At 39.6% G+C, this 576716-nt stretch overlaps 1 protein-coding gene across 3 annotated transcripts; it reads right to left on the reverse strand.

The window, feature by feature from the left end:
- Positions 1-68453: 68453 nt before the first annotated feature.
- On the reverse strand, positions 68454-482814 carry larp (La related protein). Of its 3 annotated transcripts, none has more exons than XM_067143616.2 (19): positions 481585-482814; positions 330441-330517; positions 301861-301911; positions 298962-299169; positions 296780-296890; positions 289841-290055; positions 223123-223247; positions 214025-214211; positions 210993-211437; positions 193836-194050; positions 180132-180280; positions 154603-154870; positions 138390-138578; positions 133638-133864; positions 133063-133223; positions 118340-118484; positions 118125-118234; positions 83658-83791; positions 68454-77500 (listed from the first exon to the last, which is right to left on the reverse strand). In XM_067143616.2, exons 1-19 carry the CDS (start codon positions 482204-482206, stop codon positions 76829-76831), a joined length of 4311 nt encoding a protein of 1436 aa, XP_066999717.2. In that variant the 5' UTR covers positions 482207-482814; the 3' UTR covers positions 68454-76828. The 3 variants fall into 3 exon arrangements, with proteins under 3 accessions (XP_066999717.2, XP_066999719.2, XP_066999718.2); XM_067143618.2 differs by having other exon boundaries at positions 482740-482794; XM_067143617.2 differs by lacking the exon at positions 481585-482814 and adding an exon at positions 330611-330703.
- Positions 482815-576716: the final 93902 nt, after the last annotated feature.

Genomic DNA, 576716 nt, shown 5'->3' on the forward strand with positions numbered 1-576716 from the left:
CAATTTCATCACCTCTCATCCGCCATCTTTAATCCACAGAACACCGTGCTGCCCTCTTTATGGCTACTACCTTAAGCACGTAGTAGCGGGTAATTTGAAAAGTTCTGCTAGCTATCATCCACCATCTTTAATCAAGAGAGCACCGTGCTGCCATCTTTAGCTAGATACCTTTGAAATGTGGTGGCGGCAAATTGAAAAATTCCACGTGCTCTTGTTTGGAAACAAACTCACATGCTTTTTTGACAGCTACCATCCGCCATCTTTAATCAACAGAGCATAGTGCTGCCCTCTTTAGTTTGAAATGTGGTGGTGGCAAATTCCACGTGCTCTTGTTTGGTAAACATAGCCACGTGCAGCTGTCATCCGCCATCTTTAATCCAGAGAGGATAATTTAAAAAGAGAAATTCTATAGCAGCCCTCTCTCGACGCTAATTGCACAAGATGGTGGCTATACATGACTCCTTAAAGGTGCTTATGCAAGATGGCCGCTGTACATAGACTCCCTTGGGATGCTTGCGTAAGATGGCGGTTATACATGGCTCCTTATGAGACACCCTAGAGATGCTTGCGCAAGATGGCGGTTGCTCTTATGAGGCGGCTTAAGGGTCCTTGCACAAGATGACTAGAGACGCCCTAAGGATGCTTGCGCAAAATGGCGGACGCAAGATGGCGTCTATACACGACTCCTTATGAGACGCCTTAAGGGTGCTTGCGCAAGATAGCTGCTGCTCTTAGCTTAGAGGCTAACGTGTCGTGCTAGTTCGATTCATTAAATTTGGGGCTTAAATGCAAAATGTTAAATATCTCGAAAACGGTGCATCGTAGAGCAAAACGGACAAAATTTTTCTGACCAATACCTCGGTTCGCAGTATGAGGAACAAGAAAATCATAGTCTAATGATGGGATCAACGGTTCGGTTCCTACCTAGGCCCTTTGGCATTTGCTCTGTTTTAGCTTGTATTGAAGCGAGTCTTCGTAACATGATCAGGTCTAGCTATGGTAGAGAGTATAACGTACCGTGCAGGTTCGATTCATTAAATTTGGAGGCTTAAATGCAAAATGTTAAATATCTCGAAAACGATGCATCGTAGAGCAAAACGGACAAAATTATTCCGCCTAATACGTAGGTTCGTAGTATCAGGAACAAGAAAAAACATAGTCTAATGATGAGATCAACGGTTCGATTCCTACTTAAGCCCTTTGGCATTCGCAGCTATCTATTTCTACAAGATGGTGGCTGCTCTTATGAGAAACAAGATGCCTTGAGACGTCCTAGGGATGCTTACGCAAGATGGCAGACACAAAATGGTGACTATACATAGCTCCTTATGAGACGGCCTAGGGGTGCTCGCACAAGATGGCGGCTACTCTTATGAAGAAAGCTAGCTTAGAGGCTACTGCGCAAGATAACAGCTGCTGTTATGCATGTGGTGGAGGGCAATTTGAAATTCTATGTGCTTAATCAACAGAGCACCCTGCTGCCCTCTTTAGCTGAAATGTGGTGGTGGATAATTTGAAAAATTCTTTTGACAGCTATCATCTTTAAACAATGGCGACTATACATAGGCTGTTAAGGCCTTATCATTCTCCTCCTCCTCCTCCTCCTCCTCCTCCTCCTCCCCCCCCCTCCTCCTCCTTCTCTACCTCCTCCTCCGCCTCTTATGTCAAGGCATAGCTTTATATCGAACAAGTTTAAACCTGCATCGCGAAGGCAAGCGTGTGCAGCGATAACATTATTGTGCATGTTTAGACTTTCGAAACATAAGAAGAGTAGAATCAAACGCTGTACTCGATACGACATGTGATCAGAACATTGATTGATGCGTTCAGAAAACAAAATAAGTGATCAAGACTAGAATCGAACGATGTACTCAATACATCATGTGTTTAGAATATGTCAGGGGATACGCTTGTTCTAAGAAGATCAGATTGAAACATAACAAGACTAGAATAGAACACTGTAATCGATGTTGTTAACTTCAACATGTGATCAGAACATTGATTGATGTGTTCAGAACACAAAATAAGTGATCATGACTAGAATCGAACACTGTACTCGATACAACATGTGATCAGAACATTGATCGATGTGTTCAGAACACAAAATAAGTGATCAAGACTAGAATCGAACACTGTACTCAATACAACATGTGTTTAGAACATGTTAGGGGGTACCCTTGTTCTAAGAAGATCAGAATGAAACATAACAAGACTAGAATCGAACACTGTAATCGATGTTGTTAACCTCAACATATGATCAGAACATTGTTTGATGTGTTCAGAGCAAAAGTACAATTTTGATGATTTGCTTAGTGTAAAATCAAAAACTATGGAAACACACTGTGCACATATCGCATAGCTAACTCGCTCAGTAAGCAATATTGCAAAACTACAACTTCAATGATTTGCCTAGTGTAAAAATAAAAAAAACACACTGTACCCATACTGCGCAGCTAACTCGCTCGGTAAACGATATAGCCAAAATATAACTTCAAATTATTTACCTTCCATCATTCGTCTTGTGTGTAAAAATCAGTCGAACAAGTTATCGCATAAACATGGCTGAAAAAAATCGTGATAGGGTATGGAACCCAGGGGTTACATCTTATCAGAAGGGCAAAAAGGATGAAAGGACTCTTCCTCCTCCTTACCGCACATTCCTTGAAGAGCTAATTGGCTGAAGGGCTAATGGGCAAAAGGGCTAAAGGGCTAAAGGGCTAAAGGGCTAATGGGCTAAAGGGCTAAAGGAGCAACAACCTCGTCGATCGCTATCAACAAGTACGCTTGTACTTTGTTAAGTGTAGAAAATTAATCTTTATTTGTAAATTGTTTCATGTTCAGAACAAGGAATGGAAAATCCCCGAGGTGCGATGAGTTACGTTTTTCGAACTAGTGTTTGGAACACTGAACTTTTCAAGATGATAGCAGAGAGTTTAGCAATGTTCTGTTGTTGGATTTTAAATTCCGCGCTACAACATGCATAAGGTGGCAGCCCTTGAGGTTTACTGCCGTAAAGATGACAAGAGTGAGGTTAGCAATGTTCCGTTGTTGGATTTTTAAAATTCCCCGCTATAACATGCATAAGGTGGCAGCCTTGAGGTTTACCGCCGTAAAGATGGCAGCAGTGAGGTTAGCGACGCTCTATTGTCCTTCAAAGTGAGGTTAGGGTTCGTCAAGAAGACAGCTGTCAAAAAAGCACGTGGCTATGTTTACCAAACAAGAGCACGTGGCTATGACGTCACGGTCACGTAATCAATCCTTAGCTCGACGTCGTTAAGAGTAGCATTAGGATTAGCTATGCTTAAAAGTCTTGGGAACAGAGCAGCAGTTTGAATTGTCATGTTTCAAAGCGTGTACACATCACCTATCGATTTTACATGGATCGACCATCGTACTAAACTTCATCCGCTAGATAGTGCTGCTATCTTAGCATAACCTATACCCATAAAATTAAAGTACAATGAATAGCCATGTTTCAAAGCGTGTACACATCACCTATCGATTTTACATGCATCGACCATCGAACTAAACTTCATCCGCTAGATAGTGCTGCTATCTTAGCATAACCTATACCCATAAAATTAAAGTACAATGCATAGACATGTTTCAATGCGTGTACACATTACCTATCGTTTTTGCATGCATCACTCTCGTACTAAACTTCTTCCGCTAGATTGTGCTGCTATCTTAGCATAACCTATACGCGTGACCTTAAAGTACAATGAATAGCTATGTTTCAAAGCGTGTACACATTACCTATCGACTTTGCATGCAACAAATATTGTACTAAACTTCTTCCGCTAGGTTGCGCTGCTATCTTAGCATAACTTATACACATGAACTTAAAGTACAAAGAATAGCCATGTTTCAAAGCGTGTACACATTACTTATTGATTTTGCATTCATCGAATCTCGTACTAAATTTATTCCGCTAGTTTGTGCTGCTATCTTAGCGTAACCTATACCAATGAACTTAAAGTACAATGATTAGTCATGTTTCAAAGCGTGTACGCATCAACTATCGATTTCGCATGTATCGACTCTCGTACTAATCTTCTGCAGGTAGATTGTGCTGCTATCTTAGCATAACTAAGACGCATGAACTTAAAGTACAAAGAATAGCTATTTCTCAAAGCATGTACACATTACTTATCGATTTTGCAAGCATCGACTCTCGTACTAAACTTCTTCCGCTAGATTGCGCTGCTATCTTAGCATAACCTATACACATGACCTTAAGGTACAAAGAATAGCCATGTTTCAAAGCGTGTACACATTACCTATCGACTTTGCATGCAACAAATATCGTACTAAACTTCTTCCGCTAGATTGTGCTGGCATCTTAGCATAACTTATACGCATGAACTTAAAAGTACAAAGAATAGCCATGTTTCAAAGCATGTACACATTACCTATGGATTTTGCATTCATCGAATCTCATACTAAATTTCTTCCGCTAGATTGTGCTGCTATCTTAGCATATCCTATACGCATGAACTTAAAGTAAAAAGAATAGCCATGTTTCAAAGTGTGTACACATTACCTATCGATTTGCATGCAACAAATATTGTACTAAACTTCTTCCGCTAGGTTGTGCTGCTATCTTAGCATAACTAAGATGCATGAACTGAAAGTACAAAGAATAGCCATGTTTCAAAGTGTGTACACATCACCTATCGATTTTGCATGCATCGACTCTCGTACTAAACTTCTTCCGCTAGATTGTGCTGGTATCTTAGCCTAACCTATACGCATGAACTTAAAGTACGAAGAATAACCATGTTTTAAAGCGTGTACTCATTACTTATCGATTTTGCATGCATCAAATATCGTACTAAACTTCGTGCGCTAGATTGTGCTGCTATCTTAGCATAACCTGTACGCATGAACTTAAAGTACAAAGAATAGCCTTGTTTCAAAGCATTTACACATTACCTAATGATTTTGCACGAAACGACTATCATACTAAACTTTTCCCACTAGATTGTGCTAAAATCATGTAAGTGTGCTGCTATCTTAGCATAACCTATCGATTTTACATGCATCGACTATCGTACTAGACTTCTTCCGCTAGAGCATGTAGCAATCGCTTTTGTGTATCCCTAACCCATGTGCACGAACTTAAAGCATAAAGATGAGCTATGTTCTAAAGCGTGTACACATCACCTATCGATAATGTATGTATCGAATATCGTACTAAACTTCTCCTGCTAGAGCGTACGAGTATCGCTTGTGCGTGCACGAACTTAAAGCATAAAGAATAGCAATGTATAAAAATCTTGTGAACAAAGCAGCAGCATTACGTATAGTCAAGATTAAATGCGTGCACACATCATGAATCCATGACGCACACAGTACTAAACTTATTCCATTAGAATGTACAAAGTTCGCATGTGTTTGTGCTGCTATCTTAGCATAGCCTATGTGAATGAACTTAAAGCATAAAGAATAGTGATGTATAAAAATCTTCTGTACATAGCAGAGTGTTAACTACGTAGGTGTAGACATTGAACTTTGCATGCTGAGGCAGCATACTACGTGACCGTGACGTCACAGCCACGTGCTCTTGTTTGGTAAACATAGCCACGTGCTTTTTTGACAGCTGTCTTCTTGACGAACCCTAACCTCACTTTGAAGGACAATAGAGCGTCGCTAACCTCACTGCTGCCATCTTTACGGCGGTAAACCTCAAGGCTGCCACCTTATGCATGTTATAGCGGGGAATTTTAAAAATCCAACAACGGAACATTGCTAACCTCACTCTTGTCATCTTTACGGCAGTAAACCTCAAGGGCTGCCACCTTATGCATGTTGTAGCGCGGAATTTAAAATCCAACAACAGAACATTGCTAAACTCTCTGCTATCATCTTGAAAAGTTCAGTGTTCCAAACACTAGTTCGAAAAACGTAACTCATCGCACCTCGGGGATTTTCCATTCCTTGTTCTGAACATGAAACAATTTACAAATAAAGATTAATTTTCTACACTTAACAAAGTACAAGCGTTCTTGTTGATAGCGATCGACGAGGTTGTTGCTCCTTTAGCCCTTTAGCCCATTAGCCCTTTAGCTTTTTAGCCCTTTAGCCCTTTTGCCCATTAGCCCTTCAGCCAATTAGCTCTTCAAGGAATGTGCGGTAAGGAGGAGGAAGAGTCCTTTCATCCTTTTTGCCCTTCTGATAAGATGTAACCCCTGGGTTCCATACCCTATCACGATTTTTTTCAGCCATGTTTATGCGATAACTTGTTCGACTGATTTTTACACACAAGACGAATGATGGAAGGTAAATAATTTGAAGTTATATTTTGGCTATATCGTTTACCGAGCGAGTTAGCTGCGCAGTATGGGTACAGTGTGTTTTTTTTATTTTTACACTAGGCAAATCATTGAAGTTGTAGTTTTGCAATATTGCTTACTGAGCGAGTTAGCTATGCGATATGTGCACAGTGTGTTTCCATAGTTTTTGATTTTACACTAAGCAAATCATCAAAATTGTACTTTTGCTCTGAACACATCAAACAATGTTCTGATCATATGTTGAGGTTAACAACATCGATTACAGTGTTCGATTCTAGTCTTGTTATGTTTCATTCTGATCTTCTTAGAACAAGGGTACCCCCTAACATGTTCTAAACACATGTTGTATTGAGTACAGTGTTCGATTCTAGTCTTGATCACTTATTTTGTGTTCTGAACACATCGATCAATGTTCTGATCACATGTTGTATCGAGTACAGTGTTCGATTCTAGTCATGATCACTTATTTTGTGTTCTGAACACATCAATCAATGTTCTGATCACATGTTGAAGTTAACAACATCGATTACAGTGTTCTATTCTAGTCTTGTTATGTTTCAATCTGATCTTCTTAGAACAAGCGTATCCCCTGACATATTCTAAACACATGATGTATTGAGTACATCGTTCGATTCTAGTCTTGATCACTTATTTTGTTTTCTGAACGCATCAATCAATGTTCTGATCACATGTCGTATCGAGTACAGCGTTTGATTCTACTCTTCTTATGTTTCGAAAGTCTAAACATGCACAATAATGTTATCGCTGCACACGCTTGCCTTCGCGATGCAGGTTTAAACTTGTTCGATATAAAGCTATGCCTTGACATAAGAGGCGGAGGAGGAGGTAGAGAAGGAGGAGGAGGGGGGGAGGAGGAGGAGGAGGAGGAGGAGGAGGAGGAGGAGGAGAATGATAAGGCCTTAACAGCCTATGTATAGTCGCCATTGTTTAAAGATGATAGCTGTCAAAAGAATTTTTCAAATTATCCACCACCACATTTCAGCTAAAGAGGGCAGCAGGGTGCTCTGTTGATTAAGCACATAGAATTTCAAATTGCCCTCCACCACATGCATAACAGCAGCTGTTATCTTGCGCAGTAGCCTCTAAGCTAGCTTTCTTCATAAGAGTAGCCGCCATCTTGTGCGAGCACCCCTAGGCCGTCTCATAAGGAGCTATGTATAGTCACCATTTTGTGTCTGCCATCTTGCGTAAGCATCCCTAGGACGTCTCAAGGCATCTTGTTTCTCATAAGAGCAGCCACCATCTTGTAGAAATAGATAGCTGCGAATGCCAAAGGGCTTAAGTAGGAATCGAACCGTTGATCTCATCATTAGACTATGTTTTTTCTTGTTCCTGATACTACGAACCTACGTATTAGGCGGAATAATTTTGTCCGTTTTGCTCTACGATGCATCGTTTTCGAGATATTTAACATTTTGCATTTAAGCCTCCAAATTTAATGAATCGAACCTGCACGGTACGTTATACTCTCTACCATAGCTAGACCTGATCATGTTACGAAGACTCGCTTCAATACAAGCTAAAACAGAGCAAATGCCAAAGGGCCTAAGTAGGAACCGAACCGTTGATCCCATCATTAGACTATGATTTTCTTGTTCCTCATACTGCGAACCGAGGTATTGGTCAGAAAAATTTTGTCCGTTTTGCTCTACGATGCACCGTTTTCGAGATATTTAACATTTTGCATTTAAGCCCCAAATTTAATGAATCGAACTAGCACGACACGTTAGCCTCTAAGCTAAGAGCAGCAGCTATCTTGCGCAAGCACCCTTAAGGCGTCTCATAAGGAGTCGTGTATAGACGCCATCTTGCGTCCGCCATTTTGCGCAAGCATCCTTAGGGCGTCTCTAGTCATCTTGTGCAAGGACCCTTAAGCCGCCTCATAAGAGCAACCGCCATCTTGCGCAAGCATCTCTAGGGTGTCTCATAAGGAGCCATGTATAACCGCCATCTTACGCAAGCATCCCAAGGGAGTCTATGTACAGCGGCCATCTTGCATAAGCACCTTTAAGGAGTCATGTATAGCCACCATCTTGTGCAATTAGCGTCGAGAGAGGGCTGCTATAGAATTTCTCTTTTTAAATTATCCTCTCTGGATTAAAGATGGCGGATGACAGCTGCACGTGGCTATGTTTACCAAACAAGAGCACGTGGAATTTGCCACCACCACATTTCAAACTAAAGAGGGCAGCACTATGCTCTGTTGATTAAAGATGGCGGATGGTAGCTGTCAAAAAAGCATGTGAGTTTGTTTCCAAACAAGAGCACGTGGAATTTTTCAATTTGCCGCCACCACATTTCAAAGGTATCTAGCTAAAGATGGCAGCACGGTGCTCTCTTGATTAAAGATGGTGGATGATAGCTAGCAGAACTTTTCAAATTACCCGCTACTACGTGCTTAAGGTAGTAGCCATAAAGAGGGCAGCACGGTGTTCTGTGGATTAAAGATGGCGGATGAGAGGTGATGAAATTGCCCGCATGATGGCAGCACGGTGCTCTGTTGATTAAAGATGGCGGATGACAGCTGTCAAAAAAGCACATGGCTTTGTTTCCAAACAAGAGCACGTGGAATTTGCCGCCACTACATTTCAAACTAAAGAGGGCAGCACTGTGCTCTATAGATTAAAGATGGCAGATGACAGCTGTCAAAAAAGCACGTGAGTTTGTTTCCAAACAAGAGCACGTGGAATTTTTCAATTTGCCGCCACCACATAGAGGGCAGCACGGTGCTCTCTTGATTAAAGATGGCTGCTGTCACGTGGAATTGTCTGCCACCACATTTCAAACTAAAGAAGGCAGCACTGTGCTCTATAGATTAAAGATGGCAGATGACAGCTGTCAAAAAAGCACGTGAGTTTGTTTCCAAACAAGAGCACGTGGAATTTTTCAATTTGCCGCCACCACACAGAGGGCAGCACAGTGCTCAAAGATGGCTGCTGTCACGTGGAATTGTCTGCCACCACAGGTATCTAGCTAAAGAGGGCGGCACTGAGGTTTGCGATGCAAGATGGCTGCTGTCAAAAAGCATTTTTCAAATTATCCGCCACCACATTTCAAAGGTAAGTAGCTAAAGAGGGCAGCACTGTGCTCTATAGATTAAAGATGGCGGATGATAGCTGTCAAAAAACACGTGGCTTTGTTTACCTCGCGCTAGTTAGGTTAAGTTGGTAGCACTAAGGTTTAGACCCGTCAAGATGGCAGCACTGCCGATGACAGGTGACGAAAGAGGGCAGCACCGTGCTCAAAGATGGCGGATGACAGCTGTCAAAAAGGGCATAGGTTTGTAAAGCAATTAGAATTTGCCGCCACCACATAGAGGGCAGCACTGAGGTTTGCGATGCAAGATGGCGGATGACAGCTGTCAAAGGTAAGTAGCTAAAGAGGGCAGCACGGTGCTCAAAGATGGCGGATGACAGCTGCACGTGGCTTTGTTTACCTCATGCTAGTTAGGTTAAGTTGGTAGCACTAAGGTTTAGACCCGTCAAGATGGCAGCACTGCCGATGACAGGTGACGAATTTTACATCTACTGCGATATAGAGGGCAGCACAGTGCTCAAAGATGGCGGATGACAGCTGTCAAAACAGCACGTGGCTGTCAAAAAAACACGTGGCTTTGTTTACCTCGCGCTAGTTAGGTTAAGTTGGCACTACTGAGGTTTAGGCCCGTCAAGATGGTAGTACTGAGGTTAGCGATGCGTTGTTGTCTGTCAAAAAGCACGTGGCTTTGTTTACAAATCTGTCAAAAAGCACGTGGCTGTCAAAAAACACGTGGCTTTGTTTACCTCATGCTAGTTAGGTTAAGTTGGCACTACTGAGGTTTAGGCCCGTCAAGATGGCAGTACTGAGGTTAGCGATGCGTTGTTGTCTGTCAAAAAGCACGTGGCTGTCAAAAAACACGTGGCTTTGTTTACCTCACGCTAGTTAGGTTAAGTTGGCACTAGTGAGGTTTAGGCCCGTCAAGATGGCAGCAGTGAGGTTAGCGATGCGTTGTTGTCGATGACAGCTGTCAAAAAGCACGTGGCTTTGTTTACAAATTCAAATCTCGCGCCAAAATTCAAATTTCCCGCCAAAATTCAAATTTTCCGCGGGCGGCGGCGGAGGCGGCGGAGGAGGAGGAGGCGGGCGGCGGCGGTGGCCGCAGAACTGTCCCATTATACTACTAATATTCCATTCGACTGAACACAATTTATAGGCTAATCTAACAAAAACGTTTGGGCATATACGCTGGAATAAAACATTATTAAGCGCAGGATGTCATTTCATCAAATAGAAAGGGCATTTTAAATATTCCGTAAATCACGCGAAATAAAAATAAAATCAATTTGAAAATATACATGGTCTTAGGATAGGTAGATGCTGTATGCAGGAAAATCAAGCTTTGGAAAAGGAAAAGTAGGTGCACGAGTATTAAGAGCTCAGATGGAAAGCCACTTCTAGAGAAAGAAGACAAAGCAGAAATATGGCAGGAACATATCCAACAGTTATATCAAGGTAAAGACGTAGATGAGTTTGTTCTGGAACAAGAATAGCCTGTTGATGCTGTTGAAATTGAGACCCAATTTTGAGGCCAGAGTTTGACAAAGCTGTGAGAGACATACAGAGGAACAATGCACCTGGAATTGATGACATTCCCTATGAATTACTGACTGCCTTAGGAGAAAACAGCATGACAAGGTTATTCCATCTAGTGTGTAAGACGTATGAGACAGGAGAAGTGCCATCCGATTTTCGGCAGAATGTTATTATACCTATTTCCAAGAAAGCCGCTGCTGACAAGTGTCAAAACTACCGTATCATTAATTTAGTATGTCATGCCTGCAAAATTTTAACACTTATTATTTACAGAAGAATGGAAAGGCAAGTTGAAGCTGAGAGGAGGGAAGATCAATTTAGCTTCAGAAGAAATGTAGGAAGACGTGAAGCAATCTTGACTTTTACGTCTGATCTTAGAGGATCGAATTAAGAAGTAGAAGCCCACCTACATGGCATGCGTAGATCTAGAAAAGGCATTCGATATTGTTGATTTGACCAAGCTATTTGAGATTCTGAAGGTGATTGGGATCAGATACCGAGAACGAAAAATTATCTACAATCTGTATAGAATCAGTCTGCAGTGATAAGAATCGGGGGCTTTGAAAAAGAAGTAGCAATCCAGAAAGGAGCGAAACAAAGCTGTAGTCTGCCCCCTCCACCTCCTTTTCAGTGTTTACATAGAACAGGCAGTAAAGGAGATCAAAGAGGAATTTGAAAAGGGAATCACAATCCAAGGAGAGGAAATCAAAATAAATCAAAACCTCGAGATTTGCCGATGATAGTCATTTTATCTAAGACTGCAGAAGATCTCGAGAAGTTGCTGAATGGTATGGATGAAGTCTTGGGTAAGGAGTACAAGATGAAAATGAATAAGTCCAAAACAAAAGTAATAGAGTGCAGTCGAGCGAAGGCAGGTGATGCAGGTAATATTAGATTAGGAAATGAAGTCTTAAAGAAAGAGATGAATATTTTTACTTGGGTAGTAAAATAACAAACGATGGCAGAAGTAAGGACGACATAAAATGCAGACTAGCACAAGCAAGAAATAGCTTTCTTAAGAAAAGAAATTTGCTCACTTCAAACATTGATATAGGAATTAGAAAGATGTTTCTGAAGACTTTCATCTGGAGCGTGACATTGCGTGGAAATGAAACATGGACGATAACAAGCTCAGAAAGAAAGATAATACAAGTTTTTGAAATGTGGTGTTACAGAAGAATGCTGAAGGTGAGATGGATAGATCGAATCATGAATGAAGAGATTCTGAATCGACTTGGTTAGAGGAGATCGATTTGGCTAAATTTGACGAGACGAAGAGATATGAATGAAAGGACACATCTTAGGACATTCAAGACTTGTTCAGTTGGTTTTTGAAAGAAGTATATGCGGTAAGAACGGTAGGGTTAGACCAAGGTATGAATATGACAAGCAGATTAGAGCAGATGTAGGATGCAATAGTTACGTAGAAGTGAAAAGGTTAGAATAGGATAGGCTGGCATGGAGAGCTGCATCAAACCAGTCTTCGGACTGATGACTCAAAAAACATACAAGTACCAGGCTGTATCGCCGTTGCGTCTAAAATATTGCTATGTGACAATTTTGTCGAAGAAGTACTGACACGCGGCTGATATATCATTAAGAACGATAATTCTCTGATAGAAATTCGCACAATATTGAACTTTAGATAAGTACAACTTTTCATTCGGCGATTTTCCTGAAGAGCAATTCGGTAAATAGATCGAAGTCTATTGAACATATTTTTATATAGTACGACTTAAATCCGAATTGAGGGCAGTGTTCACTTCTGAAACCTTCAATTATAAGACTGGGGCTCAAATTCGGAAGTTCCTATTAACCACTGGTCTCCACAGTGCAGAGTCCTCCAGAGCGGCCCAGCCCATGAACTGCTTCGGCAATAGACTACAATGGGCTTTGAAAGGTTCGAACATACGAAGCCCGTGACGTCATCGCACGGGCCGGTCTGGGCAGCACTCTGTCATTCGTACGCGGTGAGCCAAGAACAGTGCTGTGGTAGTTCTGTGGGCTGACTGCTTCAATGTGTAAAGTGTACTGCGTGTCGGCGGAGTGCGTTGCATTACGGTCGAGTGGAGGTGATCAAGTTTGCTGTGGTTTTCAGTTTGACTTCTCCGTCTATCCTGTAATCGGAAACCGCACAATACAAGACTTCTGAACCGGATCCTAAACTCAAAAGTCGTATTTGGTTGGTATTCAAGCCTGCAGTTGACGGTGATGGGAAAGGCATTAATTTTGTGTGTTGTACGATCTGGAGTTATCCGCGGCTTCTCGCGTGGATTTCGTAATTTGATAAAAGTAATCATTCCTCGGTACTATACTAAGACATTATCTGAAAATCATTAAGTATAAAACCTCAATGAAAAATTGAGTTTCATTTTTAAGAAACTCTTTGTAAACCACGTTTGTGGTATTGCGTTTTGGAGCTAAGATGACCATGTGACATAGAACTATACACGTGAGAACGTCTTCTATCAAGTAAAATTTTTTTTTATATTTTTAAAGGAGATTCCAAATACATATTTCCACATCTGTAACATCTTTAGGTGTTGAAATATAAGTATCCGCATAAAAATAATTCAACTCCTTATCAGCCCTTCTTCCATCCCCACCTAAGTGGATTTTCCGAAAACAAAAACAAAAATATGTAACACGTAAAGTTTTTGACATACACTGCAGATATTCCGGTACTCATTTTAAAAATTCACCTGATTTTTCAATTCTTTTCAGTCCCTTAAGTGATTTTCTGAAAACAAAAAATATGTGTTTATTGATAAAGGAGCTACCAAATACCAATTATCACGATCGTATTATCTTCCGTTTTTGAGATATTTGTATCCCCATGAAAATAATTCAACACCTATTTCAACCCCCACCCCCGAAGTTGATCTTACCCCCAAAAATGAGTGTTATTTTTATTTTTAAAGGTGATTTCAAATACCCCTTTTCACGTCTGCAACATCTTCAATTCAACTAATATTTCAGTCCTTTCATCCCCCCTTAAATGGATTTTCCGAAACCAAAAGAATACGTATTTCTTTCTTTTTAAAGGAGTCTCTAAATGCCAATTTTTACGTCTGTAACAACTTCAGTTTTTGAGATATCAGTATCCTAATATAAATAATTCAACCCCCTCTACAGTCCCTTTTAACCCCCACCCTCCAACGTTAAGTGGATTTTCCAAAAACAAAATAATACCTGTATTCTATTTTTAAAATTAAAAAATATCAATTTTCACATCTGTAACATGTTAAGTTTTTGAGATATATTGTAGATATGCTCAGGGATTATGTGCACAAATTTTGGTTGGCAGCTATGCCCAAACGTACACGCATAATCTCGCTGCTGTAGAATCCTGGAGCTGACATTGCCATGGTTACAACAGTTCATTTCTGTATCCGATTCCGAGCGCAGGGGTAGTGTGGTGCCAATATCTCCATAACGGTTGGTTTTAGGGCCTTAAAACATGGTTTTAGGGCCCGTGGGGCTTACCCAGTTTTGTACTTTGCGTCAAGGGGCTTAAAATGAGCTTTGTCTCGTCCTTGCAGGACAAATTCGATATTTCGCCTACATTAACCTATTATTTTTATATCTCCCCCGTCGCGCCCCCACCTCGAATTGTTTTGAAAATAAAGTACAGCCCATGTCCCTCAGGGATAATGTACACTGACTTAGCAAATGTCATGGGATAGTCACCTAATAGCGTGTGGGGCCTCCTCTGGCCCAGCAAACTGCAGTGAGACGCCTTGGAAGTGAGTCGACAAGTCCCTGGTAGTCCTCTGGACGCAGCTGACACCAAATCGTTTGCAGAGCGGCCGCCAATGCTGGTCTGTTCGTGGGTGCAGGATCCATGGCACGGAGCCTGCGTTCCAGGACATCCCAGATATGCTCGATAGGGTTCATATCGGGGCTCCTGGGTGGCCATGGCAGTCGTTGGACCTCCGCTGCATGTTGCTGGAACCATTCCCGGGCAACGTTGGAGCGATGTGGCGGCGCGTTATCATCTTGAAACACCGCAGAACAATCTGGGCACTGGATGGCCAAAAATGGGTGAAGATGGTCTCCGAGCAGCTCAACATACCGCGTACCATTCAAAGTCTCTTTCAGAAGAACTAGAGGGCCCATTCCATGCCAGGAAAATGCACCCCAGACCATAACAGAGACACCAGCGCCCTGGACCACACCTTCGAGGCAGGCGGGAACCATCGCTTCATGTGGTCTGCGCCACACACGGTGCCTGCCATCGGCATGGTGCAGTTGAAGTCGTGATTCGTCCGACCATATCACGTTACGCCATTGTTCCAGTGTCCGTCCCTTGTGACTGGCGACAAATGCGCGTCGTTGTGCCCGATGACGTTGGGTTAACAGTGCCACCCGTGTGCGGCGCCGGTTCCCATACCCCGTAGAACCCATGTTCCTACGGATTGTCCACTGGGAGACGTGTCTAGCACGGCCTGTGTTGGATTGAGCCGTGATGCCGTGATTTGTTGCACGGTTGCCCGTCTGTCACTATTGACAATCCGTCTCAGATGTCGCTGGTCACGGTCATCGAGGGTGGCTGGACGGCCGTTCGTTCGTTTGTTGTGGACGGTGACACCCGCATTCAACCATTCACGATACACCCTGGATACGGTTGATCGTGTGAAGCCGAATTCCCGCACCACTTCCGAAATCGCACTTCCCAACCGTTGGACACCGACCACCATACTCCGTTCGAACGGTGTCAGCTCACGACGACGTTCCATGTTACACCTGACACATGCACAGCCACTGCTCACAAGGTCTCCTATACAACTGCCGCTGGCACACGGGGCGTGGGGTGCGCAGACAACACACCTGCGCATCAGTGTTCCGCTATCCCATGACATTTGCTCAGTCAGTGTATATTTACATTAGTAAAATGATTTTTAGAATCGATCCAGTAGTTTCTGATATTACCCTCCAGATATACACAAACTACGAAAATTCGCACTCTCTCTTTATTATATTAGTATAGATTAAAGGATTCGGATTGATTTTGTCTTTTTATGATTAGACAAAAACTTATGATGAACGAGGTAAATGAAATGAAGTATGGCTTTTAGTGCCGGGAGTGTCCGAGGACATGTTCGACTCGCCAAGTGCAGGTCTTTTTTGATTTGACCCCCGTAGGCGACCTGCGCGTCGTGATGAGGATGAAATGATGATGAAGATGACACATACACTCAGCCCCGTGCCAGTGAATTTTATCAATCATGGTTAAAATTCACGACACTGCAGGGAATCGAACCCGGGATCCCTGTGACTAAAGACCGGCACGCTAACCATTCAGCCATGGAGCCAGACATGAACGAGGTGTGCTTGAATGGCGAGCATTCTAATGTTTACGTGTCATCAGACTCCACGACTATGCCACAACCTGCCAAAGTAATGAAGTTCTCTTCGTGGACTGATATATTCATGATGCTCCTATTCCAACAGATGAGCTGGAAAGATATTTAAAGCAAAATTGTTGAATGGAAGAAGATAGATATATCGACCTATTGGAGAACAAATGGACAAAACTATCCTAAATTTCACCAGATCGCTAAGAAAGTATTATGTATGCAAACATCAAGCTCAGCTTTAGAGAGAAATTTCAGTTCAACGGGCTTCATTCTCAACGCACGACGGTCTCTTCTACAAGACAATGTTGATGCTATTCTTTTCATTCACAGCAATTCCATTCCACCACCATTAGCAACGACCAATACTCTACGCAAACAAAGTAAAAGCCATGTTCAGGTTTGTTTTTGTTGTTGGCATATAGCAGGTCATTTCAGTTTGTATTGTATTTTGAGGTAAACGCGAATGAAGTCCTATGAATATGCTTCGTGTTATTTAGATTCATTTTCAGTTACCTTGATGTCAATTGCAGACGAATATTAGTTTACAATAAAGTTTCTGTTTGTTTCCTATTATTATTATTATTATTATTATTATTATTATTATTATTATTATTATTATTATTACCGTGGTTTGGTGGATCAGCAGAGGTGAAAGAAGGTGCGGGCTGGAATGGGTCTAACTACAAGTCCGAAAGATGAATTTAAAAATTTAAATAAAGGTTATATTTTCAACAGACAACAAAAATTTAACAATTTTCACTAGGTGAAATAACAAAGAAAATCAGGTACAATGCAACTTTACAAAAGAAAGCACAAGTTAAGGGGTCTTTACAAATTCTGGGCTACGAGCCCAAATTCGTCAATCCTTGAGCTCTCAGCTCACAACCACAAAATACCAAAGGGCAGAACGCCCCTAATTACATGGAGCACTAGCTCCCAGCAATCAAAATGTCACGCCTCCCCGAGGCAACTTTCAAAATACCAGAAAGAGCTGACCCGCTCTCAATCTTTCAAGCCTATTAAGAGGCCATGAACGGACCTTACTACAAACAGCCCTCAAGGCACACTTATAAATAAACAGGGGTAACTTGTACCCATTCTACCGGGCCTTAGTGGACCAATACTAGGTTAATAAAAACGGCCCAAAACGCAAAAGGAATGGAGGCGTGAATTAGCACTCCAACATGAAGCTTATTAAAACCTAAGTGGCGCTAGGCCGATAAGCAGGGGCTATTCCCATACTATGGAGGTGACACGTACACAGAATAAATTTAACTCATTAAGAAGGATTAGAAGAACGGTTACAAAAACGTAGTCACCTCAAATTCAAGATGAAGGGGAGCTCGAGAGGGTAAAGCACTCTCTATCCCCGATTTACATTTAAAGTAATAAGAAAATGTTTACATAAGCCGGCACTAAGTTACATTTTAAACAGGTAGGATACTTGAAAAGGTTTCGAACCTTCCCCGGGGGTTAAACTGCTGACCAAGAAAGAAATAAAGATGTTAAGAGGCCATTACCTTGTTGAAGAACGGCTGCCTGAAGAAAAGAGGCGCTTCCCGCCCCCTGCTACATATCCACACACTGAGCTAGATGTTATTGAAGTCGCGCGGAGACAAGAAAATCAGCAGTTTTTATACCCTCGCGGAAAATTCGAGACCTTTCATGAATGATTAAGACCCGCCCACAAACGTTTATTGGCTAACAGCAAAAGTTACACACAAATCGATGAAGAAACACCTTATTGGTGGGAAATTAATTACAGAAATTTAGGATTGGTTAAATTCAAAACAGGCGGAAAGAAAGCTTAATATTGCCAACCCCCAAATGAAAGAACAAAATTTAGCAAAGACAAAACTTATGAATACAAAATTTCTCCAAGAAAGTTCATTCCTTCGCACCAGAGTGCATTATCATAGTTTTTAGTAGAGACATCTGTTAGAGAATGTCCACACTTCTTGATCAACAAAAGCAAATCAAAAACACCCAGTGACATCTTCTGATAAACAGTAGAGTTGATTCAGTTGTTACAGTTCAGGGTTTCTCCTGAAGAGAGATACTTTAAGGCGGAAAATTCAAATTTGCAGCGTAGAGGTGTACCAACCGGTACAATTATTATTATTATTATTATTATTATTATTATTATTATTATTATTATTATTAATACAGTGCAGGAGAAATCTCTACCGTTTAATTTCAAAATGCGATTAGCCTACTTTGAAATATGTTATTAGCGTACCGGAAATTCGTAGAGTGAGTGATCCGAACAGCAGTGTGACGTGAAGATTTCGTTGTTCACGGCGCACATGCCATTGTGGAGAAGTACTCAAGGTTATTCTACTTAGCCCGCCCAGTGCGGTGGACTACGGTGGGCTGGATTACCGGAGCCCGTGGGGTTGAAGTGCTGCGCGGTGGGCCTGGCTGCAGGACTCTGCCACAGTGGTCTTTCTGAGCTTTATAAATTGTACATATTGTTTACAACTATTCCTACTACATCATCATCTGCATAACGCTCTTTCTCGGTACTAAAGCGAATAAAATCCTTCGTTTCAATTCCCATACCCCGTAGAACCCATGTTCCTACGGATTGTCCACTGGGAGACGTGTCTAGCACGGCCTGTGTTGGATTGAGCCGTGATGCCGTGATTTGTTGCACGGTTGCCCGTCTGTCACTATTGACAATCCGTCTCAGATGTCGCTGGTCACGGTCATCGAGGGTGGCTGGACGGCCGTTCGTTCGTTTGTTGTGGACGGTGACACCCGCATTCAACCATTCACGATACACCCTGGATACGGTTGATCGTGTGAAGCCGAATTCCCGCACCACTTCCGAAATCGCACTTCCCAACCGTTGGACACCGACCACCATACTCCGTTCGAACGGTGTCAGCTCACGACGACGTTCCATGTTACACCTGACACATGCACAGCCACTGCTCACAAGGTCTCCTATACAACTGCCGCTGGCACACGGGGCGTGGGGTGCGCAGACAACACACCTGCGCATCAGTGTTCCGCTATCCCATGACATTTGCTCAGTCAGTGTATATTTACATTAGTAAAATGATTTTTAGAATCGATCCAGTAGTTTCTGATATTACCCTCCAGATATACACAAACTACGAAAATTCGCACTCTCTCTTTATTATATTAGTATAGATTAAAGGATTCGGATTGATTTTGTCTTTTTATGATTAGACAAAAACTTATGATGAACGAGGTAAATGAAATGAAGTATGGCTTTTAGTGCCGGGAGTGTCCGAGGACATGTTCGACTCGCCAAGTGCAGGTCTTTTTTGATTTGACCCCCGTAGGCGACCTGCGCGTCGTGATGAGGATGAAATGATGATGAAGATGACACATACACTCAGCCCCGTGCCAGTGAATTTTATCAATCATGGTTAAAATTCACGACACTGCAGGGAATCGAACCCGGGATCCCTGTGACTAAAGACCGGCACGCTAACCATTCAGCCATGGAGCCAGACATGAACGAGGTGTGCTTGAATGGCGAGCATTCTAATGTTTACGTGTCATCAGACTCCACGACTATGCCACAACCTGCCAAAGTAATGAAGTTCTCTTCGTGGACTGATATATTCATGATGCTCCTATTCCAACAGATGAGCTGGAAAGATATTTAAAGCAAAATTGTTGAATGGAAGAAGATAGATATATCGACCTATTGGAGAACAAATGGACAAAACTATCCTAAATTTCACCAGATCGCTAAGAAAGTATTATGTATGCAAACATCAAGCTCAGCTTTAGAGAGAAATTTCAGTTCAACGGGCTTCATTCTCAACGCACGACGGTCTCTTCTACAAGACAATGTTGATGCTATTCTTTTCATTCACAGCAATTCCATTCCACCACCATTAGCAACGACCAATACTCTACGCAAACAAAGTAAAAGCCATGTTCAGGTTTGTTTTTGTTGTTGGCATATAGCAGGTCATTTCAGTTTGTATTGTATTTTGAGGTAAACGCGAATGAAGTCCTATGAATATGCTTCGTGTTATTTAGATTCATTTTCAGTTACCTTGATGTCAATTGCAGACGAATATTAGTTTACAATAAAGTTTCTGTTTGTTTCCTATTATTATTATTATTATTATTATTATTATTATTATTATTATTATTATTATTATTACCGTGGTTTGGTGGATCAGCAGAGGTGAAAGAAGGTGCGGGCTGGAATGGGTCTAACTACAAGTCCGAAAGATGAATTTAAAAATTTAAATAAAGGTTATATTTTCAACAGACAACAAAAATTTAACAATTTTCACTAGGTGAAATAACAAAGAAAATCAGGTACAATGCAACTTTACAAAAGAAAGCACAAGTTAAGGGGTCTTTACAAATTCTGGGCTACGAGCCCAAATTCGTCAATCCTTGAGCTCTCAGCTCACAACCACAAAATACCAAAGGGCAGAACGCCCCTAATTACATGGAGCACTAGCTCCCAGCAATCAAAATGTCACGCCTCCCCGAGGCAACTTTCAAAATACCAGAAAGAGCTGACCCGCTCTCAATCTTTCAAGCCTATTAAGAGGCCATGAACGGACCTTACTACAAACAGCCCTCAAGGCACACTTATAAATAAACAGGGGTAACTTGTACCCATTCTACCGGGCCTTAGTGGACCAATACTAGGTTAATAAAAACGGCCCAAAACGCAAAAGGAATGGAGGCGTGAATTAGCACTCCAACATGAAGCTTATTAAAACCTAAGTGGCGCTAGGCCGATAAGCAGGGGCTATTCCCATACTATGGAGGTGACACGTACACAGAATAAATTTAACTCATTAAGAAGGATTAGAAGAACGGTTACAAAAACGTAGTCACCTCAAATTCAAGATGAAGGGGAGCTCGAGAGGGTAAAGCACTCTCTATCCCCGATTTACATTTAAAGTAATAAGAAAATGTTTACATAAGCCGGCACTAAGTTACATTTTAAACAGGTAGGATACTTGAAAAGGTTTCGAACCTTCCCCGGGGGTTAAACTGCTGACCAAGAAAGAAATAAAGATGTTAAGAGGCCATTACCTTGTTGAAGAACGGCTGCCTGAAGAAAAGAGGCGCTTCCCGCCCCCTGCTACATATCCACACACTGAGCTAGATGTTATTGAAGTCGCGCGGAGACAAGAAAATCAGCAGTTTTTATACCCTCGCGGAAAATTCGAGACCTTTCATGAATGATTAAGACCCGCCCACAAACGTTTATTGGCTAACAGCAAAAGTTACACACAAATCGATGAAGAAACACCTTATTGGTGGGAAATTAATTACAGAAATTTAGGATTGGTTAAATTCAAAACAGGCGGAAAGAAAGCTTAATATTGCCAACCCCCAAATGAAAGAACAAAATTTAGCAAAGACAAAACTTATGAATACAAAATTTCTCCAAGAAAGTTCATTCCTTCGCACCAGAGTGCATTATCATAGTTTTTAGTAGAGACATCTGTTAGAGAATGTCCACACTTCTTGATCAACAAAAGCAAATCAAAAACACCCAGTGACATCTTCTGATAAACAGTAGAGTTGATTCAGTTGTTACAGTTCAGGGTTTCTCCTGAAGAGAGATACTTTAAGGCGGAAAATTCAAATTTGCAGCGTAGAGGTGTACCAACCGGTACAATTATTATTATTATTATTATTATTATTATTATTATTATTATTATTATTATTATTATTATTATTAATACAGTGCAGGAGAAATCTCTACCGTTTAATTTCAAAATGCGATTAGCCTACTTTGAAATATGTTATTAGCGTACCGGAAATTCGTAGAGTGAGTGATCCGAACAGCAGTGTGACGTGAAGATTTCGTTGTTCACGGCGCACATGCCATTGTGGAGAAGTACTCAAGGTTATTCTACTTAGCCCGCCCAGTGCGGTGGACTACGGTGGGCTGGATTACCGGAGCCCGTGGGGTTGAAGTGCTGCGCGGTGGGCCTGGCTGCAGGACTCTGCCACAGTGGTCTTTCTGAGCTTTATAAATTGTACATATTGTTTACAACTATTCCTACTACATCATCATCTGCATAACGCTCTTTCTCGGTACTAAAGCGAATAAAATCCTTCGTTTCAATTCCCAAAGTCAGAGTCGTCCCATTTGCATTAGGAACGATGACTATAGAGAATGATCTTGTTGCGACGAAAACACGTGAGACTTTTACAGTGGCGTCACCAAGGAATTCTGCAAAAAAGAATCGTTGGGTCGAGTTCACCTACATGTAACTAGGGTGAGTTACTTAACACACAGTTCAAAAAAATTAGGGGAACGTCTTTTTGAACGTATACCATGCTCCACAAAACAATACCTCACACCCAGGTATATTAACAACTAAACCTTTATTCTTTACCGTTGAAGTATACAAAAGAACATCGATGGATTCGCGTCCATTTTCAGAACACAAACGGAAATGTCCAAATCGGGGTGAAAACAAAACAGTCCTCCAGGGTGGATTTTTATCACAGTTGGAGAGCTTTAGTATGGTGTATGTCCTCTACGAGCATTTATCACAGCTTGGCACCTACGTGGCATGCTTCGTATTAGTCGACGGAGAACACGTTGCGGTATCAGGTCCCATTCTTCATTGAGAGCCTATTCGAGGTCTTGGAGAGTCTGTGGTGGAACAGGACGCCCACGAACACTTCTGTCAAGCCTATCCCGCACATGCTCGATGGGATTAAGGTCGGGGCTCACTGCTGGCCATTCCATTTCTTTAATGTTCAGTTCTCGCAAGACAGCTCTGGTGATGCGCGCTACATGAGCCTTGGCATTGTCGTGAATGAGTACAAATTCAGGGCCAACACCGGATGAAGCAACTAGCACATGCTGTAGCAGTATTTGCTCGATTTACCCCGCAGTGGTAAGATTACCACGGACGACGACAAGATCCGTACGGCCATCAATACTGATGCCACCCCACACATCACAGAACCTGGTCCGAATCGGTCGCCTTCCTGGACAACATTTGGCATGTATTGCTCAACACGGCGTCTCCTTACACGTTGACGTCCATCACGCTGTGTCAGGGGAAATCTGGATTCGTCGGTGTTCAACAGAGGTCTCCACGGTTGCCAGTTGACGTGTGTACGGGCAAACACAAGGCGAGCTGCGCGATGTTGCTGCGCTAAACGGGGTACACGAGCAGGACGTCTGGGTCATAAGGACACTTCTTTTAACCTGTTCCTTACTGTCTTGTCAGACACCGTGACTCCAGTGACCCTCCTGAGGTCTTGTTGCAGTTCTCTGGCAGTTGCTGAATGACGCCGCGACGCACAGATGGTCAGATATTGGTCATCCTGTGGGGATGTCATGCGTCCACGAACTTGTCCAACTGTCCTTGTGAACTGGCCTGTCTCATCGTAGCGATCTCACAAACGGTGAATAACTGACGGAGAGACATTGAGATCCAGAGCAACACGACGAAAAGTCCATCCTTCCTGGATCAGAGTAACGGCCTTTGCGACTTGAACCCCGCTAAGATGTCTCATGGGATGTACTGGTTCATGTACAACGTACTCAAATGACCGCAGTAGTCTGTGTACCTCACAACGACGAGCGAACGCACCGCTATTCACTTTGTTTTGAGGGGTCACCTGACAGTTTAATGCATGACTGCGTCTAAACATAGAGTATAATCGAACAGACTTTCAACGTATTAGGTCGTGTTACGTACATGTAGTACGTGTTGAAGAGATGTTAAGTACAGAACAAAAATGGCCAACTGGACACCAGTGGGATCCGAACCCACAACCTCCTTTTGTTCTGTACTTAACATCTCTTCAACACGTACTACATGTACGTAACACGACCTAATACGTTGAAAGTCGTTTCGATTACAATGCGGTCGTGAAAATTCAATATTCATTGACATGCCCCACAACGGGCGACTTAAACGCACTCTACAGTGTGCTAGCAGCAGTGCCAGACCTGTAGCTCAGATCCTTTCAGACAGAACAAAGATGGCCTAGGCCACCATAGCTCAATTGGTAGAGCAACCGACGCGAATAGATATGGATCTGCTTACTCGATGGTGACTTTGTCCGGCTCCATGGCTGAATGGTTAGCGTGCTGGCCTTTGACCCAAGGGGCCCCGAGTTCGATTGCCGATCGGGTACGGGATTTTAACCTTCTTTGATGAATTCCGTTTGTTCGGGGGTTGGGTGCGCGTAAGTGCGCGCTTCCCGTCTTCAGCATTCGACGCGCAGGTCGCCTACAACGCGAAAGACCTGCAGCAGGTCTCTCCAGAGGCCACACAATTTTTTAAATGTGATTTTATCCCGAAGCAGCCAATGTTATAATCCTGTCGAAATAGCTCCATCGCCAGAGGAAAAACCTGCCAATTCTGCTCAGAACTCCACATAACAACAGAGGATAAGACACATTCCTGTGGTAGTCATTGTTAAGAAAAATGCATGGAGGGATAATAATAATAATAATAATAATAATAATAATAATAATAATAATTGTACCGGGCGGTACACCTCCACGCCGCTAGTTCAAATATTGCGCCAATTGAAACTCCTCTACAGGAGAAAGCCTGAACTTTAAAAAACTGTATTAACTCAACAGTTTCTGTGTGAATTTTGATGTGTTTTTGTTTGTCATTGATCAAGAAGTGTGGACGTTCTCTACCAGATGTCTCTACAAAAAACACTCTGGTGCAAAGGAATGAACCTTCTTGAAGACATTTTGTATTCAAAAGTTGTTGTCTTTACTAAATTTTTGTTCTTTTATTTTTGGGTTGGCAATATTAATCCTTCCTTCCGCCAGGTTTGAACTTAGCCAATCCCGAATTTCTTTAATTAATTCTCAGCCAATCATGTATGTCTTCTTCGATATGGATATGTAGCTCTAAGCTATCCAATAAAGTTGAGGGGGTGTGTCTACTCATTCTTGAAAGGTCTCAAATTTTCCACGAGGGTATAAAAACTGCTGATTTTCTTGTCTCCGGGCCACTAGTATAACATCTAACTCAGTGTGTGGATATGTAGCAGGGGGCGGGAAGCGCCCCGTACTTCAGGCACTAGTTCTTCATCGAGGTAATGGCCTCGTAACATCTTTATCTCTTGCTAGCTCAGCAGTTTAACTCTCGGGGAAGGTTCGAAACCTTTAATATGTAACCTACCACTTTAAAATGTAAGTTCTTTTTCAGTTTATGTAAAAACTACAAATCTCTTTTACTGTAAAGCGGGGATAGAGAGTGCTTTACCCTCTCGATCTCCCCTTCATCTTGAAATTGAGGTGACTACGTTTTCATAACCGTTTCTACGCTTCCTTAATGTGTTAAGTTTCCTCATACGAGTCACCTCCATAGATTGGGATTAGCCCCTGTATTATCAGCCTAGTGCCTCTTAGGTTTTAATAACTTTTGTGTAGGAGTGCATGTATTCGCCTCCATTCAATTTTGTATTTTGGGCAATTTAATTAACCCGATGTTTTGTTTTCTGTTGTGAAGGCCCTGTAGATTGGGTATTAAATGCCCCTGCTTCTTTGTGTGCCTTGAAGGCAGTTAGTAGTAAGGGTTGTTGTGGCCTTTGATAGGCTTGTAAAAATCGAGAGCAGGTCAGCTCTTTCTGGTATTTTGGAAGGTGCCTCTAGGAGGCCTGACATATTAAGTGGGAGCAAGAGCTCAATGTAATGAAGGGGTTTTCTGCCCTTTGTTAAATTGTGGGTGTGAGCTGAGAGCCCAGACTTTGGGGCTTGTAGCCCAGAATTTGTAAAGTTGCTGTGTACCTGATTTAACTGTTGTTATTTGTTGTACGCTCAAAATTCTATGTTACCATTGTTAAGTTTTGAAAATATAACCTTGTTGAAATTTTAATTCATCTTTCGAACTTTTGTAGTTGAGACCTATTCCAGCCCGCACCTCCTTTCACCTCTAACTACCACGGATATCTCCGTAACAACAACAACAACAACAATAATAATAATAATAATAATAATAATAATAATAATAATAATAATAATAACATTTTAAGAACTCAGATTTGAGATGTTATTAATCACCTTGGCACAAAATCAGTTGCTGCAGTTTTGGAAGAACCCTTATCCGATGATGCAGAGGAAGAAGGTGCTGATGATGATCCACTGATGAATCTGTCCATATCTAATAACCATGAGTCATGACAAACATAAATGTCCAGAAACTGATCAACACAATATTACCACTGCTGGTACAGTTCAAAACAAGAGAAAACTGTCATCAGGTTTTGTTGTAGCTGGAAAGCAACCACCCTCATACCAGTGTGCTCGGTTTCATGGTGACATGACTTGTTTTTTCTACATACCAAAGAAAGGGAAAACAGTTATGGTATTTGCCTTTACATCCCACTAACTACTTGTAAGGCTTTCGGACCGAGCTCGATAGCTGCAGTCGCTTAAGTGCGGCCAGTATCCAGTATTCGGGAGATAGTAGGTTCGAACCCCACTGTCGGCAGCCCTGAAAATGGTTTTCCGTGGTTTCCCATTTTCACACCAGGCAAATGCTGGGGCTGTACCTTAATTAAGGCCACGGCCGGTTCCTTCCCACTCCCTGCCCTTCCCTGTCCCAATCGTCGCCATAAGACCTCTCTGTGTCGGCGCGACGTAAAGCAACTAGCAAAAAAAAAAAAAAAAAAAAAAAAAAAAAAGGCTTTCGGAGACGCCGATACGCCAGAATTCTATCCCACAGGAGTAGAGATGGTCGATAAATCACAGCCTGCTACTTTGTCGCCGATATATCAGCTATGCTATCACGGAAGCATCTGCGACAAAACATCGTTAATGTTGTGTACTTGTGATACATTTTATCATAGTGTATTTGTGAGCACAATAGAAAGGATAGGCTACCTAAGAATACCACACGTAGCTCATGCGTCATACGTAGCGCGAATCGACCAGGGCAGTCCACAGCTGGCAAATGAAGCACGTTTGAATATATACAGTGGCTCAGAAAAGTAATTGGTCTGCCCATAGAGCCGTGGTATGAACAGAACAGTATAGTACAAATAATGGAACATATAATGGAATCACACGTATGTAGATACTAGCTGATGTACCCGTGCTTCGCTACGGGATTCTCAGAAAGGCTGACTTTGTGGTTTTCCTAACCTGAAATCAACATAGGTCATTACAAAAACGTAAGTATGAATGTAGCGATTAAAACCAATGCTATCATATAAAATACTCGATCAAATGGAAAACCGCACGTTTTATCACTTTTAACGAACAGTGCTGCGGTTAGATTGCGGTGCCAATCTAACAGTCCAAAGTTCCAGAGCTGGGGTGACCAGGCCGCAGATTGCCATGAACACTCATCTGCCATTATTCCGCTAAATATGCACACTCTTCATTCCAATCAGTGCCTCAGAGTAGGGATTGAATAGCCCGAATGCTATGATGATCCAGTGTGTTATGTACCAGTTGAATCAGAAAATTTATAAACCAGGGGAATGGCATGCTAAAGAAGAAAGTTATCTAACTCCCTAGCTACTTCCCATCAATATTCAGACAGGCTGTTACACTCTGTACGACTGGGCGAGTTGACCGTGTGGTTAGCGGTGCACAGCTGTGAGCTTGTATCCGAGAGATAGTGGACTCGAACCCCATTGTCGGCAGCGCTGAAGATGGTATTCCGTAGTTTCCCACTTTCACACCAGTCAAATGCTGGGCCTGTACCTTAATTAAGGCCTAAGGCACTCCTAGCCCTTTCTTATCCCATCGTCGCCATAAAACCTATCTATGTCGGTGCAACGTAAATCAAATAAAAAATACTCTGTACGCAGCATTAATCCTATCTACCGGAGATGAGGGGCAACAGAAGACACAAAGCACATCACGACAAACAATGGTCAATGTAATGTTATTGTTGATGAACGTTATGAGCTTTCTATATTGTAGGCCGTCACATTTAGTTATCTTTCGACTCTGTGATTTGTAAAATATTTTATACCATAAACTGTAGTTTCTTATTCTCCGACTTTACATACCAATTTTCATTAAATACTGTTTACCCATTTTCTCGTTACTCGGCGCTGATATGGACTTAGTAACAAAAATCCAAATCCATAAATATCCTTGTGATCATAGCCAGTACGGTAACAATGTATAAGACATGAATAATAGGAAATTTAATACTATATAACCTTAGTTATGTAGCATTAATCTATTACACCTCTATTAAGAAATATTTGAGAATTACATTTAAGGCCTTCCCCTAAAGTACCATTTCACTCAGCGTGAATAAAATAATTTACAGCCTAGACTATAGCGACTTATTTCCTGACTTTGCATACCGATTTTCATCAAGATAGGACTACTAATAACAACAATATTTGAGAATTAAATTTAGGCCTTCCCCTAACTACCATTTTTCTCAGCGTGAATACAATTATTGATAGCCTAGATTGTAGCAACTTATTCCCCAACTTTGCATACCCATTTTCTTTAAAATACGACCACCAATAACATAAATAGTTGAGAATTCAATTTTCGACCTTCCCCTAAACTACCATTTCACTCAGTGTGAGTAAAATGATTTATAGCCTAGATTGTAGAGGCTCATCCCCCCACTTCACATACCGATTTTCATTAGACCACTAATAACATAAATAGTAAAGAATTCAATTTTAGGCCTTCCCCTAAACTACCATTTCGCTCAGCGTGAGCAAAATTATTTATAGCCTAGATTGTAGAGGCTCATCCCCCGACTTCACATACCGATTTTCATTAAATTCTCTTCAACCGTTTTCTCGTGATGCGTGTACATACATACATACAGACAGACAGACAGACAGACAGACAGAAATTACGGAAAAGTAAAAAGTGCATTTTCTTGTTACTATGGACATGACCGATACAGAAATACCATTATTTTCAAATTCTGAGCAATGTACAGACAAAACTCTTATTTTATATATATAGATGTAGGACAGTCAAGTACACCAGTAGGTTGAATATGGAGCCAAGGAGGTTCACGCTGTTTGCAAACGGACCAGTAAAACAATGGCGTGCGTCATTACACGCCAAAAAAGTATTGATCTAGTAAACAATATCAACGTGACAGCGTGCTGTCTGCTGCAACTCGGGCTCATTATGTCCGTGCTGAGACGTTGGAAAGTAATAGTCAGCATTGTTTCCGCGTTCAGCTAGCAATGGGAAGGAAAATGAAAGAAACAACCCTGGAAGAAAGGAGGATTGCAGTGCGACTATTTCAAAAAGGCAAATATTTCAAGGACATAAGTGAAATTATTGGAAGAGCTGTTACAACTGTTACAAATATTGTGTACAGGTACAAAAGAGCAAAGACAATAGAAAATATACCAAGAAGTGGCCACCCCTAGAAGTTATCAGTACAAGACAAACGGCAAATTGTGGGTGAAGTGGCCCAAAATCCTCAACTAAGTGCGCTGAAGATAGCAAATGCGTTACAAGAAGATGTAGAAGTGCAAGCGTCGCCTGAAACCATCCGAAATGTGCTACGCGAAAAAGGATATGCGGAAAGAACAGTCCGTAGAAAGCCGTACAGCAGTAAGGCTAACAGGAAGAAGAGATTTGCGTACGCTAAAGAGCACAGAAACTATAGCTATGAGGATTGGAAGACAGTCGTTTTTACCGATGAGAGTAAATTTACCCTCTTCAGGTCAGACAGACGAGTGACTGTGTGGAGGAAAACGAATTCTGAACTTGAAGAAACGAATCTGACAGCTACGGTGAAACATGAAGGTGGTTCCCCGAGGGTGTGGGGTTGCATGAGTGCGAATGGTGAAGGTGAATTAGCCTTTATTGAAGGGACTATGGATCACAAAGCATACATGAACATCCTCAAGGCACATCTTCCATCAAGTGTACCGGTACAAAAAAATGGGACTCTCAGCAAAGTATACGTTTACGCAAGATAACGATCCCATACACACAGTTCACAGCCCTGAATACGAAGCTATGGCTGTTATATTGTACCGTACCCAGGGGTAAATACCCTCTAGGACGATGCCTCCATTCCTGTATGAACATCCGACTAACTCAGGGTTGGGCAGAGTGTGGGTTGGTTGTCGATTGGGTCAGGATAAAAGTCGAAGTTCTACACTAAAATAGCAATCAATGACAGGAAATGGAGGTATAACACGAATGAGAAACAATCATAGGGGGTAAGATGGATTTATTAATAAATATCCCCGATCATATCACATGAAAATAATCAAGAAAAAAATAATTTGTAAAAAAATGAACTCAAAGTATTGAAATAAGTCGAAATTAGAAACGTTAATTGAATGGTTATACCAAATTTGACATTAAAAAAAACAAGCTCAACAAAGAACATTTATATAAATCAAGACTGAGTTTCTTCTTATAGTCCAATGTTTATATTGTATGGCAACAAGTGTACGCAAACACTGACATGTGGTATTTCCGTATGGAGTTTCACACTATCGCATCCCAACGATACGGTTTCAAAATTAAGTTACTCCCGAGAGTCGCCGAAATTATTTCCGTAAAATAAAAGTTACATTATAAAGAAAAGTTACGACGGAAAGAAAAATAATTAAGACGCAATGGACGCTATGTAAGTTATGCAAAATACTAGGGGCAAATCCTACACTGTATTTACAACAATTCAAATAATCAAACTAAACATATATATACATCGGATATCGAGTAAAATCTTAAATGCTACACTGATTCTAATGTGAATCCCGGTTCACTGCAAAAGATCTAGACAGAACTAGATAAACCAACAATACTTCAGCACTCGGGCTGTTCCCTTTAAAAACAACGTTGCAAGGTATACAATCACAAATAATAATGTAAAATATCATCCTGTAAGGGAAAAACATATAAATAACCCTTGATATCATGAAGAAAGCAATGGGCAACATTGCCTCCTTCTGCTGCGTTTGAGCGCTCAACAGCGCGGTCATCCGTCATGTACTTCTGGGTAGATTACGAGCTGAAAAGAAATGTTGAACTCCACTATGCTAAAGATTGGATTTTGTCTCCCGAGGCCGCCACAAGGAAATACTGTCTCCTTCACACTTACAGATAAACACAGGCCAGAAATCAGCTTGCCATGAGATAACGCCTTTCATCGGCTACACGGAAACTCACGTATATTCATTCCTTCTTAGCATGCCTGGGCCATTTAACAACGTCAGACTCAATAGTCTGGAATTAACACTGTCCATTCTGATCACAATATACACTCAGAAGACACTAGGCAGGCACACACATCTGCACAACACTCTTTATCTTGTCAGGCATGCAATCAGCCTGCACCAATACATTATAATTCAGCATGCAATTTTTATCTCATTATTTCTCATGAATCCCACTGGCCTTTCCACATAACGAGACGCAGTTCGTGTCCTTGGCAGACCATCAGGCAAACAGAATCCAACTTAACTACAAAGATCTTATTTTAACAACGACGTTCTGCAGCTCCTTCAATCAGCTTCTGTAAAATCACGCATCATGCAGAATAGCTATACCTGTCTCTCTGAATAACCGAAATAAAATGAGCTAATACGTGTTTAACGTTGTATAAAAATGAACCTGTCCATCTAGCCCTTCTAGCATATATTTTAGGAAAACTCGGAATATCCTACGCTAAGTAACATACACAAATAAACAACAACTGATCCTATCAATCCCTCATTCTCCCAAACATCTACTCATAAAGCAAAATGAAAATAAAATAAACATGCATTATTCTCGTATCCGAAACTATGATAGTAACAAAATTAAACAAACACATGCCGTCCGGCTTACTTTACATGAAAATTAAAAATTATAACTACACTGCCCTAGTACCTTAACATAACTTACATATCATGCCATAAATAACACATGCGCCTTACTGTATTTTACATGACGACTCTCGAGATACCAGGATAGCAGCTTACATCCCCACTGATTTAGGGATCTACACCATGTTAACCACAGCATTAACATGTGTGAATGCACTTCCTTCCTCTGCAGGCATATCCATCATCTTGCTGGAAAATAATTCACTGGAACACAGAAGACTATAGTTGATAATATCTTCGCTGCTTAATGCTGCGAGCCGAAATACCCTTTCTCTTTACAAGATCAGCTAAACACACTGATTCACATATATATTACACACTTCACTTAAAGGGTAAAAATACAGTTTGAAAAGCAGCACACGGTTCGTTACGGAAGTTCCACGCGAAAACGCGCCCGTCGCGAAATAGTGAAACAATAGCACGTTTCCACTACACTTGTTACTCAGCGGTCACTAAACACCGTCTTTATCAATTGAAAGTAAACTCTGTCAAAATTATACTCTTCCATTTACTCAAGTACAGAAAAATATTGCAACTGCACAATTTAAAGTATCATTGAGAACCAGTTACTATTACTGGAATAACACCACGTTAATCACGATCACCAATCAAAGTTTGTGCTTCCGCACTATCCAAGCGTTTAACACAGAGTGACGCTCTCCAGAGCTTGGGTTACTGAGGAGGCTTCGGTGACGCCATTAAAACTGGGGTTCCCGGGTGTCTGAACCAACCACCAATCAGAGACTTCGTCATATATGATGAAACAATACTTATTGTGATATATTTACAAAACACAGCTCAAACACTAGCAAATCTCTTCCACCAATTTTTATATTACACTTCCAAATGTATCTGACTTCAGAAACTGTGGAAAACCGATTACCTACAGAAACTGACTTTATCGGCCTCCAGGTTTGCCAAATCCTTAAGTTCCCATTGGCTGAAATATCTTGCTTGGTCAGCATCTAATACACGTGTCGATCCTTGCCAGCGCTTGGGTACGCTATCCTTTCTCACGGTCATACGGAAATATGAAGCAATATCCAGCGACTAACTGTCTTGCTCAACATCCGGTATCAACTACACTGACTGACAGAGCAAATGCAACATCAAGAAGGAGTGGTTCGAAAGGGATGAAAGTTGGGGAAAAAACAGAGACGGCACGGACGAATAATTGATGTTTATTTCAAACCGATATGCAGGTTACACAATGCGCACGGCATCGACTCAGTAGGATGTAGGACCACCGCGAGCGGCGATGCACGCAGAAACACGTCGAGGTACAGAGTCAATAAGCGTGCGGATGGTGTACTGAGGGATGGTTCTCCATTCTCTGTCAACCATTTGCCACAGTTGGTCGTCCGTACGAGGCTGGGGCAGAGTTTGCAAACGGCGTCCAATGAGATCCCACACGTGTTCGATTGGTGAGAGATCCAGAGAGTACGCTGGCCACGGAAGCATCTGTACACCTCGTAGAGCCTGTTGGGAGATGCGAGCAGTGTGTGGGCGGGCATTATCCTGCTGAAAGAGAGCATTGGGCAGCCCCTGAAGGTACGGGAGTGCCACCGGCCGCAGCACATGCTGCACGTAGCGGTGGGCATTTAACGTGCCTTGAATACGCACTAGAGGTGACGTGGAATCATACGCAATAGCGCCCCAAACCATGATGCCGCGTTGTCTAGCGGTAGGGCGCTCCACAGTTACTGCCGGATTTGACCTTTCTCCACGCCGACGCCACACTCGTCTGCGGTGACTATCACTGACAGAACAGAAGCGTGACTCATCGGAGAACACGACGTTCCGCCATTCCCTCATCCAAGTCGCTCTAGCCCGGCACCACGCCAGGCGTGCACGTCTATGCTGTGGAGTCAATGGTAGTCTTCTGAGCGGACGCCGGGAGTGCAGGCCTCCTTCAACCAATCGACGGGAAATTGTTCTGGTCGATATTGGAACAGCCAGGGTGTCTTGCACATGCTGAAGAATGGCGGTTGACGTGGCGTGCGGGGCTGCCACCGCTTGGCGGCGGATGCGCCGATCCTCGCGTGCTGACGTCACTCGGGCTGCGCCTGGACCCCTCGCACGTGCCACATGTCCCTGCGCCAACCATCTTCGCCACAGGCGCTGCACCGTGGACACATCCCTATGGGTATCGGCTGCGATTTGACGAAGCGACCAAACTGCCCTTCTCAGCCCGATCACCATACCCCTCGTAAAGTCGTCTGTCTGCTGGAAATGCCTCCGTTGACGGCGGCCTGGCATTCTTAGCTATACACGTGTCCTGTGGCACACGACAACACGTTCTACAATGACTGTCGGCTGAGAAATCACGGTACGAAGTGGGCCATTCGCCAACGCCGTGTCCCATTTATCGTTCGCTACGTGCGCAGCACAGCGGCGCATTTCACATCATGAGCATACCTCAGTGACGTCAGTCTACCCTGCAATTGGCATAAAGTTCTGACCACTCCTTCTTGGTGTTGCATTTGCTCTGTCAGTCAGTGTATCTTGGGATACGATGCTTTAACATGTTAGACTGTAACTTTTATGAATAAATTTTACATATTGGGTCAAATAATATTCTAATTATTATTATGGGCCGGCAGGATACGGTTCAATATAATACACCCCGTTGGATGGAAACTCTACCACAATCTCCCGACATCAACCCCATCGAGAATTTGTGGCACTATTTGGAGCAAAACGTGAAAAAGCGTGCAGTATCAAACAAAGCTGACCTGAAAGAAGCCGTACTCACCCAATGGAATAACATACCAAAGGAAACTGCGGAAACCTTGGTACGATCGATGCCAAATAGGTTAGATGAGATTATAAAGAGGAAAGGTAGGACTATCAAATACTGGAACGTTCACGAAGGATTAAGAAACTGCTTTATGTTAATTCAGACCAATACTTTTTTGGTGGCAAGTGAAAATGATTGTTTTAAGTTATGGTTTCTTAAGTTACATGGACATGGAAAAGTTTGTTTTTACAATGACATGTTACACAAGATGATAAATAATCAAGGATTCTAGTATATGTCAATTTTTATCATAATTCCATTCGATTCCTCGTCCTCACATGTAGCATATCTCGACAGACCAATACTTTTTTGAGCCACTGTATTTTCGAGAAGTACTTTTCCAATATTCAAAATAATCACGGTGCAGAATTTGTAATGTTTGTAGATTCAAGGCTATGTGTACGAAATAGTGTGGTACCGTGTAGAAAATATTAACGCCATGAAACAGTACTGTAAGTCCTATTATTACCCCCTTGGTACCATTACTGAAAACGAAAACAAAATGTCAGTATCTTGAACCGTTCAAGAGTTATTTGCGGTGGACACCTTAGCTGAATAACCCTGTATACGGGGGGGGGGGGGGATGGAATCTTTGTATCAAGTGCATACATTTATTTATTGCTAGTGAAGAATGTTTGAAAATAGTTTGCCCCAGTTTTCAGTTACATGTTCTTCAATCTTCATTGCCCTTAAGTACTGTGATGTAGGCATATAACTGTATATAACTAAGGTTAAGATTGTTACTGTAACGAGCCTCCAGGTTCAGTACCAGCCCCTCTTGTATGTTGTACCTGTATATTATATTGTGTGATGGACACTCTTGAAAAATTTAAGTCATTTTATATTTACACCTACTTTAAATAATTGGTAACCCGGAGACAAGACACATTCTATTTGTTAATTTATTGCAATCACCGGGCGAGTTGGCCGTGCGGTTAGGGGCGCGCAGCTGTGAGCTCGCATACGGGAGATAGTGGGTTCGAACCCCACTGTCGGCAGCCGTGAAGGTGGTTTTCCATGGTTTCCCATTTTCACACCAGGAAAATGTTGGGGCTGTACCTTAATTAAGGTCACGGCTGCTTCCTTCCAATTGCTAGGCCTTTATTGTCCCATCGTCGCCATAAGACCTATCTGTATCGGTGCGACGTAAAGCAAACAGCAAAAAAAAAAAGTGAATATTATTTTTGAAAAATATTGCAGCCGAATGGTCAATTGGTACATTTACAATTAATATATTTAAAACCGAGAAATCTATACAACAGTTGATGATATTAAGAGAGCCGGCCCCGCGATGTTGGGGTAGCATGCCTGCCTCTTACTCGGAGGCCCCGGATTCGATTAAGGGATTTTTACCTGATCCTGAGGGTTGGTTCGAGGTCTACTCAGCATACGGGATTACAATTGAGGCGCTATCTGACGGTGATATAGCGGCCCCGGTGCCGAAAGCCAAAGAATAACGGCCGAGAGGACTAGTCCTGCTCATTACACAACTCCTCATAATCTGCAGGCCTTCGGGCTGAGCAGTGGTCGCTTGGTAGGCCAAGGCCTTACGGGACTGTTGCGCCATGGGGAAGAAGAACGATGATATTAAGATACTACAATCAGGTCTCTTTGTTGTAATATTATTGTTTTGCTTCTTTTATTGCATACCTGTATGTGATAGCGCTCATATCTTTTACCGTATAGCATGGACTTGCAGTTTTCTTTTACTTCGTGATAGTGCGCCGTCGCAGTGTTTGCGGTGCAACCCATGTTATTATTTTCTCACTTCCAATGTCCCGAATCTTCCGAAAAATACAACCCAACATTGTCATCATATCAACTAGAAGTATTTCCATATTGGCCGCCCGCGACCAAAGAGTGACCGTGACGATAAATCATTATGTTCGTGCTTCCTGTGACTGGATCACAGATATTCTGAAATATCATTTAAGTTCATCTCTACATAATTATTTTACAGTGACTCACATCATTATTCGGACACGTTAGTAATTATAGCCTTTGCTACATACTGTCCCTATATTTGGGAGAAAATATTGTACACGCAAACCACTTTCTGATAGAACTCGGCTTGACAGATTCACCACAGCGTTGAAATGTGTACTTTTAGTTAACAGGAGAGAACCTGTGATCCTGGAACCTCAGAACGGAGTTAACGTGCTGCAACAAAATTATTCGGATACAAGTCAGTTGCCATGCAGAGGTCGTGTACAGAAGAGCCATGGACAGTATGAACGTAAACATTCAGTGAGTTAGAGTACTGTGTACAACTTAAGACAAAATGGGCCGCAGAGGAAGAGAGAGCACAATCGAACAGCGGCAGCTAGTAATTTTTCCACCACGCCAAAGGTAAAAGATGTCGTCAAATTGCTGAAATGTTACAAATGAAGAAATGTACAGTCTCTGATATTATCACAAGATTCCGGGAGGAAGATAGGACTGAACATCTACCGCATACGAGACGTCCAAGAACTTTCTCTGTGAGAGAAGAGAGTTATATCACCAGAAAGACACACTGGAAAGAAAGTGCATCCCTAAACAATATGGAGAGTGCACAGAAGAGGTAACTTTCACGGTCGTATTGCAAGAAGGAAGCCCTTCATAAATCAAATAAATCGAAGAAAGAGAATGCTGTTTGCCAAAGAGCATGTTAGAGAGGACAATGAGTGGTGGAATGACGTTATATTTTCCGATGAGAGTAGATTTAACATATTTCAGTCTGATGAGAGGATAACAGTTTGGCGGCGTTCTAATACTGACCTTTAACAGAAAAATCTGAAAGCAACTGTGAAGGATGGCGGTGGGCATGTCATAGGGTTGGGCAGACCGGAACATTCAGTTGTTCCGCAACATTAGGAGCTTGAAGCGGAGTGTTTCGGTACAGAGTGCCGGGACACGGGACTGTAAATGCGTCGTAGACAGAACTTCGAGAGGCAACATGACATGCTCCACGCCAGCTGGAATGTGCCTGTAGCAAACGTGCTGTGTCAAGGCCGCACTAGATAGATTAGTTGGCCTTGGCTGTGTCTGGCTGTCGATACCGGCTGTGTGCTGCCCTGTGCTGGAGTGTAAACATTTTGTCATCCAGTCATATCTTTAATTCCAAAGCGATGACCTATATTTTTCTTTGGCTTAAATGTTCCTTAAAGTCCAAATTAATTTTTAACGTCAATCCCCGTGAAAGTGTTGAGGGAAATTTTCGAGATATTAAAGAAAGTAAATTGAAGTTGAGAGGGAAGGAATTCGAAGTGCAGAGAGCATAACAGCACGAAAGTACAACAATGTTTTTATCCAGTTATATTTTTAATTCCAAAGCGATGACCTATATTTTTCTTGGGCTTAAAAAAATCCTTAAAGTTCAAATTAATTTTTAACGTCAGTCCCCGAGAAAGTGTTGAGGGAAATTTTCGAGATATTAAAGAAGGTAAATGGAAGTTGAGAGGAAAGGAATTCGAAGTGCAGAGAGCATAACAGCACGAAAGTCCAATATTTTCATCCAGTTATATTTTTAATTCGAAAGCGATGACCTATATTTTTCTTGGGCTACTGTAGTTACTGTTACTGTAGTCACGTCCAAGTTCGTGAACCATGGGCAACGGCTGAGTGGCCTAGTAAATGGTCCTGTGAGTCGGGATACCAGTTGCTATGGAATGGGAGTGGGCATCTCGGACATATTCTGAGTCGTGGCCCTCCTTGTGCTCAGGCGGCTAGGACTATACAATTCACCGGTGGTCCATAACCCGTTAGAGGAGAGATCCTCACTTGGACTATGTGCAAGTAGGGCAGCATCCTGCTTCATGAATTCACCGAGCTCAGAACACTTTAAGCAAGCCTCGGACCTATGCGAGTAATGGAGTCCCACTCCCATTTGACAGGCGGGGGACTCCTTGGAAGCAACTTGGCGAACGAAATGGAATTCGATGGGGAGCTATCAATATTAATGGGGCTTATGGAAGAAAGAAGGTAGAACTGACTGAGTCATCAAAGAGGATGCATCTGGATGTGCTAGGAGTAAGTGATATTCGGGTAAGGGGAGATAATGAGGAAGAGATAGGAGATTATAAAGTGTACTTGACGGGTGTTAGAAAGGGAAGGGCAGAGTCTGGGGTAGGGCTCTTTATCAGGAATACCACTGCACGCAACATAGTTTCTGTTAGGCACGTAAATGAGCGAATGATGTGGGTAGATTTGTCAGTGGGAGGAATTAGGACAAGAATTGTGTCCGTGTATTCACCATGTGAGGGTGCAGATGAGGATGAAGTTGAAAAGTTTTATGAAGCATTGAGTGACATCGTGGTCAGGGTCAACAGCAAGGTTAGAATAGTGCTAATGGGCGATTTCAATGCGAGAGTTGGGAATAGAACTGAAGGATACGAAACGGTGATTGGTAAATGTGGGGAAGATATGGAAGCTAATGGGAATGGGAAGCGTTTGCTGGACTTCCTTGCTAGTATGGGTTTAGCTGTTACGAATACATCCTTCAAACATAAGGCTATTCACCGCTACACATGGTAGGCTAGGGGTACCAGATCCATAATAGACTATATCTTAACAGACTTTGAATTCAGGAAATCTGTTAGGAATGTACGAGTTTTTCGCGGATTTTTCGATGATACAGACCACTATCTGATCTGTAGTGAACTAAGTATCTCTAGGCCTAGGGTAGAGAAAGTGAAATCTGTCTGCAAACGAATAAGGGTAGAAAATCTCCAGGACGAGGAAATTAGACAGAAGTACATGGATATGATTAGTGAGAAGTTTCGAACAGTAGACAGTAAGCAGGTTCAGGATATAGAAAGAGAATGGGTGGCATACAGGGATGTTGTAGTAGAAATATCAAGGGAATGCCTAGGAACAACTGTGTGTAAAGATGGGAAAAGGCGAACATCTTGGTGGAATGATGAAGTGAGAGCAGCCTGTAAACGTAAAAAGGCTTATCAGAAATGGCTCCAAACAAGGGCCGAGGCAGACAGGGATTGGTACGTAGATGAAAGAAACAGAGCGAAACAAATAGTTGTTGAATCCAAAAAGAAGTCATGGGAAGATTTTGGTAATAACCTGGAAAGGCTAGGTCAAGCAGCAGGGAAACCTTTCTGGACAGTAGTAAAGAATCTTAGGAAGATAGGAAGAAAGGAAATGAACAGTGTTTTGAGTAATTCAGGTGAACTCATAATAGATCCCAGGGAATCACCGGAGAGGTGGAGGGAATATTTTGAATATCTTCTCAATGTAAAAGGAAATTATCATGGTGGTGTTGCAAACAGCCAAGCTCATGGGGGGCAGGAAAATGATGTTGGTGAAATTATGCTTGAGGAAGTGGAAAGGATAGTAAATAAACTCCATTGTCATAAGGCAGCAGGAATAGATGAAATTAGACCTGAAATGGTGAAGTATAGTGGGAAGGCAGGCATGAAATGGCTTCATAGAGTAGTAAAATTAGCATGGAGTGTTGGTAAGGTACCTTCAGATTGGACAAAAGCAGTAATTGCACCTATCTATAAGCAAGGGAACAGGAAGGATTGCAACAACTATCGAGGTATCTCATTGATTAGTATACCAGGCAAAGTATTCACTGGCATCCTGGAAGGGAGGGTGCGATCAGTCGTTGAGAGGAAGTTGGATGAAAACCAGTGTGGTTTCAGACCACAGAGAGGCTGTCAGGATCAGATATTCAGTATGCGCCAGGTAATTGAAAAATGCTACGAGAGGAATAGACAGTTGTGTTTATGTTTCGTAGATCTAGAGAAAGCATATGACAGGGTACCGAGGGAAAAGATGTTCGCCATACTGGGGGACTATGGAATTAAAGGTAGATTATTAAAATCAATCAAAGGCATTTATGTTGACAATTGGGCTTCAGTGAGAATTGATGGCAGAATGAGTTCTTGGTTCAGGGTACTTACAGGAGTTAGACAAGGCTGTAATATTTCACCTTTGCTGTTCGTAGTTTACATGGATCATCTGCTGAAGGGTATAAAATGGCAGGGAGGGCTTCAGTTAGGTGGAAATGTAGTAAGCAGTTTGGACTATGCTGACGACTTGGTCTTAATGGCAGACTGTGCCGAAAGCCTGCAGTCTAATATCTTGCATCTTGAAAATAGGTGCAATGAGTATGGTATGAAAATTAGCCTCTCGAAGACTAAATTGATGTCAGTAGGTAAGAAATTCAACAGAATTGAATGTCAGATTGGTGATACAAAGCTAGAACAGGTCGATAATTTCAAGTATTTAGGTTGTGTGTTCTCCCAGGATGGTAATATAGTAAGTGAGATTGAATCAAGGTGTCGTAAAGCTAATGTAGTGAGCTCGCAGTTACGATCAACAGTATTCTGTAAGAAGGAAGTCAGCCCCCAGACGAAACTATCTTTACATCGGTCTGTTTTCAGACCAACTTTGCTTTACGGGAGCGAAAGCTTGGTGGACTCAGGTTATCTTATTCTTAAGTTAGAAGTAACAGACATGAAAGTAGCAAGAATTATTGCTGGTACAATCAGGTGGGAACAATGGCAGGAGGGTACTCGGAATGAGGACATAAAGGCTAATTTAGGAATGAACTCGATGGATGAAGCTGTACGCATAAACCGGATTTGGTGGTGGGGTCATGTGAGGCGAATGGAGGAGGATAGGTTACCTAGGAGAATAATGGACTCTGCTATGGAGGGTAAGAGAAGTAGAGGGAGACCAAGACGACGATGGTTAGACTCGGTTTCTAACGATTTAAGGATAAGAGGTATAGAACTAAATGAGGCCACAACACTAGTTGCAAATTGAGGATTGTGGCGACGTTTAGTAAATTCTCAGAGGCTTGCAAACTGAACGCTGAAAGGCATAACAGTCTATAATGATAATGTATGTATGTATGTATGTATGTATGTATGTTAAAAGTTTCCTTAACCCCTCAGTTCCGACCTCTATACGTTGTATAGACCCACACATGGTTTCGCATTTACGGTTATAGCGCGAAGAGTTTTTGAGTTATGGATTTGCAAATTGTTTTGTTTCCAAGGAGAAATGTTGGGGTTTATCAGTGTTGTAAAATAAGAATGAAGATCTTTAAAATGTAGTTGTTTTTGCAAGGGTAAAATATTTTCAAGTAAGTCTGAGCACTAGTAATCCCTGCTTTTTAAAAGCCTCTTTGCTTCATTCTTTCCTACGTAATAAAATAAAGAAATGATGATCTGAGAAGTTTGTCTTTTCGCGTGATGTTCTTTGCTCTATTTGTACATTGAGAGTGCGAAATATTTATTATATTGTCTTTATTTCTCGGCTTGTAATATTTTCGTAACTCTCCACGAGCGCTCTGTGTAGGCGTCAGTTAGTGCTGCTTTCTGTCATACGATACGAGAACCAGTTGTTCATGGTATATATCTCGCTTGAAAGACGATGTCTCGAGCTTTTATCTGAAATATGTACCGAGTTGGTTTGTTTCGTCATAAATGTTATTCCCCTGATTTAGTTTCGTCCTGCTGCTTTCGGTCTCGCTGCAGCTTCATCAGTCCGTGTGACGCGCCGCGCTAAGCCGTGGTTTGACCGACAGTAATGTGCTTGAAATATTGTATAATTTAGTTGAAAGTTTAGTCGGTAGTAGTGACAGTATTAGCAGCAGTGATGACGAAATAAATGATGCAGCTGTGGTGGATGCAGTGGTAAATGATGAGAGTGACTATGAGGAGGAACCAGTACTTGGAAATTTCGTATAGGAGACTACTGATAATTATACAGGTCAGTTTTCAACAGTGAATTCGGATTCCTAAATTATCTAATAATATTAAGAGAAGTCACAGGGACAAACACTGAGCAGTTAGGCCTATCTTATGGGGTTCAGCTGAAGGGAGGTTTGTTTATAAAATAAGCTCGCTCGGCCGGGGATTGAAATATTCAAGGCCGGCGCGCATCAGATAATACAGTTCCAAGGTTGCAGGAAAGACATTTTATCATGAAATTATCACCCAAGGGTGAGAAATACAAACCTCAGGGACGTTGTATCGTGTGTTCAAAACACGGCAAAAAGACGACGTCGGTGTACTGCTGCCAGGAGTGTGGCGTGGGTCTCTGTCTCGAAGAGTGCTTCGAACTCTATCATATGAAACGAAATTACTAAGGTAATGTGAAATAATTGTCATGACCTGCATGTACATAGTTCTATCATAAAGAATTCAAAATTTCGTGAATATCGGGCTACTCTTATACTTGTAGTAACGCTTTAAGTGAATCAATGCATTTCAGTCGCGCGTAGTTGAAATCTCATCCGGCCGCGGGGTAGGAAGCTCTTAAAATGGCTGCGACGCTGAGGGGTTAAAGTCCAAATTAATTTTAACGTCAATCCCCGAGAAAGTGTTGAGGGAAATTTTCGAGATATTAAAGAAGAATAGATGTTGAGAGGGAAGGAATTCGAAGTGCAAAGAGCATAACAGCACGAAAGTAATTAAACCGTACGAAATACGGTAAACTTTGCATAATGTCGCATCGGAGTCCTGTTCAGGACTTTTTTACTGGAAGAAAACCGGACAGAGTGAAATGCAATTTATGTTCTATTTTGTCCGCAAAGGGACCTTCAACTGGCACAATGACAAGACATTTCAAACTTAAACATCCCACAGTTTTTATTTTCGTGTTCTGCTTGTATATTGCGTACGTGAATAGAGCACTGACGAATGTTTCTTCAACTGTGCGAGTATACTTTTAATTGGTGAAAATAACATTGTGACAGTTGTAAACATCTGTACTGCCAGTGTAATCGTGACAGGTGTGTTTCAGAATGAATGAAGACATTTTTATCCTAAAAAGAAAATTTAGACATGATTTTTTGGGTGAGTATTTCATTCAAAGTTCCGACTGCTTTCTCACCTGCCGTGAAGTTTTATCCTGGCCCTAATTACTCACACAGGCTAATACATTCAACTGGTGAAAATATTCTTGAATTGGTTACTTTTAAATACTTGCACTGCCATTGTAACCGTGTTATGTGTATTTCATATTGACCGGAAAAATCTTAACCTAAAAGCAGCCTTAAACGTGATTATTGGGCGCGAATTTCAGTGTTCCGACTGTTCGTTAACGTTCCGTGCAGCTTTAAGTTGGACATGGCCATAACTACACACAGGAACACAGCACGTTCCGTACAGGCACATTACCGCTGGAGCGGAGCATGTAATGTTGCCTCTCCAAGTTCTCTCTACCGCGCAGTTACAGTCCCGTGCCCCGTGCGCCCACTGCACAGTTCAGCTAGTAGGCGAAGGGCAGTGCATAGTGGCGCTTCTGATGGGGCAGTGAGTCAGTGTATCCGTCTCGCTTGAGAATGTTTCGGAACAATTGACACTCGGTGTTCTGGAACATCAGAACAACTGTGCACCGGCACAGCGTGCCGAAACAGGGACATAGTGCCCAACCCTAGCATGTAATAGTGTGGAGGTGCATGTCGACGAATGGAGCTGGTGAACTGGTTTTTATTGATGGCAAAATTGACCACTTTCAATACCTTAGAATACAGAGGGACAATATGAAAAAGAGTGACGAAAAGATGGGGATTGCTGAACATTTTAAGTTTTATCAAGATAACGACCCGAAATGACCTGGAATGTAAGGACGTGGTTATTGCTTAGTTGCCCAAAGGTGCTTCATTCTCCCCCTTAATCACCAGACTTGAATGTGATTGAGAACCTTTGGGACAAATTTGATAAAGTAAGAAAAACAACAATCACGTCTAGAGAACAGCTGAAAAACCAACTTCAAGAAGAGTGGCAGAAGATATCTCCCGATTACACCCGGAACTTAGTGGAGAGCATGCTAAATCGACTCAGGGAAGTAATTAAAATGAAAGGAAAGACAACCAGGCGCTGAACCTTTAGGATCATAAGTAAAAAGGAAAGTGTCCGAATACTTTTTAGCAATATTGGTTTTATTTTGTTTTTTTAATTATTATATTTTCATTGACAGTGTTCATTAGAAGAACGATGGACGTTCAGTTTTTATATTTCTTACAGAAACTTGTATTCAGTTTATATCAGTGATTTATTATTACTGAGATCACTAATACAAAGGAAAATGTAATAAATCACGTGTGTCCGAATAATTTTGCGAGTCACTGTATGTGCCAGTAAATCTCCCAACACTAGGCTGACATTTGAACACCTTCAAATACCACCGGACTGAGCCAGGATCGAACTTGCCAAGTTGGGCTCAGGAGGCCAGCGCTCTACCATCCGAGCGAATCAGTCTGGCAAGGTGAGAGACAGTTGTTCTATTGTCATCCATAGTGATAAAACTGACAAGAGTACTGGAGTACTTGCGGGGGCTCAGGTGATCACAGGTTATAGTTCAACGAAGGGTGATGTAGACTGTGTTGATGACTTGACATTCTACAGCTTGCCTTGAAGCACCAGATTCAATGACCCAGACTCTCCAAAAGCAAAGAGCGGAATAAATTTTCTAAGAAAACAAGTTTGATCTAACAAATCAAAAGAAAGAAATAGCTGTGTCTACGTATCCTCCACAGAACATACGAGATGCTGCATAAAGGATATACGAGGTGAAGGAAGCACACGGAAATATTGAAAATTTAACAAGGACGATGTGCATACTGCAAAAACAGCACGACCCACAACTCATGCTGCTAGTGCAGAAAGTTTGACGCACGCGTTTCTGGGTAATGACCGGAAAGATGAAATACTAATGTGCTGTTGGATTTAACTGACAGGATCAATGATAAATTTTCGAACATTTTGAATGGCTATTTTTGTTTTGTGCTTAAATATATTGTGTAAAAATTCAGGTTACCTAAAATTTGTCATAAAACAGTACGATGTGATTAAATGCACTTGTCTATATAAAATAAGAGATGTGTCTGTGCATTGCTCAGAATTTAAAAAGGAGAGAATTTAATGAAAATCGGTATGCAAAGTCACTACAATCTAGGCCCCACACAATTTTGCTCACGCTGACTGAAATGGTAGTTTAGGGGAAGGTCTAAACTTTAATGCTCAAATATTTATGTTATTAATGGTCGTATCTTAACGAAAATCCGTACGCGAAGTCGGAGAATAAGTCGCTACAATCTATAAATTGTATTCATGCTGAGAAAAAAAAGTTTAGGGGAAGGCCAAAAATGGAACTCCCAAATATTTATGTTACTAGTGGTCCTATCTTAATGAAAATCGGTATTCAAAGTCGGGGAATAAGTCGCTGTAATCTGGGCTATAAATACTTGTATTCACGCTGAGTAAAATGGTAGTTTAGAGGAAGGCCTAAAATTTAATTCCCAAATAATTATATTAATGGTCGTATCGATAAATGCTACATAACTAAAGTTATATAGTATTAAATTTCCGATCATTTATGTCTTATACATTGTTACTGTACCGGCTATGATCAGTGTTATTCATGAATTTGGATATTTGTCCATATCAGCGCCGTCACAAGAAAATGGGTAAACAGAATTATGAAAATGGGCATGTTAAGCAGGAGAATAAGGAACTATAGTCTACGCTATAAATAATTTTATAAGACGCCCTAATATCACAGTCGAAAGAAAACTAAATGTGAAGGTCTACAATATAGAAAGCTCGTAAAATTTAACATTAACATTAAATTGATCATTCTTTGTTGTGATGTGCTTTTTGTCTTCTGTAGCCACTCATCTCCGATAGATAGGATTACTGCTGCGTACCGAGTTTTTTTAAAATTTGCCTTACGTCGCACCGATACAGATAGGTCTTATGGCGACGACGTGATAGGAAAGGGCTAGGAGTGTGAAGGAAGCGGCCTTGGCCTTAAGGTACTTTCCCATTTTCACAACAGGCAAATGCTGGGGCTGTACCTTAACTAAGGCCACGGCCGCTTCCTTCCCAATCGTAGGCCTTTCCTATCCCTTCGTCGCCATAAGACCTATCTGTGTCGGTGCGACGTTAAGCCAATTGCAAAAAAGAAAAAACAACGGAATACCATCACCAGGGCTGCCGACAGTGGGGTTCGAATCCACTATCTCCGGGATACAAACTCGCAGCTGCGTACCCCTAACCACACGGCCAACTCGCCCGGTCGTACCGAGTGTAACAGTCTGCTTGAATATTGCCGGGAAGTTAACTTTCTTTAGCATGCCATTCCTCTGATACTACTGGCACATAACACTAGTTCATCATAGCATTCGAGCTATTTAATTCCCACTCTGAGGCAATGACTGGAATTAGCAGTGCGCATATTTAACGGAATAATGGCAGATGAGTGTTCACGGCTGTCTGCGGCCTGGTCATTCCAGTTCTGGAACTTTGGACTGTTAGATCGGCACCGTAGTACTATTTGTTAAGAGTGAGAAAATGCGCAGTTTATCATTTGATTATATGATAACATTGCTTTTAATCGCTACTTTCCTACTGACGTTTCTGTAATGACCTATGTTGACTTCAGTTAGGAAACCCAGAAAGTCTTTCTGAGAATCCCGTAGCGAAGCACGGCTACATCAGCTAGTTTTGTGATATAATTATTATTATAATGTTGTAATCAAAACAGGAAAGGTTTGACAAGAATAATCATATGACAAAGTATTAAAACATAATTCAGAATGGGTCAGAGAATCAACTCTTGCACTCTGTGTAATATATCGGAACCAATAGTGTCCAAGGCTTCTCAATCTTTATTTTTTCTCAAGTTTCACCCCAGTATAGCAGGTAGCTCATCAGCTGGAATGACAAAACCTCCGCAAGATGCTGGCTAGATAACTCGAGACACCGCTTTCTAGTACAACACAGTTATGTTCCTTTTTAATTAAACTGGTGAATGTTGGGACATATCTGACATACAAGAGTAAATGGTCAAGTTCTTATTCTAGTTGTTGATATAATGACGCTTAAGATGAAGTGGAAGTAGCCTTATAAGATACCCGTTTAACGGGGAACCAGAAACAAGCAACCAGGTTACAAAGTGAAACAGCATCTTAGTTTTTTTGCAATTACTTTTATTTTAAGGTTTTTTTATTGTTTTATATTCACAAAATCTGTTAAAACTGACTTTCATAAACATACACATTATGCAAATTACATTTGGCAAGTTATACAAGTAGTGATTACATACACATAAAAATGCACAATTTACTCTTAATAACATTTGATATATAGGATTCATATACAGTACATTTATACCGAGTATAGATTTCTACATTTGAAAGAATCAAAATATATCAAACTGATGAACAAGGATACTAGTGACTTCTATCTGGCTATTTTTAACACACTTGCAACACAGCTGATAGCTATCAACAGATCTAACATGATGCAATGTGGGCCGTGCATGTAAGTCATTAATACATCTGTTCATCAGTTCTTTTATACTTAACTACTACTAATATTTACAACAGAAAAACTGCATATGGAGGCAAAAAAAAAAAAAAAAAAAAAAAAAAAAAAAAAAAAAAAAAAAAAAAAAAAGGATGACAAGAGGAATGCCACACTGCATATATCTCAAGTATATATATATATATATATTTCCCTGTTACAAAGCTCTAAAGAAACCCTGTATTTACAAAAGTATGATTATGAATTACCCCAATAGTTAATGTAATTCTATTTTTTAGCAAGCAAATCGCCTTCAACACATCAACAATTAACAGAAATGAATTAATTCGTCAAAAGCAGAATTCATGTACATAAGACAAGTATTTCAAATGGTACACAAGAATAACTGCAGATAGTGTTATATATTTATTGTCTGAAAACTTTCAAATTATGTTTCTTGAAGAGCAAATCAATCCTAGAGTCAACTGATTGAGTCTCTTCAATGGAAATTGTATATTACAAATGAAGATTGACTTTAGAACAATGCTGTCACTATTTTACAAGTTAGACTAAATACTTTGAAAATACAGGTAAGCAACAAAAATACAATGAGGGAGTGAGGGGTAAGACAGTAAAAGTAGCACTACTGCATATTAATAATGTATTTAATACAAGCTAATAGCCCTACACAATTCACAGTCCTCCCTCTCTCAACATCCTCCTTTTATAATCATGTATAAATTGATTCTGCCTGTGTAAAATTTTAGATGTGAGCCTATACATCCCTAGTAAAAAAAGGTTGTAGATATTTTAGGTTTTGTCACAAAATAGCATCAAAATTTCAAAATGCTAACAGAATCAGTAAAAGGTATTTAACATACCTCACCAGGAATACAAAAATATTGCAATCATTATCAAGACCTGCTAGAATTAGATGTTAAATTAACTAGAAAGAACCGTACTCACTCAGAATGCATGGACTAAACAACCAGAAACAATTCCCTTCATATTCAGTATACACTGAATCTCTTCCTGCCATCATATATCACATCATTCATTTCATCTTTTCAATTCCTCTGATCAGGTTGACGTCAGGAAGGGCAACCGGTAGTAAAAACTTGCTACGAAGATTCATTTCACTTCACACCAGACCCTGTCGAGAAGCGGGACACGGTGGAGAGACCTTGACTACAACTTGACAATCACATATCATACCTTCAGACGCATTAATAAGAAAGATCCTATCCACTATTCGCATAGCGTGCTAAGTTTATCCGGGGCCAAAAACAGAGCATCACTCAAGTTTGCTAAAAATAAGTATCAATGGCTCTAAGCTTGCATTCGGGACAGATGTTGTTTGAACCTCATCAGTGAGATTGTACCTTAATTAACACACTTCGTTCCCACCCCATTGTTGAAAACCTGCACATGTTAGAGCAATGTTAACCACTAAGAAAAATGTTTGTAGTAAAACAGCATGGTCCGTTTTCCATCTCGTTTTAAATGTGAAGTAAAGGAGGTGAATGTGTTTGAAACCTTATATATATATATATATATATATAAAACCAATTATAATTCATAATCTTAGTTTCTACTTACAAACTTTTAAGATAATGGCTGACAGAATGCCTGTTATAAACCACTTAAGATTTTGAACATGTCACTACAACATCTCAGCGCCGCCTAGCCAAGAAAATAAAAGGCGTGCTTGGTTCTCCCAGAAGGATGTTTTGATTCCCAGTCAGCAAGTCAAAATATTGAAAAAAGAGATTAATACTTCTGGAGAGGCATGTGGCCCCTCTGTTTCATTCTTCTGAAGGCTGAAATACTGCCCGCACTACTAGCAGTCTCGCCAACATCATAAGGCTGACTATATCACACAAATGCAGTGTTTTCCGTTCATTACTGTAGTATTTTTTCTGAAATATAGCCACAGCAAGCCAAAGGTTTTTAACTAGGAGCATGATGAAATACTTTACAAGAACATTCTTGCAGTTATTAAAACAAATTGTTATAACAGCTTTAGCCACACTTCAAAATCTTTCAAAAAATACATTTAAAGTTCAGAGGGAGATTCAATCTTATGGTCAATTTAATACAGAGAGACTGCCTAGTAGACGTAGTAAAGGAGTGCTCAGTTTACCTCGATAGAGGTGGATTTGATTGCTCGTTACGAAGTTGAAGCATTAAGAAATGAGATTTCCACTTCATGGCAACAAGGTTCACTCGGCCTACACCAAAAGTTGAGTACCAAAGACCTGGCACAGAACTCACCACTCTACCCACATAGTGCCGAGGTTATCAGTAGTGGAAGCCTTTACCTTCCACTCCTCTTAACGGTCTTCATGGCTTGTATTGCACTACAGTAGATCATTAATGAAGCTGCATGATGTGATATAATATTGCTAGATTGTCATACCCGACAGGTAGGGTCACATTAGTTGTAAAGCTGCAGTAAATCTTTGTACAAAAGGACATCGTTTGCAAAATTAAGACTTGCAGTGCGAGAGAATCCTGAGTCCTGTCACACTGTTACTGTTTTGGGCATTAGGATGAAGGACTCAAGCTCATTATTCTTAATGCCACCATACGGCTGAGTGTCATCTGAAAATTTGCGTTAAAGAAGTGTCACAAAATAATTAAAGTCTATCAGGCTCCACCTTTTCAATACTAATACAATGTTGTTGGATGATATTTACAACATTATTTATTACAGTATATGTTTCGGTGCTCTATTATGTCACCATCATCAATATTTTGTTTAATATTTAGATCACCAAGTTTTTTTTCACATTTTCTAAATCAGCTGATGATGGTGACATAATAGAGCACCGAAACATGTACTGTAATAAATAATGTTGTAAATATCATCCAACAACATTGTATTAGTATTGAAAAGGTGGAACCTGATAGACTTTAATTAATTGTGATCTCAGTTCAATACGGACAAATAAGATGAAGTTCCTTACGTTTAATGTCACAAAATATGCGATGGAAGTATAACCCTAGTAACCGTACAGACTGTGACCAAAGGTATGGATGGATGGCCAGACAATGTTACCTAGCAACCGTGCAGGCTATGTCTTATAACTGGTGGCTATCTGAAATTAGCACCTGTTGATAGATGGCCATGACCAAGAAACAATTATCATTTTTATTTCTGCAAAGGGAAAAGTGGTTTCTTTCCTTTCATTACATCTTTGTGAAAAATGTCTGTTCTAAGTGGTAATTTACAATAAATAGTAATGCAAGAAATTCATTATTTAAAATGATAATTGATGAAATCTTGTGGCTCTTGCTACAGAAAGTCATGTTGCAGTGAGGGGTTTGGATTCCTTATGAAACTGGAGGTCCTCTTTTATAGTCAAATTTATTGTATAGTTGTCAAATGGAATGTTATGATGTTGCACCATTAGAGCTACAGCTAAAATAATTCTTCTTGTTAGTTGTTTTATGTCGCACCGACACAGATAGGTCTACATACAATCAGCTTCATGGTCTGTATCGCACTTCAATAGATTCACAATTAAGTATTTATTTATTTTCCACCTAGTCAATAGAATGATTGTTTAAGGCAATTTAATGGTTAAAAGTGGTACATGTTTTGTATATTATCAACATCTTCAGCCACATAACACTGTTTAGATGAAAAATATATAAATTGACAAAGTAATGCTTTAGAGGAAGTGTCAATCTTATGTTAATTTTAAGAACACTTCCTCTAAAGCATTACTTTGTCAATTTATATATTTTTCATCTAAACAATGTTATGTGGCTGAAGATGTTGATAATATACGAAACATGTACCACTTTTAACCATTAAATTGCCTTAAGCAATCATTGTATCAACTAGATGGAAAATAAATAAATACTTAATTGTGAACAGGTAGGTCTTACGACGACGATGGGACAGGAAAGGGCTAGGAGTGGGACGGAAGCGGCCGTGGCCTTAATTAAGGTACAGACCCAACATTTGCCTGGTGTGAAAATGGGAAACCACGGAAAAACATTTTCAGGGCTGCCGACAGTGGGGTTCGAACCTACTATCTCCCGAATACTTCATTACTTCTGAATGTTACACAATGAACGCTCAGAGAAGAGAGCCATTTCATTAAGTGTCAAATTCCTGCAGATTTTAAACTAAAATCAAATGTTACAGTACATTTTTTTTTTTTAACATACTTAAGAAACCTGAACAAAGATATGGTTTACATGACTTCCACAGTTTCATTAACATGTCTAAAATGGCAATACTATTGAACAAATGCTCATACATAAAATAGGCACCTCTCAAATATATTAATTTGAAGTAAAAAACAATGCATCGTCCAGGAGGGTGACAGGCTTCGGCAGCATCCTTGCTGCTAGATGGGGGCTTCATTTATTCCATTCCTGGCCTGGTCGAATGACTGGAAACAAGCTTAGGATTTTCATACATACTCTACAAAGATGCAATTCCAAAAACCTATATAGCACTGTGCTCAAACCAGAAAACTGTTGTATTCAATTTAGGTTCTTCTATGTTCGGCCACTTAAAACAACAATTAATATCATCAAATTAAAAATGTGAATCTAACTGAACAATTAAATAACAATAGCACCACAACCAGTGATTACTATGCTAAACCTGAGCTAGTATGAAACCATTCTCCCAATTTAATTTCTTCCCTAGGATCTAAAATTTATTACAGAAACAATTTCAGTAATAATACAAGCAGTTATAAAATTCAACACGCAGAATTCACTTTTATGTGATACACTTCATATCCATGACCCTATCATGTGCGAAAAGCAGCAGTAAAAGTATATTAATCCAAAGTACCGTACTATATTACAATGAACTAATTCCATTAAATGATTTTTCTCACCAATTGTTCAAACCAACAGCTGTACTTTAGAATCCCTTTCCTCAGCAGATTACTTTCCTATTGTGGAAGTACGAACTAATTCACGAACACAAAAACATTTATATAAATTCACTCTTATAAGTATATGAGTATATTTTGAAATCCAGGCAATTTTCAATTAAAACAACTTTTATACCTTGCTTACTTGACTTCAAAAGGTATTTTAGGCATTACAAGGAGGCATTCTTTGCCGTGATTCATCGTTCCCTGCCCCAGTTAACTGATGTACGAGTATCACACTGATGAAATCTCTTTGTTGCGCCTTGCATCAATATGAATGAGCATTCTATTAACTTTAAAGTGAAATCTATTCCCAGATGAACTGCACAGATTCACCTATTGCTTCAGTTACTTGACGATTTCTAGGTTGCATAAGGTACATAAACAGACAAAAAAACATGAGGCAGCACATCTTACTCTGTAACCGAAATAAGAAATTATAAATTTAATAATTAGATGCAAATTATACACGATTATACCAGGCATTAAGAACCTAACACCATGCGTTCTCTGCTGGGCCCAGCCTCTGCCGCCTGGTGGACAATGCGAACAGCCTCACTGAGGCAACACGTAAGGGGAGCCGGCGACAACAGCTACACAAACGAAAACTTTTGTAACTTTATTCCTGCCAGTTTTCAGACAATGTGCTGAAAATTGTCACCAACCTTTTCCAGGCATAAGTTGCAGCAGCACAGAAGGTTCTGGAAAACATGCTGCAGTTCATCTTTAGTTATACTCTGTCTTACATTTATGATATCTTCCTCAAAAGCCTGACAAGTGTGCAGGCTGTTCCTATACACTACACTTTCTCTTTGAAGTTACCCCCAAGATAAAAGTCACAAACTAGTAAGTTGGAGGGACAAGGGGGCCAAAGTCGATGGGTAATTTTTAAGATCGCCAATCTCACCAACAGCTTGCAGTGAATATGCCAAAATGTGAGCAGTTGCACTGTCCTGTTGGAAGCATACATACAGTCCTTCTTCCGTGAGCATTTGACCGAATGGTCGCAAAATGTTAATTCACATAGCACTCTAAATTCACTGTCTTGAAAAAAATATATGACTGATTAATCATGCACCATACCCTGAATTTTCAGTCGGGCAATGTAATTTCGTGAACTGCATCAGGACTTTCACTACCCCATTACCAACGAATCTGGCTGTTCACATAACCACTCCGATGAAACGACGCTGCATCACTTATAAAAACAAGAGTGGGATCCACAATTCTGTCTTTGTACGCATTGTAAAATCCACCAGCAAAGTGTAAGAGCGTCCATCTGGGCTAGTAGTATGATTTAATTTATGAACCACAGATTTTTTTGTATGGGTGAAACTTGTTCATTTCAAGGCCTTAACAGACAGAACCTATTGAAGTGCCACATTCTTGGAGAGCCACCGGATCATTTTTTTCGGAGCCAGTTCCATCCTCATTTGGTATCAAGGCGCTGTTCCTCAGCGAGGGCTCATTTAGGACACCGCTTCTTTCTACTGGGAACAAAGGCTGTTTCTATCCACTTATTACAGTACACTTCAATCACCAAGGAGCCTGCAGCTAACAATGGTAGAAATATATGTTAATATTTTTCATACGACTCTTCTTTAAAAGATATGTCTCAACGAGAAATATCCGCTGCTCTGGCGTATCACATCACTGCTATCAAACATCTGACATGTTCAGATAACCCCACTCAACTGCAAATAACAGATGATGTGATACAGCTTGGCTCCTTAAGACTGCCCGCTTTCTAGCTAAATGCCAGGTGGCAGAAGCCAGGTCTAGCAGAGCATGCACGCCCATTAACCCTTACCCCTCCAATTAAAGTTCTCTGTGTTGTCTTTACTACTCGTATTTTAAATGTGAATTTTTATCTTATATGACCTGTATTCATCTGTCACGATTTTGGAGATAGCATTTAATGTATTTAGGCTATGCACATTTACAGCAAGCTATACTGGAGCAAATAAAAGCAATATAAGCAATTTAAGAGAAATTATTTTGTATTATTATCGTTATCGCATAGCGACTGGTTTTGTTAATAATTTCATAGAACAAATTATCGGTAAAAAGCAATTGATAAACTATATTCAGTCTCTGGTTTCATACCTCGCGGTAGTTTGTAGTCTGAAACCGCTTTAAACGGCGATTTCTTGAAATCGGGATATGTTGATTTAGAATTGTGCCAGCCGTCAGCATCAGTCACATGTTGGGTTGCGGTACATACATTGCCAGTTCACTTTTCGGCATAGTCAAATGCTATTGGATATATTTATTAGAGTATAAGGAAGGAATTGAGGTGCGAAAATACTGTGGTTTTGTGTGTTACCTGACATATACAACATTGAACAGTAGCCTATATAATGACTAGAAGAGCACATGGCGACCATGTTTGTTTACTTTCGTGTGCGTGAGTGAACAGCTGATGGCTATACAGCCATCTAAATAATACATTTTTGACTGACTGTCAAATAGTATCTGGAATCTACAAAGTTTCACGCTGAACCAAAAGATGACAGTACAGTATAGCATCGTGTATTTTGTCGGCTAGGAGACAGCAGACGAGCAGTGGGCGATACAATGTCATGTCGGGTCTTGCCTGACATGCAACCGGAACGGGAATATCTATCGTAATGTCGGGCCTCACCCGACAGACGAGGGGTAAGGGTTAAAGAACACATTCAAGAACAGATTTACTTAACGTTCAAATCCTTCAAAGGATAAAAATTTACACTCTTTAATATTTTTAAAAAATACCTTCAAAACATTAACTTTTTTAACGTCTAATATGTTTCTCCAGAGGAACTACCTGGTCAAAAGTAATGCCCAGACAGCCTTATCAACAGCATACATGTAATTTGCCATGGTCAGTAGTAGTAGTAGTAGTAGTAGTAGTAGTAGCAGCAGCAGCAATAATTATATACATTCTGTAAATAGTTATATAATATTAATAAATCAATAACATCAGATCGCAATTCCTGGGTAGTTTGTACTTGGGATAAGTGTAAGTTCCCTTAAAATGGTGCGAGTTAAATAGTATCATAATATTATAAATAAAAATTTCCATTAACAGGTTTGTATTGTTCCATCATTATAATAAAATGCATTCTGTGAAAACAGTTTGAATTATTTTATAGAAATCTTTCTCACTGGAAAATCTACTATAGATGCATTTGCACACTGCTATCCCTAAATTGAATAAACCTTGTTTCAATGCTAACCGGATAGACTGTCAGAGTTATTTCGAACACTTACATCCCGTTTTGTTACACATGAAATCAGGTCATGTGATCCCACGACACAATCAACAGAAATGAATACAGAACATTTTTCAGAGAAGTGTTCAAAATGCTCAAGCCCATGATCTAAACACACTATACAGTTCTCATAAAACATTTCAACAGTTTGGCTATGCTGTCAGATTCTATGTTAGCAGATTTAAATTTCTTCTTCTTCTTTTTATGTACGTGCTACATCATAATTAAAATGGACCATATTTCTTCTAACTGGTCCTGCCTGTGCTCTTTTGTGGGTAAAGAGAACATTTAAGTGCCCAGTTACATGAGGAAGGGGCCGATGACCTTCAATGTTGGGCCTCTTAAAACAACAAGCATCATCACACTCGTGGAAGACAGCACAAATGAAATGAGGCAGTGATGCCGAGATTTTGTCAAAATTGAGTTATTGGTACCCTTGTGTAGGGCTTGCATTCATCTTTCAGTGTGCAAAACATCAAAGAATTCCGCAGGCACCTTAAAATGTTTTGTGATCCATCGGGCCTCCTTTAGCCTCATTCTCTTGTGCATAGCTTTGACTAGTTTTCGAGTTGTTTCAGACTTGATTTTAGTCCATTCTTCTAGCAATGCCAACTTGAATTGTTCCTTGTTCCTGATGTCTTGTGCCATCAATCTTCTTTTTAATTCCCCCACAAATGTTCTATGGGTTTCATATCGGGCGATTGTGGGGGGTGAATGAAATTGTCTTCTGGTGTTGTAAACTAACCACAGCTTCACATTCAGCGCTGTGTGCTTAGGGTCATTATCCTGCTGAAGGATATGACTCTCTCAAATTGAGTTTTTCGGCACTTGCGTGAAGATTCTGTTTCAAAATGCCCAAATAATGCCGCCAGCGATGATACCAGTTAGCTATCATGTTCTGTAGTAGCTGGTATGTTGAAATTTTTGTGAGATTATTGTGCTATGAAATAGATACCACTTGGGGAATTTGAGAAACTATTAATGAGGAATAATGGTTGCTAATCATGGAGGACATTATCCCCGCTCAATTTCTGATCTTGCCAATTTAGGTATTTCAAAGGATTTGGTGCTGAAGTTGCAAATTGTTTGATCATTAATGCATATTTGACATGGTGTTAACTTGAATAATGATTTTGACTCCTCTTAGGTAGTTGATTTAACCCATAGCTTGTTCCTCAATAAAGTAAGGATCAAGGTTAAGGTCTGATTCAACTGCACATCCAAATAATAACCGCACAAGACAGAGAAGTAGTTTAATATTCTGAATTATCAACAGAGGACAAAATAACATTTCATCACTCCTATGGAAGAAAATTATTTTATGTCACTGTAATTATACTACCTTTTTAAAAGAGATCTCAAACACTGACCAAGAAACAGTTGTCCAACAGGGAAAGTATAAATGTTATTATGATAATATTAAAACTATTGAGGGAAGAAATAATTATATTGCAACCAATACTTTCTACGCCCTCTACGATACTATGAGACAAAAATGTATACAATCGTGCATCTTTACTAATTTTGTACTGTATATTGTTATAAAAACATTTCTGTCTAATCCAGCACACAGGAAGGCACATGGTAAATTGGAAAAAAAAAAAAAAAAATTCAAAACAATCCATTCATAATGGAAGGCACCTTCATTCTTACAGCTAAATATATGGATTATATAAGATTACAAGTAGTAGTAGCAGCAGCTACTACAAGATAAGATTACAAACTATCAACTATGTACACAAAGTTGCAGTTATTGCTTCATTTATGGGCCTAGTGGTTCGATCATAGATCCCATGCATTTATTGAGTATAAATGTTGTACTGACCCACTTTGTGATGTCTATTCTGGAATATAAAACTAAATTTGACTTGAAAACATTGCTCGTCACTCCACAAAGCACCCTCGGTAGTACTGTAGTTACCAGACTCCCTTTCCAATTGATTCATGAAATTATGACGTGGTGGTGGTGGTAGTGATTGTTTTAAGAGAAAGTACAACAGTGAAACTGTGGATCAATCACATAAAGCAGAACCTGGGAGGAAGAGGAGTGGAATAGCACCAAGTTGAGAAGGAAGAAATGTACCTGGATAGACAAAGGTGGAAAGCACTCTTGCACTGCACCCAGGCAACAGGAGATGGTTAAAGGATGATGATGATGACAACTAGGCAACCAACAGTTGCTATGAAAAGTATATACTTCGCAGTGAAAATCATGGATATGGTTAGGTGAATAGAGAAGCCAGCAATAGCTAACATCAAGAAGTCCATGGGTCTTGAGAGGACAGCAGTATATCATAGTTAAGAAACAGCATGCAAAGAAGGAAGAATGTACGAACAGCATGAAAAGAAGGACGAATGTGCGTAATACCTGTAACTCTCTACATTTGGATCACAACAAATATCTGAGGGTATGAAAAGTAGCACACGTATAGAAGTAATACTTACAATCACTGCAGAAGAACGCAACGATCTAAAATATCCTTCTAACATTTTGAAAAATAAAAAAATAAAAAATACCGAGTGCTTATCATTCCTTTAAATGTCAATGGCAGCTTGTGGAGTGCCAGAATATTTTCCTTAAAAAGAGTTCTAATGGCAAAATATTGGTTCAGGTCACTTGAAATAGGCTGGCTACTGCCATGGTTCAACCTCACAAGGCAAAAGCTTAACATATTGCATTACAATGATTGCTGAACCGAATGAGGTTCAAATATATCTTGCTTCCAAACATATCAAAACAAGTTGTACCTAAAAAGTTTCACATAGCTAATGTTCACAATAATGACCTATGTACTATTTTGGAGTATTCTGGAGAGTAAATCAAAGTCAGAAATACTGGAACGTAGTATGACACATTTTACACTAAAGGGGGGGGGAATCATTCCCAGATTTCCCAGTGTTATGTTTCCGAGGAATAGAAATTCTTTGTCATTTCTAGAATATTTTCTGAGGTAAATAGGTCCTATTAATTTCCAACTAAGATAATTATAATTAGAAATGAAGGAAAATTCCCATAATGGTCAGCAAGGTGCGAGAATTTATGAATGTCAGATTGTCAGTCAGCCAAAGTGAAAATCGTAGTTCTCTTGTTTGTACAAATAAGCAGGGAAATAAATCCTAGAAACATCCTGTGCGACTGACAAGTTGCAAGCCTCTAGAACAGGGCCTCTCAAACGCCCAAAATCTCAAGTGTGCAAACAGCGGTGCAGACTTCCTGTGCACAGTGCATCGGTCCCGCTCGGCTCGGACCAACACTTCGTCTCTGGGCTACGGTTCAACTCAGCTCGGATTTGGAGCACTACGGAGCAAATGAGGAAGAGGGAGTAAGGTGGAGCGCGCGAGACAGCGCTACTGTTCCAAATCGAAGAATGGGGGTTTGCACTCTGGTCAACCGAGCAAAGTCATCTTTTGCACCGTGCACAGTGCATTCATCCTGAGCAGCCCTGCTCTAGAGATATTACATAGCAGTACTGGTTTTCCTTTGCAGAGAACAGTTCAACACAACTAACATGCTCCCATTAGTGTGTGAATCTTGTGCCTATGCTCAGCGAGAATTATAAAAGGTATTACATTTCATTTGTACAAATATAATGCAGCAATAATAGATTTACAATGCTTTTCTTTGTTAAAATTTTGCTTTTTGAAGTAATGTGTAGGTTTTTTGCAAGAATGTAATTACAAGAATTCAGCACAAATGAGACTTGGATCAACCAAGTGCACAGTTGTCTCCTGCACAAGCCAAGGCTAGGTGTTGAAAATAATTCCCATGGTTCACAACAATTTTTTTGTCTGCACTTCGCACTATACAAACATGGTTAAGACTGCTCTTACGATCTACAATTTTTAAAAATGACAAAATACGTTGCCTATTAACTTATTCTTTTACTACCTCCTCCTCTATAGATTTTTGCAGTCTCTCCTGTAAATTAATGTGTGTTGTTTTAATGTTAAATATCTCTCTATTTACGAAGTGCTCATTATTGTGCACAGAATTTTGCATTTTGGATTAAGAAATCACTTGTCAATTCTTATACTGTCAGCATGTATCCTAATGTAGAATTGTACCGGCCATGGAAGCTAAATTTTTCAAATAAAAAAATACAGAGTGCTTACCATCCCTTTAACTGTCAATGGCAGCAAATTTCCCAAATACATAACCATGGCAAATAAGGAACTGTACAATCTCAGCTTTCTTCATAGTAGCAAATCCGATTTTCAATCCCGGGATTAATTTCTATCCATATCCATCTGTACACAAGAACTGCGCTTTGTGGTTTCCAGGGGGTATTTGTGATCTTATTTTGGGTGCTAAGTTTGTGTTAGTGTTATTTAGTGAGTCCACGTTCATTTAGTAGTGTTTTAGGGTCATATTTATTATTAATATTGTGCCCTAAATATCTGCCATCTTGTTAACTGTAACAATCGTTCCACAGATATCACTAATTAGAGGGCAACTCAGATTTATTTTTAAAACTTTGCCCTAACTGCCACCCATTTTGTTTTCATTTGCCATCACTACCATGGAGACCACAAAGAAGATGTGCACTCCACTCCCTTTTCACGCAGTTGGCTAAGTCACAGAGCCTGCCCATGTTGTCAACCAGTTAAGAACGGCAACATCTGGTTTGACGTGTAGACAACCTCCAAGATGTCAGGACGGCAGAAAGTCTAAACAAACGGTAACCAAACTAGATCTCGTATCTCTCCTGGTTTTTATGACCTACAAACTTATCCCAATGGCTCCTTTAAGAGCCAATGCACACAGAACTCAAAATGCATTGGACCTTGTGCCCGTGTCCTACAACTGAACATTGAAGGCATATCCAAAGATAAATGTGAATACGTGAGTAAATTATCTAAAGAACATAAAATGGATCTCATCGCCCTACAACAAACACATCTAAAAGATGATCAAGTAGACTCTAGAGCAAGAATACCAGGCTAATAAAAAAAATTGTAGACATGCTTGGTTCAGAGATTTATGGTTCTATCACATACATTCCCCAGGACATATCCGATTACAGTGTTAGTTCTTGCTATCGGCAAAGTAATATTGAAATCATCTCTGTCAACAACGTAATTTATAACTCACCTAGGAAGTAATGGCAGGAAGAGGCTTAGGAATTCTTCTCAGATAATCTCGCCAAAGAACAAACACCACCAGAGTTCAAAATAGCAAAAAATATCACAATCCTTAAGCCTGGTAAACCAGCAGATGACCCAGCAAGCTACCGTCCAATTTCACTCCTCAGCGCTTGCTATAAAATTCTGGAACGCCTAATTTACAACAGAATATACTGCACATTAGACAGCAGAATACCACTAGAACAGGCTGAATTCAAGGAAAAACAAAACTGTTGTGAGCAAGTCCTAGCTTTAATATCCTTTATAGAAGCAGGTTTCCAAAGAGGACTGAAAACATCAGTGGCTTTCATAGACTTAACTGGTGTGTACGATACAGTGTGAATTGATGGATTAATGCTGAAGATAAAACAAGCACTACCGTGTATAGTTCATTCCATGTTAAAAAAAACAGCATTGCTCTTATGACAACAGGGTTGCCATATAGAACGGCTCGCTCAACACCATCATGGGAAAATGGCGGTACAGGCATTTGTGAAATTCACTATTTAAGTTCAAGGTAAAAAGACGAAGAAAATAAGCTGCAAATTATTTTTATGAACTAACATTTTTGGTTTTTACAGAATCGGAGGTAAAGAATGGCACACAAAAATCCTCAGCATTGAAGTGCAAGGCAGATTGGGGAGAAAATAGAAAATTCATATTTTTATGGGCTCGAGGGGTGAGGGATACATTTAATTGCATTTAATAAATTTCCCCAGGAAACGCGGGGTACTACTGTGCTGTCGTATAGCTCTCAAAAACAATTGTAAAAATTAAATGCGGTCGTGAAAAAGTGGTAAAATTAAAATGCACTTAAGAAAGAACACCAAAATAACAAAACCAATCAAAAATAAAACACACGGCAATATTTTTATCAGTACAAGTTATGCCATGACGTATCAATGGACACCACAACACCAAAATCTTCAGCAACAACTTCTGTAGAGTACAAAAATAATAGAACACACACAAATACTATACAATATACAACCAACTCTCACTCAGCACAAGACAGGTACGCACTGATTTAAAGCCTAAAAACACACACGCAACAATAAAATACATTAAACGTAAGGAACTTCATCTTATTTGTTCGTATTGAACTGAGATCACAATTAATTAAAGTCTATCAGGTTCCACCTTTTCAATACTAATACAATGTTGTTGGATGATATTTACAACATTATTTATTACAGTACATGTTTCGGTGCTCTATTATGTCACCATCATCAGCTGATTTAGAAAATGTGAAAAAACTTGGCGATCTAAATATTAAACAAAATATTGTCGTACTTAACTCATACATATACATATTTACATACAACAGAATATTTAGGATTTAACCAATAAATATTCTGTTGTATGTAAATATGTATGAGTTAAGTATGACAATATTTTGTTTAATATTTAGATCGCCAAGTTTTTTTCACATTTTCTAAATCAGCTGATGATGGTGACATAATAGAGCACCGAAACATGTACTGTAATAAATAATGTTGTAAATATCATCCAACAACATTGTATTAGTATTGAAAAGGTGGAACCTGATAAGACTTTAATTAATTGTGACAATAAAATACTGTAGATAACTTCACTACAGAAGTGAGCTGCCGGCGGTTCACAGAGTGAGGGACTACACGATGACCAGAGCAACACAGAAGGTAAATGAAGGAGCAACACAGAAGGTAAATGAAGGAAGGCAACGAAGCGATGGCTGTTCCTGCCATTGTGCTTCCTCCCTACAAATATATTTATGAAAAAGAGAATGTTATGTATTTATTTTAATTACTCAGGGCAAAAAGGTCTCATCCTTTTTATTTGTCTTTCAGAATACATTACAAAGTACAGTATAATATCCCTTAACCACAAGGAATTATGGGTGTCTCAGAGGGGGTGTGTTCACTCCTTGTAGGTCTGTAAGAGCAATACTATTTTCTTAACGTGGAATGAGCTATAGAAGACTCACTGCCCTGTTATCTACCATGTTAAGAAATCGTTATTTCAGAGTGTATGCAGGTGACAAGATGAGTAAGTCGTACACCATCAAGAATGGCCTACCTCAAGATCTGTCTTAGCACCCTTTTTCTTCAACCTATATACAAGTGATGTACCAGAAACAATGCCCCATAAGTTCTGCTATGCTGATGACTCTGCCACAGCAACTCAAACTAACCATCTTGAAGGAAGAAATCCTGACACAGGATCTGCAAAAACTAGAAAACTATTTCAAACAATGGAGCCTTTGCCCAAACCAGCCAAAAAAAGAGGTTACAGCTTTTCACCTTAACATAATCTCCAAACAAGAGCTAAACATTACATTCTGCAGAAAAAAGTGTGAGAAACAATCCTAACCCCAAATACCGGGGAGTTACTCTGGACTGCTCTCTGAATTACAGAAAACACATCGAGAATACTGCAGGAAAACTTAAATCCAGGAATAACATCATTGCAAACTGACCAGCACAACATGAGGTGCTGATGCAGATAACCTTCGTATGGCAAGCTTTGCACCAATCTACTCGGTTGTCGAATACTGTGCACCGACATGGTATAGAAGTTCTCATGTCCACAGAGTGGATACTCAACTCAATGAGACTAACGATCATAATGGGCACATTAAGATCAACCTCCATTCCATGGTTGCACGTACTGGCAAGTATACCTTCTCCACAACTGATAAGACAACAAGCTGCTACCCAAACTTGGAGAACTTAAAACTGCCTGGCTTCAAACACCTTCCGATTCACTCAGTACTGAGTAATCCACCAACCATGCGTCTGAAATCCAGGAAGCCTATCTGGAATGATAACATAATTAAGCAGCCAGTCTGGAAGGAAGGGTGGAGAGATTTCTTATCACGTCTTCAAATCCAATTAGATGATCCCAGCATGTTCCAGGAACTGATCTACCAAGAGCTACGAGGTGGCAACTAAACCGCGTACATACTGGTCATGGTAGGTGCAAAGCAACGTTGAAGCAATTGGGGATGGCTAGATTCACTTGCTTGCAACTGCGGAGCTCAAGAACAGACGATGAACCACATCATTCGGGAGTGTCCACAGCGTAGCTTCACAAGTATTTGGGAAGAGTTCATGGAAGCATCAGCTCCAGCGCTTTCTTAGTTGAAGAGTCTTGATGTTAATTTTAAATTTATTATGTACATATTTGTTTGTAAATCATGTAGATCATTTGTTCCATATGAAATATATATATAGAATTAGTGACAAGTACTACTTCTGAAATGAATGCCATTGTTTCATGTTAAATTTTACAGACAATAATTCCAAATCTTCTGCAAATAATGTTCAGTCTGCTGACACTCAAATGTGTTGCAATAGAAGGTAAGATGTTAACCCCTCCTCAACACAGTTTCATATTCAGGAGTGTATTTGTATTCAGTCCAGATACATTGTATACTACCAGTCAAGTTCACAACAATCGCACAATACTACGTACACTTATACAGCCGAACATCATTCCTCAAAATAGTCGCCAGGTGATCTCGACATTGTTATAGTTATTGGACACGCTGCTGAAAGATTATGTATGGCTGCTCTTGTTACAGTAATGACCTCAGCAGAATGAAATCTACCCCCACATAGCTTTGCTTACGAGTGGGAAAGGGAAGGGAAGAAATTGCATGATGTGAGATCAGGCGGGTATGAGCTCAATTCTCATGGAGTCAAAAGACCTGTCGTCGCATTTTTCTTTTCCATCACAGCAATACAGGTAATTTTGATTTCAATGCCTGAAATGTTTCAGAAGTGGATTTGTCTCATTTTGGCAGAACATGTTGCTAGTTGCTTTACGTCGCACCAACACAGATAGGTTTTATGGCGACAATGTGACAGGAAAGGTTTAGGAGTGGGAAGGAAGCGGCATTAATTAAGGTATGGTGTGAAAATGGGAAACCACGGAAAACCATCTTAAGGGCTGCCGACAAGTGGGGTTCGAACCTACTGTCTCCCGAATACTGCATACTGGCCGCACTTAAGCGACTGCAGCTATCGAGCTCGGTGAACATGATGTTGGTCCATTGTTCAAACTGCAACATTCTTGTGATTCTGCCACTCGCATTCAGCTACCTTCACAACAGAGATCGTAGTTTTGCTTCACTGTATGCATGCAACTGCCTATTGATGGGATGAGCGAAGAAATGTCACAGCACCTATCCACTGTCATGCATCCACAGCAACACTATGTAGAAAATCCACAAGCTTACTATGCTGCATTATGTCTACACATTTAAGATTTAGTTAAATGACATAATTTATCATTTTGGTACAGGTATTGTTAGTTATCAGTATGTGTGCAAAAGACGGGAAAAAAATAATTAACTTCAAAATTCTTTAATACGCTCTAGATACTCTGCTCTGCTTTTGTCCATAGAATCATGCCAATGTCAAAATACTGCATTTGTCGGAAAATATTTTGGTCATGAAAACTGAGATGCGATTTATATGCATGACCTTACATATGTTCCTCATTCGGAAATACAACAACATTCTTGCTAGTGTCAACAAGCAAGAAGCGGGAGAAGGGCAAGGTTACTCCATTGCATAAAAATGCAATGTCTGGACTCAGCATCATTGTGACTGTTAATCTAGTGAGCAGCACTTCGTTTGTACAGAGACTGCCAGAAGATTTTGTTGAATATACAGTTAACTTCCAGTGGTACATCATCCGACTTTGGAAGCTTCATTCACATCCACTGCACCAGATCAGCAATGCTGATGAAACACCAGTCTTTATATATTTATATGCTAACAGTAGACCAGAAAGGGGAGAAAAATGTTGCATTACAACAAACCAGTAATAACAGTAATGTTAACCGTTACAACTGATGGAAGAAAGCCACAATCCTATGTTATTCTGAACCATAAAACTTAACCCAAAGAGAACTTTCCTAATGGCATAGTGATTCGGTGTCAGGAATAAGGTTGGATGACAACCAAGCCAATGACTGTTGATTGGAATCAGACCTAATGAATTGTTCAGTAAGAGGGCCATGCTGGTTTGGGATGGCTTTAAAGGTCATTGGACATGAAGTGAAGAATAAACCTGCTTCACAGAAGACAGACCTAGTCATCAAATGTGGAGGTATGGACTTTGAAATTACACGGGCTTGATGTCATCGTGATCAAGCCGTTCAAGGACAACCTCCAGAAACACTATACAGATTGGCTTCTGAAAGGAGATAATGCCCTTACACCATCCAGCAAGATAAAGAAGACTTCTGTGCGAGTGGTTTCTTGCTTAGTGGTGAAAAATAACATCAGAATCTATAATCAGTGGGTTCAAAAACTTCTGTGCGTCAAATGCCCTACTCGGCACCAAGAATGACTTACTCTGGGAAGACAGTGAAGATAGCGACGATAATAGTGATTAATGCAATAAAGCATTTGTTATTGGTATGTACAGTAAAAATACTGCTATAACCGTTACTTCTAGAATGCTTTGCTCAATATTGTAGTCTATAATCATATACTGTAATTATTAATGAATGTGTTGAATGGTAGTTCACAGCAGAGTTGTACAAATTCTGTAAAATAAAATTGTTAGTTTGCCTTTCTAAAATCTTCTATTTGTCCTTACTGTCTTTTTGATATTTTGAGGGTGTGGCCTATTTTCAGATCAGTGTGGTAGATTTCAAGGAAAAGGTTTGAATACCATAATGTTCATTCCAGCAAGTATTCTACTCTTTATAATGAGTAAGGATCAGCAGGGAAGAGTGGGACTAAAGCAACAGTAAATATAAAATCATCAAATTTACATTTTACAGTCAAGTTAAAAATCTGAGGGAAAACCTACATTATTATGTCCATTATCGCAATTCAATGTAGATTTCCCTCCATAGTAAAAAAATGTCAGAAGTAATGAGATTAGTCACTATCATGGTAGATATTGCATTGGGAAGAAAATTTTCATTTCAGGCTGCACTACATACAACACAGGACAGAAATCTTTCAAGTATAGTCTTTGTATTTCAATAGGAGGGGGGGAAAATATATTTGCACAATATTGCAGAGACTAGGCATCATCTAAATATCAACCTACGGTTAATAAGAGGAATACGAGTAAGAATAGCGCACGTCTATTAATCAAAGAACAATACCAGAAACCCTTATCGGGATCTAGTGAAATGCACAATTTTATCCTATGAGGTTCCTAATTCCCATTAATTTATTTTAATATCTGCATCATTTTAAATACACAAAAATAAACCAGTTAACAGTATGATTTAATAGAAAGGAGACTGTCATACTTATGTCATTTCGAGTGAAGGACTAAGTAAAATGGGAAATAGTGTGTACCACCCTGATGAAATGTTTATTTTCTTCTTCCCCACATAGTGAACTCCAAAATTTTCCTCCAGTCAATCATTCATTCATTTCTGAAAATAAATCTGCAAGCAACGGTAGAGGCCAAGATTACAGCTGACACTGCCAAAGACTGAACATACTGCATACCTGCAACTTTCAAAAAGAGAAATCCAGAAGATCCTAAAGCAGAAAATTTTTAACAACACACATATGTCGTAAGTCTTGAGACATAGTGAAAAAGGACGGCAAGGGGGGATTTTACAAACAATATTAATACAAGGCAAATACATGTTGAACTGGTATTTTGTAAACACTCTAACCGTGAAATTACCAATAGTACGTCCCATTGAATCACCCATAATTATTAATTATTATATGTGATAAAACCATACAAAAATAACCTAATAATATAAAACATTTATACCTTTTGCCTGATGACTCTGACCTAGTAGACTCGCAACTGAACCACCCTTATAAATTTCTTATATTTCTGTTCACTGCAGAATTCTCGCTGTGATGAAACAGCTCACATGATCCTTTTGAGAATAAGATTTATTATGAAACATTCTAGAGATAACTTGAGCGTGCCTGCAATACACTATACCGTAAATAAAAAAAAAAATAAAAAAAAACCCCACACACACCCCCTGCACGCACGCGATAGTGAAATGAAACAAAAAACCTATGTCAAGTTAGTGAAAATTACGATAGCGGTGCAGATAACTCTCATTAAAGCTGCTAACAACCCAATTTATGATTTAACAAAACTATATATAGCCTCAAATATATATATTAATTTGTGCCAAGAACACCACCATTTTTTTAGGCTGAAAAAATAAAAATAAAAAATCACTTATTCAAGTCTCATTTAGAAGTGTTGCATACAGCAAAACATGAAGATTGGAATATAAAATGCTAGTTTGTTTTGATGTGATTAATTTTAAAATAGAAAGATAATAATAATAATAATAATAATAATCATCATCATCATCTATGCCTTGGCTACCATGTGCAGGCATTTTGACTTTACTCTTTGTCTGCCTGCATGTCACGTTCTTCATTCAATACTGACAGCCAGACGACCAAAGAAACAGGATCTCAACTGGGTTGTTGAATCACCACCAAAAATATCAATATCATACAATATGGAATGCCACAAACTTTATCAGGCCCTCTAAAAATCCTGCTACCTCAGAGGTTTGAACCCAAAATCCCAGACAACCGCCCAACGAGCTAGCTGGAAGGTACACACAAGGTGAAAACAGGAACTGATTGTGCTCAAAACTAGTGAGCAAGTTGCAAACTGCAATGCAAAAATTTTTGATACTGATGCCATTGTGCAACAAAAAAACAGCAAACTATTTAATAAGATGCATTCCTTACAACAATCTACACAAAATAGTATTCCTCTAAAGAAGGAACAATTCAAATACTGTCTGCAGAAGTACATATCCATCCATACCTTAAATTCTCAACACAGTAATAATGTAAAATAACACTATAATTTTAGTGAAATGAATAACAACATCTGTACAAACTCTGGCTGGACATATACTGTATTATCAACATAATGTGCAGTGCAATAAATGCAATCTCTAGAAAATTAAACAAATTGGAGGTAACAAAGTATAAAGAAGAACCACTCACTAAACCCACACACCCATTGTTAGTTAAACCCATATTAAGATACAATTACAATAATTACAACAAAGACAAAAACATAATCACAAAGAACAGTATTTTTCACACAAACATAAAAATGCATAATGTGTACCAAGCAACAGATAAAACTTTCACAAACATTAAATTTGTCGCAGGACAAAACTAATTCACACCCACTGACCTGACAACCCCTTCAATTAATATTTGTACAAGAACAAAAATCTTTATTAAAAGATTGGAAACTATATTTCTTGTGCTTGGGTTACAAATACATGCTCAAGTATTTACAAGACTGAGCAAGTCTCATGAGTAAAGTTAATTCACTTAAAAAGTAAACGCTATGGAAAGGTTTCTCTCAAACTGTTAAGAGCCAAGACAGTAGAGGTACACAGATCAGGAGTCTTCAGCCAATTTCCAATCAGTGCTACCATGATACTGTTTCAGAATAAGAGAACTGTTCATTTTTATTTACTCTAGGATGAAAGACAGGATTTTTACAATTTTATGAAGTTTTAAGAACAGACTGCTTTATACTGAATGTGAATCACAACAGTGATACAAAATCTCCAAGTATTAAAGAAGACTTAAAACAGTTGCCTAGGTGAGAAGTTGCAAAGCCAATCTATCCCAGAAAATAAAGCATCTTTAGCACATTAACTGCCACAATCCATTGTTATCCAATTGCCAGTAAATCTACCAACACAAGGCCGACGTATTTGAGCACCTTCAAATACCACCGGACTGAGCCAGGATCAAACCTGCCAAGTTGCGGTCATAAGGTCAGGGCCTAACCAGTCTGAGCCACTCAGCCTGGCCAGATATTTTAACATAATATGTAAATTCTTACAAGGACCAACAAGTAAGCCCTTAATTCCCATTAAAGTATTTCCCGTATTAGAACTTAACACAGTGCAGCAAGGAATCTGCGCCCACAAGCAAGCAAACCCAATTTCTCCCATACTTGTAGGTGGAACAATGATAACAGTCATATAAAAACATAGGTAATACCTCACTTTTCTCCTAGAGTAAAATGCTTAAGTGTTGTGATCTTACATGAGTTCTTATGCGAACACTACCACTTCAAAAACAGTAAACATATCCAGTACAACCTCTACTGTGTTGGATCGGATTCTTTCATTAACGACAACCAATTTCTTCAAAATACCATAGGAAAAAGCTGGTTGTCGGATGTGCATCGTGTTTCATGTAATTAATGAAAGAGCTTAAATAGATACATCATAAGAATATACAAATGAAACCAACGTTTCTATCTCAATTCGAATAATAAACTCTTCAATCTGCCTTCTATAATCTACTTATAAGCCTAGTATATTGGCAAGCAAATATTTTACAATAACTTACCCAATTTAACTGTGTGGATCATAAAATATCACTTAAAAAACTGCCATCACAATGTTTATGCAGAAAACTTGATTAATCACAGTCAGACACAAATAATCAATAATGCAGTTCTCTCTAACCTTATGGCTTCTGTGCTGAATAGTGTGAAACTAGTATTGGCTATTTTTCTTACTACATGTACTATTACAGCCATCATCATTCTACACAAATTCTTTACAATTCATAGCCACAAGTATTGAGCTGCCTTCTTTTAAAAGAATCCCATCAATTCTTCAAATTCAAAATAAAACTAATGTCATATAAAACAAGTCAAAAGGTTTTTCACTTCATCCCTATGTCCATCTTCCATCCAGTTTTAGTTACGAATAATGGCTTCAAACAGAAGATAAGGTTTTAAAAAATCAACATGGGGCATGGCATTTACAGATAAGGGAGAAAATTAGAAGTTCCTATATATACAAGTAATGGTATATTCCATTTTATTTTTGAGGCCTTTAGCTACTAAAGAATGCACCAACAACAGCCCATAGTGAACAATTGTATAATAATTATAATAACTGTACAAACCGTCCTGTTAAAAGACAATATTAATTACTAGACATGTCTTCCTCGCATAAGAGGGAAAATATAGAAAGAAAAAAATAAAGATCAGCGATTTCTGATTTTTCTCAAAGGATTATTAATTCATCACAAAATAAACAAAGTCCCACTTGCATACACATTATCATCCATCCCAACAACAGTACACACATGGCACCAGTGATAATGTTCAGGACGTAGAAATGTATCTCTACCCTTTTCCAACAATGAAACCAAAGAAATTAGCTCGGTGCATTATGGCATGGCCAGGTACAACTGCTAGTTCTGTACTTAGGAGAAAGGTGGGTTTCAATAGCCCCCTGGCCATCCTCGAAATGATTTTCCGCAGCATCTTATCTAAATTCCAGGCAAATGCCGGGATAATACCTTTCTTAAGGCCAAGACCGCTTCCTTCCCATTCCTAGCCAGTAAAATTATACCTACACCCTCACACAGCGGAATATGTAGTTCACCCCAATGGGTGTACCAGAAAAGCAACCACAGGGCTGATGAACTAAACATGTTCTTGGACACACCCTGCACTAAAAGCCATCCACTAAAAATATTTTAAAAATTCAACAATGAACACACAACTTGTGTTAATCTACAGAAAGGAATTCCTCACTTTACAAACCGTGCTGGTCATTTATGAGGGCTACCATAATGTGCTGTAAATAGCCTGAAGTCAAAACTATTATCTCCTTTGCCAATCCAAGTTTCAAGATGGAGTTTAATAAGCCAGGAACAAATAGACATGAGTCATGCAAACTAACGTCTCCTTTAATAAGCACCCAAGACAAGAAATTATTTCTACTCCCACACATCCACTTATTCTGACAGCCTTGTCTTCTTCATTAACAACATTAGAAATAAAATCTTATAATTTTATATCATCATCAAATTTGTATGAAAATTACTGAACTGAAGTTCAGAAGTCTAAATGTGTCAACTGGGATGACTTGTTTAAAAATCTGATGATTATTATTTTAAGGAACTAAACCTTCACATCCTTGCCCACTATACAGTACTTCAATTAAATTCTACTTGTAATTACTATTATTATTATATCATTTTATTAAGAAAATAATTATTATCGAGATTCCAGTCAAGAGGATGAAGTCTCGACAATGCTAAGGAATGTGCTAACTGGTGAGCGCTTCAAACACTTCTGAAGAACCAACAAATAAATGATTAAAAATACTAACTGAGATTAAATGAATGAGAAACCAGATATTTTTAAAACAAATGCAGTGCAAGTAAATAGAGTGCATTTGTTTAGATGGATGATGTCATAATCTTCATGAAAAATATAAGTTCCCTACAGTTAGACTTTTTCACACAACAGAAACCCAAAAGATATCATGACCAGAATATATTACAGTGAAACTCGGTTAAGAAGTTCCCGCATAAGAAGTGTGATATTCTTGGTCCCTTGATCGGTTGCATTAAGATATATGCATATTTATCCTGCTTAAAGTGTTCTGTTGTAAATATATTTCCCAGTTAAACAGTTCAAATTTTAGAGCCCCTTGAGATAGAAAACGTCCGCTCAAAGCAGCTCATGGTTAGAACAAAATTGTTCACGGTAAAAACTGTACATTCCAAGCCATGCCAATTATCGTACTGACATGCCGTACTGTATATGGACTCCAACATATTATGATTTGAAATAAGGTCAACAATAATTGCGAAATAAAGTACCGTATAGGCCTAATCTACCACAAAATTGAATACTCTAACCTGTTTGGTTTACATTCCCTTGATTATTTCCTTCCAGACATTCTCTTTTACGTTGTTGTTGCAATAAGGCTTATGGGTCTTGTCGTAGAGGAAATTACGTTTTGGAACTAAACTGATAAGATTGTCCATGTCCATTATTAGTTAGGTGATTAAACTATTACGAAACAAAGAAACATCCTGACTCTATGCAGGAAACAGCCGAGCAAAGAGAATGCAGCCGACTTGCCAGCTGATACATATTATGCCGCCAAACAGCCGGCCGAAAGATCCCGATCATCTACGAAGTTGAACGAATGTTGATAACCAGCTGGGTGTTGGTGAGAGGGGGCCTGATACACGCAATCAGAGGCATTGCGATACCACGTGTTGGCATAAAATTGAAAGTTATTTTTACCTTTATACGAGCTAAACATTGTATTATCGCGTCACTCGTCATTATTACATCGCATTATTAGAACGTAGCACAAGGATGAGGAGACATGAAATAAAATTCTCGCAGGGAAAGAAACTGTTTACGTTTAGATGTGCTAGTGTTGCCACTGCGCCTGCATCACTCACACGTAATACCCTAATACTTTCCCATGCACTCATTTCTGCAACTTCTAACCTGCTTTTCTTTTCTTCATTACCTTTAGCATGAAGAGGATTAAAGCAGGGAAATAAACTCAATATTGGCTTGTCCATGCGGTACTTGTGAAACAGCCAGAAACTACACCCATGGCCGTGACAACTAGCAGGAATGCAGGGGCGATATAGGCCTATGAATAGGTTCTAAAAATCTCTAAGAATAAGTTGTCCATGTCCCGTCTGCTGCCGTTAACTTGAAGATGTCGACGGGGGTGTGAAAAACTGAGGCGGTTTATGGAAGGTTGTCCGTCAGTGTGCCTCAGAACACATGGAAGGCAATGTGGGAGGTTTTTTTAAAACTTTTTTTTTTTTTTTGCGAGTTGCTTTACATCGCACCGACACACATAGGTCTTATGGCGATGATGGGACAGGAAAATGCTAGGAATGGGAAGGAAGCGGCCGTGGCCTTAAGGTACAGCCTTGTGTGAAAATGGAAAACCATCTTCAGGGCTGCCGACAGTGGGGTTCGAAACCACAATCTCCCGAATACTGGCCTCACTTAAGCGACTGCAGCTATCCAGCTCGGTGGTTTATAGTTCAAGAAAGCAGTAAAAACCTAAAAACAGTCAACCCTGGACAATTTCTTTTCCAAGTAGGAGCCTAGATTTTTGTGTTTGGAATTTTATTTTAAGTCTAATGCAGTATGGAATTTACATAATGCACGGTTACCATCTACCGTTTTAGTGTTCTTAGTATTTCTTTTATCTCTTGTGCAAGATTTTATGTAATGTGTTCCTTTCTCTTATCAAGAATTTTTATAATACAGTATGTTCAATTACAGAATTTTACTTTATCTCTAAAAATACATGTCATGATAATCTAATCCTGTATTTGTATTGTGACTTTCTTTTAGCAGCTCTTATATATCAGCCTATTTTGGTATTGTTCACAAACAAGGAAATCTGTTGGCTGTGTGTTTCACATGTATGTCAAAGTACAGAATAAGTTTTCGGGCATTACCCCTTTTAAGAAGTTTCCTGCTTAAGGATTTTTGGTCCCTTGAAAAACTTCTTAACAGAGTTTCACTGTAATTATTAAATTTAAATTACTCCATGACTTGCAAAGCCCTCAAAGAGCTTTAGGCATCTGAAGACTGCTGTTCAACCGAATAGCCAGCAAATGTGTGATCAGTATGACAACTCTCAGTCATGCTGCCTTGTCATTCATGGATAGCTTAAATACTCATACCAAATAGTTCCTCACCTGGCCCATAGGGCTGAGCAAACTCCACCTCAAAGGACAGAACTGCTGTATCACAGTTCACCTAAACTAAATAAGTCAACAAACATTATATATTGAAAATTCAAAAATATTCTTTACACGTGTAGTGGTAATAAAAAACAAAAATTCAAAATAATTCACTGATGCAGTGTGTGTTTGTTCAATACGGTTGGTATGTATCACCATAAATAATTATACAGTGTTATACAAACCTTATTTAGGTAAACAGTTATTTAATTTTAGATTTATCCATATCACACAAAAAATTATAAGATTATTCTGAACGCATGGAAGACATTCATCGCTATCACTCAGTCAAATGTTGACAAGGTTTGATTTTCCTATCGTTTGCTACTGGGGAAATAACTTACAAAGGTACAGTTCAGTTAACGTACATTACAAAAACATATCTAATTCACTAAACAAACTTAGTCTTGTAAGCCAACTTGCAGTTGTCAGAAAACAGCACCAGATGCAAATGTTATAAGAACAGATTCTGACTGTACTGTATATGCTCTAGTCTTCCACAAGTTTTTGTAGGTATATATCAAGTCAAGTACATAGAAACAATTCTACAAGTTTACAAACATACTTTCCAACTCTGATTTGAACATATTATTCCGAACAGTCTATAATTGCTCTGATTTTGTATAACAATTGGGTTATACTATGGCACCAAAACATTCCTACAATTTGGGTATTGGGAAAACAAAATGTAGAAAACACTTTTTTTTTTCTTTCTTTTTCTGAGGGAACTCCCATGAATGTAAATGCTTTCAGTGTGAATCTCTAATACAAAACCATCCAACCCTCACAGACCATTGCATAAGAAATGAGGAGGAAACAATCTAAGAAATCCTACAGAACATCTTATGATCTACTATGGTTCTTGATTTAGAACAAGGCAATGACTACAAGCCTAGTTTCGAACAGACCACTACAATATATAGTTACAGAAAAATACCTCAATGACTTTTCTTTCACAAATTCAATATTCAATCATTTAGTGACCATTAATAAAATGTGGACATAAATATCTGCTTCTGTATAAAGTATAAACTAATTTGGTAAAGGGAAACTCATCCTGTACCATCTCTTGATAAAACTGTACATAAAAGGTGATAATGGAGGTTCAGTTATGATAGTTTCAAAATTAAACTTCCCTTTAACATTCACTTCCAAAAACATGTAATATCTGGGCTGCTAGAAAAGATATGCAGACACAAAGACCTAGCAGTCAAAAGTCTGTCCTGAAGTATGATTCACTCTCTTAAATCAGTTTTCTTAACACACCTGAAAGTAACACAAAATAACTGCAAAAGCTAAGAGTATAAGTATGCAACTTAAATGGGAGGGGGGGGGGGGGGAAGGAGCAGCAATATTAGAAGCATTCATTTCCTGTGTGTGCTACCATATCCTTTCCTGGAAACCAACTACCCTCTTGAAAGTAAAGAAGGCATACTAGAACCTGTTTACAGCAACAAAAACTATTGCAAGAAAAACTTGACAGAAAAAATCATGTTTTCATAGATATCAGGAAAGTTTCTTATCTCACAGTGAAACACGAAACAAGTAAAACTAATGGGAAAACTCTATACTGTACACTATAGGAGTGTGACCACACATTAGTCCAGATACAAAAATTTAAGGAAATTATTTGTTTCAATACGGGATAAATTATGAGACAAAAATGCAAATAAAATTGTACTTCACAGAGCTGTATCATACTAGCTTTAAATCACAGCTCATTCCTAATTTTGACTTCATACCTAGTAGTACAACAGGAAGCAAGAGTTCTATATTTATCATAATTTTATTCTCTCCACTGCTCATTGACTGTGAGAATTGGATGTATTATCACCAAACTTAATACGACATTCATATAGAACTAACGTTTAAAAAAGAGTAAATTCCATTTTATGACTTTGTGGGAGATGGACTATGCTCAGAGTCAAGTGGCTTTTTCAATTCTTTACCTACAGCAGACAATTCTGGTTTTCTTTTTGCCTCTCCTAACAAGGATGAAGCAGCTTTAGGAACATCTGAAGACTGAACAACTGCGCTATTTCCATGGAATGGAGATTCCCTCTTCTTCTGACATGATTTAGAAGCCTGTATCGCACTGCCACGCCCCTTACATTCACTTTTCACAGAACTTACTAATGAGTCCTTTTTTGAAAAGCCACCAGATTTTGAATCACTCAAATCAAAATTCACCCTATTCTTGCTTCCAGAATGCTGACTACCCTCACCTTTGGAAGATCCTGCAGAATCTGTTCGCTTCAGATTTGAACAAACAGATGCCTGAGTATGAGGTGGAATTCGTCCAGAACCATATATTTCAGTACTTGGTTTCACTCTGAACCAGTTGGGATCAGGAGGACTAGGTCCCATAGAATCTGCACGCCTTCTACTAGGACCAGAACTTCCAGACAGCCGTCTTACACGTTTCTGCAATTGCTGAGCTGAGGAACGATCAGTGTTGTAGCGCTGCTTCATATCAGTGCTGTAGCTCTCGGACACACTGCGGTTGCGACGCTTGATTGCTTGCTGACGGTAACCTTCCCTCAGTTCATTTAAATCTCCAGGCTATAAGTAAAGAAGTTAATCACAATCCATAATTTTTGTGGTATTACATACATACTTAAATAAATACAAACATACATTGCATACTATAGCCGTCTGACGAGAAGTCGCATGGATGCGGGATAAGCATAGCTGCTGCGCATGCTCCTTACTCAAGTCTCAAGGCCTGACAATAAACGTAGATTCCATCCACGATGACATGTGAACTGAGGTGGTATCGTGGAGCAAAGTGGTAGTGCAATTGTGCTTTAGTTACGCATTTACTACAATTGTTAAGTACTGCACAATGAACAGCTGAATAAGAAATATGCAAGAGCTCACAATGTCTGTCATGACTAATGTTTGTAGCTAAGAGTGTAGTATCTGTTACTCGTTCTATACCTACAAGCTGCCACGACATGTCGTCAGACGCAGCTAGTATCTTCATTATAGAATGTTATGCCTCTCAGTGTTTACTCTGCAAGCTTCAGTGAATTCTGTGAATTAACTGTACACCTCCTCAAACCTCTATTTCCAACCAACTCTGGGGTCTTGTTTTAGTTCCACTCCTCTATCATTAAATATATCAAGTCTAACCATAGCCACCTAGTTCTGCCTCTACTCCTCTTACACCCGGCGGATGAGTACATTATTCTCCTGGGTAACTATCTTCTTCCATTCGCCTCACATCACCTCACTACCAATGCCCATTTATACGTATACTCAGACTCCTGACCTAGCCTTTATCTCCTTATTCCTAGTACCCTCCTTCCATTGTTCTCAGCTCTTTGTACCAGCAATTGTTCTCGATATTTTAATGTCTTGTTACTTCTAAGTTATGAGAAAGGTATCTCAAGTCCACCCAGCCTTCACCCCCAGACAGTGAAATGAAAAAATGAAAAACCTACAACCTGTTTTCCAGTCAATGACTGGGGCAGGCATGGAATGAATGAAGCCCCGATCTTGCAGCGAGGATAAGAATTATGCCGGCTGGCGAAGCCTGTCAGACTCCTTTGGGGCAATGATTAATGAATGACAGATGATTAATGAATGACAGACAGCATTGATCGTCAACGATCAACTACGAGCGATGAAGATCGACTGGTTTGTAAAAACAAATGTGTCCGTTTTTCAGTCGGAGTCGTTCGATAATGGCGGACGCAACATAGTGATCTGTTGATGTAATCGAAACATTAATTTGCTTTGTGTATGAAAACGAGGTGGTGTACAATCCTAGACTCGCTGGATATAGTAATAAGGAGACTGAATTTTGTATGGCATTCTATAGCGTCGAGAATTGGGACAAAAACTGGTAAGTAATTATTAGATTTATTACGATTATCTTATGAATTGTGTTATCTTAGATTAATTATATATATATAATATTATATACACGTACTATAATATATTATACAGAATAGATTGGTAAAAAAAGTTACACTAGAAGTAGTAATTATCATTCTTGTAACTTAATTGAAGAAATATTTGGAAAAGATAAGCAGTGCTTTCCTAACCTCCATCTCGTACCTGATGAAATGAATACCATTGTTCGCTTTAATGACAAATAAATGTAGGCCTATGCCATAAATAGGCCTACTACATGTATATTTTCTTTGTCACAATATTCTGATTCATTGTTTCAGGAAAAAGTTGTGCCAAAACATGGCAAATTCTGAGGGCTGGATATCAAACTTGGAGAGATAACATCCTCCCTCTCCTCCCACGTTCTGCTGTACAGAAAACATAAAATTTGTCTACTTCACTGCCCTCAACTTTCTGGAACTCTTCATTGCTGGAAGAAGGTACAATTCTGTAATAATTTTTAAAAGTAGGCCTACACTACAGACCAGTGTTCTAGTTGTGAAAGAGTGAGGGGAAGATTCAGTCTGTAGGCCATAAGTTCCACCCATCTGTTCATTCATTTTTCAGATGTAGCTGAGAGAAATATAATATAATCTAACCTAACAATCATCTTATTAAAATAATTATTGAAGGTAACAATTTCTTAAACAGAAGGCTTGTGTCCATTTGTTGTTCATTTTTTTCAGTTCTATAACAAACACATCTATGGAAGTGGCACCTGGTGTATGAGAGCCTTTTCACCAAGCTGAAATAGAGGAGGAAGCAGAAATAATTTGTGATGGGGGGGGTCTAACTCCTGCAGTTCAGAAATTACTGAAGGGACCGGGACTTCAACTTGCAGTCCAGTGGCTTCTGCTTCTACAAACAGCTCTGCCAGCAGTTAAAAATAAAAGAAACAGAAATTTGAAAGTGACAGTGATGTGTTAAGTAAATATCTAGAAAAGATACTGAAAAGTGAAAAGAAAATATAATCTATGTTATTTTTAGTGTCTTCATGATGACGGAAAGAATGATTGAACTAGGTCGAAGGGTTTTCAAAGTTAAAATTCAGGAACTGTTGTATACAGTGTTAGACCAAGAAAGAATCTAATAAAATTTATATTCTTGAGAAATGTTCTACTTTTTAAATTCAATCAGTTTTCGTTATACTTATCTATCAAATTTTATTGGAATCCTCATTGAGTTTTGTGTATTAGCACCAGATGGGAAAGTAACCTTAACTCCAATTATTATTAATTATTAGCATTATTACAACATCATAATTTGTATATTTGATGTGGTAGAACATGTATGGTTTACAAGGAAAGGAATATTTTGAAATACATGTAGTAGGTCCTTTCTGTGTGTATGTAGTAAGCAGTTGTACAGCACAGGTGGTCTGAAACCAGACCAGAGTATTGATAGTTCTGTCCAAGAGCTGACTTCCCTCTTACGGTATACTGTTGATCGCAACTGCAAACTCATTGCACTAGGTTTGTACAGCACAGGAGATCTGAAACCAGACCACTGTAAAGACATGAGTAGTTTTGCCCAGGAGCTGACTGCCTTCTTACAGAATACTGTTGATCGCAACTGTAAGCTCATTGCATTGGGTTTACTGCATCTATATTCAATGTTGCTTACTATACTGCCATCCTGGGAGAATACACATCCTAAATACCTATTTGAAATTATCTACCTGTTCCAGTTTTGTATTCTCAACCTGACATTCAGTTCTCTTTTAGGTGTCTTCCCTACTGCCATCACTTTAGTCTTGAAACGACTAATTTTCATGTCATATTCATTGCATCCTTTTTGAAGTTGCAAGATATTAGATTGCACAGTTTCAATAGACCAAGTCGTACGCATAGGACAAAATTCTTACTACAGTTATACCTGACAGAATCCCTCCCTGCCATCTTATACCTTTGTAACTTAGGTAGCCTTTATCTCCTCATTCCAAGTACTCTCCTGCCATTGGTACCTGTTTGCACTCTCATGTCTGTCACCGTACTTATAATTTATTAATAACATATAGGTCTACAGAGGGCATCAAGGTAGACCCATCATTTTATTTCTTGTGCTGTAGATCCATGTAAACAATGAAAAACAAAGGTGAGAAATTCATTTGTAACTATTTTGACAGGTGTTTCTACCAAAGTTTTGTAGATTTTAATCTACAAAATAAAAAAAAACTTGCATTTTGTGTGATATGATATTAAGGGGACATGATGGCAGAACATGTACACATTTATAAAAATATATTCATGTGACAGTTATATGCTTGTAATAAAAGGTTGAGTAGATTAATTACCTTGTAAGTCAATCCAAGATCTTACAAGACCCATACACCCTACTCTGTCAAACATTAATTTATATAATCAGTATTTACAAACAGTTTTGACAGGCAATGTAAGATATAGCAAAATTAAATCATTTATCACCTGAGCAACAGGCCTAAATAATATTTTACTGTAGACAGCAATAGTATTTAGTTGTCAGAAAGGCATACTCTTCACTTCTAAAAATAGAAGGCAAAGTGCTTGTTATTAGCACCTATTGTTTGCAGTGTTTGGTTCTCACTTTTGGTGAAAATGAAGGCAAAATTTTCATTTTCTTTGAACTGATTCATAAGGAAAGTATTTCAGGATGGATAGATAGGCTTGGTACTGCTCATATCAGTAAAAGAGTTACATATGAACAATACACAGAAAGGTAAAATCAACATTGAGGTAAGAGAGTCCTACCAGACCTTTGCGGAAAAAGTTGTTACTCTGTACCAAGGAGTTTACCAGCAACTTGGATGGAAGTGCAGGATTTATATTAATTGGTTTATTATTGCCAAGTGAGCAATTAGATCAGCTTGCCGGTGCAAAGTTTGGGGAGAGAGTACTTTATGCTTAGTAATGAGGGTAAAAAACAAGACCTTTTGTGTAATTTACATGTAGTTGTGACAAGTAACAGTCTATTACACTGCCAGCTTACTTATTAGAACAATATTCCAGAAGCTTTTCCTACAGTTATTAAGCTAGTTTACAGAGCACTAGCCTCACCTGGAACTCCTCAAGAAATGTACACATATGTGAATACACAGAACCCTAAAAAGAATTTACTTTGGAAGAGATGTCCATAGACAACCTTTCTTTACAGCCATTTGGTAAAATTAGCTGCCTTTGAAGCTGCTGTAGTATTCAATGATATAAATTAAGACAGGATTGTCATTCTTGCAAAGTTTGGATATGGACCTGGATTCTCTGCACAAAACACAGTAGGGCCTACAGAAATTCAGCAGCATGCTTGTCATAAAAGCAATATAATACTATTCTGAACATGGCACAATAACAAAGAAGAGGAGAGGCAACAAGAGATTTGCAGATGATCATGAGGGAGAGAAACAGTGTAAGGAACTCCATTGCTTTTCTCATTTTCATAATATTCAGAGCATATGTGGATTTTTCTTTCTTTCAAAATTATTTACAGGATTGTAATGAAACTTGACACACTATTTCTACATTAGGTAATGTAAATTTTAACTGGAAGCATTTCTTGATATGTTTATTATTTTGGTAGGTGGGATCTCACCAAGTGGTATGAAAAAAAAAAAAAAAAAAAGTTGTTAACCTCCATCTAATAAACACCTCAAAATATCATTTGAAAAGATAGTAATTATGCCCCAAGATCCAGCATCATTAAAACAAATAAGCATAAATGGTATTAGTCGTATATTTGAAGTACAATGAACAACTGTTGTGAGGCTTTTGTTGGAATTTTCACCCTGTCAAGAATTCTGGCTGTAGTGCTCTATGAATGGCATCACATATAATAGGAACAAATCCACTGATGTATTGTGAGCCATCCTAAATCTGTATGAGTCACGAATGTCCAGAAACCTGTAGGCCTATGTAAATATATTTCCACTGTTGATTGCAGCACCTTCAAATTATGAATTCAAATTGGTCTACATAACAGTTTTCAGTCCTTCTTATCAATACTTTATTAGAATCCTGTAGAATTCAAAGAAATGTACCTGCCACTAATCTTTTATTAGATATATTTTGCCACGGACATACAGTAGTTGTTACAAGTGATGAAAATCATTTTTATCTGTATTGAAAATTTCGTTAAGTATATAGGAAAATATTTAAAATTTTATTTGTATTTTTTTATTGTATTGAATAGGTGGAAATAAAATTTTAAATATTTTCCTATATACTTATACAGTAGTTGTTTCGGAGGTGAACATCGCTCCTGACTTTAAACATAAAAAAATCGTTGTGAATATTAAATTTAACGATAGTGTCAGCCTTTCCTCAGAACTTATACTTTTCCTGTAATTTGTTTGCATGATGTTTATTAGCGACTTCATTTTTTCCTCTAATTCCTTATACCGAAATTATTCATGGGCATTCGGTACTAGTTCCTGAACTTTTCTTCGTCATTCCACAACGAAGGCACACTTTGGTGGAATTCTCCATAGCTCTTTACCTTGTCCACTGCGATCGTCTGGTTCTTTCCTTTCTCCTAATATTTTCGTAGGTTAGAATCATATTTCCACCCGAATTATTGCTTTCACAACACATTCTTTTTCTCTCGTGAATATGAATACGTCTGTAGCCTGTACGGTACTGGGCGGGAGTATCAGCTGTTTCCGTGCAGTCGATCCCTCTCGATCGATGAGCAGTGTGACAAGGTAAATGAATTTAGTCGTTAGTACTCGATGCCGGTTGGTCGCTCTTGATCGTTCGATACTCTGTGTGACAGCGGGCTAACCCTACTGCCAAGGATTAAAATTACAAATCTTTGACAAAAATAAGGATTTTAACAATCATAGGAAACTTACCTGCACAACACGGAAATCCTCTACACTCTTAAATTTTGACAAATACTCCTTCAGTTTTGGTTCTACGTGGAGTTTCTCACTGTGTTTGTAGTACTTCAAAAAGGCCCAAAATTTTTCCAGACCATACAATTGACCTGAAATAATAAATATATGACTCAAAACAAATCGAAAAGAATTCACCACAGGAATATAATACATCTGTTATGCAGGAAGAGCACCGTACGATTAATATAATATATATACCGCTACGAGTGAGGCATAGACTGGGAGGGGAACACAAAAGTGTATGAATATTATACAAAGATACAGTCCACTCTCGATAATTTGAAACTCAAGGGACCAGAGAAAAAGTTCGATTTACCGAGAATTCAAAATAATAGGAGCTCAAATAACCAAGAGGGAGGGAGGGAAAAATTCAAATAAACAAGAGTTTCACTTATACTTAATCATTTCTTTAACAATATTTGTACAATTAAGAAATGTTCATTTTGAAAAAAAGTCTAATTTTCTATTGAGTGAGCGATTTCCATCTATCACTGTCAAATGAATTTTCGATAGTGGCGAGAGCTGAGAAGAAATCGTCACTTGTGTCCGTTCTGAGGGCGCGGGAGCGTAGGGTAGTAAGAGATCTCCTTGCCTCGCTCAATGTGACTGGAATTGGCGGTTGTTCTTCGTTTTCTTCCTCGTCCTCATCCAAAGAGGCTAAATCCAACAGTTCAGCATCGGTTAGGGCACCGTAGACACCGATATCGTAAGAGAGGTAACTTAAAGAGTTCAATACGGATAAGAAATGAAATTTTTAAATTTAAATGACACCGATGTCATCGTCAACTAGAACGTAATCCTCAAACGTTAACTTTCCGCAGTTAGGTAGAGGTCTCCATCCTGGGTCAAAATTCGTAAATTTTGGCAGCTCAAATGATGGTAGGGTTGGCATTTTTCCAGACTTTATCAATCACGATTATAGCGGTCAAAACTGTTGTGTTCGCCTTCTCACCATTTGCATGCTATCCAGCACAAGAGAAACAATTTCTCTGCGGTAGAGGGGTTATAAATTTTGAATAATGCCTTGGTCTAATGGTTGCAATCTTGATGTCGTACTGGGTGGGAAAAAAATCAATTTCGCGTGGTCTAATGGTGGTGGGTTATTATGCACGATGAGTGGTCCCCAAAAGAAGTAAGATTTTGCATTTTTAGTTTTTCATGTCACGGTCAGCCATTCGTTAAACAACTCTGTCATTACCCATGCCTTTTTATGTGACCGATAAGTTGTGGGCAGCGATTTTCCTTTGAGGAAGCGTGGTTTCGCAGATTTCCCTATAATGAGTGGTTTCATCTTTTGAGATCTGTCCATGTTACGTGATAGGACAGTTATTCTTTCCTTGCTCAGTTTCCCTCCATAACACTTCTCGTCTTTGAACTTCAGGGTGCGATCAGGAAGACATTTATAGAAAAGCCCAGTTTCGTCTGTGTTGATAATGTTCTCTGGGTCATAGCCATTCAAAAGTTCATTTAGTTCGTCAATCCATTCGGAAAAAAAAATAGAATTATCAACGCCAGTGCTCTCTCCGCAAATCTTTTTTAAATGTGATGGCGTGTCGGTTTTTGAAATTTGAAAGCCACCCCTCACTTGCTGCAAATCCTTTAATCCCGAGAGATTGCGCAAAAGACGTGGCCTTTTCCTTCAACATGAAACCGCCCAGGGGAACGTTTTGTCCTCTACACTGACGAATCCACTTAAGCAAGCACTCTTCAAGACGGGGAAATTCACCCTGACATGACCTTTTTCTACTGGCACTTAAGGCACTTTCAGTGAAGCAATCTTTATTTTTCAAAATCAACAATATCGATGGTAAAATACCAAACTGTTTGGCAACATGTATTTTTAATTGTCCATCCTCCACAGCTTTAATCACATGCTTTTTTTTTTTCACTTATGGAAAGACACTTGTTCCTTCCTGAACTCATTTTGATACTTAAAAATTACACAAATCAAACTAACATACTGTAACACACTTTAACATTTGAAAGAAGACTCAAGATTGCAAACTCACTCATACATCTCATTATTAATGTAAACAAACGACAGGTCTGTGCACGATAACAATACATACTGTAATCACCGACTTCAAATTATAGAGAGTAGAGAAGCCCGACTTCAAATTATAGAATGCCGGCGTGAAAGATGCCATTCCTACAACTTCAAATTACTGAGGGGACCAAATAACATTGATTTTTTTCAATTTTTCGAGTATTTCTCAAGGGACAAGGAATAAAACGTCACATTATCAAGAGATTCAAATTAGCGAGTGTCAAATTATCAAGAGCTGACTGTATACCTTCTATTCTTACAATTAAGGCAACAAATGATTTTCAGGTCTCCATTATTACCCCTTCCCTCACTTTGATGGATCAATCCCTCCATGTGTTCAGAAGTTGTTAGGCAACATAATCCACCAAAGAGAGCTAGATTTGGTATACAAATCTACAGATATTGGTTCCTGCTGGATATTCAAGGTTTATGCTGGGAAGGAAAGTGATGTAGAGATGTCTGGAACTAAGGCCTAATTTCTTGAAAGTGAGAAAGTAGTAATGGAAACGTGCAGAGTACTTCAAAATAGTTGGAGAATTCTGTACATGAGACAACTTCCCGTTGAAACAAAAATTTGCGACATGATACTTTTTTCTAAACTTGTTTTAAATGTTAATTAACTACCGTTTTCACGTAATCTCAGTCCAAAGTTAACTTACTAAATGAAAGCGTTCCTTCAGCGATGTGTAGAAACGTGATAAATTGGCGCAGCCTCTAGAAATCACGTTTCCGGCAAGCAGCAGTCACTATCATGCTAGACGCTGTTGGTTAGTAATGTACATTGAACTGTAGGTAGTGCTGGAATGACGACTGTACGGGAGCAAAGTGCGGTTTCTGGTGAGACTAACTGTGCCTACAGGTATGACTAATGCACGCGTGAATGCAGCGAGACACATGTAACTTTACAAAATATGAACATTTAGGAGGAAGGTCTCTTGCAAATTTCATGTGATTTACGGTAAAACAATATATTTCAGAAGATTGACAGCAATTAGAAACTGAAAATGCATTCCAGAACAAATTACGGAATAAGTAGAAAGTCGTGCCTTCCATGGCTTACGCTGCCTGAACCGTCATCGATAGACCACAAGTGCAAGTGTACGAAATGTAGAGCTGTTCATGCTCTACAAAAAAGTACGCAAGGGCATAAATAAATAAATAAATAAATAAATAAATAAATAAATAAATAAATAAATAAATAAATAAATATTTTTCCCAAATTATAAATCCAAATAAAGTGTTTAGCCTCCTCCAGGAGTTATTAAGGATTAAAATCACCTTTAAAGTACATGATTTGCATGAATGGTTCAGGAGTTAGGACAGTTTTAGTCGGAGTGGGTCGCTAGTTCACCTGAAAATATCCATTTACAAATTGATTAATTTCATATCGCACATCAAGCCTGCGAGATTTCTACCACCTTATTTTACAACATCCATAATAATGGCAATCAATAATAAGAATACCTATAGTAATGTTAATAATAAGTTTTAAAATGTATAAATAATCCCATAATGAAATGAAACATCTTTTGACCAGTCATTATCTGAAAAAGGAGAATCTTCACTAGCCTGTGATAACAGTTGTAGTGCGAGTTACGGCGGACTACGTTCATTATGGCTGCTAAACGTAAGAAGTCGATTCTTCAACAAAAGATCGATGCCATTAGTGGCGTTGAATTGGATAGCAAATAGACGGAAACATACTTGATCAAAAAGCTCGAGAAGTCTCACTTAAGCTGGGTTTGGTCGATTCCCATGCTACTAATGGCTGGTTTAATTGTTTTTAAAAACGACACAATCTTTCGTTCCAAAATGTGCACGGCGAGAGTACAGAAGTTAATGACGATACAGTTGTGTGCTGGAAAAAGAATACGTTGCCTCGACTTCTTGAAGGATATGATGCTAAGGATATTTTTAACGTCGATGACACGGGAGGGTTTTACAATTTGCTCCCATCCAAGACATAAGCTGCTCGTGGAGAAAAATGCCGCAGAAGCAAAAAAGTAAAGAAAGACTGGCAGCGTTGTTGTATGTTAACAGCAGCAGGAGTGATAACTTACCCCTAATGAAATTAAATGGCATATGGCTTTTAGTACCGGGAGTGTCCGAGGACATGTTCGGCTTGCCAGGTGCAGCTCTTTTGATTTGATGCCCACAAGCGACCTGCGCGTCATGATGAGGATGAAATAATGAAGACAACGCACACACACCCAGCCCCCGTGCCAGGGAAATTAACCAATGATGGTTAAAATTCCTGATCCTGCCTGGAATTGAACCTGAGATCCCTGTGACCAAAGGTCAGCACGCTAACCATTTACCCATGGAGCCGGATGCCCCCACTAGTAACTAGAAAATTTCAGAATCCAAGATGTTTCAAGAACACCCGTACACACCCGTATAAATCCGTGTAAAATGATTTTAACAAAAATGCATGGATGACATCGGAGATATTTCCAAAATGTTGATGACATTTGGATACTAAGATGGGATCGGCAGGAAGGAAGATAGTGCTGATGATAGACACATCCAGCTCATCCTTCAGATACTTTTTTCTGCGGAATACCAAAGCGGTTTTTCTTTGATCCTAACTGCACCAGTCACCTGCAGCCTTTGGATCTTGGCATTATTCATTCTATGAAAGTGAAGTACAGGAAGGCCTTAGTTCAAACAACTATTTCTTTCCTCAAAAGAAAATAGGAAATGAAATTGAATATATTCCAAGCCATACATATGTTTGTAGGAGCAAGGCAACTAGTCACAACGGACACTATTCAAAACTGCTTTGGCCATGCAGGTTTTGGTGCCATTTCAGAAAATTTTAATGAAGAAGCTGCTACTGATAATATTGGGAAAGATTGGAGGGATGTATCAAAGGACTCGAGTGCCACAACATTTAAAGAATTTGTTACTTGTGATGATATACTAACCTCAGCACCACAAATGAATGTTGGGGGCCTTTGTGAAGATTCAAAAAGACAAAGTACTGAAGAGGAAGAAGAAGAGGATCCAGCAGTACCAACTTTTTGGCCAGCAGTGGAGGAACAGGATACTGTCTGCTGGTACTTCTCCTTCAATGTTGATGAAGACCTCATCAACAGTATCAACCAAATTGAGAGAAAACTTCTTTCCGTCATACATCTGGGCAAGAGGAAACAAACTACTGTACTGGACTACTTCAGAAGATTTATATGCTTACTAGCTGATATACCCATGCTTCGCTATGGAATTCTACATTCTATACAGAATTCTGGGTTAGGTAGTGTACATGTTGTCAGCAAGATTGTATTAAATTGCATAGCTCTTAACGTTACCCTAGAAACGTCTTTTCTCAAATGAAGACTGGGTTAGAGAATTTTCATTGTAATGGTAGGCCCCCTCACTCACTCTCCACCTGCCTTTTTACATCCTCTGAAAGACCGTCTAAGTAGTTTTCCCAACTGAAATGAATGCAGGCCGTTAAAATGACGTCAGTAGGAATGGCGCGATTAAAAGCAATGCTTTCATATGAAATACAGTAGAAGTCCGTTATAGCGAGAATTCATAACAGCGAAAAATTTACTCGCTATATTGGATTGTCGTTATATCCGATTTTTGTATAAAAGCCGGAAAAACCCCCATACACATTAAAAATAGGTATGAAACAGCAATCAGTCTGTTCAAAACTTGCGTTTCGGCAGATGATATCCACACTACGGCTTCCTTTTTTTGTTATTTTTCGAAATCCGATACTACGTGAAAGTGTACGTTTAATTTCATTCTGAAAAAATATAGTACCGTATTTCTCCGAATCCAAGACGAACCCCCACTTATTCCTTAAAAAATTTAAATCAGGCTAAAAAAGTACTTTGTAAAATCATATGAATGCCTTTGTTGTACAGTAGGCCTACACATTTTTAGGCTATTTTTAAACGCCGAATATTGGCTTTTGTCATGTATATTTTTTTGCTGCTGCACAAGTATTCTTTATTTCCGCGGGTTTAACAACCATTAACTTAAAATTGGCATCATAATGCCGAAGAGAACCCGTTGAAAATTAGCTGCCAATACCTATTCCATGTGTCCCTACAGTACAACGATCCATCAGGAAACTATTCTTGCTGTCTCTAAAACTGTTACTTTTACTCAGCGCAGAAATAACCGGCTACCGTTGAAAGTCAATGAACGAGTTTACTGCACCTTGGTATGGCCATTCTGCCCTTGCGTTTTTCCTGCACATACCTCACGTTTTCATCTTCGACTTCTTTAAAGCATCCTTGTTGCGGACAACTGATTGCATTTTTTGTACAGTACGCATTTTTTTAGTTCTTGTCTTCAAGCTAACGCCAAATATTGGCTTTATTTAGGCTTATGCCGTATTTTCTTGCGGCTGCACAAATTATTCTGCATTTCCGAGTGTTTAACAACAATTAACTTAAAATTGGCATCATAATATCGACGAGAACCACGAAAATATTCCTGCTGTCTATAAAACTTAATTTTACTACGCGTCAAGTACAACAGTCGCATTATAACTCTGCCACCGAGTAGCTGGCCTTTCTAAGAATTCAAAGGCCCGCACGCTTTGATGCCATTCTGCAGATGTGAGAAACTTTTTTTTAGAGAACAGCAGTCGACGGGTATTACTAATCGACTCCAAAATCGCCTTCGAATGTCGACAAGAGAGCTCACAAATGCACATAGTGAGAAAACTATACCGCACCGAAGATGATCGATAGCATTTTGTCGCAAACGTTTCAGCTTTCTTATTCAAACAGCGTCACCTATCCTAACTTATTCGTACTATACATATGATGAAAACACACTTCCAGCGCCAGTAGAGAAATGATAACCTTCTCGCCATAAATTTACATAATAGCTTTTCCGTAATTTAACCAGATGCGAGAAAATATAAACTAACCTCTGAAATCAAGTATGTTCTCTGCCACATCTCGAGGTGTTTCCCCATTCTTACTTAATTGCAGTACTTAACCTTAAAATTAAGCGGTCGTTTAGTCAGCCTTTACTTTTAACGAGTTAACAACCGTTATCGGACACGTTATTTACGCATTTATTATGAAAATATGTTCTCTTTCATTTCGAATTTTCTTTACGGAAGAACAGTCTACGGGTATTGCTAATCGACTTCGACATCGCCTTCGAATGTCAACGAGAGAACTCTCTAGTGGACGTAGCGAGGAAACGATACCGATGTGCTGGGGGGTGCATAAATATCGCTCGTAATAATGGATGCATCAGTCATTGGGCTCTCGCTGTAACCGAAGGACAATACACAGTTTAATGTAGTAATTCTAAAGGTACAGAAAGAAAATGTTATAACGGAGTTCTCGTTATATGCCGTACTCGCTATAACGGACTACCACTGTACTCGATCAAATGAAAAACCACTCATTTTCTTACTTTTAGCAAACAGTACTACGCTGTCAATCTAACGGTCCAAAGTTCCAGAGCTGGAATGACCAAGCCGCAGGCAGCCGTGATCCGTGAACACACTTAGTCTTATTCTGGCAGGGTGGGAGTATTGAATAGCAGAGACTCCCAGGGCAAAAACTATGTCCTTTTACAAATCTGTTCCCTAGGAGAACCCGATGAGTCTGAACAACACAATTCACTACACAGGCGGCGAAAAAATCTATCTGACTTGCAGGCAAATTTTCCCCCTAAACCAGAGGAGAAACCCCCTCTTCACGGCTAATTTTGGAATTAAATGAATGTAGAATTTAATAAAAGTGAGGAGGAAGAAGCTTTTCGGGCTCTTTTCAGGGTTGAATGTTGAGTTATTTAGTGGATCGTGGTGCTATAATTTTGAATAGGCCTGAATTGTAATTCTACTACTATTAAGTGAGCCTCTGCCTTAAGTGTGTACACTGCTCATTAAAAACAGCGTGTCAGAGTAGGGATTGAATAGCTGGAATATTGATGGACCAGTGTTACGTACCAGCAGTATCAGGAAATGTGTGAACCAGAGGAATGGCATACTAGAGAAGGAAGTTCTCTAACTTCCCAGCTATTTGCCGACAATATTCAGTCAGGCTGTTATACTTCGTACGCAGCAATAATCCCATCTATCTGAGTTGAGCGGCAGCTTAAGAGACAAAGAACACCAAACAATGGTAAATGTATTGTTGATCAATGTTATGAGCTTTCAATATTGTAGGCCTTCACATTTAGTTTTCTTCTGACTCTCAAATACCACTCTTATAATAGTCTGTATGGCAAAACTGAATAAAACATAAATGGTCGGAAATTGTATTCTCTATAACTTTTGTTATGTAGTACTTTTCAATAGGACCAATAATATAGGCATTTAAAAAATTAAATTGTAGGCACTTTCTCCTAAACTACAATTTCATCCAGGGTGAATAAAATTGTTTATAACTTAGACTGCAGTTTCATATTTCTCGACTATCTACCGACTTTCATTAAATTCTGTTAACCCATTTTCTCGTGGCTCGGCGTTAATATGGACTTGGCAACAAAAAATACAAATTCATGAATATCTGTGTTATCAAAGCCGGTACGGCAACAATGTACAACATAAATGATCGGAAATTTAATTCTGTATAACTTTCGTTATGTAGTATTTATCGATGAGACTACTAATAATATAAATATTTGAGAATTAAATTTTAGGCCTTCCCCTAAACTACCATTTCACTGAGTGTATTAGAATGATTTATAGCCTAGATTGTACTGGTTTATCCTCTGACTTCACATACTGATTTTCATTAAATTCTCTTCAGCCGTTTTTCTCATGATGCGTGTACATACATACATACAGACAAATTATGGAAAAGTAAAAAGTGCATTTCATTGTTACTATGGACATGACTGATACAGAAATACCATTCTTTTCAAATTCTGAGCAATGTACAGACAAAACTCTTATTTTATATATGTAGATTCTCACAGTTCCCATGGTCTATTTTTCACAAATCTCTTCAAAATCATGTTAGGCCTTTGCTCCTTTAAGTTAAAATTTCAAGTCGGTAGTACGTATTTCTCCTTTCTGTGCTGCAGGTTGTGCTCCCAATGGTCCACTAAGGAATTTGTTACATCTGCTGTTCTGTAAATATTTTCTGTTATTCTTGTGTTAATTTGACTTTTTAGTATTTAACATGTTCATTTAGAGGTAAATGTATTACCGTATTATTTCTTGTGATATATAGCCTATTTCTTTTAAACCCCTTTTACGGAGAACCCCCTTTTAAGGAAAAAATATCAAATCCCCCTGAGATTCATTAAAAAGGGGTTCTACTGCAATAAGACTTATGCAGTTGGAACGGCAAGTTCATGCCTAAGGAACTCTGTAACAGAAATTACAATGTCTGCACACAGTAGCTGAGGCCATACGATGGTGATTATTATTATTATTATTATTATTATTATTATTATTATTATTATTATTATTATTCTGTAACAAAAAACTGAAAAGGGGGGAGCTTTCATTTATGTACAGTAATAGGGTTTTTGCAGTGAAATGAGCATATGAGAAGACAGTTCATGTGCTTCCTACACTTTATGATAAGCTAGATTTTGTCGAGGTAAAAAGGCATGACAGTAGGAACAAGCTAAAACCCCATATTGGAATGGGTGGCATAGATTCTCATGATCATTCAAGCCCAGAGAAAATACAACTAAGACTTAACACATAAAATACAACCAACCTCAATGAAGAACATTCAGTGAAGGAAATGCAGAATCTGCACAGCGCACAGGCTGTGGAAGGAATAGTTACGTATGTTTATAAGGGAGGTATGTTAAATTAGAAAAACAGTGGAAATCATTTAGGGTTAAATGAACTTGAAGCAACAGAAATATCGGGGATACTGTAGCAGTAGGCTCATAGAACGGGGATGGCACGACACTGGAACCATCATCCCAATATGTCCAAAATGTAGAAGGAAGTGTGCAAACTAGAATGGTATAACATCTTTGCTTCATGGCCAAGACAAAACAAAGTCACTTGAGTTCAGGCACTGGGTGGCACTACAATCTGTAATAGAAGAGGAACGACATAAGGTTAATACCAATAGGAGCAAACGGAGACTCTCTGCCCTCTCTTTACGGAACAGTAAAGGGAAAAGATAATGAGCCAAGTGTTAGATCAAGTTCTAAGAACAAGCATCTGCACCCATGTGCCTCACTGGCAAGGTTCAGATGCTACCCTACAAATAAAGAAGTTTTGTTCAGTTTGGAAAGTATTCAGAATGGTTTGAGACAGTACACACCTACAAGCCTTGGTAACTACTGATTATTAAGCAATCTTGGATGAGTTGTTAGGCTGAGTAAGCAGCCAAATTCCTGAAGAACAAAAAAAAAATTGAATTGTAAACAAAGTTCAATCGAGATATCAGCACTTGCCCCAGAAAACTTGAAGGTCAGGGCATTCTAAAATGAGCAAAGAACCCAATAAAAGTGGAGAAGAGCATGAGGTAATGACAGTGGCAGCTGCAAGTGACAACTAACAGGGGTTAAGGAAGCACCAGGATAACTTTGTGTAAGCCTACCGTAATTCCATTCTCGCAAACAAGCAGGAAGCATTCAAACTAAAGGAAAAGCCTTAGCAAGCTTCAAGTTAGTGAAATGAAAAATTTCTAGAAGTGCCCTGTAAATATCCATAAATGCCACATTTATGGATATCTGGTTGCTGAATTCGAAATTCTCATGATGGAGTTTTTTCCTTCAATTTGTACCTACCACAGACAACCTCTGGTTCCCTAGCTGCTTACCACACACTCATGTCAGCTTTATATAAGAATATTCCTCACAGGATTGTTAACAAACCGTCACTTGGTCATTTCATCCTGCTTTAATATCATTATCATCATCATCATCGCTACTGCCACCATCCAACATTATTTTTAAAAAATGCCATTTTTTCGGGGCGTCGACCTATGAAGATCTTTTGCTCCTTCTTGTACCATTTGTGAGGAACCTGCGTGTATTATGTAAATGGTGGCAAGTGTGAAGTGTTGAATGTGAGGAAAGGAACATTAAGCATGACACAAACACCCAGTCCCCAGGCCAGGGATATTAATCATTACGATCAAAAACCCCTGACCCAGCCTGGAATCGAACCCGGGGCTGCCGGGGACCAGGCAGACACGTTGTCCCCTACACCGTGGGGCCGGACGCCCATCCAACGTTGCAATTTGCCAACAGAGCGTAACATGATACAATGCCAGCCGTAAATTTTCCAACAGTTTATTGAGCATGCTTATCACACAAATGTGAGGTTTTTGTATTTAATGACCATTAAATAGTATTTTGCAAACTGATGTTAAAATACTGAATGAGAAAAGCGAACTGTTATAATGTCAAATACAGTACATAATATCATGATGGAATAGTTATAGATTTCAAATTCCAAAATAAACAAATTGGGAATTTGTTAGCACAGGTTGGAACAGTCTGGAAGATATTACCACATCTAACTAAAAACCAACCTATGTCTCATTTCTTTAGCACAAGTTCTACACCCATAGATCAACAGAAATGAACTGCGGGCTCTAGCTTGTGCACACAAACAAACAAGCTACCGAACATAAATTACCTTATTTGATAAACATAGAAAATGACTGGATTATTAGTCAGGGCAAGATCTACAAAAGTACCGTACTTACACGAATAATACCCGCATTTTTTTTTTTTTAAACCGAGGCACGAAATTGGGGTGTGGGTTTTATTTGAGTCAATGTTGGCAATTTTTTTGCCCTTCAAAATAAGCCTTCCTAAAGTTAGGGTGCGGGGATTATTCGGTGGTGGGGATTATTTGCGTAAATACGGTATTATCAAATGCTAAATATTAACAATGTTTACTTCCACATCAATTTCATGCAGTACAAAATAAGATACTTAAAGATAAAGAAGACTAATATCTATTCAGTCTGAATGCCCAAATACACTTCCCTACACAAAATGTAACCAGGTGAAAACCTGAAAATCCCTGAGTATCACGACAACCGAAAGGAAGGAGATTAGTATGCTAGATATTTCTTGGCTAGAATTATCTTCTTTTGCTTCTGATCTTTATAAATTTTACTAGTTAATGTCTTGTCAAACTAGAACTATGCAAGTTTATTGACAAAATATGTATTAGACAAATTATATAAGAGTAAGACATGGTTGGCTAGGTCGAGCATATTGCAAGTTTTAGTATAAGATTGTCATTTAGTGAATCACTTTTTGTTTGTTGATAATATGGGCCAGCAAGTTAACATGTTTAGCATCAGACATTCTTTTTAAACCTTCTCGTTGGAATGTGTTACTTTGTTTTGTAAGAATCTCTTATAAAATATATGTACAAAACTGCAGGCTAAAATATAAAAATGGAAAAATGAAATGAAGTGTGTTTTTCTAACAATACTTAAATGGTCTCGCGTAGCAGTCCGGAAAAATTTGCCTCACATTTATAGGAAATTAGGAAATACTTTCATTCAGATATTTTCAAGGTCATTTGTGCTTCCAACAGTTGGCTAGACAGCATCCGCGCTGATAAAAGATCAGTTTCCTTTATGTCATATCATCGCTCCTATGCCAAAACTACGAATGTAACAATGCTCTTCCTATACATTATTTCCCTTAAGACTGGTCGCGCCTCACAGCCACATATTGATATACAATCCATCAGAACAATTTTCGTCGAGTTCATTTTCCTTTACACATTAGCATAGGAAAATGAACTCAACAAACTTGCATTCTTTTATGTGATCATTATTGTAGTGCAGCATTTCTATGTAAGGCAGATATTTAATGCCACTGTCATCCAGCATTCCACAAGAAGAGTAACAATATAACAAAGGAAATGTTACCAGGTAAGAATTTTGACAATTACTTTAAAATTTTGATTTCATTTATTCTTTCGTCGACTGTTGGGCGACTGATCCCTGTAAGTTGAGGAACTCGAAGTACTTGTAAAATTCTCCAGTTTTACATAAGGGCATATTCACTGACACTCTCCATTACTTCTGATTCTGATTTAGAAATTTCAAGATGTGTATACACCTGGCCTTGAATTCTGCATGGCTGAATCTTTACTATCATTCAGGGGTCACCTACTCATAAAACAATACATGCCACAGAAGACCCACAAATATAGGATCAAACTACTCAAACTATGTTGCAACAATGGTTACACTTGGAACATGAAGATATATGCAGGAAGACATCAAGGTGCCAGCACATTGTTATGCAATTATCAGAAAAACTGCCGAATACCTAGGACGGTTATTACTGACAAACAAGTACCTCAGTGGAAAGAACGGCAGATCCCAACTTGCTGTCTAACTGGATTTTCAAGAAATGTACGTAGTAACAAGCTGAGATGGGGATGTCATTTGGTCGCAATCTTTAGTGTTTTGTTTTGCACAACCACTTGCCATGCTCTATTCTAAAAGAAGAGCAGCATATCCCATCCAATCTGAACAAAGAGTCCATAATGAGTGGATTCGCAAACACTGTTGATGTTTAGCAAAATGAAGTTGTTTACAGGTAAAACAAAACAAGAAAGGTCATGGAAACCCAAAGAATGGGTGAATAAATGAAAAAATGTAGAAATAAAGAGCAATATATAAGCGGATCACACAAGCATGTTTTAAACACGAGTAAGGTGAACCTGATCTCCTTGGCTTTTTCATTCTCCGGTACTAAGGCAAATACCATGAAAGTTTCATTATAGACCAAAGCCACACCCACTTCACCTTCTACACAAATCACATCAATGATACACCTCTTGCAGCTGTTGAATACAACAGTGGAAAAAGCCAAGTTCTTTTCGATCAAATGGCAAGCTATAGTAGTGTGATTAACAACAACACTGAAGTGATATCAAAAGATAGGAACTGAAATGATTTTTGGTGCAGCTACTGTGAATGCACACAATCTGCCACAAGAACACTGAATCTTCTATTAGGATAACAGATTTTAAGCGAAAATAATAGAAATGTAACTTTCAAATCTTGGTGAACAAAATGAAAATGTAGAGCCACAAAAGAAACGTCACTGAATTCGCATTATTTCACAAAACATCAGCGTCGAATTCAAAGAAGTATGAAATACTGCAAAGGGTCCTACAAAGAAAAAAAATCTGGAACTATAGCAAAAAAAATAAAGTATCAACCTACTGTGATGAATATAAAGGAACGCCTCTTTTGTGTTTGGAGTGATTTACAAATTTTCACAGTTAGTACATCTATGTTAGGATGAACAAACAAGTATCCTCCTTTCAGAGTTTTGATTCACAGTTTATTTCATTGAACAACATTTTTTGAGTACTTGGATTACATTAAACTTGAAATGTGTCAGCAAATTTAGGATTTCACTAACCAATAGAGAGTACTGGTTTGCTTTTTTTACCTTTTTTTTTAAACTTGCTCCATTTTTCCAATGACTAACTATAGTATGATATGTATGACTTAGTTCTCTCTTTTCCATAAGTTTAGTTTATTACCAGTATATAAAAAAATATAATTTCTTCTACAAACTTCATTAAATTCTATAACATAACATTTTCAAGTCTTTTTAATGTAATTTGGCTTATAAGTACTAAAAAATTAACATAAGTGTAAAAGAATTTTCATTCGATTTTTTCTCGTAGTATTCAACTTAATTTAATTTCCTGTTTAGTGTATCTAATAATCGACCAACACAGAATTTAATAAAACGTTGAAGATTATTATGACAATTTAAAATAATAAGAGAATAATTTTGTGTTTCACAATGCAGTGAAACCTCGATTATCCGTTCCCCGAAATAACGTTTTCCCGTAATATTCGTTCAAATTACGTGGTCCCGCGAGCATCCCATTTAAAATCTGTATTAAAAATCCCGTGTTATCCATTCCTCAAGGAAACGATTTCCTGCATCAACCGTCCAGAAATGTCAGTCCCATCAACGCTAAATCCTCGATCAAGCGTTTTTCAAGATTTCGAGAATGGACGGCAGGAATCGAATTTGTGAGTCTAGCGTATTTTAATTTCGTCGGATATCTTGCATGATCATACTTAAGGAACATTCTGTACCAGGCTAACAATGAAGGCCTCCGCCAACTTGCGCTTTGTTAAGAGCTTTCCGTTGAATGTTTCGTTCAGTTGGCTGTGTTACTAGCTGGTGAAAACCAACAATTTACGCAGTAGAGTTTAGGTTTGCTTACACAGTACAGTAATGAAATGGCGCGACCTGTAAAGCATGTGAAAACCCTGCAAGAAAAACTTCAGATTATAGAAGAAGTTGAAAGAAATCCAACAGAAAAAAAAGTTGACATCGCGAAACGTTTAGGCTACCTGGTTCAATACTGAATACAATAATAGGGAAAAAACAAGAGATACGTGAACAAGTAAAAAAATGTGGATCCTCCGCAAAGAATAGAAAAACGGGGAAGGAATCGAGATATTCCAAAATGGAAGCAGTTCTCTTTTCTTGGTATCAGCAAGCTCGGGCGTTGAAAATTCCTGTGGATGGTAACATTTTGTGCGTAAAAGCTCGAAGCATTGCTGCAAGAATGGGTGTCAAAAATGTTTCCACTTCGAATGGATGGATTTCACAGTTTAAGGAGCGTCTCGGGCTGGTGTATAAAAAGCTCGCCGGCGAGAGTGCTGCAGTTGATGGTTCAGCGGTGGAAGATTGGAAGAAAAACCTCCCTGAGCTGCTTGAAGGATACGAACCAAAGAACATCTATAACGCGGATGAAACAGGCCTATTTTAAAACTGTTTACCGGATCGCACGCTGGCTCTTACAGGAGAATCTTGTCATGGAGGCAGAAATGTGAAGGACCGCATAACTGTTTTGTTGTGCTGTAACAGTGACGGGTCAGACAAACGTATCCCTATCGTTATAGGCAAAGCAGCGAAACCGAGATGCTTTAAGAACGTGAAGAAGTTACCAGTGCGATACTACACGAACGGTAAAGCTTGGATGACCACAGACATTTTTTTGGATTTTCTTCATGGACTGGATGCTTCTATGGGTGCTCAAGCGAGGAAAAAAGTTTTCTTTGTAGATAACTGTGCCGCCCACCCGCAGGAATTTTCTTTCTTACGAAATGTGAAAGTTATTTTCTATCCCCCGAACTGTACCAGTGTCCTTCAGCCTCTGGATGGGGGGGTGACAAAGTGTTTTAAAGGGTATTACCGCAAGCAGCTGGTGTAAAGGGCTGTGTGTATGTTGGACGCCGGGAAAGAAGTGAAGACGAAGTTCAGTATTCTACAGGCAATCCACTTTGTTGTGTCAGTGTGGTTCCACGTTTCGCCGTCCACCATTCAAAATTGCTTTCATAAATATGGCTTTGGCGAAAGCAGACACGAACGACACCAACACCGGCAGCGAAGAACAACTTATCAGTGAGGACTGGGAGAAGCTCGTGCCGAGAGATGTTAACTTCGAGACGTACGCTACAATCGATAGTGAGCTTGCTACTTGTGGTGTAAAGAGCATAGAAAAGCTGTGTGATTATGCTACTGCCACAGCCAGTGCAAGCGCTGTGCATGAGATCGCGAGCGAGGGGGAAGACGAAGATGAAATTGAACCCCTGCCAACGTTTGCAGAAACATTAGCCGCCTTTGACAAAATTCACGACTATATAATTGCGTATGACACAGACAGCAGCGAACTACAGAACGTTTTAAATATTGAGGGAGCACTGTACCGTGTTAAGGCACGACAAAACAAAAAACAGCTGACGATTAAAGACTTCTTCACTACAAAGTGACTACGTATACTGTATTCTGTGACTGAAGAAATGACCATTTAAGTGTCTTGTGTGTGTGTTGTGTGTACAGTACGTAACCTATATGTGTGCGATGTGACACTTTATTTTTGTGAGTGTGAGTCTGTTTCATTACACCTTCTGGGATTTAATGTATTTTGGAATCATTTTTGTATTTGTGCGTTGTGATTAGCTTACTTGATTATGTGACTGGACCTGTTATAACCTATGCTTATTTACGTGTTTTCAGCGATCTTTCTTAACTATAATACCACAGGTAGGTTCATGTGAACTGCACCAGTAATTATGGCTATCATGCAAGCAACATTTCTCGCCTGTTTATCGGTAAAAAAAAAATCATTAATGGAAAGTACCGAAGCCTAAAACATGGGCGAACTCGAAGTTAAATTTCGTGCCGTAAGTTCGTAATACAGCACGAAAACATTTACTGATAAACAAGTTACATTGCTCTCTTTTTAGGTTATTAACACGGTCAGTACCGGCTTCTGAACCAGCCATTTTCGTGCCCGGCCCTCTTGACGTGCATCACTTAATACAATTTACAATTACTCCTAAACTATAAATATTAGAAAGTTTGTGCTTAGCTCTGGTAAATATTCAGGGTGTGATATCTGGTTTCACAGGTTTCAAAATACATCTAATTTTATACAGCCTATCTGTATTTTCGTCATAATGACTGCTGTCACCGAAGTGAAGAAATGAAAGAATATGAAGGAAGCATATTCGGAACATTGTATTAGACAATATCGGAGTATGAAAAACAGGGTCTTAGGTCCTGTACATTTTTATATCAGGATTTTGGACAAATCGGTTTCCACGATTGCATGATCGAATTCTTTGTGAAAGGCCGGGGCAGCGTACTTATCACTTGACTCGTGTTTATTGATATGCTTTCATCCTTTCTTTAGTAAATCATCAGTATACAAGTTTTCTTCAATATTTGCACATATTATAAAAATAATGTTCCAGAACTACCTAGATCTTTGATTTTTCTTTTTTCTTTTTTTTGCTAGTTGCTTTACGTCGCACCGACACAGATAGGTCTTATGGCGACGATGGGACAGGGAAGGGCTAGGAGTGGGAAGGAAGGGGCCATGGCCTTAAGGTACAGCCCCAGCATTTGCCTGGTGTGAAAATGGGAAACCACAGAAAACCAGATCTTTGATTTTTGGTGCTAGAGTTGATTTTATAGGTGTTGTAAATGACCTAAGTTATTAATTGCATGAGGAAATTAATTTACATTTTAAATAATAATGCTAAAATCTCACAAGCTTGTCAAATCGCTTACTACATCGTGAGGCAATCGGTCTGTATGAGGAATTATAGCAGCGGTATGTACAAAGGTAAGTCACCTGTTCATACGAGTACTGCACTAACGGTGATGTTCTGAAAGGCAAGTACACACTACTTATTCCCACTGCGCGTATGATAATCAGAAAACAGTCTGCACATAAACCTACACTGCACTTGGTATACTGGGTTCTATGCCTAACAAGGCAATTTTCTGACGTGTCTTCTTCACTTCGCTCCTGGAATTGCAGAAGGCCAGTGATGCATTCCATCGTACCGAAGTTCCTGCTCTGCATTATGTCCAAAACAATGAGATCTGCTGAACAAGGGAGCAGCTTTGAAGCGTGTGAGATAAGTCTGGACAATTGCTCGTCGAAAATCAAGGTGAGAAATGCCTTTTCCAGACATGTGTTCCAGCTGCCATGCAATATGGATTCCTACAACGATGAGCCAGGCAAATATTGCCCACCACCAATTTTTTCCTCGTATTCCGATTCACACATCTGTCAACTTACAACCCACACGATCAGTACCTCCCATACCCATATTGTACAGAGAAATTATGTATGGCAGAGACATTGGACTTTTCCACCTCTAGCCTGTCCTTTTTTCTTTTACATGATGAGATATCTGTTTTTCAGGATGCACTCCATAACATGTAGATGCTACAGTTACTACTGAATTATCTACCCTTCCTCCAAGTTCTTTTGGTAATCATATGTACCCCGTTGTTCTTTCTTCATGGTAGCGGAAGATTTCAGATTACAATCCTTTGGAATGAGATTTTCTCCAAGTGTGCCTGTAGCACCGTATCGCAGTGCACCAATATGTATTAGCAATCCCATTCCAGTGAAGAGATTGTCGAAGTATAATTTGAAGGGCCAATTTTTCAGGTCCGGTCGAAGATTATCCAGCATTGCGTTTTTTTTTCTTTGGTATACTTCAAAATCTACAAGATATCCATGACGCATGTTTAGACACCATTGAAACCAAAATGAATACCATAGGTTTTCCTCTTATAGCCTCCCGAAATATGGAACCATACACTCATCATATGACAAGTGCTCCTCAGCTCGAAAGTTTTCCATGAAACGAGCTCGTAGGTCACATTTTGTCATTGAAATTTGGGTTCATGTTATCAGTACAGTGAATGAAACTGCAAATTTCAAAAAACCTATTTCAGTGCATAGCACTTGCCACCACAGAATGGTGCACATCACACGCATCCTTCCAGTATGACCTCTTCGAAGGAACAGTATTGTATCCAGATACAATCAAAATTGCAATGAAAACTTTAATTTCTTGCCGAGTAATATTTGGGGAATAACAGTTCAAAAAGCTGGCATATTTAGATTCAGAAACTAATGATAAAAAAAAAACATCTGTAAAAATTGACTCAAATCAGTTCAATGCACGATTTTTCTTGAAGTTCGATGAAGTCACAGTTGGGAAATATTCATGAACGTGTGATAAGGTTTTGCTTTTCCCACTTTGCAGGAATTCGAGGTACTTTTCTGGGTCTTACTCGTACCAACTCAACTTGATCCACTTCAACAGGCACATCTTCAAAGTCTTGATAGTCAGTTGGAGTTTCACGGGTCACTAATTCTGCGTTCGCTCGAAGCTGGCTACCAGGTAAATTGTCGGTGAAGCCACCTCCATCTTCAAAGAAGAATGAAATGAACAGAAAGGAACATCGGAACTATAATAATTATAGGCTGAGTTGTGCAGGGCAGAAAGACAGCACTTCCGCCCAGCGTGCCAGATATTGTAAGTACCACCAAACTTCTACTTCAAATGAAAGGACACCAATCATCACCAAGACAAACCTTACCTATTCCCCATACACATAAGCACCTTAGAGAAGAATATAGCATAACAGGGTCCATATAAATAACTACAGAAGTAAAACAGTAATTACTTACTTCAAACGTGCAGCCATTACTGGCACTCGTGAAAACAAGACTTCTTTTTATGTAGCTATACCACACAAATGAGCAAGATATATTAAAACAAACCATGTAAGATGTTAGGCGGGACTTCTCTGAACACAATACCATACTAAACAATACAGTGCACCTGGTTTCAATAATCAGAGTCTGAGAAGACTGTAGTTTGCCATGCCATATATGGCACACGCTGGGCGGATTCAGGTTAAACAAAACAAGATCATACACTGTGTTCAAGCACCTAATCTTGGCGTAAAGAATACCTTCATATTAGTATCAACACGTTTCTTTCTTTCTTTCTTTCTTTGTTTACTTGAACACAAAAAAGAGTTTAAAATTATTAAGTAGCCTTTCCAGAGCACTCGCACTGCAATCTGTGTAAAAGTGGGCACATCAATAGTCACACCAGGTGTAACTGAGTGAGGGAAAAAAAAAAAAAAAAAAAAAAAAAGAGGGGGGAGGGGTAAGCATTTAGAAATAGATTTCCATCAAGGTTGGTCATGTATCTTCTGTGGGACTGTAAAATCAGAGTACAATTTCAGGATTTTGAAATACTATGGACTTTAAAACATCTACCTTTGGAAAGATGAACTTTAAATATGAAGTTTGGTTAAAATATTCCAGTAGGTTCCCAGTTACAAGAAACCTGTTGTACACACACCCGTTTTTGGGCTAAGTCCGCTGGGACTTAAGACTAAAATTGTCCGTTAATGATACCTCCCTTATTCATCCTATCCCAAAGGTGTGCATGAGGATAGTTATAGAAATTTATTTCCATTAAGTTTGGTCAGTATATTTTGTGGGTGAGTAAAATTGTTTTGATCTTCCTATAAACCCCCAGTCCATTCAGGGATTTAGAAATAATATTGATCATAAAACCTACCCAAGGAGAGGTGGATTCTAAATATGAAGTTTTTGTGAAATATACCCAGTAGTTTTTCAGTTATACGAACTTAAACAGGCAAACAGACACCAAAGCTAAAATATATGCAGATGGTCAATATTACACCTGAAATGGATAACTGTAATAAAGTTTTGCTAAAATAATCAATGTACAGACATGATCTTCACAATTTTATTTATATAGATTATTATTATTATTAATCTCTCTATTGGCCAAATTGGAGTATTGGAGTTGTTCCATGTAAAACACTTTCTCTTTGTAGGTTGCACGTCATGTTTGGTTCTTGTGATGTGTCCAGTACATTTTTTTTTTTTTTCTTTGCTAGTGGCTTTACGTCGCACCAACACAGATAGGTCTTATGGCGACAATGGGAAAATGGTGTGAAAATGGGAAACCATGGAAAACCATCCTCACGGCTGCCGACAGTGGGATTCGAACCCACTATCGCCTGAATGCAAGCTCACAGCAGCGCGCCCAAAACCACATGGCCAACTCGCCCGGTCAGTACTCTTTCATTTGTTCCAATCATAATTTTCTCAGTCTGAAATCGCTATTGCTGTGTGTCATTTTTTGCTGAAATATTGTGAGTCTTCAGAAGGGTGTTAATTTTATTTTTGTTTTCTCAATCTGCTATCTCGAGTCCAACTGCTTTGAGATCTTGCTAAATTTCATGGATCCATTGTCCTCCCATACTTTTAGAAATTAAAAATAGGAAGATTTTTTAATTCTTGGATTTCATCACTTATACTGCACAATGGTCTCGGTGAAAAAATACAAGATAAAAGGCATACATATGTACAGTTACAATGCGAACTGAACATTAAACTAAGAAAACATAAAAATGGTTACAAGAAAATGTACCTAACCATTCTCAATTATGACATACGTACGAATAATAGTATTTATATCACATTTATATCATACCAACACACCGAACAAAATGCATAATACACATGGCCTACAACTGCAATAAAACTATGCACAGAAACTATGTTAACAGCACACGAACCACACATACACAATCACACACTCATTCTTTCGTCCTGAATTCCAAGCTATAAAGCACACACGCGGCTATGGTGAGCGGGAAACACAATACACAAAGACGACGGATGATACACTCGGAAAAAAAAAAAGCATAAAATACATATGCTTGATAATGAGGTTGTGTAAATTACACAAGAATTTATCCTTTATCATAGGAGAGGAGTATTGACTTTACCGAAGGTTATATTCGTCAAAAAACAGGAAGAAGTAAATAAAAATCGGAAAATTTCAGAATAAATCGAAGGGGTTGGCAGGTATGTCCTCCTGTCTTCAAGATTTCTCATCACTAGTTGTTGTAAAACCGAATTTCCTGGCAGTCTCAAGACGTGAAAGAAATAAGATTTTCTTCTTCAATATGCAGGTGACCGGGTCAATGTCAGTTTCATTAGGTAGGATTCTCCAGACTCCCTCGACCAGGTATTTCTTTATTTATGGAAGTTCTGACAATTCTTTCATTTTTTATTAGCTTGATATTTTCCTTATGACAATATAAAACAATTTTCTATTCAGGAATACAGTCTACTACTCTAGGCATAAAACACTTCAATTTCAAGAAATTATGAGTTTCTACATTATTAAAGCTAGCCAAAATGTAAATTCAATGTCCAATAGACAAATTTCTCAGCTGACTTTGAAGATGTTTGTTGTTTAAAGGGGTCTAACAGCTAGGTCATCAGCACTTAATAGTACGAGATGGAGCGAAAAGACATAATTAAAATTGTAAAATATATCCAATGATTAGAATTTAAAACAAATGACGATGAAAAATGATTATGAAATTAAAATAAGCAGTGGATCTAATTTGCAATGCCTTATTTTGTGATAAAATTATACAAAATATAGATAACAGTGGAATAAGGCATTGCATTGAAGTACAGCAATATAGATCATTCAAGTTAGAAGTTAAAATAACACACTAAAATACACAAACTAAAATAAAGTCAATGAGATAAAACCGTAGTTAACAAAAATGCACTAATAGAAAATACGCTTTTACACGTGATAAAAAAGGACACAATCCCTCATAAAATGGATGACGAGGTCTGCTGAATGCTAGTCATCTCGTAGGCTGAGGGAAATGCACTTGGTAGTCTCCTCTATGGTGCAGGTCGGCAAGGTCCACAATCTCCATAAGAATGTGTACCACAGTTAGATGACTGCCGTAAGTACACACCATCAGCTGATTTTCTTACAGATACTGTCTTTTGGATTTAAAAACTACAGTAGAACCTCGATAATTCGAAATAGGCTAATTCAAAATCTCGCCTAATTTGAAGAAGCTCTCGTTCCCGGAAACATGAGATAGGGTTTTCCATGTTGTTTCAATTTACTTCGAAATACGGATAATTCATAATTTGAAGTACAATGTCCGCCCCATTACCGAAATTCGGACTTTTAAGTCAAAACTGCCTTTATATTTTAAAACGATACTAATGTTCCAGAGTAATTTAAATTCAAAATTTATCCGCATTATGATAGAACACGTGTTCCAGAACGTGGAGGGGTAGCTTTCCGCACTTGCACTCACTTCAGTGTGTCTACAGTGTGCTTCATAATTGCTAAGTTGAATGAAATCTGAATTCTTCTGAATTAAACCTTTTAAGGAACGCCGTAACATCACGCAGCAAGCAGTGTGCGGAAAGACAATCTGCGAACCCTGGTGATGCCGACAGTTGACGAAAAAGCGTGGCTCATATAATCAATTCGTACGCACCGAACAACATTGTCATTGCCAATAAAACTGCATTGCTTTCTTTTAATGCCGAGCCCAAACGGTCTTACGGTTTTAAAGGAGAAAGTGTCAGCCGGAGAGTTGTACAAGGGTGGAGGTCATTGTACTGTGTTGCAATGCACACAGAAGCGAGAAACTTTATCCCTTTATTTAAAGATAAAAATTTCATAATAGTCCTATTGAAATGTATCACAATGAAATTGAATTAATAAATAAGGTAGTTCAACCTATTCAATACAAATAACTATTTAATTTAATAGAGAAATGTACACTCAAGTTTGAGCATTAAATAAATTTCACATTTCAGTCTTTGCTTGTCTGTAATTGTCCAGGTTCTTTTAGTGCAAGTTATGATGTATCTACTACACTTCTGTCTACACAAAGTGCACTTACAATCTTCGTCCGGCTCATGGAACTTCTGGTTTACGCATATCTTGTGGTGAAACCCATGTATGGAGAGTCGTGTTATCACATGGCGCTGTGTGTTGCACTCTCTAGTCCATCTATCGTCCATCGCTGGTGAGGTGTAGAAGTCTAGGACAATTTCACTTTTCTTCCTTTCCCTGATGTTTACTAGTGCCCTGCTTGCTTCCGTTGATTGTAGGTAGAATTGTAATCGTATGTCTTCTATGAAATATGTCTCCCGCATCATTTCGTATACCATCCGGGATGGCGCTGTCTTTCCAACTCGGGTAATCCTCTTCATGAACATTGCTTTTATTCTTTCTATTCTCATCAGGTCACCGATCTTCAGCTTTTCCCACACAATCTCAATTCCATATGTTATCACTGGCGCTACTGTAGTCTTGAAAAGTCTCATTGCCGTGCTGATTGACAGGTTTGAAATGTTTTGGTTGCTGTATGAGACTCCGACTGCTGCTGCCGTTTTTTCTTGAATATATATACCAAAGGACGCCGCCGTTGTCTGTAGTGTTATTCCCAAATATTTGTAATTTTGTACCTTTTGTAGTGGCTTTTGGTGTAATGTTGTCTTTGGGCGTTGATTTCCCACCTTTTCTGAAGGTCATTTGTACTGTCTTTTCTTCATTTATTTGTAGGCTGTTTTCCTCCGCCCAGGTCTCTAGTCTGTGGACTGCCCTTTGTACCTCCTCCTTTTGATCCTTCCTCTACTATGCGGTTCACATCTGCTGTATAAATGTTGAAAATTGTGGGACTCTTGGGATCCCCTTGCATAACTCCGTTCGTCTGTAGTATGTCTTCAGAAATTTCTACGTTGTTGTTTATTCGGATTATGTTCCTCTGTAGACATGCTTCATCTATTCTCACTAGTGGGTCTATCTCGCCAATTGTCAATTTCATTTTCTCGATTAGCTTTCATCTGTCAATTGAGTCGAATGCCTTCTTGAAATCAACAAATACCGCGTGATATATCCCCCCCCCTTGTGTCTTAAGGCTTCTTCTACCTGATTTATTAGGTATTTCACTGCCTGGACCGTGCTTCTGCCTTTCATAAAACTGAATTGATTTTCTGGAATGCACCCACTGAAGACTTCTAGTAATCTTTCATTTAGTATCTTCATGAAAACTTTAAAGGATGCATTTTCTAGTGCTACTCCTCTAAATAAGTCTAGTGATGTTCAGCTCTCTTTTCCTTTGAACAGTATCTTTAGAGTCACTGTGTTCCATCCCTCTGGTATTTTCCCAGTCTGTATACATTTGTTCATTAACGTCTTTCCACAGTTCTTCCATCTCGTCAAGTGAGTCTTTTAAGTGTTCCATGTAAATTTTGTCTGGTCCTGCGGATTTCTTGTTTCTCCCTCCTTGTATTGCTTTCCTAATTTCATACATTGTTATTGGCTCCAGAGCATGTGTGGGTTCTGCTGTTTCTATGTCATATGCTTGCTTCAGCTCTTCCTTATTCAGTATGTTCGGGAAATGATGTTCCCACTTCTCCATATGAATTTCTCCTGTTGAGATTGACGTCTTCTTTTCCAGCGCTATGTATGGGTCTGATTTTGCTTCCTCGGCTTGTTTCCTTCCTTGTTTCTCTGTATTTTCTTTTTTATTAGTTCTTTATATTATTTCGTTTTTTCTGCATATGCTGTTAGGTCGCCTGGGCGTCTGTATAATTTTGCTGCATTCAGGGCCTTTAGAGTTGCTTTTCTTTCCTAGTAACACTCTTGGTCAAACCAAGCTTGTGCGTGTCTTCTTTCCTTTACTGTTATAGCTTTCGTTATTACTTCAGTGGCTGTTCCCAGGGCTGCTTCTAGTCTTTCTTCTTCTATTAGGTTTCTCACTTTCCCAATGTTTTCCTTGCATTCTTCTGTTGTTTCCTGCTAGATTTTTCTGGTATATATTCTTGGCTTTCTTTAGCTTCCTTCTTCTTTTGTTAGATTTCCATAGGCCTTCTTGTTTACACAATTGTAGTTCTACTCCTCTAAAAAAATAGTAGGTCGATGGCGCTATGACCATTCTGTGCAAAGTAGGTTGGCGTTTCTTTTTTGTTCGCTATTCTAAAGCCTTCTTCTTCCAGTGTCTCAGGAAGGATGCAAGTTTTGGTATTTTCTTTGTCTATCCTGCAGTTAAAATCTCTGGCAAGTATTACGTTCCTTTCTGCTTTCGTTTGTTCTATGGCTATAGATATTTTATCCATTATGTTTTCGATAGGTGTATCTGGCTGAATGTAAATTCCTATTATCGTAATTTCTGATGTGATTATTGTGACCATATTTTCCTCCTTGATGATTCGCTTGATATCTCCCAGTTTCCCTTTTATGAAGATTGTGACTCCCCCTGCTGGTCTTCCTTCCGTCGAGGTCGCTAGCGTGTGTATACCATAGTAGCCTTGCAAGTCCATAGGTTCCGTGAGGAATGTCTCTGTCAGTATCATAACATCTGTGTCGTCTATTGTCTTCTGTGACATGTGGGGTATTACATTTCTTATTCCCTCTATATTACATAATAATACACTTATTTCCGTGCTTGACCGAGGTTCCTTCCTTGGCAATTGGGCGAGATGTTGACTGAAGTTCCACCCCTCGTTCTTCCTCCGGTCTCCTATCATATCTCCGAAAGCGAAATCTTCCGACTTTTGTTCCCTGTGGCCAGAAATCCGCGCTCTGTGCATCTTCCAGGTAGATGTATGGGAAACCGACCTTAAAAGCTTTTCTGTCTCCCAGTGTATGAAGTTCTTCACAGTCTATGTGTCCTATAATGCTATTCCTTTCCAAGAATGTTCTTACATTTGTTGCAGTGGTGCTCTGTTTAAGCCAACCTACGTCCAGCCACGGCATTTTTTCTGCCGCTTCTAGTTCACCGGCATCCTTTTGTCTTTGGTTGGTTAAGGACGATATGTTATTCCATTCATTTCTCGTTTCCCTTGTTGTGTCTAACTGGCGATTTTGATTCTTTTCTTCGCATGTACTGGTGCTTGTTTCATTGAATGCACTTTGTGCTGTCCTGACCGTGTGGTTTATTTCTGTTGTAGTTTTGCTTTTTAGTCTTTGGTTAATTTTTTGCTCAATTATTTGATCTAGCTTGTTTTCCAGGAATTTCATTACGTTTTCTAATTTCTCATTCACTGTCTCGACATTTATTGTTGTCTGCTCGACTATAGCGTTATTACATTTCTTGCCATGTGTTATTGGGAATGTAGGATTTGCTGCGTGTTGTATTCTTCCTTGGTAGTTTTCTTCGTCATCGGCAGATGGTGTACTATTCTGATTCTCAGTTGCACTTTCATTTATGCGGCCGAGAGATGTCCTCATGTTATTTGTCTCCCCGAATGTTTTCTGGAAACGATCTATACCATCCGAATTGCTGCTCTCTCCAGTAGTTGGCGCCTTTGCCTGGTTGTCTTCCCCTCGTGTTTCTGTTGCGTCTATAGATGGCGCCACCTGTCTTGAGCTGCAGCTTTCGCCCCCTTCTTCCAAGCAATGCGATGTTTTCTAACCTCTACTGTTGTGTTTGCTTCGAAAATGTCCACACTATTTCCTCGCTTCACTTTTTCCTCTATTGCGTTTATATATTCTGTTATAGTACTCACTGCATTCAGAAAGTTGTCTTTGGTGTCCTCCTTCATATATCCTCCCGTTTCAGCTATATTTCTTAGTTTTTGAAGAGCACCTTTTGCTTGCACTTCCACTACTTCCAGTGTCAATGAAATGTAGTATTACATTCCTATTTAATAATAAGCGGTACCGGTTTCGACCCTAACTGGGTCATCACCTGCATAAAATCCAAAAAAACAATGCACATTTTTTACCATTTTTCTCTTCACAATTGTTCTAAAGAATCTAAAAGATATTGTTTACATACTTAAATTATATTAAACTGTATTATTTATATATATATACATACACACACACATTTTCGCAACCGGAACGAATTACAGACTGGTTCATCAAGCTATTCACCGAGTTCCGTCGCCATTTGAAAGCACAGTGCCAGACATTGAGTGTTTTGTGCTGAACTTCAGGAGCTAGCAATTCGCTTCAATCAAGCGACTCGTCTTCGACCTCTAAACAATTTTGGGACTTCATATTCATTAAATTATACTGTGACTTCGCGCCTCATTCGCTGGCTTATTTAACTTTTCACCTCTTCTTGGAAACATTATAAGACAGTGCTGAAATTCGCGTGTGTTGTGCTACTATTCAGAAGATCGTGCCTTACTTCTTATAAGTGATTGACTTTCTAATTCTTCTAGATTTTACGATTTAAAATTGCACAGTGCCAATCCCCATTAACATATTTTGCCTCAAACTATTTTTGTGAAAGACTCGCTCTTTAATTTCTTATTTACCTATGTATTGTTTTTTGCATTTTATGCAGCTGATGATGGCCCAGATTAGGGTCGAAACCCGTACCGCTTATTACTGAATAGGAATGTAATACTACATTTCATATTTATTTGTATTGAATAGGTTGAACTACCTTATTTATTAATTCAATTTCATTGTAATTCAAATTTTACGCCCTCGTCATAGGCAGTTCGATAAGCCACAATGTTTTAACGGCGTCCGGCACTTTTCATACAAGTAAAATGCATCTAAAAATGCAAACAGTATGGTAATCCAAAAAATAACGCATTTGCACAGGGGAACCAGCATAATTATCCTTGTCTTTGAATTGTGCGATTTTTTTTTCTTTCATTGCGTGAGGTTATGCTTGTCAGTGATTTATCCAAGTGTAGTATTTGAACATTGTATATGCACCTTGTTGGATACATTTCAGAAATAGCTTTTTCCATGGCATTTCAGAGATTTAAACTGTGAATCGAGTCGATTGCATGCATAAATGGGTCTTAGAATACTTTGTTATGTGGCACGTGTTTACATTTCTGAAGTGCAAGAGAAGTGTCGTGGCGGGAAAACGTACAAGGATATAGTCATAGGAAAGTTTGATTAGCCACGATGTTTAAAGGGCATCGGGTACTTTCTGTGTAAGTACAAGGAATCTAAAATGCATACAGTACAGTAATCCAATGAATAAAGCACTTGCACATGGGAACCAGCATAGATCTCTCCTCGTCTTTGAATATTTTTTCTTTCTTTCTTTCTTTCTTTCTTTCTTTCTTTCTTTCTTTCGTTCGTGAGGTTATGTTTGTCAGTGAGTTATCCAAGTGCATTATTTGAATACTATAAATGCACCTTCTTGGATACACCAAAATCAAATCAAAATCTCTTTATTTGCAAAAGAGCTGTCTACCTCGGTGGCAAATGCTACACTAAAATACATACTTCTCATGCACTAAATATTAAATTAACAAGAAGAAAATTTTCCTATAATAAAATATTATACAATTTACGCTAACAATTTTTTCTATTAAACACACAGCTCATCCTTAATAAATTTATATTGTTTACAAAATTCTACTTATAATATTTCCTGTACTACTTACAAATATAGTCAACTGATATACAGTACGTGGATTCTAGTTTTCTCCCTTCTCTTACTTCAAGTTTCCCACCCAAGTTCCTTTAACATTTCTGATACACTACTCTTTCTCCTGAAATTCCCCGTTACAAATATTGCTGCTTTCCTCTGCACACTATTTCTTTTATTAGGTATTCTAGGTGAGGATCCCAAACACTGTTTGCATATTCCAATAATGGATGAACAATACTCAAGTAACTTTTTTCTTTTTGTTGCATCCTTTAAGTAGCCTCATTATGACATGTAACGATCTGTATGCTTTCCCAACAATGTCATCAACATGACCCTTCCAGTGCAAATTACTTTCAAATCTCACACCTAAGTATTTGCAATTGCCATCTTTTGGGATAACTACCTCATCCAAAGTATATTCAAATTCAGTTTTAAAACGCCTTTACAAGATATTAGAATCATTCCGTATTTACGGTTTTCACTTTACAATGGCGAAAAATGAAAGTATCCTCCTATTCAATACATCATATATTCCGTCATTAGACGGAGTAAACAAGTTCAGACATGTTTCGGCTCGTTTGAGCCATCTTCAGTGAAAAAATTAGGGGGGTTGGAATAATTATTTACATAATATGAGTTGAAAAAATGCTAAAAAACATAATGAAAGCGCAAATGAAAAAACAAACAAAAGAGAGCCTAGACGGAAACAAAATAGTACAAGTATACAATATTTACATCAATATGCAGAGTTATCCAAGTGCATTATTTGAATACTATAAATGCACCTTCTTGGATACACCAAAATCAAATCAAAATCTCTTTATTTGCAAAAGAGCTGTCTACCTCGGTGGCAAATGCTACACTAAAATACATACTTCTCATGCACTAACCGTAGGTTAACGCAGTTTTTAGTATCAATTATTATTTCAAATTAACACCTGTTTCACTGAATTTTGTCGCAATAAGTTGTTTTGCTCTGCATATTGATGTAAATATTGTATATTTGTACTATTTTGTTTCCGTCCAGGCTCTCTTTTGTTTGTTTTTTCATTTGCGCTTTCATTATGTTTTTTAGCATTTTTTCAACTCATATTATGTAAATAATTATTCCAACCCCCCCTAATTTTTTCACTGAAGATGGCTCAAACGAGCCGAAACATGTCTGAACTTGTTTACTCCGTCTAATGACGGAATATATGATGTATTGAATAGGAGGATACTTTCATTTTTCGACATTGTAAAGTTTAAAACGCCTGTTTGTAAAAGTTGTAACAGTTGATTTGCCTCCATTAACTTTCATATTATTTTCTTCAACCCATTGTTGGATATTTTCAAGGTCCCTTTGTAATTCTGAACAATCCTCAATGTTGTTTATTTCCCTATAAACAATTATGTCATCTGCATACAATCTTATTTTTGATGTTATATTGTTCCCTAAGCGAGCCTCTCTGGCTCAGGCAGCAGCGGGTCAGCCTCCCACCGCTGGATACCGTGGTTCAAATCCCGGTCGCTCCATGTGAGATTTGTGCTGGACAAAGCGGAGGCGGGACAGGTTTTTCTCCGGGTACTCTGGTTTTCCCTGTCATCCTTCATTCCAGCAACACTCTCCATTCTCATTTCATAGCATATATCATTCATTAATAAATCACTTTGGGAGTGGCGACCCCATCGTACTAATAGCCTATATCTGTTTCATTCATTATATCCCTGACCCGGTCAATGACTGGAAAACAGGTTGTAGGTTTTCATTTTGATTGTTCCCTAAATCATTTGCGTATATTAAGAAAAGTAACAGACCGATTATACTACCCTGTGCAATTCCCTTCCAAACTTTCTCTTCCTGCGATACATTATTTCCTACTTTGACTTTCTGAACCCTTGAATTTAGAAATGTTTTTATCCAACGTGTAACCCTTACGTCCAATCTTATTCCCTCCAATTTCTTTAATAATATTCCATGTTCCACTCTATCAAAGGCTTTGGAAAGATCTATGGCTATGCAATCTAACTGACCTCCTGAATCCAACTGATCTGATATGTCCTGCTGAAATCCCACCAGTTGTGCCTCACAAGAAAATTTCTTTCTAAATCCATACTGGCTCCTCATGAACCAATTTTTATCATCACATATCCCTCTGATGTACTTTGATATTAAACTCTCCATTATTTTACAAACTATACTGGTCAGGCTGATTGGTCTGTAGTTCTCTGGTTTCTTTTTATCACCCTTTCCTTTATAAATTGGTATTATTATAGATTCCTTCCATTCCGGTCCATTCATTATTTATGACATAGTCAAAGAGAAATTTTATATAAGGCACTATGCACCACTCCATTGTCTTTAATACCTCCCCAGTAATTTGATCACTTCCTGCTGCTTTTCCTTGTTGAAGCAGTTGGATTTCTTTGAAAACATCTTCATTTGTGAATGAGAAGCTTCTTCTTTCCCTCTCTACCTTCTGTTTCGGTTTCCAACTCCTGACAATCATCTACTGAATCTCCGAATTCCCTACTAAATAGGTTTGCTTTCTAAGTATCTGTTAAATAGTGTTCACCCCCTTCTCCCACCATTGTAGGAATTTGGATTCCTTTTCCTTTTTCATTCCTGATAAACAAGAAGAATAAATCTAGTAAGTTATTGAGACGAGTCGGTTCTGGTACTACTTGTGTAAATCCTCCCTCCCAAATTAACTTATTTGCCAGTTTCTGTTCATGGGCTTCACTTGCAGCTCTATTCCATACAACTTCAGGCAAATGTAGATCTCCCCCAATTATTACCATATCATTATTATTGTTTTTGCGAGTATAATCTATTATTATCTCAAATATTTCCCTGTCTCTTTCCTCTCTTCCAGGCCTGTATGTTCCTATAATTCCCACCTCCTTCATATTATCACAAACTACTTTTATCCCTAATATTTCATCCCTTTCATTGGTAAAACATTCATGTGAACATTTAAGTTTCCTTCACCAGAATAAACACCCCTTCCCTTTTTATCTCCTCGGTCTCTACGATAGACTGTGTACCCTTCTGGAAATACTTCTCCGTTTCCCACCCCTTCTCTCAACCACGATTCCACTCGTATCACCACATCAGTCTCATAAGATTCCATCAATGTACCGAATTTTAAATGTTTATTTACTACACTTTGACAGTTTACCCAGAGCAATCTCAGACCCCCTTCCTCCCTAAAACTTGACTGTTGCAATTGGGTAACTTGAAATTCCTTACTTTCCTGAGTTTCGTTTTCCAGTTGACTGAGCCAGCTTGAAGTACAGCTGGCTCTTTCTACTAGTTTTCCTGGTCAGTATTATAACTCAAGGGAGTTGCCCGTTTTACAGTACATATCTTAAGATTAATAAAATCTAGAACAATATTTGCTATCTTTCGTTTACCTGAATTGTTTAGATGGAGGCCATGTTTTGTATAACAGTTACCTCTCAAAACTGCTGCATTCAATAATCTGAGTATTCCGAAAATGTTCACAAATTTTAACAATATCTGTATTGACCCTGTCCACTTCAATGTTCACACACAAGTCTCTACTCAAATCATGCCTGTGGAGCACGTTCACTACAAAGACATTAGTGTGGGTCAGCTTCCCTAGTGTATGTTTAAGTTGTGATCTTACATGCTTGGCGTCGTCGTGAGCTACGTCGCTCATCCCACCGATGATAAGCACTGCATCACCGCTCCCAAAGTTCTTAGTTGCTTCTTCTATGTTTTCCAGGACACTGCTAATAGAAGCTGCTGGATATATTTCTCCGGTTGCTGCTATATTAAAAATCAGATCAAAAATTAGATGCATGGCTTTTCCGGCGTTTGCTCCATTAACCAGCGCCTCGTCTTAGGTCTGACGAGGCGCTGGTTAATGGAGCAAACGCCGGAAAAGCCATCCATCTAATTTTTGATCTGATTTTTGATATGCTCTATTGGTGGAAAAGAATCTAATTCCCTCCATGGGAACTTAGAATTTCCATTTGCTGCTATATTCTCGTCGTTAATCACTCCCGCAATTCCCCTTCCTTGGCTATCACCAAACACAGCTACCTTTGCTGATTTACGCCTAACTGGGACTTTAATCTGAAATCTTAGGCCTAAATTTTAACCTCGGCACGGCAACGGATCACGATGATTTGGTTTCACGCATGCGATCACTTTCTATCGGAATTAAATTATTTAGGGCAGAAAACTTATTTATGATGTTTATTTCCGGAAATTCAGTTGTAGATTTCTTCTTAGCCGGCCATCCATGAACTACTTGACACCACGTGCTCGAGTTTGTTACTGGTACATTTTGGAAATAGATTTTTTAATGGCATTTGAAAGCTTTAAACTGTGAATCAAGGTTAACAGCATGCAGTAACTGGCCTTAGAATATTTTGTACTGCGGGAAGGGTTGGCACTTCCGAATTGGCGGTTAATTTGAAATCACGTTATTCGAAGTCCAATTTTTTAGTCCCAACGACTTTGAATTAACGAGGTTTTGCTAACTGCTTTACGTCGCACCGACACGGATAGGCCTTATGGCGACGATGGGACAGGAAAGGGCTAGGAGTGGGAAGGAAGCGGTCGTGGCCTTAATTAAGGTACAGCCCCAGCATTTGCCTGGTGTGAAAATGGGAAACCACGGAAAACCATTTTCAGGGCTGCCGACAGTCGGGTTCGAACCAACGAGGTTTTACTGTATGGATTAATGTCGGTAGTGTGAACTGTCCTCTATGTTATATTATAAGAGAGAGAGAGAGAGAGAGAGAGAGAGAGAGAATCTCTTGTTAAACAAGTTTCCAATAGAAATGTACAGATGAGTAACAACTTTGAGTTAAATAATTATTTTGCTTCCACAACAATCTTGTAAAAAGATCAAATATATAAATACCTGATTCATAATCTGCTATGGTTTCCTCTTGGAAATCCTGATATACTTCAGGGCGGAATTTCTTTTCTAGTCCATAGCTGAAGAACCTGAATAAGCATTCCAGGCCATACCTAAAAAAGAGAATATCTCAATGTTCGGGATAAAAACAATGGTTTAATAATATCTAGGCTTAAGTGGATCAGAAACTCTGAATAATTCATCAATACTGCATTTACCTGTAACCCTCTTTACCATCTTCAACAGCTAAAGTTTTGAATTCTTGGTACATTTTCCGGTTGAAGTTTTCTCTCAGGAAGAAGGACCAAAATCGGAATAATGTATTCATCTCCTGGGACTGGCCAACTCCTAGTCTCTTACGCTCTGTAAAATCACAAAACAAATAATTCTACGATGCCAATGAAATAAAAAATGCTGAAATGAATACAGACTACTGACAAAAGATCTGAGAACTTGGCAGTCACATGGGAATTTTCCATGGCTGGTATTTTCACAGCCTGAGTCCTGTGTCTTCGTATTGAATTCTGCAAGCGGGTCTTCCTCCTCCCTTTTACTATTGACACTGCGTGTCGCTTCTGGCTCAGTTTTACGACCAGGTGACCTTCTTGATGCTGACGTGGAAGGATGTATTCCTATTGCATGTGTCTGTGGAGGTTGACAGTATGGTGTGCTGTGGATAGGTGAAGGGAAGTGTATTAAGGCGAACACAATGACTGTCCCCGTGCCACGAGAATTAACCAAACTCAGTTAAAATCCCCTACCTGCCTGGAAATCGAACCCAGAGCCCTCTGAACCAAAGGCCACTACACTGACACTTCACCCAAGAAGATGGACCTATTCTGCATTATGGTAATTTGCAAATTATAGAAATCCAAGAATTGATCACTTTTTTAACCTTTGTCTAAATTCACATAATGAAAACTTCACCAACCAGTATATACCAACAAATTTGAAATACATGGCAAGTTCTGATATATCTCAAACATCTCAAAATTATTGTAAAATGCCCTTATACCGTATTTACTCATGTATTAGACACCTCCCCCCCACTCGCATATCAGACAACCCTGCTTTCAGAGCCAAAAAAATGAAAAAATTAATCTCACATACAAGATCCCCAATGAAATTCATCAGAGAAAAACAAAATCAATTCCACTTCAAAGAGGGTACAAGCCTCATTGTAGCTCCGACGACATCACACAAATTCAAGAACAGTTTTGTCTGTACGACCCATGCAATGAAAATGCGCCTAAATCATGCGGTACATCTCTGTTTCGTAGTTAAGAAATGTCCGCCTCCGTAGCGTACGCCCACTGTAGCTCTGTTGACGTTGCATGAACAAGTGAATAGCTTTGGGTCCGACCCGCGCATTGCAAGCACGCAGTCATGATATATGACTGTTTTGTTGTTAAAAATGTCCGCCAGCCACTGTAATGGTTAGCACAATTAGCTGCAGCTCTCAGCGGCTTGAGTTCGATTCCCGGTACCATACTGCAAGAGATTTAAGAATGGCACGAAGGTTGATATGCAGTAAAAAGAGTACATTCAACTCAGGTGGCCCATCTAAAAAGAGCAGCACCACCTCTGGATGAGAAAACTACATTACTTCAAGTTAAGAAATATTCACGGTTGTTGCTATTAATATAGTAAGTGAGATCATTAACAAAGTGATCGCTTTAAACATCTCATAACTCGGGCCAAGAGGCCTATAGGTTTTTATTTTAGAGAGAAGTAAGTAAAAACGTTACTGGTACGGTACTTTTATTCGGCGTCAGATATAACCGGCTACCGCTACACTCACGTCTCGCTAGCCGGGTTCGGCCAACTTCAGCGGCTAGCGATGTATAGGCCTAATCGCAGACCTTGAAGGTCAACGAATGAGTTTCCTGCGCCACGGCATAGCCTTTCCACACTTGTGTTTTTTGTGCACATGCCTCACAATTTCATTTTCGACTTCTTTAAAGCGTCCTTGCTGCGGACTACTGAATGCATTTTTTGTATATTTGTCTTCGCGCTGACGCCAAATATTGGTTTTAGTTAGGCCTATGCCATATTTTCATGCGGCTGCACAATTATTCTACATTTCCGAGTGTTTAATAACCATCAACTTAAAATTGCCATAATATCGACGAGAACCCGTTGAAAATTTGCCGGCAATGCCTGTTCCACGTATCTTTACAACTATCCATCACAAAAATATTCTTGCTGTCTATGAAACTTAATTTTACTAAGAATCAGGTACAGGAGACGCATTATAACTCTGCCACTGAGTAACCGTGGCCTTTCTAAGAATTCGAAGGCTCGCATGTTTTGATGCCATTCTGCAGATTTGAAAAACGCTTTTGTAGAGGCTAATAGAATGTAATTCTCTCTTCACTATTTCCCAAGATCCAGTGACGTTACACACAGACACTGTACAACCGGTTGTCACGGCTAGCTATGTATAATAAAAAGGCGGCCGTTTTAATGTCAACGAATTTTGTGTGCGAGTGCGCCTGCGGGAGTGAGAAAAAGCAGCGTGGTTACCGCAAGAGTACAGTGATATTCATTACTGTTAGGCCGCGAATGCAAGACAACCCTTGATTTTTCGCATGAGATTCCGAGCAAAAAACGTCGTCTTGGATTCGGAGAAATACGGTATCACTCCAGAGTTTTCTTCTTCAAATGGCGTCACCTCACCTAACCGTATACGTGTGAAAACAGATTTGAAACGCATATAGACAAATGAGTTATCCTCGCTAAAAATTTACATGTGAATAGCCTTTCGGAAATTTAACTAGACGCGAGAAAATATGAACTATCCTCTGAAATCAGTGATGTACTCTGCCATATCTTGAGCTGTATCACATACGGTACTTACTTAATTTGTGTATATAACATTAAAAAGGGAGTTTACTTCAGCCGTTATTTTTAACGAGTCAACAACTGCTATCGGCCATGTTATTTACGCATTTATTACGAAAACTTCTTGTTCTCTTTCATTTCGAATTTTCTTTAGAGAATAGCAGTCGTTGGGTACCGTATTACTAATCGACTCCAACATCGCCTTCGAATGTCGACGAAAGAGCTGGGGTGCAGTATTTCGATACCAGAAAAAATCGCGCGTGCGCGCACTTAATCGCTCGTAATAACGGATGGGTCAGTGATAGGGCTCTCTCTGTAACCAAAGGATAATCATCATCTTCATCATCTTCCTTCCAAGTATTGGGCCATGTGACCTGTTACCGTCTTGGATTTTACTTATTGCAAGACTTGAAAGCAATCAAATGTCCTTCCGAAGGGTTGCTAGCCTGAAGGAAGTGGGGCTGCCACCTCTCAGCTAATGGACTAGCTGAAATCACAGCATTTCCTCCATAATGGATGTAACGGTTATACCGCCGTGACTCTGTCGACAGGGCCTCATCTGTGGGAACAGGTTTCTTCATCTCGGGAAGGTGAGGTTGGCCTTTGGGCAGGAGAGGTTATGTCATAATCATCATCATCATCATCCTTCCAAGTACTGGGCCATGTGGCCCGATACGGTCTTGCATTTTCTTTCCATCGCTTCATTGGACATCCTATAGATCTCTGTCCTCTTGGTTGATAGCGTAGGATCTCGTTTGGTAGTCTTCCAGATTCCATCCTTTGAACATGACGTTTCCAGTTTTCTTGGTAATCATAGATGTAATTGATTACCGATTTCACATTCAGTCCTTTAAGCACATCTTCATTTCTTGTACGATCCCATTTTGTATAGCCTGCTGTTCTGCGCATGAACGTCATTTCACGTGCTGTAATTCTGGAAATGTCTTGAGTTCTTATTGTCCATGCCTCACTGCCATAGCAAAGGGTTGGTCTGGCTAAAGTGTTAAGACGTAAGCGAGTGTGTTTTTGGACAAGAGATGGCTTCATGGATGATTTATGATTCCTGTTGTTCTGGTAAATTTGGTTATTTTTGCAGAGATATCAATTTCCCCTTGGTAAGATAAATTGTATCCCAGATAATTGAATTCATTGACTCTTTCCAAAATTTTATTATCTAAACAGATTTTACTCGGGATAGGGTCCTTCCCCTTAAAGGCCATTATTTTGCTCTTTTGTGGTGAAATGATCATGTCGAATTTTGAAGAGACTTTCTGGAGATTAAATACTGACCATTGAAGATCATCTTCTGATGATGCTACCAATGCAACATCAGCAAAGAGTATGGCATCAAGATGTGTGAGATATCTGCTGACTGGGATTGATCCATGCCTTTCATGCCTCCATTCCTGTATTGTGTTGTTCATATAGATTATGAACAACAAAGGAGAAAGTCCACAACCTTGTCTCACACCTCTGCTGACCGGTTTCCATTCATTGCAATAAGGTTGTCACTGTACATGTTGTATATGTTATCTATTAACTGTTGTGGAACATTATCTTCTGCTAAGATATTAAGAAGTCTGTTCCTGTTAACTAGGTCAAAGGCTTTCTTAAAATCAACAAATGCTATGTGAGTTTCCAAGTTAAATTCCCTGCGTTTTTCGACTAAGGTTTTCGAGGTAAAGTAAGCATCAGCACATGAGCGCCCCTTTCGAAATCCATGTTGTTCATTTCCAATCACATTTTCATAATACCTGAATAATTTTTCTCTGACAATATTAGAGTAAATTTTGTAACCTGAGTTGAGTATACTTATCCCTCTGTAATTTCCACAATCTTTCACACTGCCCTTCTTATGAAGAGGAATAACTATAGCTTTTTGCCAATTCTCTGGTGGTCTGTTGTCATTCCAAATTAAATTGATGAATTTGAGAAATCTTTGCTTGAAGATGTCACTGGAATACTTGAATAATTCTGCATTTATTGAATCTTCTCCAGATGCTTTTCCATTTCTAAGTTTTCTGAGTGTTAGCTCCAGTTCTTCGAGTGTAATGCAGAGGTGCCAACTATTACGGATTATCCGTAATAATTACGGATTTCACCTCACGATTACTGAGTTACGGTCAAAGGGGAAATTATTACGGAAAAGCTAACATTATCACGAAAAAATAATTTTCGACGGAAACAAAAGAAAAGGAAAAATGTTCAGTCCTTTCGAGTCTTTCTCCTAAACCGTCTTTATTTCAATGCTTGTGAGTTGGCAACGACACTTATTCGATCGTGACTTCCTTTTGCTACCCATAAGCGTTGTAAAATTCATTGTGAATGAAGGCACTCAGGCACCGCTCTTCTCCACTACAAATCCTTCAGTAATGTTGTATTTGCTGTGTTAAGTGCACCTGACAGTTGACGGAAATATTGAGAAAGAAGTGAGGCCTACATTAAGCGGGAGTCGCTTATGGTTCAGAAAACGAAAATGTCATCACAGTGGGAAGGATGCTTCAAGAAAAACTACACTGAAAATCAGCTGCTGCGTAAGAAACAAGCTACAAGGAATGTTTTATCACAGAACCAACAGGTTGCGTGCAAATGTTATTGTGTAATATGATATACTTTTGGATAGATTGCTAGAGGGAAGGGCAAAAGGGGTGTCATTATCAAGAAGGAAGGAGCATGCTTTGGACATGACTCGAAATTTTTCTGGGGGACGGAGGCCGATTACTGATAATCTACTTCAAAGTTGGCACCTCTGGTAATGGTTTCCGAAGCCTTGTTAAGAGATGTTGGCAGAAGAAATGGCGCAATATTTGACCTCTCCAAAGGTTCCAAAAATAAATGAGCCACTCCGTTAGAGGTATTGCATTAATGCGTATATCTTCTTTTACATCATTATTTAGTTTCTTGAGTATTTTATAGGTCTGTGGTTGTGGTCTTGTTATATCAGTCTCCAGTTGTGAAACAAAGTTTTCCCAACTCTTTCTGTGCTTTTTCCGCACTTCCCATTTTTGCTATTGCTCTCTTGTGGTGATACTCTATTTTATCTTCTAATTTGCCAGTTGACAAAAAAAATTTATAAGCCTTTCTTTTGTCTGAAATAACTTTTTCAATCTCTTCATCCCAGATTCTTAAACCCTTTTTCCTCTGCCATTTTGTCTTATCTCCCAAACTCTCAGAAGCGGACTGCTTAAAAACTGAACACAAATTAGACCACTCCATTTCCACGTTGTCACTAACTGGTGTCATCTGTGGAAGTTTATTAAGTCTGTTCTGGTACAGCCATTTTATACTGGGGTCTCTTAATAGGTTAACCTTGTAAGAAGTTTTAATTTCTTGTGTTGTTTGTTTGTTTCTTTTATACCATCTAGGCCTCAGACGAATAGGTGCTACTAATAGATAGTGATCAGTTTCCAATTCAGGGCCTCGATAGACTCTTGTATCCAAGACTAAATCTGCCAATTTACCATTACAAATTATATAATCTATAATAGATTTCTGATTTCGTGCAGACCACGTATACTTGTGGGTGTCCTTGTATGGGAACACTGTATTCATAATCTTTAACTGATTGAAGACAGTGAAATCTATTAATTTCGTTCCATTGTTATTACGGGTTGTTTCTCCATGGATTCCGATGTGATTCTGAATTTTTTCATTACCAACTCTGGCATTGAAGTCTCCCAGTAATAATAGCATATCTTGTTTGTTAATTTTATTGAATATCTTTTGCAGATCATTATAGAACCCATCGCTTTCGTTTGAACTGTCCTCCACTGGAGCGCATACCCCTATAACTGTAAGATAACCCCTGAATAGTTTTAGTCTTAATTGGATAATCCTTTCATTCCAAAAAGTATAGCTATCAATTCTTGATCTTAATCTTTAGTGTCCCATGAGCAGTACACCCGCCTGTGCTCTAGTATCTCTGTCAACCCCACTGTAAAACTGTAAATAATTTACTGTCTCTTTTGATCCCTGAAGCTTTCTTTTTGTTTCTGAAATTGCTGCAATTAAAATGTCTTTTTTTTTTTTTTTTTTTTTGCGAGAATGTCGTCCAGCTGGTCATCTTTGTGTGAGATACCTTGTACATTCCAGGTAGCACATCTAAAAGGATAATACACAGTTTAATATAGGAATTTTGAAGGGACAGCAAAATATTGTCGGTATAACGGGGTTCTTGTTATAAGCCGTACTCACTATAGCGGACTTCTACTGTTATTATTATTATTATTATTATTATTATTATTATTATAATTATTAATCGATACGGCCACCTGTGGGCCACGTTTACACAATCTTCCTTTTGTCATGCAGACTGATACCCTTCTCTTTACACTCTCGCCGAAGATTCTTGAGTCTGACTTCTTCTTGCTCGTTCTTCCACCGAGATGTTCCGTGGCTTTGCATGTTGCTCTTTTCTTGCTCGTTCTTCCACCGAGATGTTCCGTGGCTTCGCATGTTGCTCTTCAGACGCATCCCTCAATCTTCTTCCTAAATGATGTCCTTTCTTTTATATCCTCCTCCTTGATACCTATTTCTGCCAAGTCATTGTGCACGTGTGTAAGCCATCCCGGTTGTTTTTTCCACCTTTCCTGCAGAAGAAGTATCCTGTTGGCCAATCTCTCAGGGTTCATTCTTTTGATATGTCCATAAAACGTCAGTCTCCTTTTTCTCATCACAGTTGTGATTCTTTCCACTGTCTTGTAGAGCTCCAAATTCGATCTTAACCGGAATGTGTTTGGGTCACTCGTCGACTTTCTAGGGCCTAAGATTTTTCGCAAGAATCTTCTTTCTCTTTTTTCAAGGACTGGATCAGCCATCCTCGTCAAGGTTTCTGCTCCATAAAGGCACTCTGTTCTAACCACTGTGCAGTAATATTTTAACTTGGCCTGAACTGAGAGAGACTTGGACTTATAGGTGTCATGACATAGTCTGAATGCCAACTCCATCCTTCTCACCCTCTCCTTTAATCCCTCCTTTTCATCTCCATTGGGGGTGAGTATTTCTCCCAGGTATTTAAATTTTTGCACACGCTGGATATCCCCATACAAGGTAACAAGTCTGTCCTTGTCGCCTTTTTTTATAGAATCCTTGAATGCTGTTTTTTCGAAACAGATTCTTAACCCTGTTTTGACTGCAACATTTTGTAGTTCTTCGACTTGTTTCTTGGCTGTTTGAAGGTTGTCTGTAATAAGAACGACATCGTCTGCGAAGGCAAGGCAATCCAACATCATCGCATTTTTTCCACAACCTATCTTTACCCCATTCTTCATTCCAATTTCAGTCATTCTCAGCCTCCATTCCCTAATAACTTTTTCTAAAATGCAATTAAAGAGTAGTGGAGAAAGGCTGTCTCCTTGCCTCAAACCCGTTTTTATCTCAAATGGATTTGAGAGTTCGCCCATAAATTTGACTTGAGAAAAAGTGTTTGTAAGAGATTGCCGAGTTATGGCCAGAGATTTCTCATCCACTCCAAACTCCTGCAGAACGTTCATGAGAATGACTTCTACTGTATTATAAAGTTACGTCCTCGCTCAACGATTTTCAGAGAACCGTTATAAAAACGTGGAGACAACGCTCAAATGAAATTAAACATTATAATAATAAAACTCATTGCCACCACACCTGTAGATATCCATAAACGCGGCAAACTTTCCTGTTACTTATTTTCTTCCCGTCGTGGACATCTGGCACTATCCGGGCACTTGATAGCATACCTAACCTAAACGATGTGGTCTCTCATCTCAATTACAGCTCCTTAGGTAAATCCTGATGTGATAAATGTAGAGAACAAGCATAAAATATGCTTTGAACGCTTCCAGTCACTATGTTACATTCGGAAGTACAACTCGTAACATACGCTAGTTATCAGCTGATGGTTTGGCACACTTTCTACAGAAAGGGTGGGTTCTGCTACACATACACCAAATGAAAATATCGAGACGATCTCCAGAAACCACTTGGGAATAGATTCTTACTGTTTGGACTGAATAGTCTGGAACGAACTATTTTCAAAACTAGTTTAAAAAAGACGGGACCTTGAATGTTCTCAATGCATGGCTAACAAGACGGCAGTGAAGATGAAGTCATTTGGAATGACGACATGCCGGTAGCGGAGAAGTTGGAGGCACAGGACAATTCAAATGAAAGTAGTGATCAGATTTATTGCGTGGTACACCTACTGCTCAACTGACATAGACGAATGATTGGCCATTCAGTTCTTTTGTATTACTGCACCACTTTTTGACGAAAAATACAGGTGAAAACTTTGTATGCGTAAATTATTCGACGAATTCAGATATTTAAAAAAAATTCACAGTTAATTTACTTCTAAAAGATGTATCAAATATAATATACATGCAATTGGTTCAACTCATTTGCGGTTAATCGTCATATGGAGTAAAATTCCTCCCTGTTACGAGCTGACAATACGACCTGAAGCGAAATAAACATATACTAAAAAAGTAAAATTCAAGTACATAATAATGGCATACTGGCAAAAAAAGAAAACTGTCCAACAAGAGAAGGGACGGCATCAAAGGAGGTACCCCTGATTTATTTCCCCAAATCGTTCGTATCCAATCTTGTACAAGGGACGTGTCCACCCACACTTCTTCTTGGATACGAACATGGGTCCCTAACGAAAATGTTACTTTAGGCATTTTTTCATTTTAGAACCTGTTACAGCAAGCATTGCAGTACATCATTCTTTTTCGCTTCCTTTAGCACATGCGCTAACACTCAACGTCCCCTGACCTGTTGTTCCAATTTGGGAGAGAAAAATATTCTTTCAATTTATGCTTCTCAATCACAAAGCGAAGAAAATCGGTTGCTTTTTGGTTGAAATCATTCGGCACTTTGTGGCATAATGTTGTTCTTCGTTGAAGAGAAAGTCCATTTCTCTTCATAAAATTAATCATCATGCCTCGGCTAACCTTCAAATCCGAGACACTGATTCCATGTGCAGCAGCGATTTCTCGTCCTTTAAAGTACAGTATTTCGTGAGAAACGGCATATCCAACGTTGTGTAACGAAATCATATTTAACTCATTGGGCCCGGGCCACGGAACCGCTCCTAGCTTTGTGTTGGTGGACCAAATGCTGAACCACGGAATTGTTCCGTTGTCTCACTTTACAACGTAATTCAACTTTTCCTCAAGAGATGGCAGATAGAGTTGCATTTGTGATTTATGCAGGGACTCTTTCTTTGCAATGTTATATGCTTTGTTAATATTTATCGATAGTGTGCTCGGTAATATTAGTTTGAAGAGGGATATCTCTAGACTTTGTGATTCGCTTGTAAACAAAATGGCTGCCAGCAAAGAACTGAAATTTACCAATCAATAAAATTGTAACCCCTTTTAGGAAGTAATGGTGATTAGGAATGTCAAGTCATCCTTTGTAGGACATACCCTAACATTTTGACGCTGTTATCCTCCACAACTGGTAATTTACAGCCAACGGCTGATATACTGATATCTGTATAATCAAAGAACATTTGTTTTTCTCTTGACAATCTCTACTGTAATATGACAATATTATATCTTAGTCTTTACAATTTAATTACAGTATATATCAGGTACCTGATTTATGCCTTGAGGTAGTACTATGACTGATGATGCCTTCAAAGAAGGGCGAAACATATCTCATATGGAAATAAAGATAAATTCCTAAATATTTAAAATTTATATTGTATTGAATAGGTAACAAACTACTTAGCATCCTACATACAGGATCTTCAATACGGCTCAATAATGACATTTATCACTTGCAATTACCGTATTTCTCCAAATCCAAGACAACCCTCACTTTTTCCTTCCAAAAAAAAAAAAATCAGGCTTAAAAAGTGCTTTGTAAAATAATATGAAAGCCTTTCTTATACAGTACGCTTTTTTAGACTATTTGTAGACGCCAAACATTGCTTTAGTTATGCCGTATTTTTTGCAGCTGTACACAATTATTCTTTATTTCAGCAGGTTTAAAAACCCGACGAGACATTGAAAATTTGCCGGCAATACCTGTTCCACGCATCTTTACGATGATCCATCGCGAAAATATTCCTGCTCTCTATCAAACTTAATTTTACCAAGCGTCAGGTACAGTAGATGCATTATAACTCTGTTAACAGAGTAGCCGTGTATTTTCTAAGAATTCGAAGGCTGGAATGTTTTGATGCCATTCTGTAGATTTGAGAAACGTTTTTGTAGAGGATAATAGAATGTCATTCTCTCTTCACTATTTCCCGAGATCCAGTGATGTTACACACAGACAATGTACAACCGGTCGCCGCAGCTAGCGATGTATGATAAAGAGGCGGTCATTTATTGTCAACGAGTTTAAAGTGCGCGTGCGGGTGAAAAGAAACAGCATGGATACTGCGGTACCTGCCAGAGGTGTTCATTACTGTCGGGCCGCAAATGCAAAACGACCCTCGATTTTTTACATGAGATTCTGAGAAAAAATTGCCGTCTTGGATTCAGAGAGATATGGTATCACTCCAGAGGCTTCTGTGGCAAACACATTTCAGTTTTCTTCTTCAAACGGCATTACCTAACCGTATGTGTATCATGATAAAACATATTTCTAACGCATACAGAGAAACAATAACCTCCTAGACGCGATAAAATAACTAAATGCGAGAAAATATGAACTATCCTCTGAAATCAATGATGTACTCCGCCATATCTTGAGGTGTATCACATTCTTACTTAATTTCAGTATATAACATTAAAATTAAAAAAGACAGTTTACTTCAGCCTTTATTTTGAATGAGTTAACAACTGCAAATGGCCACATTATTTACGCATTTATTACAGAAACATGTTATCCCTTTCATTTCAAATTTTCTTTAGAGAACAGCAGTCGACGGATATTACTAATCGACTCCAACATCACCTTTGAATGTTGACGAGAGAGCTCGCAAATGCACATAGAGAGAAAACTATACCATATCGAAGATGATCCATCCCATTTTGTGGCAAACGTTTCAGTTTTCTTTTTCAAACAGCGTCACCTAACCTAACCGTACTATATGTATGATGAAAACATACTTCAAGTGCCAGTAGAGAAAACCTTCTCGCTATAAATTTATATGATAATTGCCTTTCCGTATTTCAACAGACATGAGAAAATATAAACTAACCTCTGTAATCAATGACACACTTTGCCATATCTTGACGTGTATCTCATTCTTACTTAACCACCTGCGTGCCACGCGCCGATCAGATCGGCTTTTGCTCCTCACGCGAAAAGTGCCAGAGCCGACTGGATCGGCGCGATGATTTCCTAGTGTTTAACGGCTTCTGCTAACAGATGCCTCTGGGTGTTTTATTCCGTTAGAAAGCTGAGGTTTCAAGCTTTCACGAGAGTGGCGTAGTTTTGGCCTTGGAGATCTTTGACACGAACGGAGGGAGTTAATAATCTGTGATGTTCACAGGCTCTGAGTTGTTGACAACATGGCGAGCTCTAGTAGAGATAGTTTGGTTGCCGGCGTGGATGACGATAAGCTAATAGCATATTTAGAGGAAAATGATATAATAGCAGATGAATTAGAATCGGAAAGTGATTTTGATAGTGATGCGATACCAGGAACACCGCCATTATCACCAGTACCGAAAAGGAAGTGCTATTCTGGCCCCAGTACATCGGGTGTTCAGGTTAGTAGGTACTCAATTGCAGTCCGTGGAACCAATTAAAAATTCACTACCAGTTCTGAGTGATTCAGAAAGTGACAATAATAATGGAGCTATGGATGATGCGAGTGATAATGACAATAATAATGAAAGCAATGTGAATGCTAATGTTTGTTTCCGAGAAATTTTTCCGAACCAGTTCGATAGGCCTACCACTCCCGTCATTTACATGGAACTCGCTGGGCCTAAATATGCGCCTCCACATAACGCCCCTCTAATAGATTATTTTCAGTTCACTAATTCATTGATAAATTTGATGGCTAATGAAACAAATACGTATGCCCAACAATTCATCTCAATATATGCGTTTTCACCACAATCAAGGGTTAAAGTTTGGCGGGCTACTTCTCTATTGGAAATGAAAGCATTTCTGATTGTAATTTTTAAGGGTGTATATTGTTGAAATATGATCATTGTTTTCACTAATAATTATTGTGTACTCCAAAAGGGTTATGCATTAAATTATTGTTCAATGCCAGGTACGATTGACAGTGGAACAAAAATTTCAGTGAGGAAAATGGTGAGTGCAGATTTTTTAAAAATACGTTTTGGGGTGGTTGTAGGTAAATTAATTAAATTTTCAATTACGCTGTTTTGTTTAGAATTGTATGTGTATTTTACCTATGTTCTTGGATTTAGGCAATGTTACAAACTGTATTTCCAAAATTAGACTAAAACTTAAAAATAAAAATGAAAATTAACAATTGTTATATTGTTGCCAATTTAAAAATACATTGGAGATGTTTTTCAAATTTATAAGCATTTCTTGGTAAAGTCAGAAGTATATTTTATATAATACTGCAAGAATAATGCATATATTTGACAAAATCAATTTTTAATTAATATTTCTCTGAAAGTCTGCAGAACCACCTTGGCATTCTTAGCCAGAATTTCAGAAAATGGCTTGGCACTAAGAGGGTTAATTGCAGTATATAGCTTTAACATTAAGCGATCGTTTATTCAACCCTTATCTTTAGCGAGTTAACAGCTGTTATTGGATACAAAAACACGTTCTCTTTCATTTTTATTTACGGAGCAGCAGTCTATGAGTATTACTGATTGACTCCCACATTGCCTTCAAATGTCGACGAGAGAGCTCGCTAGTGGACATAGCGAGAAAACGATACCGAAGAGGATCGATCACATGAAGTATAATGACTGGGTGCATAAATATCGGTAATGGGAAAATTCTTGCATGCTTAATCGCTGGTGATAACGGATGAGTCAGTGATAGGGCTCTCGCTGTAACCGAAGGATAATAAACAGTTTAATATAGAAATTTTGAAGAGATGGACAAAAACTGTCATTATAATGGGGTTCTCATTACATACCGTACTATAACGAGGTTCTCATTATATACCGTACTCGCTATAGGAAACTTCTACTGTACTAACATCTACAGAATATTATTTAGACTTTTTTCCGGACTGAGCTGTGTTGTTGTTTTCAGTGCACTGCGTACAGTTTCCCAACGTTTCGAATATATTGCAGTATTCCTTGTCAAGGTGACTGAAATACCCCTACTCGATCGGAGGTAATTGGTCTCCCAGGCAGCAATCACACTACAAGGGTGGTTCCTGACCTTTGTCTTTTATATCCTAGCCTTTCTGGCTGATGTAAGCCCCCTGGCTGTCTCGTGAGAATTCTGGAAGGTACTGTTAGGATGTTTCTTGATTTCGATAGCCTCGCGTATTTTCCTGTCGAGATTCCAAGGGATAGCTGCTAGGATCTTGGTCTTGTCAAATGACATCCCATGCCTTGTTTCATAGGAATGCTTGGCTATCACTGAAATACGTGTGTTTTGGTTCTTGGTGTGATGGATATATTCTTTTAGGCGGGTGGAGATCAGATGTTTTGTTTCACCAACATAGCATGTTCCGCAGCTACATTCAATGTGGTCTCCAGGAGCCTGTAGTTCTATTGTCACTTTTACTGGTGGTAGATAACGGGCTGGCTTCCGGTATGGTTTATAGATGCCTATCATACATAGTTCAAGACATACATACCACAACGTAAACACGCAGGTCGAACCTCTAATTACCTAACGGCACAGGCAAGCCCCACTACCGGGCTGTGACACATACCTTCCAGAATTCTCAAGACAGTCAGGGGGCTTAAGTCGGCCAAAAAGGCTAGGATATAAAAGACCAAGGTCAGGAACCAGCCTTGTAGTATGATTGCTGCCTGGGAGACTGATTACCTCGGATCGAGTAGGGCTATTTTAGCGGATCGAGTAGGGCTATTTCAGTCGCCTTGACAAAGAATACTGCAATGTATTTGAAACATCGGCAAACTGTACGTAGTGTACAGAAAACAACACCAGGGCTCAACCCGGAAAATAAACTAAATAATTCTACACACCGTGGAAACTTCATCTCCGAGTCTACAGAATATTGTTAGCAACTTACCTTTAAGACACCTGGAGTGGTATTTGTGGTACACTTCTTGGGTAAAATTGTTCTCTTTTAGCAGAGAGTGAGAAGGGTGTTGGAATGTTGGCAATGACTGGGGTGTACTGCCATAGCTTCCAGCCAAATACCCTTCATTCGGACTAGTTCCAGCACTGCTGCTAAAAAAGACAAAATTTACTTCAGCAACTGAATCATCCTAACAACAGTATGAAAAAATGCCTCCAATTCTCTCTTTACAAAACTTTCAATACTAATATCAATGACATAAATATAATATTTCATGCACGTGTGATACCAGCAAGTGACACAGCTCCCATTCTTGTAAATAGGTGTTATGAAGTGTGGCATATTACTCCTGGCATTGAAACATCAGATCCTCTGCTCTGTCCACAATACTGGACATAAAAACTACTTGGATGGGTATCCCACCACATGCTGTTTGCTGGAGCTGGTCAACCTATTGTACTGTAAGTTTGCTCTGGCTGATAACTGGTATTCCTTCATTTAGAGAGAGAGATGCAAATATACCAGTAAGCTCACCTTTCTCAAAGAAATTACATAAAGCAACTAACCTCATGGAGCTAGTTCGAGGCCGGTGTTCCCGAACATCCATAATCCATCCAACATGATGCTCAACAGGAGGATTACTACTATGCCTCGTCTTACGCTTACGAGGAGTACGAACATCAGGAGGAGCTTCATCCTTCACAACAGCAAAGAAACGTGATGAGGCCTTGCGATGATGATCCTTACGATTTCTACTTCCTTGTGAAGTGCTAGCTTCTGATGGAGCAGGAACCTAAACCAAATTAAATCACAAACAACTGTAAATGAAACATATAGCAGACAGCAGTAAAATATATTAACCAAGAAATGATTACCACGCAACAGCTTCCGCTAAATGTAATAATAATAGTAATAATAATAATAATGTTATTTGCTTTATGACCCACAAACTACTTTTACAGGTTTTGGCGATGCCGAGGTGCTGGAATTTAGTCCCACAGTAGATCTTTTACGTGCCAGTAAATCTATGACACAAGGCTGACGTATTTGACCATCTTCAAATACCACCGGACTGAGCCTGGATCAAACCTGCCAAGTTTGGGTCAGATCGCCAGCGTCATCCGCCTGACTTGCACCAATGCTGACTGTGTCAACCCACCATCTGTTTTATGACAGCTCTGATGCCGATACTATGCTGACAAGTTAATTCACCTCCCTTCTACTATACCATTTCGGAACTCTCAGCACACGGGTGAATTTGCAGATGTATTTTCCTTTGGAACTCTTCCTTTGAGAAAAGATTTTTGCTGATTATGGCACATTTTGTTACATCAGGAAAGTGCTCCTGTTTGTTGAATAAATTACAGTATAAACCTGATTTTACATGACCTCAATTTGGAGTAAGCCAGCAAAGAATGAAATGAAATGGCGTAAGGCTTTAAGTGCCGGGATGTGTCCGAGGACTTTGGCTGGCCAGGTGCAGGTTTTTTGATCCAACTCCCGTAGGCGACCTGCGCGTCGTTATGAGGATGAAATGGTGATTAAGACGACACATACACCCAGTCCCCGTGCCAGGGGAATTAACCAATTATGGTTAAAATTCCCAACCCTGCCGGGAATCAAACCTGGGACACCTGTGACCAAAGGCCAGCACGCTAACCGTTTAGCCACGCCAGCAAATAAGTAATTTCAAGTTCTGAAAATTATTCAGTAGCTAACACAATGATGTCTGGGTGAAGAGCATCAGTAGGCACAGGTCTACTGTAACAGCATCCATCACCAACAGAAACTGGAATATGGCCAAGCTCTGATGGATTACCAACGGTAAAATCAAAGTTATTAGATACTCCTTCAATAACTTGGACGCTTCTTCTTGGCAGAGCATAAGGCTGTTGCACCTAACTGACCCGGCACTATAGGAAACAGTGTTCACAAAGTAGCAGTGAAATTAGGACATGTGGTATGCGATGAAAGCCTCCCTCTTCTTGCAAGACATCTGCCATATGGTTTTTTGTTTGGTATGCTGCAATTTCCAGACTGAAATGGCTTGGTCATCTCAAAAGAATGGACCCAACAAAGAACAGCTAGAGTGTGAGAAGGAACTCGAAGGCACGCAAAAGAGCCAAGAGGTCAGCCAAGTAAGAGATGGATCGATCATATTTAGAAATGATCCTACCTGGACAAGATATGGATTTGTAGCAGGTTATGGAAGAAGACACCTATATGGACAGAAATAAATGGAGAGCGCTCATTCATTGCACATGGGAAACTGGGGCTGATTCACCATGATGATCATGCAATGTTTCAGGAATAAAGTTTTCTTTTTTCTTTTGGTCTGAACAATATTTCAAATTGGTTTTGTTTAACAGGAGTTGGGCTGGGTGGTAATTAATACTTTCTATCTTTCCAAAGATGGATACATTGATGTTCTGCAGTTGGTAGCTCAGTGCTTGCTCCTCATTAATAGTACAGTTGAAGAAAGAACCATAGTTCTGCTACACGACCATCTACCCACCGTTTTTCCCTGGTTACATTTAGTCTTAGACAACCCCAGTTTGTGTGATGAATCCTTCAACAACATTGATGCTTGGGATTGGTGGATAGGGAAATCTCTCGGACAAGATTTTTTCAAAGTAGGCTCACCACCATTCTCCTCGCTTTCTACCAGTCAATCAGCAAACTTGTCATTTCTATGCCAATGTTACAAAAAGGTTGGATGTCTTCCAGATTGAGACATCTTGTTTGGGTAGGTAGACGTAACGTTCACCTTCACACGTCCGGTTTCTCATAAATATCACGTACTGAGCGACTATTGTTGTGGTCACAGCTATTTTTACCTTCATACAGGCCCGTAAATAGACATTCCAACGAGAAGCTGGTTTTTCATCATGACACTCATGATATAACTGTTTCTTCTTGCATACCACATTCCAAGGTTACGTATATTTCTTAATTCATTGCCATCCTAGCACACACAATGACAAAGGCTGCAGTCCAAAAATTTGTACTGGTAGGTTTTCTACACATGTGCTTACATGGTAAGTTGCTACTCTCCATCTGTTTCCTATACATACAAACTATAAGATCATGAACCTAATACAAGAAATACTTAATATGTGGCATATTACGATAACCCACAAATAAGTGTACATTTGTGGGCCAGTACTGATGCATTTGATCTACCCAGGTACAAATATGCGAAAGAGTATAGTATACACAAAAGCATTCTGTATATAACCTGGGAAAATAAATTATTGCAATTTCTACATAAATCTTCATTAAAACAGTATATTGGTATAAAACTTGATAGTATACAACTTCAACAGGTTTATAAACAGAGCTAGTGATCTTTCTACTAGCTGAAGACAAAAAGAACATTTGCTTATATATTTTAAAGCTTTTATTTGTAAGCTTACTAACAGATTTTAAAATTTTAACTGAATTGGCACTAGAGCAAATGTTCAAACATAAAAATAGGAATATAAAAGTTATTATAAGAATTTATATACACCTCAAAAAAAGGTTAGGAATATTGTGGTAGGGCATGTGTAGTCCTGTTGTAAGTGGCAGAGAGAACTGTGTACACACAATAATTCAAATGCTTGTATACAATACAGCCGATCGCTGCCTACTGTGTTGAGCCTGGGGAGAACTATGCCATTTCAGGTGAAGACTGTTAGTAGTAGTGTATACAGTGCAATAGAAGCTTTAGCTAGTGTGTGTCAATTTCAGGAATTGTGGAATTAATTCAGGGTGGACGTACACAAGCAGCAGGCTCACACATTTAAGAGATTGCCCAAGTGCAGTGTCAAAAACATGGACCAATGATGTGACTGACAAAGCAAGGGGGACAATGTCACGTCGAGATCGGTACAACTGCGTCATAGCGGAGGAAACAAACTTCAACTGCTCAACCATTATTCCTGAGGGTATCTGCACAAAATGTAGCAATCAGCCGAGTAGTGTCCAATTAAGGATATTTTGACTGATTCGACATGTTCCACTAGGGAATTGTCATCGTGCTGAGAGGTTGGATGGGTTATTAAATATCTTAATTCAGGGTCGGATGAACGGCATGTCACGTTTGCAGATGGAACGCGAATACACTTAGGCCAGATACACGATGACAAAGGTTGTGAAGGCATAAAGGATGGTAGAAGTACTAACATGCTCAAGAGGTGCATAACTTCGGGGGTAGTCGTGCAATGTTTTGGTCTGGGATTATGTATGGCCGTCGTACACCTCTGATACCAATTCGAGGGACGTTAACTGCCCAACAATATACCGATGAAGTTCTTAAAACCATTTGTATAACCACTGGGGGGGGGGGGGGGTGAATACAGTGCTAAATTCATTTTCACTAATGGCAATGCTCGCTCTCATTGAGGTGCGTCTGTGAGGAACTTCATGAGAGGTGGGTATCTACCATATGAACTGGTCAGGTAAATACACCGGACATGAACTACATTGACCTTGCACAGGACAGGTTGAAAACGGCAGTTTTTCATCATCCACAACCGCCACAGACCCTCTCAAGACGTCATTAGAGTTGCCCAGATGGAATGGGGCCTTCTTCGAGTACAAGGGCACAACTCCATGGAATGAGTAAAAAATACAAGGAATGGTACTATCTGTGCACAGTAATGTCTAATTCTCTCATAGCAATGAGGATTTAATATAGGGAAAAAGAAAAGGAAAGAAAACAAGCTCATGCCGGTTCCCACAAGACTCTTGTCGGTTCAACCCAAAGCCTTTACCCGCAGAGCTAACACCCAGCTGCCTGACTCACTTCATTTCTTTCAGGCATATAACCAATTGGTTTTATTTGAACAAAGTCTTGGGGCACATTTATATTTTCTTTCTTGTTTAGTTCCGGAGGCCAGAGTCTATGAGTCTAGTAATGTAACTACTTACAATTCCAGACATTGCTGTAAAGGTTCCCTTATAAACCAGCTATTGGGACTAGGTCAAAACAGTTATCAAGAGTGCATCCATTCTTTTTATTTAAGCAACTGCACATTTAAGTATTGCAACGGATCAAACAAGTTTCAAATCAAGTCATATACTTATCTCTATAAAACTTGATATACAGCCGCTCAAAACAAGAATGTGCATATGGTATCAGGGTAGCAGCAGCAGGAGAAGAAGAAGAAGAAGAAGTCCGATAAAATAGAAAATGTGAGGAACATGAAGCACCATGGGCTTAATCTTTGTTTTGCTGTATAAAGAGGTTGTACATATAACAGAGGAACATAAGAATCAAAGTAAACGTATGCTGCACACGAGCCTAAATTTTTAACTAAATATAATTTCCTTACCTCTTTTGGCAGAGACCGAGATACTTCTATCACTTCATCATCCTCAGATGTGAAAGCTGAATGTGATAATGAAGGTGGTGGTGGGGGAGGAACTTCAGGATTTGGTTTGTGTGGAGCACGAGGTGCCATTTTCTCGAATGCTTCCTGAGTTATAATGTTCACTGTCTTGTAACTTCCAGATTGCTGTAACTAACAAAACATTTACATTAATATGTTTACAGTTATACAAATTTTCAACAGTTTTAATGAAAGTAATCATGTTATATTCTCCCACCACCAAGATGTCTCACTGAATACAGAAAGGTAATTGACTGAAGAGTAGAAACTGTACTTAACCCTCCGTTGGTCGCGGGGTGAGCGCGACGCTCACTTTCCTTTTTAAAGATGTGCCGAGCAAAGCTAAGTAGCACTATACTTCTTAATCACCGAGTAGCTGAGTTTTGGAATGTTCTGAGCAAGTCCAACAATGTTGAAGGGTGCGGCACGACTTTCATTAGCAGCCAGGCATTGTTAATGACCACAGTGCATTATAAGTGAGAGAGTCGCTCACCCGCGACCACTGGTGTTACATTTTTCCCAACTTTCACATTATTGTTATCATATTAGCCTACAAGTCATGAATCAAGATTCCATGATTTGTAATTGGTTATTAGAGGAGTCAGGTGATGAAAGCAATAATGAAGATTCCGAGTACTCCGATACAGAGCAACACGCCAACAGCGATCACGACAGCGCATCTGATGTTTCTGGGGACGAAGCCGTTCCGGGTCAGTCAGTCGAGCCTGCTCCTCAATATGTTGGTCGTGACAACATTACTTTGTGGAATATTCATCCCCCTTGCCCCAACAAACGTAGGAAGAAAAGAAACATCGTGATTCATCCAGCAGGTGTCACACGTGTTGCACAGAATACGAAGGCAGTACGTAAATCTGGGGCTCTCCACTTCCCAGACAGTGTGTTGGAGAAAATTGTGTTTCGTACGAATGTTCGCTTACGCATTACGAGAGCTAATTATTCTCGGAAGAGGGATGCTGTGGATACCAACATCAATGAAATCAGGGCTCTTATAGGATTACCTTACTTATCCGGTGTGATGAAGTCCTCTCATCAAAATGTTAAAGATTTATGAGCGACGGGACAGCTCCAGAAATATTTTGTCTAGTGATGTCATACCAGAGATTTTACTTACTTTTGAGATGTCTCCGAATTGCTGATGCTCAGACGAGAAATGAAAGGAAATCTGTCGATAAATTGGCAGTGATATGAGAAATATTTGAGGGCTTTCTACAGCGATGTAAAGTTTGCTATTCCGTAGGAGAGTACGTCACAGTTGATGAGATGCTCGAGTCTTTTCGAGGGCGGTGCAGTTTCAGGCAGTATATGGCAGAGAAGCCAGCAAAGTATGGTCTCAAGATTTTCGCCGTGGCGGATTCACGGATGTTTTACACATCAAATATGGAGATTTACCCTGGAGTAATACTGTACTGTATCTAGACCAGGAGGTAAAACTTTACATCTAATCGCCTGTTCACCGTTGCTCCCTTAACACCACCCAGGGGTCACGTGTAGGGTACTTTCAGGTTAAACCTACGGACGAAAGCAACGTCATGAACTTGTGGAACAACAACTACCAAACTTCTGTTGAATGGCAGAAGGGACTCAATGAAAAATACTGCCTGACAATGCCTTCTGTGAAGAAGATGCCGCCACGTGGTTTCAACCCCCCTCGGAGACTATGGTCCGAACTGAACAGGATCCGAACAAACCACGGGAACTGTGGTGTGTTAAGGGAGCAACGGTGAACAGGCGACTAGTCTCCTGGTCTAGATACAGTACAGAATTACTCCAGGGTAGATCTCCATATCTGATGTGTAAAACATCCGTGAATCTGCTGCAGTGGAACAGAATCCCAACGCCTGAGTGTGACTGTGGCGCTACACAACAGACAGTGAAGCACATCATCGAAGAATGCAGGACTAGAAAATACAATGGCAGTGCTAGTGACTTTGCTTTTGCGACTCCAGAGGCTATAGACTATATAAACAATTTGGACATACGTATATAGTGTAGATCTTATAACAATAGACGCTGTATCTCTAGCCATACGTTAAATAAATAAATAAATAAATAAATAAATAAATAAATAAATAAATAAATAAATAAATAACCTGGAGTTCAACCGGATGGCCCGTTTACCGATAACAGACCAAGTGCCATTGTGAAAAGATTGACAGAACCCATAAAAAACACTGGGCGCAACATAACGATGGACAACTGGTTCTCTTCAGTGGAGCTAGTGAATGAACTGGTGAGAAATGTCAATCTTACTGTTGTCGCTACCATCAGAAAGAACAAGACTGCAATCCCACTAGAAATTGTGAACACTAGGAAAAGGGAACAGAACTCTAGTCTATTTGCATTCGGTGAGGATGCTCTGTTAGTATCCTACGTGCCATGAAAATACAGGAACATAATACTAATATCAAGTATGCACGATTCTGAAGAGATCGATGAATCTTCTGGTGACTTGAGGAAGCCTGCAGTCATTACGTTTTACAACTTTACCAAGGGATGGTGGTGGTGATTATTGCTTTAAGAGGAAGTACAACTAGGCAACCATCCCCCATATAACACTAATCAGAGGGAAAAAATTGAAGGGATCCAACACTTCGAAAAATGAAGATATCGGCCAAAGGATGACAAGCGCCACGAAGGGCGTTACTAGCCCTCGCAAACCTAATAGTGTCGGGGTCAGAAAAGAATAAGAGTTGACCAAGAGAGGTCGGATAGGATAGATGAAAGTGAGGAGCCTGGCAGAAGTAAGTGGAAGCAATGCCAGGACTCAGTTAAGGGCCCTGTGGTCGCCAACCCACGCTCCATAGTTCAGAGCCCACGGGCCCCTTTTAGTCGCCTCTTGTGACAGGCAGGGGATACCGTGGGTGTTATTCTACCGCCCCACCCACAGGGGGTCCTTCCCAAGGGAGGGGTGGACGTAGTAGACAAGCTGAAAACTCTGTACACCGTAGCAAGGGTTTGCTATCGATGGCCTCTTCGTATATTTTTCACATTACTGGATATAGGAGGAATCAACGCCAAGATCATTTTCCGAAGCAACATAAATGAAGAGATGACGCGAAGAAAGTTCTTGAAAACATCGGCTTTAGATCTGACCAAGAATCACGCGGCAAGGAGAGCTTCTACTAGTGGCAATCATTCAGATCTTCGAATGAGAATGCAACAAAACCATGGACTACCAAAAGAAGAGCTGAAAACTCTGCCACAACTAGACCAAGCTAGGGCGAAATGTGCCCACTGCCCGAAGAAGAATAATTGAAAAACAATGACAAGATGCAGTAAATGTCAGCTCTAAATATGTGGGCAACACACTGTCAGTATTTGTCAGATGTGTTCTGGGAGTGTTGAGATAGGCATGGAAGACAGTGACTAAATGTACCCCGAGTAAACACAGCATGCATGGTCGGAAAGAAAAAAAAAAAAAAAAAAAGCATTTATCAATGACATAATAATGTTAACTTGATAATTATTGGAATGTTAATTATGTATGCATTTCACAACAATAATTTTTATTGTAATTTGTAGTTATTCACTGTGCAGTGTTAGATTTCTATTTATTTGCTGTAAAATATGTAAACACATATTTCACACGTAGAATAGTAAGAAAAATGTATTTAAAAATGACATGTATAACATGAAGTACTTTACCATGGTGTTTGCAATAATTATGTGTATTCTGTTTCAATGAATATTGTACTTAACCTATCAACAAAAAGATAAAGAATAAACAAGTATCAAAATTAAAACAATAACACCAAAAATAATAACAATGAAGGCCTCAAAAAGTCATATTACATTACTAGTGAGCGCTCGGCTCACCCGCGACCAGCGGCGTTAAGGAATGAGGCGCGGCCAACGGAGGGTTAAAGAAAATGTCCACAAATTTAAACAAAATGTTTAGCATCTTATTCATATTGGTCATTTCCATATTTTGAGGCTTAGTTTTCTCATTACCACTGCATCATAACCAATCAAAATCTATTCAAGTAAACTCTTCTCATCGCTCAATTAATAGCTATCAGCAAGTGAATGTTTGAGGAAGACTGTCTTGCTATGATCTGAAATAAAACACTTGGGCCCTCCTCACATAGAGCTATTCAAGAAGTTGTAGAGCCTGGATACAAAGAAACTGGGTAACTAGGCAACACCACCTGTGTATTTCATTAGCACCAATCACAGTGTCACTGGAGTTCGAGAGACTGGTTGAATGACTCGATCCGAGTACCTATGACCCGGCACGCTGGTCTCCTCACTGTTCCAGTCTCCTGAGTGCCGTAACTTAAGTTAAACGGGTGAGCAATATTATAAACTGAAATTAATGAAGAGTAGCTGTGATTCATTCCGTTTTATACAATGGAATGTTGCATCCGGGACGTTCAGATTCCACAGAAAAGTGGAGGTTATTGTAGCATACAAAAGACTGATAATCATATGAAAGCTTTCCTCCACAGATCAAACAAAGAACATTCTTCCTCTTCTTTCTGATCATGCCTTTCTGAATGCAGTCCTGAGCTGAGTACATTAGTTCAAGATGAGTGGAAGAGTTACATGTAATGGCAAATTGCTTTATGTCACACAAGCACAGTGAGACTGTTTGTCGGTTCGAATCTTGTTTTGATCTTCTCTTTTTGCTCATCTGCTTTTTCAGTCTCATCTTTCTCTGCCTTTTTCACTGCTAGAAGAGCTGTAGCTGACTTGAATATGTGGTGCGACGTAAGTTGTTCATCATTTTGAATGAAGTTCTCTGCCCCGCAGGGAACATTTCTTGCTTGACACAAGTTAGATATCGCCGATGAGTTTTCAAGCACTTCATTCTTTCCACCATCCGTACTATCACTATCTCCTATCACATGCATAACAATGATCCCACCAGCACCAGAAATTCACAAATATTGCACGCAGGACATGAGTTCCTAATATTACCGCATTGTCTACGTCAATTTTGAAGAATAATTTAATTTCTTTGTATTTGTTTCTGTGTTGAGGAGATTCCACATTATACAAAAGTAAGAACAAAATAATGCCATAACTTCGCCGGGACCGAGAAAATATTCTGTAGTGGACAAGTTTCCACTTTATTCAATTTCTGCTTTGAGCACGTTTTACTGTAGTCATTTGTTTTTAAATTAATTTTTTTGTCTTTGAACAAGCTGAAACTATACTGCCCCTCAAATATGATTTTCTTAACAGTACTTGGACCATTATTATGAACAATATTGAACCCATGACCTTTGTGCCCTAAGAACATTATGCATAGTATAACAATTAAATTAAAAGTTGGATTCTTGATAGCATGGATTTGACACGTGACGAGGGGGTGATTACCTTCGGTCCCACGCTATGGGGTACGTGACGTCAACCACACGTGTCGACGGCGGAAGAATCTCTAGTCATTTTATGAACTATTTCAAAGCGCGTGTACACGGCGTGACCACGCCAAGTCAAGAAAATATAGTGCCTATCAAAGGAGGTCAATCATCTCACAAATCGAACCCGTAAAATTTTTAAATGTCCATGAACACTACCATCAGAAATGTAGCAAGCATGTAGTCACTTTCAAAACTCTTGAAATTGCAGTTTAGGTAAGTCAGAAAATTTATAGAAATTTTCTTGGCGGCAAAGGGAGAGACCTGAAGAGAGGGGGTAACTGCTATAAATATGAAGGGACGCCATGACGAAGCTTCCTTCTCCGGCATTTGTGATACAAAGCGGACGAAATTGTTGAGTTGCTCCGCGAAATCAAATCAACGAAAGTAGACTGAGTTCGACTGCAGATTTTAGCCAGTGTGGCTAAGTCTTGACTCCATGGGGAGATAGTTTTCTTGAGAGAAATAAGTGTATCAGATAGGACGGTCAAAGTACTGAAATATTCTAATGTGATTAAGTAATTCGTGTGCGGAAATAATTACAATCCATCGTGTGCGCTCCGCAAACAAGTGAAGGGTATTTCTTTTTTTTTTTTATGCTTTATTCCAGGAAACCTGAAGAAACATAATGAGATGTACAGCCATGAATGTAAAGATGGCTAAATAAAATGCCAGGGTCACAGGTGAGCCCTAAGACGAATACTGGCGTGACGACATGAGGTAGGTGGCTTTCCATCTTACTACCTCTTATATCTCGTCTCGTGATTTCTTGTATTTGAATGGGGATATACGACGCAGTGGTCGCCCTACTAAGTTTTGTAAATGTGAGAGTACGACTAAAAGAGTCATTTGTTTTATCTTCCACTTGGATAAATTTTGAAGTCTTGCGAAAGCCGTATAATGTTGTAAAAGGTTATTGAATAGGGTTCTGAAGTGATATCACGTCCAATGTAGATCGTCATCCGTGTGAGTGTACTGCCTGTATTTTGTGATGTCGAAGTAAGATGTTCATTCGATGTAAAATTCTTCTGTCTGCAATTTGACGTTAATAATAATAATCCATGGTTACTCATTTTCAATCGAGTGGAAGCGCGCTGTCGGGTGAGAACCTAGGGGATGAATTTGGTCACGGAGAGAAACGTTTTTATTTAATGCCCATTTTAAACTGTGTCTGACTGACAAATAAAAGATCTAGTAGAATGTTTCAGTCATTTCTCGTAAAAATCAAGTTAGTAAATACGATATCATTTATGCGAAGTTATTCATGATTAATGCATTGTGCGATATTAGACGTCGGTATTTCTAGTGAGGATTTTATTCCAGTTCTTTGTCGATGATAATTGTGGAGCTGGGAAACAGAGGTTAGTTTTGTGAATCAGGTTGGACCTGTCATTGAAGCCGGGACACGGAAGTCCGAGGAGTGTTTTGTATGAGTTGAAATGAGATGTGCGAATCAGGTTAGAGTCCTGTCAGTGAAGCCGGGATATGATAGCCCGAGGAATATTTTATAATGTTGGGAATGGAAAGAAATTCATAGAAATCTATAGCGGTATCAATTGGCGACGCGTATAATTAGTGTGGGCATCTTGAAGCATAATCTGTGCATTTTGTTGGTTAGAATATCGTATTTGTTTAATTATGTCGGCAGAGTTTAAAAGGGAACATTTTGAGAAGTCAGTCAACTGTGAATAAACCAGGTGGTTCCTGTAACTGCCAAGCGAGCGAGGGGGGTGAGACACCTCAGCTATCTAACGGGACAGGCTTGGTATTGAGACTGTATTCTCGGCCAGGGAAACGTTAAAATGTTGGATTTAGTTGAAATTTCATAGCCGGTAATGATCTAAGTATTGTGAAATACTGTAAATGGGGACGTAATGAACATTTGAAATCACGAACTTTGAGTATAAGGAACAGAGTAACCCAATTTCAGGGTTGTCCAAAATATAGAGCGATGGTCGTTGATGATCGGTTTGTCTGTGAGGGGTGTGCAAAATTCATAATGGTAATGACGAGATATGACATCGTAATTATATGGCGAGTTGTTTGGTTTGTACGTAGGTTATTAGGATATCCAAGTGTTAATAACGGTTAGGATTAGATTAGATTTTAAAGTGTGATATCACGATACGAGATATATAGCTGGACATGAATGATGTAACAAATTCTTTTCCAGCCAGATAAACATCGCAATATTGAATTTACATCGCAGCTGCGTAGAAATTTGTGAGGAAACCAGAGTCCGCGGAGATAAAATTTGTTGTGTGTTAATATTTCGTTAAATCATTTAAATTTATTAAATTATTAAATTCAGTGAAACCGCATTTTGAAATAACTTTAATCAAGCGAATAACTTGGAGATGCATTCTGGACATTTTAGTTTGTTGTCTGGGGAATATTAAAAATAAAGTAAAGATTAAAGGGACATATCCGAAGGAAATGGATTTTACTGCCACAAAGTTTGTGAGCATTGCTATTGTTGTAATTATTGAACTTTGATTGATTGAGCAATGAATGTGCTGGGGATAGTAAAGTGGAAACTTTGGTCATCAACCGATGTAACTTAATTGTGTTTAGCCTTCAGCCTAGAAACTTGGATGGCCAGGGGGTCATCAACCTCAGTGACTTAGATTAGGGCCATATGCCATTGTAGCATCATTTCCTTGCGGTCATCATCCACAATGACTTTAAAGTAACTTAGAAGATTAGATGTCGGTCCATGACATAGGCGCAGGTCACATCGATTCAATTAAGGGTCCATGCCGTAGAACCACTGTGTGGCACACACCGATTGGATGGCCTTAATTATAACTAGAGTCCAGAGTTCGTGTTACGAGGGCTGGACCATAACGAATCACTATGATGGTACATGTGGTCTCTCATGGAAGCCGAATTTAAGGATTTCCAGACTTTCCTTTCTTAAATGATTAATAATTGAGACAATGGTTTCTAGTAAGAATGCCCATCAGGCGGTTACGTTAAAGTCTCACACCAGTGTTCTGACGTTTATGTAAAAATGATTGTGGTGTCCAGTGGACACAATTGACTATGACACCGTTGACATAGTAAATTACTTCAGAATTTTCCTGAATAAATAGGAATCCTTTAAATAGACCTTTCATTCCAGTAGATAGATTAGAATTATTGAACCCTACCTTTACCTCAGCAAGTGACGAAGAACCCGAAACGACCCAAGAGACAGATCTCATGAACTTTGCTGATAGGTAAGAAAGGTAGGTATCCCTCAATATGGACCCAAAGGGTTCAATATATGGCAAAGAATTATTAGGGAAATTTAAGAACAGATTTTTTTCTTTCCTTTCGTGCTGATAGATACTCCTAATTTCCCTCTTATATACCTTACCACTGCAGTTTAAATTACTTGGACAACTTCAGCAATTAGTCAGTAACAATGATATTGTCTGGCCAGGGTTACCTGCCGAGTGTTGGGCAATGGGACATAACCTGATTCTCTAAACGGACCAACAGCTTTAGGCAGAGGAGCTCCTTTAAGTACATGCTGGTCCCCCAGTGAAGGAAATGCCAGTGAAACCCAGCCTGTTGTGTTTTAATTAATTTTTTCCGGTAACATCAAACATGTCTCTGGAGACCTTTTACATGCCAAAATCGTACAAATACGGAGTGCCAAAAGGACTTTTACCTTCCTTGTTGTGCGATCCCCCTTCAGAGCTTTCAACAAGATGTCAGCTAACAATATGCATTTCCTGGTGGGGAAAAATACAACGCAGGCTGCAACTGTAGCATTCTATATAACCCACAAAATAGTCACCCTTTTGTGGGCTTGTACTAATGCAAATGATGCTTTACCCAGATGTAAACCTGCCTAATGTCACAGTAATGAACAAAGGCATTCTCAATAACTGGGAAGACAAAAAAGCCCTTAAAACATTTTTGTAGAAAAAAATCACTGATAACAAAATCCTACATTAAAAAATAAATTAAAACATGTATTACCAGACACCAAAATGAAACAAAGTTCTACAACAGATAGTACAAGTTTTCTCAAGTGTCCCACTTCTGGATGCCAAAGTCAATAACTTTAATTTTGCTTGTTTAATCATCTACATCTTCTTAGAGTTTGTCCCGCAATGGAGCAGGGTCCACTGTTTTGCATGCCAATCTCCACTTGGTTCTATTAAGTGCATCATTTGGTACAAGATGAACATAGCACCGTAGGTCTTCTTGAAGGTAATCAAGCCAGCGTTTCATGGGCCAACCACGTGGACTATTTCCAGATTGCGTGATGCGAAGTGCCGCCTGTACAACAGATGAACCTCCTCCAGACATTATGTGGCCATGCCATTGAAGTCTGGTCTGACACATCTGATCTACAATCAGGGCAACTCCCATGATTTTCCAAATTTCTATGTTGGTGACATGATCTAGCCGGGTCAAACAGCGAAGCATGCACATTTCCATGGCATTAAGTGCTTGTTCATCCTTGTTTGTTGAAGGTGAAAAAACCTCTTATATCTTCTATAAGAATGGTCAAATCTTCACATTTGTAAAAGTTGATTTACTTTTATTAACCACATGGAACATACAAGGAGTTTTGACTAATTTTGAGGAAATTTACCTACAATAAATGTATTTATAAAAATATACAAAGGTTGAAAACTAGACAGAGCTGGAACTGATAAGATTTCTGGGAATATACTAAATGCTATGGGTTGGGATATACAGTAGTACCATATCTGAAGTAATATTTGATTACTGTTTGCATGAAGGAGTTACAGCAAATGAATGGAGAGTTGCTATAGTATTAACTGTTGTTACTGAAATATACGAGGGCAGACCAAATATAAACAGAATTTTATTTTATTTTAATTTATTGCATCAACCAAAAGAATACACATATTGAGATCACTTTTCTGCATAGTGTCCTGCCTTCGATATACAATTTCTCCATCGGACTGATACATTTTTGATGCCGTCCTGATAGAAAGAAGAGGGACGTGTGCGGAGCCAGTTGCGCACAAACTCTTCTCCACTTGCATCATCACTGAACTGTTATCCTCCTAGGTCCTGTTTGAGTGGTCTAAACAAATGGTAGTCACAGGGCGATAAATAAGGACTGTACGGAGGATGTTCCAGGTGTCCAGTGAATTTCCTCCAGTTTCACATGCGTTAAAGCGGCAGCATGCAGCCTTCCATTGTCATTGGGAAGAATGGCATTTTGAATTGGTTGCCGGCGTCGCTTGTTGGATATGCAGCTTTTGCTTCATCCTAAAGGCGACAGCAATGGGCTGCATTAATTGTCCCTTGTTTGTGGAGAAATCCACCAGGCAAGAAAACGGTTGCGAGCGCCTTTCCAGTAGATGGCCGTGTTTTGACCTTGACAGGACCTGATTCGTCCTTTCGCCGCCACTCCATGCTTGTTTGCTTTGACTCTAGTGTACAATGTTGCACCCAAGTTTCATCACAAGTCACAAGCTGAATAGTATATGCTGATGAAAATAAAAATAAAGCAGATAATTGGAGACAGATTGCCATGTAGCATATAAGCTCTGAGAAAGTATTCTTCCCAATTATATTAGACTCCTTTGCAAAATTACTAACTGGTTTAATAGAAAGCCAGTTGGGTTTATGAAAGATGAGGCTCAACTTGCAGGATTACAGCAAGATATAGCAGACACTTCAGATTCAATAAGGTAAAATAGACTGCAATGCTACTGACCTACCCAAAGCCATTATAGGGTATATCATAGGAGACTACTGACAAAAATGACAGCTTCCGGACTAGATTGGATGAGTGGCAAAATTTCTAGAAAACAGATCTCAGAGAATTAGAATAGGTGAAGTATGACAATGGCATCGCGGTACAAACAGGATGCAAAGTCACATTGCCAGTTTCACCCAGAGTAAGTCCTATCAGTTTTAACTGATGCTGGAGTGAATATATCTCATGGGGATCACCGTAAGTAATTAGGAGTTAATGTAAAGAAAATGTGTATTGGGGTAATCACATTAAATGGATAGTAAATAAAGCTTACAGATCTCTTCATATGGTCATTAGGGTATTATGTAGAGGAGAAGGCATAAAAGTCCCTGATTAAGACACCTATTAGATTATGGTTCCAGTGTATGGGACCCTCATCAGCATTACTAGACTTCAGAACTGGAAAAGATCTAAAGGAAATCTGCAAGATATGTTCTGGGTGAATTCCAACAAAACAGGAGAGTTACAAAAGCAAACTTTGGGCTGGAAAGACTTGGAAGTAAAGTGATGAGCTGCTGGACGGATGGAGGCACCTCTGCTGCATCTTCCGTCTAGTTGAAAATTAACAGAAATGAGATTTCCTCTTCAGTTCCCACTTCCAGTAGTCTGTTAAGTTGAGTTATGAATCAAAAACCTCCACTGTTGCCTGTTTCTCCACGACTCTTTTCTTGCTTCCGATATTTCTTCTACCGTTCCTCCTCTCCCTCTTCTCTAACACACTCCTCCACTGTACCCTTGAATCTCCTTTGAGACCATCTTTGTGGTCTCTTTCTGGTTTGTTTCTCTGAATACTTCTTTTAGAATTTGGTCTTCCCCATTCGCATTATATGTCTGTACCATTTCAGCTTGCTTGTTTCTATCCTGTACTGTAGTTTTGAAACTCCGATCCTCTTTCTAATTTCCTCATTCCTGATACCATCTTTTTTTTTCTTTCTTAATGTTGGCACCAACACAGACAAGTCCTAGAACGACAATTGAATAGGACAGGGCTAAGGGCTAGGAGTGGAAAGGAAGTGACTCTGGCCTTAGTAAACATACAGCACCAGCATTTGCTTGGTGTGAAAAAGGGAAACTAAAGAAAACCATCTTCAGGGCTACCGACAGTGGGGTTTGAAGCCACTATCTCCCGAATGCAAGCTGATAGCTATGTGACCCAAACTGCACAGAAACTTGAATGGTATTTTATGTATTTACAATGTTTTATGTTTATGTGAAATGAATCATTCAAAATACTTAGAATTATACTCTTTGTTGTTAGACAGTCTCATACAGCCTCTGTGCAACACCTTAAAGCAAGGATCAGAGTGCTATGAAATGACAAGTACATGAAATTTATTCCCAAAATTTGTAAGAACTGGATTAGTGAACAGACTTGCATGATACAAAAATGCCATCACACACTCAAAATGATTTCCAGACAGTTTCTTGACTCTCGCCCAAAATTAGCTTGACTTAACTTTTTTTTTTCTTTTCTTAAATCCTCTTGTCTCGCCTGAATCCCAAGCTCGTGGAATGAGCGAGTGATAAAGGGTCAAGACACTGCTTTAATTATTGCCTCAGGAGTGCAAAACAAATTGATCAACACGTATATCTGCCTGTAGCGTAAAACAGCTTGTAGAGTGAGATTACCATCTGATGACACAAACCTGGGCGAAACCATTTGAGGTTGAAGGGGAACGGAGGGAAGGAAAGTAGTGGAGGTAACTACTGTGGCGCTACTGGGACCAAAATGTAGTGAACCACAGACATGCTGACAGCAGAAGTGCAGACAAGGCCACTCAATTGCCAAGAGCCAATGTGAACATTGTCATAGCAACTTGCGCACTGAACATCCCTCCTCTCTCACACACACTGCAGCACATGAACTCACCTGCATACAAAGCTCATTTACTGTGCAACAAAAGTTTTGTGCCACCAGACAGTAATGGTGATCTACGTGCACTTAAACTTTCCACGGTTGAGATTCTTGCAAAACCACCTGAGCTAATATATGTTTAATAACTGATATGAATAATAACTTTAAAAAGTGCAACAACAAAAATAATAAGAACAGACGAAGAACCAGCGTTAATAAAAAATTGGTAATAAAAGTAACAACTAATTAAACGTGCAGATCTCCACCAATGTAGTTCTTAATAATAATAATAATAATAATAATATCTAAACAGCATAACAGCAAAAAACAGGTTCAAAATACAGTGGATGCCGCTTATTATGACCAGTCTGGGACACAGATAATTTGATAAAATTAACCGACTGATAACAGTAGCCAAAAAACGAAAATTGATAGGTAGCCTACTGTATTTATTCATTACCTACATGCACTACAATGAAACAGATACCAATACACAGCACTGCAATAGAGTCAATTGTTTTCAGCTATGTGAAATACAGTAGTCTCTAACTATTGTTTGCTTTTGATTGTCTCTCAAAAGACTATTAATGAATCTTTCATATTCATAACTCGGCGCAAGATATCTAGCGCCTGTCGCATTTCAGCATTCATTGATGTTCGGGAAGTTTCAGCAACATCGTCATAATCAGCATCGCTATCTTCTGCTCCGTGTTCTTCATCTCCCATATATAATTCTGTAGAAGAAACTGCCTCACATGTCGTGTTATGTCTGTTTCATATCAGTAATGATGCTGTCATCAATGTTCATCTATTCCTGAAACTTATCTTGTGTTAAGCCTGTTGGACAAAATTCAACAATGTCCTCTACTTCTGATAACTATTAAAAATCCCCCATGCCAGAAACAGTTCCTTATTGTATGTGCTGAGACATTATCCCATGACGTGGTTAGAAGATGCAGGGTATCGAGAGGGCTGGCTGTTTTGGTAAGGGCACTGGCACTAGTTTCACGTGAGTCCTCCATATTTTCTAAGATTCTTCTGTGCAATCCATGGCGATAATATGCTTTCATGGCGGGAATGATTCCTTGATGTTGAATTATTGAAGTCATATTCGCCGGTAAGATAACCACATTGATGTTCTTGAGTTCACAATTCACAATGTGTACTGCACAGTTGTCAACCAGCAAAACTATTTTATGGTCCAGCCTGTTATCCCACTTCAGTAGCCATGCTTTGAAAATCAGGGCAGTCATCCATGCATTAGGCTGATGACACACGGAGCGGTTTTCGCCGAGTCGGCGCATGTTTCTACTGTATCAGATGGGATGAAACAGACAGAGCGGTGCTCGCCGACAGGCGGCAGATTTGCCAACTCGGCCTGTCGTGTAGCTGGCGGTGCAGCGAGCGTTTTGAAGACTTTGTGCGCGCTCTAGCGCCATAGATTTAATACATTCAGCTGAATCATGGCCGACTTGATGCTTCGCTCTAGTCGGGCGTGGCTGAATTTACACGGCGATTGCATCATTGGTAGGTATTCTTGTATTAGATATCATGAAGTATCTTTGAAATTCAATAATATACACGTAAAAGGACATATAGAGTAAGTAGACTTTTGGAATAAGAATAAGAACAATCCTTTATTTTTCGGTAATTTTAGCTAGCTTCCTCACCTAACGTCACGCTCACTAATGTGTTTTGTCCACTGCCTGCTCGATACGCACCCGATGACTGCTTATAAGCAGTCATTTTAGATGCAGTTCGAGCAGGCAGTGGTTTCGTCACAGTCGGCAAAAACCGCTCTGTGTATCAATCACAGGCGGCGGCCGACGTGGCTGCTGACTCGGCAAAAACCGCTCCGTGTGTCATCAGCCTTAGAGTTGCAATGATAGTCCACTGGAAATTTACTGATGCCTTTAAAGCAACGTGGGTTCTTAATTTTCCCCAATTATTAACCGTCTTTTCTAGTACCAGACACACTTGCACAACATAAAACTGTTACTCGTTCCTTGGAGGTTTTACAGCCTTTAGCACTTCTGCCAACATGAGCATGTTTCTCACAAACATTTGAGAACCAAAGTTTTAGAGCTAATTCAACTTGACCGCCTTTTGTACCGTGATTTCGCTTACAGTTGAAGTTCTTGTTTTCTTTTCCTTCCTTCAGAATATTGTGTCGATTCTTCAACAGCTTGCACAGAAGAGGTTGCAAAATTCATTACTCAACAGCAGCATTGCGTTGACTCATTGTAGATAATTTGTCATAACGTTCTATAACTGAAAGCTTCTCATTAATGGTTAAGTCTTTACGTTTGCTTTTCGCACTAGCCATCACTGCACTACAATGCTAAGAACTTCATAGTGCGAAAGCTTTAGTAAGATTCAAGTGAGTGGTCCTTGGCTAAACTACCTTAAGAGAAGAAACAAAAGAGAAAGTATATGCGAGAGGGTAACCACCTGCACTGACCGGTTTTCTACCGTACACCCGATAGAAAAGATGAGGTGTGAAAGTGGTCTTGAAGAGAGGTGCAGTGTGAAAACAGGTTTCTAAAGGTTGGGAGAGTTTTCTTTGTATGCACTCTATTCGCATACTTGAGAAAGAAATCCTTGAAAACAAATGTGATAACAAACTGAATTCATGATCACAATTAACAGAAGATTTTCACGCAGGTCGTCTACGGGCGTCAAACCAAAAGACCTGCACCTGGCGAGCCGAACATGTCCTCGGACACTCCCAGCCCTAAAAGCCGTAAACATTTCATTTCAATGTTTCGGTATTTGTCCATACGGGACTTCATAAAACTGATTATACAATACAGTTGATAACATTCTGCATGATTATAATAAACTGTGTCCACTGTATATCTGAATGATCGATTTAATATAAAGCACTTGTAAATACAAAAACAAACAAAAAAGTGAGTGCACCTCTGATATTAGTACACCTAAAAGCAAGGATCAGGGTCGTATGAAGTGGCAAATTAAAGGAAACAGAGAAAACGGAACTTAAAAGCACAAAAGAACAAAAACCAATATGTAAATAGAAAAGAGACAAACCCTATGGTAATGACAGATTTAAAGAAATATTTATCTACTGACAAATTCAATGTAGTATAATTTTGTCTGAGGTGCATGTACACAAAATCAAAGAATTCTCAATAAATTAAGATTTAATGTAATACATACCCATTCCCCCTGAGACCAGAGCCCTTCCTCATAGTAGTTAAGACCATCGTTAATAACTTGCTCTAGGTCTTGAGTTATCTTTACCCGAGTGGTCCAGTCACCAGTTCGATCATAGCCTTCATGTTTTGGATATCGTGACGATTGAGATGTTGGAACAGAAACAGCAGCCGAGGTAGCCGCAGCGGTAGCTGTCTGAGCCTTTTGAGTTACAATTAGTATCTTGTTGATTTCGTGATCACTTAGTTCATAATCAGATTCATCCTCAGACCTAGAAGAAGAAGAAGAATAAGTTTCCCGTCTTAAAAGTTTCTAAAGAGAACCGAGTAGTCAAAAACAAAAAACACACTAGAATACTAAGTAGTTAAAACACACTCTCACTAGAGACAACTACCAACCAAAACAAAAGAGATACCTCTATGAAAACTTGCTGCCAGCGATGTGGAAAATATAATATCCCTGTAGCACCACACTCAGGATGGTGAAAAGGGAGCAATCTATCACCTGAAGAACTTCAAGAATACAGGGTGGTCCATGGGAAATTGAACAAACGCAAATGTTGATACTGAACGGTAACTTATATTTACAGCAATGTTATTTGTGACTCAGTGCTACACATTATATTACTGAAACACAAAACCAACGTTCATTTCTTGAAAAGCACGCCAGGAATATGGGTTCCATCCAACACCGATTTACTTTTGCAGATGTTCACGAAAGCTCCTCACATTCTGAAGCATTTCTGGAGGAATGGCCTCAACTCTCAGATTGTGTCTTTCAATTCAACGAAAGTGTGGTGCGGCCGTACAAAAACTTTGTCCTTCAGATGTACCCTTTCACCCCGGAACAAAATATCAGAAACCAACAGACCAGGCGACCACGCCAAACATGGGATATCCCCGAATAATGAGATTAATCAATGGGGAAAGAGGTTGTGCAATGTACCCATTGAAGTACGGGCTGTATGGGTCGTAGCCATCTTATTGTGATCGTATCATGCCCAGAGGACCTTGAGCCAGTAGCTGTGAAACGAAAAAGTTCCCAATCACGGCATTATATCATTCGGCATTGACAGTTATTGCCCACAGGGCATCATCTTAAAAAAATATTAGGCACAACAAGTCCAACAACAAACCACACGATGACCTTCAGACGATAATAAGGCTTTTCCAGGATTAGTGGATTTACATCTGAGATATGTGTTTGTTCAATCAGATATCACCAGATTTATTACACATTATGAACATCATTATTGATCTGCGGTGAAAGTTTAGTATATATAATCATAGGATATAAACTTCATGGTTTTAATCCGTACTGAATTGTGATCACAATAATAACTAAAACTTATGTCAAAATGGTCAACCTTTTCAAAACTATATTATGCAATGTTCACATTACATTTCTAATCTAGGAACTAGATTCGGGCTTTCGGCCATCCCCGATGTTTTTAACACTTTTTAATGTCATTTGTGTGTGTACATTTGTTTTAGTTATTAGATGTGTTTGTACAGCTTGCATTAAGGCTGATGATGGCCAGCCCTGGGGCGAAATGCTGGTGACCAGGAATGAGTTAACTGGAAAATTTCTAATGTCCAATAACGGACCAACTATATTGGTATTATTGTCGCAAGATAGTTGATCTACGTGCGTATGAAAATGCGGCTCTACCTATGAATCCTAATGGTTAAGTTGGCACACACACAGCCCCCAAACCATCAGAATTAACTGAGGAAGGTTAAAATCCCCAACCCAAACGAGACCCCTTGAACCGAAGGCCAACACATGCTAACCATTTAGCCAGGTAGGCGGACATGCCCTTAATGTATGTACATAGCGGTATCAAAATAATGCAACCATAATATATGCGAAGAAAATAAGAAGAGTAACTTTTATGCCGCTTCATTTCACTTTCCTTTACATCTTGTAATAATAGAAAACCTTTAAGGTCAGTTCTCTTATTGCAAATTAATGATTTAAGTGGATATTACTGCAATAACCTGCATTCTGGTAAAGATTCCGTAGACCCATCACGAACAATAGGTTAGAGATCCCTCATGGCGCGGCTTGGACGACGTCACAGAGGTTAGAAATTCAACATGGTGCGTTTCAGACGATGTGAAAAGATTATTGGTCAGGCTTGGTTAGGTCTTGCTTGTAACAAGACAATTGGGCAAGGAGCAACAAAGTGGTCAACAGGCCTCTAGCATCCCACACACTCCACAAGACACGAAGCGATTAAACACCGAGATCACTATTTTAAACTGTGTGATTTTCTCATTTTCAACAAAGGTGGTAGCCCTAGCCAGCCAACAGCAACACAGAAAACGGTGGTAAGTTTGGGTTTTACAGTGCCTCCTTTTTTAAATTCTTGTAAATAAGAATATTTCTAGGGGCCTGTTAGTGGGTCGAGGAGAAGCGTTGGCGCCAGTAGGCTCGTAATGAGGTTGCGCGTGAATAACCTGCGCACAGCACTCCAGCCTACAAGATCCTTGCTCAAGACTAGAAACCCGTAATCACTTGTACATTCTTGCATAACAGGTTGCAGCTATTATATGCTAGAGACTGAGCTGTCTCTCAATTCAAAAAACGTTTGCGTATATTTTTCTTACATATGATCGACCCAAGTGGGATAATTGTGGCCGAGCACAATTTTTTTTTTTTTTTGCCGACGATCAATGCGATAAAAGATAGTTCAAAGAACGATAGACGCTGGGAAATTTAACATTGGTTTACATTGAACATTTCTGGGACCGAATAAATTGAACAATGAAAATGGGAAAAAGGCACTTCTGGGAACGATGCATCGAGGTTCCACTGCAATTTGACTTTTTATTCCCCTTTTTTACCTGTTATATCAGGATAAAGGGCTTGTTTTCAGGTGCAAATTTTGTGGTGAAAACCATGCACAGCAAACCATGTCACACTGAGTCGTATTTCATATCCCGAGTCCTTCCATTCATCTGTAGTCGTGGCATCCGTTATATAGAATATGCTCCAGATGCCTGATTTCCTTGCATTACAGTAGTTAGCCTGAGACTGACTATCTTTCTCCCCAGGAATTAGCCCATTACTCATTTGTGGTGTAGGCTGAGTGAACCTCACTCCATATGTCTCCACAGAAGTAGAAACATTGTTTCTAAATTTTTCAGTTTCCTGCTAGGGAATCAGAACATGCTCTTCTGGGTAAACCAAGCATGCCTTTGTCACATCATCTAGGCAGCCTCTGCCTCTGACACTTGCCTAAAGTAAATGTGGTACCTTATGTCTATTTAACTATCATGTACAGTAGAAGTCCGTTATAGCAAGAATTCACAGCAGCGGACAATTTACTCGCTATAGCGGATTGTTGTTATATCAGGGTTTTTTTTTATAAAAGTTGGAACCCCCCACCCCACATACACATTAACATCGGTATGAAACGACAATCAGTTTGTTCAAAACTTGCATTTTCGCAGATGATAATCACACTACGGCTTACTTGTTTGTTATTTTTCGAAATCCGATACTACGAGAAAGTGCATTTTTAATTTCATTCTGAAAAATTACAGTACCGGATTTCTCCGAATCGAAGATGAACCCCACATTTTCCTTCAAAAAATTTTAATCAGGCTCAAAAAGTGCTTTGTAAAATCTTATGAATGCCTTTGTTGAACAGTGCGCATTTTTTGACTACCTTTAGACACCGAACATTGGCTTTTGTTATGCCGCATTTTTTTTTTTGCGGCTGCACAATTACTCTTTATTTCCTCGGATTTACTGACCATTAACTTAAAACTGGCATCATAATACCGACGAGAACCCGTTGAACATTTGCCGGCAATACCTATTCCATGCGTCTCTTCAATACGGCGATCCGTCACGAAAATATTCTTGCTGTCTATAAAACTGTTACAGTACTTTTACTCAGCATCAGATATAACCAGGCACCGCTACACACACGTCTCGCTCGTGTTCGGCCAACTTCAGCGGCTAGTGATGTATAGGCCTAATCACGGATGTTGAAGGTCAACGAACGAGTTTATTGCGCCACGGTATGGCCATATTCCGCCCTAGCGTCTTTTGTGCACATACCGTACCTCGCAATTTTATCTTAGACTTCTTTAAAGCGCCCTTATTGCGGAACACTGAAAGTATTTTTTTGTACAGTACACATTTGTTTAACTATCTTTGTCTTCATGCCGACACCAAATATTGGTTTTAGCTACGCCTATGCCATATTTTCTTGCGGCTACATAATTATTCTACATTTCCGAGTGTTTAATAACCATTAACTTAAAATTGGCATTATAATATCGACGAGAAACCATCGAAAATTTGCCGGCAATACCTGCTCTAGGTATCTTTACAACTATCCATCACGATAACATTCTTGCTGTCTGTAAAACTTAATTTTACTTAGAGTCAAGTACAGTAGACGCGTTATAACTCTGCCGCTGAGTAGCCGTGACCTTTCTGTAAGAATTTGAGGGCTTGCATGTTTTGATGCCATTCTGCTGATTTGAGAAACATTTTTGTAGAGACTAACGGAATGTAATTCTATCTTCACTATTTCCTGAAATCAAGTGACGTTACACACAGGCAATGTACAACCAGTTGTCACGGCTAGCGATGTATAATAAAAACGCAGTCGTTTATTGTCAACGACTTTTGTGTGTGGGTGCACATGTGAAAAGAAGCAGCACAGTTACCGCGAAAGTAGCCAGTGGTATTCATTACTGTTAGGCCGCGAATGCAAGACGACCCTTGATTTTTCGCATGAGATTCTGAGGGAAAAAAACGTCGCCTTGGATTCGGAGAAATACGGTTATCACTCCAGAGTTTTCTTCTTCAAATGGCGTCACCTAACCTAACTGTATATGTGTCGTGAAAACATATTTGAAATGCATGTAGAGAAATGCGTTATCCTCGCTAAAAATTTTCATGTTAATAGCCTTTCCTAAATCTAACCGGACACGAGAAAATATGAACTATCCTCTGAAATCTGGGATGTACTCTGTCATATCTTGAGGTGTATCACATTCTTACTTAATTTCATTATATAAGATTAAAATTAAGAGATAAGTTTACTTCAGCCGTTATTTTTAACGAGTTAACAATTTCTATCAGCCAAGTTATTTACGTATTTATTACGAAAACTTGTTATCCTCTTTCATTTTGAATTTTCTTTAGAGAACAGCAGTCGTTGGGTATTACTAATCGATTGCAACATCGCCTTCAAATGTCGAGAGAACTCGCTAGTGGACATAGCGAGGAAACAAGACTGAAGATAAACGAATCCAACATAATCGCTGGGGTGCATAAATATCGGTAACGGCAAAATCCCGCGCGCGCTTTCTCTCGTAATAACGGATGCATCAGTGATAGGGATCTCGCTGTAACCTAAAGATAATACACAGTTTTATATAGGAATTTTGAAGGGAGAGCACAACATTGTCAGTATAACGGGGTTCTCGTTATATGCCGTACTCGCTATATCGGACTTCTGCTATAGTTCAAGTACTTACAAGGGAACATCGGCAATGGGTAAGTCATTGATCGCGATGAAACTTGGAAAACGCATTGAGGTACACTCAAAAAAGATGTCCGCATCAATTCTGGGTCCCGATATTCATTAGGGCGTTAACTAAGGGGCCTAAAATTTGCGACATTTCAAGTTCCGCACGAACAGCGATGACTACCTGCGGGCCAATGCTTAGCCGGCACACTGTCTGCCTTGTGCCACAGCTCTGCACCTCCCCCCCCCCCCCCGATTCACCTACGCTCATTTCCCTTCTCCCCGTGTCTGCCCGTCTGCTTAGCTGTCGAAGAGAACCAGTACTACACTTCTGCGTACTCTATCAGCCTTCTTCATAGCTCTCCGTTCTATTTTCCAAATTGTATTAGTTTACATTTTCTGAAATGTTTATGAAAACGTTTGCGACGATTCCTTAAGCGCAAGGTCGTTGAGCACGTCAAAAGTTATTTTTCATCTTGAAGCAAATAACGGAAGTCACGGTGAAGGAGGTCCGCTGAACTTTCGGGAGCTGCAGCTTAATGACGCGATTGAATACGAGTGTTAAGCAGTCAACTGTTTTAAATAGGTGTTAACGCTCATGAGGTGATGTCACACTGCGTGACATAGGCCGTAATACGTAGATTGAGGCGTGGCCTTTTGCGCTGCACGTGAAATATTAGGTATTTGTTTTCAGCACTGGACCGTCCGATATGTTGATACCAATAACACTCTCGTTTCTTTTTTTTTTAAACAAACATTAGTGTTCTCCGTTGTTTTTGTCAATAAATCTATATATATAAAGCAAGATGTCCTGACTGACTGATAATCAACGCACAGCAAAACTTACTGGAGATAATTACATACAAATTTGAGGACATGTTCTTACCGTAGTGTAGATGCGCACTAAGAAAGGATTTTTAAAAGTTCCTATTTTAAAGGGGTGAAATGTGATTTTACATTTTTGTTGAATATCTCCATTTTTGTGAAAAATATTGTACATATATATTCATTCAATCTTCCAAATCGTCTCAATAGTTAGAAAAAATCTTGCATTTATTGTAAAGTCAACGGAAATATATTTATTTTCAAGATTTTCCAGATGAAATACTTCCCTTGCGTGCATGAATCTTTGGCTTTTGCCAATCAAAAAGAGCCACAGCACTTTTCAACATATAAGTGTACACGCCAATTCACACCGCTTCTGTGTATTTCAAGATGGTAATCAACGAAGTTCCTTAATGAAAATAAAATACAATTACCAGTATATAGTCCTACATATATAAATGTTTATGAGTGAATTAATGAGCAGCTGCTTTACGCAGCACTGATAGCGTAACGCTTAACTCAACGGACTGCAGATTGCAAGAATGCAGGTTTGAATCTGCCTTTTGGCGGCTTTTTTTGACACAAGAAAATGGTTTTATCAAGGAGAATTATTACCGTTTTATATTTTGTTAGTGAGTTATGCAGCCGCTTACAGTTTAATAAAACAGGCTAGGTGAAAGCAATGCCAGTTCTTCCTTCATTATGATCGGCACGCGCATGCGTCATTAGCAAACCTGTTTAAGGTTCGAAGATATGTCACTCATATTGACGAAGGAGAGACCAGAGGCAACTTGCATATTGTCGACCAATAATGAATTGAGTGTGATAGAACTGTTGAGCAAGAAGGCTTTGAACCTTGGCAGCCCTCAGAAGAGTACCGACTTTACATATCAGAAGATTCAACGTACTGGTGTGTGATATTTCAAGGAGACAGCTAAATAACAGACCGCAGCGCGAAAACATCTTTTTCACGCGCACAGCATAATGGCAGTAACTTATCTAAACATTAATGGTGAAGTGTTGCCACATAACATTGTTTCTGTTGTAGGTGACGGTGCGTGTCTATTTAGATCTCTTTCTCACATTTTATATTCTACTCAGTTACGGCATAAAGAAGTTCGTGAAGCTATTGTTTCGTATGTTGTGAACAACTGGGCAGATTTCTCCATTTTCTCCAAAAATCATCTTGGTAATAACTATTCCTCCTCAGAAGAGTACCGACGTTTCATGTCAGAAGATTCAACTTTGGTGGAACGTGCAAGTTGACGGCAGCAGGCAAAAGTATTTCCATTCCGCTTTGAAGTTTATCGTGATCAAAGATCTTAGATCTTAGATTTAAAAAAAAAAAATCAAAAGTTATACTGGGCATTTGGTGATGAAGCTAATACCGTAAAAAGATTGCGATTTACTGGTAATCTTTCTAACGGACATTTTGAAGTATATGAATGCCTGTGCAAAGAAACAAGTGCTTCATTCGTAGTTACAAAAGTATTGTAAAAAAACCATCGTACTTGATACTCAAATGCTACTAGAAAAATACAATTAAAAAAGCAGCAGCCACATTTTTACAGAATAATCCTTCGGCACATACCACTGCTGCAAGTAAATACCAAAAGAAAAATCCCGAAGTCCATAGAGCAGTGGCATCGATATACCAGAAAAATAATCCTGAGGTTCATAGAGGAGCGGCAGCTACATACCAGCAAAATAATCGCGAAAAACATAGGACAATTCGAACGCGATATGAGCAACAACATCCTGGGGCCCGAAAAGAAAGATGATTGCGTCCCTGGAAAATTAAGTTTCGTTCCGGGATGTCTTACGATCCTGAAATTAATTACGAAGATAACAGCTTGATAACCATTGGTACAATGACCCATAAATGCCAATTCTGCAATGCTCTCAAGTGAAAAGATGAAACACCAGGTGTTGCGATTCTGGCAAGGTTCAGCTGCCACCACTCCAATCTCCACCTGAACCATTGTACAGTTTACTAATGGGTGCCTATCCAGATCATGGTCATTTTTTGGATCGAATTAGAAAATATAACAGCTGTTTTCAAATGACATCTTTTGGTGCTAAACAAGTCATCCAACACGGCTTTATGCCAACTTTAAAAGTACAAGGTCAAATTTATCATTCCATAGGCAGTCTATTGCCAAATGCTCATCAGGATCCTGAATTTTTGCAGATTTACTTTGTTGGTGAAGAGAAAGAGAAGCACAAATATGATGTTCTAAGATACCAGATGTTAAGCCGGCTTTGATTAAACAGTTGCAAAAAATGCTCCATGATGTTAACTGTTATGTGAAGAATTTGAAAACAGCTGTTGGTGCCTTCAGGATGTCAAGATTTTAAGGTAGTTATTCATGCGAACAGAAAGCCGGCAGACGCTCACAGTGGACGATATAATGCTCCAACATCTAATGAGGTTGCTTTAGTAATTGTTGGCGAACAATTTGAAAAACGAGATATAGTTATTCAGAGCCACAATGATAAACTCAAACGTATCAGTGAAATTCATCTGTCTTATGATGCACTTCAATATCCTATGATGTTTTGTTATGGTGAAGATGGCTATTCAGTAAATATTCCTCAATGTGATCCTCATAAAAATATTTTTTTGAACAAAAAGGTATCAGCAGTGAGCTATTATGCCTTTCGAACAAAGGTGCGAGAGGACGAAGATAATTTACTCTTACATTTTGGTGCTTTGTTAAATCAATATTCAGTTGATATGTATGGAAAAATAGAAACTGAGAGGCTAAATTTCATTCGCAACAATCAAAAGCAGCTAAGAGCAGAAAATTATATTCATTTAAGAGATGCAGTAAGCAGGCAAGATATAAGTATCGCTCAACTTGGACAAAGAGTAATTCTGCATTCATAATTTACCGGAGGACCTCGATACATGCACGAACGCATGAAAGATGCAATTACATACGTACGTCATTACGGAAGTCCTGATCTTTTTATTACATTTACGTGCAATCCAAAATGGTTTGAAATTTCGGAAGCAATCTGGAAAGGGCAAAAGCACTACAATCGTCACAATATAATTTCTAGGGTATTCCGATTGAAGGTGAAAAAACTAATGGACCTTTTCAATAAAGCAGGAATTTTCGGCGATGTGCGTTATTACATGTACTCAGTAGAATGGCAGAAACGAGGACTGCCTCACATTCATATATTACTGTGGTTGGTGGAAAGCATACCGTCTAACAAGATTGATAACATCGTTTGTGCCAAAATTCCTGATCCAAATAAAGATCATATTTTACACAATATTAACTAGTCTACAATGATTCATGGACCTTGCGGTAGTTTGAATCCCAATGCACCTTGCATGAAAGATGGACGTTGCAGTAAGAGATACCCACGACCACTTCTTCGTCAAACACAAACTGGCCATGATGGTTATCCGCTGTATAAAAGATCGGCTCCCCAAGAAGGAGGATTCACAGTGCAGATCAACGGTGTAGAGCTTGACAACAGATGGGTAGTGCCTTTCAATCCTGTTTTATCTCGCTTATTAAAAGCTCATGTTACTGTGGAACACAGCGGATCTGTTAAGTCTGTTAAATATGCATTCAAGTACATCAACAAAGGATGGGTAGTGCCTTTCAATCCTGTTTTATCTCGCTTATTAAAAGCTCATGTTACTGTGGAACACAGCGGATCTGTTAAGTCTGTTAAATATGCATTCAAGTACATCAACAAAGGCTGCGACCAAGCAGCTTTTTCACTACAAAATGAAGCACTTGATGAGGTAAAATTATATGAAACAGGAAGGTATATTAATAGCTCAGAGGCAGTGTGGCGAATTCTGGGATTTCCTATTCATGAAAGACATCCTACAGTTTTCCATCTAGATGTACATCTTGAGAATGGGCAACGTGTCTATTTCACTTCAGATAATTTGACAGAAAAAGTCACGAATCCTCCAAAAACTACTCTTTTGGCTTTCTTCGATTTATGTGATACGGATTATTTTGCAAAAACTCTCCTGTACCATGAGATTCCATCATACTATGTATGGCAGAATAAATTCGTAAGAAGAAAACGAGGCAATTACGTTGAAGGTTGACCAGGAGTTAAAAAAGATTCTGCATTAGCAAGAGTATATACAATTCATCCAAATAATACAGAATGCTACCACCTCCGACTCCTTCACGAAGTTCGAGGACCAACATAGTTTTCTTCAATAAAGACTGTGAATGGTGTCCTACATCGTACATTCCAAGGGGTATACAAAGCTCTGGGATTATTAGAAAATGACAGACACTGGGAGTTAACTCTTGAAGAAGTGGCATTGAGTAAATCTCCGTATAAAGTACGTGAACTTTTCGTTGTTTTGCTGGCAATTTGTCAAATTTCTGATCCCGCCAATCTTTGGGAAAAGTTCAAAGATCTTTTGTCAGAGGACATCTTATGGCAAACAGGAAAGCAGGTGGAAGATTCTACTGTAAATCACAGTGAAGTTTACAACCAATGCCTATTATTAATCGAAGACCGAGTGTTATCTGTAGGAGGACAGAATTTAAATCAGTATGGCTTACATCAACCCGTAAGGTCAGGAAATGAAAAGAATAAAGAATACATATAGGAAACCAATTACGATATTCAATCTTTGGAACGACTGATAACTACCAGCGAAAAAATTTTAACTACGGAACAACTTGCAGTATATTGTAAAATTCTCAGTAGCATACAGTCTGAACGTGGAGAAATCTTCTTCTTAGATGCTCCAGGTGGTACGGGAAAAACATTCCTGATAAATTTGCTACTGGCAAAAGTCAGAAGTACTAGAAACATTGCTATAGCTGCCACACCGTCTGGGATCGCCGCAACAGTACTGGAGGGAGGTCAAACAGCGCATGCAGCCTTCAAGCTGCCTCTTAATCTTACTCGCACTGAGGCCCCCATCTGTTATATTTCTAAACAATCTAACACGGCCCAGGTTTTGCAAGAGTGTAAACTCATTGTTTGGGACGAAAGTACAATGGGACATAATTGAGGGTGTGAGGCTCTCGATAATACTCTCCAAGACTTAAAGAAATAACAAAGATATAATGGGTGGAGTTACTGTGCTACTCGCTGGAGATTTTCGTCAAACTTTACCAGTGATACCAAGGACACGTGCTGACGAGGCAAAGGCACGTGTAAAAACGTCATACTTATGGTCTAAAGTACACAAACTTACTTTGAGAAAAAATATGAGGGTCCATTTGAGTGGTGATCTTTTGGCTGGCGAATTTTCGGAACTTCTTCTGAAAATCGGAAATGGAGAATTATCAGAAGTCGCTGAGAAAATTTTGATTCCTGAAGGTTTAGGTTCAGTAGTAAATTTTTTAGGAAGTCTTATTTCAAAGATATATCCCCATGTCGCTAATCTGAAAGACAAATCTATGGACTGGCTATGCGAGCGAGCAATTCTTACACCAAAAAATGAGACTGCTAATGAAATAAACGAAGCATTGCTCACATATTTTGATGCAGAAGAAATAGAGTATAAATCACTCGACACTATATTACAAACGGACAATGCTGTGAATTATCCAGTAGAGTTCCTAAATACTCTTAACCATCCAGGATTCCCAGCATTTCGCCCCCCGTGTGTTAGGCTGGGCCCATCAGTGCTGAGGAGAAAAGTCGATTAGCACGGTGGTCCAATCACTTCCCTTAACTACGCACAGCTACACAATTATGCCTACCGTGTCAGCAGAAGGTGAGCTATTCTAAAGCTATTTTAAAGGAAAGAAATGGTGTTTATAGCTCCCTTGTTGAGAAAAGAATATTTTCACACGAAAATATCAATGTTGTGTGCACCACATATGGAAAGATGGGCAAAGCAGAAGTTCAGAGCTGGTATAATGACATCTTGAAACCAAGTTTACAGGATGGACAAAACATTTTATTGTTAGATTCTTTCTCTGGCCACAATGCGCTTGTTCATGACACGGAAGTTGCCATTCAACATGTATGGGCTTCGCATTTGGAAAACGTATACAAGACAACGTATTCCGGGCTGCGACTTATGAATACCGCTATAGGGCTGCACCACCATAACACCATCTTAAAGTTGTAATCACCGTTACATTTCCAGCTGACACCCCCCCCCCCCCAATGACACTACAGCCCTTGAAGGGCCTTGGCCTACCAAGCGACCGCAGCTCAGCCTAAAGGCCTGCAGATTACGAGCACGACAAATCCTCTCAGCCGTTATTCTTGGCTTTCTAGACTGGAGCCGCTATCTCACCGTCATTTGTAATCACGCAGGCTGAGTGGACCTCGAGCCAGCCTTCAGGTCCAGGTAAAAATCCCTGACCTGGCCGGGAATCGAACCCGGGCCCTCCGGGTAAGAAGCAGGCAAGCTACCCCTATATCACGGGGCCAGCTGACATCTCCTCGATTCAAAAACATGTGGAAGTACTCATGGTACCACAGTGGATGCCTTGATGATCATTCTGGACAATTTGAACACCCAAGAAACACTACTATTGTAAAGCATACGACCCGTGATAAAAGTATGGTGTCTGTTGTTAATTGTGTTTTGTTTCAGTTTTCTTTTTACTATTTTTTTAATGTTTCGAAAAGACCAATGATTATTTTTTTTCTACTATCAGTTAATGACGGGGAGTTTGCCCGATGTAATTTATGCGGAGACATTTATTGTGTTGCCTTGTAATTGTTTGTTGTTGTACCAGTTCGTACAAGAACCATTTAAATTTTTGCGCATGTAACTGCCATTGTACACAGAAGACTGTAGTGTGATGCAATAATATCGGTACTTGTTGAATACATAGACCTTCATCAGCTATAGTGCAAAGGTACCGGTAAAGTAAGACTACAGGTCTGCCTGTGATTACTGCATATATAAATGCACATTTTTTAAGGCTTTCCTTATTATGTCAAACTTCACTACATTCCATGTCATACTCATATCAAAGTTGCCTATGCATTAAAATCTACAACTATTGCTGCAATCGAAATGTGTTGTGTCTGTCACTGCAAAACATAAGTAAACCGTTCAGTACAAGCACAAATAAAAACATTCTACCTATATTCCTTATACCAGAGTACGCAATATGGAAAATACCAGTAGTTAAGAGTTTATAATTGTTATCGTCCGCGATTTAGTTTCGTTATGACACAACTGATAACGTGCACAAAATGGGTCGGGGGTCGGGGAGGGGACATAAAAGAGAAGATCTGGACCTGTAACCAGGTTTTGATATCCGGAGTTACCGAATCTCATTACATTAAGTAAGATCCTCTACCCGGGCACGTAATTTCTTCAAATAACAAAAATATGTACCGTTTCATTGCCCTGATCATATGAAAAACGAGGTATTACAACATCGATATTTGCCATGCACCGTAATAAAATGACAAATATTATATAATAGAGCAGTAAATCTCAAGAAAGTACGGACATATAGAGTTAAATAGGCCGTGATTACGTTATAATAAAAATACGGACACATAGAATCAAAGAAGCCAGGGTCAGGAAGTAAGACATTCAGACTTATAGAATCCATGCGGCCGTGATTAAGAAAAATGCAGAATGTTTTAAATGGTTAAAACGGCAAAGTGAACAATCAATTACGTTGAGCATCGAAACGAAATTATTCACGCAAAATTCGTCACGTAAAGAAGGAGGAAGTTTCTACGGAGCAAGAATTGAATAATTATTACATCAAGAAGTAATATTATAAAGATATTACGCCAATCTACAACTTAATATCAAGGTTAACGACAAGGAAAACTTAAAGAAAAGAGAAGAATAAATAAATTATCGGAGACCGAAGCTCAAACTGAAAGTTGATGCGAGTTACCTAATGAAAATAAAATATCGCCAACTCAAAACTTATTTACGAAAGGCTAGAAGTTAAAATAAGAGTTCCATTACAAAGCTTATAACTGAAAACTGTCATTGAATTTTGGTAGAATAACCTATTTAAAATTATAATTTAGGTACAGGAGGATTTCTCGAAAGACTGAATTGTGATACCAATGATGGTGTTGAATATGTTCTTATCACATGCAATCAACGGCCTCGACATGAATAACTAAATTGGAAATGGGGCTGACGTCTGATGTATACCATGCCAGCTGATTCTACAGGCCCATATCTGGTTGCTACTGCCCATGTGTGACGCAGCTCTCACCTGGAACCGGCCAGCGATCCAAAGATGACCGAATTGGAATCTAGCCCAGTCCAGTAACGCCAGCAGATTAAAGCCAAGTTCCAAGCAGTTTTATTTATTCAAAGTAACCATAAATGCTTAAATTTAAGATGTAGTGCGTAGAGGTTAGTAGTGTGATTTTTGTGAAGGTCGTAATTTATATCTTCGAGATTTGATTTCAATGTGCAGTGTCTTCGCAAAGAAATTATCATGATTGCTTTAAAACCATGGATGTAGGTAATCTTCGATTATGGTAAACTAATATCCTTATGTAGGGAAGCTCATAGTCAAATGTGGAGAGATTGAAAAACGATGTTTCGACGATTACCAAAGAAAAGTATAATGCATAATGTGATATAATCTAACTGTAACGGGGAGTGGAGTTAGATGTTTTCGTTGGTTATTAAGACTTGGTTATCGCCGGTACTTGACTACATGTAAGTAAGTATGAACCTGATTTGTTCATACATGTTATGTGTATTTGAGTAGAGATTTAACCCATTAATGCATCGTTGTCATTTGATAATGGAATATCGAGACAATATGCCGCTAAAAAAGAGATAATTGGTATTTACATGTGTAATTAAGAATTTATACGTCGTAATGATGAGATAAGTATAAATATTCTGAGGGATATATTTGTTGATATGAATAATGCAAAGTTATAATGTTTATTGGTAGTAGTTACGTGACGCGATACTAAACATTGATTATAACTGACGTGTTCGCGGCATGATTCTTATAGCAACATAAGATGATTTTGGGTTGATAGGATGTTCATACGGTGAAGTACTTTACAGAATCCATAGGCTGATAACCATATACAGTCATCAAAATAAGATATCCAAATAAGAAATATTAAGGTGTAAACCTGAATTCTTCTAGGAGGATTTCACATGTTGTAATGAGTCTTGTTTGGTATTTGTTGTTGAAGCCATGATTTGATGGAAGGAAGCATCTTCTTATTTTAACTCTCTGCCATGGACAAGTAGAATATTGTCACCAACTATATTCTCTAGAATTCCATGAAATAGTGATTGAACTCAGATGCGATCGTGAATCGCGATAGATGTAAGACCTGATAGGATAATGGTAATAATTTATTATTAGGCGATACCTACATTTACTTCATAGGAAATAATATGGATATATTTATCCAGTAACATGGTGAAACTGACTGAATTTTTTTTAATGCATCAGAATGTATTTAAAATAGCCATTTGAAGCTATAATATTTGGAACTTTGCTTTCTCTGCTAGCATTACAATTGAAAATCAATCAAAGAAGAATGAGAAGATTAATGACTTAGCGTAAAGAAGAATAAAGCATTTTTGATCAAACAGAATTTTGATTTTAACCACTTTTAATTTATTTACTTATGTATTTATTCACATTTTAACTTTCTTGACACTTGAATTTTATGAATATCCAGCAAGATTGCTAATTAATGAGATTGATAATTACGACTTATGAAACTTTGTTAACTTTTCTTTGTTTTTATGTTGTGAAAATAATAATTCCTTAACGAAAGAATGTTTTAAGCTCAATCAAAGACTTTATTGGTTTATCTTTTGAATGAAGAGACGTTGAATGTAATTAAATATTATATCAATATATTAATTCACCCCAAAAAATTCATGATCATGAATAAATCAAGAATTTATACATTTAAATTATTATTATTATTGCAATTTATTTTCATTATTGTAGCAGATAAGCTTACATTGAATTCTTGCAGGATTATTTTCGGATGATGAATTTTATTGATATTTAAGGAAAAATGGAATTGCTGGTAAATTGTATGAAAGGATATGCGGGTTCCCAGTCGATCTCACGTAAAAAAAATATACTTATTGATGCACATTAGTTACCCCTGAGAGGTATTGTGTAGCAAATTGGAGTATATTTTATTGCTTACAGTGAAACGTGGAATGGAGATATGTACCCTGATCGGAAATAATGTAGGCGTATTGAATTTATTATTCACTGATTAATGAAGATAAACGTAGCTGCTGATACTTAGCATCATTTTTAATGCATGATCCATTCAGTTGATTCCAATCCGTGATGTAGTCGGAAGAGGGGAAACAGCCGGTCCAATGGATGGGTCACCCATCGTGGTGCAAGAAAGAGGTTCCCCCGAAGGATGGTGCAAACATTTAACGTCGTTTAAAGGTGGGCGATTTAATTTAATTAATGTCATATGTATGTCCACTCTAAAGGACACTACCGACAACTTCAAGGCGTTTTAGAAGTAAATTATAATTTAAGCGTAGGTCAGATGCGGTACCCCATCCCACATTTGACCACGCCCGATGGTGCTTTACTCGGGGTTGTACTCACGAATGTGACAACTCACTGAAATTCGCAGGAAAGAAAATAATAAAATTTGAACAAAATATGGGTACATTACTTTAGGTTATTTATTATCCTTATGTGTGAAACAGAACGTTATTTAAAGGATATCAATAATATTATAGTACGAAAAGAAACAAGGTATAGTGCTGGTCTCGTTCAACAGCTAAGCAGCCGGCAAGCACAGGGAGACGGGAAACATGCAGTGGCGAACCAGTTGGAGTAGGGAGGGGAGGAGGTGCGTCTCCAGGCAGGCAGTATGCCGACTTAGCATTGGCTAGCAGGTATTCATCACTGATCACGCGAAACTTGAAATGTCACAAATTTAGGCACCTTAGTTAACGCCCTAATGAATGTCGGCACCCAAAATTGAAGCTGACATTTTTTGTGTGCAACTCAATGTGCTTTCCAAGTTTCATCGCGATGGGTGACTTAACCATTGCCGAAGTTCCCTTGTTAGTGGTACCGAACCGCTGATGGAAGAACTTTGCCTAGAGTTTCTGTTGCCAAGAGGTAAGGTTCTCAGGTGAGCTCATAAACTAGCTTTGAGGGTATTTACTTCAAAGGCAGACTCCTTAGGTATCAAGCAAAATTTCACTCTCTCAATTAACACAACAGTCTTCGGGGGATATTCACATTCACATACCACAGATGTTAGGAAAATATTTAATATCCATGTTTGTTAACCAAGATCTGTTTGGTAATTTGTTTTTTCACTCTACGCCTAGACTATCTAAAATTGCATCACTCCTTTATGACAACGTTATTGTATTAGTAGACAAAATATCTCTTCACATGTTCTGCAGTTAATAAGTTATTACGATTCTTTCCTACACTCAAGTTTAAATTTTATGAAAGTTTTATTGCCGTGATATTAAACTGTAATTTTTAAATGTATACAAACAACTGATAAATTCTGAAAACTACTGATTTTATCGTAACATTTTTTTATACCTTTTGTCAAATTTCATTTCTATTTCATATTATTGGATATCTAGACAGTTCCAGAGTTTGTATGCTACTAATAAATATAAAATTGTGATTCACTCTGAATTTCAGAGATATGTTACTTTTCATAAATTTGAAAATGAATTTGCAAGCATTTTGTAAAAACTTCATTATATCAACACCAAACACAAGAATATACTGCATGTTATGACAGCTGCTCAGCACAAGTATTGTCATCACAACATTACTATGTTGGGGAAAGAAGACAAACAAGAGTTTTCATCATAGCAATTGCCATAACAAAAAAAAAAAAACCTCCTGTCAGAGAACTGCAGAACTTTTTGTAAGAACCATGCCCCACTCCTATCATCATCATCATCATCATCATCATCATCATCTTCTGTATTCTGTTTGAATGGAATAGGAGCAGATTTCCCTAAGGAAAATTATAACCATTCTGTCACTTCTCGGCAGCAGCGACACAAGCACCACACCAGTGTTAAGTGTAGTAGTAGTAATAATATTACCGCCTGGTGAATAATCCATTTTGATCGGATTCTCTTCAAGATGGGGAAGAATATTCACAATCCATAGCACAAATACTTTCTAATTCATCATAGCAAATCTGTCATGGACCCTTGATTAGATAGTAAATGACCTACCATCTACAAAATGTTTTCTATTGTAGATGTGAGTTACATTCCTACCCTTCCATAGCAGATTTTTTTTTTTTTTTTTGCTAGTGGCTTTACGTCGCACCGACACAGATGGCGACGATGGGATAGGAAATGCCTAGGAGTTCGAAAGGAAGCGGCCGTGGCCTTAATTAAGGTACAGCCCCAGCATTTGCCTGGTGTGAAAATGGGAAACCACGGAAAACCATATTCAGGGCTGCTGACAGTGGGATTCGAACCCAGTATCTCCCGGATGCAATCTCACAGCAGCGTAGCCCTAACAGCATGGCCAACTCACCTGGTAGTAGATATCTTACCACAACAGAATATTCCATGATAATGCACCTTTACTGTATTTTATCACCAAAACATTCTGGACATTTCCATTAGTATGTCCAGAATTAATCCAGGTTTCATCCAGTATCTGCTCGTAGAAATCCCCTATTTCTCTGTTAGCTGTAGCAGCTGCGGAGATCACGAAAACACAACCTTGATTCTGTTTGTTGCAATGGTTATGGACAGAGCGGTTTCTGCATGTGTAAAACATAAAGAGAGGGAAACCTCTGGAAAGGAGAGAGAAGACTGTTGCGTTAAATGTATTTAGTAAGTTTATGGAACATATCCAGACTATATAATTAATGATATCGCAAAACGAACATCCCAGTTTGCTGGTGTTGTCTGTTTCAAATGTTTACACTGCACGAAAAGAATTATCCACCACCGTTCGTGTTACTATCTGAATAAAAAGAGACCACATGTGAGAAGTGATTTAGACATGGAGTGTGTCGAATAGGAGAGGACTCTAGTGATGCAAGAGATAACGAATCTTCCGATCTACGGGGAATCGAGCCTCTTGCAAGTTCAGATTAATGAAATACCTGCTACGTAAGTAGGCTTAATTGTTAATTTTTATGATAAATATATTTTATACCAGTGATAATGTATTTTTAATATCCCAAATATGTTCAGGACATAGTACATGTTCATTTTTGCATGAAGACCATGTGGACCTCGCAGAGTGATATGAAATGTTTATGCCATGTTACTCTTTCGATGGAAGGAATTTTAATTAATTTAATTTTTTCAAAATGACCCTTCTTATAATTAGGGTGTGGGGATTACTCACGTAAATACGGTATTCAAGACAATTGCCTAGCTATTTCTCTGATAGAATTCAGCCGATTTTGATGAAGTATTATTGTATTTTCTTTCATTATGTAAGTATGTTGGGTATTCAGCCTGAAGGCCGGTTTGATCCTCTGCAGTTCCGCCAACAGCTGTCATAAATAGTCTAGGTGCCACTGACGAGGCATACTAGGGAAATGAGTGAGGTAGTTTCCCATTGCTTTCCTCACCGAGCCAACTGTTGCCATTACGTATCAGTCTGCCAAGCCCACTGAAATGCATGCACCAACCGACCCTATGAGCGATATTTTCACACCATTCATGACAGGGACTGGCTGCACAAGCAATGGTATTACTAGCATCACTCATACCTCAATCACTTTCATATTGTCAAAGCCAAGGATGAGACTGAGACAGGTCAATGAAAGTAACAAATTTGATACAGCCCATACCAGAAGACGTAGTGCACTGTAAACACTACATCTCACCAGCGAAGGCCCTTTTATTAGAAATTTAAAACAAATGATCTTCATAGTTGGAAAAGGAAACCAAATGAAACAGCCAGGCACATTTCTTTACATCATCTCACAGGCTGGGCAGGATAAAATTAAGAATTGCTTGAACCACACTTGCCAGGCCTGTGGTCTGTCTCTTACCAGGAGCCGCCAGGTTCGATTCCTGGCCAGGGCAGGGATTATTACCTGGATCTGAGAGCTCGTTCAAGGTCACTCTGCCTTCATGATAACAACTGAGAAGCTAATCGACGGTGAGATAGCCCAGAAGCCAAGAATAACAACCAAGGGAGTGTCAAGTTAACCATGTATCACCCTGTAATATGTAGGCCTTCGGGACACCACTGGTTGCTTGGTGGGCAAAAGCCCATCAGGGCTGTAGTAGCACCATGGAGGCGTAGGCTCCCCTTTCTGGAACTCTACTTTCATAATGCTGCATAATTACGACTTGATTAATAATGATCATAAATTTGTTTCAACCGAGCGAGTTAGCCATGCCATGCCAATAGGGGTGCGCAGCTGTGAGCCTGAATTCGGGAGATGGTGGGTTCGCACCTGTCAGCAGCCCTAAAGATGGTTTTCCATGGCTTCCCATTTTCACACCGGCAAATGTTGGGGCTCTATCTTAATTAAGGCCACGGCCGCTTCATTCCCACTCCTAGCCCTTTCCTATTCCATCACTCCCACAAAACCAATCTGTGTCAGCGCAACGTAAAGCAACTTCAGAAAGAAAAAGGTGTTTTTTTTTTTTAACTGCTGACCGGATGCTCCTCACACTGTCCATTCCGTGTACCCCACCATTTCCTGAGCAACTTTGTGCAAAGGCACATGCATAGAATCATACGAGCCTGGCTTCCCTAACATTTTACCGTTGTGATAATATTTACTGAAAACCTTCTGAAGGAGTAGCTGGTCCCACGGTTTAGGTGTAGCGTACTTGCCTCTTACCCGGAGGCCCCAGCTCCGATTCCCGGCCAGGTCAGGGATTTTTATCTGGATCTGGGGGCTGGTTTGAGGTCAATTCAGCCTACGTGATTACAATTGACGAGCTATCTGATGGCGAGATGGCGGCCCCGGTCAAGAAAGCCAAGAAAAACTGCTGAGAGGATTCATTGTGCTGACCACAAACCTCAAACTGCAGGCCTTTGGGCCGAGAAGCGGTCGCTTCGGGGCTGTTGCGCTGTGGGGTTTGGTTTTTTGTCTCTGAATAATAATGTTTTCTGGTGTGATAAGTTGTGTAGCAGTGACCTCGATGAAGGAGCATACGGCAATTTATACAGGTTTCACCTTGTTTTGAAGAGTGTAAATCTTCACCGCCTTTACTCACACTTTCATCAGACAAGCTTTCAAAATCAGACTCACGTTCTTCAACTTGGGCATTATGAACAATTATCAGCATGCAGTTCATTAAATATTTTGTCCTGATCTAAACATGTGGCCGGTCTGGGAAGGGCCATCTTACCCACCACATGGCTCTTTGAACAATGTAAACATGAGGTCGGAAAACTATGCAATTGAAGTATAAAACAGAAGAAAGAAAAGTAAAGGTAGTATGGAATAAACAAAACTTTCAACAAAGAGATTCTATCAATCTTGACCGCCACCTAGTTTCAGAAGTTCCAAGAGTTGTTACCGAATGTACAAGTCTCGTGAATATTAGTTAACTCGGGACCCTTCTGCAACATTCAGCCTGCCAAGCACAAGTTACCATATTTCACTGCATAATCATCGTAGGCGCATAATCGTCACATTCTTTATACAAAAATCGGATTTTAAAATTTAATTGCATAATCATCGCATGTCCAAATTTTGTTCACCAGTGTGTTGAAGAGGTAAATGGAACTGCAATGCAAGTTGCATATCAATGTGCAATTTATATACGTATGTGACTTACCGGCTATTAGGTAACACAGTCACATATGAGATATGTCGTACAACGTATAAATAATACCGGTATAAGTAAGACCCAAGGCTTTCGGAAGTTTGACAACATGGTCGCCAAACAGTGTACAATTTATTCATCATGAAATTCACAGGGAAATAACGGCGATGCACATACTTGTTTCCTAATACGGTTTTCAAAGCCCACAACCAGGGGTGCACTGGTATCGGAACATACAGGCAAACTGCAACAAAAAAGTAATTGAGAATCTAATTCACGAAAATGAAAGTTAATGTTTGCTCTTACCAATGGTAAACATCAGAATGAATGCTTACTTTCTTCATAACACTGTCATGTTTGTGTGGTACTGGAAATTTACGAGTAATTACACTCCTGCTTGCAACCCTTGTACTTCACCTCAAGTGGACCCCTCCATGTTGTGGAAGAATGTAGGTTTTCCCATTTCGTGTTTATTAGGTACTCTGGGCGGCTCTGGAATATACTCTATAGATGATGCATGTGTGCGTTTGTGAGTAACCTGATTACTGTAGACATGTGTGCGTGGGAATTTGTGAGTAACCTGATTACTGTAGACATGTGTGCGTGGGAATTTAAGTTTTATTTTGTTTTTGAGGCGCTTGTAGAAATATTGTTTTTCAATATAATAATACTGAACAGTTACAAACAGTAATTTACATAGCAATTGACATGTGAAGCATATATTTGTGATTATGCATAATTATGGAAACTATTCTGCCGCCTTCAAGTTGCTGCTGCTGCTTCTTTTCTTCATGGGGCCTCTAAATATTAGTTCATAATCAGCGTCGACCTCTAAGATCTTTTGCTACCATGTTTTTTCCTTCATTCCTACCTAGATATGCCCGCTCCCTTCGCAAAGCTGCAGGTTGTTCTTATTGGGTCGTTTTGGATTCTCTCTCTCTCTTCACCTGGTAGTCCTAGAGTGGAGAGTCTGATTCTACCCAACGCCTCGCATTCAAAAAGTATGTGTTCAGCTGATTCCTCTGCTTCATTGCATTTCCTACAAATATTGTCTCTTATTACTCCAATTCTATGTAGGTGTTTTTTTTTTTCAGATGGCAGTGTCTTGTCAACAGTCCTACTACCCAGCTTATATTTTCTCGGTTCAGTTTCAACAGTTCTTTAATATGCTTCTTGTTTGGTCCTTTTATCAGTTCCTTTGCAAGCCTGCATCCTGGAGTATTTTTCCAACTCTCCATTTGTTTCCTTTGTACCCATTTTCCTATTAGTGTAGGGCTGGTCCATAGGAAATCCCGCATACAGGTTCTAGGCCTACAAAATGTGTTTCCGCCCCTTTCCTGGCCAGTTTATCTGCCTTTTCATCTCTTTTTTTATACCTGTATGCCCTGGTAGCCATATTATTTTGACAATGTTGTATTTTGAGAGCTTCAGGAGAAGTGAGTGGCAATACCAGACAATTCTGGATATATCCGGACTGCCTCTAGTGCATTAATGGCCGCATAGCTATCCGTAAAAATGAGAATGTTCTTATTCCTATAGTTCACTTTCATATTTTCTTCAAGACATGTTGTGATAGCTATCATTTCAGCCTGAAAGACTGTAGTGTGTCTGCCCAGGCTCATCTGGATTGATCCCTCCTCCTGCACTATCCACAGTCTTTGAGCCATCAGTCCACCACACTATATCTTTTTTTTTCAGTATTCCATTTGTTGATATCCCTGTCTTCTTGTCTCATTATCTAGGTCTCAAACGGTTTTTCAAAGTTGTACTTTGGTATCATATGATCAGAAGGCATGTGTAGAACTTCCTTTGTTATTACTCTGCTCATTTTACAGTCTCCTAGATTGGGTCTTTGTGCATTCCAGCACTCTGATTGAGCCAATCTATATGAACTCATTCTAGCCTGGCCTGTTATGAAATTACATTGTGATGGGAGGTCTAGTAAAGTATTCAAGACTTCTGTCGGTGTAGTTCCTATAGCCCCAGTTATGGCTAAGCACGTCATTCTCTGTAGGCTATCCAATCTACGGTACTGCCGACTTTTCCTTGGCTTACTTTCTGCCACCAGATGATTGCAGCATAGGCCATCAACGGTCTAATGATCATTTGTATATATCCACATTACCATTGATGGTCTTGGGCCCTATGTCTTCCCGATAGCTCTTTTACATGCATACAGCAACTTCTTGGCCCGGGTTATGGTCCTTTCTATATGTGGATTCCAGGTTAGATTTTTATCTAACACTACACCTAAGTGCAGTGATTGTTGTTCCACATATATATATATATATATATATATATATCTTGCCCAAAGAACTTCAGTGATCTCTTTCCCTCTAACTTCCTCCTTCTTGTAAAAGGGACCAGAGTTATGTTGTTCAGGTTGACTGATAATTGTTCTTCCCGACACCAGTTCTCCACTAGGTTAAGTGATCTTTGCATGAGGTCCTGGATAACACTCATCACCTTACCTCGTACCACAATCACTAGGTCATCTGAGTATCCTTGTGTATAAAAACCTTGTTCGTTGAGCATAGTTATGATTTTATTCACCACGAGGTTCCACAGCAGAGGAGAGAGAACCCCTCCCTGAGCACAGCCTCAGGTGGCCCTAACCGTCAGCGTTTTTTCAAACAGGGTTGCTTTTATCTTCCTTCTGTCTAACATGGATTTAATCCATTTGACGGCAGTTTTACTCCCTTGCTCTTTTCCAATGCTTTGATCATAGAGTCATAGGCTGTATTGCTGAAGGCTCCTTCTATATCTAGAAATGCCACCAGTGCGATTTCTTTAAATTCTAGGCTTTCCTCTAGTTTACAAACCAACTGGTGGAGTGCTACTTCAGTGGATCTGCCAGGTCTACGTGCAAACTGATTTTCAAGTAACGTTGAGCTCAGTTGCACTGTTCTTCTGATATATTTGATGAAGATGTTGATTCCCATAGGGAACCCAAAATACCTGTTCCGAATGAGCAAATTTACAACACTAAAATAGTTGGTCCGTCATTGGACACCACAAATCCCCCGGCCAACTCATTCCTAGCTGCCAGCGCCCCGCCCCATTTGGGCTCATCAGCCGGCAAACAGCACACCACCAAGACGCATAGCCAATGCACACCCTGGAGGCCACTGCGCAGGCTACTTGGAGCCACCGGCAGTGGCAGTGCATCATGAGAGACCCTGTCTCACTTTCAAAACTTGATGCCTGCCTGGCCATCAGATGATAAAGATGTTGATTCCCATAGGGAACCTGAAATATTTGTTCTAAATGAGTAAATGTACAATACCAATACAATTGGTCCATCACTGGACATTAATTTTTTTTTTCCCCCCCCCCCCCCCCCACAAAAATGTCTTAACCGGTTTTGACTGTACCTAGTGTCACTTGACAAGACTTTGCATTAGACTAGTATTTTAAAAGTTATGCAATTCTTCAGATCCCTGTGTGCATTTATTTAAATGTGCATGCTTGTGAGTATATACTAGTTGGATATCAAAATTTGAAGATTGCAGCCAACTAACTTACCAGTCAGTAAATGTATTGTGTCTGCCTGAGGGAACGGGGACATCTAATTCCTCATCAAATTGAAAGTCCAATTCTTCTCTCTCCTCAAAATGTTCCTTCTCTTTTTTCTCTTCCTTTTCTTTGGGAGGTGGTTTTATTCTTCTTTTCACCTGTAAAAGTATGTTTTACTACATCTGTCACACATAATATTGAGTCATATTTAAAGAATGTCTTTCATATTTCAATCATAATTAGAAAAGCTGAATAATTATTTAAATGAAATAAAACCCATACTAAAATTATAAGATTCTGCCAGTTAAAAAAAAAAAAAAATGTAAATTATGTGAACCCCTTTATTGGTATCAGTGGTAATGACAGGCAAGGTAACATGCAATAAAATACAAAGATGAGGTTTAGAGGCAGGAAACATCCAGTCTACGAAACCCTTTGTTCCAACAACCATCTCTTTAACTGCCTCCGTTAACCAAGAACATAAGGTTTTCCCACTTTCAGTTTCAAAGGCTGGGAAAATGGCGATATCAGTCCTTTATATTAACTAGTATTTCTTGGGTACTTTTTCTGTTATGACCAAATGTAACTGTATTTTGACCAAAATGGCCCATGCTGCAAATGTGATGCGTCAGATATTTATTTACCATAATTACTCATGTATATCGCCGGACTCTTTAAAAAACTATTATTAGTGCGAGATATACAGTAAAACCTCGTTAATTCAAAGTCGCTGGGACTCAAAAATCGATCTTCGAATTACGTGATTTTGAATTAACCGCCAATTCGCAATTCAGAAGTACCAACCCTTGCCGTGCTACAAAATATTCTAAGGTCTGTTACTGCATGCAGTTAACCTTGATTTACAGTTTATACCTTTCAAATGCCATGAAAAAATCTAATTCCGAAATGTATCCAACAACGTGCATTTACAATGTTCAAATAATGCATTTGGATAAATCAATGACAAACATAACCTCACGCAAAGAAAGAAAAAAAATCACAATTCAAAGACAAGGATAAATTATGCTGGTTCCCCTGTGCAAATGCATTATTTTTGGATTCCTGAACTGTTTATATTTTCAGATGCTTTGTACTGGCACGGAAAGTGCCCGACGCCCTTAAAACATTGTGGCTTATCGAACTTTCCTATGACGAGGGGATGAAGTTTCTCACCTCCATGTGCATTCCAACGCACTACAATGACCCCCATCCCCCACCCTTGTACGATTCCCCACAAGACCGTTTGGGCTCGCATTAAAAGAAAGCAATGCAGTTTCATCGGCAATGACAATGTTGTTCGGTGCCTACAAATTTATTATATGACCCACGCTTTTTCAACTGTCGGCATTGCCAGTGTTTGCGGATTCTGTTTTTTCGCACTCTGCCTATTGCGCGATATTACGGCGTTCCTTAAAAGGTTGAATACATAAGAATTCCGATTTCATTCAACTTAGCAATCATGAAGCGCAATGTACACCCACCGAAGTGAGTGTACGTGCGGAAAAATACCTCTCCATGTTCTGGGACATGCGTTCTGTAACGCGGATAAATTTTGAGTTGAAATTACTCTGTAATATACTATTGTTTTAAAATGTAAAGGCAGTTCCGAATTAAAAGTCTGAATTTTAGTAATGGGGCCGACATTGTACTTCAAATTACGAATTATCCGTATTTCGAATTAAACAATTTAAATAACATGCAAAACTGTATTTCATATTTCCGGGAACGAGAGCTTCTTCGAATTAGGCGGGATTTTCAATTAACCGATATTGAATTATCGAGGTTCTACTGTATGCGGGGAATAGGAAATCAAGCTTGATTAAAATTAATAAACTTTTAAAAGTAATAAAGCTTCATACTTTCTTGGTTCACCATCAGTTTTGTTCACCTAATGTCCTGCTTAATCACTATCTCACGTGTTTTGAAATGTACTAGTTTGACTGAAACACCACATAATCATCATCATCATCATCATCATCATCACTACCAACACTTCACATACTAAGAAAGTTCACTTTCATACTCTGAAAACCCTCCACGTCTCTGCCTCCAGAAAACTTTCTTTGATTTGTAGGTATCTTCAAGAGTAATGTTCTGTTTTTGCCGCAAGCAAACATTAAACTGCCTCACAAATCCTCAGCAAGCAGGGCCATTACCATATTTCTGTACAAATTCAACCACTCAAAGTTTGAAACTTATTTCTCCACAACTCACTAGCAAGCCAAATCATGCTGGGAAGTAAATTACTAGAAAAAAAGTGAGTGGATCCACGAACAGCACTTGCAATTACAACAAAACCCTGAAGCACACTAACGTACACAGCAGGTTGAGACCTTAACGTGCACACGAACTTTTTTGTTTACATAGCCTAACTCATACCTAATAATGTTCTTTCTTTGTCATGTTTCCATTAATCCATAGAATGCTACACGAATGAAATGAAATATTCTAAATCCGTCGGATAGCAATGCTCAAACATACCCGATTTTAGAGTTCGTGGTTGATAGCATTTAAAAATCAGACTTTTAGCGTTTTGATTTTCAAATTTAGCGTTTTGTAGTATCTATAATTCTAAAATTTAGCGTTTTATAGCAAATTTGTTAAAAATAGGCATAATTTGCAAAATTGCACACAACAGTTGGGAGTGAAATCATAACGTTTAATCAAAAATTGCTCCTCATGTGGATTTGAATACACTATCGAAAATAAGACAATCAGCAGCATAAAACTGCAAGAATTATTAACACACACACAAATATGCATATTTACAAATTTACAAACACAATTTCAAAGTGAAAAATACTATTCTGAATGTATTCATCTATCACAGTACAGCAGACCTAGGAGAAAGAAGAATTTCAATGATGACTGGAAAACAACATGCCAACTGTTTGAATTGTGTCCTTCATTCGAGTCTGCCTATCAGTTACAATCATGTTCTACTTTTAAAAAAAACCTCTCTACATCGACACTGTTCGCAGGGGCCCAAATGCACTGCAGTGCGGCCGAGGCAAAGAAAGGAAACTTTAACTTAAGTGCCATCAACATTTGAAGAGTGTTAGTGTTTTTGTCCATACTAATGGTCTGCAGCATCTGTTGGTGATATGCCTTGCAGACCTTGACAAACTGATCAACAGTGACACTTCTAAACAATGGCAACTTATGCTTCAAAGACATAACTGATTTGGGTTCCAGGGCACTGTTATGCTCTCCAACGACAGGATTAAATAAACTGCACACTTCTTTGAAACACATGTTAGTATCACTGACGCCCATGTGCTTCGAGAACTTAGTTATGCAGTTAAGCATTCTTCTTCTTCTTCTGGTTCCTATCCATTCCGGATGTTGGCAACCATCTTGGCTGTGCTTGTCCTGTCACTTGCGGCTCGAAAAAGCTCTGTAGATGTTTTAGAGGTCCACGTTCTGATGTTCTTAAGCCAGGATATTCTTCTTCGGCCAACGCTTCTTTTTCCTGGAATTTTTCCTTGCAGGATGGTCTGAAGGAGATTGTATCTGCTGTTGTTCCGCATGATGTGTCCCAGGTACTGAATCTTTCTTGCTTTCACGGAGGTCAATACTTCTTTCTCCTTCTTCATTCTTCGTAGAATCTCGACATTTGTGACATGCAATGTCCACAGTATTCTTAACATTCTTCTATATAGCCACATCTCAAAAGCCTCCAAGCGTTTACCCAATGATTCTGTCAGAGTCCATGTTTCAACACCATAGAAGAGAGTAGAGAACACATAGCAGCGTAGAAGTCTGATCTTCGTCAACATTTCTAACCCGTGATTCTTAAACAGATTGCTCATCTTATTGAAAACAGCCCTGTTTAAATTGCACATTAGTTTCCTCTTTCTTCGTATTGTTTCTGAAGCTCACCAGCAGGTCACTTGTTTTCAACCGAAACCATCCGTCAGCACACCTCTTCAATTCTCCACAAATAGTGGTAACATCATCCCACAGCTTGTGAGCATATGGGTAGGATGATCCCTCCAGTACTGTGAGTGCTGCATTAATTCTTACAGGTATCTGTGAAACAAACTATATCTGAACTTTCAGCAACGGAAGCATATCCTGATCTCTAAACATATCTAACACTGAATGGCCACTGCTATTTAGGGAATTCTCATCAAGAGAGCTAAAGTACTCTACCAGGGGTGTGAAGTACTTGTCAAGGTACTGGACTGAGCGAAACCAAGAGTTCCTTAGAGTGATGACAGGAGCTGGAAACAACAGTGCATTCAAACCAGGGAAATTACCTTGCAAAAATTTAGGTAAGAGTTTCAACTTCCTACAGTGAAGAAAAGCCATCTTAAGTTTTGAAACCAAATAGTTCAACTGTGAAAGTTCCTTGAGGATAACATCCCTCACAAGATGGAACATATGTGCAAAGCACTGCAAGTGAAGAAGATGGTCTCCAATAATCGTATGTAATGCCTGGTAACATATACCCATGTATCTGGCAGAGTCAGACACTAAACCCAGCACGTTTTCATAATCAATGTTATAGTCTTTGAGAGCATCAATGATGGTTCGGCTGTATGATGTCCCGCTGGCAGCAACAAAAAATGAACAGCTTGCCAAATAAACTTGTTGTTCTGAATACAACAGCAAAGGCACATCTGCCTCGGTTGTCCGACGTCTCGTCTGCGATTACTACAATGATCTTCCCGTCCAATGCAGCATTCACCTCTGCACTTGCTGAATCTCTGCAACGTGGAACATAATCTCTGCTAAAGATACTGACTTGAGGCAGATCCCCTGATCTTGGGACGTACCTATGGGGCCAACAACATTTCGTTAAACATGATAATAATAATAATAATAATAATAATAATAATAATAATAATAATAATAATAATAATCATAATAATAATAGGTTTAGAGGTAAGGTCAACTACTTAAAGATTTGGTGTAGTGCAGGCCTAATGAATCACTGAATGTGTTTTAAAGCTTGTCCCTATAAACTTCCATTTATGTACATGAAAACAAGCTATTATTTTACATCCTAGACGGTCTATTGAATTGTAACATTTTAAAATAACGTCCATCCATGTTTGTTCAGTTTCTTGGTTGAAAATTTGAATAACCTAACCTAAAAGCCACTTCTACGGAAAGAATACAAAGCAGAAAGATGGCAGGAGCATATCCAACAGTTGTATCAAGGTAAAGATGTAGATAATTTGGCTCTGGAACATGAAGACGTTGATGCTGATGAAATGGGAGATCCAATTTTGAGGTCAGAGTTTGACAGAGCTGTGAGTGACCTAAACAGGAACAAGGCACCTGGAATTGATGACATTCCCTCTGAATTACTGACTGCCTTAGGAGAAACCAGCATGGCAAGGTTATTTCATTTAGCGTGCAAGACGTATGAGACAGGAGAAGTCCCATCTGATTTCCGTCAGAATGTTGTTATACCTATTCCCAAGAAAGCCGGTGCTGACAGGTGTGAAAACTACTGCACCATTAGTTTAGTATCTCATGCCTGCAAAATTTTAACATGTATTATTTAGAGAAGAATGGGAAAACAATTTGAAGCTGAGTTGGGAGAAGATCAATTTGGCTTCAGAAGAAATGTAGGAACACGTGAAGCAATCCTGACTTTACGTCTGATCTTAGAGGATCAGAATCAAGAAGGACAAGCCCACGTACATGGCATTCGTAGATCTAGAAAAGGCATTCGATAATGTTGATTGGACCAAGCTATTTATGATTCTGAAGATGATAGGAATCAGATACCGAGAACGAAGAATTATCTACAATCTGTATAAAAATCAGTCTGCAGTGATAAGAATCGAGGGTTCTGAAAAAGAAGCAGCAATCCAGAAAGGAGTAAGGCAAGGCTGCAGTTTGTCCCCTCTCCTTTTCAATGTTTACACAGAACAGGCAGTAAAGGAAATCAAAGAGAAATTCGGAAAGGGAATCACAGTCCAAGGAGAGAAAATCAAAACCTTGAGATTTGCCGATGATATTGTTATTTTATCTGAGACTGCAGAAGATCTCCAGAAGTTGCTGAATGGTATGGATGAAGTCTTGGGTAAGGAGTACAAGATGAAAATAAATAAGTCCAAAACAAAAGTAATGGAGTGCAGTCGAACAAAGGCAGGTGATGTAGGAAATATTAGATTAGGAAAGGAAGTCTTAAAGTAAGTAGATGAATATTGTTACTTGGGTAGTAAAATAACTAACAATGGCAGAAGTAAGGAGGACATCTTAAGACACCCAGGACTTGTTCAGTTGGTTTTTGAAGGAAGTGTAGGTGGTAAGAACGGTAGGGGTAGACCAAGGTATGAATAAGACAAGCAGATTAGAGCAGATGTAGGATGCAATAGTTACGTAGAAATGAAAAGGTTAGCAAAGGATAGGGTGGCATGGAGAGCGGCATCAAACCAGTCTATGGACTGATGACTCAAACATACAACCTAAAATTCCACATGAAATAGTCATATTTGGAAACGTGCATTTACGTGGTTTTTGGTAAAAAAAATGTACCTAACCTAAAATTCAAGAAGGCTGTATAGCAATCTTAATACTTCAAAACAACCATCCACGTGGTTCTCTTCGGTGGGGGGGAGGATGGGAAATATAGGCTAGTTTATGAATACTTTGCAGTCAGGTAGGCTATACCACTCAAGATGGTGGAAATGTATTCTACACACAAATATAAATAATGCCCAAACATATGTTTGAAATCGACACTTACTTTTCAAGGTAGTCTCGGAAAGCAGGATGGTCCAGCTTGTGTACAGGGATATTAGTCTGCAGGCACATCTTCACAGTATCCACAATGAACGTTTGTTTCTCGCTTTTTGCTCGTTTTGACTTTCTATCCATTTCTAATATTGTGGCTTGCCACTTCACACCACGCTGTTCACATGTTTGTTGAGGAAAAAAATCCCACCTGCAGTATTTATCCAAAACACCTTTCTTCTTCCATTCAAGTCTTTGATTGCAAAGTCGGCACATCAATATACATCTGTATATATATCTGTATCGCTCACATAAAAATGTTCCGATTTGTAACTCTCAGCATGCTGTTCGATAGTCACTTCGTTTCTACCCATGGCTAACAGACAATAAATCGCTACCGTACTTTAAAACAGTACGGCCCCATAATAATTCTTTCCACTGAAATAAATAACCACACATCTTATTTTTAAGAAAAATGCATCGTTTTTAAAAGGATAACGGTTTATTTCGGATAAAACCGAGAATTTTGCAATTATGCATTTTATCGCTAAAAACCACTCGTAGGGGTCATATAAGGCAAAGGCACATACACTGACAAATTTGCATTTATCGCAAATGCTAAAAGACACAAACTCTACCGATTATCAATAGTATGTTCCGAGATTTACATTTCTTGGCCACAGGATGCACACTGAATACCCTTATTTTCAGGTATACAATTTTGCAGAGGCCATTTCGCAAATTTCCTGAGACTAACACTTTTGTCTTCTATTGAAACTTTAGATAGTCCAATGTTACAATCGATCCAGTTCATTAGGCCAGGGAATACCTAACGATCATGCAATAATTTAAATACCTACCTGCCTTTTATTCAAATGAGGGGAGAGGTCCTAAAACTGTGTGCGAGAATACAGTATATTCTTTTCACATTCATAGTGGCACCTGACAACCAACTTACACGAGATATATGCAGCAATTTTAAAAAAAATTATATTTGTCTGTGGCGTCGACCTCTGCAGATCTATTGCCACTACTTTCACCATATGATAGGAACCTGTGTAAGTGTAATTGCGGAAGTGTAGTGTTGAACTTTGACTACTTCAATCACGACCTGAATTTTTTTCAAAAATTCAAGAAATAGCGCACTGTGCATACACGTTTTCATTTGTTTCCCGTATTGCGCTTTTTACCATTTTTTCTATTCACTATTGTTTTTTCACGTCAACTGTTCTAAAAATCTTCAAGATCATAATTACGTATTCAATTATATTGAATCGTATTATAATTATGTATTTATACATAGGTACATTTTCGTGAACTAAGCAAATACTTGATCATTAATCTATCCTTCAATCTCCGTCAGCGTATGAAACTAACACTTGACGTTGTAAACACCGCGCAGATCTTCTGGAGCTTGCAAGTTACTTTGGTTGAGCTGCTCGTCTTCAGCTTCTTCATGACTTTAGATCTTCATATTTGGATTGCGTTGTGACTTTGTGCTTGACGGTGTATGCAGTCTGGCTCATTTAACTGTTCTCTGCTTTTCGTGAACATTATGAGACAGTGCCAAACATTGCGTGTGCCGTGCTGCTGCTCGGAAGATTACGCATTACTTCTTTTAAGTGACTTACATTCCACTTAATCAAAATTTTACAGTGCCTACCCCTGTCATTTTTATATCGCATCTTCAACTGATATTGTGTGGACTTGACCGTTAACTTCTTTCTTACTTATGCATTGTTTTTCGAGTTATAATCGGCTGATGACCCAGACTGGGGTCGAAACCGGTACCACTTTTAATTAAATAAGAATGTAACCTCTACATCTCTTATTTACTTGTATTGAAAGGTTGAACTACCATATTTATTATTTCAATTTAACTGCGATACATTTACAATACGGAACAATGAAATTTTTATCTTTAAATAGTGGGCCTAGAGCAAAATGGAACGTCGAAATTGACGAGCAGATAGCCAGATGGCGTCACATTGAAATGTCTGCACACGGTAGCTGAGGCCGTACGATTGTTGTTATTATTATTATTATGTGCGTATGGACCCAATGGATCATGCAAAGCTCTAACGATTGTTTTCTGAGTTGCCAAACAGCTCTAACTTATTGGTATACAAACCCCCGATAATGTTTACAACAAATATATTTGAGAGAGAAAAAGAGGATCTTATATTTCTAGCATATATATTAGGATTTGTTATCTTGTTCACCATTGGTGGACTTACAGGAGTCGTACTAGCCAACTATTATCTACTTAATTTTTAACAATACATTAAAGTATTTATTATATATATACACACATTTATAATAAATACACCTATTTAGTATATATTTCAAGAATTATATATTTTTTTAAAAATGATTCTATGATTATTATTCTAATTAAATATTTATTACGTGGTTCCGGTAGGCTTGAGTTTATGAATTATTTTTGTTTAAAAGTTCTTCTGTCCACTTTGCTCCAGTCTTCTTTTTCAGTTCGTTCTCTGGTTCCACTTTCCATCCGTTAATTTTTTTCCTATAGAGGTTTCTGTCTGCGGTGTCATTTGAGTTCATCTGGCCTTTTTTTAGATCCTTCTTCACTTCCAGTACCCATGGAATTTTATTAGATGTTCTATGTAGATGAGAATCTTGTGTGTCAGTCTACTTGCCGGCAGTCTTTGGACATGCCCATAAAATTTCAGACGTCTTTTGAGGATGTCCACTGCAATGTTGGAAAACTCTTCTGTCACTTTGCGTGACCTCAGCCTATATCCATCTTCTGTTTTTCGGGGGCCGAGAATTTTCCTCAGTATTCTTCTTATTATTATTATTATTATTATTATACAGCATATTCAATTTAAGAAACAGTAGTGTTTATGATGCAAATCAATTGTTACTGCAGTGTTCACTACAGGTACAATAGCTGTAGTGCCTCCCATTTTTTGCCAGTTCTTACACAAAGTTGAGATACACTGAAAAAAACAGTGTCAATCTCTCTTTCCCCAATGGAAGATAACATTACACTTACTAAAAAGGTTTGAAAAAAATCACAAGCAACACAGTACGTGGAGCTGAGAATCATTCACAGAATTCTACAGGTGACCAAGAGCTGCCTTAGGACTAAAAAGAGATTCTGCAAAATCAGGACAATTGCAGTTCCAGCCAACAAAATCGATATAGAGTAGAAGTCCGCTATAGCGACTACGGCATACAACGAGAACCCCGTTGTACCGACAATGTTTTGCTGTCCCTTCAAAAGTCCTATATCAAACTGTGTAATTTCCTTTGGTTATTGCGAGAGCCCAATCACTGACGCATCAGTTATTATGAGTGATTAAACGCGCGCAATTTTTTCCGTTACTGATATTTATGCACTCCAGCGATTATGTTGCATGGAATCAATTATCTTCTGTATCGTTTCCTCACTATGTCCACTAGCGAGTTCTCTCGTCGACATTCGAAGGCGATGTCGGAGTCAATTAGTAATACCCGTCGCCTACCGTTATGTTCAGAAAATTGGAATTGGAAGAGAACATATTTTCTTAACAAATGTGTAAATAACATGTCCGATGACAGTTCTTAACTCGTTAAACATAAAGGCTGACTAAACAATAGCTTAATTATAATGATAAATAATGCAATTAAGTAAAAAATTGGATACACCTCGAGATATGGCAGGGTGAATAATTGATTTCAGAGGTTAGTTTATATTTTCTTGTGTCTGGTTAAATTATGGAAAGATTATTATCATGTAAATATATGATATAGATGTTGATTCCCATAGCTGGAAAATTTATAATGTCCAGTAACGGACCATTTATATTGGTATGTAAATATATAGCGAGAAGGTTATCATCTCTACTGGTGCTTGAAGTACTGTATGTTTTCATCACATGTATAGTATGGTTAAGTTAGGATAGGTGAGCCTGTTTGAATAAGAAAACTGATACGTTTGCCACAAAATGCGGTTGATCATCTATGGTACGGTATAGTTTTCTCATTAGGTGCATTTGCGAGCTCTCTCGGCAACATTCGAGGCGATGCTGGAGTCTATTAGTACTACCCAACGACTGCTGTTCTCTAAAGAAAATTTGAAATGAAAGAATAACAAGTTTTCGTAATAAATGCGTAAATAACGTGGCCAACAGCAGTCGTTAACTCGTTAAAAATAATGGCTGCAGTAAACGATACCTTAATTTTAATGTTATATACTGAAATTAATTAGGAATATGATACACCTCAAGATACGGCAGAGTAAGCCTAGATTACCAATTTCAGAGGATATTTCATATTTTCTCGCGTCCTAGTTAAATTTCGGAAAGGCTATTCACATTGAAATTCTTAGCGAGGATAACTCATTTCCCTACATGCGTTTCAAATATGTTTTCATGACACACATACGGTTAGGTTAGGTGACGCCATTTGAAGAACGAAACTCTGGAGTGATACCGTATTTCTCTGAATCCAAGATGAAGTTTCTTTTCCCCCCTCAGAATCTCACGCGAAAAATCAAAGGCTGTCTTCATTCGCGGTCTAACAGTAATGAATACCATTGACAACTACCGCGGTAACCACGCTGCTCCTTTTCACCCCCGCACGCGCACACAAACGACCGCCTCTTCCTTATACATCATTAGCCGTGACAACCGGTTGTACGGTGCCTCGTGTGTAACGTCACTGGATCTCGGGAAGTACTGAAGAGTGAATGACATTCTATTAGCCTCTGCAAAAACGTTTCTCAAATCTTCAGAATGGCATCAAAACATGCGAGCCTTTGAATTTTTAGAAAGGCCACGGCTACACAGTGGAAGAGTTATAAAGCGTCTACTGTACCCGACTCTTAATAAAAATAAGTTTTATAGGCAGCAGGAATATTTTCGTGATGGATAGTCGTAAAGATACATGGAACAGGTATTTCCGGCAAATTTTTAACGGGTTCTCGTCGATATTATGATGCCAATTTTTAGTTAATTGTTATTAAACACTCGGAAATGTAGAATAATTGTGCAGCCGCAAGAAACTATGGCATAGGTCTAAGTACTGCCAATATTTGGCGTCCGCGTGAAAACCAAGATAGCTAAAAAAAAATGTGTACTGAACAGAAATGCATTCAGTGGTCCGCAACAAGGGCGCTTTAAAGAAGTCGAACGTCCGCGATTAGGCCTATACATCGCTAGCCACTGAAGTTGACCGAACCCGGCAAGCGAGACGTGCGTGTAGTAATAGCTGGTTATATGTGATGCTGAGTAATAGTACCATAACAGTTTTATGGATAACTAAAATATTTGCCTGACGGATCGCCGTATTGTAGAGACGCATGGAATAGGTATTGCCGGCATATTTTACACAGGTTCTCTTCGGTGTAATGCCAATTTTAAGTAAATCATTTAAACCCACGGAAATAAAGAACAATTATGGAGCCGCAACAAATGCAGTATAATGAAAGCCAATGTTTGACGTCTAAAAATAGTCTTAAAAACGTGCACTGTACAACAGAGGCATTCATGATTTTACAAAGCACTTTTTGAGCCTGATCTAAATTTTTTAAAGGAAAAAGTGGGGTTCGTCATGGATTTGGAGAAATACATTACTGAAATTTTCTGAGAATGAAATTAAGCACACACTTTCACGTAGTATCGGATCTTGAAAAATAACAAACAAGCCGTAGTGTGGATATCATCCGCGGAAACTCGTGTTTTGAACAAACTGATTGCTGTTCCATATCGATTTTAATGTGTATGGGGGTTTTTTCCGACTTTTATAAAAAAATCTGATACAATGACAATCCGCTATAGCGAGTAAATTTTCCGCCGTTGTGAATTCTCGCTGTAACGGACTTCTACTCTACACGATAGTGAAATAAACATAAGGTACCACATGAGGCAGAGAATGCCTAAACAATGTGACAAAAGGCACGCTCGGATTACCCAGAAGGGCATGTTCTGAATCCCTAACAAGAAACTGAGAAATTTAGAAACAATGTTTCTACTTCTGTGGAGGCATATGGAGTGAGGTTCACTCAACCTACACCACAAATGAGTAGCAGGCTAATTCCTGGGGGCAAAGATGGCCAGGCTATCTACCCAGTCTCACTAAGGACAACGTTATGGAAAATGGATGCCTTTGCCTTCCATTCTTCCAAGGGCCTCTCAAAGCTGTATGGAGGTGGCTTTCTTTTGCTTATCGTTAAGTGTCAGGAACTGTCTCCTTACTTGAACACACTTCTATCATCCAGATCTTTATCTGGTGAAGCAGTCTTGTAAGTTCCCTCGGCATCGACTGCCATATTACAGTTTCTTCAGTGTACTCTTAAAAAGAAGAAGCCTCTGAAGGCAATTCAACCATGCCAATTACAAAAAGGCAACTGATCGAATTTTAGATATCAATAGGGCAGCTTAATTTCTGGTCTAACTTTCATACAACACTATTCTATGGCATAAGTAGGTTTCTAACTTTTATAATACATAAAATATCTCTTCGTATATTCTGTAGTACATAAATTATTCTTTAGTACAACCAAGTTCTAATGTAATTATATAAACTGAATTTTGTGTTGCCGAGATATTTGATACAGTAATTTTTAAATGTATACAAAAAAAGATCGATTTTGATACATCATTTTATTATAGCTTTTCTTAAATTTGCTCCTCTATTTCATATTACAAGATAACTGAAACATTTCCCTGTTTTGGTATGCTACTAATAAAATGTGATTCACTCTGAATTTCAGAGATATGTTACTTTTCTTAAAACTGAAAATTTATTTGCAAGCATTTTGTAAAAAACTTAATTATATCTGTAACCTTTAAGTAGAAGCATCCAGATTCTATATCTCATTATTATTTAAAATGCCAAACACTTAACATAAGAATACATGTTATGACAACCGCTCAGCCCAAATACTGTCATCACAAGACTGCTCTGTTGGGAAAAGAAGACATACAAGGATTCATCATAGCAATTGTCATAACAGAAAACAAAAAGCCTGCCTGAGAACCGCTGAAGTCTTTGTAAGAACCATACCTCTTTCCACACATCATCATCCGCATTCAGTTTGATTGGAATGGGAGCAGATTTCTCTGCAGTGTCTACTTTCTTCGGACTGTCCAGAGATAACTGTTTTATTTCTGTCTTATCTGCCTTAGTCATTACAGCTGCATCTTTCTTGTTGGCATCAGATGCGCTTGACATCACTTGTTTGGTTGGTACCGCCTTGTTCACAGGCTCATCCACTGATGCTGTAAGAATAACATGCAAAATATGTAGAAAAGAACATAAGAGAAGAAGAAATTACAAACTACCCTGCAAGGAAGTTTTAAAACTCGCTCAGTTTGAATCACTTCAACACAACATCTCTGTTGGGAAAAGAAGACAAATTATTAGATTTCATCATAGCATTATATAATCTGGGTAGAAGTCGAAGCAATTTCAATGGTCTTCGAAAAAGCCAAAAATGATTATCCCCCCCCCCCAAAAAAAAGTGTTGTTTCCTATATATCATAACTGCACGTGGTACTTAAGAATTTGTTAAATGAGTACGGTTAATTTCTTTATATAAAACAAAAATCAAGAACAGAATGTGTGCTTTATCCAATGGAATACAGAAACTCAACGACTATTACCACATTTCTTAAGTGCAGTTACTTACAGAAAAAGAGTGAAAACCAGAACTGCAAAATTCTGTATGGCTTAATTAAAACTAATTAAATTCATTTAAATGTTCAACACATCCATCAATACACAAAATAAAAATGGGAAAGTTTTTAATCTTCTGAATTATCTATTTACATCTCTTTAATATGTACCGATAAGTGCTGTAGAAAAACTAAATACTTTCTACATTTTTGCTTCTTCCCAACCTATTAACCCTTGATCACTAACCTGCCGCACAACCAACGTTGCCACTAACCATTCGTCTGTGGAACTACACAAATGGAACCACAAATATCTGCTGTCGCCTTTATGAACATAATAAAAGCAAACCAAAACTTAAAATAACACACATATTCAAGTACACTTCCCTATTTTTAAAGTCCTAAAAGACATTACTACATTGAAAGCACCTATTCGATTCTAGGTCACTGCACACATTTCCATCGTAACAAACACGCTTAAGAAAACATCAATTTCAATATGTTCACATGAGAAAATAGCAGAAATTTTCCTTCATTCCCTCTGTTCTGGGTTCAACCTCTCTACTACTGCATTTTCTACAAAAAAATCAGCATCACACTTAATGACCATTTTGAAATTGAACACCAGACCATGTTTTTTTTTTATCAGCAGCTTGGTTGGCAAGTGCATTAATGTCCTACTTTAAGCGTGTCTTCATTTGCAAAAGATGATTCACTTCACTGCTCTTACCTAGGCTATGATCCTAAAATCCAGAAGTAGTCAAAGATCAGTCATTTAAATGAAGCACAGTGCCTGACATTACGTATATTGTGCTGCTCTTCAAGAATACACGAAATGTCAGGCATCTTGCTTCATTTAAGTGACTTATCTTCGACTTCTATATAATTTTAAGACTTCAAATTTATTAAATTGTACTATAATTTCACACCTAGCAGTATTTGCAGGCTTGTTCACCGAACTATTCACCAATTCTCATAAACATTTTGAAACACAGTGCTGGACATTACGTATGTTATGCTGCTCTTCAAGAACTTGCACCTAGCTTCATTTAAATGACTGATCTTTGACTTCTTCTGGATTTTAGGATCTTACATCATGCAGTGTTAATCCCTATAAGTGTTATAGTGCTTCTTGAGCTGCTTTTAGTGAATGACATCCTTTACTCATTGTTTTCCTATGCACTGTTTTATATTTTTATTTAATGGGCTGATGATGACCCAGAATAATGATCGAAACCGGTACCGCTTTTAATCAAATAAGAATGTAACATTACATTTCTTATTTTCCTTGTATTGAATAGGTTGAACCACTTTATTTCTTGTTTTCAATTTACCTGTTACCTATGGCGATATTAAAAGTGTTAAATCATACATTTGGTCATAGTGCTTTTACGAGCACAGCAGAGTGAATACGTAGCTGTCAGGAAAAGGTGAAGCAACTCTGCATGTCAATAGCTAGTTCATGTTTCATTACATAGCACGAATCGAACAAGGCAGTCCCCAGCTAGCATATGAAGAACATTTGAACATATTACATTTCCTCGAGAAGTACTTGGATCGATTTTTGGAATAATCACAGTACTGAACTTGTAATGTTCATAGATTTAAGCCTAGGTGTAGAAGGGCTGTGGAATGTGACTAAAAACTGGATAGAGTCCTCTTTGAATGAATCTCGAGTACCAAATACTAGAAGGCAACAGTGGATCTCTGACTTGAGCCTTCAGCTTGTAGAAGAAAGAAGGTGCCTTAAAAAATCTGGCATTAACACTGAAGAAAAAAGAGAGCAAATGTCTGATCTTGATAGAAGGATTCAGTCTTCTTGTAGAAGACATAAGAATAATTTCCTTAGTAACATTTGTTTTGAGATTGAAGACCATGCAAATCAAAACCACAGCAAGGATCTTTTTGACAAAATTAGAATAATCACTCAAGAATTCCAGCCATATTCCTGGAATATACAGAACTCAAAGGAGGATGATGTTGTGGATATAGAGAATGTTCTGGAAACATGGAGATTGTACTGCCAGGATCTGTACAGTGAACAATGTAATGCACAAGACCAAGTGAAGATAGACAAGCAGTCAGATCCTCCGAGATGAAGTAGAAATGGCTTTGAAAATGCTGAGAACTGGAAAAGCGTGTGGACCTGATGGAAAAAGTGCAGAAGTCTTGAAAGCTACAGACGATGCTGGAATTGAAATGCTGTTGAAAATCTGCCAAGCAATATGGAATTCTAGAAGATGGCCCGAAGAATGGGTAGAGTCAATCTTTGTCCCAATCCACAAGAAAGGATCGAGGGAAAAATGTGAAAATTATCGCTTAATTGCTTTGATTTCACATGCCAGTAAAGTTATGCTTCATCTCCTGTACAAGAGACTCCGGGCATTTCTAGAGTATCGAATTCCTGAAGTCCACACTGGATTTATGAAAGGAAAAGGTACTCAAGAACAGATCTTAAGCCTAAGACAAATCATAGAAAAGGCTAGAGAATTCAATGTTCCGGTATATCTGTGCTTTATTGACTACCAACAGGCCTTCGATACTGTCAAATGGAACCATCTTTGGAAAATATTGGATGACATGGGTTTGCCACTCCATTTCATTGATCTTCTCAAGTCCTTGTATAAGGAAAATACAGCCACTGTGAAGGTTCAAAACAAACAGTCTCAGCAGTTTCGTACAAGGGCTGGAGTTCGCCAGGGATGTATCCTGTCACCGTTACTTTTCAATACCTATGGTGAATATGCAATGAGAACTGCATTAGATGGCTGGGAGACGAGAGATGACATGAGAAGAGTTACTGTGTAGCACAAATTTCACTAACGGAAGCACTGCTATATGTTGGCCCACTGGAATTGGTTTCTTTTCATGCAACTTTAACGAGGAACCTGTCCAATGACTTCTGCTTTGCCTCTTTTTGAGGATTACACGAAAATGTGACATTGCATTGTCACTGAACTGATTCATCGCTTGCACTGATACAGCCTTAGTCGTGTGGTGTTTTTCACAATAGAGAAATGGGAAAGTTAATATCCAGCTTTTCAATACAATATATTACGTGCGATGACGTATTCATCATAATGAACCAACGTTCCATAGATGCAGTTACTACTTTAGCACACTTAAACACTATCGATGCAGACATTAAATATACATTAGAGTCCGAAGTCAACAAGACCATTAATTTCTTAGATCTTACTATCACTAGGCTCCCCTCTTCCTTCAAATATAAAATTTACAGAAAACCTACGCATACTGCTACAACAATAAAACGTGACTCCATTCACCCCCTTAATCATAAACGGGCAACTTACAATAGTCTAGTATATCAAGCCTTCAACATACCTATGTCTAAATCAGACCTCAATAAAGAATTAAATACCGTACGCAAGATAGCATTCTATAACGGCTACAACAAGAGTTTTATAGAAAGTATAATTAGCAAGTTCAAACATCGCTCAAAATCTAACCTTCTTAAAGAAACTACTAAATCAAAAACTTTTGCAGCCTTCACCTTTAACAACAACATCCATCCAATTACAAACATATTTAAGAAACAGAATATCAACGTCTCTTTCAGAACCGATAATAGAAACCTAGACATTCTACACAATTCTAACTCAATCAACACTTCCAACCGATTTGAAAAGTCAGGTGTATATAGATTTCATTGTAAAAACTGCCTCAGTACTTATCTCGGACAAACCGGTAGATCATTCAAAATTAGATATACAGAACATGTAAATGCTATCAAATACCGAAGATTCCCTGCAGTAGGACAACATATAAATGACTACGAACACAAATTTCAAGGCTTAGACCAAGACATAGACATCATCCAAATAATAAAGGCCCTGCACTCGATTTAACAGAACAATTCTATATATCACTTGACCAGTACTATAACCCTAATTATAATCTCAATGACCTCTCTGAAAAACCTACGATCTTGTTTGACACGTTCATTAAAATTTTAAATAATCTAAAAATACCCAAAAATCAGTCAGTCTTCAAAACAATACATAACACGCTCAAGTATTACCCCTACCGCCCTCCGTGCCCACCTGATTATAGTCCCGCCTCTATCGCCCTTCCCCTCTCCCTCCCTCCAACTTAGAAACTCCGCCCTTCTCTGCACTCGTGCAGATCCGCCTTTACCTTCAGTTAGTCCATTGGTTCCTCTCTGACACATCTAATACTGGCTTGGCATCTGAGGTGAGTCTTCTATTCTTTTATTAATAATATACATTCCTGGCTTACGTAATTCTAAATTCGCGGATTATATTTTCTTATAGGTTCCGTCTTGGTTCAAGATCTTTCTCGAACAACCTATGTACTCGCAACTCAAAGCACAAGAATCTCTTCACTACCATCACAACAGAACTGCACTTAATCCAAAATGCTCTATCCACTGATATGATATAAACATACAAAATTAGAGTACACAAACTTATACATAGAATCTACCAACGGACATCCTTATATGCCAACATCAACGTGCTGTGACATCCAATCTATTAAGTCCAAGCTCAAGCCATATTCGAATACTTTCTAGATTTTACTGTACATACTTTTATGTAGAAACATTCATAACTAAGCATGTGTTTACTTTTATAATGTTAAACATGGCTACACAGCCTTCATAAACATAACCCTACTGTTCAACAGACAAATATATCACTAAAAGCTGATTATTATACTTCACTTTCATTACTTTCTCCTTTTTTAACTAAAGGTGTACACCTTATAAAAACAATGTTTTATCGCACTGACTGTCAGCTTATATATGTATATACTTTTTAATTATACTCGTGTTTATATTCAATACTATCAATGTAATATTTAGGGGCCGTATTTTTTGGTAATAACGATATGCACAAGTTTTTTTGATATCTTCTTTCTTGTCTATATATGAGTTCCCAGGTACTAAAAATACTGTATTTTAGCAAAATGAACTCACGAAATATCGCGAAATTTGATTTATTGCGTGAATTGCGTAAATAATCGCGAAATATACACCACTTGGTGCGAAAAATGCGAAATGGCACCGGAAGAGCTCTCCAATAAACGTTTAAATGCTTCTGAGAACTTGACTATCGTAGTTTCCTTCTCATTTGCTTGATACCGCTGCATATTCTCCATACAAATGCACACAAAGCGGTACGCACTGTGTATCGAAAGTATGTGTATTCAGTTCCGTGATCTCTAAGGCAGTCGATAAAAATCAATATCTGTTATCGATTACAGCAAATAGCGTTGTGGTTGTAACAAGATACAAGACCGGTCGTAGATACAGCAGTGCACAATGAGAGTTCCTTACTTACGAACATCTATCGGCAAATGTCCAACATTTAAGTATAAAAATGCCGAAAACTGAAGTCACAACAGGTTTTTCGAGGGCCGAAGAATATTACAGTGAGGGGTTCTATGTATTTGATGCTGCAAGAAAGATTCTAATGTATCAATGGTGTACAGGTGATATTCGTAAAGTTGAAACGTGCAATATACACTGCAGAGAATCGGAATGAAGCAAATGAACATAATTCTAAGCGGCAAATAACAATCAGCGATACTTTACAGATCGTAAAGGTGTTGAAAAATTAGAGAGCAATTTGTAATAGACACAAAAAAGCATCCATGCAAGCCAACATAGAAAAATAGGATAATCCTGGCATAAGGAAGAGAATGAATATAAAAGGAAAGATAAATAATACTGTCTTTACTGTAAAGTATGACGGTATTGGTAGGCCTATTGTATATAAATCGCCTGTTTGACTAGTAATAATGTTATTGTTTTCATGTCCCACTAACCACTTTTACATTTTCCTGAGATGCTGAGATACCGGAATGTTGTCCCGCAGGAATTCTTTTACGTGCCAGTAAACTAGTGACACGAGGCTGACGTATTTTAACTCCTTCAAATACCACCGGACTGAGCCAGAATCGAACCTGCCAAATTGGGGTCAGAAAGCCAGCGTTTTAACCATCCGAGCTACTCATCCCCGACCGGGGAAAAAGAGTATATCCATGAACACCTTCCAGAGCTATATGACTTTGCAAAATGCAATGAAAGCACATCTGGTTGAGGAAGTGAAAGAAGGCAGTGTTAAAAAAGTTTTAGGAGGTTTTATAAAAGACCACAGTGAATTTGCATCCAAGTGTTCGCAAGCATTATGGTTTCCGACGTTTAATGTGGTCAGCGAGAGGAGCTTCTCTGCTTACACAAAGACGCTTTCTGACTGTCGCACAACTCTGCATCCTGATAATGTTCATACCATGCTTAGTTTGAATTTTGGAGACAAGTAATTCAACGTCTGAAAATGTAGGCTATGTATAAATGTATATCACAGGGCAGATCACCTAACTTCATTTCGAAGTATCAGTGATTTATATATTTATTTCTATAACAATTTGCATATTTGGTTTTTCTAAGATTTAATAACAATGATACATTACAAGAGTTTACTTTAAAACCCCTTATCACAAAGTTAGTTACATTTACCCCATACGCTACTACAACGAAGATTTGGGAGGAAACATTGATCAGTATAACAATTTATTTCACGAAATACCTACCGAAATAGTGTCAGTTTTAACACCGAAATCAACAGTTTTATTTCACCAAAAAATAAGGCCCCTAGTAATATTACTGTAGGAGTCACGATTAATGTAATATATCTTTGTATAGTTGTCCTGGCTGATGATGACATCAAACATTGTCGAAACCGGTACCAAATGTAAATAAACGTGATGTTTTAAATGTAAACCTTCACGTAATATATTGTATTGAAAAGGTGGATATTAACTTTCCCATTTCTCTATTGTGAATCTTGATTCAATACGGAACCTGAAGAATGAAATTCTTAATGTTAAATAAATGGTGTTTTTCTACACAATTTCGCACCGTTTCCCACATTTTGCACTTCTCCCGAATCTCAGTTGAAGTGAGAGATTCCACTGATTTTTCCTCCTCTTCCCCGAACGAGATCTCCATAACCTCCTCCTATTGTTCGCGATGCAGCTCCATCAGTATGTTGTTGGTCAGATCCTGGCTATGTTCTTCCCCCACGTCATTCACCCCCAGCCCCATAGTCATCCCTACGGACACAATTTCATCGACAATCGGCGGCTCATTGTCACCAACAATCCCCTGAAAGTCACGTCCAAGAACACAGTCAGGCCACAGCTTTCCCCAAGCGGAAGTGAGAGTTCTCTTGGTGACTCCATCCCAGGCTTTATTGATGATCTTCAGGCAGTTCACGATGGGGAAATGATTTCTCCCAAACTCTTGGAGGGCAAGGTTTGTTCCTTCGGTCACTTCGAAGCATCGCTGAAATAGTCCTTTGGTGTATAGCTTCTTGAAGTTCAAAATGACTTGCTGATCCATAGGCTGGAGTATTGGAGTAGAGTTGGGAGGAAGGAACATAACTTTAATTCCTCCAGTAAGTCGTCCTCAAGGCCTGGAGGATGAGCAGGAGCATTGTCCATAACCAGCAAGAATGAGCGGCAGATTATTTTCTGAAAGGTATTTCTTCACTACAGGACCCAAGACCACATTCATCCATTCAACAAAAGAACAGGGGAGGGGAAAACGTAGCCACGCGTGACGCTCGTATTGCGAACCCTCACTCGCTTATCAAGTTACTATTTATTTAAAATGTTTGCTTGTCTTGCAAAACACTCGTAGACCAAGTTACTCGCATTCCAAGGTTTCACTGTACTTACAAACGTCCCTAAACCAAACCAAATTTCGGCCCCAATAGGCCTTCCGCCTACCAAGTAACCGCCCTCGGTACGAAGACCTGCAGATTACGAGGTGACTCATGGTCAGTGATGAATCCTCTTGGCCGTTATTCCTGGCTCTCTAGACCGCGGTCGCCATATCACCATTAAATAGTTCCTCAATTAAAGGTAATCGTTGAAAGACTGAACTTGGAACCACCCCTCATATCCAGGTAAAAATGCCTGACCTGGCCAGTAACCGAACCCGGGCCCTCCGGGTGAGAGGCAGGTGAGTTAAACCGCGGGGCTGGCTTCAAACGTTAATTGTCGGTACGCGACTTAAAAGTCTCAAAACTTTACATTTAGTTTTACCGGGGAAACTTCGTCATATTCCTCCGAAAACTTCTTTCAGTTTAGCTACTTTGATCAGGCAAACTCTTCGATAAATCTAATACCCGTAACGCCAAGCCAAAAAACAAACTACCACAAGTAGTTTTTCATTCTCTAAGCTAATAAAATAAAGTACATTAGATACAATAGCGACCAGCATGATGGGCAAAATTTTTTTTTTTTAAATCTTCCATTGTAATTTGGTCACCGGTATACTGTTCCTAGTCAGTTTATGGAAATCTTGTACTGTGTAAATTAGGCCTAGACTTATATCGACTTTCAAAGGTTATGCTGAACTCGAGAATATTGTTCTGAAAGTATCAATCCTCAAGTTCTCGAATGGATTCTGCCCGTCACTAATCACAATCAAATTGGAAAGAGAAAATATATGCCCGTCACTAATCACAATCAAATTGGAAAGAGAAAATATATCATTAACACTTCCGAAATTACGATTATTCGCGACCTTGAGCTCAGCTAGAAAGCGCGTCCGCTGTATAAATAAAAGTCTGTACGAGTTTTTAAATATAACGTGCACAAATAAAACGACTGCGGCTTTTATAACATTTTAATACAAAAACGTGAAATTTCTAGTCTCATATTAGGACGAAAAGAGTACCTAATAGGCAATATCAAAACCACCCATGGCTTTATGTACGTAAGGTGCACCATCTGTTCTGGTCTCAATAACATAATCGTATACGATAATATTAAAATACTAAATTTGTGTTGCTTAAGAAGGAGCAGTTTCGATTCCTGCCTGAAAGGCCATTGACTATATAGAGCCCTGAGGGAACTACCGAAAACCTGTTCGGCGATACATTCGGAAAAAAGTAAACATCTAACCCTGAATATAATGTAGACGTTTTGCAAGTACGAACATTTAACGAAACTTGTTCCGTCTTCATATAGAGCTGTCGAAATGCGCTCTGTCTCCTTCAAATTGTCGTGGGCACTCTCTGCTTTATGATTTCCGAGGATTCTCTAAACAATACTACTCGAATGCGATGCTAAGATGATCCCTTATGCAAGTTTACCGCCGATCGCTTTTCCAGTAGGTACAGTATTCTTCAAATTACCACGACAGGACGTCAACACCAAGATCCGTAAGCATGCCGTACCCGTCCTTTCGTACAATATAGTTTCCTGAAAAACGGGTGATAAGAGGATTTAGCGTTGATGGGACTGAAATTTCTGGACGGTTGATCCGGTAAATAGTTTTTTCGAGGAACGGATAATGTGGGATTTTCACAACGTGATTTAATTAGGATGCTCGCGGGACGACGTAATTTGAACGAATAATACGGGAAAACGGAAGTTTCCGGGAACGTATAATCGGGGTTCTACTGTAAACATTGAAGTCTCATGAACACTCAGCTTTAACTGCCTAACCGCTTCACGACTACGTTGATACAGCACGTTCCTAGTATTGGCACAACCCTGATTACATCATTATCCAAGAGTATAATAAGGACATGCTTATCACCAGAACAGTAAGAAATACTGAAGATTGCTGGAGAGATCACAAACTTATTTGTCAACTCTGACTCTCCATACACCCTAAACCACCAAGGCATTTCTAAAACTCGTCCAGAAGAAAGTTTAACACATTTAAAACTCCAGAATGAATCTTCTGTCACGGATTTTCAGAATATGAACAATGTCAAGCTGACCGTTAATACAGTTTCACAAATGACTCTCAGCAAGAATATGTAACGTAGTGAAAGATAATCACGAAGTTTGCTGAGGAAACTGTTGGTTATGTAAGGCAGATGAGGTAAAACGGTTTTGACTAGAAAATTTTGTCTCATCAATGCGAAAGAGGAGGTGAGGGGGGGGGGGGCTACTATCCCATCTTCAAGCAGGAAGGAAGCACATTTTTTAGATCTCAAAAGAACATGTCAGACACAGGCAACACAAATTAAGAATACCTGGTGACAAAAGAATGGTCAGGAATTTCAGACTACCTGGTGATAGGGACCTGAGGATGTTTTCACGCAGGAATAAAAGAACTTTATGGTCGATCTTGGTCATCAGGTATAATGAGTGCTGACAACTCTTATCACACTTACTGACAGCCACGAAATCCTGGAGCATTGGAAGGAGCATTCCTCTACCCTTCTAAATTGTTCTTCCACTGCTGCTGAAGACTTTTCTTCGCAATGTGCCTCAACAACCCGAATAACCATGGACAGCAGTTCTGCCTACTTACCAAGAATTCAATGCAGCTCTTAATCAACTGAAACCTAAAGGCTCCTGGACCACATAACTTCCCTCTGGAATTAATTCAAGCTAGTGGCCAATCCTTCAACACTGATTAACTGCAACAACAGTAAGTTACCGTATAATCTCGAATACCACCAGCCACCGAATAAGACCCGCAGCCTTATTTTGAAAGAACAAATTTAAAAAAAAAAAAAGTGAAGTCAAAATTATTTAGGCCTACAATCTTTACTAACACAAATCAAATGATTAGAAAATACAAATAAATGTAAACAAACTTTTCCAGAGTGATATCCAACGAGTTCAATCATCATCATCATCATCATCGGTACCAACTTCGGAACTTTCATCACCATCACCTTTCCACAAAATATTGTCGTCGCTGCCATCCATAGCATTAGAAATGCTACATTTCCTGAAGCTCTTCCGTATGAGGTCTCCAGGGATATGATTCCATGCCGTCAAAATCCACGAACACAGCAGCTGAAATTCCGGGCACTGAACGCGACCAGTTGATGTCAGTGTGCGATTATCCGCCACCATCCATTCTGTATAGAGCTGTTTCAAGGCTGCTTTAAATGGACGGTTCAGACAGACATCCAGCGGCTGTAGCGTAGACATCACCCCGCCTGGAAAGACTGCTATGTCGGTTTTCCCATCCTTGATACAACATTACTCATAACTGCCAACTTTACAAAACCAAAAATCAGGAGATAAAATTGGTCAAAATTGCTTATTCTACATTTCTTGCGCAACACAGTACTACAATATAAGACTTATTGTCTCAAAGCCCGACTGTTGCTATACGAGGCCTTAGTCTAAAAGGCTAAAAATTACACGTCTCTATTCCCTCACAGGAAGTATGTGAGTGGGATGATCAGTATCTGATAAGCCTACCGAAAATAGTATGAACTCATGCTTCACATGTGTGAATCAGTCATGCACTTAGATGCCATTACTTAGAAATGCAAAAATTAATATATTGCATCAAGCGCCCGCGCAATTATGCGAAGCACAATGCTATTTGGATCAAATAACTAGCTGATGTTCCATTGCTTCGCTACGAAATTCTCAGAAAGACTGTCCTTATAGTTTTCCCAACTGAAGTCAACATGTCATTACGACGACGCCAGTATGAATGTCGCGATTAAAAGCAATGCATTCATACAAAATATTCGATAAAATGAAAACAGCACATCTTCTCACTTTTAGCGAAAAGTACTACGGTGTCAATCTATCAGTTCAAAGTTTCAGAGCTAGAATGACCAGGCTGCAGACTTTGTGTATAAAGCATACTCTAAAAGATGCATTAGATGTGTTAGCTGTGAGAATAATGATGATGATTAATGAAGATTGTTAGAAGTGTTTCTTTTTAAGTTCTCCTGAGTTAAGTATTCATCTGTTTCAATTTTATTTTCAGTCTTCCCCCCATGAACATTTTTACCTTTTATTATTATATGTAGGAGAGAGAGGGGCAATTGCACGCATCTAATGCTAAACACCTGTATAAGGTACTGTGTTGGATCAACAATTTCTACAATACTCCAGTATGATAGGAAATATAGGTTAGGAATACAGAGTGCGGAATACAAGTACACAAGTAGTTAAGTTCCCGAGTCGTCTACCACAATACAGAAATTGGTTTTGCATACCATTACCCACCCATGTGGGGCATTGACATGCATGTACTTCTTTCACCACAGAAGAGACAAATATCGTTGGTGGTGTTCCTCCGTGGCAACCCAGACACCACTTCTTCCGTGTAAACATCATTATCATCTTGACAAAGTTCATAATCACATATATCATCTGACGAACATTTGTTGTCTTGAAAAAGTACCTTCTTCATCTTCATTTTCTTGAATTTGCAACTCTATAGTCTTCTTGACCACTGTGTACTCGTTTCTCTCTTTTCTCTTCTAACTCCTCTAATAATGATTTTCTGGGTGTGGCTGTCAAAATTTCCGAGTGCTGCCTAGGCCCAGACTTTTGTGTTTTCGCACAAAAGGTTAATGTTCTGATAGGGATAGGAGAGGAATTGATACCAAAAAATATCCGCTTTCCTTGCATGCAGAAATTAAAGGAGGAAAGTGATATGTAACTAAAAAAGAATAGTTGAATTGTTCACTGATGATAGCGTGCGTGCAGCAAAATGCTCGAGCTTCGTCAGGAACAAGTCCTCATTCATTTATCCCGACTTGGAGCACACATAAACGCTTCCTGGAGGTCCTCCACGTGTTATTGCAGTGAACATCCCCACACCAGTATATACAGTATAAACATGGGTGGTACTGTATATAATTACCCATAGGATTCATGGTGAAACATACAGTAAGCTGGTCACTGTTCCCTACTTGCTTTTGACCTTCGCAGGCAATTATTGGACGAGGCATCTGGACAGTCGAAATGCTGATTTCGTCAATGTTATCAATACGTGACATAGGAAACTTACGTTTTTCACCGACAGTCAAGGGATTATGATAAAATCCTGAAACGTCTGCTTTATTAAATGATAACACTCTGCTTATGCTAGTTGCTTCGTGTTTCCGCAGACTAAGTTGTGGGTTTTTTGTGAAGAAACCTTGCGCCCAATCCTTGCCGGCCAGCTAATTTAGTAGTGTTGTTAAAATTGTTAGAAAGATTGTTCTTGTCCCCAAATTCAAGGGCAACACGACGTAGTTCAATCATCGTCATGCCGTAAAATAGCCTAGCCGACTGAAGAAGGCAAGAACAGAATTGTACGCACTGAAGGGGCAATAAAACGCAGAGCGCGTATGATTACCCCTCTAGACACCTTCTGTCCTGCCATTTTATAACCGATGAAGGAAAAATGGAAATCACGTGTGTATCACAAGATATCGCATTTCACGTTAAGAAAACTAAAGACTTTCGAGGAAAAAGTGGACAGTTTAGTATGTACATTAATATAAATTCAACTCTTCTGATGTAAGATGATGTAACAAAACTAATATTTCTGCATAGCAAAAGAAACATACGCAACACAGGCCGACATTCTGCTCACATCAACGTTATGGTGACTCCCCACTAGATTGAAGCAGATTACAGAATGCTTGCTACCATGGGAGAGGACTTACAGGGGTGCGTTCCATTACCCGATGCGTCCCATTGCCCCTATGTACTGTCACTTGTAATTTGTGTTGTAATTATTATGTCTAAGTATTATAAAGCACATAAGGAGTAACAATATCAGTCGTGTAAGAGTCAGTATTTGTTAACCAGTTGCTAAGACTAAGAAAAAGGAATGGTGAACGAAATTCACCACGCGCCCGGCAATATTACATTTAGAGTTAAGGGCATCCGTCACTCTCCGTGCAGGTATAAGGAATCTAAAAAATGAAGGGAAAAAAAAAAAAAAAGGTACAGTAATCCAAAAAATAAAGCATTTGCAAAGGTGAGTCAGCATAATTTGTCCTCGTCTTTGAATCGTGAGGTTATGTTTACCAGTGAGTTATACAAGTGCAATATTTGAATAATGCACCTTGTTGGCTACATTTTGGAAATAGTTTTTCCATAGCATTTGAAGGGTTTAAACTATGAAGCAAGATGACTGCATGCATTAATGGGTCTTAGAATACTTTGTTGACACGGCAAGAGTTCACATTTTTTTGAATTCCGAAAAAAGTGCCAAGGCAGGAAATCGTACAAGAATAGTCACAGTACTGTGCTGTAATGCAGAGGGAACCGAGGGACATTGAAAGTTTGATAAGCCACGATGTTTTAAGGGCATCGAGTAGTTTCCGTGTAAGTACAAGGACCTCTAAAATGCATACAGTACAGTAATCCAATGGCTAAAGGACTTGCACAGGGTAGTCAATGAATCATGCTCTTTTTTTTCTGGGAGGTTATGTTTGTCAGCGAGTTATCCAAGTGGATTAATGAATACTGTAAATGCATCTTGTTGGATACATTTAGGAAATAGATTCTTTCCATGGCATTTGAAAGGTTTAAACTGTTAATCAAGGTTAATTGCATGCAGTATAACAGCCCATGGAATATTTTGCGACATGGCAAGGGTTGGCATTTCTGAATTACTAATTGGCAGTTAATTCAAAATTACGTAATTCAAAGTCCGAATTTCGCATTCAATGACTTCAAATTAACGAGTTTTTACTGTATATGAACCTTAACATGAGAGGGAAATTATGGTCAGAACAAGAGGCAATGTTCAGTCTACCTGGTACAAGGTAGTAACCCACGATTTTTTTTTTGAAAGTTTTGCTATGTCTGGTGTAAATAAATAGAGTGAAAATATTACAGGATGATTTGATAGGAATCATAATGATGATGTTCAACCCTACATTCTACTTTTAGTGAGTTGAGTGCAGGATGCATTGTTCTATCTGAAAGTCCAAAGAATAGAACAGAATAATCTTTAAAGCTACTTGTATTCTATATACGTGGGGGGGGAATCAAATATAAATAGGTTTTATTTTTTATTTAAAGTCATTTATTGAAAAACACAAGGCAATTACAATTTATTTTCCCACGTACTTCCCTGCTTTGGAAATGCATTTGTCCCAGCAAATGGGCAGCTTTTTGATGCTCTCATCATAAAAAGAACAGGATCATGTCGCCAGCCAGTTGCGCACAATCTTCCACACTCGTCATCTTCAAATCATTTCCCTCCTGCAGCTTCTTTAAGCGGTCCAGACAAATGGAAATCGCAGGGCGATAAGTCTGGGCTGTAAGGAGGATGATCAAGTGTATTCCAGTGCATTTCCTGTAGCTTGGAGACAGTGGAGGAGGATGACCTGTTAAATTGGTTGGTCTCGTCTTTTGCAGCAATATACAACCCTCACCTTGTTCAACAGCTCGCAGTAGTAAGCAGCACTGATTGCGAGTCACTCATGTAAAAAAATCAATCAGCAATAATGTCTTTAACCGCACTAATGTTTTCGTCTGTAATGCAGATCCAAGGATGGCGATCGTGTTGCTGACTTTCCACACGTTCTCATCCTTCCTTGAACTTTTTATGCCAGGCAAATACACGTGTACTCGACAATGTTTGATGACCGAACTGTGCAGTCAATCTCTGGCAAAAAATTTCGCCGCTGTAACTTCTTCATGAGCAAGAAATTTTATAATTATGCGTTGCACAGTAGAGGGGTGCACCTGTTGCTCCAACATCATAAGCATTACCGACGAAACAGCGGGAGATATATAACAGCACGCTCTCCCCACTCCTATCAGTCCCGCCTAAGCATAGCAGATATGCGGACCAGTCTTACCAACTGCTGATGTTCAGGACCAAAAATCCTGTTTATATTCAATTGACCTTTGTATATACAACACACATTGTGCCAATCTTGACTGATGGGTTAGAAGTTGCAACATCAATCACGCTAGCCAATGTCATCTTCAGGCAACTGAAATGAACTTCCTCTGTTCTAGTCTAAAAAAGGCAAGGATAAAATAAAAATTGAGAATGTCGGCAAAATGGTCTGGAAAGGTCCTTTATGAAAACCTTAACAGTGGAAATACTGTATCATTGCAGTCATTTGTAAGTTATCTTAAAAAGGACACCAACAGCATATTTTGAAACGACCTTTCTGGCACAGGTAAAAGATCTAGAAGAAGGCTTTCTTTAAAGGTGAAAATATTTAGCAAGGACAAAGAAAATACAAGTGCAAACTGATATGATGTAATGGATGAACAGTTGTAGATGGACAGGTGAAATAAGAAAAGAAGCTTGTACTTGTAAGGTTAAGGAGAAACAGAGAACACGCATGAGGAGACTTAAGAGAACAAAACGGTTGAATGATTGACAAAGATTAATAGTTTGGAAATATGAATGAGGAAAGAATGCCACAACAAACTATAAAATAAAAATTATACAAAGGCAAATAATATTTATTGAAATGGCAGCACCTGATTTCTAAAAAAATCTACACTGCAAGAAGTTACACAAAGAATGGTAGAAAGTAAAATAGAGAGGAACATGAACACATACTTACAGGTTTGCCTCTGGATAAACATAAATGACAATGAGAATTATTCTCATTTTCACACCTGTATTTAAAATACAACAGGTATGTAATCAAAATGAAAAGGTGTGTGTCTCAATGTTTCTATGGTAAAGTAAGTACAGCAAAGAGCATTTTTGTTCACTGATGCATCTCTCAGAAACTACTGAAAAACTTATTTTATATAGTATTTGCTTAGAAATAGCACATAAAAATGCAATACTAACACTTAGAGACTTTGTCTGTTGTTTCTGGTAACCATTCAGCTTTTACTTCTTTTACAGGAGCATCCTGGGACGATTCTGCTTCTTGATTCTTTTCGATGCCATCAGCTGGATCATCTTGTTTATCACCATCAGACAATCTTACTGTGACAGGGATGAATTCGGGGACATCAGGGTTCAAGTTGTCTGCATTTGCATGAATTTCACCATTAGCTACTTCTGACTGGGTAGGGATAACTACAGGTTGTGTAGGAGGAGGAAAAGTACGAAAATGATGAGGCATGGGCGGTGGAGGTATTTCTGTTAGTGTGACACCTACAGCAGGAGGAGGGTATTGGTTGATGCTGCTAATCATTTGGTGAGGAGGACCGTGAGGATTAGGAGGAATAAAATTCTTGCCAGCAGGTTCAGTTATAGGCCACTTTGTTGGGTCAAGTTTCGTGCGAACCTAAAACAAACAATTTAAAACCATTTTGAATTTTTTTGTAAAGAACTCTTGCATAAAATTAAAAAACATATAGCTACCCATAGAAACAGTAAGTCCAGTAACCAAATCCTTTACATTTAAATTAACTGAGATATTAAAAGACTAAACAATCTATACACAGTAAGTAAAACTTCATTAATTCGAAGTCACTGGAACGCAAAAACCAGATTTTGAATTACGTGATTTTCAATTAACCGCCAACTCCTAATTCAGAAATGCCAACCCATGCTGCATCATAAAATATTCTAAGACCCATTACTGAATGCAATTAACCTTGATTCACAGTTTAAACCTATCAACTGCCACGGAGAAAACTATTTCCGAAAAGTATCCAACAAAATGCATTGATATTAGTCCTATTCAAATGTAATGCACTTGGATAAATCACTGGCAAACATAACCTCACCCAACAAAAAAAAAAATCCACACGATTCGAAGGCTTGCAGACTGAACGCTGAAAGGCATAACAGTCTATAATGATAATGTATGTATGTATGTATGTATGATTCGACGATGAAGACAAATATTGCTGGCTCCGCTATGTAAATGCTTTTTTAAATTACTTTAATGTTTGCATTTTTTAGATGCCTTGTTCTTGCACAGAAAGTGCCCGACGCCATTAAAACATCGTGGCTTATCGAACTTTCCTATGACAAGGGGAGGAAGTCTCTCACTTCCGTGTGCATTATAAGTTTCAACACCGTACAATGACCCCCACCCTTGTACGATTTCCCGGCTAGCGCTTCTCTCGTTTAAAACCTCAAGTCCATTTGGGCTCGGTATTTAAAACAACGATGCAGTTTCAGAGACAATGACAGTATTGTTCAGTGCGTATGAAATGATTATATGAGCCACTCTTTTTCGCCAACTGTCGGCATAGCCAGTGTTCGCGGATTCTGGTCCTCCGCACTGCCTGCTACGTGATGTTATGACGTTCCTTAAAACGCTGAATACAAAAGACGATTTCACTTGAACTTGGCAAATATGAAGCACACTGTAGACACACCAAAGTGAGTGAAAGTGCAGTTAGCTACCCCTGTACGTTTCGGACACACTGAAGTGAGTGAAAGTGCGGTTAGCTACCCCTGTACACTTAGAAAGACGCGCTCTATCACGACGCGGATAAATTTTGAGTTTAAATTGCTCTGTAAAATACTACTTACTTTAAAACTTAAAATTCTGAATTTCGCTAATGGGAACGATATTGTTCTTCGAATTACGAATTATCTGCATTTCGAATTAAACAATTTAAATAACGTGCAAAACCGTACCATGTTCCCGGGAAAGAAAGCTTCTTCGAATTAGGCACGATTTTGAATTAACCGATTTCGAATTATCGAAGTTCTACTGTAATACATAAAACAGTTCTGCCTGAACTTTGCTCAGGAATAAAAAAGAACATTATCAGTATTTCTGTATATGTCGTGTCCACAGTAACAAGGAAATCCAGTTTTTAATTTTCTGTCATCTGGTCTTGTTTTGTTTTTTACGTCTGTACATGCATCACGAGAAAATGTCAGAACAGAATTTAACGAAAATCAGTATGTGAAGTCTGTAATTGAAGTGCGGTTTCATGATGAACTGAAAAATATGTGCTCAAAGCTTGTGGAATCGATGCCAAATTGTGTGAAAGAACGTATAAAACACAAAGGAAGACATATTAGCTATTAGAAAGTATTCAAGGTATATATTATGTAAATAAATGTAAAAAGTTAAAAGTGTGTACTTCAATGCCGCATTCAGATTAATTCACACAGGATTGCAGTACAGGTAAATAGAATCATACAATAATAGCCATTCTACAAGACTGGAAACAGGAAATAAAGATTCTTCCATTCACGTTTCCATTACAGTAAGTATCGAGAGCAATGTATAAAATTCTCCTATTCATTTTCATTCTTCCTCAACAAGAATGGTGACCCAGAAGACAAAGTTGAGCACAATTTTTCATGTAAATGAAAAGTTAACACATACAAATTGATTTTCGTTTAATAGAATCAGCCAGGAAAGATTCCTAGACTTCTGAAAGAAGGGGAGGGAACAAACTTTGTAATAGACAGACAATACACTGGGTTAAAGTATAGAGAATTTGTTACAACTGAAGCTAATTTCAGTACCATAGTTCTGTCACTGATCATCACTTTTCCCTACCAAGAAGTCTTATTCCATTCAACCAATAGGGAAATTATTTCTATGTTGCAAGAGGGAATTCAGTCCTGCAGCAAATATACTGTTCAGAGTGAGAACTGTCAGATGTGGATGAACTTTCTCAAATATAGAACGGCTTTCCAACCCTAATTGTACCTTGTAAAATTTGATGCATATGGTCTTCCAGAAGCAACAACTATTTGCATTAATGCATATTTAATGCAGCAATTCACTTTTCATATCTCTAATTCACCGATCTCCGATAGAAAATATTCTTTAAAACAAACTTTCACTATGTATTTCATAGTATTTCAAAAATATATACAACAGAGATATAAATGACTAACAGTTCTTAACCATGTTTTTAATGGGCAAACAATGTCCTCTTAATCATACACACCTTGTAATCGTTCACTTCGAGAACTTCTGAATCCTTGATAGCACTCAAAACCACTTTTACATCAGTTGATAAGGCTTGTACCCGGTGAAATGATGCAATGAGAGTTACAGGGAGATAACCTTCGGAGTCCATTTTGCGACGAAGGAAGAAGTCCCGAAGCAAGTTTTCCTCACTGAAGTAATATTCTCTGAATAAAAGAATTCAAGGATTTTAGCAAGAGGAATAACATAACACATATTAACGGACAGTTAATTCATAGAAATTCTTATTTTAAAAGGGTCTTCAATATGCAATTGAATTAGGTATGGTTGATTTAAGTTAGCAAGAGTTTTGGGACCATCTAAATTTTTCAAATGTTACTCTATTGATGAGTTTCTCAACAGTCAGTGGGTAAACACAAATAAGCTATTTATTAACAGTATGTTAAAAATGAAATGCATTAAGAAGCAAGCATTTACTAAAAAAAATTGGCTAATTCATTAACTCTCATGAGAATGACGAATTATATGAATCCAGAGCAGAGTGACAGAAGCATGCAGTTTTTAAGTGTCCTCTGCCTGATGTGATTTTATTTAACCTCCCCACATATGTGCGATGATGAATATTTTCATCTGCGTATTATTAGTGTTATTCTGAGGTTCCTTCTGCAATAAGATCTGATTTGCCGTTTGAGTATGAAAATGTCAATAGATGGCACGATAGTTCTGTTACTCAGTTTCAAAGCAATGCTTCACAATTTCATGTGTTTGTTATTTATACTTTTTGATCTCTTTTATCTTCAAGTGAACAGAATACTTTGGAGCAAAGAAGTACCAAAGAAAAGTAAAGAGATAATGTACACAATACTGACTTATGTAGCTGAGACTTGGACTGTGACTAGCAGGCAAGAGCGTAGAATTCAAGCCAGTGAGATGAAGTTCCTAAGAAATATGATAGGAAAGACAAGGAAAGACAGTGAGAAATGAAAATGTTAGGAAGGAAGTTGGGATAGGAAAACTAAATAAGAGAACTGAAAAGAATAAACTAAGGTGGTTTGGACATGTAAAGAGGATGGAGGAGAATAGAATTCCAAGACAGATTCTAGAGGCAAAGTGCAAGGGCAAGAGGAAGACCTAGAACAAAGTGGATTCAATCAGTGAAGAGCGGCATAAGAAGACTAAATTTAGACTGGGACAAGATGATGGAAAATGAACGGTGGAAGGAAAGAGGAAGATGGAGAAGTGCCATAAATACCTCAACCCGGCAGGAGGCAGATGAGGGGAAATTATGATGATGAATAGAATACTTCAATCCCCTAGTTTAAAATCACCTGAAACTGGGGAAAGAGCATCATTTATAGTAATCCAATTTTTATTATTATTATTATTATTATTATTATACATGCATGATTTTCCCTATTACCATTAATTTGTCTATTACTACATTAAACATTATAACTAAGGGCCGGTTCTACCATCTACTGGTAAAGTAGTGCATAATTTGCCCTCCGCGTAAAAGGATGTTTCCGTCCGACCACTCCCAGGTAGCGCTATCGGCAGCATAAATCGTCGTTACCCGGCGTGTAATTTATCGGCCACTTCGAGGGCCCGATAAAACTTTACCTGCCGGGCAAGTTCTGAGAGCTGAACATTATTAGCTGTATTTCTGGTGATATGCAACTCAAATTAGCTTAGTATACTGAAAAAAGCAGTATACTGTAACAGTGATCGATATTGTATTGCAGGATTTTGAACATTAATGCTTCCCTTTAGTTGCAACGGTCACAACAGCCTCTCTCATCGGCAGCGCAGGGAACACATTTTATACATCAAGCTTTCGTAAAGAAACTCTAAAAGGATATAAAATCAAAATCTATTTGGAAATTATTTCAAATGGGCTTTAATTTTCAACTTTTTCAGTTTTCGGACACGAGATATATATTACTGTATGTATCCTACGGAACTGAAGAGTTTTGGTAGCGTAATGGTTAACGCGCTCGCTTCGTAATACGAAGTGTACAGGTTCGAGTCTTTATTATGACGAATCTTTTTTAATTCCATTATTAGCGTTGTGTTAATCTGTATACCTCTTTTCATACGTTCTTATCACAATATTACGTCTATTAGGAAAATTGCTTTATATGTATGCTACTTACAGCAAGTGATGTTATGATTAATAGCACATAGGACTGTCGCCCAGGTAGCAGATTCCCTATTAGTTGTTTACATAGTCTTGTAAATTATTTCGAAGAAATTGGAAACTATTCCATTCCAGAATTCCTCTTCCTATGAATGGATATTTATCCCGATTAGTTCTTTACATTTACAGTACCGGTACCTTCCAACTTTATCTTCATAAAGTTAAAAATTAAAATGAAATGCTTTATCAATAAATGGAAGCATCTGGAACTAAACGAGGTCACAGAACTAGTTGCAAATAGAGCATCGCGGAGATACTTAATCAATTCACAGAAGCCTGCAGATAGAATGCTCAAAGGCAATAAGTCCGTAAAGAAGATGTGTGTGTGTATATACGTATAAGGAAGCGCGTAAAAGAGAGTTAAGAACAACGGCAGGGAACGAAAATACATTTTTAAATGTAAATAAGAAATACGATGAAAACCTGCGTACCTTCTATTACGGAACGAGCGACTTGACCAATCTACTACGAGAATACTTTTCAAAAACGCTGCCTTACATGATATGTTATAACTGGCGTAAGAAAATGTGATCTCGAGATTTGAATCCCAATGAGGTATTGATATTGAAGATCATAGATTAAAATCACGAAAGCTTGACATGAATCGTTGTCCATAACTCTTAAGACTCCCCTTATTAGGCTTTTTGGTGATAATCAGCAGACGCAAGCACAGGGAAATAAGACAATCGAAATGGGTTTCATGCATCTGACGATAGATAGCACCACACTCGAAAGCGAGAAATCGCTGAAAATCAGTCTAGTCAACTTCGTATATCGGTGTCTAGCTCCGGGTAGCTACCTAGCGCTTGCGCGGAGGTGGTTGGACGCAAGCCAAAGTACCAGCCGATTTACACCTCCAGGTAGTTTACCTCCCAGGCAGCTGCCAGCCACTTTACCAGCAGATGGTAGAACCGGCCCTAAGCCTGATAAATGTTTGCACCCTTTCTCCAAATTGTCAACTGTCTTCTCCCCCCCACCCACCCCAAGATGTTAACCCTAGAACTGGCAATGTTAAATCTTATGGTGGCAGTCATATTAGGCAGCTTTTACTTGTCTCAATAAAATACAAAATATCCACATGGTATGAAAAAAATCTATGAAGTTTTATATATAGATGTAAAGCTAATACAATGAGGATTGTCGTGCTGACATGAAATTGTATCCTTTTTCTAAGCAGAAAAATGTACAGTCTGCTCAAAAAGTGTAATTCTTAAATTCAAAATTATAATAAAAGTTTTGATTATCTGTACACAAAACAGAAACATGTCGCTAAGTAACCAAGATATACGGATTGTCAACAATATACTGCAATACACTAGCAAATGTTTCATCATTCTGAGAGGTATTTTCTTGAAAATATCAAGGAAATGTAATCGTGAAGATTTGCGAGGCAGACAATCTTCCTAAGAACCTACCTAAGAATTTGGAAGTATAAGGCATGACTGCAGAAAGGACTAAATATCTGTTCGGCAACATTTGAGAGATAGATTGTGTGAGCAAAAGGAGACAACGTATGCAATTAAGAACATACCAGATAAATAAGCAACAATTCAGTTTTGTTACTACATGACACAAGATAGATTAGTGATGTAAATCCTTACCTGGATACTGACCGTGTGTAGTTTCATAACGATATTTTAAAATAACCAACGTTATCATCCCCATTATTACAATCATTACTGCAATTATTATCATTATTGTATGCTTACCTAGTTTGAACATCTTAAGACAGAACTTCTGCATATATGACAGTCACTAGACTAAAACTACTTTTTTCAAATTTTGAAAATGTTTAGATATTCAATTTTCAGAGAATGAAACTCCTAAATATTTATGAAAACTATTTTATTATGCAAGAGCGATATTCATTTATCCAGTGAAATAGTTAAGATTTTCTTAAAGCCTTAAGAGTATATTATCGGAGTACTCTACTCAATTTTCCAACCTATTCTCTGGAAATTCAATAAATTCTACCTTACAACTTCAAAATTACATAAAGTGATGAGTTTTAAAGCTAGAGACTTTTGGTTTTCATGAAAACCATTGCAAATTTACCTACTGTCAAAACTTAAAATAAACCAAAAATGCAATTCTTTGGTTTGCACTCTACTTAAATTTTAAATTTTATTAATTCACTAATGCTTAACAGATTTTCCAAAATAGTTTCCCAAAACAATTTCAAAGATGAAGAAAAACAAATAGACTGTAAATACATTTCCACAAAATCTGGTGACATCACTGGAGCACGATGAGCAGAAAGTTACCAGCAAGACCTATCACATGGCGAGATGCCAGGGATCACACAACTCGTCCAGCCATGGAGTGAGTGCATTCAAAACAGTTCTACATTTACTAAGGAGCTGAACACAAAATTTTATCATACTGTAAGTGTTTTAATACTTGTTCATAATATTCACCCATTTTTAATATTTAAAATAAGTATGATTTGATAGGATCAATGTTCCTGCAGGAACAAAACATGTCATTCTGTTACTCCCCACCCACCTCAGGTATATACCATTACTGCTTTTCAGGCATTTTCTAGTATTTAATAATCTTACATTCGTTTTGAAAGACTGAACATTTATTAATTGTACACATTTTATTTGCTGTTAATTTGAATGTTAAAACTATTTAATAACTTGTTTATGAACTATTGTCTATGAAACCGGGCATATAAGTGCAGAAAAAAATATGTGACCCGTTGCATGGAAAGGGACCTAGTCAGAATTTTCATTTTTGATATTTTTGTGTTTCTAAAATTGGCATAACATACCGAGCTTCCAAAAAAAAGAGTTCACGCTTCTGGGCACAATATTTCAGAAGATATTAATTACCATCTGTTGCTATCAAGAAAAATACAATTTAAAAACAATGCAATTACAGCTCTTACTAATTTTCTAACACATTGTACAAAGTTTTCATGACATCGAGTGGCAAAGATTCAAACTATTCTGTTGAGAGGAAATATAGGTAGCACAAGATGTCAAAACACAGCAATGCAAGTTTTACACAAGACACTTTTGTTCACCTCTGCCGTAACATTTCCATTACCGACTTTGGGTCCCTTTCCGTGCAACAGCTCACATACGTTATTCTTTTAGGATGATTTACAAATAAGAATTTATCAATGGTATTAGTCTCATGTTCATAAATGTAATTAGCCTGTTACTGTACTGTGTCCTATAGTGCTATTAAAACAACATGTGTTCTGACAGCTCTCAGCATGGTAGTAGGAGGTTGCAGTTACTATGACAACCAGTACACGCCTCCCATTTTAGCCAATCCCAGCTCGACATGCTCTCTTCCTTTCCCTACCTCCGCTGACGGAAAGATTCGTGAGGCGGTCAGTCCGAGTTCCACGTTGCCAATATAGTACACCGTAACACATGTGGTTGGGCTATATAACAATGTCTACTTTGAGTGATATCATTATCTGTACAGTGTGTTTTCGAAATCAGCTAAATAATATAGTGCTATTGTGTTCGTGTTAAGTGTATCGTTATCAAGGCTGGCATTCCGGTGTAGTGTAAATTTTAGTATAGTGTAGTATAGTGTAATTTTTAACACCACCTCATTTACTGAACTCAAAAGGTTGCAACCCGCTCAGAGCGCCACTAAACTACAACGACAACGACCAAGGATTCATTCACCTCGAAAAAAAGGCAAGGGTAATGGTGAGGCATGGCTTCGCTATTCGTGGTCAAGCTTGCGATATGGTATGTGCCTTACGGGAATATTTTAAGGCTGTAAGGGGAAATGGAGGCCCAATGATAGAAGTTAACAAAGTTGTAGAAAGAACAGCAGCAGCATTAAAAATTTCTCAAGCTACAGTAATTAGAATAGGGAAAGAAAAAGAAAAGAAAGAAAAGGAGCCTTGGGAAGAAGGGGAAAGAGAGAGAGTGGATGTATCTGGACCATCACATGACGGATTATCAACACCAGGCAAAATCCGGCACTATGACAAACGTGTCACCAGTATGGATGGTTTCCAGGAAAGAGCAATTTGACGGCACATATGCCTATTACAAAAGAAAGGAACACCCAACTCTACGGAAACTACGTAAGAGTCTTAAAGAAGATTTTTTTTTTTTGGTAGTGTGTCCTCCCCTCGAACCCCCTTAATGAGTTAGGATTTCACATTGCAAAATACTCGAACCGAACTGTGTTGATGGAGAGATATGATATCGTGGCTTGACGCTGTCGCTACTTGAGGGCTGTTAGGAATGCAGATTACGATAGCATTGTGTGGTTTGACGAAACATTTGTAAACGCTGGCCACACTTAACCAAGGGGTGGTCAGACAGAACTCCACAAGGCACAATGAAAGCTCCGTTAGGAAAGGAAGACAGGATCATTGTCCCGCATGCTGACACTGCCCAAGGCTTCGTTCCGAATTGTTTCCTCATGTTCCGGCCGCGAAAACAGTGGACTACCACGAAGAAATTAATGCTACTTCCTTCACAGCATGGTTTGAATATTCCCTCCTTAAGAACATTCCTCCCAAGTCCACCATTGTTATGCATAATGCTCCATACCATTCTGTAATAGCGGACAGATGAGAAAAGCTGACATGCTGCCTTGGGTAGAAAAAAGTCTTGCCTTGGAACAGAGATATTACCATTGAACCTTGTACTACAAAGTCAGAACTAATAGAGCTTGTGACAACTTACAAACCGAAACCAGTTTATGTCATCGATGAGATAGAAAAAATGAATGGCCATCAGGTGATCAGGCTGCCTCCTTACCATGCCCATTTGAACCCCATAGAAACTATTTGGGCACAAGTGAATGGTTACGTAGCTGAGAACAACAGGAGGTTCACCATCACTGAAATAGAGACTGACCAGAGAGGGTATTGAGAATGTCACTGCAGAAAAATGAGCCTCTGTGGTGAACCACACATGGGAACTGATGCAGAAGCAGTGGAAAAAGGAGAAAGAGTTTTGGAATACTGTGTGGAAGAAATGATCATCTCCCTCAGTTCCAGCTCCAGCTCAGCTCCGCAGGTGAAGAAAGCGATTCCTCCCTGGGAGTTGCTGCACTCACACCATGAAGGTGAGTAATTTTCTACTGTGATGGAACTTCTCCAAAGTGCATTTCAAAGCTGAGTAACCAGTACAGGAGTCTGCTTTCTGCTAATTAGTATGTTTCTTGAAAACTGGTAATGCAAATTTTCCAGTTTTAACATGCAAGTCGACAAAATTACCTTGAAAAGCTAATGTTTGAATTGAAGTACGAGAGGTCTTTCCAGCACCCTTCGAAATTTTAATGTTCATTATTTTTTGTCTCTGAAAATAATAGTTATAAATTATTCTTCTTCTGTGCTTCCTTCTCATTAAGGTGGATGGACTTCGATTTTTGGAATTTTACACAAGACATGTGAGATTTTAGAAATCAGGGATCACAACCTATGGTTAGAATATATTTTTTTTAAATGTTGTTTTGGATTTCAATAAAGAGAGTTCCCATAACTAATGATTGCAAGTTTAAAGGTACTCAAAACGACATGACGGGACTTTCACCTCTCAAAACTCTAATTCTAATTATAGCTGGCAACTTACATTGTGCCGTTGCCTATGACAGGGTCCGAACGATTTCTCCTCTTTGCACAAAAACCTTAGATATTTCTCTCACCCTCACCTGATTTTGAACCCAGAATGTTGAACAGGCCTGTCAAAGTGCCATTCTGATATACTGAAATCTACCTAAAATTAAAATCAATCTTCTGAAGATAGAATGAGGAAGAGGAATGAGGAGTTCGTCTTACGATATTTGAGCTGATAAAATTACTGCCGAGCCACCTTGGAATAATAGCAACGATATTTAACGTCTTTTCTAACGCTCTCATGATCCCTGTACATGAATATTATTTTCTGCACAGCCTAGCGCAGAACGAGGTGTTAATTGTGATGTAGCAACTCCTGCCGGATCATGTGGCAACACAGCGCTCCCACTCCTTTGCTCGGCGCCACGTGCTGCGAACTGTCAAAACACGCACGTTGTTTTAATAGCACTATAGTTTCTGCTCTACTAGGGGTACAACACAAATAATTTGGGAGCTGAGATGAAGGAAGTTGGACTGTAAACATCAAGCAAGTGCATCCTTGTAATAAGGAAAGACAAAGAATTCAGGATCCATCTACGCCAAATTCACATCAATGCTAACATTATTGAGTAGAACATCCCCTTCTTCAAATCAATCTTAATACAACTTCCCATGAAATCAAGGCAGATAAAGGGGTCATACATAGCTCTTTTCAATTTATCCCAGAGAAGGTAAAAGGGGCTATGGCTAGAAAAGAGGCAACTCTCTCTTTTTTTTGGTTGATACCAGCACAAGGAAAAGTGTTCTTAATGCACAATGGACATATGAAGTCTCTCAAATGCTGGCAGTACAGTTCTACTTTTCCTTGCAACATGTTCTCCCTGTGCTTTGGAGCATTTAAGTGTGTCCTGAACAACCATGAAAGGAGTGGACATTACTCCAGATTATCAACAAGACTCCACTTTAATGCACCTGTTCCCTCCATAGAAGTTGCCTGTGGTCATCTGGAAAAAGGAAAGAGTTTTAGAATACTCTGTGAAAGAGCCCAAATGGGACTATTTCTTGCCAATATGTAACATGGTGCATGATTTCAAAGTGTGTCTGCCAGGGATATAATTGCCATCATGCAACATATTCTAACAGTTTGGATACAATCATGATGTTCTGCTGTACAGCCACTAAAAATGCCAAATCTGTGCCATTTGACATTGCACGTTTACACATCTACATACGAATTTTGTTCCAGATGTACCCAGTAGACATCTATACAATGCTGTAGTTACAGTCAATAAAAAGCACAATAGCTACCAATATTCAAGACAAAATATTCTGAAAAAATCTGTGTGTGTTCAAATAGTGATATGACACTTACATTTGTTTCTTGATGTATTCTTTAACCGTAGGCTCATCTAAATGCATATAGCTGGTACCACCGAAGTAGAATGTTCCCATATATGGCATCATATACGCAGGAGTTTCTCCAGAGAACTTGTTCACCTAAAATATATTAATATATCAATTTACAAGTCATTCAAATAAAAATTATTCAGGGAAACAAAAGAGAGCATCTGTCAACTTCCTGAAATGGAAACCAATAAAATACTCCCAAATCTTGACAACTTGTTAATTTACAAACAATAACACATCCCACGAGTTACAAGTTCAATGAAGTAAATGTACAGGAATTGCATGGAAATGTAAGCCACATTTAATTACAAAAGCATGATATGTACTGACTAAAGTCTGTTCAAGCAAAAGACAGCTGAAGTACATGTGCACTGAAAATCATGGACAAACTTAAAACAAGAGGACTAAAAAAAAAAAAAAAAAAAAAAAAAAAAAGAGGCTGACCTAGGGAACAACTAGGTGAATTCAAATTTGCACAGCACATCATTATCAACTCACAAACTTAACTAACCAATTAAAAGTTAGTAATTTAGTGAACAGTTCTTCATCAATCAATCAAGATCTGCATTTAAGGCAGTCGCCCAGGTGGCAGATTCCCTATCTGTTGTTTTCCTAGCCTTTTCCTAAATGATTTCAAAGAAATTGGAAACTTATTGAACATCTCCCTTGGTAGTAAGTTATTCCAATCCCTAACTCCCCTTCCTATAAATGAATATTTGCCCCAGTTTGTCCTCTTGAATTCCAACTTTATCTTCATATTGTGATCTTTCCTACTTTTATAAACGCCACTCAAACTTATTCGTCTACTAATGTCATTCCACGCCATCTCTCCGCTGACAGCTCAGAACATACCACTTACAAGTGATAAAAATCATTGTTATCCGTATTGAAGATACTGAATGTAGGATGCTAAAAGGTTTGTTTTATCACCTATTCAATACATATATATTGTATTGAATAGGTGATAAAAAAAACATATATATTGTATTGAATAGGTGATAAAAAAAACCTTTTAGCATCCTACATACCACTTACTCGAGCAGCTCTTCTTCTTTCTCTCAATTCTTGCCAGCCGAAACTTTCCAACATTTTTGTAACGCTACTCTTTTGTCGGAAATCGCCCAGAACAAATCGAGCTGCTTTTCTTTGGATTTATTCCAGTTCTTGAATCTGGTAATCCTGGTGAGGGTCCCATACACTGGAACCATACTCTAGTTGGGGTCTTACCACAGACTTATATGCACTCTCCTTTACATCCTTACTACAACCCCTAAACACCCTCATAACCCTTTATTTACAATCCCATTTATGTGATTACCCCAATAAAGATCTTTCCTTATATTAACATCTAGATACTTACAATCATCCCCAAAAGGAACTTTCACCCCATCAACGCAGTAATTAAAACTGAGAGGATTTTTCCTATTTGTGAAACTCGCAACCTGACTTTTAACCCCGTTTATCAACATACCATTGCCAGCTGTCCATCTCACAACATTTTCGAGGTCACATTGCAGTTGCTCACAATCTTGTAACTTATTTATTACTCTATAGAGAATAACATCATCCGCAAAAAGCCTTACCTCTGATTCCACTCCTTTACTCATATCATTTATATATATAAGAAAACATGAAAATCCGATAAAACTGCCTTGAGGAATTCCCCTCTTAATTAATACATGGTCAGATAAAGCTTCACCTGCTCTAACTCTCTGAGATCTATTTTCTAGAAATATAGCAACCCAGTCAGTCACTCTTTTGTCTAGTCCAATTGCACTCATTTTTGCCAGTAGTCTCCCATGATCCACCCTATCAAATGCTTTAGACAGGTCAATCACGATACAGTCCATTTAACCTCCTGAATCCAAGATATCTGCTATATCTTGCTGGAATCCTACAAGTTGAGCTTCAGTGGAATAACCTTTCCCAAAACTGAACTGCCTTCTATTGAACCAGTTATTAATTTCACAAACATGTCTAATATAATTAGAAAGAATGCCTTCCCAAAGCTTACATACAATGCATGTCAAACTTACTGGCCTGTAATTTTCAGCTTTATGTCTATCACCCTTTCCTTTATACACAGGGGCTGCTAATAGCAACTCTCCATTCGTCTGGTAAAGGTCCTCCGACCAAACAATAATCAAATAAATACTTCAGATATGGTACTATATCCCAACCCATTGTCTTTACTATATCCCAGTAATCTCATCAATTCCAGCCGCTTTTCAAATTTTCAACTTTTGTATCTTATTGTAAATGTCATTGTTATCATATGTAAATTTTAATACTTCTTTAGCCTTAGTCTCCTCCTCTATCTGGACATTATCCTTGTAACCAACAATCTTTACATACTGCTGACTGAATACTTCTGCCTTTTGAAGATCCTCACATACACACTCTCCTTGTTCATTAATTATTCCTGAAATGTCCTTGGAACCTGTTTCTGCCTTAAAGTACCTATACATACCCTTCCACTTTTCACTAAAATTTGTAAGACCACCAATTATGCTTGCCATCATGTTATCCTTAGCTGACTTCTTTGCTAGATTCAATTTCCTAGTACGTTCCTTCAATTTCTCCTTACTTCCACAGCCATTTCTAACTCTATTTCTTTCCAGTCTGCACCTCCTTCTTAGTCTCTTTATTTCTCTATTATAATAAGGTGGGTCTTTACCATTCCTTACCTCCCTTAAAGGTACAAACCTGTTTTTGCATTTCTCAACAATTTCTTTAAACCCATCCCAGAGTCTGTTTACATTTTTATTTACCGTTTTTTACCGATCATATTTACTTTTTAGAAACTGCCTCATGCCTGCTTTATCAGCCATATGGTACTGCCTAATAGTCCTACTTTTAAGACCTTCCTTTCTATCACATTTATTTTTTAACTACGACAAGAACAGCTTCATTATCATTAATACCATCTATTACTTCAGTTCCTCTATAGAGCTCATCTGGTTTTATCAGCACCACATCCAGGATAGTTTTCCCTCTGGTTGGTTCCATCACTTTCTGCATCAGCTGTCCCTCCCATAGTAACTTATTTGCCATTTGTTGGTCATGCCTCCTGTCGTTCGCACCTCCTTCCCAACTGACATCTGGTAAATTCAGATCTCCCGCTACAATCACATTCCTTTCCACGTCGTTTCCCACATAGTTGATTATCTTTTCAAATAATTCTGAATCCATGTCAGTGCTACCCTTTTCCGGTCTGTACACTCCAAAGATATCAAGTTGCCTATTATTTTTAGAAATGAGCCTTACACCTAGAATTTCATGTGTCTCATCTTTAACTTAGCTTACAAATTCTTCTTTCACCAGAATGAATACTCCCCCTCCCACCATACCTATCCTATGTCTACGATACACACTCCAGTTCTGTGAGAAAATTTCTGCATCCATTATATCATTTCTCAGCCATGATTCAACTCGTATAACAATATCTGGTAAATATATATTTCTATTAAATTACTCCTTTCTTTACATCCACTGCTGTAAGAGAAAAACAAACAAAAATGCTATTTATTTCATTAACATACATTTGTGTGCGTGCATAAGAAAAGGGTCCACATGTCGGGTATTGATATAAAGGTACTGTCGTTTTCCATAATATGCAACTAATATCATATAATTGAATTAAATGCCTCCGGAAAAAATTAAGGCCTTAAATTAGCATGTAATGTTACAACTTTTCAATAGAACTGTTTAAAAATTTGGTACTTTGTGATACAAATAACTACTAAACTATTTGGAAGTTACGCTGGTGTTTATATTTTTATGTTCACTGGTACTCTTAAATTTTTTTAAAACAAAAATTACCAACAGATAGTCTATTATTTACGGTCTAATTTTTTCGTGGATATCTATCTATCGATGCCAAGTCCTTGAGGTTTGATGACTTGCGGAAGGTCACTGAAGTCAGATGGTGGATTGTCTGGAAGGGTGGTATAGGGTACTTCGTCAGAAACTATGGATTTCTTTGTCAACACTGCACCAGGGTGCTCTTTCAAATACACAAAGTTATGTATAAGGGTTATTCGTGGAATGTTTTTCATTCCAGCACGGAACTTGTTTTTCCAGTCACAAGTAGGAATTGTTGCATTTCCAGATTGTGTGTCAACAGCGACAGGAGTAATAGAGCTAGAAACCTGACAACTTTTACGAGCGAAATTACATTTTCAATAACTTCACTTTCATTTTTCCGGAATGCTCTCTTGAAACAACCAAAATACGAATCAGGTTGAAATTTCATGTGTCCCACTAGCACAAATGAAATTTTAAAACTGCTGTTCTTTCCACTCATAACTCTCCACATGAGGTATCTCATTAAGTTGTTTTTATTTTGCTCAACACAGTTATCAGCATGGAATTCTAAATGCTCCTCAACTACTGAAAATTTCTCCAAGAAGCGATGTACAAGAGATAAGACGGTATTTACTCCTTTACCCGCAATACAAGCTTCTGGAACAATGTACAAAACAAATTTGTTAAGTGGCTCACACCGTACACCAAACAGACCCATTTTGTAGCCTGTAAGAAAGAAAATGGGTCCAACTTGTTGCGGATCGTATGGTAAGTGCACCTGTTGGGCAAAATCAAAACTATAATGCAATGTGCCTTTGTATGTGTTACAGCTATGTGGCCCAAGGGCCAAAGGAGTTTCCAGTTGTCTAATTCCTTGTCTACAATTGTCTATGGTGTTTTCATAAGAAGTCCGCTCTGCTTGAATGTGATTAAGATGTTGTACAGTCTTCTCCATCAATTTCTTTTTTCCTCCTCATCCATAATTAGCAGTTTCCCTATTACGGTTTGATTGCATCTACAAGTCATACGAAGATCAGCCTTGGGTTTCTGAACTACTATGTTATTGCAAAATGTACGCCAGATGTAATACCAAGACGAGAGTGAAACAGGAGTTCTCTCTATTGATTTACAACTGTCAGAGTATAATGTCTGAACGTACTTCTTAGACATGCTGATTGGGAGAAGCACGAGATCACATCTTCGTTTTGTAGGGATCCATCCTGGCATGACAAGTGCATTTTATTTACTGAAATTATTGAAGTCGCTGCATGTTTATGATCATCAAAAGGAATAGATTTTATGTAAGAAGTCTTTAATATGTTTCGGTGAATTTTAGGCTGCACCTATTCTTTTTCAAATTGTTCCTTTAAATTTTTTAGCCTCTTAGAGCCACAAGCGAATACAAATTGAAAAAATGACCGACACACCTCCTGCCCTCTGAAGTGATAAATAGTGCAAGTTTATTTTCTGTCATAATCGATTCTCTTGGTAGCTGTCGTCATTGGCTGGTTTCGTACTAATGCATTCATGGCAACCATCATTAATACGTGGTGGTGATTGATATGTTCTCCACAATTGTAATCCAGTTCCTGACATTCTATTCTCGAAGAATGAATGAATCTTTCGGGAAAAAGACCAGTGTAATTTCTTGTACAGCCACAACCCGTATTTATAAATTCTTTAACCTGCCCTGTATATTCGGAGGCTGTTTGAACTTTGGGAACATCAGGTAGAACACTTAATCCGCATCAACAGCGTCCTGCTGCAACTCGTCTGTTGTGGAAATTTCAAAAGGTTCACCTTTCTCAAAATCGCAATCCTCACAAGAATTTTCACTTTCATACTCGAGGGGTGCACTGAAGTATTCCGAAATATCATTTAATAGTTCCGGCGGCATGTCACTGTCTGTATATTGTTTTAAAGCTTTCACAATAACATCTGCCGCATCACTAGGCCCTAACACAGTGAGAATTTTACTACCTTCAGTGGTTTCTTAACAATTATTTTGTGAACTGTTGACCAAGAAGTAGTCCCTTTTCTTGCGCACGCACACATTTAATGCTTGTTGGAGAGGTTACTATCAAACCCCACTCATTGAACGCATTCACATTCTTGTGGTGTTAGCGAATCCTTCCATTAATTTAGCACAGTACTATAGATCTGTTGTACAAACAACAGCCTTCAGAAGACTGTGCAACAACAATTTTGTCTGTCAACTCTTAAATGGTTGTCTCTATTTAAGCCTAAGAAAGGTGGGAAAATTGGAGTAAAAATAATAAAGTTGTCTCCTGTGTGCACTATAAAAAATTCAATAAAGGAAAAAAAATGGTTGAAAATTCTTCATAGACCGAAGAGAGCAGGTTCTTGCATGGGTAGATTATCTAGGAAAAGTGGAAGAGGAACATCATACATTTTATTTGGATGAAATATGGATCAACCAAAACACCAACCAAAAAAAGGTTCCCATGTTCCTCCAGTAACAGGGAACATAGCAAATGTCTCTTTTCGGTTCAAAGAAGAAAAGATTCCTCAACAAAAGTGGAGATTCCATTCACACACTCAAACAATTATCGTTCCAAGTCTGAAATTAATCTGTAATATTCTTAATGAAGGATAATGTAACTTATCACTTAGTAATATTATACACGATATCTAATATATCTCCTGGAAGTCCAACCCCTCGTCCGCGCCATGGAAGATGGACAATGTTACAAAGTAGGGAACTGCCTGTAGGGTTGAAGTACAGTGGGGACTTTGCATGAACCCTGGGACCACTATGGTAGCTGTAAAGACTGAAGGAATCCTGAAAGATGGTAGCTAACAGGCTATGGTGAAGTCACAAAGGCCTAACAAGCTGGTGATGTTATCTATCACTCGTGTAACAAGGAACAATAAGCTGGACAGCAACCAGAGACATCCATGACACGAATAAGGACGACAATTTGGAACTCTGAATATAACAGCATTGACTGATAGGGTAGAAGAAATCTATAAATATAAAAGAATCTGTACATTGTACCTTCTAAGGGCACATGACCTCACAAAGAGAATCCTCAGTGACAAGGGAAAGGCTTCCAAGACCAATTACAGCTCGGTAAAATCAGACCTAGAGGAACTACAGATCCCATTAGAGACCACAGAGAACCGATCTCAGTACCGGCAGACCATCCTCCAGGGAGTCTGTCTTCCCACTGTCCTCACAAGCAAGAAGAGTACAGGGACCACCAGACCTAAGTGGATGGATGGAAGGAAGCAGGCACAAATAAATGCGTACTGGACCAAGAAAAAGCAGACCATAGCCAAGAGTTAACATGAGCCCTATGGTCCCAAGTAGGCAAATAAAACAAATGTATTTCTGTATCAGTCGTGTCCACAATAACAAGGAAATGCACTTTTTAATTTTCCGTCATGTCTGTCTGTATCTACGGGCATCACGAGAAAGTGACAATTTAGGGAAAATCGGTACGTAAAGTAGGGGAATGAAGCACTACAATCTAGGCTAAGTACAAAGCTCCCAGGAGGAAAGAAAGAGATGTCTGTAGTAAATGAATTCTGCTAGCACATTGTTTGATTCCATCGTGGCAGTAAAACATAAAACCGCGAGATAGCCGAAAACTAGACTTTTCTGCTAATAACATGGCAGCGTTTTGACTGGCTGCTTTATGTTACTTGGTTACCACAAATTTTACATTTATTTTACGGCTGCGTTACTTAGTTAAATTTACGGTTACGTTTGCATTATGAATGGAGCTTACGCCTATAAGGAATTGAAGCGTACACAGTGTATGTATGACATACTATTTGTATTATATTGCTATTACAGGAAAACCTGCCTTAAGTGGAATCTTTATGAACCGGAAAACTGTTCAACATCAGAAACATTTCCCGGGCCCATGAATTATGGTTTAATATTCATGCAAGTTTACCTGTATTTAACGGAACCTGCCTGGTGCAGAAACGGAAGGAACTTCTGCTATTCTAAGGGTAAAAATATGTAAATTCCCTTCCTGACCCTTTTCAGTAGGACTTACAAGGTCTAGGATGGCCGAGATAGAATTCGGCCAAGAAATGTCTGTCTCTCTGCTCGATGCTGCAATGTGGATTGCAGAAGCATTGAAAGGAGTGCCACCAAATATGGCAGGTCGGTGCTTTCTGTAGGCGACCTGCGCGTTGTGATGAGGATGAAAGGATGATGAAGACAACAGCCCCCATGCCGCAGCGGAATTAACCAATGATTGTTTAAATACAAAAAAAAATCTGTAATTCGACTTCGCTGTTTTGGTTTCCCAAATAAATGAATAAATAAATAAATAAAAAATTGATGACGAGAATGAATACGACTGTATGTAAAGTGAAGTCCTATAGACATGCCCTATCAGCCATAAAGGATATTCAGTCTTTTTTTTTTTTTCCTAGCAAAAATGCAAAATTGATTGGCTTTATTTACCAAGCACACACTTTAATTGAGAATGTGGTACCAGGGATAGTTAGCCATGTCCAGAGTACAATTCTGGATTACTGGAAGAAGTAAATGGCAGTACTGTACAGTATTACTATTGATGTTCTTTCTATGAAATATGTAAATGTCTATTAAATAAGTATGTACTACTGTGCACTGTGAAGAAGTTTTAAGCAAGAACAGATTTGTGTTAGAGCTGACAAACTAGTGTATACAAGTGTCTGATTAGCATCATCATTGTATCTACTACCGTACAAAAATCATAAATCGCTGGATTATCTAACGGAGGTAGGTACTTTTTCTTAATCACCTTTAAGAAAAGGAATCCTCCATACTGAGGGAAAATAATCCAGTCCCCTGAGTTTCCACTGCGGACAGGTTTTTACTGTACTAATACTGCTACAATTATAACTGTATAGGATGTTGGTTTAATCTTTGATGTTTTGGATCCACGACATTGGTGGTCTACCAGCTCAATACCCTACCTCCAGAAAGCCTATGTCAGCAACATCCAAATAAGAGGACTGCTACTGGGTCCTAGAGAGCATCCAGAGTTAACAAAAAAATGTTGGTCTTATGGCCTCACTGCGTTCCACTATTGCCATAGTCCCTCACTCACCACGTCTGGACACACACTGTGGTGAAGTACAGTGAAGTAGATCGCTTGGTACAGGTTTTCTAACAGTAAATGTTTTGTTTTTCAATTCTTTACACTGCACCGACACAGGTAGGTCTACGGTAACGACAGGATAGGAAAGGCCTAGCAGTGGGAAAAAAGCGGCTGTGGCCTTAAGAGGAGTCATACACTAGTCATGCCATGTTTAGTTTACCACCTGACAGTAACTATTTCCTATATTATTTCTAAGAGGGCACTGAAAGTTAATATGGTGATAAATAACATACTAACCTATTGTTTGATATAGTGAAAATCAAAATTATATGTGAAGTAGCCACACTACTAATTAATAAATTTTGATAAAATTATTAACCCTATGACAATACAAGAAACCTGTTAACTCCTAATATGAGCTTAATTGTTCTTTTCTTTCTTTTGAATTGAAATTCACAGAATATTGTAGAGGATAGACGAAGATGAAATCTCTTAGTGCATTCAAATTAATTTGGCAGATTTAAAAAGACAATTTTTTACATTTTTATGTCCTATTTATGTCATTATAGTAAGCCTAAATTTTGTCTCACTTCCATTTAGTTCATCCTCTACAGAATTCATATTTGAACTGAGCAAAATTGCATTTATATCAAACAAATGGTTCTTGTGATATGTTTCTTGTTTGAAGTTTTCAGGAAAACGCATCTAAAGCTGTAACACACATTTCGACCCACAGGATATGTTGTATCCTCTCTCTGGATGTTCCTGGATTTTTCTTCCAGTCTGAGCCTTTGCCTAGATCTTCTAGCCTCCAAATTTGAGTTTCTTCCTTTTTTTCATCTGAATCTCCCCTTCCCTGATCGAACTTGCACAAAGCTTCCTGAGTATTCTTGCCAATGCCTTCAGTACTTGTAGGCTGCTGTTAGCTCCATCATTAAAACTGGTCACTGCACCGTAGGTTGCTATTTGAACAATTTTACCACCACAGCATGATGTTTTGGGACATATGGACCCAATTTACAGCTTAACGACTCATATGCATTTTGGTTTCTCCCTTTTTGACATCGTCTCTGTAACGCTGTTTTGCCAAGATCTTTGAAAACATACTGTATGGTGTCCATTACAGGTTTGGGAATGGGATATAGGTGCTTGTAAGGATGGGCTGTCTCATTTCATTCAGCTTGTCGATAGCCACTCCTTTGGGACAAAAGGTAACCTAACTTCTAGCCCAAGTTTCCTCGCTGATGCAGGATACTGGTTACCTCAGTAATAACATTGCCATTATCACCTCTCCTTTGGAAAAGCGATTTCCAGCAAATCCCCTCTTTCTCCGCCTTACTACATTCCCTCAATGTGATAAAAACAATTGAAAGTTTGAAAACAAACTGTTACTACCGCCAAGGAGTAGACAACAGAAACCTTGGAAACAGAGGCTCAAAGCTGTCTACTCTCAACGACAATTCACTAAACCATGGATACAGGAATGGCCTACATGTATACCACCCATGCAGCCAGTGTTACAAGAAACTGACAAAAAGAGAAACCATACAACCGTAAGCCACTGTATATTTGCATCCACTGCCACGTAGCCATGCCCGTCACAATGTGCAAGCTGTCACTAAAATGTAAATATCTCTACAACTTTGTACCTATATTTAGAAAGCCACAACCTTTTGTCTAGGGCTTATTTTTACAAATGACATTTTTTAGCATGTTCACTGTATGACCCCACTTAAGGTACAGCACTAGCATTTGCCTGGTGTGAAAATAGGAAACCACAGAAAACCACCTCAGATCTGCCGACAGTGGGGTTCGAACTCACTATCTCCTGGATGCAAATTCACAGCTGCGCACCCCTAACCGCACGACCAACTCGCCAGTAACGTATTTATGTAGATATTATAACAATAAGAAATGCCCAATTTTCTCCAGTCATTAATGAAATTATAATTACATCATTTCGTTTCACCATAACATTTTGAAGGATATCAGAGCACTGAAATAGTGAAAGTCGGAACATATAGGGATATGAACTTAATAACATAAATGACATATGTATCCCAAACCCGAAATGTTTATGTCTCGCCTTGTTTCTTATACCTAACCTGTTTCGTGATCGCTGTTGCTTTGGGAGCGGAGTGCTGAGTTCATAGCAAATACTATGTGGTTACAATATAGGAAGCTGCATTAAGGATTGGTGATAGGGAGACATCTGTGAAAATGAAAACCTACAACCTGTTTTCGTCACTGACCAGGTCAGGGATGGAATGAATGAAGCCCCCATCTTGTGGCAAGGTAGGAATTGTGCCGGCTGCCGAGGCCTGTCGCACTCATGAGGGGCAATGATTTATTTCTTTTTTACTAGTGGCTCTACGTCGCACCGGCACAGATTATCTTATGGCGATGGGATAGGAAAGGCCTAGGAGTTGGAAGGACGCGGCCGTGGCCTTAATTAAGGTACAGCCCCAGCATTTGTCTAGTGTAAAAACGGAAAACCACTGAAAACCATCTTCAGGGCTGCCGACAGTGGGATTCGAGCCCACTATCTCCCAGATGCAACCACACGGCCAACTCGCCCGGTAGGTGGTGGTGGTGGGGGCAATGATTACCGACAGATGAAAATGAAATGATTAAGATTGTTGCTGAAATCGAAGATGACAGGGAAAACCGGAGTACCCGGAGAAAAACCTGTCGCGCCTTCGCGTTGTCCAGCACATCTCACATGGAGTGACCGGGATTTGAACCACGGAACCCAGCGGCGAGAGGCCGACGCGCTACCTGAGCCACGGAGGTTGCAGGTAGACATCTGTATTTCGGCGAAGTATCCTACAGCTCACTTCAGATGAATTTACTCTGAACTAACAACAGATGCCAGGACAAGAGCTTCATGGTCATCACAAAATACAATAACTTAAAAAATATTATTCTGTAACATACAATACAAAATGCCAAATAACGTATACGAACGCGAAAATACACAAGCAGATAGACTAATAGAGTAAAATATAATTTAAAAATAGATCAAGATACTTACATTATCAGCAACTTAAAAGAGATTTCAAGGCAGAGGTAATGTTCATCTCTCCCATTTAAACACGGCTTGAAGAAATGAAATGGCGTATGGCTTTTAGTGCCGGGAGTGTCCGAGGCCAAGTTCAGCTCGCCAGATGCAGGTCTTTTGAACTGACACCCGTAGGCGACCTGCGTGTCATGATGAGGATAAAGTGATGATGAAGACGACACATACACCCAGCACCTGTGTCAGCGAAATTAACCAATTATGGTTAAAATTCCCGACCCCGCCGGGAATCGAACCCGGGACTCCTGTGGCCAAAGGCCAGCACGCTAACCATTTAGCCATGGAGCCAGACTACCGCTTGAAGAATCTTCGTATGAATGAACATCGAGCTGGATGAAGGCTGATTCGATGCCATCCTGAATGTCATCAGCCTTTTGGATATAGTCTTCAATTTTCTTAATGTGACTCGTATATCGTATTTTCCCTTTTCTAAAGCAATAATATCAGTTGTTTTTTTTTTTTTTTTTGTCATCTTCATACTGAACATCCTCATCCATTCTTGCATACTGCATTTATTCCAGTTTCTTGTCGGTATAGGCTACTCCTTTCTGCTGTGATAAGAAGTACTGCCAATAACAATAACGGAATTTGGAGACAACTTTGGCAATAGCTTTTCAAGAAAATATGTTTCGTAACACACCCTATCCATCTCATCGTGTGCATAGACAGTATCTTCTTAAACAAAAGGACATGCAGCGTTTGGCATGGAACCTGTTTTCGTTACCTGCATGAACGATGGCAAATCGCAGCCCACGAGCGGTAGTTTTCAACCCAATTGAAAGCCCTGCAAGCAGAGCTTGTCTTGGCATTACAACTGTTTTTATCTTTCCACTCTTTATCAATGATTATTCCAGTGTTAGTGCAAGTTTTGTCTGCAAAAACAATGTTCCGGCCTTCTTCTCTATACTTCTTAATTAGTCGCCAAGACAATATCTTCCCTTTCTATTAACAGTGTTCCAATTCCCCTTCTCTCGTACGTAGTTCCATTTATTTTTATTACAGTCTGCTTTACGTCGCACCCACACATATAGGTCTTATGGCGCCGATAGGATAGCAAAGGGCTAGGAAGCAACCGTGGCACAGAGGAGTCTATCACGCAAAAGGCTGGCCAAAAGTTGAAAACATGAACATGGTCAGATACCGTAACAAATTATATCCCCTTGAAGGTCAATAAAGCAGTCTGAAGAGAGTCATTGTCTGATATGCTCTTGTCCGCTCTTGCTAATGTGACTAACAGCATAAACTACTTTCTTGTTCTGAGATTGTGATTAGAAGTTTTTTATAACTAGGGCTATGGATGAGGATATAGAAGGTATATACTTCATTTTAACATGTAAATAATATGTATTTTAATGACTCCTATCTATTACAAGCACATAAGGAAACAAGGTATACAAACCGACTCAAAGTTTGATAAATTCAAACTACTGCAGTACTTTTGAGGGCGAGTTCAGCCGAGTTCATCTATAACTCTTGTGATATTATAAACTTTAGCATTTGCTGGAAAGATTCAAGAAGAAAAATGTTCCACATACGCACGCATTTTCTATTAACGTGATTTTGAAGTAAAGTGGGGCAAAGAAAACTGAGGTGAATAGGCCAGTAAAATAAACGTATAGATTTAATTTATCCAACATATATATAGACTATCATACATATTCCGCTTTATTATTTCCAGGGTCGGCTCTGGAGATGTCCAGAAAAATCATTTTACGACATTCTGAAGCACTGTCCACATCGGAAGAATGACGAAAATTTTTCATTTTTGGAATGTACGCTTATAGAAATGACTTAACTGTCCAGAAAGTGCGAAAGGCTCCCTTTGACAGGCTTTAAAATAACTGAAGTTTCACTTTAAGCAAAAGTGGACAGCTGCCAGTAATAAGGAAGATCGGTTTTTGAAGAAAAATGAACAATGGCTCAAATCGAGCATTAAACTTCCTACATGGAAGTCACAAAAACCAGTTTGACCATTGAAGGAATTTGAAGCGTCCAGTGAGCGCAGCAAACGCCGAAAAACAACTTATTTAAGGGAGCAGATACCTCACGATCAGTTGACATGTGCAGCACAGATGAGTCAGCGTGCTGCAGGAAATATTGATGCTTAAAAATTATGAAAGACATGACCTCATCACTGACACGAGTTACAAGGTACAGAAAAATCCTTACATCTACTTCCAGAAATGCCATTCAAAAACACACTCCACCAACAGCATTAGCAATTTTTGTGGAAGCTGACATGACGAAAAAACAATACGAGACAGTGCCCGTTCGCATCTCGTAGACCATTTACAAAATGGCGGCGTAGGAAGGTATGGCCCATGCGATCTATTAGAGGCAATGAACTTCTCATTAATGCGGTATATAGAAGACCATGCACGTCTCGAAACGGACCAATTTGGAAGAAACTACAGGACAGTAGAGGGTCAATTGGATTGTTTTACGAAAAAATATAGCAGCGGAGTAATTGTTGAAAAAACTTCACTCTAAAAAATTTTCATCAGTAGAGGAAGGACACAACTCCAAGCCAAGCTTCAAATCTGAAGATTATTCAAGATTTCTGAAGAAGATACTGACTATTTCATGATCGACGTTCAAAACAGACGAAATAATTCACCGGCGCACAGTATAAGAAGAGCCGAGATATTACAAAAATAAGTAAAGTACGGTGAGCTACAAATGACTTGGGTCCCATGAGCAACTATTCTGCGATTGGCGAAGAAGGACTCGCTGTATCAGAGGACCGATAACTTCATACGGGCAGAAGATTATCCCTGTTGAATTTAAAGAAGAACAAAAGTACATTTCGAATTCTGGAGAAAAAGGCTGTTACGTAAATTAATATATATATGGAGAACTTATTTCCGACTGAAGAAAACTTCATCCCTAAGAATAAGAAATAGAACAATCGATTGGGATAGATCATTAAAGAAATGGAATATATCATGACCGATTTCTCCGCAGAAAGAATTTTCTTTGCTGTCTGCAGAATTGGAATGATGACTGCTTGCTAAATCTACAAGATGGACTGAACTGGGGAAAGGTACCTTCCCAACCAGACGACCAGCCGATGATGGGAAGGCAACGGCCAACCAGTCGACCAGCCGATGAGGAAGTAGGCAAACGGCCAACCAGACGCCCAGCCGATGACCGGGAAGGCGATGTCCAACCTGAGATCCAGATCCTAACAGAGGGTCTAACCACATCCAAGCAATGGAGCGACAACCAGACCAAACATAACATCTAAGTCTTTACATTTTCTAGTAGAGTAGTTTCTTTCAATCTACACCCTCACTCTAACTTCGGCATGTGCTGATTAATTGGTGATATTTATGAATTAATTAAGAACGTGTGTGAATTATAAAATGAAGTGTGAGATATTTAAGGCTATAACATAAGATGGCAGTGTAGAATTAGAGTTCTATTATATCTTATACATGCTACCGCACTTGCTCACAGATAGTAGAAACTAGCATGAGTAAATGAAAGAAGTGTATCTTGTGAAAATCTGATAGCAATGAGTCTATACAAGTCGTGAAACTTCGATTGATCTCGTATTAGTTGTACAATGATTACGTCACGATTTACCTGCGCGGCACACATGAATATATTTAAGTTACGTACTCCTTACTTTATAGAAAGAGGGCATTGAATTTTGATTGCTGTTAAAATATAAGAGGTTATTGAAATGCGTTTATAATAAGACAATTCTAAGATGTTTGGCATAGAGCTTTAAGAGTAATCAGTGATATGTGTACGGTAATAACTATGCCAGTGGAGTGATAATGTATATTGAAATGGTGTTATAATATGGTTATTTCTTGGAGTATATTAAGGAATATTTGAAATGCAGATGTTTGTTTATGTGCTGTGGTATGAAAAAGAATTGCTATTTGCTGAGGAAACGTTACGTTAGATTAACGTGAGGCGAGTTCTGTGTCACATAGAAAGAGTACGTTAAAAGAGTGCACATCCCGCAGATGACCCATTTTAAGGTAAGATTGACAAGCAATATGGTAGAATTGTGAATCGTGACAGTTTTATCTGACATTGGTAAATGCTGTGTAGCATATACGAGAGAGTTCTTTAACATACGGTTTAACTATGCTCATGGCTAAGTCTACTTATGATATTCTTTCGTGCGGTGACATATTTTAATATAAATGCATATTAATTTCATTCTGTACTGACCATATGAGTTGAGTATCTCACATACATGAGAGATATTGTGTAATAGGAGATAGCCAAAGCACATCGAGCCGATGGTAGAGGTGTGTGTGGATCGGAAACTACCTAAACAGTTAGATAGATGATTTATTTCTTTTAACGCAGTGATGAATTGAGTTGAAGTTCTTAAAGAATATAATGAGTAGGAAAATGGTAAGCTAGGAGCCGTATGTCGTAGGCTCTAGGACGTATTGTCTTAGCCCGTGAGTTGTTATTTAAGCGTATTCAAGAAGAAGGACCAAATAATCAGAGTTCAGATTTATGAATGCGAACTTAGGAGAGCAGTTTTATGATTTCATATTCACGCTAGAGTTTATTTCGAGACATATAACCAAAGATATGCTCAGATTCAGATTCACAATCTGACTTTAACCCATTTAATTATTATTACGCTTCATTCTAGCAAACTTAACATTTTTATCACACAGAATTGACTTAAATGTGGTGAGAATAATTTTTTCCGTTGCTATTTTGCTTTACGTCGCACCGACACAGATATGTCTTACGGCGACGATGGGAGAGGAAAGGCCTAGGAATTGGAAGGAAGTGACCGTGGCCTTATTTTTTTTTTTTTTTTTTTTTTGCTATGGGCTTTACGTCGCACCGACACAGAAAGGTCTTATGGCGACGATGGGATAGGAAAGGCCTAGGAGTTGGAAGGAAGCGGCCGTGGCCTTAATTAAGGTACAGCCCCGGCATTTGCTTGGTGTGAAAATGGGAAACCACGGAAAACCATCTTCAGGGCCGCCGACAGTGGGGCTCGAACCCACTATCTCCCGATTACTGTGAGAATAATTAATGTAATTATCGTGACAGTATTCACATCAACAGAGAGAAGTATTTAAATGGAGACTGTGATTGCTCAGTGATCTATTGAATATAATTAGAGTAATTTAAACTCATTTCGAAACATGATTACGAATATAGACATAAATAATGAATGTGAACTTGAACATTGAATGAGAATGAGCATGAATAGGAAGAGTACGAATGAGTGTAAATAGTTTTAAAATCTCTATTTTTCTTACTTTTATTTGAGCCAGCGCTGACTCTGATCCCTTATGCATACAGGTTATCAAGCTTATACTACCCAGAATCCACATCAACTTTTTATTGAACGTTATTTTATTCCAATAAATCTTGTTATATTATTTTTCTAGAAAGTGTCTGTGTTATGAATTCTTTTTGGTAACACCTAGTTTATAAGTTAGCTGGTAAGTTAAGTAGACATAAATAACTGAAGGATTTGATGAATGAAAGAGATTCTTTTTGAGGTTTCCGGCCGTTGGTGCTTACTCGAGCGAATAGATTCCCCAGTGATACGTGTCTCAGCAGACCGAGTCTCTTCCGAAACCACGTTAAAAACAAACTAATGGAAAATCTCAGATTTTATGAGCGATAGATAGAATACCCTGAGAAGAAATAGAGCTACCGGGAGAATAGTGTGCTGACCGCATGACCGCGGGCACAAGACTATTCACGCTTCTATGTTTCCATGTTATTCACTTGTGAAAGAACAAAGAAAGCTTGTTACCCATGAGAAGAGTCCATAACAGTGACCAAAACCTGTACTGAAATCAATCTTCAGGAGCTCCTGGATCACACATCTTTACGTATATCTGAATACCTGAAGGATGTTCTCGAAAGCATAAATTTAAATGAGGAAGGAAAACATAATCTTGAACTCTTGTACAAGTGGGGTTGTGATGGATCACAACAGCAACAATTCAAACAAGCGTTCCAGAATTGTGCGGATAGTGACACAAATATCTTTCAAAGTTCATTTGTGCCCTTGCAACTGGTATGTAACACAGGACGAAAGAGAAAGACTATATGGCAAAACCCAGTGCCATCATCAACGGGATATTGCAGGCTAATATGTATTTGTTTTGATCACGAAACAAGTGATATTACAAACAAAGAAATAAATCATATAGAAAAACAAGTAAGAAATCTGAGGAAGACCAAAATACCTTCAGCATGTGGTGTTTTACTTCTCATAAAACATACACTAGTGCCCATCATGGTAGACGCAAAAGTATGCAATACTGTGACAAGTACATCTTCCACTATGAGGTGCTATATATGTTGAGACAAGTGCTATATATGTTGAGACAACTCCAAAGGTTTTAATAATTTAACGAAGGAACAACGCGCGCAAAACCCTGAAACTCTCAAATTTGGATTATCAATTCTTTTTTTTTTGCTAGGGGCTTTACGTCGCACCGACACAGATAGGTCTTAAGACGACGATGGGATAGGAAAGGCCTAGGAGTTGGAAGGAAGCGGCCGTGGCCTTAATTAAGGTACAGCCCCAGCATTTGCCTGGTGTGAAAATGGGAAACCACGGAAAACCATTTTCAGGGCTGCCGATAGTGCGATTCGAACCTACCATCTCCCGGATGCAAGCTCACAGCCGAGCGCCTACTATCAATTCTTCATGCAATGATACGATTTGAGTCATTCCTGCATTTGTCTTACAAAATCCCTATTCAACATTGGCAAGCCAGAACGAATGCAGACAAAGCAGTTGTAACAACAAAGAAACATATTCAAGCAGGTTTGAAAGAAGAAATGGGCCTCTTAGTTGATGTTCCTAAAGTAGGATTTGACAACAGTAATGATGGAAACACTTCAAGAAGATTCTTTACCGATCCTGATACCGCTACATAACCATCGGAAGCCTTAGAGCTCTTACTTCCAGAAACACCTAACGTACTTCTAACAGAGGAAAACAATGATTAGACAGAAGAAACCGATAGCGATGAGTTGGATTATAAATTAGGTACATTTCTAGTCCTATTGTATACACAATGGCACTAGACTGATTCGAAAAAGATACTGTATATGTGTGTTTATTTTCGTAAATTATGAAAACTCCTGTAGTTTATTAATATGATTATGAATAATTTGTAACAATTTGTTATATGAAATGATACGAAAATAATTCGGAGAGGATTCCAGACACACTTTCATATCTCTAAACTCGTCATGTATTATATATTTATCAATGTTACAAGTGTGTACAAGTACTAGGTATGTATTTGATTCCTTGTGTTATAAATGAACAACGTACTGACTAATTACACTAAATCACGTTTTATTGCTTATTATGCTAAATGAAACCCCTAAATAATTTTGGCCAGGTTTTGAGGTGAAATACTCCTCTGTGAGTGGCCTTAACTGAGGTTGCCTGGTGTGAAAATAGGAAAACCCTCTTCAGGGCTGTCGACAGTGTGGTTCGAACTCACGTATCTCCCGAATGCAAGCTGATGGTTACGTTACCCAAACCGCACAGCCACTTAGCTTGATCAAAACATTCAACGTTAATTTCTTAAAATCGGGTAGTTCGGAGTTATTGTGAACGGAAGTCAGGACTATATTCAGAGTTGGAGGTTCATTTCTAAAATAGAATGCATGAACAATGCGCCGTATTCCACTTCTGACAAAATCATCGTATTTAATGTCCGGAATAACCGCGATTTTTATTTTATTATTTTTTAAATCCTTTCCCGCTTCTTGCTGTGCTCTGAAGTGGCCCCCTGACCTCAAACTTCCTAAAGCCTTCGCGGCTTCGCATACTAACCAGTTCTCACTTTGTCCCGGATGCTTTGTTTTCAAATATGAAAATGTATTCAGCACCATCTGCCGCTCCTTTCTTCTAAGAACATCACCACTTCTCCTTTTCACATGTTCAGCCATAACTTAAAAATATTACTCGCTGATTGATAATATAAAACACGTACTAAACAGCCAAAAACAATGTACACTTTACACACAACGAAAACAATGTATGAACAAGGAAACACGATGCACCAAAGAACGAGGACCACTTCACACTTCAATATGCCGAATATCTTCCTCATATATGCAAACAGTCTAATGAGTGTGACACACGCAAAAAGGGAAATGTGCCGCGCTGACCATACCAATTATAATTTGCAGTAAAGTTATACCACGTGTTGGCTAATGTAAGTACAGTACATGTACAACACTTCCGCCAGTAGAAGGCCTACTATATCACGGCCAACTGGATCCCTCGCAGCGTAAGGAGCTGGCAAGAGCCACGCATCAAGTCGGCCGTGACTATATACGAGGCAAGGTCAATATAGGAAGGTCTGGTCACGCTACCACAATCCTTTGCAGTGACGGCCATATTGGGTCTCAAGCGTCGTTATGATGCGGGCGGGCCCGATGTGATGATATGAAATATATTTACATTTTTAAAGGAAATGGAATACTGCGCTACACCAGATTGTCAGATGTAGTCACTGGCGGGATCATAGTGGTTTCGCTTTCCAGTGATAAGCAATGGTGAGCTCAGTGGATACGGCAAAAATGGCAACCCACTTATAATTCCGTCTTGTTCGAGGTTATTACAATGGAATTATTCCTGAAGAATCACATGTTTATATAACAAGTTTTGTTTTTTGTAGGTTCCATTATGTATTTTCTTCTGAAATAATTTTGATAAATCGCAATTTGAACAGAAGTGTGTAGATGGACGGTAACACTCAACTGGAATTCGATCCCAAAAATGTTTCTAATCCACCCAAGTCTTTAAAATGTTATAGGAAAGTTTCCAAACATTGCCTGGTTTGAACAATGTGGAAACCACGGAAAATCATTTTCAGGGTTGCCAACAGTGGACTTCGAACCCACTATCTCTCGAATGCAAGTTGATAGCTACGTGACCGAAACAGCACAGCCACTTGCTCGGTCTTCTTCTTCTTCTTATGATGATGATGATGGTGGTGATATTACCTTAATTTTTTTGCCAAAAGCCAAATGAAGACTGTAGCCCTACAAATTATTATCACCAGTTTTCAAATGATTTTGACATAAACATAATACAGATGTCGGGTTTGAACCATTTTGTGGGGACAGTAGAATACATCCAGGGTATCCCCTTCCTGTCGGAAGAGGCGACGAAAGGGGACCCCAGAGACTCTTAACTTGAAAGCGTGCTTTAGCGATGACGGGGCCCTAAGCTGAGTCTTGGCATTCTTTCCAGTTACTTGTGCCAGGCTCCTCACTTTTTCTATCGTATCCGACCTCCCTTGGTCAACTCTTGTTCTTTTCCGACCCCGATGGTATTAGAACAGTCGAAGCTTTGGGAGTCTTCCATTTTCACAAACTTCGTGGCCTTTGTCTTTCTTTAGCCAATACCACAATTTTTTGAAGTGTCGGATCGTTTCAAAAATTCCCCTCTGATTAGTGTTAAAAGTGGATGGTTCCCCAATAGTACATTCTCTTAAAACAATAATCACCACCACCACTTTGTACTACTCAGCTGCATGGGTTATCCGTAAACTAGTTAGAGTAGCTAGGAACATCACTCTTGTTATATATGAGAAGAGTATTTTTGCCTCAGAACCCAAAGAATTTACCACATCAGTGGATAACAACAGCGTACGGTCGGTATTAGGGAGATAATTTATTCGAACCTCACTGCCGGCAACGCTGAAAATGGTTTTCCGTGGTTTTCCATTTTCACACCAGGCGAATGCTGGGTCTGTACCTTAATTAAGGCCACCACCGCTTCCTTCCCACTCCTAGCCCTTTCCTGTCCCATCGTTGCCATAAGACCTACCTGTGCCGGTGCGACGTAAAGCAACTGGCAAAAAAAGCTAACAGCGAAAATAATTTAATGCACTCAAGTCAAGAGGCATTCAGTCTTTTGTCAACATGCTGAAGTAACATTTTAGAAACGCAGTAACCGTTACTACTTTCTTAATAAAGGAAATGCTCAAGGAAATTTACTACAACTGTCTTTAAATGCTTTTTAAGTTCAATATTTCATCTATTCATGATATAATAGAGGTACTGTACAGATTTCTATGTTTCTGTCAATGAGATTACGTTTGTTTTTTGTTTGCTAGTGGCACAACGTCGCACCGACACAGATTATCTTATGGCGATGGGATAGGAAAGGCCTAGGAGTTGGAAGGAAGCGACCGTGGCCTTAATTAAGGTACAGCCCCAGCATTTGCCTGGTGTGAAAATGGGAAACCACGGAAAACGACCTTCAGGGCTGCCGACAGTGGGGTTCGAACCCACTACCTGCGAGCTCACAGCTGCGCGACCCTAACCGCATGGCCAAATTACCCGGTATTTCGTATTTTGACAGACGATATTGATTAGAAACACACTAAGATCAAGTAATATAGAAGTGAAAGAGTAGGCCTATACATGAGCACTTCTCCTGATTCTTGTTTCTCAAAAAAATGTAATTTAGGTTATATTAATTATCTTCCTATTCAAATGTGAATGCATTCGTGTCATTTACAAGTTGTACAGTTATATATACATGAGCAATAGATGTCCAGTTAAATTCTGCATGATAAATAGTTTTCATTTCTTTTTTGTTCAATATTTGGTGCCTAAATCCTCTAAATTCGAATACACTTGCCTTTGGTTACGTTCACTTACCCAGACCCAATATGGCGGCTCCATAAGTAGCATTAGTGGCTTGACCTCCCTAGACAGACCTTGAATTGAAGTTGTGGGCTGTTCCGCGATCTACCAAGCATGGTCGGCTGTTCCCTATAGTGATCCGCATAGGTTATGTAACATAAAAGGATAAATTCAAGGATATCAAAACGATTTTACGTCTTCAGAATCGTATGGCAGAACTATAGAGCGTTCCAACCTTAAAATGCAGTGCAGCAGTAATGGGATAAATCCGTCTCTTTCCTTCTCCCATGTTTTGCGGGTAGCGCTGTCCTACTCTAATGCAGCGGGTTTGCCAAATATCCGTAAATCAGAATGCTATCGGTTATAATGGGTAAATATCATGTTATATACAGAATTTCAAGTCGCATATGATGCTGTTAACACAAAAGTAAAAAAATTAAGTTAGTGTGAAAATGGTAATATAATGGAAAGTTACACCAAAAGCAAAATCTTCACTGCATAGACCTTATGTTATAACTCCTATTCCATATTTATTATCTTCCTAATTTTTTCACTGCTGGTAAAGAAACATTTCAGCTCGATATAGATAAATTTATTTTTAAATTTAAATGGTAACAAAATGCAGTATATGCGTTGAAAATGAAATGGCGTATGGCTTTTAATACCGGGAGCGTCCGAGGACATGTTCGGTTCGCCAGGTGTGTCTTTTGATTTGACGCCCATAGGCGACCTGCTGTATATGCGTTTATTTTCAGTCATGTTTAGGGATTTTTGTGTGCAGGCACGAAAAAGTCAGTCGCCGGCCAGCGTCTTTCCTATTGAATTTGCATTGGAGGTCAAAGCGAGGCAAATGGACTTCAGATATGGAAGTTATTTTTAAAACAATCCAGAAGTTCTTACCTTGCTTAGTTCTTAATTTGTGACAGGAAGAATGTTTCCTTGAATTTTCCTTGACTCGGCTGGCTGGCTGGCTGAAGTACCGGTAGTGATCTCCCAAACATGCGCTTTTAACACTTCCATAGAGTCGCATGCAGTGAAGTGCTCATTTTGACAATAGTGATTAAATACATATCGTTGACATATTATGTACAATTCTTGAGGGCAAGTGTATTTCGTTTATGTGGTTCGTGAATTCGTGCTCGTGCGCGGGTATCTTAGTTCGAAGAAAAAGTGCAGAAGGATGTACAATGGATCGTCAAATTAAAAAGAAACGTTCCGTAGTTCAGAGAACAAAGGCAGAAATGTGTACACGAAAAAGTCAGTCAGTGGCCACAGTCTTTGCTATTGACCTGGCATGGCGTGGTTAAAGCGAAGCAAACGGTCTTCGGATATGGAAGTTATTTTTAAATAATACCACAAGTCCTTATCTCGCTTATCTCTTAATTTATGACAGGGAGAACATCTCGTTTGTTTACGTTTCACGTGTGACTCGGCTGGCTGGCTGGCCAGTAGGGATCTCTCAAACAGTGGGCATTTATATATACAGTCGTGTGCAGTGGTGTTCATTTCATCAGTACTATAAAATTGATTAAATAAAGATCAGTGATAAATGTATAGTTCTTGAGGACAAGTGGATTGTGTTTGTTGTCTCTGTGTAGTTGTGACTTCGTGTTCGTGCGGGGGTTCTTAGTTCGAAGAAAAAGTGCAGAAGGATGTATAGTACGCGAACCTTTTCTTAAGCCCTAGTTCCCATTCACCACTATGGAGTTCAGGGCTCAAGAAAAGGTTCGCGTACTATACAATGGATCGTCAAATTAAAAAGAAACGTTCCGTAGGTAAACTCAGGGGGGAAAAAACACGATATTATAATGAGTGCCCTGGATTATTTTTTAAAGACTATGAATATGAGTAACGAAATCAGTGAAACAGCTGAAGCTACAGGTTGTTCCAAAAGAACAATCTATGCTATAAGGAAGGAACACGCACATGGTCCTTTGCAAATTCCCGCCAAAAAAAAAAAGGAAAAACGAGAAGGACGGCAGAAAAAGGCAAAGAAAATTAAATATGATGAAATTGTGCAAAGTGGAATGCGTCGGGTGGTTGACTTTTATTTGCTAAAATTCCACCGACATTGAACGTGATTTTGAGTCTGGCAAATGGAGAAGACTCTTTGCCACGATTTTCCAAAACTACATTGTATCGCTTCTTACATGATATAGGCTTACATTATTTAAGACGGGGTAATGAAGCAGCTTTCATTGAAACCGATGAAATTATTAATTGGAGGCACAGATTTCTCAGCGAGATAAAACGTTTGAGAGCACAAAATAAAGCTATAATTTACACAGATGAATCGCGGGTAAATATTGGGCAGACAGTGACAAAAGAATGGAAGGGTACGACAGTGAAAAGTGCACAGCAGGCCGCCACTGAAGGGGTGAGTTCGGGACTTAGAACACCGAAAAGCCGAGGACCGCGATTCGCCTTAGTCCACGCGGGTAATGAACGTGGTTTTGTTCCAAAATGCTGAACTAACATTTTTATGCCATAAAAACACGGCGGACGCCCACGAGCAAATGACTGGTGAAATTTATGAGAAGTGGTTTACGGAACAACTGTTGCCGAACACTCCCGAAGGTGCCGTGATCGTGCTGGATAATGCCGCTAATCATTCCCGCAAGTTCTTTGCCGGTGGTTTCTTGGCGAAAAGATGACATCGTACAGTGCTTACGTAAAAAACAAATATCTTTTGAGGACGGAATGCTCAAGCGAGAATGTTGCACATCGCTTCTCAGCATAGGGCCCTACATCACAAGCAGAGAATAGATGAAATGGCAAAAGCGGCAGGTCGGCAGATTCTACGCCTCCCGCCTTATCACTGCGAGTTAAACCCTACTGAGATGGTGTGGTCCCATGTGAAAAACAACATCCGGAATCATAACGTATCAGTCAAGAAAAATGATATGGAGAATTTAATATTCGCTGCGTATATGAACATTACGGTAGACAATTGGGCAAATTACGTGAACGAAGTAAAAAGAAAAATGAAAGAGATTTGGGGAAAGAGGCGATTTACAGGACGATGTCCACGATGAACAGTTTTTAATACGACTTTCTTCATCGGCCCGATCATCCTCAATTTCATCTCCCGAACCCGGTTCATCCAAAGCGGAAACATCAGGCCTTGCAGAAATGATAGGTGTCCGTCCAATGTCTGAGAGCAAGGACAGTGATTAAGGTATGTTGGATTTATTTTACCATCCTACAAATATCAATTTATGAATGAATGAACTTAAAATAACAAAATTACAAATGAAAAATGTGGATCTGTGACGCCCTGTTTGAGTCTCACTCGAGCATGATCCTCACGAGTCGATTTCGCAACAGCGCGCTCCATCTACGCTGTACTGCAATTTAAGGATGGAGCGCTCCATAGTGCCCGTTTCATAAGGAATATAATGCATTTTGACAGGACTTCATTATGATTCTTACATACATTTAGAACTAAACTGGGAAACCGCAATAAAAGTAAAAGCCCATAAGACCTGTAGACTTTTCTAAACCCTGGATCACCCCAGTAGTTCCCGTCAGAAATTTTAGATGGCGTTGGAGGTCATTCACAACGTGTTGTAGACAGGTTCTGTAGATGGCAGGCAAGTAGGCATGAAATGAGCGATATTAATAATTAAAAACGGTTTGCCTCGAAGTGAAGTATTTCAAGTCTTGACCTCAAGCAGTGTGCCCTTCTGACAAAAGAATTAGTCGTATCACGTCAAGTATTATGGAGATATAAAGTTATTTCCAACACGCAGTTTGCTGTCAGTTCATGGACGCATCCATATACCGCTCTATACGCATGCGCTGACTTCGTATCGGTTCCGGGATTGATACACCAAGACCGACTACAATATATCAGACCGTAATATCAAAACCAAGATGGTGGACGTCGTGGGCGCAGTAGCTGCCGTCTGATGAAGGTTAGGCTAGCACGCAATAACTTCATTTCGACGATAAACCAACTCACGATTTTCGGAGAGTCGGAATTTAGTCCCGCAGTTGTTGTTTTACCTGTCAGTAAATTTACCGACACGAGGCTGACGTATTTGAGCACCTTCAAAAACTACCGGACAGAGTCGGGATCAAACCCGCCAAGTTGGACTCAGAAGGCCAGAGCTTCAACCGTCTGAGCCACTCAGCCCGGCGTCACATTAAATTACTTGTGTTGATACCACTGAAAGAGCTACAGAATATCTGGTTCAATCCGCCAGAAATTACGAAATTATCACGTACATATTTTGCAAATTTATTTAATTTAACAAGATAAATGTAACATCATAGGGAAAATCACTGTTGCACGTATGAAAACGCTTCGCGAACAAGTACTCATCATATAAACAACTAGAATCACAGATATTCTGCTAGAATAGATGGACAACCCCACAGCAAAAGAGAACAACAAGCTGATTATTTCGAAATTTCATTTAGTCAAATAACGTTTTCTCTTAGATTACACTTCGCTGGATATATGGAAATACACTACAAAACTGTTAAAATTATATTTATAACATCATTTTGAATGTTTAAAAATAATTTAAGGTGCGAAATTCCTCAACTTATTCACTCTCATAAGAACTAAGAAACATAACGCGTTGCCTTAGTTTCGAAGTGGTGGAAAATTTCTAATGTTTAGCACTCGATGAAAATGAAGAAAATGAAGTACACCCGAAATGATTATGCCAGCGCAATGAACAGCCCCGGTGATGTTAAGCCTTCCTTACTGGAAACTCTTATATCATATGTTGACATATGATATAGTAGCACTTCCAACCATGGTGGTAAACTTAACAAGGAAGTGTTCAGACACTAAAGATATAATAGGATTTTCCCCATTGAAGAACATGAGTAAAACAACTCTATTGACTGTAAACAATGATGTCTTTTACCTACATGGACGAGCTTCAGTTTGGTACCAGATATCCACAGCATAAATCGGAAGGTATTGGTACAATAAAACCCCTGAGTTACAGACGAAGCTAATCCCTGTAAGTCACTATTTCTTCTGTGTAACAGTGTACAGATTGCTCCATCTGTCACACTATAAGTTTTGTTATACACCAAGATCTAGCCAAATGTTCCCGCAGGCAAGCACAGATTCTTTCAAAATACAATTGCATCTAAATCACGCGACACTTTGAAGCACATAGACACTGAAGGAACAACACCATATCAATTATCATCTATCTAAATGAATTGTTTTTTCGAGGAATACGAATATGTCCACCATTTAGAATTTGAAAAAATAGTCTTCCCTAATCTCAGACTTACTCTCAGATGACATATGCACACTACTGTTTTGAAGAAATATTCACGATGTATGTTCCTAATCCTCTTCTCTCTTAATGTTTTATTCCTTAGAGAACATAAGAATAGATGTATGAGAGGCATTGCCATAGTTCGATTTAAATCCGGTTCACAACACGATCAAAACAAACATATTCTTACATGACTTCCTATAATTACAGATCCTAGTGACCACTGATCCATATAAATACACTCACACACTTATATTCCACATAGAAACTAATACATATCGTCAACTTACAAGAAATTACTCCGACTGAATAAGAAAACAAAAACGAATAGGCTCACCATTATCGGTTGGAAAGAGATTTTCCCTAACCACAAATTTTGGTTACACACATAGCATAAGATAGTTTGGTCTTTGACTTCCATATTTTCCCAGTGAATAATCCTTATTCATTTCTCCTGTAGAGATCTATCTTCAGGGAATTTAAAAGCTTCAGCAACGGTATAATTAGATCTACAACCACGAACGCAGCAGGGACGACCCATTTTGTGAAATACAGCACGGCAATACAAACACTGTTATACATCAAAAATACCATCATGTAAACTCTTAACAAAACACCATAATAATAAACAGTTATAGATTACTATTTTATCAAACATATACTTTATACTTCAATAACTCGATCAAAATAACACACTTTACAGAATGTAAACACAGATATGAACCAACCACATGTCCCAAACGCTCGCCCACGAAGTCGCCATTTTCCTCCCAATCGAGAGTAGCATTAAGGTCTGATATATTGTAGTCGGTCTTGGATACACGATTGGGTTGTGTTGGAATGGATTCTCGTTCATGAACTCCAACGAATAGGAGTAACGCAATTACTGTACTAACTTGGTGTAATGCCGATATTTTCCCATATTGCCCGTAATGTCTTTTATGATGCTCACTTCTTTCATATCGATTTGCAATATCTTCAGCAACTCCTCGGCTAAAGCGGAAATGCTCGAAAAACCCATTTTCATTATACTGAGGAACAGTTTCTTCTGCAAAATACTTCGTATTTCAATTATATTTTGTTTCACCTGGTACCTTTTGTGCCTTCATAAACTATAGGCCTAACGTAACACAATACATAAATAACTAAAGAAAGATGTTTAATTACCGTCACCTAAATAATTTTCATTTATTTTTATTTTTTCCGAAAAAATAGTACCTCCTCTTCTTCACTGGATGAGTAAAAAATCGTCGTCACTATCCATCCTAACCTCAGTAACCAAACATCTGATTAATTTAGTAACTGGAGAAGAGCGTGCAATGTGCATAAAAACAGCTGATTAACGAACTCCAAAGAAATCAGCGTACAGCAGGAGGCAACGATACATTGTTTCTCCGCATGTCACTGAAATGTACGGCTCAGTACATGCTTTAGACTGCGGACTAGTTCCGACCGCCAGGGATCGATGCGAAGATTTAGTTGGAACGCCTGACTGCAGTACACGAACGCAATTGTGACTGTTGGAAAGGATTTTTCGTACTGCGCATGCGCAAGGAGACCATGTACTATTAAAAAATGTCGTATGGCTTTTAGTGCCGGGATATCCCAGGACGGGTTCGGCTCGCCAGGTGCAGGTCTTTCTATTTGACTCCCGTAGGCGACCTGCGCGTCGTGATGAGGATGAAATGATGATGAAGACAACACATACACCCAGCCCCCGTGCCATTGGAATTAACCAATTAAGGTTAAAATCCCAGACCCGGCCGGGAATCGAACCCGGGACCCTCTGAACCGAAGGCCAGTACGCTGACCGTTCAGCCAACGAGTCAGACACCATGTACTATAAGCGAACCTTTTCTTGAGCCCTGAGCTCCCTAGTGCTGAATCGGTAGACCTGCATATCTTCAACATTCATATTGGCAACCTTTGAAACACAGACTATGCATCGCTGTGCGACATCTGGCGTACCCTTAACGAACTAGTACTGATGTTGTTTACACAGCAACGCCAAAGTATAATTCATGCTAGGAACAAGATTCGCATCGAGAAATGTTATATAATGTTAAATAATGTGTGTGTGGCAGAGTTGTTGGCGTAAGATAATAAATGTTTAGAAAATTCATATCGATCGATCATATTATCGATTCAATTCAGATTTCATTTCCATCCAGTTGGCAGTATAACCGAAACCGTCAGCGCTCCCTCCTTACCCCTCACCACGTAAAAATCGGGCTTAATAAAAAGTTCGCGTATAGTACTGGTACAGGGACTGTGTTGGAAAGAACCTAATATTGTTGGATTGCACTTAATCTGACTGTACCCAATCGATTAACCTTGTTCGAACTAATATCGATTTTAAGCTATAGTTCCCTTGATGCTACAGTATGTGTGTTGTTTGAATTCCAAGTGTCCATGTGCTTGTGCTGTAAATCTTTGCTCATTGTGCTTGTTTATTAGAAATACATCTTCGCCAGTCCTCCCGAAATCCTGTATTTCCTGTTAGGGTACACCTCAGGCGCTGCAAGCTGAATGCTTCTATAGAGCGTTCCAACCTTAAATTGCAGTACAGCAGTAATGTGATAATTCCGTCTCTTTCCTTCTCCCATGTTTTGCGGGTAGCGCTGTCCTACTCCAATGCAGCGGGGTTTGCCAAATATCCGTAAATCAGAATGTTATCGGTTAAAATGGGTGAATATCGTGTTATGTAAAGAATTTCAAGGCGCGTTTGATGCCGTTAACAAAAAAAAATGTAAAAAAAATAATTTAGTGTGAAAATGGTAATATAATGGAAAGTTTCGCCAAATGCAAAATCTTAATTGCATAGAACTTATCATGTCATTACTCCTATTTTATATTCATTATTTTCCTAATTTTCTCACTGCTCGATGTAGATAAGTTTATTTTAAAATTTAAATGATAAAAAATGCAGTATATGCGTTTATTTTTCAGTCATGTTCAGGGAATTTTATGTGCAGGCACGAAAAAGTCAGTCGCTGACCAGCGTCTTTCCTATTGAATTTGCATGTGGGGTCAAAGCGAGGCAAATGGTCTTCAGATATGGAAGTTATTTTTAAAACAATCCCGAAGTTCTTATCTTATTAGTTCTTAATTTGTGACAGGAAGAATATCTCCTTGAATTTTGGTTTCGCGCGTGACTCGGCTGGCTTTCTGTGTGGCTGGCTGAAGTACCGGTAGTGATCTCCCAAACATGCGATTTTAACATTTCCAGACAGTCGCATGCAGTGGAGTGCTCATTTCGTCAGTAGTATGTATAATAGTGAATAAATACATATCAGTGACATATGTACAATTCTTGAGGGAATGTGTATTTCGTTTGTGTGTTTCGTGAGTTCGTGCTCGTGCCTGGGGATCTAATTTCGAAGAAAAAGTGCAGAAGGATCATGGCGTGGTTAAAGCAAAGCAAACGGTCTTCGGATATGGAAGTTATTTTTAAATCATACCTCGAGTCCTTATCTCGTTATCTCTTAATTTATGACAGGGAGAACGTCTCGTTTGTTTACGTTTCACGAGTGACTCGGCTGCTGAGCCTTTAAATATACTAACAGCCGTGTGCAGTGGTGTTCATTTAATCAGTATTATATGATTGATTAAATAAAGATCAGTGATTATATATATATATATACATATAAAATATTTAATGGTGCGTGTGGCCTCCGAAGAGGCCGAGTGCATGTCTTTCGAGTTGACGCCGCATAAGCGACCTGCGCGTCTACAAGAATGGGGCCCTACCTGTGATCAATTCTAATGCTGAAGACGACACACACACACCCAGCCCCCGAGCCATTGGAATTAACCAATGAAGGTTAAAATCCCCGACCCGGTCGGGAATCGAACTCGGGGCCCTCTGGACCAAAGGCCAGCACGCTGACCATTTAGCCATGGAGCCGACAACTTTAGTGATAAACGTATAGTTCTTGAGGACAAGTGGATTGTGTTTGTTGTGTCTGTGTAGTCTGTGTAGTTGTCAGTTCGTGCTCGTGCTTGTGCGGGGGGGGGGGTTCTTAGTTCGAAGAAAAAGTGCAGAAGGATGTATAATGGATCGTCAAATTAAAAAGAAACGTTCCGTAGGTAAACTCAGGGGAAAAGAACGCAATATTATAATGAGTGTCCTGGATTATTTTTTAAAGACTATGAATATGAGCAGCGCAGTCAGTGAAACAGCTAAAGCTACAGGTTGTTCCGAAAGAACAACCTATGCTATAAGGAAGGAACACACACAGGGTCATTTGCGAACTCCCGCAAAAAAAGAAAGCAAAAAAGAGAAGGACGGCAGAAAAATGCAAGGAAAATTAAATATGATGAAATTGTGCGAAGTGGAGTTGAAACCAATGAAATTATTAATTGGAGGCACAGATATCTCAGGGAGATAAAACGTTTGAGGGCACAAATTAAAGCTATAATTTACACAGATGAATCGTGGGTAAATATTGGGCAAACGGTGACAAAAGAATGGAAGGATACGACAGTGAAAAGTGCACAGCAGGCCGCCATTGAAGGGGTGAGTTCGGGACTTAGGCCACCGAAAAGCCGAGGACCGTGATTTGCCTTAGTCCACGCGGGTAATGAAAACATGGTTTTGTTCCAAATGCTGAACTAATATTTTTATGCCATAAAAACATAAGAAATTGGGCAAATTACGTGAACGAAGTGAAGAAAAATGAAAGAGATTTGTGGAAAGCAGACGAATTACAGGACGATGTCGACGATTAAAAGTTTTTAATAAGACTTTCTTCATCGTCCGGATCATCCTCGAAGTTCATCTCCCGAACCCGGTTCATCCAAAGCGGGAACATCAGGCCTTGCATAAATGATAGGTGTACGTCCAATGTCTGAGAGCAACGCCAGTGATTAAGGTATATTGTATTTATTTTACCACCCTAAAAATATTAATTTATGAATGAACTTATTGTTATTTTTATTTTCATGTGGTACTTGGATATTGATGTGATACCCCATTCTCTTGCATATGGTGTGCTCTGCTCTCTTGCTTTTGAAGGGATTTCTTATTTGTTATAATATCAGCTTTGTGTTAATGTGTCAATCATTCATTTGAAGTTAAAGCTGCTTTGAGGTGCGAGGTTATGTTCTCCGATAACAGTATGCCGTACGAACTAGGGGTATCAGATCATTATTTACAACATAGTAAGCATATGAAAAAAAAAAAAAATACGAACTACAATGTATTGGGCATGGTAGTAGAACTGCATTATAACCATCGGAAGTTCGGTGGGGCGGGGGGGGGGGGGGCTGCAGCAGGGGAAAGGGTGGGGAGGGAGGAGCTGTAAGCATACCCGGATGTGCGTCACTATGCCGGATGATACTTCTCTATGATATCTGTTGATAATAACTGTAAGGTATTGCACACAATGCGCACTGTGGTGCTATCTCAAATTTCTGACTGAAACTACTAGCGCCTTGTGGATTGGCACCGAAATTCATTATTGAGTTTCATCTCTATTCTATTCTATCCTCTTTGCCCTGAATGCTTTATAGTGGGCCCATCCCCAGACATTTTGTCGATGGCAGCAAATGTACAGACTGGACCGAACTATGCAAGACAAAATTGTTTCCACAATTTAAAATCTTTGTGGCAATAATGTGGAACCATTTGTATGGAAAGCATAGTACAGTACTTATTTCCTTCTGGCAACATTAGCCATGTTCATTTTCTCAAGTTCATTGGATTTTTTATTTTATTTTATTTTATGAAACCAACAATTCAATCTTTTTCAAGCAACTTGTGAGTAATTCTGTGTCCTTTGGCAATTACACACAACACTGATGTTAATTTTGTAATGTGTGCAGTAATATTTTTAAATGAGTGAAAACCAGAAGAATTCCAACATTGAAAATGAATCCCAGTACCAACAACAAACAGAAAGAGGTATTTTAGTCCTATGCATAAGACAGAAACAAGGGCATTTGATCTTTTGTTAGGGGAAACCAATTATTATCATTCATGCCTGGTCTAGGGATGTCATATCACCAACCTAAGGAAAGAGGACCACTAACCTGAAAAATGAGGATAGTCTACTGATGGAATCACTGCACCTTAATCACTTTAATCGGCTTCACTTTCATCACAGACCACTGGCCATCACCTTCATCATTAATGAATTTTTCCTATGCCATTCGTACTTTTCTGAAGATGAAATCTTCTTTAAAAGTATTTTGTTCTCCAACAGTGGTAAAACTAGATGCAACTGAAATGTTTTAAGTCATACTGCAAACGCACTACACCTTTCACAGTCTCAATATTGTGAATATGTTTCTATCCTTCGTCCACCGTGAATTAAGCAATGAAAGTATTCGCTCTGTGTTTGCATCACGACTTGGAATAAAAAAGAATAATTCATATTTACGGCAAACTAATACTTAATAAAACTTTCCGAACTCAATTTATAACATAGACACAACCTCTCAACAATGCTGAGCTGGAAAGAAAACTGAAGCAAACAATAGTTGTAAATGTGGCAGTGATGTTGATATCTAAACACCACGTGAAGTTAATTTTTTTTTTTTTTTTAACCCTCCCCCCCCAAAAAAAAACATTTGTCAAGTTACTCGAAAATCCTGCTGGAAGCTTTTCGTGCTGTTAAAAAGAGGACAAATGGCATCCCAAGGCTGGTCCCCCAGATTGGCAATGACCCTGGAGAAAATAACACCTTTGGCAAATCTGAAGAAGTGGTCAGAGTTGTAAATGCTGGTCTAGTCTTTGCTGTTTTGGACCCATGACATTGGTAGTCTACCAGCTCCTCGTCTGCTTTCTATTTTGCCTTGCTTGTTGGTTCTTTAGTGTATGCTTTTAGTGCCAGGAGTGTTGAAAGATATTCTTGGCTTGGCTGAAACAAGGCTTTCTAATTGAATCCCATGGGCGACCTGCACATCTGGATATGCAGATAATGCTAACGAGGTAGGGAGAGGGTGAAATCTTGCATTTACACAGCGTACTCCAGTCGAACAACACCAATCGGCGCCTCTACGCGCACGGCCAACTCGCCCTGTCCAACGGATTTTAACGACGGTATTGTAATGCGGAAGATGTAGTAACATTTTTATTGGGTTGGTTATAAGGTTACTGAAAATATAGTGAAATTTAGCGCGGTGGTTTACGTGTTCCCTGGTGTTTTCGTTTGTTTAGCTGTATTCCTTTTGAAGTTGTATTACTACAATCCAATATCAGACTCTTTTAAGCTATAATGTGGAAGTCCAGGTAAAAAAACAGAATTAGGAGTGAAATATACACATACGAAGAAATGTTAAAATTAATTAACTGTATAACGAAACTGAAACTATTATAGAAATTAAAAACACTGAAAATGTAACCTGGACGCAACAGTTAAGATTCAGGTTATGTATCTTTTTTTGTCTAGTACTATTTACGAGTATGCATGTTACGACGAAAGTAAAGTTTATATTCGTAATTAATGCCACTGATGCAACGTGGGATCATTAATTTTATTATTAAATTTATTGTTTGCTCATTGAATAAGTAGTTAGTTTCTTTCTTTTCAATACAATGTGAGAATCGTAACTGGCAAGCATTTAACTCACTTTAGCGTAAATACTTTTGTAGCAAGTTGTTATGAAGTAAAAGAAATATAACCTCCTTATCATCCTCATTCAACGGACGAATCGCCATGAACAACGTTGTATACCTTTATTCCATATGTGCGTCGTGGATAGATTTGGAATAGAACCCACGGTTTTGACACGCATTTTAATGATTAGGAAATGTGTACTATCACCTCTAGTACCCTACCGACTACCATTTACAAGGTAAAAAAATGTTGGACTATTGCGACTCAAACCCACGAAAAACAGCTTAGCAGCAAACTACACTGCCCTAACGACCACGGCTACCCAATGAAGAAGTTTCAAAAGAAGTAAGGGAACAAATAAGCCTCACAGCTAATGTGCAGGAGAGGAAAAGGAAACATTCTGGTAACTTGTTCAGACATAATATGCAGTTTCAATAATTTTATCATTCTTTTAATTCAAGTTTGTGTGTTTTTGTTTTAGCAGAATACTGTTTAGGAAAAGAAATGTGCCTGAAGGACTGGTAAGGAAAATTCAGATGTACAAAGACTGCACTAGCTGTGTACAAATAGGGGAAGGTTGATGATCATGGTTTGACACCAAGAGTGGAGTTCAGCAAGTAGCGCACTGACCCCACTACTGTTCATCACTGTTATGAACAATGCAATGAAGAATGTCACGGAAAAGTTAGGTGAACTCAATGCAGTGGCCTTTATTGATATTATGATTTGCGGTGAAACAGAAGAAGTACAGACCAGACTCAACGTATGGAAACCCCAGTTCCAGGAATATAACCTCAACATCAGTGAGACCAAGACAGCGGTGATGGCAGTCAACAGAGATGGGCGTCCGGAGACCGTGTGTGTGGATAGTTTTCCTTACCTTGGAAGTGCAATCTCGTGATAATTTGGTCAGAAAGGAAATTACAGAGTGTAAAAGGGATCAGAATTCCACCAACAAATAAGAATACGTTTATGAAATGACACGATTCCAAAACCGGCCAAACTGATGATGTTTGACAGCTATTTCATACCAATATTGACCTATGGTACTGGAGTGTGCACCCTCACAAAAAGAGATTCATCAAGACTGCAAGCATCTGAGATGAAATTTCTTAGATCCACCATCCAGAAAACCAAGATGGACAAGTTAAGAAATGAGATGGTGAGGAAGGAAGGCAGAATAAAGACATCCCTATTAGACTGAATCGGCACATCCATACTATGGTGATAAATGAAATGGTGTGTGGCTTTTAGTGCGGGCAGTGTCCAAGGACATGTTCGGCTCGCCAGGTTCTGGTCTTTTGATTTGACTCCCATAAGCGACCTACACATCGTGATGAGGATGCTAGTTGCTTTACAACGCACTGACACAGATAGGTCTTACGGCGATGATGGGACAGGAAAGGGCTAGGAGTGGGAAGGAAGTGGCCGTGGCCTTAATTAAGGTACAGCCCCAGCATTTGCCTGGTGTGAAAATGGGAAACCACTGAAAACCATTTTCAGGGCTGCCGACAGTGGGGTTCGAACCTACTATCTTCCGAATACTGGATACTGGCCGCACTTAAGCAACTGCAGCTATCGAGCTCGGTGTGATGAGGATGGAATTATGATGAAGACAACACATACACCCAGTACCCGTGCCGGCGAAATTAACCAATGATTGTTAAAAAATTACCAACCCTGCCGGGAATCAAACCCTGTGACCCAAGGCCAGCACGCTAACCATTTAGCCAGGGAGCCGGACACTATGGTGGTATGGGCATGTGGTAAGGATGGAGCCTACGAGAATAGCCAGAATAAATTTGAAAAGAAGGTGGAGGGGAAAAGACCTGCAAGAAGACCTAAAACCCGATGAATGGACGTGATCACGGTTGATCTAGTTACCAGAGGATGAACAGTGGATGATGATCTCCATGACAAGCTGTACAAGGACGAACGAAGCGGAGGGCTCATGAATAGTACCCGGGAATCTGGAACTGTACAATGATAATGGTGATGACTGTTTAGCACAATACACAGCATCTCATACTCTGCAGGCCTTTGGCCTGAGCAGCGGTCACATGGCAGGCCAAGGCCCATTAGGTCTGTAGTGCCAAGGTGTTTGGTAAAGTTGTTAGGTAAACATTTTTACAATCTGCTTTATGTTGCACTGACACATAGGTCTTAAGGTGACGGTGGGATAAGAAAGGACTAGGAGTGGGAAGGAAGGGACTGTGGCCTTGATTAAGGTACAGACCCAGCAATTGCCTGATGTGAAAATTGGAAACCATGGAAAACCATCTTTAGGGCTGCCGACAGTGGGGCTCAAACCCACTATCGCCCGAATGCAAGCTTATAGCTACGTGACCCAAACGATACAGCCACTTGCTCGGTTGTTAGGTAAATATATCTCCTGCCGGTACCTAACATTATATCACAAGCTTGTACAGAAGTAATGCTTTTTCTGAACTCATAAACAAGACTAATAATAATATTAAGTATCAAAACTGTGAAAGACAATACCGCTAGTTGACTCATTTTGTTTCCTAGACAGTTAAAGTACATAAGACGACAGATGGAAATTATAAGAAACATTGCAATAGTGTAATGAGCTTTCACAGAGAGAAAAACTTTATTTGAAAATAACTCTCAGCCGGTCAAGAAATAAGCAGTTTGTGAAGATATTTGGGATGTATCATTGGTTTAGGGTTATGAAAGCTAAACTCTCAACAGAAGACAAAAAAGCATTTACAAGCAATGGAAATGTGGTTGTGGAGAAGTGTTACAAGAACTAGCTTGGAAGAAACAAGATTCCAAAAAAAGTTTCAAAAGAAGTAAAAAAAAAAACAAATAAGTCTCACATCTAATGTGCAGGGGAGGAAAAGGAAACATTCTGCATGAAACAGTATTTAGTGACCCCTTATGACATCCCCAGCCAGCCTTGTGGCTCAGAGGTAGCATGCCTGCCTCTTACCCAGAGGCTCCTGGTTCGATTCCTGATAAGGACATGGATGTGTACCTGGATCAGAGGGCTTTTTCAAGGGCCTCACAGGCTACATAAGAACAACTGAGGAGTTATCAGACTGCGAGGTAGCAGACCTGGTTTAGATAGCCAAGAACAACGGCTGAGAGGATTCTAAGCCATGGCCACGCGTCACTTCATAATATGCAGGCCTGTGGGCTGAGCAGCAGTCGCTTGGTAGGCCAAGGCCCATCAGCGCTGTAGCACCAAGTGGTTAGGTTACGTTAATACATTCCCTGATGGTACCTAACGCCGGCGCCGCGTGTAGGGGTAGCATGCCTGCCTCTTACTCGGAGGCCCCAGGTTCGATTCCTGGCCAGGTCAGGGATTTTTACCTGCATCTGAGGGCTGGTTCGAGGTCCACTCAGCCTACATGATTACAATTGAGGAGCTATCTGACGGTGAGATAGCGGCCCCGGTCTAGAAAGCCAAGAATAACGGCAGAGAGGATCCGCATGCTGACCATATGACACCTCATAATCTGCAGGCCTTCGGGCTGAACAGCAGTCGCTTGGTAGGCCTTGGCCCTTCGGGGCAATTACACCATGGGTACCTAACATTATACCATATCACAAGCTTGCACAGAACTTTGTTCCCTGAACTCATAAACAAGACTAATACTTCAAACTCTGCTCTGAAGAAGCAATTCTTTCCACTTTCATTTCAGGCTGGTGTCTAATTATTTCAGACATAATCCTCACAATAAATTTGCTGATAAAGAACTAAAATGGGCACAAAACAGAGGCAGAAATTTGTCAGACTGTTGAAATGTATCATGTCTACTTGAAATGTATTTGTTAATAATGTTACTGATTTATGGCCCGCTAACTACTTTCATGTTTATCTCAGACCCCAAAGTTATGGAATTTTGTCCAACAGGAATTCTTTAACATACCATTAAATCCACTGACATGAAGCTGACGTAACTGAGCACCTTCCAGTAACACCAAACTGAGCCAGGATCAAACTTGCCAAGGTGGGCTCAGAAAGCCAGTGCTTTACCATCTGAGCTACTCAGCCCAGTGAAATGCATTTGGAAATTGTAAAAAATGTAACACTAAATTCAAGAAATAAAATCATTGTTATCATGAGTGTACAAAGAAATTGAATAACTTGATAATGTTTGGAATCAAACTCATAAAAATAACCAACCTGTTACGTTGTATATATATATATAGTATCTTGAATGAACACAAATTGGTGCACAATGCTTCAGCAATAGTAGTAGTGGAATGTCTAGAAAGATTAGGACCAAGCACATATCTACCAAGTATAAGGGTCAACTTTTTTTTTTGTTGTTGTTGTTTTACGTTGCACCGGCACATACATCTTATAGCGACGATGGGAGAGGCAAGGTCTAGGAATGGGAAGGAAGCGGCCGTTGCCTTAATTAAGGTACAGCCCCAGCATTTGCCAGGAGTGAAAATGGGAAACCACGGAAAACCATCTTCAGGGCTGCCGACAGTGAAGTTCGAACCCACTATCTCCCGGATGCAAACTCACAGCTGCTCGCTCCTAACCACACGGCCAACTCGCCTGGTGGGTCAACATTCACCAAGCCATGAACTATACAGCTCGGGGAGAGGGGGGGCCAAAACAAAGTTTGTCTTTTAATTTGACATCAAAAATAGTGTCCGGCTCCATGGCTAAATGGTTAGCTTGCTGGCCTTTAGCCACAGGGGTCCTGGGTTCAATTCCCAGTAGGGTCGGGAATTTTAACCATCATTGGTTAATTTCGCTGGGATGAGGGCTGGGCGTATGCGTCGTCTTCATCATCATTTCATCTTCATCACGGCACCATATTAAACCACCGCAATATATTAGCTAATATAGTCCATCTCAACCATTAGATTTTGGTCAATAATGAGAAGCCTGTCCTAAGTCTGAATTTCAATTCCAAAAATGGAGCATGTAAGGATGTTACTGGTGGAACCGTTTAGAAAACACATGGCTTGCGAGAAGTGTGGAAGCACAGAGTTCAGTGAGTTTTACTACTTTCATAAGACAAATCGAAATTTAGACTTAAGCTTACTTAAGGGACATTATGAAGGCACAGAACTATGAAAATTGGTGTAATATGACTTTATTTCAATGGTCTTCCAACAAGTACCAACAGTGGTTAAATTTCTGTGCGCAGAAGAATCTTGTATAATTTTCTATTAGGAAATGAAGGGGAGCATTCTCTTCCAAACAGATCAAGATGCCAACAAAATACACTACAGTGTACTACAGCGCTGACTGCATCTACCTTCCTTAGTTCAGAATGCTATATGCTTTGTGGTTTAACTGGCTGGGAAAAACAAAACTATGTTCAATATGTTATTCAGAGAAACCCCGCACTAAATCCAGCTAAACAATTTTCTGGCTTCCCAGACTACTTACACCATTCTTTATCCTTTGCAAGCTTAAGAATTAGTACGCATATTCTCCATAAGTCCTGCTCGTATCTTCTCATTTTCCATAATGAAAAATGATGCAATGTCAAGCTGAATAAACATGAAACTGAAACTTAGTGCAACAGTAATGCACGACTACCATATGGCAGACATTAAAAGAAAATCTACACGAATAATAATAGGAACTGAATATCTCACCTCCACCAGCAATCCAACCCGGGTATTCAATTTCCAAAGTTGACCGCCTTATCAATTCGCTCACTGAGGGATCTCAAGAGATATTTCAAGCCATACACGCACATCAAATTTGCAATCTCTTCCAGAAACCCAAACCCAAAAAGGTTACATGGGAAGCATAACAGGGAGCAGTGCAATTCTGGGAAAGGAAAAGCAGGAGATTTATTTATACAAATACAGTCAAACGAGTCTTACATATAATGATTAATAAAAATTAATGATTGTATTCATACCATTAAGGCATGAACAGCCAAAAGAGAGATTAACAAAATGGCAGAATAAGTACTTGTCTGGCAATGCAGAAGTAAATCCTACCAATTAATCCCAGGTTTGCAACTGTACTTTCAGAAAATAATCTACATATTCATCAAGTTTTCAGCAGTTTAACATAATATGCTAAGAAATATTTTACATCTTACTACAATATATGTTATAAAGATGTCGTTTTTAACACAAATCATGAATTATTTTACAAAATTATCATCTCCGGTATACACACTTTCCGAAAGAATCTCTTATTATATTACAATATTTATTATACAGTGAATCTACATTGAGATTTACTTTAGCCTTAAAAAAAAAAAGTGTTTCAGACTTTCACTATGATTTGAATTTCAGATACTACTTGCAGTCAAAAGTAGTGTTCTGCAACCTTGGGCATCAATATTTTATTGCAAAGTATGTCAAAATGCACCTCCAGTTTTAAATCTACGAGTTTCTCTTGTATTTTCATCGCAACAGTACTTGAATTCACAATATATTGTACCGGGAACTGTTCCAGCCCTGTACATTGTTTTATATTTGCCGGAATACATAAAAAAGGGACGACGATAATATGTGTTCGTATGCCCGATATCTTGTGCGAGCGTGGTACGAAGCTCCTCGTGGCGAGCTGGACACGTCACGAGCAAGGAACCTGCGGGTGACGTCACTGCCACATGTTGCACGCCTTTCTCTTGAATGTACTGGAAGGCAAATTTCTAACTTTTAAGCTGATAAAGTTATGGAAATGAGACATACATCATCGTGTAACTCATGTTCTGAACGTAAACATATGTCAATTTCAATCAAATCCATCACGACATTCAAGAGATATAAGCGAGAAAGGAATCGCACTTCCCCCCAGTGACGTGGCAAGCAGCCTTGGGTCGTACGGGATATAAGCAGCAGGCCAGACCGTAGCAATTCAGTTCGCATTCTTCACAGCTGGCTCGCATTCACGCTGCACGCGACGAGTCGAACTCAGTATTCATACTGCCGGACATCGTAATACTTAGATAATTTCGACGGCAAGTTGACACTTAGTTTCTGTGAATACCAGTAACTTATAAATTGTTGGACTTACAATTCGTCAGACATTCAAACTTTGTAAATTAACGTGTGTATAACAGCGGAGTCAAAAGACTTGTAATATTTCACCAACATTTGGACTTGACAAATATCTCAATTTTTGTGTGAATAACTATAACAAACTTGAAGTGGCACAGCTACTTTAAATTGTAATGATCTTGAACTATTTCAACTCAGAATATCGTGAGTGTAGGTTGCAACACATCGACTATTTTGAGTATTATCAGAGCCTAGAACATTTCAATTTGTGCTGAAAGACTGTTCGCGTATCGTCATAACAGACTGTACCATTTGAAACAACCCGTGTGGATAGACTGTATAATAAACTTCGTAATTCAGTGATATTGTGAAGTATAGAATTTATGCACGAATACTTGTAGAACTGTGATATTGAGAAGGAACATTATGAGAGAGAGCCATTTATTTATTTCTTTGGTGTGAAAGTGAGCCATGATAAACTGTGCTTCGAACGAAAAAGTTATTCTTGACAATACGAACATTGTGCAGTAAGTGTCGAGATGAACTGTGCAGAGAAGTGTATTTTCTCATTATCGTGATTTACGATAATAGACAGTGCTTCGATGTATTTCTCATCCAGTGAATGGTGATTATTTATGAGACAATCACAATCAGTTCTAACAGTGCAAATCAAATGGTGCACATTTCAACCTGGTCAGTTGGACTTTCTCGTGTTAAAGCCACTCTTTTATTAACATGAGAAATCCTGACTTGAGACGACCGAGATTTGATGCAGATCAACGTGGACTTGGTACTACGAGGGACAGTTCCAGAAACGTGGTACTATGGAACATCGTGGTGATAGCTGTTAGCTGAGTTCCAGACTGCTGCTTGTAGAGCAGTATTCAACTGTTCGAGCTCAACGAGAAGGCGTATGTCAGGTGATATCAGGGTGATTTTTTTTTTTTAAACATAATTCTGACTTTGAACAGAACTTTTACAAACAGTGTCATTACTGGCAAAGAACATCAAAAGCTCACTTATTTAACATTTCATAAACTTGGAAAATTAACGCTTTACGACAATCAAAAGTAAAGACAGACTTTCAAATAACAGTGTGCTCTCGTAATGCTGTATTTTCTCCCTTATTGGAACTTTAGGATTTCAACTGAGTGTTTCATTCATAGTTAAAGTGTACCATAAACTCTTGATTTACGATATTTATGTCACGTGCATAATCAGTTATACAAAAAAATAGGACAATACTCAGAACTTTATACAAGAAGATCAGATTTAATTTCAAGTGTTTCTTATTTGAGTTTTGTGTGTTTAAAAGAAGAAATTACAGATTTTACTTTCTTTAATTTATGTAGAAAGCGTAAACTAAAATCGCAAGTGCCATTAGAAAGACTTTAGGATTTCTTATTTACTTACAACATGCTTTATTATTAATTTATGCCATGAAAGTTATAGACATAACTGATTGAGAAAGACATTATTCAGTTGAATTTTACTTGATCTACTTGATTTTTCGATATTCTGTTGTTGAAATTGGGAAATATCTTATAGTAAATACTTATGATTTGGCGATATAATAGGGTGACCTTTCAGAGATTGAATAAAGGAAAGAAAGATATATCTATTATTTTGCCTTGCGATCCTCCCTCTCTGTAACATCTCCTAAGGACTAGGCACCCCTCAGAAAGACCTCATGCTCTTGAAAATCAACTTTTCCTGGAACAATATGGATCACAAAAAAAGTTAAAATCAACACTTTCCCAAAAATAATTCTCGACTACTTCTGAAAGATCACTAAACAGGGTCCATTACTACTTCAGTATAGGCAGAAAATCACTGTACAGTCGAGAACATCCCAACCGAACCATTTGCAATTCATTGTATCCGGAAGTCCTTGACTCTTATCAATCCTAGTCAAAATATTTTCTTTCTTGCATTGCATTCAAGAACCCTGTATATGAAAACATCTCGAAAATATGTCAAATCCAACAGCCATTCATCATCTGCTAATTACAGATCTGGTATGATGGTACTAATCTATATTTATTTTATTAGATTCCTAAAAATTATCAAGGCTGCCGCAACAACAAAACATAACAAATACAAATAATATGGTTAGACAATTGCAGATAAAGAATAGAAAAATGGTATAAAATATTAAGAACAATAAGATATTGGTTACGTAACATACAAGTGATGTAGAATCGTAACAAATCCCGAAACTGTCAAAATTGCAGTTTCTTTGATTGTATTATTTGGGATGCCTAGTATTTTGCAGGTCTTTCTGAGAAGGCCTGGAATCATTCCACAAAAAACATCTATCACTCCAATCATCTCAATATGATCAAGGTTGTATTTATTTTTGTGGTACAGCACTGCGAGTCATAGATGACCTTCTCGTTGCCAACCTTCTGTGGCTGGTCTGAACTCAGCTCAAACCTCACAGTAGGATCTAGTACATAGGCAGTTTTGATTCAGCTTTAAAGGCTGTGATTTGATTCGCTACACTGCATATAGCGATTCCAGAAACTTCCTCGTGAGTGGTATATTCTCTCCTTTGTAGCGAGTCACTGGCATGTGATTGATGGTGTGGTGACAAGCATTGCGAAGAGTTTCGCTGCTGTGCGGGCAAGAGCCAAGGACATGTGGAAGTGTTTCAGTCTCACTGTGGCAACGCTGACAGTGGTTATCGCCCAGACTTCTCCCTGGCACAACTCGGAATGCAGCAACATTACAACATTACACATCATTTTGAGGGCATCCTTCCCTTTGGAACGAAGAAAGTACACTGTAGTGCCAGTTTTAAGATTCAAAGATTTGAGTCAATACTTGACCCCAAGACAACCACAATACTTTTGTATGTATGAGAAACGTAGTGTGTTCAGATTCCACTCGCTGTCACTAAAAAGCTCCATGAATTCCATGACTTACTACTTCATCCAGCACAACCTTCAACGGAGGTGGCAAAGCGTTGGTGAAAATGGCTTTGCAGTGAATGAGACATTCTTTGCATTAGATGGTATGATATACATTTTACTTGGTCCATCATATTAGCAGCTTCGAATGTGCAAACACTAGCAAAACCCTACCATTTTAATTTATTCCCGAATATAACTACCAAAGAGTCATGCAACATATTTCTGTGGCTTGGTTCTAAAAGGGCCAATGTCATTTTTTATCGAAATTGAGATATTAACTGATACAAATGCGTTTTATCCTGGCTTGCAACATGTTAAAAGGGCCAATGTCTCTGTTAAGTACTAAACGAACAGTCAAAGTTTAATTAAATAAACCCTTGCCAATAATGTTAGATTACCAATAAAGATTAGAGACCTGGCAATTTTTAAAGAATACGATAGAAAAAATTAGCGTTTAATAAGGTGACTTCCATAAAGAAAGTATAAAGTTATTTAAAGTTAGTTGTTTAAAACAATAATTGGAAAACTCTAAGCAAAACTTCAAATGCTTATAGCTCAAAAACAGGTTTTTTGACATTGGCCCTTTTAGAACCAAGCCACAGATTTCTTCACCAACAACTTGTTAGAGTAGTTCCTTATACACAAAATGAACTTTGTTACGATATTGAATACGTACGTCAAAAGACGGACTAATTTCACGGTTTCTTTTAAGAAGGCACTAGTAATGTTTTTGATACTGTGTAGCTTTTCGGCTCAAAACATTGTACTTACTACAGATAACTGCATGGCTCACAATGTCACTTCATTGAAATTACAAAATGTTCTACTTCCCAGAAAACTGTAACTCTGTTCTACAGCCTTTAGGGCATGGGAATAAGTGCCTGAAAAGGTAGTTGATTCTAATCATCATCAACTTCGACAGAAATCTAGTAAACCCAAACTGAAGCAAGTAACGGAGATGATAGCTGTAAGCTGGCAGTAAAATAAATGTAACTGTCTTCTTCTGGAGAAGAAATGACCAGAGATTTTGATGAGAGAATTTTGAATATTCAAGAAACTATTTACGTTATCAGTCATCATCATCATCATTTTCCAGTTTTCCGGGTGTGGTGTACAAGCGCTTGCCACTTCTTCCTGTCAAAAGTATAGTTTCTGTTCCTCTACGTCCTCCCACTTAGCATTCCTCTTGCTGACCTGCAATTTCACTGTGTCTATCCATCTATGCCTTGGTTTCCCAACTGGCTTCTCCCCATTCACTTCTCTGTCAAAGTAATTCCTTGCTGTTCTTGTACCATCCATCCTCATATGTCCAAATCATTGTAGCCTGCGTCTTCCTAAAAACTCTGTAACAGGTATTTTGATACCAGCCTCCTTCCTGTTTGCTTCATTTCTAATCTTGTCCTTCCTGGTTTTTTGGTTCATTGTTCTGATGAATTTAATTTCTGTTGACTGGATTTTACTATTTGCCTTTTATGCAGGGTACATGTTTCAAGTCCATATGAGAGATATTGATATCTACAAGTTTGGTGGTAATGCGTTGTTTTTTTTTTCTTCCACATTTGTTGCCTCAATAATTTTTTTTAATTAACGCATGAAATATACTTAAAAATGAAGATCTGGCTTTCAACAGTCACAGTTATCCAAAGAATGCTTTCAGTCACTATGTATTACATTCAGAAGTACAACTCATAACATACGCTAGTTATAAGCTTTCTACAACACGGCTTTACTCAGAAGGGGTGGCTTCTGCTACACGTACACCAACTGGGAATAAAAGAAACCATCTCCAGAAACCATTTGCGAATAGATTCTCACTGTTCGGACTCTATGGTAGAGAAAAACTACTTTTAAAGTTGCAAAAAAGATGGGATCTCTTATGCTCGCGATTGCCATGAAGATGTCATAATTTGGAATGACGACACGCTGGTAGCAGGGAAGTTGGCGGCACAAGACAACGATATGAAAGTGAATGAAAGCCTACAACCTGTTTTTCAGTCAGTGACCGGGTCAGGGATGGAATGAATGAAGCCCCCATCTTGCGGTGAGGATAGGAATTGTGCCGACTACCGAAGCATGTCGCACTTCTCTGGGGCAATGATTAATGAATGACAGATGAAATGAAATGATATTGGAGAATGTTGCTGGAATGAAAAATGACAGGGAAAACCAGAGTACCTGGAGAAAAACCTGTCCCACCTCCACTTTGTCCAGCAGAAATCTCACATGGAGTGACCGGGATTTGAACCACAGAACCTAGCGGTGAGAGGCCGGTGCGCTGCCACCTGAACCACAGAGGCTCTACAAGACGACGATAATTCAAATTAAAGCAGCGATCGGGTTTCACTGTGTGGTAGACCTACTGCTTAACTGACAGACACAAATGACTGCCATTATGTTCTTTTGTATTAATATTGCATAATACCTTTATCTCTTTTCTCTATGGGGTCAAGTATGAAGCGAGACGAATCTTCGTAGCGAGTTTTTGCGACCGGATACCATTCATGACGTCAACCTCATCAGAGGAGTTGCCGAGACAAAACGAAGAATGTGATATAAGAATAACTAAAACCGACTCTTTTTACTTTATATGTAGGCCTAAAAGTCATGTTCACAATTTATTCTTTCTGAAAATCCACAGCCTGTTTCTAGTCATTCGACTGGGTAAGGAATGGAATGAATGAAGCCCCCATCTAGTGGCGAGGATAGGAATTGTGCTGGCTGGCGAAGCCTGTCGCACTCCTCTGGGGCAATGATTAATGAATGACAGATGAAATGAAATGATACCGGAGAATGTTGCTGGAATGAATTACGACAGGGAAAACCGGAGTACCCAGAGAAAAACCTGTCCCACCTCTGCTTTGTCGAGCACAAATCTCACATGGAATGGATGGGATTTGAACCACTGAACCTAGCGGCGAGAGGCCAGCGGCCTGAGCCACGGAGGCTACAATTTATTCTTTTTAAATTTAGAAATACTGCCTTCCAACAAAAAAAGCCAGTAAAACTCTGAATACATTGATATGTTTGTTAAAGAATAGTGTTGAATGTTTACGTGTACAATTTATAGCTCTTTATAACCTAGAAGTCGGTGTTCACTACACAAAATCTGAGGTTATCGCATATTGGAACCCCTTTCCTCTTTTTGACTGTAAATGTGGAAAAAGAGGGGTATAATATGCGAGTAAATACAGTATATGGGCGGTTCAGCGCTTCAATGTTGTTTACTGCATCATCCTTTAAGTATGAAAGGGATAAACAGAGTTAACTTTATTGGTTTAGTACCTCTTTGCCGTGTATTTTAAATTTTTAAGGGTGAATAAATAACTCGTGATGTTAAACTGTAGTATGGCGCTGTGTAGATGATAAAGTTGGAACCATTAATCCATTAATCTCGTTATTTACGAAGTGGGTTCGCGGTCTCCATAACTTTGTTGAAGGAGTGATAAAAAGTTCTTAATTGAATGTTGCCGTATAGATCTTTCCTAATTGGGGTAGTTATTAACTCTTAGACTGATAGTTAAATGGGAACATTCTTACTTGTTGGCTATAGCTTTAAATATCGATTAACTATTGAAGAATATATGGTGAAGAATGTTCTCGATTTTTGTAGTATGAACTGGTTGTCTGTATGGTCTCGAGTTTTCAACAAGAAAGTTTGTGTCATCTTAAGTGGCTACTAAGGTCCATTAACCTTCTCTTCAACATGTAAATCAAGTTGCTCAGCCTAATGTCACTCGAACTTTGATACAGCAACTTTAGCCATAGACCTTCTTGTTATTATGTGGATAAGGCCTAGTTTGTCTATTTTATAAAATATTTTAAAATTACTAGTGTAATATCATACCAACTTCAACCTTTTCTTCGCAAACATTTTAAATGACGTTTCAATTGTAAATTATTATTATTTAAGAACTCGTAACAATTTCTCACATTGTATAATACTCATTTCCAATCTTATATTCTCATTTTTATATTTTTTACCATGACAATCAGGATCCTGATTTTTAACTTTGAAGTATGAGTGTAAAAAGGCTGATGATGCCCTTATAAAGGGTGAAACATGTCTCTTCAAATTTTAGTGTAATAGAATGTAAGTCTCAACTTTGGAAATTCAATTGTATTGAATAGGTTAATCCTAATAAATTTTGGTAATATCTTAAACTGATGTACATTTCAATACGGACCAAACATGAAATTTGTAACATGTAAAACGCTACTTAACCGAACTGAAAGGAGCAGAGTTATTTCGGATAACACTTTTCTTTCAGATAAACCATATAAGCTAGAGCGAAAGAAACAAATATCCTACCCTTATGTATGTACATATAATATTATGCAAGTTCAAAAAATACTTTATTTAATTTATTTAATTTTAATTTAATTTTATTTATTTATTTAATTATTGAGTACAGTATTTAGTCATATTATTTCATAAAATTTGAAATTTTATTTTGAACTTTCTTCTCACAATGCTTGTGAGCAGCTATATCATGCCACCGCCTGATTATCATTTTATCAACTGGTGTGGAGTCGCTGCTTTGTTCGAAAGAACTGGATAACTATTCCTTTAGTACATTGCTGGGTAAACCACACAAATAATTTAATGTCTCATATTCGGCTTTCTTCATATTTCTGCGTTTTGAAATTATAAGTAATTTAACTTCTCATATTCGGCTTTCTTCATATTTCAGCGTTTTGAAATTTACAAGTGTTCCTGAAATTTTGGCTTCGCTTTTACCCAGTCGCATACAGTCAAGACAACAACAGCATAATCTGTTGCTATGTTTTGTAACAGCCTCTCATTTTCCACCTGTCTAACTGCTTGAATTTACCGTTCAACTGTTACCGCAACACATTTCTTTTTCATAGACACGTTAAAACTAGCACACCTAAAGCACTTACACTGATCAATGACAAAAGTAAAATACATTACTACGTAGGTTTGGTCAATATATGACGAAGTAGGTACTGCAACACTTGTTGCGATGGCAAATAATGAGTGGAATGTGCTGTAGAGGGGGAAACTTAAAACAGTATACAGGTTACTAGCATGTGGGGTAAGAGTGGGAGAATTACTGTATGTTGCTTGCTGCAAGCAACGTTGCCAGCTCGATTTTTAGCATTTGTCCTACAAATTACTCATTTATCTTTTTCACCGCTGATTTGGTTAAGCCAGGTTTCAGTTCAGTGAAATTCAGTTAATCAGTCTTTTACTGTATTCACAACCCTCATATTACTGTCACATAAAAGTTTTGGGATTGCTGTTTTTCCTAACTTTTTCTATCAAAGTAACTGAACCAAAAGTATAACAATTCACTTAATAAAGCAAGAGGTTTCACAAACAGAGCCTTAAGATTCTGAAGTCCCTAGCCCTCATATGAAGTAACTATCTTTCTCCAACACAATTAAGATTAACTTTAACATAGTATCAAACAGGTCTTTTAAACATTTGCGACCGGCTGCATGGAAAAGGACCAAAAGTCAGCAATGGAAATTTTACAGAAGAGCTGAATACAAGTGTCTAGAGTCCAAAAATTGCATTTCTGTGTTTCAACTTCTTGCGCTACCTATGGCTCTTCTTAAAAAACCAAGTTACGTAGCAGTTAAGAGTCTTCACCGCTCGATGTCATGAAAACTTTGCACAACTGGTCAGGAAATTAGTGAAAACCGTAATTGCGTTTTTCTCAAAGTGCAATAGCACAGTCAATAATATTATCTTCTAATGAATTGCACCTAGACACATGAACTCGCTTTTAAAATGGTCAGTGTCTTATGCCAATTTCAGAAACACAAAAATCTCAAAAATTAAATACACGACTTTAGGTCCCTTTCCCCACAATGGGTCACATGTACTGAATAAATAATGAAAAACTCCTTATACCTGAAAGATAAGTCTTGTACAATATCCCTACTGCATGTTAATGTTGACAAGAATGATAAACTACTACTGTATCTGATACAAAAGAAGGAATATATCCATTGGTTCTGCAACAATCATCTCCCTAGGTCTTGCAATGGAATATTTAATTCGAAATAAAGCTGTGGCAGTTCAATCAATGATCTTTCCATATCAAAACACAACTTCACTGTTTTATGGTACTTATTTACTTAATTTTTTCTCCACAATCTGAACACTTTCACCAAAGTATCTTATAGCAAGACTAACAAAGATTAATTTTGCTCAAGTCTTCTAGGTTACTACACACCTCTTTTCTACTGTCTGCTTGCACTTAAAAAAAAAAAAAAAAGCATTTAGTTCAAAGATCTCCACAACACTATATTCGTTCTATTAACAAAGAAGTGCCAAAAAATAAAGAACTATACTGTAGGTCAATATCACACGGATTGCGGGAGGAATTTATGGGAGAAACTAATTTCGGCCAACTTTCAACTGTTTTTGACTGCTTAATATATTCAGTGTTTACGAGTGACAAGCTTGGTGTGTTATACAAATTTCAGTGGAGTAATAGTCTTGTACATAAATGAAGCAAATTCAATCAGTTGTTAGCACTAACTAAACTGAATTAAAAGACAAATCACCCAGGCTGACCTAGGGAACAACTAGGTGAATTCAAATTTCACAGCACTACCATTATCAACTCACAAAGTTAGTAATTTACTGTATAGTTCTCCATCCACCACTGTAAGAGAAAAACAAACAAAAATGCTATTTATTTCATTAACATACATTTAATGCTTGTTGGAGAGGTTACTATCAAACCCCACTCATTGAATGCGTTCACATTCTTGTGGTGTTAGCGAATCCTTCCATTAATTTAGCACAGTACTATAGATCTGTTGTACAAACAACAGCCTTCAGAAGACTGTGCAACAACAATTTTGTCTGTCAACACTTTCAACACAGGGTTGTCTCCAATTAAGCCTAAGAAAGGTGGGAAGATGGGAGTAAAAATAATAAAGCTGTATCCTGTGTGCACTATAAAAAATTCAATATAAGACAAATAATGGTTGAAAATTCTTCATAGACCGAAGACAGCAGGTTCTTGGTTGGGTAGATTATCTAAGAATAGTGGAAGAGGAACATAGAAATAATAAGTGGAGGTAAGAACCTGCAGAATATAGACATGGCTAAGTATTTGGGGAGCATCACTGAGGAAAGTAGGAGAAACAGGAAAGATATAAACGACCATAGCAGAAAAGCACCCAAATTCTCTAAATGAATAAGAAGGTTTAATATGAGGGTTGGGGTAAAAGTCATGGCAACTATTCTTTTTCTTGAAGATGCCAGTCCGGTTGGAAAATGTGACATACACAGACGAAAGGACAAGGTGTTAACTACATGTGTGGACAATGAATAGCACTGAAATACCGTAACACACTAATTTATTACGGTAGTATACAGGGCCATATGGCCTTCCCGGTGCAAAAGAATGACAACACAGTACACAAAGTTGACATGACAAACCTGGGCCTAAAGACCCTCAAAGTAGTCCTCTGCTACTGACACCACACGCTGCCAACGATGTGGAAGGCACTGAATACCATCTGCCTCAGCATTTGCCGCACCATGTGTAAATCGGGTCACCTGTTGGCGCACAGCATTAGCAATGTCCTCTCGTGTTGCAAACTGCCTACCATGTAGTGGTTCCTTAATCTTTCGAATGAGATCAAAGTCACAGGGCGAAATGTCAGGAGAGTACGGTGGGTGCTCTAATTCTTCCCATCCCCACACTCCGCTTTATGTGGTTTTACATTGTCATGCAGGATTATTGCACTGTCCACAAGATCCGGACGTTTCTCCCGAACGCCACTTCGTACCTGAAGAAGTTAATATATATATATTGCCTTGAGATAGCAGGTTCTTGCTTGGTTAGATTATCTAAGAATAGTGGAAGAGGAACATAGAAATAATAAGTGGAGGTAAGATCTTGCAGGAAATAGACATGGCAAAGTATTTGGGGAGCCTTGAGGCAAAAAATAAAGTATCGATTAGGCGGTTCTTTATATTTACTTCTTGATTATACTCATCGATCATCATCATCATCATCATCATTATCATTTCCCTTTATCCAGCTGTAGCCGGGTAGGGGCAAATATGGTTCCTCTCCACTTTCTTCGGTCTTTCCACCACTCCTCCTCCAACACTGTGTCCCAGTCCAGGTTTCTTTCTATAATGCTGCGTTGGATGGTATCCTTCCATCTCAAACGTGGTCGTCCACGGCCTCTCCTTCCTTGGATTTGCATTTCCATCACCTTTTTTGGCATTCTTTCGTCGCTCATTCGCTTTATGTGCCCAAACCATCTTAGTCGGCTCTTCTCCATTCTATCATTCATTTTTTCCACTCCAATTTCTTCCCGGATTTTCTCATTCCTTATTTTGTCTCTTCTACTCTTCTGTATCATACTCCTCAAGAATTTCATTTTGGCTGCCTGTATTCGACTCTCATCCTTCTTTGTCATTGTCCGAAATTACAAGCAAAAGACATAAACTAAATTAATATGGATGAACAAGAGGATGGATGGTAGTGGAATGACGTACAAGTAAAAACCTTATACATGTTACAATAAATATAACCAAAAAAGTTAAAATTAACAGATGAAAAAACTAATTGTGATGTCGCTTAAAATTTCTTGATGCCAAAGTCTTAGGTTGACGGTTGAACTTGTGTTGCACATTTAAATTCAAGTGAAATCTTAATTTTCTGGAAAGTTCTGAGAGTAAGTTCAACGATGACGCAGAGGGAATTGTCCAATATGACCAATATAGACTTGACGAATTGAGAAAGCTAGACTTGTTCTATGTAGCATAAACAAATGCTGTGTTTAAAGGAAGTCTCAATTCAGTCGGAACCCAAAGAACCTGAAGAACAAAATTAGAATTAACTCGAAAAATCTGATCGAGAAAGTACTAAGGGGGGGAAGAGAGAGAGAGAGAGAGAGAGAGAGAGAGAGAGAGAGAGAGAGAGAGAGAGAGTGTGTGTGTGAAATAACGAGTACTGACACTAGTCAGATCAAAAATTAGATGGATGGCTTTTCCGGCGTTTGCTCTATTAACCAGCGTTTCGTCTTAGGTCTGACACTAGACTCTTCAGAGTGGGATGTGTCAGACCCTACCCACTGACGCTGGGGTGTATGCAGGCATTAATTCCATTGTGGAGTTTTATCTCCCGTATGCAGTTATCAGACTGTGCTTCATAAATAAGCTTCTGATAAGTTCACCTGCATACACCCCAGCGTCAGTGGGTAGGGTCTGACACATCCCACTCTGAAGAGTCTAGTGTCAGACCTAAGACGAAACGCTGGTTAATAGAGCAAACGCCGGAAAAGCCATCCATCTAATTTTTGATCTGATTTTTTATATGCTCTATTGGTGGAAAAGAATCTAATTCCCTTCATGGGAACTTAGAATTTCCATACTGACACTAGTACCGACACTATCATATTGTAATGTTTTGATAAACGTTAAATGATTTTAAGTATTGAGAAGGTGGAGCAATAAATCTTGTATTCATTTTAAGTAAAGTCTTAACTCAATACGGAACCCAACCATGAAGTTTATTACTTTAAATGATGAAGCTAACCAAGCTAAAAGAAAAGCCTTTCAATATCTAGGCATTAAATTAAAAATAGCCAAATTGGGCAAAGACATAGATTTTCTCAAGAAGTGCATTCAGTTCGATATAACACCAAATTTCTTGAGACATAACAAAAAGAAACAACGTATTTCATTACAAACTTCTAAAACTCAAACCAAGACTAACAAAATCTGGCTGAAAGATGAAATCAAGTTTTGTACAAGAAAAAATCATTTCTCAACCATAAATTATATGAGTCTCACCTCGCGGCAACTAAAACGTTATCTACGGCACATTGGACAATCTCTTTTCCAATCTGTTGAAGATAAATTATTTTTAGACCTATCTAGAAAACAACATACTTTGGATAATAAATTGGCATACATACATACATACATACATACATACATACATACATTATCATTATAGACTGTTATGCCTTTCAGCGTTCAGTCTGCAAGCCTCTGAGAATTTACTAAACGTCGCCACAATCCTCGATTTGCAACTAGTGTTGTGGCCTCATTTAGTTCTATACCTCTTATCGTTAAATCGTTAGAAACAGAGTCTAACCATCGTCGTCTTGGTCTCCCTCTACTTCTCTTACCCTCCATAACAGAGTCCTCCTCCATTCGCCTCACATGACCCCACCACCAAAGCCGGTTTATGCGTACAGCTTCATCCATCGAGTTCATTCCTAAATTAGCCTTTATCTCCTCATTCTGAGTTCCAAGAAATCCAAATCGCAGGACCATCGAATTAAACGCAATAATAGACCAGCAAATGACTGTAACCAATTCCATTCACCCGTAATCAATCTATCCCATACTCCCTTAAATGCAAACGAAGAAAGAATTTTAACCAAGGATCCAAAACATAATTGGCCCGATTCGAACACAACCAACTCAATCATCACAATAACAGAATCGGAACTGGCTATTTCTAAAACACCTTCAGACATACAAGATGAACTAAGATACGAAATCAAAAAGAAGCTTAACAACTTCCTCTCTCGTAAGAACTCACCTAATTTTTCCAATTCTAACAACAAGAACATACAAACAGACCTGAAACTCCTACATGCCCTGAAAAAGAAAATTAAAGATAACAACTTAGTTGTAACCAAGGCTGACAAAGGTAACACGACGGTCATCATAGATAAGAATGAATATATCAGCAAAACATCCGATTTCTTTGAAGATAGTTCTTTCTCTATAGTTAAAAAATATCCCACACAAAAATCCAGAGACTCCTAAAACAAACCTTAAAAAATTCTTCCTTTCTGTTCACTGAAGAAGAAAAAAGCCAGCTCATTAATATGAACCCCGGAATACCCACGGATAGACCCCTCCCTAAAATTCATAAAGCCGGTGTACCCATTCGCCCAATTATCAACTTTAGACCGAGTCCCCTTTATAAAATTATGCAATTTATCCAAAAGTTTCTAAGTAAAAATTACCTTTTTTCATCTAAAAAGTCTGTTAGAAAATCCTTCGAATTAATAGACAAACTTAAGTTCAATATGCGACCTGACTATTCACTCCATTCTTTCGACATTGTTATGTTATTCGTTTTACGTCCCACTAACTACTCTTTTATGGTTTTCGGAGACGCCGAGGTGCCAGAATTTAGTCCCGCATGAGTTCTTTTACGTGCCAGTAAATTTATCGACATTGTAAATATGTACCCCAGTATACCAATTTCTAAACTAATTCCCATTATCAAAAATAATCTACAAAAAAAAAAAAAAAAAACGGCCACCTAAGTAAACTGGAAATCCAAGATTTTATTACACTGCTTAAATTGGTAGTTAACAACAACTTTTTAACGTTTAATGGCACTATTTACCAACAAAACGGTCTAGCAATGGATTCACCGGCTTCCGGGATTCTCGCGGAAATCTATCTAGATTTTCTCGAGAATACAAAAATCAACAATAAATTTGATAACATCCTCTTTTGGGCTAGATATGTCGACGATGTCCTTGTAGTTATTAACGAGAACCTACAAGATGCTAATACTACACTTTAAACATTAAATAACATTGACCGGGCGAGTTGGCCGTGCGCGTAGAGGCGCGCGGCCGTGAGCTTGCATCCGGGAGATAGTAGGTTCGAATCCCACTATCGGCAGCCCTGAAGATGGTTTTCCGTGGTTTCCCATTTTCACACCAGGCAAGTGCTGGGGCTGTACCTTAATTAAGGCCACGGCCGCTTCCTTCCAACTCCTAGGCCTTTCCCATCCCATCGTCGCCATAAGACCTATCTGTGTCGGTGCGACGTAAAGCCCTTAGCAAAAAAAAAAAAAAAAAAAAAAAAAAAAAAACATTGATCCTTACATTAAGTTCACTTTGGAGTCAGAAGTAGATCAAAAAATCAATTTTTTGGATCTCACCATTACTAGACAACAGGAATCCTTAACCTACAAGATATATAGAAAACCCACCCAATCGGCCGTCACAATCCGACAAGATTCATTTCATCCCTTTCCCCACAAAGAAGCAACTTATAATAGTCTCATACATAGAACATTTAACGTACCCATGAACAAAAAAGATCTTCACACGGAACTGAATACTATCCGTCACATCGCTAGATTCAACGGCTATAATAATCAATTCATAGAAAATATCATTAGTAAACACAAATTCCGACCAAAGACCACACTTAAAAAAGAACCATCTAAACACGACTCTGTCTCCACTTTTACCTATGTCAATGGAATTCACATAATTACTAATGTTTTAAAGAAAAAATGCATGAAAATAGCCTTCAAAACCAGCAACAACAATATGCAAATCTTACATAACACTTCACATATTAATAAAATAAACAGATACTCAGGGGTCTACAGAATCAGATGTAAGACATGTTCAAATATTTCTTACATAGGGCAGACCGGTAGGAGTTTAATATCAGATACTTTGAGCATTTTAACGCAGCTAAATACAACAAATTTTCAGCCATCGGCCAACATATGGTCGATTATAACCAAAAAAGGGACCTCTACTCAACATAATTGAGAGCTTTTACATACATTTGGATCAATATTTCAATGCCAACTACAATCTTAACCAAATTACCGAGAAACCCAACATTTTATTCGATCTTTTCATTTCCTATTATAGGAAAAGCAAATCAACTGTTCATAAACCTTTCTTTAAATCAATTAAGGGTCCCCTTCCATCTCAAATTCCATTAACTTCCCTCTCTCCTAACCCGTCCTGAACCATTTCCCCTTGCCTCCCTCCCGTTTCCTTCCACACTTACGTCATCCTACCCCTCCGCATCCCTTCTCCTCTCTTGCTGATCTACGCTGCGTGACGCTCACTCTGTCTGTTGCACTCCTTCCAGCAGCTCGTTCCAAACAAGCGCAAGGTGAGTACACTCTCTCTCTCTCTCTCTCTCTCTCTCTCTCCCCCCCCCCCCCCCCCCCAGTACTTTCTCTATCAGATTTTTCAAGTTAATTCTAATTTTGTTCTTCAGGTTCTTTGGGTTCCGACTGAATTGAGACTTCCTTTAAACACAGCATTTGTTTATGCTACATAGAACAAGTCCAGCTTTCTCAATTCGTCAAGTCTATATTGGTCATATTGGACAATTCCCTCTGCGCCATCGTGAAACTTACTCTCAGAACTTTCCAGAAAATTAAGACTTCACTTGAATTTAAATGTGCAACACGAGTTCAACCGTCAACCTAAGACTTTGGCATCAAGAAATTTTAAGCGACATCACAATTATTTTATTCATCTGTTAATTTTAACATATTTTGGTTATATTTATTGTAACTTATGTATAAGGTTTTTACTTGTATGTTATTCCACTACCATCCATCCTCTTGTTCATCCATATTAATTTAGTTTATGTCTTTTGCTTGTAATTTCGGCTAGGCTGATGATGGTCCAAAAAATGGACCGAAACTAGTACCTGACACTATCATTTTGTAATGTTTTGATAAAAGTTAAATGATTTTAAGTATTGAGAAGGTGGAGCAATAAATCTTGTATTCATTTTAAGTTAAGTATTAACTCAATACGGAACCCAACCATGAAGTTCATTACTTTAAATTATTTCTGTATCCGATATTTATGCACCCCAGTGATTATGTTGCATGTGATCGATCATCTTTGGTATCGTTGGTTAGGTGACGCTATTTGAATAAGAAAACTGAAGCGTTTGCCACAAAATGCGACCTTTGGTATAGTTTTCTCACTATGTCCAATTGAAGGCGATGTCGGAGGCGAGTAGCAATACCCATGAACTGCTGTTCCATAAAGAGAATAAGAAATGAAAGAGGAGAACATGTGTTCGTAATAAATACGTAAATAATGTGCTCGATAGCAGTTGTCAATTTGGTCAGAAATAAAGGCTAAGTAAACAATCGCTTAATTTTAACAATATACACTGAAATTAAGTAAGAATGTGATACACCTCAAGATATGGCAGAGCACATGCCTGATTTCAGAGGTTAGTTTATATTTTCTCACGCCTGGTTAAATTTTGGAAAGGTTATTTCCCACATAAATTTAAAATGAGAAGGTTATCATTTCTGTATTGGCACTTGAAATACGTTATCATCATACATATATTACGGTTAATTTAGGTTAGGTGATGCTGTTTAAATAAGAACACAGAAACGTTTGGCACAAAATGAAATCGAACATCTTCGGTACGGTATAGTTTTCTCACTATGTGCATTTACGAGCTCTCTCATAGGCATTCGAAGGCGATGTTGGAGTCTATTATTCATACCCGTCGACTGCTGTTCCGTGAAGGAAAATCAAAATGAAAGAGGAGAACATGTTCTCATAATAATGTGTAAATTATGTGGTCGATAGCAGTTGTTAAATCATTAGAAATAAATGCTGAAGTAAACGATCTCAAAATTTTAATACTGAAATTAAGTCCGAATGTGATACAATTCAAGGTATGGCAGAGCGCATCATTGATTTCGGAGGTTTAATTATATTTTCTCTCGCATCTGGTTACATTTCGGTAAGGTATTCCCATAGAAATTTATAGCGAGAAGGTAATCATTTCTCTATATGCCCTTTAAATATGTTTTCATGATACATACACAGTTAGGTAAAACCGCTTGAATAAGAAAACTGAAGCGTTTGCCACTAAATGCGACCTTCGGTATCGCTTTCTCTGTATGTACACATCCAAGCTCTCTCGTTGACATTCAAAGGCGATATTGGAATCATCTATACCCGTCAACTGCAGTTCTCTAAAGAAAATTTGAAATTAAAGAGAACAACACGTTTTTGTAGTATATACATAAATAACGTGACAGATAGCAAGTGTTAACTCGTTAGAAATAAAGGCTCAGGTAAACGATCGCTCAACTTTAATGTTATATACCGAAATTGAGTAAGAATGTGATCCACCTCAAGATATGGCAGAGTACATCACTGATTTCAGAGAATAGTTTATATTTTCTCGCGTCTAGTTAAATTTCGGAGACTACTCCCATGTTAATTTTTAATGAGGAGGTTATCATTTCTCTATATGTGCTTGAAATATGTTTTCATGATACATATACGGTTATGTTAGGTGACGCTGTTTGAAGAAGAAAACTGAAACCTTTGCCACAGAAGTCACTGGAGTGATACCATAATTTTTTCAGAACGAAATTAAACATACATTTTCACGTAGAATCGGATTTTTTAAAATAACTAACAAGTAAGCCGTTAGTATGGATACCATCTGCGAAAAAGCAAGTTTTGAACAAAATTATTGCAGTTTCATATCTATTTTAATGTGTATGGGTTTTTCCCCGACAAACGAAAAATCAAATATAATGACAATCATCTATAACGAGTAAATTTTTCGCAATTATGAATTCTCGCTATAATGAACTTCTACTGTATTTGATTATGGTGGTGTAGTCTACAATAACGTAAGTTATTCACTTGGCCCTAAACTTCAGCAGGAGCATAATGCCTTACATCACGTAGGGCTATGTAAATTTTCAAACTGTCATGATGCATGGTCATGAAAACATTTATGGCTCATTTCTTCCAGTCAAATATCTAAACTTGGGGTATTACCCTCACTTGGACAGAAAAGGTAGCTCAATTCAATCAAAGTTGGCTCTGCATATAAACATGTTTCTACTTGATATCCTAAAAAAAGAAACCTTCATAACTTTAGCATAACTGAACCATCCAGAAATGTCCAAGTTAGACCATTTGACTGTAATTTAAATTTTGTGAGCAAAAATTTACCAAAGAATACCTAACCAAAAGTAAAGCTTGTAGTTTTAACCAACTGTTGATATTGCGATCATAGCCACTGGATCTGCTGTTTTACATTGAACCCAAACCACAGGGACGTAACTTTTTCATCCCATAGGAAACCATAGTCTGATTTCCACCGATTAAAAGTATCTTCAAAAAAGTTTATAGCTTCCTAGTATATGGCAGTTCAATAACAGTGCACAAGGGTCGGGGGGGGGGGGGGGGCTACCTTCGCTATCGGATTCCAAAATTAAATTTCTACATAGGAAACGTGTTTATGCTGTAGTTTACTTTGTGTTGTACGAACACATTTTTCCTTATATCTCAAAGAAACCTTTGTGTATCTTTCATGCCAGGGCTTAGGAGTATACTGTACCTACTTTAATGTCAGACCCCTCGCGTATTAGACTCCCGCTGGTTTTTGAGACGAAGAAAATGGAAAAAAATAAATCTTGCATACAAGACCTCCAAACGTAATTCGTCAGAGAACAACAACAATTCTGTTTGGAGAGAGTACAAGCCTTACTGCAGTTCTGATGACATCACACAAATACCAGTAGGTGCATAGTTTCGTGTCAGACCCGCGCATTGCAAGCATGCATAAATCATGCTATACTGTATGTCTATGTTTTGTAGTTCAGAGTATCCGTCAGCGTAATGGTCAGCACATATAGCTGCCTTTCTCGGGAGACAGAGTTCGATTTCCAGTACCGTACTGCCAGAGATTCACGAATGGCAATAAGGTTGCTATGTGGTAAAAATGGTACATACAACTCCCCTCCATTGGGGGCACGACTAAACGAGTTTACTCTAGTTAAGAAATGTTCACGGTTGTTGCTATTAATATAGCAGGCGAGATCATTAACAAAGTGATTGTTTAATATCTCGCAACTTGGGCCAATATAGGTATTTTTTTGGAGAGAAGTAGTTTAAAACATGATAAAAACAATCCAATCATAATGATTGCTTTACTCACTAACGTACCTAACAAATAATAATAATAATAATAATAATAATAATAATAATAATGATGATTTTATGTCCCCACTTTTAACAATTTTCAGAGACGCCAAACAAAACATACTTAAAAATAAAGGTCTGTCTTTCAATAGCCGCAGTTATCTGAAGAATGCTTCCAGTCACAACGTATTACATTTGGAAGTACAACTCGCAACATACGCTAGTTATCAGCTGGCGCTTTGGCACACTTTCAACAGCACAGCTTTATTCGGAAAGAATGGTTTCTGCTACGCATACACCAACTGGGAATATCAGAGACCATCTGAAGAAACTATTGAGGAATAGATTCTCATTGTTTGCAATCTTTAGTTGGAAATGAATCTATTTTTAAGAGTTTCAGAAAGATAGGACCTCGAATGGTCTCGAACGCAGTGCATGGCTGACGAGATGGATGAGCAGATGACATCATTTCGAATGACGACACGCCGGAACAGTTAACAAGTAGAGAAAGGGTTACAGTGAAGCTGGGAACTAATATGACAGGAACCGAAAGCTCGAACTTCTAATGATCGGAAAATCGGCAAAGCCTCACCGTTTCTCGGGTGTCAATTAATTACCGGTCACATACGAAAGCAAGCCCCAGAAGTCACGGATGACAAGCTCCATTTACGCTAGTTGCTTTGCGTCGCACCGACACAGATAGGTCTTATGGCGACGATGGGACAGGGAAGGGCTAGGAGTGGGAAGGAAGCGGCCGTGGCCTTAATTAAGGTACAGCCCCAGCATTTGCCTGGTGTGAAAATGGGAAACCACGGAAAACCATTTTGAGGGCTGCCGACAGTGGGGTTCGAACCTACTATCTCCCAAATACTGGATACTGGCCGCACTTAAGCGACTGCAGCTATCGAGCTCGGTACTCCATTTACGAAACTTGGTACGTGGTATTGACGAGAGGTTTCAACGTGAAGGAAGGAAAGGTTAACAGTAACAAGCAGAAGAGACTAATGGATTAACAGAGCTATGTTTCTTGTTTCACTACTATATGTACTGTATTCTGTCTTGTAAAAAGTTACTATAATAAGTGTTATAATTAAAGTGATGCCGTAAAATAGAGTTTCCTTGTATATTTTTAAGTACTGTTAAAAAAATAATATATTCAGTGAAAGCCCATAGATACATGTGATTCAATTATGTTCAATTATGCTCAAAAACCGGATTCTCTCTATCTCAAAATTTCGATAATATTTATCTCCTGAGGTGATTCGAGATATCGAGGTTCCACTGTATAAACACAGACACACTGAACAAAACGCTGATAGTTTCCTTTATTAGACTGTAAAATAAACGGAAATTTAATTTTATAGGTATCTCTGAACACTTGGAGATAATCATACCTGCCAACTTTTAGAAATAAAAAAAATAGGAAATTTTTTTTAATTCTTGAATTTTATCGCGTATAATGAGCCACGGTCTCGATGAAAAAAGTCCTATAGTTACACGGCGAATTGACCATTAAATTTAAAATCTTACACTAAGAAAACGTAAAAATGGTTACAAGAGATAGCATCTAATCATTCTCATTTAGGACACTTATATACAAATAATAATATTTATGTCACACCGACACGCAACAAAACGTATAATATTTTCCTTTATCAGACGGTAAGATGAACAGAAATTTATAGGTATCTCTGAACACTTGGAGATAATGATTGTTAGGAGATAATGTTTGTTGTGTTTTTTTTTTTTGGCCATAAATACCAGAAACTGTCACCGACACAACTCCCTGAATCACATTCCACTCATTAAAATTATGAAGTACGAATGAACAAAATTGCATCAAAATACGTGACGCTACCCCATACAAAACAGGTCGGTATGTCTCATACATTATTAACATACAACTCTGACACGGGGAAAAGCACAGAACCGCTAGAAAAAACACGTGGCCTACAACTCCAACGGAATTACGCACAGAAACAATGTTAATAGTGCACGAACCACACAATAAGAAGGTAATTTTTTCATCCCGGTTAACTGTGTCGCTAGCGCGCACTAGCTTCTTGATGTAGGACGATTGCCATCCCGAATCCCGTCGCAAAGCACACGTGCTGCTGTAGCAAGCAGGAAACACGATACATGAAGGCGTCGGACGATACACTCACGAAATACGCTTGAAAATGAGGTTGGGTAAATTACACAAGTACATAAGAATTTATCCTTTATCCTAGGGGAAGAGTATTGACTGTACTGGAGGTTATATTGGTCAAAAATAGGAAGATAAAAATAAATCGGAAAACGAGTTAAAATACGGAAAGTTTCCGGGTAAATCGGAAGGGTTGGCAGGTATGTTACATGTACATTTTATAGCAGGTTATAGCCTAGAAGTCATGTTCACTGTACAAAATAAGAGCTTATCGCATATTGAACCCCCTCCTACTTATTTTGGCTGTAGAAGTGGGGGGAAAATGGGGGGGTCTAATACGGGAGTAAATACGGTAGGTCTATATTAGCTAGATTTCAAGATGGAAGTTTGAAGTTTTAAAGACAGATTCAGCATTCATTGTAGAGGATCTGAAAGAAATACATCAACATACAGTGGAACCTTGATTCTCCATTTCTGGAGGGATCACGGAAAAAAACGTACAACACGGGTAACGGAAAATCCGGGAACGAATGAACCATCAACAATTTGGTTAAACATCACAAAAATGAAATATATATAACAATCTTACAAACACCCCTAAACCAAACCAAACTACAGCCCCAATGGGCCTTCCGCCTACCAAGCAACTGATGCTCGGTCCGAAGGCCTGCAGATTACGAGGTGACGCATGGTCAGTGTGACGAATCCTCTCGGCCGTTATTCCTGGCTCTCTAGACAGGGGTCGGCATCTCACCATTAAATAGCTCCTCAATTAAAGGAGTAAAATTATGAAGTACGAATGAACAAAATTGCATCAAAATACGTGACGCTACCCCATACAAAACAGATCGGTATGTCTCATACATTATTAACATACGACTCTGACACGGGGAAAAGCACAGAACCGCTAGAAAAACCACGTGAACCTGGAACCTGTCCTCATATCCAGGTAAAAATGCCTGACCTGGCCGGGAATCGAACCCGGGCCCTCTGAGTGAGAGGCAAGCAAGTTAGACCGCAGGACCGGCTTCACAGATTAATTACCAGTACGTGACTTAAAAATCTTGGGGAAATTCGTCAGTTTCCTCTGAAAACTTCTTTCAGTTCAGCAACTTCGATCAGCCGAACTCTTCTGGTCTCAATAACATAATCGTATACGATAATATTGAAATACTAAATTTGTGTTGCTTAAGAAGGAGCAGTTTCGATTTCTACCTGAAAGCCCAGCGACTATACAGCGTCCTGAGGGAAGTGCCGAAAACCTGTTCGGCGAGACACTCAGAAAAAGTATTTAAAAAAATAAACATCTAACCCTGGACATAATGTAGATGTTTTGCAAGTACGAATAATTGAAGAATCGTTCCTCTTAAAGTAGAGCTGCCAAAATGCACTCTGTCTCCTTCCAATTGTTGTGGACACGCTCTGCTTTATGATTTCCGAGGATTCTCTAAACAATACCATCCGAATGCGATGCTAAGATGGTCCCTTATGCAAGTTCACCGCCGATAGCTTTTCCAGTACAGTAGGCTACTTCCTCAAATTACCGCAATGGCGGGACGTTAACATCATGATCCGTAAGTATGCCACAGCCATCCTTTCGTGAGATACAGTTCCTTGAAAAACGCGTGATTGATGATTTAGCGTTGTTGGTACTGAAATTTCAGGACGACAGAGCCGGGAAATTGTTTCTTTGAGGAACGGATAATGCAGGATTTTTACAACATGATTTAATTAGGATGCTCGTGGGACCATGTAATTTGAACGAATAATACGGGAAAACGTAGTTTCCAGGAACGTATAATCAAGGTTCTACTGTATTTCAATTTTTATATATATACTTAATTTTTTAAAGATAGTTTTCTTCTGCTAACAATTGAAAATTACAACAATTTGGTTCATGCAGCACTGACAGTTAGGTCTTACGGCAACGATGAGGTAGGAAAGGGCTAGGAGTGGGAAGGAAACGGCTGTGGCCAGCATTTGCCTGGTGCAAAAGTGGGGAAACCACAGGAAACCATCTTCAGGGCTGCCAACAGTGGGGTTCAAAGCCACTATCTCCCAAATGCAGCTCACAGCTGCGCACCCCAAACTGTATGGCCAACTCTCTCGGTAATTGAAAATTCAATCAATGACTTTTACTATGAGGACCCAATATAACATGAGCTGGCATGGAAGGTTCCAAAATTTTCACCAAATGAAAATAGTCTTATGTTTTTAGTTTTATGTCCTACCAACTACTCTGATAGTTTTGGGAGACACTGGAATTTTGTCCTGTAGGAGTTCCTTTATCTGCCAGTAAATCTACAGACATAAGGCTAGTGTATCTGAGCACCAAAATACCCCCAGACTGAGTAGAGATCAAACCTGCCAACTTGGGCTCAAAAGAACAACGTTTACACTCTCAGACCCACCCAGCCCAAAACCAACTGAGAATTGAATATTCTTATATTTCCCAATCAATACATAATGAACCAATAAAAATAAAAATAAAAAATAATAAAAAAAACAATACCTGAGTATATTCTGTTGGGTAATCTGGATAATCGGTTTCACTTTGCACTGAACCGCCACGGCGGTAAGGCCATCTGCCTGTGCCTCTTCCCCCGCCACGTCCTCGGCCCCTAAATCGAGGTCCTCCACGTCCTCCTCTGTAGTGAAAAGATCCACCACGTTCAGAGTTTTCCAAGTTTCTCCAATTGCCATCATTGTCATCTCTACTGTAGTAATCTGCAATACAAACACCACAAATTGAGAACTTTATACACTTTCCATAGTTTGAAACAGTGTCACTGGTCACCTCATATGCATGATACATGAAATAATGCAAATGTTTGTTGTACGTATCTTTGCTCTCAAAAGAGGAGATTTTCCCCCACAAAAATAAAAAGCATACTTGCCAACTTTCGAAAAGAGGAATCCAGATGATCCTAAAGCGGAAATTTTGTTTAACACCACGCGCATGCATCGCAAAGTCTCCTGACATAGTGAAAAAGGACGGCAAGGGAAGAAATTACAAACAGCACCAATTCAAGTCAATATATGTTATGATCACCCCTGAAATTAAATACTTACACAAAGTTACATTTTGATGAGCATCTGTTTTCACTTTACACTGGAACAGTTCACACAGTACACAAACAGTGTTTTTCTGCACTTTAAACTTGCGCGTCATAATATGAAGGTAACCATCAAAATTAAACTAAACATGTCAATTAAAATGACCTGCGAATTCATACTTTCCAATCATTGCATGTAGTCTACGTAATGATCTTTTATATTTCGGGCATGCTGATTCTGGAACGGAAGTCAGTTTTCCCCTATCACATCAGGTTTTTGTACAAATTCAAAATGAATATTTGATAAATATGCAGCACACGCACATGCAAAATTACTATTAACACATGTAAAGAACGTTTCTTTCTTATTATTTTCACCCATCTGAACACTCCTATTTTACACTGGTCTACTTTTGTGTTTGTCCAACCCTTGTCCAAATTCCCTACCGGGTCGGGTATGAGGCGAGATGAATCTGTCGTGGCGGTTTTTTTATGACAGGATGCCCTTCCTGACGTCAACCTCATCAGAGGAGTTAATGAGATTAAATAAATGACGTGATATATGATAGTAGGGAAAGGGTGAAACCCGGTGCCAGCACATAGCCTACTCCTGTCGAATAGCACCAAGGGGTCTGCTCAAGGCTTAACGTATCCATCCGACGGATGAATCACTATCAACAGCGTCATATGCCCTCACTCCATATGAGCACTGCGGAGAGGTTTGAAATTTAATCCAGGCTTTTGGCCTACACTAGTATACATATGAACATAATATAAAGATATATAGTGTACTGTGTTAACAGATCTGTAAAAAAACACAGTCAAATGGACCAAAATTTACCACGCATTAAGCCTCATAACATACTGAGAATGGTAAGTCTACGGTTTCAATTTTATGATGTCCTATCTTAGTACAAGAAACATCTTTGCCTTGCTTTTTGTGTGTGAGAAGTAGTTGGACCTTCTCTCTTTAGTAACCAGCAGTAATCTGCCAGCATGTTTTTGTTCCATTTCTCTTGATATCTGCGTTCCATTTCCTGTAGATCCTGATAGAATCTTTCTCCTTGCTCTTCGCTCAGCATTTCTACATTCTCAGGGAAATAGTCCAGATGTGAATGTAACATGTGCACTTTCAAGCTCATTTTGCAGCCTAAATCTTGAAAAAGAAACAAGCAATCTATCCACCATTTGTTTGTAGCCTGAATCCTTTGTGTTTCCAAGCAAGTTTTTGATCACATTCTCTTCAAAATTAGCATCAGAAAAGTTTTCTGATATCTGGACCTGTGAAAATACCCTCCTTGATTTTGGAATTACTGATGCCTGGGAATCGATGACACAGGTACTGAAAGCATTCACCATCATTGTTTTGGACCTTAAAGAACTGCTTCATAAGCCCTAGTTTGATATGAAGCGGAGCTAACAGTATTTTGCTCTTGTGAACAAGAGTTTCTTGTTTCATGTTTTTCGACCCTACAATCCACTGTCTACGTGGCCATCCTTTTTGAGTCCAGTGATGTAACCTTGCTTGACTGTCCCACTCACACAGAAAGCAGGGGTGCTTTGTGTAACCTCCTTGTAAACCTAACAGAATACCTATCACTTGTGTTCTTGGTACTTCAGTTTACACAACGGCATTTTGAGATTTCCCTAAGTCAACGTGTTATTGTTCTCCTTTTAACAGACTTTCAATACAAAAAAAATGAGGATAGTCTCTTGCAATTCCATATGTTCCTCACATAATAACTGAATGAGCAATGGGAATGGATGCAAGTTTGTTTTCATCGTGAAGAAGAATGCACTTAAAACTACACTCTGAGGCATCGATGAAAAGTCTTCAGTCAGTAGGGTCATACTGTGGTGCTCCTACTTTAAAGATAATCTTCGGAATGTTGTTGCAGTAAACCAAGGCTCCCTCTTCAGAAAAGAAGGGTGTAAATTCTTGTTCGCGATGTCTTTACCAATAGTACGTCGTCCTTGGTGCCAATATGTTCCTTTCATGAAGTCTAGACCTGAGTAACTTGGCAGATTCCTTTGTAAGGCCAAGATCTCAAAATAGTCATTTAATGCACTTTGCTCGAACAGTCTTGGTTCTTTTTCAACACATTCAGGGAAAAAATCACAGTCAGAGTTAGTGCCCACTATTTCTGCATCAGATTCAGAAGAGGGACAATCCTGTAAATGTTCTGGACGCTGTGGTACCGGTGTATCAGGGTCATAAGGAACGGGTAAAATTGCAGATCAAATATTGCTTCGATACACAATGTTACCTTTGTTGCTGCTGTTAATACCCTTCACATTCACAGAACAGAAGTAGCAGTGAGTACTGTGCCCTGGGGGTTCTCGCCACACCACTGGAATGTATAGACAAGAGAAGTGTATCACTGATCAATACTTATTTATTGTAAATGGATTTTACACTAGTACCGGTTTCGGCCTTTCATGGCCATCATCAGCTAGTACATAATTATATTACAGCCATTAGACAAAATCACAAAGATGTTATGTTAGATCATCCGGATGTCTAACGGGGAATGGAAATAAAATATATTGCGGTAGTGTGAGGTTAAAATATCTGTGATCAAAGGTGGTGGTGAAGGTTACAATAAACTAAAACCTATTGAATGTACATTGTACATGAGTACATTAAACACATTAAAACATATAGACCACAGTATAAAACACTTAAAAATTTATATGTTAAAAAGCTTATTAAAATTTGAGTTTGTGTTGCGTGGATTTCATTCTTCAATCTTCTTTGTGGTTCTTGTGCTTCTATATCATGTCGATTTAGTTGTATAAGGTGATCTTCGAGATTGTTCTATGGCTGATATATGTCATACTGATACGTGGTAAGAACCCTTGTCATGAAAAAAAAAATTTGAGTACTATGTAATCCAACTGTTGATATACTTCAGTAAGTTTTTTATGATAAACTGCAAGACTTGAGTTTAAATTTAGGAGCTGTTGGTGGCGACACCTCTCTCGTCTATGCTCGTTATGGTTGTTATCTGTAAAGATAAGCTAATATAAGTACAGTGTGCGTATGAAGGAATGCCCAGTGTATGTAAGAAAATGAAAGGAGTACTTACTATTGTTGTTGTGGAGGTCATGTACCGATATGTTTTGGAGACTTGCTGTGTTCTACTACGAGTGCATCTGGGGCTCATGTTAGCTGTGGAGAGGGATATAGGTGGAGGGGAAGGAGTGGCTTTTGTGGAGGTAGGAGAGGGGTCAGGCTTGTGATTCATCGGTTTGTTGGGGCGTGTGTTTACTATTTTGAGATAGTCATTCTTTAACGTAGGAATGGCTTTATCAAAGTAGATGCTGGTTTTCTCTGTAATGTCAATGTTATGATTGGGATTAGCGTATTGGTCCAAAGAAATATAGAAATCTTCGGTTATGATGAGCAGGGGGCTCTTAGAGTTTACGTTTAATATCGTCATATCGTTATTGATGTCTGTGAAACTATGCTTAGATTCTTCTACATGTTGGCCTATTGATGAGAAATGGTTGTGTTTTACTGCATTTTTATGTTCATTGTAGCGGATGGTGAAGTTTCTACCTGTACGTCCAATATAACTCGTGTCACAGTTGTTACATTTAATACGGTAGACACCTGATTCGTTGTATTTATTATTACTATTGACTGTTTTGGTGTTGTGTATAGTGTTGGTGCTGTTGTGTGTGGTTTTGAATGCTATTTTCAGGTTGTGCTCCTCAAAAATATTAGTTATAGTATATATATGGGTGTTGTTTATGGTAAATAGGGAATAATCTTTTTAGGTTTGGCTGTTTTAGTTAATTTGGTTTTAGGTTGGGATTTTATTTTGTGAATGATTTTGTTGACCATTTCTTTGCTATATCCATTATGTTTGGCTATGTCGTGGATTAATTTTAATTCATTATTTTCTTCTATTGTCATTGGGATATTACAAGCCCTATATATCATGCTATAATAGAATGCTCTTTAGTGTGTGTTAGGATGAATGGAGTCATTTTCTATGGTATTTAAGGTGTGTGTGGGTTTCCCGTAGATCTTGTAAGATAAGTGGTTTAAGTGTTTTATACTGTGGCCTATATGTTTTAATGTGTTTAATGTACTCATGTCCAATGTACACCCAATAGGTTTTAGTTTACTGTAACCTTCACCACCACCTTTGATCACAGATATTTTAACCTCACACTACCGCAATATATTTTATTTCCATTCCCCATTAGACATCCGGATGATCTAACACAACATCTTTGTGATTTTGTCTAATGGCTGTAATATAATTATGTACTAGCTGATGATGGCCGTTAAGGGCCGAAACCGGTACTAGTGTAATCTATTTACAATAAATTGTGTATCGATTGGTGGAAAGACACATTTCTTGTCTATACATTGAATCTATCAATACGAAAAATGAAATTTATAAATAATAATAATAGTTCATCCGTACAACCGTGAAACACACTCAAAATCTGTGCATTTTATGGAAAAAAACGGAATACTTGGGAGGTATGTAAAGAGACATTATTTAGTAGCATTAGCCATATAAGAAGAGTCTCTGTGGCTCAGTGCCGCCCTCTCACCTCTGGGTTCCGTGGTTCAAATCCCGGTCACTCCATGTGAGATTTGTGCTGAACAAAGCAGAAGGCGCACCCGGTACTCCTGTTGTCCCTGTCATATTTCATTCCAGCAACACACACTTATATCATTTCATTTCATCTGTCAATCATTTATCATTGCCCAAGAGGAGTGCGACAGGCTTCGGCAGCCGGCACAATTTCTATCCTCGCTGCTAGATGGGGGCTTCATCATTCATTCCATTCCTGACCCAGTCGAATGACTGGAAACAGGTTATGGATTTTCAGCCATATAAGAACGACAGAAAGACAAGAGGTAAATACAAAATTTGAAGCTAAATCAAATGTTGCTTTAAAAATTGGCATCACTTCCAAGTATCCTGTATAATCTTCCTGAATCAGCTCTATTTCAATGGTTCAAACTCTCCCAACATCTAAGCAACTTTGCTTTTACAGCAATGAGAACTACAGCATACATGTATACTACAATGCCCTCAAGTTTTCTTTGGGTGCCAGGCTCCTTAGTCCTCACTCGATAATTCAGTCAAAATCGCATTTGAAGCTAGGAACGCAAGCATGAAGTGCACTTTGACCACCCCAACAACTTGTGGTTTTACTACAAAGCTTTAGTGTTATATGTACACAAAAAAGTGTAAACTTTGCCTCAAGGGGATGTTGTCATATCAACAGTTATCACACAACCAAACATATCTGAACTTGGGTTAAGAATCTCTTCCCTGCAGTGCGACTGTACATACAATTTTCATACGGGGAATATCAATGACAAAAGTATTCAGAAACCGACATATTACTGTAGCCTTCTGATAGTTAAATTTCACATTGTCAAAGTCACAGGAAGTCCTGCCATCTGTCGGCTGTCCATGTGAACTATTAGTATAGTTCGAAGTGAAGAGTGTGTCTCCTTGAAGTGAACCTTCTTTAAATAGTACTGTATCATTTGTGGGTCGTGCATAACAGAAGTTATTTCATCAAGTTCACTTTGTTGGCCTATTGTCAGCTGACAGTGACCAGCATAGCAGACATGTCTTGAGGTTTACACTTGTGTTAAGGAAGTTTAGTGAAGATATTAGCTGAAAGTAGTGATGAGATTGAGTCAAGTGACTGACTGACTGTGTCAGTGAGGATTATGCACAGCTTGAAAGCAGTTACTTAGAGAACAATGGAGATAGTAGTGAGCGCGTTAGTGATGAACAACTGGAGTGGTCATGGACACCTGTTGATATGCGCCTACAAAAATCTATTTACAGGTGAATGTGGTCCAACTAAAGTGGTGTCCTATGTACTTCACAGCCCACAGAATCCCCAACTTCAGCACCTAATCTACCAACTAGACTAACAACTACTTCCACCTGCTCCATCAGCTGGCAGACAACCTGTCAACCCACCACAAAAACAAATCGTAGACAGGCACTTCATCGTTAGAAATTCCTCCTACTGAGAAGGGAAAATCCTAAGATAAGATGTGTGTGGTTTGCACAAAGAATAAAAAGAGGAAGGAGAGCATCTTTCAGACTGTGGCATGGGTGTGTGTTTTGATAAACACTCCACACTCAACTGGATTTCTAAGTGGGTGAGTTATTCCAATGGACTGATTTACTTTCTGATCATTAAATATATTTATAATATTGTGATTGTTAGCTGGCACATTACAGCAACAAGAACTGCACACCAAATCTGAATAAAATTGTGGCCACGTGCTAGAAATAATTACTGCTGTGGGAGTACTGCACGGTCAATGAATATTACCAGCTTGAGGGGTTAAGATCCTACAATAATGAAAAATCTCATATGTTTACAATACTTACCATAATCACCATTTCTGTCTCTGTAGTAACCACCAGTAAATTTCGGAGAATGTTCCCTTTTCCCACGAGCTTTCAGGTCCACATCAAGAGGTACCCACTTCTGCTTATTATCTGGAAGGAATAAAGAAAGTGAAAACATTACTTTTAATGTACGTCATTACTGTCACGGAAAATTAATAACTTGAATTGATTTAAAACCTGAGCAAAAATTGTAACTCCAACGAAACAGCAGAGCCTTGGTAATTTGAGCTAATTGTGGCTGATGCTATCTTCATTTATAAAAAATTTGGATTACACGGTAACAAATCAAAGGGCACTGTGTGAATAAATATTTAAATAGTACAAAAAATTGAACAACAGTGCATATATGTTAGATAAGGGCTAATAATACCAATTTCAAAAGAAAATTATGAATTTAAATCTTAAAGAAATTGTTCATAGCTTTTGTTTTAAAAATAGAGCTTTTATTTTTGAGCACCAACACTGCACCATCAGCTAAGAAGCAGTGTTAGTCTGCGTAGCTTCTGCCTGTTACTAAACATAACGCACTGCCAAAACCTTTCTTGTGCATTATCAATGGTACAGTCTCTTCAGGCATTCAGGTTCGCTCACCATTTCAACCATTGAAACATCAATCAAGGTTGGGAATACCAAATGTACAGGTATACACGCTACTCTTTGAAATAACTGTCAGCCTCCCAGTCATTTAATTTTAGTGATACAGTAGCTGTCACTGGGTGGGGGTTATTTTTCTCACAGAAAGTCATACATCTGGTGGGTGCGTGACCTCAATTAATAAAGTGATTATCAAAGAAACAACACATCGACACCTCAAAAATCAGCCTAAAGGTACCTGTGCTATACTGTAGTAGTGGTGTGAAGGCAAGGTCCTTTCTGAATGTATATTGTAAACGAAGAACATATTTTTTAGAAACATACATACAGTAAGCAGGACTTTACTGGTTTTTTGAAAACATTTAATTGTCCTAAGACCAGCTTGAATTACAAGGAATTTTAACCTTTTCACTGCCGAGTTTTGATGACCAGCCGAGCCCTGTAGGCCGCTTTTTTTTTTATAGGAAGAAGCACTTTGAAAGATACATATATACTGATAATATTAATGGAATGCATATCGTCCCCTTAGCCCTGGAGCCCAATACGATGTCAGGGATGAAGTGAAGTTATATTTTACACCTTATATTACGACCTGATGCCCTTCCTGACGCAAACCTCAGTTGAGAAGGTAATGAATATGAAATGAATGAATGATGATGATGATGATGAATGAAATTGGGTACAGAAATGGAAGGAATCAGCTGAGGCTTATGAATAGGAATTGTCCCAGCATTTACTTGGGAGTGCAAAAGGGAAACCACAAAGAAAAGAAAAGAAATTCTCAAGAGAGCTGACGATGAGGTTCGAACCCACTCGCCTGCCGTGTGCAGAGCTTGGCTCCATAGCCATAGCATGTTAATACGCGCGGCTACCCCACTCGGTGATACTATTACTGATATATAATATAAAATTATTTATCCAAGAACTGGTAATATCAAAATCATTTACATTTGCGGAAAAAATAATTTATCTGAGGAAGAGGTGACAACTGCGCATGAGACTCATCATTACTACTTTGTCTCACGCTTTCGTGTAGTTCAATGTCGCCACTTAGATATTTTCCACCTTCATTATCAAAATATAGCCCTCCAGAATCACTATTTATGAAGAAACATTCAATTTCTTTGGCAACAAGAGATGAATGTATACTTCAAGACGCCATGATGGGTACATGTTAGCGGGAAAGATGTTCCACTCCAACGAAGCTGAATTAACACCAGATCGCTTTCAAAACTCGCGAAATGGAGTGGTATATCTACAGTATAGAACTTCTTTGAGCATTTCCATGGAATCTCAAAGCATGACATTATATCGCATTCATTTGTGAGATCGTTGAAGTACACACGGCACCAAAACGTATATAACGGGTTTGGCAGTGATTGGGTTAAATCACTGACCTCTGCCGTACTGTGTTAACATACTGCAAATGTATATAAAAATAATCACTTTTGGCAACTTATCTCAATAACAGCCACAAAATTATCTCTATGCTGCATATTTCTTTAATCCATAATTCAATTACATTGCACAAGCACCATAACAGTAAGAGTCAACTTATTTTACTCACTCCTCTTCCGTCTGTCTGCTGCCTCTGTAACAGCAGCCCGAGAAATATTGGGATGTTTGTTCTCCACACCGTCACTTTCTGTACCATTTTCCTCTGGCTTCTTGTTTTCTGAAGTGTCCACAGGAGGTACACTGTCTGAACTGGCATTAGTATTCGCCTTCATATGACCATTGGCTTTGGAAACAGGGGAGCCACCTCCAGTTTTCCGCTGAAAGATAAAAGGATAACTAAATCAGTATATATTACTATGAACACTAGGAGATAAGCAAGCACTGAGGATCCAAAGTTCACACCACTTTATTGACACTGGTCACACAGATTGCGGTTTATTTTACAGACTTCTACAGCCCACAGAAATGTTGGAAAAGTACCCAATTCCCATGGCACTTCCTCCTTTAACATACAAATCACATGGTAAAATCCATAAAATAAACAGGAGTCTTATAATACTCCCCTATCCTTAACAGTTGTACAGCTAATTGACAGAGGCATATACTTTCATCTAAATAATGTATGTATCATTGTAAGCCAACTAGAAATAAAAATCTACAATTTGAGGGATTCCCCACTCTGCATGTAACCATGCAATTTTTGGAGCATAGGTAGTGCATGTAACTGGGAGTTAATATTTGTAACAGGTAATGCTTAAATTTTCTGAAGATATTAAATGTTTTATTTTTTACTTCAAGTTTAATCAGACAGGTGTTTTTTTTTTTTTTAAAGCCGCCAACACATTATAAATATTATCTTGTCACTTTCAATCCATCATGGAGAGTTCTGAGGCAGTGAAACATTATTAGTCTCTATTTTTTTTTCTTTTCTTTTCAGAAGCAGTATGGAATTGCAATATCAGAGAAAGATTGAAGGACTGGTCATAGGATTTCTCTCTTAAAGTGGCACATCACAACAGTTATGCACGTCAGTCCAGTCCATTTTAATTCATAAATGCCCACAGTCAACCAGAAACACACAGAACAATTCTGCATAAACAAATGTAACACACGTAGGCATGATAGCCAAGAGATGGAACTCTCTGCACTTCTAGTCTCCTCCTAAATTAACATATTCTTGCAATTTCAAAGAAAAATATATAAATAAACTAATTTTCAAACCAAATTGCACACCATGAACAAATTGTGCAAAAACAATGAAGGTTGCCACACAGTATCATCATAGGCAGCCTTGTATCATTTGAATTTAATGCAGATATTTATTTATTTACTTATTTTGTCCGACTCATTGGCTGAATTGTCGTAGAGTCCCGGGTTCGATTCCCAAGTCGGGGATTTCAATCGCGTCCAATTAATTCTTCTGGCTTGGGGACTGGATGTTTGTGTATGTCCCAATACTTCCCTCTTCATATTCAGACACACTACACGACCAACCTAAAGCAAAGCAAAGTCACCTCCGTACAGGCCATGAAGGCCCTTGGAGGAGTGGAAGGTAAAGGACTTATTGCTCGTTTCCACCTCATTAGGATTGCTCCATTAAAGGGACACTAGTTTTTATAAAATTATTTCTACTACGTTACTACATCAAGTTTTAAGAAGTGCGATAAATTAAGCCCATGGTGCTTCAAGACTATTCTATTTTATTTTGTTGTTCTTTTAAATCCACTTGATATCACAAGTGAGCAAACCAGTTTACATATGTTTTTATCAGTTTATAGCATAAGATTCGCAAGTCTTGGACTTGTAGAAAATATGAAATTAGAGACAGTATATTTTCAACACAGTTTGATGTTGTTAATATGGTTTTAAATTGTGATCAATTTGACGTTGATAAACTTATATGATTGTCAATTTTTCTACAAACTTCTATCAGCTGATGATGACGCAGAGGTACATTGAAACTAGTATTGATTGAAATATATGTTGTAATTAAATCTACGCAACAATTTTTATGTATTGAATAAGGTGGACGCAAATTAAGTTGTAAGGGTATTTCAGTCGCCTTGACAAGGAATACTGCAATGTATTCAAAACGTTGGCAAACTGTACGGAATGTACAGAAAACAACAACACAGTTCAACCCGGAAAAAGAACTGAATACTGCAACACACTTGTACAACAATGGTGTCTGCTGTGAAGTATATGTGACTGAGGCTGTGGTGCACATGCGCAGGCACTCTGTGATAGTTCTACATCATCGCATTGCCACACGTACCAAATTTTTATGGCAATCCCATCGCCGGCAATCCGGTCATCGACAATTGATCGACAGAAGTTTTCTGGCAATCAAACCATCGCCACGCGAATCACACTTCTTAAAACTTGACATAGTAACATAGTAGAAATAATTCAATAAAAACTAGTGTCCCTTTAATGGAGCAATCCTAATGAGGTGGAAACGAGCAATAAGTCCTTTGCCAGCAATGTGATCGAAGCGGCCCCATATGTGAGGTAGCCATAACACGGTAGTTTGTAGCCTTGAGGTCATATACAACATTTCAACAATTATTACGGAAGTGTACACAGAATTTCAACATGATCTTACACTTATTCGTAATATTCATCAATTCATGAAATAACAAATAATAAAAATTAAAATTAAAAGTAAGATTTGATAGAATTTGATATTTCAGGAATAAAACATTTCATTCTGTTTTTGATTAAATGGTATCTATTTCAGGTATAATCTGTTTCTAAATATTTGGTTTCTTTTCAGGTATTGTCTCCTTTAATTTATCTGGAATTAGTTTCAATACACTGAAAAACCTCATAGTTACAGAACAGCTCAACATTTTGAAATTGACTACTATAATGGCTCCAATTTTTACCTGTGGTTATAAAGTAACATCACAAGTTAAGCAGCAAACCCCTTCTTACTGTACTATCTAATAAAAATATATGCTGCCCATGCAGTTAACAAAACTTTCAAATGATATAGTAATACTGACCTCTACACCACCAAGAGTCGGCCAATCATCCACATCAGAAAAATCGCTTGCCTGGAAAGCAGAAGGAGCAAAAATAAGCAATGATTACAAGACTCCTATCGAAGAAAAAAAAAAAAAAAAAATGACCAACCAATGAGGAGTTCTTATGAATAATAATAACAACAATAAAACTTTGAAAACTGAGATCATGTTTACTGATCCTCCACTGGTAAATAAAATAACTGATAGACAATAAATCAAAATTGTGACGTATTTAGGACAAATTATCACTTATAATCTCAATATGGTATAGGCATATGATGAAAATGAGAGAAGAGAGTGCCCCCAAAAAAAAACCAACAACAACAGCTTTTTCAGAAAAGTTAACAAGAAAGAGACCATGAGGAAGACCCCAAAAGAGGTGTACAGATTCAGTGCAAAAGTGCATCAAAAAGAGGGGAGGAAAACCAGAAGATGTATTTAAAAACGGAGAAGAGTGGTGGAGAGACAGGCAGTGATGGAGGTCCTTGATTCACAACCCGACCCAGGAAGCTGGAAACGGGAAATGAAGATGATGATGAATCTACATAAGAAACCAGGTTAGCATAACAGAATAAATAAACCGAACAAAAATTAAATTACCAAAATTACATACAATAAAAACAGCGTATCGATAGCAGCTAAATTAAGACATTGTATATAACAGACACACAGCCACAAATACAATAAATTATGCTAGTGAAACCATTTTTTAAAACTACTAAGAAAGCTGAAATAGGCAAAATACTTAGGACAGAAAGAAGAATAATTAGAACATCCATAAATTAATAAATAGTCTAACAGAAGGGTGTTTTTTCAGTTGAAGAAAAAAATGGCAGCATCTCTCCAAATGAAAAAAATATTGGGCTGACAAAAATGTAAAAATCCTCTGCATTAATTGACTCGAGTGGTCCAATGTAAGTTATAAAATGTAAAATAAATAAATTAAATAAATAAATAAATAAATAAATAAATAAATAAATAAATTTAATTGGAAGGGACAATATAGAGAAATTTCTCTAAACAGCAGAAATGCACAGGCATTCAGAGAAGATCTTCCTTACTTATTACAGACATCTTCACAGCAAGGGTGAAATTACAATAATATACAATGATTTGTAGTGGCTAGTTGCTTTACATCGCACCGACATAGATAGGTCTTATAGCGACGATGATACAGGAAAGGCCTAGGAATGGGAAGGGAGTGGCTGTGGCCTTAATTAAAGTACAGCCCCAGCATTTGCCTGGTGTAAAAATGGGAAACCACGGAAAACCATCTTCAGGGCTGCCGACAGTGGGGTTCAAACCCACTATCTCCCGGATGCGAGCTCACAGCTGCACGCTCCAAACCGCACAACCAACTCGCCCACTGCATGCTACACACACATGCGCGCGCGCGCACACACGCGCACACACAGAGGCAAGAAAAACAAAACATATAATAAATGATGAAGAAAAGATGTGTTATGATCTATTTCACTGAAGTTTTGCACTTCATCCTATTTTTTGGATAGGGGAGATAGGTGATAGGGTGGATTGTTTACTGCCCTAGCCTTATTTTTTCCTTGCATAACCCAGAAAACGCATCAGTGGATGTGAGGGAATAACATTTCCCCAATCTTCAATCGAGAAGAACCACTCAAGGCCCAGAACTCTACAAACAGCATCACGCAGCTTTACTGTGTTTCACAAGGAAACATCAAGGCTGAATAGTAGAAGTGGACTTTACTGACCAGTCACGATTTGGCTTGTGATCACTTGATTGTAGAAAAGGGTATGGAGAAGGCCTGGAGAAAGGTACTCTCCTACCAAATTCTCACCCAGGACACTTTCTCAGGGCGGTTCTCTGACGGAGTGAGCAGGAATCAATATTACTGCAAGGACAGATTTGGTCTTCGTGGTGCATATTCGTATGTGAAGGACATGTTTATGGAGCATTTTATGCCTATTGCTCCATTTATTGGTGACTGTTCTACACTAACGCAGGACAATGCAAGCCCTTATGTTGCAAATTGTGTGCAACAGTTCTTGGATGAAGTGGAGATTTCTGTTGTTTGAATCCTATAAACATCTATGGGACCATCCTGAGAGAAGGGTTTGTCAGTACTACTAACAGGATCTACGGAAGGCCCACTGGAAGAATGAGAGATGATTCCTCAAGAGGACATTGCAGCATTAATGAGGAACATGCCTGAATGGTTGGATGTTGTGACTGGTGCGAACCGAGAGTGTTGGACATCACCTGGTTTCATTTGTCAGGATGTGACTATGTCCACAATTCAAGGTACCGGTACACCTACAACCTACACAATGCAGTTGGGACATTTCTATCCTGGGTTACAGTTGACATTACGATTTCCATGGATATAAACAGACTGTGTTGAAAGTTCTCAACTCATGAGTCAAACATTACCCAATTGCAACAGTCAAGTTTTAGGGAGGAAGGGGGTCTGAGATTGCTCTTGGTAAACTGTCAGAGTATAGTAAATAAACAATTAAAATTTGGTACATTGATGGAATCTTATGAGACTGATTTGGTGATAGGAGTGGAATCGTAGTTGAGAGAAGGGGTGGGTGATAGAGAAGTATTTCCAGAAGGGTACACAGTCTATCGTAGAGACCGAGGAGATAAAATGGGAGGGGGGAGTGTTTATTCTGGTAAAGGAAACTTATTGTTCACATGAATGGTTTACTGATGAAAGGGATGAAATATTAGGGATAAACTTAGTTTGTGATAATATGGAGGAGATGGGAATTATAGGAACATATAGGCCTGGAAGAGAGGAAAGAGACAGGGAAATATTTGAGAAAATAATAGATTACACTCATAAAAGCAATAATGATATGGTAATAATTGGGGGAGATCTAAACGTGCCTGAAGTTGAATAGAATGGAGCTCCATGAACAGAAACTGGCAAATAAGTTAATTTGGGAAGGAGGATTTACACAAGTAGTACAAGAACCGACTCGTCTCAATAACTTACTAGATGTATTTTTGGTTAAACCATGGGAAGTTGTTGATAAAACTGAGGTAATTGAAGGAATAGGTGACCATGAGGCTGTAATAATAGATGTAGGACTCGTACCTAAAAATGCTTAATAAGAGGGTCACACAAGACAAGAAATTATACAGAAAAACTAAAGTTGATAAATTTGGGACTTACCTTAAATCACAATTCAGTTGTTGGATAAGTGAACGGAATAATGTGGATATACTTTGGGCTAAATTTAAAGGAATCATTTGAGAAGGAGAGAAGAGATTTGTACCTGTTAAGAAGGGTAAAATGACCTCAGACCCTGTTTATTATACAAGGGAAAAGAAAATTAAAAAGAAAATGTAGAATAGTAAACAGGAAAATCAAAGAGAGTAGAGAAAATAGAGAAACTAGAAAACAGCTAATGAGGGAACTGAATAGAGTGAAAAAGGAAGCAAAAGAGAATTATATGAATGGCATACTTCAAGAGGGTAATGACCACAAAGGGAAATGGAAAAAGCTGTATTCATATATTACGAATCAAAAAGGAATCCAAATTCCTACAATGGTGGGAGAAAGGGGTGAACACTATTTAACAGATACTGAGAAAGCAAATCTATTTAGTAGGGAATTCAGAGATCCAGTAGACGATTGTCAGGAGTTGGAAACCGTAACAGAAGATAGAGAAGGAGAGACACAGGGAAACAAGAAGCTTCTCATTCACAAATTAAGATATTTTCAGAGAAATCCAACTGCTTCAGCAAGGAAAAGCAGCAGAAAGTGATCAAATTACTGGGGAGGTATTCAAGACAATGGGGTCGTACATAGTGCCTTATTTAAAATTTCTCTTAGACTTAGACTCTTAGACTATGTCATAAATAATAAATGGACCGGAATGGAAGGAATCTATAATAATACCAATTTATAAAAGAAAGGGTGATAAAAGGAAACCAGAGAACTACAGACCAATCAGCCTAACCAGTATAGTTTAATAGCAAAGTACATCAGAGGGGTATGTGATGATAAAAATTGGTTCATGAGGAGCCAGTATGGGTTTAGAAAGAAATTTTCTTTGTGAGGCACAACTGGTGGGATTTCAGCAGGACATATCAGATCAGTTGGATTCAGGAGGCCAGTTAGATTGCATAGTCATAGATCTTTCCAAAGCCTTTGATAGCGTGGAACATGGAATATTATTAAAGAAATTGGAGGGAATAAGATTGGACATAAGGGTTATACGTTGGATAAGAACATTTCTAAATTCATAATAAATAATGTTACTTGTTTTACGTCCCACTAACTACTATTTTAAGGTCTTCGGAGACGCCATTTCTAAATTCAAGGGTTCAGAAAGTCAAAGTAGGAAATAATGTATTGCAGGAAGAGAAAGTTTGGAAGGGAATTGCACAGGGTAGTATAATCGGTCCGTTACTTTTCTTAATATATGCAAATGATTTAGGGAACAATATAACATCAAAAATAAGATTGTATGCAGATGACATAATTGTTTATAGGGAAATAAATAACATTGAGGATTGTTCAGAATTACATAGGGACCTTGAGAGTATCCAACAATGGGTTGAAGAAAATAATATGAAGGTTAATGGAGGCAAATCAACTGTTACAACATTTACAAACAGGAGCTTTAAAACTGAATTTGAATATACTTTGGATGAGGAAATTATCCCCAAGAGATGGCAAGTGCAAATACTTAGGTGTGAGATTTGAAAGTGATTTGAGCTGGAAGGGTCATGTTGATGACATTGTTGGGAAAGCATACAGATCGGTTACATGTCATAATGAGATTACTCAAAGGATGCAACAAAGAATTAAAAGAGAAAAGTTACTTAAGTACGGTTCGTCCATTATTGGAATATGCAAACAGTGTTTGGGATCCTCACCAAGCATACCTAATAAAAGAAATAGATAGTGTGCAGAGGAAAGCAGCAAGATTTGTAACAGGGGACGTGAGGAGAAAAATAGTGCATCAGAAATGTTAGAGTAACTTGGGTGGGAAACTTTAAGTAAGAGAAGGGAGAAAACTAGACTTCTAGGATTATATAGAGCCTATACAGGAGAAGAAGCATGGAGAGAGAAATACGTGAGAGGCTTCAGTTGGAAAGTCATTATATCGGCAGAACTGACCACAAGTATAAAATTAGAAGGAATTTTAGCAGAAGGGATTGGGGTAAATTTTCATTCATTGGGAAGGGCGTGAAGGAGTGGAACAGTTTACCTGGGGTAGTGTTTGATCCTTTTCCAAAATCTGTACAGATATTCAAGAAGAGAATAAACAGCAACAGAGAAAATAAATGAAATGTTAGAGGGCATTCGACCAGTGCAAGATATTGTAAATAAAAAATGTGTGTGATTAAATTAATTCCATCCCCTGATCTATCTATGGAGTTTGGATAGCCAAATTAGGGGACTGCCTGTAGAAGTACAGTGGGGACTTCGAGGGCCCTGGGACCGCTACGGTAGCTGTGAAGGCCCTTCAGGAACTCTGACAAGTGGTGGGAAAAGGGGCTCTGGTTAAGACGCAGCACGTCGTTATGCTACTTAGGTTCCAAAATGGGTAAAATATAAGTATGTAAATAAAAGCAATGTTAATTTTAATCTTATATCAGTTGTATAGTATTATTAGAAGTAATTTCACATATTGTATATGAGTTGACTATGTTTGTAAGTACAGGAGATAATATAAGTAGAATTTTGTAAACAATATAAATTTATTGAGAATGATGTGTGTTTAATAGAAAAAATTGTTAGCATTAATTGTATAATATAGTATTCTAGGAAAATTTTCTTCTTCTCTTGTTAATTTAAAATTTAGTGCTTGACAATAATGTAGACACCTCATTTGCAAATAAAGATATTTTGATTTGATTTTTGACTGGAAATATTCTTGTTCTTCCCAGCCCTGAGCTTTTCCCAATTAATTATCAGCACCTTAGCACAGTTTCTTGGCCAGATCCCTCATCTGATGCCAACTCTATATGAAGGGATGTATTCATTATTGTGTGTTCCTTTGGTGATTTGCAATGTAATGTGCTGTACGTGAATGAAGATTTGTATTAAGAAAAACAACAGTTGTCCCCCGAGCTGGAGCATTTAACCAAAGTTAAAATCCCCAACCCAGCTGGGAATCCAACCTGGGGCTTTCAGAACTAAAGGCAATTATGCTGACCATTCAGCCAAGGAGCCAATCAACTTGATGATTGGGAATAAGGATGTTTCCTCCTAGGGTTGGACAAGTGACAACATTCCCCAAACTTACCAATTCCCCATAGTGTGACCGTATCGGTCATATACATATTTATTTAATAATTATTTTAGGCGGTGAATAACTGTTGTCAAGCTCCCTTGTCCATATTACAGAAAGTTGCATTAGGTTGCATCTGTTTGCACAAAGCCTCCAACTTGGTGTAAACATGAGTCCGTCATAGCTGGAGGAATCCCCAGAAAGAGAGCGAGTTATGAAAAATGACAAGGAAAGAAAATCAATACTAATAACTCCACCCACTAAAACTGGCCGAAACACGGCAATGCCAACGTGCAAGCTTGATTTGTATTATAAGATTTTGATATATGCATAATAATTAGTAAGGGAAATCTTGGCATGTCATATGTTTTCATAATAGACCTCTGCCAAAATTCGAGTTGTTTATAAATGTTTAACGTACGGAAAATTACGTTACCATTTGATTATATAAGCACCAGTAGCGTGCTTACACCAACTAAGTACGCAGACTCCGAATGGGGAACTGTGATGGGGATCCCCGTAAAGGCATCATTTTGATAATTAATTTAAAATAAACCGCCGATCGATGCGTTTTCCGCACAGAACTAGATTACTTAAAAGTCTGAGTCACATATTTGAGCGCATTGCCGATGTCACATAACCCGTAAAACCACTGATTTACGAAAATGTGATTGGGACTGATCGCCGTCTATTGTTCGTGTAGAGGTAATATTATATAAGGGGAATCGTGTTGAGACAACATCGACTTGACGCGTAAGATTGAAGGCATACACACGGTCCGCTGGTGTTATGGCCTTAGGGTGGGTTTCCATTTGAGATTAACTTGGAGAGTAACTTTCGATATCCGCTCTCAGGTTGTTGTCCATTTGAGAGTTAATTTAGGCCCGAATAACTATCGAGAGTACCTGGCGAGCCCCTCGCCAAGATAGCTTTCAGGAGTTCTCGTCACACCCTGTCCACTTCTGCACCTGTAGAGAGTGAAGAGCGGTCAAAATGTTATCACACTACTACTGACAAGTCGCAGCAACTGTGATTATTCTCTTTAAAAAAAAAAAAAAAGAAACTATTTTGGAAATTGTCATCTGTCCTGCTACCAATTTTTCTGTTTTTCATTTTTTTTTAATTCTTGAGATACCTTAAACAATAGAGAGGACCACATTAGTGATTAAATATTGTATATATTATATTATATACTTGTTATTACAATAATAACCAGGCTACAATCATTACAATATATTCATTTCCATGCAAATTGATGTTGAAAATGAAAAATGAAAACTAACAATTTACTCTTAATTCACCTTTATTAAACAGACTTAAGTTACCCAATTCCTTGTGAAGTTTCCTTTGAACTTCAGCTCCGGAACACGAAAACTTCACTCCTATTTCCTCTAAAGTTTTATGTTTCTTCACTCTGTCACGGTAATCGGTACATTTCACAATGAAAATCCACAGCCTGTTTCCAGTCATTTGACTGGGTCAGGAATGGAATGAATGAATCCCCCATCTAGCGGCGAGGATAGGAATTGTGCCGGCTGCCCGAAGCCTGTCGCACTCCTCTGGGGCAATGTTTAATGAATGACAGATGAAATGAAATGGTATTGGAAAGTGTTGCTGGAATGAAATATGACAAGGAAAACCGGAGTACCCGGAGGAAAACCTGTCCCGCCTCCGCTTTGTTCAGCACAAATCTCACATGGAGTGACCGGGATTTGAACCACGGAACCCAGCAGTGAGAGGCCGGTGCGCTGCCACCTGAGCCACAATACAAAATTTCTCGACTTTCATACATTTCAATTAACAGTTTTGTTTCCTGCAGTGACCAATTTTTAGTCATCTTGAAATTGAAAATAGAACCAAGTTCTCGATAGCTTCGCCACAATTCGAACACAGTTCGTATCTGGTGAGCTAATCTCCGAGAAGGCCGGGGAGTGCGTGTCGACTAGCGAGGATGTTGAGACAAGTTAGCTCTCGGAGAGTTACGAGCGAATTTCCGTTAGTTGCTCTCGGCACTGTGTCCATTGGCGAGTAACTGCTATCGAGAGGTTCTCGCCAGCGTTTACTCTCAAGTGTACGGGCACCTTTACCTGTATTCTGGAGTGATAATATACATTTTGCAAATACACAGTGTGAAAAACCTTGTCCAAGTGATAGTATTGAAAGTATTTAAATAACGCAGAGGTGCCAACTTTGAAGTGGATTATCAGTAATCACCCTCCGCCCCCGAGAAAAAATTCAAGTCAAGTCCAAAGCATGCTCCTTCCTTCTTGATAATGACACCCCTTTTGCCCTTCCCTCTAGCAGTCCATCCAAAAGTATATCATATTACACAATAACATATGCACGCAACCTGATGGTTCTGTGATAAAACATTCCTTGTAGCTTGTTTCTCACGCAGCAGCTGCCTTTCAGTGTAGTTTTTCTTGAAGCATCCTTCCGACTGTGATGACATTTTCATTTTCTGAACCATAAGTGATACCAGTGCAGATGTGCTTAATGTAGGCCTCACTTCTTTCTCAATCTTTCTGTCAACTGTCAGGTACACTTAACACAGCAAATACAACATTACTGAAGGATGTGTAGTGGAGAAGAGCAGCGCCTGAGCTCTTTCATTCACAATGAATTTTACAACGCTTATGGGTAGCAGAAGGAAGTCACGATCGAATAAGTATCGTTGCCAACTCACAAGCATTGAAATAAAGACGATTTGGGAGAAAGGCTCAAAAGGACTCAAGATTTTTCCTTTTCTTTTGTTTCCGTCGAAAATTATTTTTTCGTGATAATGTCAGCTTTTCTGTAATAATTTTCCCTTTGACCGTAACTCTGTAATCGTGAGGTGAAATCCGTAATAATTACGGACAATCCATAATAGTTGGCACCTCTGATAACGTGACCGCAAGAACGGTGTTACAGTTTTGAAAAATTGTGTTTTTGAGTGACGCAACTTATTTCAACGTCATTAGACTTGTAACAGTGAAGAAGAGGAACCTGGGATTATGAACGTGCTCATCAGGAATAGAAGAGGATTCAAACCTGTGATCCACATCAGCACCATGAGAGGCTAAACGTCTATAAGGGCCTTTCCTGGGAATGGAACAAAGAACTACAGTATTTCAAGTTTAATTTTTCTTCGCTTTCTAGATGAGGTGGCATTTGACTCTAGCTAGGCTCAAAAGGTCCTATACCATCGAACGCCTTGGCGTATGGTGCTATAATATGGTGGTAGCCGGAAATTACAGGGATAATGATGCTGTCGTATTGTTCTTTGGGGCAATGGCGTGGGTGGTATGGTTGCAATAGCAAATCTCGAACTACACATGAGCAAAATAGTGTAGATAAACTGGAACCAAAAATGGTGAGATGCTGGAACATGTCATGTCAACTGTACATTTTTTGATGCATTGTTTTGGAACCTCAGTTGCAATGTAAAGAGACCAACTTGTTCCATTTGAACAAAGAGTCCCCAAATACACCAGAGTTGATTTAATTTTGCCCATATCCCATGGTTAGGAGGAATGAATCACAGCCATACACCTTGACAGGCTGATAACTTGGGAGTAACATGGAATGTAATCAAAAACATCCACTGGCATAGTAGGGTTTGATTTAAGACAGTGTCACTTCTTCAGCTTTGATGTGAAGAATATGGACAGTTGAGCGTTATGAATAACGCAGGCAATACCGTACACTGACGTATTAAACCAACAAAAATTGAAAATACACTGACTGAGCAAATATCATGGCATAGCGGAGCACTGATGCACAGGTGTGTTGTCTGCGCACAACACGCCCGCTGTGCCAGCGGCAGTTGTATAGGAGACCTTGTGAGCAGTGGTTGTGCATGTGACAGGTGCAACATGGAACGTCGTCGTGAGCTGACACCCTTCGAACGGGGTATGGTGGTCGGTGCCCGACGGATGGGAAGTGCAATTTTGGAAGTGGTGCGGGAATTCAGCTTCACACGATCAACCGTGTCCAGGGTTTATTGTGAATGGTTGAATGCGGGTGTCACCATCCACAACAGATGGACGACCGGCCGTCCAACCACCCTCGATGATCGTGACCGGCGACATCTGAGACGGATTGTCAATAGTGACAGACGGGCAACCGTGCACCAAATCACGGCTCAATTCAACACAGGCTGTGCTAGACACGTCTCCCAGCGGACAATCCGTAAGAACATGGGTTCTATGGAGTATGGGAGCCGGCGCCACACACGGGTGCCACTGTTAACCCAATGTCATCGGGCACAACAACGCGCATTTGTCGCCAGTCACCAGGGATGGACACTGGAACAATGGCGTAAAGTGATATGGTTGGACGAATCACAATTTCAACTGTACCATGCCGATGGGAGGCACCGTGTATGGCGCAGACCACATGAAGCGATGGATCCCGCCTGCCTCGAAGGTGTGGTCCAGGGCGCTGGTGTCTGTGTTATGGTCTGGGGTGCATTTTCCTGGTATGGAATGGGCCCCCTAGTTGTTCCAGAAGAGACTTTGAATGGTACGCGGTATGTTGAGCTGCTCGGAGACCATCTCCACCCATTTTTGGCCTTTCAGCGCCCCGACGGTTCTGCGGTGTTTCAAGATGATAACGCGCCGCCACATCGCTCCCACGTAGCCCGGGAATGGTTCCAGGAACATGCAGCGGAGGTCCAACGACTGCCATGGCCAACCAAGAGCTGCAATATGAACCCTATCGAGCATATCTGGGATGTCCTGGAACACAGGCCCCGCGCCATGGATCCTGCACCCACGAACAGAACAGCATTGGCGGCCGCTCTGCAAATGATCTGGTGTCAGCTACACCCAGAGGACTACCAGGGACTTGTCGACTCACTTCAACGGCGTCTCACTGCAGTTCGCAGGGCCAGAGGAGGCTCCACACGCTATTAGGTGACTATCTCATGACAATATATAAGTAATAATGACATTCGATAAGTCAGTGTATACTACCTAATGTACAGGTTTGGTGCACTACCTTCCGTCAAGAACGTGATGTTTGTATAAATAATCACATGGCCTGCATTGCTAAACATAATACATCTGACTTTCCTTTCAACCGTTACAACTGATCAGAGAAAAGACCACTGTAATTATTTTCTTAAAATCCCACTCCCTACAAGCTCCTGAAACGACTGAATTTACTACAAATTCACTCAATAAAAGAGTGTTGGCAATGAGAATACAGTATACAGCATATAAACAGACTGTATTTATGATGTCTGTGATTGTAGTTCATTTATTCCACATAAATATCACAAAATGATCCCTAGTAAGGGTTTTCTTACATCAGCCTGACTTTGCAATTGTCCCAAATTTCTTATACATCAATACTTCTGAAGCTAAACCCAGCAAAACTCAAGTGGCCTTCTTTCAATATAGCCAGCTTTATATCAACTGTAAAAACAAGACAGTCTGTTGTGTACCAATGCTTGGATTCATGAAATATGATTATGTAAATGAATATTGACATCAATGTTTACTCAACAATACCAAATCTTAAAAAGAGTTTCCATATGCAAAACCCCCAACACATTCAACGGTTGAATCATACTCGTGGTGCCCTTTGGGAATAATTTTTACAACATTCTTTTCCTGAAGTGTAGCTTTCAATATTGACTTCCCAGTTTGTCCTATCCACACATCAACAAGCAAAATGCTGAAATCTGGAACGTGACAGAAATGCACATTTTTCAGCCAATCAAACAAAATTCATAGTCAGTTCTCCAGATCTTTTAGGAAGCATGTACAAGTTGCCTGCCATAAACAAGGCCCAAAAACTCAATTTTAATGGTATAATAACAAGTAAAACGGGAAGTAGCTCTCCATTCACAAATATGAGCTGCACAGTGTACCTACGAGTCAATGCATTCACTAACTGGGGTTCAACCACAACGTGTCGTTAACCTTGTTTTTCTAGAGTACATCCAGAATAAAATTCTAAATTGAAACCACTCTGATCATACAATGTGCACTGGTATCATATCAGCAACATCCTTGAGAAATGCTGTGGCACCTGACAAAAGAATGGTGTGATCCATAGTGTAACGTCGAGAGACCAATTCTGTTACTTTCCGTGACACAAAGTGGAATTACTTTTTAACTGTGTCTAGCCACTGCTTGAACACGCAAAATGAATTGTCATTTGCATGGTGTGCTGCAAAGAAAGCCTATTTACATAGGCTGTAATAATGAAATATTTTATTGACTTTCCTACTGCTTTTAAACTCTGTATAGGTCTCATTACCAATGAACTCCAATTTGCCTTGCCTCCTTTTTTTCCTTCTTCTTCTTCTTCTTTTTTTCCTTCTTTTTTTCTTCTTCTTCTTCATTGACCACTTTCTGGTTATCTTCAAAGATTTTTCCTGAATTCTCTGACATTCACTGTTTATGGTTTAAATCTTATGTTTATGTTTTTTTCCAGTTTCTTTAAATTTTCTGGGTTTTTTTTGTCAGCTCCTTCTACTACATTTATTTTGCTGAAAAATCAGTTACTTATTTTTGTAATGCAAGTCAATACATGTTAGTTCATTTTCAACTTTTATACACTCCTCAGTTTCCCGATTATCCACATCGTCAATATAGTGAGGATCAAGGAAGGCCAAAATATTGTCTATTTCAACGTCGAAATGTTTGTTTTCAATGGTTCATGATTAGTCCTATAACAAGCAGATTAAACCTACAAGTACAGGCTCTTTTCTTTGGCTTGCTCCGTGCATCAGGGGAACATGCACGAAAGGCGATAGCGCGGTCGGGTGGCTCATTTGCCGAGAGATATATTGCTTCATGACCAGCTAAGGCGATTAATGCAGCATGGTAGCGATAACCACTGCTTCACAGCAATAGTTCAGTTCAACACCTGCAGTATTGGTAGCGTGTTCAATGTGTTCACTTTAAAATAGCTTAGTTTCTTCAGGAATACTAATAATGTGTTTAACGAGTGATGTATACAGTAAAACAGTGTATATTCATTGTGCTGTTCTATATGAAGCATTCTTCTTATACAGAATGTTGCTTCTGATTCATCCGCTAATTTCCGGGCATCCTCCCTCCCCATAGGAGTAGGGTACGTAAATTAGTAAAGAAGTTCAGCACCACCAGGACCATTCTTAACAAGAAATCATGCAGGAAACGAACAATTTTAACAGAGGAAAAGCCTGACGAAATAGGAGCTCTCCTGGAAAGAACTCTAACAAAATCCCTGTCACATATTGCTGTACAAGCTAATGTGCCGTTATCTTCTGCCCACAAAGCAACAAAACTGTTAAAAGCAAAACCGTACAAATCCACCCCTGCCCAATATTTAAGAGGACCTAACCGTTTCGCTAAGATTCGGTAACTGGTTGCTTCAGTCAGTTCACGATGGGTATGTTGACCCAGAACATTTATTTTATAGCGATGAAGCAGGGCTACACTTAAGTGGCTATGTAAATAGTCAAAACAATCACTACCGGTGTGCAGAAAATCCCCACCATCTGGATGTCCGTCCACTTCATGATGTAAAGATAGGAGTTTGGTGTGCAGTAAGTGCTCGCAGAATTATAGGACCTATATTTTTCCGTGAAACAATAAATGCTGATTGATATATAGACTTCATTCGCAGATCATTTTTTCAAGAACTGATTGAAGAACAAAGAAGTAATGCTTACTTTATGCAAGATAATGCGATGGCACACACTGCTAATTGGTCTGTGGAGGTAATACAGGAAGTTTTCGAAGATCGTGTGGTTAATTATCCTCCTAGATCTCGTGATTTAAATCCCTGTGATTATTACCTGTGGGGGATGCTGAAGGAAAAAGTGTACGTGAATAACCCTCACACAAGAAAAGAACTGTAAGAGAACATTACACAAGTTATTTCGAACATCACACGGACCGAGATTCGCCGAGTGTCTGCAAACCTATTTACAAGGTGTCAGACGTGTTTGACAGCTGAGGGACAACATTTTCAACATCAAGTGTAATGGCAGATAGGTTTTAGACTAATAGTTTCACTAGAAATGGATTTGCATAAATTTTAATTGCCGTGAGTAGTGGGGAGGAAAATCATGCATTATTCCAGCTAGCGACGGAAGGTCATTGCGCCAGCCGTGCCATGCTCCGAGTGGTGCTGTGGAACGAGAAAAAAGACCTTGTACATCGCGCCCCAATCACTGAATTCTGACGGGCAATTTCTACAATCATTCTGAATAAAACTAGTGTGTGATATTAGAGTGATGTATATATGTCAGGAGCCTGTAGGTAGCACCACTTCCCTTTGGTGTGATGCACTTCTCTCTGGCGCTACCAGATGGCCTTCGGATGTCCCCTGGCAGCTCGGTGTGTAAGGGAGAGGGAGAGTGAGTGGAGGTAGCCCTGGACATAAGGGACGGAGATATTATGTTTACTCGAGTGTTAGTGGCAGTGTAGCCCTGCATTGTGCAGCTTAGTCCTGCACCAGTGTATTAACTACCTATAGGCCTACAGCATGTATTGATTGTTCACATGACAATGTTTAATATAGTTACTGAAGTTTACCGTTGTTTATATTATTCCTTCTTGCATCCTGTGAGAGAACCAGCCTCATGGCAACACAGTCCACTTCACAATACTAAAATAATTATTTCAAGTTTATTCAACTAGCATATTATATACTTTAAAGACCAATTCCATTTCAACATTTGAAAAAGAGGTTTCCTTCCTGTCGCTTTCTATACTTAGGTTTAAAAGTTAAAATAGCCAAATTAGAGAAGGATATCGAGTTTCTTAAACAATGTATTACGTATAATTTGACAGCTAATTTTCTCAAAGGCAACTTGAAAAGATTTCGACCTTCACCTCGCAATGCTAAGACCCAAATTAAAACGAACAAAATTTGGCTAGAGAAGAAATTAAATTCCTATACAAGAAAAAATCTTTCTTAAATCATAGACTATATGAAACTCACCTCGTAGCTGCAAATTGACTTGTAATTTATTTCAAAATGATGACGAAAATTCAATTTTAGCCAAAGGTCCTAATCACAATTGGCCTAATCTTAATATGCTTGACACCTCTACTACTATGATCTTAGAATCTGAACTAGCCATCAGTAAATTACCCCTTGAAGAACAGGATGAATTTAGGTTCGAAGTAAAATGTAAAATTAACGACATTCTTAACTCAAATATGAGCCCCAACATCCCTATCAGCAATAAAGAATCAATCATTGATCAAAAACGATTACGCGCTCTTAAAATGAAGATTTCTGATAATAATCTTATTGTCACTAAGGCTGACAAGGGCAATACCACCGTTATAATGGAAAGAAACGAATATATTGATAAGGCTAAAGATTTCTTTTCTGACAGTTCGTTCACTGTTGTTAAAAAGGACCGTACTCAAAAAATCCAACGCCTACTTAAACAAACTCTTAAAAATAGTTCATTCCTTTTAACTGAACAAAAAAAAACTAAATTTATTAGCATGAATCCAAGCCTTCCGACCGCTAAAGCCCTTCCTAAGATACACAAACCCGGCGTCCCTCTCCGCCCGATCATCAATTATAGACCAAGTCCTCTTTACAATGCTTCTCAATTCATTCAAAAGTTCTAAGAAGATATTACCATTTTTTATCTAATAAATCTATTAAAAATAATATAGAATTGATCGAGAATCTTAATAAATTTCATATCCAACCTAATCATTCCCTTGACGTTAATATGTATCCTAGTATTCAAACCTCTAAATTATACCCTATCATTGAAAACAATTTAGGTAAATACAGCCACCTAAGTGCTTTGGAAATACAAGACTTTATGTCTATCTTGAAACTGGTTTTAAATAATGACTATTTAACTTTCGATGGTATCATCTATCAGCAGGAGGGTTTGGCCATGGGATCGCCGGCTTCGGGTATCTTGGCTGAAATCTACTTGGATTTTTTAGAACATACTAAAATTGATAATAATAATAATAATAATAATAATAATAATAATAATAATAATAATAATAACTTCAATAATATTCTTTTTTGGGCTAGATGTGTGGATGATACTTAAGTAATCCTAGATGAAAGCATAACAGACGCTGCTTCCACTCTTGTCAACCTTAAGAATATTGACCCGCACATAAAATTTACGCTTGAATCTGAATCTGGACAAAGAATGAATTTTTTAGAACCATCATGAGGCAAGCACATTCCTTAAAATTCAATATCTTCAGAAAGCCTACCCAAACATCTTCCACTATTCGTCAAGATTCCTCTCATCCACAAATCCATAAAAGAGCAGCTTATAATAGTATGGCTCATCGAGCCTATACTGTCCCAATGACCGAAAGTGATCTTAAAAAAAATTGAACAATATCCGTATGATTGCTAAACTCAATGGATACAATAGTGCTTTCATTGAAGGTATTATCAATAAATTCAAACATCGTCCTATAACCACTCTGAAAAAAAGAAAAACCAAAAGTTTCTTTATTTTCTACCTTTACGTTCAATAAAGATATTTATAAGGTCACTAACGTTTTTAAAAAACATGATGTTAAAATCTCCTTCAGAACCAACAATAATAACGCTAAAGTCTTAAGGGGCCCATAGACGTGCAATATTATTGCGCAGTATCGGGGTTTGTGCAATATCATTGATAGCGTGTATTTAATATTGAAGGGTTGTGCAATATATTGTACGAAATCAAAAGAGTTTGAAATATATTGCGCAAATCACAAAATGCTGTGTCGTGTGTTGGTAATATTGTGCAATATCGCGTCCTCCCGCCAGTTGGTATCAACAAGTGGGGGAGAACGTATCGTGATGGCAGACAAACAGGTAGTGAAAAAGTTTATTTTGGAGCTTATCGAAGCCTTCCAGCTCTATGGGACGTTAAGAGCAAAGATTACAATAATCGCGTTAAAAAAGGCGAACAGAACGAGGTGCTTATTAAGAAATATCGCGAAAAATATCCAAACGCCGACAAGCAAGAAGTTATTTTTTTAAAGTCAGTTCTCTGCGTACAAACTTCCGGAAGGAAGTGAAGCGGCATCGTGATACAGAAAAGAGTGTTCACCAAACAAAATACCGGCATGGACTGACTATATATTGCCACGCATATTGTACGTCTATGACCGCTTTTGCACAATATATTGCACAACCAGCAATATTATATCCACACGATTCTATTTATTGCACAAACCCGATTGTTGTGCAATAATATTGTATGTCTGGGCAGCTAACAATATATTGTACAATCCATTTTGCGCAATAATATTGCACGTCTATGGGCCCCTTTACACAACTCATCATCTGTTAATAGAACTGATTGTTTTTCAAAATCCAGTGTATATAGGGTAAAATGCAACAGCTGCAATTTTTCTTATATTGAACAAACAGGAAGAAGCTTTAAAATACGATACTTGGAACATGTCAGTGCCCTAAAACACAATAAATTTTCTGCAGTTGGTCAACACATGAATGATTATAATTATAAATTTACAGACATTAAACATGATATGGTAATTCTCAAAATTATGAATAAAGGACCCCTCCTTAACATAACAGAGAATTGCTTTATAAATCTAGACCAATATTTAAATCCAAACTTCAATCTTAATGACATTTCCAAAAAAATCAAACTTTCTTTTTGATCTGCTCATTCAGCTTTTCAGACAATCAAAATCAAATATTAAAGGTCCAATTTTTCATTCTATTTATAGTAATTTTCTTAAACAATCTTCCGTATTCCCACATCCCTCAGCCCCACCTTAATATCCTCTCCCCTCCCCCTTTTTCTCCTTCCGTTCTTTTTCTCCCTTGTCCTCCTCAAGATTTCCTTTGAACTCACCTACCCCCATTTCTCTCTTCAGCTTATTACAACATGTGTTAATTCCCTTATGACATATTTTATTTAAATATTTTTTTCCACCTGACCCAATTTCTTTCTTTCTTTCTTTCTTTCTTTCCTTGCTGTCATTTATTCAGAGTCAAATGTATGGCCCGCATTGAAATGTGAATTTATATCCACCTTTATTTAACTCCATATATGTTAATCCTCCTCGCGTACCATCCATCGCCCTTCAAGATTCTAGAAACAGAAGATCTTTCTTCTAGCATTTTACTTCGCATCAAGATTTATTTCAAGTTTATAAACATCTTGAGAAGACAATGTTACGGTACTGAAATTTCAATTGATCTCTGAATGAACAGCATCGCTTGAAAACCAACCTTTTTCAATTTCCATGACCAACAACTTAAGAATTACTTTTACAACTTGTTACTTTTATACGGCGCACTGGACCTTTTTATGGATCTCAATTTTTTAACGTAATGTAACGCATCTCTGGATTCTTAAGCCTCCACACACAACAATTACCTTCCTTCAAGTTCCAGAAAACTGAAGAGCCTTTCCAGCATCCATGTGTTTTTACATCTATGAATATCTTAAAAAACGACGTAACTTCATCTCAGTTGTTCTTCGAATATACAGCAGCAAATTTAAGAAGCCAGCATAAGTTGAATTCCTTGAACCCACAACTGAAAAATTTCCATCCCTATCAACTTTTTAATGATATACGGCGCACTGGTCTTTAATCGTAAATAAACGACGTGACTTCGACTCAGTGGTTCTTCAACTGGATACCAGTATCTTAAAGGAGCCAGCATATTCTAATCTCTTTATCCAGCAACTCAAGAATTATTTTAATAATAATAGTGTTATTTGCTTTACATCCCACTAACTACTCTTTTACGGTTTTTGGAGACGCCGAGGTGCCGGAATTTTGTCCCGCAGGAGTTCTTTTACGTGCCAGTAAATCTACCGACACGAGGCTGACGTATTTGAACACCTTCAAATACCACTGGACTGAGCCAGGATCGAACCTGCCAAGTTGGGGTCAGAAGGCCAGCGCCTTAACCGTCTGAGCCACTCAGCCCGGCTAAGAATTATTTTCTATAACATCTTTTTAGTGCGCACTGGACTTTTTAATGCTATACGGCGCACTGGACTTTATTCATAAATAAACGACGTAACTTCGGCTCAGTGGTTCTTCAATTGGATACCTGCATCTTAAAGGAGCCAGCATATTCTTTATAATGTGCACTGGACTTATTATGAATCTCTTTCAGAGAGTTATTTTTTAACATAGTGCTGCACAATATCTCACATGGTATGTACTTTTACGAGACCTAACGTGTCTTTACATTGTTTAATTTCTTCGGTATTTGTGTTTTAATTTTGCTCTAGGCTGACGATGACCTAGTGCTAGGTCGAAACTAGTCCCTAATCATTTATGTAATTTAAGCTCTTTACATTTTGTATTGAAAAGGTGGGCACAAATAATACATTAATTTACTCTATTGTAGAGAACAACGTTCCACGGATTTAACAAATTCATGTCTCTGAACGCCGTGTCTGTAAGGAAGCAACAGATATTGTTATGAATTTAAAACTTCTAGTTTTCAAGCTGTAGAGAGAACAAGGCCAATTGCTGTCCAGCAAAGAGGAGTTGTAGTGGAGTCCCATGTAGTTCCATATAGTTTCTGAAGGATATTAATAAGTGGCCTGAGCTCTGCAGCAGTCTTAATCAGGAAGGATAGAGTTCTATCCAGAGTAACACCCACATACTTGGGATATCTATCGTGTTGTAAAAAGGTATTTTCCAACTACACTCCGAGAATGTGGTTAGGCATAAGGTTGTTGACATGGAACGAACAAACTTCAATTTTATTCACAATAGTTTGGAGCCTCTATTTGCTAAAGCTCTATCTGAGAATACCTAGGTTAGCTGCAAGTGTTTCCTCAGTGGAGACAATCCTCACATCCTAGTACATAATGGCGAACCGTCTTCATTTCTATCACCTTCAGTAACGCAAAGATAACCCACATTAGCCATGGTTAAGTTTGTACCTCTGCAATTCACTCATTCACTTGTAAAACTCTGGATTTAGTTAACTAAGAACAACCCTGCACATCTTGCCAGTTTTAACAATGTGCCCTAGGCATGAATCTTGATTCTATTCCTGAAGCCATTCTTATCAGATTTAAACATTTCATTGATAAAAAAATTATAAAGCAAGATTACCTGCTCCTGCAGAAAAGCAACTGCATATATAACAAATGAAATAAGTTTGTTTTAGCTTACAAGAATTACTGATATAACCTTGAAGGTTTGCTCTATTACACAGTCTTAATAAGACTATCATATCTACACTAATGTTCATCAATTAATGATAATGCTGAAATGTGTACAAACAAAACTTCCATATCACGTCCGGTTATCATGCCAAACAACCTGTAGGGACTGTAGGCTTGACCAGGTTCATGATGGCACTGTAGGCGTACCAATGAATCACAGGTACAAATATACTTTTGAGAGTTTGGTGTCGAGAACAATAGTGAAAAGTTGTTTTTTTGGACATGCTAACAGTGACAGTGTCTCGGAAATTGCTTAACAAACACATATTGATGATGCAATGAGAAGCAGGATAATAAGCGTGACTAGAGACTGGCCAAACACAGCAGTGTGTGCCATGGGAGCTCCATGTGCCACAAAGTACCTCACCATAAGTGCCCGAAAACGCAGAGTACTTCTGGAAGCCTTACTTGGGACCTCTGCCACTGCAACCTGAACAGTTGTTTCCAGACACACTGTATAAAGACAACTCACCAGGCACAGTTCATTCACCCAGAGACCTGCAATTTGCATTTCACTAACGAATGCCCACAGAGGAACCTGTAACGCCTGGTGTAGAGAACACAGTACATGGACAACGAAACAGTGGTCCAAGGTTCTCTTCACAAACAAATCCAGGCATAGTCTCAACAGTGATTCTCATCGATTATTACCCAATGACATCCTTGAAAAACACCAGTACATAAGTGGTGGTGTTATGGCATGAGGCATGAGTTTACGTATATCCCTGCATATCTCTGACAGAGGAACTGCAACGGGTCAGGTGTACCAGAATGTCATTCAACAAGACTACATATATTTTGAGGGATGCAGTGGGGCCCACATTCCTGCTGATGGAAGACAATGCACAGCCACAGCGAGCTACTAAACCCCATCAAGCACAACTAGGATGCTCTCGGTCGACATCAGTGCACAACTTACACCCCCAGGGCTCTCCAGAAGTTTCGACGGCAACTGGTGCAAGAATGGGAGGCCATACACTGACAGCTGCTAGTCAACCTGGTCTAGAACATGCCAACCGGATCCACCGCACATGTCAATGTGCTTGGTTATCACATACCATACTGAAACATACTCAAAAAACAATCTCCCTGGCTAGTATCACATGTACGGTGGCTCTCACCCATCATAGGTCATGAAGATAATAACAATAGCATCAGTTGTAAATAATTATTTATCCTTTTATTTAGCCTAATGCTTTTTGTGGCAGCAAAAAGGTATCGTTTTGGATGAACTGATGTTAACTCATTTATTTATCTGAATTTAAAAAAATATGTAATCTGGTATTGTAGAAATTCGTTGGACTGAACATTTGGACCTTGAAGAGTCTTTTCTATTTCATAAACCAGGTCTTATGCAGAACATTTTAAAATTACTGTTCTAAAAACTCCCACTTTTATTTGATTGTATAAAATTTTAATTGAATCTGGTACAAAATTTTATCTGTTGATTTGAACTTTTCGACTTTGGAAACATATTGTAATTTGGTAAAGGTTGCTTATGATAAGCACGAACTTTTCTAGAAGATTTCATCCTCATGGACTCAACAAGAAAGAAGAAAAATCTGATGGGAGAAAATAAAAGTGTTATTGGTGAATGTTAGATCTGAATGTGAATTCTGCATTCTGATTTTTTTTTTTTTTTTTGTAGTTTCGCCTTTTCCTGTTTCTCGAAACTTCACGGCTCCTTTGGTGGGAGCTGCGTAGCATCCGTATCTTTATCAGCTGATCACTTTAGTGAGCAGACGTGCTTGGTGCGCACGTGTCCAGATATGTCTAAAGAACCCTTAATGTCTTTTTATTATTTTACTTTTTTAAATAAATATGTTTGATGACCAGGGGAATTACCTTTCTGAAAATCTATTTTGCAAAAAGGATACGTTTCACTACTTCACGGGGTTCCATGCTGCTTCCCTTACCCTATCTGTGGTTGTTGTGTTGCCTTACTTTTTTTTCTTTTTTTTTAGTGCTGCTATGTGTTTGACCATTCCAAAGTTAATTCCATATTGCAATGTTCTTTCCATTTAATTGTGTTATGTTAACCACTCAGTTAAGGTTATACTTTCAGTGCCCAGGAGTGTCCGAGGACATGTTTGGCTCGCCTGGTATAGACCTTTATATTTGACAATCGCTGGCAACCTGCGCATCTTGGAGTGGGATGATAATGAAGTAGAGAGAGGGTAAAATCCAGTGTCAGCATATAGCCTACTCCCATAGAATAACAGCAAGAGGTCTGCTCAAGTCGTAACATCACCATTCGACAGATGAATCACCCTCAACAGCATCATATGCCCTCACTCCATATGAACACTGCAGTGAGGTTTGGAATTATTGAATCTAGGCCTTTGGCACACAATTTAATTAGTAGAAACTGTATACCATCCTTCTCCTAGCCTGTCAGCCAATAATTGGATGGTGAAAGTTCTTTCCACCAATGGGACTCAAACAGGCTAAGCACAGTGTCACGCCATATGCCTTAACGACCACAGTCACCAAACAAGGTTGTTGCAAACAATAAATTGCATAAATGCAAACATGATCATAACAATTGATAATGATTCAGCCATCATCCATAGAATGGCTTGTGCTGCTGTCAATGTCACCCCATTCAGCGCTAATCTCATCTCTATACAACTACTGTAGCCTACATATAATCTGCTAGCTGCCTTAATCTTGACCTATGTTTCCATCTAAAACCCACCACAAACAAGTTGGATGCCTCATCAATTTTTCACCCCTCTGTCATTTAAAATTTTGCCGAATTGTTCTTTCCCTTTGGCTGTGTTCCAATCCATCCATCACAAGTTCAACATCATTCCGTAACATCACATTTCAAAGGCCTCTTTCTTTCTGCACTGGTTGTGGTCCAAGTTTCACTCCTTACATCCAGTAAAGAAAGCCAGCAACACGACTGAGGATGCTGCCATGCTGACCTCATGATACTCTAGATGTCTGCAGATCATGCCTCTTGATGAGCTGTATGAATCATAAGCTCTTCACTCCCACAAACTCTTCAAAAACCTTTAATATGCACATTTCTTTTCTACATCTACATTCTATCATCAATTGTTGTCCAACTACTGAAGTAACAATATTCAAATAGTACTTACTATAAGGCTATTTCCTAATCTGATATTTCCTGCATCATCAGACTTCATTCGGCTGCATTCCATTACTTTGGTTTTATTTATTTCAATCTTGTACCACTCCTCCAAGCCTGTACCCCAACCCTTTCCCACCAGCTGGAGGGTCTAAGACCGCAAGGAGGAGAAGAGAGGTGTCCGCCTTGTGGTCAGCATGGACTCCAGGGATGTGGAGAAAGTGGTGGGGAAGAAGATCTTCTGCGGGGTGCATGTGGCTACCTTCACCTTGGTGGAGGGCAAGCATGACAAGCAGAGGACCAACCCCACCACGGAAAAAATCGAGACCAGCAGGGGCAAAGAGCTGGAGCCCGGACAGGAACCGGGGCCAGCCAAGCCCCAGGATCCATCGCGGGAGACGGAGCTGCAAGTTCCGGAGACCGCATAAGGTAAAGTATTCTATGAAAGTAAAGAATGATTACTTTCATACAAGCAAATATACAACATTGTATAGCGGCCTCTAGGGTACTTAATAGAAGTATCCAGAAAGGCGGGTTTTCGGTCGCCCTGATACAGGAACCCTGGCTTAGACAGGGGCATATCATGGGACTAAAATGTGCAGGTTTCACGCTATTCAGTGGAATAGCAGAGGAGAAGCCTAGAGCATGTATACTAGTTAAGGATCATAACGCTTGGGCTATACCGGGTTTCATTAGTAGAGACCTGGTAGCGGTCCTAATGAGATATGAAGAGGGCGGACAGCCAAGAGACTTGGTTGTCTGTTCTGCATATTTCCCAGGAGACTCTGAATCTCCACCCCCGCCGGAGGAGTTCAAGAGACTGGTGATATACTGTAGGAAACAAGGATTAAACCTCATAGTAGGATGCGATGCCAATGCTCATCATAGCATTTGGGGAAGCAAAAATACAAACCGAAGGGGAGAGCACTTCATAGAATTTCTATGTACAACTGATCTTGAGATCATGAATATTGGTGATACCCCTACCTTCATTAATAATAGGAGCGAAGGGATCATAGATCTTACCCTGGGTTCCATGGGAATCATGCAGGAATTTAAAGACTGGAAGGTCTCTTTGGAGCCTTCCTTGTCAGATCATAGACACATTGTGTTTTATATAGAGGGCTCCATCGAGACCCCGTCTTACAAAAACCCTAGAAGAACCGATTGGATATCTTTTAGGGAGGACGTGAGGAGGGGACTGGAGGGAGGACCCTTAAACATAATTAAAAACAAAGAGGAGCTGGAGCTCAGTGTGAGTTTTCTCACACAGACACTGGTTACCTCTTATGAATTAAACTGCCCTATTGTTAAGGCAAAGAGAGTAACAGGAAGCTTCAAGTGGAATAGTTATCTTGAACACCTGAGGAGAAATACACGAAGGCTCTGGAATAAATACAGGGAACTTCAGGATCAAGAAAGCCTAGATTCTTACAAAGAATCACAAAGGTATAAGTCAGAAGTCAAAAAGGCTTCTAGGAAATCTTGGAGACAATTTTGTGACTCCATTGAAAGTCAACATGAAGCGGCAAGGCTTCGTAAAATTTTAACCTTGGATAGAAGGGCAAGGCTGGGCTCACTGGAGACTCCTTCTGGTGGATACACATCCACAGAGGGGGAGACCCTGAGCTTACTGCTTGATGCCCATTTTCCAGGTTCGGTAATCATGAATTGTGAGGTAGAATCGAGCGGATCCTTCAGACCCGATAAAAGTGGCTGGAGGGAAGCCGCAGAGATTGTCACCCCAAGAAGGGTTAAGTGGGCATTAGAATCCTTTGCCCCTTACAAAAGCCCAGGTGTGGATGGGATCTTCCCGCCGCTTCTTCAGGAGGCGGGAGAGGTCCTTATACCATACCTGGTTAGAATTTTTAGAGCCTGTCTCACTATGGGGTACGTGTACTCCTAGTGGCGTCAGGCGAAGGTGGTATTTATACCTAAACCCGGAAGGTCTTCATATACTAGACCTAAGGATTATAGACCCATTAGTCTAACGTCTTTTCTACTTAAGACTTTGGAAAGACTGGTGGATAAACATATCAGGGAGAAAGTATTAAGAGACTTTCCCCTGCATTCCCACCAACATGCATATCAACCAGGGAAGTCGGTTGAGACGGCACTGCACCAGCTGGTTTCTAGGCTGGAGAGTGCCTTGGATCAACAACAACTTGCCATGGTTGTATTCCTAGATATAGAAGGGGCCTTTAACTATACATCTTTGGGCTCCATAGAACGTAGTCTAGAGAGAAGAGGAGTGAGCAGCATGCTCATAAAATGGATTATGGTCTCACTGCAGGGTCGTCAAGTTCTGTTTACCCTCAACGCTGTAATGTTGAGAGCTAATATAGACAGGGGGTGTCCACAGGGAGGAGTATTATCATCAACATTATGGTGTCTGGTAGTGGATGAACTACTTACCAGGTTAAATGTTGGAGGAATATACGCCCAAGGCTATGCAGACGACATAAGCCTGATGGCGGTAGGAAATTTCCCCAGTACGGTTTCCGAACTCGTACAGAGCTCTCTACGTAGGGTGGAAAGATGGTGCCACGAGACAGACTTGTCGGTTAATCCCGATAAGACGGAGCTTGTGGTATTTACCAAGAGGAGGAGGCTAGACGGACTGTCAGAGCCTTTCCTATTTGGGAAAAAATTAGTTAAGACAACTTCGGTTAAGTACCTAGGGGTAATCCTTGAGGCAAGACTGAGTTGGAAGAAACACATAGATCATAAGGTGGATAAGGCTCGCAAGATTATGTGGGCCTGTCGCAGGGCCGTCGGGAAGACTTGGGGCCTAAGACCTAAGGTGGTCCAGTGGCTCTATATCTCCATTGTACGGCCCACGATCACCTATGCATCTATAGTTTGGTGGCCAGGCTCAGAGAGTAAAACTGTGAGCACCAAGTTAAACAGTGTCCAAAGACTTGCGTGTCTAGGAATAACAGGGGCACTGGATACTACACCATTATGTGCAATGGAGGCCATCCTAGGTTTTCCCCCATTACATTTATATGTTAAGGTAATAGCGGGAATGAGTGCCTATCGCCTTTGGTCACTCGGAGGATGGTCCTTCAAAAACCCGAATAGAGGTCATGCCTCTATTCTTACAAGGCTTCACCAGACTTGCCCTATGACAATGATGATCGGGGATCTGATGAAGCCTAGCTTTAATTTGAATTATAAATTTACAGTGGTGATACCCACAAGGGAGGAGTGGGCCGCGGACGCTGGGGCCCGTCTTAAGTCTGGGGGCTGTACGTGGTACACAGATGGCTCGCGGACGGAGACGGGCACAGGCACCGGGGTCTGGGGGCCTAAGACAAGGCTCTCCCTTCCTATGGGTAAATATGCTACTGTTTTCCAGGCTGAGGTATACGCAATACTAGCCTGTGCTGTAAATATATGGAATATGCCTGGACACAGAAGACATATCACTATTTGTAGTGATAGCCAGGCAGCGCTAAAAGCACTATGTGCAGTTAAAACAACATCAAAACTGGTATGGGAATGCCAAAGGATGTTAGATCAGCTGTGTGAGCTTAGCTCAGTTACCCTATTATGGGTTCCTGGGCACACAGGTATCAGTGGAAATGAAGAAGCTGACAAACTAGCAAAACAGGGCTCAATGGGTTCCTTCATAGGACCAGAGCCCTTCCTGGGAGTGTCACTCCGAAGTGTGAGACTGGCAATATCCCAATGGATAAACCAGTCTCACCTAGATATTTGGAAGAGGTTAACCATAGCAAGACAGGCACGTGAACTTATCAAAGGGCCTAATCAAAGCTATAAAAAGGTCCTAATGAATTTGAATAGGACCAGAATGAGAATGGTAGTTGGACTGTTAACAGGCCACAATACCTTACAGAGACACCTACACATCATGAAAATTACCCAGGATCCGATGTGTAGAAGATGCGGTAAGGAGGAGGAGACCTCCGCGCATGTGTTATGTCAGTGCGAGGCTTTTGCAAGCACTAGACATCGATTCCTGGGCTCACATTTTGTGAGCCTGGAGGACATCAGGAATGCCAAAATCCGGACACTGGTATCCTTTATAGGAGCACTAGGGCTGGACTAGGCAAACCTGTTCAAGGGGCACAAAGGGTCTTCATAGACCTACGTGTGGAGCTCTGCGAAAACAGGGCTCACCCATTTCTTATCTATCTATCTATCTACCCCAACCCTTCAGCAACTACTCTATTATGCTCAAGAGACATAATGACAATATCTCCCTAAACTGCTGCTATCCAAATTTCTCTCATATTTCCTTTACTGCCTGTTCTATAAAAAGGATGGAGGAAGGTGGTGGAAAAAACTGCAATCCAGCTCCACTCCATTCTGGACAACTGATTGTCTTTCATATCTTTAGACTGTTATCGCAGCTGGGGATTTTTCTTTCTTGTTCTTTTTTTCCAGTCTTCTTCACATATCTCCACTCACCTAGAAAATTTCAAAGAACTGACCTACTGGGCAAGTTGGCCGTATTGGTTAGGGGCGCTCAGCTGTGAGCTTGCATCCGGGAGATAGTGGGTTCGAATCCCACTGTCGGCAGCCCTGAAGATGGTTTTCCGTGGTTTCCCATTTTCACATCAGGCAAATGCTGGGGCTGTACCTTAATTAAGGCCACGGCCGCATCCTTCCAATTCCTAGCCCCTTCCTATCCCATCGTTGTCATAAGACCCATCTGTGTCGGTGCAACGTAAAGCCACTAGCAAAAAAAAAAAAAAATAATAAATAAGTAACTAATACCGATGTCAAATACATTTTCCATTTCTAAAAATGCCATGAACAGTACATCCATACTCAATATTTTATTCATTTTTCTAAGATCAGATTTAAATTTAGTATTGCCATGGGTGCTCCTACATTTGTTCGGTACCCAAACTGAACTCTCAATTCAGATTCAAACTGTCTTTCTATCCTTCAGTAAATAAGGAATGCATGCTTAAAGTTTTAACATGTGCGATACTACACCAATGGTGCAGTAGTTTTCACACTCACATAATCACATTCTCTGACAAGAGCAATTAAATTAAATTGTTTCTTATGTTCTCAAAGTATGAAAAGTTCACTTACCCGTTGATTTATTTTCCGGCGGTCTTTGGTTGCTTTCACAACTGTGGGTTGAACTACAGAACCTGTAGAACCATTTTCTGAAAGAAGAATGGAAAACATCACAATCAAGCCAACTGATACAAACCCAACAACTAAAATTCAGTTATAGAAACTGGTACACCCAAACATACCTACTACACAATTGTGAAAAATAAATCATATTGACTTCTTGTATGCCTTTAAACCTTAACCACTCAAGAAGAAAAATGCTGAATATCCTAAGTTTCAATAAAACAGTGTATCTAGCAGTGAGCTTGCAATCTGCAAGGGTGGCTAACGGAAGTGCAAAGGCCGTTCATATCTCGATCAAGATAAGGCCGGCCACGAAAAGCGCGGATTTTCCATGGTTTTAGCCAAACATGATAACAGCAGCTTGTGTAAAAGGCATCCACCCCCTCCCCCCACCCCCGACCCTCATTTCAACGCTTACCTTACAACACACAATGTAACGCATTTCCGACACATGGACACAAGTCAGCCTTCCGATGCATCATAGCATTTAATTATAAAGACTACAACAAAGGACTTCAGAGAGGGGAAAAAAACGGGTCATTCTTCTCAAAAGAAGAAAAAGTTTTTTCTTAATTAGAAAATATCTCTCTTTCCCAAAAAAAAAAAAAATCGCCACCATTATCGGCCAAGGATTTAATTTTACGGGGAAAGTATTCCGCAATTGAGTAAAGTTCCGAGCGGAAAATAGTTTGAAACAGTTCTGCAAAATAACACCCATGCTTATGAGAAGAGAATGCGCGGCAGAAGCATATTTTCATGTCTCTTTGCTATCATCTTGTAATCAGTTCAAACCTCAAACTGAATATGAACAACAGCAGCAACGACAGGTAATCTAGCTTTGTACCAGTCCCAGCTGCTCGTAGCGAGCGAGCTTTTCTGGCCGTTTAAATGAACAAAAAAAGATTAACAGTGCCGCCACGTATGTAAACATATGTTCGGCGAATGCTGCCAACTTGTTACCGTGCGTCACGAAGCCGATTACTTGAAATCCCCATACAAGCATTGTTTCAAGGACACCACAAATTGCCGCACTGATAGCGCCAACTGAATATCCAGAGATTAAGATTACTCAACAAGCGAGTAATGTATGAATTCTAGTCATTATAAATAATACTTAATGTTTGAAAAGTTACGTTCCTGAGCGATCCTGGCAAGGCTGTGCCGTCTAACAATTAGTACTCTGGTAGCATGGAGAAAGAGCATCAGAAACGGAAACATTCGAACGTAGAATAAAGCTATAAGGCATAATCATAAACTGTATCACGCAAGTACCTACACGAAGCCAGTGCGGATAGTTTTGGTTTATGGCCAGGGAAAATAGTAATAGCGTGTGGTCTTCGGAGACTAGATGATGTTCCTAATGCCAAGTGAATTTTCTGAAGAGAATTTCACTTCGTAGTCGGCAGATTTGAAATTTGCTTCATTGGATTGATAGCCAGCAGGTGAGCCACAGCAAGAACTCCCCTCCGAAATGGAAATACGCGAAGAATGTACATTAATTTACATTGGATTACCCATCGTGGCTGCTATTGCTCATGTTTAGTTTGAGGTTTAAACAAATTAAAAGTTGATAGCAAGAAAACATGAAAATGTCCGCTAAGCAATCTCTTGTCATTAGCACCGATGTTATTTAGCAGAAATGTTTCAAAATAGTTTTCCCAATCACAGAGAGACCTATAATTTGACACTGGTGCACCAACAACTCCAGACTTCGTGAACACGAAACGCTGTAATTAATCGATTTCATATTTAAAATATTTATGCCTGTCTTATAACCTAAACAAGGTATTGAACTCGTCCGCTGAAGGGAAATTCTATTGAGCAGTACTTACTGGATGTAGCCTCTGCTACTGCAGTCCTACCAATAGCGTGCTTTATGTACACCTCTAACCTGATACGTAATATATATTGTATTACGTATGTTTTCAAAAGGCTATTTGCAGTTAAACAATTCAATCTTAACAAAAACACTAAAAGAAAAGGTTGCTACTTTCAGTCCTTTCATTTCAGTCAACTCGTTTCTTTCCGGATAATTTTCTGCCCTTTCCCTTCAATTCCGCTTTTAAATCCGCAAACGTCATTACACCTGTATTATTTCCCATCTCTTTCAAAACATCAGCAGAATATGGTAATTTCATTTTCATGGATTTAAAGTAATTGTTTCGTTTCGATTATCATAAATTTAGAAATACAGTACTCCATATAAGACTCATGTAAAACAATCGAGAAGCGGAAAGCGCATACCGTGTATTACCATTACGCTGTCTAGCGGACAAGTTTTGCGTGATACATCCCTATTGCCTTCTTCCCGTACAAAAAATGACACTTTACCGTACTGTAAAATTACTTTCGCACTGTTTTATTAAAAATCGTCTCTGATTGGTTGAACTCCGCTTCAAACACGGATAGACAGAGAGATTATGAATCAAGGAACACCTAACTTAACCTTGTTGGATTTGTTTCGCTGCCTGATTGCACCACTGTGGTTCCGTACTCATCCACACACAAAATGGCGTCTGCATTCCCAACTCGAGTAATCTACCGCCATGACGTACTAACTACCAACGAGCTAGAAAGTAGTCTTCTTTCTAGCTCGTTGCTGACTACAGATGTATAGGTTAATCAGTTCCCATTACAGTAGATGTCGGAAATGTCAGTATATGATAAAGTTCGTATTAACTTCATTAAACCAGGACTACAGAGGACCATGTTAACGACTCTGGTAGCTTAGTGGACTGTTTGCTGCTTCAATAGCATTAACATTTTTATGTATTACTAGCAGAAGTACCTTTTCTTCGTACGTGTTATCAGAAACTGGCTTTAGTTACTCATACAACCGGTGTGACTGACTTCTTTAGATATTTATATCACTGGTGTATTTACTTAAGTACGTAGAAATTATTTGTCATGTTTGGAATTATAGTGTAAATATCATCTTCTTTTCTTCATGAGGGCCTCTAAATATTAATTCTTAATTACCATCGACCTCTAAGATCTTCTGCTACCATGATTTTCCTTCATTCCCACCTAGTTATACATGCTCCCTTCACAAATCTGCAGGTTTAGTGTAAGCATACTTCCGCTAGATAGTACCACAAATATAAATATTATTGAGGGCCTGTACTACGACTGTCAGGTAAACAGCCAGATACGTAGGCTGCAGTTTTGCAACCTTGAAGTTAAATATTTACTTGCGTACTACCAACGAATTTTAACGGCAGTATCGTAATGCGGAAGATGTAACATTTTTATTGGGTTGGTAATGAGGTTACTGAAAATATAGTGATATTTAGCGCGGTGGTATGCGTGTTCCCTGGTGTTTTCGTTTGTTTAGCTGTATTCCTTTTGAAATCGTATTACTAGAATCCAATATCAGAATCTTATTAAGCTATAATGTGGAAGTTCAGGTCAAAAACAGAATTAGGACCGAAATATACACAAACGAAGGAAACTGAAACTGTTATAGAAAATATACATACATACATACATACATACATACATACATACATACATACATACATACATACATACATATATTACCATTATAGACTTATGCCTTTCAGCGTTCAGTCTGCAAGCCTCTGAGAATTTACTAAACGTCGCCACAATCCTCGATTTGCAACTAGTGTTGTGGCCTCATTTAGTTCTATACTTCTTATCCTTAAATCGTTAGAAACCGAGTCTAGCCATCGTCGTCTTGGTCTCCCTCTACTTCTCTTACCCTCCATAGCAAAGTCCATTATTCTCCTAGGTAACCTATCCTCCTCCATTCGCCTCACATGACCCCACCACCGAAGCCGGTTTATGCGTACAGCTTCATCCATCGAGTTCATTCCTAAATTAGCCTTTATGTCCTCGTTCCGAGTACCCTCCTGCCATTGTTCCCACCTGATTGTACCAGCAATCATTCTTGCTACTTTCATGTCTGTTACTTCTAACTTAAGAATAACATAACCTGAGTCCACCAAGCTTTCGCTCCCGTAAAGCAAAGTTGGTCTGAAAACAGACCGATGTAAAGATAGTTTCGTCTGGGGGCTGACTTCCTTTTTGCAGAATACTGTTGATCGTAACTGCGAGCTCACTGCATTAGCTTTACGACACCTTGATTCAATCTCGCTTACTATATTACCATCCTGGGAGAACACACAACCTAAATACTTGAAATTATCGACCTGTTCTAGCTTTGTATCACCAATCTGACATTCAATTCTGTTGAATTTCTTACCTACTGACATCAATTTAGTCTTCGAGAGGCTAATTTTCATACCATACTCATTGCACCTATTTTCAAGATGCAAGATATTAGACTGCAGGCTTTCGGCACAGTCTGCCATTAAGACCAAGTCGTCAGCATAGTCCAAACTGCTTACTACATTTCCACCTAACTGAAGTCCTCCCTGCCATTTTATACCCTTCAGCAGATGATCCATGCAAACTACGAACAGCAAAGGTGAAAGATTACAGCCTTATTTAACCCCTGTAAGTACCCTGAACCAAGAACTAATTCTACCATCAATTCTCACTGAAGCCCAATTGTCAACACAAATGCCTTTGATTGATTTTAATAATCTACCTTTAATTCCATAGTCCCCCAGTATGGCGAACATCTTTTCCCTCGGTACCCTGTCATATGCTTTCTCTAGATCTACGAAACAAACACAACTGCTTATAACTCTCGTAGCATTTTTCAATTAACTGGCGCATACTGCAAATCTGATCCTGGCAGCCTCTCTGTGGTCTGAAACCACACTGATTTTCATCCAACTTCCTCTCAACGACTGATCGCACCCTCCCTTCCAAGATGCCAGTGAATACTTTGCCTGGTATACTAATCAATGAGATACCTCGATAGTTGTTGCAATCCTTCCTGTTCCCTTGCTTATAGATAGGTGCAATCACTGCTTTTGTCCAATCTGAAGGTACCTTATCAACACTCCACGCTAATTTTACTACTCTATGAAGCCATTTCATCCCTGCCTTCCCACTATACTTCACCATTTCAGGTCTAATTTCATCTATTCCTGCTGCCTTATAACAATGGAGTTTATTTACCATCCTTTCTACTTCCTCAAGCATAATTTCACCAACATCATTTTCCTCCTCCCCATGAGCTTGGCTGTTTGCAACACCACCATGATAATTTCCTTTTACATTGAGAAGATGTTCAAAATATTCCCTCCACCTCTCCAGTGATTCCCTGGGATCTATTATGAGTTCACCTGAATTACTCAAAACACTGTTCATTTCCTTTTTCCCACCCTTCCTAAGATTCTTTAGTACTGTCCAGAAACGTTTCCCTGCTGCTTGACCTAGCCTTTCAAGGTTATTACCAAAATCTTCCCATGACTTCTTTTTGGATTTAACGACTATTTGTTTCGCTCTGTTTCTTTCATCTACGTACCAATCCCTGTCTGCCTCGGCCCTTGTTTGGAGCCATTTCTGATAAGCCTTCTTTTTACGTTTACAGGCTGCCCTCGCTTCATCATTCCACCAAGATGTTCGTCTTTTCCCATCTTTACAACAGTTGTTCCTAGGCATTCCCTTGCTGTTTCTATTACAGCATCCCGACTCTCAGGACCACTTACTAGGCCACTCAGCCGTTGCCCATGGTTCACGAACTAGGACGTGACTACAGTAACCCACAAACATGAAAATAAAGACTGAAAATGAAACCTGGACACTAAAGTTAAGATTCAGGTTATGTATCATTTTTTGTCTAGTACTATTTACGAGGATGCGCGTTACGGCGAAAGTAAAGTTTATATTCGTAATTAATGCCACTGATGCAGCTTAGGATCATTAATTTTATTATTAATTCAATTTATTGTTTGCTCATTGAATAAGTTGTTCCTTTCTTTTCAATACAATGTGAGAATATTAACTGGCAAGCATTTATCTCACATTAGCGTAAATACTTTAGTAGCAAGTTGTTATGAAGTCGAAGGAATATAACCTCCTTAATATCCTCATTCGACGGACGAATCGCCATGAACAACATCGTGTATACCTTCACTCCATACGTGCGTCGCGGATAGATTTGGAATAGAACCCACGCTTTTGACACGCATTTTAATGATTAGGAAAATATACTATCACCTATAGTACCCTACCGACTAACATTTAGAAGGTAAAAAAATGTTAGACAATTGGGACTCGAACCCACGAAAAACTGCATAGCAGCAAACGATGTTGCCCTATCGACCACAGCTATCCATGAAGCTTGCTGGCAACTGCTTGTGTACAACTCATATAGTCAGTAACAACTTGCTAGCTTGAGAAATCTTTAAATAATTCTGTGATAGTTGGACAGGAAGCACAACATACTTTATAAATATATACATAGATTACATTGTAACAACTTAATTTCGTACAGCATCATGCAGATGTAGATTCATCTTGATGTGTAGCCATCTTGATTCTTTACAGTAGCGTCCCCGATAGGAGCGAAGTCCCAGATATAGCGTTAACTGCCTCTACAACTTCGGCATAGCTAACCTCGAGAATATTCTCCCAGACTGCACATAAACGAAAGTCGTAGTACGCGTTTCCAACCGAACTTCCAGATAAATGTCCAAACTGCCACATAAATGTATGCCGCTCTTTTATCTGGCTGTCGTAGTACAGGCCCTGAATGTATTTGTTTGATCCGACATTTCGTAACTATTACAAATGATCAAGGAAATACGCGATGCATAAAAACTACTATAATTATCGAGAATTATAATTCTCAGGGCTTGTCACTAATGTCGCACATCATATAATGAATCTGAGTATAAATGTTGAGAAATTTATTCAAATCATGGGCGCACCATCTTAACAATTGTGTACAGTATATACAGTAGGTTGTTTTCATGGTTACAATGATCGTAAAAGTGGACCAAAATATCGGCACTAATAACATCAGTGATACTACTACTCCATGATTTGATAGAAAATAGTTTAAATATAGGTAACAGACTCTGCAAAATGCTGCAACCTAAGCCAGTACGTAAAAACGGAGGCCCGTCGGCAACCGCTGGTCGCCGTAGTACGGCGATCTCCGGGGCTATTATTTTTATACTTCACTCCCTATCCATACCCGCCCAAAGGAGTGCTATGAGCGTCTTACCCAACAGTTTATTTTTTTCAGATAGTAAGTGATATGTGTATCAATTTTGGCTGGCAGCTATGCCCAAACGTACATGCATAATCTAGCTGTTGTAGAATCCTGGAGCTGACGCTGCCATGGTTACGGCCGTTCGTTTCTTTATCCGATTCCTAAAGCAGGGGTAGTGTGGTTCCAACACCTCCACAACGGCTAGTTTTAAGGCCTTAAAACATTGTTTACGGACCCGTAGGGTTTACCGAGTTTTGTTCTTTGCGTCAAGGGCCTTAAAATGAGCTTTGTCTCGTCCTTGTACGACAAATTCGATTTCGCCTATATTCGCCTATTTTAATATTTTTATATCTCCCCCCGTCGCCCCCCCCCCCCTCGAATTGTTTTGAAAATGAAATACAGCCCATGTTACTCACTGACAATGTAGCTTTCTATAGGTGAAGTAATTTTTAAAATCGGTTCAGTATTTTTCGAGTCTATCCGTTACAAACAAATATACAAATTTTTCCTCTTTATAATATTAGTATAGAAGTATAAATTACATCCCTACACATACGGTTGACGTCAGGAAGGGCATCCAGCCGTTAACAGGGTTAAATCCACATGTGCTACGCAGTTCGCACCCGCAATCTCACATGTGTGGGTAAAGCGATAGAAGAAGAAGATACTCGTTTTAAAAATTCACCCGCTTTTTTTATTCTTTTCACCCCCTTAAGTGGCTTTTCCAGGAAAGTGTGTTCATTTTTAAAGGAGATTCCATGTACCAATTTTAAAGTCTGTAATTCATTTTTTGAGATATATGTATCCTGACATAAATAATTTAACCCCTTCCTCACTTCTTTTCACACCCCTCCCCCTTAAGTGGATTTTCTGAAAACGAATATTTGTGTTCTTTTATTTTTAAAGGGGATTCCAAATATCAATTTTCATGTCTGTAACATGTTAGGTTTTTGTGATTTATTGTAGATAATGATTTCGCTGCTGTAGAATCCTAGAGCTGACGTTGCCATGGTTACGGCAGTTCATTACTTTATCGGATTCCTAGAGGAGGGGTAGTGTGGTGCCAATATCTCCGTAACGGTTGGTCTTAGAGCCTTAAAACATGGTTTTCGGGCCCGTAGGGCTTACCGAGTTTTGTTCTTTGCGTCAAAAGGATTAAACTGAGCTTTGTCTCGTCCTTATACGACAAATTCGATATTTTGCCTATATTAGCCTATTATTTTTATACCCCCCCCCCTGTGCCCCCACCTCGAATTGTTTTGAAAATAAAATACAGTCCATTTTACTCACTTGCAATGTAGCTTTCTATAGGTGAAGTAATTTTTAAAATCGGTTCAGTAGTTTTTGTGCCTATTCGTTACAAACAAACAAATTTTTCCTCTTTATAATATTAGTATAGATATAGATTACAAAATAACCCCATGTACACATCTCTCATTTCTTTCAAAGCAAGACGCGAACAACAAAACAAGAAACATGGACAAACAAGAAACATGGACATTTGCGTCGTAACAAATCAAAATTATTTATAGGCCCTAATTAACTTCATTTAAAGTTTAAAATAAGTAAATTCACCACAGTATGAAATGAAAATATTGTACAACAGCCACTAATATTCTACTCGACCTGGTAAAAGATCACTTTCCGTGGCTGCTGCGTAAATAAACAATTTATTGTACGTCACACCGACACAGATCTTACGGCGACGATGGGATAGGAAAGGCATTGGAGTGGGAAGGAAGCGGGGGTGACTCGATCACGGGCCGTCCGACAGATACAGAAGCAATTAAAAGATAGTTCGAACTGGAATCTTTAAACTAAAATAACACGTGAAATAGGTCATTAACCACTACCATAATATATTGCAAAATCATCTTCATCCATTCCCTTTTCCAGATTCTCTTTGGGTAGGATAGTGTACCAAAGCCCTCCACCTTACTCGATCTTTCTACCATTACTCTTCTAGTACTTTACTGCTATCGACTCCTCTATTTGCAATACAGTCCACAACAGAGCTCTTCCATCTCATTCTAGGACGTCCCCTACGGCTCTTTCCAGTCTCTGTATCCATGAATGTTCTCTTGTATTCTCTCTCCTGGCATTCTCATCATGTGTCCAAACCATCTCCAATAAATCAGTGTAACCCCATCTTTTATCTCCCACCCACCACAAGCAGCGTTGAAACAAAAGGCTCATTTCTCCTTTCTTGAAAACGAAGAAATATCCTGACTTTGCGGTTCAGACCTATTGAACTCCTGTAACACAATCTACGTATTCAAGTGCTCAATTTAACGTTCAATGGCAAGTGGTTTAAAATTTTAAAGGAAGAACGAGGGTTTCAATAACTTTCCTGAAACTGAAACCATTCTAAGTCATGGTACCGAGTATTACCATTCAAATATAATAATAAGAAGAATAATAATAATAATAATAATAATAATAATAATAATAATAATAATAATAATAATACGCATGCCAAGCTGAGCTGTATTTATAACCAGCTGTTGTACCAGTCGTTGACGGGGCATCACTTACCATGTGTACGATCACATTTTAGTCGACAATTTATTGGGAATTCTACAACGTTCGTTTGTCTAACCCCTGTCCCGTTTCTCTACGGGCTCGGGTATGAGGTGAGATGAATCTGTCGTGGCGGGTTTTTATGATCGGATGCCCTTCCTGACGTCAACCTCATCAGAGGAGTTAACGAAATGAAATGAATGACGTGATATATGATAGTAGGGAGAGGGTGAAACCCGATGCCGGCACATAGCCTACTCCTGTCGAATAGCACCAAGGACTCTGCTCAAGGCTTAACGTCTCCATCCGACAGACAAATCACCATCAAGACAGTCATATGCCCTCACTCCATATGAGCACTGCGGAGAGGTTTGGAATTTAATCCAGGCTTTTGGCACACAATCTAGTGATTAGAAATTGTATACCACCACCTCGCCTGCCCTGCCAGCCAACATTCTGATGGTGAAAATGTTTTCGACCAACGGGACTCGAATCGGCTAACCACGGTGCCAGACCGTTTAGGCTTCAGCGGGCTATTGGGAATTCTACAACGAACGCATTAAATCAGATTACATCAAAAACGGTCTACACTATACGATTTACTTATCTTACGGTACTTACCGAGTATTTATGGTGCATGTGCTCTGATGCCAGATCTACAGCACACACGTGTGCGCAAAGCCAGGCATATGAGGTGACAAAACTCTTATACAGGAGTGTTTTCGTGAAAAGCTTCGAAATTTCCGATATATTTGTTTGTTGCACATAATTGTACCTCATGTCCTACAGATCGAATGACGGTACGTCAGAGCGCGATTTAAATGCACGCATTAATAATAATAATAATAATAATAATAATAATAATAAATGTTTTACGAATATATATTAAAAGTAATGGTTAAAATACATTGCATACCTACCTGTCCTCTATGCTCAAGTAGTGGTATTATTCCTTCCATAAATTCCTCCGTGCCCTTGGATGGTCCACGTTGAACCGAATCGGAACCAGTTGGCGCAGCATCGAAAGATGATGAGGGTCGTGACAAATGCATCAAAAATTGTTCGTCGTCATCTTGAATCTTGAATCTCATCAGCTTTCCAGAGATCACTTTCGATTTCTTTGTGTGATCCACAGTTTGCCCAATTTTGTATTGTCACGAATTGGTATGCAGCCGAAATTAAATAAATTCCTCATTTCTTGTTTTATGCATGAGACATTGTTTATTTCTATTTATAGTTCTTCACATGCACCCATACCATATTGATAGGAATAAGTTCTCAGTGGTATGGTGGCGAACAAATTAGCCATCTCGTCAATGATGTATTCATCATATCTGTCTCTGTTTTGAGTCACTGCTACATACAGTCCTATCATATACCAAGCTCTGAACTGTTTTAAAATGTATTTCAGGCATTTATAAACATTTCTTCTAGCTCAGTCCAACGAAAGGTCAATAATAAGATAGCGAGTAACATATCTAACATGTCTGCGTTACCATGCGATAATTCTGAACTAGTATAGCTTGTGCAAATGTGTATATTCCTACTGGTTTAACGTCGCACTAGCACATCGAAGGTTTTCGACGATAGGGCTAGGGCTAGGACTGGGAATGTAGCAGCCGTATTCTTAAGGTACAGCCCCAGCATTTGTCTGGTGTGAAAATGGGGAAATCAAGGAAAACCATCTCCAGGGCTGCCGACAGTGGGGGTTCGAACCCACTATCTCCCCCCCCCCCAAAAAAAAACGGTAATTAAAAGCTATGAATTAATTCAAAGATAACACAAGATTTTCATAAACACAGTTCGCTGTAGGTGTCTGCTATGTAACTTTTGAGTGCAATCATATACTAGAGCAGCGTGTTTCCCCGCGCGTGTGGCCAGGCCAAGCTGAAACGCTAGCGTGAAAACCAGCCAACGAATGGACACGGGCACATTCCCCAGATGGTGACCTTTTGAAGACGCGACTCCCTTTCCCTTCTCCGGCGGGATAAAACACTGTATCTGGCCAGTCTAGTCCAAGTTACTACAATGCAATTTCTGGCGTATTTTCTCGCAGAAGCTCCGCGTGAAAACATGCCTTTTTGTTATGGCACAAACGCGTTTTACACATTTTGATTATCTTCTGTTCATTGAGAGTGAATTCTTAAAATCCATAGACTATTTTAAATTTGTATACAGACTATTCATTCCATTGTCTTCCTTTTGGATTATTTTCACATATACCGAAAATTCCGTTGGGGGGGGGGGGGTTTGGGCATTTTGTTAATGGCCCGGGGAGGTAAAAATGTTAAATAAGGCCCCGCGCATTAGGTTCTCTGTGTTCAGGTCTTCACCTCAGCCCTTCTGCCCTTTTAAACGAAACACAAAATTCCGGCATTAAAAAGCATTAGGTTAATTTTCAAAAAAAGAAAAAAGAAAGAAAAAAAAAAGTACAGACAGCTGTACAGAGCCTTTAAACATCACTGGAATGACCTCCGTAGCAACTCTCCATACACCCAGTTATCGGTTCTTGGACTTAAATTTTCACAGGTCCCCCACTGATAATTTATTTTCCACTGTATTGGAAAATGGTATAAAGCAAAAACATTTGTAAATAAGATTTTAAATAAACTGTGCCATTACCAATTCTCCTGTAAAGCCAACAATAACACGGACACATAGTTTTTCGTTTTAATAATAACTAGCTGTAGTACCCAGCGATGCCCGGATAGTTTTTGAATGTTTACCTTGAAGATTTGTATTACTTGTTAATTAGGTGAGAAGTGATTTTTGTAGAATTCCTTAGAGATGTTGATCGATGTTTTACGATCTATTATGTCGTTTCAAAGTTATTTATATGTGTTCGATTAGATTATTTCATTTTCGAGTAAAACTTTGTCCATGCGGAAGCCCGAATTGTTTGGGAAGTATTTGATACTTTCATAAAATAATGAGTGATAACTGTATGTACTGTATTTAACTTTCGCGCTCTAGATGTTGTGTACATGATTCTGTCATTACGACTGTCACCAGTCAGCCTTGCGAACTCAAAATCTGTGGATTCAATACTAATCTCTGTCATTTTAGACTATTTATTTTTCACTCCATCTCAGTCCCCGTCCCGTTGGAGGCTGAACGTGGATTTAAACAGTATCCAGTGTGTCACAATTCAGCTCAGCGACACAAAAACAATGGATTAGACACGAAAATAGGTTACTGTCCATTATTTTACTCGCTTTTGCAATGCCCCTTCCTTAGTAGGTACACAAATATAATGCAAACACATTTATATGGACAAAGTAAATGGAAAATATCCTCATATAAAGAATTCAACTCCTTCCTCACTTCTTTTCACCCCCCCCCCCACTTCACCGCTTAAGTGGATTTTCTGAAAAGAAAAATTTGTGTTCTTTTTAAAGGAGATTCCAATTATCTATTTTCATGTCTGTAACATGTTAGGTTTTCGTGATATACTGTAGATAATCTCGCTGTTGTAAGAATACTAGAGCTGACGTTGCCATGGTTACGGCACTTCATTTCTTAATCCGATTCCTAGAGCAGGGGTAGTGCGGTGCCAATATCTCCATAAAGGTTGGTTTTAGGGCCTTAAAACATTGTTTTCGGGCCCGTAGCGCTTACCGAGTTTTGTTCTTTGCGTCAAGGGGCTTAAAATGAGCTTTGTCTCGTCCTTGTACGACAAATTCGATTTCGCCTATATTAGCCTATCATGTTTATATATCTATATTTCCCCCCGTCGCCCCACCCCCCTTGAACTATTTTTAAAATAAAATACAGCCCAGGTTACCCTCTGCCAAATGTAGCTTTCTATAGGTGAAGTAATTTTTGAAATCGGTTCAGTAGTTTCTGAGTCTATCCATTACAAACACACAAATTTTTCCTCTTTATAATATTAGTATAGATAATATTGGTTTTATGTCCCAATAACTACTTTAACGGTTTTCGGGAGGGCCAAGGTGCCGGAATTTTGTCCCGCGGGAGTTCTTTTACGTGCTATTAAATCTCCCGACACGGGACTGACGTATATCAGCACCTTCAAATACCACCGGACTAAACCATGATCGAATCTTCTAATTTGGGCTCAGAAAGCCAGCGCCTGAACCATCTGAGCCATTCAGCCCGGCAGTTTTATGTTTAGGCCCCCTTCTCCTCCTGATATTTTCCTTATTTTTCACTGTACAGGAAAAATGTATAGGAAAACAAAGTTTGTAAATAACATTCTAAACAAATTTTGTTGTATTTCCTCTTAAACCAACCATAAGAGATACATTTATATGTTTTATGTCCACTCTGAAGCTTCCCTCCTGCGGAATTATGAACAGCGTATAGCTAATATCCTACTTGTCATTATTCTAAAACTTAAATACTCATGAACATATTTCTATCCGTTTTCCGGTGAACCTGTCAGAGACAACAATTAAACAATCTGATATAGGTTATTATTTATCCTGTCCGGTTTAAAAACCATGTATCAGGTTAACATTCAAAAAGTACAGACAGAAAAACAATTGTATGTATGACAGATTCATTTGATCAGAGGACGATTTAAAACAGGTTGAGGAACTATTATTCAATGACATTTGTCATTTACCAAAATGCAAAAACCTGAAATGTCAAAAGCATGTCTTTTTAGTTTAGAGCAATAAGTATACGACGTATTATTTCTTCGGAAATGACTTTTGAGGAAATCATATCGTCTCGATGGAAATTATGCGTCCTACACCAAGTAGGGCCTACACAAGCCAGCGTATTCTCAATTAAAACTTGACCAATGGTGAAAACACAAATTAATGGATTGTTAGTTATATAATGCTATGCTGTAGCTGATATGGCTGTATGCACCTGGGGTATTACATAACATAGCCCCCGCCCCCTTCTGATGACTTAGAAGTCATGTAATCAGTTTATAACAAGGTTGTTTTGTTGTTTCTTTTCACGTTTGTTCAAAACTTCTCCTTTCCTTAACATATTTGTCGAAATTCTTAGTGCATTCACATCAACTACTGCAGCAACACATTATCAAGCTCAGTACCAACCCGAAGACATTCAATCATAATCGGACAGAGGTAACGGTCCTACAAATCTTGTCTTCTTTACACAGCTCATAAATCTGAAGATTACAAAAATCGGTCTGACACGATTTCTTTAGGTTCACCATTTGCAAATTCATATCTGACACTCGAGCATTGAATAGGCATTGATTATTGAACGTTTGCTTGACGAGGCAAGATGACAACACTAGATGTGTAAAATCCGTTTCGCTAGAGGTTCTTTTTTCAATGCGGCTATTTACGGCGACGCTCCCCAGGCGTCAACCGACCTCCCACTACTCTGTCTCTTTGGCGCGTGTCGGGCTACAACGTGAATCCGGGCAGCAGCCGCAGCCAGCTATAAGCGGTATTTACATTAGCATAGCATCACGGCTCAATATTGGACCGTGAAAATGTGCCGAGATGAAGAGCCGTGACCAAGCTCAAAAGTAGCGTGTTCGCACCCCCTTTTTTCACGGTTACAATTAGGTTTGCAATATGAACACTCGAATGATTTGGACGTATTACACACCTGGAGTTGTTCAGTAGTTTTAGCCACACCGTAATGGAAGGAGTGTTGCTGATGTGCAGTAGGCCTACTGTTGATAAAGTTATTGAACTAAAACTGTTACTTGGTGCAAAGAATTACAAATGTAAAAAGTGCAAAAAGGAAAAGAAGGTGGTGGATCAGAAACTCGGAACACGTTTGGAAAGTAAACATCAACGGCTCACGTGTCGCAATTGTCACGGTCTTCAATCTTCAATTTTTATGAATAACAGTTTCTTAAATTTTTGAATGTTAATACAACTTGTTGGTGACCGGAACCGTCAACTGATAGTGCTGCAGTCCGTAGATAAAGATGCCTGTAGTCATCTGAATTAACATCATACAAATAAAGTTAAAGGGCCGATGACCTTACACCCCTTTAAACAACAACAAGCATCATCATCATCATCATCATCATCATCATCATCATCAATAAAATAAACTGGACACAGTTGAATTAACCTCACGGCATTGTTCTCGGATAACTTAAGAGACACTTTGTTCGAATCTCGTTTTGACACTTCAGATTACTTTCCCTCACGAGGTTCAACACAGAACTGACTCACGTCTTTCTATACTCCCGAGTTGAAGCGAAAGAAAATCAAATGCACTTGTACGCCAGATTGGCAGAGGCGTGGCGAGTGGGCGGCGTACGTTCACGCCTGCGCATGCGGGTTGCATTGTTAACACGAGGCGTGACCACAGCTAGCCTAGTTTTTCGCCTGTTTTCAATGGTAGTAACAAGCTAATGTAAACACCGCTATACGCTGCGACCAAGAACTTGTTTATTAATGCAGCGCCGCCTGGCACTGAGATCTAGAACTGAAAAGAAAAAAAAAAAAAAACAGCCAGAGATTACCTGGAGAATCGGCGTGCATCCATCCCCTTCCTAGACATACGTGGACTAGTACGTAGCAGAACATTAATGAACATTAATGAACAATGAAAACACCCCTATTAGCGATCGATTATTTTAAGAACCGATTCAAGAAACAAAACAAACGCAATGTATTTTATACCGCTTACCTTTACAAACTTCTCCGCAGTGTGCATATGGAGTGACACTGTTGATGGCGATTCATCCGTCGGATGGAGACATTAAGCCTTGAGCAGCCCCTTGGTGCTATTCGGCAGAAGTAGGCTATGTGCCGACACCGAGTTTCACCCACTCCCTGCCTATCATTAAATATGTCACATCATTCATTTCATCTCACTGATTCCTCAGATGAGGTTGAATCAGGAAGGGCATGCGGTCGTAAAAACGCATTACAAAGATTCATCTCACTTAGTATCAGACCCCGTAGAGCAAAAAACACACACCGGGCAAGAAAAAGCTACTCGAGAATTTACCTGTATTAAATTCCACCTCATATGCAGGGTACTTTGTACTTGACGACCCACTAGGGGCTCAAACTTGAACGTGTACATGGACTGAAACTTTCAACGCCGCACGGTCAGATACCAGCCAAAAGTTCGTTTTCAACTATAACCTTCCATTAAATATTTGGACCTCTTCTCTTCGCGTCAGTTTTTTTCGTTTTTATGGAAGAAAGTCTGGCATACACTTTTTTGGGACACACAGATTATTACCAAGGAACTCAAGACTGGAACGAAACGACAGACGAATTCTACGTCAAGAAAGAATGCCTGCAGCATCCGGCGTAACACACAAACAAGCAACACTAAAGTAAATGTGAAGGAATGATCTTCTAAGAAGCACATGCGGAAATAACCCAGTCACCTACTTATCATTGTGAAAACTAATCTTAATGAAATGACGGCTGTAATTCTGCCAAAGAATATTCTTCTCTTAGCATAAGAGGGGTGGTTTGATAGCCCAACAGCAAAATGGATTCCTTATCCACATGTCACTTTCATCTGTCACCGAAAAATACTCCAACAAGTTCAGCTGCTCCAAATGAGAATAAAGCCGAGGGTTTCCTTTGAAACATTTTCTCCCGATATCCGGATGAAATCTGCCAATGAAGGTGGTGGTGGTGGTGGTGGTAGTCGCTGCTTTAAGATGAAGTACAACTGGGCAACCATCCTCTAGATTTGCTCGAACCGAGCGAGTTGGTGGTGCGGTCAGGGTCGCGAAGCTGTGAGCTTGCATTCGGGAGATAGTGGGTTCGAATCCCGCCGTCGGCAAATGGTTTACGCAGTTTCCGATGTTCACACCAGACAAATGCCGGGACAGTTCCTTAATTAAGACCATGGCCGCTTCCTTCTCACTCCTAGCCATTTCTTATCCCATCGTCGCCATAAGACCTATCTGTGTCGGTGCGACATAAAGCAAGTTGTAAAAAAAAAGGTAATTGCTGCGAAGTTCAGTCATTGTTGCGAGGACAGTACAGGTAAAGCTGTGTGTGTGGGCGCGCATAGAACAAAAAGAGTCGTCTGGGGTGTCATTCTACCCTGGTGAGCATTCCAGAGTTAAACTTGGATGACAATTTTAATTAATTATTAATAATGGTTTACGTCCCACTATTGTTACGGTTTTTTGAGACGCTGAGATGCCAGAAATTTGTTCTGCAGATTTCTCTCTCTCTCTTTTATTTTCGAGTAACGGAAAGTCTACCGATACGAGGCTAACGTATTTGAACAGGAATCGAACCCGCCAACTTGAGGTCAGACGGCCAGCGTCTAAATTACTCAGACCAACGATTTTAAAGAAGGCATTTTATCAGATAGTAGGTCATCACAAATCGTATGTGCGATCTTCACAGTAAGGTCACTAAGTCTGAACGCCGCGCTTATTACCACTCACACCCACCCACTAGTAGACTACTGAGGTCACTCACGAGGTAAATGACCTGGTCATAAAGCACCGACCATCCGGAATAAACAAAAACTGCAATGCCACTGGCGAAATCAGGAAGTTTTGAACTTCCGGCGAAGCCTTTATTTATATAATAATGCTACCAGCGTGTTCTGGACATTGCATTAATGACTCAAAATGTGCTTGCGCAAAAATACTGTTAAATTCAAATTCCCATTATTACTCATAATTTGTAAAATTTTAATATCTCTAGACGATTTGCTGGGTTTTTAAACTGGCTTGGAAGCTTATAATCACTGAAAACTAAAGGGATTTGTTTTTTATTTTTGTGCTTCAGTAGGGTTAAGTGCAGCTCTAGCACAATATATTGTAGATAAAAAGGAAACTCGATTTAAGTTAGTAAATTAGTTTCTCCGTTTAACAAAAATATCTTCAAATGCTGAGACTCAGTTAAAGAAACAAGATCTGCGTATATTGCTAAAAAAAACTTGACAAACCTAATAAACGTCGCGATATTTTTTGATTTCATCCTCGCCGACAATTATTTTTTTTAAATATATGATTCCTGCGAAGTATTCGTTATTTGAAGAAGCGCCGAGTAGAACCAAGATACAGGACTGTGCCGGCTAGTGGAACATAATAATTATTCATCTCCCTGGAGATCTGCGTTACGTTTACATTGTCGGGACTATCACTATTTTTCACACTTCCTTCCCGGGTGCAACATGAGCTCTGATAATGATGCTGGACAGATTAATATTTGGAAATTCCAGTATTTCTGTCAGCCTTCTGAAGCTCATTCAATTGGATAGGCAGCCGTCTTTTCGTCTTAATCGGTAATTCCACGACCTCTTGTTCGTTGATATAATCGGAAAAACCAAAACTGTATTCTCATTATAAAACATCTAACAAGCACAAAGTCAATTTCTGAACTGAATCAAGTTTGGTGTGGTCCGCGAATATTAGGTAGAACAACGCGTCCGTGAAGCAATGGAATATGCTAAAGAAAAAAATTATATCCGTAATTATACGAAAGCCTCATCCCGTCGCTCGCTTCTCAGTGGCAGTGACAGACTTGTACAGTAGATACATCAAAAAGAGTTTACGCCAGATGCCACAAACCGTCCGAGGCGTGGGAATCTCTCAACAGGCCACTATTTCTGAATTATTATAAAAGAGCTCGGGGCATTCAGTCTGTACTGAAATGCAATACTGTATCCGCTACGAAAAGATAAATGAATAAAAATAGACTGGAACGGATGCAGATACAGTATATTCCCCCCGTAAAACATGACACGTTATTCCCTATACGCCGGGCTGAATGGCTCAGACGGTTAAGGCGCTGGCCTTCTAACCCCAACTTGGCCGGTTCGATCCTGGCTCAGTCCGCTGGTATTTGAAGGTGCTAGTCCGCTGGTATTTGAAGGTGCTCAAATACGACAGTCTCGTGTCCGTAGATTTACTGGCACGTAAAAGAACTCCTGCGGGACTAAATTCCGACACCCCGGCGTCTCCGAAGACCGTAATAGTAGTTATTGGGACGTAAAGCAAATAACGTTCACAAAAAAGTGTACTATCTTTTACCACCTCGAATAACAAATTCACACAAAAAGTAACACACAATACGACAGCAACAAGAGTGGAGGAAAAAATATTTGTTACTGACCAGAACGAAACGTCAAAACAGCACCAAGAGAAATAAAAGAACTAAATAGAAGGTTATGGGCCATATAATTCTGCGAAATGCAATTACAAGGATAACTATTTCCACCGCGTGTACAAGTACGAAAGCAAGAAACCAATAAACAATCTGTCATTTTTTCAATTTCTCGGTAAATAAATTCTGACTCGCAAAGCACCAAGTGACTGTTCTACTTAGTATAACCATATAACTACAAATTCTAATATAAATTAGTATCATTAACACCAAGAACGGCAGGGGGTCAAAATGAGCTTTAACATGTTTTGTTTCCTTGTAAGCACTACGTTTCTGTGCCGATGTTATTCGTACTACATGAATTTATTCAGTTCCCTCCGTAATGCCTTCAAACTAATTTCTTTCCCGGATGTGATGAGAAAAGAATAAGATATGCAGCCCAGAATATCTTGATTGTTCTCAGAATGTGGAGGAATACCAATTATATCACCTGTAAGATATTGCATGAGCAGGATCGTCTCGGGATATAAAAACAAGAGATAGGTCAAAATGACTCATAGCTGGCCTTCTAGGATGGCTGACAATCCGTCCTTCTAGTGTTAAGAAACATGCCTGGAGAAACACGCTGTTTTATTGGACTACGCACATGAGAGTCAAGAGCCAAGGGCATGAAATATACCTAAAAACGAAATAAGCTGCAAACAAACATCTTTGAGTGCGTCCATTGGACAGTAACAAAATCGCTGGCCAAAAAAAAAAAAAAAATCAGCACTGGGCTATAAATGTGGCTGGTCCCTTACAGAAATTTAGTGACTGTAACGATTGAGTTTGTATATACTGTCAAGGAAAAATATGAAGATAAGGAAATTCATTTCAATATTACTTCCTGTATGTTAACTGATAAACCAATCATAACAATGTACACATTTTGACAGGAACTTGAAGTGAAGGGGAAAGTTACAGTACTCATGGACAGTCACAACCACCAATTAGGAAGAACGCGAGAAGCGTCAAAACAAGAACATTGCAGTAGCTCTAGGTTCACAAATGTTAGAATGTTGAGTTCGAGTTTGCTCTGTAATAAATTTCCTACTTTGATTATCCTTTAACAAGGATATAATGGAGACTAATGAAGTCATTTTCGCTTACGTGTGGACCCTTCCGCGTCTAAATCAATCAACCAATAGGCTACGTGGAGAGATGTTAATTCTAAGAATAGGGATAAGAGTTCGCCTATTTTATTGTATTCGTGTGTACGGAAACGCAGGCTTTTAAGATATAAATCAGTTTTAGGTACTTTTCAACAAGAATGTACCTGATTTATTGTGCCTATAAATGCCATTTCAGGGCTTCGTGACTATTTGGTGTACAAATACTTATTTAATGCGGTTTGAGAGTCTTTTAAAGAAACAAATTTGATTTTATGTTCCAGCTGGTATGGTTGACAGAATTATTTTCTCCTTTAACATCTGTTTACCCCACTAACAATAAGAAGAATTATCGGGGGTCTCCAGAAATACCGCTAGGTGAATTTTCTTCAGAACAAAGAAAAATCTGACTTTTCAAAGCTTTCCAACACCTCCCACCTCCTTAAGGGGGCCCATTCATAGTCGAGCCGGTCCAAGAAATAAACCCCCGCCTCGAATCTGACTGGCTCGACTTTCACCATATACCTACCGGCGAACCAATCCGTCAGTGTGCATCGACAAGCCTTTGCTTTAAGGGGGCTGATTCACCTGGAATGCATGCATTTTGTAAATTATATCTATGGAACGATAACAAGGATTTGAATTAAACTTTGTACACTTACAGTACAAATGCTGGGCTTACATTAGATGTATAAAGTTTTAAAATTCGGTATATGCAAGTGTAATAAAATTTGCAGATTAAAATATTTAAAAAATAGTTCTTGAATGTTACAAAAAACAACATTTCTTGAAAACGAATGTGATTGGCATGAACTATTGTTTTTCCTTAAAAACAACACTAAACTACCCAGGATAGACCTCTATGAACTTAGTGGAAGAATAAGTTACCCTTTTATAGGTATTCCTTTGACTATATTAATAAATTAAGAATTTCACATGATGTTTTAAATGAACTGAGCATATTTTTCAAAGGAATTCAATAACTGAGGTTCATCCTATATAACTTAGTTCCAACAAGTGGAATTCCAAATTTCATGCATTTTGGACCATTAGCTCTTATTGCGGTTTATTTATTTATTTATTTATTTATTTATTTATTTATTTATTTATTTATTTATTTATTTATTTATTTATTTTTGTGAAAAATTAAACTTTTGGGAAAATGGCTTTGAACATTTTATATACATTTCCACTTACACATAACACTAAAATGCACTGCTGCATATTTAGTACCCTCCATCTCCATGTTCTTGCCATGTTCTTCCATCCTCAGCCTCCTCCTTGTCCTTCGTTTCTCCTTTGTTGAAGACTCTCGTTCAACAAATTTGACCCGAACAACATCACGTTCAGACAGAGCAAATGTTGCATACTTCCCAACTTTGATGCCTAAATATTCTAGCACGTCCAGTTTAACTTTATTACCATCATTAAAAGAAGACACACCTTCAACAGCTGCAATTTTCACAACTATCCTACCTGAATTTGAGTTTTTAGGGCGAACAGCCCATACTTTGTTATTAAAGGACTCATTAGCATTTTGAGTCCCACCTTTCAGACATATCCTTAGGAGGTCAATAGCAGCAAGGTCTGGGAATATTGGCTTTACCTTCAATACAGCCATTGAAATTGGGTGAGGGTGCTTATATTCCTTCTCAGTTCCATTTGCCTGGGCTTGACGCCACCCACACCATGATCCTGAACCTTTCGGACAACAATAATGTTGAGGGTCAATGTCAGTGGAGACTTCATGGTACCATATGGCCTTCCTCATGTCTTCCACGTTGTCTTTATCTTCCCTTATGGCATAGCAATAATAACACTGCAGCTTGTCGATGATAGCATCAGTGCGACGACTCGCAACACCAACACCCTTACCATCTTCTAATTTTATGCCAGCCTCCTCCTTCTTCTTCTTCTTCTTTTGTCTGAGTCTTACAAAATTGACACGGTTCAAAACAAAACCTCGTTGTTGGGTTTCAGACACAGAATAACAAAGCACGACAAGCCCTGACTTATCATTTCCGGTTCAAAGCCATTTTTGGTCCAAACCAATATTCCCAAAACAGTGAAAATTCGTGGAACGCACAAATGCCACGCCCACACAGCTGACAATTCAGTACATGCATGAATTAAAGTATCTCGGTCAAAATTGGAAATTTCGCTATCAAACTTCAGATTTGGGTAAACGAATGTGTATTCTTTCATTCGAGATCAAAACAAAAAAATGAAAAAAAAATCATATTTCCAGGTGTATAAGACTCCTTAAAATAGTCATGACAATCTCAAATGCCACCAGAACGTGTATGAAATACAGTAAAATTTGCTCAAAGTGGAATGTCAAGGGACCAAATTTATTTTCCGAATTAGACAAGTTTCCGCATTACACAAAACTACCGCTACACAGAACATCCTACAGTATACAGCAGATATTTTTAAATAATATTATTTAGAACTTACCTGTATCTGCCTACGCATGACGCCCGGCTATCCAGTCTGACGTACGTATTACTGTAGTTAATAATTACCGCGCTTTGTTATTACATACAACTTGATACGCGGTACGCGATTTTGACACTAACACCACAACGACGGGTATACGCTCCTTAAATGTATTTCAATCACAACAATCTATACAATCCTTCACTATACTAAGCTTTCTTCCACAAATCAAACGAAGAACCTTGTTTCCTCTTCTTTCTGATCATGTCTTTCTGTATCCAGTCCTGAGCTGAGTAGTTCACGAAGCGTGGAAGAGTTCGATGTAATAGCAAATTGCTTCATGTCACAAATGCACTGCAGGGCCTGTTCGTAATTTCGAATCTGGTTTTGATTTTCATCAATCAATCGACTTTGATATGCATTTAGGGCAGTCGCCCAGGTGGCAGATTTCCTAGCCTCAGTGAAGAAATAGAACGGCAGGTGCAATGCTGGCAGGGATGTCCAAACACGCGATTTAGTTTGTCCACTGATCATAGTAATACCAGAAATGCACAAATACTGAACGTAGGACTACGTAAGTTCCTAATATCTTCTTGCTCCTCTCCTTTATCTTCCGTCTTCTTTTATTTCTCGGCCTTTCTCACTGCTGGATGGGCTGTAGCTGATTCGAAATTGTGATATGTCATAAGTTGTCATAACTTAGAATTAAGTTCTCTGCTTCGTAGAGAACGTTTCTTGCTTGACACAAATCAGATATTGCCGATTTCAAGCGCTTCATTCGTTCCATCATCTGTACTACTGCACCTGTTTATCTTTGGAGGCGGATTACTGGCCTTTCTCTCACGGAAATTCCTGAAGTGTCTCAAGAGGAAAAAAATAGAACGGCAAGTGCATTGATGGCAGAGAGTCTAAACACGTGATTCAGTTTGTCCATAGAGTGACACTGATCATACTAATACCTGAGATGCATAAATATTGAACAGAGGACATCAGTTCGTAATATTTTCCGCATTCTACAAGTAGATTTCAAAAATCATTATTCGTTTCCATTTCCGCGTTGAGGAAATTCCGCATTAAACAAAAGGAAAAACATTACAATTCCATAACCTTCGCCGGGGCCAAGAAAAAAATCCCTACTGGACAAGTTTCTGGTTTATTTAAGTTCCGCTTTGAGCAAGTTTTACTGTAGTATGACGCCGTTCTCCCACCAGTTAATGGAAAGAAAAAATCGCGTGGGTGGTTTCAACAAGATTCAGTCCCTGCTCATACAGCAGACAACTCCCTTCTTACAATCTCGGAAGTTTTTGCAAACAGAGTGATCAGTACTGGTCTATTTCCCCCTCGTTCTCCAGATCTAACAGTGTGTGTGATTTTTACTTGTGGGGTAAACTGGAAGAAAAATTGTATGAAACAATTCCCTACACATAGGAGGAACTGAAAGTAAACAATACGAACAAAATCAGAAACATTAAAGTGGCAGAACTCAAAACGCGTCAGTGAGAATGTAGTTACCAGATACAATGCCTGTATAACCCAGGAAGGACGACACTTCCAGAATCTTTTGTAAGGTAAGTGGGTCAAAAAGTATTTGCACATCCATCACTTAATGTGTAACTGCAAAGAAAGGACAATATTTCTATTACAAACTATGTTGGGTCATAGCTTATGACCAACAAAGAAATAGTACGCATTTGCATGTTTCAACCAACAAACATTACAAAAAGAACACAAAACAACGTAATATCTCATGTCAAAAAAAAAATATTTGCGCACTAGCTTCTATTCAGCAAAACACTACGACGAAGGTGATAGTATGACGTTCATTTTACTCCACTGTACTGCACGTCAAAGCACCAGCGGTCAGTGCATGTTTGTATCTAGAACAGTGAACACGAGTCCCAAAACAAGAGAGCGTTCAAGATCTCTGCGAGATAGAATTGTGTGGTTGCGTCAACAAGGCAAAAGCTACCGTGAATTAGGGGACAACTGTAAATAACAACTATTCCACAGTGCTTTACGTTATTAAACGACATGAAGAAACCGGTGACAGTGAATAAGTATCGATCAGGCCGTCCGCGAGCACCTACTAATAGGAAGCGCCGGCAAATTATAAGGCAAGTGACAAGTGCTCAAACATTAGCTTCATATATCGCCATAACATCTGGTAAACGTACTAATCCGCAGACATAAAGAAATGTATTGCACAGCGCACAATTACGCAGTAGAACACCAAGAAAGAAAAAAACATTCATCCGTGAGGTTAATCAACAGAAGCACTTAGAATTCGCTAGAACCCATGTAAACACATGGAGTTTTGGAAAACTGTCATTTTCTCCGATGAAAGAAAGTTCACTCTTTTCGGGTCTGATAGAAAGGGCTTTGTATGGCGTAAAGCAAATACTTCACTCTGTTCAAAGAAACTGCGAGCTACTGTGAAACATGGTGGTAGCAACGTCATGATTTAGGAATGCATGGTATACAATGGATTTGGAAATATGACGTTTATTGATGAAAAAATGACTACGAAGACGTATATTGAGATGTTGCGAGATCAGTTAAAATTAAATGCAGCAATATTGAACCTGAGTGATACATTTTATTTCCAACAGGATAATAACACTTGGTAACATCATTTTCGGGCTTTAATGAAAATTGGTGTATTTGGATCACTTTTTAGAGCTGTTTACAAATATGGTATCAGATTTCCTGTAACACCCACAGTTTTTATGTAATTACGTAATTTTCCTTTTTTTAAATTCGCGCGTAACAATGTGCAGTGATCGATAAAATATGTACATTAGAGTAATCGAAAACGATCAATTGCGGTAAAATCGATAGTCTGATGTCTATGTTTACAGAGGAACACTGCAACTAGTTTAGTTTCGTTTGGAAATGTGCTCTAAATAACTATTTAATACATTTTGCAAGTGCAAATCCGTCTACAAATGGCGAGTTCCTCAAGACGACAGTGTGTAAACAATCCCAACATCTGCGGCTCATTGACTTTGAAATCGAGAAGAGAGAACAAGACCTCGTTAGTAAAAAAAAGCTTACCTGGGATATTTCGGTGTCAAGTTAGGCGACCAAGATAAAAGGTTTGCGCCGCACAGCGTGTCATACGTGTGTTACGGGATTAAGAAAATGGACTCTGGGGAAGCAGAAGTCGTTACCTTTTGGAATTCCGATGGTGTGGAGAGAGCAAACAAATCACACCGATGACTTATTTTTGTATGGTAAAAGCTGAAGGCCATAACAAGAAAAGTATTAAAAGCATTGCATATCCAAACCTGAAATCAGCAATCAGACCTGTACCACATGGACCTGACATTCCTGTGCGTAACCCACCAGCAGCCCCGCAATCATCATCATCATCATCATCGTCGTCTGGTTCTAGTGACAGCGATGAAATCTTGATAACCATACAAGAGCTACAACCAGAGTTGTTTACTCAATGTGAACTAAACGACTTGGTAAGAGATCTGGCTCTCTCAAAGGAGTTGTCACAAATACTGGGTTCTCGTTTAAAGGAGGAAAGACTGCTAGTTCCAGGTACAACATTTTCCTGGTACCGAACAAGAGAAGAAGAATTTCATGAATACTTCACTGAAGAGGGTCCTCTTGTTTACTGTAAGAACATTGAGGGAGTAGTATCAAAATACGGAATTACATACAACAAGAATGGAGGTTATTTATCGATGGAACCGTAAACAGTATCAAAGCTGTACTCTTACACATCACCAATAAGTATAGTTCGATACCTGTAGCGTATTCTTACGTCTTGAAGGAAAACTATGAAACCCTTGCAATGTTATTAACGGCAATTAAGTATTCAGAGCACGAATGGATTGTATGTGGTGATCTAAAAGTTATAGGAATGCTTCTTGGACACCAGTCAGGTTACACAAAGTATCCATGTTTCCTCTGCCTGTGCGACAGCCGTAGACATGATGCACACTGGGTTAGAAAGGAATGGCCATAATGGCCATCTAGAACAACAATGGATCCAGGAGACAAGAATATAATAAGATCATGTTTGGTAAAACGAGAAAAAATCATTCTGTCACCTCTCCATATTAAACTGGAGATCATGAAACAGTTCGTAAAGGGACTGAATAAAGATGAAGACAGTTTTAAGTACATCTGTCAGAAACTCTCCTTGTCTGATGAGAAACTAAAAGAAGGAATCTTTGTGGCACAGATACGGAGCCTTACGACAGATGAACAATTTGAGGCGTTGATGACCTTTGAGGAAAGATTGGCTTGGATAGGTTTCAAGAATGTGATAAACGGTTTTTCGGGGAACAGGAAGCACCCGGATTACAAGAAAATCGTAGAAGATATGTTGATGGCTATGAAAAATTTAGGTTGTAATATGAGTATCAAGCTACATTTCCTTCATAGTCACCTCGACTTTTCCCCTGAAAACTTAGGAGATTTTAGTGAAGAACATGGGGAGCGGTTCCACCAGGACATGAAAGAGATAAAAACACGTTATCAGGGCAGGTGGAATGCTGTGATGTTAGCTGACTATTGCTGGTCTATGAAGAGGGACAATCCGGAGTTGCAACATGTCAGACGATCACGAAGACCACACTTCCGCAGCAAAGGGAAGAGTTTAAGTCATGAAAACTTTATCCTGGACTTGGCATTTGTAGAATTTAATTTTATATATTCACAAACAAGGTAAATAATAAATTGTTTTCTGGATTATTTTAATTTTAAGTTAGTTATAGTTACTTTACTGGTGTTTAATTCCCAAACTTCGCTGTAAGTGATTTTATAGATTAAGTAAATAATTTGAAATTTTGTAAAATCCTTACGTGATTCATAAATTTTGATTTCAGATTCATAAACAGGAGACAAAACTACATTACAATCACCCTTCAAAACTAAAAGCCTTGAAAAAAATTTCATTTTGTAACTCAGTGTAATCCATACACGAATGTGGCTTCTGTACAATGTCCGTAGAAGGCTCAACACACCTCCGCAGTCCCCGGGCAGTAACCCCATTGAAAATTTATGGCATATATTGAATGTGGACGTGAGAAAAAGGCTTATCTCCAGTAAAAGTCAATTGATGGGAGGCACTGCTGAAGAATGGTACAAGATCACATCAAACTGCACACAAATTTTGGTAGCATCAATGTCAAGAAGATTACAAGCCGCAAATGGAATGCACTGTAAGATACAATGCTGTTATTTGTTTTGTGCAAATACTTTCTTGACATTCGAATTTACGTTTGTGTTCTTTTCGTTATGCTTGTTGTTTAAGACTTGCAAATGAATAATAGTTCATTGCTGGTCATAAGCTATGATCCAATATCATTTGTAATAGAAATATTGTCTTTTCTTTGAAGTTATAGATAAAATGTTTGGTGTGCATATACTTTTGTGACCCACTGTAAGATTGCATGCGCGCTTAAAGCAGGGCGGCCGCGCGCGACAGAAGTTCGGCTAAGACAGTTGCCGTAGCGTAGAGTTCAAACACCGTCCGTTCAGTTTGTTCATACGAGAGACCCTGTATACTGAGAATAGCACCTACCGCAATTGAGTAGCTATTGTGAGTCGAAACTTCGGGATGTTACTGAAATCGCATGAATATCTGATCGACTAACATCAGAATTGACATCAACGACCACACACAGGGAATCGTGTCCTGCTGTGCGCCACTGTGAGGATGAGAAGAATGACTTCTGGATCACTCTGGGAAATAGTAGGATGACTTCCTCAGAATCCACAGAGGCCACGGATATGATGGTACACGAACTGGAGATGGATTTCGCATTCTAGAATTTGCAGCGGCATTTGACATGGCTCTAGCTAACACTTACTTTAAGAAAACACCAACTCATCAGATAACTTACAGCAGTGGAGGGCGCAATACACATACATGATTGGCACATACACCGACGGACACAAGTGTTCACACAGCAGTGGAGACATTTGACATATGCACATATTGGCAATAGTAACTGATTTTTAAAATAGATTATTATTATTATTATTATTATTATTATTATTATTATTATTATTATTATTATTATTATTCGTTTAGGCCTACGATGGACCACGTGGTTCTTAACTCTGGTGAGCTCTTTTCTTCCTCTTAGCCCAGTATTCTTTCATTCTAGCGCTATGGATGTCTTTTCTTTCTTGAGTCCATTTCACTCCCACTCCTGGACGCAGTGATTTAGTTGTTAGTGACTGGAGAGAGTCAGATGTCTTGACCAACTTTCTGAATTTATCTCGGTTGTAAATGTCAATGTGATCAATGTTTAGGTATTGTAGGTCTTTCCGCACTAAATTCGTCCATTTGGCATTTGTTGCTTTCCCTCTACATACAGTGTTGAAGATTCTTGAAGTGAGTCTCTGGCTGTCTATCCTGACAACGTGAACATAGAAGATTAGTCTTCTCTTCCTCATAGCTGTTGTAATGCCCTCTATTTTACTGTACAGTTCCTTGTTGTGCCTGATTCTGTAGCCATCTTTTCTTTAATGGAACCCATAATCCTTCTGAGGGTCTTTTGCTCTTTCAGTTCTAGTTTTACTGAGTTGTCCTTTCCTGGTCATGTTTAGGCATTCTGAGGCGTACAGTACAGATGGTCTTACTACAGTGTTGTAGTGTCTAAGTTTAAGATTCAAGGAGAGGAATTTAGACTTGTATATGTTCTTACAAAGATGATAAGCTCTTTCTAATTTAGTGCATCTACTCTTCATTGCAAGATCCTCATTAACATTTGGGGTTATCCACTCTCCAAGATATTTGAATGAGTTGGCCTTGTGTATTATTTTGTCCCCCAAAGAAATGAAGTTGGGTGCTTCTCTGATGTTGGTCAGAAATTATGTTTTATTGACAGCGATCTTTAGCCCTGCTTTAGCTGCTATGCGTTCTAGGGGGGATAGCTGGTACGTAGCTTCTTCCATACTTGAAGCTAAGAGTGTGAGGTCATCTGCGAAGGCTGAGCAAGTAACTGTTAACTTGTCTTTTCTGTAGCCGATTTTTAATCCAGAGTTGTCAGCTAGTGTGTTCGTCCATTCCCGAATGACCTTCTCCAGCAGACAGTTAAACAGGATAGGGGACAAACCACCTCCCTATCTAACACCTGTTTCGATCTCAAAGCTTTTTGATAATACCCCTCTGAATTTGACTTTGGACATGGTGTTCGTTAGAGTAGCCTTCACAAGATTCAAAGTCTTCTTATCCAGTCCCATTTCAGTCAACGTCTCAAAGAGGGACTGTCTTGTCTACCGAGTCGTACGCCTTCTAGAAGTCAACGAAAATTGCTACATAGGGTGAGGTGCTGAGGTTTTTGTAGGTAAAGATAGTTTTGAGGTTCAGAATCTGCTCTGTGCACGATCTTGACTTCCTAAATCCAGCTTGGTACTCTCCTATGCAGGATTCTAATTGTGCCTCCGCTCTTTTAAGCAATGCTTTGGAGATTCTGTACGTCACTGATAGGAGAGAGACCCCTCTATAGTTGTTAGGGTCTAACTTGTCTCCTCTCTTGTGCAGCGGGTGGATGATAGCTGAAGTCCAATCCCTTAAAATAGATATTTAACAGAAATATATTTCGTTTATAACTCGATATTTAGTTACAGTATACACAAACTTACAAGAATTGCTCTGCTAAAAATAAAAATAGTCTTCTAGTATTTTTATGGGTGGACATAAATGTTCCCACAACAATTTAAACTACACGTTTGTCACCATTCGTGCATGGTTTAATAACGTGTATGCATTCCCTTGTTGCGAATAGCACTGTTAATCTGTTGGGCATTGAAGCTACTAATTTTCTTGTGATTTCCTCACAAATGGTATACCATTCTTGTAGAAGCAATCCTTTCAGCTGGTTTTTGCTGGATATGTGGTGTTTTCTGACTCCTCGTCCCAGTTCATCCCATAGATGTTCAATGGGGTTAAGGTCGGGGAACTGGGGGGAGGGTGTCAGAGTTTGAGGTGTATTATAAACAATCCATTAACGAACATTATTAGCAGTATGCTCCGTGTCTTTGTCCTGCTGAAAGCAGTAATCAGCCTGTAGACTCAGTCTTTGGGCACCATGTTGCAAAATGTTTTTCAAAATATGCAAATAAACATACTGGTCCATTGTTCCATCTATAAACACTAGGTCTCCAACATCTGAAGCTGCCTTGCACCCTCACACCGTAACTCCACCACCACCGTGTTTAACTGTAGCCTGGAGATTGGCTGTTTCAAACTCTGTATTCATTTTCCTCCACATCGACGTTCTTCCATCATGGCGAAAAAAATTAAATTTCCTTTCATCTGAAAAAATAATTATTTTCCAGAAGTCGTCATCCTTCATTGTGTGCTTTTCTCTTCTTTTTGTTTACTGGGCTGATAAATGGCTTCCCCGTGGGACTTCGGGCATGATATCCAGCTCTATGAAGAGATCTACGAATTGTCTTAGGATCTACTGTACCTGTTTACCATGGTACTCCTGAAGTTCTGCAGCAATTTCGGAAGATGCTATTTTTGGAGTCTTTTGCACTATCCTAATTACTCTTAGAGTAAGCTTACGGGAACGTCCACTTCTTTCTCTACTTATCAATGTTTTTGAAGTTTTGTACTTCTTAATGATACTGCACACTATGTATCTGCTTCGTTTAATGATTTGTGCAATTTCGGCCTATGATTTACCTTCTTCATGCAGAGTTATTATTTTTCTTCCTTCAATTGTAGTGTGCTTCCTAATTTTCTCCATTCCGCTGTGAATCACCGGTATCCATTTTTAATGTAAACAAGGCTCGTAACAGTGTTTTCCTCATCTCTTCACGTATGACCAGGATTTTACTGTAGGTAATTTAGCGTTTGTATGCATAATGTATCGTTTCAATTCACGATGGACCGAACAACGTACGCAGTTTTCTACGGTGCCTATTTTATACTGATTAATGGGTTAATCAGCCTCTGCGTGAACATTTGTGTTTGTCTGTATACGCGGGTATCATCTCAAGCTCATGACCGTCACTAAAGTTTCCCCATCCAGTAAAATTTCATCATAATACTGCATACTAGTTGACTTTAGGATGCGATTCAGCATACGCCGGAATAAAAAATGACATCGCAACATATTAAGTGGTGGCTGCTGCATAAACACAGTTGAGCTAAAATCCGCTGTAGAACCTCTTACAAATAGCGATGGCCACACAGTGACTGATGGTTTGGATAATGCCTGCCAACATATATAAACGTGTGATGCAAGAATTCTGGGAAACGCAAAATCTGGTTGAACATCTATATATATAAAATAAGAGTATTGTCTGCACATTGTTCAGAATTTGAAATGTATGTATCGGTCGTGTCCAGGGTAACAGACGATGTCTGCCTGAACATAATCTCTGCTTACGCGCCTCAAGCTGGTTGCGATTAGACCTCCAGGCAGGAATTTTGGGAGAACTGCAACAGCTGCCGCCAGACGAGAATATAACAGCTCTGGGTGACCTTAACGGCCATGTTGGACAGACTACCAAAGAGTTTCCTAAATATCATGGAGGTTGTGGACTAGGAGAAAGAAACGACCAAGGAGAGACGTCTTCCTCAACTGTCTTCCGCAAATAATCTGGCAATAATCATTACTTGTTTCCAAAAGAGGGACGAACATCTTATCACATACAAGACTCAAACTCATGACAAAACTGTTGCCACACAGATTGATTATGTCCTTTGCAGCTATAACCAGCTGAAACAATTTGATGACTGCAAAGTCAAACCAGAAGAACCTCTCGCATCACAGCATAGGCTTTTTGTCGGTCCAAGCTTCGTACCAAGCTTACGTGTACAAAAGACCAAATGGTTCAAGCTACAAAACACTGAAACAGCTCAGCTTTTTATTGATTACATCAAGGCCTACATCACCCAGGATATAGAAGACGACACCAGTGCAGACTGTCAATAGGAAATATTTCAAAAGCAGTGCACAATAACAGCTAGACAACATCTGGGTGTCTCAAAAGGGAGACTAAATATCAACAAGGAAACCTGGCGGTGGAAAGAAGTCCAGGAGGCACTAAAGGAGAAGAAAGTTGCTTTCTAAGAGTGGTAGAAGACTAGGAACAGCCTAGAAGGGTTGCAGCTCAAGTTGAGATATAAAGCTGCTAAGAAATCTGCAAAACTGATTGTGGCCAAAGCTAAACAAGAGGCTGTTCAAGGATTTTATAAAAGCCTAGATACCCCCAGAAGGTGCGAGCCAAATTGCTGCCCAGCGTGAAAAGCATTCCAGAGATATCATTGCCACGAAATATATCGACAAAACAGGCAACCTTCTTATAGGAAAAAAAAAAGAGATCGAAAACCGTTGGCAGAAATATTTTCACTGAGTTGTTAAATGAAGAATTCCACGGGACCGGTTCCTCAATGTCCTGCGCAGGACCCTGTGCCTATGTTCACCCCGACCGAAGTTCAGACAGCTGTGTCAAAAAAGAGAATGGCAAGTCAACAGGACCTGACGACATTCCATCTGAGCTGTGGAAGGTTCTGGGTAATGAAGGAATTGACTGGTTTACTAAGATGTTCTGCCTGCTGTCATTTCCTGATGGATACAGTACTTTTGCTTCTATCTCTTGGCACAGGCCAGAGTAAAGTGTAGCTTCCACCGAAGTCCCACTCAACATCCATGGCTGTGACAATATGGAAGTTGCTGGGGTATGGGTAGTGCTGAGTAATGACATTCAGAGCATGACTAGTGCATCTGAGTGTTATGAAAGGTGCTGCTTATAGGCTCAGTCGTGCTGCAATAGTACTTTCTGACCCAGTGAGGAAAGCAATGGCAAACTACCTCACGCCTCATCTTGCCTAGTACGCCTTATTTTGGTGCTGCCATTGGTTTTGGGGGTTTCCTTATAACCGCATAACCTTTGGTGGTGCTATTTGAGGATCCAACCAGCCTCTGGGCTGATGACCTAACAGACAGACTAAGATGTGTAATAAGATGCTTGCTGGCGCAACCATGCCGGAGCAATTTCGCCCAAGTTACACTGTGCCTATCTTCAAGAAGAAAGATGTTAGTGAATGCGTAAGCTATAGCGGCATTAAACTCAACTCACACACACTAACAATTTGGGAACGTAACATTGCCAATCCCATCAAGAGAATTGTAAACATCCATAGGAATCACAAGTGGAATCTCAACTAGTGATGCGATTCAAACTCTCCCAATACCGATGAAGAAACATTGTACACTTCATTTCATTAATTTAGAGAAAGCGTTTGACCGCGTTCCTAGGGAAATTGTTTGGATTGCATTGCGACACCAAAATGTTATGGAGGAGTATGAGAGGATGATCGACGATATGTACGTCCGTCCTTCGACAAAGGTGAAGTGTAGTTCTGTGTCTCTGGAAGTTTCCCTGTTGAGGTTGGTGTTCACCAAGGTTCAGAACTGATGACAACTACCATGGACCCTTCTATACGCAGACGACATCGTCCTAGTTGGTGAAACTCGTGAAGAGGTCGATGCAGCCTTAGAACCTTAGAGAAAAGCTTTGGAGACAAATGGACTTAGAATAAGCCGTAAGACTGAGTATACGTTCAGTAACTTCGCCAAGCCAGAAGTTCGAGGTCCACCAAATACAACTTTCTTAGTGCGTGAACCACTGGCCATGACGAATGAATTCAAGTACCTGGGCTCAGGTATTACCACCGATACAATTGACGACGAGAGGCATCGCGTCAACGCTGGATGGACCAAATGGCGTTTGCTGACAGGCGTCTAATGTGACAGGCGGATGCCTATAACACTCAAAAGGCAAGATATACACGACTGTTGTTAGACCTGGCCTCATTTACGGCTCCGAGTGTTGGGCAAGGCAAATGAAGTATGAGCAGTAAATGCATGTAACAAATGTGGATGCTGCGATGCTAAGTGGGTGTCACTCTCTTGGACTGAGTGCGCAATGAGCATAAAGGATTATTTAATACGGCTCCTATCAGTGATACATTTAAGAGCGGCAGTTGCGCTGGTACGGACATGTACACGTCGAGACGAAGACCATACAGTTAAGAAAGCTCTTGCAATCGAAGAACCAAAGAAAGGCCGCGGGCGTCCGAGAGCAACATGGTGGCGTTCAGTCGACAAGGCCTTGAATAGAAACGACATTCCAGTGGCGGAGACATCCAATCGCAGGAAGTACTCTCTAAGGATCACAAGAACCGACCCTGAGTGGTACTATGGAGTGTCCACTGTGGGCACATATACAGCCAGGAAAGAAGTTAGAGACGGAAAAAATGGTAGTTGGAGTCTTCTTTAAAAATAAAGGAACACGTATATTTTTTTAAATCCATTCAAGGGGTGAAAAGGACCGAAAAAGGAGCTGAATTATTTTTTATGATAATACTTATATCTCAAAAAAGGAAGATGTTACAGGCGTGAAAATTGTAATTTAAAATCTCATAAAAATATCGCAACATACACTTTTGTTTTCGAAAATTCCACTTAAGGTGAAAAGAATGGAAAAAGTGGATTTATTTTAAAAATGAGTAAATCTACACTACTATATTTCAAAAACTTAACATATTACAGATGTGAACATTGGTATCTGGAATCTCCTTTAAAAATAAAGAAACGCGTATTTTTTGTTTTCGAGAAGTCCACTTAATGGGGGACGGGGGTTAAAAGAAGTGAAGGAGTTGAACTCTACTTACAAGGATACATATGTCCCAAAAAAAGATGATGTTACAGACGTGAGCAATGGTATTTAGAATATCTTTTAACCATGAAAAAGTTTTTGTTTACGGGAAATCGACTTGGGGGGGGGGGGTGTGAATAAGTAAAGGAGTAGTTTAACTCTGTGAGGATATTTATGCCTCAAAAACTGAAAGTGTTAGAAACGTGACAATCGGTATTTGGAATCTACTTTAAAAAGGAAAAACGTATTTTTTTTGTTTTCGGAAAATCCACTAAGGCGGAGGAGGCGGGGCTAAGGATTCATAAAGGGGTTGAATTCTTTTTATAGGGATAAGTATATCTAAAAGAAAACTGAAGATGTTGCAGGCGAGGAATTTTTTTTTTTTTCCTTCGGCTTGAGGACTGTTTCTCCCATGATGTCGCATATTCCAGAGTTAGATATGCCAGTAGCTGGTCATCCTAATCCAAAATGCAATGCTACAAACGTGTTTTAAAAGATGTTCTGGGGTAAATGAAACTCAATTTTTCGGCGAGTTTTTAAACTTTTAAGGATTTTCAGATGTCTTAGTGCAACACAAAAAGAAACATTATCACCTTTCGTTTCAATTATTATTATTATTTCATTCTTCATTGTTGTATAAGTCTTCCTCGTGAAAATCCGAGATTTTCTTCTGAAGACGCGAAGAAAAGTTCTCTGCGAAACGTAGAGTTTCACCTTGTTTTCTTGACACGGCACAAGCCCAAAAGCCCACATAATGTCTACAAGTACGGGCCGTGAAAGCACCTATGTTAATATTATTATTACTACTAACGTCAAATATGTGAATTAAGAAACATATGATTCACGCTCCATGCTGTTATCCATTTATCTAGTCCATCCTGTGACCAAGGCAGGCTATTAGACGAATTTTTCTCAAATGTATGTAACAGTTTATTGCAAATCACTGCATGGAAAGAAACTGGCATGAGTGAAAATCTTGTCAGTCTACTACGCAAAGAAACGTGTTGCTTACCAAATACGGGACGCTCAAATATTAAGTCGAACAGACACCCCTTCAATCTCTCTCCATTTCAAATGTGACTCCTGAAAAGAGAGTATATCGATGTTTTATGAACATACCAGCGGTTCCGTAATAGTCAATACGTTACAAGAATTAGTTTCATATGAGTGTAACTACATTTTCCGGGACAAGGTTATCACTGGTAACAGTACACAAATTTGGAAGATCAACTCGTTCAACAGCCAAGAAAAAAATTAACAAGAGGCGTGGAACTACAAATGCTTCCATATACCTGAAGTTAGGGAATAGTTGCATCTTACTTTTTTTTCTTCTTTTAAGAGGTTAAACTTCTTAGGGACTACTTCAGGCCCCTACAACAGTCACAATCCATTTGGAGGAAACAATTCGACTCATTGAAGAGCTACTACCTAGCGCAAACAACGTTCGCGGAGTGGCCGTCAAGTATGTAATTTATCTTTTGTAAACAGGATTAGATGGTACACTAGAGGTCACTGGTGCAGGTTTTAGCTGCCAATAGGCTCACTCGGTCTCAAATAAGCCGTTAAAGGTACCCACGCTTACAGTAGTACCCTGTTGCTGCTGCAGTGTCTGTTCGTCCATTCCTCTTTGGTGCAATATTGAAAAGGTTGATTAAAAAAAGCACGAGACGATTTCTACCTTTTTAAGTTTATGCCGTTCCATTTTAACTGAATAAGCACCAACTGCTAAACCGTTTCTGAAACGTGTCAGTATCAAACATTCAGAATTTCCCTGCACTTGGTTTTTATCTTAATCTGTGAAGTAGGAGCTAAGAAACAGCATCTCAACTTCACTGATATTTTAAAATTTAATACCCTTACCACGCACCTACGTTAACGAACGCCACACAACTTGTGGGACTTCAGTTTTAGTGGTGTACCGCTTCGGAGCGCCACTTTCATCCTTAACTTTTGCAAGAGTGTTAACGTCGCACATATTCAGTGAAGTCTTTTGCCGACGATGGGATAGGAAAGGGCTAGGACTGCGAAGAAAGCTGCCGTGGTCTTAAATTACGGTTTGGCGGGCTGAGTGGTTCAGACGGTTGAGGCGCTGGTCTTCTGACCCCAACTTGGCAGGTTCGATCCTGCCTCAGTCCGGTGGTATCTGCTCAGTCCGGTGGTATTTGAAGGTGCTCAAATACGTCAGCCTCGTGACGGTAGATTTACTGGCACGTAAAGGAACAACTGTGGGACTAAATTCCGGTACCTCGGCGTCTCCGAAAACCATAGAAGTAGTTAGCGGGACGTAAAGCAAATAACATTATTAAATTACGGTTTTGGATTTTGCGTGGTGTGAAATGGGAACCACGGTAAACCATCTTCAGGTCTGCCGACAGTGGGGGCGGAACCCACTACCTCTCGCAGCTCAATTAATTTGGAGATCTGCAACTCGAGCGTCACTCATGTTGCGGGACTTCCGTTTTAGTGGTATTCCACTTCGAAATGCCACTGGTAGCGTTCCATGTTGATGTGTAGGCATTCACGCTTTCAACTGTAACTCGCAGCGTAGTCGTCTTGCTGATCGACATGAACACAGTGCCGACCATACGGGGCTCTACAACACTCCTGGTAAGAATGAGGTAGCAGTGGTCATGGTTAGGCAGGAATGTGACGAATGGGACATACCACTTCGCACTATAAGTAAACGGGTTCACAAAATTGAGGAAAGTAATATGGCATATGATTCCTTAAAATAACCTCTTATATTCTGCCGTAAGACAGTTAACACTCGGGGCTTAAGTGATTACAGAAAGAGTTCTGAAAACGCTGTCTTAGAAGTATAATTATTTTCTGTACATACCTACTCTTTTTTATTGAAAATATTAAACTTCGACCAATAAATCAACAGAAGCAAACATGTTCCAACATTATTTTAAAAAAATATTGAACACATTTTAATACAGTATACAAAATCCACCAGTTCAATAAATGACCACAAAATCAATTTCCACGGTGCAAAGCTGCGGGCAAAAGCTAGTTACTCCAACAAAATTCAACACAGGCCCTGAAGATAAACAATCAACTGTTTTATACATTTTGAAGAAGTTTGGGGGATAAAGGGAATTGAAGTAGTCTCCTTTCAAAAGTAATTTGTACACCACATTCCTACCTTTAAGGCGAGTAACTATTGCCACGCAGACGGCGACAGCACATGAGCGATAGATACTAACATAATCGGTTAGGAGGAACGGTCTATCAAAGGGAATCACAGTTCCTCATACTATTCAGCGCTCATGGGTACCCCACATTTCTACCGTAAGGACCCCTAGAATTTCGAAGCTAGTGTATTTAGGTGCCGCAAGCTATTGGACAACACTGTACATTCCAGCTTATCAGTTAATCTCCATGGCCAACTATTATGAGCTCTAAAACCACCAACCAGTACACTAAATAAACCTTTTATGAGAGACTCACTTATGCATATTTCGACTCATAATTGTCGGATGTGCCGATCATCTACATAGCCACTATTCTTGAGGAAACCTTTCAAGGACTCGTTACTGACAGTGTGACGTCCACAAAATCCTATACGTGCCTGGCAAGTGAGGATCGTGTTATATTTCTAGTACATCTTTTTTTTTTTTTCATACACTTCATGTCATCATTACTGCCCCTTGTTGCAATATCACGATGCATGAGTTCTAAAAGCTCTTTCACTTTCACCTTTGTCTTCTATGGCTACTCATCTCATGCATCGTGAGTAGGAGTTTTCCTCTTAGCGGTATTTACCTCGCTATGCTCCTAACATGTCAAAGATCACCTTAGGGACGTAATCTGCAGCATTCACTATTTGTGTTGTATGAATTTCTAGCGACGATATAAACCAAACGCCATGCAAAAATAAATCAGATAAACAATCCACAGCGCAGACGACATCAGCGGGAGTTCTTGGTTTAAAAAAAAAAAAAAAAAACTACATATTTCTAGTACACTTATCCGCAAAAATTTCGAGTACTGAAGCATGAAATGTCGCTTGTTCACACATCGACACCATAAAGGACAACTGTGATACACCGATACACTGGAGTTGTCTTTACTGTATGAATAAATCATTTGATTGCAATTCAATTAACATTAGTTGTGACTGGAGAAACAGTTGTACAGCCTATACCAATACCATACCCAAGCCAACGACAAGAGGAAAAAAATATCGCAAGAGTGAATACGTCTCTCTACACAGAGCTTGTCTTAAAAGGCATCCGGCCATAAATACAAGGCTTAAAACATGTAGCGCCGATTCCAAACTGGAAAAAGCTCAGAAAGAAGACTAACTAATGGGGTGTATATCAATCACAAAATCAGCTATTCAAATTTCACTTCTGTACTCTGTATGGTCTTATTTAAAAATATAAAATCAGTTCTTGGCTTCCTCTGTGCTAGTGCTAGACTCCGGATCACGAAAAATGTCGCGCGTTCAAACCCAGTAGAAATCGTCGTATTTCTGAAGAGCTGTATGAAGTCTTCGTACAGTACAATGGAATGTCGAAATTTACACGAAGATAGCCTAAATGGTGGCATAATGATTATTAATATTACTATAAATCACCAATTACAATAAAAGTGAATGTAATTTTGATAGGACGAACTATGCCAACAAGGCTGGCAATCTCGCAAATTCAAGCAGCAGGAGATAGCTACGTCTCGGCATGCCATGCTGGGGCAGGGCCAAGAACGACCAACACACACACACACACACACACACACACACACACACACACACACACACACACACACACACACACACACACACACACACACACACACACACACACACACACACACACACACACGCACACACACACACACACACACACACACACACACACACACACACACACACACACACACACACACACACACACACACACACACACACACACACACACACATCAGCAACCAAGGCCACTTTTCGAGGTCAAGGACGACCATCAGAGAATCAACATGTACATGTGCAGTATGTAGTATTTTGGTAGCCAACCAGGTCGTAGGAACACTTAGGTGAGGTGCTTCAAACTTCATGCATACGTACATGATTTTATTTCATTAATGGGAGTACTGTGTTTTCTTATATATAACTGAATTTATATTTCAAAGCCTAACCATAATTAATGAAACTTCCTTGAAAAATATAATGTGATTTAGAGTTGTGAAATTAGAATGCTTAATTAATAAAATATACCAATACACAAAGTATGTAATACATTTTTCTCCCAGGCAAATAAGGAAATTGTATTTTCTACAATCGAGGCCCAAAATTTAACTATCACACAAGCAAAATATGATTCGCGCCATTTTTAAAATTATGAAACTATTCAAATGAAGTATCGAAGAACGGCCCCCCTATAGAAAACCAGAACAAAATATAATAAAGAATCCATCCTTATAAAATAAAAAAATAAAAAGACATTGGACACCCACCAACATACTACTGAAGTCCAGTAATTTCAGTACCATACGAATGAACGTAGTCAGCAGAATATCTTATGCATCGATTATATTGAAATCATGAAGTCGGAACACCAGTAGCTGGAATAAAAAGAGGTACTAATTCCATGACGATATCCGGTTAATCACAATTCAGAGTAAGACCTCAAGCGGTACGATGGAGAAAGCTGGAAGGGCAAATATTGCATGTGTTGAGGAGCCGTTTATCTGAAAACCGTATGGGCACACGTGGCCTGAGAATAACAACACCGATTTCAAATATTCAGGCATTGCCATTCTAAAACCTATCCAAAGTTTACAAATATATGTCCTATTACGTTTATCATTAATATCCAACAAAACTGCATAGAATCTAATTATCTTTACACAGCCTCGACCTCCAACTTATCAGAACAGTACGTTCGACCAAGTTTAGAGATCACAGTGGAGCCAACGTATACTCAACGATGGCCATTGTGGAAACGGGAAAGTATGCTAAATCTCTTCCTTGAAACATGTTTCTCTCGTCGCCATTTTTTCCCTCTGTGGTTAGGGGTATCAGAATACCTCCACGGAATACCCTGCTTTTCTAACGAAGCCACTGAAAGCAGTATCCCACAGAGTCTCTCATCTTAGGAGCGCGGGCTGGTGACCACGGGGCCCCTTACTGACTGCGGCATTGTTTCACTTACTCGCACCAGGATCCTAACCAGTTACTTCAATAAATTACAGATACAACTGATAAGATAAGGAAAGGATACGGGAGCGAGAATCTCACTATCCAGAACCAGGACGTTGACATAAAAAATAAGAACAGAATTCACCAGTCGGTTATTCAGAGATAGCCAAGGGCCTACGAAAGAAAGGAAAATGTTTAAGATTAACACCAGAAATACTGGATTTTCAACAATGTTCTCATAATAAATCAATACACCAGACAGAAAGTAACCTGTAAGATCGTTTTTAAAGAAACTGGAAATGTGACTTCTACAACATATATCTTTTTTATCAAAAGCATGAATTATTTATGAAAGTTACTAGGCGAACGTTTTCTATTTATGAGGAAAGTAATTTTTCAATGAAGCATTTTGAAATAATATAATGTTAATAAGCCTGTTTTAAAACATCCAGTCAAATTACACACTATCAGGTCGGCCTACAATGCTGTTCGAGAATAGAGAACACTCAAGAGTAACTAAAATTAGCGCCGGTGTATTTATAGGAAAAATCGTTAGGTTGTCTCTATCTAGAATAGTCTTCATTTTAAGTGTGTCCAACCCTTGTCCCGTTTCTCTACGGGGTCGGGTATGAAGAAAGATGAATCTTCGTAGAATTTTTACGACCGGATACCCTTCCTGGCGTCAGCCTCAAAGAAATTATGAGATTAGGCTAAATGAATAACGTGATATATGATAGCAGGAGAGTGAAACCCGTTACCGGCACATAGCCTACTTGCGTCGAATAGTACAAGGGGATCTGTCAAGATTTAACGTCTCCATCCGACGGGGAAAAAAATAAACAGCGTTATATGCCCTCACTCCATATGAAAACTGCGGAGAGGTTTGTAAATTAATCCAGTCTTTTGACACGTAATTAATGATTAGAAATTATCAACTTTCTGATGGTGAAAATATTTTTACCAACGGGATTCGAACCGGCTAATCACGGTGTCAGACTATATAGACGTGACGCCTTAACGATCATGACTACCAGTTAGACTTAGAAGCTTCATTTTAAGCCCAAAGTTATATCTAATAATTTTCGTATCATTTTCGCAAGTAGTATGATTACATTTAACGATGGAATAATAATAATAATAATAATAATAATAATAATAATAATAATAATCCCGTGTGGGGATTTACCAGTTACCTCCATCGGGCGCGTCCCATTGGAATTGGGGAAGCTCGCTGGCTCTGCCGCCAGCAGAGTCAGAGGGTAGTAGGGAAATAAAATACCACCGTGAAAAAAGAACTGGTCCCTTGCCTGGGTTACGGCGAAGACTGGTAAATGACCAGAAGCCAGAAAACACCTTGAGGCAACCTCTAGGGCTAACAACCCTAGTTCTAAAAGGATGGGTACCCGTCCAAAGCAAAGTCAAGTCAAAAAGCATGATGGCACAACATTTCAAGAAACATACCCCAGGGGGTAAATCTTCGGATAAATCCCTCGTCGTGAACGCCACGGCGCACGAGTCTCATTCGGATTCTGGGGGAGACTCGACATCATGCAAGAGACGAGTCGGAGCGTCTCGGTGTACCCCGAAGAGCCAAAAACTCAGGCCAAAATCTAAAACCTTTCTAGCAACTTTCAACATAAATTCACTTACACAAACTGGCAAGCTGAAAACCCTCACCAAAGCTCTTCACGAACATCAGATATCCATAATGGCCCTACAGGAAACAAGGTACCCAGATGAAGAGATTTTTGAATCCGAAGGCTACCGATTTTTCAAGAGCAAAGCGCAAAGAGGAATCCCCAATGGAGCTATGATGCTTGGAACCGCGTTTGCTGTTAGAACACAGATCCTTAAATCGGTTGCAAATTTCGAACCTGTGAATGACAGATTGTCTATACTCACAATTAAATACGCGAACAAAACCTACGCCCTAGTTAACGCACATGCTCCCACAAACGATAAGAACAAGTCTGATCCAGACGAAGTTGATTAATTTCTGGGACCTACTGGATGAAAAATTAAACGAAATCCCCAAACACCATGTCAAGCTTCTTTTGGGTGACTTCAATGCCCAACTAGGTCGTGAACAGAAGTATAAGAAAGTTATAGGAAATTACCCTGCTCACAAAAGAACCAATCCCAATGGTAAAAGACTGGTGTCCATTTGCGAAAATCACAACCTGCAGGTCATATCGACCCACTTTCGCCATCTACCCAGAAAGCAAATGACTTGGCGTTCTCCAGTCCAAACTCTCGGAGAGTTCCAAATTGATCATGTTGCAATCTCCAGGAGAAACAGCCCTGAGATTATGAATGTCAAGGTAAAGAAAGGCATCAATGTGGCCTCAGATCACTATATGTCTCTTATCAAATTCAAACCAATTCCCGCGAACACAAGGAAGACAACCAAACAGATCACACGCTTCGACAATGATAAACTTCGGCAAAGGGTCGAGGAGTTCCAGGAGAAGGCTAGACCAAATGACTGTGACTTTAACAACGTCAAAAGTCTCCTTGTTGAGGCAGCCAAAGACGTTGCAGAAATCAAGAGAAGCAAAAAGCATGCCTGGTGGAATGGTACCTGCGAATCAGTCCTCCAAGAAAGACTCAATGTGTGGAAATAGTACTACTCTACGAAATCAGAAAATGATTGGGAAACCTACAAAACCCAACGTGCCCAAGCAGCTAGGGTGTTCAGAACTGAGAAACGTAAATACGAATAATCTCTCATTGAAAAGATAGAACAAAACTTTAGGAAGAATGAAAGCAGAGAGTACTACAGGGCCTTCAAACGCAAACTCACTGGCTATAAACCACTATCTCTATGCTTTGAGCGAAAGGACGGCACACTGGCGACGTCAAATGAAGAAAATTGCAGCATTCTGGCAGACTACTTCAAGAATTTTCTTAATTGCTCTAAACCGCAAAGCCCCATTGAGACCAAGGAACCCTTACTCAGGTACCCAGATTCCAGCCCGACAGAGATGAAATCAAGCGCCACATTGCCCGTCTCAAAAATAACACAGCGCCGGGGGAAGACTCAGTAGTAGCAGAACTATGGAAATATGCCCCAGAGGAATCACTTGATATCTTGCAAAAGCAAATAGAAGAAATTTGGAACAAGGAGACCCTACCCGAAGATTGGAAAATAGCTTTGATCCATCCATTACACAAAAAAGGCAGCATGAAGAACATCAACAACTACAGAGGAATATCTTTGCTACCCGTGACTTACAAAATTCTATCACTTGCCATCCTGGAGCGTTTGGAAGCACAAGTCGAACATCAAATAGGTGAATACCAAGGAGGGTTCAGAAAAGGTCGCTCAACAGCCGAACAGATCCAAAATCTCAAAACGATCATCAGATATTGTACACTAAGGTCCAAGCAGTATGTGTCTGTCTTTGTGGACTTTAAGAAAGCGTACGACTCCATTGACCGGGAAGTCCTGCTAAACATCTTAAATGAATTTGGAGTTGATTTGAAACTGCTGGCATTAATTAGAGCCACCCTGACCGATACAAAATCCAACGTGAAGTTCCACGGATGTCTCTCGCATTCCTTTGACATCAAAACAGGAGTCCGACAAGGTGATGGGCTATCCCCGATACTCTTCAACTGTGTTCTTGAAAAGATCATCAGAACCTGGCGGGTGAGATTACAGGAAACCAACTACAGTGCGTTGAGAATAGGAACCAAATGCAAGGGGATCGCAACAGACTGCTTAGCATTTGCCGATGATATTGCTGTTCTCTCAAACGACATAGAAACCGCTAGAGCTCAAGTTGAAATTTTAAAGGAAATTGCCGAACAAACTGGTTTGCAGATATCGTTTGAGAAAACGGAAGTAATGACTAACATCAAAGAGGCTCCACCAAAACTCCATACGAAATACGGGGACATCACCCGAGTAGACAAATTCAAATACCTAGGTGAGATAATCATGAAAAATGGACTGGACAAAGAAGCACTTCAGGAGCGAGTACGCAAACTGGAAATAGCCTACCAAACATCCCGCACAATCTACAACAAAAAATGCCTTTCCCAAAACACCAAGATACGTCACTATGAAACAGTTCTGAAGCCAGTAGTTCTACATGCAGCCGAAACCCTGTCTCTAAATGCCAACAAAGGACTCCTTGAAGAACTGGAGAAAAAAGAACGCAAAATTGTGAGAGGAATCTTGGGATCAAAGTACAGAAATGGAATCCATCAAAAGAGATCCAACAAGGAAGTCTACAGCAAAATAGAGAAAATTACCGACAGAATCAGAAAAAGACGGGCACGATTTTACGGTCATCTGAAAAGAATGGACGGAAGAAAGTTAACTAAAGAAATCTTTCACTTTTTTGATTCAAACCCCAAAACCACAATTCCCTGGTTCAGAAATACCAAAGAAGACCTGCAAATGCTACATATCTCATCTTAAGACGCCCTTAACAGAGATCTCTTCCGCAAGAAAATATTGACGAACGGGCTAAACCGAGACGAGCAACCGAAGAGAAGACACGGTGCCCCTTGGACAGAGGAGCGCAAGCAGGCCCACTCACAAAGAATGAGGGAAATTTGGGCTCTAAAGAAGGCCAAGTTCAGTGTCAAATGCAACAAGACTTAACGTGGTCCTTGATGGCCCCAGCGAATTATATAATAATAATAATAATAATAATAATAATAATAATAATAATAATAATAATAATAATAATAATAATAATAATAATAATAATTTGTACCAGTTGGTACACCTCTACGCCACACTTTTGAATTTTCCGCCTTAAAGTACTCCCCTACAGCAGAAACTCTGAACTTTACAAACTGAATTATCTCAACAGTTTCTCAGAAGATGTCACTGTGTTCATTTCGAACTGCTTTTGTTTACTAATTATCAAGAAGTGTGGACATTCTCTCAGATGTCTCTAGTGTAAAACTGGGATCATGCACCCTGGTGCGAAGTGAATGAACTTTCTTGAAGAAATCTTGTATTCAGAAGTTTTCGTCTTTACTAAATTTTGTTCTTTCATTTATGGGTTGGCAATATTAATCTTTCTTTCCGCCAGTTTTGAACTTAGCCAATCAGTAATTTCTGCAATTAATTTCCAACCAATCCTAGGTTTCTTTTTCTATTTTGATGTGTAACTTTTAGCCAGCCAATAAAGTTGAGTGGCTGTGTCTTAATTATTCATGAAAGGTCTCGAATCTTCCCTGAGTGTTTAGAAACTGCTGATTTTCACGGCTCGTCGCCACTTCAACAACATCTAGCTTAGTGTATGGAAGTATAGCAGGGGGCGGGTAGCGCCTCTTCCTTCGGGCAGTAGGTTTTCAACAAAGGTAATGGCCGTTTAACATCTTTATTTCTTGCTAGCTCAGCAGTTTAACCTTCGGGGAAGGTCCGAAACCTTTTCAATGTAACCTACCTGTCGAAAAATGTAACTTAGTGCCGGCTTATGTAAAATGTTCTTATTACTTTAACTGTAAATCGGGGATATAGAGTGCTTTACCCTCTCGAGCTCCCCTTCATTTTTGATTTGAGGTGACTACGTTTTCATAACCGATTTCCTACTCTTAATGAATAAAATTTTCTTATACGAGTCACCTCCCTAGTGTGGGACTAGCCCCTGTTTAATCGGCCTAGTGCCCCTTAGGTTTTAACAAGTGTTCAATTTTATTTGTGGTAAAAGGGTCAGAGAGGCTTGAGATGTGAAGGTGGGAGCAAGTGCTCCATGTTATTCGGGATTTTCTAACCTTTGGTAAATATGTGTTTGGGAGCTGAGAGCTAAGGAAATGTAAAGTGAAGGCTTGAAGCCTAAGTTCTGTTATACCACCAAATTTTGTCGTTCCTAGACTTAAATTTTTTTACTGGTACCTTTTTACTTGTTGTTATTGGTTCAAGTTGGAAATTCTATATCAAATTTGTTAAGTTTGGCTGTTTTGAAAAAATAACCTTTACTGAAATTTTAATTCATTTCTCGGTTTTGTAGTTAGACCCATTCCAGCCCGCACCTTCTTTCACCTCTGCTGTTCCACGGGTAACCCCGTAATAATAATAATAATAATAATAATAATAATAATATAGGATAAGAAGGCGAAAACCATCAGGCCAACAAACAAGTTCAAATGTGCTCTTTGAATGGGCATAACGAAGAAACGAAGAAAGTAATAATACGTCATTGGTTCTACGTCCCACTAACTACTTTATGGTTTTCGGAGACGCCGAAGCACCGATTTTTTGTCCCACAGTCCTTTTACGTGCCACTAAATCGACTAACACCAAGCATCTTCAAATAGCCTACCACCGGATTGAGCCAGGATCGAACCCGTTAGCCGATCAGTCCAGCAATGTGTACTTTTTATTTTTTTTATTTTACTTACTGTAAAGTATTACAAACTTCACGAATTCATAACAGGGAAAAAAGAGAAGAAATGTCCAAATAAATGTTCCAGGAAATGTAAGACTCAGGGGGGGGGGGGGGGGGGCGGACAATATTCTCAACTATGTGTTCGATGGTTTGTCGGGGAAATCGACATTTGCATATTGGATTTAGGACCCTCCACCCACCTGTACAAGAAGTCAGCATATCTACAATGATTTGTTCTGACTTCTGACCCTGTTCAGCTTCGACAACGTTCGGCCAGGAAAATTTACATCGTCAGCTTTAATACTGACGCCAAGAAAAATACGCAGCTACTGTAGAGAGCCGTTAATTCATTCCTGCGTCCAAGTCAGACTGATGTGGAAGGTAAGTGCCTGGCGATGGATAATGGAATTATTCTAGCTTCTACCACAAATGCATGCCGAGATATCTCACTCAAAATAGCATGTAGATGTAAAGAAAGGCAGGCTACTGTGGAAACCACTATACTGACATCTGGGCTCATTGCCGCTTCTTCAATATCAAGGCCCACCGCACGCTACAGATCCCACCAAGTCGACGCAACTCGGTTACAGTAGAGAGGCCAACCGCAACAATAGGAAGTAAACCTTGACCGCGGGGAATCACCCGAGGCTTATAAGCATGTACTACGTACTACTTTTCAATTAAAAATCAATCAAGATTACAACGGTAACGAACAACTCTAAACGAGAGATTCGTCTGACTTTCCATTTGTTACATATGCAAATTCCAATGATGATGATGATGAATGTTGTTTAAAGGGGCCTAACATCGGGTCATCGGCCCCTAATGGTACGAAATGAGACGAAATGTTATGACAAATTAAAAGTCCAAAATCCTCCACTGAGCAGAATTCAAAGCGTGAGGGCGAAGAATGAATAGATGGATGAATATGAATTTAAAACGATCAGTGGAACCGGCCCACAGTGCCTCACATGCACTGAAGCTGGCACAAAACAATAGAATTACTGACCAAGGGACTGCTTCTATAGCACGATGCTGAATCGTTTATGCTTGTAGTCGAAACGGGTCCAAAATCCAGGTCATCGGCCCCTCATAATGGTACTTATCGCTAGGAAAGTAGAACCATGCTGTTTGTCATTTGGCGGTACTAATCAAAAGTAGCGTAGATTGGCGGTATTCCACACATTATGGTACTATTCACAGGTAGTGTAATGCGCACATGTAACACAGACCTATGGTGTTCCGCACATTGCGGCGCTATTTACAGGCAACGCAAACCTATGGCGCCCCACACATAAGTGGACTAACCACAGGGACCCGAACTATCCCGTGGTATTCCTCACATAGTATGTGTATGTAAGCTTTGGGAAGGCATTCTTTCTGATTACATTAGACATGTTTGTGAAATTAATAACTGGTTCGATAGAAGGCAGTTCGGTTTTAGGAAAGGTTATTCGACTGAAGCTCAACTTGTAGGATTCCAGCAAGATATAGCAGATATCTTAGATTCAGGAGGTTAAATGGACTCTATCGCGATTGACCTGTCTAAAGCATTTGATAAGGTGGATCATGGGAGACTACTGGCAAAAAATGAGTGCAATTGGACTAGACAAAAGAGTGACTGAATGGGTTGCTATATTTCTAGAAAATAGATCTCAGAGAATTAGAGTAGGTGAAGCTTTATCTGACCCTGTATTAATTAAGAGGGGAATTCCTCAAGGCAGTATTATCGGACCTTTATGTTTTCTTATATATATAAATGATATGAGTATAGGAGTGGAATCAGTGGTAAGGCTTTTTGCGGATGATGTTATTCTCTATAGAGTAATAAATAAATTACAAGATTGTGAGCAACTGCAACGTGACTTCGAAAATGTTGTGAGATGGACAGCAGGCAATGGTATGTTGATAAACGGGGTTAAAAGTCAGGTTGTGAGTTTCACAAATTGGAAATGTCCTCTCAGTTTTAATTACTGCGTTGATGGGGTGAAAGTTCCTTTTGGGGATCATTGTAAGTATCTAGGTGTTAATATAAGGAAAGATCTTCATTGGGGTAATAACATGAATGGGATTGTAAATAAAGGGTACAGATCTCTGCACATGGTTATGAGGGTGTTTAGGGGTTGTAGTGAGGATGTAAAGGAGAGGGCATAAGTCTCTAGTAAGACCCCAATTAGAGTATGGTTCCAGTGTATGGGACCCTCACCAGGATTACCTGATTCAAGAACTGAAAAAAATCCAAAGAAAAGCACCTCGATTTGTTCTGGGTGATTTCCTACAAAAGAGTAGCGTTACAAAAATGTTGGAAAGTTTGGGCTGGCAAGAACTGAGAGAAAGAAGAAAAGCTGCTCGACTAAGTGGTATGTTCCGAGCTGTCAGCGGAGAGATGGCGTGGAATGACATTAGTAGACGAATAAGTATGAGTGGCGTTTATAAAAGTAGGAAAGATCACAGTATGAAGATAAAGTTGGAATTCAAGAGGACAAACTGGGGAAAATATTCATTTATAGGAAAGGTAGTTAGGGATTGGAATAACTTACCAAGGGAGATGTTCAATAAATTTCCAATTTCTTTGAAATCATTTAGGAAAAGGCTAGGAAAACAACAGATAGGGAATTTGCCACCTGGGCAACTGCCCTAAATGCAGATCAGTATTGACTAACTGATCATAGTGGGAACTAAGCATAGGCAAGGCAGAACCATGGTGTCGCTCATCCCATGGTGTTGCTCATAAAAGGGGTACGAATCACGTACGAATCACAGGTACTGTAAGACCCTCATCCTGATTCAAACACTGTCGCTACTAATCACAGACCTATTGCGTACCTAACATAGTGATACTACGCGCAAGTAAATGCTACCCACGTTGCTCCCTGCGTGATGGTACGAATTACAAGTAGTCTCGTGGTTCTAATTTGACCATCCCTTGGTCGCCCCCTTTTTGTCACCTCTTACGACAGGCAGGGGATACCGCGGGTGTATTCTACATGTGCGTCTCCCACCCGCGGGAGGTAATATGCAAATTCTAATATGCAATATGAAATAAATAATATGGAAGTAAATATCTCATCAATTAGTTATTTCGTGCCCATATGCCAGATGATTACATTATAATTTAGTCGAAAACAAACAAATTTACAGTTAATGTACAAGTCAGTTTTAAGTATACAAAACATAACATGCGAGATCATATTATACATGCCCAGTAGTCTGCAATGTTCAATGCATTCGGACTGGCTTGTATTACTCGCACCCTTTTTAATGACAGATGGACACCTAGTGCTGAATCGGTCAACCTCGGTTTTCTTCGAGATTCGTGATGGCAATCTTTGAAACACAAACTATGAATTGCTCATGCATCGCTGTGCGGCATCTGGCGTACACTTTACGTACTAGCACTGTTGTTGTTTACAAGGCAAAGCCAAACTATAGAATTCATGCTAGGAACAAGATTCGCATCGAGAAATGTTATATGTGTGTGTGACACATTTGTTGGCTTAAGATAATAAAGGTTTAGAAAATTAAAATCAATCGATCATATTCTCGATTCAATTCAGATTTCATTTCCATTCAGCTGGCAATATAACCGGAACCAGGAGAGCTCCCTCCTTACTCCTCACCCCTGCACACAATTCTATCACTAAAAAGTGTCCGAATAATAGATCATCCTCTGTTCAAGGTGTTGGGCACAGAAGGCACTGAAGCACGTGGCTCGTAGTTTGTTCTTGTCCACATTCACACCTTGTATCACTAGTGCTGAACCACCATGTCTTCAAGTTATCCCTGGATCTTCCCACTCCTGATCGTAGCCTGTTCGGGAACTTCCACACCAGCCAGCTCTCATTATGTCCAGGTGGTAACTACTCAGCGGCTGGCATTCATCAGCGGGGGTGAGGGGGGCTCCTTTTCCACAGCTCCAGCCTTCCCTTCTTTGGTGAAACGGTAAGCACCTCAAATTTAGAGTTGGCTAGTGTGTGTATGCTTCGAAACAATGAAGCGGCGTCTTCAGCTATATCGATGCCTCGACACAACACTTCACTGTTTCGAAGCAGTGGCATTGCTTCGTGTGTCGTGTCGCGTGAACAGAATCCAATCGTTCCGTACATGTCAGCTACACCGATGCTTTGAAACAGTGCTGGTGCTCTGTTTATCCTCTCGCCTCAGTAGAAACACTCCGCGTGGCACTGCCTTGAAGATGAGCCGGCACTCGTTAATAGACGCTTCATATTCAGAACCGCGAATCAAGTTACTAAAAGAACAATGTATTGCGGAATGTAAGGTCTTTTGTTTTACACAGAAAAAAGAACATCATAGCTCTTAAAGCATGGTCACATTATAACAGAAAGACGCTCCCATTTGTCAAGTGCAAAAGTTTCGAAAATTATGTATTTAAACTTCAATTTAAAGTAGATTTTTAAACTGGATTAGGTCAAGCCTGTTTATATAATACTGCTCTTGGACTCTTCTTAGATTACTCATTGTATAATCATTCAAATTACTTCATTTAGTTGATTAACTATATTACTATCCTTTCGTAACTAGTTTAGGTTGTTTGTTAATATACGTAAAATGCCCATTTCGGACTGTTCTTAGATTCCATTACTCATTTTATAATCATTCAAGTTCGTTCATTTACTTTGGCTACTATTTACTATGCTTTTGTAACTGGATTAGGTTAAGTTTGTTATTGTACACACAATACCTATTTTGAACTCTTCTCATATTTCATTAATAATTTTATAATTATTCAAATGAGGTAATGTTTTCGTGTGCTTTTTAACTGTAAAACTGATCTCTCTTAGTATCATTGTAAGTGCGTAGTGAAGAAGCAAACACAGTTTATTACTATACTCTGGTGCTTATATTGTACATCATCTATTTATCAAATTGTATTTTGCGCATTTGCATATTAAACATTTCATGATCCTCATATGTTATCGTTATCAAAAATCGTCGAACATTTCATTCAGTGAACTGAACTTTGCTGTGAAGCGTGGTTCATGTTCCACCACACCATCGCGAAACACTGCTTCCCTTGCAGTCCAACACGAAGTGCGCCGTGTGTCGACACGCTGCTTCACCACGCCATCGCGAAACACTGTACTGTGTACAGAACACTGCTTCTCTTGTAGCCCGAGACGGAAGTGCGCCGTGTGTCGACACACTGCTTCGAAGCAATTCGCTGTGCCGTATCGAACGTTTTTAAACAGTCAGCAGTGCCACTCCGCCCATCTCCACTCAAGATGTCCTCAGGAAGCTCTTCCGGGATCTCAGCCGAATTGCTGAGGACTAGGTCCATGCAGTAGGTGGGTGGTGTTCTGTTCCACTTTAAGCCTCTCCCTACTGGCAGCTACTTCTCTACGTGCACAGCGTGGCGCTATTCCAGCCATGTACTGTAATAGAGCGTATCTGCCGGAGTTGGCTTTAAGCAACCTGTAACCAACCTGCAGGTTTCATTGAGGACCGTATCTACCTGTATGGCATGAGGTGAATTGTACCAGACTGGGGAAGCATATTCAGCAGCAGAAAAACAGTGCCATTGCTGAAGTTCGGATTGTTCGAGAATACGAACCCCGTCGTGACCCTACCAATTTGCAAATAAGATTGTTTCGAGTGGAGATTTTCATCGTATTACTCTTACAGTGGGTTTTGAATGGAAGAGCTCTATCAAGGTTCACTCAGGTATCTTGGAGTGTAACAGTGCTGCAATTAAATACCTAGCCATTCCAGACGTAACTCGCGATGAGCTTTCCTATTCTTTAAATGTCTTAGAATGATTGGATCTGAGTCATTTCTGATTGTAGTACTTTGACAAAAATTCTACGGGAAGTTGTCAGATTTCTCTCCATGGATTCAAAGCTTGAACCTCGTGCATTAAGGGCTAGATCATCAGCATATAAGAAGCTTCTTGTGTTTGGGGTCAACGGCTGTTCGTTGATATAGATGTTGAAGAGAGCTGGAGCCAAGACACTCCCCTAAGATAGGCCATTTTTCTGTGCTCTCCAACGACTGCGCTGAACTTTAAAAGTTGACCCCCCCAAAAAATGCGGTTTTGAAGGAGAGTGCTGATACGTCAAATTAGATGGAAGTACTTGATTAGACTGAACAACTTGACATGCAGTAACCGGTGATTGCAGTGCCATACGCTGCTGGTAGACTACCCCTGTCACCCGGTGAGTTGCATACCTATCCTCTACGAACTGAACGAGATTCAAGAGTTGGCCTGTGCAGCTTTTCGTTGGCCTGATATGGACGACACAGTACTTTAATAAAAAGTAATTGCGAACTTCAAATGGTTCAATGTCGAGAAAATATACTTGGGCCTACAGAACATGCTGTCCTCGGTTTATTCATATTGCAGAAAACACCCAGGACTTAAGATCACAATTTTCTTCTTGACAAATATCTATTTATACTGAAACTCCGTATCAAAATCAGATATCTCCCACAGTAGGAAACCATATTTGATAACAAGAACGTGCATCTAGCAGTAGTCTTTTGAACGGGAACGTCAATCTTTTAACATTGAGAGATGACACGAAATCAGGAGTGAAAAATGGATACAAAATAATGTTTCGTACTTTTCCGTTGAGAGGTCGTCTACACAAGGAGATCGGGAGGGGGGGGCCTTGATTCATCTGCAAAGACACGTATGTTTCCCCCTCAGGGAGGTGAGCATGCAGAAGGAGAGTTTTTCAGATCTCGTGATGCATATGTCCCATGGTTTTACTCAGCCTACAACAGAAGTGAGTACCAAGTTAATTCGTAAGAAAGGAAGTGACTGAAAGGACTTTCTCTTCTATTATACATAGCGCCGAGTTTTTTAATAGTGTAACCCTTTACATTCCACTCCTCAAATGGCTGTTTCTTTTGCAGAATCGCTGACCAAGGCAGTACCTTCCTGCGCATGGTCGAAGACTGTCAGTGCTACCATTCGCCCAGCACCGTCTCTACTGCCATCTCTTCCTCCACACCAACACCAGTGCTCTTTAGAATTACTATTGTTCAAGATAATATGGCTCTAACATTAATTATCTCGGTCGAGAACCACTCTAAAACCATTCATTTCTGTGACCTACGGTCTGAGGAAACACTAATGTTAATCATCAAAGCTGCCGGTCCGACGTCACGAAAACCTCTATAACTTGTTCCATTTTCATAATACAAGTGCCATATAATCTTGATAGGCGAATTAAAATCTGGCAGATACAAGGATAAGGCACAGTAGGATAGAGTTGTGATATCGAGAGATAAGAATCTAAATGTATCTTTACTAAAGATAACAATTATTGCAGCTAACAAACCACGTCTCACATTTCAAGTACTTATGTTATTATTTTATGCTTCCCGTAATCCGTAAAATCGGCAGAAGCTCCAAATTTGTTTAGAGATTAATAGACAGCCACAATACCCGCTTCAAATTAACAGATTAGCGATAGCTACATATACTGATAGAAAGGGGTTCGCACTGAAAGGAACTCTAAATGTTATTGCTAGAACAACCAACTTCTTTTACTTGTTCAACTATAATTCTTTCATGAAACACGCTTCCAACCTTGATCGCGTGCACAAGCCTGTTCAGGAACCCTATTCAGGTGTTAACGTGCCGTAAATCCTCCTGCAATCCGATAGGAGTTCTTGAGTCGGATATTACGAAGTTACTAACGAAATTCTACACTCAAGTGGTTGCTATCTGCATTGCCAAACCTTTGTAAACTCCAGTATAATGGTGGGGATGTTGAGTCATCGATCTACATATTGGTTAGATGCAGCTCTCCATGCCACCCTACCATATGCTAACCTTCGTTTCTACGTAACGGCTACATCCTACATGTGCTCTAATCTGCTTGAAATATTCACACCTTGGTCTACCCCTTCCGTTCTTGCCGCCTACACTTCCTTCAAAACCAACTGAAGAAGTCCTGGGAGCATTAAGATGTGTCCTACCATTCTGTCTCTTCTCGTCAAATTTAGCCAAATCATCTCCACTCACCAATGATTCAATATCTCTTCATTCTGATTGGATGTAACCATCTCACATTCAGCATTCTTGTGTAACACTACATTTCAAAAGCTTCTATTCTCCTTATTTCTGTGTTAGTTGTCGTCCATGTTTCACGTCCATACAATGGCACGCTCCGAAGAAATGTCTTCAAAAAAATCTTTCTAATTCATATATCAATGATCGAAGTGAGCAAATTTCCTTTCTTAAGAAAGGTCTTACTTGCTTGTGTACGTCTGCATTTTACGCTTCCTTACTTCTGCTATCGTTAATTATTTTACTACCCAAGCAACAATATTCATCTACTTCCTTCAATCTAATATTTCCTGCATCACTTGACTTCGTTCGACTGCAGTCAATTACTTTTGTTTTGGACTTATGTTCATCTTGTACTCCTTTCCGAAGACTATGTCCGTACCATTCAGTAACTTCTCTAGATCTTCTGTAGACTCAGGTAAAATAACAACATAATCAGCAAATCTTAGGGTTTTGATTTCCTCTCCTTGGATTGTGATTCCCTTTCCACATCCTATTTGATTCCCTTTACCATACGTTCTACATAAACACTGAAAAGAAGGGGAGACAAACTGCAGCCTTGCCTCACTCCTTTCTGGATTGCTGCTTCTTTCTGAAAGAATTCTTCTTTCTTGGTATTTGATCCCGATCACCTTCAGAAGGAATAGCTTTGTCCAAGCAACATTATCGAATGCCTTTTCTAGATCTATGAACGCCATGTATGTGGGCCTATCCATCTTAATTCGGTCCTCTTAAGATCAGATATAAAGTCAGGATTGCTTCACGTGTTCCTACATTTCTTCTGAAGCCAAAGTGATCTTCTCCCAGCTCATGTTTAACTTATTTTTCCATTCTTCTGCAAGTAATACATGTTGAAATTATGCAGGCGTGAGATACGGAACTAATGGTGCGCTATGATGGTAAAGGTATATTGCGGGTAATGATAACGATGCTGCAAGTTTCTTTGTAAATGTGATGTAAATATTAATTAAATTATCTTATTTAAAATGTACCAATATGCTATATGATGCATCCATGAGAAAAAAATGACTAAACAGAAATGATGAATGCTCGTCGAATGCTTCAGTCGTTGGAGAGACCGTGTACTTCATACACGTTGATTAACTTCCAACTAATTGACAAAATAGCTGTGATGGAGCAAGTCCCATCCAGTTCATATGGACAAGTTTAAATAGTACAGAGCGGTTAGCGCGGCCTTGGACCGGAACAGTCCATGCGTGCGCTCGTGACGGCGCGTCAGTACCGAATAGTTTCGATCTGTAACCTCCCTCTTAATCTCACAACATGCACAGAGTTCTGTTTCTGAATACAAACCTTGTTATAGACTATGCTGAAAGTGACGTCCATCTGCAGTCACAGAGTCCTGACACGCGAGTTCTTCGGTAATGTTCCTAATTTCTGCTTTTAATATTACCCCGCAGTTCCTTTGTAGCGTGAAGACTGTTCCTACAAACTATATTTTTAAAGGTCCCGACACATAAATGTCGCATACGGTAAGATCGGGGAACGAGGAAGCCATGATCCATCAGGAATAACCTTGTCACCAAAAACACGTATTATTTAAAATGTACCAATATGGAAGAAAGTCTAACATTCGTGATTTGATTGCACAAATCGGCAGTACAAGCTTGTTGGAAGCACTCGTCGTTTCTCTCATAACTAATAATATGACATTAGAAAGAACGGTACGTGTATGATTGTACGGTATCTGTGTCCATTTACTATATCATTATGAAAGATGGGCCCTATTATTCGCCTTGCAGTTACGCCACACCATACATCTACTTTTTCGTCATATAATTGAACTTCATGAATTAATCAGAGATTCTCTATTTCCAACATCTATTGATCTGTGAAGCTACGTGATCATGAAAATAAAGCAATGTATCATCTAGAAAAAAACAAATGTGGGTCAATGTTTTGTATAACCCACGCTCTTCATAGTCACGGTAGCCGTATGGACAGAGGCTTTTGAAACACTAACTTCCTGCCCAACACTTGGTAAAGATTTATTTGGAGAGCGGGTGAACGATGCACCCATTTCATCAATTTTTTCCTCCCTCTGAACTCTTCGTTTTCGGCTAATGAATTTTAGTGTTCAGCGATCTCGTTATTCTTAGTTTGTTAACAAGAAGCCTAACAGTTTCTATACCTGGAATTCGACCACCAGGAAATTTCACATGAAACTGTCTAAACGAGTCTGTTTTTGCATATCGGTGCGTGTTGTTCAAGTGTGAACTTTTCAGCTGGCATTGCAATAGATTCTCACGCAAATTAGCAGATAATTCGCACACACGCTGAATTATTAAGATACTCGTAGAAAAACATGCAATGCCTGATGAAGCGTTACCACCCAATGAGATTGAATGTTAAGAACCATAATCTGCACGATCAAGCGAATACCGAAAGCTTCGTTCCAGCCCAAGGCCAAGCTAACCGCTCTGTACGCCGGCAAAGGTTTCAAATTCTCTGTGGCAACGCCGATTGAAATTATTTAGGGATGTCGGATATGCCACATAAAGCTGATACTTCCCAGTCATGAATGTATCCTTTCTAACAATGACGGTCATCGGCCAGCGTTTTATAATAATGATCTGCAAGAAATTGGAAGCTTCTCATTAAGCTCAATGGAATATTTGATGAACAGAGCGATTAAACAATTAGAGAAAAAAAAGGAGGAAAGGGAATGGGGGTGGGAATAACACCCGTTACTAGTCAGTGTGATGTATTGTTTAAGCCCTTTAGATTTAACATGAGTGATATTATATTTGACTATCAATAAGCTAAGTTGGAATCAGTAGCATTCCAGGTTTTTTCTTTTCCTTTCTAAATGTCCATGGTCAATCTATTCGAAAGCTCTCATTACGTGTAGAACATACGGGCACTGTAATCTCTTTTTCATTGACACACGGAGTGTGTGTGCCTCACAATTGAATTCGTCAAAAACCGAGCATATTTGAAGGGCGAACTTTCATTTCCAGGAGTGACAATGACGTCCTTCCAAACAGGAAACCTTCACCATACTCTATGGATTTTGTTTGCATTAAATCCTTAAACAATTTCTTTCAATCTTTTAATGGTGCTGTGCTTGCAGGTAACAAAATCGGCTCATTATCCTTCCCAACAATGACTATGTCATCGGCGAACTTTTAATAATACAATTAGTGGATTACGATGAACAAATAAAAACTCGAAACCACGACTTCCATTACTGTACTCAAGAAAGTACATTTCAAAGTGAGATTGGAAGGATACCGAACACCAGTACTAGACTTATTTCTCAGTTGATCTAATAATAATAATAATAATAATAATAATAATAATAATAATAATAATAATAATAATAATGTGTCGCTGCTTTTGGAGACCCCGAGGTGACGGAATTTTTGTCCCGCGATTATTTTATGAACGGTACGTCCACTGACATGAGGAAGACATTCCTGAGCTCCTTCGAATACCACAGGACTAAGCAGGGATCGAATCAACCAACTTGGGCTCAGAAGGCCAAGGCTGTAGGGGCCTACCTTCCGAGCTACTCAGCCAAGCAAAATACGCCCAACCTATAAACCATGTCCGTACTGTACAATGCGATATCCAACTTTCAATAGGAAAATAAATTTACATTTCATAAAATACATGCTATTCGACGGAATGAAGATAAAATCGCGATACATTGCGAGATAGTAGTATTTAAAACTAACGACATCATTCTAACTACTTTTACTGTTTACGGAGACACCGAGTAGCCAGAATTTTATCCCGCAGAAGTTCCTTTACATCCCAATAAGCCCGCTGACACAAAGCAAGAGCATTTGAACCCCTTCTAATCTGTACCGGGATGGATCCGCCAACTTGGATCTACCGTCTGGGCCAATCAAAACAGCAAGGAAAATATAAATCAAAAGTCTACAAACTTGGCTGATGTTTCACATTCCGGGGGTAGGGAGAAATCTGATTATCATTATCAAACTGATCCAATGGGAATATATTTTATTATTGTTACACTGATTACCATTAAATATTTTAATATTGAAGGAAGATACAAATCCCGTTGTGTTAACGAGGAAACACTAAAGTGGCTTACAATAATTTCTCACACCAATTGTTTGAACACACTGTACGGAATTCATCTAAGAACGAATAATGCAGTGGCATAGAAAGAATAAAGCCCTCTTGTTTGGAAATAGAATGAGCTCAAGCGATGGTGACATTCTCGGAAATGTTTGATAAACCTAAGGAACACTTCGTCCCAAACTCTTGCAGAACGTTGCGATTGCAATATGATTTACCTTCCGCTCTTAACTTCACTCATGTCGTGAAAAATGCCATATTAAACTTCTATCCACAATGTCTGCAAGAATTTGGTCTATTAGCATCGGTGATGCATGGGGATATTGCTTTCTCTGTAAAGAATGGGTGAAGGAGGGATAGGCGAGAGGCGTGACACGGGTAAAAGAGTGTAATACTGACGCTGAACCTTAATTTTAATCCTATAATTCACAGGTTCCAAAACTTGTGAATTTTCATGTGAAAATGCCTCTTTGTACATTAGTTTCAGTTTTGGGTTGTTTCTTTTATAATATCCCGCCCGATGTGTTTACACGCTGAGGTAGCCAATTTTTGAAGGACGGACAAAAATCTCCGCACTCCGTGTCACTGTTGTTCACATGTCGAAGACAGCCGCACAATTGGAATCTAACAACGAAAGCGGAACTCTACTGGAACGGTTACTATAGCTGAGTTAATTTAATTTTGCCAGGCGACATTGAATGAGCCACCAGTGGAGATCTTGGATGCAGAATGGGTCTCGGCCCACAAGTGGCCACGGCTTAAACCCACAGCAACTCAATTTTACTGAACTTTTTTTTTTTTTTTGCTAGGGGCTTTACGTCGCACCGACACAGATAGGTCTTATGGCGACGATGGGATAGGAAAGGCCTAGGAGGTTGAAGGAAGCGGCCGTGGCCTTAATTAAGGTACAGCCCCAGCATTTGCCTGGTGTGAAAATGGGAAACCACGGAAAACCAAATTTTACTGAACTATGATACATCGTGCGCACTAGAGATTGTACTATTTTAGTGAACACCAGAATCAAGAACAAAACAAATGTCAAAGTTTGTTACTGCGTATCAGTATATTTTGAACTATTCGTCTCAATAAGAAAAGGAATTACCCTTTTCAGCAAACAACCAAACAATGTCATGTAAGTTGTAGTAGAGGCTACAATTCTTGTAGTCTTTCCTCATCCTCGTTAACCATGCCGGAATATTCTAAGTTTCAAAAACTCAACTATAAATATAAACAACTGTGAAACATGCACAGTTTTGTTCAAGGGCAAGTTACAGTAATTTCAACTCGAACCAATGTCCAGGGAAAATTACGACAAAGGGAATGAATATCGAAATATCCTGTGTATCATTATTATATTAGCTTTTCTTTAACGGGATATGCTGCAAAGACACTGTCACAGGACATTGGGCATTCAGTAATCGATGATTCAGATTAGTGGATGTTAATATTCAGACTACCAGCTCCATTACACCGAGTTCCGATTCTCGAAGAAGGATGAAACCGAAAAAAGAACAAACTCGTTCGGCTTAGCCAACACTATTTCACTGGGTTCCAAGTTCCAATAACCGTATTTGAAGCTGTACTCTACTTTCCATGAAGGTTGAGGACCAATTTCGTAACTGAGCAGAAATTCAAATTACATAACACGAAAGCACGAGTAGGAGACCGGTATTCACCGTCACATTTCACTCAGTTATTTTCCCGGTGATCAAATATGTACTATTAAACATTACTGATACGAGAGTTCAGAGTTAAGATATTCCTTCAACAATAAATTAGCTAATATGAATTATTCAAAAACGATAACGAGAATAATGTACAATGTTCAAATGGACAAACCGTATAGCAATGTTGTAGGAACCGTAACATCCAATGTCAAGTGGTTCAAGGACCGTCGGCCATAAATTTTGTTTCTTACTTGTAACAACGTACATAAATTAACAAGTGAGGGAAGTGCAACATGAATACTCAGATCACCGGAGAAAAACAAGTTCATGAAGAACTTTCACATAACCATTTTTATAATTACTGTAAGGGAGTTAGGACATTGAGTCTATAGCTCAAGGATTGTTTTCTTAACTGATTACTCCATTAAATTACTCTCAAGGCTGCATGGAATTTGAAAATATTACACAGTTTAAGTCTGTTAAACAGGCAAAATTGCACCAGGATAGTTATGTACTGCATCAGTATAAATAAAAAAGCATCACAGCCTGATTAATATACTGCATTATCAATAGGTTAATGCGTTTAACATTCCTTTAAATAGAAAGCATTCTTTAAAACATATTGTTTAAAGAAATATGTTTCCAGAGTTCTCTCACATCTAACCAGTCATTCGTTGATCGACAGCAAGAATTCTTGACACCAGGGGATTGTTCCTAATATGCTACTCTAAAAGTAGTTCACATTTAAGAAAATGGTTCAGTTAATAGTTACAGCGATCATTGTTCTCGGGAAGCAATACGAAGACATCATTCCTCACAGTTGAAGGAACAGAGGAAGAATGAAGATATGAAAACCACACAAGATGGGAAAATTAAAAAATCCACATGCCTCAGGAATCTAATGAATCAACAAATCGTACAAAGAGAGGACAAGTATGGAAATGTAATTCACTATTTTTCAAGACTTTGCTACCAACACTGTTTGGAAATGTTAACCTGCTCTAGCATTGAGATATAAAATAAGCCTGTTGGCTTTCTTGCTCACTTCGTGTAACTTCAGGCAACAATTTATGTAAATATCCAGGAAAAACAAGCACAATAGGATGGAAATTTTCTGACAGTTGCGAACTGAACTTATTACCTCAAGTGTTTACAGCAGCTGGTGAGGTACAACTGTTAAAACATAGTAATCTCAAAATACCATCTGTGTGTACAGTACCTGCTGTGCCCATTTCTCGATATACCACCACATTAGGCATTATGGGGCATTGCTATCGTCTTTACAACGAAAACTAAAACATATAAGCTACAAGGGTATAAACTCTAGCCTCGTTCCGTACTCTCTCTTTAGCGAAAAATATTCATTAACCGAAAATATTCTATCTCAGACTATGGCAAAGCACAATTCTCCTACTCTGGTAAGACGTTCCGCTTGAAAATCGTACAGAATTCGTTCTCCACCAGGGATCGTTAAGTAACAACTGCTGTAAACTACACCGTTATTCTTCCCTGGAACGGAGCTCAGGAAACCCATTTCACATTCACCATCACCAGACTAGGGACTCGCCTTGCTCAAGCATGTGTTGCCTGTGGCAAGGACGTTTCCATTCGAAGGCTGGCTGCTACCAGGGCTGTCTCACACTTAACCATTTTCAACATTCGGCACGAACTTCGAACAGATGTGCATCTGACAGGACAAAGAACTAACAACTACATCTCAGTGAACTACAAAATGGTATGCAACTAAATCTCGGCTGGAGAACTGTCCTCTCAATATTTTCTTACTCTTTGGAGTATTTCTGCTTCTTTCATAGATTGTTTTACGTCGCACAGACTCAGATATTATAGCGACGTTGAGGTAGGATGGGGCTGGAAAGGTCAAGCGATAATCGGAAGGGAAAACCGATTTTTTGTGAATAATTATAAACTGAAAGTTAAAACCAAACTTTCAATTCACATTATTTTCTCCACATCACTGGAAGGGTCCATATACTTGAAACTAGTTTTCCCAAATAAAAGTTACTGAGTCTGTCAAATCTCGCTTCACTGCATATGAACGTCTCGCCAAACGTATTAGCTAAATTTGGGGTACTCTGTTGCAATGTGCATTGAAAGAGTTGTTTCCTAAAGAGCTTTGTTTCCTAAGACTGGCGTCGTTAGCACCACGATACAAACTCAGTCCAGATGTGTCTCAAACGTGCAAGGTGCTACGAATTAGTTACTCCAAAGTTGGTATCCAAACTTACAAGAAAGGGTGTCGGAGAGCTGTTTTACAGACTGTATTTGAGATGAGCATACTTCCTATTGGAACGGTAGTGGTGGTGGCGATTAAGAAGAAGTACAACTGAGCAACCATTCTTTCTGAACATTAATCAGAGGGGAAACAAATGTAATCCGACCCCTGAAAAAAAAAAAAAAAAGTTGCGGCAAAAGCACGGAAGTGCCATAAAAGGCGTGAGAATTACAAAAAGACATCCATGTCTCGCAAAGCTAATACGGTCGGGGTTCAGAAAAGAGCAAAAATAACGCGATGAACCTGGCACGAGTAAGTGGAAGCAACGCCAGACTCAGCTAGTGGCCTGAGGTCGCCAATCCACGGATCCAAAATGAGAGCCCTTTTATGACAGGCAGGGGATATCGAATATATTCTATGGTCCCGACCCACAGGGGGAACTGGAACGGTTTTATTTGTGTAAGCACATCATCTTCCTTCATTCAAACCTCAGTTTTGTTTTCACGTGATAACCCTTAAAAGATTTTAAGTTTTATCCAAAAATCTTTAGCATTCTGGTAGTGGTGAGCTTTGTTTGAAGTAGCAGAGTTGATAATTAGACACTGTCAGCAGTAACCTCTAAGGTCACAATTAGTGTATAACTAAATAAGATTGAACTGTTTTTTCAGCAAAGCACAATTAACATGCTCTTTCGAATGTTCCTTAGGAAATCATCCCAAGGTCACTTATATCTGCCACATATAACGGCAATAAGCGAGTGTGGGGGGAAAAAAAGAAAAGAACGTTTAAACCTATCTAGATCCTATTTCTTGGCACGTGCAACGTAAAACTAACCATAGTAGCCACACCTTGTTTTCAAGGATGTCTGAACAGAATCTGACTCAATTCATGGCAAGCAACGGTAGTTCTGTAATTCAACAGGAATACGGAGAGTGTAGAAATGGCCCTCGCACAGAAATACCAAACATGTGTACACATTCCTACACCGGCGACTACTTGAACTTATCATGCAATCGGTGTGTGTATATATATATATATATATGTGTGTGTGTGTGTGTGTGTGTTTTGAGAGAGAGAGAGAGAGAGAGAGAGAGAGAGAGAGAGAGAGAGAGTGTACAGGCGACTCCCGGGGCGAAAACTCATCTGTTTCCGTGACATGCCAATGAGTCGGAAAATCTCCATCACGTGCACTGGCAGGGGAAAAGCGATCTGTCGTGAAGAAGAAAAAGGTTTCTCCACGTCAGAAAAGACACCCACCCCCCCTCACTACTCTCATAAAAATCTAATGAGGAGTTCGGAGTGAGTTAATGAAGAAGAAGAAGAAGAGGTGGAGATCTTCCCTTCTTAACAAACGGGCCTTTTCAGTGGGGATTGTCCCCCTCCGTAGCGTACCAGTTAGTGTTATTAGCTGCCGTTCTCGGGGGCCCAGGTTCGATTCCCGGTACTGCCAGAAATGTAAGAATGGCAGGAAGGCTGGTACGTGGTTCGAATGGTATATGCAGCTCACCTCCAATGGGGGGGTGTACCTGAAAAGAGCTGCACCACCTCGGGATGAGGACACAAGTTTACTTTAGTGGGGATTGATTTGGATTTTAAGTAATTTAGATTGCTACGTCAAACTGAGCCGAAAGATGGGGAGGTAACCAGTTAAAACAGGTCGTAAGTTAGCCAAGGGCCGCGATGTTTGAAACGGATGTTCGGCTTCTTGGTCCTTACGACCTGGGTGTATATCACACTGCTACACACTGAAGTATCTGTACAAAGTACAGAGTTAAAATTAAATTACTAGCAGGTAGCGAACACGCGTTACATGCAGACAAAAATAAATATCTGCAATCCCTCAAAGGATTTCCTTACCGTCGAAGGAATGTGTATCCAGCAATATTTTAAATGCTTAACAGACATTGGACTGGTTTGATGCAGTTCACCAATCCATCTGGGGGTGGGGGCGATTGTTGTTTTAAGAGGAAGTACAACTGGGCAACTATGCTCTATTAACAGTAATCATAGGGAAAACTTGGAAGCGGTCCGACACTTCGAAGAATGAATAAAACAACAAACGAAAAGGGCCGAAGGGGGTGAAAATGAAATACTCCTACGCCTCGCAAAACTAAGTTGGGGTCGGAAAAGAAAAAGAGTTGACAAAAGGAGGTCGGATAGGAAAGATGAAGGCGAGGAGTCTGATGCATGTGGAAGCAGTGCCAAACGCTAGGGGAACCGTCGTCGTTAACCCCACCAAGAACCACCTCGCCCCCCTTTTTGTCGCCTCTTACGACAGACAGGAGATGCCGTGGATGTTTTCTACCGCCCCCATCAACAGGTCTAAAATCCATCTCACCCCTATCCACCCCTATCCCTAGTCTTATAATAAATCTACTGGGTCATCCAATTATCTTTGATCCGGAGCGGCTGCTGGGAGTGACAAAGCCGACAACTGCACGGGAGGGAGGGAGGAAGGAAGGGAGGGAAACCCACGGGGACTACCGGTTCTGAGTTTGTCCCGCAACGTAGTCTGTTTCGTTTTGTATGAACCTGCGTGTAACTGGAATGCCGTAAGTGTGGAATGTTGTGTGTGAGGAAAGGAAGATTAAGGACGTCACAAACACCCAGTCCACAGGCCAGGGATATTAATCATTACAATTAAAAACCCATGGCCCGGCCGGGAATCGAACCCGGGGCCGCCGGGTGACAGGCGGACGCGTTGCCCCACCGCGGGGCCGGACTACGAAGGCTCATTATTCTAAATTATGCCGACTAACGCATTGGAAACAAGATTTCTTTTTCGTCGAACGGAATGAAAGCTTATCAGGAGAGGAACAACAGAGAACAAACTCCCTACAACCATTGCTGGATGAACACACACTGATGGGTGCAACGTTATGATCTGGGGAATGTCCGACTCATTGGCTGAACGGTCAGCGTACTGGCCTTCGGTTCAGAGGATCCCGGGTTCGATTCCTAGCCGGGTCGGGGATTTTAACCTTAATTGGTTAATTCCAATGGCACGGGGGCTGGGTGTATGTGCTGTCTTCATCACCATTTCATCCTCTTCACGACGCGCAGATCACCTACGGGTGTCAAATAGAAAGACCTGCACCTGGCGAGCCGAACCCGTCCTGGGATATCCCGGCACTAAAAGCCATACGACATTTCATTTCATTTCATCTGGGGAATGTGTTAGTGGTATTCCATAGGACCATTCATCTATGAGAAAGGCACTCTCCGCCGATTTGGATATACACGCTGACTGGGGAGATCTTCAAACATATCGCACAGCCCAAAATGTCCTACGGTGGTTGGAAAAGCACGGTTAAGAGTTGAAAGTACTAGGAGCAGGAAGGAAGCGTCCGTGGGCTGGTATGAAAATGGGAAGCCACGGAAAACCACCTTCAGAGCTGCCGACAGTGAGGTTCGAATTCACTATCTCCGGAATGCAAGCTGACAGCTACGTGAGCCAAACCACGCAGCATTCGCTTGGCCATTGAAAGTATTTCACAAGTCCCACGACTCCCCAAGAACAAAATCGAGTGTCTATAGGACCACCTTGTCTTCCGCCACACACCCTCCAGAATCAATGAAATGTACAATGCTCCAGATACCTGTGACAACCTACTAACACCACGAGTCCCTCCCAACCCGTCAAGCTGATGTCTTGTGCTCCTCATGGCGGTTACTCTTATATTATATTTTATCTGATGGACATAATTATGTGACTCGACTGTGTGTTTGTATAGACATCGTCAGCGATGGTTAAGTCAATGTACACAAGAGTCCGGCTTGTCCTTAGCAATGCACAAGAGTAAACAGAGGTGGGTTGACGTGCCTTTATGTTCGCACCACGGGTGCAGTGACGAACAAGTTATTAAGAGGTTTACGTTTTGGAGATTAGTTTATCGCTAAAGACACGACACTTGCAATTAATTTTAAACAATGCAGAATAAATCAAGTATATGTCCTTTAATATTATTGTGGTTTGGGATTAATTTTATAGTGCATTAGTTGTTTGAAAGGTGTTTTTTTCTATCTTCTGAACTTCAACCATTCAAACGGAAATAAATGAACCAAGTAATATACATGTAAATTTGAATAATGCCTATGAAGTACCTTAATTTAAATATTTTCAAGCGTAGAAAATCCAATTTAAAATGTTGCTTTTAGTGTGCATAATACTTTTCAATTATACAATTAAATTATAAGCAATGCCATTCGACCACTGCAAAAGGAAAGTACAACTCTGTATTATATCCATCTCCAGACGGTCTCCGCTTTGTATGGTATTAAATGGGCGATTTGTTCTGCAGTGCCTTCCACATACTAACAATTCGACCCCTGCTGACTTGTGAAAGCATGAGCCATGCTACTTACGAAATAACTTGTCCACCATTAAACATGGAAGACAATGAATGCACTGTTCCTAGTAGCCCCGCCCCCTACAACACATGACACTGCGTTTGTTCACATCGGCCCGCCATCGCTGGCGATTCCTGTACATGAAGTGTGCGTAAGTTCGCGTAGGGAGTAAAATACATTCACGATATCTTACATCTATCGTAAGAGGAGAGCAATAAAGCAATCCCCAGATTTTAACTTGGAAGCATGGCTGTTCGACCACAGGTCGCCTAGCAGAGTCTTAACACTACTCCCATTTGAGCCAGGTGGCTCCTTAAAACACTTTTCCCATATGACCGTCCTTGGTCAAGTCTGGTTCTCTTCCGAATCAGACGGTATAAGATTTTAGAGATGACCCCTCACTTTCTTTTGTCGATACCTTCATTTTACAAAAGGTTAGAACTCTTCTGCTTGATTACAGTTAAGAGGAGATAAATTGTCTAATACCGAACTTAGCCTTAAAACAATGACCACCATCATCGGGAGATACGCGGAAGACCGTGGACCATCGAGATGCATACTGTCTTAAGAGTGGATGACTTCCAGGAAAGTTAAGCCGTAATGTGCAACTGAATTCTATTTCATTTCTGTCAGTACAAACATATTTGCTTTAGTCCAGGCGGCCGAAATGCGCTTGGAGCGAAATGTGTCACAGTAGTGGCGATTGGGAATTAGAAGTGGGGGAGGGTCAACAAATGTACAAACAACAAAAAGTACCCGGGTTCTTCGGCTATAGGGGGGGGGGGGGAGGGAGGGGGGTATATATCTCAAAACTGAAAACCTACACAATGGTAAGTTTTTCAAGCTCTCTGAGCGAATTTCAGCAGAGAGGTAAAGGTTCACAGTTTACAAACTTGAGTGCAGTAATAATAGTTTTTTGAGATTGTGATTCAATACTATACAATAAACATTTCACCGAAGGAGGAATATTACAATTAAATACAAGTACGGCGCGATTACACAATTAAACATTAAAAATACAATTTGCTGCACACTAAGATACTAACAGACACAAAAGAGATTGGCAGACTGACGAATGCGCACGACAAGCGGTGAAACAAACCACAACGTCCATGTCCTTGGCAAAAAAAAAAAAAAAATAAATAAATAAATAAATAAATAAAAAAATACCCCTGCTATCCTTCCTCACAGCACATGGAAAGTGTCCACTACTTGCTGTGGCGCTGTACAAATCGGTTAGCCGCGACGAACGACATTTTGTGCGTATTTACTCTAATCATTTTTGTTAATAATAAAAGAAAATAATTAGCTGATAAAACAACAGGGCTTGTACGAATTGCTCGTTTTAATAATTCCTAGTTTCAGCTGGATAAAATGGAATAAAACTGTAATGTTTTCTCCGCGAAGTGCGGGGTACGACTGACCCCCTTCGACCCTCCACCAATCAACGCTACTGTGTGTCGCCATTGGCATCGTCTCTCTCTCTCTCTCTCTCTCTCTCTCTCTCTCTCTCTCTCTCTCTCTCTCTCTTCGATCGAGATGCGTTCGACACACTCAGCTGTAAAGAATCTCACAAGAATCTTCCTCTTCCACGGCTTTTTATACAATCTAGTAGAGTCGCGGGTATAAGCAATATCGCACACATATACGTGGCCATGTTTTACGGCCAATGCCCTTCCTAATTCCAACCCTATGTGGTTTATCTGGTGGTTGGTAGTATGGTGCACCGTGTATATACGAAGAGCAATGTATTGGAGAGACAGCACTTAGTCAGGGAAATTAACCAAACGCAGTTAAAACCCTGGAAATGGTCGGGAATCGAACCCAGAACCCTCTGAAACCAAAGGCGTAAACGCTGACCATTTAGCCAAAGAGCCAGGCGGTATACTTGCAAACATGTTACCGAATACTGCAATATATTTTTACAAAGCCTCTCTTTCGTCACTCGCAAACTAATCAAAAACGTGCATCGAAATTAGTCTAAACAACGGTCCACGCAAAACAGCTCCATACGAACAAATATTTAATGACCTGAAAGTTTGCTCGCTTTCACCACAATTCAGGAGTAAGTGGATAAACAAAACACTGTAAATGAATCAAGGGTTACGTGCCAGATGCGACCGTGCCGGATGCGACCAGGCCATTATCGTGCCAATAGCGACCGAGTGGATAAACATCGTGCCGCATGCGCCCCATCAATCACTTACAATTTATCTGCATTAAGGGCTGTCACCAAGTGGCAGATTGCTTATAAGTAGCTAACTTGGTCTTTTCTAAAATAAAGGTCTGACCGTGGTTAGCAGGTGCGAGTGCCGTTGGTCGAAAGAAAAATATAATAATGTTGCTGGCTTTACGTCCCAGTAACTACTTTTATGGTTTAAGGAGACACCGAGATGCCGGAATTTAGTCCCACAGGACTTATTTTACGTGCCAGTAAATCCACCGACACAAAGCTGACGTATCTGAGCACGTTCAAATACCACCGGACTGAGCCAGGATCGAACCTACCAAGTTGGAGTCAGAAGACCAGCATCTCAACCGTCTGAGCTACTTAGTCTGGATCAAAAAATAATTCACCATTGGAATGTTGGCCGGCAGGGTAGGAAAGTTGGTGGTGGACAGTTTCTAATCACTAGATTGCATGCCAAAAGCCTGGATTCAAATCCAAACCTTTTCGCAGTATTCAAATGGAGTGAGGGGATATGATGCTGTTGATGGTGATTCGGCCGTCGGATGGCGACGTAAAGCATTGAGCAGACCCCTTGGTATTATTCGAGAGGAGTAGGCTACGTGCCGAAACCGGGTTTCATCCAAGGTAACTAGAATAAAAGGTAGGCTACTCCGGCACTTGAAGCTTCCATTGGCTGGAGCGCTATGACGTCACACGGTATGGACGATAGCGAGTAAGGTACACAGTCGTAGTACAGCAAGCCGGTGATTTCTCGTGCCTATGAAACATCGTCTCAATCTTTCATCAAATAATAGTCTGGTTTAGTCCGATTCGATAAGTAACGGCACTTCCAATAGATTTAAAAACGTGAAAATGCGTTAAATTTCGTCACATGCTGAGCAGGTAGAACATCAACTATCAAATACATGACATAATACGATAAGAAATAAAATATTGCCATGCAACTCAAAATAATTAATTTATTTCCTGATGAAGTAAATGTTTATATCAAATAGCATAGGAAAATATACATCATATGGACAACTTTATGGAATTATATTAAATTATTAAAACGTACGTATCAGGAGACTTAATTACTTGATGAACCAGCCCAAAGCTTAGCCTTCTTATTGGCATATTTTCTCAGTGCTAGCTCCTTACTCTTTGCATTAAAATGCCATATCCTAATAAATGTCCCGGTCCTTAAGTAGAGACAAATTATTTTGTCATGGAATACTAGAAATTTTGACTAAATAATAGAAATAAGAGTTTTCATTACGTTTTTGCATCTGGGTACAGTCTTACCGTGAAACACACCATATGAAATTTCGAACTGGGCTATATTATTTAACTACTCATGACTGGGATGTGTGAGGCCCCCTTTTGAAATAACCGAGATCCAGTAATAGGTCTCTTTTCGCACGACATTTTTGTCTCTTTCTTCGTATTTACTATACATCGGATCACGGATACTGTGTTATTTCACGAGCATTGAAATATATTCAGAAATATGAGTTAATAGCACATAATAATGTTAATGTTATTGGATTTAACGTCCCACTATGTATTTGAGCACCTTCACCACCGGACTGAGACAGGATCGAACCTACTAAGTTGGGCTAAGAAGGCCAGCGCTCTACCATTTGAGTTGCTACTCAGCCCGGCTATTAGCACATAACAATAATTATAGAAAAATATGATTTTTATTCAGTCATTTATATCTGACACCTTTTTACCGTACGAGCTGTAATAATGGAGATATTCAAGAGTTTATTACAAAGTGTTTCAACAACCAAGCATTGCTGACGAGGAAGCATTGTTATGCCATCACAGTAGCAAACTAACTGGCTATGATGGTTGTTGTCGTTATTGTCTTTATAATATGCAAAATAATAATAACGTTATTTGTGTTACGTCTCTAACATTTACGGTTTTCTGAGAGTCGAGGTGCCGTAATTTTGTCCCACGGGAGTTCTTTTACGTGCCGACAATTTATAGCGCCACACACGTTTCCATAATATGTTGACTGCATTTTAATCAGTACAGTGGTTCTACTTCAGATACTGACAACACGAACACTGTTCACGTAGTGATCCACTATAAAAGTATTATGTATCCGTGATCCGATATACAGTAAATACGTAGAAAGAGATAAAAATGTCGGGCGGTCGGTCGGTCACTTGCTTTCTTGGCTTACGCTGCGTGAACCATCAACGATAGACTCCAAGTGTAAGCGTACGAAATGTAGAGCACAGAAACCTCTACAAAAAAAAGTCCGCGATGGCACATACCTATTTCCAACCGGCTGCCCTCTAGAAGCGATTTTATGTAACAGTCCGCGGTAAAAAATATAACTCCTTAAAATTAAATAATTATTTCGATATTATCCTCGAGTTCCTCATGAAAATAAATTGTTCGACCTCCTCCAGTATTTTATAAAGATTAGAATAACCTTGTCAGGACATTATTAGCATGAATGGTTCAGAAGTTATGACCATTTTAGAGTGTAGTGGTAATACGTGTCAGCAGGAAGGGCGAGCCCTGCCTCATATCACATGACGTCACGCAGAAGGCGGCCAGGGAGAGAAAAAAGTGAGCGCGATGAGTAGAGAGACCCTCCTGGGTTTGTTTCATCTCTCCCTACTTCATTATCATAATCCCACATCCAGACGCGCAGGCCGCCCACGGGAGTCAGGTAGAAAGACCTGCACCAGGCAAGCCGAACACTCCTGGTATTAACAGGACACGATAAGTAAGTAGGCTTAAGTCGTAAATAATTTCAGGGAATTAGAATTTTTTTTAGCTAGTGGCATTACGTCGTACCGACACAGACAGGTCTTAAGGCGACGATGGGATAGGAAAGGGCTAGGAATGGGAAGGAAGCGGTCCTGGTCTTAATTAAAGTACAGCCCCAGCATTTACCTTGTGTGAAAATGGGGAAAACCATCTTCAGGGCTGCCGACAGTGGGATTCGAACCCACTATCTCCCGGATGCAAGCGCAGGGCCGCGCGCCTCTAACCGCATGGCCAACTCGCCCAGTGGAAAAAGACGTAAACGCATCACCATGTTTCGTGTTGTAAAACGAGTTTCCCCCAGAAGTGTTATGTAAAGTAGTGGCAGTAGCTGCTTATAGGACTTATTGAAATGGCATTGCACTTCTTTTAGCTCACCTTATCTTGCGTGATGACACAACTTATCAAATGACAATTTGCTTGTCAACGCCGGTCGCATCCGGCACGGTTACAGATAATGCGGTCGCTAGTGGCACGGGTCGCATGCGGCACGGTCGCATCTGGCACGCCACCGAATCAAGTACCAGCAAGACAATTAACATTCATGTTATGTGAAAGCAAGTATAGTGATAAGAGTAACAGAGCAGGCCAAATAGGAGAACCATAAAACGATCACGTACTATTTGGGCAGTAAGCCATTCGCACTGCCAATACACTAATAGCTACACTCTGCAATAATTCAACGCCCTCTTATAATAACAAAAACACTTCAAGTAGTGATTCTAGCATTTGTTGTTAGTTCACCACGTTGATTTGGACACAAGGACAAACAGAATACATGAGAAAATTCTGTCGCACGCAACTACATTCCATGAAAGCACTGATACAGTAGGGTCTACACTTCCCTATAGGCTTTACTTTCTTTTTATATGTATAACAACTAAGGTCTAATAAGCAATATCATTGTGTTTGAGTCATCAGTCCATAGACTGGTTTGATGCAGCCCTCCATGCCACCCTATCCTGTGCTAACCTTTTCATTTCTACGTAACTATTGCATCCTACATCTGCTCTAATCTGTTTGTCATATTCATACCTTGGTCTACCCCTACCGTTCTTACCACCTACACTTCCTTCAAAAACCAACTGAACAAGTCCTGGGTGTCTTGAGATGTGTCCTATCATTCTATCTCTTCTTCTCGTCAAATTTAGCCAAATCGATCTCCTCTCACCAATTCGATTCAGTATCTCTTCATTCGTGATTCGATCTATCCATCTCACCTTCAGCATTCTTCTGTAACACCACATTTCAAAAGCTTCTATTCTCTTTCTTTCTGAGCTAGTTATCGTCCATGTTTCACTTCCATACAATGCCACGCTCCACACAAAAGTCTTCAAAAACATCTTTCTAATTCCGATATCAATATTTGAAGTGAGCAAATTTCTTTTCTTAAGAAGGCTCTTCCTTGCTTGTGCTAGTCTGCATTTTATGTCCTCCTTACTCCTGCCATCGTTAGTTACTTTACTACCCAAGTAACAATATCCATCTACTTCCTTTAAGACTTCCGTTTCCTAATCTAATATTTCCTACATCACCTGCCTTCGTTCGACTGCACTCCATTACTTTGGTTTTGGACTTATTTATTTTCATCTTGTACTCCTTACCCAAGACTTCATCCATACCATTCAGCAACTTCTCAAGATCTTCTGCAGTCTCAGATAAAATAACAAATCATCAGCAAATCTCAAGGTTTTGATTTCCTCTCCTTGGACTGTGATTCCCTTTCCAAATTTCTCTTTGATTTCCTTTACTGCCTGTTCTATGTAAACATTGAAAAGGAGAGGGGACAAACTGCAGCCTTGCCTCACTCCTTTCTGGATTGCTGCTTCTTTTTCAAAGCCCTCGATTCTTATCACTGCAGACTGATTTTTATACAGGTTGTAGATAATTCTTCGTTCTCGGTATCTGATCCCTATCATCCTCAGAATCATAAATAGCTTGTTCCAATCAACATTATCGAATGCCTTTTCTAGATCTACGAATGCCATGTACGTGGGCTTGTCCTTCTTGATTCGATCCTCTAAGATCAGACGTAAAGTCAGAATTGCTTCACGTGTTCCTACATTTCTCCTGAAGCCAAATTGATCTTCTCCCAACTCAGCTTCAACTTGTTTTTCCATTCTTCTGTAAATAATACGTGTTAACATTTTGCAGGCATGAGATACTAAACTAATGGTGCGGTAGTTTTCACACCTGTCAGCACCGGCTTTCTTGGGAATAGGTATAACAACATTCTGCCGAAAATCGGATGGGACTTCTCCTGTCTCATACATCCTGCACACTAAATGAAATAACCTTACCATGCTGGTTTCTCCTAAGGCAGTCAGTAGTTCAGAGGGAATATCATCAATTCCAGGTGCCTTGTTCCTATTTAGGTCACTCACAGCTCTGTCAAACTCTGACCTCAAAATTGGGTCTCCCATTTCATCAGCATCAACAGCCTCTTCATGTTCCAGAACCAAATTATCTACATCGTTACATTGATACAACTGTTGGATATGCTCCTGCCATCTTTCTGCTTTGTCTTCTTTCCCTAGAAGTGGCTTTCCACCTGAGCTCTTAATATTCATGCACCTAGATTTCCTTTCTCCAAAGGTTTCCTTGATTTTCCTGTATGCAGCATCTACCTTTCCCAAGACCATACAGTCTTCGACATCCTTGCACTTCTCCTTCAGCCATTCTTCCTTAGATACCTTGCACTTTCTATCCACTTCATTCTTTAATCGCCTGTATTCTTTTCTGCCCTCTTCATTTCTAGCATTCTTGTATTTTCGTCGTTCATCAATCAGGTGTAGTATCTCCTGAGTTATCCACTGATTCTTAGTTGATCTTTTCTTCCTTCCTAACATTTCTTCAGCTGCCCTACTGACTTCATTTTTCATGACTATCCACTCTTCCTCTATTGTGTTTCCTTCAGCCTTTTCATTTAGTCCTTGTGCAACATGTTCCTTGAAACAATCTCTCACACCCTTTTCTTTCAACTTGTCTAGATCCCATCTTTTTGCATTCTTTCCTTTTTTCAATTTCTTCAACTTCAGATTGCATTTCATGACCAACAAGTTGTGGTCAGAGTCCACGTCTGCTCCTGGGAACGTTTTGCAATCCAACACCTGGTTTCTGAATCTCTGCCTAATCATAATGAAGTCTATTTGATACCTTCCAGTGTCTCCAGGTCTCGTCCACGTATAAAGCCGCCGTTTGTGGTGTTTGAACCAAGTATTGGCAAGGACTAAATTATGATCAGTGCAGAATTCAACCAGCCGACTTCCTCTTTCGTTCCTTTGTCCCAATCCGAATTCTCCTACTGTACTACCTTCTCTTCCTTGGCCTACCACTGCATTCCAGTCTCCCATCACAATTAGATTCTCGTCACCTTTTACATATTGAATTAAATCTTCTATCTCCTCATATATTCTTTCGATTTCTTCATCATCCGCTGAACTAGTAGGCATATAGACCTGCACAATTGTGGTGGGCATTGGTTTGGTGTCTATCTTGACAACAATAATTCTTTAACTATGCTGGTCGTAGTAGCTTATCCGCTGCCCTATTTTCTTATTCATTATTAAACCAACTCCGGCATTTCCCCTGTTTGATTTCGTGTTGATAATTCGGTAGTCGCCTGACCAAAAATCCTGTTCTTCCTGCCAACGTACTTCACTTATACCAACTACATCTAACTTTAGCCTATCCATCTCCCTTTTCAGATTCTCTAACCTACCACAACGATTCAAACTTCTAACATTCCACGCTCCGACTCGCAGAATGTCAGTATCCATCTTCCTGATGATCACCCCCTCTCGTGTAGTCCCCACCCGGAGATCCGAATGGGGGACTAGTTTACCTCCGGAATATTTTACCCGGGAGGAAGCCATCATCAGTACATCATTCATACAGAGAGAGCTGCATGTCCTCGGGAGGTAGTTACGGCTGTAGTTTCCCGTTGCTTTCAGCCGTGTAGCAGTATCAACACAGCTAAGCCATGTTGAGTATTATTACAAGGCCGTATCAGTCAATCATCTAGACTGCCGCCCTTGCAACTACCGAAAGGCTGCTACCCCCCTTTCGATGAACCATTCGTTAGTCTGGTCTCTCAACAGATACCCATCCGATATGGTTGCACCTGCGGCTCGGCTATCTGCATCATTGGGACACGCAAGCCTCCCCACCGCGGCAAGGTCACATGGTTCGCATTATGAAGTGTAATACGGAGTTCGAATGCGTCCATTATTCTGAATATTGTGATTTATACGCAGTAATCAATGAGATGATATAACGTACCCCATTGGCCAACACAACACAATGACAGCCCCAGAGCAGCCGTGCAACTGAAGGTTAATATTTCAGTCCTATATTAGCTTTGAACATCGAATGTGAGCTTTGATCATGATTTACCCATACATGAAAGCAGAAAGGAATCGTAAAATAGACCTCAAATTTTATTTTTCGGCAATAATTAACGCAAATAGTAATAAACTCATTTTTTGACAGAATTCCATCATTATATATGATTACACACACATGAAGGCAGAAAATAAAGGTGAAAACCTCCTTCAAATTCCATATGTCGGTAAAAACGCAGAAAGTGTATGTTTAAAAACAATCTTCTATGAACGAATACGAACACTACAGTATACATCATGTAACCTGCGTGCAACCTAAATGAAGACATATACTGTAAGTTCTGAAAAACTGTCCCCGAAATTAAATAAGATTTATATGGCAAAAATCGTACAACAAATTTACAAATTTGTAACTAATTCTACACCACGAGCAAAAGGAAAGGTCCTAAACCGTACTGCAAGTTTCGCCTTCCAGACAGGTTAAACGACGACTCAAGGCAGAAATTTTACTTTGCTTTGTTAGGAATTCACATATATGAGCAGAGCCATCTACAAATGGGCTTCTGTAAATACACATTCACGACGAATACAATTTAATTGTAGCCTACAGTTGGTCTTGGCTCATCCTTCAAAGCTAATTGGTCTATGACACATATAGAGAAGTTGGCTGGCGAACCTATTTTGATTCTCTTCATAATCGAAAATACTAGCTGTAGAAGCCCTTGTGTGAATGATGATGTGGATTTTCAAGTAACAGAGAGTTTACAATATTAGCAAGATCGTGTAAGAGCTATTGCTGGTTGATTATTTTTGCTCACGAAGTATGAATGTTGCGAGAAAAGACTTGTGCTGAGAAAATGCCAGTAATCGAAGGGATTTTCTACTGTGAATTTAACGTCATTTTTAAGCACAGGTCATGTGCGTAATACCACCGGTAAATTAGAAATTACGGTATTCTACAAAGAAAGGGCAAACGAAAGAAAGGAAACAATGAACACGGTTGGTCATTCTATATGAAGACTGCCTCCATACCGTGCAAATCTAGACCCTACTGAGCTTATCTGGTTCGATATTGAACGTATAGTCGCTCAAAAAAAGAATGAGGCGATGGTATTGTATGTTCCTCGCATTACATATTTTACCAGATTTAATTCCAATTATGGTTCATGTTTGTGGGTTACTGTAGTCACGTCCTAGTTCGTGAACCATGGGCAACGGCTGAGTGGCCTAGTAAGTGGTCCTGAGAGTCGGGATACCAGTTGCTGTGGAATGGGAGTGGGCATCTCTGACATATTCTGAGTCGCGGCCCTCCTTGTGCTCAGGCGGCCAGGACTATACAATTCACCGGTGGTCCATAACCCGTTAGAGGAGAGATCCTCACTTAGACTATGTGCAACTAGGGCAGCATCCTGCTTCATGAATTTACCGAGCTCAGAACACTTTAAGCAAGCCTCGGACCTATGGGAGTAATGGAGTCCCACTCCCATTTGACAAGCGAGGGACTCCTTGGAAACAACTTGGCGAACGAAATGGAATTCGATGGGGAGCTATCAATATTAATGGAGCTTATGGAAGAAAGAAGGTAGAACTGGCTGAGTCAGCAAAGAGGATGCATCTGGATGTGCTAGGAGTAAGTGATATTCGGGTAAGGGGAGATAATGAGGAAGAGATAGGAGAGTATAAGGTGTACTTGAAGGGTGCTAGAAAGGGAAGGGCAGAGTCTGGGGTAGGGCTCTTTATCAGGAATACCATTGCACGCAACATAGTTTCTGTTAGGCACGTAAATGAGTGAATGATGTGGGTAGATTTGTCAGTGGGAGGAATTAGGACAAGAATTGTGTCCGTGTATTCACCATGTGAGGGTGCAGATGAGGATGAAGTTGACAAGTTTTATGAAGCATTGAGTGACATCGTGGTCAGGGTCAACAGCAAGGATAGAATAGTGCTAATGGGCGATTTCAATGCGAGAGTTGGGAATAGAACTGAACGATACGAAAGGGTGATTGGTAAATGTGGGGAAGATATGGAAGCTAATGGGAATGGAAATCGTTTGCTGGACTTCTGTGCTAGTATGGGTTTAGCTGTTACGAATACATTCTTCAAGCATAAGGCTATTCACCGCTACACATGGGAGGCTAGGGGTACCAGATCCATAATAAGACTATATCTTAACAGACTTTGAATTCAGGAAATCTGTTAGGAATGTAAGAGTTTTTCGGGGATTTTTCGATGATACAGACCACTATCTGATCTGTAGTGAACTAAGTATCTCTAGGCCTAGGGTAGAGAAAGTGAAATCTGTCTGCAAACGAAGAAGGGTAGAAAATCTCCAGGACGAGGAAATTAGACAGAAGTACATGGATATGATTACTGAGAAGTTTCGAACAGTAGACAGTAAGCAGGTTCAGGATATAGAAAGAGAATGGGTGGCATACAGGGATGCTGTAGTAGAAACAGCAAAGGAATGCCTAGGAACAACTGTGTGTAAAGATGGGAAAAGGCGAACATCTTGGTGGAATGATGAAGTGAGAGCAGCCTGTAAACGTAAAAAGAAGGCTTATCAGAAATGGCTCCAAACAAGGGCCGAGGCAGACAGGGATTGGTACGTAGATGAAAGAAACAGAGCGAAACAAATAGGTGTTGAATCCAAAAAGAAGTCATGGGAAGATTTTGGTAATAACCTGGAAAGGCTAGGTCAAGCAGCAGGGAAACCTTTCTGGACAGTAATAAAAAAATCTTAGGAAGGGAGGGAAAAAGGAAATGAACAGTGTTTTGAGTAATTCAGGTGAACTCATAATAGACCCCAGGGAATCACTGGAGAGGTGGAGGGAATATTTTGAACATCTTCTCAATGTAAAAGGAAATCATCATGGTGGTGTTGCAAACAGCCAAGCTCATGGGGAGGAGGAAAATGATGTTGGTGAAATTATGCTTGAGGAAGTGGAAAGGATAGTAAATAAACTCCATTGTCATAAGGCAGCAGGAATAGATGAAATTAGACCTGAAATGGTGAAGTATAGTGGGAAGGCTGGGATGAAATGGCTTCATAGAGTAGTAAAATTAGCGTGGAGTGTTGGTAAGGTACCTTCAGATTGGACAAAAGCAGTAATTGCACCTATCTATAAGCAAGGAAACAGGAAGGATTGCAACAACTATCGAGGTATCTCATTGATTAGTATACCAGGCAAAGTATTCACTGGCATCTTGGAAGGGAGGGTGCGATCAGTCGTTGAGAGGAAGTTGGATGAAAACCAGTGTGGTTTCAGACCACAGAGAGGCTGTCAGGATCAGATTTTCAGTATGCGCCAGGTAATTGAAAAATGCTACGAGAGGAATAGGCAGTTGTGTTTATGTTTCGTAGATCTAGAGAAAGCATATGACAGGGTACCGAGGGAAAAGTTTACATGGATCATCTGCTGAAAGGTATAAAATGGCAGGGAAGGATTCAGTTAGGTGGAAATGTAGTAAGCAGTTTGGCCTATGCTGACGACTTGGTCTTAATGGCAGACTGTGCCGAAAGCCTGCAGTCTAATATCTTGGAACTTAAAAATAGGTGCAATGAGTATGGTATGAAAATTAGCCTCTCGAAGACTAAATTGATGTCAGTAGGTAAGAAATTCAACAGAACTGATTGTCAGATTGGTGATACAAAGCTAGAACAGGTCGATAATTTCAAGTATTTAGGTTGTGTGTTCTCCCAGGATGGTAATATAGTAAGTGAGATCGAATCAAGGTGTAGTAAAGCTAATGCAGTAAGCTCGCAGTTGCGATCAGCAGTATTCTGTAAGAAGGAAGTCAGCTCCCAGACGAAACTATCTTTACATCGGTCTGTTTTCAGACCAACTTTGCTTTACGGGAGCGAAAGCTGGGTGGACTCAGGGTATCTTATTCATAAGTTAGAAGTAACAGACATGAAAGTAGCAAGAATGATTGTTGGTACAAACAGGTGGGAACAATGGCAGGAGGGTACTCGGAATGAGGAGATAAAGGCTAATTTAGGAATGAACTCGATGGATGAAGCTGTACGCATAAACCGGCTTCGGTGGTGGGGTCATGTGAGGCGAATGGAGGAGGATAGGTTACCTAGGAGAATAATGGACTTTGCTATGGAGGGTAAGAGAAGTAGAGGGAGACCAAGACGACGATGATTAGACTCGGTTTCTATCGATTTGAAGATAAGAGGTATAGAACTAAATGAGGCCACAACACTAATTGCAAATCGAGGATTGTGGCGACGTTTAGTAAATTCTCAAAGGCTTGCAGATGTAATATACAGCAATCTACCACGAACAAAACATCTTGAGGTCACGGCAATACGACGGTAAATAGATCACATCCAAAGAGATTGCAATGCTGTGAAAGACAGAATACTACAGGGGAATGATGCAGAAATGAATCACAATACGAAACTGCAGCTAGGAGAAAACTGTATTATATTACCATGGAAAGAAAGTTGATTCATATATGCATCAGTATGCACTGTAGGGTTAAAAATGTTCCATCAGTTGCTACAGGTCGTCTTGTGATCAACTGTGCGATAAGCCGGTGAATGAGAACATCCAGCGTTAGAATACACGATCTCCTAACACTCTGTCAATCGGGAAGCGGACTGTGTTTGCGAACTGGCCGCTTTCCTCCGCGCGGACTCTGTACACTGTGTTGTTACATCACCCTGGTCAAACAAAAGGTGGCCTACCGCAGCGGACAGTTGTAAATTTTCAGAGTTCGAGCGGCCAACACTGAACAATGTCTCCATAAGATACGGAGAAATTTACAGATCTAGTGCGTGGTCATGAACACCTGTACGACACATGCACGTCGATTACAAAAGGTCGCAAGTAGTCTCATGGTTCTAATATTACCCCTTGGTCGCTCGTTTTAGTGGTCTCTTATGACAGGCAGGTGATACCGTGGGTGTATTATTCGTCTGCGTCCCACATTCACACGGGGTGCTGGACATTTGATTAAAACAATAAAATGATAACACCAGTTCAAGACAAAATAAATGAGTTTGTACGCACTTGATTGCTACTGCTTTCACACTGGATCGCCCTGACTTGTCCGCATTTTATTTGACTACCAGTACGGGACGGCCTGCGGTCATTTCGTCCGCGCGGACAGCCGCTACCTGTGTGACAGAGCCTTTATCGTCAACCAATGACAGCAGACAGTTTCCTCTCAATGAATATTTCGTCGTTACGCCTGAAAAAACCGCCACGTGAAATATTTCAGTTTAGAACCTTGGCCCGTAATATTCTGTGCTGCGGGTCAGTATTTCTCCCAAAACATTATCGCCTACCGGTTTTTGCAGGCGCAACGACGATTTGGAATATTTGGAATTTCATCTAGAACTCTCTCGCTGGAAAGTATTTGAGGCTAATATTGATTTATTTATTTATTTATTTATTTATTTATTTATTTATTTATTTATTTATTTATCGTATGGCTTTTCGTGCCGGGAGTGTCCGAGGACATGTTCGGCTCGCCTAGTGCAGGTCTGGATGTAGAATGATTATGATGATGAGGTAGGAAGAGGGTGAAACCCGGTGTCGGCAAGTAGCCTACACAAGTCGAATAACACCAAAGGGTTTGCTCAAGGCTTTACGTCGTCATCCGACGGAGCAATCACCATTAACAGCGTCATATGCACTCACTCCACTGCGGAGAGGTTTGGAATCCACCCTTTTGGCATGCAATCTAGTAATTACAAATTGTATACCAACACCTCTCCTACCCTGTCGGCCAATATTCTGATGGTGAAAGTCAAGGTAGTTAGTGTATTCTACGTACCTTGGTGAAACTGTTTTCGACCAACGGAAGTGGCGACAAGAAAGATAGCCCCCTCCACAGAGTTTATATACTGTACAATTAGGCAATATATCAGTAGCCATAATTATATAATGGATTCTACTGAATGATGTTACTGGCTTTACGTCCCACTAAGCACATTCGCATGGTTATCGGAGACGTTGACGTGCCGGAATATTGTCGCGCAGGAACTCTTACGTACCAATAAATCTACAGACATGAGGCAGACGTATCTGAACACCTTCAAACTCCACCGGACACAGTCAGAATCAGAGGGCAAGCACTCTACCGTCTGAGCTATTCAGCCTGGCTTTATTCTACGGATAATGGTAATTCCAATTACAACTTTCTTTACGTCGCACCGACACAATTAGGTCTTATGGCGACGATGAGATAGGAAAGGTCTAGGAGTGTGAAGAAATCGACCGTGGCCTTTAAGGTACAGCCCCAGCATATGCCTGGTGTGAAAATGGGAAACCACGGAAAACCTCCTTCAAGGCTGCTGACAGTAGGGTTCGAACCCACTACCTCCCGGATGCAAGCTCACAGCTGCGCGCCCCTAACCGCACGGGCAACTCGCCCGGTAATGGTAATTCCATTGAGATGCATTACCCATTACATAACATAGGCCAATTTAAATGTTGATTAACAAAGCAACAGTGTTCGTGTTTGTGTCCCCGCACGCCCCAGTCGGCTGGTACTCTGCACTTTCCCTTCTTACATTCAATTTAGAAAAAAATAATTTACGAGGTGCATTGAATTGCTGAGGTCCTTTCTTCTCAAAACGTACTTTCCCCAAAATTGCTGCTCCGAAGGCTTCTTTAAGGTTTCGTCTTCACACTGGAAAAATACTGATGCAAGAGCTGCAAGACTGGAAAATGAGACCTTGGGCCAAAAATCACTGAATGCAAGGTTGTCGTGAAAGAACTCTAAACAAGAGCCGTCCGACGAGCAGAAGTATTGATGTAAAAGCACAACTGCACCTCCCTCTGGCCGGTTTTGTTCCTAAAGTGTTTTTATTTTATTTTTGTTTTTTATTTTTTTCCTTTACGTCGCACCGACACAGATACGTCTAATTCGGTTCCGTTGACCTTGGACATTTGGTTCACGGGTAATCAAATGTCCAGCCGCCTACTGCTTCAGTTCCGCACGCTTCAGCATTTCTCCGCCACCATCCGTTCAGTCGAGCTTGCCCTCACAAGCAAATCTGACGGAAGAAGGAAGGTAGCCTCCACCTTGCGAGCCTCTGGCGAAGTGTTTTATTTGAGTTCAATGAGTATGATCTATGAAGAACTGCTGACTGAAGTCGTAAAATGACATCCTGATATCATGATATGGCAAGGAGAAGATAAAGTCAATCGGAAAGAAGTGATAATGATGCATCATCTCTGTACACGGTTTCTTTACAAAGAAAGTGCCTCTGTGACCAATGAGTTGGACAATTTTTTAACTGAAAAATATGCAAAAGTGGATAGAAAGCCCGCGGATTGCCAACAAAAAGTTTTATGAAACCGCGGAATAAACTGAAATATTTAAGTCCTCTGCTACAAATTGAATTTAAATCTAAAATTACTACTCTAGTAGCGGAATATGACAGATTGTACACTGACTTGTAGTATTATACAATTCTAATACTTGTACATGTAGTATTGTTAAATAGAATATGAAAGGAAATCAATAGTTACTTCATTGTTGCTGCTAGTCGCTCAAAAGTTGAAACTGACTTTCTGAAAGTTGATTCTTTTTTTTTTTTTTTTAAGGTAGAACGCTTAGCAACTCAAAAACTTGAGAGTAGTATTCTGAAATATTTAACGAAGTTGTGCTCATCATGTAGCAAGTCCGGAAAGTGAAGGTAATAATTCACCAGTGTTCCCTTTTTAAATGTAGTTCATGTATACAAAATATTCTCTTTTCCCTCTTCTTCTTCTTCTCCTTCTCCTCCTCCTCCTTCTCAGTCTATAATGTATCTGTCTTCGAACAAAGAGCTCGACATTACTACAGGCGCTGTTCCAAGCCGGGTTTACTGACAGCTTCCGAAAGAGACGGAAGGTATGTGCGGCAGACGAACTGATGCGAACTGATACGCGGGAAACTGAACTGAACCGAGCGGGACGGATGCAATGTGCTCCCTGCTTTATGGCGACGATAGGAGAGGAAAGGCCTAGGAATGGGAAAGAAGCAGCCGTAGCCTTAATTAAGGTACAGCCCCAGCATTTGCCTGGTGTGAAACCGGGAAACCACTGAAAACCACCTTCAGGGCTGCCGACAGTGAGGTTCGAACCCACTATCTTCCGATTACGGGATATTGGCCGCACTAAAGCGACTGCAGCTATCAAGCTATCAAGCTCGGTATGTTCCTAAAGTAGGAACTAGAACAAAAACTAATCTGGTGTTGGTTTCAAGTCCTACGCTTCTAGATAATCTTCAGCTACACGGTCTACCTCTTATCTTTGTACCCCACGCACGAACTTGTTTAAAATGGCATTGTGATGTACTCCAAAGCATACATAAAACAAGTTTTGTAAGACCGAGGTCATATTAAGTATTTTACATGTAACGATTCAACGATTTCAAACCTAACTAAAACGGTGAACGACGGTCACGAGTTTCTGAGTTATATCTGCCACTGCTTCAAACTGTATGAATTCCCTCTCTTTTTAACCGAAGTATCTTTCTCTACCCGTTTAAGAGTTCTATAAAGCCAAATCTCTTTGTTTTCATACTAGGAGTATTTATTCATGGATTTCAATAATATCCTCCTTCCCTTAACATCCTCAATTTTAGGTTTTCGATCCGCATATTAATTCACGTCAATCCCAGTTCCTTTACAAACGGAAAGATTTAAGTTATGCTCTAAAATGTGAACCGACCAGTGTATTTACATACATACATTATCTTTATTGCCCACCCTAGTATAGACCATCGGCTTACAGATAATAAAGACAGAAAGATACAATCGCCACTACATCTCTCCTAAAACTACTTAACTAGATTAACTACCTCTACATCTACTCCGTGTCATCCCACATGTGCGCGGATAACCAATTTATTTATTTTGCTAGTCTCACGTGAAAAACTGCGTTGCTAGGAAAATATAAAACGTTCATCTAGCACATCACTTTTTAGACGAAAATCACTTAACATAAGCCAAGAATGTTCAAAAGTACAGCATAAAGGGAAAGGGCCCGAGCAATACTCCGATAGCAGAGATCCACCGTACTGTCAACTAGCTAGATGCCGATATTTCAGCCATCTATAGCCTACATAAGCATCACTGTAGACGAAAGAAAGAATGAAGAAATACACTATGACGTTCTTTGTACATGTTTCCTCACAGGTAGGTTATTCTCAGAAACAAACTTATAGATATATTTATAGTTTTTTCCTCCTTTCTTCACAAATTTAAGATTTACAATACTTCACCTATTCCATTAGGTACGTTGATAATGTGAAGTGATAAAGTTATCTCTACAAATGGATAATTTTGACAGGAGTAACAAGCCTGTCGAGTTTTATGATTAAGATGATGATGATGACGACGACTGTTGTTTAAAGGTCATCGGCCCCTAATGATATGAGGTGCAACGAATAGAAAAAAAGACTATGAATCCAAAATAATCAGTGGATCCGATTCATAATGCCTTATTTTCTGGGATGCTTGTTGTTCAAAGGGGTACAAAATCCAGGTCACCGGCCCCTCATAGTAGTACTAATCACTGGTAAAGCTGAACCATAATGTTTTTCCTATAGTAGTACTTATCAGAGGTAACCAAGAATCATGGTGTTCTTCGCATGGTGGAACTAATCACAGGTTACGTAGAGCCAGGGTATGTCGCATAACGGCACTACTCACAGGCAACACAGACCAATGGTGTTCCTCACATAAGAGTACTACTCACAAGCAACGCAGACCCATGAATGAGGCTCCCCAAATAAGGGACTACACCTAATCTCAACACAGAGGTACTAATCACGGGCGCCGACTAGGCCACGTATACTCATGGCGTTGCTCTCATAGTGGTACTCATCACAGGCTACGTATGCTCATGGTGTTGCTCTCATAGTGGTACTGATCATAGGCAATGTAGACCCACGATGTATCACACATTACGGCACCACCCGCAGGGAACACAGACTCATGGTGTTGTTCATATAATGGTACTAATCCCACAGCAATCCTCCTCCCCCCCCCCCCCCCCCGTTGATACCAATCTAAACACAGACTCAGCTGGAGGCCGTAGCTGTTCGAGTTCCTCAGGTAGTAGTGATTATTGCTCTCTAAGAGGGTGTACGACCAGACAACATGTAGTAGAACTAATCGCAAGTAAAGTCGACCCATGGTGTCCATCGCGTTATGGCACTAATCACAGATTGTCTCATGGTTCCCTAAGTATCATCCCTTGGTCGCCTCTTTCATTCGCCTCTTGCGACAGACAGGGGATATCATGGGTGCATTCTTCATCTGCGTCCCTCATTCTCAGGGGACGGGACAAGTTCTACTAAACATGCATCGCATTAATATATTTATGCTCGCAACTACATTTAATCCCCTCTCCATCTCTCTATGATCAAGTAAAACAACCTGGGAGTTGTACGGGTGAATTATCCACTAACCAGCAAAATAAATCGAACTATGTTCGCATATAATCTACACGCAAAACTAAAACAATTATTCTCAACATAAGGCCATACCATTTGAAATGCAACAGGTGCAAAGATTTCTGGGTAGAATGGCACATGGAAAATGCTCCATAAGAAGTGGTAGTTCATAGAAGACTTTTCTTCTTTCTGCACGTAACAGAAACACTCGTTTGCTTTTATCGTCTCATAGCACAACATACAGTGCAGTTCGAAATATAGAACTACTTTTTCGGCAGTATTATTGTGTACTATCAGGCGTACGTGTTCAAATAAATTGCGTATCGCCACATTTAGAGTTCTAGCCTACATACTACAGCCAGTAAGTTTTCAGTCATTTTAATCAATTCGCAAGAACACTGTAGATCCTATCTCGGTATGGTGTCATACTGACAACTACCAGGTGAAAATGCCCTCTCTATTCAGTGGATGAAACTGATGAGATCTCTACACATAAAATGCGATAGGATATGAGGTCATTAAGAGATAAGGGTCTTCATTACACAACAACGGCTAGTTAAGGCCGTGCGATTCGAACGAGGCTGGTGTCAGCCTAGCAACAGAGACCATTTCTCTTTCTTTCCGTATGCGTTTCAAGGTGAATTTCTTTACCTTGCTACTTGTTCATCGGAACATATCAACTTGTCGGATAGGTGAATTGGGTCTTTAATCAGGGAGCACCGAGGAGCTCGCTATGCTGTTAAGATAGCGTGGCTGTGGGCTTGCATTCGGGAGATGGTTAGAGCCCTGCGTGGATATGCAAAATAATATCCGTATCCGCGCTTCCTTCATCCGCATTCGCGAATATTGTAAATAGTTAACTGTAGTTAAGGTAATGAAACGGACAGATCAGTTAACATACAATGGGCCTGACACAGCACCAAGAACCCCCTGCAGTCACAGGTATATGAGGGATTTTCTCTTGCGCCAACTACCGACGTACTGACCTTTATTCCTTCCTTCTATTAACTGCGGGCAGGAGCCAGTTAGTCTTAGGTCAGATTTACGGCTTTATGGTCTCAAGGCTCCTTATATGTATATATATCACCATTCTCCTATACCAATGACAAGGGTCGCCTAATCACAAGCAAAAAAATACAGTTTGTATCCGCCAAGACACACACTTCATGGATATCCGAGGATATCCGCGGATATCCGCATCCATGCAGGGCTCTAGAGATAGTTAGTCCTAGCCCCTTTCCATCCTCAACTTGGCAGCTTCGATCCTGGCTCAGTCCGGTGGTATCTGAAGGTGCTCAGATACGACAGCCTCGTGTCGGTAGATGTATTGGCATGTAAAAGAACTAAATTCCGACATCTCGGCGTATCCGAAAACCGTAAAAGTAGTTAGTGGGACGTAAAGCTAATAACATTATTTCATTATTATTATTATTATTATTATTATTATTATTATTATTAAACTTTTAATATGTTAATGCGATACTAAACCAATAGTAATAATAATAATAATAATAATAATAATATAAAAATATTTAGTGTGTCTCCAAGCATGCTAAACTAAGACACTATAATACAGTTATAAAACCAGAATGCCTCTATGGATCAGAGACACTAATTTTGAACAGGAAAACTGATCTAGAAAATATTCAGAAAAAGGAACGCAAGATCATTAGAAACATTTTAGGCCCAAAACTCGTAGATGAACAGTACCGCCTTAGAGGGAAACAGGAAATCAAACAATTTTCTAACATTCACAGCGACATCAGAAAACGCAGATTAAGATTCTTTGGACATATAAAAAGGATGAACCCAGATAGACTTACCAAGCAAATAGTTGAATTTTATGAAAACCGAAGTAAAGCTAAAACGGACACAATAAAATGGATTGGCGAAATTAAAACAGATCTCAAACTGGCAGGAATTACACCTGAAGACATCCAAAGCCGGGTTATCTTCAGAACCAAAGTTCATAAGTGGCAAGTTGACCAAGAGGAAAAACCAAAGAAGAAGACCGGAACAACATGGTCTCAAGAGAGAAAAGAAGCACACAGCAAACGAATGAAGGAAGTGTGGGCACAAAGAAAGGCAAATGCCTGTCTCTAAGTACTTTGCGTAGTCCTAATGGGCTCATTCGCAATATATATATAAATATTTAAAAATCAAGGAATATTCGGTCGAGTTCAAAGTCTTGGAGGTTATCTGCCTCCGCAGTGGTAACTTAACCTGACACATCGTTGCCATAACTAATCCCTCCAACGACAATCTATGCAGCAAGATCTAGTTACAGCCCACACCGCGGAGAACTCAACCTTCTGCAATGAGTTTGGGGATCGCCTGGTTTTTCGTGGATCTCCATTCCCATCCAGCTCGCAGGATCTCATATCCCCAGATGTCTACATATGGGGCACATTGAAAGAAGACAGATTCCCGAATTTCACGATAAGATATTTTTGTGTCCTTACAACAACCTTTGCTCAGCAACATGTTCAATTCTCTTCCGAAATATTATGAACAATGTGTTGCACATGATGGTACACATTTCGAAATATACACAGTGTACTAAAGCAATTACGTAACATTTCAGTGACCTTTGTATTGCCGCATACGGTATGTATGTATGTATGTATGTATGTATGTATGTATGTATGTATGTATGTATGAAGAAAAGCGTAAAAAGACATCCAGTCCCCGAGCCACAGGAATTAATAATTTTACAAAGTTAACATCCTCGTCCTGGCCAGCAACAGAATCCGCGCTCTCTGAACCCAAGGCCAGTGTGTTAACCGCTCAGTTAAGTAGCCGGATAGATGATGATAGTAATAATAATAATCTTCAAATGGACACGGGAAGCTGCCACAGCCCGAATTCGAACAGCTTAAAAATATTACGCAAAAATATTATGCTTCAGAATTCTCTCGACATGTAAACGTCGTTCTAAATTCTAACTTGTGCGCCCTTACACGCACAGCCTGCAATAGCAACGTGAATTATCGTATTAAACACATCGAAATATAATGCATGGACAATGACAAAGTAAATACAGTAATTACAACATAAGAGCAGGCGTCAGACGTCTTGCAGGGCGACGAGAAAGGAGTAATGTCTGCTTCTGTATATATGATATTTGGTGCTCTGCGTAAGACAGAATATCGTCAAGTTGTCCGGTGCCCTCGATAAGAAGTCCTCCCGAACAGAGGTGATAGTGGAATGACGAAAGACTTTCTAACGTGCATGTGTGCAGCTACGCCCACTACTAACGGCATGATTTGAAAGAACTATTACAAGACAGGTTATGTATACGTAAGAGGGACTGATAAAGACAATGAACACTACAGATGTGGCAACCAAAAGATAGGGTTTTCCCTCGCCAACCTCCCAAAACCTTCACTATGTGAAAATTAATTTCTACTTAAGTGCACGCTGTGCGTTAGCTGAATTGTCCACTGTTTAGTGCATCCAACAACTTGAAAACACAATACTGTAAATACTTGTATATCAAGAGTACAATATAGCTATTACTTCAGTTCCAGCAAGTATAAAATGTACGCAAAAATGATACAGCTTTATTAGTATGCGGCCGTTTTTGCCCCTCCCAAATTGGACATGCGGGTGACAGATTCCTTTTTTATCTAAGTATTTCAAAAACATCTCGATGGGACTGATAACAGCACGTTTCGGTTAATGTCAAATATATCAATTCACCGCAACTCAATAGTACTGTCGAGGGTTTTGTATATATGAATTAACATTTTACAATCAACAATTAATGCAGTACTTTTGTCGGCAAAAAAGGAATGTTCTCTTGGTTCAAATTGGAAGGAATCTGTGTAAATCGTGTCTCGCAAATCATTCTGTTCAAAGTACTGTGAAATGTTCTGTTTAATGCTCAATAAATATCTACAGAAATAACCAAAACTGTCAATTCTTAACCAGGAATCCACAATGAAGTAATACTGAGTTTGCAGCTTTAGTATTCACTTGATTAAACAGACGAGGGTAATTTTACCCGTTAGATGTGTGACAAGGGTAGCGCAAGGCTTTCGTTTTCTTCAGTTAATCGAAGCTATTTCTGGTCGGTAGTATTAAGGTCGAATGCCCTTCCTGACATCGCGTGATTTTTTAACGAAAACCTCAATCCAGGATCGATCGAGATTCGAACCTCATCCTTTCAGATGGGAAGCCAGCAGCTAAGCGATTGGAGCTAATCATGCCACCCCTGGTAGAAGCAGAGGTGAGTTTTGAAAAACAACTACATGTAGACAGCGAATTTTGGGACACTGTATATGAACTATTTCATTGAATGACGAGTGCTGGCGATAATTTTAAAAAATCATCTAAATTTATCAATTGTTCGGAATAGTTCAAAGAAAACTAATAATAATGTTATTTGTTTAACACTATTTTTACGGTTTTCCGAGACTCCGAAGTGCTGAAATTTTGTCTCGGAGTTCTTTTACACGCCGGTAAACCTACCAATATGATACGACCTTCAAATGACACCGGACTGAGCCGGGATCGAACCCGCCAACTTGAACTCAGGAAGCCAGTGCTCTACCGCCGAGCTACTCAGCCCGACACAAGCTAAACCGAGCCATGGAACAGATGATGATGATGATGATGATGATGACTGTTGTTTAAAGGGGCCTAACATCGAGGTCACCGGCCCCTAATGGTACGAAATGAGACGAAATGGAATGACAAATTAAAAGTATAAAATTCTCCACTGACCAGAATTTAAAGCGTGAGAACGAAAAATGAATGGATGGACATGAATTTAAAACAATCAGTGGATGCGACCCGCAATGCTTTACATTCACAGAAACTGACGTAAAAGAATAGGATTACTGACCAAGGAACTGCTGCTATAGCATAACAATGAATCGATGATGCTTGCAGTCTAAAGGGGGTCCAAAATCCAAGTTATCGGCCCCTCATAACGGTAATGATCGCTAGGAAAGTAGAACCATGGTATTTGTCATGTTGCGGTACTAATGAAAAGTAGCAGAGACTTGCGGTATTCCACACATTATTGTACTACTCACAGGTTATGAAATTCGACATATAATACAGGCCTATGTTTTTCTCACTTTGCGGCGCCATTTACAGGCATCGCAAACCTATGGTGTTCATCACATAAGAGTAGGCTACTAACCACAGGGACCCTCCACTATCTCGTGGTGTTCCTCATATAGTGGGTACTAATCATAGGCAAGGCAGAACCATGGTAGCTATCATCCCATGGTCCTGCTCATATGGTGGTACTAATCACAGGTACTGCAAAAGCCGACCGCACGGTGCTCCTGTGTGCTACTAATCACAAACTTATTTGGTACCTAATATAGTGGTACTACGCGCAAGTAAAAGCGACCCATGATGTTCTCCGCGCCTCTTACTACAGGCAGGGGATACCGTGGGTGTATTCTTCATCTGCGTCCCCCACCCACAGGGGTAGTGTGTTTGGTCCGCGAGAGGTATTTTATTTCCCTCAAGTCCGCCGGCAAGCCGGGTAGGACCCCCCTATCCGCCACCTGGGACGCGCCACGTGGGAGTATCACCTCTCCCCCTGCTACACCAGCGTAGTAGGTTCGTGGGCCATGGAACAGAACACATGCTCTTTTCTCGGGAGACTTTCACACCCTATATTACTAATATTTCTTGCCAGACGTTTTTCTTCGACATTTCTCATTTAAGAGACTGTTTTAGTGCTCATGAGTATATTTCACCTACTGAGATTAGAAAATACTAGACTTGAAAAATAAGAAGCAATAAGGACAGTTTTTAGAATGCTCACAGTTCCTCCTGTATATACGAATCTCCTGGTGTTAGAATGTAACAGACATTTACAAACTGCCGATATAGCTAAAAACAGAAACATGATCAATATCACGTACATGGTTTAGCCCAGTGACCATGAAATATCAACGTTCAGTATCTCTAAGCATATGGACTACTGGCATCTTTCGTCTGGACTTAAACCCGTTTTCCCAAGGACAAAACATTATGTAGATCGGCAGGTGTTTAAATGAACTTAACAAACAGGATATTCGGCTATCTCTAAAAACATTTTTTTTAATACTAACATATGGAATGTACGTAGTAACAGCTATACTTGCAGTGATTCGTGCAAAACCGTCGCATCGCTTGCACACCTACGAAGATCTACTTACAATAGCTAACATTTATTTTCTGATCAACAATAACGCCTACTACAAAATGTTCTCGTCCGATCAGAACGATCAGGGTACAATCATGGCGATAAAAGATAGCTAGGAGAAATTCAACTCATTATAAGACTAAAGAATTACTTTCAAAAAGGATTCTGACACCAAAAAATTGGAATAATAACCACAGACAACTAAAAAAAATTGTGGTGAACCAGTCTTTTGTTGTTATAAGTACAGTAAACCCTTGCTAATTCGGGATAATGGGGGGCAAGACCTGGTCCGAATCATATAAATGTTTTGTAGAATACTTATCTGAACCTATAATCAGGAATGTAACACATACAGAATGTAATGATTAAATACTAGATGAACATAATATGTGAAATACAGTACAGCATAGTTAAAAGATGAGCAAGAAAATGGAGAAGCCCCCAAATTATCTTCCTTGCAATTCCTTGGAATGACATTCTTTAAAGAGTGAACAAAACAAGGTCCTGCAGTCTGAGGACATGAATATAAGTCTCCCCGTGCATCTTCTCGAATCTATTTTCAGGATGTCAGAGTGAATATGAAATGAAAGCTAAGAACAGGTGTACAGATTCAATTTATAGAGATGTGAAGCAACAAGAAAGAAAGCGAAGTGGACATTTTACTAGATATGACGGATCGAAAGAGGTACTCTTCAGTAAAAGTGGAAAAGTTTAAACTTAACGTAGAAACATCCTTCGCCAATTCCTGATCTGACAAAATGCGCAAAAGTTTATTCATTGACTGCAAATCTGTTTTCCTTCTTTAGTGAATTGAAAACAATAGGTCTTGATGAACTAAACAAGAAATGTAAACATCGAACGTATATCAGAAAAATCTTGATTATGGGGACCTTTTAAATGAATGTGAGCAGCTCAAGCAATACATCGTCCTTGGTGAAAATTGTGATATACAGAAAAATAATTTTAGATCAATTGACATCTGTGTTTTCAAATGTTCAAATTTTACTCAGTGATCATATGCATGAGAACGTTCATTTTTAAGACAAACCTCTTTTAAAAAAAAAAAAAGCTTCGCAGCACGGTGGGACAGGCACGTTTGAACTGGCTTTCACTCATGTGTACGGATACTTCAAGCCAATTATAAAGGCGTTATCTGCCATGAAATTTCGCAACTGTTTGAGTTGAACAATAATCAATCACTGGGGCCGATGACCTTCGATGTTAGGCCCCTTAAAACAACAAGCAAGCAATAAATCACTTATGATAATTTCACTATGTGGGCATAGCGTATACCCTGTAATGTGGGTCTCTCTTTCAATATGATTTATCCACCAGCGCCATTTCATGTTTGTTTGTTTTTTTTTAATTCAAGGCGCATGCCATATTGTCCACACGTTTGTACTGATTAATATTTTCTGTTCATCATGTTTGTTAAATGGCAAAACGCGGATTTTGTTGCTGGTCCAACATAAAGTTACTGGATCGACAATATACATTTTATTCCGGTTTTAGTGGTTGTGGAGACAGGGCGTTGAGCACTGCTTTGCCCTGGGCCTTTAATGTTGTTAAGACGTCTCTGATTGCATCATGAGGATGACGTTTACAATCGTGTAACGTATAAGCACTCGCACAATGGAAACATGAAAATCCTTGAAACAGAGCGGGGAAGCCCAATGAATATTTCACAGAAGAGTTGGAAGCTGCTGGAACTGGTTTGCTCGTCTTCTGCCACACTAATGACAAAGCAGTTGTTCCACTCACGTATAACAAACTCATGTGAGCAAGCAGAACGAATCATCCAGGTATACTCTGGAGACCAGAATATCATTTACAAGTATCCTGAACTAGGATGATCTCTCAACATATCGTCTGCAATGTCAATATCGATATCAATATCGATTATGCAAAGCGGAACTAAGAAACCTGCTAGAAACAGACAAGTCTGATGAATACTTAATGGGGAGGGAGGGGACACAAACAGTCAGGTTGTAACCTCCCTGAAAACAACCATCATAGTATTTGTTTCCTGACTACGTGGTTTGGTCGTTCTTATGTCAAGTAACGTGATCTATTTCCGTACGGTCGGTTATTACTGTACTAAAGTGTTTAAACGGAGTGTTTAAATGTGACACACACGTTCCGAATAAAGAGATGTTGGGGAAATCTTACTTTCAGTGTAAAATGCAGACACCCTGGATCGTAACTTTAATAATTTGGTAATGATAGACATTAAACGGCTCCGACAGTCTTCAGCTACCCTTCTTGTTGACAAGACCGCCGCCTACACATGGTTGTCCATAACTTCAGGATCAAAGGATAAACTGAACTTAATAGTTGGATTACCTATAATAGTTCAAATGTGCGCTCCTCGGAAACCTTACTGCGCAGCTTCTATGTTTGGCGTTCTACAAGTAGTCTACGGGTTAACATAGTAGCTTTTCTTTTTTTTTTTTTTTTTTTTTTTGCTAGTTGTTTTACGTCTTACCGACACAGATAGGTCTTATGGCGACGATGGGAGAGGAAAAGGCTAGGAGTGGGAAGAGGCCGTGACCTTAATTAAGGTACAGCCCCAGCATTTGCCTGGTGTGAAAATGGGAAACCACGGAAAACCATTTTCAGGGCTGTCGACAGTGGGGTTCGAACCTACTATCTCCTGGATACTGGCCGCACTTAAGCGACTGCAGCTATCGAGCTCGGGTTGTTTTTCTAAGGCTTAACGTAACACTAATACATCGAAGGTTTTCGACGGCGCAAGGATGGGAAGGCAGCGACCGTGGCCTTGATAAGGTACAGCCCCAGCATTTAACCCTCTACTGTCCAATGTGACTTTGCAGTCACACATCATTCTGTACACATTTCCTACTGTTAGAATGCAATTGAGCCACTACTTCCCAGTGTAACTTTCAAGTTACAGTATGGCTGTGTGATTTTCAACTGTTTATAGTTTAATAGTTATATGCATAAGCCACCAGGAAGAGCCAAATGTATGGTTGGGAGCATTTCCCAGGCACATGGCGGATAGCTAGTTTTACAATTATGTTTTGTATTATTACTAACAAATTATATGCATAAAAAATATAGAAACCAAAGGTAAGCATCTTGAATATTTTATGAGACTGTTATTTTATAAATTAGTCAATTTTCACATATCAGAACATTACTGCCCAGTGTGACCTGGAAGTCACAAACCTAATTTTTGAAAATCAAAAATGAAAATTCAATAAAAACTGCATTTATGTGTAGTTTACAACATATTTACTTAGTATATGGCAGAGAATTTTTTTTTTAAACACAACAAAATAATTTGGGCAGTAGAGGGTTAACTGGTGTGAAGATGAGATACAAGGGAAAACCATTTTCGGGGCTGCCGACAGTGGTATTCGAACCCACCATCTCCCGAATGCAAACTCACAGCTAGGTGACTAACAGCACGGCCAATTCGCTCGGTAATATCTTAACAACTCACCCGACTGGTTTGGTTCGATTCCCGACTCCACCAAAAAGATCTAGGATGGGATGCATTCTACAAAAAATAGACACCACAGTCTCATAGGTACCGGGTTAGGAGTGCAAAGCAAGCACAGGGCAGTCGATGACATTCTAGCCTCTAACAATAAAGTAGGAACAGCAGCGTTGTTCTTTTTCAGATCGTATCTTACGATAAGGCGAGTGTCTAAGACGAAAATTTTAAATTTACTTCAGATGGAACGTTTTGTCAACTTTACAGAAAGGCTTTGAAAATACAGCTCTTAATCCGCAACCTCTCGACGTCTCCGTACATGAACCGTAAAAACTTCACTTAATAATCACTACAGATGCATTAATTATCTTCATGTTGGACGTAAATATTAATATCCCTCATTCTTAACAGACACACTAGCCACCCTTCAACAGTTCAAAAAGATAACAGTCTTAATATACAAACTATTAAGAATGAAGGCCTCTAACGATCAAAATACCGTATCCACTCCACTGGTGTATAACTCGCACATGGCATCGATTCCATTTTGAAGTTTGAATTATTCTGCCAGCTGAAACTAGCTTGAGTACCATGATCACGGACTACCGTTACTACTACTGCCTGTTCACAACTACATTGACTTTAATAGGAACATATGTTCATGACACTTACAATCACTTAAGTCTGGTTTCTTCGACCACCGGAAAACCTGCGTTTTAGTCTCTTTAAGTTCCCGTACAAATCTCACTCCTCGTCTCAATCACCGAACGTTTAAGATTGTACTGAGTTAAAACCCGTTCTCTCTAGCAATATTCTTTTCCAAACCATTTTCTAAATGATTTATATCTCAAGACTATTCGCTCATGAACTTCAATTTAACTTTCAGCATATCCGAATAAGCGATAATCTGAACGACTTAACATAAAATATCCAGCAGTAAAGCAACACCTCTCTTAACGTATAGTCCTAGCACTGCGCCTGTGTGAAAATGGGAAACCATCGTAAGGGGAGGGGGGCTCAAAAATGGTTATCTCCCGAATTCAAGCTTACAGCTGCAGCTTCTTCCCATAGCACTTTCGCCGAAAATCTATGTTATAGCGGTGTTAAACAACCAGTGACGGGACATATTCTACAAGTAATAAATCGTTACAAAAGACAATTCAGTAGTTCGCATGCTATTCTGATTAAAATATGAAGAGTACTGGAGGCTCATTAACAAGCAACTGTCATTCCTTATAAGTGAGAGAGTCAACATATTCATCAATACCATGCTTCTCATATGTAATTTGCTTCAACCTTCGTTGAGCAATACAAGGTAATGGTCATTGTCTGGCACGCAAGCTGCATCGCTCGCTCAAGTGAATGAACCAACAAGTTCAACAGTCTGAGTAATACATTACTCGCCTCGCGCTACGAATTGGCAGAATTCTCTCTTATTCAACTTTATACCAATTTTTTTTTTTTTTTTCTGCCAAGTAACAACAGTGACAGTTTAGGATAGTGAAGCTTCCATCTTCTGAGCTACCAAACAAAAATCTTGTATAGATTTTTTTAATACAAGCGTGTAGTTTTGCGTGACAGCTGACACGGGATCTCTAATTTTACGCAGAAATTCCCGCATGCATGCCGGGGTCCAATCTACGACTATCACACCCCTAGTATCAACAGTTACGAAATATCCAAAAATGTCTCTGCTTCATTCTTGATTCATTATAACCAGCAGCTCTATCTCACATACCGCTCTGTGGTTGCTGTGTAGGTACTAGTGTAAAACAACACGTTTTTTGGAAAATGACTAAAATGCTAGTGGTAAAAAACTCTTGGCCAATCACAGACATTCACCAGACTTATCTATGTTTTAACGCACTCGATCATTTAGTTTTATACTTAGAGCACTGGTATAGAGTATTGACAACGCTTTTCAAGTTATATGCGTTTGCATAACCGTTAAACATCAATCGTAGCTTAAATCTTAGTTATGCAGCCACGTACTAATAATAATGGCTTACGGTCTTCAGAGAGACCTGATGCGTATTTTTCAAGAAGACCCCATGGTCGACTTGCGTGTCTGCGAGAAGGGAGCTCCACCTGGGATGAAACTTAATGTTGAAGACGGCACACATACAGTATACAAGGGGTATACGTCCCCGAGGTAGAGGAATTAATCAAAGAACGTTAAAAAGCCCCACCAGGTCTGAAATCAAATCGAATCCGGGACCCCCAGAACCAAAGGCCAGCTTGCCAACCAATAAGCCACAAGCCGGGCGGCTGTACACTATCACAATTTAGTGTTTTATCAGAAAATGTAACAAAAACTTTTCAGAAAAGAAATGACAAAAAACTGCCATTGCTTCGAGATTCCAATTAAGACTGTTACATTTAAACTTATACTGCTGCGTACGTGAACAGTACAAATAGTCAAAATTCGAATCAAATAAACGAAGCCCCACAACATAAGAGACTGTATCGAGGATCTCACTACGTAACACATTACAAATCGCATCTCAAAACACTTGCGTAGAGGAAAGATAGATTGATGACCAGTCAGTAGGAAAAATGATCAACTCAAAGTAATGTTTAGTTGATCCAAAATATAAAGTGGTCTTCCGGATCTAGTAAAGACTTAAGCTACAATAGCAACCTACAAAGAGAGTGAAAGAAAGAGACCACGCCCCTTCGGGGATAAGGTGTGTCGCGTTTGAGCATGGCAACTACTTACGACGTAGGCAGGTAGCCAGTTCGCCCGCAATGCTGTTGCAATCTGTAACTTGATGCAACATCGTCCGAAATGGGTATTTCCTTATCCTCAATGGTCTGTTTTACTTGTGGCGAATTATCTTCCTACAATGAAATCACACTTAATTCATCAAAAATATCAAAAGTAACAATTTGAGCACGAAAGACTGTCGATCAAGGTTTTTCTAATTCTTAATGGGCGATTGCACATAAAATGGTCAAGAAAAGAGGAACATTTCTGAAACGTCTTGAAAGTGCATAACTGTTCAACCAAAAGCTTTATTCACTAACAACATTCCTCCTGACGTATGTTAGCAAGTTCCAAAAGAAATAACATCTAATGGGAAACACATTAGAACTACTAAAGAAAAAATGTCCCTCTTCAAAATGATGAAACTTTATTTTAGAAGAATTAGCACTGATCAAGAATGCAGTCTGGAATGGGAAGATCGTAAGTCGATGATCGTGATACAAAGTTTCAAATCCTAACTCACCGCAACATCTAACCCTACCTGGTCGCAGCGCTGATCTCATCTGTTGTAACGCGTGGTATTAAATCTGATCGCAATCGGTCGAAATTTGTAGCACAGCAGTTTAACCCGAAGAGACCTGCCATAAACGACCCTAATCAGTACAACATTCCGGCGTCACTTACGACTTTTGAAATTAAATGGAAGTTAAATATTATATTATTAGTATTATTGACATGTACCTGTAGTATTTCCAACATGCCTTGGCGAAACCTCCGCTTTACGGAAAAGCATTGAGACAACACACAAATATGGATCATTCCCCGTTCGGGTGGCTGACTTCAGGAAAAGAGGGATGATTAATCAATGTCCAATCATTATCATTTATAAATGCCCTTTTCGCTAAAATTCAACAAGCGGAATTCATCAGTGCACGGACAACGACTAAGAAGCTTAGTAAAAGGTGCTCGAAGTGAAGATTCCAATCACAATGGAACCGGAGAGGCCATCAGGAGGTAGGAGTCTCCCTGTATCCAGGTGGCTAACACTTCCCAACTCATCCGTGGTTATCACAGTTACGAGCCTTGTTTACATAAGAAGTGGATTCCAGTGATTCAAAGCGGAATGGGGAAAATAAGGAAGGAAACTACAATTAAAGAAAGAAAAAATAATAGTAACTGCATGAAGAAGGCAAATCATAAGCCGAAATTGCACAAATCATTAAATGAAGCAGATACATAGTGTGCAATATCATTAAGAAGTACAAAGCTTCAAAAACACTGATAAATAAAGAGAGAAGTGGACGTTCCCGGCAGCTTACTCTGAGAGAAGAGAAGACTGTAATTAGGATAGTGCAAAAGACTCCAAAAATATCATTTTCCGAAATTGCTGCAGAACTTCAGGAGTACCATGGTAAACAGGTACATCCTAAGACCATTCGTAGAACTCTTCATAGAGCTGGATATCATGTCCGATGTCCTACGAGGAAGCCATTTATCAGCCCAGTAAACAAAAAGAAGAGAGTGGCATTTGTCAAGAGTACGAAATGAAGGATGACGACTTCTGGAAAAGAATTATTTTTTTCAGATGAAAGCAAATTTAACTTTTTTCGCCATGATGGAGAATATCGATGTGGAGGAAAATGAATACAAAGTTTGAAACAGCCATCTCCAAGCTACAGTTAAAGACGGTTGTGGAGGAGTTATAGTGTGGGGGTGCAAGGCGGCTTCAGATGTTGGAGACCTAGTGTTTATACACTGACTGACAGAGCAATGCAACACCAAGAAGGAGTGGTCAGAACTTTATGCCAATTGCAGGGTAGACTGACGTCACTGAGGTATGCTCATGATGTGAAATGCGCCGCTGTGCTGCGCACGTAGCGAACGATAAATGGGACACGGCCTTGGCGAATGGCCCACTTCGTATCGTGATTTCTCAGCCGACAGTCATTGTAGAACGTGTTGCCGTGTGCCACAGGACACGTGTATAGCTAAGAATGCCAGGCCGCCGTCAACGGAGGCATTTCCAGCAGACAGACGACTTTACGAGGGGTATGGTGATCGGGCTGAGAAGGGCAGGTTGGTCGCTTCGTCAAATCGCAGCCGATACCCATAGGGATGTGTCCACGGTGCAGCGCCTGTGGCGAACATGGTTGGCGCAGGGACATGTGGCACGTGCGAGGGGTCCAGGCGCAGCCCGAGTGACGTCAGCACGCGAGGATCGGCGCATCCGCCGCCAAGCGGTGGCAGCCCCGCACGCCACGTCAACCGCCATTCTTCAGCATGTGCAAGACACCCTGGCTGTTCCAATATCGACCAGAACAATTTCCCGTCGATTGGTTGAAGGAGGCCTGCACTCCCGGCGTCCGCTCAGAAGACTACCATTGACTCCACATCATAGACGTGCACGCCTGGCATGGTGCCGGGCTAGAGCGACTTGGATGAGGGAATGGCGGAACGTCGTGTTCTCCGATGAGTCACGCTTCTGTTCTGTCAGCGATAGTCACCGCAGACGAGTGTGGCGTCGGCGTGGAGAAAGGTCAAATCCGGCAGTAACTGTGGAGCGCCCTACCGCTAGACAACGCGGCATCATGGTTTGGGGCGCTATTGCGTATGATTCCACGTCACCTCTAGTGCGTATTCAAGGCACGTTAAATGCCCACCGCTACGTGCAGCATGTGCTGCGGCCGGTGGCACTCCCGTACCTTCAGGGGCTGCCCAATGCTCTGTTTCAGCAGGATAATGCCCGCCCACACACTGCTCGCATCTCCCAACAGGCTCTACGAGGTGTACAGATGCTTCCGTGGCCAGCGTACTCTCCGGATCTCTCACCAATCGAACACGTGTGGGATCTCATTGGACGCCGTTTGCAAACTCTGCCCCAGCCTCGTACGGACGACCAACTGTGGCAAATGGTTGACAGAGAATGGAGAACCATTCCTCAGGACACCATCCGCACTCTTACCTCGACGTGTTTCTGCGTGCATCGCCGCTCGCGGTGGTCCTACATCCTACTGAGTCGATGCCGTGCGCATTGTGTAACCTGCATATCGGTTTGAAATAAACATCAATTATTCATCCGTGCCGTCTCTGTTTTTTTCCCAACTTTCATCCCTTTCGAACCACTCCTTCTTGGTGTTGCATTTGCTCTGTCAGTCAGTGTAGATGGAAAAATGGACCACTATGTTTATTTGCTGCCTGTTTCATTTCATGATGGATGCAGTATTTTTGTATCCGTCTCTTGGCACAGGCCAGAGCAAAGTGTAGCTTCCACCGAAGTCCCAGTCTCATCCATATCTGTGACAATATGGAAGCTGCTGGGGTATGGGTGGTGCTGAGTAATGACATTTGGGGCACAACTAGTGTCTGAGCGTTATGAAAGGTGTTGCTAATAGGATCAGTCATGCTGCAGTGGCACCTTTTGGTCCAGTGAGGAAAGCCATGGAAAAGTACCTCGCTCCTCATCTTGCCTAGTACGCCTCATTTGGGCTCTGCCATTGGTTTTTGCAGTTTCCCTATAACTGCATAGCCTTTGGTGGTGCTATTTGAGGATCCAACCAGCTTCTGGGCTGATGACCTAACAGACAGACATGTTTATTTGCATATTTTGAAAAACATTTTGCGACATAGCCCCAAGACTGGGTCTACAGGCCAGTGTACATTCCGAACAAGCTCCTGACCCAGAGGAAGGGAATACGGCAAGCAGGGAATTCCTTGAAAACAACTTCACAAACGAAGGGTTCAATCAATTTTGCTAGGAAGGGAAGAAAAATCGCAAAGTCAAAAAGGAGGTGACCTACGATGTATATTCGTTGTATTTCCAACAGAAGTGTTCCTTACAGTAAGCTCGGTTTCACGAAAGAAACAAAATTAAGAAAGGAATTAGTGATGTACTGGTAAGGCGGCGGAAGAGTGAAGAAGTCTTCTAAAGTTTCACTCACCGACACATACAGAAAACAAGTCAACAGTTATCAAAAGGAAAAGAAGGAAGTGAAAGGCAGTTCAGGACTAAAACCACACCGTGAAAAATGCTCTTCTACCGTGCAAATAAACACACGTAGTTGCATTTGGCGACAAAAGGAGTTAGGACTAAGATTGTTTCCGTAATTCATCATATGAAGGACCAGATGAGGAAGCAATAGTAATGAAATGCCAACTGCAAAGCTACTGCACTACTACTGGATTATTTAAATTCAATGAAGGGCAGAAATGAATCAAATATATGAGAAGGTATTAGACACGTGAGGGAACAAGGAAAAGGTATTAGTTTTTGAGTTGGTTAGAAATTAGTTTACGTAAACTTTTTTCATGCAAGTTAAAAGTATCAGATCGATATTAAACGATCATAAACGACTGTTGTTGTTTGAGTCATCAGTTCATAGACTGGTTTGATGCAGCTTCCATGCCACCCCATCCTGTGCTAACCTTTTCATTCTGCTCTAATCTGCTTGTCATATTCATACCTTGGTCTACCCCTACCGTTCTTACCACCTACATTTCCTTCAAAAACCAACTGAAGAAGTCCTGGGTGTCTTAAGATGTGTCCTGCCATTCTATCTCTTCTTCTCGTCAAATTTAGCCAAATCGATCTCCTCTCACCAATTCGATTCAGTATCTCTTCATTCGTGATTCGATCTATCCATCTCACCTTCACCATTCTTCTGTAACACCACATTTCAAAAGCTTCTATTCTCTTTCTTTCTGAGCTAGTTATCGTCCATGTTTCACTTCCATACAATGCCACGCTCCACACGAAAGTCTTCAAAAACATCTTTCTAATTCCGATATCAATGTTTGAAGTGTGCAAATTTCTTTTCTTAAGGAAGCTCTTCCTTGCTTGTGCTAGTCTGCATTTTATGTCCTCCTTACTTCTGCCATCGTTAGTTATTTTACTATCCAAGTAACAATATTCATCTACTTCCTTAAAGACTTCATTTCCTAATCTAATATTTCCTACATCACCTGCCTTCGTTCGACTGCACTCCATTACTTTGGTTTTGGACTTATTTATTTTCATCTTGTACTCCTTACCCAAGACTCCATCCATAGCATTCAGCAACTTCTCAAGATCTTCTGCAGTCTCAGATAAAATAACAATATCATCGGCAAATCTCAAGGTTTTGATTTCCTCTCCTTGGACTGTGATTCCCTTTCCAAATTTCTCTTTGATTTCCTTTACTGCCTGTTCTATGTAAACATTGAAAAGGAGAGGGGACAAACTGCAGCCTTGCCTCACTCCTTTCTGGATTGCTGCTTCTTTTTCAAAGCCCTCGATTCATATCACTGCAGACTGATTTTTATACATATTGTAGATAATTCTTCGTTCTCAGTATCTGATCCCTATCATCTTCAAAATCATAAATAGCTTGGTCCAATCAACATTATCGAATGCCTTTTCTAGATCTACGAATGCCATGTACGTGGGCTTGTCCTTCTTGATTCGATCCTCTAAGATCAGACGTAAAGTCAGGATTGCTTCACGTGTTCCTACATTTCTTCTGAAGTCAAATTGATCTTCTCCCAACTCAGCTTCAACTTGTTTTTCCATTCTTCTGTAAATAATACGTGTTAAAATTTTGCAGGCATGAGATACTAAACTAATAGTGCGGTAGTTTTCACACCTGTCAGCACCGGCTTTCTTGGGAATAGGTATAACAACATTCTGCCGAAAATCAGATGGGACTTCTCTTGTCTCATACATCTTGCACACTAAATGAAATAACCTTGCCATGCTGGTTTCTCCTAAGGCAGTCAGTAATTCAGAGGGAATGTCATCAATTCCAGGTGCCTTGTTCCTGTTTAGGTCACTCACAGCTCTGTCAAACTCTGACCTCAAAATTGGGTCTCCCATTTCATCAGCATCAACAGCCTCTTCATGTTCCAGAACCAAATTATCTACATCTTTACCTTGATACAACTGTTGGATATGCTCCTGCCATCTTTCTGCTTTGTCTTCTTTCCCTAGAAGTGGCTTTCCATCTGAGCTCTTAATATTCATACACCTAGATTTCCTTTCTCCAAAGGTTTCCTTGATTTTCCTTATGCAGCATCTACCTTTCCCAGGACCATACAGCCTTCGACATCATTGCACTTCTCCTTCAGCCATTCTTTCTTAGCTACCTTGCACTTTCTATCCACTTGATTCTTTAATCGCCTGTATTCTTTTCTGCCCTCTTCATTTCTAGCATTCTTGTATTTTCGTCATTCATCAATCAGGTGTAGTATCTCCTGAGTTATCCACTGATTCTTAGTTGATCTTTTCTTCCTTCCTAACATTTCTTCAGCAGCCCTACTGACTTCATTTTTCATGACTCTCCATTCTTCCTCTATAGTGTTTCCCTCAGCCTTTTCATTTAGTCCTTTTGCAACATGTTCCTTGAAACAATCACTCACACTCTTTTCTTTCAACGACTATGAATCATGAAAATCTTACGAATCTGCAGGTATTTAGGGACTTAAATAATAGAATAATAGAAAAGTTTTCAAACATCGGAACTAGCATTACGAAAAGACGAATGCAATTCTTCGGTCATCTCACCATATTACCAGAAAATCGACTGATGAAAAGGATAATAAGATTATACAGGGTGGCGCACGAATAGTTGACACATTTACTTTTAGAATAACTTTATTTTTCACCGAACACTAATGAAATTTTAGACACAGGTAGCTTGGACCCTGGAAATACACTTCACTGTATCACATGTTCAGTCTGGCCTCCACTGCTGCCAAAAACCTCTTCGAGACGAGTACGCATGTTTCTGACGACTTTGCAGCACAGGTCTTCATGAATTTCACTGCAGAGCAGCACAATCTGAGCACGCGGCTTTGATGTCTTGTCTGGTTTTTTTGTAGCCCAAAATCGCACATTTTCTTTATTAACTGCCCTGTTGGGTTGAAAATAGGCTTCATCAGAGAGCCAAGTGTTAAACAGTACTTGATCTTTATCTAGAGTCCATAATGCGTACTGCAATCTCTTCTGCCTGTGAAGATCTGTTAGATTGTGTAGTACAGTCATTTTGTACGTGTACAATTGAAGGTCACCGTGTAACATTTTTTGAACTGAACAGCGCGATATTCCACTTTCTCTTGAAGTTCGCCGTGTTGACTGGTGTGGGCTGCATAGCGACCCTCAGTACAGCGATGTTTTCAGGAAACCGAACTGCTGGTGCACGAGGTCGCTTTTCTTACTTCACACTGCCGTGTTCTTCAAAGTTTCTGTATAAGCGAAGGATGGTGTTCCTTGCTGGTGTCCACCTGAAATTCAGTTCGAAATTTTATTTGTGACGCCGTAACACTTTTCGATTCGCAATAAGAGATTATTGTTTTGGCGCGCTGCTGAACGGATAGTCGGCCGTGGTTGGCCATGGCAGAAAGCTCACTGGAATTCAGGCATTCGGAGACAAGGCAGCAGTGTCACCTCTACAGTTATTTTCATGAAACAGGGAAGGTGTGCACGAAATTTAAACAACATAGTACATAAGTTGCATTTTATATTTTATATTCAAATGTGTCAACTATTCGTGCGCCACCCTGTATAACCTCACTTCAGAACTCAACAGCCTGGCTTATCGAACTCCGATAGGACCTCAAAAACGCAAACATAAGTTTAGACATTCTAGAAAGAAACATCTTTAGACACAAAGAAAACGACTGGGAAGCGACATCAGAACAACCACAACAAAAGTACAGACCAAAGTGGTCGGAAGAACGTAAAAAGGCCCTAATTGGAAAGAATGCTATTCTTTTCGCTACGTCGCACCTAGGGAAGGCCTAGGAGTGGGAAGGAAGCGGCCGTGGTCTTAAGGCACAGCCCCAGCATTTGCCTGGTGTGAAAATGGGGAAACCACGGAAGATGGTTATCTTCAGGGCTGCCGACAGTGGGATTCGAACCCACTATCTCCCGGATGCAAGCTCACAGCTGCGCGACTCTAACCGCACGGCGAATTCGCCCGGTCGGAAAGAATGAAAGCCTACTGGAACAAGAAGAAGCACCCACAGAAGAATTGAGCTATTTGCTTAACGTCTTCCAAATACTGGGAGAATTCGCTAATAACAATAATAAAAATAAGTCCTTTAGGTAGTTTGCAATGAAACTGAATCGTTGTTAGCAGATCACTTTCACTGGCCACGACATAAGACATTTTACAATACTGGCAGTCTAAAGGAATATAAGTCATTCGCCCCCAGTGACAATCGCTCCCAGCATAAAATGTGTGACAATCGCCCCCAGTCTATTAGCTGTTTACATCAACTGATCGTGACTCACTGTCCAGCTCCACAGGACTATCTCTTTCACTCTAAAAATTGCCCTTGCCTGCCAGCCTTACTTCCTCTCATTTTCGCTCGGAGTGTCATAGTGTTCTGGTCATATTTGTTTGGTGCATTCTAGTTGTGCTTGATATGGAAGTTTCAACGAACAGTCACGGATAGCCGTGCGCCCACTACCAAGGTTACTCGTACAATGTTAAAAAGAATAAAAGGAGATGAAACTGTAACTTGGTGCTGCACAAAGAAGAGATCGGTACGTTGCCGAGGATCAATCAAGAGCCAACGAGGTGAAGTGCTGTGTTCAAGCGAGCATCAATTTGGACCCCCTGATGAAGCTCGCTTAGAAGTACTGTATTAAAAGCTCTCAATCAGGCGAAGAAAAAAGCACGCGAGGACACGCCAGTTTCTAAAATATACTGTGAACAAATGGGTAATATCCACAAGGGCTATGATTTCGGTTACGAAATATCAGCACAGCAAGTTACGAAGAGGGCATTATATTGTCACAGAGCCAAATCGCAAGGTAATCAACGAGAACCGGAATCGTCTGAAGAAGTCGTCCTGGAAATGGAATTGCTTACCATTTTGCTGGCAGGATGTAGTGTTTACAGTGCACTATGTCTTCTGGTATGGGCTAGAATAAATTTGTTACTTTCATTGACCTGTCTCAGTCTCATCCATGGCTTTGGCAATATGAAAGTGACCGAGGTATGAGCGATTCTAGTAAATACCGTTCCTTATGCAACCAGTCCCTGTTATGAATGGTGTGAAAATATCGCTCATAGGGTCGGTTGGTGCGTGCATTTCAGTGGACTTGGCAGACTGATATGTAATAGCAACATCTGGCTCGGTGAGGAAAGCAACGGGAAACTACCTCACTCCTCATTTCCCTAGTATATCTCTTCAGTGACACCTAGGTTATCTATGACAGCTGTAGAGGATCAAACCAGCCTTCGGCCTGAATACCCAACATACGACAGAAGAAAGATTTGGAGTTGTTACGGCAGGCGTCATCGAACCACCTACTCCATCGAGGGATGGCACAACAAAATTAATGCCGAACTTGAAAGACCAAATCCTCGAATCAAAGACCTCATCAAATGTTTAAAGAAAGAAGCAGAGAGCTCTGCATGTGCGCTGATAAAGGCCCAGCTCAATATGGAAGGTAAACGAAGAAAGACCGCTTGCATCGCTCTAGATGACAGACTGGAAAGAACAGTTAAAAAATATGAAGCAAGTGATGATATTGTCGCTTGTTTGGAAACAATTTCCCATCTCCAAAAACTCTGAAGAGTTGCTATTAAATCCAGAAGGTTCATCGTTGATTGGCGAGAGTAAATGTGTAAATAGAATCAGGGAGAAATGTAAGTAGAGTAAATGCCCATGCTTAAAACTGACGGAGCTTAATTTTAGCACAAAATAACTGACGAAGCCAATAGCTGATTTTAAATACGCCTATATACAAAATATATTGTGCATAGCCAGTCCAAAGCCTGGATAAAGTGTGGTCACACACAGTCAGTCACTTTGCCCACACGAAGCTGGCCTCTCCCTGTGACTGGAGGTGGTAGAGACCCCAGGGGGTGTGAACTTGGGAGCGTGGAATGGCGACCACAGGGCCCTTATCTGAGTCCTAGCATTGCTTCAATTTACTTGTGCCAGGCTCCTCACTTTCATCTATTCTATCCGATCTCCCTTGGTCAACTCTTGTTCTTTTCTGAACCGGAAGTTATCAGGTTGCGAAGGCTTAGGGGCATTGGATATACAGCCCGAAGGCTGGTTTGATCCTCCACAGCTCCACCAAAAGCTATCAGACAGCCTAGGCGTCACTAAAGAAGCATACTAGGGAAATAAGGAGGGAGGTAGTTTCCCGTTGCTTTTCTCACCGAGCCAGAAGTTTCAATTGCACATCAGTCTGTCAAGCCCACTGAAATGCATGCACCAACCGACCCTATGAGCGATATTTTTCACACCATTCATAACAGGACTTGCTGCATATGGAATGGTATTAGTAGCATCGCTCATACCTCGGTCACTTTCATATTGCCAAAGTCAAGGATGAGACTGAGACAGATCAATAAAAGTAACAAATTGCTCTAGCCCACACCAGAAGACATAGCGCACTGTAAACACAGGGCTCGAGGGCTAGGAAGTCTTTCATTTTCACGCCCTACGTGACCGTTGTCTTTCTTCTTTTCTCTCTAGTTAGTGCCTAGTTGTAGTTCCTCTTAAAACAATAATCACCACCACCAACGCGACCGTACCTGGCCTGGAAAACACTGCTGGATTTAAATAGTAAAGAGGTGGTGGGTAAAACCCTCAGGAATACTTTTTAATGAGAACGGCCCCTTCTGGGGGCAATTTCCAAGGTGAACAGCTGGACCGGGCTGGGAGCGATTGTCACACATTTTACGCTGAGAGCGATTGACAGAACACCGTCTGAAGATGAACTGAGCATTTTAACTGTTTTCGTCCTTATGGAAGAAAGTGGTTGTCAATCGATAAAAAAACTCTCCAAAAGAAGCAATTTAAACAAAGCTGTCTTCGACTGGTAATTACAGTGTACTAGTTTGTCGTAATCAGTGTAAAATACTGTTGACAATCTCTCACACAAGTGGACCAACTCTACTTAAATGTTGCTAACGACATTACACGCCAATAACTGAACTAAAAATAAAATGGCACCCAGTTTAAATGTAATTTTTTTTTTACTTTAGATCAGAGGGTCCCAAAGTAGTGTCCGCGACCATGTTTCAGGGGTCCGGAGAAACTTTTATGAAAAATAACAGAAAGTCATCGTTTTTCTTATTTTTATGTTCTGTAAAAAAAATTAAGTACTCTTGAGCTATATTAGTGACAGATTGCATCCCGAAATGTTCCAGCTATTTTTGGAGCAACTGCACTTGCTGCTAAGGGAGAATTTCCTGGTAATGGATGAAAGTGGCATGCGGGATTTGCTGACAGAATGCCAAAATTCCAACTGACACTTCAATAAAATCATAGTTTTTACAGTTACACCTAGCTGATCCTTGGTTATATGGCATGTCACGACTATCTATCCTTAACTCTCAAGAAACTTTTTGAAGAGCTTAGCTGTGTTCCCGAGCAATTTGTTGGAACCGCATTCTCCTACCTTAAGTTACTGAAATCGAAACTGAGAAATAAATTCAACGTTGGGAGTGACTAGGTATTAAAACTATCAAACATTAACCCCAAAGCAGTAGAGCTAAATGTTCAGAAGTAGCTTCACTGTTGACATTAAATTGGGTTTTATATTGATATTATAATGCTGCCTTTTAATTTTAATTAAATCAAACTGAAAAATATGAGTCTGTGCCTAAGCACCCTATATAGTAGGCTATTTGTTATATTTCAAAACTCAGATAGGATCCGAGAAAATTTAATTTTGTTCAAGGAGATCGCAGACAGAAAAGATTGGGGACCACTGTTCTTGATCGTGAAACTTAATTTTGTGACCGGCTCCCTTCGTTCGTGGTTTTTAACGTCGCACTAGTACATCGAAGGTTCTGGGCGACACAAGCGCAATGCTAGACATGCACAGTTCTGGGATACGTAACTCTTGTCCTTGGTTGGAAGAAAGGAAAGGTGCGGAAACTAAGCCACGCTATCACAGGCATGCAATGAATCAGAATCCTTAAAACTACAAATTACATACAACGTAAGATTCCAACGCGTTTCTTCAGAAACTACATCTAACATTTCTAATACACATCATCCAGTGTGGAAGTAAGAGAAATATTTTGGATCATCATGGAAACCAAAAGTTCAGGGCCAACCTGCACGACAGGTCTCGCAATTGGTCCAGCCATTCACTGCCGGTGTTGTAGTGAGAGGTCGAGAACATGTGGGCTGACAAGTGGAACCACGTAATTACAAGCTGCAACACTAGAAAGTGCATTCCTGAGAAAACTTGTTTGCCCTTAAACACCACTTAAATACCGCCGCATTTAATAACGCTACTGACGCGTGGTTTCAAATATGGCGAATAGTACACAAAATTTAACACTACACAATTTCGGCATAACCAAGTCCAATCCTAATCACACGCAACCACCTTACAGTCGAATAATATTAATCTACGTACCGTATTTTGAATAATCGAGCCGGTCACGCAATCTGAGAAGGAGCAGGGGGGGGGGGGAGAGTAGTGAGCCTGATACCTAGATACCACGGGTTCGATTCCCGGCTGGGTCAGGAATTACAGTACTGGTTTGAGGTCCACTCGGCCTACTTGAGGAAAACTGTGGTGCTATCTGACGGCGGGAGTGCTGACCACGCAATCTGTAGGTCATTAAGCTGACCAGCAGCGGTCGCTTGGTAGGCAAGTTCCATCAACGTATACCTGGCGCGCATGTAATTGTGCCTGTTTTACAGCTCGGCACAGCCGTACTCTTACCAATACTGTATAACCAATCTCCACTTTATCGAACAGAGCGGAAGGGTACTGATCCCACTTTGCACAAAGAGAAAAGCTAGAAAACGGAAACGAATATGATAACTGTGAGGCAACCTTACCCGTACCACAAGGAAGGCATCTAAAACACTCCTGAATAGCACCTAGAGATTAAATTAGTTTATGAGGAATTCCAACGGAAACAGTTTTAAGGACGTACGACGTAGGAGGCTTTCAGACTGAGCATTAAAAGGCATAACAGTCCAAATTAATATGTAATGTATATTTGTAAGTATGAAGGAGAATTACGCACAGCTCAAATTTAATTAGTTTTTAATTGTAACGCTGCCTGAAAAATGCACAGGAAGTGAACATATTGTATCAATATAGCTCATTCTTGCCGGGCTGAGTGGCCTTCTGACCCAAACTTGGCAGGTTCGATCCTGGCTCAACCCGATGGTATTTGAAAGTGCTCAGATACGTCACCCTCGTGTCGGTAGATTTACTGACACGTATAAGAATTATTGCGGGAGAAAGCCCTGCACGGATGCGGATATCCGCGAAGTTAGTGTTTTGGCGGATACAAATTGTAGGGCAGTGCGGATAATTTTCCTGATAATTTCTAAATAATGACGTTTATTGATTTTCACTCAGTTATACTCTTAGTTTTGCTTCTGATTAGGCTATCTATGACGGTGGTATGGGAGAATGGTAATATATAACGAGCCTTGAGACCATAAAGGTGTAATTATGACCTGAGCCTACCTGGCTCCTGTCCGCAGTTGATGGAAGAAACAAAATTCAATATGTCGGTAGTTGTCGCAAGAGAAAACCCCCTCATAAACCTGTGACTGTAGGGTTTCTCGTGCCAGGTGTCAGGCCTATTGTATTATGTTAACAGATCTATCATTTTCAATATGCTGGGTGTAAAATAGTGTAGTTAAATATTTGAGGATGGGACCTAATTAGGATGAATTCTAATGCTGAAGACGGCACAAACACACCTAGCTCCCGAGCCAACGGAATTAACCAATGAAGGTTAAAATCCCTGACCCGGCCAGGAATCGAACCCGGGACCCTTTTCACCAAAGGTCAGCACTCTAACCATTTAGCCATGGCGTCGGACGTATAAACAACAGCATTATTATAGCTACTTTTTTCCTAGCGTTTTAACGTTGCGCCAAAACATCGAAGGTTTTTGGCGACGCAAGGACGAGAAAGGACTACGATTGGGATGGTAGCGGCCGTGGCCTTACCCACAATAGGCTAAAAGAGAGAAAAGTAACTCGAGAGATTATTACAAAAACATGTTTTTAATCTTAAAAAAAGAAAACTCCGGCGATCCCAGAAATACATGGAATAAGCTGAAGAAAAAGTATGAGCCAGCACACTATCTAGAATAACCATAATCAATATGGTCTATCTCCAAAAGGATAATAAAACAGAAGTCACCAATATGGGGATGACAGACAAATTAATAGTATTCCAACAATTCAAATAAAGGATTATCCAAGAACGAAATCATATACGATAAAGGTCAGGTCAACCGCACGAAAAAGAAACCGGTAAATAATAATAATAATCAGAGGAGATAGATGTGTCTCACTCTGCCTACAAGCCCCACAAATATGAATCACCCTACCCAGTCAGACCCACGACTAACTGGAAACAAGCACAATACACCCCCATGTATGTTATACCAGCTAACTACACACAACTTCCAATTATAAACCCTATCATACAGGAATTTATTGCAAGCAATAAATCATAGGTATTAGTGATTTGTGTTGAAACTTCCATGCGCAATAAACATTCTACGCACTTAAGATCTACATTATTAATTTTTACTGAGCAGCGAATACAAGTGTATGCATCGTAAATGTACTTAATCTTTACTCTTCAACAGGTTGCAGTAACATACTGAATTTTCTCAAATTTCAATTAAGATTCGAGATAATTCATCAAAATAATCTTATCTTAATTTAAAACGTTGAATTTTCTGGGGGAAAGGTGGTTTGGTTGCCTAAACAGCCACTACAAAGTGATGATTATGTACAATTAACTGCAAATCCTCTTGGTGAATTACTTTGTTACAGGTAGAGCCCAGATTATATGTAATTACTTATTTTGTTCCTATATATGTAGCCACAAGAAAAGCTAAAATGTCGGCAAATCACACTGAAAGAACCACTATTCCAGGAGTTTAAAGTTGCACAGATTTACATAATTCGATGCATAATAAATATTTTGATATTACATATTTTAAATATTTTGAAGGATAAAGCGCACTTAAAATAAAACCCAATTCTTTTTTTACTAATTTTACATCAATGTAAGTTATTCAATTAAACACCTGAAAATAGTTTTAACAGCCTATACATCTAACATCTAAAAATAATTTAATAATTTCAAGCGAGGTATTCTGTCAAAGAATTGCATCCCTTAGCTACGTTGACGGTGCAAGTCTTAGGTGTCTTGAGCTGTGTATCAATCTTCCCTTGCACAAACTTTGTCACATCGTTCTCGTCTCAGATTTAGTGACTCTTCTTTGGTGATCCCTTCGCTTATCCTCGGTTTAAAGTCATGTCAAAAGCGATTTTTCTCTTTCTTCTTCTTCTGTTATTGCCCGTACTTCACTTCCATAAAGGGATACACTCTATATAAAAGTCTTCAGAAACATTTTTCTAATAAGCATATTTGTGTTTGATGAGATCAAATTTCTTCTCTCTTAATATGGACCATCCTTGCTTGAGCAAGTCCACAATTGAATATTTCTTTGCTGGGCACTTTGAAATGTGAAGTTGAAAGGGCTTTTTCTACAGCCTATATAAGAACATCCTAACAGACAGAAAGCATTCGATGACTGCAGAAAATTTGGAAAAATATTTAGTGATTAATTGTGCATCTAAATGAAAATTAGAGGTTGAAAAACATCTTCTACACTTTTAACTTTTTTTTGGTTTTGTTTCATGTTCAGTGTACAAGAATACATATTTATTACATATTTTGTTAATTTTAGCTACATATTTATGTACAAATTTCTCATTTTTATATTCCATATAATCTGAGCTCTAGTTATAAGAAAGCCTGTCAATCTAGAACACAGCCCAACATAGTTACAGAATAACTCCTGTCAGATAAGCTGTGCTGTCTATACCAGAGTACTGGTAAATAAAATGAGACCAGATTTGGAAACAAGCAGTCATCAGAAAAAACGGTTCCATTATTCCAATGATGGCCATAATTATGGCAGAAAGCACATTATCATGGTGATTGAATTAGTAAAATAAGTGTGGCAAAATGAATGTAATAAACTAGATAGGAACAAAAAAATGTTGAATCAAGTTATATACAGAGAGAGAAAGGAACATAAAAAGGAATGATAAATAGGGCATGTCACAGAGTATAGGGAGAAACAGAAAAACAAAAGGACAATGAAAAATATAAAAGAACAAGGACAATCTCAAAATTTCTACACACTGTTGTCTTATATGATGAGTTCCCTCATAATCCTAGTTCTTCATACATTTTTTCTCAGCCCCTGACAGGCTCGTTTCTGCTTCCCACCTTAATCAGTTCTTGACAAAATAATTTAGAACAATTCATTTGTAGCAGGCCAGAGCCACTTCCTTCCCACTCCTAGTCCTTTCCTATACCATCGTCACAACAAGACCAACTATGTCGGTGCGACGTACAGCAACTTGTAAAAAAAAATTTAATAATATTACGTGTGTTTTCTTTTTCAGATAGTTTGTAAATGTATCTAGTTTCAGCAGACTGAAAACCTAACATTTATATATAAAAATAAAATAAAAACTGATGCATCTGCCAAGAGTCTAGTCAATTTTTGCATCTGGATATGTACAAACATACATAACAGACAAAAAGTAGTCAAACTCAATACATCAAAAAGAGGAATCACTACAGAGATGTGTTAAGAGAGCAACCGACAAAAGTAGAAACACAAATACTACAAACCAACAAAATTAACAACCATTCATTACATAGGCCTATCACATAGACGTCACAATATTTCATTCACATCACATTACTTACAAGTTAAGAATAATTACTTAAAGAATTCAAACCCTCCATCTCCTGAATGCATATAGCTACTCCCTAAATGATCATAACTGTAATGGGCAAAACAATGACATCATCATCCCCTATCAACTGTACTTAGTCTTTGAAGAATGAAGTCATCAATTAAAAGGCCATAAAAAGCGGCAGAAACCATAAACTTCAAAGGCCTTCAACCTAATTAGGCGTTGAAAGAGAACAAGAGTTGACCAAGATACATTGAAAAGGGAAGATGAAACGAGTAAAACCTCTCAAGCGGCTGCCTGTCTGCTAATGTTAATGCACAAAACTTGCCATTAGTGGAGTTTGAATGAGAGGAGATACTACATGACCAATGAATGGGAGATTGCATACCACTTTTAGAAGTTGAACAGGCATTTAATGTTTTGCCATCAGCAGTGTCATGGAGTACCAGGAATACATTTAGTTGGCACCATTCACCCATTGTATACACCGATATGGCCGATGACCGGGGCATTACAAATGCGAGCTGCCAAAATTGTCTGTGGTAACAAACTAGTCCCACTAGCTGAAACCACATACACATTCAATGCAGGAGGAACCAACCATATACCTAGAATGTTAGTAATGTTTTATTTTACCTGGCAAGATTAAGGCCTGCAGGCCTTCTCTTCCGTCTAACCAGGCACTACATTGTATCACTTTACAATAATAGATTTAATACTAATTAAATTAATAGTAATACAAGAAGGATGAGTAATAAGATTAAATTAAGATAAAATAAATTAGATATAATAAAAGGATAAATTCTTAAAACTAATATCCTACGTGTAAAAAGAGGTAGCACGTAAAATTTAATAACATATGAAAAACAGATCGGGTAAGAATTTTAGACTAATCTTCTACCAGAACATCCATGACAATAGAATGGTTGCGAGTAGCAGCATCAAGTTTACAGATGATCCTTACTGGTGCATAAAATGTCTCCACAGTGCTTCCTTGAAAGTGCGAATAGCGCTTAACCCTCTGATACTTTCGGGAAGGAGGTTCCACTCCTGGCAGGCAATTACCGTGAATGATTTATCGTAGATGGCAGATCTATGGGTAGATAAAGCAAGAATGGAATTATTAGTAGATCTGGTGTTAAGTGTGTGATAAGAAGATAGGTACGGTATTTGAAATATGAAGCAAGGTAGAATGGCTGTGAAGAATGAAGGATTTTATTAAGATGGCATAGGGTATGAATAGTGCAACGGATTTCTAGTCAGGGCCAAGATAGGTGGTTATATGAAGGAGTTACAGTACATGGTCATAGTACCGTAGGTTACAGACGTACCTCACACATGCATTTTGATCACGTAATCTGCTCAATAACTTGCACCCAGCATCTCTATAAATCACGTCACAATAGTTGAAATGAGGGAAAAACCAGAGCTTCTACCAGCATTTGAGTTTTTCAGTAAATAAGTATTTATACCCGCGCAGCATGTGCAACGCAGAGAATATTTTCTGAGTGATGTTCGTAATATGAGTTTTCCATGACGTCATCATCGAAAGCAATACCTAGGACTTTTACTGATGACGTTAATGGCATGTATTACATAAATCTTATAGATGGAATCTCTGGTCAATTGACCTTCGCGAGTAGTTTCGGGTACCCAAGGATAATGGCTTGCGTTTTTGCTGGGTTTAACGTAAGACCACATCTCGAAGACCAAGAAGAAAACTATGTTAGATCCCAATTGATTTTGTCTATGGCCGAAATAAGAGTAAAAGGCGCCCGGCCCCACGGAGTAGGGGGCAACGCCTGTCAGCCGGCGGCCCCAGGTTCGATTCCCGGCCGGATCAGGGATTTTTAATTTTAAATGATTAATATCCCTGGCCAGGGGACTGGATATTTGTGTCGTCCTTAACGTTCCTGTCCTCACATTCAACACTTTACACTTTCGCCATTTACAAAATACATGCAGGTTCCTCACATATGGTGCAAGTAAGGGCAAAAGATCTTTCTAGGTCGATGCCCCAAACAAACAGCATTTTTTTTTAAAAGAGTAAAAGGCACTCCAAAGTGGTGATGGGGAAAATTCACCAACCAGGATCCTACACCAATGAATATCTGGGAACATAGCTCTCCAGAAAGCATATTTCCACATGACATCTGTTCAGTTGTGCAATAAAGCTGTTGCACTTTGCTTGGCAAAAGAAGACACCCCATGCTGGTATAATCCTAGAATTTTAGGGACCTGCATGCAAGACATCACTCAGCAAGACGAAATATATGAATGTCACCTTAAAATGCTTGTTGAGAGAGCTGTTCCAACACCAATGCTAGAATCCCACCATCCCACACCCAGAAGCAACTTACTTTTACAACCAAACACAGAAAATGTTTCCACCATCACCCAGAACCGTCCGGTTCAACACTTGCATTGGACATGTGAATTTTGATTCAACAATGTTCTGTGTAAACCTCTCCAACTAGTATGTGGAGGTGTGAAAATGAATCTTATAGGACAAGCAAAGGGGGTCTGGGGGAGAAAGCCCCCAGGTTAGAAGCTGCGAAACGGCCTTAGGCCTCTAGCTTCACGTGGAAACACGATTAGTCTGGAATGGTTCTTGCCGTGCGGACAGTTAGGATAGCACCTGGACAAGACCATTGCTCTGGACTGGTTCTAACCGTGTGTAGGAACTGTACAAGACCTGTGATATGGGGACAAGCAAAGGGGCGCTTTTATTGTGCTGAGGTTGTATCGGATTGTCTGTCTGTTAGGTCATCAGCCCAGAGGCTGGTTGGATCCTCAAATAGCACCACCAAAGGCTATGCAGTTATAAGGAAACTGCAAAAACCAATGGCAGAGCCCAAATGAGGCGTACTAGGCAAGATGAGGAGTGAGGTAGTTTGCCACTGCTTTCCTCACTGGACCAGAAGGTACTACTGCAGCACGACTGATCCTATGAGCAACACCTTTCATAACACTCGACACTAGTCGTGCTCCAAATGCCATTACTCAGCACCACCCATACCCCCAGCAGCTTCCATATTGTCACAGCCATGGACGAGACTGGGACTTCGGGGGAAGCTACACTTTGCTCTGGCCTGTGCCAGTTTATGATTATCATAATTGACGGGAATGAGATCACGTACCACTTTACGTTGGCCGATACGAATAGAAATGCAAGTAGCTACTTCAGCAATGAAAATGGCATGTAATACTCTTCATTAGGTTATAAAAGTAAATATAGTTCTTGGGACGGGATGGTTCCTGGACATCGCTATGAACACATCTCCCCTCTGAAATGCATTCCAAGTAAGATTTCATTAATTTCCACTTATAACGTTCGAAAAATCTTGCCTAAAAGGCTGGAGTTTTACACAATAAAATTACAATACAAAATTACCAACACATACACTTGCTTCATATATTATATATGTTTCATATTTTAAAAGTTTGAACCACACACTACTACATGTGGCATGTCATGTGAAAATCTACCAACAGATTCTGTATTTGAAATATAATACAGTAGAACCTCAGTGTAACGAAAATCAATAGGCCTGCTTTCCAGTTCTTATATCAAATATTCCTGGTGAAGGAATTACAGTGTGGTTCTATCCGTTACATCCTTACTACAAACACCACCCACATAACATATGAAGAGATCTGCAACCTTTATTTACAATCCCGTGTATGTGATTACCTCAGTGAAGATCTCTCCTTATATTAAGACATAGACCCCGGTTTCTCCAACTCTCTATTAGATTTCATTTAACAAATGTTAACTAACAATTGTTATTAATTTAACACTTGGGTTAAAAGTGTCCTGTTTCACGAACACATTTCCAACATTTGTTACGAACCTTGTTTAAGGAAAAATAACATTTCCGTGAGATTTCTGAACGCGTTTGGCAGTGAGTGTCTTTTGTTTCTTTACATAAAGCGCTTCTAGCGGTATGTTGGAATAGTATTTTGTCACACATGGTTGACAATATTATAGGTTATGGTAGCAGAGACTGCTAAGACGTAAACATGTGTAATAAGAGGCAAAAAAAGCGTTATTATGATGAATGTGGGACAAACGTTGTTATAAATTTTAATTTGAAAGTATGCAAGTGTGCTTGAAAAATGTATATCACAACATTCAATATTATTCTTATACGAGTGCAATCTAAGGCTCATATCACCGGGTAAATGTATGATTCATATGTTTCAAATGATATTCGGGCATTCTTTTACTGCAGGGGGGGGACACACACGACACTCAACAGTAACTCGTGTATAAGTGTTTAGGTCAATACTCTTTCGTGTTAAAAAAAAAAAAAAAAAAGAAGAGGTCAAATGTCGTGACACAGGGCCCGCTTTGGACAAAGTGGAGGCTAAAGAACACTAAAAGGCGAACAAAATTTACTTCAACATGTCAGGTCCGCAACCTAATAATTTCTAAACAATTGAAGAATCTGCGATTCCAATGCAACACATATATAGCCTACTTGGAGTTACATCACAGTCAAAACGAGTGGTGGGCTAGTGGTCACTGTACCTGTCTGCAAACCTCGGAACCCTGTAGACACAAGTTCGAGTCTTGTCATAACTATAATTCTTGTACAAAATAAATTAATATTTGAGGGAACGTGAAGATAAAAATGGGAACAAAAATATTATGCAAACTGCAGTACACTTTATTTTCTACCTGAAATTATTATAAGCCTAAAAGTTCTCACAGTTACTTCTGGATCTCTCGCTCTCTCTCTATATATATTAATTTGAGGTAGAAAATAAATAAAGTTCACTGCAGTTTGCCTAATATTTTTATTTGCATTTTTACCTTCATGTTCCCTCAAATAATAATTTAATTTGAATAAAAAATATACCGTAGCTATGGCGGGACTCGAACTCACATTGTCGCAGTTTATAGACAAGCACGGTGACCACTCAACCACCGCTCCGCTCGACTGCGTTGCAACTCTTCAAGTATATACGTGTTGCATTAGAATCAGTGAATTCATCAATTTTTCTAAAATGTGGACTTGACATGCTTAAGTAAAATGTGTTCGCCTTTTAGTGTTCTATCACCTCCACTGTCCTCATTTTCTTAGACAACGAAAGTGTAGACCTAAACTCTTATACAAGAGTTACTGTTGAGTGTCCCCCAACAGGTACATTAATTAGCTTGTTGAAATAGATTGGACACAGGGTCTGACCTATCCTTGTAAAAACTATAAGCTACTGCTGCACTGGAGACACTGAAAAGTTTCATTCTATTGAAAACTCTAACCTTTTTTCAATTTCTTCTAGTACCTTGTTTGTTATGGCTTAGGTAATTAGCTTTCTTTGTAGAAATCCTTCTGTTGACAATTCTAAAAAGTCGTTTTTTCTTAGTATGGGTCGTCCTTTGCCCTTTTCAGTTTATAAAGGGTCTTCATACAGCAGAATAGCTTCAAACTTACGTGTTCTACATGCCTCCATTTTGAAATTTTAGCAGCTGTCAAGAGGTTTAACACAGAACTGCTGCCACGTTAATTTAACACAAGTATTAACAATTTGTTAGAGTTAACAATTCTTGTTAAGACAACAATTTTGTTAAATTATGTGTTAAGTCTCCCTAACAGCAGTGTTAACACTTAACATTCTTTGAAGAAACCAGGCCATAGGTACTTACAGTGACCTCCAGGAATTATGTCATCCTATCAACAGATTAATCAAAACTGAAAGGACTTACCTTGTTTGTGAAACTTAAAACCAGAATTTTCAACCCATTCAAAACATGGTACACACAGAACACCAAGGAATTCAAAATAAACACAGAATCTATATCTGCTAACTAGTAAGGCATTTCTAAGAACATAATCATAAGACATCAAAACAAAGATGCAAATCACCACACAAACTGCACAGGTAACACAAAACACAGTTAAAAAAACAAAACTTGTTACATTTCGTTTCTAAAATCAGCTTACAAAGACCACCTTCACAACATGTACAGCTACAGTAATTTTATATGTTAAATTTTTAACAAGTGAAGTGAACTACAGGATTCCAAGATGGTACTAGCAAAACAGTGTGAAAATTCCCAACTACTCACGTCTTTCTCCCAGTGGAATTATAACTGCATACTTAAAAATCATAATCCTTGGGAAAAAAGCTTAGTAACACTTTTCATACCAACCATTATAAACACAAAAAACAAAACTGAAAGCAAAGTGTGAGAGGAAAGCATACCCTGCACATATAAAAGAGAAACATTCAAGCTTGAACTTTAATCTCTTAAAAGTACACTCATCAAATTATAGTTCAAATAGAGTGCAAGTTTCACATCTTTCCCCTCAACTCCTCAATAAGGAAACTGAGTAGAGGTAGCTGATACATTTTCTCAAACAGAACTCAATCAATCATTTAATTATGATAGTATAACCACTATGTCCACTTTTCTATGGAAGAAGCTAGAGCAATTACAATGAGTACTAAAGCACAGAATAGTTTGAACATTTTAGTTCCATTAGTTTTACACATCCTCAACACTTCATTTCAAATTGTTCACTATTTTTATCCTTAAACCCCACTCAAGAGGTCACAGTAATACGCTGCATTGATCAATATGCAAAACATCACACCAGTCAAAAAACACACTCGCAAACATCTTGCCAGCTGACAGTAGAGTTTTGGCTTTCACTGGAGTTGCTTCACCATTTCTTCACCACTTTCTACTGGCTTGATCTGACATGAGCATGTAGTGGTGTACCCAAGTTTCATCACGTGACGATGTGATTCAAACATGCATCCAACCCCTTCATTAGCAAATCTTGCTGAGTGCCTTTCACTAACCTGCAAAAGTTTCAACTTCTGTTCTTCAGGCAAAAGTTGAGGGACCACCGAGAGCACTATTTATGGAACCCTTGCTTTTAATGATGATAGCTTGACAGCTCCCGTAACTTAAAACAACCTGAAAAGATTTTTTTGGAAACCGTGAAATGTCATGTCGCCTTCAATGAGATCAAGAAGTGTTAATATTCGACTCCGTCATGCTTCTCCGTGGGCGACGATGATGGCTGACATTTTTGACCTGTACACGGCCTTCCTTGAATTCTTTATGCCAAACAAACATGACGCCTTGAAAGTGTTTGGTTACTAAACTGTACTTTCAATCTCCACAAAATTTCTGCTTGTTTCATGCCTTCATTACTAAGAAATGTGACTATGATTATGACGATAATGCATTGCACAGTCCTACAATGAACCTCTTGCTCAGACATTGTGAAGAGTATTAATGTATGGGTCTGAAGTCCAACCGCCTGCCATCCCCCACCCATACTTCGTAAAAATCACCACCTCCTCTCTTCAATATTATGCGCTCAAAACACGAAATCTAGTTTAAATCTGATCCACCCTCGTATAATCAATAACAGGGAGACGGACCGTCACTGAGATTATTCAACATAGCAATTGATGAAATTATCAATGGAGGGCAACATAGGACATGATGGGAATACCAATGGCACATGGCGAGGGACAAGAAGGATAACAGGGCACAGGTAGACTGCCCAGAATTTGCAGACGACAGCCATAGTAAGCGAGACAGAAGAAGATGCAAAGAAACAATTCAACACCATGAACAAGATAGCCAGAAGGATACTACAGGATCATCCATGACAAGACAAAGGCTACAGGCCTAAACCCCACCGAGGACACGAAAACACAGGAAGGTTAGACAAGTTGAAGTACCTTGGAGAATATGTCCCAGGAAGGAAGAGGAGCAGCTAAGGGATATAAAGAGAGGATGAAACAAATGAGTACAAGACCTGCCTCACAACCAGAGTAGTGTACAATAAAAGAAAACGTCAACAGATGCCAAGGGTTACATGAACGAACCGTATCCACGAAATTTCACTGTAATTTTTGTGCCAAATGGAAGATAATAATTGCTTTTAATCAAATAAAATATAAAATCTGCAGTAAATTAACAAATAGAACAAAATAATATGGATACATACTTTACTACCTTACAACTATTTTTTCTGCTATGTCGCAGCGCTTTCGTATGCATTTTGTTTGTCTAACACGTTCGTATGTGATGTCTTCGTGCACTGAAGTTGTTTGTATTAATTAGGTGTCGTTATCTTCATGTTGCTCATTCGCTTTGTGTCCTAACTCATTAAGTGATATATTTATTGGTCCAGGAATCATGCTATTTTCAACAAAAAAGTAATATATTTATTGGTCGAGGGATCATGCTATTTTGCTGTTTGAACTGCCCACACTAGTCATAGACAAAGATAATGAAAATTCAGACACAGAACTATCATTCGTCGGCGCTAGTCTTGGACCTCAAGAAATAAACAAAAGACGGCACGAGCAGCGGAATGCAAAGGGAGTCCTGTCTGAAGCCCATGGGAATACGCATAGATGTTTCTCTAGTAACAACGGTATTTCTTAATTTACTGCAGATTTTACACTTTATATGAGTAAAAGCAATTATTATCTTCCGTCTGGCACAAGAATTACACTGAAATTTCATGGATACGATTCGTTCACATAACCGATGCCAAGATCAGGCACTACAAGGCAAACAGTGAGGAACACTGTACTGTACATGGCCGAGATGATGACACTAAGAACGCACAGGGCAGAACAACGGGAGAAAGAAGAGAGAGAGAGAGAAATCCTGGGGAAGATACTGGGATCAAAAAGAGGAGTTGAAAGAAGATCAAGGGACAAACTGTATTGAAAAATAAGTCAAAATAGCAAGATTTGCTGGACATGCGATCAGGACGGACACGGAAATAATGAATAGAAGAGTATGGGAGGCAACTGGTAGGGTGAGAGGAAAAACTGGAGCCAAGTGGGATGTTGAACTTCCAAAAGACTGGACTGAAATGCGGATCAAGGTGGAAGAAACAGAGAACTGGAGAAATAAATCTACACCAACCAATATGCCAGAGCTCAGTGACAGAATGGTACAGGATAGAGAAGCACCAATAGGGTTGAAAAGAAAAGAGGAGACTGAAATCAGCTGAAGAACGGGAGAGATGAGGTTCTGGTACGAAAACAAGAAAACCTAAACCATGACAATGCTACCCTGGGTCCTACGAAGGGTGCAACGAAAGAAGAAGATAATATAATCAAGCTGCAGTAGGGAACATTCCATGACAAAGCAGTGTATGCCTGAATATTAATATAAGAATCAAGCAAAACTATAACTAAAATTATAAAAGGAAAATAGGCCTAAATGTGCAAATATTTAATTTTCATAAATCAAAACCTGTTAAAATTATGGTCAGCTCTGGATGTATTGCACTAAATATAAATAGTCGCAAATTGTATTTGAAATGCAAGTTGGGACTATTTCATGAAGAGTTGTCTGTACATGGATCAGAATTCAAAAAGAATGGTATTTCTGCAACAGACTTGTCCAGAGTAACAAGGAAATGCATTTTTTTATTTTCCGTCATCTCTGTCTGTATGTACGCGCATCACGAGAAAATGACTGAAGAGAATTTGATGAAAATTGGTATGTAAAGTCGAGGAATGATTCACTACAATCTAGGCTATAAATAATTTTATTCCCACTGAGTGAAATAGTAGTTTAGGGGAAGGCCTAAAATTGAATTCTCTATTTTTTATGTTATTAGTGGTCCTACCAACAAATGCTACATAAATAAAGTTATATAGAATTAAACTTCCGATCATTTATGTCTTATACATGTTTACTGTACCGGCTATGATAACAGAGATATTAATCAATGCTGAACCACAAGAAATCCAGAATTTAATTAAAATCAGCATGTAGAGTTGAGGAGCGAGGAACTACAGTCTATGCCATAAATACTTCTTATTCACCCTAGATAATGGTAGTTTAGGGGAAGGTTCCTAAAATTTTAAATACTTATGATATTGGTTCTATGGAAAAGTACCAGCTATATAACAAAAGTTACAGAGAATACAGTTTCCGATCTTTTGTCTTATTCAGTCTTACCGTACCGACTATGATAAGAGTGGTATCACAGAGTCGGAAGAAAACTAAATGTGAAGGCCTACAATATTGAAAGCTCATAAAATTGATCTACAATAAGTCAATAACATTACATTGACCATTATTTGTTGTGATGTTCTTTGTCTCTTCTGCTACTGTTCATCTCCGATAGATGGAATTACTACTGCATAACGAGTATAACCGCCTGCCTGAATAATGACAGGAAGTAGCTGGGGAGTTAGACAACATTCTTTTTTGCATGCCATTCCTCTGGTTCATAAATTTTCTGATACTACTGATACGTAACACACTGGTTCATCACAGTATTCCTGCAATTCGATCCCTACTCTAAGACGCTGATTGGAATGAGCAGGGTGTACACCAAAATACTGGCAGAGGAGTATTCACGGCTGTCTGCGGCTCTGGAACGTTGGACTGTTAGATCCGCAGTGTAGTACTGTTCGTTAAAACTAAGAAAATGTGCGGTTTTTCATTTGATTATTTCACATAATAGCATTGCTCTCAATTGTGACATTCTTACTGATGTCATTGTAATGACCTATGTTGATTTCAGTTGGGAAAACCACTAAGACAGTCTTTCCGAAGATGTAAAAAGGCAGAGGGACAATGAGTGCCTCCCATTATCATGAAAACTCCCCAAATTGATTGTGACTGATAGTAGGTAAGAGGGCCTGCCAATACAATGAAAATTCCCTAACCCAGTCTTCACGTCAGAAAAGACGAATAGTGACTTGCCCGTTGCGTTCCTGGGGTAACGTTAAGAGCTACTGAATTTAATATCATCATACAACGTATACACTACCTAACCAAGAATTCTGTATACAATGTAGAATTCTGTAGCCTACACCTAGTATATTTAATATAGTTCCAACTTCCATTTGAAATTAGCTGTAGAAAGAAAGAAAAAGAAAGAAAGAAAAGGAATATTAGCAGCATTATTATGTTGATGTGAGAAATGGTCAGTTACACATTATTCTACACTTAGTTTGACCAGAGTTCCATAGAATTTATTTGAACATATAGTGAAACGCAAGAACATCATTATATCTTTGTTATGCTATATATAACATTGTTAAAATAAATATATCTATGAGAATATCCTTGATCTTTATTTATACATATAATTTTAAAGAGGAATGAATGTTATTACAGGCAAAATAGAAAGTACTGTCACTGACAATGAAAGAACAGAGAAAGAAGATAGCAGAACAATTGCTGGTTCATAGTAGTACAGGTTGGATAAAGCTGTATGCTTTTCTTTATATAGTGCATAGATCACATGAGTCATTTACCAAAAGGCTGGATTAAAATCTTATAAGCAGATTAGTGTATAATGATGACTGGTTGGAAAAGCATATAGGCGCGCGCTACTAACGTTTTATTCATGATCTAAAAGAAAAATACCTTTTAAAAAATATACTGCTACTATGAGCAGCTGAGGATATTAGCAAAACAGAATGAAAAAAGGAAAGGTTAAGTCATGAGTGAACACACTGCATGAAGCTGCGATTTAATAATACATTTCAGGAGTGAGAATCATGCTAGGCAAATCAAAGTCAGCAGGTACTCAGTGAACCACTAACCTCGAACTATGCAGCCTACTGAATGTTATGTTACAAGAAGTTCCAGTTCTTTTTCCCCTATACAAATACTAGCGTATAGGCTATATACAATATTCTTAAACTATATTATATAGAAAAATTAAATAAATATAAAACCTTGATAAAATTACACAACAAAGTCTCAAAAATAATATCTGCAAAGAAATGACATCAAAACAGAAAAAAAAATCCATTTATCTTTAAAAAAAAAAAACCTACGGTGCTACAGCCCTGAAGGGACCTTGGCCTACACAGCCCAAGGGCCTACGGATTACAATGTAACACGTGGTCAGCATGACAAATCCTCTCGGCCATTATTCTTGGCTATCTTAGACTGGGATTTATCTTGAAAACATTAACAAAATCTACTTGTTCATGTTAAGCGACATGCTGCTTGTGACTGAGCACTCAATAATGCTGTCTTAAATGTCTACAAGTCTTTGAAGATGCCAGAGGCTGGATTTTGCTCCATAACGAGGATCCTTAACAGGCTTGTAAATATACTCACACAGGTCCCCGGGATTTGAATGCTCTTTAACATCAATCCTGACAGCTCAGGAGATGAGCACTTACTAACTCGGCCAATCGCCAATTGTATAGGAGGCAGTGTTCTCCCTAGGATCTTTTTAATAGGTGCACTGCCCTGACGATTGTAAGAACACCCAGTTAACATAACCTATGTGTGCTAGTTATGTAATATTCATACATATTTGAATCACTGGGTGTTCCGAATTTAAATCTGAATACTGTAAAACTGTTAATTTAAATGATAAATCTTCATTATTGTCAACATACAGTCAAGCCACCCGCTGTTCAGCCCCAACAGATTGGGATGAAGAGAGAGGAGGGAACAGTACTTCCAACCTGTGGTGATTTGAAACTGTAGATATAACCTTGAAAACTATTATGAAACACATTATGCCATGTAATTTTGTATCACTGAAACCAACACCCTTCGTCGATTTGATGCTTTTGTTTTAATTCCGTTATTTTACTGCAAAAAAGACTAAGAGTTCTGCTAGTGAAAGAATAATTGTCACAGTTAGCAATGCCTGGCATCACTAACGCATGAGATTTAAGATTTAACAGCAAGCCCCAATCACCATTCATGTCACCATAGGTCCAGTCTATTGCTGATATGGTGATGCCACTTGTTCCAAGAGAAACACGTGGCCTCAGTTGCTCTCTAGCCTGCATGAAGTGCATGTGTTAAGCTGCCTCTGTGGATCAGTGGTAGAGAGTTGGCCTCCGGATCCCAAGATAGCGGGTTCAAACCCGGCAGAGGTAGTCGGATTTTTGAAGGGCGCAAAAAAGTCCATTCGACACTCCATGTCGTACGATGTCGGCATGTAAAAGATCTCAGGTGACACATTTGGTGTTTACCCGACAAAATTAATTAAAATCTCAGCCACAGACGCCCAAGAGAGATCCGGTTTACTCTGTCTGCCATCTAGTGGACCTAGAGTAAAACAGAACGTCAAAATTGACGAGCAGACAGCCAGATGGCATCAAATTGAAATGTCTGCACACGGTAGCTGAGGCCATACGATCATTACTATTATTAGTGCATGTGTTCATGGTAAGTGTAAGCCCTTTTTTTTTAAATTGTGACATGGCCAGTGGGTCATCATAAACAATAGGGAACATGCATGATCCGGGGTTTTAATTAAAAATATGCTAATCTGATTCAAAATTGCATGCAGAATTCAAAAATGTGATCAGAATGTACAAATAATAACTCGAAACATGATAAAAATCTACGAAAATGTCACGTCACGCAAGTACGCGATCTCATTGGCCTGACGTCATCGTACAGGTTGACTGAATTAGCAGACGAAATAACACACAGTGTGCTGTGAGAAGTAGGATACACTTCGCGTATTTCTACTTTACGTTAGTGTCTAGTATGGTTAAATTCGAGGTCTATACATTGGATAATAATCTGAGTGGTATATTTTAGACTTAAAATGAATCCTGCGCAGACAGTGAGGCAGAAAACTTATAAATGGTGTAGAGTTCCGATGTGCAATAGCATACCAAACAAATTGTTTATAAACGTTCCAAAGACGCTAAAACTAGGGAGAAATGAATTTTGGCGAGCTGGAGAAATGCTGGTGATATATCGGAAAAGTCTACAGTTTATTTTTTTGAAGATTTTAACGTAAGATGAATTTGTTTGAATTTTCAAATCACTTTTCCATGTCAGCTGTTCTAGTGGTAATACTTTACATTTGTATGTATGATGCTTTATTTAAATGCTTCAATTACCTCTTGGAATATGAAAGTAATAAACAGTGCATTAAATAATGCTGATTATTAAAGTATTCTCCAAACCTATCCTATGTTTTGGGTGATCCATGTCAAGATAATAAATCAAAGGGGTTATGAACCATTTTGACAGCTCTAATTCTACCAATATATCTTGGCATGGGACAGTTATGTATGTCTTTATTGAAGAGCTTAATTGGTAAAGAAATTTAGGCTATATCTAAATACTCTATAATGTAACAAAGAATAGCGTGTACATCATGAAAGGAAACAACGTGAATTTAACAAATGTATAACTCTACACAAAACCAATGCTTGTCTGTTGATGTAGGTGTTTAAAATATTATCCAACTTAGCCTAAGTTTTAGGTTATACAAGCCAAGTCAATAAACCGAAGGGTAAAAATACCGCGCGAGTTGCCCGTGCGGTTAGGAGCGCGCAGCTGTGAGCTCGATGCTGAGGCTGTACCTAAGGCCACGGCCGCTTTGTTCCCATTCCTAGGCCTTTCCTGTCCCATCGTCGCCATAAGACCTATGTGTGACGGTGTGACGTAAAGCAAAAAAATAAAAGTCATAGCACCCAAAGACATTCCTGTATTGAGCGACTAAAATGTCACCAGGACACTTTTCTTTCCTGATATGCTCAGCTTGTTAAAAGCCAAATGTAATTAATGTTATTGGCTTCACGCCCCGCTAACTACTTCTACGATTTTCGGAGACGCCGATGTGCAGTAATTTAGTCCTGCAGGAGTTATTTTACGTGCCAGTAAATCTACCGACACGAGGCTGACGTATTTGAGCACCTTCAACTACCACCGGACTGAACCAGGATCGAACCTGCCAAGTTGGGGTCAGAAGGCCAGCACCTCAACAGTCTGAACCACTCAGCCCGACTTGTGAAAACTAGATGAAGTCATATTTATCTTTATCATGTTTAACTTTTTCCCTCCACAAAGATATTTAATTCTCTTTCATGGGCCCCGGAAGTGGGTAGGCCAGTTGTCCCAACCATAAATATATATTTTTTTGGGGAATAATAGATTATAGCCCTATAGTACTATGATCTTTCTTTCTTTCCTTCTTTCTTTCTTTCTTAATCAGTTTATCCTTCAGGGTTGGTTTTCTCTCGGACTCAGTGAGGGATTTCACCTCTACCACTTCAAGGGCAGTGTCCTGGAACGTGAGACTTTGAGTATGGTGATGAAACTGGTGAGGAGGGCCATTACCTCGCCCAGGCGGCCTCACCTGTTATGCTCAACAGGGGCCTTGTTGGAGGATGGGAGGATCGGAAGGGATAGACAAGGAAGAAGGAAGGAAACGGCCGTGGCCTTAGGTGCCTGGAGGAGAAGTAGGAAAATACACTGACTGACAGAGCAAATGCAACACCAAGAAGGAGTGGTCAGAACTTTATGCCAATTGCAGGGTAGACTGACGTCACTGAGGTATGCTCATGATGTGAAATGCGCCGTTGTGCTGCGCATGTAGCGAACGATAAATGGGACACAGCGTTGGCGAATGGCCCACTTCGTACCGTGATTTCTCAGCCGACAGTCATTGTAGAACGTGTTGTCGTGTGCCACAGGACACGTGTATAGCTAAGAATGCCAGACCACCGTCAACGGAGGCATTTCCAGCAGACAGACGACTTTACGAGGGGTATGGTGATCAGGGTTAAGAAGGGCAGGTTGGTCGCTTCGTCAAATCGCAGCCGATACCCATAGGGATGTGTCCACGGTGCAGCGCCTGTGGCGAAGATAGTTGGCGCAGGGACATGTGGCACGTGCGAGGGGTCCAGGCGCAGCCCGAGTGACGTCAGCACGCGAGGATCGGCGCATCCGCCGCCAAGCGGTGGCAGCCCCGCACGCCACGTCAACCGCCATTCTTCAGCATGTGCAAGACACCCTGGCTGTTCCAATATCGACCAGAACAATTTCCCGTCGATTGGTTGAAGGAAGCCTCCACTCCCGGCGTCCGCTCAAAAGACTACCATTGACTCCACAGCATAGACGTGCACGCCTGGCATGGTGCCGGGCTAGAGCGACTTGGATGAGGGAATGGCGGAACGTCGTGTTCTCCGATGAGTCACGCTTCTGTTCTGTCAGTGATAGTCACCGCAGACGAGTGTGGCGTCGGCGTGGAGAAAGGTCAAATCCGGCAGTAACTGTGGAGCGCCCTACCGCTAGACAACGCGGCATCATGGTTTGGGGCGCTATTGCGTATGATTCCACGTCACCTCTAGTGCGTATTCAAGGCACGTTAAATGCCCACCGCTATGTGCAGCATGTGCTGCGGCCGGTGGCACTCCCGTACCTTCAGGGGCTGCCCAATGCTCTGTTTCAGCAGGCTAATGCCCGCCCACACACTGCTCGCATCTCCCAACAGGCTCTACGAGGTGTACAGATGCTTCCGTGGCCAGCGTACTCTCCGGATCTCTCACCAATCGAACACGTGTGTGATCTCATTGGACGCCGTTTGCAAACTCATCCCCAGCCTCGTACGGACGACCAACTGTGGCAAATGGTTGACAGAGAATGGAGAACCATCCCTCAGGACACCATCCGCACTCTTATTGACTCTGTACCTCGACGTGTTTCTGCGTGCATCGCCGCTCGCGGTGGTCCTACATCCTACTGAGTCGATGCCGTGCGCATTGCGTAACCTGCATATCGGTTTGAAATAAACATCAATTATTCGTCCGTGCCGTCTCTGTTTTTTCCCCAACTTTCGAACCACTCCTTCATGGTGTTGCATTTGCTCTGTCAGTCAGTGTACGAAAAACCACTTCGAGGATGGCTGAGGTGGGATTCGAAACCCTTCTACTCAGTTGACCTCCCGAGGCTGAGTAGACCCCGTTCCAGCCCTCGTACTATTTGTTTTCAACTTTCATGGCAGAACCGGGAATCGAAACCGGGCCTCCGGGAGTGGCACACATTAACCACTACACCACAGAAGCGGACTAGTACTATAATGCTACCTATATGTTTATGTTAGTGCTGAAATCCGATTTCTTACTTTACTAATGCTGAAAGCCCGAAAATGTAATGTTATTCTTTAATAGGGGAGTCAGTCTAGAAGGAAATGTTGAAAGTGATGTGATATCTAACCAGGTTCGTTGTTATCCTAATACTATGGGTTACAGTACATTGCACGTATATAAAAGACACCACTTACAAACTTGCTTGTTATCCGCGAATTTCTGCGGCCACAAAAGTCACTATTTTTCAAGAATGATGACATTTACACATGACAGATTGTCTGACTGTGCTGTTTTGAACCTTTCTTCCGTCATTTCTAAGTTATTCGCGATCATCAATAATAAACAATCGGCTTTTAGCAACGGCTGATGCACAACGGCTGGTAGAGCTCCATGCGGTACTGGATCGTGACGTCACAGCGCGCCGCTTACGTCAGAGGCCGTTTCACTCGCCTTGCGGAAAGGCACTATTAAATATTTTTTTAATGGTAGAAAACAAGGCAACATACGACAATGTAATACGTTTACGTACTATTTCATTGGTGTACTTTTCAAAAAAAATATTTTTGGAAATGATGCATGTTCCCAATTACAGAAAAAAAATCAGTTGCTATAATAGCCAAAGCCGTGAATTTATATACTAGATACATGAATATTTTGAGAAAGTGTGTTATAACGATGGGCAAATTCTTCCTGTTACAAAAGTGGTAGATCGAGTTTGAGAGCTTTAAAACTAGGCAAGACGACTGTGAAAAGTGTCCAGTGGATCTTAATACATCTTCTCCATGGCTAAATGGTTAGCATGCTGGCCTTTGGTCACAGGAGTTCCAGGTTCGATTCCCGGTTGGTTCGGGAATTTTAACCATCATTGGTTAATTTCGCTGGCACGCGGGTTGGGTGTAAGTGTCGTCTTCATCATCATTCCATTCTCATCACGACGCACAGGTCGCCTACGGGAGTCAAATCAAAAGACCTGCACCTGGCGAGCTGAACATGTCCTTGGACACTCCCGGCACTAAAAGCCATACGCCATTTCATGGTAAGTTCATAATGATGCGATTAATTAATTTTTTTTTTCAAGTATAATACTGTACTGTTACTGTATGTTTTCTTTTCAGAGGTAGTTTATAAATTCTTTTAATTTTGGCAGCCTGAAGAACCTAACAGTTAAAAATTAGTCGACTCAAAAAAGAAAAGAGATGGCTTCAGATATTACAGAATATATTGTATGATTCAAAATCGGCAACACTATCGGAGAAACATCAGGGCCAGACAGCAGACGACTTGACTGTAATTGCATGAATTACATCAGAATTTTAATGATTAGCTAGACTATAACGTAACGTGCGCAAGCGGTGCCTGGATTAGCACAGAATCGCACGTGAACACTATTTCACACGACATCGCAAACCTGCATGGCACTCCACGGCAACACGGTGGCAAGCCCAGTGTTACACGATTATGAACAAGCAGAACAATAGAAGTTCAAAATACCCTGTCATGTCTTGTTTGAAGAAAAAAAAAAAAAAAAACTTGAAAAAGTCCACAGCCTGTTTTCCAGTCATTTGACCGGGTCAGGAATGTAATGAATTAAGCCCCATTCTAGCGGTGAGGATGAGAATTGTGCCGGTTGCCAGAGCCTATCTCACTCCTCTGGGGAAATGAATAATGAATGATTAATGAAATTATATTGAAGAGTGTTGCTGGAATCAAAGATGACAGGGAAAACCAGACTACCAGGAGAAAAACCTGTCCCGCCTCCACTTTGTCCAGCACAAATCTAACATGGAGTGACCGGGATTTGAACCACGGAACCCAGCGATGAGAGGCCGGCATGGTGCCACCTGAGCCACGGAGGCTCTCTTGTTTGTAATAACACTAAAATAGTTCAATTTTTCAGTTAAAGTTTACCTGTCTGATATTACTATTACTGTCCTGAAGGGACTAAATTGAAATATTTTCATATTCATTTTTTACGTAGTAACTTACTCCCTGTCCAGCTACTCATTCCTGCCACCCGGCTGACGAAAATTTCAGGGGAGAACACTGATAATGCACTAGGCCTACTACTGTAGTAATTAGTATTACATATATACAAATAGGTTTTATTACTTTTAATTTTTAATTTATCATATGCCTGTTAGTGCCAAGAAAGTATGAGAGCATTTGGCTCGCCCCGTGCAACCCCTGTAAGACAGACCCCCCCCCAACAAGGGTGAGCAGCATCTTCCGTGCATGGGAACAGCGCAGTTTTGTAGTGGAGGATAGTACTGTGTGTGGTATGTGAGGTGCAGGAATACTGGCAACAGTACAAATACCCAGGCCCTGAGCAGGGGGAAATAACCATTAAGTCTTAAATCTCTGACCCGGCCAGGAATCGAACCCAGGGCCCTCTGAACCGAAAGCAATTACGCTGACCATTCAGCCAAGGAGCCAGACAGTTTTATTACTAGTTTATAGACACAGGTACCCTTCCTGTGTACCTCCAAGAAGCACTTGAACAATGCTAAAATAATATTATTAAAAACAAGACTGCATCCACCTTCAATTGCATCATTGATACATGAATGATCCACTTTCAGAACTGAAGATAACAGTACAGACAGCAATGCTATTAAGCTACAGTAACAGAAGCTTTTCAGCACATAATGGTGGCTGCACTATCATGTCACATGACTTTGGATTGAAATTCAGAGTGGGTAGAATCCATCAACAAGCCAATGAATTCTGGCTGTGGTTAGAGAATTATAGGGTTCAACTCATTCACAAAGGGATGCCAACCAAATGGTAATTTTTAAAACAACAAAATCCTGAGTAGTCATCATATTTGACACACGAAATGTAGCTTAGCTACCTGCACAGCAATGGCAAGATATTGAGTTACAGTCATCTATTTGTTAATAATATGTCATGATGTATGATGGTGATGCATTTTGTAATATAGTCAGCTCTTTGAAATCAGAATATGGATTTGAATTATTGGGTAATTCTAACAGAAGTGTATACCTCTTGAAATTCATACGTAACATCATGTTAAAAATTTGCATGTAATTTGAATTTTCGATTTGAGTAGTGGATAATTTGAAGGCAGGATTTCAATAACATAGTAACTTTTCTTAGATCCCAATGTCAGCAAAATTTAGGAAATTCAAAATTCTAAGAATTTCTAGACCAATAGCAAACAGAATAATGTATTTTCTATGGTTTTACAGTTATTCAGAGACAGCTGTATGGAAAAGAAAGCTTTTGTTTGCTCTTATGCAGCCTTCACCCTCTCCTAATTATTGTGGAATTATCCACGTCTATCGTGTGTAGGTACAATACGTCCATTGACCCTCTCCCTTTTTTATCACTGGATGTACGCACACTTCATAACTATACTGACGAAGTTAATGGCTGTTGTTACTACAAGGTGTAATTTTTCAGTGCATATCGTTAGCAATGTCAAAGCATGATGTGTATGTTAGCTTAACATTAGAGAAAAGATATAGAAGTTCTAAAAGAAGTGGAAAGAGGTGTTAGAAAGAAAAACGGTATTGCTAACTACTATGGAGAAACAACCGAAATGGAGAGCTCATTCAGATGATATTGTGATTTGGGGAGAAGAGAACACGAATGTTCAAGAACAGTTGGATGTAGTGAATGGGAAGATCAAAGAATGTTGATTGAAAATAAGTGCAGAAAAGAGTAAAACTCTTGTTATGACTAGAGGGGAGAAAGAAGGGAAAGGTCAGATTAGACTTGCAGACAAGCCCCTGGAAGTAGTGGAGATGTTCAAATACCTGGGGAGTGAATTAATGGAGAATGCTAGACTGGATGCTGAAATTAGTAAGAGGATTCAAGCTACAGCTGGACAATGGGAAATGATGATGATTCAAGCTGGAAGCTGTTTCTATCATAGTGTAAGAAACATGTTATGGGACAAAAATGTGCCAATAGAAGCAAAGGAAACTATGTACAAGATGTATTATGTACCCGTAACAACTTACGGAGCAGAAACTTTGACAATGACAAAAAAGGATGAAAGTCGAATACAGACAGTCGAAATGAAGTTCTTGAGAAGTATGATGCATTTATTTATTTATTTATTTATTTACTTACTAGAGTCAGAAGCATATAATAGAATTGTTTTTGTTTTGGTTTTTACATTACAATTTAGGAACAATGAAGCAGAAGGAATTTATATACATAGTGGCAGTACATCCAAATATCCCACATTCACATAGTGGTGATACATCCAAATATCCCTATTTCACTAGGTTGTCCTTAGACTTTCCAACACCTGTTCTTAACCTGTTCAGTGATCTCCATGTGATCCAGTCCAAGTTGTGTCCAGTTGGTAAGCATTCAGCTGGCTTTGTCCGTGTCTGAAGATGACTTGACTGCCCAAAATTTTTCACTGGCATTCTTTGGAGATGTATTTAGTGGAGATGTTGACTGTAGGAAGCTCCTCCTAGATTTCAATCTAGGCTTTGGTAGAGTGTGTGTGTGTGTAGTGGATGTAGCTCATTTTCTTCAACTTTTTTTTCCTTTCGGCATTTGCGCCTACTTCCCAGCGTATATCAGGAGCAGCAATTCCTGCCATACAATACAGTTTGTTAACTGGAGTCGACTTCAAACATCCAGCAATTAGTCTCGCAGTTTCATTAAGGGCCACATCTACTTGCTTTGCATGGGCGGATTTATACCACGCTGGGCAAGCATATTCACTGGCGGAGAAGCAAACTGCCATGGCAGAAGCATGGACCACCTGAGGTTCAGCACCCCAATTACTACCAACAAGTTTCCGAATGATGATGTTACGCGGGCTGACACCTTATATTTGTGTATAGGCAATGCCGTCGGTAAGTGAGTGACCTGTCTAAGGTAATTCCAAGGTATTTGGGTGTAAAACAGTGCTCCAATTCAGTGCCTTCCCAAGTTACTTTCAGTAGTATGATACAGAAGAGTAGAAAGAATGAGAAAATCCATGAAGAAATTGCAGTGGAAAAAATGAACGATAGAATAGAGAAGAGCCCATTAAGATGGTTTGGGCACATAAAGCGAATGAGTGATAAAAAATGCCAAAAAAAAGTGATGGAAATGCAAATGCAAGGAAGGAGAGGCCGCGGACAACCAAGACTGAGATGGAAGGACACAATCCAACGCAGTGTTAGAGAAAGAAACCTGAACTGGGACAGTGTTGGAGGAGTGGTGGAAAGACCAAAGAAAGTGGAGAGGAACCATATTTGCCCCTACCCGGCTACAGCTGGACAATGGGAAATGATGGTGATGCTGAATGTGTGTATACATGGTTGAACCAACCACATACGTGTAAACATATCATTAAATTGACCACTGGTCTGCGCCAAAGCTGAGTATTTTGATGGCAGAATAAACATTCAAAACTTTAAAGCAAGTTCACACTGGTTTACCAGGTTTAAAGGGGAATATGACATTTGTTTCAAAAACATATCGACAGTGTACAGGCCAACTGGTGCAACTCTCCTGAATTTCCAAATCGAGGTTGTGTGTGAATCAAGTAGTTAATACTGTAACGCACATACTAGTAAATTGGCGTAACCAACACCTTCCTTCAATGCAAAAAAGAAAGTTGATGGCATAACCTCACATATGGCAAAGTCAAGGAAGTCACTTGGCGTAACCCACAGTTAACAGTAAGCCACTATACTTGCAACAGCTAAGTATCTCGATCTCACAAGCTCCTGCAAGCCAGCTGGCGTAACACAGTGTTTGTCTTTGTGTAGATGATGTCTGATTTAGGTTTAGGTGTCACTAAAATTAACCACATAATGCAGTAATAGTATTTTTGCTGTACAGTACACAAATACTTATTAGTATATAATGCTAATTCAGTTTCATTGTGAATTTGAAAGTTACTCTGTGAGAGAAACTTATTTAAGTAAATCAGGATAGAAAATTTGTGTTCTGTAATAGTTTTCTTACTATTAATGATCATTCTTTCACATAATAAACAACTTACCGTTGTTGTTATTATTATTATTTATTCCAATTAGTGTAACCCAAAATATTATTGTTGCCAGGACAAAATTTCCTATGTGATAATTAGGGGGCAGATTTCTATGACAGGTTATATTTATTCCCTTAACATTATATCTTATAATCTTGTATTTTCAACACGATTCCAAGCATGATAATCAAAATTGAACAGGTTTTATTGGGCATATAAATGCATATTTAGGCTTTCTTAAGTTTTATGGCATATTTTGAACAAAATATCATTATAACGGCATATTTTGGTAATTTTCATTTGAATTTCGTTTTATAAAAATCAGAATAAGCTCTAGAAGTTATTTTTCAGGATAGACTGGAATATACTAATGAAGAACTATACTAAAATAGTGTATGGAATGTTTCTAACAGGTAGGAACTATTGTTTGCTAGCTGGGTCAATTCCTGGAAACCGGGTTATTGATTACGCGGAAGCAGAGGTAATTCTGCAGTTATCTGTCATTGTTTTTATCTCTCTCCTTCGCCCTTCCCTCTTCCACCTTCAACACACTGAATGACCTTGGTCATTAGGGAGCTTCAGTCATTCAGTTCCTTTCAATATGCCTAAAACGAAAGTCTCAATTTATGGGAAGCTGCGAAGTTTTGTTGGCAAGTTCAGTGAAAACATATTCAGTACGGATGGAGTGATATTATTCTGTAAATTGTGTCAGGTAAAAATTACTGCCGACAAACGCTTCTCTGTGCAACAACACTGTAATACTGTAAAACACAAGAATTATGTAACTAGATATTCTGCACTTGAAAATAGGCAACGTCTGCTATTCGAAACCCTGACATGAAGTTCACAGTGTTCACAGGATCTCTGCAAGATGATGCTTTCGTCTAATATTCCTTTAAAGAAACTTAACAGCCGAAGCTTCAGACAGTTTCTTGAAAAATATACAAAGCATCTTGTTCCCAACGAATCTACTCTCAGGAAGGACTATCTGACCCCTTGTTATGAAGAGATGTTGGATATAATAAGGCGTGGCGTGGGAGACAGTAAGATATGGGTTTCAATAGACGAGACCACAGATGTGGATGGAAGATATGTAGCAAATGTGATCGTTGGCACGCTGAAGGAAGACCGGCCTGGAGATACGTTCCTCCTGACACGTCCTAGAGAATGCAAACCATTCCACCATTGCAGTTCTCTTCGACAATTCAATGAATCTGTTGTGGCCGAACGGGGCAAAGAGAGAGCACATTTTTCTATTTGTAACTGATGCTGCTCCGTATATAGTGAAGGCAGCCAAGGGACTTAAAATGCTACACCCGAAAATGATACATGTGACATGTCTTGCACATGCCTTGCAGAGGGCAGCTGAAGAAGTTAGAAGTAGCTACCCTGAGGTTGATAAATTAATATCGAACGTAAAAAAGTGTTTGTCAAAGCTCCACTTTGCGTTCAGAAATTGAAAGGAGAAGCACCTTCACTACCCCTACCTCCCCAGCCAGTTATAACGCGATGGGGGACTTGGCTTGATGCCGCAGTGTACGCATTTGCAACAACTTCGATGTCGTGGAGAAGATAGTAAAGTCTTTTGATCCTGCAGGATCGTCCTCCATAAAAACCACTCAAGATTTATTTTCAAGCACTACATTAAAAGCGGACCTGGCTTACATAAAGTCCAATTTTAATTCTTTATCTGGAGCAATCACGCAACTGGAAGATTCAGGTGCAGAACTAAGCGATGCACTGGATGTTGTAAAGTGCATTGAACAGGAATTAACGCATGCGAAAGGAACAATAGCATCTAGGGTGTGCAGAAAATTAGAAAATGTACTGGAAAAATATAGCGGACTTGTGTACCTGCGTGGAATAAGTGACATTCTTTATGGAAACCCTTCATCTGCAGATTTCCAGGAATTTTCTCCAAGTGATTTAACTCTATTCAAGTATGCTCCTATTACATCATTTTCTCGCTACAAGACGATATTCAGCAACAACAGGAGGGCATTCTCATTCAACAATCTTAAGATGCACGTGGTCATAAATTGCAACAATTCTGATAATGGAGACTAGATCAGGTATGAAAGTTTCATTCAAATAACATATGTTTTGTGTATAAATTAAAACTGATTGAATACTAAACAGTGAAAGTAACTATAGTGTTTATGTCTTCCACAGAGTCCATCCTTGCCTAGGAGTATGCAGTGTAACCTTAATGATTTCATGAAATATTCATCATTTTAGTTGATTTGGGGTTAAAGATTTCGAAGAATTAAAACTTTTTAAACTCTAAATTAATTGCAGCCTGTAGCAATCTTAATAACAGTGTTTCTATGTAACATATATGCCATTCATTAAGTCATATTTTGAATTTTATAGGTCATAAATGCATACATATTTCATACATTTTTAGGTCATAGAAATCCACCCCCTAGTGATAATATTTTTGAAGATATACTGACCCGCAGCACATACATTATGAAGAGCGAGAATACCTTGAGAATATTCACACAATATTGCACTTTAGATGACAGAACCTTACTTCCAAAGTTCTAAGCTAAAATATTTCATATAGGAGGTTTTGTCCCGGCAGCGACGATATACATTGTGGTAGCCAACACTAAAATTGTATCACTCCCATTCAAATGGTGAAACCCTCAAATTTCACGTTAAAGAATTAACTTCAAGAAACTGTATGATTCCACACCATATATTACAATAGACTACAATCTTAGATACATTAAATTCAAATAAACAACAATAAGACAGATCAATGCCTGCACTGAGGTGCAAACTGTTTTTTGTCTCAGCTGAAAAATGTGCTTTTCGTGGCCTACGCCAGATGGTCTGTACACCATCGATATGAGGTCAAAGTGCTTCAGTTGATGTAGAAAAAGCCAACCAAAGTTTATGTGTGAACTCATTGAGGATTATGAGCCAATAGTAGTATTTAAAGTATTTAACATTTATGAAACAGGATTTGGTTGAAGAGGACCCTGCAATTACATATTATAAGAGCTAGGGAGGAGAAGAAGAATCAGCAGAAGAAAGTTTTAAATGCATGACAAATAAAGCAACATTTAAAGGGGGAACATGCAGTGATAAAAAAAAAAAAAAAAAAGCAAGGAGAGAGGTACTATTTTAGTTCGTGCTAAGATGGGTAGCCCTGAAAAGTTACCACAATTACTGATAGGCAAACCACTGCCTTCGTGATGTACAGGCCGTACTGTAGCTCCGATGACGTCACGCAAAGAGGCAAACTGTTTCCTCTGTCCAACCCATGCAATGCAAAGACAGGATACGTCTGTACCTTGTAATTATGAAATATTCACAAATGTATTAATATTACACGTGAGATCAATAAGACCTGTAATCGCATCGTAATTCATAAGTCAGGTCTGTAATTTTAGGAGAAGTAGACTTGATGTGCGATCTACGCGGTCAAAGCTCGAGTGTTTTACTCATCAATGTACCCAACAAATAATTATTACGCATTAATACAAATATAGAGACAACAAACGTAATAATAATAATAATAATAATAATAATAATAATAATAACAACAACAACAACAACAACAGACTTTATCTCCATACCTCTAGATGGCCATAAATACAGTAACTTCCCCATTTTTTCTTCTTGACATCTCTGGCACTGTCCTTCGAAGATTTTCTTGAGATCCTTTCTTCCACACAAACATTCGTATAATGTTTTGTTTAGGAACAGCCCATTTTTTCCCAAATATCAATGCACTGACCAGCAAGATCTGTTTTACTTCCCACATTCACGGAAATTGCTGAGTAATTGTTTTTATTCGCACTAATTTTGGGGAGAAAAGGAAGCGCGTACTCAACATTACTAACCCACAAAATAACCATATGTAGGTTTAATTGGTTACTGTCCACTTTTATGCTTGTTCTGTATCGACAATAAAATGCCCTGCTGTAAATCTGTGTAACAAGAAAGTCAAAAGCAGAACTCATCATCAGCTATGGAAAATGAGTGAAACAAACTCCTTTATTCTGCAGACTGGTAACAGGTATTTTTTCGGTTGGAATTTTAGTTTTTCATAAAGGTAACCTGCCCTCATACAAAGAAAAGGAAAGTACTAATGTATATTTACTTGTATAGTTGTATTTTCACCATGGTACGAACAAGTTCTTAGCATTGTGGCAACTGCGAACTTTCACACATTGTATTTAAATTTGCAACACATATTTCCACAAAAACATGTTATACGATAACAATTAAATTAATAAATTCCACGAGAAGTAGGACATCCCTTGAATTTACATTACTCATAACGTGAAGATACCATACCTAACCTATGAGGTCTCATTATCTTAATAACAGCTGTTTACATAAATCCTGATACGATAAATTTAAAGAACAAACATGCAATATACTTAAGTATAAATTTCTGTCCTCCTCCAGTCACAATTATTCAAAGAATGCCCCCAATACATACGAATTACATTCACAAGTACAATTTGTAACATTCGCTTAGCTCGACTCGATCAGCTGATGGGCTTGGCGCAGTTTCAACAGTACAGCCTGTATATTACGAAGGCAGAGGGGGCGAATCAGCAAAATGAAGGTGTTTTAAATTTGTGAAATTTTACAAAAAGAAAATAAACAAACTGACAATAAACATTCAGAGACATAACTATATAACCAACAGGTCTGTAATTTACTTGTATCAGAGTCTTTATAATGATAAGTCACTGATGCAACTTCATTGGATTCCATCATTTTGTAACTACACCCCCACCCATAAGCCAAACGTGGCTACGCTACTGATGACCAGTGAAGTTTTTGGAAATTGGCTAGTGACATTAACTAGATAATTAAAAGAATTTAACAGTTCCACCTTTTCAATACAAAATTTTTGCAATGTGGTTTACATTACACGTAAAACTTTTACTTGGTACTAGTTTTGACCTAAGGTCAAGGTCATCATCAGCCAATAACACACATTACACACCATATCAAATGGTCCATAAACAATGAACATATGCCGTAAACATTAATAAGAAACATGTAAGAGTAAAAATTGGACAGATTTTAATATTGTGGTTTGACGCTATAAAGTTAAAAGTTGAAGAATAGTCACAAAGGTGATAAAAGTTTTAAATTTTGCATAAATTGCATTAAAACAAGGCACTTGACTGCCGTTAAAGAATGATTCAAGTTAATCTCGATGCTGAAGATTCTTAAAACTTGCGTATCTTTTGTTACAAAGTTCTGATAGCTATACGTCATTATGTGGTAGCAGTGGCACTTAGAAAATAAGTTATGCACATGGTGTGAATAATGTAGAAACACGGTACATTGATGCCGATAAAGGAGCTTCTAGTTTGATATACTTAAAGCTGAGGGCGAATGTTGTGCACGAAGGTCAAATTATTTCTACGTATTTCTACGAAGTGCATATGCACTAATAGCTACGTCCCACACACTGCAGCACAAGATCCTCATTGAACTGCAAATCTTCACCACTTACTTTGTAGAAATAATTTGACCTTCACGCGCAACATTCGCTCTCAGTTTTAAGGACATCAAACTAGGTCTTTTATCGGCATCAATGTACCATGTTTCTACATTATTCACAGCATGTTACATAACTTATTTTCTAAATGTCACTGTTACCACATAATGACGTATAGCTATCAGAACTTTGTAACGAAAGTTTTAAGAATCTTCAGCATCTAGATTAATCAACTCTAATAATTCTTTAACAGCAGTCAAGTGGCTTATTTTAATGCAATTTTTGCACAATTTAAAACTTTTATCACCTTTGTAACTATTCTTCAACTTTTAACTTTATAGCATCAAACCACAATATTCAAATGTCCTTTTTTTTTTCTGGTTGCTTTACATCGCACCGACAGATAGGTCATGGCGACAATGGGACAGGAAAGACCTAGGAATGGGAAGGAAGCGGCCGTAGCCTTAATTAAGGTACAGCCCCAGCATTTGCCTGGTGTGAAAATTGGAAACCACGGAAAACCATCTTCAGGGCTGCCGACAGTGGGGTTCGAACCCACTATCTCCCGGATGCAAGCTCACAGCTGCGCGCTCCTAACCACACAGCCAGCTCACCTGGTTTTTCTAATTTTAACTCTTGCATATTTCTTATTAATGTTTATGGCATATGTATATTGTTTATGGACCATTTGATATGTTGTGTAATTTGTGTTATTGGCTGATGATGACCTTGACCTTAGGTCGAAACTAGTACCAATTAAAAGTTCCTACGTGTAATGAATGTAAGCCACATTGCAAAATTTTGTATTGAAAAGGTGGAACTGTTAAACTCTTTTAATTATCTATGTAGGGTAATCACAGTTCAATACGGACCAATCAACATGAAGTTTATATCCCATAATAGCGACATTAAGACAAAAAAGTTGTATGTACACGCACGCACATCAATGGTGTCCCGACATAAACAATCAACACTGCCCCACTCCAGTACTGAAAAGGAGGGGAGAGAGTAAAGAGGTAGTGTTGAAGGCCACTCCAGTACTGTAAAGGTGGGGAAAGGAGTGAACAGGTAGTGCTGAATACTCAGTGTGTGTATTCCGGCGTTATACTGTAACATTGTGATAAGGCGGCTCCTATCCTATCACAGGTGAATCGAGGACGTATTGTTGGCATGTGGGAGGCTCACATGGTCCCCCAAGCAATAGCACAAGCAATACCATGCAGTCTTAAGACAGTTTGGAGATGGATAGAAATATGGCAAGAACGAGGTGAAGAAGGATTGATAGACCCAATATAAGGCGGCTACAAAATATTCCTAACTAGTATAAAATACTTTTCGGTTAAAAACCTCCTTTACCTCTTAATACTGTAATTATCAGAGTTGGTTACTTTTTAATTTTTTATGTTAAAATGCTATTTGTTCGGGGCGTCGACCTATAGAGTTCTTTTGCCCCTACTTGCACAATATATGAATCTGCATGTAATTGGAATTGCAGAAGTGTTGAGTGTGAAAAGCGTTAAGGACGACACAAACACACAGTCCCCAGGCCAGGGGTATAATCATTTACAATTAAAACCGTCTGACCTGGCCGGGAATCAAACCCGGGGCTGCCGGCCGCGTTGCCCCGTACACCATGGGGCCGGACGAGTAGGTAACTTAATGCTGTACTTCAATACATCCACCACTGTACCCATTTCAATCACAACGAAGTCTTGTAGCGGGCTGTCTGCATGCAGTCCATGCAGCAATGCATTAAGCGAGAAGGTGAGTCATTGTGCCTTCGACACTACCCCTTCACTCCCTTCCCCTATGTTTTGTACTGGACTGGCCTTCAACACTACCCCTTCACTCTCTCCCCTTCTTTTCAGTACTGGAGTGGGGCAGTGTTGATTGTTTATGTCGGGACACCATTAATGTGCACATCTGTACCTCTCGCCAATAATGAAATAAAATACCCATTCACATCAGAATGAAATCTAATTTCTTATAATGCGAACAAGTGAGAATATACGGCCAGCAAACTACTAATTTAGCACTCACAAGAACCTAACCATAAAAGACCAACGGCAATACATTATAAATCAGCAGGAGACACATGACCCAAACACACAAAGGGTAATGTGGAGAAGAGGCATAACTCCACTGTCACAGGGAGGGGCCTGTGAAAAATAGTTCTTGTAGGCTAAACATATGCAACTGTTTGGCCCCTTAAACACACACACCCCATGGGCAGGGGCAATAGAATACACCCACGGTAGCGCCTGCCTGTCATAAAAGACGACTAGAAGGGGCCCAGAGGCTCTTAATTTGGGAGCGTGGGATGGCGACCATAAGCCCCTTAGCCGAGTCCTGGCATTGCTTCCACTTACTTGAGCCAGGCTCCTCACTTTCATCTGTCCTATCCGACCTCCCCTGGCCAAATCTTGTTCGTTTCCAACCCCAACTGTATTACAGCATTCTACCACCCCTCTTGGCAGTGGCTAAGCAACATGCTCTGTTTGGTCAAGTGCTTCCTGTTGTCCTACAATAAACATTACTCTCCTTGACACAAAAGCTATATAAAGGTTAACAGCAACACACACATATTACTCGCACACTTTTTAGTGATAGATTTGTGTATGGGGTTGAGTTAGGAGGGAGCTCTCCCGGTTCCAGTAACATTGCCAACTGAATGGAAATGAAATCTGAATTTAATCGATAATATGAATTTTCTAAACCTTTATTATCTTAAGCCAAGAACTGTGTCACACACACATTATATAGGCCTAAAATTATATAACATTTCTCGATGAGAGTCTTGCTCCGACCACGAATTCTATAGTTCGGCTTTGCTGAGTAAACAACAACAGGACCAGTACGTAAAGTGTACACCAGATGTCACACATCGATGCATAAGCAATTCATAGTTTGTGTTTCAAAGGTTGCCAATATGACTCTTAAAGATTGCCGAGGTCAACCGATTCAGCATTAGGGTGTCCATCTATCACTAAAAGGTGTGAGAGTAATACACACGCCTAAGGTAAGTTCCTCTTATGCCTCACGACTGAACCATACCAATAATCAGATATTCCATATGGATTCACCACCAGAGTTTTAATCAGCTGGCAGGGCTGAGTGGCTCAGGTGGTTAAGGTGCTGGCCTTCTGACCCCAACTTGGCAGGTTCAATCCTGGTCCAGTCCGGTGGTATCTGAAGGTGCTCAAATACGTTAGCCTCGTGTTGGTAGATTTACTGGCATGAAAAAGAAATTCTGTGGGACAAAATTCCGGCACCTCGACTTCTCCAAAAACCGTAACGTAGTTAGTGGGATTATTATTTATAAGTTTCATATTCCGTATTGATTGGATTCAATGTAATAGACAAGAAAAATGTTCCACCGATCAATACATTTATTGTGAATGAATTATTGCACTAGTACCAGTTTCGGCCTATCTTGGCCATCAGCAGCTAGCACACAAATTTACAGTCATTAGACAAAATTACAAAGATGTTACGTTAGAGCATCCGGATGTCTATTGAAAATGGAAGTAAAAGATATTGTAGTATGTTGCGTTAAAATATCTCTGATTAAAAGTAGTAATAAAAAATAATAATAATCGTATGGCCTCAGCTACCGTGTGCAGACATTTCAATCTGACGCCATCTGGCTGTCTGCGCGTCAATTTCGACGTTCCGTTTTACTCTAGGCCCCCACTAGATGGCAGACCAAGTAAACCGAAACTCTCTTGGGCATCTATGGCTGAGATTTAATGAATTTTGTCGGGTAAACACCAAATGTGTCACCAGAGATCTTTTACATGCCGACATCGTACGACATGGAGTGTCGAATGGACTTTTTTTCCACCCTTCAAAAATCCGACTACCTCTGCCAGGTTTGAACCCGCTATCTTGGGATCCGGAGGCCGACACTCTACCACTGATCCACAGAGGCATGTTGTACTGGTAGGCCTATGTTTAATGACAAGAGTTCTTGGTTATTGGTATGTTTAATGACAAATGACAAGAGTTCTTATAACATACCAATACAAAGTATATCAGCCATAGAACATTCTCGATATTCACCTAATACAACTTAATCAACACAAGAACTACAAGAGGATTGAAGAACGAATGCAACGCAACATGAACTCAAATTTTAATAGACGTTTTAAAAATATACCATGTTTTAATGTATTTAATGTACTATATTTTTTAGTGTCTTATGATGTGGCATATATATTTTAATGTGTTTATGTACTCATGTCCATGCTCAATCAATAGGTTACCGAGCTTGATAGCTGTAGTCGCTTAAGTTCGGCCAGTATCCAGTAATCGGGAGATCGTGGGTTCGAGCCCCACTGTCGGCAGCCCTGAAGATGGTTTTCCGTGGTTTCCCATTTTCACACCAGGCAAATGCTGGGGCTGTACCTTAAGTCCACGGCCGCTTCCTTCCCATTCCTCGGCCTTTCCTATCCCATCGTCGCCATAAGACCTATCTGTGTCGATGCAACGTAAAGCAAATAGGAAAAAAAAAAAAATTCAATAGGTTTTAGTTTAACACCATCACTACTTTTAATCAGAGATATTTTAACGCAACATACTACAATATCTTTTACTTCCATTTTCATTAGATATCCGGATGCTCTAACGTAACATCTTTGTAATTTTGTCTAATGACTGTAAATTTGTGTGCTAGCTGATGATGGCCAAGATAGGCCAAAACCGGTACTAGTGCAATAATTCATTCACAATAAATGTATTGATCGGTGGAACATTTTTCTTGTCTATTACATAGTTAGTGGGATGTAAATCCAATAACGTTATTAATTATTATTTTAATCAGGTCCATTAACTACCCACATCAGTCAAAGCATAAAAATCATAACTCCAAAATCTCTCACCAAAACAGCACAAAAAGTACATGTGCAGTACATAATCAGTAAACACTTAATGACAATACTTACCTACCCTACGTGGAGCATAATAGCCATCGAATAGCACTTCGAGCTGGCACCCAGCATCCGAGTTTTTTTTACCAAATCCAACTCTACCATTACAAAATATAGGCCTAAATTTGTTTATGTTCCTTTGGATAGAATAAAAATTGTACACACTTGATATCAAGCTAGGCCTAATGAAATTAAAAAACTGTACTACAATGAAGAGAGAAAATAATGTTACTCTCCCACACAACAGTTCCCAACACCAAAAGCCTGCCATACTGTTGGCATATTAGATTACTCCAAAACATGAGCTTTACATTATTACCATTTCACCAAAGTTTACTACCAGAAATGTTGGTATTTTAATAAGTACTAACAAGGTAGCCTAGTACCTGTAGCCAAATTCAGAACACTCACCCACTCTGCCCTGCTGTTGGGGCTGTAAAACCCTCTTCTCTGCTGTATGTAAAGGTGCTGCAGCAGCAAGTACCATTTGTGGTTTAGTCTCCGGTACTTTTCCAGTTATAACTAATGCTGCATTCTTGTTCACTGTCCACGGGTTTATCTTTGGTAAAGGAGCTTCCACATATTTTATTTTTTCAGGAACTTTGTCAACTTCTTCCGTACTTTCGTCGTCCTCATTTGAACATTTATCATCAGAAATTTGTCTATTGTCAACACACGCACCATTTACAGGCCCACTCGGGTGAGGTTTAGTTTGATTTGAATCCGTCTTTTCGGCTACTCTCCTAACATTCCTACTGGGGGGATGAATTTGGGGGAATTCTTCACTGACATTTGAACTGTTGCCAGCAGAGTGGTTATTTGGTTGCTTTACCGATTTTTGCGAATGTAATTTACTTCGCGGAGCCACTTCTTTAGTAGCATGTTCCTTAGGAGCTTGGTGTGGCATGGCATTTATATTTTCTTTATTGTTCTCAATAGTTTTGAAGTTAAGCACCGCATTTGCATATGACGCACCGGCTGTCTCTCTACTTTGACTGCCATCGCTCGACTGCGAAGCTACTTGCGTCGCCATCTTATTTATTCGTAGCCAGGCGCAGTTTCACCACGAGGTGATACGCGGATTAATTTTACAGGATGATACATCAAACGTCCCAACAGGATTAAAACTTAAAATAATGCTCTTAAGCAATATCAGTTCGTAACTCACAACAATAATACAGAGTGACAAACCAACTAAGAATCATAACAAACACGAGCAATATGTTATCCGTCCTTTACGGCATAAGCATGGCAATACAACCAAAACACGCTGACGAAGCATCAATAGTAAATCCTACAAGTCATGCAGGAACTAAGAATAAATCAGTCCGTCAACCCCTAATTCTTTGATAACTAGTGTTCAAATTCTTAGTTATTAAAGGCATAGCCATACAACAACAAAAAGTCCTTGCCAACACACTCCAGCTTACTCAACACAGTATTAAATGGCTCGCACCTTCACACATTGTTTCATAGTTTTCTTTCGAACAAGACACGGTAATAGCATAATATTTCAATCTACTCAGTTTCCATCCGAAAACACTTACAATTATCATTAAAACTTACAGACATTGCTCTTAAAATATGTTTTCCTACGTTCAATACGTTAGCAACACCAAACACACACACATGTTGACTGACGCTTTAATCCTCCAAGTTGATATTTTCGTGCATAGGTGTCGCCAGCAAGCAAGGCAACATAGCACGTGGATGTCGCCAGACAACCTCATTTTATCCGTCTGCGCACATAAATGAATAAATGGGTTGAAAATTATACTATTAATAAAATATTGTATCACTTTAACGATATGTACAAATTCTAGCGATATTTAAAATCTATGACTTTTCTCTGCTAACCATCACTGTTTTCTGCGACACGCTATGCTTTATCTAAACGTCATTGGTACAGACAGTGCGCATGGATCAGAAAGAGACGAATCGTAAAGATATCAATGAGTTAGTGTCATTCTAAAAGGTCATCACAGTTGGTCATCAATTTTAATTAACCATTGCAATGTCGCATTATTACGCATAAATACTACGTTTCTATTCTTCCTTAGCTTCCGAAGGTGCAGCCTTCGTGCGCAATTATATTACCGGTATTACTGAAGGTTATTTCTGGGAAAATCATGATTTTAAAAGTGTGTGACTGCATTTGTTTCCCATCGTTTATCCGTGTCTTATAGAACTAAGTATATATAATTATCATATCATTCATCCCGATCGTTTACGTGATTTTCCTCCATATCACCAACGTTAGGGCACTAACTTCATTTTGTCCCTTTTATGAAATTTGAACCCTACAAACGTATTTTACAAAGGGAAATTCTATACAGGAACTTGATAGAATAAAGTTATAGATATAGCAGTAGAGTCATAACTAATGTAAGAGTTACGGAAATGTTTCCATTCCAAGTAGGTGTGTGAGTTTTTGTTATACGGTATATTTCTTGTTCAAGTTCAAGATAAAGCCGGATGTAAACAAGTACACGTGGCATGGTCATAATCTGATTGGCTGCCGGCTTTGCAACGTTGTCTGACCATTATCAATAACAATATTAACAAGATTAATAACAACTTTAAAAAATAACTTGGCTAAATGAACTACAAAATATTATTTCAGTTATGTACTAAAAACCTTAATTAGTACATTTTGTAAGGAGAGATCGTTTCTCACAGCAAAAAAAAAGAAAAAAGAAAAGGCAACAAGGCTACAGTAAGTGAGGGTACTGTACATCTGTAGTCACGAATAATTACACTTTTGTGTAAAGATGGCGAAAGGTGTGAAGCATCGGACAGAACATGAAAACAAAATGAACAAAGTTCCTCCGCTACACGGAGAAGCATAAACATGAATATACCGTATTTTTTTCCTGTCCTACTATACATAGATGACTTGCACTGGTTGCCATGGCTAACGCAGTGTCGGAAAATTGTCGACGCAAAACTGTCCACGATAATTCTTTTTTTTTTTTTTTTTTTGCGTCGCACCGACACAGATAGGTCTTATGGCGACGATGGGATAGGATAGGCCTAGGAATTGGAAGGAAGCGGCCGTGGCCTTAATTATGGTACAGCCCCGGCATTTGCCTGGTGTGAAAATGGGAAACCACGGAAAACCATCTTCAGGGCTGCCGACAGTGGGGCTCGAACCCACTATCTCCCGATTACTGGATACTGGCCGCACTTAAGCGACTGCAGCTATCGAGCTAGGTACGATAATTCTAGATAAAGCCAAACCCAAAAACAAATCCGTGCTAAAATAATAGTTTGAAATGCGTTCAACAAATTTTGTAAAAAGTATCCGACCCTTGATAGGAAGGGAAGAGGTGGGTGGGGGTATTCGTTTTGGATAGTGATACATTTTCCAGTCATAAATTTATGGATTAGGTAAAAAATTAAATTCCAGCGATGATTATAGGTTCGTTATTAATGGAGAAAATGAGGTAGATATTGTGGATTTGTGCAGGCCAATCCAGGTGGAAGTTTGATACGGGCTGAGAGCAGTGTCAGAAGAGGAGGAGGAATATGTTTCTTTATTTTTCATTTGCTGTACGTCGCACCGACACAGATAGGTCTTATGGCGACGATGGGACAAGAAAGGCCTAGGAGTTGGAAGGAAGCGGCCGTGGCCTTAATTAAGGTACAGCCCCCCAGCATTTGCCTGGTGTGAAAATGGGGAAACCATGGAAAACCATCTTCAATACTGCCGACAGTGGAGTTCGAACCCACTATCTCCCGGATGCAAGCTCACAGCTGCGCGACCCTAAACGCACGGCCAACTCGCCCGGTGGAGGAATATGTAAATACCAGTGGCGTATGCTCGGATCAAGACATAGGGTACCAATAGACTTAGATTACCGGTACCCCTTTTCGATGGTTGGTTTTGAGCTGCAGCCAACGGAGAAGCCTGGTGTGTTGTCAAAGCTGTTTCACATGCTACTGCCCTGGCCTCTGCTACAGTCAACACTCAACACCTGATCGGTGAAGATTGTAGCCTAAGGTTTAGCAATTAAAGTCCGGCTTTTGGGCTGAATTGATAGAATGCTTGCCTTTGGTCTGATGGCCCCGGTTCAATTCTCCGAATCAACCCCATTTTACTGTTAATTCCCCTGGGTTGGGGACTGAGGTTTATGACGTCTTCGCCATTCATTTTATCACATTAGGTCACCACCAAACCTATATAGATGCCATACACCATTATTACACTCATGTTCATAAAAACCAGAATACCTTGAAAGACTAGAGATAGGATGTTCATATTCACAGGGCACGTGCATTAGTATGTTCTGAAGAAATTATTAGCATTTGAACCATGTCGGCCCTCAGGTTCAAGGTCCACATCGATATCTCGGCGCACAACCACCGACTGATAAAATGTGCCTGCGGGTCTCGTTGTCGCTATAAACCGAAGGTAATGGATCAGTGTGACTTGAGCAGACGTGCAGAATGCCTCACAGACGTATGCGAGAACCGTACCGTCAAATGAGTGAGTTTGAAAGAGGGCGCATTATTGGTATGATAGAACGTGATGCTTCCATCCGTGTGGGACGAAGTGTGTCGGCAGTGCAACGGGTGTCAACAGAATGGCACACAGAATGCCGTAGAGCACGACGAGATGGGTCTGGTCGCACCAACCAGACCGAACCCCTACCCCCCACCCGAGAAGATCGACACCTCATTCGAATGGATTGCAGGAGAGATCTGCATCCTCCTCGGCTCTGGCGCAGCAGTGTAACACGTCGTACACGATCAGGAGTGACAGTCTCTCGCCGTTTATTAAGGTCTAGGTTGCCAGTGCGTCGTCCACTTCTCCGCCTACCTTTGACTAATGTGCATGAACATGCCAGACTGCAATGGTGTATGGAACGACGTCACTGACAGGAATGGCAGCAGATAATGTTTTCGGACGAATCCAGGTTCTGCTTGTTTGAAAATGATGGTCGCATTTTGGTTCGCCGCAGACGGAGGGAGAGGCATCACATTGACTGCATTCGCACAAGACATACAGCGCCAACTCAAGGCTTTATGGTGTGGGGTACTATTGGGTACAACCACAAATCACAGCTGGAGCGTGTCTACTGTGACCAGTTTGACCTACGTGAATGACATCCTGCGACCCGTGGCCATACCCTTTCTGCACGACATCCCAGACGCCATACTTCAGCAGGACAATGTGCGACCATATGTTTCTGCACGAACACGTGACACATGCCTCCTTGTCACAGAATGTCAGACTGTTGCTCTGGTCCGCCCGATCACCGGACTTGTCGCCAATCGAAAAAGTGTGGGATATGGTGAAACGACGGGTGCGGCACTGTGACCCAATGCCAACCACCAAACGTGAACTGTCGAACCAGGGAAATGCAGCATGGATGGCTTTACCCCAGGACGCCATTCGCGCTTTATACGCGTCGATGCCATCACGCATGGAACAAGTTATCAGTGCCCATAGAGGACCCAGTGCCTACTAAGCACCCACATGCTGAACATACGTGACTCAAATGCTAACCGATTCTGTAGAACATACTAATGAACATATCCTGTGAATATGAACTTCCTATCTCTGGTCTTTCAATGTGTTCTTTTTTTTTATGAACATAGCGTATTATTATTATTATTATTATTATTATTATTATTATTATTAAATACAAATTTTGAATTTTACAGCATTACCAGCGGTCGTGCCCATCGTTCACTGATTTATTAGCTTCCTCGGGAGATCAGTGATGGTGTCCGACCCATGATCACTAAACCTGAAAGATTACATTTCATTTTAGCAGATCTACCTATAAAAGGAAAAATATATTACTCCTATAACAAAAGCCCTGAAGCGTCTTCCTACAAAGATATAGAAGTAAACGGGAGTCTAAAGCACCAGGACACTGCCCTTGAGGCGGTAGAGGTGGGATCGATCCCTCGCTGAGTCCGAGGGAAAAGCCGGCCCTGGAGGGTAAACAGACAAAGAAGATGAAGAAGAAAATTAACCACTGGAAAGAAAAAATACGCAATTCGAATGTATTGTATTAATCTTCTTCTGGGTCGGGGATACAACTGGGGAGGATGACCAGTACCTCGCACAGGCTGCCTCACCTGCTATGCTGAACAGGGGCCTTGCGGGGGTGGGGAAATTGGAAGGGATAGACCAGGAATAGGGAAGGAAGCGGCCGTGGCCTTAAGTAAGGTACCATCCCGACATTTGCCTGGAGGAGAAGTGGGAAACCATGGAAAACCACTTCCAGGATGGCTGAGGTGGGAATCGAACCCACCTCTACTCAGTTGACCTCCCGAGGCTGAGTGGACCCCGTTCCAGCCCTCGTACAACTTTTCAAATTTCGTGGCAGGGCCGGGAATCGAACCGGGGCCTTTGGGGGTGGCAGCTAATCACACTAACCACTACACTACAGAGGCGGACATGTACTGTATTAATAAATTAATAATATAAGAAAGACGTTCATTTTAACTTAATAAATAGAAAATAACATTTACACAAACGATATTTTATTATTATTATTATTATTATTATTATTATTATTATTATTATCTAGTGGCTTTAGGTCGCACCGACTCAGATAGGTTTTATGGCGACGAAGGGATAGGAAAGGCCGAGGATTTGGAAGGAAGCGGCCGTGGCCTTAATTAAGGTATAGCCCCAGCATCTTCAGGGCCGCCGACAGTGGGATTCGAACCCACTATCTCCCGGATGCAAACTCACAGCCGCGCGCCATTAACCGCACGGCCAACTCGCCCAGTATTTTTCATTTTACACAAATCTCTAATGAAGATTCCACAAGCCAAACAGTCAAGAGGGTTGCTAGCTCCCGTCCTTGCTACTTATAGCCTAATAAAGTGCTGGTGGGGATTATTGTTTTAAGAGGGAACAACTTGGTATCCATCCTCTACTAACACTAATCAGAACGAAATGGAAGAGGTCCGATATTTCGAAAAATGAAGGTATCGGCAAAAGGGAAGGAAGGCCTAGTCCCTCTTTTAGTCACCTCCTCTTACGACAGATAAGGGATACCGTCGACGTTAATTTATCATCCTCACCTACAGTGGAATGTAAGATTCAGTACTAAAATGTGATCCAAATGTGTGTTACGTTAAAACATCTTTATTATTTTAGTGCCCATTTTTGCCATTATAAATGCCTATTTAATTATGTTACTGCCTATTTCCTAAATGTTAAGTGCCTATCTGCCTGCCTATTTTAGCAAAAATAAATGCCTGAACTTCCGGGCTTTAGATTTCCATCGTTTTTATTTGAGGTTTGGGCTTCACCGATAGCCTTGGTAGCCCTCATTACACGCCACTGGTAAATACCTACAGTACATCAGATGCGTACGATGAGGGCAGTGTAGTTTCCCATTAACATGATCAATATCTTTCTTTCTTGATCTGTTTATCCTCCTGTTTTGGTTTTTCTCTCGGACTCAGCGAGGAATCCCACCTCTACCGCCTCAAGGGCAGTGTCCTGGAGCTTCAGACTCTGGGCCTGGGTATACAACTGGGGAGAATGACCCGTACCTCGTCCAGGCGGCTTCACCTGCTATGCTGAACAGGAGCCTGGTGGGAGGATTGCAAGATTGGAAGGGACAGGCAAGGAAGAGGGAAGGAAGCGGCCGTGGCCTTAAGTTAGGTACCATCGCGGCATTTGCTTGGATGAGAAGTGGGAAACCACGGAAAACCAATTCGAGGATGGCTGAGGTGAGAATCGAACCCACCTCTACTCAGTTGACCTCCCGAGGCTGAGTGGACCCCGTTCCAGTCCTCGTACCACTTTTTCAAAATTCGTGGCAGAGCCGGGAATCGAACCCGGGCCTCTGGGGGTGGCAGCTAATCACGCTAACCACTACTTCACATAGGTGGACATGATCAATATCTAGCAAAGTAAATTGTATGAGAATGGAAATATGATCAGGTAGTAGCAAATAACTCAACAAGAGACAATTTGTTGGATGATTTCTTGGTAAAATCAGGAAAAAATTGTGAAAAAACATAGGTGATTGAGAGTATCTCCAGGACACTGCCTTGAGGCGGTCGAGGTGGGATTCCTCGCTGAGTTCGAGGGAAAAACCGACCCTGGACTGTAATCAGATTTTAAAAAGGAAGGAGAAGAAGAAGAAGACTGAGAGTATATGTGAACATAGGGAAGTGATGATGGAAGCTAGTTTACCAGCCTCCGTAGCTCAGGCGGCAGCGCGTCGGCCTCTCACCGCTGGATTCCGTGGTTCAAATCCCAGTTACTCCACGTGATATTAGTGCTGGGAGAAGTGGAGGGGGGGCGGGGTTTTTTTTTTTTCCGAGTACTCCAGTTTTTCCTGTCATCTTGCATTCCAACAACACTCTCCACTATCATTTAATTTCATCTGTCAGTCATTAAACATTGCCCCAGAGGAGTGCGACAGGCCTTGGCAACCGGCACAATTCCTATCCTCACCGCAAGATGAGGGCATCATTCATCCCATTCCTGACCCGGACACTACTTTTTTTTTTTTTTTTTTTTTTTTGCTATGGGCTTTACGTCGCACCGACACAGATAGGTCTTATGGCGACGATGGAATAGGAAAGGCCTAGGAGTTGGAAGGAAGCGGCCGTGGCCTTAATTAAGGTACAGCCCCAGCATTTGCCTGGTGTGAAAATGGGAAACCACGGAAAACCATTTTCAGGGCTGCCGATAGTGGGATCCGAACCTACTATCTCCCGGATGCAAGCTCACAGCCGCGCGCCTCTACACGCACGGCCAACTCGCCCGGTCCGGACACTACTGGAAAACAGATTGAAGATTTTCTTTTCAAAAGAGAGAGAGAGAAAGGGAGAGGTTTAAATAATGAAACTATATGATAGGGCTGATACAGAGGGTAATGCGTCTTTGGCTTGTAATTTTAAGAATTTGTTAGAAAGACAAACAAGTATATATTGACAGATCATGTCGTGGACTAAACGAATTTTATGTATATATGTACTTTATGGTCCGCCTCTGTGGTGTAGTGGTTAGCGTGATTAGCTGCCACCCCCGGAGGCCCGGGTTCGATTCCCGGCTCTGCCACGAAATTTGAAAAGTGGTACGAGGGCTGGAACGGGGTCCACTCAGCCTCGGGAGGTCAACTGAGTAGAGGTGGGTTCGATTCCCACCTCAGCCATCCTGGAAGTGGTTTTCCGTGGTTTCCCACTTCTCCTCCAGGCGAATGCCGGGATGGTACCTAACTTAAGGCCACGGCCGCTTCCTTCCCTCTTCCTTGCCTATCCCTTCCAATCTTCCCGTCCCTCCACAAGGCCCCTGTTCAGCATAGCAGGTGAGGCCGCCTGGGCGAGGTACTGGTCATACTCCCCAGTTGTATCCCCCGACCAAGAGTCTGAAGCTCCAGGACACTGCCCTTGAGGCGGTAGAGGTGGGATCCCTCGCTATGTCCGAGGGAAAAACCGAACCTGGAGGGTAAACAGATGATGATGATGATGATGATGTACTTTATGTATGTATGTATGTATGTATGTATTGAACCGACTTACTCTTCACTGGGGTGTCAGTCTCTCTTCCAATCAACTACACGCGGGCGTTCAAGAAAATCTCCAGCTAGCTATGCCATACAACTCAGGGATTATCCTATTTCAAACTAAAATGTTGTATTTTTTTTTAACGTAAATCCGACTGAGATTCGCACCTCAAATATATCCATCATGTTTGCCTGACTAACAGGTCAATAATTCAAAATACGACCAATCTTAAATTCCATTATTTCCATATGAAATTACCTTAAATTATTCTTATAACCTATAAATAATATTAATAAGTTAAATTCTTAAATACTAATTTTATTCAAAAATTATTTTTGTACTAAGGATAAGTTGTCATTTAAATGAATCTTGTGTACATGTAGGTATCTCATCAAAAATAAAAAAATAAAATATTGACTTGAAGGTATCACTCTAATTATTGGTTTACATTTCACATTATTATTTTTTTTTTCAACATCCACGGTCTCGTCTACTCTGATAAACAATTGTGAAGTGGAATTGTATTATTTCAGGAAGCTCTCCTGACCTGACATGGATTACCTCCTACATCTCCTCAGTCTCATATATAAAAAAAATTAAAATGTTCAGTCCACTAAACTACCATAAAATAATTCTATGATTCCTTCTGGCTAATTCAAAATTAACGAACTGTTATATTAAGAATGAACTAACATGAACTTATCTGGGAATAAAACTCTCAAATCCTCCTTAAATATCAAATTCTAACTTGTTATTAACTTTTATCAAGATCTTAAATGATTACATAATATTATGTTCTGCATATGTACGTAATTATTGTAAGGTTTGTTCGGCCATGTATTTAAAGAATGCTTCTTTTTGGTGTCTCATCCTAACGTTATTTCATTTTTGTGACTGTATCATTAATAACGTAGATGGAGTAAGCAATGTTTCACATGCGTAGCTTTCAATTGCTACCTAGGCTGATATACCAATGAACATAATATATATATATATATATATATATATGTTTGATCATACTTGGACATATTCAAAATATTCCCTAAGAAATATGTAATAATTGTTCAATAAAATCTCAACAAGTTTATGTCTAGGTCAAATTAAGGTCGAAATGCTTTATAAATCCAATCACTGAGTGCTAATGGTCAAGGGCTACCGTAGATGAAACCATAGAGTTAGTAAATGATTCACTAGAGGTAGCATTGGCGCCACCGTCTACGGGAGAATCAGTGTAGCGGGCGGAGCATGTTGAAATCGCGGCTGTTTGGCAAAAAGCTCATTCCGCCATACTCATCAATGTTAAATCGGGGCCTTTTAAAACTGTGTGGATATATATAAGGTTTAAAATTCTTACATGTAAATATTCTCAGATACTACAGTATACTTGTGATGCTTCTCTCCAGTAAAAAAGAAAGCCCAAAAAGCATGAATACAGGATTAAATGCGTAATTAGAGAGGACGGTGTTCAGGTGCAATTAAGTAACAAAAATCAATTTACTGTTCATATTAAGTCTTCTAACAACATACGTTTAGAAGGAGGGCTCGTATACTTTGCTATTTTTGTGTGTAAATGACCAGAAATTTGGTATAATTCTGCCCAACGACCGAAAATGTCCTCTCTCGTGCGAAGCGGATGAGCGAGATTCTAGGCCTAGAAACGTTGGCGAGATTTTGGGGTAAAGTGGACAAAATTATCATCGCCGGTTTAGACCCTAGCTTTCTGAGCCCAAGTTGGCAGGTTCGAGCCTGGCTCAGTCCGATGATACTTGATGGTGCTCAAATAAGTCAGCCTCTTGTAGCACATGAAAGAACTCCCGTGGGGAAAAAAATTCGGACACCTCAGCGTCTCCGAAAACCGTGCAAGTACGTAGTGGGACGTAAAACCATTATTATTATTATTATTATTATTATTATTATTATTATTATTATTATTATTATTATTATTATTATTATTATTATTATTATTATTATTGTCGAAGTTTTCTTAACGGCATTACAAGTGGAAATATGACACTCGGTTGTGGTTTCAGCCTGTTATGGAATTTTTATTTAGCTTTTCCTGAAATTATGATTTGCTTTGCGATTTTAACTTGTAAAATGATTTCCGTTAATGGAAAGGGAGAGTGGTATATTATATGATTGAAGGGAATTGAAAAAATACTTACAATATTTTTTACAATTTGATTTACATCGCACCGACAAAGATAGGCCTTACGGTGATGCTGGGTTAGGAAAGGGAAGGAAGCGCCCGTGGGCTTAATTAAAGTTCAGCCTGGTGTGAAAATGGGACTGCCGACAGTGGGGATTGAACCCACTATTTCCCGAAAGCAAGCTTACAGCTTCGTGACCCTAACCGCACCGCCAACTCGTTCAGTCAATAAAACATTATGCTTGTATATAGTCCTATGTGACATTTAAAGGAATAATGATATCGACGAAAGTAATGGACTCAGACGTTCACACGGTGTGGCACATCTAGTCCCTAAATTGTAAAATGTGGTAAGATATGAATGGGGACTGCTACACGTATTGTGTGAAGGGAAAGCAACAAACTGTATATACAGAAAATGTATTCAATAGCTTTTAATGGGCCTGCTATAAATGCACACAAAAAGTGAAAAACGGACCACAACTCCAGGCTATCATGCACATCTTTCCTTATTTTCTTTTTTGTACCAATTTACTTTACGTCGCACCGACACACATACAGTAGGTCTTACGATGACTATAGGACAGGAAAGGGCTGGGAATGGGAAGAAGACGACTGTGGCCTTAATTAAGGTAGAGCATCAGCATTTGATATGCTATGGTCCTTTATGAACCTCTCTATGCCGCCATAAGCTGCACAGGAGACTGACATTTTCCTTCAAAGAAGTATATACTTCAATTTATCGGGAACCTCCAATAGTGACAGTGCCAAACAATCCAGCTTTTGCCAAACAGCGTGCTCGTTCAACTTCGCACGCGACTGCAGCGCCAATGCTACCTCTAGTGTTCCATTTACTAACTCTATGGATGAAACTTCCACACTCGCAAATAGCAATAACATAACAGTATGAAGACACTACCGTCAATGATATACTATTCCCACTTAAGTCATTTTAAATATTGAGTAACATGTAAAATTTTCTTAGAAAATGCCGTCATTATGCTCTACTATAGGTTATCTAGGGTTATTTTTGAGGATCGTACATCATTACCAATCTGCAAGTTCACTAACCAAATGTCAATAACTCAAATACTAAGACAAGCCATATTGCATATCGCTATATGCGTCAAATATATCCTGATCCATAACTGTTTGAAATAAACGGACATCAATTCCTTATTCGTCGTCGTATTAATCATAATTCCACGCCTAATATCTCAATGCATATGTTATTTATAACATTCACAAGTCTTACCTCAATATTCCCGACGTATATGAGCTCACCGCGAATATAAACATCATTAACTCTTTTCAAAGTACCGCTCAATTCACTATATTCAATATCTCATCAGAATTCATATTATATGGATCAACAACTATAATTTATATCGACGCATACTTCTCTCATCAAAGTAGGAAGATATTAAGCCTGTATCTATTTACATTAGGTAAAAGTTGACATCGTATCCGCACGTTAACCTACAATTCAAAATACATATTCTCGTTTGAAATACCTCATTTCACATTATGTACGGCAATATTCTTTTAAAGAAAGCTAAACATTGCAAACGAAGCACATCATTTGCGAGTGTTATCTTTCCTACACATGTGAGTGTTTATTAGTTTTGGAAGATTACCTAAATCCATCAGTTAAACATCAACATTGGTACATTCGCGCTGAAACTCGATATTGAGATCACCTCTCGAAGATATATCGACCTAGCTCTTGTACAATCACCCAGGGGGGTGCACTCAGCCGTGCGCAGAAGGTGTTGCATTTTCCTCGCTTAGCGCATGACGTCACGGTGGAACAGCTAGCCACGCGGGACCAGGGTAGATCGAGGCAAATTCTTCAGTTATCACATGTATCGGATGTATTTGTTTACCTTTAAAGTGCGTGGGTGTTTAAAAGAGTGTCAGAGGACCTAGTTTCTTTTTTCGTTTGTGCTGTTCAAATACATGGAATCTTTCGGCGTTAAATACATTCTCCCCCAACTTGGCAGGTTCGATCCTGGCTCAGTCCGGTGGTATTTGAATGTGCTCAAATACGTCAGCCTCGTGTCGGTAGATTTACTGGCTCGTAAAAGAACTCCTGCGGGACTAAATTCCGGCACCTCGGCGTCTCCGAAAACCGTAAATGAGTAGTTAGTGGGACGTAAAACAAATAACATTAATTATATTAAATACATTCTCACAGCAAGTGTGAATCAAGATTGCCTGGAAAATTTATTTTCGCGCCTAAGAGGTCTTGGGCATTTTTACGATCATCCATCTCCACCTAATGTGAAAAATAGCATCAGACTGTTGTTGTTAGGAGCCAATTTCAGCGATATTCCTCATTCCAATGAGTCACCTGTAGCTCCTGCCGAAGGAGGAGAATTTGTTACATCGGCTATGTTTGGCAACATCCTCCCAGATATGACAAGCTCTGGCGATGACTGAGGGCGACAAGGATATTAATGACATTGAATTGCCGGCTGTTGATAGTGATGATCTATCCTTACAGGCAAATACTGACTGTAGTGTGGAGGGATTCAAATACGTTGCAGGGTTCATCGCATATCGCTGCCGAAAATTTCACAGGTCCCTGGGCACGCCTACAGGAGAGTTGTTGATACCACCTGATGACCCAAGTCTGGGGTGGGTACACGTGCTGTTTCGGGGAGGTTTGCTCGTCCCTTCCGATAGTTTTATGGAAATTATCACTAAATTCGAACTGATATTTGCTGAAGTTCACGGACGAACAGATTTGAACAGGGAACCAGAAGTTGTGAACAATATGTTTGTGAAGTTGAAAAGCCGTTTTCCTGACGTCCATCCACAAGTCTTGAAATCATGTGCTAAGATCCGAACCTTACTCCGTTTGCGTTGGTTACCTGCAAAACAGAAATAAAAAAATGGAGGCTTCCTGTAATAATTAATTAATTAATTAATTAATTAATGTCATTTGCTTTACGTCCCACTAACTACTTTTATGGTTTTCGGAGACGCCGAATTGCCGGAATTTTGTCCCGCAGGAGTTCTTGTACGTGCCAGTAAATCTGCCGACAAGAGGCTGACGTATTTGAACACCTTCAAATACCACCGGACTGAGCCAGGATCGAACCTGCCAAGTTGGGGTCAAAGGCCAGCGCCTCAACCGTCTGAGCCACTCAGCCGGCAAAGAGGCTGCCCGTAAGCGAAAAACGAGAATGTGGCATTTATCATCAAAGTAAATGTCAAGAAATGTTCGTTACCGTTGTATTTGTTGTTTTAAACTTCGTGTGCAAAGCCACGGGACCTTTGCCTTATGCGCAGAACTCGGAAAAGAACTTATTTCATACCCTGTCTCGCTTTCATTGACTACGATTCGAACTGTAGCCCTTTTGATGAAAATCGGATAGATAGTGAATATACTAGACTGTGATACTCTTCTAGACTTATGTTAACGGAAAGAAAGACAAACCGTTTATTTGGTGCTAGTGTTCCAAGACTTGAAGTTATTACATATCGCAATGTATCCTGTAAGTTTTCACCGTGAAGTGTTGAACAAATTAACAGTGCTTGTGATATAATACAAAACCCATCTGTCAGTCAGAGTGATGTGAAGATTCCATGCATTTCGTCAACATCATCTTCACTGAGGTAAGAGTGAATAACAGTAAATAAAAATAGTCTTATTTGTCCCGAATCTGTTGATTTAAACCTAACATATCGCGCACTTCTAAGTACCTCTTATTTTGTAGCGCTACGATGTTATACGTACTTTATCTTATACAGAATGTATTGTACCAGGAAGGCCTAGGTCCTGGTCCATATTAATTGAAAGAAATGTTATTTCCAGCATTAAAGATCCGACCGACGTACGAACATCCATGTAAAGAATGTTCCAGTATGTGCCAGACCCTACGAGTACGCTAGGCGGAGTCAAGTGACGTCACCTGTCGCTCGAAGCTCACCTCCCCTAGAGATATTTCTCGAAAGAATTTTTCTTTTAACAGCTTTTTAACACCTTAACCAATTTCAACGGGACAAACGCTGAATTATAGCAAACATCATAAAAGTTAATCCCTGTAAATTTCAAATTAATTCATCAAACGGTTGTTGAGTTATAACAATTTAAAGTCTCAACGAAATTACGTAATTACGGTCACATGGCCGAGAGAGAGCTGCCACCCCTCCCTGCGCTGGTATCTATATATGTCAAGGCCAGATAGCCCGCAAACCAGTGCAGTACAGTGCAGTACAGTACAGTACCGTACAAGGACAAGCAGACAACTGTGTGAGTGAGATAGTGAAGAAACCGGCCCGCGTACAGTATGTTCGCGCAGTCACGGTAGAAGTACTTTCGTCGTATCTCCAGAACGCGAAATTCTATCGCCGATAAAGGACGTCGCACTGCAGTTAGTATGTCGCGTCGCGATTACAATATAATCCTAAAAAGACATTTAAGACTGTAACACGAGTGAACTTATTGGAGTACAAATATTAACTATTTCATTACGTGTGGACTTAGGCAACGTCAAGTAACATTAAACTTCTACAGAGCCTAATACTTAAGAATCACCAGAACTTATTTTTTTTTCCTCGAGTATTGCATTATATTTCTTTATTCACGTCACATCAATATTTTGAATGAAAAAGTAAGAACTATTCTGAGTTAATATAACAGGATTAGCAGAAAATCTAACTTAATGACTGTGTTCACAGACTGTGCTTATCGACTTGCTTTCTTCTTTTTTTTCTTTCTTCAAGTGTGAACTGTGTGATTAAGAACGTTTCAATAACGACTGTAAATAGTATTTAGTACAGAAAGGACTGTGATTCTTCATACGCCATAAATAGTGTTCAACAGTGTAAGTGATAACCAGTCGCACTAAATGAATTTTCGTGTGCGAAACTCAACAGTTCCAGCTGTCATCACCTCATCGGGAACGTCAACATCGCCGATCCTGATTCTACATGGAACATTCCAGATGTCCATCTTTCGACATTTGGTAACAACAGTTCTTGTCATAAGTGAGTAACAAACTGACTAAACTTTTTCATTTATTTTGAACAGTGAAACTTCAGTGTCGCGTGTGAACAATTTCCATAATTTCTCAAAAGTGATAAATTTAATTTCAATTTCATTTCTCGTAGAAAGACTGTAGGATTTCAAGTGTGCTGTATAACGAGATTGACGAACTGAGAACTGAAAACTTTTAATAATTTCTCATATCCATTTACCATTATAAAAGTGTGCTTAGGTTTAAAAAGACTTTAGGTGGAAATTCACACATATGAAAGACTTTGAAACCAATGATATTTATGCCATTTTTTTTCAAGAAGATTATTTTCAACATTTAATTTCAATATAAATTTTGAGTCAACAATCATACCGCAGGGTGAGAAATTAATAAATTGTTTTGAAAAAAAATTATTTACCATCTATTATTCGCTCTGCGAGACTATCCTTCTCTGTATCGGCTCCAAAACACAGTTCCACTCCCTGAGGTCCTACTCATGCCCTTTGCCCACAACTTTTCCTGGTACAGAGAGGATAGTATAATAATAGATGGCGCCGCAACTTCAAGGGCACGATTTTGGAGCCGTACTATAATAATAGATGACGTCGCAACTTCAAGGACTCAATTTTGAAGCCGTACTATAATAATAAATGATGCACTTGTAATAATCGCAACATTCAGGGATCGATTCAAGTCATTATATTTTGAGCACGGGATTTGACTGCAAAGAATTTGTTGTATTTGACTTATTCGAATATTCCGGAAACATGGATAACTTACTTGCAGCTATCGAAGCTCTCAGGCTTAGCATTAATGATCAGAATGCTAAGATTGATAGGTCTAATTCCCAATTGCAGGCTCAAATAAACACACAAATAACCGCACTACAATCACAAATAGTTGACTCTAATTCTCAACTGCAGGCACAAAATACTCAACTTCAAGCGCAGTTAACTGAGTCAAATAGTAAGGTTGAAGACTTAACTTCTAAAATTGACAAGACCTTGGATACTAAGTTTGCTGAAGCAGATAAAGTCATTAACAAAAGACTCACTGAATCTAGTGCCCTTATCGAGCAACGATTCCGTGAAGCTGGAACTCGCCTCGAAAAGAAACTTACTGATTCTAGTGCACAAGTCGAAGCTACATTGAAAAACATGCGGGATCAGTTTGTTGAAAACTTAGAGTCTATTAAGGAAGAAATAAAGACAGAGGTCGTCAAGTCTTTAGACAAAGATCTTAGAAATGTTCTTCCTTCCGTTCAAGCATTTTCTACTGAACTCAAAGATTTACGAACTGAATTTCAAGAATCCCATGGTAACATCTCACAAACTCAAGCAAAGTTAGCTCAGGTGCAGGAAACCTTGCGAGATGCATTAAAGAGCGACGTGGGTAAATTACGAAGCGAGATAGGATTAATTAAGAGCACGCAAGGAGAACTCGACAAGCGTATTACAGGACAGCTAGATAGCACGCATACCCAGATAGCTGCTTTCTGTAAAGACGTACAAGTCATTAAAACTGACTTGAGAAATGAAATAAAAAGTTTAGACACCTCAATTAATTCTAAAATTAAAAATTTGTCCGAAGAAATGAATCAAATTAAACTTAAAGAACATACAACTGACGTCACAATTCCTGGTTCGTCGAGGGAAATACACAATACAACAACCCTTATTAAAGTACCAGATGACAAACCAGTCAAATTTTCAGGACGTGATGAATACACTGCTCGAGAATTTTTGTTAAATGTCGACGATTACCTGGAGGAAAATAGGGTAGAGGACGATAGGAAACTTCGAGTAGTATCCAAACTTCTAGAAGGACGAGCCTTATCATGGTTCATAGCTTTTAAGAGCAACTTTAAAAACTATGACGACTTTAAACAGGCACTTCTTAAACGCTTTTGGGATTCAGAAAGACAGCACCTTGTAAAGATGCAACTATACTCTAGCAAATACAATACTTCAGTCAATACTTCCCGATATTCAGATTACTGCCTAATGCAATTAAAGAAGCTCCAGTTTTTAGATCCACCTTTGCCAGATATTGAACTTATTCAGATCCTGACACTTCAATATCCGCCTCATGTTCAAGAAATACTAGTCGCTGCCAACATTAAAACATTTGAGCATTTTGACGCTACTTTGCGTAGGTTAGATACGGCTAATACCCAATCTAGTCCGAAAACTAACAGGAGTCGAGAAGTAAATACGAATTCTGCGGAAATAAAACCGCCGGAGAGAGAGGAACCCAGGACACGTGAAGAAGGCAGATTAAGCCCTACTAACCCAACCAGATTCCGGAATTTTAGACGTCAGAGGAATCAGGATAGACACCCTTACCAACCTAGGAATACATGGAGACAGCGCGAAAGCACTCCTGAAGGAAACCGTGAGGCCAGACGACGAGAACTCGAAAGTAGATGGAAGGACACACGGGAATACATCAGGGAGAGAAACCGTAATCCTGATGAGCCTGGAGCTACATCCCTGGAATATCAACGTCAATTCGGACCAAGAGAACAAAGATCACCTGATCCTGACCCAACAGGCGCTATAAAAAAAAACGCCGATCTCGCAATAGGGAGATTGACTACAGAACACGGTGAGGTCGAAACGTCAAATTATTGTACTGCTGTTATCAATTACTGGCATATTGACGATTCCGAATTACTATTCGAAGACGCACAAACACTAAGGCCAATTATTACACGTTCATTACCTGTCATAACAGTACGCACAGGCAACCTACAGGTGATTACGCTCATCGATTCTGGAGCGCAAGCTTCTTTAATTTCTGATAAGCTTGTAGACTCGCTTAAAGATCAGAACAATGTTTTGTTATTACCTGCAGCTCAAATTAAAGTAAGAGGGATAGTTCCTGATAAGATTGTTAAATGTAAATCCCAGGCATTTTTAGAGTTTGAAATTAACAGTCAGATGTTCGAACACATATTTTTGGTAGTATCACGTCTCAACTTCAACTTAATACTTGGATCAGATTTTATGATCAAATACAAAGGAACCATTGACTATGATGCCAACCTCGTAAGATTACAGAATAATTCCGTAGAACTACAGCTGGTAGGACGAGGTGACCTGGAAGTTCAAGAGAAGGGAGCCCTTTTGAAGCAGCCGGTGGTGACATTATTAAGCCCGCTGTGAGCGAGGTTGCGCCAGCCGTAGCAGAAAGTAGAAAGGGTGACCAAAGTGAGGACGATGCAGAGTCCATATTCAATAAGAACTCCATTATAGGTCCGGATTATATAACGTCAATAGCCAGTGTGGTTGAAGACCCGGAAATTAAATTAAAATTGGAGGAGGCTAAAAATGACGTTCTACAGAAATTTGCATGTGTATTCGATGATAAGCCTGGAGAGATAGCTGACTACGAATATCATCTTGATGTAAATGACTTGTCTCCTTATCAGAAGAAACCATATCCCGTACCCGAGAAATATCGAGAAGAAGTTCGTAACTTAATTCATAAAATGACAGATGATGGGATAATTTCGCCTTGCGTAACTAAGTACTTGAATCCATTGGCCATAGTACGTAAGCCTAACGGCAGTATTAGAATTGGACGGCACTTTCGAGGGTATTTATAACTCAGCCAATTTAAAACAATATGTACCACAGGAAGAGTAAAGCCTGGAAAAGAAAATCCTGCGTATTTTCTTTTCGTCCAACCAAGGGGAAGATGTACCAGGAAGGCTTAGGTCCTGGTCCATATTAATTGAAAGAAATGTTATTTCCAGCATTAAAGATCCGACCGACGTACGAACATCCATGTAAAGAATGTTCCAGTATGTGCCAGACCCTACGAGTACGCTAGGCGGAGTCAAGTGACGTCACCTGTCGCTCGAAGCTCACCTCCCCTAGAGATATTTCTCGAAAGAATTTTTCTTTTAACAGCTTTTTAACACCTTAACCAATTTCAACGGGACAAACGCTGAATTATAGCAAACATCATAAAAGTTAATCCCTGTAAATTTCAAATTAATTCATCAAACGGTTGTTGAGTTATAACAATTTAAAGTCTCAACGAAATTACGTAATTACGGTCACATGGCCGAGAGAGAGCTGCCACCCCTCCCTGCGCTGGTATCTATATATGTCAAGGCCAGATAGCCCGCAAACCAGTGCAGTACAGTGCAGTACAGTACAGTACCGTACAAGGACAAGCAGACAACTGTGTGAGTGAGATAGTGAAGAAACCGGCCCGCGTACAGTATGTTCGCGCAGTCACGGTAGAAGTACTTTCGTCGTATCTCCAGAACGCGAAATTCTATCGCCGATAAAGGACGTCGCACTGCAGTTAGTATGTCGCGTCGCGATTACAATATAATCCTAAAAAGACATTTAAGACTGTAACACGAGTGAACTTATTGGAGTACAAATATTAACTATTTCATTACGTGTGGACTTAGGCAACGTCAAGTAACATTAAACTTCTACAGAGCCTAATACTTAAGAATCACCAGAACTTATTTTTTTTCCTCGAGTATTGCATTATATTTCTTTATTCACGTCACATCAATATTTTGAATGAAAAAGTAAGAACTATTCTGAGTTAATATAACAGGATTAGCAGAAAATCTAACTTAATGACTGTGTTCACAGACTGTGCTTATCGACTTGCTTTCTTCTTTTTTTTCTTTCTTCAAGTGTGAACTGTGTGATTAAGAACGTTTCAATAACGACTGTAAATAGTATTTAGTACAGAAAGGACTGTGATTCTTCATACGCCATAAATAGTGTTCAACAGTGTAAGTGATAACCAGTCGCACTAAATGAATTTTCGTGTGCGAAACTCAACAGTTCCAGCTGTCATCACCTCATCGGGAACGTCAACATCGCCGATCCTGATTCTACATGGAACATTCCAGATGTCCATCTTTCGACATTTGGTAACAACAGTTCTTGTCATAAGTGAGTAACAAACTGACTAAACTTTTTCATTTATTTTGAACAGTGAAACTTCAGTGTCGCGTGTGAACAATTTCCATAATTTCTCAAAAGTGATAAATTTAATTTCAATTTCATTTCTCGTAGAAAGACTGTAGGATTTCAAGTGTGCTGTATAACGAGATTGACGAACTGAGAACTGAAAACTTTTAATAATTTCTCATATCCATTTACCATTATAAAAGTGTGCTTAGGTTTAAAAAGACTTTAGGTGGAAATTCACACATATGAAAGACTTTGAAACCAATGATATTTATGCCATTTTTTTTCAAGAAGATTATTTTCAACATTTAATTTCAATATAAATTTTGAGTCAACAATCATACCGCAGGGTGAGAAATTAATAAATTGTTTTGAAAAAAAATTATTTACCATCTATTATTCGCTCTGCGAGACTATCCTTCTCTGTATCGGCTCCAAAACCCAGTTCCACTCCCTGAGGTCCTACTCATGCCCTTTGCCCACAACTTTTCCTGGTACAGTATGTTTCTATAGAATACATTGTATGACGTTCAAACATTATAAAATAGGCCTATCACTTCGGTATATTATTAAAATGTGAAACATTACCCGCGCTCTAATACAGTCTACCGTCAGCAGCTACCAGCGATGTTCCATGGTGACGTCACAGCGACAACCAATGGCAGCCCGTAACGCGGAATGACTAACCTTACTGTTCTCTATTAACCTTGCAATCACCATCGACAACTTGATATCAAATGATATACATATAACTACAATTTAAGAAAATAAATTTGTGAAACTTAACTTAATCCATCTGCGTTTCTGGACTGGGATGGCTGCTTCCTGGTTCTCCTAGGACGTTCATCTCCGGGTTATCGCTGCATCATGACCGGGCTGCGGCCACGATCCTCGGGTCCGTAGGAATGGTTGGCGGGTTACCGTCAGACTCTCGTCCCATCTTCAGTCTAGCCGGTCATCTCGTAGCTCTCGAAGACATGCATAAAACACATATTTGAAGACATCATTAGCTTGACAACCATGCTACTCGTAGATCTTCCTTAAACTACACTTATGTTGAGCAGAGTAGGTTATGATGTGGCAAACGTCAATATTTTAATTTGAATTATCTAAAGAGGTATCTTCAATGTTGCCGTGTCTTCACTAGATTCATTAATTGATCGATTTTCGTCTTCAATAAAAAATCTTTGATACTCTAGTTTACTCGGAACCTGCGCTCCACTATTTACTTCGTTTATTCCTTTTTTTTGATACTCCGCTTGGGATTTCCGTTACGACTACGAAAAATATATTGTCATAACTTTATAATGCAATCTGGTTTTACAAAAATTTAGGAAGTATCCCTTTTAAATCTTCTGTTCTAGTTGCATATCAATTCATTCGTAAATCTCTTCCTGGTGACTTCATGCGATGTTTTCCCGTTCCTATTGTTGTTTCTTCACGGCCATTTGGATTCCACATGTCTGCACTTTCTTCCAAGATATTCATGGCCTATTTAATTCTGCACGTCTGTATATTACAAGTCGTACTTTCTGCTGCATGATTTCCGACACTTTATCGCTATTCATGGCAAAACGACGATTTTAATATCGCGATTCTAAATGACCAGGGCAATGAAATGGTACAGTATGTATGTATGTATGTATGTATCATATATGTATTGGGACAAACATAAACATCCAATCCCCGAGTCAGATAAATTAACCATATGCGAATGAAATTCCCCGTACCGACCGGGACTCTTCAATTTTTGAGATATAAGTATCCCAATAGAAAGAGCTTAACACCCTTCCTTCTCCCACCCCAACCCCCAACCTAACTGGATTTTCCGGAAATAAAAGATACACATGTTTCTTTATTTTAAGGATATTGCAAGTACCAATTTTCACGTCTGTAACATCTTCAGTTTGTGAGAAATATGTATCCTCATAAAAATAATTAAAATCTTTCACTTCTTTTCACCTCTCTCCCCCATTAAGTGCACTTGGTTTCTTTACTTTCAAAAGAGATTTTAGATACCAATGTTCACGTCAGTAACATCTTCAGTTTATGAGATATAAATACTGTATCCTCATAAAAAGAATTCAACTCCTTCTTCACTTCTTTTCACCTACAACCCCGCCCCCCCCCCCTACACAATGGATTTTTCAAAAACGAAATTAGATTACAAACACCATTTTCTACGTCTGTAACATATTAAGGTTTGAGAAATACTCATTTTAAAAATTCACCACATTTTCACTTCATTTTGCGAAAACAAAAGTTGCGTATTCCTTTACTTTTAAAGGAGATTCCAAATGCCATTTTTCATGCCTGTGACATTTTCTGTTTTTGAGATGTAGGTATCCTAAAAAAAATCAACCGCCATCTTCCGTCCTTTTCACCCCCTTAAATGAATTTTTTTTAAATAGGTATTTCTTTATTTTTAAAGGATACTGCAAATACCAAATTTACGTCTGTAACACATTAAGAGTTTGATACATATTCACTTTTAAAAAATTTCCCATTTCACTTATTTTATCCCCACTTAACTGGAATTCACGAAAACAAACAAAAATGCCTGTTTCTTTATTTTTAAAGGAGATTCTAAATAATAATTTTTACGCCTTTAACGTTTTAAGCTTTTGAGATACACACGTTTTAAAAATTCACTCCATTTTGCACTTATTTTCATCCCTATCCATCAATCACAATCAGGGTGGAGAATTTTCATTGTAATGGCAGACACTCACTCTCCACCTGCCTTTTTACATCCTCAGAAAGACTGTCTTAGTGGATTTTCCGGAAACAAAAAAAACTTGTTTATTTATTTTTAATCCACATTCCACGTGCCATTTTCCACATCTGTAACATCTGCAGTTTTTGGGATAATATAAGTATCCTCATAAAAGGAAGCAACCGCTTTTCCACATTTTTACCCCCCTTAAGTGGATTTTCCGAAAACAGAAAATGTGTGTTTATTTTTAAAGGAGTTTCCAATTACGAGTTTTCACGTCTTTAAACTGTCAAGTTTTTGAGATATAGATATACCCATTTAAAAAATCACCCCTCCTTTTCACCCCCTTAGCGATGAAATATACAAAAATCCTCCCTTAGTGAGCACCTACACTATAATATAAATGTATCCCCAAAATTTCATTTCTTTATGTTGAGTAGTTTTGGCTCGGCGATGATGAATCAGTCAGTCAGTCAGTCAGTCAGTCAGTCAGTCAGTCAGTCAGTCAGTCAGTCAGTCAGTCAGGATATTTTATTTTATATTATGTAGACTAGCTGATGTACCAGTGGTTCGTTACGGAATTCTACATTTTATACAGAATTCTATGTTAGGTAGTGTACACGTTGAGAGCAAGACTGTATTAAATTATATAGCTCTTAACGTTACCCTAGAAACGCGACGGGGAAGTCACCAAACGTCTTTTCTCGTATGAAGACTGGGTTAGGGAATTTTCATTGTAATGGTAGGTCCGCTTGCCTACCATCAGTCACAATCAGGTTGCGGAGTTTTCATTATAATGGCAGACACTCACTCTCCACCTGCCTTTTTTACATCCTCAGAAAGAGTCTTAGTGTTTTTCCCAACTGAAATGAACATAGGTCATTACAATGACGTCAGTAGGAATGGCGCAATTAAAAGCAATGCTTTCATATGTAGTACTCGATCAAATGAAAAACCACACATTTTCTCACTTTTAACGAACAGTACTACGCTGCCGATCTAACAGTCTAAAGAGCTGGAGTGACCAAGCCGCAGACAGCCGTGATCCATGAACCCTCTTTGTCTTTTTTTCGTCGGGGAGTGGGGGTCCAATAATGGAGAGTTCCAGGGCAAAATCTATGCCCTTTTACTAATCTGTTTCCTATGAGTACCCAATGAGTCGGAAAATCTCATTTCACTACACTGGCGGTGGAAAAATTTACCTGAATTGGAAGCAATTTTTTCCTCAAACCCAGAGGAACAATCCACCTCTTCACTGCTAATTTGGAATAAAATGAATGTAGAATTTAATAAAAGTGAAGAGAAAGAAGCTTTTTTTAAGAAACGGTTCTTTTCAGGTTTGAATTTTGGGTATTTAGTGAATTGCGGTGATATAATTTGGAATAAGCATAAATTCTAGACCAGTTTATACTACTACTACTAAATGAGCCTCTGCCCTAAGTGTGCACACTACTCATTCAAAACCAGAGTAGGGATCGAATAGCTGGAATATTATGATGAACCAGTGTGTTACGTACCAGCAGTATCAGAAAATAAACGTATGAACAAGAGGAATAGCATGCTAAAGAAGAAAGTTTTGTAACTGCCCAGCTATTTCCCGTCAATATTCAGTCAGGCTGTTATACTCAGTATGCAACAGTAATCCCATCTATAGGAGTTGATTGGCAGAATAAGAGACAAAGATCCTCACAACAAACAATTGTCAATGTAATGATATTGTTGATCAATGTTGTGCGCTTTCGATATTGTAGACCTTCACATTTAGTTCTCTCCCGACTCTGAAATACCACTCTTATCATAGACGGTATGGTAAAACTGAATAAAACATAAATGATTGGAAATTGTATGCTCTATAACTTTTGTTATGTAGCACTTTTCGATAGGACCAATCACATAGGTATTTAAAAATTAAATTTTAGACGCCTTCCCCTAAACTACAATTTCATCTAGGGTGAATAAAATTATTTATAGCTTAGACTGTAGTTTCTTATTCCTAACTCTATATACCGATTTTCATTAAATTCTGTTTACCCATTTTCTCGTGGCTCAGCGTTCATATGGACTTAGAAACAAAAAATACAAATTCATGAATATCTGTGTTGTCATAGCCGGTACGGTAAAAATGTGCAAGACATAAATGATCGGAAATTTAATTCTATATAACTTTAGTTATGTAGTATTTATCGATAGGACCACTAATAACAAATATTTGAGAATTAAATTTTAAGCATTCCCCTAAACTACCATTTCACTCACCGTGAATAAAATTATTTACAGCCTAGAGTGTAGTAGCTCATCCCTCGACTTTACATACCGATTTTCATTAAATTCTCGTCAGCCGTTTTCTCGTGATGCGTGTACATACATACATACATACATACATACATACATACATACAGACAGACAGACAGACAGACAGACAGATAGATAGAAATTACGGTACTGAAAAGTAAAAAGTGCACTTCGTTGTTACTGTGGACATGACCGATTTAGAAATACCATTCTTTTCAAATTCTGAGCAGTGTACAGACAAATCTCTTATTTTATATACAGTATATAGATTAAAGTGCGTCCGCCTCTGTGGTGTAGTGGTTAGTGTAATTAGCTGCCACCCCCGGAGACCTGGTTTTGATTCCCGGCTCTGCCACGAAATTTGAAAAGTGGTACGAGGGCTGGAACGGGGTCCACTCAGCCTCGGGAGGTCAACTGAGTAGAGGTGGGTTCGATTCCCATCTCAACCATCCTGGAAGTGGTTTTGCGTGGTATTATGCATTAAATTTGCACAAAAATGTTCGTGGTTCCCTTTTATTATGACTTTGTATGATATGAGACAATAGCATTGTTTTTAATACCTCCGTATTTTACGACAAAGTTATTGTCGTTGCTTTAGATAATGTATACAGTCTACTGTTTTCTAATTTTGACAGTAGCCTACGTATAGTTACTTATTAAAAACTAAAATTAAGGGGATAATCAAAATACTTCAGAATGCAGAGTGTATGTCCAACCCTTGTCCCGGTCGGGTATGAAGTGAAATGAAACTTCGTAGCGATTTTTAAGGCCGGATTCCTCCTGACGTCAAACACATCAGAGAAGTTAATGAAATGAAAAGAATGACGTGTATATGATAGTAGAAAGTGAGGGGGTGATGCCCGCTGGCGGCACGCGACCTATTCCTATCAAATAGCACCAGGAGTTCTGCTGAAGGCTGAACGTCTCCACCCGATGGACGAATCACTGTCAACAGCGTCATATTATTTCACTTCATATGGAACCCAATACAAACTTTAGGAACGCCATGTAATGATTATAGCTCATTGCACGTTAAGAGAACAGTGCGCCTCTTATGGGAGTGGACACACCCCCTCTGAGCCACCCATAATTCCTCACGATTAAGGGATATTATACTGTACTTTGTAATGTATCATGAACTAGGTCTTAATATAAGAAAATATCTTCATTGGGGTAATCACATAAATATGATTGTAAATAAAGGGTACAGATCTCTGCAAATGGTTATGAGGGTATTTAGGGGTTCTAGTAAGGATGTAAAGGAGAGGGCATTGTCTCTGGTAAGACCCCAACTAGAGTATGGTTCCAGTGTATGGGACCCTCACCAGGATTACTTGATTCAAGAACTGGAAAAAATCCAAAGAAAAGCAGCTCGATTTGTTCTGGGTGATTTCCGACAAAAGAGTAGCGTAGTAGCGTTACAAAAATGTTGCAAAGTTTGGGCTGGGAAGACTTGGGAGAAAGGAGACGAGCTGCTCGACTAAAATTGGGCGCCACAATGAGAATATTCCTAGCCCATTTACTAACTTTATAAACATATAAATCTGAATTAAACTGATAAATATGAAAAGTAATATTCATTAAAGAAAATACACAATCGTCGGACCTTGTACTCACACTTAGTTCTTACCTGATTACTTACACATTCGTTATTTGATGGTAGCCAGCTACAACTCAGTGCAGCAATAAGAGAATGAGATTCTTGAATTCTCTAGGGTGTGGGGTAATAAGCTTACTTTTGATAACATACCATACAGGTTCTGGGAAAAGGAGATTGTCGTTTTGTTTCTCCATTAAATTTGAGGTTATGTAGTTCTACTCTTGAAATAAAACGATACATTAATTTGATAGAACAAAATATATTCTTGAAATAATTTCAATAAAAATAGTAAAATCTGCTGCGGCAAAACAGATGAGAATATAAAATTATGACATTGCAACTGAATGAAACTCGGCATTAAATTTGAATTCTTCTTGACCGGACATTTAACAATTATACACGAAATTTATCCCTCACTGGTTCACTTGACTGTACCTTCAACACTTTGAGTGTGATTACGACGTATTCCTTTGAATTGGTGTTTGCTGTAGATGTATCAAGCCTAATTTGGTGATGTATCCTTTTTGTTTAACTGACGGCTAAGTATCCATGTGACTGCTTCTTCTCCATCCAGATGACTTCTTGGTAAGTCTGTCCTATATGACTTCATGGCAAGTCTATCCTTCTATGACTTCATGGCAAGCCTTTCCTTCCAACTGCACTGTCCGACCAACTGTGGCCTCACTCTTCCCATGACCACTGACTAATGACTGACTGAGGCCTCTCCATCCTCTCGACTCACTCACTGTTCACCTTCCGTTTGACTAATGATTGACGCTACAATATACGTTGAGCTTATTTAGCCATTAGCTGACACAACTACGCAATCTCCAGAAATAACTATGATCTACTCTCACCCAGCGACACATGTTACATACAATAATGAAATTGCCCGGGGCAGCCTAGGTAATTCTAAGAAAGTGAGCTCACCGGCAAATGCGCACGATGACAGAGCGATGACTCGGCAGTTACGCCAGCAGTATTACCCAATGTAGCAATGTCATATCCACATCTGATATACAGCAACTCTTACTGTACATGTTTTAGTGTTAATCTACACACACGTATATATTCATACATTTAACTACAATCACGCAAAGGACAATCATTGCAGAATTGAATTGAACAATAATAACAATAATACAATAATAGTAATCTCACAGATAAAATAATAATAATAATAATAATAATAATAATAATAATAATAATAATAATAATAATAATAATAATAATAATAATAATAATAATAATAATAATAATAATAAAGTACAGATATCACCTTGTAACGAGATTTGAACCGTTACAATTCGCCTCCCTCATAAATAAATAGAAGAACAAAGAATCGATTGATTTATGAACAACATGGTATATAACACTAACCTTGACCCTTGACACATATGGTAAGGGTTATTCTGCCCAAAGGCAGGTCCGAACCTCCGCAGAGGTGTTCCTGAGCCGGAGTTTACGTGGGGTACTTGACATATATAAACACTTTAAATGAGTATACACCAAAAATTTTCTTTTTCAACATCCATACATTTTATAAAATATCACAGATATGAGAATTTTTATCGCACATTGTCATCGTAGATAACTGTCCAGTGTCCCATTCTCTCCTGCTCATACAATTCACACGAGTATAGCACTTAATTTTAAGTGGTGTGTTCCGAGCTGTCAGTGGAGAGATGGCGTGGGAGATCATCAGTAGATGAATAAGTTTGAGCGGTGTCTTTAAAAGTAGGAAAGATATGAAGATAAAGTTGGAATTCAAGAGGAAAAATTGTGGCAAATATTCGTTTATAGGAAGGGGAGTTAGGCATTGGAATAACTTACCAAGGGAGATGTTCAATACATTTACAATTTCTTTGCAATCATTTAACAAAAGGCTAGGAAAACAACATATAGGGAATCTGTCACCTGGGCGACTGCCCTAAATGCAGATCAGTAGTTATTGATTGATTGATTGATTGATTGATTGATTGATTGATTGATTGATTGAAGATAGATAAACAGGCTGAGGCATTTTTGGCCGTGAGTTATTAAAACAACTACTATACATAACATTTTCTTTTCATGAATACATTTGTAGGGAGGAAGCACACTGGCGGGAACAGCCATCGCTTCGTTGCCTTCCTTCATTTTTGTTCTTCTGCGTTGCTCTGGTACAAGCCTCGTGTAGCCTCTCACTCTAACTGCCGGCAGCTCACTTCTGTAGTGAAGTCATCTACAGTATTTTTTGTTGCGTGTGTGTTTTTAGGCTTTAAATCGGTGCGTAATTGTCTTGTGTTGAGTGAGAGTTATGCGATAAGCCTACGCGTATTAACATTAATAGTGTGATATTCTGTAGTCATTTATTTCTTTGTTGCGTCTGTTTTCTAGCATTTAATGCCTGGAGAAATTTAGTAAATGCAATTAAATGCATCCCTCACCCCTCGAGCCCATAAACATTAGTTGTCTATTTTCTCCCCAATTTGCATTGCACTTCAGTCCTGAGGTTTCTTATGTGCCGTAGTTTACCTCTGATTTGCATAAACCAAAAAGTCCCTGTACCCCCCACCCCCGTCCCCTTAGTTCATAAAAATAATTTGTAGCTTAGTTTCACGTTGAATGTAAATACTGAATTTCACGAATTTGTGTGTCGCCGCTTTTCCCGTGATGGTGTTGAGTAGAACCGTTCGATATAGCGACCGTGTTTTCATAATAGAAATACTGATTTTTTTAGGGCCGATGGCCATAGATGTCAGGCCCCTTTAAACAACAAGCATCATCATCAATACCGTTTTCTTAACATGGAATGAGCTATAGAAATTGTATACCACCACCTCTCCTGCCGGACAACATTCTGAAGGTGAAACAGTTTTCGAGCAACAGGACTCGAACCGGCTAACCACGGTGTCAGACTGTATATTAAAAGCCTTAATTATCATGACCATCAGGCAGGCTGCACTGTAAATCGCGGAGTATTTTATTTTCTTCTTCTACTTCTTCAGCGAGGGATCCCACCTCTACCGCCTCAAGGGCAGTGTCCTGGAGCGTTAGACATTTGGTCGGGGGATACAACTCGGGAGGATGACCTAGTACCTCGCCTAGGCTATGCTATGCCTTGTGGGGAATGGGAAGATTGGAAGGGATAGACAAGGAAGAGAGAATGAAGCGGCCGTGGCCTTAAGTTAGGTAACATGCCGGCATTTGCCTTGAGGAGAAGTGGGAAACCACGGAAAACCACTTCCAGGATGGTTGAGGTGAGAATCGAGCCCACCTCTACTCAGTTGACCTCCCGAGGCTGAGTGGACCCCTTCCAGCCCTCGTACCACTTTTCAAATTTCGTGGCAGAGCCGGGAATCGAACCCGGGCCGCCGGGGATGGCAGCTAATCACACTAACCACTATAACCACTACACCACAGAGGCGGACGCGGAGTATTTTACACTGTTTATTGTTGTAGCGGTGGCTTCGAGTTTGGGGGCGGCGGGGGGGGGCAAGACGTTTTCTGACCGCCAAAAAATAATCTCAGCGGGGCGGAGTGCCATTTTCCCCCTCCAAAAATTCTCCTTCTAGACGTTAGGTCCCCTTAGAATGTGGAGTTTTGTAGTCTTCGGAGGCAGTTAAGACGTTAAATCTGGATAAGGTGGTAGATGGTTTTATATCAAGAAATGAGATCAAAAAGTGGGCATTCCTTCAGAGAACTACATTTCCCAATGGAGAGTATTCAGGCGGTACATCTGGTAGTAGTGTTTTTCACATTTCGTATCATGCAGTGAACAATATACAGTAATAGTACATTTATTACCAGGCCTCCGTGGCTCAGACGGCAGCGCGTCGGCCTCTCACCGCTGGATACCGTGGTTCAAATCCCGGTCACTCCATGTGAGATTTGTGCTGGACAAAGCGGAGGCGGGACAGGTTTTTCTTCAGGTACTCCGGTTTTCCCTGTCATCTTTCATTCCAGCAACACTCTTCATTCTCATTTCACACCATTTATCAGTAATTTAGGCTCCTAATACACTAGGGCGCCAGGCGGCGCCACCTGCTGCGCCACCGGTGACTCAGTTGACCACACGTGCAGGGCAGCCGGTGGCGCCGCCAATAACTCGTTGTTCGGTCCTACGATAATTCGGTAGTTCTCGCAGGCAGAGAAGTCTGGTCTTCGTTTTTCTCACACTTTTCTCTGCGCATTGTTTAATTTAAGCGAGTAGTGAACTTCAGATTGTCACTGTGGAAATGAGTGGAAGTGAGACTGTAGACAAGACAAAGGGGAAAATCAAGAAGCAGGAAGAAGAAGAAGAAGCCATGAAAGAGTGCCAGAAGTTATTGGACAACAAAGTGAATACAGAAGATTTCAATTGTGCTGTTGAACAACAACCGCCATTTGGGACGCCAGTTCTCAAGCTTATAGTAATAAGCAAGTAAAACTGAATGCTTGGAATGAAATCATTAGTACATTCCTACGTGATTTCGAGCAGCAGTCCTTGGCTAAGAGGAATAACGTCAGTAAGTAATTAAACTGTATAACTTATTATTCTTAAGTAATGTCGCTAAACAGAAAATTTCTTTATACATCAAGCTCTAACTTAAACTGTGTCATTCTTGTGAAGGCTTTTCTCCATCTGTCTCAACTACAGAAGTAAAATGTGTTATGTATCATTCTGTTAACAAGTTAGTAATTGGAAAAAAGTAAAAAAGAGGTATCAATTTTTAAAATAGCGATCGTTAATTTTTTCTTTTTGACAACAATTCACGTGGTTTTAGGTATAGGGAAACAAAATTAAAACACCAACCAGATTATACCCACTAAACGTTATTTATAATAAACAGTACATGTTTTCACTTCAGCGGTCACTGTGCTATTGAGGTCATTTATTTAGATTCTGTCCATTTTCCTAGATACAGCTCCTGCTTCACTGACAAACTAATCACAGAACTTGTCTCTGACCTGTGTTGCTTTACTTGTTGGTGGTTGACAGTCTTCACTCCATTCATGGAAACCTGCGACTGACAAGGTGTCTTCAATTTTGAAACTGTCACGTTCTCTTACAAATTTATGTAAAACACAGCAAACTCTTATTATGGACTCGCACAAAGGAAGGTCAACATTCAATGGTCGATGGAAAATTCTCCATTTATTGGCCAAGATTCCAAACGTACACTCAATATTCCTGCGTGCTCTGCTGAGTCGGTAGTTGTATACACGTTTCTTTACGCTCAAACATTTACGTACATAAGGTCTAAGTAGTTTAGTTGTCAAACCGAAACCTTCATCCGCAACAATCACAAAGGGCATAGGCTCATCGAAGCCCTGGAAAGAAGATTGAGCTTCATCAAGTCTTCTCTTAAAGACACTGTCCTTAAATACCGTGGAATCGGCAGACTTACCATATGCTCTCATATCCACGAAAATGAACTTGTAGGTGGCATCACACATAGCAAGTAGCAATATTGAGAAAACGTTTTTGTAATTATAATACAATGAATCATTTCCAGTTGGCTTCATTACTCGTATGTGTTTTCAGTCAATGGCTCCAATGCAGTGAGGGAAGATCGTTTTGTCGTAAAACTCAGCAGCCGTCTTCAGCCAAAAATCTGTAGTGAGGTCTGGAAAGCATTCTTGTCTAACGTTTTTCCAGATGACATCTAAAACCTGTATTACAATCATTGAGATTGTAGGTTGGCTTATTCTACATTGGTAATGAAGATCTTGCATCGAAGTTCCCGTTGCCGATATCTGAATAAACTGAAAACCATTTATAATCCCTTCTTCTATAATAAAAACAGAAAATTAAAATTGGTCTCACAGATTAACGTTACCGATGACAGGAGATTTTCTCACGTTACCACTTTAGGGTTAACTATTTATACGGTGTGATAAAAGGTGACTCTTCTGTCTGTCTGTTTTTTATTCTGTTGTACTCTTTCTTTTTCAGTGACACTCATTCAGAGGAAGTGGAAATCCATCCGTTCATGCTACACAAGAGAACTTCTTCGGTTAGAGGGTGTCAAAAGTGGTTCAGCTGCAACCAGAAAAAACCAGTACACATATTTTGAACAGCTACGTTTTTTAAAAACTGCAGTGAAAAAAAAACTAATACAAACGTAGACGAAGAAGACATCTTGAATGAGGAAAAAATGAAACTTAAATTTCAATTGATTGTGGGGCTACATCTGTAACTCTTAGAGTAAATCTAAAAAAAAGAACCAGAAACGACGATGACCTAATTGAAGTTCTCAAGAAAAAGATCGCATCAGAAGAGAAATCTAGCACTTTCGGAGAAACAGATGAGGATACGTTGTTTCTCCTTATGTTAACCGAGATTCATAAAGTGCCTGCTGAAAGAAAATTACAACTCCGGGCAGATATGATTTCTCTCGTAGCTGCTGCCCAAAAACCTGTATTGCAAAGATGGTAGCAAGTAGGTTGTACTAGACCCTCCAGTCCTATACCTTCACCATCAATGGTTCCGTATCCTATGCAAATATAGCGCATGCAACGTCCGTTTATGCAACAAAGTCCGATGGAACAGCATCCTATGCAACAGTAATCAACGCCTTCGCCAGGACTAGTGAATCAACAACCGCAAATTCATTTCTTCCAGACTCAATTTCAACAACGCCAACATGCCCTTACAATCTCCTCCATCTGCAGACAATTCAGTCACATCAAATGAAGATTCTGATACTCAAATGAGTTAACCTTTGCTGTTCAATGTGTGGTATATATATAACATACTGCACATATAAACTCTCAACATAAATATGTAAAACAATTGGTCTCTTTTTATTACATATTGGAAATAAATGTTATTACTTTTAGTGACACTTTGAATCCATATCCTTTCGACAGAATGGGATAAGTTTGGTAATAATATACAAAATTGCATTCAGTAATATGATTGAAAGCGGAATAGAAGTAAATCTTCAATAAGAAATATTGAAGTAAAATATTAACATTCTGTTAACTTTTACTGTTTCCAACTAGTTAATATTTCCTAATGCAATAAAGTTAATAACTTAAAATACAATTTATCGTTTTACTTACCTCAAAGTGACTACGAGCTTTTCTTCTGGTGTGATGCACTTTCTCATTTTGGTATCTTCCCCGGTAATATCAACCTTTATCAACGACCTTAATTCAAAGAAATACGATTTAGACATTCTTAAGTAATTAAAAAACGTATTGTTGTCTGAATACAGTTCATCAAAAAGAGTATAGTACAACCCTTTAGATTCCCTTAACGATAACATAGGTGAACATGCATCTTTCTCTCCCTTCGCCTTCTCTTCTTCATCAAAAGTACAAGGAGGAGAATATACGTATACTTGTTGTCAGACATGTGCTCTCCTCACTATTGCACAGTATACTGACCACGTGGTGGTCAAACCGAGTGGTGGCGCGAATGGCTGTGCCACCTGGCTGCCCATTGTAATAGGCCCCGCCACGACTCTACGCCACCCGTGGCTGCCAACGCGGTCGCGGGGCATGGCAACCAGACAGCAGCCAGTTTGTGGCGATGTCACCGACTGCCCTAATCTAATAAGCTCCATAACAATCAATGCCCAATGACGAGCAGCGCCACCTGGCGGCCTAGTGTAATAAGGCCCTAATAATCACCTTGGGAGTGGCGACCCCATTGTAATAATAGCCTATAACTAATTCATTCATTACATCCCTGACCCGGTCAAGGACTGGAAAACAGGTTGTAGGTTTTCATTTTTCATTTTCAGTACATTTATTCAGAAAATGTATTTATGACGCAAGTTCTACTTTCTTACTTGTGATTATTTTTTGTAACTTCGTACATAAAACTTTCCTTCGAAATGTTTATTTTTGAATCAAGTTCTATTTTTCTGTATAGTTGTGAATATTATTGAAAACTCCGTACACAAAACTCGTTCAAAAATGTATTTGAGAAACAAGCTTCATTATTGTTTTGCATTTCTTCTTCTTTGTTTGTGAATATTGTTATTATATAGCAATGTTTGCATTTATAGTTGTTTCTCATTTCACACGCCAGTGTTTATGTTAATCATGCCTCCCCCCCCTGAGTAATTACCGGAAGTCGGCGAGCCTGTATTGTAGCTAATATTCTCTTGCCCTCACGCCCTGAAAAAAATGAAAAAGTAAACGTTACTAAATAAAGTTAATATTGTATATATGTGCAATTATGTTACGGTACATTCTTAGCATGATATGTAAAATATGTAATATTAGTAAGAATATGTACACGTACAGTATGTAAAATGAAACTCAGGTATAACCATGTCTGAACTACAATTCGTCTACATTTTTAGTTGTCTACAAGTAAAGGAATGGAATATGTAATTACTGGAGCTAGAAAATTTAGGTGCTGCACCTTATTACTTATGTTAAATTATCCAAGTTAGCTTGTCTTGCAAAGAAAACATAAAATGAACTCCCCTAACTGTGTTTTAGTTGCACTTTTTTGCACCTTTTCTAAATGCTAGCACCTTTTTTCACCTTTTCATAATGTCAGCAAATTTCCCCACTTTTTTAATACTTTCTTGGCTCCTTTGCGGCATTTTATTTCTAAAGAAATTAAACGAGAAACCAAACGTTTCGTCTGTAAAGCTTGGTTCTAACGGGCGCCAGGAAATGTTCTCCGCAGTGCCTACATGCTGCTGCATACGGGTGCATCAGCAGTTTAGTTGGCAGCACGGTGTATCTGTCACACTCGCTCGCCGACAGGCCAAGATCAACAGGATAGCCGTGCAGGGAAGGCCACACGTGTGAGCTGTCGAAATCGTCAGTGTGTATTGCACTAAGAGAACGTTCTGATAGATTATTGGAATAGTGTAACAGGATACTAGCGGTAATGTTTACTACTGTAGAGGGAGCTTTTTTGGTGGAAATCGTGTTTCGCGAACGCGATCTGTTTACAGAAATTGTAAAACTAAAATTTCAGGCGCGGTTTCCTAATTCAAAGTGTCCAAACCGGAATACCGTTCGAGATTTGATAAGTAAATTCATGTGACCGGCTCAGTACCGGGAACAGGCAGGCCTACGCTTTTAATGGACGAAAAGAGATTGATGAACTTAAAGTAAATATCATTAATTACGTGCAGTCCATTGCGCAATAGTGATGGGACATTCGATTCATTTGATTCCATTCACGTTACTAAATCGATACAGTGATCTGATTCACGGCACATTAGAGTCACCGCTCCTACTGCATCTGTGTAGTATGTACTGATAAGACAGCAACATCAACATTCAGTGCTGGCTGCTGACATCTGGTGTTCATACTATGAACTCATTTCTTAGAAAAAAATGCTAGTCACTCTAATACATCGAAGGTTTCCGGCGACGCAGGATGGGAAAGGTCTGGGATTAGGAAGGTAGCAATCATGGCCTTAATTAAGGCACAGTCCTAGCATTTCCTGGTGTGAAATTGGGGAAACTGCGGAAAACCATCTTAACGGCTGCCGATGGTGGGATTCGAACCCATCTTCCCCCGAATGCAAGCGCATAGCTACGCGATACTAACCGCTCGTCCAACTCGCTCAGTCATTTTTGAAAATATGTATTTTATTATCATGTAACGATCTCCACTACTTATTATGCACTTTATCCTACCTTCGCCTGCCGTATTTTCGTCGACCGCTTCGCCGCCATCGTCTCTCTATACTGCTGCGTCCGCCTGTTGCTCTCCCGCTCTCTTCAACATGTGACCATGACGTCATCTCCTTCTGACGTTGCGAAATTCTCCGCCTATCGCCATGCGTGCTGCATACATCTCTGTGGACACGTCATTGTGACGTGGCGTTTCTCGAACATGCTGGCCTTTATTCTTGTAAACTTCTAGACTTTTCCTTGCCCCTTTATATTCACGGGGTCCACTCCTCACAAACCGAGTCTGTTCTCGCATCGGAGTAGTGGTGGAGCACTGTATATCTGCATAACATCTGCTGTTTTCTTTCGTGAGCAAGAACTATGAACTTATTACTTCATCTTCATATTTTTTTTGCTAGGGGCTTTACGTCGCACCGACACAGATAGGTCTTATGGCGACGATGGGATAGGAAAGGCCTAGGAGTTGGAAGGAAGCGGCCGTGGCCTTAATTAAGGTACAGCCCCAGCATTTGCCTGGTGTGAAAATGGGAAACCACGGAAAACCATCTTCAGGGCTGCCGATAGTGGGATTCGAACCTACTATCTCCCGGATGCAAGCTCACAGCCGCGCGCCTCTACGCGCACGGCCAACTCGCCCGGTCATCTTCATATTTATTAGGCTATCTGGCCTCTACTTGTCTTTATTCTTGCCAGCTTACACCAGTGTTGACATTATGCTAACAGACTCCACATTTCTCTCTGTTAAATACGGATTTTACCCAGTACTATGAGAACTGTTATCTGCATATTTACACGGCCTTTTTGAAGTGAATTACTATTCAACGCTTTTGAGACTTTTACGACATACTTTCCCATAGTTTATCCTTGTTTCCACTTCCTTGTCCTCTGCTTTATTGTCATCCTTATCTTACATTGGAGTTCTTTCGATTTCGCTATATTGTACTTTTAATGTTTCTGGTTCTTATTCTCTTCTTGAAGCATATATATTCTTCAAACATTGTAGATGTGGCATATTTTCGTTCGCTTCTCGAGCTTATCTTGCTATTCCTAGGCAATATTCTTTGTGTGTCATGTATCTTATCACAGATGTTAAATTGTTCCATTTGTTGATTGTTAATATATATATATATTTATTGCCTCGTTTATATATTATTTTCTTTCTCTTGCCCTTTTCACTCCCTCTGGGTGGTTCTTATTTACTACCTGCGCGCTTCCTTTTTATGGACTCTGCGTTTCTATATTATCACAATTTATATATTTGCCTAATTGCTAGTCTTCCGGCTTGCGTTGATTACTGACACATTCTTATATGCCGCTGACCCTTTTAATATTTGCTATATTTATACTATATCTTGGCCTATATCAAGTTTAGTAGCAGTGTATATCATGTTTGATAGTAGTCCACCACAATCAGCAGAGGGTTTTTTAAATCGTCATATTTTGTATAGGCTACCCGAGATGTACAGTAGCCCACTGGTTTTCTGATTCAACATACTGTCGGTTAAGTTATTGAGTCAGTCGGCTCACTTACTGTCCACATATGATTGAAGTCTTGTGCAACGATGTGACATACGAACTGAGAGAATACTGAGCCGTTCTTCCCATATAAAACATTTACTTTTAAGTGGTCATGAGCATGACTCATAGTCATAGGGCAGGCTAGAGTCGAGTTTAATCAGTTGTCAAATGTCAACTAAGTTATAATACTAAGATTCATTAAACTAATAAATAGTATAACTTAATAGCTTACTTACTTACTAGCTACATTAGAACTATGTTTTGACTACCTTTTTAACACTGCAAATAAATCCATCTATTATTTAAACCTCCCTGTAAGAAGAGTACAGTGAATGCAAGTGGGTATTATTTTCAAATGAGCTGAGCTCGAGAGTCCATTATAGCATACGATTCTTTCATTGTACCATGGCTCTGTATGTATTGCTTCATAGGAAGTTCGGCTCCCCGCCAATGTCCAGTGTATCGATAATGACCGTGTGTATCTTGTGTCTCACTGAACCGTACGATTCTTTCGGTGTGCCATGATTCACTGTCTCGCTGCAGCGAAAGCTCGGCTCCCCGCCAACGTCCAGTGTCCCGCTAGTGAGCCGTGAGTGCGCCACTCAGCACTGTCTGCTGGAAGTAAGCTGAATCGTGTGCCGTGAGCTCGCCGTTCGTGTGAATCAATTCACTCGGACACTTGAATGAATCGATACACTGCTTCGAATCATGCATTCAGTAGCCAAAACTATTACGCAAGAAACTTTAGTGAATGTCTTCGACAATATGGGTAGACGTGCTGAAGTTTGTCGTCGAACCAAGGAAAACACTTCCAGCATCTGTTATGAATTACTGTGGTGAATACAAAGTTTACTTTTTGTTGTTTGTTTTGATACAAGCGGCAGCAGTCATGCTGACAACTTAACTTCTGATGCCACCTCACGCAGCAGCACGTACGCGCTGCGGAGAATATTTCCTGGCGCCCTCTATATAGTTCCTCAATTCACCGCTAGGATCGTAGGTTCCCTATACTGCACGGGAGACCTAAGATTCACCGCCATCTAGCACCACGTGTGACGTCACCCAAAGCCGAACATAGCCGACTCCGCTCCGACCCGAAACAGTTCACTGTAGCACCCGACAGGAGCCAGCGGCTGCGCGCGCTATGGGACTCGCATTAGTGTAATCATTTAAGAAAATACTGAAATATACACTTTCACTGTAGTACGCATGATGACATGAGATCATCCCCAGTAGTCATTATCAAAAGTACCTTGAAGTATATTTTAAAATTCGAAGTTCTTTTTTTCTTTTCAGAAATATAAATACAAAGTACACAATAAATTTTATATTAAATATCAATTTGTCAGAAACGTAATGCTGAACTTCAGCGGGATAGGAATATATCATAAAATAATTTTATTCAGATCTGTGCTGTTAGTTTTGTGCCTTCAGTCACAATCCTTGGAAAACTCTCTGTAAATAAAGAATATTTATTCACTGTTACAAAAAGAATATTTTCATGACAGCAAACAATATGTTTAAAATTCAGTGTAACTTTATTATTTATGTAAAACGAAGATTCGTTTAGATACCACCCTTCAATAAAAAATAAAATTGTACAATAAAATACAGTTATTATTCGTGAAGAGCTAGTTATCTCCCTAGAAATAATGCCTTTAGTTTATCTCCGTTTCAACCCAAACCTCGTAATTATCTCTGTTTCTGTTTATATCTCCATAACAGTGAGAAGGTGGTGGTGATTATTAAAAACCAAACCCCAAACCCCATGGCACTACAGCCCTTGAAGGGCCTTGGCCTACCAAGCGACCGCTGCTCAGCCCGAAGGCCTGCAGATTACGAGGTGTCGTGTGGTCAGCACGACGAATCCTCTCGATCAGTATTCTTGGCTTTCTAGACCGAGGCCGCTATCTCACCGTCAGATAGCTCCTCAACTCTAATCACGTAGGCTGATTGGACCTCGAACCAGACCCCAGGTCCAGGTAAAAATCCCTGATCTGGCCGGGAATCGACCCCGTGGCCTCCGGGTAAGAGGCAGGGACGCTACACCTACACCACGGGGCCGGGGTTGTGATTATTGCTTTAAGAAAATATACAACTAGGCAACCATCAACGCTTAACAAACTGATCACAGAAAGAAGTCCGACACTTCAACAAATGAAGGAATCGGCCAAAGAAAGACATGGGTCACAAAGGGCGTGAAAATGAAAGACTCCGTAGCATTCGCAGATGTAATACCGCCGAGGTCGGAAATGAACAAGAGTTGATCAAGAGAGGTTGGACAGGATTGATGAAAGTGTGGAGTCTGGCACAACTAAGTGGGAGCAATGACAGGACTCAGTTAAGGGCCTCGTGGTCGCCAACCCACCCTCCCAAGCTGAAAGCCCCAGGGGCCCCCTTTGAGCTGCCTCTTACGACAAGCAGGGGATACCGTGGATATTATATTCTACAGACCCTGCAACCTCAGAGGGTACCGGGCGAGTTGGCCGTGCTGTAACGGGCGCGCAGCTGTGAGCTTGCATCCGGGAGATATTATATGGGTTCGAACCCCACTGTCGGCAGCCCTGAAGATTGTTTTCCATGGTTTCCCATTTTCATATCAGGCAAATGGTGGGGCTGTACATTAATTAAGGCCACGGCCACTTCCTTCCCATTCCTAGGCCTTTCCTATCCCATCGTCGCCATAAGACCTATCTGTGTCGGTGCGACGTAAAGCAAGTTGTAAAAAAAAAAAAAAAAACTCGAAGGGCTCCATGAAAACGTTATAATGATATTACCAACAATAAGCCTATACAGTATTTCAGTGTAAATTTAGTAATAAAGATTTATATATTGGATATATAATTCTGAATTTTTGAAAATAATGTGCATAGCTATAACACATGCAAATGTTTATTTAACACACTATTTTACGCTGCTATTAGCTCCGTAGCTTAATGGTCAGCGTCAAGACCTGCATTTCAGAACGTCATAGGTTCTATTCCCGGCCGGATCAGTTTTTAACTGTGTCTAGTTAATTTAATTCGGGGACTGAGTGGATTGTTTTGCTAGTGGTTTAACGTCGCATTAATGCATTTTTAGGACTGCCGACGGTGGGATTCAAACCCACCATCTGCCGTATGCAAGCTAACAGCTGCGCGACCCTAACTACATGGCCAACAAACTCGGTACTTGTAATATTGAATTCATCCCTCCACATATATTTGGCGTTAGGAAGGGCATCCGGTCGTAAAGCAGGCTCCAGTCCACATGTGCTGCACAGTTGGTACCCGACTTCACAAGGATGTGGGAAAAACAGAAGAAGAATAGGAAAATTCCATGGAACTATTGCTTTCCCATTGCATCTGTTATAGCTATGAACTTTTTTAAATTCAGAAATGTTTGTTTGTTTGTTTGTTTGTTTGTTTATTTAAAGGGGCCTAACAGCTGTAATAGGAAAATTCAGAACTAGTATCCAATCTAGAAATCTTTTAATATTAAAGTTTCACTGAAGTACTGTATAGGCTCAGGGTTGCCACCTTTAGTACTTTAGTACTAGATCTAGTACTTCATGATCATTTTTAGTACGTTGTTCTTTTTATGGAAATCTAGTATCTTTTACGGGGGTAGAGTATAAACTCTTCTACTGCAGCAAAAGAACAAGAAAGAAATTGGTAAGGTGTTTCAGAGCCATGTTGAAGTTTGCGAACAGATTTTTAAGACGGTGGATTTCCGTGATGCTATTTTAAGAAATCTCTCCATGGCGAACCTGGAAAATTACTAATGAGATGGCAGTTTTATCAGTATAATCCCATTAGCAAATATATTTCCCTATTGTAATTACAGAAAGTGTTAATGAAATTAGATAGGAAATAGTGGTTAGCTAAGTCCACAGAAACTTAAAAGCTTTTCAGTCTAGTGTGAAAATGGGAAACCACGGGAAACCATCTAGAGGGCTGCCGACAATGGGGGTCGAACCCACTATCTCCCGGATGCAAGCTCACAGCTGCGCGCCTCTACAGGACCAACTCGCCCGGTGTTTTTGAAATTAAAAATCCTGTAGGCGACTACATCCTTCCAAATTTGACGAATTTTGTGAAGACAGTGTTCTGTTTACTACATTCTTCTGCTGTTACTACCAATAAGACCAAATTGAGAAACAAACTCCAATCCTGTATGTTGAATGGGCTCCTCCTGACAAAGGAGAAACTGAAACATTCGTCTGCCCATAATTTTTACATTTCGAAACAGTTTATTGTTTTGGCAATGTTTTCCAAGGATTAAGAGAAGAGCAAAATATGAAGATCAAAACCGGTAAGTTCTGTTCAAATTTAATAAATGTGTATTTTTATAAGTATACTTCGCTTTCTATAACTTACTTCCTTTATGAATAACCCCATTCCATTGTAAATAAATGATTTAGTACTTTTTTCCATAATCTAGTACCGTTTTACGGGAAAATTCAGTACGAAAATATTTTTCCCGGTGGCAACCCTGTATAGGCTTATTATTGGTAATATATAACGCCTTTCATGGTGCCCTCTGAGTTTGCGGGGTCTGTAGAATATAATATCCGAGGTATCCCCTGCTTGTCGTTAGAGGCGGCTAAAAGTGGTCCCTGGGGCTTTCAGCTTGGGAGCGTGGGTTGGCGACCACGAGGCCCTTAGCTGAGTCCTGTCATTGTTTCCACTTAGTTGTGCCAGACTCCACACTTTCATCAGTCCTGTCTAACCTCTCTTGAGCAACTCTTGTTCATTTCCGACCCCGGCGGTATTACATCTGCGAATGCTACGGAGTCTTTCATTTTCACGCCCTATGTGACCCTTGTCTTTGTAAAATTTTATTATTTACTGAGAACTGATATCTAACCAAATATTCGTTTTACTTTAGCAATAAAGTTACACTGAATTTTAAACATGTCGTTTGCTGTCATGAAATGAATAAATATTCTTTATTTACAGAGTGTTTTCCAAGGATTCTGGCTGAAGACACAAAACTAACAGAACAGTTCTGAATAAAATTATTTTATGATATATTTCTATCCCGCTGAAGTTCAGCATTATGTTTCTGACAAAGTGATATTTACAGTAGTATCAAATTTATTGTGTAGGCGTACTTTGTATTTATATTTCTGAAGAAAAAACTTAGAATTTTAAAATATACTTCCAGTTATTTTCAAGAATTTTTAATAATTATTACTACTGGGGATGATCTCATTTCATCATTTATGCGTTTCTTAAATTATGACAATGCGAGTCCCATTGCGCGCGCAACCGCTGGCCTCTATCGGGTGCTGCAGTAAGATACTGTTCCGGATCGGAGCGGAGTCGGCTATGTTCGGCTTTGCTTGACGTCACACGTGGTGCTAGATGGCGGTGAATCTTAGGCCTCCCTATACTGCACTAATTGGGAGCTTAAGTACGAACCTGGTGATTGCTGAACTTAGAGATGAGCACTATCGACTGAAAACCACTATTGACTGAACAGTCGCATGGAAATATTCATTATTTCCTGCTGAGGAGACTGAATAGTCGAATGATTTCAATCGAATGAAAGTATTATATAATGCAAATCCACCGTCGTCTCGATCCTCTCATACTGCCTGCTCTATGCCACTAGTTTAACACAGGAAGGGGTGAATACTAATATCTCTTCAAGTCGCCGTAAGAGTGCAGTCATAGACGCACATCTTCGCGGTCAGTGTGGGTGTTACATTGCCTTATTGATGCATGTATATGTGTGAAAAACTGAGTTATTTCGTACAATGAGTAAACGTGCCTGTTTACTTCCGTTTTTACGAGTGATATTTTGTATAGAACTACGAAATGAATTAATTATGTTATTCTTATAGATATTTTATAAGTTCATTTAAAGTGTACTTGTCTTCTTCCGTTTGTGCAAGTTTTATATGTATATATTCTTTGTAAACTGAAACTTCAGGTTTTTCCACGAAATATTCAACTGTTGTGTACCATTTTGCAAATCTCGGCAAGGTGGTTCGCAGCCAGAAGAGATACGATTCCATAAAATACCATCCAGTAGGGAATTAAGAGAAAACATAACTCTTGGCTATATCTAGGCAAGGTCCTAATAAAGGAAGTAGTTTGATATCCTCAGATTACACTCGCATCTGTAGTTACACCTTATTATTTTCAGAAGGTGATTATAGCCGTGGAGGAATGTGGATTCCTTGTGATAAGAATTAAGACGGACAATACAAAACAAACGTCTTCACGTTTAAACAGTTTAGACAACCTCAAATATCCAAATGATAATGCCCCAATCAATCTAGAAACAGAAAAACAAATCCTAATTTGCGGGTACTTGGTTCGTACTGTTGAAAAGAGGACGGAGTGTGACATTTGCTTCGGCAACATCTCCCTGCCTAGAGCTTAGACACCAATAAATGGAACTGATTATGAATCAGGACAAGGAGGACTTCGATACATTCTTTTGTTGCTCTGATGAAGCATCTGTAGGAGTTTGTTGAAGCTGCTGTGCCCTCCTGTCGGAAGTTCTTCAAACGTACGAGCGTAATACGAGGACTTGCTCCTTGAACCCTTTCAGAATATGTTCTGTTACAGTGTGAGGTCAAAGAATATCCGCAAACTGTTAGTGATATTATCTTAACCAAGTTCGTAAGATCTCCATTAACTGATATTGCATTGGTAAGAACACAAAATTTCAGCCACTCGGAGTATCACTCCAAGCTTTCTTTAAATTGTGACATGAAAAGGCCAACTACGACGTCATACAGGTCATTTTACCTATATTTAATATTATGTAATTTACGAGCTTCAGTGAACATATGACTATACTGCGTAGTGTTTTGTAGGCTGTCGTCATAGTAATGCGTTAAGAACTTTGTGCGTCTACGCCTGCCATCTAGCGGAGAAATTCTGTCGCAGCCTATTCGCAAAAAGCCTCGCATAGAGCAGGCAGTACAGGAGGATCGAGACGACGGTGAGTTAGTCATTCCATGAAATACATTCGAATGTTTCCAGTCAAAACTCTCCGTATCAAAAGTGGAGAGTCGTACTTTCACGAATTCAACTTATTTTAACGCAATTTACCAATAATTAGAAATCACTTGTAAAGACACCCATTAGAACAAAATTAATGTTATATTGAATGATTTACAAATTTATTCAAAGGGACCCACATTCGCACCCGAGAAGTCCACTCCACTCCACATTAGGAATAAGAAGCTGCACCACCCGAAGATCCCAGGTTTGTATTCTATTCACTGACAGCGGATACCGTATCCTTAATGGAGTTTTCCATCGGGTTTTCTACAATCTTCTTCTCCTTCATCTGTTTACCCTCAATGGTCGGTTTTTCCCTCGGACTCAGCGAGGGATCCCACCTCTACCGCCTCAAGGGCAGTGTCCTGGAGCTTCAGTCTCTGGGTCGGGGGTACAACTTGGGACGATGACCAGTACCTCGCCCAGGCGGCCTCACTTGCTATGCCGAACAGGGGCCTTCTGGGGGATGGGAAGTTTGGAGGGGATAGACAAGGAAGAGAGAAGGAAGCGGCCGTGGCCTTGAGTTAGGTACAATCCCGGCATTTGCCTTGAGGAGAAGTGGGAAACCACGAAAAAACACTTCCAGGATGGCTGAGGAGGGAATCAAAACCCCCTCTACTCAGTTGACCTTCCGAGGCTGAGTGGAACCCGTTCCAGCCCTCGTGTCACTTTTCAAATTTTGTAGCAGAGCCGGGAATCGAACCCGGGCCTCCGGGTGTGGCAGCTAATCACACTAACCACTACACCACAGAGGCGGACGTTTTCTACATTCATTCCTGGCAAATGCCACAATAGTACTGTGCCTTGTGCACATACCCCAATCCTGAACTTATGTACATAATCACACTATCGAGGAACCCACAGCTGCGCAGGTTAAAATCCGATTTTGCGCGCTCGTCCTTTTACCATGTAACTATGTTAATATGTCGTGCACCGAACTCGATAGCTGCAGTCGCTTAAGTGCGGCCAGTATCCAGTAATCGGGAGATAGTGGGTTCGAGCCCCACTGTCGGCAGCCGTGAAGATGGTTTTCCGTGGTTTTCCATTCTCACACCAGGCAAATGCCGGGGCTGTACCTTAATTAAGGCCACGACCAATTCCTTCCAATTCCTAGGCCTTTCCTATCCTATCGTCGCCATCAGACCTATCTGTGTCGGTGCGACGTAAAACAAATAGCAAAAAAAAATATGTCGTGCCTCATGACCGGTTTTAAAGAATAGGGGAATCAATGCATAAAACTAGGTAACAGTCCAGTAATTAATGTCTTAAACACTGAACTAGATGGCGTGTCAGGTTCATATGATCTAGAAGACACACGCATGTCTTCCAGTGTTTAATACGAGTATAACATTACGGCGTCCTATCATGGTGAGGCGGCAAATACCAAAATATCCGGTTGTGTTGCCTGAGCATACCGGCAGGGGAAATGGTTTCAGAACGGAATGAATATAGTGGGTTGCATGAAACTACATTGGAAAGGGCGGCTGAATCACGCTGTATAAATGAGAATAGCCAAACACACTACTACTGTATTTTCTAGATTATTATTGTAGTGATGCCTTATTTATGAATAACGTAGTTAATATAAACAAAAATACAATGAAACAAAGAGCACATAAACGACAAGAAAAAATCACCATATCAAGTAGGAACCTAAAAAATGAACATAATATATATTACATAAACGAAGTGACCATAAACCGATAGTTACATTCGCTTCCGTGTCGCTGTGACGGGAGTGCGACTGAATTCAGTAGACTTGTTTTTTTAAAGTAGTCGATTGTTACGATAATGTAAACGATTTATTAGTTCGATAGTTATCAGTCAATAGTGCCCATCTCTAGCTGAACTCTTATTTTGCCGCCCTCCGTTAGCTAATATGTCGGCCTTGTTAGTATTACGTCGGTGATGGTTCAGAATACGCTTTGACTCTGCGTGGTGTCTGTTATCGTCCTATGTTGCCAGTATTAGTATGAGCATCAAGTATGCTGAAACAGAAAATGAACGCCGAGAAAATATGTGATAGTGCTGAACAGTTTAGTGCAAATGGTACTCAGAGCGGAGGAGCAATGTTTGCTAAATATCAATAACAACTAATAAAAACACAAAATTAATAATATTATGGAGCATATAGCTAGCGCAAAACATGTGAAGAATAAGGAGGTTCAATGTAATAAAGGCAGAGTGCGACAACACTTCATTCTTCAAATTCAAGAAAAAGGAATGTTTATAAATACATCAAAGACATTTGTAGCGTTTGGTGTTCCACTTTCCAAGCTTAAAAACCCTATTATGAAAACGTATTTGCAGAAATATACTGGGAAGTCTGTTCCAGAAAATGGTACCTTATGAAAATCATATCTTCAGCCTCTGCGTGAAGAAAAATGACAGTTCAGGCAAGTAATAGATGAAGATCCAGTATATGTTCTACTTAACGAAGCCAGTGACAGTAAAACAGATATATTCTAGACATTTTAATAGCACTCCTAAATGTACAACAAGTGAAATTCATGCTGTTGAAAATGTACATTCTGAATTAAACGAACAATGCCTATGCAATCCAAAGTTTTAATGATGCATGTATTGCATAGTGGCCTGAAGGAATTCAGTATGATAAGAGTGAGGCTAGTACTTCACATGTTATCGGCATTTGCCAGAGATCTATGTACTACAATCAGGGGTGTGACAAATGTGATGCGGGTCCGTCTGCCAAAATAAAAATTCGGGCCCTCTCGAATAAAATGTAAAATCTGCGAATCACTAATATTGTCAAATTATATAAACAAAGGGATTATTCGATATTGTAAGATTATTAAAAATAATGTTTAATAGGTTTTATTCTACTGCCTCCATAGTTTAACGACTAAACTGCTGAGATGCCAACAGTACACTACTTAGCTGTTCGCAGTAGCAGGACTGCCCCCTCCCCCGTCTTTGTGCAGAAAAATTAAATTTTTATTCCAATTTACCCATCTGACTTTTTTAAGTTTGTACACACTGAAGAACCTGACAGTTATTAAAAAAGGCCTGAAACAAGACTTTATAAAACAAGGCCATTTGTACAATCCCTATTGCTTTTTCAACTAATTCCTTCTTTTAAGATAGGCCTAAGCATGTCTGCACGTGGAAAAAAAAGGGAGAGGGAAGGAAGCGCGCTGACAATGGATCAGTGTGGGTGTGACGTACACATCGGAAGAGTATGGCAGGCAGCGTGATGGGTCGGGTTTTCGCCACAGGTGGCATGTCATGCAAGGTAGGGTAAAACACAGTGTCAGCAAGTGTCGGTGAGATATGGTATCCGTTCTCACGTGGCGAGGCTGGTGGCTGCGTCAATCGGATTGGTGGGCGTGTGTTCCATACCGGGGCTGGCGCAGTGACTAGTCTACTAAATTCTTTTATGTGGTGGGTAGGAGTAGGTGATTAGAGTAGTATGTATTGCGGTGGCATCGTGCATGTGTGCTGGCTATCTGCGCACGTGTGGGATGATACTGAGTAGATGTAGAGGTAGTTATTTTAGTTAAGTAGTTTTTAAGATGGATGTAGTGGATATTTTTTGTTTCGTTCTGTCTTTATTACCTGTAAGCCGATGGTGTATACTAGGGTGGGCAATAAGATATTGAACCGTTGGGCTACTATGAAGGATACCTACCTTCCTTACTTATCAGAAATTTTCATGAGATCTGTCTCTTGGATCGTTACAGGTTTTTCGTCACTTGCTGAGGTAAAAGGTAGGGTTCCGTAATCCTAATCTGTGTACTCAAATGAAAGTTCTATTCAAAAGTATTTGTATTTATTAATTAAATCATGATGAAAAATATTCAAATTCAATATAATTTGGACTCAATCTTGTCCACTAGAAGCCACAATAATTTAAAACAGAGGAGCAGAATACTGGTTTGAGCCTTGACTTAAGTGCCTGATGGGCATCCTTACTAGAAACCATTGTCTCAAATATTAAATGAAGAAAGAAAGTCTGGAAATCCTTAAATTCGTCTTTCATGTGAGACTGCATGTACCATCATAATAATTCTTGATGGCCCAGCCCTAGTAACACGAACTCTGGACTCTGGGTATAATTAAGGCAGTCCAATCGGCGAGTGCCACACACTGGTTGTACGGCATGGACTCTTAATTGAATCGATGTGACTTGCGACTATGTCATGGACCGACATCTAAACTTCTAAGTTACTTTAAAGTCATTGTGGATGATGACCACAACGAAAAATGATGGTACAATGGCATATGGCCTTAATCTAAGTCACTGAGGTTGATGACCCATGACCATCCAAGTTTCTAAGCTGAAGGCTAAACACAATTAAGTTACATCACTCAATCAATCAATCAATCAATCAATCAATCAATCAATCAATCAATCAATCAATCAATCAATCAATCAATCAATCAATCAATCAATCAATCAATCAATCAATCAATCAATCAATCAATCAATCAATCAATCAATCAATCAATCAATCAATCAATCCTGATCTGCATTTAGGGCAGTCGCCCAGGTGGCAGATTCCATATCTGTTGTTTTCCTAGCCTTTTCTTAAATGATTGCAAAGAAATTGAAAATTTATTGAACACAGTTGATGACCAAAGTTTCCACTTTACTAATCCCAGCACATTTAATGCTCAATCAAAGTAAAACAATACGACAACAACGCTCACAGTACCTTGTGGCAGTAAAACCCATTACCTTCGGATATGTTCATCTTAAGCGTTACGTTAATATTTGAACTTTCCCAGAAAAATAAACTAAGATTTCCAGAATGCACCTTCAAGTTATTCACTTGGTTTTAAGTTATTTCACAAATACGATTTCCACTGAATTTAATAATTTAATAAATTTAAGTGATTTAATGAATCTTAATGAACAACAAATTCTATTTCCGCGGACGAATGGTTTCTTTAACAAGTCCCTACTCAAGTCCCTACAGGGTCATGGGAAGGAGAAAAGTGAGGAGGAAGTAGCTTCTGCAGCAGTGAGAGAAGATAGGGCTGACCAGGAGAGGAGGGGATCAGATGAGGTGGGGAGGGGAGGGTTTAGGCTCTGGTCATGGGGGATTCCATCGTTAGACACGTGGGGAAGGTGTGTGGAGGAAAAGGAACCAGGGTAGAATGTTATCCAGGAATCAGGATGAGGCAGATGTTGAGGAAAGTAGAAGAGAGGGAGGAGGGGAAGGAGAAGGTGGTAGTGTTTCACGTTGGTACCAACAGCGTAAGGCAAGCTGATATAAGTACCAACATAGTTGGAGATGTGTGGGATCTGGTAAATGCAGCACGGGTGAAGTTTAAGAAAGCGGAGATTGTTATTAGTGGAATACTGTGTAGGAGGGATACTGACTGGAGGGTGATTGGGGATTAAATGAGACTATGGAGTGGGTATGTGGGAAAGATCCTAATGGGTGGGTAGGAAATAGGGATCTGCGCTCAGATGGCCATCATTTAAACCGCAGTGATACATATAAGTTAGGAAATTTGTTTGGAAGGGTAATAGGGAGGTACATTCAGGGAAACGGGATGGCCTAGGGAGCGGTGATAAGGGAACAGGGAACTGGAAATCAAGTAGGGATGACATAAAAATGCTAGTGTTGAACTGTAGAAGTATTGTAAAGAAAGGAATAGAATTAAGTAATTTAATAGATATATATTTACCAGATATTGTAATAGGAGTTGAATCATGGCTGAGAAATGATATCATGGATGCAGAAATTTTCTCACGGCACTGGAGTGTGTATCGTAGAGATAGGATAGGAATGGTGGGAGGGGGAGTGTTCATTCTGGTGAAAGAAGAATTTGTAAGCTACGAAAAAGTTAAAGATGAGACACATGAAATTCTAGGTGTAAGGCTCATTTCTAAAGATAATAGGCAACTTGATATATTTGGAGTGTACAGATCGGGAAAGGGTAGCACTGACGCGGATTCGGAATTATTTGATAGGATAGTCAGCTATGTGGGAAACGACATGGAAAGAAATGTGATTGTAGCGGGAGATCTGAATTTGCCAGATGTAAATTGGGAAGGAAATGCGAACGACAGGAAGCATGACCAATAAATGGCAAATAAGTTAATATGGGAAGGACAGCTGATTCAGAATGTGATGGAACCAACCAGAGGGGAAAATATCCTGGATGTCGTGCTGATAAAACCAGATGAGCTCTATATGGAAACTGAAGTAATAGATGGTATTAGTGATCATGAAGCTGTTTTTGTGGTAGTTGAAAATAAATGTGATAAAAAGGAAGGTCTTAAAAGTAGGACTGTTAGGCAGTACCATATGGCTGATAAAGCAGGCATGAGGCGGTTTCTAAAAAGTAACTATGATCGGTGGAAAACGGTAAATAAAAATGTAAACCGACTCTGGGATGGGTTTAAAGAAATTGTTGAGGAATGCGAAAACAGGTTTGTACCTTTAAGGGTGGTAAGGAATGGTAAAGACCCACCTTATTATAATAGAAATATAAAGAGACTAAGAAGGAGGTGCAGACTGGAAAGAAATAGAGTTAGAAATGGCTGTGGAAGTAAGAAGAAATTGAAGCAACTTACTAGAAAATTGAATCTAGCAAAGAAGGCAGCTAAGGATAACATGATGGCAAGCATAATTGGCAGTCATACAAATTTTAGTGAAAAATGGAAGGGTATGTATAGGTATTTTAAGGCAGAAACAGGTTCCAAGAAGGACATTCCAGGAATAATTAATGAACAAGCGGAGTGTGTATGTGAAGATCTTCAAAAGGCAGAAGTATTCAGTCAGCAGTATGTAAAGATTGTTGGTTTCAAGGATAATATCGAGATAGAGGAGGACACTAAGGCCAAAGAAGTAATAAAATTTACATATGATAACAATGACATTTACAATAAGATACACAAGTTGAAAACCAGAAAAGCGGTTGGAATTGATCAGATTTCTCGGGATATACTAAAGACAATGGGTTGGGATATAGTACCATATCTGAAGTACTTATTTGATTATTGTTTGGTCGGAGGAGCTATACCAGATGAATGGAGAGTTGATATAGTAGCCCCTGTGTATAAAGGAAAGGGTGATAGACATAAAGCTGAAAATTACAGGCCAGTAAGTTTGACATGCATTGTATGTAAGCTTTGGGAAGGCATTCTTTCTGATTATATTAGACATGTTTGTGAAATTAATAACTGGTTCGATAGAAGGCAGTTCGGTTTTAGGAAAGATTATTCCACTGAAGCTCAACTTGTAGGATTCCAGCAAGATATAGCAGATATCTTGGATTCAGGAGGTCAAATGGACTGTATCACGATTGACCTGTCTAAAGCATTTGATAGGGTGGATCATGGGAGACTACTGGCAAAAATGAGTGCAATTGGACTAGACAAAAGAGTGACTGAATGGGTTGCTATATTTCTAGAAAATTGATCTCAGAGAGTTAGAATAGGTGAAGTTTTGTCTGACCCTGTAATAGTTGAGAGGGGAGTTCCTCAGGGCAGTGTTATCGGACCTTTATGTTTTATATATATATATATATATATATATATATATATATATATATATATATAAATGATATGAGTAAAGGAGTGGAATCGGAGGTAAGGCTTTTTGCGGATGATGTTATTCTCTATAGAGTGATAAATAAGTTACAAGATTGTGAGCAACTGCAACGTGACCTCGAAAATGTTGTGAGATGGACAGCAGGCAATGGTATGTTGATAAACGGGGTTAAAAGTCAGGTTGTGAGTTTCACAAATAGGAAAAGTCCTCTCAGTTTTAATTACTGTGTTGATGGGGTGAAAGTTCCTTTTGGGGATCATTGTAAGTATCTAGGTGTTAATATAAGGAAAGATCTTCATTGGGGTAATAACATAAATGGGGTTGTAAATAAAGGGTACCGATCTCTGCACATGGTTATGAGAGTGTTTAGGGGTTGTAGTAACGATGTAAAGGAGAGGGTATATAAGTCTCTGGTAAGACCCCAACTAGAGTATGGTTCCAGTGTATGGGACCCTCACCAGGATTACCTGATTCAAGAACTGGAAAAAATCCAAAGAAAAGTAGCTCGATTTGTTCTGAGTGATTTCCGACAAAAGAGTAGCGTTACAAAAATGTTGCAAAGTTTGGGTTGGGAAGAATTGAGAGGAAGAAGAAGAGCTGCTCGACTAAGTGGTATGTTCCGAGCTGTCAGCGGAGAGATGGCGTGGAATGGCATTAGTAGACGAATAAGTTTGAATGGCGTTTATAAAAGTAGGAAAGATCACAATATGAAGATAAAGTTGGAATTCAAGAGGACAAACTGGGACAAATATTCATTTATAGGAAGGAGAGTTAGGGTTTGGAATAACTTACCAAGGGAGATGTTCAATAAGTTTCCAATTTCTTTGAAATCATTTCGGAAAAGGCTAGGAAAGCAACAGATAGGGAATCTGCCACCTGGGCGACTGCCCTAAATGCAGATCAGTATTGATTGAATTCTGACGTAGTTATGTTTTATCACTGTTACAATAGTTTATCGTTGTTAGAATCGTGCAGCTGGAAGAAAATTTACATAAATCATTGCCAGTGTTACATCTCGTTTCCTGTCATCACACTTTAAGTTTAATCTAATACTAACTGTACCGGGAGGTACACCTCAACTCAGCTCATTCAAAATAAGCGCCTTAATGAACTCCTCTGTCGACCAAAAGTCGGAACTGATACTACATGTATTTGGAACTTTCATCAGATGTCAATACTGAAATATAAGTAATTGTGAAGTTTCCTAAACTGATTGAATTTCTCCTTGTTTTGTTTGCTAAACATCAAGAAGTTTGGACTTTTTTCCACAAATGACATTTCCCAAAATCTGCACTCTGGTGCACGGTGAAAGAACTTATAACTTAAAGAAGTTTCGTATTTCTCGGTTTTCATAACTGCATCTATGTTCATTTATTTTTGGGTTCTTCCCGCCAGTTTTTAATCTAGCCAATCAGGAATTTTTGTAATTAATTTTCAACCAATCACGCATTTCTTGTTCACTTTGTGTTAACCAATAAATATTGAGAGGGCGTGTCTGGATTAGTGCTGAATTCTCTCGAACCTTCCCTGAGGGTATATAAGTTGCGGCTTTTCGTGTTTTCTTGTCAATTGATCGCCGTCTTTCTAAGTGTGTGTTTTAAGGCAGGAGGCGGGGCGCCTCTTTCTTCGGCCGGCATAACATCTACCAGGTAATGGTCACGTAAATTCTATCTTTCTTGCTGTCTCCGCAACTTTATCTGAGGGGAAGGTCCGAATCTTAACTATGTAACATACTTTTCTAAAATGTAAATTTTCTTTCGGCTAATGTAAAACTTCATAAAATCTTTAACTGTAAATCGGGGATAGAGGGTGAGTTACCCTCGCGAGCTCCCTTTCATCTTGGTTTGAGGTGACTACGATTTTGCAACCTTTCGTTCCTGTAATAAGTTAATGTTATTTCCACACGAGCCACCTCAGTAGTTTGGGATTAGCCCCAGTTTCGTCGGCCGAGAGTCCTATAGGGTTTTAATTTCTTCATGATCTGGGAGCGCAGTGTACCCTTCAATTCAGTTTGTGTTCGGGCCGTTTATTTAACCTGTTCTTTATCGCAAAGGCCCTGTAGGTTGGGTACTAGATAACCCTGTATAAAACTATTTCTATTTGTAATTCGTGCCTTGTGAGGCCAGAGAGTGTAACATTTTGATGTAATATTGCCTTGAGCGGGCTGTAAGAAACTGAGATATTGTTAGCTCTTGTCAAAGTTTTGTAATAGTAAGGAGTGCCTCTAGAAGGCTAGATATTGTATTTAGGGAGCAAGTGCTCTTGAATTAGGGGATTTCTGCTCTTGATTAATTTGTTCCTCATTTTGAATGGAATTGTGTAAAGTTGAGCTCGTAGCTCAGGAATTGTAAAACTAGGGGCTTGAAGCCCAAAATTGTTAAAGTTCTGAATCTTGGATTTTTTCAAATCTCTTTTCAAGATTGGTATTTTACCTGATTTTTTCGTTGTGATTTCACCTAGTGGAAGTTTATTAAATTTTTTTAAATATTGAAAACCTTTGTTAAAATTTTAATTCACTTCTTGGTATTGTAGTTAAACCCATTCAAACCCGCACCTTCTTTCACCATCTCTGCGTTCCACAGATACCCCGGAACACTAACAATTATTAATACTTGGATAACCCTAATAATTAAGTACACAACAAAAATCTGCGTAAGTAACTCGCCGTACAATGTAAGCCAATTATGATGTCATATCTCATCATGACATTTCCAAGAAGCTTTGTGCACTCCCTCAAAAATAAATCAGTCATCACTACCATCACTCTATATTTTGGACAACCCTGAAATTGGCTAACTTCGCTCATTATGTTCTAACTTTTTGGTTTCAAATATACATTCAGATACAGTTCACAGTATCTAATAACCTACACGTTACTCCCGGAAGAAAATTCAACTAGTTCGCGCACATTAATGATCTCGTTCCAAAGAATGCAATCTCATTTTCAACACGTAACACGCAGCACAACTCCCGTTATCTTCGATCTGCCACCGTCGATCAGCTGGTGGCATTGGAAACAAGCGACCCTCCTTGCTGTCAGCTTTGATATAAAACATCTGTCCTTCACGCTTAACTGGTCCCACAAGAATGAAATTTTCGACTTTGCAAATGGAATTAAAATAAGATATTCCAGACCAAACAGATATGAACATAGATTTTACTTTTAAATGCCCTTCAATAATTGTACACGTCGCAAATTAACACTTGCGTGGATTCTCTCACACTTTCTCATCCCAAACGTTATATAAAAATCTTCCTCGGGTTCACATAAAATCCCGGCATTATTACAGGCTTCCAATCACCTGATTCGCAAATCCTATCTCAACTCATACGGCAAATCTTACCTCTTGCCTCAAACTCGACAAATATCACTGACAAAAGAATAGAATAAATAATCCTTAGAATCCACGACGCATAAATTACGCACAAATACTTTAATAATGAACAAGTTAGCATAAAATGATCTCGTATTTTTAAAAACTGGATTTTCACAAAAATGACTGACAAACTTTACTGTTATTTATTGTCAATCAAACACAGTTTAAACGGACAGACAGACTTCGTGATAGATATTCACCGATCCGCATTACTCAACACGACAGCGCGCTTACGCCCGATTGAAAATATGTAACCATGAATATCTTGCACCAACTCCATCAAAATTTAATCAGAAAAATTTTACGTCAGATCAAAACATCTTGACAACACAAAAATATAGGCAATAAATTCACGGAAATGACGATCTACTTTGGATGTGATATCACTTCGAAGCCCTCACCAATAACTTTTTACAACATGTTACACGGCGCTCATACTACTTTTAAATTTTATCCAAGCAGAAAATAAAACAAATGACCTTTCGTCATATATCTGACATTCACGTAAACATATGGGTGACCAACTGCGTCGTAAATACCCATTAAAATACATATAAGTTTGACATCATGAAACAAGATATAATAGGCGGTAAGATGGCATTTCACCTACCTTAATTGCACGTCAGCTTCCATTTTAGGCTCACCAATGACCCTCTGTCATTTTCATTTAGCCTTTTTCACATTTCTGGCTTCACATTGATTTTTATTCATGTTTCTTTCCTGAAAGACAAAGCATAAAAAAAAGGAAATGCTCTGCACTCGGTGTCTTCGATGATCGCACTCGACTGATTGTATTTGTTACGCGCACACGAATTATTTTCTTTACAACACAATATTTACAACTTCGCAAATATTACTTTGGTATCTTGACCGTCTTTTATCAGATTACTTCCGAAATGAACAACTGTCTCCACATGGAATCAAGACCCCGGCCACATCGGCCAAATCTATGTTTGTTGGACTTAGTCTACTTCTTGACGATCGATTTGCTGAACAGTTCAACCCTCACTCTCGAGCTTCAATGGTACAAATGCAGAGGTTTCAAGATGGCGTCCCCTTTTACTTTATAGATTCTATCCCTCTCTCTCTCTCTCTCTCTCTCTCTCTCTCTCTCTCTCTCTCGCATTTGTCCTTTGCCGCCAAGGAAATTTGCGTAATTTTTTCGACTTAGTGGAACTGTATTTGAGAGAGTTTTTGCTGTAATCATGTACTTGCTAACTTGCTACCGGCAGTGTTCATGAATATTTACAATTTATTCTTACCAAATTAACTGGTTAAATGACCTCATTTGATAGGCACTATTTTCTGACGACTTGGCGTGGGTAAAATAGACACGCGCGTCTCTCATTGACATTTCCACAGAAATGGCTTAGCAGTCTCAAATCTGTCTTACTAAAGACCAATTGTCTTATAGATAAATACAGGACCCCCATTATACTGCGTTTACTACTAATTCTTTTATTTAAATATACTTATTCAACCTAAACTTTCTGCTGTATCCATCCACCTTTGACCAGCGTTGCCAACTTGGCGGATTTCCCACTAAATTTGGCGGAATTAGAAAACTGTCGGCGGAGAAATATATCATTTAGCGGACAGCGGATTTTTTGGCGCAATTCTAGATTTATTGTAGCGGAATTTAGAGTTTTATCCATTTTACTTTTTTAAAATATGTACTCCAATTTGTACTAGCAGTCACATGAGGAAAACATGTTATTTGGATTTGATGTTATGAAATCATGGTATTATTTGTATTGCGTGGGGAAAGGTTACTTATCTCTTAGTTGACGAATGACGACAGATAATGAAACTGTGAGAGAGCAGCATTTATATTAATGACTAGCTGATGTACCCGTGCTTCGCTACGGAATTTTACATTGTATACAAAATTCTAGGTCAGGGAGAGTACACGCTGTGAGCAAGACTATATTAAATTGCATAGCTCTTCACGTTACTCTAGAAACGCGACGGGGAAGTCACTAAACGTCTTTTCTCATTTGAAGACTGGTTTGGGGAATTTTCATTGTAATGGTAGGCCCGCTTGCCTACCGTCAGTCACAATCAGGTTGGGGAGTTTTCGTTATAATGGTAGACACTCACTCTCCACCCGCATTTTTTACATCCTCAGAAAGACTGTCTTGGTAGTTTTCCCAACCGAAATGAACATAGGTCATTACAATGGCGTCAGTATGAATGGCGCGATTAAATGCAATGCTTTGATTTGAAATACTCGATCAAATGAAAAACCACACATTTTCTCATTTTTAACGAACAGGACTACGCTGCCGATTAATCAGTCCAAAGTTCCAGAGCTGGAATGATAAAAGCCGCAATAGCCGTGATCCGCGAACACTCTTCGTCTTTTTTCGGCCGGGAGCGGGTCAAATAGTGGAGACTCCCAGGGCAAAAACTATGCCCTTTAATTAATCTGTTTCCTAGGAGTACCCGATGTGTCGGAAAATCTTAATTCACTGCACTGGCGGCGGAATAATCTATCTGACTTGGAGGCAAATTTTTCCTCCAAGCCAGAGGAGAAACCCCTCTTCACTGCTAATTTGGAATGAAATGAATGTAGAATTTTATAAAAGTGAAGAGGAAGAAGCTTTTCTTAAGAAACGGCTCTTTTTCAGGGTTGAATTTTGAGTTATTTAGTGAATTGTGGTGCTATAATTTGGAATCGGCCTAAATTGTAAATCTCGAACAGGTCATACTACTACTACGTGAGCCTCTGGCTAAGTGTGCACACTGCACATTCAAAACAGCGCGTCAGAGCAGGGATCGAATAGCTGGAATACTATGACGAACCATGATGTTATATACTGGCTGTATCAGAAAATGTATGAACCAGAGGAATGGCATGCTAAAGAAGAAGAAGAAAGGTTTCTAACTCCCCAGCTATTTCCCGGCAGCCCGCCAGTATTCAGTCAGACTGTTATACTCGGTACTGTGCCAGTAAAAGAGCCCGACTTTAAGATTTTAATTTTAACGTAAGCATGAAATAGTTCTCAGGGCGAAACTGGATAGACGCTAGCTAGGGCTTGGTACAGGAGGCAGTGTCCTATCTACAAGAAAAATTTTAATCAGATTGAATAAGATTTTATTCATGAAATGCATATCAAAATTGAACATCACCTCATTGTAGATAGGGGTTGTCTTCAACATCGTCCTTTTAATGGTCCGGGTCTCCAGCTCACCGGGCCGAACAGGCTGGAACTCGTTCCGGAAGATGCCAAATACTCCGTTAAGATGAGGCCGGAACACCCAGGTTGGTCGTGGATGAGTAAGTCTCGAACTTCCGATGTTCTGGATGATCTCCGATGGTCTCTGGCGATGTTGCAGGTAATCACTCATCACCTAAGTCCAATGTGGCTGATAGAGTCAATGTCCACAAAGAGTTCGAAAATGTGTTCTTCATCACTCGCAGAATTTACAAGTCAAAGTTCATAAAGACCTTGAATAATTAGTTTCTCACCACTGGCGAAATTACAAGTCACTGTCCATAAAGACTTAAAAGCATTAGATTGTATTCCATTTTAGGAAGCACAATACATGGATGGGACACCAGCAAATCTCCAATCTGGATGTCAAGTAATACCTGCTCCTTACAGGACGTTACTTTGTCAGGTATAATACCCTTAATTTTGACCTTTGAAATTGGTATGGACGGGATACGAACTCTGCTTTGAATTTCCGAAACTAAGGCTTGTGATACCACACTGACCGTGGCTCCAGTATCAGCCAGAGAGCATACGTTTAAACCGTGAATTCTCGTATAAATTACAGGAAATTCTTTAGGTCGGGGCAAGTTACTTTTATTAGGATCCTCTAGTAGATCATCTGGAGTGATAACCCAATTATGAATAGCTATAGTCATCCAACCGGCATCCTCGCGAAATATTCTATCTCCTTGCACTAAATTTCTCGTTTTTTTATCCTCCCTCTCGATCTCAGCAAAGCTGGGTGCATTTGGGTTGAGACTCTTCTGCCTGGCTCCGTTGTGAAATTTTTGGTACGCCAAGCTCGTAGCTCCAGGGGAGTTGGCAGCACTGTGGGTTCGTATTGCTTCCTGCCATGTGTCGCGTGTTGACATATCCCCCGATTCTCTTACTCTTGAGTGGAAGGCGCCCTCCTGTCTGCCATCATGTCTCCGGCGCAGTGAACTCTCCCTAGGCCTGTCATATCTCGCTCGGTTCCCATTCCACCGCTGGCTTTTACTTCTGGGGTTGTAACGATCACCGTCTCGTCTCCAGTACGGCCGGTCATTCCGCCGCTGTTCAAATGAATTTCTTCGGCGTTCTTGCCCTCTCCATCGGTCCGGTTCCTCCTGCCATGTGCTCCATCTTCGAGGTCGCCAGTTCGTATCACCTCTGGGTTTAGGATTTTCTTCCTCTCGTTCCCTCAGGGTAGGCGTTTGTGTGCCGGAATTTTGACACTCCTTGTGGCTTCTTTCTCCCATCTGCTCTTCCGCCTGTACGTTCACATTATGGACAGTCTCTATGGCCCGTATACGTGGCTGATGCAGTGCAGACGTCTGGTCCCAGAGCCTAAGCATTTCTTCCGCTGCCACCGCCGTCGTAACATTTGCCGCGATAAGAGACCTCTGTACCTCTACAGGCAGCTGTCTGATAATGGTCGTGACGATTTCCACTTCTTCGGGCTGATGATCTAGCTCTTGCAAACGTAAATATTGGGAAATAAAGAACTCGCTTAGTCTTGTGGGAGTACTATTCGCATATCTACGAGCGTAGAGTTCCATTCTAAGCGCCAGCTGATGCCCCTGATTCCAGAATTTATTCAGGAATGCCCGCTTAAACTCATCATAATTCTTAAATGATTGCCCAAACGCCTTGAACCAGGCTCCAGCAATCCCTCCAAGATACTTTTCAGCCGTGCGTAGTCTGCGCTCTGGTGGTATCTGGCCTTCGTCCATGTATGTCTCTAACTCTTTAAGGAATGAACGGGGCGTGACCTCTCCATTTCCCTCGAATTTCTTCGGTTTCTCCTCGGGTGCCCTAATCCAATGATAACCCGGGAAAACACTGTCCTGACTGAATAGGGTTGAATTTCCTATTCTTGGCTTAGCCCTCAATGATTCTCCTAGTATCTCATGTCCCTCATCCTGACTTTCATTCAGGCTGTCATCTCCACACTGGCGTTCTATCGGGCTATGAGTCCTACTCAGCTTCCGCTTCTTAACTCCGTTGTATTCCTCAATTTTTAATTGGTCCAACTTATCACGCATATTCTCCATTTCATGTTCTAACCCTTGTATTCGCTTCTCAGTTTTCCGTTGTTCCTGCTCTCGGCACTTCTTCAAACCCTGGACCTCTGCGCTGACTTCCTTCCTAGTCTGTTGTAAATCCCGTTCTAGTCCAGCAATTTTAGCCTTATTTTTCTCGGTCGTCCTTTCATATTTGTCTACCATTTCTTGAGTCCGAGCCTCTATTTTTTCTTCTATTCTTACTAGTTCTTCTTGAGTATTGTCCATACGGACTACTACTGCCACCAGGTTTTCTCTAAATGTTCCTAGTTCGGACTGAGTCTCCTTATCTTTTTCTTCCATACGCTGTTCTATTCCCTCGATACTATTCTTTACTTCCCGAATTTGCTTCTCTACCGTTCTGTGCAATTCTTCAACCTGTTGACTCAACTTCTCGGTCGTGGTGACACAACACAGCCGTACATTCTCTATTTTCGTATCTAATTCTGCTATGGTTTCCCTAGTCGCTTCATTTTCAGAGGCCAATTGCTCCAAACGATAGCTAGTGTGTTCCTTTAGCTCAGTTATTTGGTTAGCTACCCGTGTTTCGGTGAGTACTAATTGTTCGGTCAAGTGTTCCTTAAGTTCTTTTACTTGTTCCGAGTTCCTAATCTCCTGTTCTTTAAATTTTGCACTGACTTGTTCGTTCAAATGTTCACCGTTCCTATCCGTTTGTCCTTTAATAGCTCCTACATCCTCTCTAAGTGTAGTCTGTTGTCCTTTAATAATTCCTACATCCTCTCTAAGCGTCGTCTGTTGTCCTTTAATAATTCCTACATCCTCTCTAAGCGTCCCAAGCTGTTCATTTAATAGCTCCTTTAGCTGATCGCTCAGGTGCCTCAGCACCTCACCCATGTCTACCGACATTCACGATTCACTCGTTATAAGGTCCGGCGGAAAAAACCGCTCCGTACGTCACCGATTAAATTTCAAGTACTATCAATAGCCTACAATTTCTAATTTATCAAAATGTTCCTAACGACTAAACTCTCGAACTTCCAAAGCCTAAATTGGCTACCTCAATCTAACATCATGTCATTCAAACATAGGGTAACCGTCAGCACAACACTATGATACAAAATATATACAACACAAACACAAAAATTCTCCAACAAATGTCATAAAACAGCACAAAACTACAACATGCAAAAATCAAAGCTATACGATTATACACCGGTGAAACACAACACTCTGCAGGTCAAATCCCCGCACGAATATCATCCATCACTCCACGGTGACCACAAAATCAGCACAGCCTCACTAATCAACATCCACTGCAATATCCATATTCTAATAGTACGACCAAGGACATAACATCACAAAATACCTCTCTGAACTGGCAGTCATTCAACCTCACAAGTTTTAACAACATACTCCTAATATATCACAAAGCTAACAGTACAGATCAAAGACCAAACTTGGTATACCTGCACAACACATAATTGAATGCAGCTGTCATAACATATGCCTGAAATCAAGCCTTGCACGACCTTTATTTACCGAAATATCAGGTCCTGCTTTTATAGACACAAGCTATGACCTATAGCCCTATTCTATGAGGAAAATCAGCAAAATACAACTTGGTTGTGTGAGCTCGTTTACACAAATATCAAGCATCACCTGACGGCATAATAAAACAAGCTGTATGACCCTCAGTCCTGCAATATCGGGTCCTCAGTTAGCCACACCAAGTTCACAATGTAGACAATGGCGCTATGGTCCCTTTTACTACTGAAATACCGGGCCATTCGTTGCTCTGCGTCATTACTACTATGGCGCTATGGTTAGCCCTCATTTACGGATATATCGAGCCACACCGTTGCTTGGCGACAAAATACTATGTCGCTATGGTTAGCCCTTTACGAAAATTCGGCCAACACGTTGCTCGGCGCCATAAATACTATGTCGCTATATTTACTCTGTCCGGGTAGCCCTCATTTACAGACATCTCGAGCCACACGTTGGCCTGCGCCATAAATACTATGTGCCCTACTGGACTCTGAAATTCCGGCCAGGCGAAAGCCGGTCTCGAACCCAGAGTACAGTAGTGAAAGAACTCTCACAGACGTGAGCTGGTGCACATAGTCTTACCTGAACATAATCCTCTTCACTCAGCCGGATAAGCTTTCTTCTCAGGGATAACATGGGGATAACGGGGCAACAAAAGATAAACACGGGGATATGTGACTAATCAGGTAAGAATCGGCTAAATTAAAATAAAATAAAATATCTAACAGAAAACATCGCTGCATTCAAAGTTTAACAAATAGGGATTTATTACATAAAATTGAATTATTTACAAATGAAAGAGCTTTTCATTATGATAGGGTAAAATAACGCTGAGCCGATGACAACCAGTTCACTGCCTTCACGAAAACAGCTGTTCTGTAACAAGCATGTTACAATAGTGTAAGTAACGAACTCTAGAAAAACGGATATCTGCTGAAATACACCTTATTGAATGACTCCCATAAAATTTCCTATGCCTCGTACCGTCGAACCCCGGTGCAAACAAATATCACCACAAAATGTACAATGACCTGACTCGGTCACGAACCCTAGTCCCATGAAGAGTATGGCGTATAAGATTCATATGCAAACACTATAAAAAGAACATAACTAAAATATCCACGAGTGTCAATCTCAAACGGGCCAGTAAATCGGACTCCTATTTATAGATCTCTCTTATGTCACTGAATGATGCTTGAGTTAACTCTTTAAAATCAGGGTTACAGTCAACAGACCACTCAATTTTATGATCCGCCAATTTGTTTGTATATTAGAAACAAAAGACTCAAAAGTTTTAATTTTTTCGCTTCCTCAGCTAGGGTCTTCTTACATTCCTCTGCAGACTTTGTCCGTTTTTCTTCTTCTTCCCTACTTTCACCTGGGGATTTCTTTTTCTTGGAGGAGCACTTACTGAAGTACGATGGTTAGTTTGGAAATACCTTTGGAACCGCACGAGGTAACAATACAGGCTTCTTCCGTGTGAATTCCCGATTGTTCCCATCACCATCCTTGTAATTTTCAACATAGCTTACGTCTTCAGAAAGAAAATGTTTAATACATACGAATATTTGGTAGGTACACAATTGGCTCGAAGAATGGCACGTTCCCATACGGCTTTCAATTGTGGATTTTTAGGAAACTCAAACACTTCACAAATCCTTCGGTTTTATCCATGAACGATAATTAGACTTACAATTCAGCACAACACAAGTCGTTGGCATTGTAACCAACCACTATACACAGATAAGCAAAGGTATAATTTAATTTAGTTACAGTAATTTGAAGAGAACACGAGCGCGAGACACATCTCCCATGTAACTCAGTGGGCTACACAGAGCGGACTAGCCATTCACTGCGGGGTTGCCAATTTTCGCTCGCCACGGCCTTCTGTAAAGTCGGCCATGCCGTACCTCATCTCCCCATAGCATATTCTCACAGGTAAAATCTTAAATTCAGCTGAATATTCAAGTTGATTACTTACTTCCTCGCAGATATAGCAGTACAAGTAGTCTGTGCAGTTCGAAGACAAAGCGTTGTTCTCAGTACCAACACGCAGTATGACGACTCGTTCAAGCGGCCTTCTGGTCCAAGAATGAGACTGATATGCCAGGCGGCCTTATTTTATAATCCCGTATAGCGTCATCACGCCGCTTGATCGCGTGCAATCTGCGCGCGCCCGCGAAGTTTTTCCCGCATAAAGTACATCATGAGCTCTCAGTAACGAATGCATTTATGAATGCAGCCCTAATGCATATCAAAATAAAGCAGAAATTATACAGGTTGCAATTCTTGTCTCAAATCCAATGCAACTCTTCCGTAACCAAAGATATTAATTTAATTCTTTCTTCCCTCCTACTATAAGTTTTGCCGGGATCTGGGAAGCGTCCCCAATCTTCATCAAGAGGCTTGGCTTGGGACATAACTCCTTTTAATGAGTTTCTGGAGATTTCTTATAATGACGCTCTCGCTCACTTCACACAAGAACGCTTCTTCTGGACTCCTTTATGACATGTACTGTAAGATACTGGCTTCGTGGGTGGCCTCGTGTGTTTCCAATATCCAATACTAAAATTAATACAATTGTCCCATGAACAGTATGGTTCAATATGAACATTGTGCTGTAAATTCTCGCCACATCATTGCTTTTAGAGTACGATTAAAGCAATCTACAACACTTGCCTTGAGATTGCTGAACGTAGAGTAGTGTTGAATTCCAAGTAACTTGAGGTAATAAGAAAAATCCTTGTTGTAAAACTCTTTACCTTGATCAGTTTGAAGAAGCCTTGGGCAGCGTTTCGATTCTTCAACAATATGTTTAAATGCTTCTTTAACTTGAGCTGCTGTTTTAGAACGCATGGGTTGTGCAAAAGCAAACTTCGAGTACGCATCGATAACAGTAAGTAGATACTTATACCCCTTATTACTAGAGGCATCTGGAATCATTTCTACTAAGTCTGCTTGTCAGAGATCATCTTTTCCTCTTGTAATAACGCGTCTGCGACAGTAGGCGCGACGTGCTGGTTCGCATTTACAGCTTCTGTTCTCTTGTAATTACGTCGTGTTGCGTCAGTAGCAAAACGTATTGCTTTATATTTTTTAAGATCATCTTGTAAAAGTATATCCTTGTCAGGTATTCGTGAGAAAAGAAGTTCTAAGAGCCCTTTCGTAGGTTTATAGGTAGTACCTTTTACAATGAGTTTGTTGTTATTAATCTTAACATTTGAATTTTCTATCCAGAAACGGTCATCTTCGTAGCGAATACCGTAGGTAGTGTCAGTTTGTCCTGTAAAAAGTTTTTCTATATAAGGTGCAAAGAGAGATCCATAGGTATCTTGAATAAAAGTTCTAAACTGATTGAGATACTCTGGTGTAATCATAACCTCAGATAAAGATGGTAGATTTTGCGTCGATGTAGTAGGTGTTTCAGCAATAACATCTGTAGTTAAAACCTCAACACGATTAGATGGTGATGTATCATTAAGTTCTTCTTCTTCTTCTTCCTTATCTTTCTCTTCCTCTTCTTGATCTACATCCTGCTTCTTCTCTTCCTTATATTGTTTCTGCTTTTCTTCTTCTTCTTCTTCTTCTTCTTCATGCTTCTCTTTATGATATGATGTTTGCATAGAAGCAAAACTTGAAGTAGACTGCGGTAGTGAAGTAGAATTAAAAAATTCTTTGAGTGGTGTACTTAGTTGCGTTTTTAAAAATAAATCCGTGTCTGCTTGAATACGTTTAAGCTCTTTAAATTTCCGTCGAATATTGTTTCGAGCTTGGATGATATGTTTTGTGATCTCCTTGCTAGATGTTAACATGATGATGGTTTTTAATCAAGTAGTTACTCTAATTCTGTGTTAATGCATATAAAATGATCGAAACCCATGCGATATCGTCTATGCTGTGCATCACTTTCTTTATCAATAGCTAAAAAGCTGTAACGGTGTAATGAACAACATTTAGCACACATACGTTTAAAGTCATCGAATGTCATATCAGTGTTAACATGATCGTTATACACATGTCGCATGCTGCGCTCATCTTGCCGAAAAAGCACAATAACATTTGCGTTGTCGCGTATCAACTGCTTAGGCACACGAGAATAGGTTTGGCACAAATAGATGCAATCAACATATTTATGCCGACCCATACTAAAGAATGCACGAATAACGTTTTGCTGTTCTGTTGCGACATCATCAAAGATCATAAGAGAATTAGGAAGCACATCGTCTGGTGATGGTACTAGCTCATGCGAATTAAATTTAAAAGATCTTATTCTATCTTTAACTAGATCGTTCATTACAGTTTGTAGAATAGTATATAGCGGCTGATAGAGTGAATTTGCGAAAACGTAAATATTCTTGAAGCGTACACCATTTACAGAAGTAATAAGTGTGAGTAAAAGATTTGTTTTCCCGCATCCCGACGGACCTGATATAATACATCGAACAGTAAAAGGAAACAACGTTCCATGACGTTTTCTTGTAGTTGTACTAGAACTAGGTAAGAGATGTGGTACAATGTCGGTAACAGGTAGTGTGTCTCGCTGCTTTATAATCTTCATGATAACTGAATCATAAAGTACGTAATAGTAATATATATATGAAACGAAACAAGAGGCAACGGTTAGTTTATGATTTGCTCTTGACTAGTAAAGTCGTGTACAGCATGGTGAAACAACGATATCCAAACGACATGAAGAAGAAGAAGAAGAAAGTAAAAACTGTTGGATGGAAAGATGTTAAAAAAGGCTGCGCAAAAAGCTATTCGAGGTGAATACAATCCTCGTGTAGCTATTACTAAGGCGTTACGCGCAGCAAGAGCGAGAATTTCTCCAAAGTGCAGAGCAATATTTAGTAAACATGCACGAATTATTCCTGTACCAAAACGAGGAGGATTTCTTCCTGCGCTGTTTGCTGGCTTAGCAGCTTTAGGGTCATTGCTAGGTGGTGCTAGTGCTGTGGCGAGAACTGTCAAAGCTGTAGAAGAAGCGAAACAACAGTTGAAAGAGAGTGAACGTCATAACAAGACGATGGAGGCAATTGCGTTACGAGGCAAAGGTGTGAACATGAAGCTAGCACCATACAAGAAAGGGCTTGGTATCTACATTTCTCCAAAAAAACGTCTACTGAATGCACTGCCACATCGAGCTCTAACGCATGATGAAGTTTTTACGTTTGCTAAACAACTAGGAATTAATTATTTTCGAGGAGTGTATATGCGCGATCAACTACCAGCGCGCCCACGTGAAAGTGAAAGTGCCGTAATTAACTTGGACGACAGTCGTGGACCTGGAACTCATTACGTTGCTTATGTAAAACGTAAATCTAAAGTATGGTATTTTGATAGCTATGGAGACTTACCTCCTCCTTTTGAGCTCATACGTTATTTCGGAAGCAGTGCAGACATTGTTTACAATAAAAACCGTGTGCAAAACTTTAATACACGCATGTGCGGACGATTAAGTCTTACGTTCTTATATCAAACCCAGACAATAGAGAAAGTGCATTAGTGTCTATGTGATGACGAACAGTGAAAGAACGTTTGCTGTACGTGGAGAAAGACCTGAAACAACCGTCTATTTTAATCCACCAATCGAACTTGGTTATCAGCCGCATAGTCTTGGACTAGTATCGTTTGAAAGCTACAATAAAATCTATAATGTGCGTGATGGTGTAAACAAGTTCTATTACGATGAGTATGTGCTAACACTACCCTCAGGTAGTTATACAGTAGACGATATTCACGACTATATTGAAAGTACGTTAATTGATCAGTTTGGGGAAGATAGTTTTAGTAATCATAATTACAAGTTCTCAATCACTATAAGCAACATTACACATAAATGTGTTATTGAATCATCATTTAAGATTGACTTCAAATCACAACCTGATTCGATTGGACCACTGCTTGGATTTTCATCGAGGGAGCTCCTACCGAACGTACGTTACGAGTCTGATCAACCTATAAAACTCTTCGATGATTATAATGTGAACATTACTTGTAATATTATTACAGACTTGAATAGTAATCTACAACCTTCGCACGTCCTGCACGACTTTATTGTTACAGAGGAACGTGGATATACTATTTGTGAGAAACCAGCAGTAGTTCCTTATCATCCTGTGTCTGTAAAACACATTAGCAACATTACTCTTAGACTTGTAAATTAACATAATCAGCTTATTTATTTAGATCAGCACGCGTACGTAGCTTACAAACTACATCTTAAACCAGTATGAAAACCATCTATAAAACACGGTGTACATTCCGAAGACATACTACATGTGTGCAGAGACTCATCGAGTTAACAGATACCCATAAGCAGATGCTCCAAGATTTAGAATATAGACTACTACAACAGAATGGAAGAAATGCTAGACATTACGAATACAGTAGAAAGTCGTGAAGGTGTAGTACGAAGTGAGCTTCATTCCTATCAACCTTTTACGTTTGGATTAAATAACAATGATGAAATTCATTTTATTATTAATCAGCAAGATGTATACACCTTACCACACGAAAGCTACATCTATATTGAAGGACGACTAGAAAAGTCGGATGGAAGTGGACCAAGCACTTCACAACTAAACAACCATGCTCTAGCTTTTCTCTTTTCTGAAGCGCGATATGAAGTAAATAATGTTGAAATAGATCGAACGAAGAATGTTGGTATTACAAGTGCAATGAAACTCTACCTGTCTTCTCTGTGATGAAGAAAGTAATCTTTTTCGGATGGCTGGATGGTGTCCAAAAGCTACTAACAACTGGATGATTAATGAGGATGGTACTTTTACGGGTATGTTATCACTGAAACATATTTTTGGATTCGCAGAAGACTTTACACGTATTATAATCAACGCAAAACAAGAGCTTATTCTAATCCGTGATCGAAGTGATTACATTTCTCTTAAAGCAGTAGAAACACCAGTAGAATCGAAAATAACACTGCATCGTATACTGTGGAGGATTCCACATGTAACCTTATCTGATCATGAAAAACTTCGATTGTTCAAGATTGTAGAAAATGATACACCATTACCTATACGTTTTAGAAGTTGGGAGCTGTATGAATATCCTGTGTTACCACCTACAAACAAGCATAGCTGGGCTGTTAAAACATCACGTTTTACTGAGAAGCCCTTGTACATTATTTTTGGATTTCAAACTAATCGTAAATTCAATCACGAAAAAGATTGCTCACTGTTTGATCACTGTAAATTAAGACACGTTAGACTATATCTCAACGGAATTACGTATCCCTACGAAAACATAGACATTAACTTTGAGAAAAATAAGTTTGGGATGCTCTATGACATGTTTTGTAAATTTCAATCATCGTATTATCAGAAAGATGATCGTCCGCTATTTACACCTCAAGAATTTAAAAATAAAGCACCGATTGTAGTTATAGACTGCTCTTATCATGAAGAATCTATAAAAGAATCTCCAGTTGATATTCGTTTAGAATTTGAAACATCTGAAAACATTCCTGCTAACACAGCAGCCTATTGTCTTATTATTCATATGAGTGATGTTACTTACCATCCGCTAACGAATATTATTACGAGACTATAAATAAGAATAGCTCTTTATCATTTTCATTAGTGTGTGCTTCAACATCGTACGCTATGGAACAAAACTGCAAATGTGCATGCTGTTTGCATGCTCATACGCAACATCTTATTTATCTTACACGAGTGAGTGAGGCTATTAAGATGTTCTATAAACATAGATCGTCGATGCCGAAACATCTTATTTTTATCTACGTACGCTGCCTCTTACGTACATAATTTTTGGGGCATCCTTCCTCTACACAGTAAGATGTCGATCGAAGTAGCTTTATGCAGAACTTGTCAACGACATTACAAGCATCGAGGAGAAAATGTTGATGATGATTGGGATGGACCAAATCCGAGGACTGAACACTGTACACAGTGTATGAATGAACTTTCTCTAGGACCTCATGATGATGATGATGATTCCGAAAAGGAATAACAAGGTAAGAAGTATATGATCTTCTCTGTAAAACATAACATACTTAGTATAATATATATCTAAATGTTTTGTTTAATTTGAATGTTGCAGGAGGCATTTCAGAAGCATACGTTGTTAGGAAGCACACCAACCTTGTCAGCAGCAAAAACGAACACTGTTGTAGTACATTTGTAAATAAATATTTGATCGCATTCAAAAATGTTTTACTTATTGCATTGCTTTACACCGACTTACTCTTAAGAAAAACGATCAGTTCTAAACATGCACAATGACGTCATCACTGCAGCACGTGCTTACTCTAGCTTTCCCGATGCATGTTTAAACTTGTTCGAATTTACCGCCACCACATTCATTTACACCGACTTACTCTTAAGAAAACGGGCAAGTCTAAACATGCATGATGACGTCAGCACTGCAGCACGTGCTTACTCTAGCTCCCCCGATGTATGATTAAACTTGTTCGAATTTACCGTCACCACATTTTGAACTAAAGAGTGCAGCAGCGAGGTAAGCGATGTAAGATGGCGGTAGCTAAAGATGGCAGCACGGTGCTCTGTTGATTAAAGATGGCTGCTTGTCAAAAAGATTTTGTCAAATTATCCGCCACCACATTTCAACTAAAGAGTGCAGCATTGAGGTTTGCGATGCAAGATGGCGGATGACAGCTGTTAGAAAACCATCTAGATATTAAATTGCTCGCTACTACGATAAAGATAGCAGCACGGTGTTCTGTTGATTAAAGATGGTGGATGACAGCGGGTGGAATTACCTGCAAGATAGCAGCACGGTGTACCGTAGTTTAAAGATGGCTGCTTGTCAAAAAGAATTTTTCAAATTATCTGCTACCACATTTCAACTAAACAGTGCAGCACTTAGGTTTGCAATGCAAGATGGCGGATGACAGCTTGCCAAATAGATTTTTTTTCAAATAGTCCGCCTCAAAGGTAAGTAGCTAAAGAGGGCAGCACTAAGGTTAGCAATGCAAGATGAGGATGACAGCTGTGACGTAAAAATTACCCGCAAGATAGCAGCACGATGCTCTTTTCATTAAAGATGGCAGCTTGTCAAATAGAATTTTTCAAATTAACTGCCTCAAAGGTAAGTAGCTAAAGAGGGCAGCACTGTTCTCTCTGGATTAAAGATGGCTGCTTGTCAAAAAGAATTTTTCAAATTATCCGCCACCACAAAGAGGGCAGCACGGTGCTCTCTTGATTAAAGATGTTGGATGACAGCTGAAGAGCACGTAGAATTTGTTTCCAAACAAGAGCACGTGGAATTTGCCGCCACCACATTTCAACTAAAGAGTGCAGCACTGTTCTCTCTGGATTAAAGATGGCGGATGACAGCTGTCAGAAAAGCACATGGGTTTGTAAAGCACGTAGAATTTGCCGCCACCACATTTCAAAGTTAAGTAGCTAAAGAGGGCAGCACGATGCTCTCTGGATTAAAGATGGCGGATGATAGCTGTCAAAAAGCGCATAGGTTTGTTTCCAAACAAGAGAATGTAGAATTTTTCAAATTGCCGCCACCACATTTCAAAGGTATCTAGCTAAGGAGTGCAGGACTGAGGTTTGTGATGCAAGATGGCGGATGACAGCTGTCAGAAGGAAGCACGTGAGTTTGTAAAGCACGTGGAATTTCCCGCCACCACAAAGAGGGCAGCACTGTGCTCAAGGATGGCTGCTGTCACGTGGAATTGTCTGCCACCACAGGTATCTAGCTAAAGAGGGCAGCACGGTGCTCAAAGATGGCTGCTGTCAAAAAGCATTTTTCAAATTATCCGCCACCACATTTCAAAGGTAAGTAGCTAAAGAGGGCAGCACTGTGCTCTATAGATTGAAGATGGCGGAAGACAGCTGTCAAAAAGCACGTGGATTTGTTTATCTCACGCTAGTGAGGTTAAGTTGGTAGCACTAAGGTTTAGGCCCGTTAAGATGGCAGCACTGCGGATGACAGGTGACGAATTTGCAGCTACTGCGATAAAGAGGGCAGCACGGTGCTCTGTAGTTTAAAGATGGCGGATGACAGCTGTCAAAAAAGCACGTGGCTTTATTTACAAATTCAAATCTCGCGCCAAAATTAAAATTTCCCACCAAAATTCAAATTTCCCGCGGGAGGCGGAGGCCTCTCCCGAGAGCCGGAGGAGGAGGCGGCGCCCGAAGCCGCCTATTATACTACTCACGTGTTTTTGACCGTTGTGAGGCGCGGAATTTTGAAAAAGAGAACGACCCTAATCTCACAGCTGTCATCTTAATGGGACTTAACCTCACACCACGTGATTTTTTTGACATGTGTCGGGCGCGGAATTTGAATAAGAGAACGACCCTAAACTCACATCTGTCATCTTGACAGGTCCTATCTTCACACCACGTGCTTTTGACAGTTGTAAGGCGCGGAATTTTTAAAAAAGAAAACGACCCTAACCGCACATCTGTCATCTTGACCGGACTTAGCCTCACACCACGTGCTTGTTTGATTGACAGCTGTCAACACGACCGCAAGGCTACCTCACAGACGCTGGAGCCTAACTACATGTGACCTAGTTTTACGGCCAGATGCCCTTCCCCACGTCATCTTGCCATATCCCCTTCCCGACGCTATCTTGAAACATGCCTATCCCGACGCCATCTTGGAGGGACCTATTCTCACAGCGCATAGTTTTACAGACATATGCCGTTCCCGACGCCATCTTGAAGGGTCTATTTTTATGGACACATGCCCTTCCCGACGTCATCTTGCTACATGGCCCTTCTCGACACCATCTTACAGGGGCCTAACCTCACAGTGCCCTAGTTTTATGCCGAGATGCCTTTCCCGACGCCATTTTCGAGGGACCTAGTTTCACGGTCAGATGCCCTTCCCGACGTCACCTTGCTAGCTGCCCCTTCTCGACACCATCCTAGAGAGGCCTAACCTCACAGTGCCCTAGTTTTATAGCGAGATCTCCCCGACGTCATCTTGCCAGTTCTCGTTCCCGACACCATCTTGGAGGCTTTACGTCTCTATCCGACGGACAACTAACTATGATCACACCCCCTCTTTCCTTAACTTAAAACGCATCTCTACATAGTTGTGCTCCTGTGTTGTGAGTTCGGCTTAGGGCTTTACGTCTCCATCCGATAGATAGATACCCTCCTCCTCCTCCTCATCGTCTGTAAAAAAAGTTAGGTACCATCCCGGCATTTGCGAGGAGAAGTGGGAAACAACGGAAAACCACTTCGAGGATGGCTGAGGTGGGAATCGAACCCCCTGAATCTGGCTGGCTAGGTAGAATGTAAAGGAGATTCAAAGGAAAGCGGACTCCATGAGATTTTTTCTTTTTTACAAGTTGCTGTACGTCGCACCGACACAGATACGTCTTATGGCGAAGATGGGATAGGAAAGGGCTAGGAGTGGGGAAGGAAGCGGCCGTGGCCTTGAATTAAGGTACAGCCCCAGCATTTGCCTGGTGCGAAAATGGGAAAACACAGAAAACCATCTTCAGGGCTGCCGACAGTGGGGTTCGAAACCACTATCTCCTGAATTCAAGCTCACAGCTACGCGCTTCTAACCGCACAGCCAACTCGCTTCGTCCATGACCTTTCTTGCCATAATGAGTTCTAATGATGCAGTATGAGTCTACATTACTCTCAGCAAGTGTTATGAAAGGTGTTACTCATACGGTCAGTCGTGCTGCAACAGCACTTTCTGGCCCAGTGAGGAAAGCAACGGCAAACTATCTCACTCCTGTCCGGTTCCATGGTTAAATGGTTAGCGTGCTGGCCTTTGGTTGCAGGGGTCCCGGGTTCGATTCCCGGCAGGGTCGGGAATTTTAACCATAATTGGTTAATTTCACTGGCACGGCGGCTGGGTGTATGTGTCGCCTTCATCACCATTTCATCCCCATCATGACGTGCGTCTGGCGAGCCGAACTTGTCCTCCCATTTATGAAGTCTTCAGAGAGAGAGGTAGTAAGATTTAGGCGAATGTGTAATATATAATGTAGATACAATAAGAAGAGATTTGTATATTTCGGTAAAAGAGAATGTAATAAGAGACGAGTAGGTAATATCTAGATAGGGATGAGGATGTAAAACCTTGTTATAAAGAGGAATTAGGTAGGAAGAAAGAAGGCTCAGAGGGTAACTGTAAAGAGGTTGTATAAATAAGTTTGAGGAAATGTGCAATTAGTGAGTGGACTGTAGACTATAAGATGTAAACAAGGTGGAAGAACTGTATGAAGACGGTGTAAATTAGTAGAGAAATAAGGAAACTATTGGTATGTTTGTAAGGTCGGTGTTGTGAATGAAAATAAAGTCTTCAGAGAAGAGGTAGTAAGATTTAGACGAACGTGTTATATTATTATATAATGTAGATACAATAAAAAGAGATTGGTATATATTGGTAAAAGAATGTATTAAGAGACGAATAGGTAATATCTAGACAGGGGTGAGGATAGAAAACCTTGTTATAAAGAGGAATTAGGTAGGAGAAAGAAGACTGAGAGAGTAACTATAAAGAGGTTGTATAAATATTAAGTTTAAGGAAATGTGCAATTAGTGAGTGGATTGTAGAGTATAAGATGTAAACGAGGTGGAAGAACTGTATGAAGACGGTGTAAATTAGTAGAGAAGTAAGGAAACTATTGGTATGTTTGTAAGGTCGGTGTTGTGAATGAAAATGAAGTCTTCAGAAAAGAGGTAGTAAGATTTAGACGAACGTGTTATATTATATACAATGTAGATACAATAAAAAGAGATTGGTATATATTGGTAAAAGCATGTATTAAGAGACGAGTAGGTAATATCTAGACAGGGGTGAGGATAGAAAACCTTGTTATAAAGAGGAATTAGGTAGGAGAAAGAAGGCTGAGAGAGTAACTATAAAGAGGTTGTATAAATATTAAATTTAAGGAAATGTGCAATTAGTGAGTGGACTGTAGAGTATAAGATGTAAACAAGGTGGAAGAACTGTATGAAGACGGTGTAAATTAGTAGAGAAGTAAGGAAACTATTGGTATGTTTGTAAGGTCGGTGTTGTGAATGAAAATGAAGTCTTCAGAAAAGAGGTAGTAAGATTTAGACGAACGTGTTATATTATATATAATGTAGATACAATAAGAAGAGATTGGTAGTGCCCCTTTTTTAGCGGGCATGCTCAGCCGGAGAACGAGAGTCTCACGGGTGGACCATTCGTTGTCTGGCTTTGCTTATTTTTAAAGGCAGGGAAAGAGACAAGGACTAGCGACAATGATACAAAAATATCAAAACAACAGGTTTTGACATTTATTATCAACTAGCACTCAGACAATTAACCAATTAAATTAAACAAATCTTGATGGTAAATTATAATTTGGGTTCTTCTCCGCCAGTTCATTCAAATACAGCATTTAATTCCTCCAATAGCTTTGACGTCAATAATTCTGCAAATATACAGATGGATATTAGCTTACTTCTGGCTCAACGAAACACACACACACACACACACAACTTTCTATGGGAGAACCTCCTCTCAATTAATGTCGTTATTATTTACAAGTTGAAAATAATTCAATCTCAGAAAGTTGTCTATCTCATACTAGTTTAAGCGTCTAAAATATCAGGTCCATTTATGTTAACATTCAGTACCTAAAATGAAGACTTTACTCCTTTAGAGTACTGAATTAAACGTGATCTCCATTAAATTGGAAAAATAAATAAACAACATTTTTATCGGAAACATTACTCAAAGAAGTCTCTATCTGACTTATTTTCATCAAATTGTGCTTGTACAATAATTATTACGATGAAACTTTTTTTAATATTCGATTGAACAAAACATGACGTTAATCTTTAGCATCTGACGTCTTGAGAAAATTTTTGCCCTGTAAGCTTTACAATAATAGCGAATCTCGCCCACTGAAATAATTCTTTCTTATTCATTACTGTCTGATACTCTGAACTTATCTCAACTTAATTTCAAAATAAAATTTACTAAAGGTTCAACTCTAAAAAAAAAGTTAGATCAACTCAAACAACGATGCTGATAACCAGGATCCAATGTGACGAACACGTGGCCGGGTCACAACCACAGTAAAAAAAACATATCACCATTCACTGAAATTACTACCACACACACACAGCATTCACATTAAGGCACACGAGAATTATTTACATTATTTACAACGAATTCTAGACTTTGAATATTATATTTTGACTTTTATCCTAGACATATGAATTCTCTCGATGACGGTATCGGGTAAAGAAAAATCCATTGACGTCTCTCAGAAATGTGATGAAGTCTGGATGATCACTTGGTCAAAGATGATGAAATTTACAACGTTGGTCACGATAACATCGGCGGTTGATATCTGGAAAAAATTGTCGTTTACAGAAACGCACATACAGTAGTACAGGTCAAATATTAGCATTCGCTTTCATGGTTCAAGAGTCACGACATTATTACTACTCATCTCCACGTCTATCAATTAACACGTGCTCCATTTGAAGAAATTACGTCTTACCCACACGTATTCTTCAAATAAAATTCAATAAATGAATTCACAAGTCAATAAAGTACAGTAAATGATCCGTCAACATCCTGCCATATTCCAGGCTCATATTCATCCTAATTGAGCACACATTAACCTCTTACACACAAGATCAAGCAATATTTAAACTCATGACCCTTATTCATTCATTTAACCCGAGGTGAAAATTTTATTATTATTATTATTATTATTATTATTATTATTATTATTATTATTATTATTATTAGATGTGCTAGATATCAAATTCGCGTAAACTAGAGTTCGGCAATATGCCAGATGACACTAACAGGCCTTAAATCCCACAAGAAGAAAATTTTATATAGAAATCCGGCGTAACAAACATGCCATAAATCTGTCCCACACGACTTCCGAAAAAAAATTCAAATTATTAATTATCGATGAGGACAGTGACTTTTAAATCACACTATACTATTAAATGGGACAGTTAGAATAATCGTAGAAGACACACGCACGTTCTAGCTATTCTAATGGAGACCAATAATCACTCAGACACAAATGACAACACTACCATTTCCCATGTGAAAGAAGGATAAAAATATTCAAGACTACCGCAAGACTAGAAAAAATACTACCACTAATGAATAAGTAAGCATTATTTCTACAAGGATGAACAGATAATCATTATGGTACTTAAATGTATGATGAAAATGGATCTCTGCCGGTGATCTGGAATCTCTGGGTTACATGTGATGGGTTTTCTGCTTCCATCGCTATCTCTCCATGTCAGAAGTAGCGTACATTTTAACACACCATTATAGCCGTGATGTTCAATGCAGATTTGTGGTAGGTCTCCTCTTCAGGGTGTAGAAACATCTTGACGCACTCGAACAAACACGTGGCGATCCTCTTCCTTCTTTTAACACTGTAGAAGTTGAAACTGACAAGCAATTTTAGAAGATATTCTGCACACACACGCGTGAGATTTGAAGACGAATGACACGTAACTTAGGCTGCGGGAATCTGCCAGACTCGTTGACTGAGGTGTTATGGAAGCTAGTTGATTTGTACTGCCAAGTAGAAATATTCCAAGTCCAATGACGGAGTGTCTGCGTCGTAAATCAGAGTACGGCGAAAGCAGCAGCAAGCGAAGTTCGTAAATAAGAGCGTAAAAAATAAGAGAGTGTTTCTTCTGAAAACTGGGGTATTTAAGCACTTCACAATGAGGGCGTGTCACCACAGTGGTTCGTAATTGGCCGTCGTCTTGCACCTTATAGGCCATTACAATTCTCGAAAGTACTTTCATTTGAGACTTGGACATGCGTAATTTAGATCGGGGTGACCTTGACTACACTCAGTGGGTCACGTGGGACAGCTTACAGCTCGATAAAAAATCAGTACTCTGCTCCCTCGCTAGTAAGATCGGTTCTGTACAGGCGAGAACGTCTCTATAACACAGGATTGGAAAAATATCGCTCGTGCTAATAAAACAATAGCCCTGTACATGCAGACACAGTAAAATACTTATTGTAGGCCAAATTTGAAGGGGACAGTATATATTAGATAAAAGAATGTATTAAGAGACGAGTAGGTAATGTCTAGATAGGGGTGAGGGTGGAAAACCTTGTTATAAAGAGGAATTAGGTAGGAGAAAGAAGGTTGAGAGAGTAACTGTGAAGAGGTTGTATAAATATTAAGTTTATGATGCTGTTTAAGGAAACGTTCAATTAGTGAGTGGATTGTAGAGTATGAGATGTAAATAAGGTGAAAGAACTGTATGAAGATGGTGTAAATTAGTAGAGAAGTAAGGAAACTATTGGTATGTTTGTAAGGTCGGTGTTGGGAACTGTGGAGAGAGGACGAGGAATGTAGGATGTGTATCTAGAGCAGTCTACTAGGAAGATGGATTGAGCAAGTCTTTGATAAAGGAGATAGAGTATTTTGCCCAGAGGAATGGTGATACGCACTGAGCAAGATAATAGTCAGTAGAATGAGTGTTACATTTATACAAGGTAGATATTATAAGAAAATATTTTGTAATATTGGTAATGGAATGGATTAAGTGTCTAGCAGTAATATTTTGAGCGGGGGGATGTGAAAGACTTTGTAAGAGTAGAAAGTAGAAAGGAGAAGGGAGGCTGAGAGAGCAAATAAAAAGGTGTATAAATATTAAATTTATGGCATAGTTTAAGAAAATGAACAAACAGTGTGTGGATTGTAGAGGACAAAATGTAAATAATGTAGAAGAAGTGTATGATATAAGTGAGAAAGAGCAGACTGGAAGATACGGAATGGGGAGCAGGAGGTATAAGAGGTGAAAGGATGGGGTGGGACCAACGAGCTATAATAACATAGAGGGGCTGTACACCTGACATCAGCGCTCCCTGCTTGAAGCAAGTTGATAAGGGGCAGCCATGTTAACGGTTGTCAAAACAAAGCGAATTGGCCCGAGAGCATATGTTGAGGTGACAGGGAGATCGTGCATGCGAATTTAATTCCCAAGTTTTAAGAAGTGAAAAGATAGATTCTCGCTTTCAAGAATGCCAGCCGTAAGCTCAGCGTATGGTTGTACTAATCGGAGTAATAAAACCAAGGATATATCGTACTTTAAGTATTACTGAATTATAGCCGAGATTCCTTTTTGTAATTTCTGTTTGTAATTAAATCCATTTTATTGTTTACTTAGCGAAAGTACGGATATCCACGGTAATTATTTGTCGAATTTTGTTTCAGATTTCATTTAAAGAACAAGGAATTAACTGAACAATGCGTTGTGAGGGCGAAAAGAGATAAATGGTATCCCACTCAATTCAGTTGCTTATCCTCTGTACATTTCCAGCCCTATTTAATTTTCATTCACATTTACAAATAAAGGAAATGGAACGCTCACCACCAAGAAAACGTAACCACAAAAATCACCCATTTCGTTCAAACGTACACCAAGTATGATAAATACAGCATTTTACTGCTATTTTTGAAATGTATACAGCCTTTATTGTAGATGTCTGTTGCCTTGGTTTTTAAAACTATGCCACACTTCATAATGGACAACTTTCAAGCTAGTAATCCCAGTATGATATGGTAATGGGAGAAACATGATATCCCCCCTATATTATAATAAATAATTACACTAAACGATTATTGTGGTAAAGTATTCATGGGCCGCCTCTGTGGTGCACTGGTTAGCGTGAGCAGTTGCCACCCCTGGAAGCCCGGGTTCGATTCCCAGCTCCGCCACGAAATTTGAAAAGGGGCACGAGGGCTGTAACGGGATTCTATCACTGAGTAGAAGTGGGTTCGACTCCCACCTCAGCCATCCTCGAAGTGATTTTCCGTGGTTTCCCACTTCTCCTCCAGGCATGGTACCTAACTTAAGGCCACGGCCGCTTCCTTCTCCCCCCACAAGACCCCTGTTCAGCATAGCAGGTGCAGCCCTCCCTCACAGTTGTATCCCCCGACCCAATGTATCACGCTCCAGAACACTGTCCTTGAGGTGGTAGAGGTGGGATCCGTCGCTGAGTCCGTGGGAAAAACCAACCCGGGAGGGTAAACAGATTAAAAAAGGAACACAGTACTCATGAGGATGCAATAATTTTAAAAATATTAACAGAATGAGGTTGTAACCTATTATAGGTCCCTATGATTTTAAGGTTTCCTGTCATAAATATTTATGTCCATCGTTTTTATTCTAATTTACGCTTAACCACAACAGCCAAGCAGGGTAACGCTCTTGTTCCGATTTCGAGGCCTATTCGTATGTCAGTGTGCGATGATTTCGAACTACCCTACAATCAACTGATCGTGATATTGGCCTCGTGCCCCAATAGATGAAGTGGCGGTATTCGCTTTCATGCTTCAAGCTTTCGGCAACGGACTTTAATTCTCCCCCTGCGATTCTAAAATGCGTACCGGTATTTTCTACACTTTTCGTCATTTAAAGGCCATGCCCCCTTGCTTGTGTGACAACAGGAAACATGGCGGACGTTCGTTCTATTAGGTTCACCCAGGCAGCGCTTCCGCCTCTCTATGTTATTCTAGCTCGTTGGGTGGGACTGACCCACCCCAAGGTTAAAAAGATTAAACATGTCCGCACGTGGGGAAACAGGAGAAGCAAGGATGGGTGCTAGCAATGTGAAAGAAAGGCGACTCTTATACAACAGGCTGGACAGTAGATAAGAACGTGACGGGTCACATGATAGATTGGCTTCCGCCGCGGGCTGGACGGGCAGTTTTCCTTACCAAGGGAGATACAACGACCACCCAGTTCTTTTAAATTAGTTTTAGGCAGTAGAATACCTAGTGAGGACGTTAGTGTAGATTGCAGTTAAGGTAGCATTTTACATGTAGTGCTGGAGATCAGCACATGTGTGGGATGCTACAGAGTAGATTAATAGATTGTTATTTAGACGTAGAAGATTTAGATTAAATTAGTTATAGATTTAGTTGTAGTTAAGCAGTTAGTCTAGCCATGTAGTATTTTATTTCCTTATACCGATGGTTTGTAACTATGGTGGGGAAATAAAGATGTAATGTAATGTTGTCCTCCCATTTAATTTTACCTCACTCCTCATCTTGTCCAGTACGCCTCACTTTGGCGCCGCCATTTCCCCGTAGCTCATAACTAGAGCCCAGAAGTTCAGTCATTTATTTTGGCTAAAATAGGCAGGCAAATGAGCGCTTAACATTTAGGAAACAGGCAGTAAAATAATTAAAATAGGTATTTATATTGACAAAAATGGGCACTGAAATAATAAAGATATTTAATGTAATTCACTTAATACACATCTACATCCCATTTCATTACTTAATCTTATGTCTCCCTGTGGGTGGGGGAGATAGAATAACATCAACGGTATCCCCAGCCAGTCGTAAGAGGCGACTACAGGGGGTCTCAACTTGGTAGTGTGGGTTAGCGACCACGGTTCTTCTTGCTGAGTCTGTCATTGCTTCCACTTATTTGTTCCAGGTTCTTCTCTCTCAACTTTCATACCCGAACTCACTTGGTCAACTGTTGTTCTTTTCCGACCTCGATAGTGTTAGGTTTTCGGACCTTGGGGAGTTTATTATTTTCATGCCGTTCGTGGTCCTTTCCTTTCTTTTACCGATAACTTCAGTTTTCGAAGTGTCAGACCTCTTCTACTTTTCGTTCTGATTAGTGTTAATAGAAGATGGTTGCCAGGTTGTCACTTCTCTTAAAACAATAATCACCACCACCACTTAATCTTACGTAGCAGAAACGGGACCTGGCAACCCTCTCGACCATTTGGTTTGTGGAGTGAATTTTCAGCAGGAATTTGTGTAATATTAAAATTTCGTTTATGTAAATATATTTTTATCTATTAAATTAAAATAAAATTGTCTTCTTTATTAATAACACAGTACATTGGAATCATTTATTCTTCTATTTCCATTGTTTAATGTTAATATATAAATAACAGCAGAAAATATCCACAACAACTCAAAAGAGGCAAAAAAAGGCATTAAACTATCAACTAGGCACCGGAAGCTAAAATAGGCACAATAAAAACTAGTCCTACCGTTCCCAAACGTACGGAAATATGTTTGTGTCTATTTGACACTTCGATATAAACACCAAATTCTTTTTTTTGCTTGTTGCTTTACACAGATAGGTCTTATGGCGACGATAGGACAGGAAAGGCCTAGGAATTGGAAGGAAGCGGTCGTGGCTTTAATTACGGTACAGCCTCAGCATTTGCCTGGTGTGAAAATGGGAAACCACGGAAAACCATCTTCGAGGCTACCGACAGTGGGGTTCGAACCCACTCTCTCCCGGATGCGAGCTCACAGCTGCGCGCTCCTAACCGCACGGCCAACTCGCCCGGTAAACACCCACATAAGAAAAGCATTTTGCCTAACTTCCGGGCTTTACTCATAACCTTTGGTGAAATGAAATGGCGTATGGCTTTTAGTGCCGGGAGTATTCGAGGACAAGTTCGGCTCGCCAGCTGCAGGTCTTTTGATTTGACTTCCGTAGGCGACCTGCGCGTCGTGATGAGGATGAAATGATGAAGACGACACATATACCCAGCCCCCATGTCAGCGAAATTAACCAATTATGGTTAAAATTTCAGACCCTGCCGGGAATCGAACCCGGGACCCCTGTGACCAAACGCCAGCCATGGAGCCGGACATAACATTTGGTGGTGCTATTTGAGGATCGAACAATCATCTGGGCTGATGACCTAATATACAGACAATATTATAAAGAGAGGGAGGTTGTAAACTTGTTTGTGTGTTAGGGCTAATCCTGGAACCACTCACTATTTCAGCAACTTTTTCACCATTAGAAAGCTTACTTTCTCAAGACTGTCATAGGCTATATCATGCTAACTAATCAGGAGAGCAGGTACTGTATTTTTCTAAAAGGTAGACCTAGTCAGAAAAATTGTGCATATTGGGCCCTTTAAAATGAATGAACTGTCTGAACTGTTAAGTCCTATTAAAAAGTGGACCACACTAAGTGTATTAAGCTATTTCCTACAAGAATGTTCATGTGCGTTTCCTTCCCAATCCTAGCAGTTTTTCAGGACAAAATACAGTGGCGGCTTGTGCAGAAAATCGGTTGTGTGCTGTAACGCCTGTAACCCATCTCCCCTCCAAAAATAAAAATATTTTGATACATACCGGTATGTGGTTTTCAAGAGGCTCTCCACGGAGTTTTCCACACTGAACAAAGACGCCAACAACCCCAACACATACACATATTTCTCGTAAAAGAACTGTAAAACTACATAATTAAACGCACAATAACACCTGCAGTGGCAAAATATTCACGAACTCAAACACGTGGTGTGAGCGCGCAAAAACAGAACTTCCCAATGTTGCCAACATCATTGAAATAAAGTAGCAACGTCGTAATGCAAAATTATATGTTATGTTTTTATAGTGACATTTATAAACTAGACACTTTTAATTAAAGAAAATCACAATATCATGTCCTTGTTTTGACAACATGAAAAGTACAAGTTTTATAGTTCATCAATTTACAAATGTGGCTATAGGATAGGCAAGTTGGTAGTATTCTATCCTCTTTGGTATTAAAAGACCTGGCGGGAACAGCTCTACAGTATTTTGTTTTCCCGTTTGTTTTTAGCGATCCCCTCTTAAGTACTACCGCTGAGTCAAGAGGGTGGCAACTGCCACGTTCTCATATCGGTCGTAATGCAAGTGTGACGAGTGCTGGCTCTCTGTGGTCGCACGAAGAATCGCTGTGAAGTGATGTCTTGGCTGTTGTTTCCACAGTCTATCGGAAAAGTTGGCACGCATGAGCAAAAGGCAGAATTCCTGGTTTCTGGCTAAAAGCAAATACAGTAGAGACAATACGCGACACTCGGCGAGATATCGAGGGACAGCGATTAGAGCTCTGTCTAGCGGTGTGACCTGGGAGTTAATGATTCTGTCATAAGAGCACGTGTATTTGTTTGTGAAGTTTATGGCGTTATTTATGCGTTTGCATTAAGTTGACATAAGTAAATAGTAGCGTGTGCCATTCCTTTATATTTCCTCTCAATATGAGTGGAAGGATATATGCTGTGTTTGGCTGCAATGACTATGAAGTGCAGAAGGATTCGCGGTCATTCTTCCGTTTCCCTCGTGACAAGAAAATGTAAGTAAATATTGTGTTTGCATAGATATTCTTCCAGTTACAAAGAGATTTGTATAGTACTTCCAACATTTCTGACCTGCGCGATCCATATTTTAACTGGTTTAAAATACACTGACTGACAGAGCAAATGCAACACCAAGAAGGAGTGGTCAGAACTTTATGCCAATTGCAGGGTAGACTGACGTCACTGAGGTATGCTCATGATGTGAAATGCGCCGCTGTGCTGCGCACGTACCGTAGCGAACGATAAATGGGACACGGCGTTGGCGAATGGACCAATTCGTACCGTGATTTCTCAGCCGACAGTCATTGTAGAACGTGTTGTCGTGTGCCACAGGACACGTGTATAGCTAAGAATGCCAGGCCGCCGTCAACGGAGGCATTTCCAGCAGACAGACGACTTTACGAGGGGTATGGTGATCGGGCTGAGAAGGGCAGGTTGGTCGCTTCGTCAAATCGCAGCCGATACCCATAGGGATGTGTCCACGGTGCAGCGCCTGAGGCGAAGATGGTTGGCGCAGGGACATGTGGCACGTGTGAGGGGTCCAGGCGCAGCCCGAGTGACGTCAGCACGCGAGGATCGGCGCATCCGCCGCCAAGCGGTGGCAGCCCCGCACGCCACGTCAACCGCCATTCTTCAGCATGTGTAAGACACCCTGGCTGTTCCAATATCGACCAGAACAATTTCCCGTCGAATGGTTGAAGAAGGCCTGCACTCCCGGCGCCCGCTCAGAAGACTACCATTGACTCCACAGCATAGACGTGCACGCCTGGCATGGTGGCGGGCTAGAGCGACTTGGATGAGGGAATGGCGGAACGTCGTGTTCTCCGATGAGTCACGCTTCTGTTCTGTCAGTGATAGTCATCGCAGACGAGTGTGGCGTCGGCGTGGAGAAAGGTCAAATCCGGCAGTAACTGTGGAGCGCCCTACCGCTAGACAACGCGGCATCATGGTTTGGGGCGCTATTGCGTATGATTCCACGTCACCTCTAGTGCGTATTCAAGGCACGTTAAATGCCCACCGCTACGTGCAGCATGTGCTGCGGCCGGTGGCACTCCTGTACCTTCAGGGGCTGCCCAATGCTCTGTTTCAGCAGGATAATGCTCGCCCACACACTGCTCGCATCTCCCAACAGGCTCTACGAGATGTACAGATGCTTCCGTGGCCAGCGTACTCTCCGGATCTCTCACCAATCGAACACGTGTGGGATCTCATTGGACGCCGTTTGCAAACTCTGCCCCAGCCTCGTACGGACGATCAACTGTGGCAAATGGTTGACAGAGAATGGAGAACCATCCCTCAGGACACCGTCCACACTCTTATTGACTCTGTACCTCGACGTGTTTCTGCGTGCATCGCCGCTCGCGGTGGTCCTACATCCTACTGAGTCGATGCAGTACGCATTGTGTAACCTGCATATCGGTTTGAAATAAACATCATTTATTCGTCCGTGCCGTCTCTGTTTTTTCCCCAACTTTCATCCCTTTCGAACCACTCCTTCTTGGTGTTGCATTTGCTCTGTCAGTCAGTGTATAATCATATTGTATAGTGCAGCAGTTAACCTTCGATACCGATGTGTTGTTGTAAGTGTGATCTGTGGGTTTTGATTTAATTCAAGAAAATGCATATGCATATGTGTGGGGCTGGTTGTGTTCCAAGTTACCCCATTTGGATTGCCGTAGTGCGTTGTCAAGCACTGAAGGAAATATGGGTGATTTAAGAAATGCACATATCTTGTTGAAACAATATGACGATGCAAATTTGCTTTACCGTAATGTAATGGCAAGTATTGCTTATAGGGAAATTTTGAATGTTCTTGAGGGTAAATTTATAGATTTTCTTTCTGTTGGTAGGCTTCAAGTTAAAAGGAAAATTCTCCAGCTCTTAAATATAAATTAATTGAATCATGTGTGTAAGGAATGTGCCGATATTTTTATTGACAAGTGTCTTAATGTGATGACTGATGATACAATGCTTTTAAATGAGAAAAAAGACCAATCTAGCCGTGAAAGTTTAGGTAGGAATAATAAAGCTAAGAAAGTAATGCATAAATGAAAGATCAAGCCCTTTCACAGCAGTCCATTTTACATTTTGGTTATATGTCAAATTTGTTAAACAAATTTTCATTTATTTATCCAGAATTGTTTTAGCAACTTCGAAGTTAATATCTTAGTAACTCTTTCTAGACGTAATTTATTTATCCATTTCCGTATATGCATTTCCACTGATATTTGAATTTAGCGTTAATTTTCAGGTCAAGCCACTAGGAGCGCCACTTGCGACTTGTCTCCCATTTTAACAAGGCTAAATCCGAAAGTGTCGCGTATTGTCTCCACTGTATTTCCTAAAAGCTTAAAAATTCTCGCTGAGGTGTGATCGCACAGCCACCCGGCGTGGAGCGCACGAGTAGTTACCTGGTTGTGAGGCGACCTGAATAATTTCCTATTCTTTGGTTGACGTCTTTTTCAATGCTTGTAGGTAATATTTTAAAAGTAATTTATTTTTCAAATAGGCAATGTGCTGAAGCACTTCAGCACATAAGGTACGGCCGCCCCTGAGTACCTACTTTTCTGTACCTTGGAGCATGCTTTTTGCAATTAAAACAAAATAACAGGTAAACTGCAAGTGTTACAAGCAGGTACGTAAAGTTTGTGATATGGGCGAGCCTGCCAAAGTAAAAATTCTGGCCCCTTAAATAAAATGCTAAACCTATGAATAATTGAATATAAATGTAATTACATCATGTAGAAGTACTAAGAAATGGCGCCAGCAAACAGTACGCAGCGTATGAACTTGACACGTACGTCAGTTTGTTCGACTGACATTAACCTACCAACACAACAAGTTGAGTCCGCCAAACACTAGCGTCTGTGTTGCATCGTTCAGTGATCATGTCGACGTTTGTGTCTGAAAAAAGAACATTTGCGGCACGCATCGCTTTTCTTATTTAATCAAAAGAAAAAGACTGTGGAAAGTCATCGTTTGCTGGTAGAAACATATGGTGAACACTCCATCGATTAGAACATGTGAGACATGGTTTCGATAATTTAAACGTGGTGATATCAATGTGACCCGCCTCTGTGGTGTAGTGGTTAGCGTGATTAGCTGCCGGCTCTGCCACGAAATTTGAAAAGTGGTACGACGGCTGGAACGGGGTCCACTCAGCCTCGGGAGGTCAACTGAGTAGAGGAGGCTTCGATTTCCACCTCAGCCATCCTCGATGTGGTTTTCCGTGGTTTCCCACTTCTCCTCCAGGCAAATGGCGGGATGGTACCTAACTTAAGGCTACGGCTACTTCCTTCCCTCTTCCTTGTCTAAACCTTCCAATCTTCCGATCCCCCCACAAGGCCCCATTCAGCATAGCATGTGGGGTACTGGTCCCCCTCCCTAGTTTTATCCCCTGACCCAAAGTCTGAAGCTCCAGGACACGGCCCCTGAGGCGGTAGGGGTGGGATCCCTCGTTGAGTCCGGCGAATGTTTTGCCGCAAAAGACAAGCAGTTTTTCTGGCATGGTATTCATAACTTACCTTAAAGATGGGCGAAGTGAGTAGAAGTCGAGGGTAAGCAGATTAAGAAAAAAGGAAGATATTAATGTGAAATACAGTGCTCGCTCTGGTAGACCACAAAAGTGCGAAGACGAGCAAGCCCGGCGAAACCGTTAATGCACAACGCTATCGCCAACAAATGATTCATTTAAGTCACGCATTGATCGAAAGACGACAGGAATGGGCCAGAAGACATGGCAAAGTGGTTTTCTTACACGACAATGCGCCATTTCACACAGCAAAACCCGTGAAAGACACCTTGAAATCGCTCGGATAGGACATCCTTCCGCACCCGCCGTACTACCCCGACCTGGCGCCATCTGACTATCACCTCTTCGCATCAATGGGGCACTCGCTCGCAGAGAAGCACTTCAGCAACTTCGATGAAGTTGGAAAATGGCTCGACGAATGTTTTGCCGCAAAAGACAAGCAGTTTTTCTGGCATGGTATTCATAACTTACCTTAAAGATGGGCGAAGTGTGTAGAAGCCGATGGCCAATATTTTGAATAAACAAAATTGAATTTCCCTTGAAAATTATGAGTTTTATTTACAACAAAAACTGGCAAAAAGTTATGCATACACCTGGTAATGTACTGGCATGTTTTATGAACAAAGGGAGTATTCGTTGTTGAATGATTTAACAGTTTTTATTTGAGTGCCTCAATGGCATAACGGCTAAGCAGCTCAACTGCGAACCATGCACCACTTAACTCATTGGCATTATACACGCTTGTCGAATAAACGTGTCAAAAGTGCATAATGCGATCGCAGGTGCACTACGCGGCAAGAAAGTTTCATTTTCTTAGTAAAATATGATCTTTTGGTATCAATTTTCATTGCTGTAATTATTTTTAAATAATTTGGTGAAGCTCTTTTCTGAGGATCGTGAGTCAGTGTTGCGAGCTGTGCTGTGTTCGGTCTCGAGGCCCCTTAAAGGCATTGCAGATCCTAATCTTATGCCCCTGCAATCAAGATTTAGCATTAAGATCTCCTCCCGTCTCCTCTGGTATTTGTAGGGGTCCTGCCCGGGAGGGGTGCTTTGCGGGTCGCTCCTGGGCCCGGCTTGTTGTCACGGTGTCTTCGAGCCTCTTCCATTACAGTTTTCTTTTCCGGTATGTACGACACATACAGCTATACTGTAGTTTTCTCAATTTCCTCCTTTCCACTTGGCCTAAGAGCTACTAGTTTAGCTGTGGCCCGCCCACCTCAATTGCAGGTGGGAATGAAATAAGTTTTTGGTGATGATGATGATAGCATTAAGAGTCCCATAAAAACGTCCATACACGTTCTCTTCGTACCTCCAAACTGCCGGAAAAGTGCACTTTTACTTGTCAAAGTAGTACTGCGAGCATGTGGCCCATGTCTTAGTAAATAGGCGCCAGAAGTCACCAAATGATCCCTTTAATTTAAATACAATCGAACCCCGATATCTCGAACCTCCATTACTCGAATTTTCAGTATCTCCAAGTAACTTAAAAATTTCCTGGCCGTTTATCCTATTCTTCGCGTGCATTTATTTTTCTATTACTCGAAATTCGGTTACACGAATTTCTCGACTTCTCGAAACAAATGTTTCCTCGCTAGAAGCAAAAATGTACTCTGTTACTCGAATTTTGTGCAACATTAACTGTGCAATACGGCGTGTGTGGTTTGTGAGGAAGAGTTAACAAGTAAAGAAAGGTTTACACAGATGCAGGGAGCTAACATGACGGGAACCGAAAAACAAAACTTCTAATGATCGGAAAATGGGCGAAGCCTCGCTGTTTCTCGGGTGTGAATTAATTACCGGTCACGTACGAAAACAACCCCTGAAGTCGTGGATGACAAGCTGCATTTACGAATCTCATCTGCGTGGTATCGACGAGAAGTTTCAACGTGAAGGGAGGAAACGTTAACAATAACAAACAGAGGAGACCAACAGATTTCTTCCAAAGGTGTTAAGGAAGGTATGTTTCTTATTTCACTACTGTATGTACAGTATCCTGTCTTCTACAAAGTTATAATTGAAGTGATGCCGTAAAATAGAGTTTGTTTGTATATTTTTAAATACTGTTATAATTATGCATTCAGTATAAGCCCGTAAATACATATGATTCAATTATGTGCTATACATGCTAAAAAAAAGGCATTCTCTATATCTCGAAATTTCGATAACTCGAAATAAAATTTAGCTCCCGAGGTGATTCGAGATACCGAGATTCCACTGTAACAATCTCATCTTCTGTCGCGTGCACAAACTGTAAATCTGGTATTCCGCTGTTGAACACCCCCTCAAAACGAGAGAATTTGTAGAAATATGCAACTAGTCTTCTTACACAAAAGAATAACTGAGTAAAATACAGTATACAAATGTATAACATAATAAACAAAGAACAATATCTAATCAAAACAGCAATACTTCATTGATTGCCCAGTTGTACCTCCTCTTAAAACAATAATCACCAGCACCACCCCCACCAATATGCGGTAACACCTTATGCAGTAGCGCCGATTAGGGGAGGGAGGCGAGGGGGACAGTCGCCTCCCCACTTTGTGGAGAAAACATTACATTTTTATTGAATTTTAGCCAGCTGAAACTAGGAATTATAGGAATAATTGAAACAAAAGCAATTTGTACAAGCCCTGTTGTCTCATCAGCTGATTATTCAGTTTAATTCTTTAATTATTAACAACATTATTAGCGGAAATACGCACAAAATATCGCTCGTTGCGTCTAAGCGATCTGCATAGCGCCAGAGCAAGTAGTGAAGACAGCTGTGAGGAACGGTAACAAGAGTATATTTTTTGCCAAGGTCATGGACAGTGTGCGTGTGGTACGATTCACCCGCTTATCGCGCGCGTTCGTCAGTCTGACAGTCTCTTTAGTGTTTGTTAGTTTGTTAGTGTATAGTCAAATACAAAATGATTTTTAATTATATAATCACACCGTACTTCTACAGTATTTAATTGTAATACATGTGTAATATTGTTCCTTTGGTGAAAGTTTTATTATATAGTATTGAATCAAAGCACTGCCTTCGTAATATACAGCCCGCACTGTAGAATGCGCGCCAAACCGATCAGCTAATCAGTTGAGGCAAGCTAAGCGAATGTTACAAATTGTACTTATGAATGTAATTCATAAGGATTGGGAGCATCCTCTGGATAATTGTGACTATTGAAAGACAGAAATTTAAGTACATTGCATGTTTGTTCTTAAAATTCATCACATCAGGATTTACGTAAACAACTGTTATTAAGATAATGAGACTTTATAGTTTAGGTTAGTATGGTACTGTATCTTCTCGTGGTGAGTAATATAAATTCAAGGGCGTAATACTTCTCGTGGAATTTATTAATTTAACTGTCGTTGTATAACACGTTTTTGTAGAAATATAATGCGTTGCTAATTTAAATACAGTGTGTTAATGTTCGCCGGCCCCGCGGTGTAAGGGTAGCGTGCCTACCTCTTACGCGGAGACCCCATGTTCGATTCCCGGCCGGGTCAGGGATTTTTACCTGCATCTGAGGGCTGGTTCGAGGTCCACTCAGCCTACGTGATTACAATTGAGGAGCTATCTGACGGTGAGATAGCGACCCCGGTCTAGGAAGCCAAAATAACGGCCGAGAGGATCCGTCGTGTTGACCACACGACACCTCGTAATCTGCAGGCCTTCGGGCATGGAGTTTGGTTTGGTTTGGTTTTGGAATGTCCGCAGTTGCCACAATGCTAAGAACTTGTGCGTACCACGGCAAAAATACAACTATACAAGTAAATATACATTAATATTTTAATTTTCTTCGTACCTGTGCAGGTTACCTTTATTTTAAAAAAAACGAAAACCCCAACGAAAAAATACCTATTACGAAGAATAAAGGTGCAGGTTTCACTCATTTTCCAGACCTGATGATGAGTTCGGCTTTTGACTTTCTTGTTACACAGATTTACAGCGGAGCGTTTTATTGTTGATACAGAACAACCATTAAAGTGGACAGTAACCAACTGAACATACACTGACTGACAGAGCAAATGCAACACCAAGAAGGAGTGGTTCGAAAGGGATGAAAGTTGCGGAAAAAACAGAGACGGCACGGACGAATAATTGATGTTTATTTCAAACCGATATGCAGGTTACACAATGCGCACGGCATCGACTCAGTAGGATGTAGGACCACCGCGAGCGGCGATGCACGCAGAAACACGTCGAGGTACAGAGTCAATAAGAGTGCGGATGGTGTCCTGAGGGATGGTTCTCCATTCTCTGTCAACCATTTGCCACAGTTGGTCGTCCGTACGAGGCTGGGGCAGAGTTTGCAAACGGCGTCCAATGAGATCCCACACGTGTTCGATTGGTGAGAGATCCGGAGAGTACGCTGTCAACGGAAGCATCTGTACACCTCGTAGAGCCTGTTGGGAGATGCGAGCAGTGTGTGGGCGGGCATTATCCTGCTGAAACAGAGCATTGGGCAGCCCCTGAAGGTACGGGAGTGTCACCGGCCGCAGCACATGCTGCACGTAGCGGTGGGCATTTAACGTGCCTTGAATACGTACTAGAGGTGACGTGGAATCATACGCAATAGCGCCCCAAACCATGATGCCGCGTTGTCTAGCGGTAGGGCGCTCCACAGTTACTGCCGGATTTGACCTTTCTCCACGCCGACGCCACACTCGTCTGCGGTGACTATCACTGACAGAACAGAAGCGTGACTCATCGGAGAACACGACGTTCCGCCATTCCCTCATCCAAGTCGCTCTAGCCCGGCACCATGCCAGGCGTGCACGTCTATGCTGTGGAGTCAATGGTAGTCTTGTGAGCGGACGCCGGGAGTGCAGGCCTCCTTCAACCAATCGACGGGAAATTGTTCTGGTCGATATTGGAACAGCCAGGGTGTCTTGCACATGCTGAAGAATGGCGGTTGACGTGGCGTGCGGGGCTGCCACCGCTTGGCGGCGGATGCGCCGATCCTCGCGTGCTGACGTCACTCGGGCTGCGCCTGGACCCCTCGCACGTGCCACATGTCCCTGCGCCAACCACCTTCGCCACAGGCGCTGCACCGTGGACACATCCCTATGGGTATCGGCTGCGATTTGACGAAGCGACCAACCTGCCCTTCTCAGCCCGATCACCATACCCCTCGTAAAGTCGTCTGTCTGCTGGAAATGCCTCCGTTGACGGCGGCCTGGCATTCTTAGCTATACACGTGTCCTGTGGCACACGACAACACGTTCTACAATGACTGTCGGCTGAGAAATCACGGTACGAAGTGGGCCATTCGCCAACGCCGTGTCCCATTTATCGTTCGCTACGTGCGCAGCACAGCGGCGCATTTCACATCATGAGCATACCTCAGTGACGTCAGTCTACCCTGCAATTGGCATAAAGTTCTGACCACTCCTTCTTGGTGTTGCATTTGCTCTGTCAGTCAGTGTACATATGGTTATTTCTTGGGTTAGTAATGCTGAGTATGCGCGGCCTTTTCTCCCTCAAATTAACGCGAGTAAAAACAATTCCTCGCTGTGAGAGACCGCCCTCCTGCGTAGGTCCAGCAGCGCATCGTGCCGCAGCACAGTACAACTCGCGCCCTTGATAATAATCTTATAGTAAAATATTTCCCTTGTTAACATTTAAGATTAAAATTCCCGAATTTAATGGAACCCGGTGGGGGGCGCGCGCCTTAGCGCCTCCCAAACGAGTCGCCACTGAGTAGTTGGTATGTGCGAGTGAAACGAGTGTTGTGATCTTTAAGTATTTATCCAGCCATATAATGTACTCTAGAGAACATTTAACATGAATGAAATATAGCTGTAAATAATAACTACAGTACCGTATAAACTGCTATTAAGAAATGTTGTAATGATGGCAACCTGGACACAAATCGTTGGTTTGAAGTGATAGGCCAGCGAAATTAACCAATTATGGTTAAAATTCCTGACCTTGCCGGAAATCGAACCCGGGA

This window comes from Anabrus simplex, chromosome 3 (assembly GCF_040414725.1).
Source record: "Anabrus simplex isolate iqAnaSimp1 chromosome 3, ASM4041472v1, whole genome shotgun sequence".
Lineage (NCBI taxonomy): Eukaryota > Metazoa > Arthropoda > Insecta > Orthoptera > Tettigoniidae > Anabrus > Anabrus simplex.

Bases quoted from the DNA above. Each gene is read 5' to 3' on its own strand.
- larp (XM_067143616.2), bottom strand. From the start codon at position 482,206: ATGGCGACGCAAGTAGCTTCGCAGTCGAGCGATGGCAGTCAAAGTAGA. The intron at 330,518-481,584 runs GTGAGTGTTCTG...TTCTTCTTTCAG, and splicing joins CCAACAGCAGGGCAGAGTGG to AAAATGGTTCTACAGGTTCT. The intron at 194,051-210,992 runs GTTAGTATTGCA...TTATTCTTACAG, and splicing joins AACAGACAAAGTCTCTAAGT to CATCAGTGGATGAGCCTGTG.